Source organism: Nuphar pumila, chromosome 10 (genome assembly GCF_984573655.1).
Source record: "Nuphar pumila chromosome 10, dmNupPumi1.hap1.1, whole genome shotgun sequence".
In the NCBI taxonomy this organism is placed as follows: domain Eukaryota; kingdom Viridiplantae; phylum Streptophyta; class Magnoliopsida; order Nymphaeales; family Nymphaeaceae; genus Nuphar; species Nuphar pumila.
This window is the reverse complement of record NC_143258.1, coordinates 55,338,871-55,915,586: the sequence shown is the minus strand read 5'-3', so window position 1 is coordinate 55,915,586 and position 576,716 is coordinate 55,338,871. Positions and strand designations below refer to the sequence as shown.

Below are 576,716 nucleotides of genomic sequence, written 5' to 3'. Positions count from 1 at the left end.
AATAGGCGACGTGCACCTTCTTTTTTTTATCAAGATTCTCTGTGACAAAAGGATACCCTTCATACAGGCCATTATCCAAGCCGGTTTCGAGCCACTCATCTCTTTCGATCAATTTGATAAATGATTTTGCAGGAGATGTAGAAATGAGGTTCCTCAGAGGCTTGGCAAAGTTATTTAAAATGATTTGTAAGGCGTGCTCCTCTGGGATGGGAACCTTCATTCTGTTACAGGTGCTCCTCCACCTGTGGATGAATTCGCTAGCCTTCTCATTCTCGTTTTGCTTCAGATTGTATAAATGGTTAAGAGTTGGAGAGGCTTCAACATTGAACATAAAGCGCTCAATGAACAAGTTAACAACTTTATCAAACTCTCGTAGTTCGATAGGATTAATGTGGTCCTCATACCACCTAGCGGTTGTTCCCTCTAGGCTTCGAGGAAAGCAAATGACTAGTGCCCGGTTGTCTTTCCTGAAACGTCCGCACTCAGCATAGAAAGTGGCCAAATGAGCCTTCGGGTTGCTTGTTTCGTCAAACTTGAGGAACTTCCGAGGGAGATTTTCTTGATTGTCATCTTCATCTAGGCCATTGTAAAAATCTTCACCAGAGTAGGTCTGCTTGCCCTTACTTTTGGCCTGGATATCCTTGATGGCCCGATTCATTTCTTTCATCTGTTCTTGCATCGAATCATTAGCCGAAATGGGCTTGTTTATTGATTCGGGCTCTGCAGCAGTCTTTACAGGCAAAGGATTCTGATGATAAACAAATTATTCTTCCTCTTCTGATTCCTATTCAACTGTTCTGTTTCTTCAGAAGTGGTGTCAGGCTGTACTTTCTTTCTGATGATCCTGACTGGTTTTTTCACAGCTTTCTTCTTTGGTTTGCTTTTCGAAGCAACCTCCTTTTGACTGGCCTCAGCCTGTTCTGACATCATCCTGGTCATCATTATCTTGAATAGGTTGTACATGGTTGGATCTATATCATCGGTTTGGTTCTGATTCTGCCCTCTGACTGATTTAGGAGAGCTCATCATATCGACTTTGCTGTCGCTGAGCTGAGGGGCAGTCTTCTTTTCAACTATGGTCTGAACCATTTTGACAATGCCAAATGATTTCTGCAGAAATAGAGGAATGGTTAGAGCCCAGAGGAATTTTTGAAAATGGGGCCTTTTCAGAAAAGGACAAGAAAAGAGGAATCGACAGACAATTTAGACAAGTTATCCCATCACCAAGGATTGGGTCATCACAAATTTTGCGATAATTGTGTCACCATTTTGTGGCGTCAAAAATGTGCCTTATGACTTAGGTGAGGTCGTCCATCACGATGAGAGATAATCGAAGAAAGAATATAAGAAAGAGGTCTCATCACCGAGGATGAGGTCGTCACGAGAATCGTGACCATATAAAACAAAATAAAATTTGGCCATAAAGAGCTTTTTATCAAAACAAAAAGTTGCATTTTTATTGATGACAAAATTTAAATACAAAGAGAAGGTGGGCAGACAGTTTGCCACCATTCTCGATACTTCGACGATACATTAGGACCAGGAAACATAGACAAAGGAATGAAGGAGTCCCAAGTGTATTTGGTGACGTGGTATGCTTCGGACCACTGATCAGACTGCAGATCGAACTCTGGCATGCGGCCCGTCCGGAAGCGAGTGTTGACACGAACCTGCCACTGCGAAAACTGTCTGAGACACCTCTCTGGCTGATAGTCGACGCAGAAGAAAGGGCCGAGCAATATGTATCGCTTGCTACGAGCATAAGTGTAGCGAGAAACTAATTCTCGTCTGTCAAAATAGTCCAGAGGATCTCTTTCTGGTGCAGACTCTCGATTAAGGCTCGATACTGATTAATTTCGGCTTCTTGCTATTGAACCTGAAGGAACTGGCCTTTGATAGAACATGTCGCAGGAACCACGACTGCAAGGCATACGTGCATCCTTCCACCAAAATGGTTTCTCCGAGGGCGAAACGAGCTAAGCCTCTGTAGAGAAAGGCTAGAGCTGCCATGGATACTGAAAGCTGACGAGTCTACTTGCTTCCCCATCTTCGAAAGAGTTAGGCGACTCTGACATCGATAAAATTCTGACCGTCCTGAAAGAATGCTAACCCTACTGGGCATAGGACCATGGCGTGCTAGATTCTTTCTTTCGCTGCTCGAGACAAGGTATCGACTTCTTCGTAGGCCCCATACTTGCGATAGAGTCCGAACAGGTTGATGAACTGACTCCCGTTGATCTCCATGAGAGGCCAAGATTTGCTCCCTGTTGCTCTGGCTAATGCTTTTCGAATAACTATCCCTTTGACGTTGATCAAGAATTGCTGCTCGACCGGATCATCTGGCTGATCAGCTGGTTCTGGCAATCCCATGATGTCGCTGAATTCGTCCATTAGCAGAGTCATTTCTCCCCATGGAAACCAAAATGTGCAGGTATGTGGATTCCACCGTTCTGCCATAGCTTGAATCAGACTGCTGTTGATGGTTCGCTTGCCCACTGCCGATGCCATTTCCAATCCACAATCATCTAAGTGGTCTGGGAACATATGCGAGAAGGTGGCGAACCAGGAATAATACCACCGAGTGAAGAAGGAATGGGACTGGATAACCCGATGATCCGAGGTTCCATCCCTTATTTGATAGAAGACATGATCCCTGGGAAAGATAGCATCAAGAGATTCGGACGCCATCGAAATGATACTGAGGCAAAAAAGGAGGAAGGGGATCAGATAGAATGCAAGACTTACAGACAGACTTTTTGATGAAGGAAGAGGATAGACAAAAATCCTAGAAATTTTTGAAGGATTTAGAAAAAGACTTTCCAGGGTTTTTAAGAAAATTTTGACACAAAAAAAGAAAAGAATGTAGGTAAAGGAAAAGTATATACCTGGGGTTTTTTAAAATAAAGGGAAATTTTGAGTAATACACCCAGGGTTTTGAAGAAGGTTTGATATATACAGGAGAATACAAGGAAATATTACACAATCATAGTTGCACAAACAAAGATGCGTACATAGCACTCCTAAAAGACTGACTCTAAATGCAATATTTGAAATGGCTTGTAGGACTCTAATCCTAACTCTATGGTTCAGATCATCTGATTTCAATCAAGGTATGCCGATATACTCAAGCCGAAGCTCAAAGTACGTGGCATAGAAATATTTCTCTGGTTCTAAGGTAAAGGTTTCCCAACATCCTTGAGCGCCTACCGATATACCTCGGACTATGAACCTTAGGTACGTGGTAGGGGGGCGCGAACCCAAATAAGTGGCCCAGTTGTGAGGCTCTCTCCCGAACTATGGTTCAGTGAGACAGCCCAGCAACGTGAAGACCGGGACAATATAGGTAGGGATGTTTTCAAAAACATGATCAACATGCAAATAAAACCAGAAAGCTCTAATGCAAGTCCTAAAGAGATAGATTTAAATAAAAAAAAGCATACACTTGTATACATTGTTTGCATTCAATCCCTAGAATTGAGGAGAGTTGTATTTTTAGACCTAAGTCTAATGTGAACATGGAATAATCTCCTCAATATGGTCCTACCAAACCATACTTAGATCCTATATGCAATAATGTCAGCTTTAGGACAGAATCTAGGCTCCTAAGGTTTGCATGGAAATGAAGTTGACATTTATAGAATAAAGACTTAGATAATATCAAAGCAAAGTAAAAAGGCATAGATTCAACCGGACAAAGACGAGTCCCATCTCGGTCGCCAAAACTGTGATCATCGCAAAATTTTTCCTCTCTTGTGGTTTCTCTCTCTCTTCCTTCTCTTTTCCTTTTCTAACCTCTATTTTCCTCCTTTTTGAAGGGAGAAAGATAAAAGAGAGAAAAGAAGAGAGAAGAGAAAAGAAGAGAGAAGAGGAACTCTTTTTGCGGGTTTTCACTTGACCTTGATTTGAAAATATTTAGAAAATTACTCGCCTCCATTTTGAAAATATTTGCAGGAAAATGGAGAGACGGGATTCGCTTATCTGTACGAGGTTCGACCGTTCCTGGCACCTTTACCAGAGGTAATCGAACCAAGCATCGAATCTATGCCTTTTTGCTTTGCCTAAATATCATCTAAGATTTTATCTTAAGTCTAAATGCACAAAGAATCATGCTTATGCAATGCAAGGATGTATGCTCTTTTGAAAATATTTTGAGAACTCCCAAGTGTTCTTGAGATGAACTTGATAATGGAGTGAAGAAATGGTTGAATCTAACTTAAAACTTTGAGATAGATCAGAGAAGTTCTAAATCTTTGAAGTAATTTTAGAGTTGGAAGAATAAATCTTGATTTCTAAGAGAGAATGATTTGAAGATGAGATAAACGGAAAATAATAGAAAATTTCAAAGTCAGAAAATGGACTTTGAACTTAGATTTTAGGAGAAGAGATAAACTTGAAATGGAATTGAATTTAAAATTTGAAATCAGGATGGAGTTGAGAAATCTAAATGGTATAAAAAGATAGAAATGGATTTAGGAAGTTGAAACGAGATCTGAAAATGGAATTGGGTTTTAAATCTGGAAATAAAATGGAAAAGTTGGAATTGGGAATGAAATCAGATTTTGAATCCTAAAATGGGTTCTGGATCCTGAAATGGATTTAGGATATGAAATCTGAAATCCAAGATAGAGTTGGACTCTGGGTCCTAAAGGGAATTTGGATCTGAAGTCTGAGATCCAAAGTGGAACTGGGTTCTGGATCCTAAAATGGATTTGGATTTGAAGTCTGAGATCCAAGGTGAAATTGGATTCTGGATCCTAAAATGGAATTGGATCTGAAGTCTGAGATCCAAAAGTGAAAGTTGAATTCTAGATCCTAAAGGAGATTTTGGATCTGAAATCTGAGATCCGAGATGGAACTGGATTCTAGATCCTAAATGGATTGTGGATCTGAAGCATGAGATCCAAAAAGTGAAGATTTGTACTTGGAAATCTGGATCCAAGTTGATCTAACTTTGGATTTGGGCTTTTGAAAGTCCAAATGGGACTTTCGAATATGGATCTGGGTTTTGGAAAACCCAGATTGAATTTAAAATTTAAGAAAGGTCAAGCTCAGGGTTAATTTCAAACTTTGATTTTTGAACTTGAAAATAAGAGGATAAACTTGGTTTTGAATTTGAAGATGAATAAAAAACTTCAAAGTTAATTTGGACTTTGAAGTTTGAATTTTGAATAGGAAGATGGAGTTTTGAATATAAAGATTGGATTTGAAATTTTAAAGTCAAATTGGACTTTGAAATTGAAATGTAAATCTTTGAAATAAGATAGAAGAATGAATTGAAATAGAGATTGAGGAAAGATATTTGAGATCACTTAGGTTTTTGAAAAAGAATTTTTGAAAATAGGATGCAAATCTATCCTAAATGATGAAGGAATTTAAAAAATTTGAAATTTGATTTTGAAAAGCATATTTCATTCTTTAAATGAACTAAAATAAGATTGAAAATATAATACATCCTTGACTATGGTCATTGAATGTATTATATAATGATCTATATTTAAATTCAGGTGAAGAATAAAACATAATTTTGTGCTTTTATAGAGTTTAAAATGAAATTAACTCTCAATATACCCTGACTATGGCCATTGGTATATATTTTGAGTCAATTTTAAGTTAAACTCTAATAAAAGAAAGAAATATTTGAAAATATGATGATTTTTGAAAGGGACCCAGTGTGGATCCAATGTTATTTTATAAAAGATAAAAATACTAAGTTTTGTTTACATCCTGACTATGGCCATTGATGTAAATCATCAACTTAGGATTAATTACCACTTACGAAATGGTGCACGTGCCATTCGTGTTTCACCATTTGTGAGATTTTGGAATAACAGAGAAAAATGATATGAAACATACATTTTTAGAGGATGTATATGCTCATACATTCTAATCTAATACTAAAAAAGTAAAATTTCTCATTAGTATCTAACTATTACAGATTTTGAAGGGAATTGAAATTACAAATTCCAAAAACTAAGAAGAAGAAGAACATTTCTATCTAATTCCTGTAAAATTCAAGTTAACACAAGATATATATATAGAAAGCAATTCACCTATATCACATTGGACCTAAGATGTAACTAATGAAATACTCAATCATATATTTTATGCTAATGAAAATGCAATGTAAATGACAAACTCTATACTAGAATCATATGTTGAGTAAGTATTAGAATATACATGTAACATCTTAAATGTAATGTAATAATGAACCTAAAGTAGGCTTGTTTGAAAGGTATGAATAATGTCCTAAGTTAGTTAGAATATATATATGCCCTCTAAATGGAAGTGTAATGCTAAAATGATGTGCCTGAGCTAATGGAGGAATTCATACCTAGTGAATGGTGGAGTATGCATAGGTGCATAGTGTAGGTGAAGGTGTGGCATAGGGGTTACATACGCAGAATATGGGGAAATGCACAGTAGAAATGTAGTGGGGTGGAACAATGTGGCTGTAATGAGGCTGTGGCAATGTTGTAGCATGCTACACAGTGACTGGAAGTATTCACAGGAAAATATACACATATAGGATGGATGTAGCGAGGTATGTTGAAGGTATATACAAATGGATATATATATATATATATATATATATATATATATATATATATATATATATATATATATATATATATATATATATATATATATATATATGTGGATTTTGTAGAAAAAAAATCAAAGGAAATGGGTATGCCGCATGCAGTGGGGTGTCTTCAAAGTGCTATGATGCTGCTACATAATGCAATGAATATACACAAATAAAACACTGAAGATCTGCTGAAAATATTAGCATGAAAGTAGTGGTGACACAGTGGAGGTGAGAAAGTGGATAAATAGTGACTGGTAGAAAGTGGTGATATGCTAATAGTGGAGCATAATCAGCAGGGAGTGCTGTGGAGAAAATTACTACATACGATGAATTGTTTTGACGGAATTAAATTGATTTTGCAGCAAATTGACAACACACAGCCGACCGATTTGCTGCAAGCTGAACCCTGCAAAACAATGTCACTGTTATGACTGGTTACCAATGGAAATGGAGTAACAGATGATGACATGATGTGAGATATGATAAGCACTGAAACATAATACTGGAAAATAGAAATAAATAGGGAACAAAAGAACAACACGTTTTCCAGTAAATGTAAAAAGAATCTTAGTTTTAGTTTCTAACAACTCATGCTCATGACTAAATAACGATTGTTTTGTCTCCTCAATAAATAGCAAGATGTTACCCACTGCCTTAAGCATCAATGATAATACAAGCTTTCCATGGTGTGGTAATCTTAACGCAGAACTTAAGATGAAAGGTAGGATCCCTGTCTTCTTGTCCCGATCAAACCTCTTATCGAGATTTTGTGCCATGAGAAGATCTGCTCTAGAAGTTAGAAAAGACTCCAAAAATAACAAGAAATTAGGATACAAAGATATCATCCTCTTTTGTTGTATTGTCATTTTTTACAGAATGCTTGATTGTGTTATAGCATATGCATCATTGTTAACAAAAAAAATGAAGTAGTGAGAAAAACAACACAGGAACTAAATTTGCCAATTGATTTTTGGTAAATGGATTTCTTGAAGTGGTTATATACTATGCAACAAGTTGGCTTCACAACACGCCTTAGGAGGGGTTTCTTTTCTTTACAGCAAATCACAGTCATTGTGACTCATTCAGTAAACCAAGGTAGTTTTACACGGCCACAAAGCATGTATCTCCTTATTGATCAGAAGTCTGATTTTGATCAAAGCATGCATCTGACTTTGAATGGGTTTGACAGTCAATGCAGTAAATTGGATACAGTTTGTGAATGGAAAGTACATAAAGGGTGTGATGTTAGTGATATAGAAGATTATAGTGAAATGAAGTGATGTGCAAAAACAGATGCTATAAATGACATTATGAGAGTGCAATGGACCCTGTGAGGTGCAACACAAAAGATGAAAGTGCAGGCACTGTGCTAGTGAATGTGCGCAGGTGGGTATGTGCTATTTGACGCCAAAGAAATTATTGTAATTGATGAGACGCCACTCAGATTTCAACAAAAAACAATGCTATCGATGATAGCTCACTGATGACGAAGACCTGGTTCGATCTCTGTTTAGCCTGCAGCCACAGGTTAGAGTGGAGGGATGCACAGATTAAGATACAAAGATGTACATAATGCGAATTTGAATGCAACCTCATGTTACGACAATGAAGCCATACATGATACTTCAAGTACAAGGTTTTGATGATGAGCAAGTGGAATCAACTGCATTTCAGCTAAGGCTATGAAGAAATTGAAGAATTCGATGAAGAATCCTTGAAGACTAGTGTGCAAATGTTTAAATCATTAAAAGTCTTAGATTCTTGTAAGAGCCTTACTTAGAGTGCATATTTAGGTTGCATTTCACCTTAAAAGTCTTTAGAAAAACTTTTCTAAAAGAAACTCTTTTCTTAAATTTTCATGTTTATTAGTTGACCAATAGACTTATCAGTCGACTAATCCTTTCGCGCCATATTTTCTAAAAAGTCATTCTTGTCAAATTAGTCGACCGAAGGTTTTATCAGTCGACTGGACAGAATGTCTGTTTTCTGGAAAATTAGCAGCAGTCGACTAATGATTTTTCAGTCGACTGAAAAGAACATGTGTTTTCTGTAAATTTTAGCAGCAGTCGACTAATGCTTTTTATCAGTCGACCGAACAGAATGTTTGTTTTTCAGAAGTTTTTAGCAGCAGTCGACTAAAAGGTTTTTCAGTCTACTGATGATATTATCAGTCGACTAACTTTTCTCCAGTCGACTAAGTTTCAAAAGTTCAGATTTTCAAACAGCTCGATTAACAGATCAGTCGACCGACGATAACTGTCAGTCTACTAATAACTAACTATTAGTCGACTAACTGATGTTTCAGTCGACTAATTTTGCCGTTTTCCTGAAACTTCAAAAAGGCGTGTCTTTTCATTTTTCAAACGTTTTGATCGTTCAAAATGGACAGTTTTGACACCCTTTCATACTCTCAACATATGGAATCTTTTAAATATAAATATGAGTGCATTCTACACTCAAAAAAAAAAATTCAATAGAATTATATTGAATTAATTCTTGCTTTTCACTCCTATCCATTCAAGTATTTGTTTTCTCACTCATGTGATATTTTCACTTCAGTTTTTCACTCAAATCACTTTGAGAGATAGTGAATTTGTGAGTAGAGTGTTTCAACAACCTCAAAAGCCAATTGCATCTCATTTGCATTCAAAAGGAAGGCTCATAGGTTGTATTGTAAGTTGTTATTTCTTTTGTGGAAAAAGAAGGACTCCTTGGTGTAAAGGAGTTGTTTGCTTTCAGTGGGATTGTTACTGAAAGTGGGACCGGTTATGGTCTGTGTGATCTTGTAGTTTACAAGGTTGATAGTAGAAAATCTCAAGCTGGTTTTTGCTTGGGGACTGGATGTAGGTCGGGTTTGACCGAACCAAGATAAAATCTTGTGTTCTTTGTGTGTTTGCTTTGAGATTTGCAAAATCATTCAATATTCCGCAGAAAGTTTTAAAAGCACTATTCACCCCCCCTCTAGTGCTCGTTGCCTCGATCCTAGTGCACTTTCATTTGGTATCAGAGCACAGGTTTGCTATTACTTTGATTTGACCATCATCTAGCATGGAAACTACAACATCTCAGCACAAAGAAGGAAGTTCCTCTGTTCGTCCTCCTCTCTTCGACGGAACAAACTATGGATACTGGAAAGTAAGAATGACAATATTCCTGCAATCCATGGATCTCGATATCTGGAGAGTTGTTTCAGAAAAGTACCAAACTCCATCAATTGATTTCAGCCGATGGACCGATGATGAAAAGAAGACTGCTTCACTGAATGCCAAAGCCATGAATGCATTATATTGTGGCGTTGACAAGGTAGAATTCAATCGCATCTCTCAATGCTCTACAGCAAATGAAATCTGGCATACTCTTCTCGTGACACACAAAGGTACGTCAAAGGTAGAAGAATCTAATGAAGAAGTCGCCAACATGTGTTTTGTAGCACAAGAAGATTCGGTAAGTCAATTTGACTATGATGAGTTATTTGAAGCATTTAATGATTTATATGCTAAATTTAAGAGTCTTAGTTCTAAAAATAAAGAGTTAAAAACTGAAAATTTAACTCTTAACTCTCAAAATAAAGTGTTACTTCAAGAAATAAAAGATCTCAAGAAGGAAAATTCTTGCCAGGCAATTGAGATAAAAGAAATTGGAGTTAGAACCAATCTCTTACAAAAGGAAATATCTAGTCTTAAAGAAAAGTCAAATGATCTTCTTTCTATAGTGACCAAATTCACGAATGGTCAAAAGAATCTAGAAAAACTTCTTGGTTCTCAAAGATGCTCGGTTAATAAAACCGGATTGGGATATAGCTTCTTTGATACTCAAAATAGACCAAACTATGTGGTGAAAAATCAAAGACATTATTCTCAACCTTTTGTTCATAAAACTAAACTTTCTAGTTCTAATAGAAATGCATCTAGAAATGATTATTCTAGAAATGTTTATTCTAAATTCTTTTATAGAAAAAATATTTATTATCAAAGGAAACCAAAATCCAAATGGATATGGGTTCCTAAGACTAACTCTCATGGACCCGAAAATAGAAAGGGGTCAAATGCTCTGTTTTCTGATTTTGTTGTAGGTACACAACATAAGGAGCAAATGGATATTGGACAGCGGCTGTTCCAAACATATGACTGGAAGGCCGGAGTTATTTTCCACCCTCCAAAATAAGGCTGGAGGAACCGTCACCTTTGGTGACAATAACAAGGGAAAAGTGATAGGTATTGGTAATATTGGTAATCCAAAATTTCCCTTGATAGAAAATGTTCTTTTAGTGGATGGTTTAAAGCATAATTTAATATCTATTAGTCAATTATGTGATAAAGGTTTTCATGTTTCTTTTGAAAATGATTTATGCTTAATTTCTGATTTTCAATCTAAAAAGATCATTTTTAAAGGTAAAAGAAGAAACAATGTGTATGAACTATATCTAGATGAATTACCCTCTTTTAATGAAAAATGTCTTATTGTTTCAAATGAAATTCAATGGTTATGACACAAGAGACTTGGACATGTTAACTTTAAAATTATTTCAAAATTATCCAAGAATGATCTTGTAAGAGGCCTACCTAGAATACCATATAAAAATGATCACTTATGTGATGCTTGTCAAAGGGGTAAACAAATCAAGAGTTTTTTTAAAGCTAAAGATATAGTTTCAACAAAACGTCCTCTTGAACTTTTACATTTAGATCTATTTGGACCATCTAGAATTCAAAGTTTGAATGGTAGCAAGTATGCTTTTGTTATAGTAGATGATTATTCTCGGTTTACATGGGTGATTTTTCTAAAAAGCAAAAATGATGCTTTTTCAGAATTTTCTAAACTTTGTAGAAGAATTACAAATGAAAAATCTACATCTATTATTAAAATTCGTAGTGATCATGGTGGTGAATTTGAAAATGAATCTTTTCTAAAGTTTTGTGATTTACATGGTATATCTCACAACTTTGCTTTTCCTAGAGCGGCTTCACAAAATGGAGTTGTTGAAAGAAAGAATAGAACTTTGCAAGAATGTGCTAGAACCATGCTTCAAGATAAAAATTTACCAAAATATTTTTGGGCTGAAGCAATTAATACAGCATGTTATGTCTTAAATCGTGTTCTTATTCGACCAATTTTACATAAAACATATTTTGAATTGTATTATGATCGTATACCAAAGATCTCATATTTCAAAATTTTTGGTAGTAAATGTTTCTTGTTAAATACCAAAGATAATCTTGATAAGTTTGATTCAAAATCAGATGAATCAATATTTTTGGATATTCTTCTAGAAGTAAAGCATATTGTATTTTCAATAAAAGAACATCTTGTATTGAAGAATCTCTACATGTTGCATTTGATGAGAATTGTGAGCAGGTTATTCCTCTAAGCGAAGAAGAAGAAGCAATACTTCAAGTAGAACCCTTGATAGAGAGTACTTCTCAAGAAAATATTCCTCTTCAACCGGTTTGGAAAGAAGTTCCTAATCATCCACATGAACAAGTTATTGGTGAAATAAAGAGTGGTGTCCAAACTAGAAGGCAGTTAGAAAAATATATTGCAAATGTTGCTTTCATATCTAAATTAGAACCCAAGAATATCAATGAGGCATGTGATGATGAATTTTGGCTTTTAGCCATGTCTGAAGAACTTAACCAATTTACTAGGAATGATGTTTGGGATCTAGTTGATAGACCAAAGGATCATCCAGTAATTGGAACAAGATGGGTCTTCCAAAATAAGCTGGATGAAAATGGTGAAGTCATTCGTAACAAAGCAAGGCTAGTGGCACAAGGCTATAATCAAGAAGAAGGCATAGATTTTGATGAAACCTATGCACCAGTGGCTCGATTAGAGTCAATTCGTATGATGCTTGCTTTTGCTAGTTACATGAACTTCAAGTTATATCAAATTGATGTTAAGAGTGCATTTTTAAATGGACACATCAATGAAGAAATTTATGTAGAGCAACCCCCAGGCTTTGAAAATGAGAAATATCCAGAAAAAGTCTACAAATTGAAAAGAGCTTTGTATGGACTCAAACAAGCACCAAGAGCGTGGTATGAAAGTCTACGAAATTTTCTAGAACAATCTGGTTTTTCCATTGGTCGGGTAGACTCCACTTTATTTATTAAACATTTTAATTCAGATATTCTTATTGTGCAAATTTATGTTGATGACATAATATTTGGTTCTACTAATGATTCTCTTTGTAAAGAATTTGCTAAGGCTATGTAGGAAGAGTTTGAAATGAGCTTGATGGGCGAATTAAACTACTTCCTTGGACTTCAAATAAAGCAAACTAAAGAAGGAATCTTCATCAATCAGGCTAAGTATATAAAAGAACTTCTCAAGAGATTTGGGATGGACTCATCGAAATCAAGAAGGAATCCTATGAGTACAACTACTTCTCTTGATAAAGATGAAAATGGTAAAAGTGTAGATACTAAGCTCTACAGAGGTATGATCGGATCTCTATTATACTTAACTGCTAGTCGACCTGATATTATGTTTAGTGTTTGTATGTGTGCAAGATTTCAAGCTAATCCAAAGGAATCTCATTTAACTGCAGTAAAATAAATTCTTCGTTATTTGAAAGATACTTCAGATTTCGGTTTATTTTACCCAAAATCATCTTCCTTTGATTTAGTTTCATATAGTGATGCAGATTTTGCAGGAAGTAAATCTGATCGCAAGAGTACTAGTGGAACTTGTCATTTCTTGGGAAATTCCTTAGTCTCTTGGTTTAGTAAAAAGCAAAATTCAGTATCACTCTCAACAACTGAAGCTGAATATATAGCAGCTAGTTTAGCATGTTCACAAGTACTTTGGATGAAACAAACCTTAAAAGATTTTGGTTTGAATTACTCCACAACAACTATTTATTGTGATAACATTAGTGCTATAAATCTTTCGAAAAATCCTATTCAGCACTCAAGAACTAAGCATATTGAAGTTAGACATCATTTTTTAAGAGATTATGTGTTAAAAGGAGATATTTCGTTAAATTTTATTTTCACTAAAGAACAACATGCCGATATCTTCACTAAACCTCTTAAAAATAAAGATTTTATGAGAATTAGGAGAGAACTAGGTATTTGCTCGTTTTTGGATTTATAAAAATGCTGATTTTTGAACAAAATCTCAAAATCGCACTATATTAGTCGACCGATAAAATTCTAGTCGACTGGTGTTTTATATTTTGGAATGTATCGCACCATATTAGTCGACCGATATATTTCTAGTCGACTGATGATATTTTTAGAATATGTCGCACTTTTTTAGTCGACCGATAAAGTTTTAGTCGACTAAATTTTTTTAAAAAAAAATTAAGTGAAGGGACCCGACACCCCTTGGATTTGTTTTAAAACCCGTTTTTTAAAAAAAAAAAAACAAAAGAGGCATCGTTTCACTTCGTACCTTTTCGTTTTTTAAAAAAAAAAAAACGAAACCCTTAAACCAAAAACCCCTCTTTCTCTTTTGCCTCTCTCTCTCTCTTCCGAAAAACTCTCGGAGTGTCGTTCGACTCCATCATCGCCGGTTTTTTCTTACCGTAACAGGGAGACGCCGGAATCTTGTGGCCGTAATCTTCAAACGCCGGAATCCTCTTGTAGTGACAGGCGCATCTTCAAAAACACGCCAGAACTCTCTTGCCGTGACAGTGCATTGCCGGAATCCCCTTTTTTTTTTTTTTTGGCCGACCTCTCCTCACCGTCAGCCACCGCATCGTCCTTTGTTTTTGAACGCCGGAAAGCTTTTTCCCCTTGCCGGACGTTCTTTGGAAGCCGACATTTTGGTAACCATGCCTCGCACAAAGTTTGCATCTGCAAAAGGTTTAGGTTCTCCTCCTCCTACACCTACTTCAAGACATGGTTTTTCACTAAGATTACTTCGCAATCCTCTTCTCTATGACACTTTTGGATCAATTTCTGCACTACCTATTTTACCAGGCCGAAATATTCTATTTCACTTATTTTCTCGTTACAAAATAAGAGAATTATTCCCTGGTATTTCACATCTTTTTTATGCTTGTGCAGATACCTTTCACTATCCTTTTCTCATTCACTTGTTTTACACAAATTTATAAATGAATCATGAAACTGGAGTTTTGTCTTCTCTTGTTCGTGATGTTGAAATCGAGTTTGATTCGAAATTGCTTGGAGAAATTCTTGAAATTCAACCTTTAGACACTCTTTTCAACACTATTGAATTAAATGATGAAAGAGTTTTTGAACAAATTCTTCTTCCAGAAGCACCTCACTGCCCTCCTTTCAAAAATACTAATCTTCAAACTCGTGCACGCATTGCTGGACGAATCCTTGCCCACAATGTTCTACCCAAAACTGGTTCTTTTGATTATTATTCCACAGATCTATCTACGGCTCTTTATGTTTTATTTGGAAATATTTCTGTCAACTGGGCCAATGTGTATTTTACAAACTTGTGGAAACAAAAACCATTTCTTCCTTATGGTTGTCTTTTAACCCGTATTTTTAGACATTTTAAAGTTCCTTTAACAAATGAAAAGTACATTGAGCAAAAAGAGTTCTTTGATCAAACAATTTTTAAAAGAATGAAAATTAAATATCTGCCTCCCTTAAATGTTGATCAAACTGAACCATCTGATCCTAATGAACCATCTATTTCTGAACCTTCACCTTCAGCGACACCTTCATCTCATGCAAAAAGAAAGAAATTTTCGACAAATCAAGACCATGATGAAGTTATGCAGAGACTGGAAGCTTTGGAGTTGCATCAACACACCTTAGATAGCATTACTTTGAAATTGCAAGGAGATCTTGAGAAAAAGATGATAGCAATTATATTACAGGAGATCTTGCATGAGAAATGCAAAATTAAGAGAAAAAGAAAGCTTTGAATGAATGTATTTCTAAATACATGAATACATGATGAATGGAAATGCAAACCAATCAATATGTGATATATGTGCTTTAAATGTGCTAACTTTTAATGTTTTGCAGCATATTGATAGGGGGAGTAAAATCTCCATCTATGCATCTAAATGCTTCATCTTTGATTAAGTTTGTCATCATAAAAAAGGGGAAGATTGTTACGACAATGAAGCCATACATGATACTTCAAGTACAAGGTTTTGATGATGAGCAAGTGGAATCAACTGCATTTCAGCTAAGGCTATGAAGAAATTGAAGAATTCGGTGAAGAATCCTTGAAGACTAGTGTGCAAATGTTTAAATCATTAAAAGTCTTAGATTCTTGTAAGAGCCTTACTTAGAGTGCATATTTAGGTTGCCTTTCACCTTAAAAGTCTTTAGAAAAACTTTTCTAAAAGAAACTCTTTTGAAAATCTTTTTAGAAAACTCTTTTCTTAAATTTTCATGTTTATTAGTCGACCAATAGACTTATCAGTCGACTAATCCTTTCGCGCCATATTTTCTAAAAAGTCATTCTTGTCAAATTAGTCGACCGAAGGTTTTATCAGTCGACTGAACAGAATGTCTGTTTTCTGGAAAATTAGCAGCAGTCGACTAATGATTTTTCAGTCGACTGAACAGAACATGTGTTTTCTGTAAATTTTAGCAGCAGTCGACTAATGCTTTTTATCAGTCGACCGAACAGAATGTTTGTTTTTCAGAAGTTTTTAGCAGCAGTCGACTAAAAGGTTTTTCAGTCTACTGATGATATTATCAGTCGACTAACTTTTCTCCAGTCGACTAAGTTTCAAAAGTTCAGATTTTCAAATGGCTCGATTAACAGATCAGTCGACCGACGATAAATGTCAGTCTACTAATAACTAACTATTAGTCGACTAACTGATGTTTCAGTCGACTAATTTTGCCGTTTTCCTGAAACTTCAAAAAGGCGTGTCTTTTCATTTTTCAAACGTTTTGATCATTCAAAATGGACAGTTTTGACACCCTTTCATACTCTCAACGTATGGAATCTTTTAACTATAAATATGAGTGCATTTTACACTAAAAAAAAAATTCAATAGAATTATATTGAATTACTTCTTGCTTTTCACTCCTATCCATTCAAGTATTTGTTTTCTCACTCACGTGATATTTTCACTTCAGTTTTTCACTCAAATCACTTTGAGAGATAGTGAATTCGTGAGTAGAGTGTTTCAACAAACTCAAAAGCCAATTGCATCTTATTTGCATTCAAAAGGAAGGCTCATAGGTTGTATTGTAAGTTGTTATTTCTTTTGTGTAAAAAGAAGGACTCCTTGGTGTAAAGGAGTTGTTTGCTTTCAGTGGGATTGTTACTGAAAGTGGGACCGGTTATGGTTTGTGTGATCTTGTAGTTTACAAGGTTGATAGTGGAAAATCTCAAGCTAGTTTTTGCTTGGGGACTGGATGTAGGTCGGGTTTGACCGAACCAGGATAAAATCTTGTGTTCTTTGTGTGTTTGCTTTGAGATTTGCAAAATCATTCAATATTCCACAGAAAGTTTTAAAAGCACTATTCACCCCCCCTCTAGTGCTCGTTGCCTCGATCCTAGTGCACTTTCACCTCAGTCAATGGTATTTTTACAGTAAAACCAAGACAATTTTAATTATTGCTAGCCCTTGTGATTATCATACTTACAAAAAGGGATACCACTGTACTGTGACAAACTGGAGTGGCTGTAATGTAATATGTTTTGGCACTGTAGATCGAGCTTTGGTGACACGTAGAGACTGATTGCGCACAATTTCTGAGCCCTACACTCTTACAAGTATAATTTGTCGTGGTGGAGCTTTGCTTCGATTTAATCGATCGAGTGGTGGTCTTTCCATGGGAAGTTGAGGATGGATCAGCCTTCTTCAGTCGATCAGAAGAGGAAACTAGAAGAAAAAAACAAGGGAAAAAGGAAGGAGAGGAAGGAAAAAGGAGGGGAAGGAGGAAGACGGGAGAAAATGACTCGATCAGAGAGATTCAGGTGGAGAGGCAATGCGATGATGAAAGTTGATGCGAGAGAGTGGATGATGCGGTAAGGCCTCTGTGCTTGGTTTTTTATAGGAAGAGGGGGAAGGTTCGAGAAGAGAAGCGATGGTTGGGCATCGACGAGGGAGATGAGGATCAGATAGAGATTGGTGGATGGAGGGCAAGAGGCATGAGGAAGATGGGCGATAGAGGAGTGTGACAGGGAAGGTTTTAGAGGGTAGCCTGCGAGAGGGAGAGGGAGAAAGAGCGAGACTAAAAGAGAAAATGAGACAGAGAGAGAAAACAAGACAGAGAGAGAAAGAGCGAGACTAAAAGAAAAAAAATGAGACAGAGAGAGAAAATGAGACAGTTGCTATTTTTTTGTGATTTTTTCAAAAGGAGGGTTCTCCAATTTTTCAAAACAAGGTTCTAAAACTAAGAGGTTTTTTTGTACTTTTTTTTTGTTTGTTTTCTTGGTATCTTCTAATTTTTTTGTTATTTTTGAAATAAGACTCTAAAACTTACGAGAAAACAAAGGATTTTGACATATTTTTGTAAGAATTTGAAAATATTTATAAAAGAAGGATTTTTCAAGAATTCAAGGCTATTCTCTGAAAAATTTCTTCAGAAAACAGGTTTTTGATCCAGAATTTGAAGGGATATTCAAGTTTTTGACCTCAAACTGAGAAAAATAGGGCAGTGGATCCAAACGAACACCAGACGGACTGTCTGAGCCTTTCTGAAATTATTTTGGTATTTTTGCAATTTTAATTTAAAAATTTGGACAATGAGGCTCAGATTTGGATTTTGATATTGGATCCGGATCCGAAATCGAGTCATATATAGAAAGTTGATTTGATTCCAGTAATATTGAGAAATAAATTGGAATTTTGCATGAGAATGACTCGATTTACTCAGAAAATGGGGTCAAGGGCAAAAAGGGAAATATTCACAACATTTTGAAAAAATTGGGGTATTTACAATGTCTTGCTTGGAGCATGGTTTTATATGATCTTGAGGCTGAAAATGTTATTCAGTGATCACTGTCGTAGAATGCTGAGGGAATGGATGGTTTAGAATATCTATTTTTTCTTCTTCGGAACTCTCTACTAGAAGATTCTTGTCGATGTAGTCTTGAATAATGTTTTTGAGAACGAAACAGTTCTCAGTGTTGTATCCCACTATCCGATGGAACTTGCAGAATTGATCTTTCAACCTCCCCATAGGCACGGAGCGATCAGCTAGTCTGGGCAGCTTGACTATTTCTTTGGCCAACATGTACTTAAGCACAGTCTCGAGTGATTGATCAAGGGGAGTAAATTTTCTTTCGTAGCTCCACCCTTCATGCTTGGTTTTCTCTCTCGACTTTGGTCCTTGACCTTGCTATGGGGGCTAGTTAAATTGAGAAATGGGCTTTTCTTTATGGTCGACCTTGCTTGTATTATAGAAGTGATCTTTCTTCTGCCCCTTGTAATGATGGCGACTGTTATTGTCGTTAGAATAGGTGAAATGAGCTTTTTTTTTCTGCTCATTCGAGTGGTTATTTTTGAAAAATGTGAAACCTTTATAGACTCCATTCTCCACACTCAGTTCGAGCCATTTGGCTCGTTCTGTCAACTCGATAAAAATTCTAGATGGTGCCGTGGAGATTAATCCTCTTAGAGGCTGCGAGAAATTGTTGAGGATCACGGACAAAGCATGTCTTTTGGATATGGGATCCCTCATTTTGTTGCAAGCTGACCTCCATCGGTGAGTGAAATCCCTTGCCTTTTCATCTTCTCTCTATCTGAGGTTACAGAGATGACTCAATGTCAAGAGCGCCTTTGTGTTGAATAAAAATTCACCACCTTATCAAATTCTTTCAGCTCGATGGGGTTTATGTGTTTCGCATACCATTTTGTAGTGGTTTCTTCTAAGCTGCGCGGGAAGTAGAGGAACTGATCCCTGTTGTCTCTCTTAAACTTAGAGCATTCAGCAAAGAACATGGTGAGGTGCGCTTTGGGGTCGCGAGAACCATCAAACTTTATGAACTTTCTGGGGAGATTCTCTAGATTATGGTCCTCTTCTAAGCCATCATAGAAGTCTTCACTGGTGAAGGCTTTCTTGCCCTTGTCGCGGGCTTGCAGATCTTTCACTACTCTGGCCATTTCCTTTAATTGTGCTTGCAGAGGGTCTTCTACTGCTTGACCTTTTGGTGTGTGAGTTGCTTCCTAAATAATCTCACACTCATCTTCAGTATCCTCTGCTGATTCTTCTTCATCTGAAGTGTTCTCTGGCTGGACATGATTCTTGGAAGACTTGGTTGATTTTTTGGTTGTATAGCCTCTGATCCTTTGGCTGAATGGATTTTTATCTTAGTTGGTGCCAGTCTGCTCACTCATCATCTTTTTTATCATTTTTTGGAACATGGCATACATTTGGGAATCTATGCCATCGTCCTCTTGTTGGCACTGACTTCTGACCGATCTTGGTGAATCTAACTCTCCTTCTAAAACTAAGGAGTAGATAATACACTGAGCTGATGCAGTCTTCTTCCCTGACCTTGTTTGAACCATCAAATGCTATGAACGCTCTTTGTAGGGCAAAGACTCGGTTAGACTCTGAAAATGATTTTGATTTGGAGGAAAATGTTTGTTAAAGACATGACAATTAGAAGAATATCCCATTACTAGGGATTGAGTCATCGTCAAAATCACGGCAATTGCATTGCCATTTTTTGCAAGAACAAACAACTGAAAATTTGCCTTGTTACCTAGGCGAGGTCGTTAAACCATGATAGAAAGATAGAATTTTATTGAAGAAGACATGATTTTATTAATTTTGACAAAGCAGTGGTGGACAAACAATTTGCCACCATTCATAATAGTCAGCAGACACATTAGGACCAGGGAAGAATTTGAGAGTAACAAAGGAATTCCAGCCGTGGCAGGCAGAATGATATAACCCGGACTATTGTGCGTATGTGAGGTCGAACTCTACCATAGCCCCTGATAGTAGTTGAGCCTCTATATACTGTTGTCTCTGTGAAAACTGCCGAACACATCACTCTGGCTGATAGTAAGTGCAAAAAAAAGGTCCCAGCAATTTGAATCGCTTGTCGTAAGCATACGTGTATCTGGGAAGAGATAATTGCCAATCAAAGTAGTCCCACAGGACTTCCTCTTCTTGAATGTTGTTGATCATGGACCGATACTGAGCCACAAATAAGAGTTCTTGGCCATTGTATCTAAAAGAACTTGCTCGGGCTGAAATGTGCTGGAAAAACCATGACTAAAGCGCGTAAATGCATCCTTCGATTAAAATGGACTCTCTGATGATGCATGAAATGCACATCATTTTATTATTATATTCATGCATTTTTATGTGATTTTAAGGTTTAGAACCCATGATTGGATGTATTTTTGCATAATGGAGTCATGGTTCAAATTTCAAAGAAATCGGAGTTAAAGTGAGTGAAATATTGCAATTTTAGTGTTTGGGCACGGATTTCAAGGTAATTAGGATCAAGATCCGACCCAAATAGACCATCTTGGGTCTTGGATCAGTTCTTAAAACATCATAATCCATCTCAAAATGATTCAAAACCCATTTATGAAATGTTTTCAGAAAACCCCTTCCAAAAGAGGCGCAGAGCAATATTTTTTATTTTAAACCTCTTTTGCAATTTTGGAAACTTGAGCCAAAAATATAAAAATGTGTTTTCTGAAACCCTAGGCATCTTTGCCTAAGGATTTGCGCCCCATTTGCTGATTCTTACTCCAGCCATTCTCTTTCCCAGCCATTGCACACCATCACCATTGTGTTTTTGGGTTTTGCTTGAGAATCAAGCATTTCCCCTTGTTATTGTTCTTCTTTTCCATAGATCTTTTTCATTTCTACTTCTCCCTTGTTGTGTGCTGATCATAGGTGCTTTCTTTTGTAAGTGTAGCAGAGGTTGAAGACGCCATTCTTGCGTGGAGTGTCGTCTACTCCAACAAGATCGATCGGCCCTACCTCCATCCGATCCTCTACTCCAACCGATTGTGAATCGGATCGCCTTCGGTGTACTTCAACCGTGTTGCAGCTGCAAGAAAGAGTTCCATTGTGTTGCTCCAGCATCATTGAAGAAGATGGGACGCATCTCCATAAGATGATTTCGCTCTTTCCACCTCCACATTTGTCGGATCGCCCTTGAGGTAGGTCTTTCCCTTCTCTTTCTTGTAGATAAAATCGTGTCTACCCATTGTGTGTCACTCCAATCCCCACCCATCTTTCTTTCATATTTTCTTTGGCAGAAAACCACTGTCATTTTTCAGTAATGTTATATTTTTTAATGTCGTTTCTGGTCATAAGCTAGGCATTGGTCTCTCTTCTACAAATCATTTTAGCTAAAAATTGAAAATCAGCTAGATCTAGTCTAGTCGATTGTGGCGTTTTATAATTTTCTAATTCTGATTTTTCTTAGCAGTAAACTGTTTTAAAAAGGTATTGCACTACAACAAAGCAGTAGATTAGCGACGACCACATTCCGTCGCTAATCCGTTGCTAACATGGTTAGCGACGGATTAGCGACAACGAGGCGACAATATGCTTACGTCGCAAATATTTCGACGCTAACTGGCGACGGAATTATTCCGTCGCCAGGTCCGTCGCTAATTGCGACGGAATAACGAGCGCTATATTCCGTCACCAATCTGCCGGTACTAAACGGCGACCACGGCTTGGCGACGGATTTACTTCCGTTGCTATGCCGTCGCTAGATTAATATGAATAGCGACGGATGGTTCCGTCGCTAATCCGTCGCAAACACGAAAAAAAATTTAAAAAAAATTTATTTGAAAATTAAATACCGAGCAATTTCTATTTTATGTACAATTTATATTTCCTGTAAATAAAAAACAAACCACACAAAAAATTTCATATAACAAGAATCTACAACAATTAATCGTTCCACCTTAAAATTAAGAAGTTTAATTATTTACAATTCAACAATTACAATTAGGAAACATAAAAAAAATAGAACTTCTTCAACACAGTCCTCTAATCATCACCAAGATTTTGTGCGTCTTCTTGTTCATTGTCTTTATCTGTCCCTTCAACTCCACTACGCTGATTATCGCTAGCAGCCTACACAAGAAAAGAACAGTCAGTATTGATAAACAAAATATAATGAAATAAATTACACACTATATGTGATTCTATCATGTGCTCATGTGTGATCTAAGGCAATAAAAAAACTCTATATGTGATTCTATCATGCTCATATGTGCTCTAAGGCAGACAAAAAGTTATATATATATATATATATATATATATATATATATATATATATATATATATATATATATATATATGTGTGATTCTATCATGCTCATATGTGTGCTAAGGCAGTCAAAAAATTGAATATGTGATTATAGCATGTTCATATGTGTTCTAAGGCATCTAGAAAAACTCTATGTGATTCTACCATGCTCAGATGTGCTTTAAGGCAGGCAAAAAACTATATATGTGATTCGATCATGCTCGTATGTGTGCTAAGGCAGTCAAAAAATTGAATATGTGAATATAGTATGCTCATATGTGCTCTAAGGCAGGCAAAGTAAAAAAATTTATATGTGGTTCTATCATAAATGATATATAGCATGTTCATATGTGTTCTAAGGCAGTAAAAAAACTCTATATGTTATTATAGCATGCTCATATGTGTGCTAAGGCAGTCAAAAAACTGAATATGTGATTATAACATGCTCATATGTGTTCTTAGGCAGTCAAAAAACTGAATATGTGATTATAGCATGCTCATATGTGTTCTAATGCAGTAAAAAAAACTTTATATGTGATTCCATCATGCTCATATGTGTTCTTAGGCAGGCAAAAAAACTTTATATGTGATTATAGCATGCTCATATGTGCTCTAATGCAATAAAAAAACTCTATATGTTATTATAGCATGCTCATATGTGCTTTAAGGCAGTCAAAAAACTGAATATGTGATTATAACATGCTCATATGTGTTCTTAGGCAGTCAAAAAACTGAATATGTGATTATAGCATGCTCATATGTATTCTAATGCAGTCAAAAAAACTTTATATGTGATTCTATCATGCTCATATGTGTTCTTAGGCAGACAAAAAAACTTTATATGTGATTATAGCATGCTCATATGTGCTCTAATGCAATAAAAAAACTCTATATGTTATTATAGCATGCTCATATGTGCTCTAAGGTAGTCAAAAAACTGAATATGTGATTATAACATGCTCATATGTGTTCTTAGGCAGGCAAAAAGTTATATATGTGATTCGATTATGCTCATATGTGTTCTAAGGCAGACAAAAAACTGAATAAGTGATTATACCTGAGAGGGACCTGGAATCGAAGATCCCCTATCCTGAACAGCGGCCTTGATCTCATTTCGGAGAAAGGGGGTGACGGTGTATTGGAAGTAGTTATTCAGTGATTCATTAATGATCTGACGTACATCATCACCGGAAAGAATAGTCAGCTGCTTGGAGCTTATGTCGGTGCAAGAAGTCGGTGAGCCGTAACTGGAAAAACCAATAACTGGTGAAGTGTTCATATTACTCCCAAACCCGAACACGCGACCTTTTTTGGGTTCACCTGCTGCAGTCACCCATGTATTACAATGCATTCAAGTCATTCACATCAAGCATTGCAATGCATTCAAATAATTCAAATCATTCACATCAAGTATTGCACTAATTCAAATCATTCGTTGCATAAATTATAATACATTCAGATAATTGAAATCATTCACATCAAGTATTACAATGCATTCGAATCATTCATATCAAGTATTACAATACATTCAAATAAAATTTTTAATCATTCACACCAAGTATTGCAATAAAACTCACATCAAGTACTACAATGCATTTAAATAGAGGTTTGTTGTATAAGATTTTGCTCACTAGCTTGAGAATTCTTCCTCGTCACTAGTTTGACTTTCTTCTTCTTCTTCTTCTTCTTCTTCTTCATTGTTTGCCCATCCACTTGGTACATCATTTGGATCACATTCCTCTATGAATGTTTCATCGGCCAATGGAGATATGACATGCATATCATGCGCAACATCGTGACCATAAGCGAAGTCATAGACATCATCTGATTGATAGTAATCACTGTCTTCAGCTAACTCATCTTCCTGTAACTGATCATATTCGGGGTATAGTTTGGATTTCACCTTGCAAACTGCCCACCATTCATTTCTATCTGACTTTTTTATACTCGGATATGAAGTATAATAAACTTGTTGAGCTTGCGAGGCTAATATGAATGATTCATATGTTCCAAACCTTGATTTATGATTCACCTCCACAATGCCTGAAGCTTTGTCGAGTCTTGTTGCAGTTGGATCAAACCAATGACACTTGAATATCGTAACCCTGTTATTCATGCCTAAGTAAGTCAACTCCATTATTTCCTCTATAACACCGTAGTAATCATGTTCATTTTCACTGTAGCTGCTACCCTTGACACACACGCCACTATTTATCGTTGATTTGTTTATACCGTAGTCTTTTGTATGGAATCGATAACCATTTACGATATACCCGTTGTAGCATTGCACAACTTTGGTCGGACCATTTTCTAAATCACATATTCCTTGATCTTTAATATCACCATGGCGAACCTACGCACAGACATAAACAATGATTGTGATCACGATCAATTAAGTAACTTAGTTTTGTTTATAAGTACAAAATTTATGTTAGCTTCTTTACCAACTGTTTCAACCACTCCATAAACTTAGTTTCACGTTCTTTTTGTACTTCTGCATCAGTGAGATGTGAAACTTCGCTTTGCAACTCCAGATCAAATCGTCTGCAAACCACAAATACTTATATTACCGAGCCATGTATCCACATACAGAACATAAAAGGATTTATAATTGAGTTGCATATACATATACTTACTCGATGTATGGGTCGATCGCTGAGCAATTAAAAAGAATATAGATGTGTGTTGCATCTTGCTCTCGATCTGTCAATAGCCTTGATCGGCAACTACCAAATGCATGCCCAAGTGGTTGAAATATCGACAGCTTGTCAGCTACAGTTACTTGTTCTCCATCATCATTACGGGGCGGGCATGTGTAACGTGTTGGAATATGAGGTTCGAAGTACATAGATGAGAAATTTGAAATCTCTTCTAAAGTGTACGCCTCACAAATAGAGCCTTCTACTCTTGCTTTATTACGAACTTTTTTTTTAGGTCGAACATGCATCTGACAAGAATATACATTTCAAATTTTAAATATCTGTCATTAAAGAGACAAATATAAAAAAACATATACCTTTCAAATGGGTACATCCATCGATATTGCACAGGGCCACCAACCCTTATTTCATATGGCAGATGTATGATCAAATGTTCCATAACATCGAAAAATGCTGGCGGAAATATCTTTTCTAACAGACAAACAGTGGTGATGACAGAGTCCTCGAGATTCTTTAAATCTGATACAATGACCTCCGATGCGCACAATGTTCTGAAAAATCCGCTCAACTCAGACAATACCCCCCATATAGGTTTGTCTAACATATCATGGAATGCTAGGGGTATCAATCGTTGCATAAAGATATGACAATCATGGCTCTTCAACCCATATAATTGTCCATCGTCAATCTTCACAGCCCGAGCAATGTTAGAGACATATCCATCTGGAAATCTCAGTTGTTTCAACCATTGACATACATGTTTTATTTGATCAGGTCCAAGCACGTACTTCGCCTTTGGTTTCAGTACTTTGCCATTATACTCTTTGAGTTCCAATTCTAGTCTTTTACATATTAATTTTAAATCCATACGGGCCTTCGGATTATCCTTCGTTTTTCCTTTAATATTCATTACTGTATTGAGCACATTATCAAACACATTTTTCTCTACATGCATCACATCCAAATTATGTCGTATCAATAGGGTCGGCCAATACGGTAGTTCCCAAAAAATAGATTTTTTCGTCCAATTGTGATCCTTCCCAAATCCACGGAAGGGTGTAGGACTGCGGGCATCTGTTAATACATCTGGAAAGTATCGCAATGTTCTTAGGATCTCTATGTCGGACAATCTTGAGGATGGACCTTCCGTTTCAGTTGTGCCTGCTTTAAATGCATTCTTTTGACGTCGGAACGGATGATCGCTGGGTAGAAATCAACGATGACACTCAAACCAGCAAGGCTTCCTTCCATGCCTCAATCTAAAAGCTTTGGAATCCTCCATGCAGTACGGACAACCCAACCTCCCATGTGTGCTCTAACCAGATAACATACCATATGCAGGGAAGTCACTGATTGTCCATAGAACAACGGCCTTCATATTGAAATTTTGTTTTTTGTGGGCATCATACGTGGTAACACCGTCATCCCACAGTACTTTTAGTTCATCAATCAATGGCCTTAGATATACATCAAGATTTTGGCCAGGTGAGGTCGGACCAGGGATCAACAGAGACAAGAAAAGATTTAGACGTTTCATACACAAGCTTGGTGGAAGGTTGTATGGAGTTACAAATACTGGCCAGCATGAGTATGGAGTTGATCTACCCCCAAATGGATTAAATCCATCTGTACATAGACTGAGTCTAACATTTCGCACTTCCATTGCGAAGTTCTGATGAGTACAATCAAAGTGCTTCCAAGCTTCAGCATCAATAGGATGCGTGATCTTATTTTCATCGTGTTGAACTTTATTTGCATGCCATCTCATGTGTTTAGCTGTTCTTGAAGACATATACAATCGCTGCAATCTAGGAGTGATAGGAAAGTAGCGGAGCGACTTGTATGAGGGGATGATTTTTTCAGCCACCTCCTATTGGATTCTTGGAGCTTCTCTCTCCTCTCCAGCCTTCCTCCATTGCTGCAACTCCAAGGTAAATAATTTCTTCAATTTTTAATATTTTATTTAGTGTTTTTAATGATTTAAACCTAGATCTAGGCTTGGACACCCCTCCTAATGAAGATCCAACCATGGTTTAACCTCAAGAACCATCAAGAATCAACAAGAACGATCCAAGAAGGTGATCTAACCCTGTTTTATGTGATTCACAGGGATTTTAATCCATTAGAATTGATTTTAATATGATTCTTTACATTATTAACCAATAAAATATATGATTTACTCTTTTAATGGGTTAAATCTATGTTTTAAAGGTGATATCAAATTCCAGCCATTGATTCCCTGTTTTTATTTTATTTTCATGGTTTATTCATGTTTGTTTTACGTTCTATAGCATAGAAATAATTTTTATTTACTGTTTTATGGTTTATTTTATTGATTTACATTAGTTAATGCATGGTTTTTCAAGTTTCTTAAATTTCTGTGTGTTTTAGGTTTAGAACAGTAAAGATAATGTTATTTTGGATTGAAGTACTCATTGTTTATTTCTGATTTTTTTATATGTGATGCATGCATGAGTTATTGAGTTATTGTAGAAAAATCAGAGGTTTTGGATCTCGAGAACCCTGTCAAAAAAATCAGACATCAAACCGGGTTTTTAAAGCTTTAAAATCGTGGTTAAAATCAAGAAGGTAACTTGCTGTGATGATATTTCTCTCATCTTATATCCGATTTTAGATATGTAAAGTGATATGGATTTAAATTGAGTAGATCTGTCTGCTGTGAAATTTTCGGATTTTTTGATCACTGTTTAGTATTTTTCCTCTTTCAGAGAATCTGTTTTTAAATTTAAAACTCGTTAGGGTTTACCAAAACCCTAATCAGACTTGTGTTAGTCATAAATCCCAAACCACAGATCCGATTCATGATTTGTAAAAAGTGAGTATTGTTATTTTTCTGTCTACTGTTCACCACTAAAATTTCAGAGATTTTTGTTTAGGATTGCTATTTATGTCTGTATTTTCAATCTGAAGTAGCCGTTTTCATCCCTGTTAAAAGTGATATATTTTAGCTCCGATTGCCGGAAGGGTTTCTCCCTAACCAGAGATGCTTTTTCCAATATGTAAATTGGGAAATCTCGGTTTTTCTTCTTAGTTAGTCTTTGTAAAAGTTCATGGATTTTCATGGAGATTTGACCCCTGGTTCAGGTCTTGGACTGAGACTGGTTGGTGAATTAGGTCAAAAATAGCATATTTTTAGGGTTTAATGCAATTTTCGGATTAATTCAATGTCAAAAAATTATTTTTATAATTCCAATTCAACATTACGGTTATAACAAGTGCAGGTACCAATTTTGAGGATTTTTGAAATCTGATTGATGGCTGCATTAAGCAAATTGCAAAACTGGGTTCCTGAAAGATTCAAAAACACTGCTAAAATCACAGTTTTTGTGATATTATTGGATTTTCGTGCATAAGCATATATTTTTAGGGTTTAATCATGTTCATAATCATATTAGGATGCTTTAGGTTTAATTTGATGCTCATTTGATTTCATTTAGTGCATAAAACCTAAGTTTTTACCAAAATCTATTTCAGAAAACCCTGATTTCAAGGCCATAGCCTTGCTATCGGGGGCAATTTGGTCATTTGACCTCAATTTCGAAATCCTTAACCCTAATTTCCATATTTTTAATCATGTCACATCATATTTAGCTTAGCTTATTCCATTCAAATTTCAAAACTTGCATTTTATCCAAATATCTTTCTAAAAAACCCTAATTTCAAGGCCATAGTCTTGTTATTAGGGGTATTTTGGTCATTTGGACCTCAATTTCGAAATTTCATATCTTATCTTCCTTATTTATTCCATTTTATTTCATACTTTATCATTTTTATTTAAGGGAATCAAGGAAAAGGCTTATATCTAGCAAAATCCAGTAATTTCTAGATATTACTGGATAAATCTAGAAAAGCCAACATATTTTCATTAACCAAGTTTTCTAGTTTTGCAGGTACATTGAAGACTTTATTTTTCATGTATTTAAATTTCAATAGTGATGTAATTTGTAATTAAACTTTGGAATAATAATTTACATTTCCTGCTTAGCTTAAGTTGCATTGCATATAGTTTATTTTTATAATTTTAATGTGTGATGGATGATGATTCATGCATATTTTTACAAATTCACCATGGTCTACACGAATGGCACATGCACTAGCTTCTATGAAGTTTATAAACTTTGTGGAATTTATATTTATGGCCATAGTCAGAATACGAATGATACTCAGATTTATAATCTTCACATTAGCCACATTCAACCTACACTCTTAGGCTAACTTCAAAAATGCACTGCATTTCTCAAAAATACAAAAAGTATTTCTCAATTCCTCAAATCCATATTCATTCATTTCATGCATTTGCCAATTCAAATTCAAATCTCAATTCAAAGAAGTTCATTTCCTCAAAATCTCCCAAGTCTTATAGCAAAATCGATTTTCCCAAAAGCATTGAATTTCAAAGAATATTTCAAGTGTTTCTCAAGTTCATAAACTCAATTTTCCAAAGTTATGCAGTCAATTTCAAAGTTTGAAGTTAGAATTTTTCTAAGTCTTATTCAAAAGAATATGGTTTTGCCAATGATATTTCAAGTATTTCCAAGTTCCAAATTCAAATTTTCTAAGTTAGAATTTCAATTTCCAAGTTTGAATTCAGAGAAACCAAGTCTCTCAGAATCGATTTTCACCAAATGTCAAGGATTCCTCAAAATCGATTTTATTTCTCTCAGAAGTATATTTCAAATCCCAATTCACGATTTTCCAAGATTTACATTTTCTAAATATTTCAATCATTCAAAGCAAACATCATGTTTTCAAAATATGCATTTTCTGAAAATTCATAGCACATGCCTGATTCTATGTGCATTTAGAAATTAGAATATGATTTAGACAAGTTGAATAGAGTAGAGCATAAGATTGATCCTTGGTTCAATTACCCCTGTTAAAGGTGGCAAGAACGGTTGAACCTCGTACCGACAGGCGAGCCCCATTCTACAGAATTTTTCCGCATTTTAAAAATAGAGGCGAGTTATTTTCAAAATCTTTTTCAAAGGTCAGTTTGATTTGCAAAAGTTAAAAATTTTGCGATGATAACAGGTTTGACGACCGAGATGGGACCTGTCTTCGCCTGATCAATTTAATGCTCTACTTAGTTCAAGTTGTCAAAATCGATTTCCATGGAATGTCAGCTTTTAATTTATGCTATCATGTGAACCTAGGAGCCTAGACTTGAACCCAGCTGACTTGGAATGCATATAGACTAGGTATGGTTTGGTAGGACCATATTGAGGAGAATTATTCATGCTCACATAGACTTAGGTCTAATACAACACTTCTCAATTTAGGAATTGTATGAAAACAATGCTTGCTTCTTCAAATATTTCAAAAATCTATCTCTTTAGGACTTAGAGCCTTCTATTTGCTTGCATGTGCTCATGTTTTCAAAAATCACCCCACCTATATTGTCCCGGTCTTCACGTTGCTGGGCTCTCTTCCAGAACCATAGTTCGGGACTGAGCCTCACAACTGGGCCACTTATTTGGGTGAAATCCCCCCTGCCACGTACCAAGGGCCATAGTCCAACGTATATCAGCAGGTGCTCAAGGATGTTGGAAAACTTGAACCTAAAATCGGAGAAATTGATTTTATGCCACGTACATCGAGCCTTGGCTTGAGTATATAGGCATAACTGGATTGGATACAGTTGATCTGAACCTTAGAGTTAGGATTAAGGTCCCACAGCCATTTCAAAATTTGTGCATCTAGAGTCAGCTTTTAGGGAATGCTGTTTGTGCATACTTGTTTATGCAAAATTTGATTGAATGTGTTATTTCCTTTTTATTTTCCATATTTTCCCCAATTTTCTAAAATACTGGACGATTTTCTCAAAATTCCTCAATCTATGTCCATGTACTGTCCATGTTTTAAACCTTGAATGATTTTCCAAATACTTCATTTTCCATTTATTTCTTCACATTTCATCAAACCCTCGACGATTTTTCAAATTTCCCTTAATTTCCTTTAAAACTCCAGGTGATTTCCCATCTTTCCTGTCTTCTGGATCTCGAATTTCCTGCTTTATTTTTATCCTGCCTGCATTTTCCTCAAAATTCCTGTATTTTCCAAGTCTTATTCCAATTTTCATGTCTTCCAGTCTGATGGCATCCAGTCAGCTTGATTCAGTCTTCCCTGAGGGTCACATCTCCTACGAGGTGCGACAAAGTCTTCCCAAACATCGAGTCCTCAGCACCGGATCCTTCTTTTCCCGGTGGTACTATTTATGGTTCAAGAATTTCTCTCGTATGTTTCCGGACCACTTGGACGATTGTGGGTTAGAACTGGAGTCCGTAGTGGGAAAGCAGACAGTCAACGGCAATTTGATCCATGCACTAGCAGAGCGGTGGAATCCGAGCACTTCTACCTTCTGGTTCCCATGGGGCGAGATGACGGTGCTGATATATGAATTTTCAGAGATTATGGGATTGCCCGAGCCAGCCGGTCAGCCTGGAGATCCATTGGAGAAACAGTTTTTGATTAATGTCAAGGGTCTGGACCCAAAAGATGCCTTAGCCCGCATGACGGGACGCAAGTCTTGGCCATTGATAGAGGAGGATGGAAACGAATATGTGGACCTGCTCGAAATCTACAGACAGTATGGGACATTTGTGGAAGTCAGTTCGTTGTCTAGGACAGCTCGAGAGAGAATTCAGCACGCGATGGTTCTGTGCACGGTGGGATTAGTTTTCTTTCCCGATGGACGGAATTACATGGATATCAGAATAGTTCAGCTTCTAAGGAGATGGAGAAGTCGACAGACCAACCGCCTCTCGATAGCCATGGCCGCACTCGCCTTTCTATACCGAGGGTTGACTCGTTTCGCACTCGGAGAGTCGATCCTAGTCGAAGGGTGCACCTACGCCTTGCAGTCTTGGTTCCTCCGGCATGTGCCCGCTCGAGCCAGTTCATTCAGATACAACGAAGAGAAGCTTCTTCCAGTTGCGCGATACCGGTTCCTGATCGACAACCTTCAGGAGGAAGAAGTCGTATGGGACTACTTTGATCGTCAGGAATCACCTCCCAGATATACTTATGCATATGGCAAGCGATTCAGGCTACTTGGTCCCTTTTTCTGCGCATACTATCATCCAGAGCGGTGCGTCAGGCAGTTCTCTCAGAGGCAGAAGCGCGTTGAGATTCGTCCACTATCAGGGGTTCTGCCAGAATTCGATCTCACATCAGATCAGTGGTCCGGAGCATACCATTCTGCCAGGCATGGCTGGGATTCCTTTGTCAGTCTTACTATTTTTCCTGGTCCTCGTGTATCTTCTGATTATCCAGAGTGGTGGAAAATTGTCTGTCCCCCTCCCCTCTGTCAAGTGTATTATTGATAAAATCATGTTTTTCCCCTCAATAAAATTCCTTTATTTTACATTTCACTTTGGTTTGACGACCTCGCCTAGGTAACAAGGCATAGTTCCAGTTGTTTATTTTGCAAAGAATAGCAGCGCAATTGTCGTAACTCCAGCGACGACTCAATCCCTAGTGATGGGATATTATTTCAATTGTCTACCAAAATTCTCAATAAATATTTTCCTCCAACCAAACTTCCTTCAGAAGCCTAACCATCAGTTCTACCTTGCAGAGAGCATCAGCAATATCCAAGAGAACATTTATGATACTCGATGGTTCATACAAGATCCGGAAAGAAAACCTCATCAATCGAAGGTGTGGCATACTCGATCGCTTTAGAAGAAGAGATGGACTCCCCCCGATCAGCTAAAAATCAGGGACAGCAGGTTGAGGATGACATTGATCCTCAAATGTACGTCATGTTCAAGAAAATGATGACCAAGATGCTGGCAGAGCAAGCTGAGGCCAGTACTGAGCAAATTCAGACCAAACAGAAAGATAAGGGTCATACCGTCAAGAATATCAGCAAAAAGCAGAGTCGTCACGAGGAAATGTCTGATGAATCAGAATCAGCTGACGATGCTGACAAGGAATGTGAAAATAAACATGAATTCAAAAGGTCAAATCAGGGCCAGGGGTTCGCTTACAAATCCAAAAATCAGTTTGTTGATGACCCTACTCAGTCACAGCTAAAAGACATGATGAAAATGGTCAAAGATCTGCAGGCCCGCGACAAGGGCAAGAAAGTCTTCACCAGCGAAGACTTCTATGATGGTTTAGATGGGGACGACAATCTGGATAATCTCCCCAGAAAATTTATCAAGTTTGATGGTTCTAGCGACCCTAAGGCTCATCTCGCCATGTTTTTCGCTGAATGTTCATGATTCAAGCGTGACAATCGGGCACTCTTCCTTTGCTTCCCTCGCAGTCTGGAGGGAACGACAGCTAAGTGATACTCGGAGCACATCAACCCCATAGAGCTGAAAGAATTTGGTAAGGTGGTGAATATGTTCATTGAGCGCTTTTTGTTCAATGCTGAGGCGCTCCCGACCCTCAGCCACCTCTGTGGCCTGAAACAGAGAGAAAATGAAAAGGCCCGAGATTTTATCCACCGCTGGAGGTCAGCTTGCAACAAGATGAGAGACCCCATATCAGAAGGGCATGCTTTGTCCTTGACTCTAAGCAATTTCTCGCAGCCTCTAAAAGGCCTCATCTCCACCGCACCATCCAGAACCTTTATAGAGTTAACAGAGCGAGCCGAATGGCTCGAATTGAGTATGGAGAATGGTTTCTACGAAGGTTTCACTTTCACCAAGAACAGCGGCCAGAACGAGTCAAAGAAGAAGACTCACTTCACTAATTCTGTCAGTAATAATAAATGAAATCATCGCAAGGGGCAGAATAGAGATTTCTGTTATGGGGCAGGAGGTTCAAACAAGAATGACCAGAAAGGGAAGTCGATCCCGCAATTCAACAAGCTGCTTCAACTGGAGCAGGGACCAAAACCCTGAGAGAAAGTGAAGCACGAAGGATGGAGCTATGAGAGGAAGTTCACTCCATTAGATCAATCACTCGAGACTGTGCTCGAGTACCTGTTGACCAAGGAGATGGTCAAATTGCCCAGGCTGGTCGATCCTTCCACTCCTATGGGAAAATTCAAAGACCAATTCTGCAAATTTCTTCGAACAGTGGGGCACAACACTGAGAATTGCTTCGTTCTGAAGAACATTGTTCAGGACCTTATTGATAAAAATCTTCTGGTAGAAGGTGCGGAAGATGAAAATATAGATATTCTAAAAGAGCCATTTCCTCGTCATTCTACAGTAGTCATTACCGAACAGTTGTTTCGACCACAGGAGCATATCAGGCCGTGCTCTGAAAATGACATGCAAGCTCAGCATCAAGTCCTGGTATTGCAGCAGGCTCGGTCCAAGGCCCAGAAGATGGACCTTATTTCAGCTTTCGGCAAATTAAAAGTATCTGACAAGCCCGCTGGGATATCTGCCGAGGTAGCCAGAAGTATGCCATGGCTCCCTAAGCATCTCATTAAGTCTACCCCAAAGAAAAGCGGGACATCCACTTTAAAGCCTATTACAACATTATCCAATGTCTTAATTTTGGACTTAACCCAAGCTTCCGCTAAACATCAGCAAGTATTAAATAATTTGTTGCAGAAAATCAAGGTGAAACCAAGCATAACTCCGGAAGACATGGCCCACATAGTCAATCAGGCCATGACTAATGCTCCAGTTACTTTCTCCGATGAGGATCTCCCTAAACCTCATGTATTTCACAACAATGTCTTGCATGTTGTGGTTCGAACCAGAGGGATGACAGTTCCTCATGTGCTGATCGATGGAGGTAGCAGCCTCAATATATGTCCGGAAATGACCGCCAAAGCTTTGGGCATTAAAGAAGAAGAATACATTCCGGATCCGATCACCATTTATGGATTCGACAATCATGGCCAAACAGCGAAAGGAAAAATCTTCCTGGAGATCTTCATTGACTACTCAGTCCATTCAATTCTCTTTCACGTGGTCAATGTGCCGCCCACTTATAATCTACTTCTCGGGAGACCATGGATCCACAAAACAAACGCAGTACTGTCTACTCTGCATCAGTGCATCAAGTGGTCAAAAGGTGGTATGATCACGACAGTCTTAGGTGAAGATCCGGAGCAAAGGCTAGCACAGCCCATGGTTCCCAGGCCCTCTTTCACTACTGATATCCCTAGCATTAGGGGTATTGAAGAGGTCAGCTTCGAAGAGGATTCAGGAATAATGCAGACGGCAGAGCAACCCGAGCATACAGTGGCTGCGACCCGATGGGGAGGTCCACAGTTCTTCAAGATTGGGGGACGAATTGATTACAACACACTTAAGGGTCATCCTCTATTCTCCCAATTTATGAAGGCTAAAAAGGGATTTGATTTACTAGTAAAGCATGGCTACCAGCCTTTCCAAGGCTTAGGCAAAAATGAAGATGGTCGTCTTGAACCAGTGATTCCTCAGCACTGCCCTAAAAGGGCCGGATTGGGCTTTAATGGCCGAAGATCTCAGAAAGGGACTGTTTTCATTAAGGGAGCGCATTAGAAGAATTCCTTTGTCTTTCCTTTTCTATTCTTTTGTCGGGATGATATCCCATTTCATTTTCATCATTGTCATTTTGATTAATTCTATCTTTCAATAAAGTTGTCAGTTTCCTTTGTCTATCTTGGTGCCATTTGTCTCTTTACTCCTCAGTATTAAATCTTCACAAAATTGAAATCATTTTGCTCTTTTATCTTTCCAATTATTTTCAATAAAAGCAATTTATTTCATGATGAGCAATTTCCCTAAATCAATTTATCCTCCAATTTTCAGAATGTCTTCCCGATCTATCAAGAAGCTCGTCTTTAATCCAAAAGCTTGTTCGAAATCAGCAATAATTCATCAGGTCAGAATAAGAACAGAATGTAGTCAAACTGCAAAGCAATCAGAAGAATCCGCAGAGTTCGATTCAGCTCTTCAGGAACTGCCAGAATTTGCATCGGTTCAGAAGCAAGATGAGCCATCATCCTTAGCTCAAGATCCGACTGAGGATATCAATATCGGATCAGAAGACGATCCTAGAATTCTCAAGATTGGCAGTGGTTTGAGCCCAGGAGAGAAAGAAATGCTCACTAATTTCCTCAAGCAGCATGAAGAAGTATTCGCATGGACTTATGAGGATATGCCAGGTTTAGATCCGAAATTGGTGGAACATCGCCTCGTTTTGAAGCCTGAGGCGAAACCAGTCAAGCAGAAGTTGAGAAAAATGGATCCTTGAATCGAGCAACAGGTCAAGGAAGGACTTGAGGATCTGCTTAAAGCAGGATTCATTCGAGCAATTGATTACCCTGATTGGTTGGCGAATATCGTAGCAGTTCCTAAGAAGAATGGGAAAATGCGAATCTGTATCGACTTCCGTGATCTCAATAAAGCCACTCCAAAGGATGACTATCCGCTCCCAAACATTGATCTCCTAGTTGATAGCACAGCCGAGCATGCTATGTTCTCCTTTATGGACGGATACTTCGGATATAATCAAATCAAGTTGGCCGCTCGTGACCAATCTAAAACATCCTTTACCACGCCATGGGGCACTTTCTGTTACACGATTATGCCTTTTGGGCTTAAGAATGCTGGAGCCACTTATCAGCGCGCTATGGCCGTTATTTTCCATGATCAGATGCATAAGACTATGGATGCATATGTCGATGATATTCTGGTGAAATCCAAAGAAGAGGAAGATCACATCGAAGCTCTCAATCAAGTCTTCAAGCGACTCATTCTTTACAAGCTAAGACTCAATCCACAAAAATGTGTCTTTGGAGTCGAATCGGGCAAGTTGCTAGGCTTCTTGGTCAGCAAGAAGGGGATAGAAATGGATCCCGCTAAGGCCAAAGCTATCATTGGCATGCCGCCCCCGACTAATCTCAAAGAATTGCGTAGCCTTCAAGGACGCATGCAATCAATTCGGCGATTCATTTCTAATTTGGCCATGAGATGTGAGCCTTTCAATCATTTGCTCAGAAAAGGAGTGAGGTTCGAATAGGGACCAGAGTGTCAGCAATCGTTCGAACGCATCAAGAAATATCTTCTCAATCCTCCTGTTTTAAAGCCGCCAGAATTAGGGAAACCCCTATTGCTATACATTTCAGTTAATCAAGTTGCTTGCGGCGGATTCTTGGCGCAATACGAATAAGGCAGCTTGATAGAACATGCCATTTACTATGTGAGCAAGACCTTTATTGATTATGAGAAGAAATACTCTCAGATAGAGAAGACATGCCTAGCTCTGGTATGGATGTGTCAGAAATTGCGACATTATCTATTGGCGTCTGAAGTCAAGATTCTATCTAAATTAAATCCTCTCAAGTACGTTCTTGAACAACCATTTCTCAGCGGACGAATCGCCAAATGGCAAGTCCTATTAATGCAATACGACTTGGAATATGTCTCTCAGCAATCTATCAAAGGCCAAGCAATTGCAGACCAATTAGCAGATTTTCCTCTAGCAGAGGATGTTAAAGCTGAGGATGATTTCCCCGATGAGCGGATCTGCAATATTCAACAATCCCCAATTTGGAATTTATTCTTCGACGGTTCCAAGAATATGGCAGGCATAAGAATCGGAATTCTGCTAATTACACCAGAGAAGGAGATGATTCCCTTTTCTCTTAAACTGGATTTTCAGTGCACTCATAATATGGCCGAGTATGAAGCTTTGATACAAGGTCTGAAAATTCTACAGGACTTCAATATCAAAAGAGTGCATGCTTATGGCGATTCTTTGTTAATCGTCAATCAAGTTCTGGCCGAATGGCAAGTGAAAGATAAGAAATTACTTCCTTACCAGAAGATTGTCTCAGCTCTTGCCAACAAATTCGAAGAATTCCAACTTTTTTATATCAAGAGAGATTTCAATCAAGTTGCAGACAGTTTAGCTAATCTGGGATCGATCATGTCTTTCAAGAGTGGAGAATCTTGTCGCTCATTTGAAATTGGCAGACTTGATCAACCCGCTTTCGTCCCAGTAGAGCAGATAAACAAGGCTGAGCAAAAGAAGAAGCCCTGGTATCATGATATCAAGAATTTCATTAAAACTGGCGAATTTCCTCCAGAATTATCAAAGAGAGAGCAGCGAGCAATTCAACGCATGTCTGCTCAATATTTTATTCTTGCCGACGTCCTTTATCGTCGTGGATTCAGTTCTGAGTATTCCAGATGTTTGGACGAAGAAATAGCCAAAGAAGTTGTGCAAAAAGCACATGAAGGCATTTGCGGTGGTCATGTTGGCTATCAGACTCTCGTCAAACAAATCATCCGAGCAGGATATTATTGGAGAACTATGCAACAAGATTGCTATCGTTTTGTGAAGAAGTGCGTTCAATGTCAGATGCATGCGCCATCCATACATGCGCCAGCGACATACTTGCAATCTGTCATCTCGCCATGGCCATTTTCCATGTGGGCTTTCGATGTTGTAGGCCCCATCACTCCTTCAGCCTCCAATGGTCATAAATATTTTCTGGCCGCAACAGAATATTTTACTAAATGGGTAGAAGCAGTCACTCTACGCACAGTAGAAGGTCGACACATGGTTTCTTTCATCCATAAGAATATCCTTTGCCATTTCGGTATACCGCATGATATTGTGTCGGATAATGGCAGTCATTTCAAGAATGAGAGAATGAGGACATTTTGCTCAAAGTTCAAAATTCATCATCATTTTTCCGCTCTTTATTATCCTCAAGGGAATGGTCAGGCAGAGGCCACCAACAAGATTCTGATTCGAATCCTGGAACGAACTTTAGAAACGGGCCGTGACTGGCATGAAAAGATTCATGATGCATTATGGGCATACAGAACCACCATTCCTACTCCAACGAATGATACTCCGTCAGAACTTGTCTACGGAACTGAAGTAGTGCTGCCTCTACATGTTCAGAAACCTGCTCTGAAATTTGCATCACTTCTAGAATTACCTCTTGATCAGTATCAGCAACAGCGACTGGTACAGCTTGATTTGCTCGATGAAAGAAGGCTCAGAGCAGCAGAGCATGCTCAATCCTATCGCCAGAGGATAGCCCGACAATATGCAAAATCTGTCATTGAGAGAAAATTTTGGGTCAATGATCTAGTGCTCAGATCAACAGCTTATCTCAGGCACCGCCCGGGTGGCAATTGGTCGCCAAATTGGGAAGGTCCTTATGTTGTCAAAGAGGCGCTACCTCGCAATTCATATCGGCTCATCAATGCTGATGGAATAGAATTACCAGATCCCATCAATGCTCGACATTTGAAAAAATTCTATACTTGAACAATTTTCTATTCTTTGTAATTCTTCCAAATTTTCTTCAATAATGATCAAAATTCTTTTTCCCAGTTACACTGGGGCATTTTAAAATTTTGTTTTTATCTACAAATATCCTGTATGCAGGCAGGATAAACAAATCTCTCATTTCACGCACTTATGCATTCATGTGCATCAATTTGCATTCATTTGCATACAATCGCATTAATAACGATCTGGTCAGTATTGAGTTTTCAACTATCAATCCCATCACAATTCCTAACGATTCAAGATTGAAAGACAATCACCAGAACTGAACCAAAATCCAGTATCCAAACTGGTACATTTTTAAACCGGTATGCATACCGGTATCTTTTCAAAATCGAGCACTCGTGTTAGTGTTCCACTGAATGGCCATGTCAGTCGACCTCTTGAGTTCAGTCTTCGTGCCGATCACTCATCCAATTCCCAAATTTCTAATTTCCAATTTCCAAATTCCAAATATCAATTTCCAAATTCCAAAATTCCAAATTTCTAATTTCCAATTTCCAATTTCCAATTTCCAATTTCCAAATATCAATTTCCAAATTCCAAAATTCCCAATTTCTAATTTCCAATTTCCAAATATCAATTTCCAAATTCCAAAATTCCCAATTTCTAATTTCCAATTTCCAAATATCAATTTCCAAATTCCAAAATTCCAAATTTCTAATTTCCAATTTCCAAATATCAATTTCCAAATTCCAAAATTCCCAATTTCTAATTTCCAATTTCCGAATATCAAATTCCAAACTTCCAATTTCTAATTTCAAATATCAAAATTCCAATTTCAAAAATTCAAAATTCCAAATTTCGACCTTTTGGTCACCCAATACCCAATTCCAAAAATTTCTCTTGCGAGAGACCCTTTGTATAGGGAGAGTTCGAGGGAGCTCGCTCTTTTCGCATGCTATCCAATTCGTTCACTTAGCCCCTTTTCAGGGAGAGTTTGAAGGGACTCGTGTCTTTGTGAACCGTTTGCAAAACAAAATTCCAAATTTCACACAAGGAACCCTTTTTATAGGGAGAGACTCGACGGAGACTTGCTTTCCTTGTGGCCCCATAATTTCAGACTAGATCATTTCATCATGAAGGACCCTCTTTTCAGGGAGAGTGTGATGAACTTGTTCCTTCATGATCAATTCACTAAACCTCACCAATTCCGGCCCCCTTTCCATAAGAGAAGCCTAATGTTAGGAAGTTTTGACGAAAGCTTAATTTCTCTTAGAAAGTTCATTTTGCAAACACCTCCTCTTCAGGGAAGAGAGGAGTAATTCCCAATTCCAATTTCTGAATCTTCTCCTTTGGGGAAAGGAGAAGAGAATTTTTGTCATGGATGTGTTGCGTTGTGCTTCAAATGCTCGATTTCACAAAAGGATTTCAAGAAAATTTTGCCAATTTGTCATTAAATATTTGTTGATTTCAAAAATCTTTATTGCACAAAATTATTACTTCAGAATACCTCCACTATTACTTCTGAAAGGGCAATGCTTTCACGAAAAAGGATTCAAAGTTCAAAATCTTTTTATTGGCCAACCAAAAGGATGAAGAATAAATCCGCGATATGGCCAGCAAAGAGAATTCAATGTTGTTGCAAAGCCATGAGTGATTGATATTGATCGCAGTCAATGGCACATTTTTAAAGACCATTCTTGAAAAATAAAGAAGTCCAAATATCCTGGGTGATACAGAAAAATCCACTCAATTTTCATATCTCCTCAATCACCTAAGCTGCAATTAAATATCTGCAAAAGGGATCTCTCAATTGTCGTCAAGATGAAGGCGAATTAAGCGAGTCGACCCCCGGGGCCAAAGACGATTTGGATCATCTCCAAGATGACGGAGTTTGTGACGGATCCTTCCAGGGAAAGTTCAGATCACCGTCGAGATGAAGGCGAGTGTGATGAGCCTACCGACAAACCCTAAAAGATATTTAATTTCTGCTATCATCAAGAGATTCCCAACCAATGAGCCAATAATCATCATGATAACCCCTGAGAGAAAAGAAGGATCAGAACATCTCTGAGATGAAGGAGTTTGTGATGTACCCTTCCAAAAAAAAAAAAAGAGAGACAAGTCAGGACATCTCCAAAATGAAGGAGGATGTAATTCCCGAAAAATCCAAGAGAGCTCCAATCTGCTAAAAAAAAGAGTGTAGAAAGATCATCATGAGAAAAGAATCCCAGGATATCAGACTGCCAAATCTATCAAGAATCTTCTTTAATTTTGTGAAATTCTTTTATCAATATTCTTTCACCAATAGCTCTCGCAATATCAAGAATACTTTCTTTTCCGTCCATATCAAGGAAATTGATAGCTTCCTTGAAAGAAAGCCAATCGCAAGCAATTTGAATTTGAATCTTGATTCTACGGAGTTAAGCTCAGTCGGAGATAATACTTCAGGTAGAAAAGAGGGAATACTTTCAAAACAATGTGCATCATTTTCAATTATTTTGAATCAACAACAATTTTCAACATTCTGACAATATTTTCTAGTTATCTTGGCATGAAGCGAAAGCTTGGGGTTCATCTTTGGCGCATCCTGACACCATCCCTTTTTAGGACTTGATAACGGGAGTTTTCAAGATTCCTTCCCTTCTTCGGTATAATCTGAGCGCACGGGCTCTCAGATTCGCACACTTCCCTGTGACCCCACTGTCCCACCATAGACAGTCCAATTTTTGCTTGAGGTTAAGCCACCAATTTCAGCAAAAGGCAATTTCAAAAGTTAATTAGTCTCAGCAATGAGACACCCAAAATCAATCCCTTTTCAAACTTTAGGGACCCCAATTTCCTTCCTTTTGCAAAACCCCTATCGGATTCATTGTGCGGAAATCCAAAGGTTCCATCACGGTCTCTTTTTTTTTAGGGTTCCGTCCATTTTCTGCCTAATCAGGTTAAGGGTACAAACCTGAGCCTCACGTGATGAGGTATTTCATTTCCCAATCAGGTTAAGGGTTAAGCCTGAGCTTTGTTCCATACGAGGTATTTCCCGTCCCATCCAGGTTAAGGGCAAAACCTGAATCTCATTTCTTTTGAAATAAAATTTTCTACTTATTTTCCATTTCATATCTACCATCATCACTTGAACTAATTCTTTCATACCCAGTCAAATTTATCTAACTGGGGCATTTTTATGGTTCAAATTTGGTGTGTTTTCTTTGCCACTAAGCTCGGCTTCTAACCGGCTTAGCAGCAAAGAGGGGCATCTGTAAACACCCCAACTTTTCACCCTCATCTAGTGTTTGTCCATTTCATGTGTCATTGCATATCATTACACGTATTCTGCATATCATTTCATCGCATTGCATAGCATTGCATGTCGTTGCATGTCATTGCATTTCATTTTCGAGATCTAGCACTCCTATTTCAAAACATTCAATCCAGATTTGAATTTTAAAGCTTTTATTTCAAAATCAATTTTAAAACCTGGGTTTTTATTCAATACTCTGTCATTTTCCAATCCCAGGACTTTATATTTCGAAATATTTTCTCAAGGAAACAATCTAGATTCATTTCAAATTCAAATTTTAATCGATTTCAATTCACAGATGAGACCCATTGAGGTGGTGTCGCTTCTGAATTCCTCTATTCATCAAATTTCTTAAATTTTTTGAAAGTTTCAGTCCGATCAGGACTCTATCTCAGAGTCCTAACCCGGTCAGAAGTCTGTTTTGAAATCTGTTTTACTTTCATTTTCAGTCTTTTTCGATTATTGTCAAAATTTAGGTAAATTTACAGAGTCCAATTAGTTCAAAACTCTATTTTAGAGTTCGGTCGAGTTAAGAGTCTAACCCTGACTGTGTTTTCCGACTTATTTCATCATTTCTTGATAAAATCTTTCAAAAATTTTTACATTTGAATTCTAAAATTTAAAATCTCAGAGTCCTAAGAGTTCAGGACTCTAACTCGGAGTTCCAGTTCGCTTGAGACCCTATTTTCAAAGATCTTGAATTTCAAATGTCGATTTTAACCCTTTTTCAAAGCCATTTTCAGTGTTTATTTCAAAATTTCCAAAACTCGATGTGGGCCCACTCAGTTGGCACCATATCCAGAGGAATTCTAATTCAGTTAGAACCCTATGCCATTTCAAAAATTCTAATTTTAAGATTACTTTTGAAAATCCTTTTGAAAACTCCTTCAATTTCAAGTTTTAAAATCATCTTTTTGTAAAAACTCAAGTAGGGCCCACTCGGGGTGGCGCCATATTCGAGTAAGTCAGGGCTAGACTAGGGTTAGTCAGTGTCTTGGTTAGTGTTAGAGGTTTAGAAGAGTCAAAATTCATTTTAAAAACTCATTTTGAAGTTTAGTTTTTAAAACGAGTGTTTTTAAAGGTTTTTAAAAGGTGTTTTAAAATTCAAATGTTAAAAATGCCAAGTGGCATTACATTTGGGGATTTTTTAGGAGAGTTTAGGGGTTAATTAGGTATTAAATAGGATAATTTAGGCTAGGGGTAGGATAGTCTTTACACCCCAAAATCGCCCCCCTTAGAGAGTCCAAAAATTTTAGAAAACTTGATTTTTTAACCTAAACAAATTTTCTTTATAAAGAGGCCCCATGGGGGATGATTTTTCCAGCCACCTCCTATTGGATTCTTGGAGCTTCTCTCTCCTCTCCAGCCTTCCTCCATTGCTGCAGCTCCTAGGTAAATAATTTCTTCAATTTTTAATATTTTATTTAGTGTTTTTAATGATTTAAACCTAGATCTAGGCTTGGACACCCCTCCTAATGAAGATCCAACCATGGTTTAACCTCAAGAACCATCAAGAATCAGCAAGAACGATCCAAGAAGGTAATCTAACCCTGTTTTATGTGATTCACAGGGATTTTAATCCATTAGAATTTATTTTAATATGATTCTTTACATTATTAACCAATAAAATATATGATTTACTCTTTTAATGGGTTAAATCTATGTTTTAAAGGTGATATCAAATTTCAGCCATTGATTCCCTGTTTTTATTTTATTTTCATGGTTTATTCATGTTTGTTTTACGTTCTATAGCATAGAAATAATTTTTATTTACTGTTTTATGGTTTATTTTATTGATTTACATTAGTTAATGCATGGTTTTTCAAGTTTCTTAAATTTCTGTGTGTTTTAGGTTTAGAACAGTAAAAATAATGTTATTTTGGATTGAAGTACTCATTTTTTATTTATGATTTTTTTATATGTGATGCATGCATGATTTATGGAGTTATTGTAGAAAAATCAGAGGTTTTGGATCTCGGGAACCTTGTCAAAAAAATCAGACATCAAACCGGGTTTTTAAAGCTTTAAAATCGTGGTTAAAATCAAGAAGGTAACTTGCTGTGATGATATTTCTCTCATCTAATATCCGATTTTAGATCTGTAAAGTGCTGTGGATTCACATTGAGTAGATCTGTCTGCTGTAAAATTTTCGGATTTTTTGATCACTGTTTAGTATTTTTCCCCTTTCAGAGAATCTGTTTTTAAATTTAAAACTCGTTAGGGTTTACCAAAACCCTAATCAGACTTGTATTAGTCATAAATCCCAAACCACAGATCAGATTCATGATCTGTAAAAAGTGAGTATTGTTATTTTTATGTCTACTGTTCACCACTAAAATTTCAGAGATTTTTGTTTAGGATTGATATTTATTTCTGTATTTTCAATCTGAAGTAGCCGTTTTAATCCCTGTTAAAAGTGATATATTTTAGCTCAGATTGCCGGAATAGTTTCTCCGTAACTAGAGATGCTTTTTCCAATCTGTAAATTGGGAAATCTCTGTTTTTCTTCTTAGTTAGTCTCTGTAAAATTTCATGGATTTTCATGGAGATTTGACCCCTAGTTTAGGTCTTGGACTGAGACTGGTTGGTGAATTAGGTCAAAAATAGCATATTTTTAGGGTTTAATGTAATTTTCGGATTAATTCAATGTCAAAAAATTATTTTTATAATTCCAATTCGACATTAGGGTTATAAAAAGTGCAGCTACCAATTTTGAGGATTTTTGGAATCTGATTGATGGCTGAATTAAGCAAATTGCAAAACCGGGTTCCTGAAAGATCCAAAAACACTGCTAAAATCACAGTTTTTGTGATATTATTGAATTTTCGTGCATAAGCATATATTTTTACGGTTTAATCATGTTCATAATCATATTAGGATGCTTTAGGTTTAATTTGATGCTCATTTGATTTCATTTAGTGCATAAAACCTAAGTTTTTACCAAAATCTATTTCAGAAAACCCTGATTTCAAGGCCATAGTCTTGCTATCGGGGGAAATTTGGTCATTTGACCTCAATTTCGAAATCCTTAACCCTAATTTCCATATTTTTAATCATGTCACATCATATTTAGCTTAGCTTATTCCATTCAAATTTCAAAACTTGCATTTTATCCAAATATCTTTCTAAAAAAACCCTAATTTCAAGGCCATAGTCTTGTTATTAGGGGTATTTTGGTCATTTGGACCCCAATTTCGAAATTTCATATCTTATCTTCCTTATTTATTCCATTTTATTTCATACTTTATCATTTTTATTTAAGGGAATCAAGGAAAAGGCTTATATCTAGCAAAATCCAGTAATTTCTAGATATTACTGGATAAATCTAGAAAAGCCAACATATTTTCACTAACCAAGTTTTCTAGTTTTGCAGGTACATTGAAGACTTTATTTTTCATGTATTTAAATTTCAATAGTTTTGCAGGTACATTGTAATTAAACTTTGGAATAAGAATTTACATTTCCTGCTTAGCTTAGGTTGCATTGCATATAGTTTATTTTTATAATTTTAATGTGTGATGGATGATGATTCATGCATATTTTTACAAATTCACCATGGTCTACACGAATGGCACATGCACTAGCTTCTATGAAGTTTATAAACTTGGTGGAATTTGTATTTATGGCCATAGTCAGAATACGAATGATACTTAGATTTATAATCTTCACATTAGCCACATTCAGCCTACACTCTTAGGCTAACTTCAAAAATGCACTGCATTTCTCAAAAATACAAAAAGTATTTCTCAATTCCTCAAATCCATTTTCATTCATTTCATGCATTTGCCAATTCCAATTCAAATCTCAATTCAAAGAAGTTCATTTCCTCAAAATCTCCCAAGTCTTATAGCAAAATCGATTTTCCCAAAAGCATTGAATTTCAAAGAATATTTCAAGTGTTTCTCAAGTTCATAAACTCAATTTTCCAAAGTTATGCAGTCAATTTCAAAGTTTGAAGTTAGAATTTTTCTAAGTCTTATTCAAAAGAATATGGATTTGCTAATGATATTTCAAGTATTTCCAAGTTCCAAATTCAAATTTTCTAAGTTAGAATTTCAATTTCCAAGTTTGAATTCAGAGAAACCAAGTCTCTCAGAATCGATTTTCACCAAATGTCAAGGATTCCTCAAAATCGATTTTATTTCTCTCAGAAGTATATTTCAAATCCCAATTCACGATTTTCCAAGATTTATATTTTCTAAATATTTCAATCATTCAAAGCAAACATCATGTTTTCAAAATGTGCATTTTCTGAAAATTCATAGCACATGCCTAATTCTATGTGCATTTAGAAATTAGAATATGATTTAGACAAGTTGAATAGAGTAGAGCATAAGATTGATCCTTGGTTCAATTACCCCTGTTAAAGGTGGCAGGAACGGTTGAACCTCGTACCGACAGGCGAGCCCCATTCTACGGAATTTTTCCGCATTTTAAAAACGGAGGCGAGTTATTTTCAAAATCTTTTTCAAAGGTCAGTTTGATTTGCAAAAGTTAAAAATTTTGCGATGATAACAATATGGCACCTTTGCATTTAGACGTATGCCATTTGGGCTCTGCAATGTCTCGACAACTTTTCAGAGGTGCATGTTAGCTATCTTCTCTGACATGGTGGATGATGTCATGGAAGTTTTTATGGACAAGTTTTCGGTGTATGGCTCTTCATTTGAGGATTGCCTCCAGAAACTTACCTGAGTACTGAGTAGGTGTATGGAGACAAACCTGGTGTTGAGTTGGGAGAAGAGTCATTTTATGGTCCAAGAGGGGATTGTGCTTGGACACATTGTCTCCAAAAGAGGGATAGAGGTTGATAGAGCGAAGGTGGAATCTATTTCACGATTGACTCCACCCACCACTGTTAGGCAGGTTCGGTCATTCTTAGGGCATGCCAGATTTTATAGGCGGTTCATCAAAGATTTCAGCAAAATCTCTCTACCGCTATGCTCATTATTGGAAAAGGATCAGCCCTTTGAGTTTGGTGATGATTGTATGAAGGCCTTTGAGATACTCAAAGAGGCCTTCACCACTGCACCCATTTTGAGACCTCTAAATTGGATGCTTCCATTCGAGATTATGTGCGATGCTTCTGACTATGCGATGGGGGCCATTTTAGGACAAAGGATTGACAAGAAGCCCTATGTGATATACTATGCGAGTAGAACTCTGTCCGATGCTCAAATGAACTATACCACGACAGAGAAGGAACTACTCGCAGTAGTATTCACTTTGGATAAGTTTAGGTCCTATCTCCTCGGTTCGAAGGTGGTTGTCTATTCTGATCACGTTGCATTGAAGTACCTTCTTAGAAAGAAAGACACCAAACAGAGGCTCATCCGATGGGTCCTGCTACTACAAGAGTTTGATCTCGAGATTCGAGATAAGAAGGGAAGTGAGAACGTAGTAGCAGACCATCTCTCGAGACTGATCGTGGAGACCACTCGGGATCAGAGACCGATCAGTGATTCTTTCCCCGATGAGCAGATTATGGCAGTTGGAACATCACAGTTACCCTGGTTTGCAGATATTATGAACTATCTGGTTTCGAGATAGATCCCTGAGCATTGGAATAAGAATGAGCGAGAGCGATTCTTATCACAGGTGAGACAGTATTATTGGGATGAGCCAGAGTTGTTCAAATATTGTGTAGACCAGATCATCAGAAGATGCGTCCCAGAGGAGGAGTATGAGTCCATTCTCAATTTTTGTCATTCATTAGCCTGTGGAGGGCATTTTAGTAGTAGGAAGACAGTTGCAAAGGTTTTGCAGTCTGGATTTTTTTGGCCGACACTCAACAGAGATGCGCATGAGTTCTGTAGGAAATGTATTCGTTGTCAGCAGACTGGGAACATGTCCAAGAGGGACATGATGCCCTTGCTCTCAATTCTGATTGTTGAGATTTTTGATGTTTGGGGCATAGATTTTATGGGCCCATTTCCACCATCATTCGGAAATTTGTATATCTTAGTGGTGGTAGATTATGTGTCCAAATGGGTCGAGGTTGTGGCAACCAAGACCAATGATCATAGAGTTGTGCTTAAGTTCATTAAGCATAATATTTTCAGTCGTTTTGGTGTGCCACGTGCGATGATAAGTGATGGTGGCAAGCATTTCATGAAAGTACAGATAACTTCTCTTTTGAGAAAGTATTTTGTCAATCATCGGTTCACCACTCCTTATCATCCGCAAACCAGTGGACAGGTCAAGGTTTCTAATAGGGAAATTAAGCGAATTTTAGAAAAGACAGTTTGTCCGGACCGCAAGGATTGGTCCCAGCGCTTAGTTGATTCACTTTGGGCATATAGGACTGCATTTAAAACTCCCATTAGCATGTTCCCGTATCGTCTTATTTTTGGTAAAGCGTGCCACCTCCCTGTCGAGCTGAAACACAGAGCATATTGGGCAATCAAGAAGTTTAATTTCGACCTCACCCAGGCTGGCAAAGAGCGATCATTGCAGCTCACTGAGTTAGAAGAGCTAAGGAATGATGCATATGAGAATGCCAAGTTATATAAAGCTCGCACTAAGGCCTTTTATGATAAACATATTATCAAAAAAATGTTTGAGCCGGATCAGAAAGTTTGGTTGTTCAATTCTCATTTGCATCTATTCTCAGGTAAATTAAGGTCAAGATGGGATGGACCTTACATTGTGAGAGAAGTATTCCCGCAAGGGGCAGTGACATTATTTGACCCACAGACCGGAGGCACATTCAAGGTGAATGGGCAAAGACTGAAGCCCTACATTTCAGACACCTTATAGGTCGGTGAGTGTGAGCTCTTGGATCTCACAAAGGAATAGGAAGTGAACAGAGGAATGTATCATATGTAGATAGTAGAATTAGTTTTGTTTTTCAGTTTTAGCATTTGCTTTTGTTGAGTCATTTTATTTCATATGAACTTACACTTGTTCTGATTCATGCAGGTTTATCTAATATTTAATGTGTGAGGATTAGTTACTAGGTGCAGGGCAAAGTTTACAGAGCAGACCAGATTAGCAGAAAATTATGCATTCGTATATGCATAGGGTGATGCAAAGTCAAGTCAGTCATCAACTTCAGAAGCCCGACACATATCAGGTTGTATCTATCCTTTATCCCGTATTTAGTTTATTGATCTTTAGTGTGCATTCGCATTGCATGTTCACATATTTTGTATGCCACTAGGGAAAGTGTCATTCAAGCATGGGGGGGTGGTTTAGATGCACACCACTAAAAATTTTTATGTCAGGTAGCTAAAAACTCATAAAATTAGGTCATTAAGAACAAGTTTGTAGCATGTATGATTGTTTTTGGCATAATCTAACAATTCAGAATTTATTTAAGCCCCATGTAAATTTTTTTCTGATCTGATCCAAATAGAGTAGTTATTTATGAAACTGTTCAAAGAAAAGATAGTATTTGAATGTTAGAATGTTTTGAATCACTTTAGTATAAGTATGCACAGTATGTTTTGTGGAAAAGCTAAGCAATTGAAAGATGAGCTTAAAAGAAAAAGAGCTACGTTTAGTTGTTGATGTCTTCGCGATTCCTAATAGTGGATCTCAGATACAATTTGAAGTGTTTGAAGCCTCTTGACAAAAAGGATAATGAAGGAGATCATCTTTTTGTCTAGTCGATATATGTGGCCTATGTAGTTCGAGCAAGTAGAGTCTGAAGGGTGTTTTACACTTGGTGCCCTAAAGCCATCTGGTTTGGGAGCCACTGATTTGAAAGCTTGTTACATGAACTTCATAGAAAGCCTAAGAGATAGAGACATTGCACATGATGAGAAGAAGACTATACATAAACTATTAAAATAGAAGGTCTAGTGACTCGAGCAATTAAGTCTGAGGGATACTCTGTATCTGGTGCCCTAAGGTCGTCTGGCCTGGGAGTCACTGACCTAAAGCTTGCTACACGGGTCACGAAACTGGATATTTGAATAGTGCTCAAGTGAGAGGAATGCTCAAGAGAGAAGAATTGAAAAATGGTGAAAAACTGAAAATCAAAAGAAAAAGAATGAGCTTAATGAGGAAAATTTCTTGCTTAGGAATAATTGTGAAATACTGTGCAGAAAATATACAGGTGAGGATAAATGAATAATAACATGATAATACTTGACTTTCTGAGAAAATTCATAGATAATTATAGTTTTAGAAAAGTGAAAGAAAAAGATTGTTTATTGTGGTGGCATAAAAATTCTAAAATTGTTATGAGAAGTGTACATTACATGAAATATTTGCTTAAACTGATTTCTTAATTGCCTAATATTTCTGAAAAATCATTCTTGCTTGACATTGATGTTTGTGGGTAGCATCTCTGCAAACCCTCACGAGACCTTGCTCATCCACTAGGGTAACCCAGGAGTTTAAAGGGCTTGTTGCATGAGCTAAATGCAACCGTGATTCTTACGAAAGTGAGTTAGAATTTTAATTGTTTAGTGCATATTTTTCTATTTTTTTCAAGTTCATAACTCAGTAGTTGTTTGTTAAGGGACTAACAAACATTCAAGCATTGGGGTATTTGATGATGCATGAAATGCACATCATTTTATTATTATATTCATGCATTTTTATGTGATTATAAGGTTTAGAACCCATGATTGGATGTATTTTTGCATAATGGAGTCATGGTTCGAATTTCAAGAAAATCGAAGTTAAAGTGAGTGAGATATTGCAATTTTAGTGTTTAGGCACGAATTTCAAGGTAATTAGGATCAAGATCCGTCCCAAATAGACCATCTTGGGTCTTGGATCAGTTCTTAAAACATCATAATCCATCTCAAACATGATCCAAAACCCATTTATGAAATGTTTTCAAAAAAACCCTTCCAAGAGGCGCAAAGCAATATTTTTTATTTTAAACCTCTTTTGCAATTTTGGAAACTTGAGCCAAAAATATAAAAACATGTTTTATGAAACCCTAGGCATCTTTGCCTAGGGATTTGTGCCCCATTTGTTGATTCATACTCCAGCCATTCTCTTTCCCAGCCATTGCACACCGTCACCATTGTGTTTTTGGGTTTTGCTTGAGAATCAAGCATTTCCCCTTGTTATTGTTCTTCTTTTCCATAGATCTTTTTCATTTCTACTTCTCCCTTGCTGTGTGCTGATCATAGGTGTTTTCTTTTGCAGGTGTAGCAGAGGTTGAAGACGACATTCTTGTGTGGAGTGTCATCTACTCCAACAAGATCGATTGTCCCTACCTCCATCCGATCCTCTACTCCAACCGATTGTGAATCGGATCGCCTTATGCCTTCGGTGTACTTCAACCGTGTTGCAGCTGCAAGAACGAGTTCCATTGTGTCGCTCCAGCATCATTCAAGAAGATGGGACGCATCTCCATAAGATGATTCCGCTCTTTCCACCTCCACATTCGTCGGATCGCCCTTGAGGTAGGTCTTTCCCTTCTCTTTCTTTTAGATAAAATCGTGTCTACCCTTTGTGTGTCCCTCCAATCCCCACCCATCTTTCTTTTATATTTTCTTTGGCAGCAAACCACTGTCGTTTTTCAGTAATGTTATATTTTTTAATGTCGTTTCTGGTCATAAGCTAGGCATTGGTCTCTCTTCTATAAATCGTTTTAGCTAAAAATTGAAAATCGGCTAGATCTAGTCTAGCCGATTGTGGCATTTTATAATTTTCTGATTCTGATTTTTCTTAGCAGTAAACTGTTTTAAAAAGGTATTGTTTCCAGCAAATCTGAGGTTTAAATTAGTTTGTTTTCATGTTGAATGTATGGTCGAGTTTTGTATGTGTCAATTTGTATTGATCGGCTAGAGTGTATCATGTTCATGTTTAGCGAGTTTTAAATCCCAGTTTAAATTATTTATTTATTTATATTTTTTTTAGTTGTAGTTCAGTCGACTGTGTATTGTTTAAACGGTGTTTTGTGGTAATTATGGTAAAGTTTGATTTCACTTGTGTTTAGAGTCCGTTTCAAAAAGAAAAAGAAAAAGAAAAAAAAAATTGTTTTTTAAGGTTTAGGCAAAACTCGATTTCTGGGTGTTAATGGCTGCCATTTCCTTCATGAAGAAGGTAGCCATGGCTGTATCTTAGGTTTTAGGAAAGTGTGTCTTCCTTCTATTTTGCTGTAGTAATGTTTTGTCTAAGGCAGTAAATTTGAGTTGACTGTGTGTTAGCTAAATTAGTTATTTTGTAATTAGTGTTTTATATACCATTCGTACCCCTTAAATTATTGGTGTAGAGGTTAGTCTAGTTAGGTTAGTGATAGCATAGATTAATTAATTAGGTAATTGCATATTTTAATATGGAGGGCATAGTGGTACTTTTGGGCTAAGGGACGATTTTGGCAAATTTGGAAACTCATCCAAATTCGTGGACCCCAATTGAGGGATTTGTAACCCCCTTCTAGTCCAGCCAATATAGAAATACTTATTCTTTCAAAGTTGGAAACAAATTTGAGTTTCAAATTCTTTTCTAAAATTTGTTTGTAAGGCTTTTGGAAATAGTTTTGAAAAGGGGCTACCTTCTTTTAATGAAAACCTAAAACTGTGTGGGTCCCTCAAGCTGGACGGTTTTACATTTCCAGGCTTTCCAATTGGGTTATTAAGACAATTATGGAGGATGATCTCCTTGCTAGTTTCGTTGCATCTCATTCATAAGTCCTTTTTCTATTTTCTTATCCAGACATAGCTCATATAGAATATCATTAATTTTAGTAGGTGTTAGGTCTTCATTAATGTTAGCTGCATTCCATTTAGGAGTTTAAATTATATAGAATAATTATTTGTTTTCTTTGCTTCATTGTCGGTTTAGTAAGTTGGTCTTTATTTCATAAGTATATTTTAGTCCATATAGGGTGGCGTGAGTCTAGGTCAAAGTTATATTTTAAAACGTCTCCCTAATTAACCCTAGTTCCCTACTAAACCTTGCTAGTCAACCACCTTAGTTAAGTTAACTAATTAACTTTGAGTTGATGTCTTGTTCCTACTAACGTTAATTTAGCTTTGGATTGAACTTTCGTGGTGTTAGTCAATTGTTTAGTTTATATTAAGATGCAGTATTAGGATTAGTTAATTAGCATAGATTTGTTCTTAGTTACATATTTTTTTACATTAGTTCAAGTGTAGCATTTGTTAGATCAAATTGCAAATTCACGTACTTAGTTCATTTACATGTTTGTATAGTTAATTTGATTACTGTCATTTTCTGTAGTTTAACATTAGATTAGCAGTGCTTAGGACTGTTGTTGCCTCTAATTTATTGTCATAGTGTCATTAGCGGGTTCTTGCAAATGAATAGTGAATTGATTTAAAAACCAGATTTTTACCGCAAGTTGCACTCGTTAATTTATGTGAAACTTTTCTGAGTTTTTCCATAATTTTTCTTTTATTCTGTTCATCAGTGTGTTCTTTGTCAGCAGACCAAAAATCAGCTCATTTTGAGTTGATTTGGTTTGATTTTTAAGCGTTTTCCAAAATCAGCTTTTTCGGGTTTTTCAGTTTCGGGACATACGTTTTCCAGAATTTTCACAAATTTGAAACGCTTATATCTGGAGCTTCATGAAGAGTTTTTCAAATCTGTAAAGTCTGACAGATTCTTGAATCTGTCAAGAACAGAACAAAAGAAATTTCATGAAAATCGGACTTTGTTTGCCTCTTCAAAATCTCTGTTTGCAAAAAGCTGTCAGAATCCACTTTTGCACTAGTTGAGGGTAAAACAATCATTTTCTTAGTTTTGTGATTTTCGGTAGTATTAGTGTTTTTCTGCATATTAGTTAGTACATTTGCATCAATTAACTTAGATAGAATTAGAATAATTAGTTAATATGGTTAGAATTGATATTTTAGATAATTTTTTGTTTTAATTAGAATTTAGTTGAGTAAATTCTTGTAGAATTAGGTTTAGCATAATTTCTAGATTTATTTATCATAATTATGTACTGACTTGTTCTTTTCTTTGTGTTAGGTTGATAAGCTTTCTACAATGTTAATCTTGTCAAGTGCAAAAAAGTTATATTTGGTGAAAGGATGAAATTGCTCTTGGCGATCTGAACAAAAAATTAGAATTTTGTTTCTAGTTAATTGTAAATTTTAGTCTGTAATTTCTTTAGAGTTGTATTTTGATATTAATAAATTGAAATTTTTAGAAGTAATTTAGATAGTTCCTGTTCCCTGTGGATGCGACCCGTACTTGCCACATCCGTGGAAAGTCAGTTTTTATTATCTTTGGTTGACTATTTTTCAAATGTTTTTCTGAAAAATATCAATTCAAAATAGCACTGCAAAAAGTGCAACCACTCTCCGAGTGTGAAGCGAGTCAACCCTCGGTACAAGAAGGCAGGTGCCGCCATAGCTATGGAGAGATGGCTGGTCCGTCGGCTTCCCCATCTTCGCAGGAGTTGGACTATTCTGACATCTACATAGTTCTGCCCATCTGGGAAGAAGGCCAGTCCTACGATATATAGAATTCCATTGCGTTCTGAATTCTCTCTCGAGTTGTTCTGGATAGTGAGCTGACTTCGATGAAGGTCCTGTATTGATGATATAGTTCAAACAAATCAACATATTCATTTTCGTCCATCTGAATTAGAGGCCAAGATCAACGGCCTGTCAAGCGAGCTAGAGCGTCTCGAGGGTCCAAGACCTTGACATTGATTAGGAATTGTTGCTCCAACGGATCTCCAGATTGACCAACTGGTTCCGATAATCCCATTATCTCTGAAAGTTCATCCATCAACAGGGTCATCTCCCCCCATGGGAACCATAAGGTACAGGTTTGAGGGTTCCATCGCTCCGCCATTGCATGGATCAGATTACCATTAACTGACAGCTTCCCCATTGCAAATGCCAATTCTAATCTGCACTCGTTCAAATGGTCCGAGAATATACGAGAAAAGCTTTTGAGGCATGAATAGTACCACCGAGGAATGAAGGATCTAGTGTTGAGGGCTCGATGTTCAGGACGACCTTGTTGCACCTCGTATGAGATGTGACCTTCAGGAAAAATAGGATCAAGCTGACTGGATGCCATTAGCATGTGCTATGACACTTTTAGAAAATGCGCATTGTAAAACATGATGTATTCTTTGAAAATGTCTTGGAATATAAAATACATCCGAAAAAAAGATGGAAATCGATTTGTCAGGAAAATCCTGATGAAGGGATTTTTAAAATCTTGAGAAAACTTTTGAAGACTTGAGAAAATCATGAATGAAGATGGAGAATCTAGGAAAGTAGAAGGAAATTTTGAAAGAAGACAAACACTTGGAGGGAGAATGCTTGACGAGAAAACTTCAACATTGAAAATTATTTTGAAAAATGGTTGGAAATTCATAGGAAAACTCTTTTGATAACGAAAATCAATCTCAGAAAATTAAAATTTTCTAAGAATCCTAGCCTTGAGGAGTTGGAAATCAATTTTGACTTTTGAGAATGGTGGAAAACTTCCTTTGATAAATTGAGAATGAATCCTGAAGAAAGGGATATTTTCCAGGAAAATCATGGGAAACTTAGCTTTTCAAAAAGAAGAAAAAAAAAGGAAAACTTCAAAATCTTGGGAAAATCAAACTTTGAAAAGTTCTCAAGATATCTTTGAGAAATCGATTTCCTGAAAATGGGATTTTCTTGAGAAAAACAAGAGAAATGCATATAATCTCATGATACAGACTAACTTAAATGGATGAATGCACTTTTATGAAGATATTCAGGAAATCTTTGAGAGACTAATTGGAAAATGTGCATTTTAGAATTAAATCAAGGTAAATCCTTTACATATTCCGACTATGGCCGTAAATATGTTTGAAATTTAACTTGTTTAACCCCAAAATATTAAAAACAAAGAAAGATGGGAAATATGCTATGACTTTTGAAAGTAGCCTAATAGTGTAGGCTCGGTGTGGCTAATAGGAAGATGCTGAATCTGGGACTCGTCCATATTCTGACTATGGGCATAAATACGGACTTCACCAAGTTCATCAACTCCCTAGGAGTTGGTGCACGTGCCATTCATGTTCATCCATGGTGATTTTCAAAGAAAGTGCATGATTCACATATCAGGATATTACAAAAGTAAACTATATGCTATGCGCCCCAATCTAAGCATAAAAGTAACTCTTATTCCAATATTTATTTTACATTTACATTGCTAAAATAAAAAAAAGAATGAGAAATCCAACTCCTTTTGAATATCTCTGCAAAACTAGTAATCGGGTTTGAAATTGGGGGGTTTTGAAGGGATTTTGATAAACTTTTAGGAATTTCGAAATTCAAAGTGAACCAAATGATGATGAAATGAATGATGAGGTATGATGATATGCTGCTAAACATAATGGAACTATGAAATTGAAAATAACATCAGAATTTTGGCCATAATAAGGAATTTCGCTTATTTTTCGTCTGGGTTAAGGTCCTACGGGAGCCCTGTTTTGATGACACGGTTAAACCAAATATCAAATGATCTTCAAATCATGCAAAATTCGACATGAAACATCCCCTTATTCTTAGAAACGGAATGGAATAAAAAAATGCATGAAATGGTAACATCTAAATGCAGAATTTCAAAAAAAATCCTAAAACATGTGAATTTCGCCTGCAGGTGCGAACCAAATACGATGTTTAATGCAATAACGAAGCAATTCACCATAGAAAGATCTGAGACTTTTTAGGCTGCTGATAGACATAAAAATAAACAAATTTGGCATTTACAGCCCCAGGATTTGATATATAGTGAGTTTGGTAGCAGAGATCCAATTCTGACATGCAAGAATTCAATAGGATTTTCTATAAAAATGGAGTAAAAACAGTAATATGCCACCACAATTTCCGAAATTTAAAGAGGAGACTAGTGACATGCAGATGAACAACTTTCATGTTTATAGATTTGGCATTTGACCAACTGACAGAAGAATTAAAATACAATAAAAGACACATGTATGAGAGAAATGGGTATGAGTTCTGAAACTATAGATTTATTCTAAAATTATGGAAAATGGATCAAATCTGTTCAAAAAATTATGAAACTTTCAACCCAAATAGGGGACATCCCTAACATAAAATTCCTTTTTTACAGCTCTAGATTTTGAGTTATACCCATAGAGCAACAGTCAACTCAAGTTGATCCAGAGTCTTAGGAACTCGTATTAGACTAGGACGCGTGTCTGGTGGTCTTGGATATTTAATAAGCAGCAAAATATTTTAGAAAACTATGATAAAATCATATTAAATAATAGTTTCAATTCTGAGTCTAGGGTATTTTTCAGATCAGGAATCGGATCTCCCATGAGGGATATCTCGACTTTACAAATCGGGATCCAATACCCTTAACATTTTTTGGGTCTTAAAATCCAGTTCAGTATTTCAGACATTTTGCAAAACAAATAATTCCAAATATACCCAAAATTTCGACAGAGTATGAGGGACAACTATCCACATAATATATGATTTTTTGGGGATTTTTAGAATAAAATACGAGCATGAGATAACGAGTGGACTGACTCCTAAAATAGAGAGCTACAGAAATGAAATAGAAGAATATAAAATACATGACATATCAAATTAAATCATGAAGAACTGTTACTAATGAAATGAAATATGCATCTAACCTAAAAAATGCATGCTTATAATGAGATGTTATAGAACACAAATCAAGGAAGTTGATTGACCCTTTATTGTATGCCATTTACGAGAGAGATTCGGTCCATCGTCCGGACGAATCAATTCTTTGAAATGGCGGGATTGGCATGATTACATATCATTTTCAGAATCATAATACGAATGTGAGCTACGATTTAACATTGCATATGGAATTTCAAATGATATTATCAAGCTGATTCACGTAAAGACCTACCTTGTGCTCTTCTAACGATTCTAGAGCTCCGGGATGTGCAACTTGGGAGATGCAATGAGCGACTTCTCTTGGTCTTTGAATTGCTCCTCAAGGACGCAGCTAGAGGTAGTGGAGGAAGGATGAAGGTAGAAGGATGAAGGCTGGAAGGAGGTTGATTTGCAGGGCTTGCGGTTGACAAAGGGACAACTAGATGAACTCCAACAAACCAGTGGATCTCCAAGTGGGGTGTGAGATGAGAGAGAGCAAGAGAGGAGAATGAAATCCAAAAAAAGGAATAGTGGATGATCTCTAGGGGGACGGCTGGGGGGAGTTTTTAAAGAAAAATGGCTACTTCTTAGGAAAAGCAAAAAGCCATTTTGCTTTTCCTAAGTTGTAGGGGAGCATTTGAATTTTAAAATTTTTGCTTTTCTGGAGGAGCTTCAATGTGGCGCCACCTCAAGGTGGGCCCACATTGGTTATTCAATAAAAATAAGATAAAACAAAGCAAAAAGAGGAGGCTTCTGGAAAGGCGCCATCTCAGAGGGGGACGTTTGAACTTTTGAAAATTTTTGTTTTGCTTTTCCTAAAATCATGTCAAAGTGCTACTTTTGAGGACCTCCCAGAGTGGCGCCACCTCAGGGTGGGACGCCCCTCTCTTCCTAGGTGTTTTGAAATTCAAACATTACATTTGCCTTTTCGAAAAGGGAGAGAGAGACACTTGTGGCGCCACCTCAAGGTGGTTCCCACACTGCCACATGGCACATAGGAGTGAGGAGCACCAGATGGCACCACCTCAGGGGTAAGACTCCTAATTTTTGGGATTTTGAATTTCAAACTTTTCTGCAAAAGGGAACATGTGGCACCACCTTAGTGTGGCCCCACATTGCCATGTGGCTAAAGAAGGCTGAGAAGCACCAGATGGTGCCACCTCAGGGGCTATTGCTATATTTTTGGTTTTTTTTAAAGAAATAAATGTTTAATTTTGTGTGGCGCCACCTCATGTGGACCCCACATCATGTTTTATTGAATTAAAAGCAAATTTGAAGTCTTAAAAGTTAAAAAATAAAACCACTTTTTGGATTTTTTATAAAACCTATACTAACTGACAAATAATAAATAAGACTTGGCCTAATTACAAAAAACTTGAAAAGAGATGGCCCTTCATTTTATAAAAATTGATGTTGAAATTGTTGATAAAAGGGTAAGATAAAGATATTTTATAAAATTCAAAGCCTTTTTGCAAAATCTAAGTTCAAAGCTTCATCCCCTTCTTTAGGCAAAATCAAATTTAAATAAAAATTGATGTTGAAATTGCTGATAAAAGGGTAAGATAAAGCGATTTTATAAAATTCAAAACCTTTTTGCAAAATCTAAGTTCAAAGCTTTGTCCCCTTCTTCAGACAGAGCTGGTCCAGCTGACAAAATTTTAAAATCAAATCTAAAAAGTATCTAGATTGTTTTCCTGAGACTCGAATGAGAGAAATTGGCAATTTGAAGACCTAGGGTTTTGAAATCAATTTTGAAAGAGTTAGAAACTCGAATCTGGATTAAAATTTTTTAAAATCAGGAGTTCTGGACCTCGAAATGACATGATGTGCAGTGAAATGATATGAAATGCTTATGTGATGGGAAATGCAATTTTGAACCTGGAATTGGAGATTCCAGTCTTATGGTATGAATAAGACTTTGAAAATTCATGTTTGGAGGTGAATTCTGAGTTAAATATGAAAATTTTGAGAATTGTAGATGAGATTTGGACTTTTGTAAGGTTTAGGCTCAGAATTTGACCATTTTGCCCTCTAAAGATTTCAGAGGACAAGTTGTGGTGACTGCTGAAAGTATTGTGGAGGTGAGTGAAAATTTAGGGTGTTTTGATCAATCATAGATTTTAGGTAAATTTTATATAAAAACATGCATGATTTCATATTAAAATCAATTAAAAAACCCATCTATATGCTAGGATAGAGCATTTTAATAATAAAAAAAAAATAGAGAAAATAAAGAAAAATAGTTTTATTTTTGCAATTTAGTATACATTTTTACATTGTTACTAAAATCGTTTTAGTTTTCTTTATAGAAAAAAAAATTAAATACACATATAAATAGTTATAAAAATATTAGAGTAGTTATATTTTTAAGTCAAATGAGTTTTTCTGCAAATAACTTTTCTTGTAGCTTTTCTTTTAATTTTTGAAAAATAATAACAAATCGGTTTGCTCTTTAAAAACCCACAAAGGGGGGGAAATTTTCCCGTCTCCCCATTTTCGCCTAAGCCATCTCCTTCCCCCTCTATTTTCTCTCTTTCCCCCCTTCTCCATCGCCAGATTCCCCTTTTCCCCTCTTTTCCCTCTCTTTTCCCTCTCTTTTCCCTCTCTTTTCCCTGTCTTCCCCTTCTCCCTCTTTCTCTTCTTCCTCAGTCTGGTGGACATCACTCAGTCCGGCGGCGGCGTGAGTGGTGGAGGCCACCTCTCCTCTAATCCCTCTGATTTCATGGTAAGCATCTCAACTCTTTCTCACCTTCATCTTCTTCTTCTCTCCAATCATTCATGTTCCTATTTTTGTTTCTAAAAAAAAATGAAAAAATGCATCGGATGCTGATTTCCTGTTTCTTCCTGTTTTTTTTTCATCTTCCGATTTTTATTCAATTTTTTATTTACTGTTTCTTTCATACATGTTTTGTTCTTCATTCCTGTTTCTTATTTCATATTCTTGTTTTAATTTTTGTCTCATTCATTCATCGCATGTTTTGGTTTTCTAATTTTTTTAATTTCCTGTGTAATGTCTTGTTTTCAATTGTTGCATTGTTCTCTTCCTTGATTTCTTGCTTTTCTACGTTGTTTATTTTCAGATTTACTATTTTCCATTTGTTAAAGTTAATTTCCATTTTGTTTTGATCATATTTTCCTGTTATGATTCCATTTCCTGTGTTTCAGTTTTGTATCCTCACCAGTTTCGATCTTGTTTTTACATTCAGTAATTTCCTGTTTCATATTATCATGATTTCCTGTGTTAATTTTCTGTTTGATCTCATTGCATTTGTTCTTTTAGTTGTTGTAAGTTCATAAATTTCATTTGCATTGTTATTTTCCAGAATTTCCGTTTTTATTTTACTAAGTTTTTTTCCCTTAGTTTACTAAATTTCTGTTGTTTTCCATAAATTCTTGTTGATTACCTATATTTCTTGTTGACTCTTTGACTTTTATATGCTGATTTGTCTGTTTTTCAATTTTTTTTACTTTCCTGTCTGTTTTTCTATTATAATGTATTCTTGTATGTTCATTCATGTATTTTTCCTGTTTTGAATTTTAATTATAGATCTACTTTTGTTTTCTTTTATTTCTTTAGTATAATCTTTAGTAATCACATGATTGAATTCCTACTTTTTTCTCTTCTCTTGAATTCCTGGTTTATAATTCATTTCATGTTCTTATATTTCAGTTATTTCCTGTTTTCTTTTAATAACTTCATTTCCTGCTTTTCTCAATACCAAATTCTTGTTTGTTTTCTTTAGTTTGTTTAACTATTGAAATTCTTATCTTTTTCATTCATTGATTGCATGTATTCTTCATTCTTTGTTTTTCCTTCATTGATTTCTTGTTTTGTTTTCATAATTAGTTTACTTTTCTGTTAGACATCAATTAATTGAGTTAGTTGTTAGTTAAGCAAGATAATTAGCATTTGTACTTAGTTTGTAATTAGTAATTAGTTAGTTAGATTTAATTAGAAATCAATTTTATTTTGTCATTTAGATTTCCTGCATAAATTCCTTCACATTTTTAGCATTTAACTAGTTTAGTATAGTTTCTATCTCTTGTATTGCTCGTGTTCGTTTGACTTGGTCAGGATCGCACGAAGTGGAGCAAAAGTGATCAAGTGACACAGAAGCTCAAGAGTAGAAGATTTTTGCTTTATTTTCAGAATTATGAATTTAATTCTGGGTTTGTAAATATTGCCTTTTACGCCCTCTACAAAGGGTATTCATTTGTTGTAATAGTTAGTTGCTTGGTTTTCTACCACATTTTATATTTTACATTTTGGCAATAAAGAATAGTTTAGATTTGTGTGCTTGAATACAAAATATTCTTGTTTCCTAAGTTCGACCCGGTCTCATCCACTAGTGAGAATCGACTTTTATTATTTGATGTTTGGTTTTCACATGTTCTTCATTCAAAAATCTTTTCAAAACTACAACAAATTTCAAAATAGACATCAAATTTTTGGCGTTGTTGTCGGGGAATGGTGAAATACTAGTATTCACTTTATTGCCTAGTGTTTGTTTTGCATTTAGGTTTAGAACCACGTGTGTGCATATCGTAGAGACAAGCTTACTTTTCTACACAGCCCACCCACTGGATCCCCTTAGAGGTGACTGTGTACGATTGGTACTGTACACATAGATTTCATACTTTCTTTGCATAATCCTTGTTGTGTGGAACTGCGTGGTATTTTTTTAGTTTTTGTTGTTTTTAGTTTACTCGCCTTGTGGTTTGCGTGGCTTGACCGCTTAGAGCGTTAGTTAGGTAGAAAACCCAAAATTAGGACGTGTGATACACCGGTCTACTTTGAGGTGTATGCAAGGCCGACGCTCGCTTGACCCCAAGTTGGTAGAACCGATTGAGGACCCAGAGTTCCTTATTAGGAGAGCTCAGCGATCTGTAACCATGGCTAAGAATCAACAGATTACTCATCCTCTTAGGGAGTACTTCATGCCCAACACCTATACTCCCGCCTCCTGCATCGCAAGACCTGATGTAGGAGCGAACCATTTTGAGATAAAAGCCAATGTGATCCAGATGCTACCTTCATTTTATGGCCTTAGCAATGAAGACCCATATCGTCATTTCAACAAATTTATGGAGATTTGCTCGATAGTGCGAATCAACAACTTTGGAGACGACGCTATGAGGTTAACCCTGTTTCCCTTCTCTCTAAAGGATAAAGCCAAGCATTGGCTGAAGGCGTTAGATACAGTTCGAATTACCATGTGGGAATATATACAAAAAGATTTTTTAAAAAAATATTTTCCAATTGGTAAGACGAACCAATATCGAAAGACCATCACCCGCTTTTCGCAAATAGAAGGGGAAATGTTCCACGAGACTTGGGAGAGGATGAATGATCTTCTCCGCAAGTGTCCCCACCACCAGGTGCCTCGCTGGCAACTAGTGTAGTATTTTTACGATGGTCTGACTGAGAAGAACCGTCAAATGGTTGATTCATCTTGTTGGGGCACTTTTATGCTCAAAAGTGAGGATGAGGCCAAAAATAACTCATTTTGAGCTTGTTTCAAAAACTGCCAAAAATAACTCATTTCGTCAAGAAATTTTCTAAGAGACCATTCTATCCCTCTAGCTTTCGAAATGAATTTCAAAATAGAATGCGGATCCACTCCAAGATGGCGCCACCATTAATTTTGCATTTCCTTTTTATTAAAAAAAATGTTTCTTTTATTCCCTTTCTGTTTTCTTTTTATTTGTTTATCTTTGTTTTTTATTTTATGTTTTTAGAGAGGTGGGACCCACAAGGAGGTCGACCAGCCCTCTCCCCACTTTCCTTTTCTTTTCTCCTTTTTCTTCCTTTTCCCTTATTTCCCTCCTCTTTTTCCTTCCTTTCTTCTTTTCCTTTTCTTTCTTCTTTCCTCCTTTCTTTCCTTTCTTCTTCTTCCCTTTCTTTCCTTCTTCCCTTCCCTTTCTTCCTTTCCCTCCTTGGTCCAATCCATTCACGTACACCTCTCCTTTCTCTCATTAGCCCATTTTCCCTTTTTTTCTTCCCTTCCTCTTCTTTCCTTTTTCTTTCTTCCCCTCTTGCCTTTCTTTTTTTCCCTCTTACTAAATGCCATAACACACCCACACGATTGAGGATTTTTTTTTGGATTATTCAGTCATTTTCCTCTCATTCCCTCTCTCTCCCCTTTTCACGCTGTAAACACCCCAAATTTTCATTCACCTCTCCAACATTTCCACCAAGCCTCAGCATCCAGCCTCTGAAATCGCTGAAGGGCAAAATGGTCATTTTCTGAGATCAGAACTTGGAAAAGTTCAAATTGCATCTGCAACTCTCAAAATTTCTCTATTTTTAGCTCAGATGTTCAAAATTCTACTCCTGACAGGAGACAGGAATCTCCAAGTCCTGGTTCAAGATTATATTTCATAAGACATGTCATTGCATAGCATCGCATGAGCATTTCATATCACTGCACTGCACAACATGTCATTTCGAGATCCAGAACTCTCGATTTCAAAATTTTCAATCCAGATTTGAATTTCAACTTTTTTTAAAATCAATTTCAAAACCCTGGGTCTTCAAAATTATCAATTCTTCCCATTTTACCCCGAGGAATCTGAATTTCAAAATATTTTATCAAGAAAACAATCTGGATAGTTTTCAATATGGATTTTAGCCACCTTATCTCAGATTTTGCCCTTTTGACAATTTCAAATATCTTCCTTTTACAAAATTGCCCTACAAGGGCCAACTCTTTTCAAAATTTCTGTTTTGCCAATTAGTCCAGATTTTATGAAAATTCCAAAAAGAGGTTTTACTGTCTTGTCCTTATTTCAATAAAGAAGCAATGTGGGACCCACACTAAGGTGGTGTCACATAGGCTTTTCTTTTGAAAAAACCTGAATTTTGAAAAACCCAAAAATATAGGAGCCTTGTCCCTGGACTGGCGCCACTTGTCTTTTTCTCTCTCCTTCCATTGCTCTGCCATGTGTCAGTGTGGGGTTCACCTAGGGGTGGCACCACATGTCATTTTGTCTCTCCTTCCATCCTTCGACACGTGTCAGTCTGGGGCCACCTTAAGATGCCGCCACATGTCATTAGACATCCTCTTCATTCCATGCCACGTGTCAGTGTCCACCATCTTCACCCTGTGCCATGTGTCATTCTCAGGTCACCCTGAGATGCCACGTGTCAGGTGCTGCCTTGTCCAGAAAAAGTAGAGTTGTCTCCTTCTGAGGTGGAGCCATCTGAGGTATTCTCTCCTGCAGCAGACACGTGTCATTCTATGCTCTTCTCAGAAAAAGCAAGTGACACATGTCACTCTCTGCTCTTCTCAGAAAAGCAAGTGACACATGTCACTCCCTGCTTTTCTCAGAAAAAGCAAGTGACACATGTCACCCTCTGCTCTTCTCAGAAAAATCAAGGGACACGTGTCTCTCTCTTCTTTCTTCAGAAAAAGCAAGTGACACATGTCACTTTCTGCCTCCTTCAGAAAAAGCAACAATTCAAAAATTTTCAAACAAGGCCTAGGTGGCGCAAATCCTGAACTTTACTTTTTCCATCTGGTCTGAGATGGCACCACGCGTCCCTTTCCCTCCTTTTCCTCTCTCTTTCCACATGTCATTGTAGGAGCCACCCTGAGGTGGCGCCACATGTCAGTCTCTCCTTTCCTCTAGAAAAAGCAGAAATTTAAATTTCAAACTCTCTCTGAGGTGGCACCTTCTGAGCCCACTGCCCTGTTCTTCTAACACGTGTCAAGAGCCACTCTGATGTGGTGCCACATGGCCCTCTCCCCTCATTCCAGCTTTAAACCTCAAACCCACTTTTGGGGTGGCGCCATTTCATAGGCCCACTTGGCCTCAATTTTCATTTTTTATTTTATTTAAAATAAAAATAGCCCCATGAGGTGGCGCCACATTAGGGCTCCCTGCAAAAAGGCAAATTTTGAATTTCAAACCCCAGGTAGCACCCTCTGAGGTGGCACCATTCGGGAGACTCCTGCAGAGAAAATCAAGCTACATTTTGAAAATTTCTAAAAAAATGCCCTGCTGAGGTGTCTCACTCACAAAATTCTCATTTTTATTTTTATTTTCTCAAAAAATCAAAATGGCATGCCCTGAGATGGCTCCACATGGAAGGTCCAGATTTCCTATGTTTGAATTTTGAAATTCTCCAGAATTGCTACAAATACAAGGTCCCACGCCCAGCTTAAGGAGAGCCCTGTTTGAGAATTGAACTTCATAATTCCATTTTTTTTCTTTCTTGGTGTCCTCTGGATTCACGCCCCTCTGGAGCCCATTATCAAGGTAGCAGCTCATTTTGGGAGTTCCAAAACCGCTGGAGAACACAAGGTAAGCCTCCATTCCTATTGATTTCACCATGATAATGCATTTGGTTTGATTCGATATACGTTTTGAAAATTTACTTCCGATTTGTAAAATCGAGATCTCTTTCATACGTGATCCGATTTTCGATCCAAAAAATGTCCTGAACTAGGGATGATGTCTAGTATTTAATCTGATTTTCTCAGATTTTTCTGAAATTTTCGATGCCTGACAAAAATCCGAGAGTTTGGGACATGTGTCAGAGCCTGATTTGGGTCTCTGAGATTTTGGATCGACTTAAGGCGATGGCTTCTCTTTGGGTATTTCTCCAAATCCGAATCTGTCAAAAGTGAATGTCATGTTTGGGATGTACTCTGTTTGCATCTGAAAGCTTATGATTTTTAGAACAGTTTTGGTATCTATTTTGGATTTTTCTTGTCAGTCTCCTGTTTTGTGATATTCGTCTATTCTGTTGATTTAGGCATGAAAAGTCATATTTTTATCTCTGTTCCTGTTGATCAAATGCCAAAATCATAAAAATAAAAGTTGTTCATGTGTGTGTCATTAGTTCCTCAATTAAATATCAGAAATTTATATGGTCGTTCGCTAGTTGTTTAGCATTTTTATATCAGATTGAGTTGATTTTGCCTCCATCAGAACCAAATTCTTGTTACCAAACTCACCGTAGTTCAAATCCCGGGGCTGTAAAAGACAAAATTGCTTACTTTCATGTCATTTAGCAGTCTGCAAAATATAAGAGGTTCTTATGGTGTAATTTTTACATTATCATATTAAGTATTGCATTTGGTTCGGGTCTGTAGGCGAAATTTGTCCATTTTAGGGTTTTCTTTAAATTTTAGCATTTAAACCATGTCATTTCGTGAGTTTTAGCATTCTAGGCTGTTTATCAGAATAGGTAGATGTTTCATACCGAATTTGGTGTGATTTGGAATTCATTTGAGGCTCGGTTTAGCCATATCATCGAAATAGGGCCCCACGGGACCCTGATCCAAGCAAAAATCAAGCAAAATTCGTTATTTTTAATGAATGATAGCATGTCAAAATTCTGATTTTTCAGTTCTAATGTATTTAGAAGCATGTCATCATGCCCCATATTGCATTTCATCATCATTTGTTTCAATTTGAATTTCAAAATCTCAATGTTACCAAAATTTCCTTCAAAAACCCTCATTTTAAAGGTGTAACTTCAATATTAGGGGTATTTTGGTCATTTTGACCACAATTTCGAATTTCAAACTATTTTCTACAGAATTTCTTGCATTTACATCATTTCAATTATCAAGAAAGCATGATAATAGGGTTTATATCCAATTAAATCCAATAATTTCATAATATTATTGGAAAATCTTGGAAAACCCACATATTTGAGCTAACCCCATTTTAAGTTTGGCAGGGACATTCAAAGGAAGGAGCTGAAGTCTGCAATTTCCCTTTCTTTCATTTATTTAGTGATGTAATAATGTAAATTTTGGAATAAGAGATTTAATTTTCTGCTTAGACTAGGATGCATATCATATAGTTTAAATTCCAGCAATATCCTGTTTGTGATTCATGCATTTTATTTCAAAAGCACTATAGATGTACACAAATGGCACGTGCACCAACTCTTAGGGAGTTGATGAACTCGGTGGAATCCATATTTACGGCCCTAGTCGGAATATGGACGAGACCCAGATCCATCATCTTTCTACCAGTCACATTGTGCGTACACTCTTAGGCTATCTTAAAATGCACATCATATTTCCAATTTTGCAAAGTATTGTGCATTAAATCAATTAAGCTTTGAACATATTCATGGCCACAGTCAGAATATGTGAAGGATTTATTTTGATTTAATACACATTTTCCAACAAATTTCTCAGAAAATCTTTCAAAGTGCATTCATTCATTCATATCATTTGCATCACGAAATCATTGGTTTTCTCATGATTTTCTCAAGAAAACTTCATTCTCAAGAAAATCGATTTCTCAAGAAACTCTGAGGATTTCTCAAAATTGGTCTTCCCAAGTCAAGTTTTTCCACGGTTTTCCATGAAAAAGGTTATTTTCTCAAGATTTTCAAAAGAAGTCTCTCATCTTTCTCAAAGATCAAAATCGATTTCCAAGTGTTTCAAGGATAAGATTCTCAGGATTTCAATTTCCCGAGTTTCAATTTTCCTTCCCCCAAAGAATTTTCCAATGAATCTCAACCATTTTCCAAAGAAAGCTTTCAAAACTTGAAGCTTTTCCTGACAAGCATTTTTCCTTCAAATGTTCACCCTTTTCTCAAGAATTACTTTTATTTTCCCAGGATTTTCAACCATTCATGATTTTTCCAAATCTTTATAAACTTTCCTGAGATTTCAAATCTTCTTCGTCTGAGTTTTCTCAGAGATTGATTTCCACCTTTTTCCTGAGAAATGCTTTTCAACTCCCAATGTTTCCTAAGCATACATCATCTTTTTCCCCAAATCTCATAGCACATGCCTGAATTCTCTGTGCATTTAGGATAGAACACAATTTCGATGATTTGATCTAGTCAAGCGCAATTTTGGTCCTTGGTTCGATTACCCTTGTTAAAGGCGACAGGAACGATCGAACCTCGTACCGACAGGTCGAGCCCCATCCCATGGATTTTCCCATAAATTTTCAAAAACGGAGGTGAGTATTTCAAAACAATTTCCAAAATCCGGTCAAGTTTGAATCGCGAAAGCATTTTCCTCTCTTCTGCAAGGAAGGGAAGACGGGAAAATTTTTGCGACGATAACAGGTTTGGCGACCATGATGGGACCTGTCCTTGTCTGACCTAGATTGTGCTTGACTTAGTTTAATTATCAAAATTATGTTCACAAAATGTCAGCTCTTTTACTTTCAATATCATGTGAGCATAGGAGCCTAGATTCTGACCTAGCTGACATTGACTGCATATAGCTTAGGCATGGTATGGTAGGACCAGATTGAGGAGAAATTTTCATGCTCACATAGACTTAGGTCTAAATACAACTCTCTTCAATTTAGGATCTGAATGCAAACAATGTATGCTTCTTCAAAGTTTTCAAAATCTATCTCTCTAGGATTTATAGCCCTCTATTTCTTGCATGTGATCATTTTTCAAAATCTCCATTACCTATCATTACCCGGTCTTCACATTGCTGGGCTCTCTTCCAGAACCCTAGTTCGGGACAGAGCCTCACAACTGAGCCAATTATTTGGGTTAACACCCCCCTACCATGTACCACGGGCCACAGTCCGAAGTATATCGGTAGGCGCTCAAGGATGTTGGAAAACCTTACATTAGAACCGGAGTTGAGATTATATGCCACGTACCTCGGATTTCAATTCGGGTATATCGGCATAACTGGATTGGACAAAGATGATCTGAACCTAGAGTTAGGATTAAGGTCTTACAATTGTTTTCAAAATGATGCATCTAGAGTCAGCCTTTTAGGGAGTGCTGTATGTGCATAAATGTTTGTGCAGGATGTGATTGTTCGTATATTACCTCTATTTTCTTACATTTTTCCTAAAATATTTTCAAATACCCATATTTCTCATCTTTTCCGTTTATTTTCTCAAACCCTGGATGATTTTCCCAAATATCCAATTTCTTTCAAAACTCCAGGTGATTTTCCATTCTCCCGTTCTACTGGATCTCGAATTTTCAGCTGCATTTTTTATCCTGCCTGCAATTTTCCAAAATCATATGTTTTCTTTTATTGGATTTTCAATCCTTTTGTCTATTTGCAAAATCCTTCATCTTATTTTCCTCGTGCATACCTTGATTATTGCGGTGGAAATTGTTTACCCACTTGCCTTCTCCTTATTCTAAATCCGTTTGCGGATTGTTTTCCAAGAGATATCTCTTTCCTTCAAAATGGTGTTTTTCTCGTGGTTGACGACCTCGCCTAGGTAACAAGGCACATTTTCTGTTGTTTATTTCTCTTACAAAGAATAGCAACACAATTGTCGTGATTTCAACGACGACTCCATCCCTAGTAATGGGATAATCTTCCAATGGTCTACCATATTTTCTTCAATATTTCCTTCCAAAAATCCAAAAAATTTCCTCAAAAATTGATCCAGTCTTTGCCCTGCAGAGTCCTGCAGAGAAAGAGAGAGAATACAAGAAAGCCTTCAGAACATTTGATGGTTCAAACAAGGTCCGGAAGGAAAACATCTTCGCAGCATATCAGCTACTCCTCAGCTTCAGAAGAAGAGATGAATTTGCCAAGGTCAGACAAAGACCAAGAGCAGCCAGAAGATGACAGTATCGACCCTCAGATGTACGCAATGTTTCAGAAAATGATGAAGAGGATGATGAGTGAGCAGGCTGGCACTAGCTCAGACAAAAATCCATTCAGTCAGAGAATTAGAGATCGTGTGGCCAAGAGGTCAACCAAGTCCTCTGAGGAGAATGTTCAAGATACTTCAGACGAAGATGATATCGATGAAGAATATGAGGTGCCTCGGACATTTCAGAAACATGGCCAAAGGAGGAGTCACAAATCAAAAAGTTAGGGCGCAGAAGAGCCCCTGCAGACACAATTCAGAGAAATGGCCAGGGTGGTAAAAGATCTGCAAGCCCGCGACAAGGGCAGGAAAGTCTTCACCAACGAGGACTTCTATGATGGCCTCGAAGGGGATGATGATATCGAAAACCTGCCTCGTAAATTCATCAAGTTCGATGGTTCTGGCGACCCGAAAGCACATCTTGCCATGTTCTTCGCTGAATGCTCTGGGTTCAAGGGAGACAACAGAGCATTGTTCTTATGCTTTCCCCGCAGCCTGGAAGGAGTCACGGCCAAATGGTACGCGGAACATATCAATCCTATGGAACTGAAAGAGTTCGACAAAGTCGTGAATTTGTTTGTCGAACGATTCTTGTTCAATGTTGAAGCGCTCCCAACATTGAGCCATCTCTGCAATCTAAGGCAGAATGAAAATGAAAAGGCAAGGAACTTCATTCGCAGATAGAGAGAGACCTACAACAAAATGAGGGATCCTATATAAAAAAGGCATGCTCTGTCGCTGATCCTCAATAATTTTTCGTAACCTCTGAGAGGATTAATTTCTACCTCCCCATCCAAATCTTTTGTTGAAATCATTGAGCGAGCAGAATGGCTCGAGCTGAGCGTGGAGAATGGAGCCTATGAAGGCTTCATATTTTCCAAGAATAACCCTCAAGGTGAACAAAAGAAGAAGGCTCACTTCACTTTTGTGGCTAAATCTTTCAATAATAGCAAAGGCAACAAGAATGATCATGGCAACAGTTTGGAGAGAATCAAAAAGCAAAAAGGGAAGGACATCAACAATGATAAACCTCTCCAATCCAGCCCTTAGCATCAAAAGAAAGATCAGGAAAAATCAAAGAGCAAGGACTGGAGAACTGATCGAGAATTCACTCCTCTGGATCAGACACTCGAGAGTATCCTCGAGTATATGCTTGCGAAAGACATTGTCCGGTTGCTTAAAGCCACCGATCCTCCAGCAATTATGGGCAGATTCAAAGAACAGTTTTGCAAGTTTCATCGAGCAGTTGGGCACGATACAGAAAACTGCTTTGTCCTTAAGAACATTGTTCAAGACTGCATTGACAAGAAGCTCCTCGTTGAAGATGAAAAGGAGGTATAATCATCCTGACTAAGATTTTCTCACAATCATTAAAGAAGATGACAATGCCAACAATTTCCCATTTCTCATCTTGCTTTTCCAAAAGAATAATGTAATCCCATTCTCTTTCCTTGATTTCAAAGCATCAATAAAATCATCAAATTTTCCAATAGCTTGGCACCATATTATTTGTTTCTCCTTCCTTTTCACAACGTCTCTCTTGTGAGGAATGATCTTAAGAATATCTATCAGTCAAGAAGCTTGTCATCTTATTCATCAATTATCCTTCTTGTATTCAAAATTTTCCTCCCTAGTCACACTGGGGCATTTTTTTTTACCTCAAAACATCCTGTATGCAGGCAGGATAAACCAGTCTCTCATTTTGCATATATATGCACTCATTTGCATTAATTTTGCATTCATTTGCATCAATTTGCATTCAATCATATTCATTTGCACTTCATTTGCATTTCATGTGCATGTGCATTTCATTTGCATTAACTATGCACCCAATTCCATTTCTCATTCAGGATAAGGGATAAATCCTGAAACTATGAATGATTTCCCATCTTAATCATCAATTTCTGACTCTAGTCTACAATCTTTGTTGATTTTTTCTCAAAATTCTTCAGATAGGATCCTCTTTTCAAAAAATCCAGTTCCCACACTGACAATTTGCAAAATTTTGATCCCCTAACCGGATTCTCCTCTGAAGATCTGAATTTCGATTCAGCTTTCTTTCAAAATCCAACTTTCAAGTTGGTCCATATTTTTCTTTTGTTGATCCGAGTTCCGACTCGTGATCTCTCTACTTTATTCAAGCTCTAACTCGAGCTCTTCATTTTTCTCTGTTGATCCGAGATCCGACTCGTGATCTCATTACTTCATTCGAGCTCAGATTTGAGGTCTTTATTTTCTTTTGTTGATCCGGGTTCCGACTCGAGATCTCTTTATTCATTCGATCTCAAATTCGAGCTCTTCATTTTCTTTTGTTGATCCGGGTTCCGACTCATGATCTCTCTACATCATTCGAGCTCTAATTCGAGCTCTCCATTTTCTTTTGTTGATCCGGGTTCCGACTCGTGATCTTTGTATTTTATTCGAGCCCAGATTCGAGCTCTTCATTGTCTTTTGTTGATCCGGGTTCCGACTCATGATCTCTCTACATCATTCGAGCTCTAATTCGAGCTCTTCATTTTCTTTTGTTGATTCGGGTTCCAACTCGAGATCTCTTTATTCATTCAAGCTCAGATTTGAGCTTGTCATCCAGGTTCCGACTTGAGGTCTCTTTATTCATTTGAGCTCAGATTCGAGCTCTTCATTGTCTTTTGTTGATCCGGGTTCCGACTCGTGATTTCTCTATATCATTCGAGCTCTGATTTAAGCTCTTCATTTTCTTTTGTTGATCCGGGTTCTGACTCGTGATCTTTGTAGTTTATTCGAGCTCTGACTCGAACTCTTTATTCTTCTTTGTTGATCCAAATCAACTCAATTCTCAGGGTCAGTCAATTTCTCAAATTTGATCTTGTTCTCATCAATTTTCAATTTAAATCTTTGAATCATTCAATTCTTCAATTTTGACCCTCGGGTCATTCAACTATCCAATTTTGACCTCCGGGTCACCCCATTTACAATTTTCGATTCCAATTACCAATTTTGACTGCCAGGTCATCCAATTTCCATTCCCCTTCAGGTTAAGGGATAAACCTGAATCCTTTTCCATAATTCTTCAATTTCAACCCTCTGGTCATTCAATTCTTCAATTTCGACCTCCGGGTCACCCAATTTTCAATTTTCAATTTTCAAATTACCAAAATTCTCAATTTCGACCGCCAGGTCATCCAATTTCCATTCCCCGTTCAGGATAAGGGAGTAATCCTGAAACCATTCATAGAAGCGATCCAACTCTCTATAATGGTCCCCGTTCTTCATCGAACTGATAGTGTTCCAAGTGAACTGATAGTCGTTCTTCATTGAACTGATAGTGTTCCAAGTGAACTTATAGATGTTCTTCATTGAACTGATAGTGTTCCAGTGAACTGATAGTCATTCTTCATTGAACTGATAGTGTTCTCAGCAAACTGATAGTCGTTCTTTATTGAACTGATAGTGTTCCCAGTGAACTGATAGTGTTCCAGCGAACCGATGGTGGTTCTTAATTGAACTGATATTATTCCCACCGATGGTCATTCTTAATTGAACTAATATTGTTCCAAGTGAACTGATAGTCGTTCTCCCTTGAACTGATAGTCGTCCTTAATCAAACTGATATTGTTCCCAGTGAACTGATAGTCCTCACGGATGTGTTGAGCCGGACCTCAAATGCTCACCTTCACCAAGGATTTCAAGAAAATTTTGTCAATCTATCAATCAATTATTTGTTGATTTCAAAAACTTTATTATACAAATCTTTACCTCAGTCTACCCTCAGCATTACTTCCAAAAGAGTGGAGCTTTTGCGAGAAGAGATTCAAACTTCAAATTCTTTCTATTGGCCAACCAAAAGGATGAAGGATAAATCCTCAATATGGCCAGAAAAGAAGATTCAATGTTATTGAAAAGCCGTAAAATGATTGATATTGATCGCTGTTATGGCACATCTCTAAAGATTATTCTTGTAAAAATGAGGCAGTGGAAATATCCTGAGTGCTAGAAAAGAGTGCATTTACCTAAACCCTGTCTCCTCAAAATCACCTAAGCTGCAATTAAATATCCGCAAAAGGGATCTCTCAATTGTCATCAAGATGAAGGCGAATTAAGCGAGTAGACCCCCGGGGCCAAAGAAGATTTGAAACATCTCCAAGATGACGGAGTTTATGACAGATCCTTCCAGGAAAAGTTCAAAGCACTGTCGAGATGAAGGCAGATGCGATGAACCTACCAACAATCCCTAAAAGATATTTCATTTCAGCTATCCTTCAAAAATCCCCAGCCAATGAGACAATATCATCAACATGACCCCTGAGGCAAAGAAGGATCGAAACATCTCCAAGTTGAAGGAGTTTGTGACGTACCCTTCCCGAAAAAAAAAAGAGAGAAAGAGAGAAAAAAGAAAGAGAGGAAAAAGAAAGAGAGAAAAAGTCAAAACATCTCCAAAATAAAGGAGAATGTAACCGAAACTCAAAAGAGCCCAAAAGAGTGCAGAAAGATTATCATGAGAGAAGCTCCCAGGATATCAAACTGCCACATTTATCAAGAATCTTCTTTAAATTTGTGAAATTCTATTATCAATACTCTTTCATCAACTGCTTTCGTAATATCAAATTCTCTTTCCTGTTCATATCAAGGAAATTGATAACTTTCTTGAAGAAGGTCAATCACAAGTAATTTGGATTCCCAATCTCGATTCTACGAAGTGAATCTCGTTTGGAGGTAGTGCTTCAGGTAGAAAAGAAAGAATGTTTTCGCAACAATATGCATCATTTTCAAATATTTTGGATCAACAACAAAATTCTCAACATTTTGACAATATTTTCTAGCTATCCGGACGTGAAGTGAGAGCGCGGTGTCCGTCTTTGATACATCCAGACACCAATTTTAAATCCCTCTTGAGGACTTGATTTCCGCCCAATCAGGATAAGGGTACAAACCTGAGCCTCATTCAAAGAGGTACTCCATCTTCCGGCCAATCAGGATAAGGGTATAAACCTGAGCCTCATTCAAAGAGGTATTCCATCTTCCGCCCAATCAGGATAAGGGTACAAACCTGAGCCTCCTTTGAAGAGGTATTTCATTTTCCGCCCGATCAGGATAAGGGTACAAACCTGAGCCTCATTCAAAGAGGTATTCCATTTTTCCCCCGATCAGGATAAGGGTACCAACTTGAGCCTCACTCAAAGAGGTATTTCATCTTCCGCCCGATCAGGTTAAGGGTACAAACCTGAGTCTCATTTCTATGAGATATTTCAATCCCCAATCAGGTTAAGGGTCAAACCTGAGCTTCGTTCCATGCGAGGTAATTCTGTCCCATCCAGGTTAAGGGCAAAAACCTGAATTTCACTCTCACAAAGTGAATCTTTCCTTTTCATTCTTCATTTCATATCTACCATCCTCCTCGGGCTAATATCTCTATACCCAGTCAAATCCTTCTAGCTGGGGCATTTTTTTTATATAGCCCAAATTTGGTATGTTTTTCTTTGCCACTAAGCTCGGCCACAAGCCGGCTTAGTAGCAAAGAGGGGCATCTGTAAACACCCCAAATTTTCATTCACCTCTCCAACATTTCCACCAAGCCTCAGCATCCAGCCTCTGAAATCGCTGAAGGGCAAAATGGTCATTTTCTGAGATCAGAACTTGGAAAAGTTCAAATTGCATCTGCAACTCTCAAAATTTCTCTATTTTTAGCTCAGATGTTCAAAATTCTACTCCTGACAGGAGACATCTCCAAGTCCTGGTTCAAGATTATATTTCATAAGACATGTCATTGCATAGCATTACATGAGCATTTCATATCACTGCACTGCACTGCACAACATGTCATTTCGAGATCCAGAACTCTCGATTTCAAAATTTTCAATCCAGATTTGAATTTCAACTCTTTTTAAAATCAATTTCAAAACCCTGGGTCTTCAAAATTATCAATTCTTCCCATTTTACCCCCAGGACTCTGAATTTCAAAATATTTTATCAAGAAAACAATCTGGATAGTTTTTAATATGGATTTCAGTCACCTTATCTCAGATTTTGCCCTTTTGACAATTTCAAATATCTTCCTTTTACAAAATTGCCCTACAAGGGCCAACTCTTTTCAAAATTTCTGTTTTCCCAATTAGTCCAGATTTTATGAAAATTCTAAAAAGAGGTTTTACTGTCTTGTCCTTATTTCAATAAAAAAGCAATGTGGGACCCACACTGAGGTGGTGTCACATAGGCCTTTCTTTTGAAAAAAACTGAATTTTGAAAAACCCAAAAATATAGGAGCCTTGTCCCTAGATTGGCGCCACTTGTCTTTTTCTCTCTCCTTTCATTGCTCTGCCATGTGTCAGTGTGGGGTTCACCTAGGGGTGGCGCCACATGTCATTTTGTCTCTCCTTCCATCCTCTGACACGTGTCAGTGTCGGGCCACCTTAAGATGCCGCCACATGTCATTAGACATCCTCTTCATTCCATGCCACGTGTCAGTGTCGACCATCTTCACCCTGTGCCATGTGTCATTCCCAGGTCACCCTGAGATGCCACGTGTCAGGTGCTGCCTTGTCCAGAAAAAGTAGAGTTTTCTCCTTCTGAGGTGGAGCCATCTGAGGTATTCTTTCCTGCAGCACACACGTGTCATTCTCTGCTCTTCTCAGAAAAAGCAAGTGACACATGTCACTCTCTGCTCTTCTCAGAAAAAGCAAGTGACACATGTCACTCCCTGCTTTTCTCAAGAAAAGCAAGTGACACATGTCACCCTCTGCTCTTCTCAGAAAAAGCAAGGGACACGTGTCTCTCTCTGCTTTCTTCAGAAAAAGCAAGTGACACATGTCACTTTCTGCCTCCTTCAGAAAAAGCAACAATTAAAAAATTTTCAAACAAGGCCTAGGTGGCGCAAATCCTAAACTTTACTTTTTCCATCTGGTCTGAGATGGCACCACGTGTCCCTTTTCCTCCCTCTTGCCACATGTCATTGTAGGAGCCACCCTGAGGTGGCACCACATGTCAGTCTCTCCTTTCCTCTAGAAAAAGCAGAAATTTAAATTTCAAACTCTCTCTGAGGTGGCACCTTCTGAGCTCACTGCCCTGTTCTTCTGACACGTGTCAAGAGCCACTCTGATGTGGCGCCACATGGCACTCTCCCCTCCTTCCAGCTGTAAACCTCAAACCCACTTTTGAGGTGGCGCCATTCCATAGTCCCACTTGGCCTCAATTTTCATTTTTTATTTTATTCAAAATAAAAATAGCCTCATGAGGTGGCGCCACATTAGGGCTCCCTGCAAAAAGGCAAATTTTGAATTTCAAACCCCAGGTAGCACCCTCTGAGGTGGCACCATTCGGGAGACTCCTGCAGAGAAAATCAAGCTACATTTTGAAAATTTCCAAAAAAATCCCCTGCTGAGGTGTTTCACTCACAAAATTCTCATTTTTATTTTTATTTTCTCAAAAAATCAAAATGGCATGCCCTGAGATGGCGCCACATGAAAGGTCCAGATTTCCTATGTTTGAATTTTGAAATTCTCCAGAATTGCTACAAATACAAGGTCCCACGCTCAGCTTAAGGAGAGCCTTGTTTGAGAATTGAACTTCATAATTCCATTTTTTTTTCTTTCTTGGTGTCCTCTGGATTCACGCCCCTCTAGAGCCCATTATCAAGGTAGCAGCTCATTTTTGGAGTTCCAAAACCGCTGGAGAACACAAGGTAAGCCTCCATTCCTATTGATTTCACCATGATAATGCCTTTGTTTTGATTCGTGTTGTCGTTTGAAGAAAGAGCTCATCTGAATGATGGATCGAGCTATTCTCATAAAGCGACATATATTAAAAAGTAAAATTATGCTTTCTTGATGATTTTAACATTCATGCATTAATTAGATTTAGTTCATATTTCATTTCGTTGATTTAGTATATTTTAGGAATTAATTAGATTTTTTTTAGCCTTTGTTTCAATTCTGCTTCATTTCTGTAATTTCCTGTTTTTGTCAGTCAGTTCACTCATCATTTCATGCATTTATTTTTCTTTAAAAATGCCAAAAAAATCACATTATGATTACCTTGGTGTACCTAGCAATCTGCCAAAAATTTGGAATGATTTGAATTTATTTACTGCAGTAAATGTTCAAAATGGTAGGTCGGGTTTTGTTACCCGGGATACGTTTTAAAAATTTACTTCCGATTTGTAAAATCGAGATCTCTTTCATATGAGATCCGATTTTCTATCCAAAAAATGTCCTGAATTAGGGATGATGTCTAGTATTTAATATAATTTTCTAAGATTTATCGGAAATTTTTTGATGCCTAAAAAAAATCCGAGAGTTTGGGACACGTGTCAGAGCCTGATTTGGGTCTCTGAGATTTTGGATTGAATTAAGGCGATGGGTTCTCTTTGAGTATTTCTTCAAATCCGAATCTGTCAAAAGTTACTGTCATGCTCGGATATCCTCTGTTTGCATCTGAAAGTTTATGATTTTTAGAACAGTTTTGGTATCTGTTTCGGATTTTTCTTGTCAGTCTCCTGTTTTGTGATATTCATCTATTCTGTTGATTTAGGCATGAAAAGTCGTATTTTTATCTCTTTTCCTGTTGATCAAATGCCAAAATCATAAAAATGAAAGTTGTTCATGTGTGTGTCGTCAGTTCCTCAGTTAAATATCAGAAATTTATATGGTCGTTTGCTAGTTTGTTAGCATTTTTACATCAGATCAAGTTGATTTTACCTCCGTCAGAACCAAATTCTCGTTACCGAACTCACCGTAGTTCAAATCCTGGGGCTGTAAAAGACAAAATTTCTTATTTTCATGTCCTTTAGCAGTCTGCAAAATAGCATAGGTTATTATGGTGTAATTGTTGCATTATCATATTAAGTATTGCATTTGGTTCGGGTCCGTAGGCGAAATTTGTCCATTTTAGGGTTTTCTTTAAATTTTAGCATTTAAACCATTTCATTTCGTCAATTTTAGCATTCTAGGCTGTTTATCAGACTAGGTATATGTTTGATACCGAATTTGGTGTGATTTGGAATTCATTTGTGGCTCAGTTTTGCCATATCATCGAAACAGGGCCCCGCGGGACCCTGATCCAAGCAAAAAATCAAGCAAAATTAGTTATTTTTAATGAATGATATCATGTCAAAATTCTGATTTTTCAGTCCTAATATGTTTAGCAGCATGTCATCATGCCCCATATTGCATTTCATCATCATTTGTTTCAATTCGAATTTCAAAATCTCAATGTTACCAAAATTTCCTTCAAAAACCCTGATTTTAAAGGTGTAACTTCAATATTAGGGGTATTTTGGTCAATTTGACCACAATTTCGAATTTCAAACTATTTTCTACTGAATTTATTGCATTTACATCATTTTAATTATCAAGAAAACATGATAATAAGGTTTATATCCAATTAAATCCAATAATTTTATAATATTATTGGAAAATCTTGGAAAAACCCACATATTTGAGCTAACCCCATTTCAAGTTTGGCAGGGACATTCAAAGAAAGGAGCTGAAGTCTGTAATTTCTCTTTCTTTCATTTATTTAGTGATGTAATAATGTAAATTTTGGAATAAGAGATTTAATTTTCTGCTTAGACTAGGATGCATATCGTATAGTTTAAATTCCTGCAATATCCTGTTTATGTGATTCATGCATTTTATTTCAAAAGCACTATGGATGTACACGAATGGCACGTGCACCAACTCTTAGGGAGTTGACGAACTCGGTGGAATCCATATTTACGGCCCTAGTCGGAATATGGACGAGACCCAGATCCATCATCTTTCTACCAGTCACATTGAGCCTACACTCTTAGGCTATCTTAAAATGCACATCATATTTCCAATTTTGCAAAGTATTGTGCATTAAATCAATTAAACTTTGAACATATTCATGGCCACAGTCAGAATATGTGAAGGATTTATTTTGATTTAATACACATTTTCCAACAAATTTCTCAGAAAATCTTTCAAAGTGCATTCATTCATTCATATCATTTGCATCACGAACTCATTGGTTTTCTCATGATTTTCTCAAGAAAACTTCATTCTCAAGAAAATCGATTTCTCAAGAAACTCTGAGAATTTCTCAAAATTGGTCTTCCCAAGTCAAGTTTTTCCACGGTTTTCCATGGAAAAGGTTATTTTCTCAAGATTTTAAAAAGAAGTCTCTCATCTTTCTCAAAGATCAAAATCGATTTCCAAGTGTTTCAAGGATAAGATTCTCAGGATTTCAATTTCCCGAGTTTCAATTTTCCTTCCCCCAAAGAATTTTCCAATGAATCTCAACCATTTTCCAAAGAAAGCTTTCAAAACTTGAAGCTTTTCCTGACAAGCATTTTTCCTTCAAATGTTCACCCTTTTCTCAAGAATTACTTTTATTTTCCCAGGATTTTCAACCATTCATGATTTTTCCAAATCTTTATAAACTTTCCTGAGATTTCAAATCTTCTTCGTCTGAGTTTTCTCAGAGATTGATTTCCACCTTTTTCCTGAGAAATGCTTTTCAACTCCCAATGTTTCCTAAGCATACATCATCTTTTTCCCAACTAGCATTTTACCAAATCTCATAGCACATGCCTGAATTCTCTGTGCATTTTGGATAGAACACAATTTCGATGATTTGATCAAGTCAAGCACAATTTTGGTCCTTGGTTCAATTACCCCTGTTAAAGGCGGCAGGAACGGTCGAACCTCATACCGACAGGTCGAGCCCCATCCCATGGAATTTCCCGCAAATTTTCAAAAACGGAGGCGAGTATTTCAAAACAATTTCCAAAATCCGGTCAAGTTTGAATCGCGAAAGCATTTTCCTCTCTCTTCCGCAAGGAAAGGAAGACGGGAAAAATTTTGCGACGATAACACACGCCCAACTCCCTTTTCCCATTTTTTTCACAGCCTTCAACCTTCAGCAGACTCCTGGTAGTAGCTCTTGGTGGTCAGCATCATTCCCTTCAAACAGCAGTTGCATCTCTTGGTGATAGCCAACACCACCACTTTCAGCCGACAACACCTTGCTTCACCATCATCACCTTGGCTCCAACACCACCACCTCCGACCACCGGTGCAAATCCCCTCCAGCTGATTCCTTTTTGCTGCATCCACTACCTCCAAGATGTCCAGACATCATTGGTGCAACTGCAAGCGTCCTCTTCCAGCACCCTCCATGCACGTCAATCCTTGTCTTCAACTACAACCCCCAAGTCATGGCATGCCTTCTACTGTTCCAACTACATCGAAGTGGTGACAACCACCACAACAATCTGTATCCCCTCCTTCCCCAGCAAGGACCTCAAGGTTCAGCCCTTCTGTTGCAACCATTCCAGCCGGTGCAAGCATAAACCCAAGGTAAGACCCTTTTGGCTATGTAAGACACATGATATTTCTGAGAAAATTTGATATGAAATATGTTTTCAGTGTTGGTCATTTCTTGTTTTCTCGCGAGAATTTCTGGTAATTATGTATATATAGCTATACGAGGTCCTAAATTGCATAATTTTGATTTACGAGGTAATTCAGGGCAAACTGTGATAAATCAAACTTTGATATCCCTAGATTAAAATTATAATATATCTAATTAGTTACTCTCCGAATTTGGAACCTAAACGAGGAAAATACCTTGTTATTTTATGTAAATTGGTGAAAAAGGGGTATATCGATAAAATACGAGTCGTAACAAGGACAAAATTTGTCGGATTTGAAAACCTAAATAAATGATTTTAACACTTAGGTTGTATTTTATGCAAAATAAATTTCAAATAAAACATTTGAATTATTAAAAGCCTATCTTCAATTAAGAAAGCAATTAGGGTTTTTAAATAACTAAATAGCAATTTTTACAAAACCTAAGAGAGGCTTTTTAAAAAAAGAAGAAGAAAGAAAGCTTATTTTGGTATAATTGAGAAGTGGTTGTCATGGGCCCCATCTCAGCCCATGCTAATTTAAATAAAAATAAAAAAGAATTTCAAAATAATGCATTTGAGAATGTGTTTTTGAAAAGTTAGAGAAAAACAAAACTTGGAGGGTGGTTTTTGCCATTTTGGAAAGTAGTTGGCATAGGCCAACGTCTTTCTAAGTGGCTGGCCTCCGTTAGGGGTAGCCCATACCACATTTATTGTGGTTCAAAAAAAGAAGAAGAAGAAAATCAATTCAAAAAAAAAAATTTGAGTTTTGAAAAGGAGCCTCTTTGAAAAGTCAAAGAGACAACTCCCCTTGAATCAAGGGGGGTTGTTGAGAGTGGTTGGCCCCTCAAGGCCTAGCCTTGAGGGCCAGCCTTTGACCAAAGAGAGGAGGGTTGGGCGTGGAATGGGAGAGCCTTCAATCTCTCCCTCCATTCCTCCCAGCCGTCCATCTCAATCCCCCCTATGCCCCTCCTTTAAATCAAGAAGAAAAAAGAGGAGAGAGAAACCAGTTTCTTCTCCTCTCTCTTCTCCTTTCTTTTACCGTTTTCCCCCTAGGTCCCTTCTTCTTCCACTTTGTGTGGTGTGTGTGAGTGTGGCTCAGCCCCAGCTAAAGGACTCCATCCCTTCCCAAAGTGAGATTACAATCCTCACATTTAAATTTTTATGGATTAGCATGTAGATTATGGTTTGTGCTTCCTCTCAAAAATTCGGATTCCATTCGTAATAGGAAGGTGATTTTGGTGGTGGACTTAGACCTACCTGTTGAGAAACTATATTTTGATGACACACAATATGATACACTGTCATATTTGATTTAATATGATATGATAATATGTCTTCTTGAAAATGTTATATTATGACTGAATATGCTTTGCCATGTATCTAACGAGTATTTGATGTAAAGATATCTCATCATAAAGGGATGGAGACCTCCTGTTCAAGTACAACCGTGGTGCAATCATACTTCTTGAAGAAAAAGCTTGTTGAGCCATGTGTTCTTAAAGATCGTCTAAAGAGATCGGCTTCCTCAAGATAAAGACTTTTTTCTTCTCTAGAGTCATATGTAACAGAACCTTCAGAAGCATGCATATTGCATATTACATAAAAGTCACTCATTCCCAAAAGCTATATTTCATAAAAGTATATGATAGTTTCAAAAAGCACCTTTTTGAAAACCAATAATTGTACCTTCTTACAACCCTTTATGAAAAAGGTATTTTGACATGATATATTAGCTCATGATTTCAAAAAGTAATAATTGTACCTTCTATCATGTACAAGACAACTTGAAAAGTAATGATTTTAAATAAGTAAAAAAACAGACAAAACATAGAAATCGGCTAGACAAAGAAAAACAAATATAATATGTTTTGAAAAGACTTTAGTTACCTTTTTACAACTCAAGAATGTCGACTTACTTGAAGTCATCATTTTCTTTGTAAAACATTAAATACCTCCTCTAAAAATCTTTTTAGAAATAACTAGTTTAATCTCACTCAAGAATGTCGACTTGCTTAAAGACTTCATCCTCTCTGTACACATTGAAAAGAACATCATAAAGCAATTCTTGATATGACTATTTACAAATAAAGATCTCAAAGCATTTATTGTACTTACACTCATTTAAGTAAAGAAGTGACAATTTCTAAATAAAAAATTCTTAAGTACTGCAAATCATTAATTAGAATAAAGACAAATCTACATGATGACACATCCAACATTCAATGTACTATTGTAAGAAAAAGACTTTTTACATAAACTATAGAATACCTAAAATATTACAACGACTAGTGTACCTCATATACTACTTTTATGGAAAAAAGACTTTTTCAAAAATCCATAAAGATGTTTTTTGAAATGACTTGACATCTCACATCCCAAAAAGACTATCATTTCAAAAAGGCAACGACTAATTTTTTAAGGCTATATAAACACAAACAAATTACTTATTTCACATGGACATGTGAGCTTACAACGAGAAAAATTCTTATTTGATATTTGAAAGAGAGCCTTGCAAAAAAAAAGAAAAGAAAGAGAAAAAGTCAAGAATAGCTCCTTGACAAAGAGTATCTTCTGAGTGAAAAGAACAGAACATTCTGAGAATCCTTCATTCGTGCATTTATATCATTCTGAAGGTTCTATAGGAAGTATTGTAACTTTTTGTTATTCACTGTATTCCTTCTTTGTTGAAAGAAGTAGACCTCTGAGAAAGAGGGTGTTGTCCTTCTTTGTTGAGAGAAGAAGACCTCTGTGAAAGAGGGTGTTGTCCTTCTCTGTTGAGAGAAGAAGACTTCTGTGAAAGAGGGTGTGCCCCTTCTCTGTTGAGAGAAGAAGACCTCTGAGGAAGAGGGTGTTGTACTATTTATCCGGTAACTCGGATGTTATAGTGGAAAGCTCAAGTGGTTTGCTTGGGGACTGGATGTAGGTCTAGGAATTGACCAAACCAGTATAAATTTTGTGTTTTATGTGTTGTGCCTTATTGCATTTTATTTTATTTTATCGATCTTTATCGTATTTCACTATTCACCCCCCCCCCTAGTGGAATTTCAATAAAAAAAAAATTGAGTTTTGAAAAGGAGCCTGTTTGAAAAGTCAAAGAGACAACTCCCCTTGAATCAAGGGGAGTTGTTGAGAGTGGTTGGCCCCTCCAGGCCTAGCCTTGAGGGCCAGCCTTTGACCAAAGAGAGGAGGGTTGGGCGTGGAATGGGAGAGCCTTCAATCTCTCCCTCCATTCCTCCCACCCGTCCATCTCAATCCCCCCTATGCCCCTCCTTTAAATCAAGAAGAAAAAAGAGGCGAGAGAAACCAGTTTCTTCAACTCTCTCTTCTCCTTTCTTTTACCGTTTTCCCCCAAGGTCCCTTCTTCTTCCACTTTGTGTTGTGTGTGTGAGTGTGGCTCAGCCCCAGCTAAAGGACTCCATCCCTTCCCAAAGTGAGATTACAATCCTCACATTTAAATTTTTATGGATTAGCATGTAGATTATGGTTTGTGCTTCCTCTCAAAAATTCAGATTCCATTCGTAATAGGAAGGTGATTTTGGTGGTGGACTTAGACCCACCTGTTGAGAAACTATATTTTGATGACACACAATATGATACACTGTGATATTTGATTTAATATGATATGATAATATGTCTTCTTGAAAAATGTTATATTATGACTGAATATGCTTTGCCATGTATCTGACGAGTATTTGATGCAAAGATATCTCATCATAAAGGGATGGAGACCTCCTGTTCAAGTACAACCGTGGTGCAATCATACTTCTTGAAGAAAAAGCTTGTTGAGCCATGTGTTCTTAAAGATCATCTAAAGAGATAGGCTTCCTCAAGATAAAGACTTTTTTCTTCTTTAGAGTCATATGTAACAGAACCTTCAGAAGCATGCATATTGCATATTACATAAAAGTCACTCATTCCCAAAAGCTATATTTCATAAAAGTATACGATAGTTTCAAAAAGGGGGATTTATTGTAAATGAAGTCTCCCTTCTTCTTTATGCCATCTTCTCTGCCTTTCCCATCAACTGGTCCAGTGTCATATTCCATAACATGATCAACTTTTGTTCCTTTAAGTCTCTTCCCTTCGGATATTTCATCACACTCATTCTTGAATTCTTCCAGATTCCTCTTGCAACCGATGTCGTCTATTACTCAAACCGTATATTTGATGACTCCTCTCTCAATGAAGAAGAGTTCTCTCACCTAAACTCTGACGACAAAGGCCCTCAAGAAGCAGATCAAGCAACAACTTCTGGCCTTGACATCTTCTCAGCTATTGTTAATGTCCAGAACACCCAGGATCTACTTCTCAAGAATCAAACTTCACTACAAATCGGCCAAGATGCATTACTTCGGAAGTTTCACTCCTCCTCCGGATCAAAATGAACTCTTCATTCATGACGTCTGTAATAACTTTAACTATTTATTCTTTTCGGTCTGTAATAACCTTACTCTGATCCCCTCCTTTTTGTCCATGACAAAGGGAGAGAAAACCCTGTCTCCAACATAGAGAAAAATACTCTTTGACATTTTTTAATATTTTTTATGATATTATTATTACTATGCATAATATCTTTTTGACAGGGGAGCATATTTTGTCATCATAAAAAAGGGGGAGAATGTTGAGAAACTATATTTGGATGACACACAATATGATACACTGTCATATTTGATTTAATATGATATGATAATATGTCTTCTTGAAAAATGTTATATTATGACTGAATATGCTTTGCCATGTATCTAACGAGTATTTGATGCAAGGATATCTCATCATAAAGGGATGGAGACCTCCTGTTCAAGTACAACCGTGGTGCAATCATACTTCTTGAAGAAAAAGCTTGTTGAGTCATGCGTTCTTAAAGATCATCTAAAGAGATCGGCTTCCTCAAGATGAAGACTTTTTTCTTCTTTAGAGTCATATGTAACAGAACCTTCAGAAGCATGCATATTGCATATTACATAAAAGTCACTCATTCCCAAAAGCTATATTTCATAAAAGTATACGATAGTTTCAAAAAGCACCTTTTTGAAAACCAATAATTGTACCTTCTTACAACCCTTTATGAAAAAGGTATTTTGACATGATATATTAGATCATGATTTCAAAAAGTAATAATTGTACCTTCTATCATGTACAAGACAACTTGAAAAGTAATGATTTTAAATAAGTAAGAAAAAGACAAAACATAGAAATCGGCTAGACAAAGAAAAACAAATATAATATGTTTTGAAAAGACTTTAGTTACCTTTTTACAACTCAAGAATGTCGACTTACTTGAAGTCAGCATTCTCTTTGTAAAACATTAAATACCTCCTCTAAAAATCTTTTTAGAAATAACTAGTTTAATCCCACTCAAGAATGTCGACTTGCTTAAAAACTTCATCCTCTGTGTACACATTGAAAAGCATATCATAAAGCAATTCTTGATATGACTATTTACAAATAAATATCTCAAAGCATTTATTGTACTTACACTCATTTAAGTAAAGAAGTGACAATTTCTAAATAAAAAATACTTAAGTACTACAAATCATTAATTAGAATAAAGACAAATCTACATGATGACACATCCAACGTTCAATGTACTATTGTAAGAAAAAGACTTTTTACATAAACTATATAATACCTAAAATATTACAACGACTAGTGTACCTCATATACTACTTTTATGGAAAAAAGACTTTTTCGAAAATCCATAAAGATGTTTTTTGAAATGACTTGACATCTCACATCCCAAAAAGACTATCATTTCAAAAAGGCAACGACTATTTTTTTAAGGCTATATAAACATAAACAAATTATTTATTTCACATGGACATGTGAGCTTACAACGAGAAAAATTCTTATTCGATATTTGAAAGAGAGCCTTGAAAAAGAAAAGGAAAAGAAAGAGAAAAAGTCAAGAATAGCTCTTTGACAAAGAGTATCTTCTGAGTGAAAAGAACAAAACATTCTGAGAATCCTTCATTTGAGCATTCATATCATTCTGAAGGTTCTATAGGAAGTATTGTAACTTTTTGTTATTCACTGTATTCCTTCTTTGTTGAAAGTAGTAGACCTCTGAGAAAGAGGGTGTTGTCCTTCTCTGTTGAGAGAAAAAGACCTCTGTGAAAGAGGGTGTTGTCCTTCTCTGTTGAGAGAAGAAGACCTCTGTGAAAGAGGGTGTGCCCCTTCTCTGTTGAGAGAAGAAGACCTCTGAGGAAGAGGGTGTTGTACTATTTATCCGGTAACTCGGATGTTATAGTGGAAAGCTCAAGTGGTTTGCTTGGGGACTGGATGTAGGTCTGGGAATTGACCGAACCAGTATAAATTATGTGTTTTATGTGTTGTGCCTTATTGCATTTTATTTTATTTTATCGATCTTTATCGTATTTCACTATTCACCCCCCTTCTAGTGGAATTTCAATTAAAAAAAATTGAGTTTTGAAAAGGAGCCTCTTTGAAAAGTCAAAGAGACAACTCCCCTTGAATCAAGGGGAGTTGTTGAGAGTGGTTGGCCCCTCAAGGCCTAGCCTTGAGGGCCAGCCTTTGACCAAAGAGAGGAGGGTTGGGCGTGGAATGGGAGAGCCTTCAATCTCTCCCTCCATTCCTCCCATCCGTCCATCTCAATCCCCCCTATGCCCCTCCTTTAAATCAAGAAGAAAAAAGAGGAGAGAGAAACAAATTTCTTCTCCTCTCTCTTCTCCTTTCATTTACAGTTTTCCCCCGAGGTCCCTTCTTCTTCCACTTTGTGTTGTGTGTGTGAGTGTGGCTCAGCCCCAGCTAAAGGACTCCATCCCTTCCCAAAGTGAGATTACAATCCTCACATTTAAATTTTTATGGATTAGCATGTAGATTATGGTTTGTGCTTCCTCTCAAAAATTCGAATTCCATTCGTAATAGGAAGGTGATTTTGGTGGTGGACTTAGACCCACCAAAGTTTCATTTTTCCTTAAACCAGAAGGTCTTCCATACATTGTCTTTTTGGCTTTCCTAGTTTTGATGATTTGTTTTTGGGATGTTCATATTTTTTTTTATGGATTTTTGTTGGATGTTGGCAGCCATGCTAGACCCCCTTGCAGCCAGCCTGGGCCATGGATTTTCTTTATTAGGGTCCCCCTGGTCTTTACTTTTGGCTGCTGCAACCCTTGCAGCCAACATCAGACTGACCAAGGGTCGGTCAGTCCGGGCTCCTCCTTAACGCCCCTCCCCTTGCGCCCTCCTTTGTGTGCCTTAAGCAACCCACCGCAGCAGCCCCAGCTGGGCTGCTGTTGTGGCCTCCTGGTTGTAGCAGGAAGGTCTTGGCCATCTTGGGACCCAGACCTACCTGGGTGACCCACTCATCAAGGGGGGTCACCGTGGGGAGCCTCTTCCCATCTGATTGCCTTGTAGCAACCTGAATTGGGTGCACTGGCACCTGGGTTTATATCTTTGGGCTCACCTACCTTGTGGGGCGCTGGCAATAGCCACAACCTAGGGTCTGGACTCCACCCCGAGGTCAGACCAAGGGTACTAACTCCCAACCACTCACCTTTTTCCTTGACCCAATAGGGTCTGGACCCATTGGGTCCAAAACATGCCGCCAATCCGCGCCTCCCAATCAGGGCGCTAGTCGCTCCCTTGGGAGCACCTGCATTTGTTGGGAAGTGGGCTACGGCTGCAACCTTGGTCCAAACAACTTAATGGTTCAGACCCGATGATTTCACACCACTGTCCGTGACCCAGCAGGGTTTGGACCCTTAGGGTTCAGACCATGCTGGTTGGGCTAGACCCACTTTGTGGGTATGGCACCCCAAACCCCGACTTTGGAAAAACTTAGAATTTTCTGTGATTTTTTTTTGAAAGGTTTTACTAGAAAACAACGGAAAACAAGGTGTAAGAAAAATGGCAAAGCCGTGAGCCTAGACGGACACAGGTGAGTGAAACAAGTAAACAACAGTGTAAACAAAAGTACAACCACCAACGTAAAAAGGGTATACAACCCAACAGTTTAAAGTTTACAAAATGTAATAGTACAAAACTCAAAATTAAGGAATATATCCCAACCAAGTCTCAAAAACCCAAAACCACAAGGAACAGGATCTGCAGCTCAAGTGTGGGTCCCCAAGCCTCCACCGTGTGTCGTCGCATCAGCACTGCACCTGTTCGTCACCTACATTCCCATAAAACGGGGTCAGTCTTCTCGCGAGGTGGTGAAGAAACAACCACCAGTATATATATATTAATTCTGACAAGGAACATAAACAAGAACTAACAAGTGTTTGTGCCTGTGTCAGGTAAGTGCGAAAGTGACAAGTACTAGTCAAGTGAAAAGTAACAAAGCTGAAGTAACTGTAAGGCAAGTAACTGAACTGTACCAAGTGCTGAACAAGCAAGTAACTGAAGTAACAGCTGAACAAGTAAAGCACTGAAGAGAAAACTACTGAAAAGTAAAGTAGCAACTACAGTAAGTCAGCTGTGATTGGTTAGTCTTTAAGTTCTTCTTGTTACTCCTTCGGGTACGCGAAGAAACCTCGCATTCTGTGAGACATGCACCCGACGTCTGTTATTCAATTCTAGTGTGGTAACCGGGGATGCTACAGACCGAGTAAACCTCAAGCGAGCAGCACGCAGCTGGGAGAAAACACTCGCATAGGTAAGGATTGCAATCCATACTACTGCAATAGTGAGGTCCTAAAAAGGTAACCTCGACCTCCCTGACTCTGAGTGACTGGAGGCCAAAGGGCGCTACGGCTCTTGTCAAAACACATGTCGTAGTAACGACAAGTCACTCAGGGTTGTACCATCCACCCTCTCCAAGGTGAACCGTTTTATGAATGGGGCGAAGCAGGTTTATCTTTCTTAGGCTCATTGTTTAATCATACCTCTCAGCGAGGAGTTTGCCTCGTGGTCCCAGTGGGGTACGCAAAACGAGGACTTGATCTGCCCATCCACGTGCTCAGCCTCACGCGGCCAACAGAGCACCCCGCTCGTGAACGCGGTCACAAAACCATATTATTTTTTTTATAATGTAGGGTATAATCACATAAGAGTCCATTCACAACACATAGGCCATTGCCCAAGGACTCCAACTGAGCCCAAAACAAGTCATATTCATTCATACCCTATGGTGTTCAAATTTCAATCTTTTTATTTCTTGAAGTAAGTGCACCTTGTGCACTCATCAATGCCTCAACAATGTACCAATCGAGGTACGCACTACTCAGTACCAGTGTCAGGATGTGCCACGTGCAAAGTGTAAGAGTACCACATGCTTTCTAACTTTTACACAAACATAAGTAACAGACGCATTATATAATTTCATTTCTGAGAGACAAGTAAACGTGCAAGCAAATATACAGTTTCATGCATATGACATTTCATCAATTTTCATTACTCAAGAAGTTGTCTCTAAATCGTTATCATTGGCACTTTGCATAACATGAAATTATTCTCATAGTAAAAATGCACTATTTTTTATACTTCAGTGTCGAGATTGAATTTAACAATATTCCCATATGTATGGGAATTACATTCGCATTTCCAAGGTGGATCGTCGCTTTTGCAGGGAAGATGAAATTGCGACACGAAAGACCCTCATACTTGATTGAACACACTTACGTGTTACGGTGAAATCTGGGATATCCCCATCTTATGGGAATAACATTAGCTTTTCCCATGGAGTGGGGTGCCGCGTCTGCATACCCGAAACGAAGATATTGAACAATACTAGTGATCTTAAATCAACATGGACTCTAAGTGCGTGGAATTGCAATAGTGTTCATCTGCTTACTTTACTGATCCGCCGAACGTAAACCAAGGCGTGAGGATTTTCCTTACGCAGTACGACACACATACGTGTCACAAGGTGATTTCTAAAATTAACCCATCTAATGGGTATTACATTAGCTTTCCACGGTTCGGGGTGCCGCGCTCGTGGACTTGGAACGAACTATTTGACGAGACAAAATTAAAATAACACTAAGGAAACTCATACCTAATTTAGAGTGTAAAATCATCTGAGAAAACACTTGGATGAGACACAAGAGTGTCACATGTCCATTCAGTAGCACCGAAATACTCAATTATGTGCATTGATATATATATATATATATATATATATATATATATATATATATATATATATATATATATATATATATATATATATATATGAACTCTTTTATGTATATGGATACATATATGTAACTATCCGAAACGAGGGCATCCCTAGGCACGTACACGCGCGCCAAACACCCTAACCGAAATGTGGAAGGGTGCAGGCAAGACTACCCACGAGTTTGGACCTACGAAGGTTCAGCTAGAAGTAGGTTTTTGTGTGAGTCCTAAAAGGAAATTACTAACAGCCGTTGATGGGGTTACGGGGCTGCAAAGGTGCCAAAGATGGATTTGCACACCTGCTGCCAATGCGGTTCTACAGAAAAAGGGTAAGTCTGGTCCTCCAGACCAGACTGCTAAATCTACCAAGGAAATCTGGTCCGACTTACAGCTCGGACCGGACCGCCAAGTGGGCTCAGTTAGGACAGGTTCAAACTGCCAAAAGGGGCCAGACGGCTAACCCTGCGGAATGGGTACCAAGGGGCTGGACGAAGGGGGTCTGGTCCATGGGACCAGGCTGCTGACAGCCATACTCAGGTCTGAAGAATTCGGTTCAGACCTGGACCCACAAGGGTCGACCACCACAGCCTGGGTGCCCAGCACCATGCGACTGGCACCCGACTCCAACTAATGAAAGACCAAGGCTGGCACCGTGTGCCAGCCTGGTTGCCAACACACTCAGGTCTGAACCTCGATTCAGACCTGTTACGACAATGAAGCCATTCATGATACTTCAAGTACAAGGTTTTGATGATGAGCAAGTGAAATCAACTGCATTTCAGCTAAGGCTATGAAGAAATTGAAGGATTCAGTGAAGAAACTTTGAAGACTAGTGTGCAAATGTTTAATTCATTAAAAGTCTTAGATTCTTGTAAGAGCCTTACTTAGAGTGCATATTTAGGTTGCATTTCACCTTAAAAGTCTTTAGAAAAACTTTTCTAAAAAGAACCCTCATGAAAATCTTTTTTGAAAACTCTTTTCTTAAATTTTCATGTTTATTAGTCGACCAATAGTCTTACTAGTCGACTAATCCTTTCGCGCCATATTTTCTAAAAAGTCATTTTTGTCAAATTAGTCGACCGAAGGTTTTATCAGTCGACTGGATAGAATGTCTGTTTTCTGGAAAATTAGCAGCAGTCGACTAATGGTTTTATCAGTCGACTGCACAGAACATGTGTTTTCTGAAAATTTTGCAGCAGTCGACTAATGCTTTTTATCAGTCGACCGAACAGAATGTTTGTTTTTCAGAAGATTTTAGCAGTAGTCGACTAAAAGATTTTTCAGTCTACTGATGATATTATCAATCGACTAACTTTTCTCAAGTCGACTAAGTTTCAAAAGCTCATATTTTCAAACAGCTCGATTAACAGATCAGTCGACCGACGATAACTGTCAATCTACTAATAACTAACTATTAGTCGACTAACTGATGTTTCAGTCGACTAATTTTGCCGTTTTCCTGAAACTTCAAAAAGGCGTATCTTTTCATTTTTCAAACGTTTTGATCGTTCGAAATGGACAGTTTTGATACCTTTTCATACCCTCAACGTATTGAAAACTTTAACTATAAATATGAGTGCATTTTACACTCATTAAAAACAAGAATTCAATCGATTTGAATCATTTACTTATTGCTTTTCACTCCTATTCATTCAAGTATTTGTTTTCTCACTCACGTGATATTTTCACTTCAGTTTTTCACTCAAATCACTTTGAGAGATAGTGAATTCGTGAGTAGAGTGTTTCAACAACCTCAAAAGCCAATTGCATCTCATTTGCATTCAAAAGGAAGGCTCATAGGTTGTATTGTAAGTTGTTATTTCTTTTCTGTAAAAAGGACTCCTTGGTGTAAAGGAGTTGTTTGCTTTCAGTAGGGTTGTTACTGAAAGTGGGACCAGTTATGGTCTGTGTGATCTTGTAGTTTACAAGGTTGATAGTGAAAATCTCAAGCGGGTTTTGCTTGGGGACTGGATGTAGGTCGGGTTAGACCGAACCAGGATAAAATCTTGTGTTCTTTGTGTGCTTGCTTTGAGATTTGCAAAATCATTCTATATTTCGCAGAAAATTTTAAAAGCACTATTCACCCCCCCTCTAGTGTTCGTTGCCTCGATCCTAGTGCACTTTCATTTGGTATCAAAGCACAGGTTTGCTATTACTTTGATTTGACCATCATATAGCATGCCAACTACAACATCTCAGCACAAAGAAGGAAACTCCTCTGTTCGTCCTCCTCTCTTCGACGGAATAAACTATGGATACTGGAAAATAAGAATGACAATATTCTTGTAATCCATGAATCTCGATATCTGGAGAGTTGTTTCTGAAAAGTACCAAACTCCATCAACTGATTTCAGCCGATGGACCGATGATGAAAAGAAGACTGCTTCACTGAATGCCAAAGCCATGAATGCATTATATTGTGGCGTTGACAAGGTAGAATTCAATCACATCTCTCAATGCTCTACAGCAAATGAAATTTGGCATACTCTTCTAGTAACTCACTAAGGTACGTCAAAGGTAAAGGAATCTAAAATTGCTTCTTTAGTTCATAAATTTGAATTGTTCAAAATGAAGCAAAATGAATCTATATCGGATATGGTAACTAGAATGACCGATATAACTAACACTTTGAAATCCCTTGGAAAAGAATATTCACAAGTGAATTTAGTCAGAAAGATTCTAAGGTGTTTAACTCCTGAATGGGAGAGAAAAACCACTGCTATTGAAGAAGCAAATGATCTCAATACTCTCACTCTTGAAGACTTAGTTGGTAACCTAATGGCATATGAGGTTCAACTTCAAGACAGACAAGAAGAAGAGCCTAAGAAGAAATCTCTTGCTTTTAAGGCTACTTCTGACTCAGAAAATTCAGAAGAAGATGAAGATGAAGATGAAGATGAAGATGAATATATTGCCCTCATCACAAGGCAATTCAGAAGATTCATCAAAAAGGGAAGATTTCAAAGAAAGGTAAAGAAAGCAGATTCTTCCATTCCCAATGAAGTCAAGTGCTTTAACTGCAAAAAGGCAGGACATATCAAGAAAGATTGTCTTCTTCTCAAAATCAAGCCCAAGGACCAATTCAAGAAGAAAAAGGCATTTCAAGCATGTTGGGATGATAGTGACTCCTCTTCCGATGAAGAATCAAATGAAGAAGTCGCCAACATGTGTTTTGTAGCACAAGAAGATTCGGTAAGTCAATTTGACTATGATGAGTTATTTGAAGCATTTAATAATTTATATGCTAAATTTAAGAGTCTTAGTTCTAAAAATAAAGAGTTAAAAACTGAAAATTTAACACTTGACTCTCAAAATAAAGTATTACTTCAAGAAATAGAAGATCTCAAGAAGGAAAATTCTTGCCAAGCACTTGAGATAAAAGAAATTGGAGTTAGAACCAATCTCTTACAAAAAGAAATATCTAGTCTTAAAGAAAAGTCAAATGATCTTCTTTCTATAGTGACCAAATTCACAAATGGTCAAGAGAATCTAGAAAAACTTCTTGGTTCTCAAAGATGCTCGGTTAATAAAACCGGATTGGGATATAGCTTCTTTGATACTCAAAATAGACCAAACTATGTGATGAAAAATCAAAGACATTATTCTCAACCTTCTGTTCATAGAACTAAACTTTCTAGTTCTAATAGAAATACATCTAGATATGATTATTCTAGACATGTTTATTCTAAATCCTTTTATAGAAATAATATTTATTATCAAAGGAAACCAAAATCCAAATGGATATGGGTTCCTAAGACTAACTCTCATGGACCCGAAAATAGAAAGGGGTCAAATGCTCTGTTTTCTGATTTTGTTGTAGGTACACAACATAAGGAGCAAATGGATATTGGATAGCGGTTGTTCCAAACATATGACTGGAAGGCCGGAGTTATTTTCCACCCTTCAAAATAAGGATGGAGGAACCGTCACCTTTGGTGACAATAACAAGGAAAAAGTGATAGGTATTGGTAATATTGGTAATCCAAAATTTCCCTTGATAGAAAACGTTCTTTTAGTAGATGGTTTAATGCATAATTTAATATCTATCAGTCAATTATGTGATAAAGGTTTTCATGTTTCTTTTAAAAATGATTTATGCTTAATTTCTGATTTTCAATCTAAAAAAGATCATTTTTAAAGGTAAAAGAAGAAACAATGTGTATGAACTATATCTAGATGAATTACCCTCTTTTAATGAAAAATGTCTTATTGTTTCAAATGAAATTCAATGGTTATGGCACAAGAGACTTGGACATGTTAACTTTAAAATTATTTCAAGGTTATCCAAGAATGATCTTGTAAGAGGCCTACCTAGAATACCATATAAAAAGGATCACTTATGTGATGCTTGTCCAAGGGGTAAACAAATCAAGAGTTCTTTTAAAGCAAAAGATATAGTTTCAACAAAACGTCCTCTTGAACTTTTACATTTAGATCTATTTGGACCATCTAGAATTCAAAGTTTGAATGGTAGCAAGTATGCTTTTGTTATAGTAGATGATTATTCTCGGTTTACATGGGTGATTTTTCTAAAAAGCAAAAATGATGCTTTTTCAGAATTTTCTAAACTTTGTAGAAGAATTACAAATGAAAAATCTACATCCATTATTAAAATTCGTAGTGATCATGGTGGTGAATTTGAAAATGAATCTTTTCTAAAGTTTTGTGATTTACATGGTATATCTCACAACTTTGCTTTTCCTAGAGCGGCTCCACAAAATGGAGTTGTTGAAAGAAAGAATAGAACTTTGCAAGAATGTGCTAGAACCATGCTTCAAGATAAAAATTTACCAAAATACTTTTGGGCTGAAGCAATTAATACAGCATGTTATGTTCTAAATCGTGTTCTTATTCGACCAATTTTACATAAAACATGTTTTGACTTGTATTATGATCATATACCAAAGATCTCATATTTCAAAATTTTTGGTAGTAAATGTTTCTTGTTAAATACCAAAGATAATCTTAATAAGTTTGATTCAAAATCAGATGAATCAATATTTCTTGGATATTCTTCTAGAAGTAAAGCATATCGTATTTTCAATAAAAGAACATCTTGTATTGAAGAATCTTTACATATTGCATTTGATGAGAATTGTGAGCAGGTTATACCTCTAAGCGAAGAAGAAGAAGCAATACTTCAAGAACCCTTGATAGAGAATACTTTTCAAGAAAATATTCATCTTCAACCAGTTTGAAAAGAAGTTCTTAATCATCCACATGAACAAGTTATTGGTGAAATAAAGAGTGGTGTCCAAACTAGAAGGCAGTTAGAAAAATATATTGCAAATGTTGCTTTCATATCTAAATTAGAACCAAAGAATATCAATGAGGCTTGTGTTGATGAATTTTGGATTTTGGTCATGTCTGAAGAACTTAACCAATTTACTAGGAATGATGTTTGGGATCTAGTTGATAGACCAAAGGATCATCCGGTAATTGGAACAAGATGGGTCTTCCGAAATAAGCTGGATGAAAATGGTGAAGTCATTCGTAACAAAGCAAGGCTAGTAGCACAAGGCTATAATCAAGAAGAAGGCATAGATTTTGATGAAACATATGCACCAGTGGCTCGATTAGAGTCAATTCGAATGATGCTTGTATTTGCTAGTTACATGAACTTCAAGTTATATCAAATTGATGTTAAGAGTGCATTCTTAAATGGACACATCAATGAAGAAGTTTATGTAGAGCAACCTCCAGGCTTTGAAAATGAGAAATATCCAGAAAAAGTCTACAAATTGAAAAGAGCTTTGTATGGACTCAAACAAGCACCAAGAGCGTGGTATGAAAGACTAAAAATTTTTCTAGAACAATCTGGTTTTTCCATTGGTCGGGTAGACTCCACTTTATTTATTAAAAATCTTAATTCAGATATTCTTATTGTGCAAATTTATGTTGATGACATAATATTTGGTTCTACTAATGATTCTCTTTGTAAAGAATTTGCTAAGGCTATGCAGGAAGAGTTTGAAATGAGCTTGATGGGCGAATTAAACTACTTCCTTGGACTTCAAATAAAGCAAACTGAAGAAGGAATCTTCATCAATCAGGCTAAGTATACAAAAGAAATTCTCAAGAGATTTGGGATGGACTCATCGAAATCAAGAAGGAATCCTATGAGTACAACTACTTCTCTTGATAAAGATGAAAATGGTAAAAGTGTAGATACTAAGCTCTACAGAGGTATGATCGGATCTCTATTATACTTAACTGCTAGTCGACCTGATATTATGTTTAGTGTTTGTATGTGTGCAAGATTTCAAGCTAATCCAAAGGAATCTCATTTAACTGCAGTAAAACAAATTCTTCGTTATTTGAAAGATACTTCAGATTTCAGTTTGTTTTACCCAAAATCATCTTCCTTTGATTTAGTTTCATATAGTGATGCAGATTTTGCAGGAAGTAAATCTGATTGCAAGAGTACTAGTGGAACTTTTCATTTCTTAGGAAATTCCTTAGTCTCTTGGTTTAGTAAAAAGCAAAATTCAGTATCACTCTCAACAACTGAAGCAGAATATATAGCGGCTAGTTTAGCATGTTCACAAGTACTTTGGAGGAAACAGACCTTAAAATATTTTGGTTTGAATTACTCCACAACAACTATTTATTGTGATAACACTAGTGCTATAAATCTTTCGAAAAATCCTATTCAGCACTCAAGAACTAAGCATATTGAAGTTAGACATCATTTTTTAAGAGATCATGTGTTAAAAGGAGATATTTCATTAAATTTTATTTTCACTAAAGAACAACATGCCGATATCTTCACTAAACCTCTTAAAAATGAAGATTTTATGAGAATTAGGAGAGAACTAGATATTTGCTCATTTTTGGATTTATAAAAAAATGCTGATTTTTGAACAAAATCTCAAAATCGCACTATATTAGTCGACCGATAAAATTCTAGTCAACTGGTGTTTTAAAATGTATCGCACCATATTAGTCGACCGATATATTTCTAGTCGACTGATGATATTTTTAAGAATAAGTCGCACTTTTTAGTCGACCGATAAAGTTTTAGTCGACTAAATTTTTTTAAAAATTTTAAATGAAAGGACCCGACACCCCTTGGATTTGTTTTAAAAACTGTTTTTTTTAGGCATCGTTTCACTTCGTACCTTTTCATTTTTTTTCTTAAAAAAAAAATGAAACCCTTAAACCGAAAACCCCTCTTTCTCTTTTGCCTCTCTCTCTTCCGAAAAACCCTCGGAGTGTCGTTCGATTCCATCTTCACCGGGATCTTCTGGCCGTGATCTTGAAATGCCGGAATCCTCCTGCAGTAACTGGCACATCTTCAAAACACGCCGGAACCCTCTTGTGTGATAGTGCATTGCCGGAATCCCCTTGTGGCCGACTTCTCACTCACCGTCAACCATTGTATCCTCCTCTGGTTCTGTTTGACATCGCTGGACAACGTTCTACTTCTGTCGGAAATCATTTGGAAGTCGTCATTGTTTTTGGTAACTCTATTTTTTTTACCATGCCTCGTACGAAGTCTGCATCTGCAAAAGGTTTAGGTTCTCCTCCTCCTACACCTTCTTCAAGACATGTTTTTTCACTAAGATTACTTCGCAATCCTCTTCTCTATGATACTTTTGGATCAATTTCTGCACTACCTATTATACCAGGCCGAAATGTTCTATTTCACTTATTTTCTCGTTACAATATAAGAGAATTATTTCCTGGAATTTTACATCTTTTTGATGCTTGTGCAGATACCCTCCACTATCCGTTTCTTAGTCACTTGTTTTACACGAATTTACAAATTGATCATGAAACTGGAGTTTTGTCCTCTCTTGTTCGTGAGGTTGAAATCGAGTTTGATTCGAAATTACTTGGAGAAATTCTTGAAATTCCACCTTCAGACACTCTTTTCAACACTATTGAATTGAATGATGAAAGAGTTTTTAAACAAATTCTTCTTCTAGGATCACCTCACTGCCCTCCTTTCAAAAATACTAATCTTCAAACTCGTGAATGCATTGCTGGACGAATCCTTGCCCACAATGTTCTACCCAAAACTGGTTCTTTTGATTATTTTTCCACAGATCTATCTACGACTCTTTATGTTTTATTTGGAAATATTTCTGTCAACTGGGCCAATGTGTATTTTACAAATTTGTGGAAACAAAAACCATTTCTTCCTTATGGTTGTCTTTTAACCCGTATTTTTAGACATTTCAAAGTTCCTTTAACAAATGAAAAATACATTGAGCAAAAAGAGTTCTTTGATCGAACAATTTTTAAAAGAATGAAAATTAAATATCTGCCTCCTTTAAATGTTGATCAAACTGAACCATCTGATCTTAATGAACCATCAATTTCTGAACCTTCACCTTCTGCGACACCTTCATCTCATGCAAAAAGAAAGAAATTTTTGACAAATCAAGACCATGATGAAGTTATGCAGAGACTAGAAGCTTTGAAGCTGCATCAACACACTTTTCGTGAAGATGTGACTCAACAACTTGCTTCAATTCAGAAGGATGTAACTGCCATTAAGGATTCGCTAAACTCTCTTTTCTGATCTTTGTTGTCTAAACTTTCATACTTTATGGGTTGTAATATTTTAAACTTGTATCTCTATTTTGCTTATGTTATTTTTGCCCTTACTCTTTTTTATTCTGACAAAGGGGGAGAAAAAGATGATAGCAATTACATTACAGGACATCTTGCATGAGAAATGCAAAATTAAGAGAAAAAGAAAGCTTTGAATGAATGTATTTCTAAATGCATGAAGAAATGATGAATGGAAATGCAAACCAATCAATATGTGATATATGTGCTTTAAATGTGCTAACTTTTAATGTTGTGTAGCATATTGATAGGGGGAGTAAAATCTCCATCTATGCATCTAAATGCTTTATCTTTGATTAAGTTTGTCATCATCAAAAAGGGGGAGATTGTTACGACAATGAAGCCATTCATGATACTTCAAGTACAAGGTTTTGATGATGAGCAAGTGAAATCAACTGCATTTCAGCTAAGGCTATGAAGAAATTGAAGGATTCAGTGAAGAATCTTTGAAGACTAGTGTGCAAATGTTTAATTCATTAAAAGTCTTAGATTCTTGTAAGAGCCTTACTTAGAGTGCATATTTAGGTTGCATTTCACCTTAAAAGTCTTTAGAAAAACTTTTCTAAAAAGAACCCTCATGAAAATCTTTTTTGAAAACTCTTTTCTTAAATTTTCATGTTTATTAGTCCACCAATAGTCTTACCAGTCGACTAATCCTTTCGCGCCATATTTTCTAAAAAGTCATTTTTGTCAAATTAGTCGACCGAAGGTTTTATCAGTCGACTGGACAGAATGTCTGTTTTCTGGAAAATTAGCAGCAGTCGACTAATGGTTTTATCAGTCGACTGAACAGAACATGTGTTTTCTGAAAATTTTGCAGCAGTCGACTAATGCTTTTTATCAGTCGACCGAACAGAATGTTTGTTTTTCAGAAGATTTTAGCAGCAGTCGACTAAAAGATTTTTCAGTCTACTGATGATATTATCAGTCGACTAACTTTTCTCAAGTCGACTAAGTTTCAAAAGTTCAGATTTTCAAACGGCTCGATTAATAGATCAGTCGACCGACGATAACTGTCAGTCTACTAATAACTAACTATTAGTCGACTAACTGATGTTTCAGTCGACTAATTTTGCCGTTTTCCTGAAACTTCAAAAAGGCGTATCTTTTCATTTTTCAAACGTTTTGATCGTTCGAAATGGACAGTTTTGATACCTTTTCATACCCTCAACGTATTGAAAACTTTAACTATAAATATGAGTGCATTTTACACTCATTAAAAACAAGAATTCAATCGATTTGAATCATTTACTTATTGCTTTTCACTCCTATTCATTCAAGTATTTGTTTTCTCACTCACGTGATATTTTCACTTCAGTTTTTCACTCAAATCACTTTGAGAGATAGTGAATTCGTGAGTAGAGTGTTTCAACAACCTCAAAAGCCAATTGCATCTCATTTGCATTCAAAAGGAAGGCTCATAGGTTGTATTGTAAGTTGTTATTTCTTTTCTGTAAAAAGAAGGACTCCTTGGTGTAAAGGAGTTGTTTGCTTTCAGTAGGGTTGTTACTGAAAGTGGGACCAGTTATGGTCTGTGTGATCTTGTAGTTTACAAGGTTGATAGTGAAAATCTCAAGCGGGTTTTGCTTGGGGACTGGATGTAGGTCGGGTTAGACCGAACCAGGATAAAATCTTGTGTTCTTTGTGTGTTTGCTTTGAGATTTGCAAAATCATTCTATATTCCGCAGAAAATTTTAAAAGCACTATTCACCCCCCCTCTAGTGCTCATTGCCTCGATCCTAGTGCACTTTTAAGACCTGCATGTGACATCAAGTTAGCTGAAACAAAAAGGGCCTGGGTGCTCAACACCCAATGGCTCCACCTAGTTCCATTCAAAGAGGAAACCGGGCTGGCACCAAGTGCCAAGCCCGGACTAGGTCAAGGCTCACGCACCAGCCGGTCAAAACGGACTGTAGTGCTGGTCTGAACCCATGGTTCAGACTGGCACTTCAGTCCAAGACAAAATCCTAAAAATAAATGAAACATGAGGCTTAAAAGAAAAAAAAACTGGACGTTTTATGTTGGGTGCGCGGATCACCCGCATGGCGCCCAACTCCAAACATGGTGTAACAAGGTTGGCTGAAGGGTCTGGTCCGTTGGACCAGATCGTGCAGCCTCTAACAACATGAACCATAGCCCTATGGTTTGATTCACGGCTGAAAAAGGGCGTTGGGCACCTGCCATAAGCTGGCCCCATCCCACCAAACTGTCTGAATGCCCTATTGTGCCAACCAAAAACAACCAAAAAAAGAAAAGCAGAACTTCAATGCTGAAGGGCCAAGGGCTTCCACTTATAACGAGGCCTGGTCACACCTTGACCCAGGCTAAAAGAAAATAAATGGTTGCAGCACCAGTCCCAACATGCTGGGACTGGGATGAACCCAACGAGCCAACCCAAAAACTCATTAAGGGTCTCACGGCTGCAGCGCAACTGCCGGCTCAAGCACTGCAAGAGAGTTCCAACAGGTGCTGGGTGCGTGCTGGACGAGCCCAGCTCGGTCCAGTGCACCCCAGCAATGTACCATGACCATGGTCACGACAAGAGCCCAGTAACAAAAGCAAAAAGGCATAGCAATGCTAGAATAACCAGAAAATACATGCATAGGAAAAATGAAAACTGAAATGCAAATGGGAAAAACGAAAAAAATCAATTATAAAGGGGTGCAACATTCTAGCTAATGAAAACCATGGTGAACCACTGAAAAGAAAACAAAATTCTACATCTAATTCACCGTTGGAACATGCATGCATGGATGCATTGCTCCATTGGTTTCATGATGTACCAGACCATGGGTGTGTCGAGTTGAGTCTTCACCTTCAAGCTGGATATGGAGGAAGGTAGGTAGCAGCTCTTCACGTCAAGGGTGAGGCTCCCACGGCTGGAGGAAGAAGAAGGTGAGAGAGGGAGTTTGGGAGAGAGAATAAGAGAGAGAGAGAAGAGAGTGAGGTGTTGGGAAAAATCGCCCCTAATGGGGCTCGACTTTTCCAAAAAGGGGTTTAAATGAGGCTGGGTTTGAGATGGAGGGTTGGGAAACCCCCATTCAAGATGGAGGGCTGGGGTGGCACACGTTTTTCCACCGCCGCTCAGCCCCTCCTCTCATATTGTGAGATTTAAATTACCTTTTTAGTATTTATAGGATTGCCATGGGGCTGCCGCCCCATGCATCCAATAGAATGTGTTCAAACCAAATGATGGCTCTTCCCTCTTGGAAAGAGCTCTTGGGAAGAGCCCTTGGGATCTCGTAAATCCCAAGGCAAGGGATGCATGGTCACACGCATTCCCCAAGGGTAAGGTCGACCTCCTCCTCTTCAAGCCCAAACGTCTCCTAAGCTTCTTATGGCATGACATATTATTTAGTTTAATTTAAAATTTTCTCTTTTTAATGATTTGGGTAGGGACAATCGTGGCCCTCCCTTTATGAGCTTTTTAGATCTCTTACCATAGTGCCACTAACCCAACTGGTTCCATAGCCTTGGTTGTCCCAAGGCTCTCCAGAGTGGACGAATAGGGCCTTGGTCAACCTTGACCAAGGAAAGAATGGATAGTTTATTTTATCGATTTTTATTTTTAATTAAATTCCAATGGTTTTTCCATGATGCTGTAAACACCCCAAATTTTCACCCTCATCCAGTGTTTATATATTTCATGTGTCATTGCATGCATTCGGCATACCATTTTATTGCATTGCATGGCATTGCATGTCATTACATCTCATTTTCGAGATCCAGCACTCCTGTTTTCAAAATATTTAATCCAAATTCGGGTTTTAAAACTTTTCTTTCAAAAACAATTTTAAAACCTGGGTTTTTAATCAACATTCTGTCATTTGCCAACCCCAGGACCTTATATTTTAAAATGTTTTTCTTAGAAAACAATCTGGATTCGTTTTAAACCCAATTTTCAACTGATTTCAATTCTCAAATGAGACCCATTTAGGTGGTGTCGCTTCTGGATTTCTTCATTTATCAAATTTCTCAAAAATTTTAGAGTCCTAGTTGGATCAGGACTCTATCTTTTTATCTTTTCAAAACATTTTCAAAACTCCATTTTGATTTTAAACCAGTTATGGTCATATCCCTTGTCCATTTCCTCCATGTTGGTCAAAATCTTAGATTCCTAGTTGGATCAGGACTCTTTTTCTAGAGTCTCAGTCGGATCAGAACTCTACTTTTTACAACCTTTTCTACCTGTTTTTGGAGAAAACCTTTTCAAAATCTTCCATTTTGGCCAAAATTCTAGAGTCCTAGTTGGATTAGGGCTCTTCTTCAAGAATCCTAGTCAGATTAGGAGTCTTCTTCAGAGTTTCAGTCGGATTAGGACTCTATCTTTTGTCACTATTTTTACCTAATTTTAACCAAATCTTTCAAAATGAGTCAAAAAATCAAAGTTTTAGTCAAAATAGGACTCTGTTCAGAGAGTCCTAGTTGGATCATGACTCTGATCCTGATTTCAATTTTGAGAGAATCTTTCAAAAATATTTTCATCTATCAAAACTATTATACTTTTATCAAAGAATTACAAAATTCTGGGATTTTATCCTAGAGTCCTGATAGAATTAAGACTCTGCCCTAGAGTCCTGGTCAAATCAGGACTCTATCCAAAGTTTGTTTTCTCACTCAATTTTCACTGATTTTCAAAAGCTTTGTTTAAATTTCATCATTTGCTTATCTGAAAACCAAAAATTTTTAGAGTCCTAGTTGAATTAGGACTCTTCTTTAGAGTCTTAATCAGATCAGGACTCTGAACCAAAACTTCAATTTATCGTGTTTTTAACTCTTTTTCAAAATTATCTCATTTGTTTTCTCAGAAAATCCAAAAATATGAGAGTCCTAGTTCAATTAGGACTCTGTTCTCAGAGTCCCAGTTGAATCAGGACTCTGTTTTATTTCAATATTTGTTATTTTTTTCACTGTTTTCACAAGTTCTTTCATCTTTTTTTCAGAAAATACCAAATAAATCTAGAGTTTCAGTTCGATCAGGACTCTGTCCTAGAGTTCTCATCCAGTTAGAAGTCTATTATGAAGTTTGTTTTCACTTCTATTTTCATTCACTTCAATTTTTTTTCGAAAATTAGGTCATTTTGCAGAGTCTCGGTTGATTCAGGACTCTATTTCAGAGTTTCAGTTGAGTTAGAACTCTAACCCTGACTGCATTTTTTAACTTGTTTTTACCAGTTTTGATAAAATCTTTCAAAAACTTCTTCATTTGGCTTTTAAAATCCCAAAATCTCAGAGTCTTAAAGTTTCAGGACTCTAGCCCAGAGTCCTAGTTAGCTTAGGACTTTATTTTCAAACCTTTGAATTCCATTTGTTGATTTTAACCCCTTTTCAAAGCTATTTTTAGTCTTTATTTCAATTTTTTCAAAACTTCGATGTGGGGCCCACTCAGTTGGCGCCATATCCAGAGGAGTTGTGACTCAGTCAAGACTCTATATCATTTCAAAACTTCCAATCTCAAAGTCTACTTTTGAATCTCTTTTGAAAAACCTCTCAATTTCAGGTTTTAAAATCGTTTTTGAAAATTCAAGTGGGGCCCACTCGGGGTGGCGCCACATTTGAAGAAGTCAAGGTTAGACTAGGGTTAGTCATTGTTCTAGTTAGGTTAGGGGTTTAGAGGAGTCAAAATCAATTTTGAAAATCCATTTTATTTAAGTTTTAAACCAATGGTTTTTAAAGGTTTTAAATTCAAGTTTTAAAAAAAACCAAATGTGGGTCCACACTAGGTGGCACCACATTTGGACTTTCTAGGGTTTAATTAGGTGTTAATTAGGGATTAATTAGAGTCCATTTAGGTTAGAATCCTCTTGGAAAATCGTTGCCCATAGTGGATTTATTAGAAAGAGTCATAAAAAAAAGAAAAAACCTCTTAATTAACCCTAATTAAGTGACTTTTTGAAAACCTATAAAAGGGAGACTTCAAGAGGTCAAAAAAGAGTCTCTTTTCTCTCTCAAATTTTTGTGGCTTCTCTCTCCTCTCCAGAACCTCCACCTTCCTCCATTGCAGCTGCATCCCCAAGGTGAGTTATTTAATATTGTTTTATTATTTTTATTAGTTTTTTATGATTTTATATTAGATTTCACCATGAAAACCCTTCTGTTCATGGATTTAACCATGGATTCAACCTCAAGAACCTCAAGTTCAATTCAAGAAGATGATCTAACCCTATTACATGGTGTTTTCCATGATTCTAATCCATTAGAATTGTTTATTGCATTATTTTTTATATTCTTAACCAAGAAAACATGAGATTTATCTGATTAAATGGATTAAATCCATGGTTTTAAGGGTAAAAGCAATTCTAGTCATGGATTCCCTGTGTTTTATTTATTTTTTTAGCATATTGATGTTTATTACATGTGTTTCATCATAAAAAATATTTTTTTTTTGTTGTTTAGATAAATTTTTATGGTTTTCATGGTTAAATCATTTTTTTTACTGTTTCTTAGATTTCTGCATATTTTAATTTTAGAACGGTAGAAAGCATATTAGTTCATATTGAAATACTGGTTGGAAATTACTAATTTTTTTATATGTTTTTCACGGATACGTCAGTGAGCTACTATAAAAAAATCAGATGCTTTGGGATTCAAGAACCCTATTAATAAAATACAAAGTCAAATCAGAATTTCTATTGATTAAAATTGTTGTTTAAATTCAAGCATAACTTGCAGATGTGTTATTTCTTTCATCCAATATCTGATTGGAGATCCGTAAAATGCAGTGACTTAATGTTAATTTAGGCTATTTACTTTAAAATGTTCATAATTTTTTTGCCTATTTTTTTATTTTTCCTATGTCAGAAAGTCGGATCCATATTTTAAAACTCGTTATGATTTATAAAAACCCTAATCCAACTTGTACTGATCATAAATCTCAAACCGTAGATTCGATTCATGATATGTAAAAGATAAAGTTCATTATTTTTCTGTCTACTGTTCACTGCTGAAATTTCAAAAAATTGTAATAAACTATGTTATTTGTTTCTATATTTTCAATCGGAAGTACCTGTTTTAACCAATGTTAGATTCTTTATATTTAAGTCTAGATTGCCGGAAGGGTATCTCCATTATCATAGATGTTTTTTTCAATCTATAAATGGAAGATTCTTTGCTTTTTTGTCTAGTTTATCTCTGTAAAATTTCAGAAATTTTTATGGTGAATTGACCCCTGATTTGGGTCTAACACTGAAACTGTTATGTGACCATGGATAAAAATTGCATATTTTAGGGTTTTAATCCAATTTTCGAATTGGAATAATGTCAAAAATATATTTTTATGATTCAAATATGATTTTAGAGTGATAATAAGCGCAGGTGCCGATTTGTATCAATTTTGGAATCGATTTGATGCTTGAATGGATCAAATTGCAAAACAGGGTACCTGTAGGATCCCGAAACACTGCTAAAATCATGATTTTCATGATATTTCTTGATTTTCGTGTATAAATTAATGCTTTTAGGGTTTGTTAATGTTTAGAATCATATTAGGATGCTTCATGGTTGATTTTATGTTTATTTCAATCCTAAATCCAAAGTTTTTACCAAAATTTATTTCAGAAAACCCTGATTTCAAGTTCATAGTCTTGCTATCATGGGCAATTTGGTCATTTGACCTCAATTTCGAAGTTCTAAACCCTAATTTTCATATTTTTAATCATTTTATGTCATATTTAGTTTAATTTATTTTCATTTGAATTCCAAAACCCCATTTTTACAAAATATCTTTCGGAAAACCCTAGTTTCAAGGCCATAGTCTTGCTATCAGAGGTATTTTGGTCATTTTGACCCCAATTTCGAAATTTTCAAATTTTTATTTCATATTTCTTCAATCTTATTTCATATTTCATTAAGTTAATATCAGGAAATCATGGGAAAAGGCTTATATCTAGCCAAATCCAGCCATTTCTAGATATTCTGGATAAACCTAGAAAAGGCAACATATCTTCACTAATCTATTTTTCTAGTTTTGTAGGAACATTGAAGACTTTATTTTCCTGTATTTAAATTCAATTAGTGTTTTAAATTATAATTAAATTTAGAATAAGAATTTTTGAATTCCTGCATAGATTAGGATTTGCATTGCATATAGTTTTAAACTTTGATATATAAGGTATGCCAATTCATGCACATTCTTTACAAATCCACTGTAGTCTACACGAATGGAACATGCACTAGCTCTTAGGGAGTTGACAAACTCGGTGGAATTCGTATTTATGGCCATAGTCAGAATACGAATGAGACCCAGATTTGTGATCTTTGTATTAACCACATTCAGCCTACACTATTAGGCTAACTTCAAAATGCACTGCATTTCTCAAAAATACAAAAGGATTTTCTCAATTCTTCAAAATCAATACTTTTAAATCCATATTCATTCATTTCATTCATCTGCAAATTCCAATTCCAATTCAGAGAAATCAATTTTCTTAAAATTTTCTAAGTCTTTTTCAGAAATTGATTTTCTCAAAACTTTGAGCTTTCAAATGATATTTCAAGTATTTTTCAAAGTTTAAAATTCAATTTTCTAAGTTATATATTCAATTTCAAAGTTTAAATTTAAAAAAATCAAGTTTTTCCAAAGTTATTTGAAATTCCTCAGAAATCCATTTTTACAAAACACTTGAATTCTTTAGAAATCGATTTTCATTTTCTTCAGAAATATTTTCTCAACAATGCTCACGATTTTCAAAGTATTATCTTTTCCAAGAATTTTCCAAGTATTTCAAATCTCAGAAACATCCTCTTAATCAGGATTCATGATTTTCAAAGGGCTTATTTTCCAAGTATTTTCTCCAAACTTTGAAGCAAACATCATGTTTTCAAATTTGCATTTTTAGAAAATTTATAGTTGTAAACACCCCAAATTTTCACTCACCTTCTTGATATCTCCATTAATTAGCACATTTCAGTTCTCCAAACTCAATGAAGGGCAAAATGGTTATTTTCTGAGATCGAACCTTGCAGAAAGTCTAAAATTTCATTCTTGAGCCTCAAAATTTCTATATTTAGGTTCAGAAACATCTTCAAACTGCAAATTTTCAAAATCTGATTCCTGACAAGAAGCTAGAGTTTCCAATTTTAGATTCAGAATGACATTTCATAGAACATGTCTTTGCATAGCATTGCATAAACACTTCACATCATTTCACTACACAACATGTCATTTTGAGATCCAGAACTCCTGATTTTCAAAATTGTCAATCCAGATTTGAGTTTTAAACTTTTCAAAATTGATTTCAAAACCCCGGGTCTTCAAAATTGCCAATTCTTCCCATTTTAACCCCAGGACTCTGAATTACAAAAGTTTTTCTCAGGAAAGCAATATGGATATTTTCATATTGATTTTAAAATTTTGGAACACAATTTTAAATTTAGAAGATTTTATCTCAAAACTTTTTGCAAAAAGACTTTAAATCTCTTTTACAAAATTTCTGCATTTTCTTTATATACATATTTTTGTCCTGAAAAACCATTTTCTTCATAATTTTTGAAAGAAAAAGACAAAGTTTTATCTCATATTATAAGAATTCCAAAAAGAAGTTATTTCTTCCGCTTTTTATTTTCAAATAAATGGTGTGGGACCCGCCTTGAACTAGCATCACACTCAGACTCTCAGGTATGTTTCTTATTTTCAAGCGGGGTCCACCAAGAGATGGCACCAATTTTGCAAATTTCTATTCGTAATGTTTTCAATGTTATTTATCTTATAAAATAGTTAGTGGGCCCACACACATCTGGCGCCCCACTTGAAGATAAGAGATTTGCCAAACAAAATAAAACTTTATTTTCAAAAAGAATTTTAAAGTTGGCTGAGGTGGCATCTCCCATTTATTTTATTTTATTTTATTTTATTTCCATTCACTATTCATTTTTTGTTTTTAATAAGTAGCCTTAAACGGTGCCACAGCCAAACCTGCCTAAAATGCTCATTTTACCTAAACTTAAGGTAAATGAACCAAAATTTTAAAAATCATAAGATTCATCCCCTTTTTAAAAAAAAAACGACGAATTTTCAAAACCAAATAAATTTTCAGTTTCAAAATCTTCAAAAACGATAACGGACCCACAGAAGGAAAGCTACGATTTTGAAAAGGGTCTCAAAACCTTTAAAAAGGAGGTGAGATGGAAAGAAAGGGGATTGATTTCTGGATTTTTTTTCTTCTTATTGTAGGAGCTTCTCTGCCATAGAGATTCCCCCTTTGGGGATTTTGTCTTCGCCGCCCAGATTGAGGAGCTCCACACGTGAGATCACCTTCATCCAGCGTGAAAAAGTTTCCAATCCTTCAACTTTTGGTTGGTTGGGGCGACATTTCATAGAGTGCAGGGGATCCAGCCGGTTGCTGCCCACCTTCCTTCAGCCTAGCAGCAAAAAATCACCTTTTCTTGCTGGTGCAGGGGATCCACAAGGTACCTCTATGGTTTCGTTTCAGCATAACGGAGGAGTTTGAAATGAGCAGAGGGTAGGATTTCACAATCAGGCTAAACATATGAGAGGGTTTGTCCTAGTCATGGATCAAACCTCTCCTGTCCGCAGCCTATATACATTCAGCCACCATATTTTTATTATTTTTTTTCTCTATCTTTTCTCTTTGTCATGCACTTTACCTACAGCCCATCTACTGCTGCACGTCATCTTGTAAATTTGATAGCCTCGTTATCACAAGCTGTGTGGTGTTCTTACCACACCTTCATAGATACAGAGTATTTAGCAGGAGAGACGTTTCCTCTGAATGTTCCCTGTAATTCAGTTCTTAATGTTGATTATTCAATAAATAATTGTCTATGGTTTTGTTTTGATTAACTAATAGGTTTCAAGATATGGATATTTGATCTTCTTTCATTCTATATACATCTGAAGAGTTGTATTAACATTAATTAGCAATATGTTTGAGGGGTACTTATCAACATCCATAGCTGATATCCTTGATTGGGTAAGTAAATCTTAGTTACAGTAATTCAAACAATGTGAATACAGTAGATGGTATGTGGTTCTAATTTTTTTAGTAACGGTTATTGCAGATTTTGTTGTAACTTAGTTGGTTATGATTAAAGGTGGATTGTTTTGAGAGATTCATCTGTTTGTTATTTCACTAATAACGAGTTACTTTTTATTTTTGGTACATTATATGTAGCATTTGGATAGGATATAGTTATATGCATGCTTCCATCCACTAAGGCCTAATACCATCTCATTTCTTTATTTTGATCATCTGCATTAATTCCATTGCTTGCAGCGTCATATTGGTGTTTATTCGCATCATGGATCATATGGCATATCATTATACACTGCAGTCATCTTAGTCGTTAGCCGCATGCCCTGTTACTGTATATTTGTTCATCACTTGCACATTCTCTTTCATCCTCACTACATTTTCCACAGCACTTTCACATCTCCACTATGCTTTTAACAACACTTACACAACACCCTTGAAGCCAGTCCATGGTGCTTCTGCAGCATATTTCCTGCACATTTTGCATGTTATGCATTTACCTATTCCCTTTTCTGCAGGTGTGCAGTCTTGAGAATGAGCCATATTCATGGTTGGATATGTCAATATCCATTCATGATATCCATCCATGATTTCTAGACCATCTTCGGTATGCTCGTTTACTGATATACAGGGAATCTTCATACCAAATTTTACTAAGAAATATTTTATAATTTAGGAATTATGGCTTTGCAAAATCATGTGCAGAAACTGGGTATACCCTGTATTTTCTGATTTATGCATTCACCCATTACATATGGAAACTTAATTACTATGCATATTTTCTCATTATAAACACACACACACACACATATATATATACATATACATATATACATATATATATATATACATGTATATATATATCTGTATATATATATATATATATATATATATATATATATATATATATATATATATATATATATATATATATATATATATATATATATATATACCTATGTGAATCTCTTCATGTACACTTGCTTTCATATATGAGCATTCATGTAGATTTTTTTTTTTTGTGAATACACCTCCATTACCACATTTCATTTTGCATAAATTTAAGCATTTAGAGATATATGTATATATTTCTCATTTAAGTTTAGGCATGGTACCTAGATATTATCATAGGCATTTCAGTCATGTTTTAGCCATTGTATTGTATATTCCAGTGTTATCCAAGTGTAATTATTTAGGTATTGTTGTTCATGTGAAATTTGCAAATCTCTCTTTTGTATACTGTATTTCTCGTATTAATCCTCAGTTGCAGGGAATATTCGAAAGATGTTGATTCCTTGTCTCCACTTTATTTTTCTTTTCTTTTTTTTTTTTTACTTTATGTCAATAATGTAACAATCAAATGTAAACTTTGGATTAATATTTATTTTTCTGTTTAGATTAAGATGCATTTCATATAGTTTGAATTCCTGCAATATACTGATTGCGTGGTTCATACATTTTATTTCAAAATCACTGTGAATGAACAAGAATGACACGTGCACTAACTCTTAGGGAGTTGATGAACTCGGTGGAATCCATATTTACGGCCCTAGTCGGAATATGGACGAGACCCAGATTTAGCATCTTTCTACTAGTCACACAGAGTCTACACTTTTAGGCTATCTTCAAAATTGCACATCATATTTCCAATTTTGCAAAAAATGTTGTGAATTAAATCAATTAAACTCTGAACATGTTCATGGCCACAGTCAGAATATGTGAAGGATTTACTTTGACTTAATACACAAATTTCCAACAAATTTCTCAGAAAATCTTTTCAAAATGCATTCATTCATTCAAATCATCTGCATCATGGCATCATTTGCTTTTCTCATGATTTTCTCAAGAAAATGTCATTCCATGGAAATCAATTTCTCAAGAAACTTCCAAAATTTTCAAAATTGGAATTTTCCAAATCAAGTTTTTCCATGATTTTCCTTGAAAATGTTATTTTCTTAAGATTCATTTCCAAAAGGAATTTCTCATCTTTCTCAAGAATCAAAATTGATTTTCAAATATTTCAAAGACAATATTCTCAGGATTTCAATTTCCTAAGTTTTGATTTTCCTTCTCCAAAGAGTTTTCCAATGAATTTTAATCATTTTCCAAAGAAAATTTTCAAAGTTAGAGTTTTCCTGACAAATATTTTTCTTTTCAAATGTTCCTCTTTTCTCGAGAATTTTCTCAGGATTTTCTCACATCCCCATAAACTTTCTGGTGATTTCCAAATCTTTTCATCTGAGTTTCCTGAGAGATTGATTTCCATCTTTTTCCTGAGAAATGCTTTTCAACTCCAAATGTTTTCTAAGCATACATCATATTTTTCCAACTTACATTTTACAAAATCTCATAGCACATGCCTGAATTCTTTGTGCATTTAGGATAGAACACAATTTCGATGATTTAACTAAGTCAAGCACATTTTTGGTCCTTGGTTCGATTACCTCTGTTAAAGGCGGCAGGAACGGTCCAACCTCGTACCGACAGGTCGAGCCCATCCCATGGATTTTCCCGCTATTTCAAAATAGAGGCGAGTATTTCAAAACAAATTCCAAAATCCGGTCAAGTTTGACCCGCGAAAGCGTTTTCCTCTCTCTCTCTCGCAGGGAAGGGAAGAGGGAAAAATTTTGTGATGATAACAATAGCACATGCCTGATTCTTTGTGCATTTAGGAAATAAAACATGATTTAGACAAGTTGAGCAAAGCTAAGCACATTCTTGATCCTTGGTTCAATTACCCATGGTAAAGGCGCCAGGAACGGTTGAACCTCGTACCGACAAGCAAGTCCCATTCTTCGGAATTATCCTGCATTTTAAAACGGAGGCGGTTATTTTCAAAATCTTTTTCAAAGGTCAGTTTGACTTGCAAAAGTAAAATTTTGCGATGATAACAGGTTTGGCGACCGTGATGGGACCTGTCTTCGCCTGATCAATTATGTGCTTAACTTAGTTCAAATTGTCAAAATCGTGTTCCATGGAATGTCAGCTTTTATTTCATGATATCATGTGAACCTAGGAGCCTAGACTTGAACCCAGCTGACATGGATTGCATGTACACTAGGCATGGTTTGGTAGGACCATATTGAGGAGAATTATTCATGCTCACATAGACTTAGGTCTAATACAACACTCCTTAATCTAGGAATTGTATGAAAACAATGTTTGCTTCTTCAAATATTTCAAAATTCTATCTCTTCAGGACTTAGAGCCATCTGTTTGCTTGCATGTGCTCATGTTTTCAAAAACCACCCCACCTATCTTTATCCGGTCTTCACGTTGCTGGGCTTTCTTCCAGAACCATAGTTCGGGACAAAGCCTCACAACTGGGCCACCTATTTGGGCTAACACCTCACTGCCACGTACCAAGGGCCATAGTTCAACGTATATCGGTAGACGCTCAAGGATGTTGGAAAAATTGAACCTAGAACCGAAGAAATTGATTTTATGCCACGTACATCGAGCCTCAGCTCGAGTATATAGGCATAGCATGATTGGACACAGATGATCTGAACCTTAGAGTTAGGATTAAGGTCCTACAACTATTTCAAAACTTATGCATCTAGAGTCAGCTTTTAGAGAATGTTGTATGCGCATACTTGTTTGTACATGATGTGATTGAATATTAGTTTTGTTTATTACATTTTCTACAAGTTTTCTAAAATACTGGACAATTTTCAAAAATCCCCAATTTTTTTATCTGTTTCCATATACTATCTAAAATTCCTGTTTTAGTCAAACCCTGGACGATTTTTCAAATTCTCCTTTATTTTCCTCAAAACTCCAAGTGATTTTCCATCCTTCCTTCTGGATTTTGAATTTTCTGCTTCATTTTTATCCTGCCTACATCTTTTTCAAAATCCTTGTGTTTTTCTAAGTCTTATTCCAATTCTCCATGTTTTTCAGTTTGATGGCATCCAATCAACTTGATTCAGTCTTTTCTGAGGGTCATATCTCCTACGAGGTGTGACAAGGTCTTCCTGAACATCGAGTCCTCAGCACCGGATCCTTTCTTCTCCGGTGGTATTATTCATGGCTCAAAAACTTCTCTCGTATGTTTTCGGACCATTTGGACGATTGTGGATTGGAATTGGCATCCACAGTGGGAAAGCAGACAGTTAACGACAATTTGATCCATGCATTGGCAGAGCGGTGAAATCTGAGCACTAGTACCTTTTGGTTCCCATGGGGGGAAATGACTTTGTTGATGGACGAATTCTCAGAAATTATGGGATTGTCTGAGCCAGCTAGTCAGCCTGGAGATCCATTGAAAAAGCAATTTTTTATCAATGTCAAGGGTCAAGATCCCCGAGACGCTTTAGCCCGCATGACAGGATGCAAGTCTTGGCCATTGATCGAGGAGAATGGAAATCTACAGACAGTATAGGGCATTTGTGGAAGTCAGTTCATTATCTCAAACAGCTCGAGAAAGAATCCAGCATGCAATGGTCTTATGCACTGTGGGATTAGCTCTCTTTCCAGATGGACGAAATTACGTGGATATCAGGATAGTTCAACTTCTGCGAAGGTGGGGAAGTCGACAGACCAGCCTTTCTATAGCCATGACCGCACTTGCTTTCCTGTACCGAGGGTTGACCCGTTTCACACTCGGAGAATCAATTCTAGTCGAAGGGTGCACTTATGCATTGCAATCTTGGTTCCTTCGACATGTGCCAGCCCGAGCCAGTTCATTCATATACAATGGTGAAAAGTTTCTTCCAGTTGCGCGATACCGATTCTTGATCGATAACCTTCAAGAGGAAGAAGTCATATGGGACTACTTTGATCGTCAGGAATCACCTCCCAGATATACTTATGCATACGACAAACAGTTTAGGCTACTTGGCCCATTCTTTTGCACATACTACCATCCAGAGCGGTGTGTCAGACAGTTCTCTCAGAGACAGAAGCGCATAAAAATTCGTCTACTATCAGGGATCTTGCCAGAGTTCGATCTCACATCAGATCAGTGGTCCGGAGCATACCATTCTGCCAGACATGGCTGAGATTCTTTTGTTACTCTCACTATTTTTCCTGGTCCTCAAGTGTCCTCTGATTATCAGGAGTGGTGAAAAATTGTTTGTTCCCCTCCCCTTTGTTAAGTGTATTATTAATAAAATCATGTTTTTCCTTTAATACAATTCCTTTAATTTTCATCTTGGTTTGACAACCTCGCCTAGGTAACAAGGCATATTTCCAGTTGTTTATTTTGCAAAGAATAGCAGCGCAATTGTCGTGACTCCAGCGATGACTCAGTCCCTAGTAATGGGATATCCTTCCAATTATCAATCGAAATATCCAGCAAATATTTCCTATTCAAAACTATTTTCAGCAGTTAATCCTCAGTTTTGCCTTGCAGAGAGTATTTGCACCCTTATATGGTTCAGAAAAGGTCTGGCAAAAAAACTACACCAGTTCAGCGTATCAGTTACTCTTCAAGCCTCAGAACAGGAAATGGCCTCTTCAAGATCTATCAGAAACAAAAATCAGCAGAGCCATGATGATGTTGATCCCCAGATGTATGTCATGTTTCAAAAGATGATGAGTAAGATGATGGCAGAGCAAGCAGAGGTCAATTCTGGCAAGATATCTAGTAAGAAGAAGACTAAGGGCAAGATACATCTGATGAATCAAAATTGGTAGGTGACACTGATGAAGAGTATGAAGTCCTGCAAGCATTTCAAAGATCCCCTCATAGACAAGGGACAATCTATAAATTGAAAAATCAAACAATGGATGATCTAGTCCAAATACAGCTGAAGGAAATGGCCAAGATGATTAAAGATTTGCAAGCCCGTGACAAGGGCAAAAAGGTCTTCAGGAGCAAAGACTTCTATGATGGCATCACCCCCGACAGGAATAATCAAGATTAAGAAAAGAAGACAAATTTCACCTTCTTCGCCGATGCCAACCGCAGCAATTGCAAAGATAACAAGGGAGATCATACAAGTCAGAAAGAAAAGTCTTCGAAGCGGAGTGAAAAATTGAGTCAACAGAAAGAGAAGAAAAAGCACGACAACTGGAGTTTTAAATGTGACCTTACTCCTCTAGATCAGTCACATGAAGAAATCCTTGAGTATATGTTGGCCAAGGAGATGATTAAGCTCCCAAGAGTCGATGATCCTCCTATCAATAAGAGAAGATTTAAAGATCAATTTTGCAAGTTTCATCGGGCCATGGGACATGATACCGAGTACTGCATCGTTCTCAGGAATATTATCCAAGACTATATCGATAAAAATATCCTTGTGGAAGGCAAAGAAAAGGATAAAGCAGCCATCTCATCAGCACCCTAAGAGCGACAAGGCCAACACTCTTTTATTCTTGCATTTTGCTTTTGTCATTTTATATGGATGGCATGGTCCCATCTCTTTCATCAATAAAATTATCAATCTTCCTCATAGCTTAGCGTCATCTTTTGTATTTTTCCTTCTTTACAAAATATTTTTTTACAAGGAGTAACCTCTTTCAGAGTGCTTCCTGAATCCATCAAGAAGCACATCGTCAATCTTTCTATTGTTATCTTCAGAGAACATTTCTCAAATATCAAGTATTTATCCTTTCGTCCAATATCTTACTCTCCCATTACACTGGGGCATTATTTTGAAAATTGTCTTCAAAACATCCTGTATGCAGGTAGGATCAAGCAAATCTCTTATTTTGCATGCATACCTATTCATTTGCATACATTTGCATACATCTGCATTCATCTGCATTAATTCAGATCAAATTTATCACCCATTCAGGATAAGGGATAAATCCTGAGGCCCCGACAGTCGTCCAAGTCATCGTGAGGGTGAAGATAAAAAATCTCTCATCACAATCAATTGATAATATTTTAGAAATCAGTGCTGGTAATGTTTTAAAAATCCAGTGCTCGTACTAGTAATCTTTTAAAATCCAGTGCTCGTACTGGTACTCCTTTAAAATCTGGTACTCATACTAGTTGAACTAATTCCAAATTTCATCCTTTCAAATTTCAGAATTGGTCTAGAAGATCTGAGTTCCCATTCAAATCTTCTTCCAAATCCAATTCAGAATTCTTCTAGAAAATCCGAGTTCCGACTCGAATTTTCTTCCAAATCCAATTCATCTAATTTTCTTTTCTTTAAATGTCTTGAATTAGTCTAGAGGATCCGAGTTCCGACTCGAATTTTCTTCCAAATCCAATTCAGAATTGGTCTAGAAAATTCGAGTTCCGATTAGAATTTTCTTCCAAATCCAATTCATCTAGTTTTATTTCCTTCAAATGTCTTGAATTGGTCTAGAAGATCCGAGTTTCGAATCAAATTTTCTTCCAAATTCAATTCAGAATTGGTCTAGAAAATCCAAGTTCTGACTCAAATTTTCTTCTAAATCCAATTCATCTAATTTTCTTTCCTTCAAATGTCTTGAATTGGTCTAGAAGATCCGAGTTCCGACTCGAATTTTCTTCCAAATCCAATTCAGAATTGGTCTAGAAAAGTCGAGTTCCGACTCGAATTTTCTTTCAAATCCAATTCATCTAGTTTTCTTTCCTTCAAATGTCTTGAATTGGTCTAGAAGATTTGAGTTCCAATTCAGAATTGGTCTAGAAAATCTGAGTTTCAACTTAATTTTTTTTTCAAAATCCAGTTCATCTAATTTTCTTTCCTCCAGATTCTAGAATTGGTCTAGAAGATCCGAGTTTCGATTCGAATTTTCTTTCAAATCCAATTCAGAATTGGTCTAGAAAATCCGAGTTATGACTCGAATTTCCTTCCAAATCCAATTCGCTTAGCTTTCCTTTAAAAGTTTGAACTTCTACTCAAACTTTCCTGCAAATTTAGCAATTGGTCTAGAAGATCCGAGTTCCGACCCAAATTCTTTTTCAAAATCCAATTCATCAAGTCTTTCCTTGAAGATTTGAATTCCGATTCAAAGCTTCCGACCGAACCCAGTTTTCCACTGGTCCGGTTAAATCCAATTTTCAAATTGGTCCTTTTATGAAATCCAACCTCGCCTTGGTTGCTTTACCAAATCTTGTATTTGTATGGATAATCTTTCAAAAATCCAGTGCTCGTACTGGTAATCTTTTAAAATCCTATGCTCGTACTGGTAATCTTTCAAAATCCAGTGCTCATACTGGTAATCTTTTAAAATCCAGTATTCGTACTGGTACTTTGTCAAAGTTCAGTCTTCATACTGGTCGCAACATAAATCTCACATTGGGGTTCAGACTCAATGTTAATCTTCAGATCTACGAACCAAACAATCTTTATGAGACCTTTGGGTCACTCCATTCTGTTAATCTGACCTTTGGGTCACCAATTTTGTTAGACCTTTGGTTATCCGTTTTACCAAGCAAACCTTTGGGTTATCAAATTCTATCAATGTCGATCATATTTGTCCGACCTTCGAGTCATATATTGCAATCATAGTCTTTCAAGATTCAACCTTTATGTCGAATTCCTCTGCCAGTTAGTTCAAAATCAATTATCAATCATTTTCTCTTGCGAGGGACCCTGGGAGAGTTCAAGGGAGCTCGTTCTTTTAGCATGTCTTTATTGTTCGTTCGTTGAACCCCTTTTTCTAGGGAGAGTTTGAAGGGACTTGTGCTTCACAAACAATTTGCAAAAAAATCTTTATTGTCATACAAGGAACCCTTTTTCCAGGGAGAGTTTCGACAGAAGCTCGTTCTCCTTGTAACCCTAAAATGTCTTTTGTTAGGCCACCCCCGTCATCGAGGACCCTTTTTTGAGGAAGAGTGTGATGGACTCGCTCCTCTATGATATCCTTCCAACCTTTGTTAGCGGCCCTCTTTCCATAAGAGAAGCCTAGAAATAGGGAGTTTTGACGAAAACTTTGTTTCTCTTCGAAAGTTCGTTTTGTAAACACCTCCTCTTTAGGGAAGAGAGGAGTATCTTTTTATTACCCGTTCAGGTAAGGGTCAAACCTGAGTCTCTCCTTTGGGGAAAGGAGAGGAGAATCTAGCCACAGATGTGTCATTTAAACCTCAAGTGATTTCTTTCACCAAGGATTCCAAGAATATTTTGCCAATTTGTTATGAAAAATAGTTGTTGCTTCAAAAAATCTTTTATTACACAAGAAATTATATGAAGTTACCTTCAGTATTACTTCCAAAAGAGCGAATCTTTTGCGAAAAAAGATTCAAAATCCAAATTCTTTCTATTGACCAACCAAAGGGAGGAAGAACAAATCCTCGATATGGCCAGCAAAGAAAATTCAATGTTGTCACAAAGCCATAAGTGATCGATATTGATCACTGTCAAGGGCACATTTTTAAAGATCATTCTTGTAAAAATAAGGCAGTCGAAATATCCTGGGTGATACAGAAAAATCCATTCAATTTCCATATCTCCTCAATCACCCAAGTTACAATTAAATATCTGCAAAAGGGATCTCTCAATTGTCATCAAGATGAAGACGAATTATGCGAGTTAGACCCCCGGGGCAAAAGAAGATTTGGATCATCTCTGAGATAAAGGAGTTTGTGACAGATCCTTCCAGGGAAAGTTCAGAGCACCATCAAGATGAAGGCGACTGCGATGAGCCTCCCGACAAACCCTAAAAGATATTTAATTTCAGCTACCATCAAGAGACCACCAGCCAATGAGCCAATATCGTCAATATAATCCCTGAGGCAAAGAAGGATCAGAACATCTCCAAGATGAAGGAGTTTATGATGTACCCTTCTAAAAAGAGAGAAAAATCAAAGAGATCTCCGATTCTACCGAAAAAAAAGGAGTATAGGACCATTTTGAGAAAAGAATCCCAGGATATCAAACTGTCGAATCTGCCAAGAATCTTCTTTAATTTTGTGAAATTCTTTTATCAATATCCTTTCACCAATTGCTTTCACAATGAGAATCCTTTCTTTTTTGTTCATATCAAGGAAATTGATAGCCTCCTTAAAAGAAAGTCAATTGCAAGCATTTTGAATTCGAATCTTGATTCTATGAAGTTAAGTCCAGATGGAGGTAATACTCTAGGTAGAAAAGAGAGAATATTTTTCATATAAATATACTTACATTTCAATCATTTTTTAATCAATCACAATTTTTATCGTATTGGCAATCTTTTCGAGTTATTCTGACAAGAAGTGAGAGCTTGACATATATTTGATGTATCCAGGCATTGTTTTTATCCTTTTTAGGATCGGATGATGGGAGTTGTCCAAGATCCTTTCCTTCTTGTTTTGATCTGAGCGCCTGGGCTCTCAGATTTGCACACTTCTCTGTGTTCCCCACTGTTCCACCATAGACAGTTCCCATTCAGGGTAAGGGTTAAACCTGAATTTTATGCAAAAAGGTCATCTGTCTTAAAAGTCATTCAGTTTCAGCGATGAGACGCCCAAGATCAATCCCTTTTCAAGCTTTAGGGAACACCCTTTCTTTCTTTTTGCAAACCCCTCTTGCATTTATTGTGCAGAATTCGAAGGTCGCATCATGGCTTCTTCATTTAAGGATTTCGTTTGTTGTCCCCTTTCAGGTTAAGGGTTAAGCCTGAGCCTCATTTTTCCACGAGGTATTGTTCCCTTTCAGGTTAAGGGTTAAGCCTGAACCTCGTTTTTCCACAAGGTATCGTCCCCTTTCAGGTTAAGAATTAAGCCTGAACCTCATTTTTCCACGAGGTATTGTCCCCTTTCAGGTTAAGGGTTAAGCCTGAACCTTGTTTTTCCACGAGGTATCGTCCCCTTTCAGGTTAAGGGTTAAGCCTGAACCTCGTTTTTCCATGAGGTATCGTCCCCTTTCAGTTTAAGGGTTAAGCCTGAACCTCATTTTTCCATGAGGTATCGTCCCCTTTCAGGTTAAGGGTTAAGTCTGAACCTCATTTTTCCATAGGTTATCGCCCCCTTTTAGGTTAAGGGTTAAGCCTCAACCTCATTTTTTTATGAGGTATCGTCCCCTTTCAGGTTAAGGGTTAAGCCTAACCTCATTTTTCCATGAGGTATTATCCCCTTTCAGGTTAAGGGTTAAGCCTGAGCCTCATTTTTTAATGAGGTATCGCCCCTTTCAGGTTAAGGGTTAAGCCTGAACCTCGTTTTTCCATGAGGTATCGTCTCCATTCAAGTTAAGGGATAAGCCTGAACCTCATTTTACTATGAGATATCATCCCCGATCAGGTCAAGGGGTTAAACCTGAGCCTCATTCTTATGAGGTATTTCATTTCTCGTCCCATCCAGGTTAAGGGCTAAGCCTGAGTCTTTCGATGAGGTGAATCTTCTTCTTTGTTCTCTATTCCCTTTCTATCATCATCATCTGAATTAATTCTTTCACACCCAGCCAAATTTTTCTAACTGGGGCATTTTTATAGTCCAAATTTGGTGTGTTTTTTTTTGCCACTAAGCTCGGCTTACAACCGGCTTAGTAGCAAAGAGGGGCATCTGTAAACACCTCAAATTTTCACCCTCATCCAGTGTTTATATATTTCATGTGTCATTGCATATCATTGCATGCATTCGGCATACCATTTTATTGCATTGCATGTCATTTTCGAGATCCATCACTCCTGTTTTCAAAATATTTAATCCAGATTCGAGTTTTAAAACTTTTCTTTCAAAAACAATTTTAAAACCTGGGTTTTTAATCAGCATTCTGTCATTTCCCAACCCCCAGAACCTTATATTTTGAAATGTTTTTCTCAAGAAACAATTTGGATTCGTTTTAAACCCAATTTTCAACTGATTTCAATTCTCAGATGAGACCCATTTAGGTGGTGTCACTTCTGGATTCCTTCATTTATCAAATTTCTCAAAAATTTTAGAGTCCTAGTTGGATCAGGACTCTATCTTTTTAAAACATTTTCAAAACTCCATTTTGATTTTAAACCAGTTATGGTCATATCCCTTGTCCATTTCCTCCATGTTGGCCAAAATCTTAGAGTCCTAGTTGGATCAGGACTCTTTTTTCAGAGTCCCAGTCGGATCAAAACTCTACTTTTTATTACCTTTTCTACCTGTTTTTGGAGAAAACCTTTCAAAATCTTCCGTTTTGGCCAAAATCCCAGAGTCCTAGTTGGATTAGGGCTCTTCTTCAAAAATCCTAGTCAGATTAGGACTCTTCTTCAGAGTTTCAGTCGGATTAGGACTCTATCTTTTGTCACTATTTTTACCTATTTTTAACCAAATCTTTCAAAATGAGTCAAAAACTCAGAGTTTTAGTCAAAACAGGACTCTGTTCAGAGAGTCCTAGTTGGATCAGGACTCTGATCCTGATTTCAATTTTGAGAGAATCTTTCAAAAATCTTTTCATCTATCAAAACTATTATACTTTTATCAAAGAATTTCAAAATTCTTGGATTTTATCCTAGAGTCCTGATAGAATCAGGACTCTGCCCCAAAGTCCTGGTCAAATCAGGACTCTATCCAAAGTTTATTTTCTCACTCCATTTTCACTGATTTTCAAAAGTTTTGTTAAAATTTCATCATTTTCTTATCAGAAAACCAAAAATTTTTAGAGTCCTAGTCGAATTAGGACTCTTCTTTAGAGTCCTAATCAGATTAGGACTCTGAACCAAAACTTCAATTTTATCGTGTTTTTAACTCTTTTTCAAAATTCTCTCATTTGTTTTCTCAGAAAATCCAAAAATCTGAGAGTCCTAGTTCAATTAGGACTCTGTCCTCAGAGTCCCAGTTGAATCAGGACTCTGTTTTATTTCAATATTTGTTATTTTTTTCACTATTTTCACAAGTTCTTTCATCTGTTTTTCTGAAAATACCAAAAAAATCTAGAGTTTCAGTTCGATCAGGACTCTGTCCTAGAGTCCTAATCCAGTTAGAAGTCTATTTTGAAGTTTGTTTTCACTTCTATTTTCATTCATTTCCATTTTTTTCGAAAATTAGGTCATTTTGCAAAGTCTCGGTTGATTCAGGACTCTATTTCAGAGTTTCGGTTGAGTTAGAACTCTAACCCTGACTGCATTTTTTAACTTGTTTTTACCAGTTTTGATAAAATCTTTCAAAAACTTCTTCATTTGGCTTTTAAAATCCCAAAATCTGAGAGTCTTAAAGTTTCAGAACTCTAGCCCAGAGTCCTAGTTAGCTTAGGACTTTATTTTCAAACCTTTGAATTCCATTTGTTGATTTTAACCCCGTTTCAAAGCTATTTTTAGTCTTTATTTTAATTTTTTCAAAACTTCGATATGGGGCCCACTCAATTGGCGCCATATCCAGAGGAGTTGTGACTCAGTCAAGACTCTATATCATTTCAAAACTTCCAATCTCAAAGTCTACTTTTGAATCTCTTTTGAAAAACCTCTCAATTTCAGGTTTTAAAATTGTTTTTGAAAATTCAAGTGGGGCCCACTTGGAGTGGCGCCACATTTGAAGAAGTCAAGGTTACACTAGGGTTAGTCATTGTTCTAGTTAGGTTAGGGGTTTAGAGGAGTCAAAATCAATTTTGAAAATCTATTTTATTTAAGTTTTAAACCAATGATTTTTAAAGGTTTTAAATTCAAGTTTTAAAAAAAACCAAATGTGGGTCCACACTAGGTGGCACCACATTTGGACTTTCTAGGGTTTAATTAGGTGTTAATTGGGGATTAATTAGAGTCCATTTAGGTTAGAATCCTCTAGGAAAATCGTTGCCCTTAGTGGATTTATAAGAAAGAGTCCCAAATTAAGTGACTTTTTGAAAACCTATAAAAGGGGGACTTCAAGAGGTCAAAAAAGAGGCACTTTTCTCTCTCAAATTTTCGTGGCTTCTCTCTCCTCTTCAGCACCTCCACCTTTCTCCATTGCAGCTGCAGCCCCAAGGTAAGTTATTTAATATTATTTTATTATTTTTTATTAGCTTTTTATGATTTTATATTAGATTTCACCATGAAACCCCTTCTGTTCATTGATTTAACCATGGATTCAACCTCAAGAACCTCAAGTTCAATTCAAGAAGATGATCTAACCCTATTCCATGTTGCTTTTCATGATTCTAATCCTTTAGAATTTTATATTCTTAACCAAGAAAACATGAGATTTATCCGATTAAATGGATTAAATCCATGGTTTCAAGGGTAAAAGCAATTCTAGCCATGCATTTCCTGTGTTTTATTTGGTTTTTTAGCATATTAATGTTTATTACATGTGTTTCATCATAAAAATCAATTTTGATTTGTTGTTTAGATAAATTTTTATGGTTTTCATGGTTAAATCATATTTTTTTTAGTGTTTCTTAGATTTCTGCATATTTTAATTTCAGAATAGTAGAAAGCATGTTAGTTCGTATTGAAATACTGGTTGAAAATTACTGATTTTTTTATATATTGTTCACGGATATGTCAGTGAGCTACTGTAAAAAATTAGATGTTTTGGGATTCGGGAACCCTATTAATAAAATACAAAGTCAAATCGGGATTTCTGTTGATTAAAATGGTTGTTTAAATTCAAGCATAACTTGCAGATGTGTTATTTCTTTCATCCGATATCCGATTCGAGATACGTAAAGTGAAGTGGCTTAATGTTAATTTAGGCTATTTACTGTAAAAGTTTCATAATTTTTTTTGCCTATTTTTGTATTTTTTCTATGTCAGAAAGTCAGATCCATATTTTAAAACTCGTTATGATTTATAAAAACCCTAATCTAACTTGTATTGATCATAAATCTCAAACCGTAGATTTGATTCATGATCTGTAAAAGGAAAAGTTCATTATTTTTCTGTCTACTATTAACTTCTGAAATTTCAATTTTTTTTTATGAACTCTGCTATTTGTTTCTGTATTTTCAACCAGATGTACCTGTTTTAACCAATGTTACATTCTTTATATTTAAGTCTAGATTGCCGGAAGGGTATCTCCCTCATCGGAGATGTTTTTTTCAATCTTTAAAAAAGAGATTCTCTGTTTTTTTTGTCTAGTTTATCTCTGTAAAATTTCAGAAATTTCTATGGTGGATTGACCCCTGATTTGGGTCTAACACTGAAACTGTTATGTGACCATGGATAAAAATAGCTTATTTTGGGGTTTTAATGCAATTTTCGAATTATAATAATGTCAAAAATATATTTTTATGATTCCAATATGATTTTAGAGTGATAACAAGTGCAAGTGCAGATTTGTATCAATTTTAGAATCCATTTGATGCTTGAATGGATCAAATTGCAAAACAGGGTGCCCGTAGGATCCCAAAACACTGCTAAAATCATGATTTTCATGATATTTCTTGATTTTCGTGTATAAATTCATGTTTTTAGGGCTTTTTAATGTTTAGAATCATATTAGGATGCTTCATGGTTGATTTTATGTTTATTTCAATCCTAAATCCAAAGTTTTTACCAAAATTTATTTTAGAAAACCTTGATTTCAAGGCCATAGTCTTGCTATCAGAGGCAATTTGGTCATTTGACCTCAATTTAAAAATTCTAAACCCTAATTTTCATATTTTTAATCATGGCATATCATATTTAGTTTAATTTATTTTAATTTGAATTCCAAAACCCCATTTTTACAAAATATCTTTCAGAAAACCCTAGTTTCAAGGCCATAGTCTTGCCATTAGGGGTATTTTGGTCATTTTGACCCCAATTTCGAAATTTTCAAATTCCATTTTCATATTTCTTTAATCTTTCTTCATATTTTATTAAGTTTATATCAGGAAATAATGGAAAAAGGCTTATATCTAGCCAAATCTAGCAATTTCTAGATATTGCTGGATAAAGCTAGAAAAGTCAACATATCTTCACTAATCCATTTTTCATGTTTTGCAGGAACATTGAAGACTTTATTCTCCTGTATTTAAATTCAATTAGTGATGTAAATTATAATTAAATTTGGAATAAGAATTTCAATTCATGCATAAATTAGGATTTGCATTGCATATAGTTTTAAACTTTAATATATAACTGCTATGTATGCCAATTCATGCACATTCTTTACAAATCCACTGTGGTCTACATCAATGGCACATGCACTAGCTCTTAGAGAGTTGACAAACTCGGTGGAATTCGTATTTATGACCATAGTCAGAATACGAATGAGACCCAGATTTGTGATCTTCGTATTAGCCACATTCAGCCTACACTATTAGGCTAACTTCAAAATGCACTGCATTTCTCAAAAAATACAAAAGGATTTTCTCAATTCCTCAAAATCAATTCTTTCAAATCCATATTCATTTATTTCATTCATCTGCAAATTCCAATTCCAATTCAGAGAAATCAATTTTCTTAAAATTTTCTAAGTCTTACTTAGAAATTGATTTTCTCAAAACTCTGAGCTTTCAAATGATATTTCAAGTATTTTTCAAAGTTTAAAATTTGATTTTCCAAGTTATATATTCAATTTCAAAGTTTAAATTAAAAAAAATCAAGTTTTTCCAAAGTTATTTGAAATTCCTCAAAAATCCATTTTCACAAAACACTTGGATTCTTTAGAAATCGATTTTCATTTTCTTCAGAAATATTTTCTCAACAAGGCTCACGATTTTCAAGTATTATCTTTTTCAAGAATTTTCCAAGTGATTCAAATCTTAGAAACATCCTCTCAATCAAGATTCATGATTTTTTAAGGGCTTATTTTCCAAGTATTTTCTCCAAACTTTGAAGCAAACATTATGTTTTCAAATTTGCATTTTTCAGAAAATTCATAGCACATGCCTGATTCTTTGTGCATTTAGGAAATAGAAAATGATTTAGACAAGTTGAGCAAAGCTAAGCACACTCTTGATCCTTTGTTCGATTGCCCTTGGTAAAGGCGCCAGGAACGGTTGCACCTCGTACCGACAGGCGAGTCCCATTCTTCGGAATTATCCTGCATTTTAAAACGGAGGCGAGTTATTTTCCAAATCTTTTTCAAAGGTCAGTTTGACTTGCAAAAGTAAAATTTTGCGATGATAACAGATGCTTAATAATTTTATTTTATAATATCAATGTAAATGTCATCACACAGCTACTCAAGCAAAGAAATCTTCGTTTCGAGCAAAATTGGTATCGTTTAGGCCCTCGCTAATTTTCTAAGAGATCTCCCGTAATTCACATGCACTGACGAGTTTTTTTTGTCGTTCGGACCTCAAATTCAGGGTGAATCACAATAGACCTATTATAAACTTACCCTAAAAATTTTGGGAGTCAATTCGATCTAGATTTCCCGCAATTGTCCTTTTTACGTAAAATTACGTGATTTGACCCATATCTCAAAGTAGGCTAAATTTCAAAAATTGCCAAAACAATAAAATTTCATCGTTCTCAACACAATTACGTAATATCATTACAAAATAAACCATGGACCTTACATCCTCCCCTTTTTAAAAGGATTTTGTCCACGAAATCACCCTTAGGAGGTTACAAAAAGTTCTGATATTTCTCTCTCATTCTCGCTTCTGGTTCTCATGTGCATTCTTCAATGCCATGGTGCTGCCAACGTACCTTAACTGGTGGAATAGTCTTGGTACGCAAAACCTAATCTCGTCGATCAACTATCTCGAGAGGCCGCTCTGTCAAAGTCAGATCTTCCTGCACTTCCACATCTTCGTAACGAATGATGTGCGATGGGTCAGGAATGTACTTCCATAGCATCGACACATGAAACACATTGTGAATGTGGGCATACTGTGGAGGTAACTCGACACGATATGCCACTTCACCGATCATTGCCAAAATCTCAAACGGTCCAACGTATCTTGGACTCAACTTCCCTTTCTTACCGAAACGAAACACACTCTTCGTCGGTGAAACTCTGACAAAAACCATGTCACCAACTTCAAAAGACAACTCGCGACGTCTCTTATCGGCATAACTCTTCTGTCTATCTTGTGCTGCCTTCAGACGTTCTCGAATCTTCTGCACCTGCTGAGTGTAGTGCTGAAGAACAATCAACGATTCACTTGATCTATCAGTGATATCGTCTCAATAAGACGGTGATCGACAAAGTCTCCCATACAACGCTTCGTACGGGGCCATCCCGATACTAGTGTGGTAACTGTTGTTATAAGCGAACTCAACCAAACACAGGTGTGAATCTTATTTACCCTTTCAGTCAAGCATATAGACTCGCAACATATCTTCTAACGTTTGAATCGTTCGCTCGGATTGTCCATCCGTCTGGGGATGAAAGGTTGTACTGAACTTCAACTTCGTCCCCAAAGCAGACTGCAACTGACCCCACAGTCGCGATGTAAACCAGGGATCACGATCAGAAATGATCGATCTCGGCACACCATGCAGTTGCACAATCTCTCTAACATACACGTCAGCTAGACTCTCGAGAGATTGACTGATCCTGATCGGCAAGAAATGGGCAGACTTGGTGAGTCTGTCCACGACTACCCAAATCACATCATGTTTACGTCTCGTTTGCGGTAAACCTACCACAAAATCCATCGTAACATATTCCCACTTCCATTGAGGAATCTCGATTCTCTGCATGGAACCACCGGGACGCTGGTGTTCCACTTTGACCTGCTGACAAGTCAAACATCTCGCAACGTACGTTGCTATCTCGCGCTTCATGTCATTCCACCAATACTTTCGCTGCAAGTCCTTAAACATCTTCGTTCCGCCTGGATGAATCGTATATCTCGACATATGCGCTTCATCAAGAATCTCTTTCTTCAGCTCAGGGTCGCTTGGAACCCAAAGACGATCTCTCATACGAATGTTGCCATCATCTGACACACTAAAGAAAGAATTTGCTTGCTCTGCCAAGGCTAGAAACTTACCATACTGGTCGTCAAGCTTCTGAGCCTCCACGATTTTTGGCAAAAACTCTAATCGAATGGTCAGACCAGACAATCTGATCGAACCACCTCCGACTGAAAAAGGCTTTCAGGCTACGAAATCCTTAATCAACTTCTGGCTCCACACGAGACTAGCCAGAACACCACTCCATTTTGCGGCTAAGCGCATCTGCCACAACATTCGCCTTACCAGGATGGTAAGACAACGTGAAGTCGTAATCCTTGATGAATTCAAGCCAACGTTGAGAGAACAGATATTTGAGGCTCTTGTGGTCTGAGAAGACCTCGAACGATTCTCCATACAGATAATGTTGCCATGATTTCAGAGCAAACACAACTGCCGCTAGCTCCAAATCGTGTGTCAGGTGATTCCTCTCATAGGTCTTCAACTGTCTAGAAGCATAGGCAATCACCCGGCCGTGCTGCATTAGCATGCAACCCAATCTGGTACCAGAGGCGTCTGTGTACACAACAAAACCACCTCTACCAGAAGGTAAAGCCAACACCGACAAGGTCATCAGCTTTGACTTCAAAATCTGGAAACTGTCTTCACAAGCACTGTTCCACTCGAACTTGATACCTTTACGCAAAAGCTTCGTCAAAGGTAAGGCAATCCTCGAAAAGTCTTGGATGAATCGTCGATAATAAGCTGCCAATCCAAAAAAGTTTTGAATCTCAGACACATTCTGGGGCTGCTTCCAACATAGAACTGCTTCAACCTTAGCTGGATCGACTGATACTCCATCCTTTGATATCACGTGCCCAAGAAACATAACTTGCTCGAGCCAAAATTCACACTTGGAGAACTTGGCGAACAACTTGTAAGACCCATAATTTTTCTGATGATTTCTGAATAAAATTCATGAGGCATTTATCAGTAAAAATAGCATTTTTCTCAGAATACGAAACAAATCAATTCCTGCAAGCCAGTTATACTAAAGAAATTCGTTGCTTTGCGAATATATGCTCAAACACTCTGGAGGTCATAACTTCCTACCTGAACGAAATCAAGAGATTTCCTCGAGCCAACTCTCTTAGTTACGTCAATACAAAGATAATGGCGTACTCAGAATTTTTCGAAAATTTTTTGCCGAAGACCCAAATTTTTTGCGGGACCCACAAAAATATTGGTGGGACCCACAGAAATATTTCTCAAAAAATATTCTAGAATATTCTAGAGCCTTCCAGGACCTTCCAGCACCTTCTAGGGAATATTCCACGGAATATTGCTTTTGGATAAGATCAAACAGTAGATGGATAAGATCAAAACAGATTTCTGAAAAAGCCAAAGGGCATTTTGGTCAAATGGGTTGCTTAGCCCCTAAGCAACCTTTCCTATATAAGAAGGAGAACCCCCTTTGGAAAAATCGACAACCCCTCCTCTTGCCTCCTCTTTCTCTCTCCTAAACCTCCCCTACCTAGCCCACTTGGTCTGAGCCTGCCTGACTTGGCCTGAGCCTGCCTGATCTTGTCTTAGCCTGCTTGACCTCGTCCTAACCCACCTGACCTAGGTCTGAACCTACCTAACCTAGTTGACTTGACTTGAACCTAGTTAGGTTTGAAGTCAAAGTCAAAGTCATTTTTCGTCCGAAGTGCGGATTTGATTCTTTTTGAAGTCAAACCTCTCGGAGGACGAATCGAAGCATTCGAAGCATCCAGGAGTCGTTTCTTCCACGATTTGAAGTAAGTTTGCTTCATTAATCTCTCTCTCTCAAGTGTTTGCTTGTTTGTATATACGTATACCTTCTGAAGTAGTATCTTGCTTTAGTTGTTGGTTGAGTCCTTTTTGGACACTTCGGTGTTCACCCGCTCGCCTTGTAACTATCGTCGGATATATATGTTCAAATACGCAGTATATGCGTTCTTAAAAATGGCATCTCACCCTAGTTCTTGGTTGAGCCCTTCAGAACACTTGGGTGTTCACCCGCTCGCCTCATAACTATCGTTGGATACGGATCTAGGTGTATATCTGTTGATACTGTCGGTGCATCTTATATCGCATAGGCTATGTAATTTACCTTTGCCGTCGCATCGTATGATGCCAAGGCTCCCTGCTTTCTGCAGTTTCCGATTAATGCACTTTCGATTATGCATTTACTTACACCATCGCGTTGAAAGACGCCAAGGCTTCTGCTTTCTGCAAATATATATGTAGAATATTTTGTTCAGTTACACACCCTGAACAATAGTATATGCATTTCCTTTACTTCGCCGCTGTATAAAGCACAGGCTTTTGCTTATACAACATATATGGAGTATAAATGAGCATTCAAATGAAGATCAACTCCAAATCACCAATGTGATTCCCTTACCGCTCCTCGTTCAAGATTCTGCTTGACAAATGAAGCCCCTATTGTAAAGGCTTCGCTTTTTGGCAAAATGCTTTTTACGTAAAGACTAAGTCAATTACGTATGGCCTGGCTATGGCCCAGGGTTCTCGCAACCTTGATGGATGCAAGGTATGCACAATGGTGCACATCCATTTCCTGGGTTAAGCGTAGCGATTTCCCGCCAAAGTGAGGAGATGCCGCTGAAATGAATAAAAGAAACACACGCTTTCTTTGTTAAAGAGAGGAAGTGTTGCTGAAATTTTGAAGAAGATAAGAATAGCTCAGAAAGAACGTAGCAGGATACTCTGTCATATATCAGAGTGCTACGAAATTCATGAAATGCTTTCTATAACGTAGAAAGGATCGTCGCCCTACTGCCGATAGAGCAGAGGAGGTGCTAATGAAATGGTTGGCAGAAGAGCTGTTGGAACCAGTCGAACGACATAATGATGTCCGTTGATGGAACGATGCCAGAACAGCTCGTCTCCTAAATACCTATAAAGGCACCTTGCTCGTAAGGGCCGCTGAGTCAGAGTAGAGGTTGCGCCTTAACCAGGTTTGGACTCGTTGCGTAAAAGTACGCAAAGTAGCCGATCTATTTAGATCGAGTCATATGCATGCTCATTGAGAACAGTTACACAACCAGACTCGTAAGGGCCGAAGAGCCAGAGTGTATTGTTTCCACCCAAAAGATGTGTGATGCTCGTGGTGGCCGCAGTGCCAAGGGCGGTGTTTTGCATGCATATGAATAATACTTAAGGTCGCAAACATCCCGCGATTGAAAATCATGTTAGGGGTACCCCCTCAGTTAATGACTGTGTTGGGGCAGATTGAATTGGGTCGGGTACATACCCCCGTAATGCTGAGGCACGGGCTGCCTAAATGGCATGCAAATATCTGTCCAAGTAATTGTAAGACTGGCAGACCCCTTCAGGAATTATGCTCGCTGTGGAATGACAGTGATGGTACAACCTTGAGTGACATATATTAAACTTTGGACCTGATAGAGTCCACGATGGCTTCAGTCACTCATGGGTTTTGGGGCCGTGGTTATCCTTAAGATCTAAGGATTGAACCCAACTACTGCAAGTAGAGGATGCATCCGAATGCGAGCCTAGTAGTGTTCTCCCAGTTGAAACACACTGCCCTACTATGGATAGGGTCAACAGGCCTCTGGAGTATCTAAAATACATAGAATAATCAACTCTCAGAACGTCGAGTTGATGCCTGGACAATTGCTTCGCCTGCGTACCAAGGGTGGAAGAGGTTAATTATCGAAACAACGCATTATCTCTAGGTTCAGCGATGCTTGAATGTATGAGTGTATGGACGTTGTTGAGTCAGTCATGCATAACCTTTGTGAATGTGTCATGATCGATATACGACTGGACCGACTGGGCAAAGAATCGTGTTGTATCCACACGGCTAAGCGAAGCTCAAGGAGCTATCCATAAATGCGTGGGATACAGATGTGCCAAGTATGAAGACTTGAGCTAGACATCCCTTTAAGACCCGTAAGAGTTCAAGGCTAAGTCATGGAGACTTGAGCGGTTATTCAAATCACAGCCCTGAAGAGGCTAGCGCTAAGTCATGAAGACTTGAGCGGATGTTCAACTCATAGCCCTGAGGAGGCTTTTGCGATATACGCTAAGTCATGGAGGCTTGAGCATCATTATTACGAACTGCGACCTTGAGTGGTCTACACATTTACTTGAGTTGAATGGATACGTGATTGCTTGCTTACCAAACCAGCAGTGGTTCTGACCCCGTTCAATAGGGATTTCAGGTGTTGGACCTGCGTGGCGATATGCGGAGCAAGGCGGCATCGAGTTCTAGTGTTTCTCTAGACAGAGTTGTACTGCTTCCTTTTATTGAACCTATACTGCATTTTCAAGCAGTAATGTTGTAATAACCGTGTGGTTTTCGATAAAATGGAACACTTTAGTGGTCAATGAGTTGCTTGGCCACATACCTGTAATGTGCCCGAGGTTTTCTAAAACTGATGACTCATTATCGTCTGATTTCGCTGCTAAAAGCTTTTCTAAGTTCCGCTGTAAAGAAAAAAAAAGAAATTCATAAAAATTTTAACTTAGCTTTGTTTTGGAAACCTGGGAAGTTACTGAATTGGTATCAGAGCTTGTGTCTGAGAAACCTGGTTCAAGATCTGTCATGTTCACGATGTCGCATTGTAAGTATACATTTTATACTTTTGTTCTGATCTGGGTGCATCTCTGTATAGATGGCAACTCATGACTTGCGCGGTTATTGCTATCGTTGCAAGTTTATGCACGATGAGTGAATATGCCTGTATGAAGTCCAAGACTGCCGGTTTTGTGGTGAGGATGGGGATTCTACCAACGAATGCCAAAGGAAACATACCGCCGATATGGGTCGGTGGGCATCAAAGGGTCTTAAGGATGAGACTTCGCATCACTCTAGTGTTGTGAGCAACCATACCCCAACAACTTCTGATGGATCACCAAGGCTGAGAGACTTTGATTTGAACTTCCTTGCAGAAGTCAATCACTTGCCAAGCTACCAACAAGCATCATATACGCCTAGCTTGCACAGTCGGGAAGAGAGATACAACCTCTATCATCCCGTTATGGTCTCGGATTCCCCAAGCCATGATGCCACTGAGTGGGCAAGTGGACCAGCATCACTGATCTACCCACAAGATTCGCTTGAGAGTGCGGAAGTGTCGCCCAAGCCAAAACTAGTTGTGCCTGCACCAAGGCAATGTGGGAGTAAATGATACTTTGAGTCATTTTGGTCAAGAAAGAAACCCAGTTCTTAGAAGAGACTGATAATGTTTTGGAGTCAATAGACTCATGTATATAGTTTCTCAACGCCTAAGTCTGCTAGTACAACACGACGTTTTGTATAAGGGCGATGCTTGTGTAAATGAATGTATATAAGTAAATAAAGCTTTTACTTCCTCATACACATCGAGAGACTAAAAACAAGTGCTTGTGTGTGAATAGATAAATGGCTCCTACGACGAGGAGAATCATACCGAGCGAGGAGTCTCATACGCAAGGATTCCTGTTGGAGATGCTCAACAACCTAGTTACAGTCATCCGTGAAACGAGGCCAGAACCAGTCACACCTCGCAACGAGAACCTGAGAGGATTAACTTATGAGAAGTTCCTCAAACTTGACCCGCCAGTTTTCATCGGTAAAGTTGATCCAAAACAAGCAGAGAGTTGGATCAAAGAGACTGAATGTGCCTTCCTGGTATTGGGAGTACCAGAAGAGAAAAAGACAAATTTTGGCGCGTACCAATTGAAAGATAATGCACGGAAGTTGTGGGATACCACTAAACTTATCCAGTTCTCACAAGCCGAAGTCATCTCTTGGACTGAATTTCGGAGAACTTTCATGGATAACTACTTTTCGTTGTATTCCAGAAACAAAAAGAAAATGGAGTTTCTGGAGTTGGAGCAGAGCGATATGAGTCTGATAGACTATACCACCAAATTTTAGAACCTAGAGCGCTATTGCTCTTGGTTGTTCGAAACAGACCAAGAAAGGGCAGACAAGTATGTGAATGGTCTACGCGAAGAACTGCGATCTCAAGTGATAACGAGTATGCCCTCAACTTTTTAGGTTGTGGTAGCAGCAACTTCAAAAATTCAAGAGGATTGGGCGCGATCTAAAGTAATCGTAGCAAAGAAGCCCATAGTAATTGGTAGGAATCATAAGAGGACGTTCCCAAGTGGCCAGGGTTTACGACAACCCTTTCAAAATAAGAAGTTCCAAGGTGGGAACAATACTCAACAAGTCGTGAGGCCAAGACAGAACGCGACTCTAAATGGTCAGCAGTCCAGTTTCAGCTGCCCGAAGTGTCGTGTGAACCACCTCGAGAAGCCATGTCCTCGTGACATTGGTAGTTGCCTTTATTGTAGCAAGATGGGCCACTTTATAAGGGATTGCACCAAGAAGGCTGCAGATGAACAGAAGAGTAATGCTGGATCTGCCGGACCCTCTCGACAAGCACCACAACACTCGCAGTTCTAACGACCTCCACCTAGGGTAGAACAAAGGCCTGCTGTAGGTCGTGTATATGTTGTAACGACTGAACAAGTTGAAAATGGTGACCTGATTGAAGGCACCGTACCTGTTAATGGACATGCAACTTACGTCTTGTTTGATTGTGGTGCTACTCATACCTTTATCTCCGATGATTTCACCGAACAACTCCATGACTCGGTGCAACCGGTTGATAAAATAATCGAAGTGTATAACCCATTGGGTTCACGCACAAAATGTATCCAGTGCGTGAAAAACTTGGATATTGAGATAGCAGGGCAACACTTGTCTACTGACGCCATCCTGATCGATATGATACAGTACGATGTCATTTTGGGAATGAATTGGTTGGCTCCGAATAATGCCAAGATTCTGTGCCGCGAGGGTAGAGTGAGTCTATCTCGACCGGGATTACCTAAGATGGAATACCGGTTATCCAAATATGTTCCACAGAAAAGACTCATATCAGCACTCAAAGTACAAAAATACCTTAGGAAGGGTTGTGTGGCCTTCCTGTTAAGTCTCTTCGTAGAAAAATCCAACGATTAGCCCCTTAAGAGTTTGGAAGTGGTGCGGGAGTTTCCCGATGTGTTTCTTGAGGAATTGCCAGGATTTCCACCACTTCGTGAGGTTGAATTTGGAATTCAATCCTTACCTGGAACAACGCCAATATCCAAAGCCCCGTATCGAATGGCGCCTGCTGAACTCAGTGAGCTGAAATGTCAGTTGGAAGAATTGATGGAACAAGGGTTCATCCGTCCGAGTGTATCACTGTGGGGAGCCCCGGTGCTATTTGCAAAGAAGAAGGATGGATCCCTTTGGTTATTCATCGACTATCGGATGCTTAACCAGGCAACCGTTAAAAATAAGTACCCATTGCCTCGGATTGAGGATTTATTCGATCAACTCAGAACAACGCTAGTATTCTCCAAGATTGACCTCAGGTCTGGGTTTCATCAGCTCAGAGTTAAAGAAGAAGATATACCTAAGACTACCTTCAGAACGAGATATGGCCATTATGAGTCTGTGGTAATGCCCTTCGGACTCACTAATGTGCTTGCTGCCTTTATGGATCTAATGAACCAAATATTCAGACCATATTTGGATAGCTTTGTCATTGTCTTCATCGATGACATTTTTGTATATTCAAAGAACAAGGAACAACACGTGGAGCACTATAGGATCGTCTTGATAACCCTTCAAGATAACCAACTCTATGCTAAGTTTTCAAAATGTGAATTCTGGCTAGACAAAGTGATGTTCCTTGGCCATGTAATATCAAAGAATGGGATCGCAGTAGATCCTGCAAAGATGGAAGCTGTGATGGACTGGAAGCAGCCAGAAAATATCACTGAGGTCAGTAGCTTCCTTGGACTTGCCGAATATTATCAGAAGTTCATCCAAGACTTCTCCCGAATCGCCATGCCCATGATGAAACTATTGAAAAAGGGAGTTAAGTTCGAATGGAACGACCAATGTAAGGAGTGCTTTGAGGTTCTCAAGCAGAGGCTTACCACTGCCCCTGTCCTTACCTTACCCTCTGGTCAGGGAGGCTTCGTGGCTTATACTGATGCCTTGGGAACAGGTCTGGGTTGTGTACTGGTGCAGCATGGCAAAGTAATCGCCTATGCATCCCGTCAATTGAGAGTACATGAGAAAAACTATTCAACCCACGAACTTGAACTTGCCGCGGTGGTGTTCGCACTAAAAATCTGGTGACACTACCTGTATGGAGAGAAATTTGAGGTCATGTCGGACCATAAAAGCCTAAAATACCTCTTCTCTCAAAAAGAACTCAATATGCGACAATGACGATGGCTGGAATTCCTCAAGGACTATGAATTCATGCTTTCCTATCACCCTGGAAACGCGAATGTCGTAGCAGATGCCCTTAGTCAAAAGATTGTTGGCACTCTTGCCAGCCTCGCAGGACAATGAAAGTTAATGGAGGATTTCGAAATGGTTGGCAGAAGAGCTGCCGGAACCAGTCGAATGGCATAATGATGTCCGTTGATGGAACGATGCTAGAACGACTCGTCTCCCAAATACCTATAAGGGAACCTTGCTCATAAGGGCCACTGAGCCAGAGTAGAGCTTGCGCCTCAACCAGGTTTGGACTCGTTGCGTAAAAATACGCCGAGTAGTCGATCTATTTAGATCGAGTCATATGCATGCTCATTGAGAACGGTTACACAACCAGAGTCGTAAGGGCTGAAGAGCCAGAGTGTGTTGTTTCCACCCAGAAGATGTGGGATGCTCATGGTCGCCGTAGTGCCAAGAGCGGTGTTCTGCATGTATATGAATAAGACTTAAGGTCGCACACACCCCGCAGTTGAAAATCGTGTTAGGGGTACCCCCTCAGTTAATGAATGTGTTGGGGCAGACTGAATAGGGTCGGGTACATACTCCTGTAGTGCTAAGACATGGGCTGCCTAAATGGTATGCAAATATTTGTCCAAGTAATTGTAAGACTGGCAGACCCCTTCAGGAATTATGCTCGTTGTGGAATGACAGTGATGGTACAGCCTTGAGTGACATGCATTAAACTTTGGAACTGATAGAGTCTACGATGGCCTCAGTCACTTATGAGTTTTAGGGTCATGGTTATCCTTAAGATCTAAGGATTGAACCCAACTACTTCAAGTAGATGATGCATCCAAATATGGGTCTAGTAGGGTTCTCCCAGTTGAAACACACTGCCCTACTATGGATAGGGTCAACAGGCCTCTAGGGTATCTAAAATACATAGAATAATCAACCCCCAGAACGTCGAGTTGATGCCCGGACAATTGTTTCGCCTGCGTACCAAGGGTGGAAGAGGTTAATTGTCGAAACAATGCATTAGCTCTAGGTTCAGCGATGCTTGAATGTATGAGTGTATGGACGTTGTTGAGTCAGTCCCGCATAACCTTTGTGAAGGTGTCATGATCGGTATATGACTGGATAGACTGGGCAAAGAACCGTGTTGTATCCACACGGCTAAGCGAAGCTCGATGAGCTATCCTTAGATGCGTGGGATACAGATGTGCCAAGTATGAAGACTTGAGCTAGACATCCCTTTGAGACCCGGAAGAGGTCAAGGCTAAGTCGTGGAGACTTAAGCGGTTATTTAAATCACAGCCCTGAAGAGGTTTGCGCTAAGTCCTGAAGACTTGAGCGGATGTTCAACTCATAGCCCTGAGGAGGCTTTTGCGATATACGCTAAGTCATGGAGGCTTGAGCGTTGTTATTACGAACTGCGACCTTGAGTGGTCTATGCATTTACTTGAGTTGAATGGATACGTGATTGCTTGCTTACCAAACCATCAGTGGTTCTGACCCCGTTTAATGGGGATTTCAGGTGTTGGACCTGCATGGTGATATGCGGAGCAAGGCGGCATCGAGTTCCAGTGTTTCTCTAAACAAAGTTGTAGTGCTTCCTTTTATTGAACCTATACTGCTTTTTCAAGCAGTAATGTTGTAATAACCGTGTGGTTTTTGATAAAATGGAACACTTCAGTGGTCAATGAGTTGCTTGGCCACATACCTGTAATGTGCCCGGGGTTTTCTAAAACTGACAACTCATTATCGTCTGATTCCGCTGCTAAAAGCTTTTTTAAGTTCCGCTGCAAAAAAAAAAAAATAAATTCATGAAAATTTTAACTTAGCTTTGTTTTGGAAATCCGGGGCGTTACACAACTGATGCTCACAAAGAGTACTCAAAATAGTACGCAAGTGCTCTTGATGCTGCTCAGGACTCTCTGAGTAGACCAAGATGTCATCGATAAACACGATCACGAATGAATCCACAAACGAACGAAAAATCCGGTTCATCAAATCCATGAAAGCAGCTGGGGCATTTGTGAGGCCGAAAGGCATCACCACGAACTCGTATAAATCATACCTCATTCGAAAAGTTGTCTTCGCAATGTCATCTTCTCAGATACGGAGTTGATGATAACCTGATCTGAGGTCAATCTTCGAGAAAATCTTCGCCTTCTGCAGCTGATCAAAAAGATCTTCGATCCTGGGTAATGGATACTTGTTCTTGATCGTCACTTGATTGAGCATCCGACAATCGATGCACAACCTCAATGATCCGTCCTTCTTCTTCACGAACAAGATTGGTGCTCCCCACGGAGAAGCACTGGGTCAGATAAAACCCTGATCTAAGAGTTTTTCCATCTGTCATTTCAATTCCTCAAGCTCTGCCGTAGCCATACGGTAAGGTGCCTTGGAAATAGGAGTAGTACCAGGCAACAATTCGATACAAAATTCGATCTCTCGCTTTGGAAGTAAACCAGGTAATTCCTCCATAAACACATCAGAAAATTCTCGACAATGAGACAATTAGAAACATTTTGCCTAGGTAAAGCATTTCTAGAAACGAAAGTACAAAATGTGTAAAGACATGTGAGACAATGTGTCTCTAACCTTAGTGAGCTCGACTCATGATATGGGTTCATCGCCCACACAAAGCTCTCCAAGGAATTCCAACATTTGCGAAGTCTCATAAGACCATTATAACCATACCAAGTGCTTCTAGTCCCCTTGTACAAACAGGACGCATTGAGAGCCAAAGTGATTCGTACATCCAAATATAACAATTACGAGCATTTAATTGCATTCATTTGTGCACTAGCATGTGTGATAGTGTACATGCTATACGAACTTCTTCATAACACTACGTCACATAACACATGATGATACGCCTAAATACATAATTTGTGACGTGCTATGGTGCCAGTAACGTATGACAAGAGAAGCATCATAATTGTATTATTTTGTTCGACATACGCCATAAGTTTCTTAATTACGCAAAACCTTATATATATATACATACATATATATATTGTTCGGCATACGGCATAAGTTTCTTAATTACGCAAAACCTTATATATATATATATATATATATATATATATATATATATATATATATATATATATACATATATGTATTGAACCATCGCGCACTCTTCGTCCACGTCGTGATGAGTCAAATTCTATGGAATTATCGAGGTAATTGGAACTCATGCCATAAGCTCACATGCAGCCCCAAATGCTGCAGCCTGGAGGCTCGCTAACAAGGCTAAAAACACGACGAATGGGAAAAAAATCGAACTGCTCAGCGGGAGTCTGTCCAAATCAGACCCACTAACTTGCTAGCCACTCGGTGCCATGGGGCACCACACGCACACAGCAGGGCCCGGTTTGGGCGACACTGTTGAACCAAAAAAGGAGGCAGACGACTATGCTATAACTGCGCCAACAAACCCTGTTGCAGGGGCCGATCCACCTGGACCGTGTAGGTTTGGTCCAGGGAAAGACCACGGGAGTGGGCTGCGGCCACCAAGGAAAAAACCCAGGTCTGGATCGACTGGTCCAGACCCATAAATGGGCGTGCTCAGACCTGAGCAAGGTCTGGACCACACGTCCAGACCCGAGTTGGACTCAGCCAACACCAAAGGGAGGGATGCATGCCATCTGCCTGCACCCGGTCGCAACCTACCTGCTGCAACATGGTTCCAACCGGTCCAAGGAGCACCAGCCTTAGCTGGCACGAGGGCGAAGTGCCCTTAACCGAACCCAGTTCGGCTAAGGGCCTCTTACAGGTCTGGACCAGATTCGGTCCAGACCATGTCAGTCCAAAGGAGGCCAGACCCACGGCAACCGGAGTTGGTGGGTTCGGTTATGGGTCACGCCCAACCGAAGAGGGAAAATGGGAAGGCGCCCAAGCTGACCCGATGGTGGTCAGCCTGGTGCCACCCACTGCTGGACACGTTCAGCGGTCTGGACTAGTCCCACCGAACAGGAAAGAGGGGAAAAAAGCTGGTGGTGTGGGACCATCCTGGCCCGGCCTTGGCTAGCCCAGGCCAGCCGCACCTGAACCCAAGAAGGGTGGGTCCAAAGGCCACCTATCCATCCAAAATGCACCATGGTGTAAACACCCCAAATTTTCATCCTCATTCAGTGTCTACAATTCCTGTGTCATTGCATGAATTTGACATACCATTTCATTTCATTGCATAGCATTGCATGTCATTGCATCCCATTTTCGAGATCCAGCACTCCTGTTTTCAAAATATTTAATCCAGATTCCATTTTAAAACTTTTTCTTTCAAAATCAATATCAAAACCTGGGTTTTTATTCAACATTCTATCATTTGCCGACCCCCTAGACCTTATATTTCGAAATGTTTTCTTAGAAAATAATCTGGATTCATTTTAAACTCAATTTTCAATTTATTTCAATTCTCAGATGAGACCCATTTAGGTGGTGTCGCTTATGGATTCCTTTATTTATCAAATTTCTCAAAATTTCGAGAGTTTCAGTCCGATCAGGACTCTGTCTCAGAGTCTTGATCCAGTCAAGAGTCTGTTTTGAAGTCTGTTTCACTTCCATTTTCATTCTTTTCATTTGTTTTCAAAATTTAGGGCGTGTTACAGAGTCCAGTTAGTTCAAGGCTCTATTTTGGAGTTTCGGTCGAGTTAGGAGTCTAACCCTGACTGTATTTTCTGACTTATTTCACCATTTTCTGATAAATTCTTTCAAAAACTCTTTTATTTGGCTTTAAAATCCAAAATCTCAGAGTTCTAAGAGTTCAAGACTCTAATCCGGAGTTCCAGTTCGCTTGAGACTCCATTTTCAGAAATTCTGACTTTCAATTGTTGATTTTAACCCTTTTTCAAAGTCATTTTTAATGTTTATTCCAAAATTTTCAAAACTCGATGTGGGCTCACTTAGTTGGCACCATATTCAGAGGAGTTCTGACCTAGTTAGAACCCTATGCCATTTCAAAACCTTTAATTTCAAGTTTGCTTTTGAAAATCTTTTGAAAACTCTCTCAATTTCAAGTTTTAAATTCGTTTTTTTTTTAAAACTCAAGTAGGGCCCACTCACGGTGGCGCCATATTCGAGCAAGTCAGGGATAGACTAGGCTTAGTCAGTGTCTTGGTTAGTTTTAGAAGTTTAGAAGAGTCAACATCTATTTTGAAAACTCATTTTTTAAAGTTTGGTTTTAAACTAGTGTTTTTAAAGGTTTTTAAAAGTACTTTAAAAACCCAAATGTGGAAAATGCCAAGTGGCGCCACATTTGAGGATTTTTTAGGATTAGCTAGGGGTTAATTAGGTATTATTTAGGATAATTTAGGCTAGGGGTAGTTGTAAACACCCCAAATTCTCACCCTCATCCAGTACTTACATTTCATGTGTCATTGCATATCATTGCATGCATTCGACATACCATTTCATTGCATCGCATAGCATTGCATCTCATTTTCGAGATCCAGCACTCCTATTTCAAAACATTCAATCCAGATTTGAATTTTAAAGCTTTATTTCAAAATCAATTTCAAAACCTGGGTTTTTATTCAATACTCTGTCATTTTCCAACCCCAGGACTTTGTATTTCGAAATATTTTCTCAGAAAACAATCTAGATTCCTTTCAAATTCAAACTTTAATCGATTTCAATTCACAGATGAGACCCATTTAGATGGTGTCACTTCTGAATGCCTCTATTCATCAAATTTCTCAAATTTTTGAAAGTTTCAGTCCAATCAGGACTCTGTCTCAGAGTCCTAATCCAGTCAGAAGTCTGGTTTTTAAGTCAGTTTTACTTCCATTCTTAATCTTTTTCGTTTGTTTTTGAAATCTAGGTCATTTCACAGAGTCCAGTTAGTTCAGGACTCTATTTTAGAGTTCGGTCGAGTTGGGAGTCTAACCCTGACTGTGTTTTCTGACTTATTTCATCATTTCTTGATAAAATCTTTTGAAAATTCTTTCATTTGGCTTTTAAAATCTAAAATCTCAGAGTCCTAAGAGTTCAGGACTCTAACCCGGAGTTCCAGTTCGCTTGAGACCCAATTTTCAAAGATCTTGAATTTCAAATATTGATTTTAACCCCTTTTCAAAGCCATTTTCAGTGTTTATTTCAAAAATGTTCAAAATTCGATGTGGGCCCACTCAGTTGGCATCATATCCAGAGGAATTCTAACTCAGTTAGGACCTTATGCCATTTCAAAAATCCTAATTTTAAGTTTACTTTTGAAAATCTTTTGAAAACTCCTTCAATTTCAAGTTTTAAAATCACTTTTTGAAAAACTCAAGTAGGGCCCACTCGGGGTGGCGCCATATTCGAGTAAGTCAGGGCTAGACTAGGGTTAGTTGATGTCTTGGTTAGTGTTAGAGGTTTAGAAGAGTCAAAACCATTTTGAAAACTCATTTTGAAAATTAGTTTTTAAAACTAGTGTTTTTAAAGGTGTTTTAAAAACCCAAATGTGAAAGATGCCAAGTGGCATCACATTTGGGGGTTTTTTAGGTTTAGTTAGGGGCTAATTAGGGATTAATTAGAGTCCCACCTAGGTTAGAAAACCACAAAAAATCGTTGCCTTTAGTGGATTTATTAGAAAGAGTCCTAAAAAAATGAAAAACCTCTTAATTAACCCTAATTAAGTGACTATTGAAAAACTATAAAAAGGGACCTAAGGGGGGCTCTTTTCTCTCAAATTTTCGTGGCCTCTCTCTCCTCTCCAGCACCTCCACCTTCCTCCATTGCATCTGCAAGCACCAAGGTAATATTTTTAATATTTTTTAGTTTTATTTAATACTTTTTCATGTTTTAAATCAATTTTAGCCATTGGTGTCATCCCCTTCATGGATTCAACCTCAAGAACCATCAAGAATCAGCAAGAACAATCCAAGAAGGTGATCTAACCCTATTTTGGATGATTTACAGGGATTTTAATCCATTAGAATTGATTTTAATATGATTCTTTACATTATTAACCAATAAAATATATGATTTACGCTTTTTAATGGGTTAAATCTATGTTTTAAAGGTGATATCAAATTTCAGCCATTGATTCCCTGTTTTTATTTTATTTTCATGGTTTATTTATGTTTGTTTTATGTTCTATATCATAGAAATAAGTTTTATTTACTGTTTTATGGTTTATTTTATTTATTTACTTTAGTTAATGCATGGTTTTTCAAGTTTCTTAAATTTCTGTGTGTTTTAGGTTTAGAACAGTAAAGATAATATTATTTCGGATTGAAGTACTCATTGTTTATTTCTTATTTTTTTATATGTGGTGCATGCATGAGTTATTGAGTTACTGTAGAAAAATCAGAGGTTTTGGATCTCGGAAACCCTGTCAAAAAAATCAGACATCAAATCGGGTTTTTAAAGCATTAAAATCGTGGTTAAAATCAAGAAGGTCACTTGCTGTGATGATATTTCTCTCATCTTATATCCGATTTTAGATCTGTAAAGTTCTATAGATTCACATTAAATAGATCTGTCTTCTGTGAATTTTTCGAATTTTTTGAACACTGTTTAGTATTTTTCCCCTTTCAGAAAATCTGTTGTTCAATTTAAAGCTCGTTAGGGTTTACCAAAACCCTAATCAGACTTGTATTAGTCATAAATCCCAAATCACAGATCCGATTTTAGATCTGTAAAAAGTGAGTATTATTATTTTTCTGTCTACTGTGCACCACTAAAATTTCAGAGATTTTCGTTTAGAATTGCTATTTATGTTTGTATTTTCAATCTGGAATAGCTGTTTTAATCCCTGTTAAAAGTGATATATTTTAGCTCAGATTGCCGGAAGGGTTTCTTCCTAACCGGAGATGCTTTTTCCGATCTGTAAATTGAGAAATCTCTGTTTTCCTTCCTAGTTAGTCTCTGTAAAATCTCATAAATTTCCATGGATATTTGACCCCTGATTCAGGTCTTGGACTGAGACTGGTTGGTGAATTAGGTCAAAAATAGCATATTTTTAGGGTTTAATGCAATTTTCGGATTAATTCAATGTCAAAAAATTATTGTTATAATTTTAATTCGACATTAGGGTTATAAAAAGTGCAGGTACCAATTTTTTTGGATTTTGGAATCCATTTGATGGCTGAATTAAGCAAATTGCAAAACCGGGTTCCTGAAAGATCCAAAAACACTGCTAAAATCACAGTTTTTGTAATATTATTGGATTTTCGTGCATAAGCATATATTTTTAGGGTTTAATCATGTTCATAATCATGTTAGGATGCTTTAGGTTTAATTTGATGCTCATTTGATTTCATTTAGTGCATAAAACCTAAGTTTTTACCAAAATCTATTTCAGAAAACCCAGATTTCAAGGCCATAGTCTTGCTATCGGGGGCAATTTGGTCATTTGAACTAAATTTCGAAATCCCTAACCCTAATTTCATATTTTTAATCATGTCATAGCATATTTGGTTTAAGTTTATTCCATTCAAATTTCAAAACTTGCATTTTATCAAAATATCTTTCTAAAAACCCTAATTTCAAGGCCATAGTCTTGTTATTAGGGGTATTTTGGTCATTTGAACCCCAATTTCGAAATTTCATATCTTATCTTCCTTATTTATTCCATTTTATTTCATACTTTATCACTTTTGATTTAAGGGAATCATGGCAAAAAGGCTTATATCTAGCAAAATCCAACAATTTCCTGATATTGTTGGATAAATCTAGAAAAGCCAACATATTTTCATTAACCAAGTTTTCTAGTTTTGCAGGTACATTGAAGAGTTTGTTTTTCATGTATTTAAATTTCAATAGTGATGTAATTTGTAATTAAACTTTGGAATAAGAATTTACATTTCCTGCTTAGCTTAGGTTGCATTGCATATAGTTTATTTTTTTTAATAATGTTAATGTGTGATGGATGATGATTCATGCATATTCAAACTCACCATGGTTTACACGAATGACACATGCACTAGCTTCTATGAAGTTTATAAACTTGGTGGAATTTGTATTTATGGCCATAGTCAGAATACGAATGATACTTAGATTTATGATCTTCACATTAGCTACATTCAGCCTACACTCTTAGGCTAACTTCAAAATGCACTGCATTTCTCAAAAATACAAAAAGTATTTCTCAATTCCTCAAATCCATATTCATTCATTTCATGCATTTGTCAACTCCAATTCAAAATCCAAGTCAAGGAAATTGAATTCCTCAAAATCTCCTAAGTCTTATAGCAAAATCGATTTTCCCAAAAGCATTGAATTTCAAAGAATATTTCAAGTGTTTTTCTCAAGTTCATAAACTCAATCTTTCAAAGTTATGCAGTCAATTTCAAAGTTTGAAGTTAGAATTTTTCTAAGTCTTATTCAAAAGAATATGGATTTGCCAATGATATTTCAAATATTTCCCAAGTTCCAAATTCAAATTTTCTAAGTTAGAATTTCAATTTCCAAGTTTGAATTCAGAGAAACCAAGTCTCTCAGAATCGATTTTCACCAAATGTCAAGGATTCCTCAAAATCGATTTTATTTCTCTCAGAAGTATATTTCAAATCCCAATTCATGATTTACATTTTCTAAATATTTCAATCATTCAAAGCAAACATCATGTTTTCAAATGTGCATTTTCTGAAAATTCATAGCACATGCCTGATTTTATGTGCATTTAGAAATTAGAATATGATTTAGACAAGTTGAATAGAGTAGAGCATAAGATTGATCCTTGGTTCAATTACCCCTGTTAAAGGTGGCAGGAACGGCTGAACCTCGTACCGACAGGCGAGTCCCATTCTACGAAATTTTCCCGCATTTTAAAAACGGAGGCGAGTTATTTTCAAAAACCATTTCAAAGGTCAGTTTGATTTGCAAAAGTAAAATTTTGCGATGACAACAGGTTTGGCGACCGTGATGGGACTTGTCTTCGCCTGATCAATCTAATGCTCTACTTAGTTCAAATTGTCAAAATCGATTTCCATGGAATGTCAGCTTTGCTTTATGATATCATGTGAACCTAGGAGCCTAGACTTGAACCCAGCTGACATGGAATGCATATAGACTAGGTATGGTTTGGTAGGACCATATTGAGGAGAATTATTCATGCTCACATAGACTTAGGTCTAATACAACACTCCTCAATTTAGGAATTATATGAAAACAATGTTTGCTTCTTCAAATATTTCAAAATTCTATCTCTTTAGGACTTAGAGCCTTCTGTTTGATTGCATGTGCTCATGTTTTTCAAAAACCACCCCACCTATATTGTCCCGGTCTTCACGTTGCTGGGCTCTCTTCCAGAACCATAGTTCGGGACAGAGCCTCACAACTGGGCCACTTATTTGGGTGAAAACCCCCCTGCCACGTTCCAACGACCATAGTCCAACGTATATCGGCAGGTGCTCAAGGATGTTGGAAAACTTGAACCTAGAACCGGAGAAATTGATTTTATGCCACGTACATCGAGCCTTGGCTTGAGTATATAGGCATAACTGGATTGGATACAGTTGATCTGAACCTTAGAGTTAGGATTAAGGTCCTACAGCCATTTCAAAATTTGTGCATCTAGAGTCAGCTTTTAGGGAATGCTGTTTGTGCATACTTGTTTATGCAGAATGTGATTGAATGTGTTATTTCCTTTTTATTTTCCATGTTTTCCCCAATTTTCTAAAATACTGGACGATTTTCTCAAAATTCCCCAATCTATGTCCATGTACTGTCCATGTTCTAAACTTTGGACGATTTCCAAATACTTCATTTTCCATATTTCATCAAACCCTGGACGATTTTCCAAATTTTCCTTAATTTCCTTCAAAACTCCAGGTGATTTCCCATCTTTCCTGTCTTCTGGATCTCGAATTTCCTACTTTATTTTTATCCTGCCTGCATTTTCCTCAAATTTCCTGTATTTTCCCAAGTCCTATTCCAATTTTCCATGTCTTCCAGTCCGATGGCATCCAGTCAGCTTGATTCAGTCTTCCCTGAGGGTCACATCTCCTACGAGGTGCGACAAAGTCTTCCCGAACATCGAGTCCTCAGCACCGGATCCTTCTTTCCCCGGTGGTATATTCATGGTTCAAGAACTTCTCTCGTATGTTTCCGGACCATCTAGACGAGTGTGGATTGGAACTGGCGTCCGCAGTGGGAAAGCAGACAGTCAACGGCAACTTGATCCATGCACTAGCAGAGCGGTGGAATCCGAGCACTTCTACCTTCTGGTTTCCGTGGGGCGAGATGACAATACTGATGGATGAATTTTCAGAGATTATGGGATTGCCCGAGCCAGCCGGTCAGCCTGGAGATCCATTGGAGAAACATTTTTTGATTAATGTCAAGGGTCTGGACCCTAAAGATGCCTTCGCTCGCATGACGGGACGCAAGTCTTGGCCTTTGATTGAAGAAGATGGGAATGAATATGTGGACCTGCTCGAAATCTACAGACAGCATGGGATATTTTTGGAAGTCAGCTCGTTGTCCAGGACAGCTCGAGAGAGAATTCAGCATGCGATGGTTCTGTGCACGGTAGGATTAGCTTTCTTTCCTGATGGACGGAATTACATGGACATCAGAATAGTTCAGCTTCTAAGGAGATGGGGAAGTCGACAGACCAGCCGCCTCTCGATAGCCATGGCCGCACTCGCCTTTCTATACCGAGGGTTGATCCGTTTCACACTCGGAGAGTCGATCCTAGTCGAAGGGTGCACCTATTCCTTGCAGTCTTGGTTTCTCCGGCATGTGCCAGTCCGAACCAGTTCCTTCAGATACAATGGTGAAAAGCTTCTTCCAGTTGCGCGATACCGGTTCTTGATCGACAACCTTCAGAAGGAAGAAGTTGTATGGGACTACTTTGATCGTCAGAAATCACCTCCCAGATACACTTATGCTTATGGCAAGCGATTCAGACTACTTGGCCCCTTTTTCTGCGCAGAGCGGTGTGTCAGGCAGTTCTCTCAGAGGCAGAAGTGCGTAGAGATTCGTCCACTAGCAGGGGTTCTGCCAGAATTCAACCTCGCATCAGATCAGTGGTCCGAAGCATACCATTCTGCCAGACATGGCTGGGATTCCTTTGTCAATCTTACTATTTTTCCTGGTCCTCGAGTGTCCTCTGATTATCCAGAGTGGTGGAAAATTGTTTGTCCCCCTCCCCACTGTCAAGAGTATTATTGATAAAATCATGTTTTTCCCCTCAATAAAATTCCTTTATTTTACATCTCATCTTGGTTTGACGACCTCGCCTAGGTAACAAGGCATATTTCCAGTTGTTTATTTTGCAAAGAATAGCAGCGCAATTGTCGTAATTCCAGCGACGACTCAATCCCTAGTAATGGGATACTCTTTCAATTGTCTACCAAAATTCTCAACAGATATTTTCCTTCAACCAAATTTCCTTCAAAAGCCTAATCATCAGTTCTACCTTGCAGAGAGCATCAGTAACATTCAGGAGAGCATTTGTGATACTCGATGGGTCAGACAAGGTCCGAAAAGAAAACCTCATCAGTTGAAGGCGTTGCATACTCAGTCACTTCAGAAGAGGAAATGGACTCACCCCGATCAGTCAGAAGTCAAGGTCAGCAAGCAGAGGATGACGTTGATCCTCAGATATATGCTATGTTCAAAGAGATGATGACCAAAATGTTGACAGAACAAGCTGAAGCTAGTACAGAAAAGATCCAGGTCAAGCAGAGGGCAAAAGGTCGGTCAACCAAGAAAGTTTTAAAACTATCCAAGAAATATATCCAACACAAGGATACATCTGATGAGTCAGAATCAGTAGGCGGCACTGATAAAGAGTATGAAGTCTGGCAAGCACTTCAAAGATCCCCTCATAGGCAAGGGACAACCTATAAAGGGAAAAATCAAGCAATGGATGATCCGTTCCAAATACAGCTGAAGGAAATGGCAAAGAAGATTAAAGATTTGCAAGCCCGCGACAAGGGCAAGAAGGTCTTCAGGAGCAAAGATTTCTACAAGAGCATCACTCCCGTCAGGAATAATCAAGATTCAAAAAAGACAAATTCTGTTAAGGCCCACCGCGGGGGGTGCAAGGATAACAAGGGCAATCATACAAGTCAGAAAGAGAAATCTTTAAAGCAGAGTGAAAAATTGAGTCAACAGAAAGAGAAGAAAAAGCATGACGGTTGGGGTTACGATCGCGAATTCACTCCTCTAGATCAGCCCCTCGAAGAGGTCCTTGAATACATGCTGAGCAAAGGAATGGTTAAGCTTCCAAGAATTGCTAATCCTCTGGTCGCCCTAGGGAAATGGAAAGACCGCTTCTGCAAATTCCACCAAACAACGGGGCACGATATTGAACATTGTTTCGTCTTTAAGAATATCATCCAAGATCATATCGACAAGAATCTCTTCATTGAAAATGAGAAAGAGTACTGGTCAGCTGTCTTATCCAAGTCTCAACAAAAATCAAGTATTCGACAAGAGATGCAGCATGATGATCCAAACCAGGACCACAAGATGGCCCCGTTAGATCAAATACTCGAGAGTTTCTTGGAATACATGCACACAAAAGATACAGTCGGGTCTCTGAAGGCTCACTCCACATTTTCTACCAATTCTATCAGAAGTAGCAATGGACAAAACAAAAGAGGAGGTAGAAAAAATCATACTGGAGGCTCAATAAATCCAAACTCAGAGAAGAATGACCTCGCAAGTCGGAAGGATAAGATGGACAGGCGAGATGACAAGTCTTCCTCAAGTGTCCAATTCGAATTAAAATTCCAAGGAAAACCAAAGCATGATGGTTGGGGGTACGATCGCAATTTTACTCCCTTAGAACAGCCACTGGAGCAAGTTCTGGAATACATGATAGCCAAAGGGAAGGTTAGACTCCCCAAGATAGCAAATCCTCCTGTGACCATGGGAAAGTTTAAAGATCAGTTCTGCAAATTTCATCGAGCAATGGGTCACGATACTGAGCATTGTTTTGTCCTTAAAAATATTATCCAAGACGTCATTGACAAGAATATTCTCGTTGGAGATGAAAAGGAGGACCATTCATCCTGATCATGTTTCTCCCCAATCATTCAAAAAATTGATAACACTAGCACTTTCCTAATTTCTCATCTTGCTTTTATTATTTCAAAGGGATGATGTAATCTCGTCTGTCTTTCCTCTATTTGTTACCTTTCCTTCAATACATCAATAAAGTTGTCAGTTTTTCTCGCAAGCTCGGTGCCATTTTTTTTATTCTCCTCGGCAAAATGTTCTCTTATGAGGAATGACCTCTTCAGAGTCTCTTCTGAATCAATCAAAAGCCAATTGTCGTGTCACCTTCAGAGAGCGCTCCTCAAACATCAATCATTTATCCTTTTGTTCAAATTCTTCTTTCCCAGTTACACTGGGGCATTTTCAAAATTTTCATTTTATCTTCAAAACTTTCTGTATGCAGGCAGGATAAACAAATCTCTCATTTCACGCACTTGTGCACGCATGTGCACCCATTTACATTCATGTGCATTTGCATACATTCATTCGCATTCATCTGCATCAATTTGCATTTGCATCGATTACCCATTTAGGATAAGGGATAAATCCTGAGACCCCGACATTTGTCTAGGTCAGCGTGAGGGTAAAAGATTGAAAATCTCACATTACAATCATCAAGCGCTTTCTAAACACCAACCTTTTTCAAGTTCGTCCTGCGGGTCGAGTTTTTATCAAAACCATTTTTACCGGTCAACCTTCGGGTGAAGCGAACTTCTTAAATCCGGTTTTTACTGGTCGAACTTCCTAAATCCAGTTTTCACTGGTCGAACTTCTTAAATCCGGTTTTCACTGGTCGAACTTCCTAAATCCGGTTTTCACTGGTCGAACTTCCTAAATCCGGTTTTTACTGGTCGAACTTCCTAAATTCGGTTTTTACTGGTCGAACTTCCTAAATCCGGTTTTTACTGGTCGAACTTCCTAAATCCGTTTTTTACTGGTCGAACTTCTTGAATCCAGTTTTTACTGGTCGAACTTCCTAAATCCGGTTTTTACTGGTCGGACTTCCTAAATCCAGTTTTCACTGGTCGAACTTCCTAAATCCGGTTTTTACTGGTCGGACTTCCTAAATCCAGTTTTCACTGGTCGAACTTCCTAAATCCGGTTTTTACTGGTCGAACTTCCTGAATCCAGTTTTTACTGGTCGAACTTTCTAAATCCGGTTTTTACTGGTCAAACTTCCTAAATCCGGTTTTTACTGGTCGAACTTCTTGAATCCAGTTTTCGCTGGTCGAACTTCTTAAATCCAATTTTCACTGGTCGAACTTCCTGAATCCAGTTTTCACTGGTCAAACTTCCTGAATCTATTTTTACTGGCCGAACTTTCTAAATTCAGTATTCACTGGTCAGACTTTTTCAAAGCCCAGCATTCGTGCGGGTACTTTTTTTTAAATCCAGTGCTCGTACTGGTAACCTTCCAAAATCCAGCGCTCGTACTGGTAACCTTTTAAAACCCAGTGCCCGTACTTGTAATCTGTTAAAACCCAGTGCTCGTACTGGTAACCTTTTAAAACCCAGTGCTTGTACTGGTAACCTTTTAAAACCCAGTGCTCATATTGGTACTCTTCCAAAATCTGATGCTCGTACTAGTTGAACTAGTCCCAAATGTCATCTTTATACTTATCAACTTTTTTTTTCTTTAAATGTCCAGAATTGGTCTAGAAGAGTCGAGTTTCGATTCGAATCTTCTTTCCAAATCCAATTCAGAATTGGTCTAGAAAATCCAAGTCCCGACTTGAATTTTCTTACAAATCCAATTCGTATAATTTTCTTTCCTCTAGATTCTAGAATTGGTCTAGAAGAGTCGAGTTCCGATTTGAATCTTCTTCCAAATCCAATTTAGAATTGGTCTAGAAAATCCAAGTCCCGACTTGAATTTTCATACAAATCCAATTCGTATAATTTTCTTTCCTCTATATTCTAGAATTGGTCTAGAAGAGTCGAGTTCCGATTCGAATCTTCTTCCAAATCCAATTCAGAATTGGTCTAGAAAATCAAAGTTCCGACTTGAATTTTCTTTCAAATCCAATTCGCTTGGTTTTCCTTTAAAAGTTCGAACTTCTACTTAAACTTTCCTGCAAATTTGGCAATTGGTCTAGAAGATCCGAGTTCCGACCCGAATTCTCTTTCAAAATCCAATTCATCTAGTTTTCGTTGAAGAGTTGAATTCCGATTCGAATCTTCCCTCAAAAACCCAGTTTAGCACCTGGTTCATTCAAAGCTCACAAGTTGGAATCATTCCTTCTTAAGCTATGATCCTTAAGTTGAATTCCTATGGAATTGATAGTTCGTAGGTCGAACCCCTGCGAAACCAATGCCATTCTAAATTGAACCAATGTCGTTCGTAGGCTGAATACCTATCGAACCCATGTCGTTCCTAGTGAACCAATGTCGTTCTAAATTGAACCAATGTCGTTCTTAGGCTAAATCCCTATTGAACCCATGTCATTCCCAATTTCGACCCTTTTGGGTCACCCAATACCAATTTCAATCATCTTCTCTTGCGAGGGACCCTTTTTCCAGGGAGAGTTCGAGGGAGCTCATTCTTTTTCGCATGTCTTTATTGTACGTTTGTTGAACCCCTTTTTCTAGGGAGAGTTTGAAGGGACTCATGATTCACGAACAGTTTGCAAAACAATCTTTATTGTCACACAAGGAACCCTTTTTCCAGGGAGAGTTTTGACGGAAGCTCGTCCTCCTTGTAACCCTAAATGTCTTTTGTTAGGCCACCCTCGTCGTCGAGGACCCTTTTTCCAGGGAGAGTGTGATGGACTCGTTCCTCTATGATATCCTTTCAATCTTTGTTAGCGGCACCCTTTCCATAAGAGAAGCCTAGAAATAGGGAGTTTTGACGAAAACTCTATTTCTCTTCGAAAGTTCGTTTTGCAAACACCTCCTCTTCAGGGAAGAGAGGAGTATCTTTTATTACCCGTTCAGGTAAGGGTTAAGCCTGAGTCTCTTCTTTGGGGAAAGGAGAGAAGAATCTAGCCACGAATGTGTCATTTAGATCTCAAGTGATTTCTTTCACCAAGGATTTCAGGAATATTTTGCCAATTTGTCATGAAAAATGGTTGTTGATCCCAAAATCTTTATCGCATAAAATTGTACCTTAGAATACCTTCAGTATTACTTCCGAAGTGACAAAGCTTTTGCGAAAAAGGATTCAAAATTCAAAATCTTTCTATTGGCCAACCAAAAGGATGAAGAATAAATCCGCGATATGGCCAGCAAAGAAAATTCAATGTTGTTGCAAAGCCATGAATGATTGATATTGATCGCAGTCAATGGCGCATTTTTAAAGACCATTCTTGGAAAATAAGCAGTCAAAATATCCTGGGTGATACAGAAAAATCCACTCAATCTCCATATCTCCTCAGTCACCTAAGCTGCAATTAAATATCTGCAAAAGGGATCTCTCAACTGTCATCAAGATGAAGGCGAATTAGACAAGTCGACCCCCGGGGCTAAAGAAGATTTGGATCATCTCTAAGATGACGGAGTTTGTGATGGATCCTTCCAGGGAAAGTTCAGATCACCGTCGAGATAAAGGCGAGTGTGATGAGCCTACCGACAAACTCTAAAAGATATTTAATTTCTGCTATCATCAAGAGACTTCCAACCAATGAGCCAATAACCGTCAATATAATCCCTGAGAGAGAAGAAGGATCAGAACATCTCCGAGATGAAGGAGTTTGTGACGTACCCTTCCAAAAAAAAAGTAAAGAGAGAAAAAGCTAGGACATCTCCAAAATGAAGGATGATGTAATTCCCAAAAAATCCAAGAGAGCTCCAATTCTGTCAAAAAGAGAGTGCAGAAAGATCATCATGAGAAGAGAATCCCAGGATATCAGACTGCCAAATCTATCAAGAATCTTCTTTAATTTTGTGAAATTCTTTTATCAATATCCTTTCGCTAATAGCTCTCGCAATATCAAGAATACATTCTTTTCCGTCCATATCAATGAAATTGATAGCCTCCTTGAAGGAAAGTCAATTGCAAGTAATTTGAATTCGAATCTTGATTCTACGGAGTTAAGCCCAGTCGGAGGTAATACTTCAGGTAGAAAAGAGGGAATATTTTTCATATATATATGTGCTTATCATTCTTGAATTAACTACAATTTTTATCTTATTGGCAATCTTTTTAAGTTATCCTGACATAAAGTGAGAACTTGATGTTTATTTTGATGTATCCAGGCGTTGTTGTTATCCCTTTTAGGATCGGATGATGGGAGTTGTCCAAGATCCTTCCCTTCTTGTTTTGATCTGAGTGCCTGGGCTCTCAGATTCGCACACTTCCCTGTGCTCCCCACTGTCCCACCATAGACAGTTCCCGTTCAGGTTAAGGGTTAAACCTGAATTTTCTGCAAAAGGTCATCTGTCTTAAAAGCCATTCAGTCTTAGCAATGAGACGTCCAAGATCAATCCCTTTTCAAGCTTTAGGGAACCCCCTTTCTTCCTTTTGCAAACCCCTCTCGGATTTGTTGTGCAGAATTCGAAGGTCCCATCATGGTTTCTTCATTTAAGGATTTCGTATATCGTCCCCTTTCAGGTTAAGGGTTAAGCCTGAGCCTCGTTTTTCCACGAGGTATGGTCCCCTTTAAGGTTAAGGGTTAAGCCTGAGCCTCGTTTTTCCACGAGGTATGGTCCCCTTTAAGGTTAAGGGTTAAGCCTGAGCCTCGTTTTTCCACGAGGTATCGTCCCCTTTCAGGTTAAGGGTTAAGCCTGAGCCTCATTTTTCCACGAGGTATCGTCCCCTTTCAGGTTAAGGGTTAAGCCTGAGCCTCGTTTTTCCATGAGGTATCGTCCCCTTTCAGGTTAAGGGTTAAGCCTGAGCCTCGTTTTTCCACGAGGTATCGTCCCCTTTCAGGTTAAGGGTTAAGCCTGAGCCTCGTTTTTCCATGAGGTATCGTCCCCTTTCAGGTTAAGGGTTAAGCCTGAACTTCGTTCCATACGAGGTATTTTCTGTCCCATCCAGGTTAAGGGCAAAACCTGAATCTCATTTCTTTTCAAAGTAAAATTTTCTCCTTATTCTTCATTTCATATCTATCATCATCACTTGAACTAATTCTTTCATACCCAGTTAGATTCATCTAACTGGGGCATTTTTATAATCCAAATTTGGTGTGTTTTCTTTGCCACTAAGCTCGGCTTTCAACCGGCTTAGCAGCAAAGAGGGGCATCTGTAAACACCCCAAATTTTCACCCTCATCCAGTACTTACATTTCATGTGTCATTGCATATCATTGCATGCATTCGACATACCATTTCATTGCATCGCATAGCATTGCATGACATTGCATCTCATTTTTGAGATCCAGCACTCCTATTTCAAAACATTCAATCCAGATTTGAATTTTAAAGCTTTATTTCAAAATCAATTTCAAAACCTGGGTTTTTATTCAATACTCTGTCATTTTCCAACCCCAGGACTTTGTATTTCGAAATATTTTCTCAGAAAACAATCTGGATTCCTTTCAAATTCAAACTTTAATCGATTTCAATTCACAGATGAGACCCATTTAGATGGTGTCGCTCTTGAATGCCTCTATTCATCAAATTTCTCAAATTTTTGAAAGTTTCAGTCCGATCAGGACTCTGTCTCAGAGTCCTAATCCGGTCAAAAGTCTGGTTTTTAAGTCTGTTTTACTTCCATTCTCAATCTTTTTCGTTTGTTTTTGAAATCTAGGTCATTTCACAGAGTCCAGTTAGTTCAGGACTCTATTTTAGAGTTTGGTCGAGTTGGGAGTCTAACCCTGACTGTGTTTTCTGACTTATTTCATCATTTCTTGATAAAATCTTTTGAAAATTCTTTCATTTGGCTTTTAAAATCTAAAATCTCAGAGTCCTAAGAGTTCAGGACTCTAACCCGGAGTTCCAGTTCGCTTGAGACCCTATTTTCAAAGATCTTGAATTTCAAATACTGATTTTAACCCCTTTTCAAAGCCATTTTCAGTGTTTATTTCAAAAATGTTCAAAATTCGATGTGGGCCCACTCAGTTGGCATCATATCCAGAGGAATTCTAACTCAGTTAGGACCTTATGCCATTTTAAAAATCCTAATTTTAAGTTTACTTTTGAAAATCTTTTGAAAACTCCTTCAATTTCAAGTTTTAAAATCACTTTTTGAAAAACTCAAGTAGGGCCCACTCGGGGTGGCGCCATATTCGAGTAAGTCAGGGCTAGACTAGGGTTAGTTGATGTCTTGGTTAGTGTTAGAGGTTTAGAAGAGTCAAAACCATTTTGAAAACTCATTTTGAAAATTAGTTTTTAAAACTAGTGTTTTTAAAGGTGTTTTAAAAACCCAAATGTGAAAGATGCCAAGTGGCATCACATTTGGGGGTTTTTTAGGTTTAGTTAGGGGCTAATTAGGGATTAATTAGAGTCCCACCTAGGTTAGAAAACCACAAAAAATCGTTGCCTTTAGTGGATTTATTAGAAAGAGTCCTAAAAAAATGAAAAACCTCTTAATTAACCCTAATTAAGTGACTTTTGAAAAACTATAAAAAGGGACCTAAGGGGGGCTCTTTTCTCTCAAATTTTCGTGGCCTCTCTCTCCTCTCCAGCACCTCCACCTTCCTCCATTGCAGCTGCAAGCACCAAGGTAATATTTTTAATATTTTTTAGTTTTATTTAATACTTTTTCATGTTTTAAATCAATTTTAGCCATTGGTGTCATCCCCTTCATGGATTAAACCATGGATTCAATCTCAAGAACCATCAAGAATCAGCAAGAACAATCCAAGAAGGTGATCTAACCCTATTTTGGGTGATTTACAGGGATTTTAATCCATTAGAATTGATTTTAATATGATTCTCTACATTATTAACCAATAAAATATATGATTTACGCTTTTTAATGGGTTAAATCTATGTTTTAAAGGTGATATAAAATTTCAGCCATTGATTCCCTGTTTTTATTTTATTTTCATGGTTTATTTATGTTTTTTTTACGTTCTATATCATAGAAATAAGTTTTATTTACTGTTTTATGGTTTATTTTATTTATTTACTTTAGTTAATGCATGGTTTTTCAAGTTTCTTAAATTTCTGTGTGTTTTAGGTTTAGAACAGTAAAGATAATATTATTTCGGATTGAAGTACTCATTGTTTATTTCTGATTTTTTTATACGTGGTGCATTCATGAGTTATTGAGTTACTGTAGAAAAATCAGAGGTTTTGGATCTCGGAAACCCTGTCAAAAAAATCAGACATCAAATCGGGTTTTTAAAGCTTTAAAATCGTGGTTAAAATCAAGAAGGTAACTTGTTGTGATGATATTTCTCTCATCTTATATCCGATTTTAGATCTGTAAAGTGATATGGATTTACATTGAATAGATCTATATTTTGTGAATTTTTCGAATTTTTTGACCACTGTTTAGTATTTTTCCCTTTTCAGAAAATCTGTTGTTCAATTTAAAGCTCGTTAGGGTTTACCAAAACCCTAATCAGACTTGTATTAGTCATAAATCCCAAATCACAGATCCGATTTTAGATCTATAAAAAATGAGTATTGTTATTTTTCTGTCTACTATTCACCACTAAAATGTCAGAGATTTTAGTTTAGAATTGCTATTTATGTCTGTATTTTCAATCTGGAATAGCTGTTTTAATCCCTGTTAAAAGTGATATATTTTAGCTCAGATTGTCGGAAGGGTTTCTCCCTAACCGAAGATGCTTTTTCCGATCTGTAAATTGAGAAATCTCTGTTTTCCTTCCTAGTTAGTCTCTGTAAAATCTCATAAATTTCCATGGATATTTGACCCCTGATTCAGGTCTTGGACTGAGACTGGTTGGTGAATTAGGTCAAAAATAGCATATTTTTAGGGTTTAATGCAATTTTCGGATTAATTCAATGTCAAAAAATTATTGTTATAATTTTAATTCGACATTAGGGTTATAAAAAGTGCAGGTACCAATTTTTTTGTATTTTGGAATCCATTTGATGGCTGAATTAAGCAAATTGCAAAACCGGGTTCCTGAAAGATCCAAAAACACTGCTAAAATCACAGTTTTTGTAATATTATTGGATTTTCGTGCATAAGCATATATTTTTAGGGTTTAATCATGTTCATAATCATGTTAGGATGCTTTAGGTTTAATTTGATGCTCATTTGATTTCATTTAGTGCATAAAACCTAAGTTTTTACCAAAATCTATTTCAGAAAACCCAGATTTCAAGGCCATAGTCTTGCTATCGGGGGCAATTTGGTCATTTGAACTAAATTTCGAAATCCCTAACCCTAATTTCATATTTTTAATCATGTCATAGCATATTTGGTTTAAGTTTATTCCATTCAAATTTCAAAACTTGCATTTTATCAAAATATCTTTCTAAAAACCCTAATTTCAAGGCCATAGTCTTGTTATTAGGGGTATTTTGGTCATTTGAACCCCAATTTCGAAATTTCATATCTTATCTTCCTTATTTATTCCATTTTATTTCATACTTTATCACTTTTGATTTAAGGGAATCATGGCAAAAAGGCTTATATCTAGCAAAATCCAACAATTTCCTGATATTGTTGGATAAATCTAGAAAAGCCAACATATTTTCATTAACCAAGTTTTCTAGTTTTGCAGGTACATTGAAGAGTTTGTTTTTCATGTATTTAAATTTCAATAGTGATGTAATTTGTAATTAAACTTTGGAATAAGAATTTACATTTCCTGCTTAGCTTAGGTTGCATTGCATATAGTTTATTTTTTTTAATAATGTTAATGTGTGATGGATGATGATTCATGCATATTCAAACTCACCATGGTTTACACGAATGACACATGCACTAGCTTCTATGAAGTTTATAAACTTGGTGGAATTTGTATTTATGGCCATAGTCAGAATACGAATGATACTTAGATTTATGATCTTCACATTAGCTACATTCAGCCTACACTCTTAGGCTAACTTCAAAATGCACTGCATTTCTCAAAAATACAAAAAGTATTTCTCAATTCCTCAAATCCATATTCATTCATTTCATGCATTTGTCAACTCCAATTCAAAATCCAAGTCAAGGAAATTGAATTCCTCAAAATCTCCTAAGTCTTATAGCAAAATCGATTTTCCCAAAAGCATTGAATTTCAAAGAATATTTCAAGTGTTTTTCTCAAGTTCATAAACTCAATCTTTCAAAGTTATGCAGTCAATTTCAAAGTTTGAAGTTAGAATTTTTCTAAGTCTTATTCAAAAGAATATGGATTTGCCAATGATATTTCAAATATTTCCCAAGTTCCAAATTCAAATTTTCTAAGTTAGAATTTCAATTTCCAAGTTTGAATTCAGAGAAACCAAGTCTCTCAGAATCGATTTTCACCAAATGTCAAGGATTCCTCAAAATCGATTTTATTTCTCTCAGAAGTATATTTCAAATCCCAATTCATGATTTACATTTTCTAAATATTTCAATCATTCAAAGCAAACATCATGTTTTCAAATGTGCATTTTCTGAAAATTCATAGCACATGCCTGATTTTATGTGCATTTAGAAATTAGAATATGATTTAGACAAGTTGAATAGAGTAGAGCATAAGATTGATCCTTGGTTCAATTACCTCTGTTAAAGGTGGCAGGAACGGTTGAACCTCGTACCGACAGGCGAGTCCCATTCTACGGAATTTTCCCGCATTTTAAAAACGGAGGCGAGTTATTTTCAAAAACTATTTCAAAGGTCAGTTTGATTTGCAAAAGTAAAATTTTGCGATGACAACAGTAGTATAGTAACTCCACCCAAAAATCGCCCCCCCCCCCCCCCCTTAGAGTCCAAAAATTTCAAAATTTGTTATTTTCTTAAACCTAATTTATATATTATAAAAAGGCCCTATGGGGGACGATTTTAGAAAGCTTCTCTCCTTTGAATCTTAGAGCTTCTCTCTCCTCTCCAGCCTTCCTCCATTGCTGCAACTCCAAGGTAAGAAATTTTATTAGTTTCTTAGTTTTGTTTGGTGATTTTCATTGTTTTAATATTGATTTAGCCTTGGATGCCCCTCTTTATGTGGATTCAACCATGATTCAACCTCAAGAACCATCAAGAACGGTCCAAGAAGATGATCTAACTCTGTTTTGGTGTTTTTACAGGGATTCTAATCCATTAGAATCGATTTTAGCATTGGATTTTACATTATTAACCAATAAAACATGTGATTTACCCTTTTAATGGGTTAAATCCATGTTTTTAAAGGTAAAATCAAATCCCAGCCATTGATTCCCTAAGTTTTATTTATTTCTTTGTTTGTTCATATTTATTATACATTTTTCAGCATAGAAATAATTTTTGTTTTACTGTTTTAGTATTTGTTTTATTGTTTTCATTAGTTAAAGCATGATTTATTAGATTTTATTAGATTTCTGTGTGCTTTTAGTTTAGAACAGAAAAGAGCATGTTGTTTCGGATTGAAATATTTATTGTTAATTCCTGTTTTTTTTATATGCGATACATGCATATGTGATTGAACTACTGTAAAAAAATCAGAGGTTTTGGGATTCGAGAACCCTATCAGAAAAATTAGACATCAAATCAGAAATTTCAAGCTTTAAAATCGTTGTTAAAATCAAAAGGGTAACTTGCTGTTATGATATTTTTCTCATCCTATATCCGATTTGAGATCCGTAAAATGCTATGGATTTATGTTAAGATGTTCTATTTACTGTGAAATTTTGGTAATTTTTAGCTACTGTTTAGTATTTTTCTTCTGACAAAGAGTCAGATTTTAAATTTAAAACTCGTTAGGGTTTACCAAAACCCTAATCTGACTTGTGTTGATCATAGATCCCAAACCACAGATTCGATTCATGATCGGTAAAAAGTGAGTATTGTTATCCTTTTGTCTACTATTCACTGCTAAAATTGCCGAAATTTTTTATTGAGTTTACTATTTATTTCTGTCTTTTCAACCCGAAGTATGTGTTTTAACCCTCGTTAGATTTGTGAGATTTTAGTTCAGATTGCCGGAAGGGTTTCTCCCTAACCAAAGATGCTTTTTCCGATCTGTAAATTGGAAAATCACTGTTTTTTCTTCCTAGTTTATCTCTGTAAAAAATCAGAAGTTTTTATGGAGGATTGACCCCTGATTCAGGTCTAACTCGGAAACCGGTTTGTGACCTAGGTTAAAAATAGCTTATTTTAGGGTTTTAATGCAATTTTCAGATTAAAATAATATCAAAAAAATTATTTTTATGATTTCAATCTGATTTCAGAGACATAAAAAGTGCAGGTACCAATTTTTATGAAATTTGGAATTCGTTTGATGCCTGAATTAATCAAATTACAAAACAGGGCCCCGCAGGATCCCAAAAACACTGCCAAAATCACAATTTTTGTGATATTTCTTGATTTTCGTGCATAAGTGTGTATTTTTAGGGTTGTTTCATGTCTAGAATCATATTAGGGTGTTTCATGTTTGATTTTATGTTGATTTCAATCATAAATCTCAAGTTTTTATCAAAATCTATTTTAGAAAACCCTGATTTCAAGGCCATAGTCTTGCTATCAGGGGTAATTTGGTCATTTGACCTCAATTTCGAAATTTTAAACCCTAATTTTCATATTTTTAATCATGTCATATCTAACTTAGTTCACTTTATCATTATTTGCATTTCAAAACTTGCATTTTTACAAAATATCTTTCTAAAAACCCTAATTTCAAGGCCATAGTCTTGCTATCAGGGGTATTTTGGTCATTTTGACCCCAATTTCGAAATTTAAAATTCCATTTTCATATTTATTCCATCTTATTTCATATTTTTTTAAGTTTATATAAGGGAATCATATGGAAAATGACTAATATCTAGCAAAATCTAGTAATTTCTAGATATTGCTGGATAAATCTAGAAAAGCCAACATATTTTCACTAACCAGTTTTTCTAGTTTTGCAGGAACATTGAATACTTTATTTTCCTTTATTTCTTGTATTTAAATTTGATTAGTGATGTAAATTATAATTAATTTTGGAATAAGAATTTCAATTCCTGCATAGAATAGGATGCATTGCATATAGTTTTAAGCTTTGATATATAATTGCTATGTTTGCCATTCATGCATATATTACCAATTCACTATGGTCTACACGAATGGCATGTGCACTAACTCTTATGGAGTTGACAAACTAGGTGGAATTTGTATTTATGGCCATAGTCAGAATACGAATGAGACCCAGATTTGTAATCTTCATATTAGCCACATTCAGCCTACACTCTTAGGCTAACTTCAAAATGCACTGCATTTCTCAAAAATACAAAAAGATTTTCTCAATTCCTCAAAATCAAGTCTTTCAAATCCATATTCATTCATTTCATTCAATTTGCAAGTTCAAATTCCAAATCAGAAAATCAATTTTCTCAAAATTTTTCTAAGTCTTATTCAAAAATCGATTTTCTCAAAACATTGATTTTCCAATGATATTTCAAGCATTTACTAAGTTCAAAATCCTGATTTCCCAGTTATATATTCAATTTCAAAGTTTGAATTCAAAGAAATCAAAATTTTCCAAAGTTATTTCACCTTTCTCAAAATCGATTTTCATAAAACCTCTAGATTCTTCAGAAATCGTTTTTCATTTTCCTCAGAAATGTTCTTTCTCCACGATTCACGATTTTTCAAGTGACATCTTTTCCAAGAATTCTCCAAATATTTTTCAATATTCAAATCAACATCATGTTTTCAAATATGCATTTTCAGAAATTCATAGCACATGCCTGATTCTTTGTGCATTTAGGAAATGGAACATGATTTAGACAAGTTGAGCAAAGTTAAGCATACAATGGATCCTTGGTTCAATTACCCCTGGTAAAGGCGCCACGAACAGTTGAACCTCGTATCGACAGGCGAGTCCCATTCTTCAGAATTTTCCCGCATTTTAAAACGGAGGCAAGTTATTTTCAAAATCTTTTTCAAAGGTCAGTTTGACTTGCAAAAAAGTAAAATTTTTGCGATGATAACAGGTTTGGCGACCGTGATGGGACCTGTCTTCGCCTGATCAATTGTGTGTTTAACATAGTTTAAATTGTGAAAATCGTGTTCCATGAAATGTCAGCTTTAATTTTATGATATCATGTGAACCTAGGAGCCTAGACTTGAACCCGGCTGACATGAATTGCATATAGACTAAGTATGGTTTGGTAGGACCATATTGAGGAGAATTATTCATGCTCACATAGACTTAGGTCTAATACAACACTCCTCAATCTAGGAATTATATGAAAACAATGTTTGCTTCTTCAAATATTTCAAAATTCTCTCTTTAGGTTTTAGAGCCTTTTGTTTGCATGCATGTGATCATGTTTTCAAAAACCACCCCACCTACTTTTACCCGATCTTCACGTTGCTGGGCTTTCTTCCAAAACCATAGTTCGGGACAAAGCCTCACAACTGGGCCACCTATCTGGGTGAAAACCCCCCTGCCATGTACCAAGGGCCATAGTCCAACGTATATCGGCAGGTGCTCAAGGATGTTGGAAAACTTGAACCTAGAACCAGAGAAATTGATTTTATGCCACATACATCGAGCCTTGGCTTGAGTATATAGGCATAGCATGATTGGACACAAATGATCTGAACCTTAGAGTTATGATTAAGATCCTACAGCTATTTCAAAACTTGTGCATCTAGAGTCAGCTTTTAGGGAATGTTGTATGTGGATACTGGTTTGCGCAGGATGTGTTTAAATGTGTTGTAGTCATTTCTTTTTATTTTCCATATTTTCCCAATTTTCTAAAATACTGGACGATTTTTCAGAAATCCCCAATCCATTTCCATATACTGTCCATGTTTTAAACCCTGGACGATTTTCAGAAAATTCCTCTATTTTTCTTCAAAACTCCAGGTTATTTTTCATTCTTTCGTTCTTCTGGATCTCGAATTTCTGCTTAATTTTTATCCTGCCTGCAATTTTCTTTTAAAATTCTTGTATTTTCCCAAATCTTATCCCAAGTTTTTCCATGTTTTTCAGTCTGATGGCATCCAGTCAACTCGATTCAGTCTTTCCCGAGGGTCACATCTCCTACGAGGTGCGACAAAGTCTTCCTGAACATCGAGTCCTCGGCACCGGATCCTTCATTCCCTAGTGGTATTATTCCTGACTCAAGAACTTCTCTCGTATGTTTTCGGACCATTTGGACGGTTGTGGGTTGGAACTAGCATCCGCAGTGGAAAAGCAGACAATCAACGGCAATTTGATCCATGCACTAGCAGAACGATGGAATCCGAGCACTTCTACTTTCTGGTTCCCATGGGGAGAGATGACATTGCTGATGGACGAATTTTCAGAAATTATGGGATTACCCGAGCCAGCCTGGAGATCCACTGGAGAAACAATTCTTAATCAATGTCAAGGGTCTGGATCCCCGAGACGCTTTAGCCCGCATGACAGGACGAAAGTCCTGGCCCTTGATCGAAGAGGATGGAAATGAATATGTGAGCTTGATCGAGATCTATCGGCAGTATGGGGCATTTCTAGAAGTCAGTTTCTTATCTCGAATAGCTCGAGAGAGAATCCAGCATACGATGGTCTTATGCACTGTGGGACTCGCTCTCTTTCCAGATGGACAGAATTACATGGATGTCAGGATAGTTCAACTTTTGCGAAGGTGGGGAAGTCGACAGACTAGCCGCCTCACCATAGCCATGGCCGCACTCGCCTTTCTATACCAAGGGTTGACCTGTTTCACACTCGGAGAATCCATTCTAGTCGAAGGGTGCACCTATGCATTGCAATCTTGGTTCCTTCGGCATGTGCAAGCCCGAGCCAGTTCATTCAGATATAATGGTGAAAAGCTTCTTCCAGTTGCGCGATACCGATTCTTGATCGATAACCTTCAGGAGGAAGAAGTTGTATGGGACTACTTTGATCGTCAGGAATCACCTCCCAGATATACTTATGCATACGGCAAGCGATTCAGGATACTTGGCCCCTTCTTCTGCGCATACTACCATCCGGAGCGGTGTGTCAGGCAGTTCTCTCAGAGACAGAAGCGCATAGAAATTCGTCCACTATCAGGGGTCCTGCCAGAGTTCGATCTCACATCAGATCAGTGAGAGAGCATTTGTGATACTCAATCATCCATACAAGGTCCGAAAAGAAAACCTCATCAGTTGAAGGTGTTGCATACTCAATTGCTTCAGAAGAAGAAATGGACTCACCCCGATCAGCCAAAAGTCAAGGACAGTAAGTTGAGGATGACATTGATCCTCAAATGTATGTTATGTTCAAGAAAATGATGACCAAGATGCTGGCAGAGCAAGCTGAGGCCAGTACTAAGCAGACTCAGATCAAGCAAAAGGTTAGGGGTCACATAGCCAAAAATGTGAAAATCAGTAAAAAGCAGAATCGCCATGAGGAAGTATCTGATGAATCAGAATCAACAGATTATACTGATAAAGAGTATGAAACTCATCAAGAATTCAAAAGGTCGACTCAGGGGAAGGGGTCAGCTTACAAATCCAGAAATCAGTCCGTTGACGACCCTACTCAGTCACAACTCAAAGACATGATGAAAATGGTTAAAGACCTGCAGGCCCGCGACAAGGGCAAGAAGGTCTTCACCAGCGAAGACTTCTATGATGGTTTGGATGGGGACGACAATCTGGATAATCTCCCCAGAAAGTTTATCAAGTTTGACGGTTCTGGCGACCCCATGGCTCATCTCACTATGTTCTTTGCTGAATGCTCTAGATTCAAGCGAGACAACCGGTCACTTTTCCTTTGTTTCCCTCGCAGTCTGGAGAGAACGACAGCTAAATGGTACTCGGAGCATGTCAACCCGATCGAGCTGAAAGAATTTGACAAGGTGGTGAACATGTTCATCGAGCGATTCCTCTTTAATGCTGAGGCGCTCCCTACTCTCAGTCATCTCTGCGGCCTCAAGCAGAGAGAAAAATGAAAAGGCCAGAGATTTCATCCATCGTTGGAGGTCAGCTTGCAATAAGATGATAGATCCCATATCAGAGGGGCATGCTTTGTCCCTAATTTTGAGTAATTTCTCACAACCTGAAAGGCCTCATCTCCACCGCACCATCCAGAACATTTATTGAGTTAACAGAGCGAGCTGCATGGCTCGAGTTGAGTATGGAGAATGGTTTCTATGAAGGCTTTACCTTCACCAAGAACAGCGGCCAGAATGAGTCGAAGAAGAAGACTCATTTCACTAATTCTGTCAGAAATAATAAATGGAATCATCGCAAGGGGCAGAATGGAGACTTCTGTTATGAGGCAGGAAGTTCAAACAAGAATGATCAGAAAGGAAAATCGATCCCGCAATTCAGTAAGCCACTTTAGTTAGAGCAGAGACCGAAACTCTGAGAGAAAGTAAAACATGAAGGATGGAGTTATGATAGAAAGTTCACTCCATTGGACCAATCGCTCGAGACTGTGATCGAGTTTATGCTGACCAAGGAGATGGTCAAATTGCCTAGGCTGGTCGATCCTTCAGTTCCTATGGGAAAATTTAAAGATCAATTCTGCAAATTTCACAGAACAGTGGGACATAATACTGAGAATTGCTTCGTTCTCAAAAATATTGTTCAAGACCTTATTGACAAAAATCTTCTGGTAGAGGGTGCCGAAGATGAGAATATAGAAATTCTGAAAGAGCCATTTCCCCGTCATTCCATAGCGGTCATCTCCAAACAGTCTTTTCAACCACAAGAGCATATCAGGCCATGCTCTAAAACAGATATGCAAGATCAACATCAGGTCCTTGTGCTGCAGCAGGCTCAGACTAAAGCTCAGAAAATGGACCTTATTTCTGCCTTTGAAAAAATGAAGGTATCTGATAAGCCCGTTGGGGTATCCCTTGAGGTAGCCAGAAGAATGCCATGGATTTCCAAGCATTTCGTTAAGTCGGCCACAGAGAAAAGTGAGACATCGGCACCAAGGCCAATTACAGCATTATCCAATATTTCAATTTCAGACTTAGCCCAACTTCCGCCAAGCATCAGCAGGTGTTGGATAATATGTTGCGGAAAATCAAGGTGAAGCCAAGCACAACCCCTGAAGACATGACCCATATAGTCAATCAGGCCATGACTAATGCTACAGTTACTTTCTCAGACGAGGATCTCCCAAAGCCTCATGTATTTCACAACAATGCTTTGTATGTTGTGATTCGAACCAAAGGGATGACAGTTCCTCATATGCTAATAGATGGAGGCAGCAGCCTCAATATATGCCCGGAAATGACAGCCAAAGCTTTAGGCATCAAAGAAGAGGAATACATCTCGGACCCAATCACCATTTACGGGTTCGATAATCATGGCCAGACAGCGAAAGGAAAAATCTTCTTGGAGATTTTCATTGATTACTCAGTCCATTTAGTTCTCTTTCATGTGGTCAACGGCCCACCTATAATCTGCTCCTCGGGAGACCGTGGATTCACAACACGAACGTTGTGCCATCTACTCTTCACCAGTGTGTCAAATGGTCAAAAGGGGGTATGATCACAACAATCTTGGGCGAAGATCCAAAGCAGAGGCTAGCACAACCCATGGTCCCCATGCCCACTTTCACTACTGATATCCCTAGCATTAGGGGTATTGAAGAGGTCAGCTTTAAAGGAAATTTAGGAATATTACAGATGACAAAGCAACCCGAGCATACAGTGGCTATGACCCGATGGGAAGGCCCACAGTTCTTCAAGATTGGAGGACGAATTGACTACAACACACTCAAGGATCATCCTCTATTCTCCCAATTTATGAAGGCCAAAAAGGGATTTGATCTATTAATGAAGCATGACTATCAGCCTTTTCGAGGCCTAGGCAAATATGGAGATGGTCGTCTTGAACCAGTGATTCCTCAGCACCACCCTAAAAGAGCCAGATTAGGCTTTTGTGGCAGAAGATCTCAGAAGGGCACTATTTTCGTCAAGGGAACACATTAAAAGAATTCATCTGTCTTTTCTTTTATATTCTTTTGCTGGGATAATATCCCATTTCATTTTCATCACTGTCATTCTGATCAATTCTATCTTCCAATAAAGTTGCAAGTTTCCTTTATCTATCTGGATGCCATTTGTCTTTTTACTTCTCATTATCAAATCTTTGCAAAATTGTCTCTTATTTTTCCAATTATCTTCTCAATAAAAGCAATTTGTTTTATGATGGACGATTTTCCTGAATCAATTTACTCTCCAATTTTCAGAATGTCTTCCCAATCTATCAAGAAGCTCATCCTTAATCCAAATGCCGGTTCGAAATCAGCAGTAATTCATCAGGTCAAAATAAGAGCAGAATGCAGTCAGGTTGCAAAGCAGTCAGAAGAATCCGCAGAGTTTGATCCAGTTCTTCAAGAATTACCAGAATTTGCATCAGTTCAGAAACAAGACGAGTCATCATCCTTAGTTCAGGATCCGATTGAGGACATCAATATCGGATCAGAAGATGATCTTAGAATTCTCAAGATTGGCAACGGTTTGAGTCCGGGAGAGAAAGAAAGGCTCACTAATTTTCTCAAGCAGCATGAAGAAGTATTCGCATGGACTTATGAGGATATGCCAGGTTTAGATCCTAAATTGGTGGAACATCGCCTCGTTCTGAAGCCTGATGCGAAACCAGTTAAGCAGAAGTTAAGAAAAATGGATCCTCGAATTGAGCAACAGGTCAAAGAAGGACTTGAGGACTTACTCAAAGCAGGAGTCATTCGAGCAATAGATTATCCGGATTGGTTGGCAAACATCGTAGCAGTTCCCAAGAAGAATGGTAAAGTTTGAATTTGTATCGACTTCCGTGATCTCAATAAAGCCACTCCAAAAGATGATTATCCGCTCTCAAATATTGATCTCCTAGTTGATAGCACGGCTGGACATGCTATGTTTTCCTTTATGGACAGATACTCCAGATATAATCAGATCAAGTTGGTCGCTCGTGACCAATCCAAAACATCTTCCACTACCCCTTGGGGCACTTTTTGTTATACAGTCATGCCATTTGGGCTTAAAAATGCTGGAGCCACCTATCAGCGTGCTAGGGCTATTATTTTTCATGATCAGATGCACAGAAACATGGATGCATATGTCGATGATATTCTGGTAAAATCCAAAGAAGAGGAAGATCACATCGAGGCTTTCAATCAAGTCTTCAAGCGACTCATTCTTTACAAGCTAAGACTCAATCCACAAAAATGTGTTTTTGGAGTCAAATCAGGCAAGTTGTTAGGCTTTCTGGTCAGCAAAAAGGGGATAGAGATGGATCCCGCTAAGGCCAAGGCTATCATTGACATGCCGCCCTCGAGTAATCTCAAAGAATTGCATAGCCTTCAGGGATGCATGCAATCAATTCGGCGATTTATTTCTAATTTGGCCATGAGATGTGAGCCTTTCAATCATTTGCTCAGAAAAGGAGTGAGGTTCGAATGGGGACCAGAATGCCAACAATCATTCGATCGTATCAAGAAATATCTTCTCAATCCTCCTATTCTAAAGATGCCAAAATTGGGGAAACCCCTACTACTATACATTTCAGTTAACCAAGTTGCTTGTGGCGGATTCTTGGCGCAATACGAAGAAGGCAGTCTGATAGAGCATGCCATTTACTATGTGAGCAAAACCTTCATTGATTACGAGAAAAAATACTCTCAGATAGAGAAGACATGTCTAGCTCTGGTTTGGATGTGTCAGAAATTGAGACACTATCTGCTGACATCTGAAGTCAAGATTCTATCTAAATTAAATCCTCTCAAGTATATTCTCGAACAACCATTTCTCAGCGGACGAATTGCTAAATGGCAAGTCTTATTGATGCAATATGATCTAGAGTATGTCTCCCAACAATCTATCAAAGGCCAGGCAATTGCCGATCAATTGGCAGATTTTCCTCTGGCAGAGGACGTTAAAGTTGAGGATGATTTCCTCGATGAGCGAATCTACAGTATTCAACAATCCATAATTTGGAATTTATTCTTCGACGGTTCCAAGAATATGGCAGGCATAGGAATCAGGATTCTGCTAATCACACTAGAGAAAGAGATGATTCCCTTCTCTCTTAAAATTGGATATTTAGTGCACGCATAATATGGCCGAGTATGAAGCTTTGATACAAGGTCTGAAAATTCTACAAGACTTCAATGTCAAAAGAGTGCATGCTTATGACGACTCTTTGCTCATCGTCAATCAAGTCTTAGCTGAATGGCAAGTGAAGGATCAGAAATTACTTTCTTACCAGAAGATTGTCTCAGCTCTCGCCAACAAATTCAAAGAATTCCAACTTTTCCATATCAAGAGAGACTTCAATCAAGTTGCAGACAAATTAGCCAAATCTAGGATCCATCATGACTTTCAAAGGTGGAGAATCTTGTCACTCATTTGAAATTGGCTGACTTGATCAACCCGCTTTCATCCCAGTATAGCAGATAAACCAGGCTGAGCAGAAGAAGAAGCTTTGGTATCATGACATCAAAAATTTCATTAAAACTAGCGAATTTCCTCCAGAATTCTCAAAGAAAGAGCAGTGAGCAATTCAGCGCATGTCTGCTCGATATTTTATTCTCGTCGACGTTCTTTATCATCGTGGATTCAGTTCTGAATATTCCAGATGCTTGGATGAAGAAGAAGCCAAAGAAGTTGTGCAAGAAGCACATGAAGGTATTTGCGGTGGTCATGTAGGCTATCAAACTCTTGTCAAACAAATCATCCGAGCAGGATATTACTGGAAAACTATGCAACAAGATTGCTATCGTTTTGTGAAGAAGTGCATTCAATGTCAAATACATGCACCTTCCATTCATGCGCCAGCGACATACTTGCAATCTGTTCTCTCACCATGGCCTTTTTCCATGTGAGCTTTTGACGTTGTAAGCCCTATTACTCTGTCTGCCTCAAATGGTCACAAATATTTTCTTGCCGCAACAGAGTATTTCACTAAATGTGTAGAAGCAGTCACTCTACGCACAGTAGAAGGTCAACATGTAGTCTCATTCATCCACAAGAATATCCTTTGCCGCTTCGGCATACCGCATGATATTGTGTCAGACAATGGTAGTCATTTCAAGAATGAGAGCATTCTGATCGAAGTTTGAAATTCATCATCATTTCTCCGCTCGTTATTACCCTCAAGGGAATGGTCAAGCAGAGGCCACCAACAAGATTCTGATTCGAATTTTGGAGCGAACTTTAGAAACAGGCCGTGACTGGCATGAGAAGATTCATAATGCATTATGGGCATACAGAACCACCATTCGAACTCCAACTAATGCTACTTCGTCAGAACTTGTCTACGGAACTGAAGTAGTACTGCCTCTACATGTTCAGAAACCTGCTCTGAAATTTGCATCACTTCTAGAATTACCTCTTGATCAATATCAGCAACAGCGGCTAGTACAACTTGATTTGCTCGATGAAAGAAGGCTCAGAGTAGCAGAGCATGCTCAGTCATATCATCAAAGGATAGCCAAGCAATATGCAAAGTCTGTCAGTGAGAGAAAATTTCGAGTCAACGATCTAGTGCTCAGATCAACGGCTTATCTCAAGCACTGCTCAGGTGGCAAGTGGTCACCAAATTGGGAAGGTCCCTATGTCGTCAAAGAGGCACTACCCCACAATTCATATCGGCTCATCAATGCCGATGGAGTAGAATTACCAGATCTCATCAATGCTCGACATTTGAAAAAATTCTATACTTAAATCATGTCCTATTCTTTGTAAATCTCTCAAATTTTCTCCAAATAATGATCAAATTCTCCTTTCCCAGTTATACTGAGGCATTTTGAAATTTCATTTTTATCTACCCTGTATGCAGACAGGATAAACAAATCTCTCATTTTGCACGTATGTGTATTCATTTATAGCATTTTCGCATTTGCATACATCTACATTCATTTATATCGGTATTCATTGGCATGCATCTGCATCCAGTTCATTACCCATTCAGGATAAGGGATAATCCTGAGACCCCGACAATCATTCTCGTTGCAATTTCCAAATACTTTAAGAGCCTAGGTCTCTTTCCGAATTTCAAAGATTCAATTTAAAAATAAAGTACATTTTCAAAACCCAGTGCTCGAACTACTATATTTCCAAAATTCAGTGCTTGAACTGATATATTTTCAAAATCCAATGTCCATGATGACATATTTTCAAAACCTGGTATTCATACTGGTATTCTTTAAAAATTGAGCACTCGTGATTAGTGTCTCACTGGTTGGTCGTGTCAGTCAACCTCTTGGGTTCAGTCTTCGCACTGATCATTCATCAAAATTCAAAATTCCAATTTTCAAATTGTCAATTTCGACCTCCGGGTCAATCAATTTCAATTTCGACCTCTAGGTCAATCAATTTCAATTTCAACCTTCGGGTCAATCAATTTTCAAATTCCAAATTTCCAAATTTCTAATTTCCAAATGTCAATTTCCAAATTCCAAAATTCCAAATTTCTAATTTCCAAATGTCAATTTCCAAATTACAAATTTCCAATTTCCAATTTCCAATTTCCAATTTCCAATTTCCAATTTCCAATTTCCAATTTCCAATTTCCAATTTCCAATTTCCAATTTCCAATTTCCAATTTCCAATTTCCAATTTCCAATTTCCAATTTCCAATTTCCAAATATCAATTTCCAAATTCCAAATTTCCAATTTCCAATTTTCAATTTCCGAATATTAATGTCCAAATTCCAAACTTCCAATTTCCAATTTCAAATATCAAAATTCAAAATTTCAACTTCCAAATTTCGACCTTTTGGTCACCCAATACAAATTCCAATAATTTTCTCTTGCGAGAGACCCTTTGTACAGGTAGAGTTCGAGGGAGCTAGTTCTTTTCGCATGCTATCCTTTGTTCACTTAGCCCCTTTTTAGGGAGAGTTTGAAGGGATTCGTGTCTTTATGAACCATTTGCAAAACAAAATTCCAATTTCATACAAGAAACCCTTAGTTCAGGAAGAGCTTCGACGGAAGATCGCTTTCTTTGTGACCATAATTTCAGACTAGGCCATTTCATCATGAAGGACCCTGTTTTCACGGAGAGTATGATGAACTCATTCCTTCATGACCAATTCACTGACCTTACCAATACCGGCTCCCTTTCTATAAGAGAAACCTAATGTTAGGAAGTTAAGACAAAAGCTTAATTTCTCTTCGAAAGTTCGTTTTGCAAACACCTCCTCTTCAGGGAAGAGAGGAGTAATTTCTAATTCCAATTTCTGAATCGTCTCCTTTGGTGAAAGGAGAAGAGAATTTTTGTCATGGATGTGTTGCGTTGTGTCTCAAATGCTCACTTTCACAAGGGATTTCAAGAAAATTTTGCCAATTTGTCATTGAATATTTGTTGATTTCAAAATCTTAGTTACACAAAAGAATTACTTCGGAACACCTCTAGTATTACTTCCGAAAGGACAAAGCTTTTGCGAAGAAGGATTCAAAATTCAAGATCTTTCAATTGGCCAACCAAAAGGATGAAGAATAAATCCTCGATGTGGTCAGCAAGGGAAATTCAATGTTGTCTCGAAGCCATAAGTGATCGATATTGATCGCACTCAATGGCACATTTTTAAAGATTACTCTTGGAAAATAAAAGCAGTCGAAATATCCTGGGTGACACAGAAAAATCCATACAATCTTCATATCTCCTCAATCACCTAAACTGCAATTAAATATCTGCAAAAGGGATCTCTCAACTGTCGTCGAGATGAAGGCAAATTAGGCGAGTAGACCCTCGGGGCCAAAGAAGATTTGAATCATCCCCAAGATGACTGAGTTTGTGACGGATCCTTCCAGGGAAAGTTCAGAGCACTGTCAAGATGAAGGCGACTGCGATGAGCCTCCCGACAAACCCTAAAAGATATTTAATTTCTGCTATCACCAAGAGATTTCCAACCCATGAGCCAATAACCGTCAACATAATCCCTGAGTGAAAAGAAGGATCTAAACATCTCTGAGATGAAGAAGTTTGTGACGTACCCTTCCAAAAAAAGAGAGAGAAAAGTCAGGACATCTCTAAAATGAAGGATGATGTAATCCCCAAAAACCCAAGAGAGCTCTAATTCTGCCAATAAAAAGAAAAGAAAAAGTGGGCAGAAAGATCATCATGAGAAAAGAATCCCAGGATATCAAACTGCCAAATCTACCAAGAATCTTCTTTAATTTTGTAAAATTCTATTATTAATATTCTTTCACCAATGATTTTCGCAATATCAAGAATACTTTCTTTTCTGTTCATATCAAATTAATTGATAGCTTCCTTGAAAGAAAGCCAATCGCAAGCAATTTGAATTCGAATCCTGATTCTACGAAGTTAAGCTCTGTCAGAGGTAATACTTCAGGTAGAAAAGAGGAGATATTTTCAAAACAATGTGCATCACTTTCAATTATTTTAAACTAACAACAATTGTCAACATTTTGACAATATTTTCTAGCTATCCTGGCGTGAAGCGAGAGCTTGAGGTTCATCTTTGGCGCATTCTGACACCATCCCTTTTAGGACTTGAAAACGGGAGTTTTCAAGATTCCTTCCCTTCTTTGGTATAATCTGAGTGCCTGGGCTCTCAGATTCGCACACTTCCCTGTGTCCCCACTGTCCTGCCATAGACAGTCAAATTTCGGCTTGAGGTTAAGCCACCAATTCCAACAAAAGGCAATTTTAAAAGTTATTTAGTCTCAGCAATGAGACGCCCAAAATCAAACCCCTTTTCAAACTTTAGGGACCCCAATTCCATCCTTTTGCAAAACTCCTATTGAATTTATTGTGCAAAATCCGAATGTTCCATCACGGTCTCTTCTTTCGAAGATTCCGTTCATTTCAGCCCGATCAGGTTAAGGGTATAAACCTGAGCCTCATTTGATGAGGTATTTCATTATATCAGGTCAAGGGGTTAAACCTGAGCCTCATTCTGACGAGGTACTCCATTTCTCGTCCCATCCAGGTTAAGGGCAAAACCTAAATCTCACTTCTTTTTGAAATAAAATTTGCTCCTTATTCTCCATTTCATATCTATCATCATCACTAGGATTAATTCCTTCATACCCAGTCAGATTCATCTAACTGGGGCATTTTTTTATATATATAGTCCAAATTTGGTGTGTTTTCTTTGCCACTAAGCTCGGCCCTATACCGGCTTAGTAGCAAAGAGGGGCATATGTAAACACCCCAAATTTTCATCCTCATGCAGTGTCTACATTTCCTATGTCATTGCATATCATTGCATGAATTCGACATACCATTTCATTTCATTGCATAGCATTGCATGTCATTGCATCCCATTTTCGAGATCCAGCACTCCTGTTTTCAAAATATTTAATCCAGATTCCATTTTAAAACTTTTTCTTTCAAAATCAATATCAAAACCTGGGTTTTTATTCAACATTCTATCATTTGCCAACCCCCGAGACCTTATATTTCGAAATGTTTTCTCAGAAAACAATCTGGATTTATTTTAAACTCAATTTTCAATTGATTTCAATTCTCAGATGAGACCCATTTAGGTGGTGTCGCTTATGGATTCCTTTATTTATCAAATTTCTCAAAATTTTGAGAGTTTCAGTCCGATCAGGACTCTGTCTCAGAGTCCTGATCTAGTCAAGAGTCTGTTTTGAAGTCTGTTTCACTTCCATTTTCATTCTTTTCATTTGTTTTCAAAATTTAGGGCGTGTTACAGAGTCCAGTTAGTTCAGGGCTCTATTTTGGAGTTTCGGTCGAGTTAGGAGTCTAACCCTGACTGTATTTTCTGACTTATTTCACCATTTTCTGATAAATTCTTTCAAAAACTCTTTCATTTGGCTTTAAAATCCAAAATCTCAGAGTCCTAAGAGTTCAGGACTCTAACCCGGAGTTCCAGTTCGCTTGAGACTCCATTTTCAGAAATTCTGACTTTCAATTATTGATTTTAACCCTTTTTCAAAGTCATTTTTAATGTTTATTTCAAAATTTTCAAAACTCAATGTGGGCTCACTTAGTTGGCACCATATCCAGAAGAGTTCTGACCTAGTTAGAACCCTATGCCATTTCAAAACCTTTAATTTCAAGTTTGCTTTTGAAAATCTTTTGAAAACTCTCTCAATTTCAAGTTTTAAAATCGTTTTTTTTGAAAAACTCAAGTAGGGCCCACTCGGGGTGGTGCCATATTCGAGCAAGTTAGGGCTAGACTAAGGTTAGTCAGTGTCTTGGTTAGTTTTAGAAGTTTAGAAGAGTCAAAATCTATTTTGAAAACTCATTTTTTAAAATTTGGTTTTAAACTAGTGTTTTTAAAGGTTTTTAAAAGTACTTTAAAAACCCAAATGTGGAAAATGCCAAGTGGCGCCACATTTGAGGATTTTTTAGGATTAGCTAGGGGTTAATTAGGTATTATTTAGGATAATTTAGGCTAGGGGTAGTATAGTAACTCCACCCAAAAATCCCCCCCCCCCCCCTTTAGAGTCCAAAAATTTCAAAATTTGTTATTTTCTTAAACCTAATTTTTATATTATAAAAAGGCCCTATGGGGGACGATTTTAGAAGGCTTCTCTCCTTTGAATCTTAGAGCTTCTCTCTCCTCTCCAGCCTTCCTCCATTGCTGCAACTCCAAGGTAAGAAATTTTATTAGTTTCTTAGTTTTGTTTGGTGATTTTCATTGTTTTAATATTGATTTAGCCTTGGATGCCCCTCTTTATGTGGATTCAACTATGATTCAACCTCAAGAACCATCAAGAACGGTCCAAGAAGATGATCTAACTCTGTTTTGGTGTTTTTACAGGGATTCTAATCCATTAGAATCGATTTTAGCATTGGATTTTACATTATTAACCAATAAAACATGTGATTTACCCTTTTAATGGGTTAAATCCATGTTTTTAAAGGTAAAATCAAATCCCAGCCATTGATTCCCTAAGTTTTATTTATTTCTTTGTTTGTTCATATTTATTATACATTTTTCAGCATAGAAATAATTTTTGTTTTACTGTTTTAGTATTTGTTTTATTGTTTTCATTAGTTAAAGCATGATTTATTAGATTTTATTAGATTTCTGTGTGCTTTTAGTTTAGAACAGAAAAGAGCATGTTGTTTCGGATTGAAATATTTATTGTTAATTCCTGTTTTTTTTATATGCGATACATGCATATGTGATTGAACTACTGTAAAAAAATCAGAGGTTTTGGGATTCGAGAACCCTATCAGAAAAATCAGACATCAAATCGGAAATTTCAAGCTTTAAAATCGTTGTTAAAATCAAAAGGGTAACTTGCTGTTATGATATTTTTTTCATCCTATATCCGATTGCAGATCTGTAAAGTGCTATGGATTTGTGTTGAGATTATCTATTTACTATGAAATTTTGGTAAGTTTTAGTCTCTGTTTAGTATTTTTCTTCTGACAAAGAGTCAGATTTTAAATTTAAAACTCGTTAGGGTTTACCAAAACCCTAATCTAACTTGTGTTGATCATAGATCCCAAACCACAGATTGGATTCATGATCGGTAAAAAGTGAGTATTGTTATCCTTTTGTCTACTATTCACTGCTAAAATTGCCGAAATTTTTTATTGAGTTTACTATTTATTTCTGTATTTTCAACCCGAAGTATGTGTTTTAACCCTCGTTAGATTTGTGAGATTTTAGTTCAGATTGCCGGAAGGGTTTCTCCCTAACCAAAGATGCTTCTTCTGATCTGTAAATTGGAAAATCACTGTTTTTTCTTCCTAGTTTATCTCTGTAAAAAATCAGAAGTTTTCATGGAGGATTGACCCCTGATTCAGGTCTAACTCGGAAACCGGTTTGTGACCTAGGTTAAAAATAGCTTATTTTAGGGTTTTAATGCAATTTTCAGATTAAAATAATATCAAAAAAATTATTTTTATGATTTCAATCTGATTTCAGAGACATAAAAAGTGCAGGTACCAATTTTTATGAAATTTGGAATTCGTTTGATGCCTGAATTAATCAAATTACAAAACAGGGCCCCGCAGGATCCCAAAAACACTGCCAAAATCACAATTTTTGTGATATTTCTTGATTTTCGTGCATAAGTGTGTATTTTTAGGGTTGTTTCATGTCTAGAATCATATTAGGGTGTTTCATGTTTGATTTTATGTTGATTTCAATCATAAATCTCAAGTTTTTATCAAAATCTATTTTAGAAAACCCTGATTTCAAGGCCATAGTCTTGCTATCAGGGGTAATTTGGTCATTTGACCTCAATTTCGAAATTCTAAACCCTAATTTTCATATTTTTAATCATGTCATATCTAACTTAGTTCACTTTATCATTATTTGCATTTCAAAACTTGCATTTTTACAAAATATCTTTCTAAAAACCCTGATTTCAAGGCCATAGTCTTGCTATCAGGGGTATTTTGGTCATTTTGACCCCAATTTCGAAATTTAAAATTCCATTTTCATATTTATTCCATCTTATTTCATATTTTTTTAAGTTTATATAAGGGAATCATATGGAAAATGACTAATATCTAGCAAAATCTAGTAATTTCTAGATATTGCTGGATAAATCTAGAAAAGCCAACATATTTTCACTAACCAGTTTTTCTAGTTTTGCAGGAACATTGAATACTTTATTTTCCTTTATTTCTTGTATTTAAATTTGATTAGTGATGTAAATTATAATTAATTTTGGAATAAGAATTTCAATTCCTGCATAGAATAGGATGCATTGCATATAGTTTTAAGCTTTGATATATAATTGCTATGTTTGCCATTCATGCATATATTACCAATTCACTATGGTCTACACGAATGGCATGTGCACTAGCTTTTATGGAGTTGACAAACTCGATGGAATTTGTATTTATGGCCATAGTCAGAATACGAATGAGACCCAAATTTGTAATCTTCATATTAACCACATTCAGCCTACACTCTTAGGCTAACTTCAAAATGCACTGCATTTCTCAAAAATACAAAAAGATTTTCTCAATTCCTCAAAATCAAGTCTTTCAAATCCATATTCATTCATTTCATTCAATTTGCAAGTTCAAATTCCAAATCAGAAAATCAATTTTTTCTAAGTTTTATTCAAAAATCGATTTTCTCAAAACATTGATTTTCCAATGATATTTCAAGCATTTACTAAGTTCAAAATCCTGATTTTCCCAGTTATATATTCAATTTCAAGGTTTGAATTCAAAGAAATCAAAATTTTCCCAAGTTATTTCACCTTTCTCAAAATCGATTTTCACAAAACCTCTAGATTCTTCAGAAATCGATTTTCATTTTCCTCAGAAATGCTCTTTCTCCATGATTCACGATTTTTCAAGTGACATCTTTTCCAAGAATTCTCCAAATATTTTTCAATATTAAAATCAAACATTATGTTTTCAAATATGCATTTTTAGAAATTCATAGCACATGCCTGATTCTTTGTGCATTTAGGAAATGGAACATGATTTAGACAAGTTGAGCAAAGTTAAGCATACAATGGATCCTTGGTTCAATTACCCCTGGTAAAGACGCCACGAACAGTTGAACCTCGTACCGACAGGTGAGTCCCATTCTTCGGAATTTTCCCGCATTTTAAAACGGAGGCAAGTTATTTTCAAAATCTTTTTCAAAGGTCAGTTTGACTTGCAAAAAAGTATAAATTTTGTGATGATAACACATGCTAGCCCAGCTTCGTTGCCCTAAAAGGGAAGAACCGTAGGCTACCATGAATCCCCAAAAATCATGGAGAAAGCAAGGAAAACCAAAAAAAATGTGAGAAATAAAAAGATTATTCATGCTCCCGCAAGGACGCTACATACAACCCCACAGTTTGCATCAAAACAACATAAGATGGACAATAACACAGTGTCATACATGCATGTACACATTTGTGAATAACAAAATGATAACTTGGAATTTAGAACACCTAATCCGACCATTTCTCATTCATGGCAAAGCCTACCATAGGAAAATGGTCTTCATGGAGGAATACACGGTTTCCATAAAGGAAGATCATGGTGTGCAAATTCCTCACCAAAACAAAAAGAAAGCATGAGAGCTTGCTCACATGAAAACCACAAATATTGAGATGCAAAATGGTAGCTCACCTCCGACGACTTTCAAAGGAAGAGGGTGTCCACGGATGAGAGAAAGAGAGAAGAGAGAGTGAATGAGGGAAAGAGAGAGAGAGTGTGGAAAGCAAGAGAGGAGACTGGGAAAATCGCCCCTTTTGGGCTTTCTCTCTCTTCCTTCAAGGATTAAATACTTAGGTTAAACAAATGGGTGGCTGGGATTAGCTTAGAGAAGATGGAGGGTTGAGGTGCTCCACGCCCCCCCCATAGCCGCCCACTCCTCCATACGAATCCTCTCATTTGAAATCATTAAAACTCTTTTCAAAAAAGCCATTAAAAAGGGTTTTGAAATGCCATTTAATGTTTGAACAAATTACACTAGACGCCCTAGGGTTGTCGCCCTCTTCTAGCCTCTAGATGTGCGCCATTTAGGCTGCACTAAAAACCTTTCAAAACTGCCATGGGTTGCCACCCACTTGGCCAACCCATGGCTGGGATTCAAATCAAATTTGGGGTTTTTACACCCCTGCCACCACCCAGCTGGTCAACCATTGACCAGCTGGTCCTCATGGCCACAAACGTCCACCTATAGGGGTGCAAAGAGGGTCTGGGTCGTCCCCTGGGTCTGGATCATCTCCAGATCCAAAAACGATAATTAAATATTATAAAAGAAAACGCTCATTTAATGCCTTAAAAATAAAAATTGTCTTCATCACATAATATATTCATTTTCAAACTCTTAATCCTCATATAGTTTTTAAAGCTCCATAGAGAAATTTTCCATCGTTTGTGAGAAATGCTCTAATTATGACTCACGTACTATCGATATGCAATTCCAGTAATTCACATGCACTGATGGTGTTTTTTCGTCGTATAGGACCCAAATTCAGGGACAAACTAAATACATATATTATGCGCTTACCCTTAAATTTTCAGAAGTTAATTCATCCAGAATTGGGCTCTTCTTACTCATATATTATACTTATGTGATTTCGGGTCTCACTCATTATGAACCGAAATTCAAAGCATAATTCAAATTTTACATCTACTTACGTGTGTGATAACTTCGTAACCATAGAAATGCATACACCTCAGAATTACATCATATATTGAATTTCTCAGAAAAAATGCGGGTCTTACATCCTACCCTCCTTAAAAAAGATTTTGTCCACGAAATCACAAAACATCAAACAACGACAAAATGGTCAGATCTCCTCTGACGGTGCCTAATCGGTAACAACTAAGTCTCTAGTAGACTTTCTCAGACAAAACTTGGTAATATGCCCCGGTTGTCCACACTTGAAACACTTGCCATCATAGAGAGGGCAAGCTCCAAAAGAATGATCTTTATCGCATCGTTGACACTTTCGTTGAGCATTCGGTCGCTGGGATTGCCTTTTCTGGCAGTTCTGATGTCCTTCCTGACACTTTCGCTTTCTAGTAGGTAGCGAGGGATCCTTCTTACTGGGATTCTTCTCACTCGCAATCGCAAAAACCTTGGTCTTCTGCTCGGCTTGGTCTTCTTCTAATAGAGTAGCTACCTCAATCACCTCTTCAAGCGACTTTGGCCCGCTAGTGAACACCTTGGTTCTTAGAGTAGGCCTCAAACCACGAGCGAACTTCATTGCTCGTTCCTTTTTCGCAACGTAAACATTTGGACAATATCGCTCCAAACAACGAAACTTAGTAATATAGTCAAACAGGGTCGTCGTCCCCTGTTGCAGGTCTAGGAATTCTTGTATCTTCTTAATTCGTTCATGCTTAGGGAAATACGCCGAGTTAAAAACTTCAACAAATTCATCCCACGTAACATTCTTGTCTTTGAATTTAACCAATGAGATCGTGTCCCACCACTTCTCAGTGTGGTCTTTCAAACGATAGGTACCAAAGTTCACTTTCAGTTCCTCTGGGATATCCAAAACACAAAAAATACGCTCTATCTCACGTATCCACGACTCCGCAGCCTCAGGGTCTATCTTACCCTCAAAAGCAGGATGACCCAATTCCATGAAACGCTTATAGGTAATCATACTTATGTTTTGCCCACCTTGGGCTACGCATTGAAGGTTCACACCCATCTGTTGCATTGCAACCACTTGTTGTTGCACAACCTCCGCATAGTTGCTCACAGTGCCCATAATATTGTTGCATATGGTCTTCCAAGTCATCTATCATGACAAAAAGACATAATAATTAATCAATAGGTCTGACAATCATGCTCACTAAATGATAATTGCAGCCATCATTCAAAAATTATCGGGCGCACTTCACATAATTCAAGCAAAATACACCACAACTTAATCGTGCAACAACACAACATATAAACACGTTCCTCGAACAACCTCAAGTGACACACACAAGTTCGCTATCGCTAGAAAGTCACCATTCTAGATGACCAACGTTAGAGAATCACCACTCTACTACAATAAAACAAAGAGAATCGTTACTCATATGACATCATTAGAGAATTACAACCCTAGCGGCATCGTTAGAGAATCACCACTCTAACGACATTGTTGAAGAGTCACGACTTCAATTAGCATCATTATAGAATCACCACCCTAATGGCATCGTCAGAGAATCACCACTCTAATGGCATCGTCAGAGAATCACCAGTCTGACGGCATTACTAGAGAATCACCACACCAGCAGCATCATTAGAGCATCACCACCCTAATGGCATCATCAGAGAATCACCACCCTAACGGCATCGTTAGAGAATCACCACTCTAACGGCATCGCTGATGAGTCACCACTCCAACAGTGTCACTGGAGAATCACCACTCTAATGACATCACTAGAGAATCACCACCCTAGCGGCATTACTGAAGAATCACCACTTCAGTAGCATCATTAAAGAATCACCACCCTAATGGCATCGTCAGAGAATCACCACTCTAACGACATCGCTGAAGAGTCACCACTCCAACAGTGTCACTAGAGAATCACCACTCCAATGACCTTCATTAGAGAATCACCACTATAATGGCATCGCTAGAGAATCACCACCCTAGCGGCATTACTGAAGAATCACCACTCCAGTAGCATCATTAGGGAATCACCACCCTAATGGCATCGTCAGAGAATCACCACTCTAACGACATAATTGGCACTACCAGGAATCACCACCTGAGCCAACTCACCAGAATCCTCCCGACAGTGGTTGGGAAACAAAAGTTCCTGCAGCGCTCTCTAAAGAGCAACAACACCCTGAAGATTGGTGTTATGCTAACCCCAAATACCACCCTCTCAGGAGTCAAAATGTCATCACCGACAATACAAAAGCAACATGCTAAGGGAAAAACATTGTATGTGTTCTCGTCACTAAGAACAACGGGGATCTACAACATCCACCAAACGAGATACACTAAGGCTCAATTGACACAGACAAGGCTTTAGCCTTCTGTCCCAAAAGATCAGATCTAGAAAGATACCCTTCATTAGAGACAGGGTCACAAACAATTCTAGCAAGTTGGAAAAAAGGGAAAACACTCACTTAGAGCCTTACACGACAATTCTCATCAAAACCACATTATCTTTAACATGATTAGGATAAAAGTTTTGATTGTCGCTATGATTCTTTAATCGTCTAGACCAACACAATGTGGAACAAGAAGGGCGAACTACGCAACTGGTTTCCTAGGTCTCAGTCATGGATTTCAGCTCTCGCAGGAGTTAACTCGAACTCGCTTGGGAAACTATATCCACAACCGTAAACGAACCCCTTGGTTCCAACATTTGATACGTTGAGCTAAATCATATAAGGCTTAAACACAAAATTGTGTCTCGCATCAAACGACACTCGAAAAGCACACAAATTATCTAAACATGCAAAAGGAGCAATTAATCAACAAAAACATAATTCTACTAAGCTAAGCATACTTGCAGTGCGATGGTCGATGCGTGCAGAGACTTGAACTACACTTCTAAAACACTGCTCTGATACCAAAGCTATGACACCCCAGAATTCCTAACTTGGAAAAAATCTTTTAGATTTTAGGGTAATTTTTTTTTTTTGAAATACCTTGTGCAAGGCGGAAAAACCAGAAAGGGAAAACAAGTGGGAAACTCTAGGCGGACCACAGAGAGAAGCAACAAAAACATGAAACATCTTTTATTACTACATTTTACAAAATGATACAATCCTTCCCTTTACAAAAACACTGCCAAGATGTGGCACCCCAAATCCCGACTTTGGGAAACTTGGAATTTTCAGGGAATTTTTTTTTTGAAAGGGTTTAAGTGGAAAATCAGCGGAAAGCAAAGTGCTGGAAAAACAACAAAGCTGCAAGTCTGGGCGGCTACCACAGGTGAGTGCAACAAGTAACCAACGGTGTGTACAAAAAGTGTAGCTACGAAGTAAAAAGGGTAAACACCTCATAAGTTTAAAGAGTTTACAAAATATAAGTACAAGTCCAAAATAGGGAATATATCCCGACAACACCCAAAACCCAAAAACCACCAGGTACAGGAACTGCAGGTCAAGTGTGTGGGTCCTCCGAGCATCCACCGCGTATCATCGCATCCGCACTATACCTGTTCGTCACCTACATCCCCATAAAACGGGGTCAGTCCTCTTGCGAGGTGGTGAAGAAACAACCACAGCATATACATATATCAAAAGGAAAGGCAGTAATAGAACTGACAAGTGTATGTGCCTGTGTCAGGTAAGTGCAAAGTGACAAGTACTAGTCAACAAGTGGTAGTAATAGGAAACAAGTAGCTAAAACAACAAACTGAACTGTAAAGTGTACTGAGCAACCAGTAACTAAAGTAACACTGTAGTGACTGTAACAAGTACTCAAGCAGTAACAAGTGTTGACAACAAGTAGAGTAACTACGTAACAACTGAAGTAAAGTCTACAACACAAGCACGGTAATATCTACTGTAAGTCAGCTGTTTGGTTAGTTCTTAAGTTCTTCTGATTACTCCTTCGGGTACGTGAAGGAAACCTCGCATTCTGTGAGACATGCACCCAACGTCTGTTATTAAATTATAGTGTGGTAACCGAGGAAGCTATAGACTAAGTCAACCTCATGCGAGCAGCACACAGCTAGGAGAAAACACTCGCATAGGCAAGGATTGCAATCCATACTACTGCAGCAGTGAGGTCCTAGAAAGGCAACCTCAACCTCCCTGACTCTGAGTGACTGAAGGCCAAAGGACGCTACAGCTCCTGTCAAAACACGTGTCGTAGTAACAACAAGTCACTCAGAGTTATACCATCCACCCTCTCCCAAGGTGAACCATTTTGTGAATGGGGCAAAGCAGGTTTATCTTTCTTAGGCTCATGTTCATTCATACCTAACAACGAGGAATTTGCCTCATGGTCCCCACAGGGTACGCAAAACGAGGACTTGGCCTGGCTATTCACGTGCTCAGCCTCACGCGGCCAACGGAGCACACTGCTCGTGAAAGCAGTAATAACACCTTATTACTCATTTCTGATTTAAGGGTATATCACACAAGAGTCCATACAACACAAGGGCCGCTGCCCGAGGACTCCAACTGAGCCCACAACAAGTCATTTCAGTATTCATACCCTATGGTGTTCAATTTTCTATCTTTTCATTTCATAAGGTAAGTGCACCTAATGCGCTTACCAATGCCTCAAGCAATGTACCTCTTCAAGGTACGCTCTACTCAGTAACAGTGTCAGGATGTGCCAAGTGCAAAGTGTAAGAGTATTACATGTTTCTAATTTTGTACAAGTATAAACATTAGAGGCATTTACAATAGTTCTCACAGTCAAAGAGTGTTACTTTGCATTCTTCAATGTTAAGATTTGCATTTAACAACATTTCCATATGTATGGGAATTACATTTGCATTGTCAAGGGTTTGGAAATGAATTTAACCAACATCTCGTCTAATGGGAATAACATTGGCTATTCCAAGGGGGATCGCCGCTCTTGCAGTGAAGATGCAATTGTGACACAAAAGATTGTTACACGTGGTTCAACACACTCATGTGTTTATAGCGAAATCTGGGATATTCCGTCTTATAAGAATAACATTAGCTATTTCCACGGTATGGGGTGCCGTGCCTGCGGACCCGAAACGAAGATATTTAAACACGCTTATGATATACAACGACGTAGTCTCTAAGTTCATGAATTATCAATAACGATCAATGCATACCTTTCTGATCTGTCGAATGTAAACCAAAGCATAAGGGTTTTCCTTACGCAACACGACACACACGTGTGTCGAACATGATTTTGAAGTAACCCATCTGATGGGGATTACATTAGCATTACCACGGTTTGGGGTGCCGTGCCCGCGGGCCCGGAACAAACCGTTTGCTGAAACGAATGTAGATCCACAATAAGTAATTCATACCTAATTCAGAGTGCGAAAACATCTAAGGAAAAACACTAGGATGGGACACCGGAGTGTCGCATGTCCATTCGGTCATATCGAAATAATCATTTAAGTGTTTTGACAAGTATGTGTATACTTAGCTATACCCATATGTATGTGTATTTACATACATGTTCCCATTTCATTTGTACTCAATAAGATGCGACCTTACATGTATACATATATATGTACACGTACATATATATATATATATATATATATATATCAAATTCTTTGAAACCTAAGGCATGTACACTTATGCCAAAACCCTAATCAACTAACGAAAGGGTGCGGTGCAAGTCAAAAGTCAGCCCGAACCCACAATGGTTCGGTTCCAAGTAGGTGCAGACTTGTTTGATGGGGTAGAGTGTTAACAGCCATGATATGACATAACGGGGCTGCAAGTGTGCCAATACGAAGATCCGCACACTTGCTGCCAATGACTCTAATTAAAATGATGGTCTGGTCCCACGGACCAGACTATCACGCACACTAGTGGGATCTAGTCCGACACATGGTTCGGACAGACTGTCTCGAGGGTTCGGTTGGGCTGGTTCCAGTCCCTAACAAGAATGAACCGGGTGTTTAAAGACAAGGGGATGCCAAACGGCATGTCAAAAGGGGTCTGGTCCCTAGGACCAGACAATAGCTAGAACATGCCAAGATCTGAACCTTTCGGTTCAGACCTGGGCCCTAAGAAGCTCAGCCGAAAAGAAAAGTTCTGGTGTCCAGCAACCAATGGCCGGCACCCGACTCCAACATAGTGGAGTCGCGGCTAGCTCTATGTGCTAGCTAGGCTGCCTAAGGGGTTCAGGTCTGGACCACGGTTCAGACCTGCACCCGTTGAGTGCAAAACAGGGTGTATTAAGGGTGCACAACACCCAGGTGGTGCGCGCCCAGCTCCAGGTGGTGCACGCCCAGCTCCAGCCAAGTGAAAACGGGCTGGGCTAGGTTGCGCCCAACCCAGGTCAACCGGTTATAGGGCAGGTCTGAACCCCCGGTTCAGACCAGCACCCTAACCCATGCCGACAAACAACACTACTTGTATTATTAATATGCATATATATAATAAAGAAATACGTTTTTATATGTATAATATATTTATATATATTTTTTTTTGAAAGCTGCTACTGCTGGGCGCGCAGGCCACCCGCACAGCGCCCAACTCCATTCTTGGAGCGCAGTGAATGGACAAGGGGTCTCGTCCACTGGACCAGACCGAGCCACCCTTGCCAGCATGAACTAGAGCCCAAGGGATCGGTTCACTGCTGCTAAGAGGGTGTGCTGGGCACGCCTACATTCGGCCCAACCTGCTCCAGTCCTGGTTACAAGGAAAACCCAAAAAAAAAAAGGAGATACAAGAGGTTAACACACATCACTACCGATGGCCTGGCCTTCGCACATCCCAAAGGGAGTGGTCACGTTGTGACCCACGCCCAAGAGCTAGGCTGCAACACCAGTCCCAATGTGCTGGGACTGGGTTGAGCCAAAAACCCAAAAAGAAAGAAAGCACAATGAATGAAATAGAATGGCTAACGTTTTGGGTGTAAGCTGGATGAGCCCAGCTCGGTCCAGCACACCCCTATGATGACAATGCCATGAAATCAATCAAGAAAAAAAAGAAAAATGAATAAACATGGCAACACTATCATAGTAAAACGAGCAACTAACATTCATAGGAGAAAATGAAACACAAGCCAAGATAACAATGTAGGAATCGAAAGGAAATCCATTGCAAAAACATGCAACACAAAAGCTTATGAAAAACTGTGAAGATTCAATATTTAAAACTATTTTTTCTAGCTAATCCGCCATTTGGGCTTGCATGCATTGATGCAAAGCACCATTGGCTTCATGTCAATCCGTAATCAACGAAGAAGGTGAGTCTTCACCTTAGTTGCTTGAAGAAGGAGATGGTAGAGGGATATTGTGCTGCAACTATTCACCCCCAAGAGAGACCCACGGCTGGAGTGAGGGAGCTTGAGAGAAGAGAGGAAGTTTTGGGAGAGAGAAGAGAGAGAGAGTGAAGAAGATAGGAAAAATCGCCCACTAGAGAGGGGCCCATTTTTTTTCTAAGGTTTTTATAGAAGTTTGAAAAAGGTTGGACGGCTGGGATTTAATCCCACCAAGATAGAGGGCTGGGGAGCTCCACGCCCCCCAACCACCAATGCATGTCAAGCTTTTCAAAAAGTTTTGTAGAATTTTCAAAAACGCCATTTTGAAAAGCCTTAAAAGTTTCAACAAATTACAAGGGGCGCCCTTGGCTGCCACCCAACTCCACCTATCGGTTTTGAGGGTTTGAAATTTTTTCAAAACTCTTACAATTTTACCACCCTTTTGGAATAGACGCCCCTCATGATGGAGCCTAAGCTTCATCATGAGGTTTTTAGAAAAGATGCATGGCCAATGAAGGCCTCCTTTTTAAATCCATGCAAGATATTTTCAAAAATGCCATCCAGCTGGTCAGCCCTTGACCAGCTGGTTAACCATGGCCATGGACGTCCACTATAGGGGTCGTCCATGGATTTTGGATCCACTAGGTGCTCCGGATCCAAATCCAAAACTGCGTATTATGTATATCATAAAGAAACACTTATTTAATGCATTAAAATAATAATTTAATTCCAACAAATTATTTTGTTCTATTTATAACTTTAATCAACATAAAATGGACGTTTTCTCTTGATGAAATCATCTTTCGTTTGCTAGAATTAAGCATTCTAAGATTCGGGTCCAATACTAAATCAAAACTCGTAAATCACATGCATTGACGAGTTTTTTTTGTTGTTCGGGTCTCAAATTCAGGGTGAAACATCACAACCCTATTCCAAACTTACCCTAAAAGTTTCAAAGGTTGATTCATTCTAGATTTCCCGAAATCGCTCTTTTTACATAAAATTACGCGATCTTACCCGATTCTCAAAATAAGCAAATCTTCAAAAATTTCCAAAACATAAAAATTCACCGATTTCATCATAATTACGCAATATACATAAAAATTAAATTGTGGATCTTACACAAGATCTTCAACGTTCTAGAAGTGTGGGTTCATGTCCTCCAGCGCACATCGAGCTCCATCACACACCTAGAAGCAAACACCTGTATCCCCATAAAACGGGGTTAGTACTCTTGCGAGCTGGTGAGACAAACCAATCACAATATACCAGTTATGTACATCGGAAGCAAGGCTATCATGCAACACGTAACATTTTCATTCGTTTACCATGATTTCACAGATATAACATAAGCAAGTATGAAGACAGTAAGCAATTGAAAACAGAGCAGTAAGTGATGACAATTAGTAATAATATGCTTTCTAATGCAATCATGCAAATTATACAAGCAAACAATATAAGGTTACATGTATTGTGATAAGACAATTAAGCAGAACTAAGACTAACATAATGGAACAGTCAGAACTATGCAATCCAAGCGCAGGTGTAAGTGAGCATATATGTGCATCGTGCAACAAGTACGAGAACTAGCAATGTGACAATACAAAACAACAAACATCACGATGAGACAGTTAGAAACATTTTGCCCAGGTAAGGCATTTCTAGAAACAAAAGTACGAAATGTGTAAAGACATGTGAGATGGTGTGTCTCTAACCTTAGTGAGCTCGACTCACGAGGTGGGGCCATCGCCCACACAAAGCTCTCCAACGAATTCCAACGTTTGCGAAGTCTCATAAGACCATAATAACCATACCAAGTGTTTCTAGTCCCCTTGTACAAACGGGACACATTGAGAGCCAAAGTGATTCGTATATCCAAATATAACAATTACGAGCATGTGATTGCATTCATTTGTGCGCTAGCTTTCGTGCTAGCATGTGTGATAGTGTACATGCTATACAAACTTCTTCATAACACTACGTCACATAACACATGATAATACGCCTAAATAAATAATTTGTGACGTGCTATGGTGCCAGTAACGTATGACAAGAGAAGCATCATAATTGCATTATTTTGTTCGACATACGCCATAAGTTTCTTAATTACGCAAAACTTTATATTATTTGGAGGCATTGAATAAGGTATCATTTGCAAGCACAAACGTTCTATGCAAAAGTGGACATACGCATAAAAGTGTGAATCTACACTACACATATTGATGGGTTTACCATTTTTTTATGCGTATATAAATATATATATATATATATATATATATATATATATATATATATATATATATATATATATATATATATATATATATATATATATATATATATATATATATATATATATATATATTGGACCATCTTTCACTCTTCGTCCATGTCGTGACGAGTCAAATTCTATGGAATTATCGGGGTAATTGGAACCCGTGTCATAAGCTCACATGCAACCCCAAAGGCTGCAGCCTAGAGGCTCGCTAACAAGGCTAAAAAGTGCGATGAATGGGAAAAAAATCCAACTGTTGAGCGGGAGTCTGTCCAAATCAGACCCACTAACTTGCCAGCCACTCGGTGCCATGGGGCACCACACGCACACAACAGGGCCCGGTTTCGGCAGCACCGCTGAACCAAAAATGAGGCAGCGGACTAGGCTGTAACTGCGCCAACAAACCTTGTTGGTGGGGGCGATCTACCTGGACCGAGTAGGTTTGGTCCAGGGAAAGACCACGGGAGTGGGCTGTGGCCACCAAGGGAAAAACCCAGGTCTAGACCGACTGGTCCAGACCCATAAATGGGCATGCTCAGACCAGAGCAAGGTCTGGACCACACATCCAGATTCGAGTTGGACTCAACCAACACCAAAGGGAGGGGTGCATGCCATCTGCCTGCACCCGGTCGCAACCTACTTGTTGTAACATGGTTGCAGCCGGTCCAAGGAGCACCAGCCTTAGCTGGCACGATGGCGAAGTGCCCTTAACCGAACCCAGTTTGGCTAAGGTCCTCTGACAGGTCTGGACCAGATTCGGTCCAGACCATGTCAGGCCAAAGGAGGCCAGACCCACGACAACCCGAGTTGGTGGGTTCGGCTATGGGTCACGTCCAACCGAAGAGAGAAAACGGGAAGGTGCCCAAGCTGACCCGATGGTGGTCGGCCTGGTGCCACCCACTGCTGGACACCTCCAGCGGTCTGGACTAGTCCCACTGAACATGAAAGAGGGGAAAGAAGTTGGTGGTGTGGGACCATCCTGGTCCGGCCTTGGCTAGCCCAGGCCAGCCGCACCCGAACCCAAGAAGGGTGGGTCCAAAGGCCACCTAGCCATCCAAAACACACCATGGTAGTTATAAACACCCCAAATTTTCACTCACCTCCATGACATCAGCATCAATCATCACATTTCAGTTCTCTGAGATCAATGAAGGAAAAAATGGTCATTTTCTGAGATTGGACCTTGCAGAAAGTCAAAAAAATTCATTCTCAAGTCTCAAAATTTCTCTATTTAGGCTCAGAAATATCTTCAAACTGAAAATTTTCAAAATCCTATTCTTGACAAGAAGCTAAAATTTCCAATTCCTGATTCAGAGTAGTATTTCTTGAAACATGTCTTTGCATATCATTGCATGAGCATTTCATGTCATTTCACTGCACAACATGTCATTTCGAGGTCCAGAACTCTTGATTTCAAAATCCTCAATCCAGATTCGAGTTTTAACCCTTTTCAAAATTGATTTCAAAACCCTGGGTCTTTAAAATTGTCAATTCTTTCCATTTTACCCCTAGGACTCTGAATTACAAAAAGTTTTCTCAAGAAAACAATCTGGATAGTTTTGATATTGATTTTAAAATTTCGTCAGTTGGAAAGAAGGTTAAAGACTTTATTTCAAACTTTTGCAAAAGGAGTCTGAATTTCTTTATAAAATCTCTGCATCTTTTTAAATTTTGCCCTGAAGGACCACTTTTTTTTTGGAACCAAACCAATTTTTTACTTCGTATTTTCTAAACTAGCCTACTATTATAAAGATCCCAAAAAGAATTTATCGTGCTTTTACTTCAAATAAAATGATGTGGGACCCACCCTGAGGTGGCGTCATCCTCAAACTCTCAAAGCATTTCTCTTATTTTCAAGCAGGGCCCACTCTGAGGTGACACCAATTTATAAAACTCTCCTTTCAATTTTCATTTATTTATTATACAAAATAGCCAAGGGTCCCACGCATAGGTAGCGCCCCACTAGAGTTTTCTGCAAAGAAAAACAATTTTTTTTTTACTTCAAAAAGCTCTCAAATCCACCCTGAGGTGGCACCACCTTAAAAAAACAAAACTCGTTTTTACTCATTTTGCTTTTTTATTACTTTTCAGCCCCAAATGGAGCCACCATGAAACCCTACCAAAATTTTCATTTTACCTAAGTTTTTTTTTTAAATTCTTCTTGAGAAAAGGAGTCGTCCCCCTCTCAAAACGGCGAGCTTTTCAAAATATTTCAAAATTTTGTTTTAAAAGGTTATCAAAATCGGTTAAAGAAGAGGAAAAAAAGTTGGATTTGGGGGAAAAGGCAGGAGACCGGCCATTAAAAAGCCACAGGGGCCAACACAAAAGAGGGAGCAATCTGCTTTTTTTTTCTTTCTGGAGGCCATCTTTCAATCCCCCTTAGCGCTTTTTTTTTTCTCAGCTAAGAGGACGGGCGACTCCATCAGCCATTTCCCCCTTTTCGCCTCTTCCCCTCTCGGTTAGCAGGAAGTCGACCCCCGTCTGCCTCTCCTCCCATCTCTCAAAACCCCTTTCTTCTTCCCCAATCTATTTTTGTTTCCTCTCTGCATCACGCCCATTATCCCTCTGTCTCTTCATTGCCATTCAAGAAACGAACTTCCAGCAGTTGGCATTCAGGAGCTTCAATCCTCACAATCAGTCTTCAGCAGAACACTAAAAAAGAAGGAATCTTCTCAATCTCTACTGAATCAAGGTTATCCCACCGTGTGCATCGTTGGTTACATCAAGGTTCTCACTTCAAAACCAGGAGTTTTCCATGAATCATCCGCAAAGAATCATCCCGTTCAAGAAATCAGGTGAAGGCTCATCACATATCTACATCTTTATGACTTGAGTAATATCTTCATACCATTTGCATCACATCTTCATCACCCTCATTGATGAAATTTGTCACCTTGGTTATTTTATGTGTTAAGGATCTGTGATGCTTCACAATAGCATCATCGATCCTTCTAAAAAAGTAGGTTTTTGCTGAATTATTACCATCCAATAACACTTGTTGACTTGATTTGTTTCAAAATCATAAGCTTTATGAAACCGTATTTCCTTTTCAATCAAAGGGTTTTCAAACCCACATGAATTCCATACTCCCTCATATGTCATTGATTTAATCAAAATTAAAATTTTACAGGAAATCTCTTTGTTATTAAGGGTTCAGTTTCTGCAAATGGAATGAATGATTCTTCATGTGATCCTATATCCATCGCCATCTTGCCGTATTACTACCCCTCCTCTGTTTGTTTTTTTACAGGTTTTGTGTTTAGTGGCAATATTACTTAATGCGCCTGTATCTTGTTGATTTCAACATGCCTATATAGTTTTTTTTGGTGTCTGCATGAAATGGCATCAAAACGATGTCCTCAGGGACTGATCGTACATTAAATGGGTGCCTTTAACCAGGGCACTGCACCAAGCCCACCTTATTTTGTTTCCATTTCCCTATCCTTTATCCTAATCCCTTGCTTATCAGTATATGAATCTCAATTTTGCTTCTAGTTTCTATTTACATCTGATTACAGGTATCCATATTGTCGTTCATATGTTATTCTGAGAAATGCGTTTTGGCAACAATAATGGTTTCTTTCTGTACCTCCCCAATCTGCCCATGATGGCCTTTATGTGGCAATATTTGTGTAACATTGCAGGAGTTAAAATGGGATGATGGAGGAGCATCATGTGTTAATGTGATAGTCTATTCCTTCCAAATACTGAGAAGAACTCTCTCATTAATTGATATCTGTTCAGAATTTTTTTTTTAGTTTAATCTTTGAAAGAAGCATCCTCCTTTACTGTGTTGCACAAATTTCTTCTTGTGGGATTAATTCATAATATGAAAACATCTTTGCCAATGTCGTCCAAATTTCAATCTTTACTTATCCTAAGATAAAATGCTTTCTTTTTTTGTTGTTAAGAAATTGCCATGATTACCTGCAAAACACGTCTTAGTAGTTCTGGATGCATTTTTTTTATTTTTTTTCATGAATGTACCTAAGTTTGATTGCTGTAATTAACTGTACCATATGCTTACTGGGCCAATCATATGATCTTAATGTCTGCCATCCTTTGCATTCCATCAGTAACATGTGATACCTCTGCGCAAGGCATTTAGAGATCATTCTTTTCAGCCATTAGCATCGTTTCAGCCACTAGTATAGTTTCAGCTATTAGTATCATTTCAGCCATCAGCTTCATCCCATCTAAAATTGATTAAATCATCTTGTCCATAGCACTCTTTTCTATAAATTAATTAAATAACCATTGAAAATAACATAGTCAAGCTGTTTTACGACTTGAGAATTGTTTTACAGTGTTAGGCAACTGATTCTGGCAGTGTTAGGCAAGGGCCACTTGAGGGCTGTTTTGCAGTGTTAGTGTCTACTGATTCTGACTGCAAATGCTTTATGCTTTGAAGTAACACCGGTTGCATTATTTGGTGGATTAGAAAGCCAATTCTTGGTAAAAAAAAACTGCTACAGCAAAATGAGCTATAATTGTTTTTTTTTCTTTTTTGTTGTTGTTGTTGTGTTTGTTATTACTATTGTTTTTCTTGAGGAGAGGTTATTACTATTGTTATGTAATTGTTATAGCAGAATGAACTATCATTGGTTTTATTGTTGTGGTTGTTATCACTATGGTTGCTAGTGTTGTTCTTGTCATCATCACCAATTTTGTGATGTTAGTGAGATAACTGTTTATGAATCGCTTCAGGTAGATAGATGCTAGATGAGAGTAAGCCATTTCTTGATGAAATAATTGCTATAGCAGAATGGGTTATCATTTGTTTTGTCATTGTGACTGTTATTACTGTTGTTGATGGTGCCATTTTTTGTTCTCATCATCATTTGCTACTGCTCTGCCGTTTTCTTCCTAACCAAATAAGAGATTCAGTTTGTTCTATGTACATGTTGTGTTATAGGTGGCACATGGAGTTGTTATATTACTATGTCACCTACTGTATAATAATGTCCCACATACATCAATCATACACTATCATATGTACTTCACTCATTGCTTGTGTGTTACCCCCATTATTTGTAGATATTGTCCATTTTCACATGTGTATCCATTTCATTGATTCAAACATTATTGTATATTATGGCATTCCATAGCACACCCTCATGCTTCCAGTCATCCGTATTCTGGTATATATCTCATCTGTACAATATAGGTCCAAATTGGATCTTTTTATAGATTTGTAACTATAGGAACATATATGTATGTATATATATATATATATATATATATATATATATATATATATATCCCAGTATATCTCGTATATCCATTCCTTGTACTAACCCACTTTTGTAGGAAAATCTGGAGGATGCTGATTCTTTTTAACTCTGTATTTTTTTTTATTTCATTTATTTTGCTTTATGTCAGAGATGTAACAATCAAATTTGGAATAATATTTACTTTTACTGCTTAGATTATGATGCATATCATATAGTTTGAATTTCTGCAATATCCTGATTATGTGATTCATGCATTTTATTTCAAAATAACTATGGATGTACACAAATGGCACGTGCACCAACTCTTAGGGAGTTGATGAACTCGGTGGAATCCATATTTACGGCCCTAGTCAGAATATGGACGAGACCCAGATTCAACATCTTTCTACTAGTCACATAGAGCCTACACTCTTAGGCTATCTTCAAAATTGCACATCATATTTCCAATTTTGCAAAATATCATGAATTAAATCAATCAAATTCTAAACATGTTCATGGCCATAGTCGGAATATGTGAAGAGTTTACTTTGTCTTAATACACATTTTTCCAACAAAATTCATCAGAAAATCTCTCCGGATGTCTTTCTCAAAGTGCATTCATCCATTCAAATCATCTTTGTCATGGCATCATCTGTTTTCTTATGATTTCCTCAAGAAAATTTCATTTCATGGAAATCGATTCCTCAAGAAACTCTAAAAATTTTCAAAGTTGGATTTCCCAAATCAAGTTTCCCATGATTTTCCCTGGAAAATATTCTTTTTTTTTAGATTCATTTTCAAAAGGAGTTTCTCATCTTTCTCAAGAATCAAAATCAATTTTCAAATATTCCAAGGCTAAGATTCTCAGGATTTCAGTTTCCCGAGTTTTGATTTTCCTTCTTCAAAGAGTTTTCCAATGAATTTTAGTCATTTTCCAAAGGAAGTTTTCAAATTTGACAAATAGTTCCTCTTCAAGTATTTTCTCAAGAATTCTTTCTGTTTTCCCAGGATTTTCATCCTTTCATGATTTTCCCAAATCTTTATAAACTTTCTTGAGATTTCAAATCTTTTTATCAGAGTTTCTTGAGAGACTGATTTCCATCTTTTTCTTGAGAAATATTTTTTCAACTCCAAAGCATTTTCTAAGCATACATCATGTTTTCCAACCTACATCTTATAAAATTTCATAGTACATGCCTGAATTCTCTGTGCATCTAGGATAGAACACAATTTTGATGATTTAACTAAGTCAAGCACACTTTTGGTCCTTGGTTCGATTACCCCTGTTAAAGGCGGCAGGAACGGTCGAACCTCGTACCGACAGGTCGAGCCCCATCCCATGGATTTTCCTGCTATTTTCAAAATGGAGGCGAGTATTTTAAAACAATTTTTCAAACTCTGGTCAAGTTTGACTCGTGAAAGCATTTTCCTCTCTCTCCCGCAGCGAAGGAAAGGAAAAAATGTTGCGACGATAACAGGTTTGGCGACCGTGATGGGACCTGTCCTTGTCCGATCAAAAGTGTGCTTGACTTAGTTCAATCATCAAAACTGTGTTCACAAAATGTCAGCTCTTTACTTTCTGATATCATGCAAACCTAGGAGCCTAGATTCTCACCTAGCTAACATTGACTACATATAGACTAGGCATGGTTTGGTAGGACTATATTTTAGAGATATTTTCATGCTCACATAGACTTAGGTCTAAATACAACTCTCCTCAATTTAGGATCTGAATGCAAACAATGTATGCTTCTTCAAAAGTTTTCAAAAATATATTTCTCTAGGACTTAGAGCCCTCTATTTTTTGCAAGTGATCATTTTTTCAAACCTCCCTTATCTATCTTTTACCGGTCTTCACATTGTTGGGCTCTCTTTCAGAACCCTAGTTCGGGACAGAGCCTCACAACTGGGCCACTTATTTGGATTGACGCCCCCTACCACGTACCGCGAGCCACAGTCCGAAGTATATCGGTAGGCGCTCAAGGATGTTGGAAAACCTTACCTTAGAACCGGAGTTGAAATTATATGCCACGTATTTCGGATTTTGGTTCGGGTATATCAGCATAACTGGATTGGACAAAGATGATCTGAACCTAGAGTTAGGATTAGGGTCCTACAACTGTTTTCAAAATGATGCATCTAAAGTCAGCCTTTTAGGGAGTGTTGTATGTGCATAAATGTTTGTGCAGGATGTGACTGTTTGTATGTTACTTCTATTTCTCTCATATTTTCCCCAAAATATTTTTTCAAATATCCATATTCTCATATTTTCCTTTTATTTTTTCAAACCCTGGATGATTTTTCCAAACATCTAAATCCTTTCAAAACTCCAGGTGGTTTTCCATTCTCTCGTTCTACTAGATCTTGAACTTCCAGCTGCATTTTATATCCTGCCTGCAAATTTTTTAAAATTCCCTATGTTTTCCTAAGTTTGATTCTGAGTCTCTCTCTGTTTTCAGTTTGATGGCATCCAGTCAAATCGATCCTATTTTTCCAGAAGGTCACATCTCCTACGAGGTGCGACAAGGTCGTCCTGAACATCGAGCCCTTAGCACCGAAACTTCCATTCCCTAGTGGTACTATTCATGGCTCAAAAGCTTTTTCTCGCATGTTCTCGGACCATTTGAGCAAGTGTGGATTAGAAGTGGCATAAGCAGTAGGAAAGCAGACCATTAATGGCAACCTGATCCATGCAATGGCAGAGCGATGGAATCCACGTACGTGCACCTTATGGTTCCCGTGGGGAGAGATGATCATTTTAATGGATGAATTTTCAGAAATTATGGGATTACCAGAACCAGCCGGTCAACCAAAAGATCCATTAGAGCATTAGTTCCTGATTAATGTCAAGGGTTTGGACCCCCGAGATTCCTTAGCTCGTATGACAGGCCGCCGATCTTGGCCCCTGATCCAGTCGAATGGAAATGAATATGTCAACCTGCTTGAGTTATACCATAAATATGGGACCTTCGTCGAAGTCAGTTCATTATCAAGGACAACTAGAGAAAGGATTCAGAATGCAATGGTTCTATGCACTGTAGGATTAGCCCTCTTCCTAGATGGACAAAACTACATGGATATCAGAATAATCCAGCTCATGAGAAGATGGGGAAGTCAACAGACCAACCGTCTCTTCATAGCCATGGGAACACTTGCTTTCTTGTATCGGGGTTTGACTCGTTTCTCACTTGGAGAATCCATCTTAGTTGAAGGATGCATCTACGCGCTTCAATCCTGGTTCTTTCAGCATGTTCCAACCCGAGCAAATTCTTTCAAATACAATGGTCAAGAACTTCTTCCAGTGGCGCGGTACCGATCCATAATTGACAACATTCAAGAAGATGACATAGTTTGGGACTACTTTGATCGACAATTATCTCCTCCCAGATATACATATGCTTATGGCAAGCAGTTCAAATTGTTGGGACCATTCTTCTGCACTTACTATCAGCCAGAGTGATGCATTCGGCAGTTTTCCCAAAGCTAGCAGTACATTAAAGCTAGACTACTATCAAGAGCTATGGCAGAATTCAATCTCACTTCCGCACAATGGTCCGGGGCATATCACTCTGCCCGCTACAGCTAGGATTCCTTTGTTTCTGTTAAATTCTTTCCTGGTCCTAAAGTGTCTGTCAACTATCATGAATAGTGGCAAATTGTTTGTCCTCCACCTCTCTGTCAAGATCAATAAAAAGTTCTATTTTTCTCATTTTCAATAAAATTTTCTCTCTTTCTATTGTGGTTTGACGACCTCGCCTAGGTAACAAGGCACATTTTCATTGTTTATTTCTCTTTCAAAGAATAACAACACAATTGTCATGATTCCTGCGACGACTGAATCCCTAGTAATGGGATATCTTTTTCAAATTGTCTACCATATTTCTAGCAAACATTTTTTCCAAAAACCAATTTCTTCAGAATCTAATCAGGTCTTTGCCCTACAGACAACATCCACATTATTTGATGGTTCAGACAAGATCAGGCAGAAAAATAACATCATCTCAGTACTCATCCGCTTCAGAAGTAGAAATGGACTCCCCCAGATCCGTCAGAAGTCAAGATCAGCAGCACGAGGATGATAGCATAGATCCACAGATGTATGCTATGTTCTGGAAGATGATGAATAAGATGATGAGTGAGCAGCCTGGGACCAGTTCAGAGAAGAATCAATTTAGGCATAAGTTCCACGATCGCAAGGATAAGAAATCAATAAAGACTTCCAAGAAGCAGATTCAACCCGAAGAAATCTCAGATGGAACAGAATCAGCGGAAGACACCGATGAAGAGTATGAGGTGCCTCCGATATTTCAGAAACATGGCCAAGAGCAAAGGAGGAACCGCAAATCAAAAAGTCAGGTCATAGAAGAGCCCCTGCAAGTACAGTTCAGGGAAATGGCCAGAGTTATTAAAGATCTGCAAGCCCGCGACAAGGGAAAGAAAGTCTTCACTAGCGAAGACTTCTATGATGGCTTAGAAGGGGATGATGATCTCAAAAACCTTCCCCGAAAATTCATCAAGTTTGATGGTTCTTGCGACCCCAAAGCTCATCTCGCCACATTTTTTGTAGAGTGCTCAAGATTCAAGAGAGACAACAGAGCATTGTTTCTATGTTTCCCCTGCAGCTTGGAAGGAGTTGCAGCCAAATGGTATGCTGAGCATATCAATCCTATCAAGCTCAAGGAGTTCGATAAAGTTGTGAATTTATTTATCGAACGCTTCCTGTTCAACACAGAGGCGCTACCGACATTAAGTCATCTCTGCAATCTAAGGAAAAATGAAAATGAAAAAGCACGGAATTTCATTCATAGATGGAGATTAGCCTGCAATAAAATGAGGGATCCTATATCAGAAAGGCATGCTTTATCACTGATCCTCAACAATTTTTTACAACCTCTAAGAGGATTAATCTCCACTGCACCATCCCGTACTTTCATTGAGTTGACTGAACGAGCCGAATGGCTCAAGCTAAGCGTGGAGAATGGAGTCTATGAAGGCTTCACATTTCCCAAAAATAACCCCCAAGGTTAACAAAAGAAGATAACTCACTTCACCTATTCTACCAACAACAACAACAACAACAATAGCTGAAATCATTATAAAGGGCAGAAGAAAGATTACTGCTATGGCGCAGGAAATTCAAATAATAAAGGAGATCAGAAAATGAAGCCTGCTCCTCAATATAACAAGCCCCTTTATCAAGATCAAGGGCCAAAACTACGTGAAAAGACTAAGCATGAAGGATAGAACTACGACAGAAAATTCACTCCTCTCGATCAATCACTCGAAGATGTGCTCGAGTATATGTTGTCGAAGGAGATGATCAAGTTGCCGAGACTGGCCGATCCCCCTGTGCCTATGGAGAAATGGAAAGACCAATTTTGCAAGTTCCATAGGACAGTGGGACACAACACTAAGAACTGTTTCGTTCTCAAAAATATTGTGCAGAATCTTATTGACAAGAATCTTTTGGTGGAAGGAGAAAAAGAAGAAAAAATGGACGTCCTCAATCAGCTATTTCCTCCGCACACCACCACAGTAATATCTGAACGACCATTCCAGCCTCAAGAGCACATCAAACCATGTTCCGTTCAAGATCTCCAAGTTCAACATCAGGTGTTAGTGCTGCGACAAGCAGCACCAGCCAACAAAAAGATAGACATAATTTCAGCATTTGGCAAGCTAAAAGTGTCTGAAGAACCTACAAAATCGTTCCGCAAGAAATTAAAAGGAATTCCTGAATTCCTTAATCAGTTCATCAAGCCCGTGCCGGAAAAAGAAATTCAAAAGCCTCTGACCACTCTGTCCAATGTCTCAATTTTGGACTTAGCCAAGAGTTCTTGCAAGCATCAACAGGTACTGGATGATTTGCTCAGAAAAATTAAACTTAAACCCAGTACCATGCCTGAAGACATGGCTCAAATTATGAATTCAGCCATGACAAATGCGCCAATCACCTTCTTGAATGAGGACCTTCCAAAGCCTCACTGCTTTCATAATAATACCTTATACATCGTCGTTCGAGTGAGAGGAATGACAGTACCCCATGTGCTGGTTGATGGAGGCAACAACCTCAACATATGTCCCGAAATGACAGCGAAGGCACTAGGCATCAAAGAGGAAGAATATATTCCATATCCTATTACTATATATGGATTCGACAACCAAGGTCAAACGGCCAAAGGCAAGATATTTCTGGAAGTGTTCATCAACTATTCAGTACATTCAGTGCTTTTTCATGTGGTCAATGTGCCACCCACCTACAATCTGCTGCTCGGAAGGACATGGATTCACAATGCAAACGCAGTACCTTCCACCCTTCATTAATGCGTAAAATGGTCCAAAGGTGGAATGATTACAACTGTATTGGGAGAAGACCCAGAAGAAAGGCTCCCGCAGCCCATGATCCCTCGACCGTCATTCATAGCAGATATCCCAAACATTAGGGAAAGAGAAAAAATCAGTCTCGAAGAAAGTCTAGAAATACTCCAAACAACCTCAGAATTATCTCTGCACACTGTAGCCATGACCCGATGGAGAGGTCCCAAATTCTTTAAGATTGGAGGTCGGATCAACTACAACACTATCAAAGATCATCCATTGTTTCCACAGTTCATGAAAGCAAGAAAGGGATTTGATTTACTTCTGAAGCATGGTTATCAACCCTTTAAAGGATTGGGCAAAAATGAAGATGGTCGCACCGAGCCAATGATTCAAAAGCACCATCCCCATATAGCAGGACTAGGGTGCTCCGGCAAAGGCTAACAAAAGAAGACGGTTTTTGTTAAAGGGGCATATTGAGAACCATTTGTTATTTCCTCTTTATTCTTTTTAAAATAAATGTCTCATTCTATAAATGTCTTCGATCAATTCAAAATCAATAAAATTTCAAGTTTCTTTGTCTATCTGGATGTCATCTATTTCCTTTCCCTATCTCCTCATTTTATAATTCCAATGTCACTTATGCATGGTTCTTTTCAAATGATTGTTTGTCTTATGATAGGCGATTTTACCTGAATCAAATCTCTTATCTAAAATTTCAGAATGTCTTCTCGAACAATCAAAAAACTCATTCTCAATCCAAAGGCTTTCCAGAAATCAACAGCGATTTACCGAGTCAAAGCGAGCACCGAAGATGGCAAGGGTGCAAAGCAGTCAGATGATTATGCAGAATTTGATCTGCCTCTTCAGGAATTGCCATAGTTTGCCTCAGCCCAGAAGCAGGATGAACCATCTAATCTAGTGTAAGATCTGACTGAAGATGTCAATATCGGTTCAGAAAACAATCTCAAGATTCTAAAGATCGGTACTAGTCTGAGCCCGGAAGAGAAGGAAAGACTCACAAATTTTCTCAAGCAACATGAAGAGGTGTTTGCATGGACATATGAAGATATGCTAGGTTTAGACTCAAAATTAGTCGAACACTGTCTCGTTTTGAAGCCAGATGCTAAGCCAGTTAAGCAGAAATTGAGAAAAATGGATCCCAGAATAGAACAACAAGTCAAAGAAGGACTTGAAGATTTGCTCAAAGCAGGATTCATTCGAACTATCGACTACCCAGATTGGTTAGCCAATATTGTCATTGTTCCAAAGAAAAGTGGCAAAGTGAGGATTTGCATAGACTTTAGGGACCTCAATATAGCGACTCTGAAAGATGATTATCAACTTCCAAGCATTGATCTTCTAATCGACAGCACGGCAGAACATGCCATGTTCGCTTTTATGGATGAATATTCCAGCTATAATCAGATTAAGTTGGTCGCCCGCGACCAATCGAAAACTTCCTTTACTACCCCTTGGGGCACCTTTTGTTATACAGTCATGCCATTCAGGCTCAAGAATGCAGGAGCGACGTATCAACAAGCAATGGTCGTTATTTTTCATGATCAGATGCGCAAAATCATGGATGCGTATGTTGATGATATCCTCGTGAAATCCAAAGAGGAAGAAGATCACATCAAAGCTCTTGATCAAGTGTTTAAAAGGCTCATTCTTTATAAGTTAAGGCTTAACCCTCAAAAGTGTGTTTTTGGAGTCGAATCAGACAAACTGTTGGGTTTTCTGGTCAGCAAAAAGGGAATTGAAGTTGACCCAACCAAAGCAAAGGCCATCATTGATATGCCACCCCCGACAAATCTCAAAGAACTGCGTAGCCTTCAGGAACACATGCAATCAATTCGGCGATTTATTTCCAACTTGGCAATAAGATGCGAGCCTTTTAATAACTTACTCAGAAAAGGAGTGAAGTTCAAATGGGGACCAGAATGTCAGCAATCATTCGATCGTATCAAGAAGTATAATCTTAATCCTCCCATCCTGAATCCGCCAGAATTGGGAAAACCCCTTTTATTGTACATCTTAGTTAATCAAGTCGCATGCGGCAGATTCTTGGCACAATACAAAGAAGGCAGCTTGATAGAGCACGCCATTTATTATGTGAGTAAGACTTTCATAGACTATGAAAAGAAATACTCTCAAATAGAGAAGACCTGCCTAGCTCTAGTATGGATGTGTCAGAAGCTAAGACACTACTTGTTGCATTTGAAGTCAAAATCTTATCCAAACTCAATCCTCTCAAGTACATTTTAGAGCAAACTTTTCTCAGTGGACGAGTCGCCAAATGGCAAGTCTTGTTGATGCAGTATGACTTAGAATACGTCTCGCAGCACTCAATCAAAGGTCAAGCAATTGCAGATCAATTGAAAGACTTTCCTCTAGCAGAAGAGGTGAAAGCCGAAAATGACTTCCCTGATAAGCAAATACGCAATATCCAGCAATATCCAATCTGGAATTTATTTTTTGATGGTTCCAAAAAATATGGCAGGAATAGGCATTGGGATCTTATTAATCACTCTTGAAAAAGAGATGATTCCATTTTCTCTCAAGCTAGACTTCCCATGTACCCATATCATGGCTGAGTATCTAGCCCTGATTCAAGGTCTAAAGATTCTACTAGACTTCAATGTCAAGAGAGTGCATGCTTACGGTGACTCATTACTCATTGTCAATCAAGTCCGAGCCGAATGGCAAGTGAAAGATCAAAACTATTTCCCTATCATAAAATCGTTTTAGCTCTTGTCAGCAAGTTCGAAGAATTTTAGCTCTTTCACATCAAGAGAGATTTTAATCAAGTGGTTGACAGTCTAGTCAGCTTAGGCTCCATTATGGCATTCAAAAATGGAGAATCTTGTCGCTCCTTTGAAATTGGCAGACTTGACCAACCTGCCTTCCTTCCAACGAAACAAGTAAACTGGGTTGAACAAAAGAAGAAACCTTGGTATTACAATATCAAAACTTTCATAGAAACCAGTGAATTTCCTCCAGAACTCTCAAAGAAAGAGTAGCGAGCGATTCAGCGCATGTCTACTCGATATTTCATTTTGGCTAATGTCCTCTATCGTTGTGGATTCAGTTCAAGAATATTCCAGATGCTTAGACGAAGACGAAGCCAAAGAAGTCGTGCGAGAAGCACACGAAAGCATTTGTGGTGGCCACGTCGGCTACCAAACCCTTGTCAAGCAGATCATCAGAGCAGGTTATTATTGAAAGACTATGCAGCAAGACTGTTACCATTTTATGAAGAAATGTATCCAATGTCAGATACATGCACCTTCTATTCATGCTCCAACAACATATCTACAATCTGTTGTTTCTCCATGGCCATTTTCTATGTGGGCCTTTGATGTCGTAGGTCCCATTACTCCTTCTGCTTCAAATGGCCACAAATACTTTCTTGCCGCAACAGAATATTTCACCAAATGGGTAGAAGCTATCACTCTCCGCACAGTAGAAGGCCGACACGTGGTCTCTTTTATTCACAAGAGCATCCTTTGTCGTTTCGGCATCCCGCATGATATCGTGTCAGATAATGGCAGTCACTTCAAGAATGAAAGGATGAAGACATTTTGCTCAAAGTTCAAAATCTATCATCATTTTTCCGCTCCCTACTATCCTCAAGGGAATGGTCAGGCAGAAGCCACCAACAAGATCTTAATTCGTATCTTAGAGCGAACTGTAGAAACAGGCCGTAATTAGCATGAGAAAATCCACGATGCACTATGGGCCTACCGGACCACCATTCGTACTCCAACAAATGCTACTCCATCAGAGCTGGTCTACGGAACAGAAGTAGTATTACCTCTGCATGTTCAGAAGCCCGCTTTGAAATTTGCATCACTTCTAGAACTACCTCTTGATCAATACCTGCAGCACAATTAATTCAGCTAGACTTGCTCGACGAGAAAAGGCTAAAAGCAGCAGAGCATGCTCAATCTTATCGCCAGAGAGTGGCCAGGCAATACGCGAAGTCTGTCAACGAAAGAAGATTCAAAGTCATTGAGTTCGACTCGTGTTTTCTTTCAAATTTTTTTTCCTTTGAAAAACTGAGTTCCGACTCGGGTTTTCTTTCAAAATTATTTTCCTTTGAAAAACCGAGTTCCGACTCGAGCTTTCTTTCAAATTATTTTCCTTTGAAAAATCGAGTTCCGACTCGGGTTTTCTTTCAAATTATTTTCCTATGAAAAACTGAGTTTCGACTTGGGTTTTCCTTCAAAATTATTTTTCTTTGAAGATCCCAGTTCTGACTCGGGTCTTCTCTCAAATTATCTTTACTTTGTTGATCTGAGTTCCGACTCATGATCTCTTTACTTTATTCGAGCTCTGACCCGAGCTGTTCATTCTCCTTTGTTGATCCAAGTTCCGACTCATGATCTGTTTACTTTATTTGAGCTCTGACTCGAACTTTTTATTCTCCTATATTGATCTGAGTTATTTTGATCCTCAGGGTCAGTCAATTTCTCAAATTTGACATTTTGCCCACCAATTTCCAATTTAAATCTTCGGATCATTCAAGTTCTCAATTTCGACCGTCAGGTCATCCAATTTCCAATTTCGACCTGCGGGTCACTCAATTCCAACTTTGACCTCTAGGTCATTCAATTTCCAATTTCGATCTTCGGGTCAATCAATTCTCAACTTTGACCTCCGGGTTGCCTAATTTTCATACTCTCAATTTCCAATTTCCAATTTTCATTTTTGACCTTCGGGTCACACAATTTTGACCTTTTGGTCAACCAATTCTCAATTTCTGTCGTTAGGTCATCCAATTTCAAACCTTTGGGTTACCAATTCTATCTCAATCATTTTTCGACCTGCGGGTCACCTTTGCCAATCATGGTCGTATTCATTATGCCTATTGGCCTAATATCCAATTTCAATCATTTTCTCTTGCGAAAGACCTTTTTATAGGGAGAGTTCAAGGGAGCTCGTTCTTCTTGCACGCTATCCAATTCATTCACTTAGCCCCTTTTCAGGGAGAGTTTGAAGGGACTCGCGTCTTCATGAACTGTTTGCAAAATAATTTCCAATTTCACACAAGGAACCCTTTTAAAGGGAGAGGCTCGACGGAGACTCGCTTTTCTTGTGGCCCCCCAATTTTCGTACTAGGCCATTTTCATCATGGAGGACCCTCTTTCCAGGGAGAGTGTGATGGACTTGTTCCTTCATGACCCAATTTTTCGACCTCACTACTATCATCCCCCTTTCCATAAGAGAAGCCTAATATTAGGAAGCTTTGACGAAAGCTTAATTTCTCTTCGAAAGATCCTTTTGCAAACACCTCCTCTTCAGGTAAGGGCTAAGCCTGAGTCTCTCTTTTTGGGGAAAAAGAGAGGAGAATTTTCGTCATGGATGTGTTGAGCCAGACCTCAAATGCTCTTTCACCAAGTATTTATTTCAAGAACATTTTGTCAATTTGTCAATCAATTACCTGTTGATTTCAAAATTTTATTGCACAAATTTTTACCTCAGTCTACCTTCAGCATTACTTCCAAAAGAGTGAAGCTTTTCTGAAGAGAGATTCCAAAATCCAAATTCTTTTTATTGGTCAACCAAAAGGATGAAGGATAAATCCTTGATATGGCCAGCAAAGAAAATTCAATGTTATTGCAAAGCCATAAATGATTGATATTGATCGCAGTTGTGGCACATCTCTAAAGATTATTCTTATAAAGATGAGACAGTAGAAATATCCTGAGTGCTAGAAAAAAAGAGCATTTACCCAAAGCCCTATTTCCTCAAAATCACCTAAGTTGTAATTAAATATCCACAAAAGGGATCTCTCAATTGTCATCAAGATGAAGGCGAATTAAGTGAGTAGACCCTCGGGGCCAAAGAAGATTTGAAACATCTCCAAGATGACAGAGTTTGTGACGGATCCTTCCAGGGAAAGTCCAAAGCACTGTCGAGATGAAGGCAGATGCGATGAACCTCCCGACAATCCCTAAAAGACATTTAATTTCCGCTATCATCCAGAGACCTCTAAAGCCAATGAGCCAATATCAGCAACATGACCCCTGGAGCAAAGAAGGATCAAAACATCTCCAAGTTGAAGGATTTTGTGATGTACCCTTTCAAGAAGAGAGAGAGAGAGGAAAAAGAAAGAAAGAAAAGTCAAGACATCTATAAAATGAAGGAGAATGTAACCGAAACCCAAGAGAGCCAAAAGAGTGCAGAAAGATTATCATGAGAGAATCTCCCAGGATATCAAACTGCCAAATCTATCAAGAATTTTCTTTAAATTTATGAAATTTTATTATCAATATTCTTTCATCAATTGCTTTCATAATATCAAATTCTCTTTCTTGTTCATATCAAGGAGATTGATAGCTTCCTTGAAGAAGGTCAATCACAAGTAATTTGGATTCCCAATCTTGATTTTATAAAGTGAATCTCGTTTGGAGGTAATGCTTCAGGTAGAAAAGAAGGAATATCTTTGCAACAATGTGCATCATTTTCAAATACTTTGAATCAACAACAGAATTCTCAACATTTTGACAATATTTTCTAGCTAACCTGACATGAAGTGAGAGTTTGATGTCCATTTTTGGTACATCCTGGCACCAATTTTTAAATCCCTCTTTAGGACATGATTCCTTCCTTTCTTTTTATAATCTGAGAGCTGGGCTCTCAAATTCGCACACTTCCCTGTGTCCCCACTGTCCCACCATAGACAGTCCCATTTCGGTTCGAGGTTGAACCACCAATCATTTTACCACAAAAGGCAATTTCAAAAGCTATTTAGTCTAAGCAATGAGACGCCCAAGATCAACCCATTTTCAAGCTTTAGGGACCCCATTTTCCTTCCTTTTGCAAAACCCGTGTCGGATTTATTGTGCAAAATCCGAAGGTTCCATCAGCGTCTCTTCTTTCGAGGATTCCATCCATTTTTCCGCCCAATCAGGATAAGGGTACAAACCTGAGCCTCATTTGATGAGGTATTTCATTTTCCGCCCAATCAGGATAAGGGTACAAACCTGAGCCTCCTTTGACGAGGTATTTCATTTTCCGCCCGATCAGGTTAAGGATAGAAACCTGAGCCTCACTTGATGAGGTATTTCATTTTCCGCCCAATCAGGTTAAGGGTGCAAACCTGAGCCTCCTTTGATGAGGTATTTCATTTTCTGCCCGATCAGGATAAGGGTATAAACCAGAGCCTCATTCAAAGAGATATTTCATTTTCCTCCCAATCAGGTTAAGAGTATAAACCTGAGTCTCATTTCTATGAGATATTTCATTCCCCAATCAGGTTAAGGGTCAAACCTGAGCTTCGTTCCATACGAGGTATTTTCTGTCCCATTCAGGTTAAGGGCAAAAACCTGAACTTCACCACCACAGAGCAAATCTTCCCTCTTTAGTCTCTATTTCATATCTACCATCTTCATCAGGGCTAATATCTCTATACCCAGTCAGATCCTTCTAATTGGGCATTTTTTTTTAGCCCAAATTTGGTGTGTTTTTCTTTGTCACTAAGCTCAGCCACAAGCCGACTTAGTAGCAAAGAGGGGCATCTGTAAATACCCCAAATTTTTACTCACCTCCCTGACATCTCCATCAATCATCACATTTCAGTTTTCCGAGAACAATGAAGGGCAAAATGGTCATTTTCTGAGATTGGACCTTGTAGAAAGTCCAAAAAAATCATTCTAAAGTCTCAAAAATTTTCTATTTAGGCTCAAAATATCTTCAAACTGCAAATTTTCAAAATCCTATTCTTGACAAAGAAGCTTGAATTTCCAACTCCTGATTCAGAGTAGTATTTCTTGAGACATGTCTTTGCATATCATCGCATGAGCATTTCATATCATTTCACTGCACAGCATGTCATTTTGAGGTGCAGAACTCTCGATTTCAAAATCCTCAATCCAGATTCGAGTTTTAACCCTTTTCAAAATTGATTTCAAAACCCTAGGTCTTCAAAATTGTCAATTCTTTCCATTTTACCCCTAGGACTCTGAATTACAAAAAGTTTTCTCAAGAAAACAATCTGGATAGTTTTGATATTGATTTTAAAATTTCGTCAGTTGGAAAGAAGGGGAAACAATTTTAAAGACTTTATTTCAAACTTTTGCAAAAGGAGTCTGAATTTCTTTATAAAATCTCTGCATCTTTTTAAATTTTGCCCTGAAAAACCACTTTCTTTCTGGAACCAAACTAATTTTGTACTTCGTATTTTCTAAACTAGCCTACTATTATAAAGATCCCAAAAAGAATTTATCGTGCTTTTACTTCAAATAAAATAATGTGGGACCCACCCTGAGGTGGTGTCATACTCAAACTCTCAAAACATTTCTCTTATTTTCAAGCAGGGCCCACCCTGAGGTGACACCAATTTATAAAACCCTCCTTTCAATTTTCATTTATTTATTTTACAAAATAGCCAAGGGTCCCACGCATAGATGGCGCCCCACTAGCGTTTTCTGCAAAGAAAAACATTTTTTTTTTACTTCAAAAAGCTTTCAAATCCACCCTGAGGTGGAACCACCTTAAAAAAACAAAACTCGTTTTTAGTCATTTTGCTTTTTTATTACTTTTCAGCCCCAAATGGAGCCACCATGAAACCCTACCAAAATTTTCATTTTACCTAAGTTTTTTTTTTAAATTCTTCTTGAGAAAAGGAGTCGTCCCCCTCTCAAAACGGCGAGCTTTTCAAAATATTTCAAAAATTTGTTTTAAAAGGTTATCAAAATCGGTTAAAGAAGAGGAAAAAAAGTCGGATTTGGGGGAAAAGGCAGGAGACCGGCCATTAAAAAGCCACAGGGACCAACACAAAAGATGGAGCAATCTGCATTTTTTTTCTTTCTAGAGGCCATCTTTCAATCCCCCTTATCGCTTTTTTTTTTACCGCTAAGAGGACGGGCGACTCCATCAGCCATTTCCCCCTTTTCGCCTCTTCCCCTCTCGGTTAGCAGGAAGCCGACCCCCGACTGCCTCTCCTCCCGTCTCTCAAAACCCCTTTCTTCTTCCCCAATCTATTTTTGTTTCCTCTCTGCATCATGCCCATTATCCCTCTGTCTCTTCATTGCCATTCAAGAAACAAACTTCCAGCCGTTGGCATTCAGGAGCTTCAATCCTCACAATCAGTCTTCAGCAGAACACTCAAAAAGAAGGAATCTTCTTAATCTCTGCTGAATCAAGGTTATCCCACCGTGTGCATCGTTGGTTATATCAAGCTTCTCACTTCAAAACCAGAAGTTTTCCAGGAATCATCCGCAAAGAATCAGCCCGTTCAAGCAATCAAGTGAAGGCTCATCGCATATCTACATCTTTATGACTTGAGTAATATCTTCATACCATCTGCATCACATCTTCATCACCCTCATTGATGAAATTTGTCACCTTAGTTATTTTATGTGTTAAGGATTTGTGATGCTTCGCAATAGCATCATTGATCCCTCTAAATAAATAGGTTTTTGCTGAATTATTACCATCCAATAACACTTGTTGACTTGATTTGTTTCAAAATCATAAGCTTTAGGAAACAGTATTTCCTTTTCAATCAAAGGGTTTTCAAATCCACATGCATTCCATACTCCCTAATATGTCACTGATTTCATCAAAATTAAAATTTTACAGGAAATCTCTTTGTTATTAATGGTTCAGTTTCTGCAAATGGAATGAATGATTCTTCATGTGATCCTATATCCATCGCCATCTTGCCGTATTACTACCCCTCCTCTGTTTGTTTTTTTACAGGTTTTGTGTTTAGTGGCAATATTACTTAATGCTCCTGTATCTTGTTGATTTCAATATGCCTATATAGTTTTTTTTGGTGTCTGCATGAAATGGCGTCAAAACGATGTCCTCAGGGACTGATCGTACATTAAATGGGTGCCTTTAACCAGGGCACTACACCAAGCCCACCTTATTTTGTTTCCATTTCCCTATCCTTTATCCTAATCCCTTGCTTATCAGTATATGAATCTCAATTTTGCTTCTAGTTGCTATTTACATCTGATTACAGGTATCCATGTCGTCGTTCATATGTTATTCTGAGCAATGTGTTTTGGCAACAATAATGGTTTCTTTCTGTACCTCCCCAATCTGCCCATGGTGGCCTTTATGTGGCAATATTTGTGTAACATTGCAGGAGTTAAAATCTGATAATGGAGGAGCATCATGTGTTAATGTGTTAATTGATATCTGTTCAGATTTGTTTTTTTTAGTTTAATCTTTGAAAGAAGTGTCCTCCTTTACTGTGTTGCACATATTTCTTCTTGTGGGAATAATTCATAACATGAAAACATCTCTGCCAATGTCATCCAAATTTCAATCTTTACTTATTCTAAGATAAAATGCTTTCTTTTTTTAAAGAGGGAAACTAAAAGTCTTTTCAAAAACATATTATATTTGTTTTCTCCATGTAGTCGATGTTATGTTTTTGTCTTTTTCCTACATTCCTTTATTCATGTTGTCTTGTATATAGTATAAGGTACAATTATTATATGACAAAATATCTTTTTCATGAAAGGTTATAAGAAGGTACAATTATTAGTTTTCAAAAAGGAGCTTTTTGAAACTATCGTATACTTTTATGATATAGTGATTATGAATGAGTATGTAATATGCAATATGCAAGTTCCTGAAGGTTCTGTTACATATGACTCTAAAGAAGAAAAAAATCTTCATCTTGAGGTAGCCGATTTCTTCATTTGAACTTTAGGAAAGCATGGCTCATCAAGCTTTTTCTTCAAGGAGTATGATTGCACCATAATTGTACTTGAACAGGAAGTCTCCATCCTTATTGGGTGAGATATCCTTGCATCAAATACTCGTTAGATTTATGGCAAAACATATTCAGTCATAATATAACATTATTTCAAGAGAACATATTATCATATCATATAAAATCAAATGAGACAGTGTATCATATTATGTGACATCAAAACCGAGTTTCTCAACATTTTACAGCTATTTTATCTATTTTCAATCAAACCTTTCAAAATGAGTCAGAAACTCAGAGATTTAGTCAAAACAAGACTCTGTTCAGAGAGTCCTAGTTGGATCAGGACTCTGATCCTCATTTCAATTTTGAGAGAATCTTTCAAAAATCTTTCAATATACCAAAACTATTACACTTTTATCAAAGAATTTCAAAATTCTGAGATTTTATCTCAGAGTCCTGATCAAATCATGACTCTACCCCAGAGTCCTGATCGAAGTAGGACTTTATCCAAAATTGATTTTCTCACTTCATTTTCACTGGTTTTCAAAAGCTTTGCATAAAATTCATCATTTGCCTACCAGAAAAAACCAAAATTCTTAGAGTTCTGATCGAATCAGGACTCTTTCTTAGAGTCCTAATCAGATCAGGACTCTGAACCAAAACTTTAATTTCATCTTGTTTCTAACTGTTTTTCAAAATTCTCTCATTTGTTTTATCAAAAAATCCAAAAATCTGAGAGTCCTAGTTTAATTAGGACTATGTTTCCAGAGTCTCAGTTGAATCAGAACTCTGTTTTATTCCAATATTTATTATTGTTTTCACTACTTTCACAAGTTCTTTCGTCTGTTTTTCAGAAAATACCAAAAAAAAAATCTAAAGTTTTAGTCCGATTAGGACTCTGTCCCAGACTCCTAGTCCAGTCAGGAGTTTGTTTTGAAGTTTGTTTTTACTCCATTTTTTTATTTATTTCTATTTGTTTTAAAAAAAATAGGTCATTTTGTAGAGTCCAGTTAATCTAGGACTCTATTTCAGAGTCTTGATTGAGTTAGGAGTCTAACCCTGACTGTATTTTCTGACTTGTTTTACCATTTTCAATGAAATCTTTTCAAAAACTCCTTCATTTGGCTTTTAAAATCCAAAATCTCAGAGTCCTAAAAATCTAGGACTCTAACCCGGAGTTCCAGTTCGCTTGAGACTCTACTTTCAAAACTTTGACTTTCAACTATTGATTTTAACCCCTTTTCAAAGCCGTTTTCAGTGTTTATTCCAAAATTCGATGTGGGCCCACTCAATTGGAACCATATCCATATGAGTTCTGACTCAGTTAGAACCCTATGCTATTTCAAAATTTTCAATTTCAAATTTTCTTTCAAAAATCTTTTGAAAATGCTTTCAATTTCAAGCTTTAAAATCATCTTTTTTGAAAAACTCAAGTAGGGCCCACTCGGGGTGGCGCCATATTCGAGTAAGTCAAGGTTAGACTAGGGTTAGTCATTGTTCTAGTTAGGTTAGGGGTTTAGAGGAGTCTAAAGCAATTTTAAAAATCAATTTTATTTAACTTTTAAACCATTGATTTTTAAAGGTTTTAAATTCAGGTTTTAAAAACCAAATGTGGGTCCATACTAGGTGGTGCCACATTTGGACTTTTTAGGGTTTAATTAGGTATTAATTAAGGTTTAGTTAGAGTTCATTTAGGGTTAGGAAACCACAAAAAATCATCCTCCCTTGGTGGTTTTAGATAGAGTTTGAAAAAGTCAAAGTTAGGTATTAATTAGTCCTAATTACATGGGTTTTGAAAAACTATAAAAAGGGGTCTTTAGAGGGGCAAAAGGAGCTCTTTTTCTCTCAACATTTCGTGGATTCTCTCTCCTCTCCAGCACCTCCACCTTTCTTTATTGCAGCTGCAGCCCCAAGGTGAGTTATTTAATATTATTTTATTATTTTTTATTAGTTTTTTATGTTTTTTCAATAGATTTCACCATGGAAACTCTTGTGTTCATGGATTTAATCATGGATTTCATCCAAGAACCCAAAAATCAATTCAAGAAGATGATCTAACTCTATTACATGTTGTTTTTCATGATTCTAATCCATTAGAATCGTTTATTGCATTATTTTTTATATTATTAACCAATAAAACATGTGATTTACCCTTTTAATGGGTTAAATTCATGCTTTTAAAGGTAACATCAAATTCCAGCCATTGATTCCCTGTATTTTTTTTATTTATTTGTTTATTCGTATTAATTATACATTTTCCAGCATATAAATAATTTTTATTTTACTGTTTAGTGTTTATTTTATTGTTTTTTATTAGTTAATGCATGTTTTCTCAAGTTTCTTAGATTTTAGAAAAGAGCATGCTGTTTCGGATTGAAATATTCACTGTTAATTGCTGATTTTTTTATATGTGATACATGCATATGTAAATGAACTACTGTAAAAAAATCAGAGTTTTTGGAATTCCGGAATCCTATCAGAAAAATTAGACACCAAATCGGGTTTTTAAAGCCTTAAAATCGTTGTTAAAATCAGGAAGGTAACTTGATGTGATGATATGTTTCTTGTCTTATATCCGATTTGAGATATGTAAAATGCCATGGATTCATATTGATTAGATATATCTACTATGAAATTTTGAGATTTTTTTGATATCTGTTTAGTATTTTTCCTCTGACAGAAAGTTTGATTTTAAATTTAAAACTCGTTAGAGTTTAACAAAACCCTAATCAGACTTGTGTTATTTATATATCCCAAACCACAGATCCGATTTGTGATCTGTAAAAAGTGAGTATTGTTATTTTTATGTCTACTATTCACGTATAAAATTTCAGAAATTTTTGGTTAAGTTTGTTATTTATTTCTGTATTTTCAATCTAAAGTAGCTGTTTTAACCCCTGTTAGATTTAAGTTCATATTGACGGAAAGGTTTCTCCCTAACCAAAGATGATTTTTCTGATCTGTAAATTGGAAAATCTCTGTTTTTATTCCTAGTTTATCTCTGTAAAAATTCATAAGTTTTCATGGAGGATTGACCCCTAATTCAGGTCTAACGTTGAAACTGGTTTGTGATCTAGGTTAAAAATAGCTTATTTTAGGGTTTTAATGCAATTTTTGGATTAAAATAATATCAAAAAATTTATTTTTGCAATTTCAATCTGATTTTAGGGTTATAATAAGTGTCTGTGCCAATTTTTATGAAATTTAGAATTCATTTGTTGTCTGAATTAATAAAATTGCAAAACAGGATACCTGAAATATCCAAAAACACTGATAAAATCACAATTTTGGTGATATTTCTTGATTTTTGTGTACAAGTTCATGTTTTTAGGGTTTTTTCATGTTTATAATCATGTTAGGATGTTTCATGTTTGATTTTGTGTTTATTTCCATCATAAATCTCAAATTTTTATCAAAAATCTATTTCTGAAAACCCTGATTTCAAGGTCATAGTCTTGCTATCGGGGGCAATTTGGTCATTTGACCTAAATTTCGAAATTCTAAACCCTAATTTCCATATTTTTAATCATGTCACATCATATTTAGTTTGATTTATCTTCATTTGAATTTCAAAACTTGCATTTTATAAAATATCTTTCTGAAAACCATATTTCAAGGCCATAGTCTTGCTATCAGGGGTATTTTGGTCATTTTGACCCCAATTTCGAAATTTCAAATTCCATTTTCATATTTATTCAATCTTATTTCATATTTTATCAATTTTGATTTAAGAGAATCATGGAAAAGGCTTATATCTAGCAAAATTCAGTAATTTCTAGATATTATTGGATAAATCTAGAAAAGCCAACATATTTTCATTAACCAGTTTTTCTAGTTTTGCAGGGACATTAAAGACTTTAATTTTTTGTATTTAATTTCAATAGTGATGTAAATTAAATTAAATTTGGAATAAGAATTTAAATTTCAGCTTAGACTAGGATTGCATTGCATATAGTTTAATTCTGCAAATATTAAATGTCTAATGAATGTATCATTCATGCACATTTTATGAATTCACTATGGTCTACACGAATGGCACGTGCACTAGCTCTTATGGAGTTGAAAACTTGGTGGAATTTGTATTTATGGCCATAGTCAGAATACGAATGATACCCAGATTTGTAATCTTCGTATTAGCCACATTCAACCTACACTCTTAGGCTAACTTCAAAATGCACTGCATTTCTCAAAAATACAAAAAAGGATTTTCTCAATTTCGCAAAATCAAGTCTTTCAAATCCATATTCATTCAATTCATGCATTTGCAAATTCCAATTTCAATTCAGAAAAATCAATTTTCTCAAAAATTTCCTAAGTCTGATTCAAAAATTGATTTTCTCAAAATATGGATTTGCCAATGATATTTCAAGTATTTCCCAAGTTCCAAATTCGATTTTTCTAAGTTATATTTTCAATTTCAAAGTTCTAATTCAAAGAAATCAAGTTTTCCAAAGCTATTTCACATTTCTCAAAATCCTTATATTTCTTTAGAAATGGATTTTCACTTTCTCAAATACAGTATCTCAATCATGATTCACAATTTTCAAAGAGTTTATTTTCCAAATATTTTTTTCAAATTTCAAATCAAACATCATGTTTTTGAATATGTATTTTCAGAAAATTCATAGCACATGCCTGATTCTTTGTGCATTTAGGAAATAGAACATGATTTAGACAAGTTGAGCAAAGTTAAGCACACAATTGATCCTTGGTTCAATTACCCCTGGTAAAGGAGCCAGGAACGGTTGAACCTCGTACCAACAGACGAGTCCGATTCTTTGGAATTATCCCGCATTTTAAAATGGAGGCGAGTTATTTTCAAAAACTTTTTCAAAGGTCAGTTTGACTCGCAAAAAGTAAAAATTTTGCGATGATAACAGGTTTGGCAACCGAGATGGGACCTATCTTTGCCTGATCAATTGTGTGCTTAACTTAGTTCAAATTGTCAAAATCGTGTTCCATGGAATGCCAACTTTTATTTCATGATATCATGTGAACCTAGGAGCCTAGACTCAAACCCAGCTGACATGGATTGCATGTAGACTAGGTATGGTTTGGTAGGACCATATTGAGGAGAATTATTCATGCTCAGATAGACCTAGGTCTAATACAACACTCCTCAATCTAGGAATTGTATGAAAACAATGTTTGCTTCTTCAAAATTTTTAAAATCTCTATCTCTTTAGGTTTTAGAGCCTTCTGATTTGCTTGCATATGATCATGTTTTCAAAAACCACCCCACCTACTTTTACCCGATCTTCACGTTGCTAGGCTTTCTTCCAGAACCATAGTTCAGGACAAAGCCTCACAACTGGGCCACCTATTTGGGTGAAAACCCCCTGCCACGTACCAAGGGCCATAGTCCAACGTATATCAGCAGGTGCTCAAGGATGTTGTAAAACTTGAACCTAGAACCAGAGAAATTGATTTTATGCCACGTATATCGAGCCTCGGCTCGAGTATATAGGCATAGCATGATTGGACACAGATGATCTGAACCTTACAGCTATTTCAAAACTTGTGCATCTAGAGTCAGCTTTTAGGGAATGTTGTATGTGCATACTTGTTTGTGCAGAATGTGTTATAGTCATTTCCTTTTTATTTTCCATATTTTCCCAATTTTCTAAAATACTGGACGATTTTTCAGAAATCCCCAATCCATTTCCATATACTGTCCATGCTTTAAACCTTAGACGATTTTTCAAATGCTTCATTTTCCATTTTATGAAGTATTCCTTCATATTTCATCAAACCCTGGACGATTTTCCAAATTTCTCTTAATTTCCTTCAAAACTCCAGGTGATTTTTCATCCTTTTTCTCTTCTGGATCTCGAATTTCCTACTTCATTTTATCCTGCCTGCATTTTTTCAAAATTACAATATTTTCCCAAGTCTTATTCCAATTTTTCGTGTTTTCCAGTCTGATGGCATCCAGTCAGTTTGATTCAGTCTTCCCTGAGGGTCACATCTCCTACGAGGTGCGACAAAGTCTTCCCGAGCATCGAGTCCTCAGCACCGGATCCTTCTTTCCCAGTGGTACTATTCATGGTTCAAGAATTTCTCTCGTATGTTTTCGAACCATTTGGACGATTGTGGATTGGAACTGGCGTCCGCAGTGGGAAAGCAGACAGTCAACGACAATTTGATCCATGCACTAGCAGAGCGGTGGAATCCGAGTACTTCTACCTTCTGGTTTCCATGGGGCGAGATGACGTTGCTGATAGATGAATTTTTAGAAATTATGGGATTACCTGAGCCAGCTTGTCAGCCTAGAGATCCATTGGAGAAGCAGTTTCTGATTAATGTCAAGGGTCTAAACCCTAAGGATGCTTTAGCCCGCATGACAGGACATAAGTCTTGGTTATTGATCGAAGAAGATGGAAACGAATATGTGGACCTGCTCGAAATCTACAGACAGTACGGAGCATTTGTGGAAGTCAGCTCGTTGTCCAGGACAGCTCGAGAGAGAATTCAGCATGCGATGGTTTTGTGCACGGTGGGATTAGCTTTCTTTCCCGATGGACGAAATTATATGGATATCAGAATAGTTCAGCTTCTAAGGAGATGGGGAAGTCGACAGACCAGCCGCCTCTCGATAGCCATGGCCGCACTCGCTTTTCTATACTGAGGGTTGACTCATTTCACGCTCAGAGAATCTATTCTAGTTGAAGGGTGCACCTATGCATTGCAATCTTGGTTCCTCCGGCATGTGCCAGCCCGAGCCAGCTCATTCAGATATGATGGTGAAAAGCTTCTTCCAGTTGCTCGATACCGATTCTTGATCGATAACCTTCAGGAGGAAGAAGTCGTATGGGACTACTTTGATCTTCAGGAATCACCACCCAAATACACATACGCTTATGGCAAGTGGTTCAGGCTACTTGGCCCCTTCTTCTGCGTCTACTACCATCCGGAGCGGTCTGTCAGGCAGTTCTCTCAGAGACAGAAGCGTGTAGAGATTCGTCCACTATCAAGGATCTTGCTAGAGTTCGATCTCACATCAGATCAGTGGTTCGTAGCATACCATTCTGCCAGACATGGCTGGGATTCTTTTGTTACTCTCACTATTTTCCCTTATCCTCGAGTGTCCTCTGATTATCAGGAGTGATGGAAAATTGTCTGTCCCCCTCCCCTTTGTCAAGTGTATTTGGCCCCTTCTTCTGCGTCTACTACCATTCAGAGCGGTCTGTCAGGCAGTTCTCTCAGAGACAGAAGCGTGTAGAGATTCGTCCACTATCAAGGATCTTGCCAGAGTTTGATCTCACATCAGATCAGTGGTCCGGAGCATACCATTCTACCAGACATGGCTGGGATTCTTTTGTTACTCTCACTATTTTTCCTGGTCCTCGAGTGTCCTCTGATTATCAGGAGTGATGCAAAATTGTCTGTCCCCCTCCCCTTTGTCAAGTGTATTATTAAAATCAGATTTCCAATAAAATTCCTTTAATCTTGACTTTATCTTGGTTTGACGACCTCGCCTAGGTAACAAGGCATATTTTTAGTTGTTTGTTCTTTTGCAAAGGAATGACAACATAATTGTCGTAATCCCAGTGACGACTCAATCCCTAGTAATGGGATACTCTTTCAATTGTCTTCCAAAATTCTCAACAAATATTTTCCTCCAATCAAATTTCTTTCAAAAGCCTAACCGTTGACTCTGCCTTGCAGAGAGTGTTAGCAATATTCCAGAGAGAGCACCAGTGACATTCAAAAAGAATATTTGTGATATTCGATGGTTCATACAAGGTCCGAAAAAAAACCACATCAGTTGAAGGCATCGCGTACTCAGTCGCGTCAGAAGAGGAAATAGACTCACCCCGTAGTCAGGGTCACAAGCAGAGGATGACGTGGATCCCCAGATGTACGTCATGTAAAAGAAAATGATGACCAAGATGTTGGCAAAGCAAGCTGAAGCCAGTGCTGAACAGACTCAGATCAAATAGAAGGATAGGGGCCACATGGCTAGGAATGTGAAAATCAGTAAAAAGTAGAATCGTTATGAGAAAATGTCTGATGAGTCAGAATCAACAGATGATACTGACAAAGAGCATGAAAACAAGCAAGAATTCAAAAGGTCGACTCAGGGGCAGTGTAAGACCCGCAATTTTTCAGAAAATATCTGAATAAAATTCATGAGGCATTTACCGGTAAAAATAGCATTTCTTCTCAGAATACAAAACGAATCAATTCCTGCGAGCCAATTATACTTAGGATATTCGTCGAATCGCGAATATATGCTCAAACACTCTAGAAGCCATAACTTCCTACCTGAATGAAATCAAAGGATTCCTGCGAGCCAACTTTCTTAGTTACGTCAATACGAAGGGAATGGCGTACTCAAAATTTTTTCGGAAAAAATCGCCGGAAACCCGAAATTCTTGCGGGACCCACGGAAATATTGGTGGGACCCACAAAAATATTCCTCAAAAAATATCTGGTGGGACCCACAAAAATATCCCATGGAATATCCAAGTGGGCCCCACACCAAGGAACCTCTTGGAATTAAAAAGAAGCCAAGGGGTAAAAGGGGCATGGAAAAACCCAAGAGGAGGTGGGCTTGGGCTATAAATAGCCCTCCCCACTCTCTCTCTTCTCATAAAAATCGACCCCCCCTCTCTCTCTTGCCTTCTCTCTCTCTCCTAAACCTCCCCTACCTAGCCTAGCCCACCTGAGCCCACCTGACCTGGTCTGAGCCTGCCTGACTTAGCCTGAGCCTGCCTGACCTGGTCCTAACCCACCTGACCTGGGTCTGAACCCACTTGACCTGGTCCAAACCCATTTGACTTGACTTGAACCTAGTTGGGTTTAAAGTCAAAGTCCTTTTTAGTCCTGATTCCGGTTTGGGTTTCTGAACCCAGACTTAGCCTACTTGAGCTGAGTTCGAACCTGCTGAACCCAGTTGACTTGGATCGAACCCTGTTTGGTTCAAACCACTTAGGTTGAGTAGCTTGACCTGCTCTACCTCTTTCTCAACTAAGTCAGCTTCATCTGACTTAGTCTGACCTCTCGAAGGAAGGCTCGAAGCCAAAGAAGCAACCCAGAGCCGTTTCTTCCACGATTTGAAGTAAGTTCGCTTCGTTGATCCATCTCTCTAAAGTATTTGATTGTTTGTATATAGAATATACTTTCTGAAGTAGTATCTTGCTTTAGTTCTTGATTGAGCCCCTTTTGGACACTTCGGTGTTCACCCGCTCGTCTCGTAACTATCGTCGGATATATCTATGTTCAAATACGCAGTATATGCATTCTTCAAAATGGTATCTCGCTTTAGTTCTTGGTTGAGCCCTTTAGGACACTTCGGTGTTCACCCGCTCGCCTCGTAACTATCGTTGGATGCGGATCTAGGTGTATATCTGCTGATTCTGCCGACGCGTCTTATATCACACAGGCTATGTAATCTACCTTTGCCGTCGCGTCGTATGATGCCAAGGCTCCCTGTTTTCTGCACTTCCGATTACTGCACTTCCGATTATGCATTTACTTACGCCGTCGCATCGAACGATGCCAAGGCTCCTGCTTTCTGCAATGTATTTACTTACGCCGTCGCGTCGAACGATGCCAAGGCTTCTGCTTTGTTATATATGTAGAATATTTCGTTCAGTTACACACCCTGAACAATAGTATATGCATTTCTTTACGCCGCCGCTGTATAAAGCACAGGCTTCTGCTTATACTACATATATAGCGCATAGATGAGCGTTCAAATGGAGATCAACTCCAAATCTCCCATGCGATTCCTTGACCGCTCCTCGTTCAAGATTCTGCTTGACGAATGAAGCCCCTATTGGAAAGGCTTCGCTTTTTGGCAAAATGCTCTTTACGTAAAGACTAAGTTAAATACGTATGGCCTGGCTATGGCCCAGGGTTCCTGCAACCTTGATGGATGCAAAGTACGCACAACGGTGCGCATCCATTTTCCGAATTAAGCGTGGCGATTTCCTACCAAAGAGGGGAGATGCCGCTGAAATGGATAAAAGAAATGCACGCTTTCTCCGTAAAAGAGAGGAAGTGCTGCTGAAATTTCTGAAGAAGCTAAGAATAGCTCAGAAAGAACGTAGCAGGATACTCTGACATATAGCAGAGTGCTACCCAGTTCATGGTTTGCCCTCTACAACGTAGAAGGGTTCGTCGCACCACTGCCGGTAGAGCAGAGGAGGTGCTGACGAAATGGTTGGCAGAAGAGCTGCCTGAACCAATGGAACGGCATAATGATGTCCGTTGATGGAACGATGCCAGATCGGCTCGTATCCTTGTGCTTGCAAGGGCACCTTGCTCGTAAGGGCCGCTGAGCCAGAGTAGAGGTTGCGCCTTGGCTAGGTTTGGACTCGTTGCGTAAAAATACGCCGAGTAGCCGATCTATTTAGATCGAGTCATATGCATGCTCATTGAGAACGGTTACGCAACCAGACTCGTAAGGGCCGAAGAGCCAGAGTGTGTTGTTTCCACCCAAAGAGGTGTGATGCTCGTGGTGGCCGAAGTGCCAAAGAGCGGTGTTCTGCATGCATATGAATAAGACTTAAGGTCGCACATACCCCGCGGTTGAAAATCGTGTTAGGGGTACCCCCTCAGTAATGACTGTGTTGGGGCAGACTGAATGGGGTCGGGTACACACTCCCGTAGTGCTGAAAGCGCGGGCTGCCTAAATGGCATGCAGATTCTGTCTAAGTAATTGTAAGACTGGCAGACCCCTTCAGAAATTATGCTCACTGTGGAATGACAGTGATGGTACAGCCTTGAGTGACATGTATTTTACTTTGGACCTGATAGAGTCCACGATGGCCTCAGTCACTCATGGGTTTTGGGGTCGTGGTTATCCTTAAGATCTAAGGATTGAACCCAACTACTGCAAGTAGAGGATGCATCCGAATATGGGCCTAGTAGGATTCTCCCAGTTGAAACACACTGCCCTACTATGGATAGTGTCAACAGGCCTCTGGGTATCTAAAATACATAGAATAATCAACCCCTAGAACGTCGCGTTGATGCCCGGACAATAGCTCTACCTGCGTACCAAAGGCGGGAGCGGTTAATTATCAAACAATGCATTAGTTCTAGGTACAGCGATGCTTTGAATGTATGAGTGGATGACGTGTTGAGTCAGTCCTGCATAACCTTTGTGAAGGTGTCATGTTCGGTATACTACTGGACCGACTGGGCAAAGACCCGTATTGTATCCGCACGACTAAGCGAAGCTCGAGGAGTTGTCCTTAGATGCGTGGGATACGGATGTGCCAAGTATGAAGACTTGAGCTAGACATCACTTTGAGACCCAGAAGAGGTCATGGCTAAGTCGTGGAGACTTAAGCGGCTATTCAAATCACAGCCCTGAAAAAGGCTTGCTCTAAGTCATGAAGACTTGAGCGGATGTTCAACTCATAGCCCTGAAGAGGCTCCTGCGATATACGCTAAGTCTTGGAGGCTTGAGCGTCGTTATTGCGCATTGCGACCCTGAGTGGTCATTATTGTATTTGAGTTGAATGGATGTATGACTTCATGCTTACCAGACCATCAGTGGTTCTGACCCCGTTTCATGGGGATTTCAGGTGTTGTACCTGCGTGGCGATATGCAGAGCAAGGCGGCATCGAGTTCCAGGGTTTCTCTAGACAGAGTTGTACTGCTTCCTTTTTATTGAACCTACACTGCTTTCCTAAGCAGTAGTGTTGTAATAAACATATGTTTTCGATAAAATGGAACACTTTGGTGGTCAATGAGTTGCTTGGCCACATACCTGCAACGTGCTCGGAGTTTTCTAAAACTGACGACTCATTATCGTCTGATTCCGCTGCTAAAAGCTTTTGTAAGTTCCGCTGCAAAGAAAAAAAAAATTTCATGAAAATTTTAACTTAGCTTTGTTTTGGAAATCCGGGGCGTTACAGAATTGGTATCAGAGCATGAGTCTGAGAAACCTGGTTCAAGATCCGTCATGGTCCCGATATTGCACTGTAAGTATATGTTTTTATACTTTTGTTCTGATCTGGGTGCATCTTTGTATAGATGGCAACTCATGACTCCGGAGGATATTGTTATCGCTGCAAGGTCATGCACGATGAGTGGATATGCCCGTATGAAGTCCAAGACTGCCAATACTGTGGCGAAGATGGGCATTCCGCCAACGAATGCCAAAGGAAATATACCGCCGATATGGGTCGGCGGGCTTCAAAGGGTCTCAGGGATGAGACTTCGCGTGTTAGTGGACCACATCACTCTAGTGTTGGGAGCAACCATACCCCAACATCTTTTGATGAATTACCAAGGCTGAGGGATTTTGATTTGAACTTCCCTGCGGAGGTCTATCACTCGCCAAGCTACCATCCGGCATCACATATGCCGAGCTTAAATGGCAGGAACAAAAGAGGGGATTCTTTCTGTTCGCCAATCATTATTCCAGACTCCCAGAGTCTTGATCTTGCTGACTGGGAAAGTGGACTGGAGTCCCTCATATATCCCCAATATTCGCTTGCTAGTGCGGAAGTGCCGCCCAAGCCAAAGCTAGTAGTGCCTGCACCAAGGCCATGTGGCAATAGATGGACCTTTTGGAGTTCGTCTTCATCAAAGAAATCCAAGTCTTAAAGAGACTAGTGATGTTTTGGAGTCAGTAGACTCATGTATATAGTTTCTCAACGCCTAAAGTCTGCCAGTGCGGCATGACGTTTTGTTTAAGGCGATGCTTGTGTAAATGTGATGTATATTAAGTAAATAAAGCTTTTACTTCCTCATATACATCGAGAAACTAAAAACAAGTGCTTGTGTGTGCATAGATAAATGGCTCATACGACGAGGAGAACCATACCAAGCGAGGAGTCCCATACGCAAGGATTCCTGTTGGAGACACTCAACAACCTGGTTACAGCCATCCGTGAAACGAGGCCAGAACCAGTCGCACCACGAAACGAGCACCTAGGAGGAGTGACTTATGAGAAGTTCCTCAAGCTTGACCCGCCAGTTTTCATTGGCAGAGCCGATCCTGAGCTCGCGGAGAGTTGGATCGAAGAGACGGAACGTGCCTTCTTAGTACTGGGAGTACCAGAGGAAAAGAAGACCAACTTTGGCACGTATCGGTTGAAGGACAATGCACGGAAGTGGTGGGATACCACTAAACTTATCCAGTTCTCACAAGTCGAAGTCATTCCTTGGACTGACTTTCGGAGGACTTTTATGGATAACTACTTTCTGTTGCATTCCAGAAACAAGAAAAAGATGGAGTTTCTGGAGTTGGAACAGAGCGGTATGAGTCTAATGGACTATACCACCAAATTTCAGAATCTAGAGCGCTACTGCTCTCGATTGTTCGAAACAGACCAAGAAAGGGCCGACAAATATGTGAATGGTCTGCGCGAAGGGCTGCGATCTCGAGTGATAACAAGCATGCCTTCGACTTTTCAGGCTGCGGTAGCAGCAGCTTCAAAAATCCAAGAGGACTGGGCACGATCTAAAGTGATCGTAGCAAAGAAGCCCATAGTGAATGGTGGGAATCGTAAAAGGACGTTCCCAAGTGGCCAGGGTTCACGACAACCCTTTCAAAAGAAGAAGTTCCAAGGAGGGAACAACACTCAGCAAGTCGTAAGGCCAAGACAGAACCCAACTCCGAATGGTCAGCAGTCCAACTTCAGCTGCCCAAGGTGTCGTATGAACCACCCTGGAAAGCCATGTCCTCGTGACATTGGTGGGTGCTTGTATTGTGGCAAGATGGGCCACTTTATAAGGGATTGCGCCAAGAAGGCTGCAGATGAAAAGAGGAGTAATGCCGAATCTGCCGGACCCTCTCGACCAGCACCACAACGTTCTCAGTTTCAACGACCTCCACCTAGAGTAGAACAAAGGCCTGCTGCAGGTCGTGTATATGCTGTAACGACTGAACAAGTCGAAAATGGTGACCTGATTGAAGGCACCGTACCTGTTAATGGACATGCAGCTTACGTCTTGTTTGATTGTGGTGCTACTCATACGTTTATCTCCGACGATTTCACCGAACAACTCCACGCTTCGGTGCAACCGATTGATAAAATGATCGAAGTATATAACCCGTTGGGTTCACGCACCAAATGTATCCGGTGTGTGAAAAATTTGGATATTGAGATAGTAGGGCAACACTTGCCTACTGACGCCATCCTGATCAATATGATACAGTACGATGTCATTCTGGAAATGAATTGGTTGGCTCAGAATAATGCCAAGATTTTGTGCCGCGAGGGCAGAGTGATTCTATCTCGACCCGGATTGCCTAAAATGGAATACCGGTTATCCAAACCTGTTCCACAGAAAAGGCTCATATCAGCACTTAAGGTACAAAAATACCTTAGGAAGGGTTGTGTAGCCTTCCTGTTGAGTCTCTCGGTGGAAAAATCCAATGACCAACCCCTTTAGAGTTTGGAAGTGGTACGGGAGTTTCCCAATGTATTTCCTGAGGAATTGCCAGGACTTCCGCCACTTCGTGAGGTTGAATTTGGAATTCAATCCTTACCTGGAACAGCGCCGATATCCAAAGCCCCGTATCGAATGGCGCCAGCTGAACTCAGTGAGTTGAAGTGTCAGTTGGAAGAACTGATGGAACAAGGGTTCATCCGACCGAGTGTGTCACCGTGGGGAGCCCCGGTACTGTTTGTAAAGAAGAAGGATGGATCCCTTCGGTTATGCATCGATTATCGGATGCTTAACCAGGCAACTGTTAAAAATAAGTACCCGTTGCCTCGGATTGAGGACTTATTCGATCAACTCAGAACAGCGAGGGTGTTCTCCAAGATCGACCTCAGGTCTGGGTACCATCAGCTCAGAGTAAAGGAAGAGGATATACCCAAGACAGCCTTCAGAACGAGATACGGCCATTATGAGTTCGTAGTAATGCCCTTCCGACTCACTAATGCGCCTGCTGCCTTTATGGATCTAATGAACCGGATATTCAGACCATATTTGGATAGCTTTGTCATCGTCTTTATTGATGACATTCTCGTATATTCTGAGAACAAGGAACAACACGTGGAGCACTTGAAAATCGTCTTGAAAACCCTTCAGATAACCAACTCTATGCTAAGTTTTCAAAATGTGAATTCTGGCTAGACAAAGTGATGTTCCTTGGTCATGTAATCTCGAAAGATGGAATCGCAGTAGATCCTGCGAAGGTGGAAGCTGTGATGGACTGGAAGCAGCCAGAAAATATCACTGAGGTCCGCAGCTTCCTTGGACTTGCCGGATATTATCGGAAGTTCATACAAGACTTCTCCCGAATCGCCGTACCGATGACGAAATTACTTAAAAAGGGAGTCAAGTTTGAATGGACTGACCAGTGTAAGGAGTGCTTTGAGGTTCTCAAACAGAGGCTTACCACTGCCCCTGTCCTTACCTTACCTTCTGGTCAGGGAGGCTTCGTGGCATATACCGATGCCTCAGGAACATGTCTGGGTTGTGTGTTGATGCAGCATGGCAAAGTAATCGCCTATGCGTCACGATAGTTGAGAGTCCATGAGAAAAATTATCCAACCCACGATCTTGAGCTTGCCGCGGTAGTGTTCGCACTTAAAATTTGGTGACACTACATTTATGGGGAGAAATTTGAGGTCATGTCGGACCATAAAAGCCTAAAATACCTCTTTTCTCAAAAAGAACTTAATATGCGACAACGGCGATGGCTGAAATTCCTCAAAGACTATGAATTCACGCTTTCCTATCACCCTGGAAAGGCGAATGTTGTAGCAGATGCCCTTAGTCGCAAGACTGTTGGCACTCTGGCCAGCCTAACCGGACAATGAAAGTTGATGGAGGATTTCGTCAATTGGAGGCCATTTTTGGCTGATTCTGGCCGAATCCAAATGTCATGTTTGACGATCCACATTGAGTTCCTCGATCGCATCGTAGCCGAACAGTTCAAGGATCCCCAGTACTTGGAATTGAAAGCTCATGCTGGAAAAAATGACACTTTCTTCCATTTGAAAGAAGATGGAGGAATATGGATGGAAGAAAGGATTTGGGTTCCAAATAACCCTGAGCTAAGACAGGAGGTACTCCAGGAGGCTCATAATAGCAAGTACACCATTCACCCTGGAGGTACGAAGATGTTCCGAGATTTGCAGAGGAAGTACTGGTGGAAGGGTATGAAGCGTGATGTGGCTACGTTTGTCTCGAAGTGTTTGATCTGCCAGCAAGTTAAGATCGAACATCAACGACCTGGTGGAAAGATGCAACGGATCGAGATTCCAGAATGGAAATGGGAAGGCATTACGATGGATTTTATCGTTGGATTGCCTCGATCCAAGAGACAACATGACTCAATATGGGTGATCGTGGACAGACTCACCAAGTCTGCTCACTTCCTGCCAATCAACACTCGATACTCAACTGAACGATTGGCGGAGATCTACATTCGGGAAATCGTTAGACTCCATGGAGTGCCGATTTCGATCATATCCGATCGTGACCCGAAGTTCACCTCTCACTTTTGGGAGCAGCTTCAGAGAGCCCTGGGGACGAAACTCAAGTTCAGTACAGCATTCCATCCCCAAACAGATGGGCAATCTGAACGAACCATACAGACTCTTTAAGATATGCTAAGAGCCTGTATGCTGGAATGGAAAGGTGATTGGGATTCCCACCTAGCGTTGGCTGAATTTGCTTATAATAATAGCCACCACGCTAGCATTGGGATGGCGCCGTATGAAGCCTTGTATGGACGACCCTGTAGATCACCAATCCATTGGGGTGAAGTGGGTGAGTGAACCTTGGACTCGCCCATTGTGTTGCAGCATTATACTGAGCAAGTCCACATGATTAGAAAGAAGCTACTGACTGCTCAGAGTCGACAGAAGAGCTACGCCGATCAGCGGCGTAGGGAACTCACTTTCGCGGTTGGAGATAAGGTGTTTATCAAGGTCTCTCCAACCAAGAGTGTGTTTCGTTTTGGAAAGAAGGGGAAGCTCAGCCCGAGATTCGTTGGTCCCTTCGAAGTTTTGAGCCGAATCAGAGAGACTGCCTACCGAGTAGCATTGCCACCACAATACGCGCAAATACATGATGTATTTCAAGTATCAATGCTTAGAAGGTACGTTTATGATCCTTCTCACGTCATTCAACATGAAGACATTGACATCCGAGAAGATATGACGGTAGAAGAAAGGCCAGTGGAGATCATGGACCGACGGGAGCAAGTGCTAAGAACGAAGGTCATCCCACTTGTTAAAGTGAGGTGGCAGCATCATGGAATCGATGATTGCACTTGGGAGCCTGAATCGGATATGCGGGATAAATATCCTGAACTCTTCAGCTTGTACTCTTAGCTGAATTTCGCGAACGAAATTCCTTTAAGGGGGTAATGATGTAAGACCCGCAATTTTTCAGAAAATATCTGAATAAAATTCATGAGGCATTTACCGGTAAAAATAGCATTTCTTCTCAGAATGCAAAACGAATCAATTCCTGCGAGCCAGTTATACTTAGGATATTCGTCGAATCGCGAATATATGCTCAAACACTCTGGAAGCCATAACTTCCTACCTGAATGAAATCAAAGGATTCCTGCAAGCCAACTTTCTTAGTTACGTCAATACGAAGGGAATGGCGTACTCAGAATTTTTTCAGAAAAAATCGCCGGAAACCCGAAATTCTTGCGGGACCCACAGAAATATTCCTCAGAAAATATCTGGTGGGACCCACAAAAATATCCCATGGAATATCCAAGTGGGCCCCACACCAAGGAACCTCTTGGAATTAAAAAGAAGCCAAGGGGTAAAAAGGGCATGGAAAAACCCAAGAGGAGGTGGGCTTGGGCTATAAATAGCCCTCCCCACTCTCTCTCTTCTCATAAAAATCGACCCCCCCTCTCTCTCTTGCCTTCTCTCTCTCTCCTAAACCTCCCCTACCTAGCCTAGCCCACCTGAGCCCACCTGACCTGGTCTGAGCCTGCCTGACTTAGCCTGAGCCTGCCTGACCTGGTCCTAACCCACCTGACCTGGGTCTGAACCCACTTGACCTGGTCCAAACCCAGTTGACTTGACTTGAACCTAGTTGGGTTTAAAGTCAAAGTCAAAGTCCTGATTCCGGTTTGGGTTTCTGAACCCAGACTTAGCCTACTTGAGCTGAGTTCGAACCTGCTGAACCAGTTGACTTGGATCGAACCCTGTTTGGTTCAAACCACTTAGGTTGAGTAGCTTGACCTGCTCTACCTCTTTTTCAACTAAGTCAGCTTCATCTGACTTAGTCTGACCTCTCGAAGGAAGGCTCGAAGCCAAAGAAGCAACCCAGAGCCGTTTCTTCCACGATTTGAAGTAAGTTCGCTTCGTTGATCCATCTCTCTCAAGTATTTGATTGTTTGTATATAGAATATACTTTCTGAAGTAGTATCTTGCTTTAGTTCTTGATTGAGCCCTTTTTGGACACTTCGGTGTTCACCCGCTTGTCTCGTAACTATCGTCGGATATATCTATGTTCAAATACGCAGTATATGCGTTCTTCAAAATGGTATCTCGCTTTAGTTCTTGGTTGAGCCCTTTAGGACACTTCGGTGTTCACCCGCTCGCCTCGTAACTATCGTTGGATGCGGATCTAGGTGTATATCTGCTGATTCTGCCGACGCGTCTTATATCACACAGGCTATGTAATTTACCTTTGCCGTCGCGTCGTATGATGCCAAGGCTCCCTGTTTTCTGCACTTCCGATTATGCATTTACTTACGCCGTCGCATCGAACGATGCCAAGGCTCCTGCTTTCTGCAATGTATTTACTTACGCCGTCGCGTCGAACGATGCCAAGGCTTCTGCTTTGTTATATATGTAGAATATTTCGTTAAGTTACACACCCTGAACAATAGTATATGCATTTCTTTACGCCGCCGCTGTATAAAGCACAGGCTTCTGCTTATACTACATATATAGCGCATAGATGAGCATTCAAATGGAGATCAACTCCAAATCTCCCATGCGATTCCTTGACCGCTCCTCGTTCAAGATTCTGCTTGACGAATGAAGCCCCTATTGGAAAGGCTTCGCTTTTTGGCAAAATGCTCTTTACATAAAGACTAAGTTAAATACGTATGGCCTGGCTATGGCCCAGGGTTCCTGCAACCTTGATGGATGCAAAGCACGCACAACGGTGCACATCCATTTCCCGAATTAAGCGTGGCGATTTCCTACCAAAGAGGGGAGATGCCGCTGAAATGGATAAAAGAAACGCACGCTTTCTCCGTAAAAGAGAGGAAGTGCTGCTGAAATTTCTGAAGAAGCTAAGAATAGCTCAGAAAGAACGTAGCAGGATACTCTGACATATAGCAGAGTGCTACTCAGTTCATGGTTTGCCCTCTACAACGTAGAAGGGTTCGTCGCACCACTGCCGGTAGAGCAGAGGAGGTGCTGACGAAATGGTTGGCAGAAGAGCTGCCTGAACCAATGGAACGGCATAATGATGTCCGTTGATGGAACGATGCCAGATCAGCTCGTATCCTTGTGCTTGCAAGGGCACCTTGCTCGTAAGGGCCGCTAAGCCAGAGTAGAGGTTGCGCCTTGGCTAGGTTTGGACTCGTTGCGTAAAAATACGCCGAGTAGCCGATCTATTTAGATCGAGTCATATGCATGCTCATTGAGAACGATTACGCAACCAGACTCGTAAGGGCCGAAGAGCCAGAGTGTGTTGTTTCCACCCAAAGAGGTGTGATGCTCGTGGTGGCCGAAGTGCCAAAGAGCGGTGTTCTGCATGCATATGAATAAGACTTAAGGTCGCACATACCCCGCGGTTGAAAATCGTGTTAGGGGTACCCCCTCAGTAATGACTATGTTGGGGCAGACTGAATGGGGTCGGGTACACACTCCCGTAGTGCTGAAAGCACGGGCTGCCTAAATGGCATGCAGATTCTATCTAAGTAATTGTAAGACTGACAGACCCCTTCAGAAATTATGCTCACTGTGGAATGAGAGTGATGGTACAGCCTTGAGTGACATGTATTTTACTTTGGACCTGATAGAGTCCACGATGGCCTCAGTCACTCATGGGTTTTGGGGTCGTGGTTATCCTTAAGATCTAAGGATTGAACCCAACTACTACAAGTAGAGGATGCATCCGAATATGGGCCTAGTAGGATTCTCCCAGTTGAAACACACTGCCCTACTATGGATAGGGTCAACAGGCCTCTGGGGTATCTAAAATACATAGAATAATCAACCCCCAGAACGTCGCGTTTATGCCCGGACAATAGCTCTACCTGCGTACCAAAGGCGGGAGCGGTTAATTATCAAACAATGCATTAGTTCTAGGTACAGCGATGCTTTGAATGTATGAGTGGATGACGTGTTGAGTCAGTCCTGCATAACCTTTGTGAAGGTGTCATGTTCGGTATACTACTGGACCGACTGGGCAAAGACTCGTGTTGTATCCGCACGACTAAGCGAAGCTCGAGGAGTTGTCCTTAGATGCGTGGGATACGGATGTGCCAAGTATGAATTCTTGAGGTAGACATCACTTTGAGACCCGGAAGAGGTCATGGCTAAGTCGTGGAGACTTAAGCGGCTATTCAAATCACAGCCCTGAAAAAGGCTTGCTCTAAGTCATGAAGACTTGAGCGGATGTTCAACTCATAGCCCTGAGGAGGCTCCTGCGATATACGCTAAGTCTTGGAGGCTTGAGCGTCGTTATTGTGCATTGCGACCCTGAGTGGTCATTATTGTATTTGAGTTGAATGGATGTATGACTTCATGCTTACCAGACCATCAGTGGTTCTGACCCCGTTTCATGGGGATTTCAGGTGTTGTACCTGCGTGGCGATATGCAGAGCAAGGCGGCATCGAGTTCCAGGGTTTCTCTAGACAGAGTTGTACTGCTTCTTTTTTATTGAACCTACACTGCTTTCCTAAGCAGTAGTGTTGTAATAAACATATGTTTTCGATAAAATGGAACACTTTGGTAGTCAATGAGTTGCTTGGCCACATACCTGCAACGTGCTCGGAGTTTTCTAAAACTGACGACTCATTATCGTCTGATTCCGCTGCTAAAAGCTTTTGTAAGTTCCGCTGCAAAGAAAAAAAAAAGAAATTCATGAAAATTTTAACTTAGCTTTGTTTTGGAAATCCGGGGCGTTACAGAATTGGTATCAGAGCATGAGTCTGAGAAACCTGGTTCAAGATCCGTCATGGTCCCGATATCGCACTGTAAGTATATGTTTTTATACTTTTGTTCTGATCTGGGTGCATCTTTGTATAGCTGCTAACTCATGACTCCCGAGGATATTGCTATCGCTGCAAGGTCATGCACGATGAGTGGATATGCCCGTATGAAGTCCAAGACTGCCAATACTGTGGCGAAGATGGGCATTCCGCCAACGAATGCCAAAGGAAATATACCGCCGATATGGGTCGGCGGGCTTCAAAGGGTCTCAGGGATGAGACTTCGCGTGTCAGTGGACTGCATCACTCTAGTGTTGGGAGCAACCATACCCCAACATCTTTTGATGAATTACCAAGTCTGAGGGATTTTGATTTGAACTTCCCTGCGGAGGTCTATCACTCGCCAAGCTACCATCCGGCATCACATATGCCGAGCTTAAATGGCAGGAACAAAAGAGGGGATTCTTTCTTTTCGCCAATCATTATTCCAGACTCCCAGAGTCTTGATCTTGCTGACTGGGAAAGTGGACTGGAGTCCCTCATATATCCCCAATATTCGCTTGCTAGTGCGGAAGTGCCGCCCAAGCCAAAGCTAGTAGTGCCTGCACCAAGGCCATGTGGCAATAGATGGACCTTTTGGAGTTCGTCTTCATCAAAGAAATCCAAGTCTTAAAGAGACTGGTGATGTTTTGGAGTCAGTAGACTCATGTATATAGTTTCTCAACGCCTAAAGTCTGCCAGTGCGGCATGACGTTTTGTTTAAGGCGATGCTTGTGTAAATGTGATGTATATTAAGTAAATAAAGCTTTTACTTCCTCATATACATCGAGAAACTAAAAACAAGTGCTTGTGTGTGCATAGATAAATGGCTCCTACGACGAGGAGAACCATACCAAGCGAGGAGTCCCATACGCAAGGATTCCTGTTGGAGACACTCAACAACCTGGTTACAGCCATCCGTGAAACGAGGCCAGAACCAGTCGCACCACGAAACGAGCACCTAGGAGGAGTGACTTATGAGAAGTTCCTCAAGCTTGACCCGCCAGTTTTCATTGGCAGAGCCGATCCTGAGCTCGCGGAGAGTTGGATCGAAGAGACGGAACGTGCCTTCTTAGTACTGGGAGTACCAGAGGAAAAGAAGACCAACTTTGGCACATATCGGTTGAAGGACAATGCACGGAAGTGGTGGGATACCACTAAACTTATCCAGTTCTCACAAGTCGAAGTCATTCCTTGGACTGACTTTCGGAGGACTTTTATGGATAACTACTTCCCGTTGCATTCCAGAAACAAGAAAAAGATGGAGTTTCTGGAGTTGGAACAGAGCGGTATGAGTCTAATGGACTATACCACCAAATTTCAGAATCTAGAGCGCTACTGCTCTCGATTGTTCGAAACAGACCAAGAAAGGGCCGACAAATATGTGAATGGTCTGCGCGAAGGGCTGCGATCTCGAGTGATAACATGCATGCCTTCGACTTTTCAGGCTGCGATAGCAGCAACTTCAAAAATCCAAGAGGACTGGGCACGATCTAAAGTGATCGTAGCAAAGAAGCCCATAGTGAATGGTGGGAATCGTAAAAGGACGTTCTCAAGTGGCCAGGGTTCACGACAACCCTTTCAAAAGAAGAAGTTCCAAGGAGGGAACAACACTCAGCAAGTCGTAAGGCCAAGACAGAACCCAACTCTGAATGGTCAGCAGTCCAACTTCAGCTGCCCAAGGTGTCGTATGAACCACCCTGGAAAGCCATGTCCTCGTGACATTGGTGGGTGCTTGTATTGTTGCAAGATGGGCCACTTTATAAGGGATTGCGCCAAGAAGGCTGCAGATGAACAGAGGAGTAATGTCGGATCTGCTGGACCCTCTCGACCAGCACCACAACGTTCTCAGTTTCAACGACCTCCACCTAGAGTAGAACAAAGGCCTGCTGCAGATCGTGTATATGCTGTAACGACTGAACAAGTCGAAAATGGTGACCTGATTGAAGGCACCGTACCTGTTAATGGACATGCAGCTTACGTCTTATTTGATTGTGGTGCTACTCATACGTTTATCTCCGACGATTTCACCGAACAACTCCACGCTTCGGTGCAACCGATTGATAAAATGATCGAAGTATATAACCCGTTGGGTTCACGCACCAAATGTATCCGGTGTGTGAAAAATTTGGATATTGAGATAGCAGGGCAACACTTGCCTACTGACGCCATCCTGATCGATATGATACAGTACGATGTCATTCTGGGAATGAATTGGTTGGCTCAAAATAATGCCAAGATTTTGTGCCGCGAGGGCAAAGTGATTCTATCTCGACCCGGATTGCCTAAAATGGAATACCGGTTATCCAAACCTGTTCCACAGAAAAGGTTCATATCAGCACTTAAGGTACAAAAATACCTTAGGAAGGGTTGTGTAGCCTTCCTGTTGAGTCTCTCGGTGGAAAAATCCAACGACCAACCCCTTGAGAGTTTGGAAGTGGTACGGGAGTTTCCCAATGTATTTCCTGAGGAATTGCCAGGACTTCCGCCACTTCGTGAGGTTGAATTTGGAATTCAATCCTTACCTGGAACAGCGCCGATATCCAAAGCCCCGTATCGAATGGCGCCAGCTGAACTCAGTGAGTTGAAGTGTCAGTTGGAAGAACTGATGGAACAAGGGTTCATCCGACCGAGTGTGTCATCGTGGGGAGTCTCGGTACTGTTTGTAAAGAAGAAGGATGGATCCCTTCGATTATGCATCGATTATCGGATGCTTAACCAGGCAACTGTTAAAAATAAGTACCCGTTGCCTCGGATTGAGGACTTATTCGATCAACTCAGAACAGCGAGGGTGTTCTCCAAGATCGACCTCATGTCTGGGTACCATCAGCTCAGAGTAAAGGAAGAGGATATACCCAAGACAGCCTTCAGAACGAGATACGGCCATTATGAGTTCGTAGTAATGCCCTTCGGACTCACTAATGCGTCTGCTGCCTTTATAGATCTAATGAACCGGATATTCAGACCATATTTGGATAGCTTTGTCATCGTCTTTATTGATGACATTCTCGTATATTCTGAGAACAAGGAACAACACGTGGAGCACTTGAAAATCGTCTTGAAAACCCTTCAAGATAACCAACTCTATGCTAAGTTTTCAAAATGTGAATTCTGGCTAGACAAAGTGATGTTCCTTGGTCATGTAATCTCGAAAGATGGAATCGCAGTAGATCCTGCGAAGGTGGAAGCTGTGATGGACTGGAAGCAGCCAGAAAATATCATTGAGGTCCGCAGCTTCCTTGGACTTGCCGGATATTATCGAAAGTTCATACAAGACTTCTCCCGAATCGCCGTACCGATGACGAAATTACTTAAAAAGGGAGTCAAGTTTGAATGGACTGACCAGTGTAAGGAGTGCTTTGAGGTTCTCAAACAGAGGCTTACCACTGCCCCTGTCCTTACCTTACCTTCTGGTCAGGGAGGCTTCGTGGCATATACCGATGCCTCAGGAACAGGTCTGGGTTGTGTGTTGATGCAGCATGGCAAAGTAATCGCCTATGCGTCACGACAGTTGAGAGTCCATGAGAAAAATTATCCAACCCACGATCTTGAGCTTGCCGCGGTAGTGTTCACACTTAAAATTTGATGACACTACCTTTATGGGGAGAAATTTGAGGTCATGTCGGACCATAAAAGCCTAAAATACCTCTTTTCTCAAAAAGAACTTAATATGCGGCAACGGCGATGGCTGGAATTCCTCAAAGACTATGAATTCACGCTTTCCTATCACCCTGGAAAGGCGAATGTTGTAGCAGATGCCCTTAGTCGCAAGACTGTTGGCACTCTGGCCAGCCTAACCAGACAATGGAAGTTGATGGAGGATTTCGTCAACTGGAGGCCATTTTTGGCTGATTCTGGCCGAATCCAAATGTCATGTTTGACGATCCACATTGAGTTCCTCGATCGCATCGTAGCCGAACAGTTCAAGGATCCCCAGTACTTGGAATTGAAAGCTCGTGCTGAAAAAAATGACACTTTCTTCCATTTGAAAGAAGATGGAGGAATATGGATGGAAGAAAGGATTTGGGTTCCAAATAACCCTGAGCTAAGACAGGAGGTACTCCAGGAGGCTCATAATAGCAAGTACACCATTCACCCTGGAGGTACGAAGATGTTCCGAGATTTGCAGAGGAAGTACTGGTGGAAGGGTATGAAGCGTGATGTGGCTATGTTTGTCTCGAAGTGTTTGATCTGCCAGCAAGTTAAGATCGAACATCAGCGACCTGGTGGAAAGATGCAACGGATCGAGATTCCAGAATGGAAATGGGAAGGCATTACGATGGATTTTATCGTTGGATTGCCTCGATCCAAGAGACAACATGACTCAATATGGGTGATCGTGGACAGACTCACCAAGTCTGCTCACTTCCTGCCAATCAACACTCGATACTCAACTGAACGATTGGCGGAGATCTACATTCGGGAAATCGTTAGACTCCATGGAGTGCCGATTTCGATCATATCCGATCGTGACCCGAAGTTCACCTCTCACTTTTGGGAGCAGCTTCAGAGAGCCCTGGGGACGAAACTCAAGTTCAGTACAGCATTCCATCCCCAAACAGATGGGCAATCTGAACAAACCATACAGACTCTTGAAGATATGCTAAGAGCCTGTATGCTGGAATGGAAAGGTGATTGGGATTCCCACCTAGCGTTGGCTGAATTTGCTTATAATAATAGCCACCACGCTAGCATTGGGATGGCGCCGTATGAAGCCTTGTATGGACGACCCTGTAGATCACCAATCCATTGGGGTGAAGTGGGTGAGCGAACCTTGGACTCGCCCATTGTGTTGCAGCATTATACTGAGCAAGTCCACATGATTAGAAAGAAGCTACTGACTGCTCAGAGTCGACAGAAGAGCTACGCCGATCAGCGGCGTAGGGAACTCACTTTTGCGGTTGGAGATAAGGTGTTTATCAAGGTCTCTCCAACCAAGAGTGTGTTTCGTTTTGGAAAGAAGGGGAAGCTCAGCCCCAGATTCGTTGGTCCCTTCGAAGTTTTGAGCCGAATCAGAGAGACTGCCTACCGAGTAGCATTGCCACCACAATACGCGCAAATACATGATGTATTTCACGTATCAATGCTTAGAAGGTACGTTCATGATCCTTCTCACATCATTCAACATGAAGACATTGACATCCGAGAAGATATGACGGTAGAAGAAAGGCCAGTGGAGATCATGGACCGACGGGAGCAAGTGCTAAGAACGAAGGTCATCCCACTTGTTAAAGTGAGGTGGCAGCATCATGGAATCGATGATTGCACTTGGGAGCCTGAATCGGATATGCGGGATAAATATCCTGAACTCTTCAGCTTGTACTCTTAGCTGAATTTCGCGGACGAAATTCCTTTAAGGGGGTAATGATGTAAGACCCACAATTTTTCAGAAAATATCTGAATAAAATTCATGAGGCATTTACCGGTAAAAATAGCATTTCTTCTCAGAATGCAAAACGAATCAATTCCTGCGAGCCAGTTATACTTAGGATATTCGTCGAATCGCGAATATATGCTCAAACACTCTGGAAGCCATAACTTCCTACCTGAATGAAATCAAAGGATTCCTGCGAGCCAACTTTCTTAGTTACGTCAATACGAAGGGAATGGCGTACTCAGAATTTTTTCGGAAAAAATCGCCGAAAACCCGAAATTCTTGCGGGACCCACGGAAATATTGGTGGGACCCACAAAAATATTCCTCAAAAAATATCTGGTGGGACCCACAAAAATATCCCATGGAATATCCAAGTGGGCCCCACACCAAGGAACCTCTTGGAATTAAAAAGAAGCCAAGGGGTAAAAGGGGAATGAAAAAACCCAAGAGGAGGTGGGCTTGGGCTATAAATAGCCCTCCCCATTCTCTCTCTTCTCATAAAAATCGACCCCCCCTCTCTCTCTTGCCTTCTCTCTCTCTCCTAAACCTCCCCTACCTAGCCTAGCCCACCTGAGCCCACCTGACCTGGTCTGAGCCTGCCTGACTTAGCCTGAGCCTGCCTGACCTGGTCCTAACCCACCTGACCTGGGTCTGAACCCACTTGACTTGGTCCAAACCCATTTGACTTGACTTGAACCTAGTTGGGTTTAAAGTCAAAGTCAAAGTCCTTTTTAGTCATGATTCCGGTTTGGGTTTCTGAACCCAGACTTAGCCTACTTGAGCTGAGTTCGAACCTGCTGAACCCAGTTGACTTGGATCGAACCCTGTTTGGTTCAAACCACTTAGGTTGAGTAGCTTGACCTGCTCTACCTCTTTCTCAACTAAGTCAGTTTCATCTGACTTAGTCTGACCTCTCGAAGGAAGGCTCGAAGCCAAAGAAGCAACCCAGAGCCGTTTCTTCCACGATTTGAAGTAAGTTCGCTTCGTTGATCCATCTCTCTCAAGTATTTGATTGTTTGTATATAGAATATACTTTCTGAAGTAGTATCTTGCTTTAGTTCTTGATTGAGCCCTTTTTGGACACTTCGGTGTTCACCCGCTCATCTCGTAACTATCGTCGGATATATCTATGTTCAAATACGCAGTATATGCGTTCTTCAAAATGGTATCTCGCTTTAGTTCTTGGTTGAGCCCTTTAGGACACTTCGGTGTTCACCCGCTCGCCTCGTAACTATCGTTGGATGCGGATCTAGGTGTATATCTGCTGATTCTGCCGACGCGTCTTATATCACACAGGCTATGTAATTTACCTTTGCCGTCGCGTCGTATGATGCCAAGGCTCCCTGTTTTCTGCACTTCCGATTACTGCACTTCCGATTATGCATTTACTTACGCCGTCGCGTCGAACGATGCCAAGGCTCCTGCTTTCTGCAATGTATTTACTTACGCCGTCGCGTCGAACGATGCCAAGGCTTCTGCTTTGTTATATATGTAGAATATTTCGTTCAGTTACACACCCTGAACAATAGTATATGCATTTCTTTACGCCGCCGCTGTATAAAGCACATGCTTCTGCTTATACTACATATATAGCGCATAGATGAGCTTTCAAATGGAGATCAACTCCAAATCGCCCATGCGATTCCTTGACCGCTCCTCGTTCAAGATTCTGCTTGACGAATGAAGCCCCTATTGGAAAGGCTTCGCTTTTTGGCAAAATGCTCTTTACGTAAAGACTAAGTTAAATACGTATTGCCTGGCTATGGCCCAGGGTTCCTGCAACCTTGATGGATGCAAAGTACGCACAACGGTGCGCATCCATTTCCCGAATTAAGCGTGGCGATTTCCTACCAAAGAGGGGAGATGCCGCTGAAATGGATAAAAGAAACGCACGCTTTCTCCGTAAAAGAGAGGAAGTGCTACTGAAATTTCTGAAGAAGCTAAGAATAGCTCAGAAAGAACGTAGCAGGATACTCTGACATATAGCAGAGTGCTACCCAGTTCATGGTTTGCCCTCTACAACGTAGAAGGGTTCGTCGCACCACTGCCGGTAGAGCAGGGGAGGTGCTGACGAAATGGTTGGCAGAAGAGCTGCCTGAACCAATGGAACGGCATAATGATGTCCGTTGATGGAACGATGCCAGATCGGCTCGTATCCTTGTGCCTGCAAGGGCACCTTGCTCGTAAGGGCCGTTGAGCCAGAGTAGAGGTTGCGCCTTGGCTAGGTTTGGACTCGTTGCGTAAAAATACGCCGAGTAGCCGATCTATTTAGATCGAGTCATATGCATGCTCATTGAGAACGGTTACGCAACCAGACTCGTAAGGGCCGAAGAGCCAGAGTGTGTTGTTTCCACCCAAAGAGGTGTGATGCTCATGGTGGCCGAAGTGCCAAAGAGTGGTGTTCTGCATGCATATGAATAAGACTTAAGGTCGCACATACCCCGCGGTTGAAAATCGTGTTAGGGGTACCCCCTCAGTAATGACTGTGTTGGGGCAGACTGAATGGGGTCGGGTACACACTCCCGTAGTGCTGAAAGCACGGGCTGCCTAAATGGCATGCAGATTCTGTCTAAGTAATTGTAAGACTGGCAGACCCCTTCAGAAATTATAATCACTGTGGAATGAGAGTGATGGTACAACCTTGAGTGACATGTATTTTACTTTGGACCTGATAGAGTCCACGATGGCCTCCGTCACTCATGGGTTTTGGGGTCGTGGTTATCCTTAAGATCTAAGGATTGAACCCAACTACTGCAAGTAGAGGATGCATCCGAATATGGGCCTAGTAGGATTCTCCCAGTTGAAACACACTGCCCTACTATGGATAGGGTCAACAGGCCTCTGGGGTATCTAAAATACATAGAATAATCAACCCCCAGAACGTCGCGTTGATGCCCGGACAATAGCTCTACCTGCGTACCAAAGGCGGGAGCGGTTAATTATCAAACAATGCATTAGTTCTAGGTACAGCGATGCTTTGAATGTATGAGTGGATGACGTGTTGAGTCAGTCCTGCATAACCTTTGTGAAGGTGTCATGTTCGATATACTACTGGACCGACTGGGCAAAGACCCGTGTTGTATCCGCACGACTAAGCGAAGCTCGAGGAGTTGTCCTTAGATGCGTGGTATACGGATGTAACAAGTATGAAGACTTGAGCTAGACATCACTTTGAGACCCGGAAGAGGTCATGGCTAAGTCGTGGAGACTTAAGCGGCTATTCAAATCACAGCCCTGAAAAAGGCTTGCTCTAAGTCATGAAGACTTGAGCGGATGTTCAACTCATAGCCCTGAGGAGGCTCCTGCGATATACGCTAAGTCTTGGAGGCTTGAGCGTCGTTATTGCGCATTGCGACCCTGAGTGGTCATTATTGTATTTGAGTTGAATGGATGTATGACTTCATGCTTACCAGACCATCAGTGGTTTTGACCCCGTTTCATGGGGATTTCAGGTGTTGTACCTGCGTGGCGATATGCAGAGCAAGGCGGCATCGAGTTCCAGGGTTTCTCTAGACAGAGTTGTACTGCTTCCTTTTTATTGAACCTACACTGCTTTCCTAAGCAGTAGTGTTGTAATAAACATATGTTTTCGATAAAATGGAACACTTTGGTGGTCAATGAGTTGCTTGGCCACATACCTGCAACGTGCTCGGAGTTTTCTAAAACTGACGACTCATTATCGTCTGATTCCGCTGCTAAAAGCTTTTGTAAGTTCCGCTGCAAAGAAAAAAAAAAGAAATTCATGAAAATTTTAACTTAGCTTTGTTTTGGAAATCCGGGGCGTTACAGGCAGGGGTCGGCCTACAAATCCAAGAATCAGTCTGTTGACGACCCTACGCAGTCACAACTCAAAGATGTGATGAAGATGGTTAAGGATCTTCAAGCTCGTGACAAGGGCAAAAGAGTCTTTACAAGTGAAGACTTCTATGATGGACTGGATGGGGATGATGATCTTGATAATCTCTCCAAGAAATTTATCAAGTTTTATGGTTCAGGTGATCCAAAAGCACATCTCGCCCTATTCTTCGCAGAATGTTCCAGGTTCAAGAGGAACAATCGTGCCTTAGTTCTCTGCTTTCCTCGCAGTTTGGAAGGTGTCACAGCAAAGTGGTACTCAGAGCACATTAATCCGATAGAACTGAAAGAGTTCGACAAAGTGGTCAATTTATTTATTGAGCGCTTTCTATTCAATGCTGAAGCACTCCCGACTCTCAGTCATCTCTGCAGTCTGAGGCAGAAGGAAAATGAGAAGGCCAGGGATTTCATTCATAGATGGAGATCCGCTTGCAATAAGATGCGTGAGCCAATAGCAGAAGGACACGCACTATCTTTGATCCTGAGCAACTTCTCGCAACCCCTAAGGGGACTGATTTCTAGATCTCCATCGAAGAGCTTCATAGAACTGACAGAACGAGCCGAATGGCTCGAGTTGAGTATGGAGAACGGATCTTATGAAGGTTTTATGTTTACAAAGAATAACAGTCAACAAGAATCAAAGAAGAAAACCCATTTTACCTACTCTGCCAGTAACAACAAGAATCAGAACAAAAGAAATGGGAAAAATCACAGTTATGCTTCAGGAAGGTCAAATCCCAACAAAAGTGATCAGAAAGACAAGTCGATTATTCAATATGATAGGCAGCCACAGTAGACCCTCGAACAGAGATCAAGACCACAGGAAAAGCCGAAGCGGGAAGGATGGAGTTATAACCGCAAGTGTACTCCTCTAGACCAGTCCCTCGAGACAGTATTAGAATATATGCTCAGCAGTGATATGATTAAGCTTCTAAGGGTAGCTGACCCGCCAGCGGTTATGGGAAAAATGAAGGATAGATTCTGCAAGTTCCACCGAACTGTGGGACATGATACCGAGAACTGTTTCGTTCTCAAAAACATCATACAAGATTATATTGACAAAAATCTGTTGGTAGAAGGGGCTGAAGATGAGAAAATGAGAATTCTAAATCAGCCTTTCTTGCAGCACTCAACAACAATGATATTTGATCATCCCTTTCAGCCACAAGATCATATCCAGCCATGCCCTAGCAGTGATATCAAGGTACAACATCAGGTATTAGTGTTGCATAAGGCTCAGTTCAGTTCTCAAAAGATGGACCTCGTTTCAGCATTCAATAAGCTGAAAGTTTCGAGAGAGCCCGCTGCAGTAGCTCCAGAGGTAGCCAAAAGAATGTCGTGGTTACCCAAGAGCTTTGTCAAATCTACTTCGGAAAAAGGGAGAACATCAGAAGAAAAGGTCGATACAGTGCAAAGACCAATCACTGCCCTCTCTAATATCCCTATCCTTGAGTTGGCACGTGCCTCTCCTAAGCATCAGCAAGTCCTGGATGATTTACTGCGAAAAATCAAGGTCAAGCCAGGCACCACACCTGAAGACATGGCTCAGATCGTTAATCAGGCCATGACCAATGCTCCCATAACCTTCTCAGATGAGGATCTGCCAAAACCTCACGCATTTTATAACAATGCTCTGTACATTGTAGTGCAAACCCGGGAAATGACTGTACCCCACGTGCTTGTAGATGGAGGCAGTAGCCTCAACATTTGTCCTGAAATGACTGCCAAGGCTCTGGGTATAAAAGAAGAAGAGTATACACCGGATCTGATCACCATTTATGGGTTCGATAATCATGGATAGACAGCAAAGGGAAAGATCTTCTTGGAAATATTTATCAACTACTCTGTTCATACAGTGCGCCGCCAACGTATAATCTTCTACTGGGAAGAACATGGATTCATAATGCCAACGCCGTACCATCCACTCTGCATCAGTGCATCAAATGGTCTAAAGGTGGCATGATAACTACTGTTTTGGGGGAAGATCCTAAAGAGAGGCTAACTCAGCCTATGATCCCTAGGCCAACTTATACTGCTAGTATCCCCAGCATTAGGGAAAATGAATAGGTTGTTGATGATGCATGAAATGCACATCATGTAAACAAGTTTTTCATGCATTTTGTATCAAGTTTAAGGTTTTAAACCCATGTTTAGATGTGTTTTGATAGTAAGGGGCTATGGTTCGAATTTCAGAAAAATCAGAGTTAAAATGAGAGAGTTATGACTATTTCAGTGTTCGGGCACGGATTTCGAGGTGGATCAGATCCATATCCGACCCAATTAGGTCAATTGGACCTTGGATCAACTCTTAGAAAGCCTAAAACCCAACCCACACGCCTATCCATATCCATTTCAAAAAGTTTTTCTGAAAACCCCCCAGAAAGTGGCGCCTAGCAATATTTTATTTTTTAACACTCTTTTTGAAAAATGTCAAAACTATAAATAGTTTTTTTTAAGAACCCTAGGCGTCTTTGGCTGTGTTTGGACGCCCCCTACAGTGACTCTACAGCAGCAGCTCCTTCCTCTCCATCTTCCCCAACGTTTTGGCCATTGAAGACCGGCCTATGCTTGGTTTCCAAGCATATCTTGATCCCCTTTGTGTTCTTTTCATTTCTTTCTTGTTCCTTGCTGTAGTATTCACCATTTTTCTATATTTTTGCAGGTGTAGCAGAGGTGAAGACCATTAACCTTGGGCAGGAGTGTGCAACACACCACCAAGGTGAGCCGGCCCAACCTCCATCCGGCTTTCTACACCCTCCGATCGAGAATCGACTCACATTCCATCGTCGGTGGATCTCCAACGTGTAGCAGCTGCAAAAGGTGCCGTTTTTGGTGAAGTACAACATTCTCGAACTGTATAGGACGTCCATCTCCAGCCACGGTCCGCTCTTCTTCACCCCCCCGGTCGTCGGATCTTCCAAAAGGTAGGTCTTCTTCTTCCTTCTCTTCTAGATAAAACCGAATTGGGTGTTGGTTTTCTTTTCTTTATTTTCTGAGTGTTTCTTGTTTTCTTTTTGTTTTCAACCTTAGAATAGAGTCCGTGCATAGACCAACACATTAGATCTAGGTTTGTTTTATTGTTTACATGCTTGAATATCGATTTTCATCATTTTTTAAGGAAAACGTGTAAATCGGTTAGAGTTTTTCTAGCCGATTTGAGCTTTTGCTCCCAACGTGTCTCATTGTGGAGTTTTTACGGAAAATCCGATAAAAATATTTCAATTTGAGTCATTTTAATTGTTTGTTTATGTGTTATGACTTTGTGTTCAATTAAAAAAAACAAAATCCAAAAATCGGCTAGACTTATTCCAGCCGATTCTTGATTTTCACCAAAAAAAAAAAATTTTTGTTTTGATATTTTTGTTTTGTCCAGCATGTGTACTGTGTTGTTTTGCTGAAAATCTCATTAGAAAAATTCATTTTAGTTTATTTTATTCGTGGGTTGTGCTTGTGTCTTGTGTTGATTTTATTTTTGAAAAAGAAAAAAATCGGCTAGGATTATTCTAGCCGATCTTTGTGTTTTTGTTAAATGTATGTGTTGATGTGGGTAAAACGGTGTAGTTGCAGTGTGTTTTAGGTGTTAACAGCAGTCTATAGTTGTGTTAGTTCATTTCATTCGTTTAGGATATTTCTAAATAATCATTTTTAGCATTTTGTGTTTTTGGTGTTTTGGGATCTATTGAAAAACAAAAATTACAAAAGTCGATTTTTCATTTCTTGATGTTCTTACTAAATTCCAGCATAGTGCTGTTCATGATTGCATTTGTGGAGTTAGGAGTTCTTTTCATTATATTTTAAATTATTTTTATCAAAATAGTGGTTCCTTAGTAAGTCGTTTTTTCTTTTAGTTTAAGTTTTTATTCTTTTTATTTTTATTTTTTTATTAGTCTTCTTCTTCCCCAGGTGGGGCGGCAGCCATTAGAGCTCTCCTTGAGCTCTTGGTCGATTTTTTTAGAAAGTCTTAATGGTCATTAGTTGAGTTAGGAAGGTGTCTAGGTTCAATGTATTAGGTCTTTCTTTTCTAGCCGTTTTTAGGGGTTAATTAAGTAGGTTTTGAGAATTAGGTTAGAATTAAACTCTTAGGAAATCGTTTTTCCCTTTAATTCCTTTTATTCCCTAGGTAGATTTAATTTTTTTTTAGAAAGTGAAGCCATTTTAGAGTTGGCGATTTTTGAGAAGAGAGGCAATTAATGCATTGAAATGTGGAAAGTTTTTGGAAAAAGTTAAGTTTCAAAAATCGTGTGGGGTATTTAAAGAAGGATTTAATTCTTGATTGCCTATTAATAGGGAGTTACAAATTGAGATTTGAAAAGCCAATTTGAAAATCAATTAAATTTCCAAAGTAGGTGTTTATGAGTTCAAGAAAGAAGTAATTGCACCTAAATTCTTGGTTGGAAAGCTAAAATCGTGTGACTATCTAGGTTGGACGATTTGGCTTCTCAAAAAGGAATTAATTGCAATTAAGGGCTTTCCCTCACCTTAATTTTGGAAATAGTATTGATCCATGTTTCCCAATGGGATTTAAAAGCTCATTAAGGTTGTAACTCCCCATTAATAAGGACGATTTTTGGACTTCTCCATTTCCAAAATTATCTTTGATTTTTTATTGGGTGCCTATCCTTCTAACCGACCCCAGTTGACCAAGACCAACCCTAGCCAAGTCTAGTCAAAGTCAAAACCTAACTTTAGTTCGAGTCAATCGAGCCCACCTAAACCTAAGTCTAGACCACACCTAGGTCGAGTCAACCTTAGTCCACCTATTGAAACCTACCCAAACCGAGTTAACCTAGTTGACTAAGTCCACCCTAGGTCGAGTCCAATACCAAGACCTAACCCAAACCGAGCCTAGGTCGAGTCAACTCTAGTCTAAGTCAAACCTAACCTAGGTTAAACCAAGTTGAGTCAACCTAAACCAAGCTAACCCAACCCTATCCAAGTCAAACCGAGTCCACCTAAGTCAACTGAACCTAGTTGACTAAGGCAACTCAAAACCGAACCCAACTAGTTGAGTCAACCTTAGCTCAAGCCTATCTCTCTCAACCTAGTCAAAACCGAGCCTACCTACTCCCATCCGAGTTCATCCAAACCCAATCCGAACCTACTCAAGCCAAAACCGAACCGAGTCGAGTCAACCGAGTGAACCCTAACCCTAGTCGTTGTTCTTTAGTGAATTAATTTCATTGAGTATTATTTATTTTGATTTTTATACTAATTAGTTTATTTATCTACTTTAGTTGTAGTGTAGAAGTATGTGTGTGTATATCGTATTTGTTTCGTATGTGTGAAATGTGTTTTGTGAGTGTTTGAATTGGTAATTAGATATTCTTTAACTTAGTAGTCGGATTACATTTTATTGTTTAGCATAGTTGCATTTGCATTGTTAGTTAACGTAGTTCTATTCATAAATTGCTTATCGAGTTTTGTTCGTCGTGCATTTAGTGTATTCATAATCATCATATGCATATACACTGTTATACAGTGTCATTTGGATTGCATTAGGTTTGATTTGTCTTTTAGAGTGTTAAAATAGATTCATAAAGTAAATAATGCATTCAAATAAAAACCAGATTTTTGCCCTGTCGCACTCGCATTATTTTCTGTGCAAAAATTCTGTGTTTTCCAAAAACTTTTCTTCTATTCACTTTATTGACTTGTTATTTAACTTCAGACCAAATTTCAGCTCATTCGGAGTTGATTTGGTCTGATTTTTAAGCGTTTTGCGAAAACCGCTTTTTCTGGATTTCAATTTACAGGACTGTTGATATCCTGATTTTTCCCAGATTTGAAACGCTTATATCTGGAGTTCCAGATACTGTTTTTAAATTCTGTAAAAACTGTCAGTTTGTTTAATCTGTCAGTTGCAGAACAGAACAAATTTCGGAAAAATCAGACCTCGTTTGCCCTGTCAAACAGTGGTTTTCCGATAACCTGTTAGAATGCTATTTTACACTAGTTAGGGGCAGTTTCGTAATTTTCTTAGTTTCGGCAATTTAGACTTGTTTTCAGTAGTTTCTGCATTTTAGGAGTTGCATAATCATCATACAGCATTAGTAGAATTAATTTGGTTAATTTTAGAATTAATTTAGTATTTTCTTTAATTTTTGTTTGATAAATAGCATTTCTTTTATTATTTTCGTAAAATTAGAATTAGTTTTAGTTATTGTTTGCATTGTTAGAATAGAAAAATAACTTTGTATTTTTCTGCATTTTTAGGTTGAAAAGCATATTTAGTTTCCAGGGTTATTGTCCAAGTGAGAAGATTCTCTAATTGGCGAAAAGACGGAAATACCCTTGGTGTGGAGCAGAAGACTGAGTGCTTGTTTACTTTTCTTTTAGTGATTATTTGTAATTGTATTAACTTTATAATTGTAGATTGATATTTTTCATTAATAAATTAAATTTTCTAGAAATATTGTGTTTAATTCCTGTTCCCTGAGGATTCGACCCGTACTTACCACTTTGTGGAAAGTCGGTTTTTATATTTTTGGTTGACGATTTTCCAAAGTTTATTGAAAATAATTGTTTTAAAAAGATCATTTCAAAATATCAACCAAATTTTGGCGCCGTTGCCGGGGAATGGCGAATTAATTACTTTTTTTCTTAGAGTTTGATTTATTAATTGGTTTTAGTTAATTAGTTGTTTTATTTTTAGTTAGTAGGATTAGTAAGTGAATATAGGATTAACATAGTTAGTAAATATAAGATTCACGTTCTGTTCTTTCTAGGATTCACTTGAAATTCATTCTGCAAGGAGCGATTAGACAGGTGGGTTTTAGAAAAACTTAGTTTGTGATTTCCTGTATTTATCTTTTCAGTACTTTAGAGTAGTTTAATTTGTTATTTCATTTACTTAGTTAGATCATTCTGACATAATTAGTTTAGTATATTTGTTTAGTAGTTATTTATTTTGTGTTATTTATATTTAGTACCTGTGTTAGTTAATTTTTTTAGATTTAGGTCGTTTTGATTACATCTGGTCTTAGTACCAGTGTATGCAGGGTCGACGAGGTCTAGGAACCCCATTACACCCATTTGTTGACAACCCAGAGAGAATTTTACATTCTCATCGAAGTTCGGCAACAATGGCTGACATGGATCCTCCACCTCCACCCCCAGTTCTTTCACGCCCTCTGCGGGAATACTTCATTCCCACAGACTATGTTCAGGCATCCTGCATTTGGAGACCCGATGTAGGAGCGCCACATTATGAGATTAAGGCCAGCATTATTCAGATGCTTCCATCCTTTTATGGCCTTAGTCATGAGGATCCCTACCGACATTTAGATGAATTCCTCGAAATCTGTTCTACTGTTAAGATACAGAATTTCGATGATGATGCTTTAAGGTTGACTCTATTCCCCTTTTCATTGAAGGACAAAGCCAAGTATTGGCTAAAGTCATTAGATTCTGTAGAAATAGAGTCATGGGATCAATTGCAACAGGAGTTTCTTCGGAAATATTTTCCCATTGGTCGTACGAACCAATATCGTAGAGCCATCACTAGCTTTTCAGAGCTAGATGGTGAGCGCTTTCATGAGACCTGGGAGAGAATGAAGGATCTCCTTAGGAAATGTCCCCATCATTAGGTGCCAAAATGGCAACTGGTGCAGAGCTTTTATGATGGATTGTCTGACAAGAATCGTTAGATGATCGACTCTTCATGTGGAGGGACATTCATGCTGAAGAGCGAGGACGAAGCGTGGAGGCTATTTGATACATTGGCCGAGAATTCACTCCACCATGCTTCGAGTTCTCAATCTGATAGAGCCACACCCAGCATTCAGAAGAAAGCTGGTGTTCTTGAAGTTGGTCCATCTACTGCACTATAGTGCAAGGTAGACATGATTGCTCAGAAGCTGGACCAGCTTCTCTCAGGACCATCCACTACACAGCAGGTGTGTACTCTTTGTGCCAGTCCGGCGCATGAGATCACTGAGTGCCCTTCGGCAGCTCAGTACCCTGAATTTGTTCAAGAACAAGTTCAGGCAGCTCAGGGTTACGTCAGACCGCCGAATAACCCATTTTCATCGACATATAATCCGGGTTGGCGTAACCATCCCAATTTTTCATGGAAGAATCCACAGTCTTCCATACAGATGCTTACTTCCTCTCAGCCAGTTTGGCAGCCATCTTTTACTCAGTCATTTCAAAGACCGAACTATTCTCAGTCTTCTTCTTCTTCTGTCACTCCCCCGATTCAGCAGGAGTCTGCCCCGCAGACATCTTTTGAGGAGAGACTTCTCCAGGCATTCCAAGAGGTGAAAACCTCTAATCAGAACGCCTTCGAGAAGTGTAGCCAGATTTTGATCTCGCATACACAGTCCATTGCGAAGTTAGAGTCGCAAATGGGACAGTTAGCTGAGGCTATTAGTAGGAGACCCGAGGGTACATTGCCGAGTCAGGCTGTCATGAACCCGAAGGGTAAGGACCAGATGACTGGAGGCCTATTTCATACCGAGTCACAGCAGCAGGCTAAATCAGTTATGGCCTTGAGGAGTGGACGTGAGTATCACGTCGAGAGCAGAGAGCGAGAGAGTAGAGAGAGGATAGAGGAGCCAGAGACCATTGTTTCACCTATGTCGGCTCAATCATCATCCCCATCCCCATCATCACCTTCACCATCTTCATCATCTTCATCTTCAGAGAAGAAAAAGAAGGATAGGAGTGAGCCTTCTCACAAAGAGGAGGAGCCAGCAGAGTATATTCCCCCACCACCCTATCCCAAAGCATTAGAGTCTCCTGGTTATAGAGGGAAGCAAGGTGCGAAGATCTAGGACATGCTTGACATCTTCAAGCATGTGCAGATCAATCTACCCTTGCTCGATGCGATTCAGCAGGTGCTGGCATATGCCAAATTCCTGAATGAACTATGTACGCAGAAGCATAAATCTAGAGAGCGAGTTCCTAACAGGGTCCATCTGACTGAGCAGATGAGTTCAGTACTTCAGCATCAGACACCACCAAAGCTCAAGGACCCTAGAGCCCTTATCATTGCATGTACTATAGGGAACATCCGGATAGAACGCGCATTGCTTGATCTTGGAGCAAGCGTGAACATTCTGCCCGGATATTTCTTTGATTCTTTCAGGCTAGGAGAGATGAGATCGACTCCGATTACACTGTAGCTGGCAGATCGTTCCATCAAGGTACCGAGAGGTGTCTTGGAGGACGTGCTAGTTAAAGCGGATGACTTTTATTTTCCAGTCGATTTCATTATTCTTGATATGGAAGGAGTGGATAGCCAGCACCAGACTCCGATTATTTTAGGCAGACCATTCTTGGCAACTGCCAATGCGTGTATCAACTGCAGAACCAGAGCCATGGATCTCTCATTCGGCAATCGAAAGGTCAAGCTGAATATTTTCAATGCCGCGATGGGACCAGCAGGAGACATGGACTGCTTTCATGTAGACATTGCACAGGAGTTAGTGGAGGAGCAGCCCGAGTTGTACATTACTGAGGATTCTTTAGATTTGTACCATATAGAGAAGAATAGCGGTGTAGATAGTGTAGATGTGTTTAGAGTGTCGTCAGAGAGACCACCTTGGGGAGCGGTCAGGGAGCCTCTTCCACCACTTGCGGAGACCCCCGCCAAATCTTCGATTGAGTCACCTCCGAAACTTGAGCTGAAACCCTTACCGGATTCACTCAAGTATGCATACCTCGGAGATGAGGAGACTCTGCCTGTGATCATCTCATCCTTGCTCACTGAAGAGCAAGAACAGAGATTGCTGACTATTCTTCGAGAGCACAAGGTAGCGATTGGCTGGGGAGTTGCTGATCTGAAGGGGATTGATCCTTCATTCTGCATGCATAGAATCCATTGTGATGAGGAAGTCAAGCCATTTAGGGATATGTAGAGAAGGCTAAATCCCAACATGAAGGAAGTGGTGAAGTGGTTGGATGCCAGAATCATTTACCCTATTTCTGATAGCCAGTGGGTCAGTCCGATTCAGGTTGTGCCGAAGAAGTCAGGACTCACTGTGGTTGAGAACGAGAAGGGTGAGAGAATTCCGATGAGGACCACTACAGGATGGCGAGTCTGCATCGATTATAGGAAGCTGAATGTGGCAACTAGGAAAGATCATTTCCCATTGCCATTCATTGATCAGATCTTAGAGAGACTCGCAGGACAGAGCTACTACTGCTTTCTAGAAGGATATTCAGGATACAATCAGGTAGCTGTCCATCCTGACAACCAGGAGAAGACCACGTTTACATGTCCTTATGGCACCTTCGCATTTAGACGTATGCCGTTTGGGCTTTGTAATGCCCCGGCTACTTTTCAGAGGTGCATGCTTGCTATCTTCTCGGACATGATTGATGATGTGATGGAAGTTTTTATGGACGACTTTTCGGTGTATGGCTCTTCTTTTGAAGATTGCCTCTAAAAACTGACTCGAGTATTAAGTAGGTGTGCGGAGACCAATCTCGTCCTGAGTTGGGAAAAGAGCCATTTTATGGTACAGGAGGGGATTGTGCTAGGACACATTGTGTCCAAGCGTGGTATTGAGGTTGACAGAGCGAAGGTGGAATCCATTTCCCGTTTGACTCCACCCACCTCTGTGAGGCAGATTCGATCATTTTTAGGGCATGCGGGATTTTACAGGCGGTTCATAAAAGATTTCAGCAAAATCTCTCGACCGCTTTGCACGTTATTGGAGAAAGACCAGCCCTTTGATTTCGGTGAGGATTGTATGAAGGCCTTTGAGATTCTCAAAGAGGCCTTGATTACTGCACCTATTTTGAGACCTCCAGATTGGACTCGCCCATTTGAGATTATGTGCGATACATCTGATTATGCTATGGGGGCTATTTTAGGACAACGCATTGATAGGAAACCCTATGTGATCTATTATGTGAGTAGAACTCTGTCTGATGCCTAGATGAATTATACTACGACAGAGAAGGAACTACTTGCGGTAGTTTTTGCATTGGATAAATTTAGGTCCTATTTACTCGGTTCGAAGGTTGTTGTCTATTCTAACCATTCTGCATTGAAATATTTGTTGCATAAGAAAGACACCAAACCGAGATTGATTCGTTGGGTCCTACTACTACAGGAGTTTGATCTCTTGATTCGAGATAAGAAGGGAAGTGAGAATGTAGTAGCAGACCATCTTTCCAGACTGATCGTGGAGACCACGCAGGATCAGAAGCCGATCAGTGATTCTTTCCCCGACGAGCAGATCATGTCAGTCAGTACATCGCAGTTACCCTGGTTTGCAGATATTGTGAACTATCTGGTTTCGAGGCAGATACCTGAGCATTAGAACAAGAATGAGCGTGAGAGATTCCTATCTCAGGTGAGGCACTATTATTGGGATGAACCGGAGTTGTTCAAATACTGTGCAAACCAGATCATTAGGAGATGTGTTCCGGAGGAGTACCAGTCCATTCTGAATTTTTCCCATTCGTTAGCCTGTGGAGGGCATTTTAGTAGTAGGAAGACAGCTGCAAAGGTTTTGCAGTCAGGATTTTATTGGCCCACACTCCACAGGGATGCGCATGAGTTCTGTAGGCGATGCCTGCGATGCCAGCAGATTGGGAACATGTCCAAGAGGGACATGATGCCCTTGCTTCCGATTTTGATAGTCGAGATTTTTGATGTTTGGGGCATTGATTTCATGGGACCATTTTCGCCTTCCTTCGGAAATTTATACATTCTAGTGGCGGTTGATTATGTATCCAAGTGGGTTGAGGCTGTGGCAACCAAGACCAATGATCACAGAGTAGTGCTTAAGTTCATTAAGCACAACATTTTCAGTCGTTTTGGGGTGCCACGTGCGATGATTAGTGATGGTAGCAAACATTTTAGGAATGTACAGATAGCTTCTCTTCTGAGAAGATATTCTGTTAATCATAGATTCACCACTTCATATCATCCACAGACTAGTGGACAGGTTGAAGTATCCAATAGGGAGATTAAGCGAATTTTAGAAAAGACAGTTCGCCCGGACCGCAAGGATTGGTCCCAGCGCTTAGATGATGCACTTTGGGCATATAGAACTGCATTTAAGACTCCCATTGGCATGTCCCCGTATCGCTATGTATTCGGGAAAGCATGCCATCTTCCTGTCGAGCTAGAGCATAGAGCGTACTAGGCTATCAAGAAATTGAATTTTGACCTCACCCAGGCTGGCAAAGAGAGAGTACTGCAACTCTCAGAGTTAGAGGAACTCATAAATGATGCATATGAGAATGCCAAATTATACACAGCTCGCACAAAAGCATTTCATGATAAGCATATTGTCAGAAAAGTGTTTGAGCCAGATCAGAAAGTGTGGCTATACAATTCTCGTTTGCATTTATTCCCAGGAAAATTGAGATCGAGATGGACAGGCCCGTATATTGTGAAAGAAGTATTTCCCCATGGAGCAGTAACATTATTAGATCCTATGACCCAAGGTACATTCAAGGTAAATGGGCAAAGATTGAAGCCCTTCATTTCAGATGCCTTGCAGGATGGTGAGTGTGAGATAGTGCATCTCACGAAGGCATGAGGATTCGACCAGAGGGATGTATCATATGTACACTAATTTGTTTTTCATTTCAGGGTTTTTCTTTATCCAGTATTTCATTTCACATGTGCTAACTGGTGTTTTGATGTATGCAGGATTAATTTAACATTTAGTGTATCAGTTACCAGGTGCATGGAAGAGCTTTCAAAGAATTCAAAGAACAGATGAAATTCAACTTCAGAAGCTCAGAGCAAATCAGGTTGTATCTATCCTTTCTCCCATATTTTTGTTAGTGTCTTTTAGTGTGCATTTGCATTACATTTTTATTCATTTTGTATGCCACTAGGGACAGTGCCATTCAAGCATGGGGGGGTGGTTTAGATGCATGCACACAAAAATTTCAAATTTTTTTTTTTGGTAATCTAAGTAGGCATTTGAGAACAAAGTGTAGCATATATGATTGTTTTTGGCATAATCTAACATTTTATAAATTTTTAAGCCCCATAAAAAAAAATTTATTTTCTGAACTGAGTCAAATAGAGTAGTTGTTTATGAGATAATTCAAAGAAAAGATAGTATTTGATTGTTAGAAAATTTTGAATCACTTTTGTATAAGTATGCACAGTATGTTTTGTGAAAGAAATAAGCAATGGAAAGATGTGTTTGAAAAATGAGTTTAAAAGAATAGAGCTACGTTTAGTTGTTGATGTCTTCGTGAATCTTAGTAGTGGAACTCAGACACGAGATGAAGTGTTTGAGTATCTTAACGAAAAGGATAACGAAGGAGATCATCTTCTTGTCTAAGTCGATATCTGTGGCCTTTGTAGTTCGAGTAAGTAGAATCTGAAGGGTGTTTTACACCTGGTGCCCCAAAGCCAGCTGGTTTGGGAGCCACCGGTTCGAAAGCTTGTTACATGGACTGCATAGAAAGCCTAAGAGATAGAGACATTGCACATGACGAGAGGTAGACTATACGTAAACTATTAGAATAGAAGGTCTAGTGACTCGAGCAATTAAGTCTGAGGGATACTTTGTATCTAGTGCCCTAAGGTTGGCCAGCCTGGGAGTCACTGACCCAAAGCTCGCTACACGGGTCACGAAAACTGACTATTCGAAATAGTGCTCATATGAGAAGAATGCGCAAGAGATCAAAAGTTGAAAAAAGAGTGAAAATGAAAGAAAAGAATGTGCTGAATGAAAAAATTTTCATTGCTTAGGCATATATGTGTATTACTATGCAGAAAATATACAAGTGAGAATAAATGAGTAAAACATGAGAATACTTGACTTTCAGAGAAAAATCATGAACTAGCTACAATATGAGAAAAGTGAAGGAAAAGAATTTTTACTGTGGCGGCATGAGATTTTTAAACTTGTTTTGAGAATGTCAATTACATGAAATATTTGTTCCAACTGCATTCTTAAGAGCCTAATATTTTTGAAAAATCATCCTCGCACTTCATTGATGTTTGTGGGTAGCATCTCTGCAAACCCTCACGAGACCTTACTCGTCCACTAGTGTAAGTTAGGGGTTTAAAGGGCTTGTTGAATACGCTAAATGCAACCGTGATTCCTACGAAAGTGAGTTAGTATTATGCATTCATGCTTAGCATTTCTTGTTTTCGTTGCATATCATAATTAGGGTTTGTTAAGGGACTAACAAACATTCAAGCATGGGGGTATTTGATGATTCATGAAATGCACATCATGTAAACAAGTTTTTCATGCATTTTGTATCAAGTTTGAGGTTTTAAACCCATGTTTAGATGTGTTTTGATAGTAAGGGGCTATGGTTCGAATTTCAGAAAAATCGGAGTTAAAATGAATGAGTTATGACTATTTCAGTGTTCGGGCATGAATTTCGAGGTGGATCGGATCCATATCCGACCCAATTAGGTCAATTGGACCTTGGATCAACTCTTAGAAAGCCTAAAACCCAACCCACACGCCTATCCATATCCATTTCAAAAAGTTTTTCTGAAAACCCCCCAGAAAGTGGCGCCTAGCAATATTTTATTTTTAACACTCTTTTTGAAAAATGTCAAAACTATAAATAGTTTTTTTTAAGAACCCTAGGCGTCTTTGGCTGTGTTTGGACGCCCCCTACAGTGACTCTACAGCAGCAGCTCCTTCCTCTCCATCTTCCCCAACGTTTTAGCCATTGAAGACCGGCCTATGCTTGGTTTCCGAGCATATCTCGATCCCCTTTGTGTTCTTTTCATTTCTTTCTTGTTCCTTGCTGTAGTATTCACCATTTTTCTGTATTTTTGCAGGTGTAGCAGAGGTGGATACCATTAACCTTGGGCGGGAGTGCTCAACACACCACCAAGGTGAGTCGGCCCTACCTCCATCCGGCTTTCTACACCGTCCGATCGAGAATCGGCTCACATTCCATCGTCGGTGGATCTCCAACGTGTAGCAGCTGCAAAAGGTGCCGTTTTTGGTGAAGTACAACATTCTCGAACTGTATAGGACGTCCATCTCCAGCCACGGTCCGCTCTTCTTCACCCCCCCGGTCGTCGGATCTTCCAAAAGGTAGGTCTTCTTCTTCCTTCTCTTCTAGATAAAACCGAATTGGGTGTTGGTTTTCTTTTCTTTATTTTCTGAGTGTTTCTTGTTTTCTTTTTGTTTTCAACCTTAGAATAGAGTCCGTGCATAGACCAACACATTAGATCTAGGTTTGTTTTATTGTTTACATGCTTGAATATCGATTTTCATCATTTTTTAAGGAAAACGTGTAAATCGGTTAGAGTTTTTCTAGCCGATTTGAGCTTTTGCTCCCAACGTGTCTCATTGTGGAGTTTTTACGGAAAATCCGATAAAAATATTTCAATTTGAGTCATTTTAATTGTTTGTTTATGTGTTATGACTTTGTGTTCAATTAAAAAAAAACAAAATCCAAAAATCGGCTAGACTTATTCCAGCCGATTATTGATTTTCACCAAAAAAAAAAAAATTTTTGTTTTGATATTTTTGTTTTGTCCAGCATGTGTACTGTGTTGTTTTGCTGAAAATCTCATTAGAAAAATTCATTTTAGTTTATTTTATTCGTGGGTTGTGCTTGTGTCTTGTGTTGATTTTATTTTTGAAAAAGAAAAAAATCGGCTAGGATTATTCTAGCCGATCTTTGTGTTTTTGTTAAATGTATGTGTTGATGTGGGTAAAACGGTGTAGTTGCAGTGTGTTTTAGGTGTTAACAGCAGTCTATAGTTGTGTTAGTTCATTTCATTCGTTTAGGATATTTCTAAATAATCATTTTTAGCATTTTGTGTTTTTGGTGTTTTGGGATCTATTGAAAAACAAAAATTACAAAAGTCGATTTTTCATTTCTTGATGTTCTTACTAAATTCCAGCATAGTGCTGTTCATGATTGCATTTGTGGAGTTAGGAGTTCTTTTCATTATATTTTAAATTATTTTTATCAAAATAGTGGTTCCTTAGTAAGTCGTTTTTTCTTTTAGTTTAAGTTTTTATTCTTTTTATTTTTATTTTTTTATTAGTCTTCTTCTTCCCCAGGTGGGGCGGCAGCCATTAGAGCTCTCCTTGAGCTCTTGGTCGATTTTTTTAGAAAGTCTTAATGGTCATTAGTTGAGTTAGGAAGGTGTCTAGGTTCAATGTATTAGGTATTTCTTTTCTAGCCGTTTTTAGGGGTTAATTAAGTAGGTTTTGAGAATTAGGTTAGAATTAAACTCTTAGGAAATCGTTTTTCCCTTTAATTCCTTTTATTCCCTAGGTAGATTTAATTTTTTTTTAGAAAGTGAAGCCATTTTAGAGTTGGCGATTTTTGAGAAGAGAGGCAATTAATGCATTGAAATGTGGAAAGTTTTTGGAAAAAGTTAAGTTTCAAAAATCGTGTGGGGTATTTAAAGAAGGATTTAATTCTTGATTGCCTATTAATAGGGAGTTACAAATTGAGATTTGAAAAGCCAATTTGAAAATCAATTAAATTTCCAAAGTAGGTGTTTATGAGTTCAAGAAAGAAGTAATTGCACCTAAATTCTTGGTTGGAAAGCTAAAATCGTGTGACTATCTAGGTTGGACGATTTGGCTTCTCAAAAAGGAATTAATTGCAATTAAGGGCTTTCCCTCACCTTAATTTTGGAAATAGCATTGATCCATGTTTCCCAATGGGATTTAAAAGCTCATTAAGGTTGTAACTCCCCATTAATAAGGACGATTTTTGGACTTCTCCATTTCCAAAATTATCTTTGATTTTTTATTGGGTGCCTATCCTTCTAACCGACCCCAGTTGACCAAGACCAACCCTAGCCAAGTCTAGTCAAAGTCAAAACCTAACTTTAGTTCGAGTCAATCGAGCCCACCTAAACCTAAGTCTAGACCACACCTAGGTCAAGTCAACCTTAGTCCACCTATTGAAACCTACCCAAACCTTAGTCCACCTATTGAAACCTACCCAAACCGAGTTAACCTAGTTGACTAAGTCCACCCTAGGTCGAGTCCAATACCAAGACCTAACCCAGACCGAGCCTAGGTCGAGTCAACTCTAGTCTAAGTCAAACCTAACCTAGGTTAAACCAAGTTGAGTCAACCTAAACCAAGCTAACCCAACCCTATCCAAGTCAAACCGAGTCCACCTAAGTCAACCGAACCTAGTTGACTAAGGCAACTCAAAACCGAACCCAACTAGTTGAGTCAACCTTAGCTCAAGCCTATCTCTCTCAACCTAGTCAAAACCGAGCCTACCTACTCCCATCCGAGTTCATCCAAACCCAATCCGAACCTACTCAAGCCAAAACCGAACCGAGTCGAGTCAACCGAGTGAACCCTAACCCTAGTCGTTGTTCTTTAGTGAATTAATTTCATTGAGTATTATTTATTTTGATTTTTATACTAATTAGTTTATTTATCTACTTTAGTCGTAGTGTAGAGGATCTCAAGTGATTTCTTTCACCAAGGATTCCAAGAATATTTTGCCAATTTGTCATGAAAAATAATTGTTGATCTCAAAATCTTTATTGCATAAAATTGTACCTCGAAATACCTTCAGTATTACTTCCGAAAGGACAAAGCTTTCGCGAAAAAGGATTCAAAGTTCAAAATCTTTCTATTGGCCAACCAAGCGGATGAAGAATAAATCCACGATATTGCCAGCAAAGAAAATTCAATGTTGTTGCGAAGCCAGAAGTGATTGATATTGATCACAGTCAATGGCATATTTTTAAAAATCATTCTTGGAAAATAAGCAGTCGAAATATCCTGGGTGATACAGAAAAATTTACTCAACCTTCATATCTCCTTAATCACCTAAGCTGCAATTAACTATCTGCAAAAGGGATCTCTCAATTGTCGTCAAGATGAAGACAAATTATGCGAGTTGACCCCCGGGGCCAAAGAAGATTTGGATCATCTCCAAGATGACGGAGTTTGTGATGAATCCTTCCAGGGAAAGTCCAGATCACCTTCGAGATGAAGGCGAGTGTGATGGACCTACCGACAAACCCTAAAAGATATTTAATTTCTGCTATCATCAAGAGATTCCCAACCAATGAGCCAATAATTGTCAAGATAATCCCTGAGAGAAAAGAAGGATCGAAACATCTCTGAGATGAAGAAGTTTGTGACGTACCCTTCCCAAAAAGAGAGAAAAGTCAGAACATCTCCAAAATGAAGGATGATGTAATTCCCGAAAAATCCAAGAGAGCTCCAATTCTGTCAAAAAGAGAGTGCAGAAAGATCATCATGAGAAAAGAATCTCAGGATATTAGACTGTCGAATCTATCAAGAATCTTCTTTAATTTTGTGAAATTCTTTTATCAATATCCTTTCACCAATAGCTCTCGCAATATCAAGAATATATTCTTTTTCGCCCATATCAAGGAAATTGATAGCTTCCTTGAGAGAAAGTCAATGACAATGATATTTGAATTCGAATCTTGATTCTACGGAGTAAAGCCCAGTCGGAGGTAATACTTCAGGTAGGCAAGAGGGAATATTTTTCATATATATGTTTATCATTTTTTAATTAACTACAATTTTTATCCTATTGGCAATCTTTTCAAGTTATCTTGACATGAAGTGAGAGCTAGATGTCTATTTTGATGTATCCAGGCGTTGTTGTTATCCCTTTTAGGATCGGATGACGGGAGTTGTCCAAGATCCTTCCCTTCTTGTTTTGATCTGAGTGCCTAGGCTCTCAGATTAGCACACTTCCCTGTGTTCCCCACTGTCCCACCATAGACAGTCCCCGTTCAGGGTAAGGGTTCAACCTGAATTTTCTGCAAAAGGTCATCTGTCTTAAAAGCCATACAGTCTCAGCAATGAGACGCCCAAGTTCAATCTCTTTTCAAGTTTTAGGGAAACCCCCTTTCTTCCTTTTGCAAACCCCTCTCGGATTTGTTGTGCAAAATTCGAAGGTCTCATAATGGTTTCTTCATTCGAGGACTCCGTTTATCGTCCCCTTTCAGGTTAAGGGTCAAGCCTCAACCTCGTTTTTCCACGAGGTATCGTCCCCTTTCAGGTTAAGGGTCAAGCCTCAACCTCGTTTTTCCACAAGGTATCGTCCCCTTTCAAGTTAAGGGTCAAGCCTGAACCTCATTTTTCCATGAGGTATCGTCCCCTTTTAGGTTAAGGGTCAAGCCTGAACCTCGTTTTTCCACGAGGTATCGTCCCCTTTCAGGTTAAGGGTCAAGCATGAACCTCGTTTTTCCATGAGGTATCGTCCCCTTTCAGGTTAAGGGTTAAGCCTGAACCTCATTTTTCCACGAGGTATCGTCCCCGATCAGGTCAAGGGGTAAAACCTGAGCCTCATTTTGATGAGGTATTTCATTTGTCGTCCCATCCAGGTTAAGGGCTAAGCCTGAGCCTCATTTCGATGAGGTGAATCTTCTTCTTTATTCTTTATGCTATATCTACCACCATCATTTGAACTAATTCTTTCATACCCAGTCAAAATTATCTAACTGGGGCATTTTTATAGTCTGAATTTGGTGTGTTTTTCTTTGCCACTAAGCTCGGCCTCTAACCGGCTTAACAACAAAGAGGGGCATTTGTAAACACCCCAAATTTTCCTCCTCATTCAGTATTCTTACATTTCATGTGTGATTGCATATCATTGCATGCATCCGGCATATCATCTCATTGCATTGCATAGCATTGCATTGCATCTCATTTTCGAGATCCAGCACTCCTGTTTTCAAAATATTTAATCCAGATTTGAGTTTTAAAACTTTTTCTTTCGAAATCAATTTCAAAACCTGGGTTTTTATTTAACATTCTATCATTTTCCAACCCCGGGACCTTACATTTCGAAATGTTTTCTCAGAAAACAATCTGGATTCATTTTAAACTCAATTTTCAATTGATTTCAATAATCAGATGAGACCCATTTAGGTGGTGTCGCTTCTGGATTCCTTTACTTGTCAAAAATCTCCAAAAATTTCAGAGTCCTAGTTGGATCAGGACTCTTTTTCCAGAGTCCAGTCGGATCAGAACTCTACTTTTCACTACCTTTTTACCTATTTTCGGAGAAAATCTTTTAAAATCTTTTGTTTTGGCCAAAATTTTAGAGTCCTAGTTGGATCAGGACTCTTCTTCAAGAGTCCAGTCGGACCAGGACTCTTCTTCAGAGTTTCAACTCGATTGAGACTCTAATCTTTTACAGCTATTTTATCTATTTTCAATCAAATCTTTCAAAATGAGTCAAAAACTCAGAGTTTTAGTCAAAACAAGACTCTGTTAAGAGAGTCCTAGTTGGATTAGGACTCTGGTCCTGATTTCAATTTTGAGAGAATCTTTCAGAAATCTTTCAATATACCAAAACTATTACACTTTTATCAAAGAATTTCAAAATTCTGAGATTTTATCTCAGAGTCCTGATCAAATCAGGACTCTACCCCAGAGTCCTGATCGAAGTAGGACTCTATCCAAAATTGATTTTCTCACTTCATTTTCACTGGTTTTCAAAAGCTTTGCTTAAAATTCATCATTTGCCTACCAGAAAAAACCAAAATTCTTAGAGTTCTGATCGGATCAGGACTCTTTCTTAGAGTCCTAATCAGATCAGGACTCTGAACCAAAACTTTAATTTCATCCTGTTTTTAACTGTTTTTCAAAATTCTCTCATTTGTTTTATCAGAAAATCCAAAAATCTGAGAGTCCTAGTTTAATTAGGACTCTATTCACAGAGTCTCAGTTGAATCAGAACTCTGTTTTATTCCAATATTTATTATTAATTTCACTGCTTTCACAAGTTCTTTCGTCTATTTTTCAGAAAATACAAAAAAAAAATCTAGAGTTTCAGTCCGATCAGGACTCTGTCCCAGAGTCCTAGTCCAGTCAGGAGTCTGTTTTGAAGTTTGTTTTTACTCTATTTTTTATTTATTTCTATTTGTTTTCAAAAAAATAGGTCATTTTGTAGAGTCCAATTAATCCAGGACTCTATTTCAGAGTCCTAATTGAGTTAGGAGTCTAACCCTGACTGTATTTTCTGACTTGTTTTATAATTTTCGATGAAATATTTTCAAAAACTCCTTCATTTGGCTTTTAAAATCCAAAATCTCAGAGTCCTAAAAATCTAGGACTCTAACCCGGAGTTCCAGTTCGCTTGAGACTCTACTTTCAAAACTTTGAATTTCAACTATTGATTTTAACCCCTTTTCAAAGCCGTTTTCAGTGTTTATTCCAAAATTTTCAAAATTCGATGTGAGCCCACTCAGTTGGCACCATATCCAGAGGAGTTCTGACTCAGTTAGAACCCTATGCTATTTCAAAATTTTTAATTTCAAATTTTCTTTCAAAAATCTTTTGAAAATGCTTTCAATTTCAAGCTTTAAAATCATCTTTTTTGAAAAACTCAAGTAGGGCCCACTCGGGATGGCGCCATATTCGAGTAAGTCAAGGTTAGACTAGGGTTAGTCATTGTCCTAGTTAGGTTAGCGGTTTAGAGGAGTCAAAAGTAATTTTAAAAATCAATTTTATTTAACTTTTAAACCATTGGTTTTTAAAGGTTTTAAATTCAGGTTTTAAAAACCAAATGTGGGTCCATACTAGGTGGTGCCACATTTGGACTTTTTAGGGTTTAATTAAGGTTTAGTTAGAGTTCATTTAGGGTTAGGAAACCACAAAAAAGCATCTTCCCTTTGTGGTTTTAGATAGAGTTTGCAAAAGTCAAAGTTAGGTATTAATTAGTCCTAATTACATGAGTTTTGAAAAACTATAAAAAGGGGTCTTTAGAGGTGCAAAAGGAGCTCTTTTTCTCTCAAATTTTCGTGGCTTCTCTCTCCTCTCCAGCACCTCCACCTTTCTCTATTGCAGCTGCATCCCCAAGGTGAGTTATTTAATATTATTTTATTATTATTTTATTATTATTTTATTATTTTTTTATGATTTTTCAATAGATTTCACCATGGAAACTCTTGTGTTCATGGATTTAACCATGGATTTCATCCAAGAACCCCAAAATCAATTCAAGAAGATGATCTAACTCTATTCCATGCTATTTTTTATGATTCTAATCCATTAGAATCGTTTATTGCATTATTTTTTATATTATTAACCAATAAAACATGTGATTTACCCTTTTAATGGGTTAAATTTATGCTTTTAAAGGTAACATCAAATTCCAGCCATTAATTCCCTGTATTTTATTTATTTATTTGTTTATTCATGTTTATTATACGTTTTCCAGCATATAAATAATTTTTATTTTACTGTTTTAGTGTTTATTTTATTGTTTTTCATTAGTTAATACATGTTTTCTCAAGTTTCTTAGATTTCTGTGTGTTTTTAGTTTAGAACAGAAAAGAGCATGCTGTTTCGGATTAAAATATTCACTTTTAATTGCTGATTTTGTTATATGTGATACATGCATGTGTAATTGAACTACTGTAAAAAAATTAGAGTTTTTGGGATTCGGGAATCTTGTCAGAAAAATCAGACACCAAATCGGGTTTTTAAAGCCTTAAAATCGTTGTTAAAATCAGGAAGGTAACTTGATGTGATGATATTTTTCTTGTCTTATATCTGTTATCATCGCAAAATTTTTCCCCTCCCTTGCGAGAGAGAAACGAATTTCGTGAGTCAAACTCGACCAAAGTTTTGAAAATTGTTTTGAAAATTTACTCACCTCCGTTTTGAAAATTTATGGGAAAATTCCATGGAATGAGATCCGCCTGTCGGTACGAGGTTCAACCGTTCCTGGCGCCTTTATCAGGGGTAATTGAACCAAGGACCAATTATGTGCTTTAACTTGACTCAAATATCTAAATTATGCTCTATTTTTTCTAGAATGCACAAAGAATCAGGCTTGTGCTATGGAATTTTGAAAAATGCAAGTTTGAGAAATTATGATGTTTGCTTTGGAAAATTGAAATGCATTTAGAAAAGGACTGGAAAATGCTTGAAAATGGAATTCTTGGGAAAATCATTGAATTTTATTGAAAATCAGAAATTTGCATTGGAAAGTGATTTCTAAGGAAAATTTGAACTTTAGAAAAACGATTTTGAAATTTGGAATTGCTTTTCTCAGAAAATGGATTTGAGAATTCTGAGAAAATCTAAGAAATTCATTGGAAAATGACTTTTGAAATGGAAAATGAATTCTCAAGAAAACTGGAAAATATGAGAAAATGAATTTCTAAAAACTTGGGATTTTGAAATTTGAGAATTTGAAAACATAGGAAAATCTTGATTTGAACTTGGGAAATGCTTTGAAATGTCATTTGAAAACTTAGGATTTTGAGAAAATCAGATCCTGAGAAAGACTTGGAAATTCTTGAGAAAATTGAATTTTCTGAAATTGAAATTGGAAAATGAGTTTGAAAATAATGCAATTTGAATGATATGAATGCATGAATATGAATTTGAAAAGCAAATTTCATTGAGGAATTGGGAAATCCTTTTGAAACTTTGAGAAATGCAGTGCATTTTTGAAGTTAGCCTAAGAGTGTAGGCTGAATGTGGCTGATATAAAGATCATAAATCTTGGTTTTCTTCGTATTCTGACTATGGCCATAAATACGAATCCCACCGAGTTTATAAACTCCATAAGAGTTTGTGCATGTGCCATTCGTGTAAACCATAGTGAATTTAAAATAATGTGCATGAATCATACATCACATATTGAAATTTGCATAAATTAAACTATATGCAAATGCAACCCTATTCTAAGCAGAAAAGTAACTCTTATTCCAAATTATTACATTTGAGGTTACATTGAATTGAATAAAAAAATAATAATAATAAAAGCTAAGTCTTCTTCTTGAATGTTCCTGCAAAACTAGAAAACAAGGTTAGCACAAAAATGTAGGTTTTTCTGAATTTATCCGAAAATATAGGAAATTATCGGATATTATTCAGATATAAACCCAAAATCATACCCACTTTGATATAAACATGATGAATAATGAATAAATTTCTAAAATAAACTTGAAAATTCGAAATTGGGGTCAAAATGACCAAAATACCCCTGATGACCTTGAAATCAGGGTTTTCTAAAAGGATTTTTGTAAATTTTGGAAATTTGAAAATCAAATGAAATAAATCAAACATAATATGATAAAATATGATGATATGCATGAAATTTTGGAGAATTAGAAATTGAAATTTCGAAATTTAGGTTAAAATGACCAAAATACCCTCGATAACAAGACTATGGCCTTGAAACCAGGGTTTTCTGAAATAAATTTTGCAAAATGGAAAAATATGAAATGCAAATGAGATTAAAATTAACCCTAATATGATTCTACATGCTTATGTACATGATAAAAACCCTAAAATGGCGAAAATATCATAAATATCAAATTTAACCTGATTTTCGCCTGATTTTCGCTTCTGAATTTAAAGATAAACTAACACATGGAGCAAATAAACTTGGAATTAAACCAAATTTGGCATGGACACCTAAAATAACCCTAGAAACATAATGGAGCTCGAAAATATAATTTTTTTGTATTTTTAAATATGGAAATTCAAATAAGAACCCTAAATTTTGTGATTTTTGCCTAAAATGTTGATTCTAAAGGGGATTTAGGATATCCAATTTCCATAAAAATTTCCCACATTTTATGGGGTGACATATGACAGTAAGGCAAGGATTTTTTCCGTTTACATTTTCTGGTTTTGACCTATGGTCGGAGCTGTACCACTCCGGCAAGTCGGATCGGAATCCGGCGACTCTAGTAAATGAAGGAAACATACAGGTTTCAGTAGAAAATGTGGAAAAAATGACAGACAGATGGGGAAAATGGCTGAAATTGTGGCAAAATGTCCCTGACAAACAGAGAAAGATTTGATATTTTGACACCATTGGGATTTGGGTTACGGTTTGGAAAAAGCTACACTGTTATCAGAGACCTAAATCTCTGGAATTTCTGGACATTGGAATCTGTTAGACAGAAAGAGAAAATCCGGGACAAATAATGAAACAGATTCAAAAATTCTCAAATTTTGGGAAATGACAGTAAATTATGTTATAAAAAACTTTCATGTTGAAAGTTTTTGGAGAAGGATTACAGATTGGGTGTACTTGGTGAATTAGGATCTGTCTATACCCTGACGAAAGAAAATCGATATTGTCCCAGGGGTTTGAGAAATCCGATTTTTTACAGAGATCAAAACTGCTTGGAAAAACCTAAAAATTTCCAAATCATTAGTAGATTCAATCATGAATCCACTGTGATTTTTAGGGGAAAATCCGGATGCTCCACAAGGATGAATTCGAAGGTTATTTTCTGCTAAATCAGAGATTGAAATTTTTGGAGAGTTCAAAACTTGATTCTGTTCTTGACTTTTGAAATGAAATTTCTGACCTCAAACCAATCTAGAATTTTTGCAGGATATCAATAACACGCAAGAATGTCTAATACAAAATTTTTAGGATTTATCAACGAAGATTCATACATGAGATAACAACTAGACTCTATACATGAATAAAAAAAAAATGATAAAGCAATAGACATGTATTAATGAAACTAATAAAAGAAAAAAAAAACAATAACTAATTAAGCTAAACGCCTAAGGCATATGATTTTCACTAAAATGATGATTAAAATAACATAAAATAATAATAAATAAAAAAAATAAAAAAAAGGGGATATGAAATTGATTGTTGTTGGCTTTTGACATAAGAGATCTGATTCATCTTCCGAATGGATCATCTTACATGCATAGCGTTGACATGGGTGACTACCGTTTCACATCATTCAATCCTTATAAAGAAACTCGTGAATCCAGTTTTAAACTGTATTCGTGTTAGATCTATGTAAACATCATATGAAATTTTTTCATTGCACCTTGAGACAGAGTTTTTCTTTTTGCTTCTTTTTTTTTATCTCTTACTTTACCTTGAAGGAGACTTGTTGCTGTGGCTGTCACTTTGATCGGAGAGGAGGGCTACCTTGGTGGAGATGATGGACTCTTGAAGCAGGTGGAGATTTGTTGTTGTGGCTGTCACCTTGATCGGAGAGGAGGGCTTGTTGCTGAAGGTTTTGAAGGAGATGGGCTGAAGCAGGCAACTGCTTCCTTTTGCTGGAGATCTTGAAGGATGCAGTGGCTGTACTAGAGGTGTTGGAGGCTGCAGGTGACTGTACTGGTGGAAGGAGATGGCTGGGACTAGTCAGCTACTTGGAAGAAGCTAGTTATGATTGCAACTAAAGAGCAAAAGTAACTGGATCGGCTGGAGCAAAGGGTGGCCTTTGCTGTGATGATGAAATTATGTGAGGAAGAAGCAGCTGCCCCTTGATGTGTTGAAGATGGCTGAAGCTAATGGGAGAAGATAGGGTGATGAGAGAGAGGGAAAAAGAGAGAGAGCTGGAAGAAAGAGAGATAGGCGTTAAGAGTTGGGAGGCAGCCGTCTTTTTCTTTTTTTTACAACTTAGGTTTTAATCACATAAAACCCTAAGTTTCTAATAGTGTGCAATGGCTTTGATTATTGACTCTACGTGAATGGCTTCAGCCATATCACCTTGGAGGAAATATGAAGGGAGTAAGGAAGAAAGGGGAAAGAAGGAAGGGAAGGAAAAGGAAAGAAGAAGGGAAAAAGGAAAAGGAAAAGAAGAAAGAAAGGAGGGGGAAAGAGGAAGAGAGAAGGGGCTGGAAAAGAAGCTTACGTAAGTGGAGAGAGGGGAAAGAAAAAGGAGGAAAAAAGAAGAAAAAGGAAGAAGAAAGAAAGAAAAGAAAGAAAGAAGGAAAGAAAAGAAATAAAAAAAAAAGAAAATAGAAAAAAGAAAGGAAGTGGGCTGGATTGAGGGCTAGGGTGGTTGACCCCCTTGTGGGTCCCTCCTTAGGAAAAATAAAATAAGAAAATAAAATAAAAACAAAATAAAACAAACAAAAAATAAAGAAAAAGATAATTTTTTTTCTTTTCTTATAAATTAAAACAATAAAATGAAAATGGATGGGCCATCTCAAAGCGGGTCCAAATTCCACTTTTGAAATTCATTTTGACGATTAAAGGGGTAAAATAGTCTTTTCAAAAAATTTCCACACGAAACAGGCTATTTTTGGCTGTTTTTGAAATGAGCTCGGATTTTGAAGTTCAATACCTCGTTGCGAAGCAAATCCAATAGAGAATTTGAAAATTTGATTTTGAAAGAAATCCAGATTGTTTTTCTTGAGAAAATATTTCCAAACGAAATAAGCTATTTTTGGCAGTTTTTGAAACGAGCTCAGATTTTGAAGTTCAATACCTCGTTGCGAAGCAAATCCAGTGTAGAATTTGAAAATTTGATTTTGAAAGAAATCCAGATTGTTTTTCTTGAGAAAATATTTCCAAACGAAATGAGCTATTTTTGGCAGTTTTGAAACCAGCTCAGATTTTGAAGTTCAATACCTCGTTGCGAAGCAAATCCAGTGTAGAATTTAAAAAATTGAGTTTGAAATAAATCCAGATTGTTTTTCTCAAGAAAATATTTCCAAATTTAGAATCCCGGGGGTAAAAATCTCAATTTTGGAAACCCGAGGTTTGAAATTGATTTCTGAAAACTTTTAAAACTCAATCTGGATTGAAATTTATAAAACTGGAGTTCTGGACTTCGAAAATGGAATGAAATGTGATGAAATGTTATGAAATGCTGAGAAATGATATGAAATGATGAGAAATGACATGAAATGCTATGCGAAATGCTAACCTTGAATAAAGAATTTTGGATGTCAGACCCCGATTGTCACTTGTATCAGTTCTAAAAGCATTAAAATTGATAAAATTTGCAAAATAGCTCAAGAAATGGTTTTCGGGACTCTACTGGGTCAAAGTGACACTGAAAATTGGGGTTTGAGCTGGATTGAACTGAGATGAGCCAGATTAAGCTGGGTTTTAGAGTTTCAGAACTCCAATGAGCTGACAAGGCACTGACTCAACTGACCTTTCCGACTGAATTTTCAGGAAAAGCTGCCATTTTTAGAGAAATGGTACGGAATGGTCGCTGGAGTGAAGTGAATTACGAACTTGAACTGACTTCAAGCTAAAAAAAAAAGGTCAATAATACTGACGTGAACTAAAATCGAAGCTCGAACACTAGCTCAATTGGCTGAACTCAGCTCAATTTCAGCTGAAAGAGCTGACATGGACTAAAATGGGCTCCTGAACACTTGGAAATGGTTTTGAACTGAAACTGGAGCGCTTGAACTCCTGGTGAGCTCAAGTTAGACTCTGGGGAGTATGACTGACTATAAATGACTGACTTGGAGACAATTGGCTTGGATTTGAGTGAAAAATGAGCTCATTTCTGAAGAAATGATCCCATTTTGGCAGGAATGGTCAAAAATGAAAATGGTTTGTTCATTGTGAGCTGAGATGTGCTTGGAATGACTGATATTCTAAATGTTCTGAATTGACCAGTGAGCTTGGTTGACTCCGACTAACTGGGGTCCGGGATGACCTAGGGGTAAAATGGTAATTTTCCTTATAAAAGTTGGTAAAATGGTGATTTTCTGAAACTGACTCGGGGTTTGACTCCTACACTGACCTAACAGGGTTGGCACTGCACGAGGAGGGTTGTTCGAGAATGAATGTGGAAAATTTGGGGTGTTTACAGATGCCCCTCTTTGCTACTAAGCCGTCTTGAGGATGAGCTTAGTGGCAAAGAAAAACACACCAAATTTTGGCTATAAAAATGCCCCAGTTAGAAGGATCTGACTGGGTATAAAGAAATTAGCCCTGATGAAAATGGTAGATATGAAATGGAGAATGAAGAAGAAAATTTTACTTTAAAAGAAGTGAGATTCAGGTTTTGCCCTTAACCGGGATGGGACAAGAAATACCTCGTGTAGAAACGAAGCTCAGGTTTAACCCTCAACCTGACCGGGAAACGAAATACCTCATCAAAATAAGGCTCAGGTTTAACCCTTAACCTGATTGGGAAACGAAATACCTCATCAAAATGAGGCTCAGGTTTAACCCTTAACCTGACCGGGAAATGAAAATGGTCAGTTGGATGGTGAATAAGACAATTTTCTTGAAGAGGAATAAGGTGACTCTTTCAACAACACGAAAGATGAATTCTTTCGACAACGCGAAAGATAACAAGGCGATCCAAAGGAACAAGGCGATTCTTTCAACAACGCGAAAGATGACAAGGCGATCCAAAAGAGCAAGGCGATTCTTTTGTCAACGCAAAAGATGAATTCTTTCGACAACGCGAAAGATGGAAAAAGGCGATCCAAAGGAACATGGCGATTCTTTCAACAACGCGAAAGACGATAAGGCGATCCAAAGGAGTAAGGCGATTCTTTTGACAACGCAAAAGATGAATTCTTTCAACAACGCGAAAGATGGGAAAGGCGATCCAAAGGAACAAGGCGATTCTTTCAACAACGCGAAAGATGACAAGGCGATCCAAAGGAGCAAGGTGATTCTTTTGACAACGCAAAAGATGAATTCTTTCAACAACGCGAAAGATGAGAAAGGCGATCCAAAGGAACAAGGCGATTCTTTCAACAACGCAAAAGACGACAAAGCGATCCAAAGGAGCAAGGCGATTCTTTTGACAATGCAAAAGATGAATTTTTTCGACAACGCGAAAGATGGTAAAGGCGATCCAAAGGAACAAGACGATTCTTTCAACAACGCGAAAGATGATAAAGGTTACTCTCTCAAGGAGGTAAAAGGTGATATCAGGATGTGTCAAGATGGACATCGAGCTCTTCACTTCATGTCAAGATAGTAAGAAAATATTGCCAAAATGTTAAAAATTGTTTGTTGATTCAAAATGCTTGAAATTGATGTATATTGGTATGAAAATCTTTCCTCTTTTCTACCTGAAGTATTACCTCCGACTGGGCTTAACTCCGTAGAATCAAGATTCGAATTCAAATTGCTTGCAATTGACTTTCTTTCAAGGAAGCTATCAATTTCCTTGATATGAGCAGAAAAGAGAGTATTCTTGATATTGTGAGAGCAATTGGTGAAATAATATTGATAATAGAATTTCACAAAATTAAAGAAGATTCTTTGGCAAATTCGGCAGTTTGATGTCCTGGGATTCTTTTCTCATGATGATCTTTCTGCCCACTTTTTTTTTTTTTATTGGCAGAATTAGAGCTCTCTTGGGCTTTTTGGGGATTTTATTACATCATCCTTCATTTTGGAGATGTTCTGACTTTTCTCTCTCTTTTTTTTGGAAGGGTACATCACAAACTCCTTCATCTTGGAGATGTTCTGATCCTTCTTTTTCTCTCAGGGATTATATCGACAGTTATTGGCTCATTGGTTGGAAATCTCTTGATGATAGCGGAAATTAAATATCCTTTAGGGTTTGTCGGGAGGCTCATCACAGTCGCCTTCATCTTGACGGTGCTCTGAACTTTCCCTGAAAGGATCCGTCACAAACTCCGTCATCTTGGAGATGATTCAAATCTTCTTTGGCCCCGGGGGTCTACTCGCCTAATTCGCCTTCATCTTGACGACAATTGAGAGATCCCTTTTACAGATATTTAATTGCAGCTTAGGTGATTGAGGAGATATAGGGATTTAATAGATTTTTCTGTATCACCCAGGATATTTCGACTGCTTTATTTTCCAAGAATGATCTTTAAAAATGTGCCATTGACTGCGATCAATACCGATCACTTATGGCTTTGCAACAACATTGAATTTCCTTTTGCTGGCCATATCGAGGATTTATTCTTCATCCTTTTGGTTGGCCAATAGAAAGAATTTGAATTTTGAATCCTTTTTCACAAAAGCTTTGACCTTTCGAAAATAATATTGAAGGTATTCTGAGGTAATGTTTTTGTGCAATAAAAATTTTGAAATCAACAAATATTTAATGGCAAATTGGCAAATTGTTCTTGAAATCCTTGGTGAAAGAAATTGCTTGAGGTCTAATTGACACATCCATGACCAAATTGAGTCTTGAAAAGACTCAGTGAAAGATCAACTTGAAAGTTGGGTTTTGTTTTGACTAACCAGCTCGAAAGCAGGATTTATTGACCGACCGGCTCGAAAGCAGGATTTGTTGAACTACCAGCTCGAAAGCAGGATTTGTTGAACTACCAGCTCGAAAGCAGGATTTGTTGACCGACCAGCTCGAAAGCAGGATTTGTTGAACTACCAGCTCGAAAGCAGGATTTGTTGAACTACCAGCTCGAAAGCAGGATTTGTTGACCGACCAGCTCGAAAGCAGGATTTGTTGAACTACCAGCTCGAAAGCAGGATTTGTTGACCGACCAGCTCGAACGTAGGATTTGTTGACCGACCAGCTCGAAAGCAGGATTTGTTGACCGACCAGCTCGAAAGCAGGATTTTTTGACCGACCAACTCGAAAGCAGGATTTGTTGACCGACCAGCTCGAAAGTAGGATTTGTTGACCGACCAGCTCGAAAGCAGGATTTGTTGACCGACCAGCTCGAAAGCAGGATTTGTTGACCGACCAGCTCGAAAGCAGGATTTGTTGACCGACCAGCTCGAAAGTAGGATTTGTTGACCGACCAGCTCGAAAGCAGGATTTGTTGACCGACTAGCTAGAAAGCAGGATTTGTTGACTGACCAGCTCGAAAGCAGGATTTGTTGATTTAAAAATGATTGACATTAATGAAATTGTAACCCGAAGGCTTAGAAAGTGATAGATATTGACAAAGTTATAAACCGAAGGCAGGAGAATGATTGATGTTGGTAAGATCGTAACCCGAAGGCTTGAATTGAGAATCTGATAGAGTGGACGGCCCAGAGGCCTGATTGATCAAATTGGATGTCCCGAAGGTTGAAATAGAGAATTGGGTGACCCGGATGTCAAAATGGGAAATTGGAAATTTTGGAATTGGAAATTGGAAATTGGAAATTGGAAATTGAGAAATTGATTGACCCGAAGGTCAAAATTAGAAATTTGGAAATTGATTGACCTGAAGGTAAAAATTGGAAATTTGGAAATTGGGTGGCCCGAGGGCCGAAATTAGAATTTGGAACTTTGAAATTTGAAATTTGATATTTGAAATTGGATTTGGAAGAAGATTCGAGTCAGAACTCTAATCTTCTAGACCAATTCTAGGACATTTGAATTGGATTTGGAAGAAGATTTGAGTCGGAACTCTAATCTTCTAGACCAATTCAGAAGGAAAAGAAATTCGAGTTGAAACTCGAATCCCAGAGGAAAGAAAATTCGAGTCGGAACTCGAATCCCGCAAGAAGACTAGATCAACATGGATTAGGTTTGAAAACATTAACCAGTAAAACCAGATTTAGAAAGTTTGACCAATAAAAATTGGATTTTGAAAGATGTACCAGAGTGAATACCGGATTTTGGAAATGAACCAGTATAAGTACTGGATTTTGAAAATAGATCAGTACGAATACTATTTTTGGAAGAATTACCAGCATGAACACTGGATTTTGAAGAATTTACCAGCACAGACACTGGATTTAAAAAAATTTTACCAGCACGAACACTGAATTTTGAAAATTTACCAGCATGAACACTGGATTTAGAAGAATTTACCAGCACGAACACTGGATTTAGAAAATTTTTACCAGCACGAACACTGGATTTTGAAAATCTTTCCAGCACGAACACTGGATTTTTGAGAATTTACTAATTGATTTTGATAGAAGATTTTCAGTCTTCACCCTCGCGACGACTTGGACAACTGTCGGGGTCTCAGGATTTATCCCTTAACCTGAAGGGGAAGTTCAGGTTTATCCCTTAACCTGAAGGGGAAACTCAAGTTTATCCCTTAACCTGAAGGGGAAGTTCAGGTTTATCCCTTAACCTGAAGGGGATGTTCAGGTTTATCCCTTAACCTGAAGGGGAAGTTCAGGTTTATCCCTTAACCTGAAGGGGAAACTCGATGCAAATGCAAATTGATGCAGATGAATGCGAATGTATGCAAATGAATGCGAAATGATGCACATGCATGCAAAATGATGCACATGAATGCAAAATGAGAGATTTGTTTGATCCTGCCTGCATACAAGATGTTTTGAAAACAATTTTCAAAATAATGCCCCAGTGTAACTGGGAAAGAAGAATTTGACCATTATTGAAGAAAATATATTGAGGAATTACAAATGATGGAATAGAGGATTTAAGTATAGAAAATTTTCAAATGTTGAGCATTGATGGGGTCTGATAATTTCACTCCGTCGGCATTGATGAGCCGATATAAGTTATGATGTAATGCCTCTTTGACAACATAGGGACCTTCCCAATTCGGCGACCATTTGTCACCCAGACGGTGCTTGAGATAGGCCGTTGATCTGAGCACTAGATCATTGACTCAGAATTTCCTTTTAATAAAAAAATTTTACATATTGCCTGACTATCCTCTGACGATATGATTGAGCGTGCTCTGCTGCTTTGAGTCTTCTTTCATCGAGCAAATCAAGTGTTACCAGTCGTTGTTGCTGATACTGATCAAGAGGTAATTCTAAAAGTGATGCAAATTTTAGAGCAGGTTTCTGAACTTGTAGAGGCAGTACTACTTCAGTTCCGTAGACAAGTTCTGACAAAGTAGCATTAGTTGGAGTTCAAATGATGATTCCGTATGCTCACAATGCATCATGGATCTTCTCATGCCAGTCACAAACTTTTTTTAAAGTTCGCTCCAAGATTCTAATAAGAATCTTACTGGTGGCCTCTGCTTGACCATTCCCTTGAGGATAATAAAGAGCGAAGAAATGATGATGGATTCTGAATTTTGAGTAGAATGTCCTCATTCTCTCATTCTTGAAATAACTGCCATTGTCCAACACAATATCATGTGGTATGCCAAAACGACATAGGATATTCTTGTGGATGAATGAGACCACATGTCGACCTTCTATTGTGCGTAGAGTGACTGCTTCTACCCATTTAGTAAAATATTCTATTGCGGCAAGAAAATATTTGTAGTCGTTTGAAGTAGGGAGTGGTGGGGCCCACAACATCAAAGATCCACATAGAAAATGGCCATGGAGAGATAACAGATTGCAAATATGTTGCTGACGCATGAACGAAAGGTGCATGTATCTGGAATAGAGCACACTTCTTCACAAAATGGTAGCAATCTTGTAGCATAGTCTTCCAATAATATCCCGCGCAGATGATTTGCTTGATAAGAGTTTGGTAGCCGACGTGACCACCGCAAATGCCTTCGTGTACCTCCTGCACAACTTCTTTGGCTTCATCTTCGTCTAGGCATTTGGAATATTCAAAACTGAATCCACGATGATAGAGGACATCGGCGAGAATAAAATATCGAGCAGACATGCACTGAATCGCTCGTTGCTCTTACCAATGATACTCTGAGAGAAGGAGACTGATGTCTTCTCCTTGATGGGAGCCTTTCTGAGACTGTCTTCAGCTTGCTCAGACATCATCCTAACCATCATTTTCTTCAACATCTGATATGTAGCAGGATCAATGTCATCCCTATCATTCAGATTTTGTCTTCTGACAGATCTTGGAGAATCCATTTCTTCTTGTCTGCTTCTAAAATCACTGATGCCCTGATACAGTGGTGTCTTCTTGCTTGATTTGATCTGAACCACTTGGGAATACTGATGCTCTCTACAGAATGGATGATTAAATTTCGATGATGAAGATTCAGGATAGAAATGAATATAGAAAAAATATTTGATGAGAATTTGGTAGACAATTGGAAGAACATCCCATTACTAGGGATTGGGTCGCCGCTGGAGTCATGACAATTATGTTGTCATTCTTTGCAAGAAGAACGCACAACTGCAAATATGCCTTGTCACCTAGGCGAGGTCGTCAAACCATGATAGAATGAAAATTGAAGGATTTTTTTTTTATTGAAGTAAAAATATGATTGCATCAATAGTGGACTTTGGGAAAGAGGGGGCGGACAGACAATTTGCCACCACTCCTTATAACTGGCAGAGACACAAGGACCGAGAAAAAGTGGAAGAGTAACAAAAGAGTCCCAGCCATATCTGGCAGAATGGTATGCTCCAGACCACTGTGCTGATGCAAGGTTGAACTCTGGCATAACCCCTGATAGTAGTTGTATTTCTATGCACTTCTGCCTCTGCAAAAACGGTTGAACATACCGCTCTGGATGATAGTAGGCGCAGAAGAATGGACCAAGCAGCTTGAATCTCTTGTCATATGCATAGGTGTATCTGGGAGACAATAATTCTCGATCAAAATAGTCTCACACCTCTTCTTCTTCCTGCAGATAATCGATCATGAATCGGTAGCGCGCAACTGGAAGAAGTTCCTTGCCGTTGTATCTGAACGAACTAGCTTTGGTCAGCACAGGCTTAAGGAACCAAGACTGGAGAGCATAGGTACATCCCTCGACTAGGATGGACTCTCCAAGTGTGAAGCGGGTTAGTCCTCTGTATAGAAAAGCAAGCACGACCATGGCTATCAAGAGATGGCTGGTCTGTCGACTTCCCCATCTTCTCAAAAACTGCACTATTCTGACATCCACATAATTCTGTCCATCTGGAAAGAAAGCAAGTCCCACAGTACACAAAACCATCGCATGTTGAATTCTCTCTTGAGCTATTCTGGACAGCGAGCTGACTTCTGCGAATTTTCCATACTACCGGTAGATCTCGATTAGGCTCATGTACTCATTCCCATTTTCTTCAATCAGTGGCCAAGACTTACGCCCTGTCATGTGAGCCACGACATCTTTAGGGTCCAGACCCTTGACATTGATCAAAAACTGCTGCTCTAACAGATCTTCAGGCTGACCGGCTGGCTCAAGCAGTCCCATAATCTCTGAAAATTCATCCATCAGTAGTGTCATCTCGCCCCACGGGAACCAGAACGTGCAAGTGTGCGGATTTTACCGCTCTGCCAGTGCATGAATCAGATTGCCGTTGACTATCAACTTTCCCATCGCAGATGCCAATTCCAACCCGCAATCGCTCAAGTGGTCCGAAAACATACGAGAGAAGTTTTTGAACCAAACATAGTACCACCGGGGGAAGAAGGGTCCGGTGCTAAGAGATCGATGCTCAGAAAGACTTTGTCGCACCTCGTAGGAGATGTGACCCTCAGGAAAAACAGAATCGAGCTGACTAGATGCCATTGGACTGAAAGACAAGAAGACTGGAATTAGACTTTGGAAAAAATACAAGAATTTTGAAAATTGCAGGTAGGATAAAATGAAAGTTGGAAATTCGAAGTCCAGAGGAACGAAAGAATGGAAAATCTCTTGGAGTTTTGAAGGAAAAGGTGGATAATTTAGAAAAATCGTCCAGGGTTTTTTTTAGAAAAAGGAGATATTTCACAAAAGATGGAAAATGAGATATTTTGGAAAATTGTTCGGTATTTTGGAAAATTTGGGAAAAATATGAGAAAATAAGACGAAAATGAATATCATACATTCACAAACAATTATGCACATACAGCAATCCCTAAGAAGCTGACTTTAAATGCATTGATTTTGAAAGAGCTTTAGGACCCTAATCCTGACTCTAGGCTCAGATCAACTATGTTCAATCCAGTTATGCTGATATACTCGAGTCGAGGCTCGATGTACGTGGCATATAAATTCATCTCCGGTTCTAGGCTTGTGTTTTCCCAACATCCTTGAGCGCCTGCCGATATACGTTGGACTATGGCCCTTGGTACGTGGCAGGGGGGCGTTAGCTCAAATAAGTGGCCCAGTTGTGAGGCTCTGTCCCGAACTATGGTTCTGGAAAAGAGCCCAGCAACGTGAAGACCGGGTAGACATAGGTGGGGTGGTTTTTGAAATATGATCACATGCAGGCAAACAGAGGGCTCTAAGTCCTAAAGAGATAGAATTTTGAAAACTTTTGAAGAAGCAAACATTGTTTTCATACAAGTCCTAGATTGAGGAGTGTTGTATTTCAGACCTAAGTCTAAGTGAGCATGCATAATTCTCCTCAATATGGTCCTACCAAACCATGCCTAGTCTACATGCAATCCATGTCAGCTGGGTTCAAGTCTAGGCTCCTAGGTTCACATGATATCAGAAGATAAAGCTGACATTCCATAGAACATAATTTTGATAATTGAGCTAAGTTAAAACACATAATTGATCAGGCGAAGACAGGTCCCATCACGGTCGCCAAACCTGTTATCATCGCAAAATTTTTCCCCTCCCTTGCGAGAGAGAAACGAATTTCGCGAGTCAAACTCGACCAAAGTTTTGAAAATTGTTTTGAAAATTTACACGCCTCCGTTTTGAAAATTTGCGGGAAAATTCCATGGAATGGGATCCGCTTGTCGGTACGAGGTTCAACCGTTCCTGGCGCCTTTACCAGGGGTAATTGAACCAAGGACCAATTATGTGCTTTAACTTGACTCAAATATCTAAATTATGCTCTATTTTTTCTAGAATGCACAAAGAATCAGGCTTGTGCTATGGAATTTTGAAAAATGCAAGCTTGAGAAATTATGATGTTTGCTTTGGAAAATTGAAATGCATTTAGAAAAGGACTGGAAAATGCTTGAAAATGGAATTCCTGGGAAAATCATTGAATTTTATTGAAAATCAGAAATTTGCATTGGAAAGTGATTTCTAAGGAAAATTTAAACTTTAGAAAAATGATTTTGAAATTTGGAATTGCTTTTCTCAGAAAATGGATTTGAGAATTCTGAGAAAATCTAAGAAATTCATTGGAAAATGACTTTTGAAATGGAAAATGAATTCTCAAGAAAACTGGAAAATATGAGAAAATGAATTTCTGAAAACTTGGGATTTTGAAATTTGAGAATTTGAAAACATAGGAAAATCTTGATTTGAACTTGGGAAATGCTTTGAAATGTCATTTGAAAACTTAGGATTTTGAGAAAATCAGATCCTGAGAAAGACTTGGAAATTCTTGAGAAAATTGAATTTTCTGAAATTGAAATTGGAAAATGAGTTTGAAAATAATGCAATTTGAATGATATGAATGAATGAATATGAATTTGAAAAGGAAATTTCATTGAGGAATTGGGAAATCCTTTTGAAACTTTGAGAAATGCAGTGCATTTTTGAAGTTAGCCTAAGAGTGTAGGCTGAATGTGGCTAATATAAAGATCATAAATCTTGGTTTTCTTCGTATTCTGACTATGGCCATAAATACGAATCCCACCGAGTTTATAAACTCCATAAGAGCTTGTGCATGTGCCATTCGTGTAAACCATAGTGAATTTAAAATAATGTGCATGAATCATACATCACATATTGAAATTTGCATAAATTAAACTATATGCAAATGCAACCCTATTCTAAGCAGAAAAGTAACTCTTATTCCAAATTATTACATTTGAGGTTACATTGAATTGAATAAAAAAAAAATAATAATAAAAGATAAGTCTTCTTCTTGAATGTTCCTGCAAAACTAGAAAACAAGGTTAGCACAAAAATGTAGGTTTTTCTGAATTTATCCGAAAATATAGGAAATTATCGGATATTATTCAGATATAAACCCAAAATCATACCCACTTTGATATAAACATGATGAATAATGAATAAATTTCGAAAATAAACTTGAAAATTCGAAATTGGGGTCAAAATGACCAAAATACCCCTGATGACCTTGAAATCAGGGTTTTCTGAAAGGATTTTTGTAAATTTTGGAAATTTGAAAATCAAATGAAATAAATCAAACATAATATGATAAAATATGATGATATGCATGAAATTTTGGAGAATTAGAAATTGAAATTTCGAAATTTAGGTCAAAATGACAAATACCCCCGATAACAAGACTATGGCCTTGAAACCAAGGTTTTCTGAAATAAATTTTGCAAAATGGAAAAATATGAAATGCAAATGAGATTAAAATTAACCCTAATATGATTCTACATGCTTATGTACATGATAAAAACCCTAAAATGGCGAAAATATGATAAATATCAAATTTAACCTGATTTTCGCCTGATTTTCGCTTCTGAATTTAAAGATAAACTAACACATGGAGCAAATGAACTTGGAATTAAACCAAATTTGGCATGGACACCTAAAATAACCCTAGAAACATAATGGAGCTCGAAAATCTAAATTTTTTGTATTTTTAAATATGGAAATTCAAATAAGAACCCTAAATTTTGTGATTTTTGCCTAAAATGTTGATTCTAAAGGGGATTTAGGATATCAAATTTCCATAACAATTTCCCAAATTTTATGGAGTGACAGAGGACAGTAAGGCAAGGATTTTTACTTTTTACATTTTCTGGTTTTGACCTATGGTCGGAGCTGTACCACTCCGGCAAGTCGGATCGGAATCCGGCGACTCTAGTAAATGAAGGAAACAGACAGGTTTCGGTAGAAAATGTGGTAAAAATGGCAGAAAGATGGTAAAATGGCTGAAATTGTGGCAAAATTTCCCTGACAAACAGAGGAAGATTTGATATTTTTACACCATTGAGATTCGGGTTACGGTTTGGAAAAGGCTACACTGTTATCAGAGACCTAAATCTCTGGAATTTCTGGACATTGGAATCTGTTAGACAGAAAGAGAAAATCCACGAAAAATAATGAAACAGATCCAAAAATTCGCAAATTTTGAAAAATGACAGGAAATTATGTTAGGTAAAACTTTCATGTTGAACGTTTTTGCAGACGGATTACAGATTGGGTGGACTTGGTGCATTAGGGTCTGTCTATACCCTGACAAAAGAAAATCGATATTTTCCCAGGGGTCTGAGAAATCCGATTTTTTACAGAGATCAAAACTGCTTGGAAAAACTTAATAATTTCCAGATCATTAGTAGATTCAATCATGAATCCACTGTGATTTTTAGGGGAAAATCCGGATGCTCCACAAGGATGAATCCGAAGGTTATTTTCTGCTAAATCAGAGATTGAAATTTTTGGAGAGTTCAAAACTTGATTCGGTTCTTGACTTTTGAAATGAAATTTCTGACCTCAAACCAATCTAGAATTTTTGCAGGATATCAATAACACGCAAGAATGTCTAATACAAATTTTTTAGGATTTATCAACGAAGATTCATACATGAGATAACAACTAGACTCTATACATGAATAAAAAAAAAATGATAAAGCAATAGACATGTATTAATGAAACTAATAAAAGAAAAAAAAAAAACAATAACTAATTAAGCTAAACGCCTAAGGCATATGATTTTCACTAAAATGATGATTAAAATAACATAAAATAATAATAAATAAATAAAAATAAAAAAAGGGGATATGAAATTGATTGTTGTTGGCTTTTGACATAAGAGATCCGATTCATCTTCCGAATGGATCATCTTACACGCATAGCGTTGACATGGGCGACTACCATTTCACATCATTCAATCCTCATAAAGAAACTCGTGAATCCAGTTTTAAACTGTATTCATGTTAGATCTATGTAAACATCATATGAAAATTTTTCATTGCACCTTGAGACAGAGTTTTTCTTTTTGCTTCTTTTTTTTTATCTCTTACTTTACCTTGAAGGAGACTTGTTGCTGTGGCTGTCACTTTGATCGGAGAGGAGGGCTACCTTGGTGGAGATGATGGACTGTTGAAGCAGGTGGAGATTTGTTGTTGTGGCTGTCACCTTGATCGGAGAGGAGGGCTTGTTGCTGAAGGTTTTGAAGGAGATGGGCTGAAGCAGGCAACTGCTTCCTTTTGCTGGAGATCTTGAAGGATGCAGTGGCTCTACTAGAGGTGTTGGAGGCTGCAGGTGACTGTACTGGTGGAAGGAGATGGCTGGGACTAGTCAGCTACTTGGAAGAAGCTAGTTATGACTGCAACCAAAGAGAGGAAGTAACTGGATCGGCTGGAGCAAAGGGTGGCCTTTGCTGTGATGATGAAATTATGTGAGGAAGAAGCAGCTGCCCCTTGATGTGTTGAAGATGGCTGAAGCTAATGGGAGAAGATAGGGTGATGAGAGAGAGGGAAAAAGAGAGAGAGCCGGAAGAAAGAGAGATAGGCGTTAAGAGTTGGGAGACAGCCGTCTTTTTCTTTTTTTTACAACTTAAGTTTTAATCACATAAAACCCTAAGTTTCTAATAGTGTGCAATGGCTTTGATTATTGACTCTACGTGAATGGCTTCAGCCATATCACCTTGGAGGAAATATGAAGGGAGTAAGGAAGAAAGGGGAAAGAAGGAAGGGAAGGAAAAGGAAAGAAGAAGGGAAAAAGGAAAAGGAAAAGAAGAAAGAAAGGAGGGGGAAAGAGGAAGAGAGAAGGGGCTGGAAAAGAAGCTTACGTAAGTGGAGAGAGGGGAAAGAAAAAGGAGGAAAAAGAAAGAAAAAGGAAGAAGTAAGAAAGAAAAGAAAGAAAGAAGGAAAAAAAAGAAATAAAAAAAAAAGAAAATAGAAAAAAGAAAGGAAGTGGGCTGGATTGAGGGCTAGGGTGGTTGACCCCCTTGTGGGTCCCACCTTAGGAAAAATAAAATAAGAAAATAAAATAAAAACAAAATAAAACAAACAAAAAATAAAGAAAAAGATACATTTTTTTCTTTTCTTATAAATTAAAACAATAAAATGCAAATGGATGGGCCATCTCAGAGCGGGTCCAAATTCCACTTTCGAAATTCATTTTGACGATTAAAGGGGAAAAATAGTCTTTTCAAAAAATTTCCACACGAAACGGGCTATTTTTGGCTGTTTTTGAAACGAGCTCGGATTTTGAAGTTCAATACCTCGTTGCGAAGCAAATCCAATATAGAATTTGAAAATTTGATTTTGAAAGAAATCCAGATTGTTTTTCTTGAGAAAATATTTCCAAACGAAACGAGCTATTTTTGGCAGTTTTTGAAACGAGCTCAGATTTTGAAGTTCAATACCTTGTTGCGAAGCAAATCCAGTGTAGAATTTGAAAATTTGATTTTGAAAGAAATCCAGATTGTTTTTCTTGAGAAAATATTTCCAAACGAAACGAGCTATTTTTGGCAGTTTTTGAAACGAGCTCAGATTTTGAAGTTCAATACCTCGTTGTGAAGCAAATCCAGTGTAGAATTTAAAAAATTGAGTTTGAAATAAATCCAGATTGTTTTTCTCAAGAAAATATTTCCAAATTTAGAATCCCGGGGGTAAAAAACTCAATTTTGGAAACCCGAGGTTTGAAATTGATTTCTGAAAACTTTTAAAACTCAATCTGGATTGAAATTTATAAAACTGGACTTCTGGGCTTCGAAAATGGAATGAAATGTGATGAAATGTTATGAAATGCTGAGAAATGATATGAAATGATGAGAAATGACATGAAATGCTATGCGAAATGCTAACCTTGAATAAAGAATTTTGGATGTCAGACCCCGATTGTCACTTGTATCAGTTCTAAAAGCATTAAAATTGATAAAATTTGCAAAATAGCTCAAGAAATGGTTTTCGGGACTCTACTGGGTCAAAGTGAAACCTGAAAATTGGGGTTTGAGCTGGATTGAACTGAGATGAGCCAGATTGAGCTGGGTTTTAGAGTTTCAGAACTCCAATGAGCTGATAAGGCACTGACTCAACTGACCTTTCCGACTGAATTTTCAGGAAAAGCTGCCATTTTTAGAGAAATGGTACGGAATGGTCGCTGGAGTGAAGTGAATTACGAACTTGAACTGACTTCAAGCTAAAAAAAAAGGTCAATAATACTGACGTGAACTAAAATCGAAGCTCGAACACTAGCTCAATTGGCTGAACTCGGCTCAATTTCAGCTGAAAGAGCTGAAATGGACTAAAATGGGCTCATGAACACTTGGAAATGGTTTTGAACTGAAACTGGAGCGCTTGAACTCCTGGTGAGCTCAAGTTAGACTCTGGGGAGTATGACTGACTTAGAGACAATTGGCTTGGATTTGAGTGAGAAATGAGTTCATTTCTGAAGAAATGATCCCATTTTGGCAGGAATGGTCAAAAATGAAAATGGTTTGTTCATTGTGAGCTCAGATGTGCTTGGAATGACTGATATTCTAAATGTTCTGAATTGACCAGTGAGCTTGGTTGACTCCGACTAACTGGGGTCCGGGATGACCTAGGGGTAAAATGGTAATTTTCCTAATAAAAGTTGGTAAAATGGTGATTTTCTGAAACTGACTCGGGGTTTGACTCCTACACTGACCTAACAGGGTTGGCACTGCACGAGGAGGGTTGTTCGAGAATGAATGTGGAAAATTTGGGGTGTTTATAATATCCGATTTGAAATATGTAAAGTGCCATGGATTCATATTGATTAGATCTATCTACTGTAAAATTTTGAGATTTTTTGATATCTGTTTAGTATTTTTCCTCTGACAGAAAGTTTGATTTTAAATTTAAAACTCGTTAGAGTTTACCAAAACCCTAATCAGACTTGTGTTATTTATATATCCCAAACCACAGATTCGATTCATGATCTGTAAAAAGTGAGTATTGTTATTTTTCTGTCTAATATTCACTTCTAAAATTTCAGAAATGTTTGATCAAATTTGATATTTATTTCTGTATTTTTAATCGGAAGTAGCTGTTTTAACCCCTGTTAGATTTGTTAGATTTTAGTTCATATTGCCGGAAGAGTTTCTCCCTAACCGGAGATGATTTTTTCCGATCTGTAAATTGAAAATTCTCTGTTTTTTTTCTAGTTTATCTCTGTAAAAATCCAGAAGTTTTCATGGAGAATTGACCCATGATTCAGGTCTAACTGTGAAACTGGTTTGTGATGTAGGTTAAAAATAGCTTATTTTAGGGTTTTAATGCAATTTTCGGATTAAAATAGTATCAAAAAAATGATTTTTGCAATTCTAATCTGATTTTAGGGTTATATTAAGTGTCTGTGACAATTTTTATGAAATTTAGAATTCATTTGATGTTTGAATTAATAAAATTGCAAAACAGGATACCTGAAAGATCCAAAAACACTGATAAAATCACAATTTTGGTGATATTTCTTGATTTTTGTGTACAAGTTCATGTTTTTAGGGTTTGTTCATATTTATAATCATGTTAGGATGTTTCATGTTTGATTTTGTGTTTATTTCCATCATAAATCTCAAATTTTTATCAAAAATCTATTTCAAAAAACCCTGATTTCAAGGCCATAGTCTTGCTATCGGGGGCAATTTGGTCATTTGACCTCAATTTCGAAATTCTAAACCCTAATTTCCATATTTTTAATCATGTCACATCATATTTAGTTTGATTTATCTTTATTTGAATTTCAAAACTTGCATTTTATAGAATATCTTTCTGAAAACCTTGATTTCAAGGCCATAGTCTTGCTATTAGGGGTATTTTGGTCATTTTGACCCCAATTTCGAAATTTCAAATTCTATTTTCATATTTATTCAATCTTATTTCATATTTTATCAATTTTGATTTAAGGGAATCATGGAAAAGGCTTATACCTAGCAAAATCCAGTAATTTCTAGATATTACTGGATAAACCTAGAAAAGCCAACATATTTTCATTAACCAGTTTTTCTAGTTTTGCAGGGACATTGAAGACTTTAATTTCTTGTATTTAAATTCAATAGTGATGTAAATTAAATTAAATTTGGAATAAAAATTTAAATTTCAGCTTAGACTAGGATTGCATTGCATATAGTTTAATTCTGCAAATATTAAATGTCTAATGAATGTATCATTCATGCACATTTTATGAATTCACTATGGTCTACACGAATGGCACGTGTACTAACTCTTATGGAGTTGACAAACTTGGTGAAATTTGTATTTATGGCCACAGTCAGAATACGAATGATACCCAGATTTGTAATCTTCGTATTAGCCACATTCATCCTACACTCTTAGGCTAACTTCAAAATGCACTGCATTTCTCAAAAATACAAAAAGGATTTCCTTAGTTCCTCAAAATCAAGTCTTTCAAATCCATATTCATTCAATTCATGCATTTGCAAATTCCAATTTCAATTCAGAAAAATCAATTTTCTCAAAAATTTCCTAAGTCTTATTCAAAAATTGATTTTCTCAAAATATGGATTTGCCAATGATATTTCAAGTATTTTCCAAGTTCCAAGTTCGATTTTTCTAAGTTATATTTTCAATTTCAAAGTTCTAATTCAAAGAAATCAAGTTTTCCAAAGCTATTTCACATTTCTCAAAATCGATTTTCACAAAATCTTTATATTTCTTTAGAAATCGATTTTCAATTTCTCAAATACAGTATCTCAATCATGATTCACGATTTTCAAAAAGTTTATTTTCCAAATATTTTTTTCAAATTTCAAATCAAACATCATGTTTTCAAATATGTATTTTCAGAAAATTCATAGCGCATGTCTGATTCTTTGTGCATTTAGGAAATAGAACATGATTTAGACAAGTTGAGCAAAGTTAAGCACACAATTGATCCTTGGTTCAATTACCCCTGGTAAAGGCGCCAGGAACGGTTGAACCTCGTACCGACAGGCGAGTCCCATTCTTCGGAATTATCCCGCTTTTTAAAACAGAGGCGAGTTATTTTCAAAAACTTTTTCAAAGGTCAGTTTGACTCGCAAAAAGTAAAAATTTTGCGATGATAACAGCAGTCGGGCTGGACCCCCTTGCAGCCAACCTAGGCCATGAATTTTCTTCGTTAGGGCCCCCCTGATCTTTGCTTTTGGCTGCTGCAACCCTTGCTGCCAGCTTCGGACTGACCAAGGGTCGGTCAGTCCAGGCTCCTCCTTAACTCCCCTCCCCTTGCGCCCTCCTTTGTGTGCCTTAAGCAACCCACTGCAGCAGCCACAGCTAGGTTGTTGTTGTGGTCTGCAGGGAGGTCTGGGCCATCTTGGGACCCAGACCTACCTGGGTGACCCACTCATCAATTAGGGTCACCGTGGGGAGCCTCCTCCCATCCGGTTGCCTTGTAGCAACATGAACCGGGTGCATTGGCGCCCAGGTTTATATCTTTGGGCGCACCCACCTTGTGGGGTGCTGGCAATAGCCCGTGACCTAGTGTCTGGACTCCACCCCGGGGTCAGACCAGAGGTACTGACCCCCAGCCACTCCCCTTTTTCCTTGACCCAGCAGGGTCTGGACCCATTGGGTCTAGACCATGCTGCCAATCTGCGCCACCCAATCAGGGAGCTAGTCGCTCCCTTGGGAGCACCCGCATTTGTTCGGAAGTAGGCTACGGTTGCAGCCCTACTCTGAACCACTTAATGGTTCAGACCAGGTGCTTTCACACCCCTGTCCGTGACCCAGTAGGGTCTGGACCCTCAGGGTCCACACAGAGGGTCCAGACCACATTGGTTGGGCTACACACACTTTGTGAGGGTGCTAGCCACAATCCATGGGTATGCCCTTTCAGCCCACCCAATAGTTGGGTGTGGGCTGAAGGCTGCAACCTTGGTCCGAACCCTATGGTTCTGACCAGGGGCACTCTGTGTTGTACCCAACTGGGACTGGTCTGACTCAGACCAGACCAGTTGGTTCGCCTTGGCCCAACCCCATTGGCTATTTGACCCAGTCGAGCCCCCACAATGGGAGCTCATCTATGCTAGTCGGGTGCTAGTGCACCTGAGTGAGTTGGGTTTTGGCCCAATGGTCAGTGCTGCAGCGTGGCAGCACTGGGTCTGCACTCAAGGTGCAAACCAAAGTGGATTCCAACCTGTGGCCCAGTCGTCCAGCAGGCCCCATATGGGCCTCGCTCCTTTCCCTGGGCGCCACTCTGGCACTGGGTGCTAAGGCACCCAACAACCCTGTTGCCCCCTTTTCAACCTTGGGATTGGGGTAGTGGACCATGGTCTGAGCCATTATCGAGCTCAAACCTGCATCCATTTGACCATGAGTGGTCTGGTCCAAAGGACCAGACCTTACGGCCTTGCCCTTGGGTCGGTTGGGACACCACCAACCGGTTCCCCGTGAGGCCTCATGTAAGACCCGCAATTTTTCAGACAATTTCTGAATAAAATTCATTAGGCATTTACTGATAAAAATAGCATTTATACTCAAAATGCAGATCAAACCAATTCCTGCGAGCCAGTAATACTTAGGATATTCATCGTTTCGCGAATATGTGCTCAAACACTCTGGAAGTCATAACTTCCTACCTGGACGAAATCAAGAGATTTCTACAAGCCAACGGAATTAGTTACGTCAATACGAAGGGAATGGTGTACTCAGAATTTTTCAAAAAAAAAGCCGAAAACCCAAAATTTTTGCGAGACCCACGAAAATGTTGGTGGGACCCATAAAATTATTCTTCAGAAAATATCTTGTGGGACCCACAAAATTATTCTTCAGAAAATATCTGGTCGGACCCACAAAATATCCCATGAAAATATCTAGTGGGACCTACAGGATATTCCATGGAATATTCCATCTGGATAAGATCAAGGAGTCATCTGGATAAGATCAACTTGGATTTCTGAAAAAGGCAAGGGCATTAAAGTAAATGGGCTTTCTTAGAGGCTAAGCAAGCTTGCCTATAAAAGGAGCTGACTCCCTTTTGAAAAAATCGCCAACCCTCCTCTTGCCTCCTCTTTCTCTCTCCTAAACCTCCCTTAGTGAGTCCACTTGGTCTGAGCCTGCCTGACTTGGTCTGAGCCTGCCTGATCTGGTCTTAGCCTGCCTGACCTGGTCCTAGCTCACCTAACCTGGTCCAGACCCAGTTGACTTGACTTGAACCTAGTTGGGTTTGAAGTCAAAGTCAAAGTCCTTTTTGGTCTAGATTTTGGTTTAGTTTTATGAACCCAGACTTAGCCTGCTTGGGCTAAGACCGAACCTACTGAACCCAGTTGACTTGGACCGAATCTAGTTTGGTTCAAACCACTTAGGTTGAGCAACTTGACCTGCTTTACCTCTTTCTCAACTAGGTCGACCTCATCTGACCTATTCTGACCTCATGACGGAAGGATCAAACCTCGTTCGAAGCGTTGGAGCATTCAAGAGTCGTTTCTTCCGTAATTTGAAGTAAGTTCGCTTCGTGGATCTATCTCCCTCAAGTATTTGTTTGTTTGTATATAGCATATACTTTATAAAGTAGTATCTAATCCTAGTTCTTGATTAAGCCTTCTAGGACACTTCGGTGTTCACGCGCTCGCCTCGTAACTATCATTAGATATATATATTGAAATATGTAGTATATGCGTTCTTAAAAATGGTATCTCGCCTTAGTTTCTGGTTGAGCCCTCTAGGACACTTCAGTGTTCACTCGCTCGCCTTATAACTATCGTTAGATACGGATCTTGGTGTATATCGTCTAGAAATGGGCCGTCGCGTCTTATATCGCCAAGGCTGTGTAATTTACCATTCGCCAAGGCTCCTTGCTTTCTGTAATTTCCGATTAATGCAGTTTCAATTATGCATTTACTTGCGCCATCGCATTGAATGCCGCCAAGGCTCCTACTTTTTGCAAATATATATAGAATATTTCATTCGGTTAAACACCCTGAACAATAGTATATGCATTTCCTTTACGCCGCCACCATATAAAGCACAGGCTTCTGCTTATATTATATATATGACATGTAAATGAGCGTTCAAATGGAGATTAACTCCAAATCGCCAATACGATTCTCTTACCACTCCTCATTTAAGATTCTGCTAATGAATGAAGCCCCTATTGGCAAGGCTTCGCTTTTTGGCAAAACTGTTTTTTACGTAAAGACTAAGTCATTTACGTGTGACCTGGCTATGGCCCAGGATTTCTAACAACCTTGATGGATGCAAGGTACGTACAATGATACACATTCATTTCTCGAGTTAAGCGTAGCGATTTTCCGCCAAAGAGAGGAGATGCCACTGAAATGGATAAAAGAAACGCATGCTTTCTCCGTTAAAGAGAGAAAGTGCTGCAGAAATTTTTGAAGAAGCTAAAAGTAGCTCAGAAAAATGTAGCAGGATACTCTGTCATATAGCGGAGTGCTACCCAGTTCATGAAATGCTTTCTATAACGTAGATAGGATCGTCGCACCACTGCCGATAGAGCAGAGGAGGTGCTGACGAAATGGTTGGCAGAAGAGCTGCCAGAACCAGTTGAATGGCATGATGATGTTCATTGTTGGAATGATGCCAGAATGACTTGTTTCTCAAATACCTGTAAGGGCACCGTACTCGTAAGGGCCGCTGAGCCAGAGTAGAGGTTGCGCCTTGACAAGGTTTGGACTCGTTGCGTAAAAATATGCCGAGCAGCCGATCTATTAAGATCGAGTCATATGCATGCTCATTAAGAACGGTCACACAACCAGACTCGTAAGGGCCGCAGAGCCAAAGTGTGTTGTTTCCACCCGGAAGAGGTGAAATGCTCGTGATGGCCGCAGTGTCGAGAGCAGAGTTAAGCATGCATATGAATAAGACTTAAGGTCGCATATACTCCGCGGTTAATGATCATGTTAGGGGTATCCCCTTCGGTTGATGACCTTGCTTGGGGCATACTGAATGGGGTCGGATATATACTCCCATAGTGCTGAGGCACGGGCTGCCTAAATGGCATGCAATATCTATCCAAGTAATCGTAAGACTGGTAGACCCCTTCAAAAATTATGTTCACTGTAGAATGATAGTGATGGTACAACCTTGAGTGACATGTATTAAACTTTGGACCTGATAAAGTCCATGATGGCCTCAGTCACTCATGGGTTTTGGGGTCGTGGTTATTCTTAAGATCTAAGGATTGAACCCAACTACTGCAAGTAGAGGATGCATCCGAATATGGGCCTAGTAGGGTTCTCCCAGTTGAAACACACTGTCATACTATGGATAAGGTCAACAGGCCTTTGGGGTATCTAAAATACATAGAATAATCAACCCCCAGAACGTCTAGTTGATGCTCGGACAATTGCTTCGCCTGCGTACCAAGGGTGGAAGAGGTTAAATATCGAAACAATGCATTAGCTCTAGGTTTAGCGATGCTTGAATGTATGAGTGGATGGACGTTGTTGAGTCTTTGTGAAGGTGTCATGATCAGTATAGGACTGGACCGACTAAGCAAAGACCCATGTTGTATCCGCATGACTAAGCGAAGCTCAAGGAGCTGTCTTTAGATGCGTTGGATACGGATGTGCCAAGTATGAAGACTTGAGCTAGACATCCCTTTGAGACCCAGAAAAGGTCAAGGCTAAGTCGTAGAGACTTAAGCAGCTATTCAAATCACAGCCCTGAAAAAGCTTGCGCTAAGTCATGAAGACTTGAGTGGATGTTCAACTCATAGCCTTAAGGAGGCTCTTGCGATATACGCTAAGTTCATTGTTCCGTTTTGCCCTAGTATTATTCCAATGGCGTCCAGTTCACTTGATGCTATCTTTCCCAAGGATTATGTCTCCTATCAAATAAGGGAAGGATTCCTAAATTGTCGGGCTATCTAGACTTGTCCTTTCTTCCCTCGTTGGTACTATTCTTGGTTTGCCACCTTCTCGCGTATGTTCCCAGACCACTTGAATGACTGTGGATTGCAGATGGCATTGACAGTAGGCAAGCAAATCATCAATGGAAGTTTGATTCAGGCTATGGCAGAACGGTGGAATCCATGTACCTGCATTTTTTGGTTTCCATGGGGAGAGATGACTCCACTAATGGACAAATTCAATGATATCATGGGATTGTCAGAACCGGCTAGTTGGTAAGCCAGATGATCCTGTCGAGCAACAGTTACTGATCAACATCAAAGGGGTAGATGTTCGAGAAGCTTTAACTAGAGCAATAGGGAGTAGATTTTGGCCTTTCACTGAGTTTAATGGAAATCAGTTTATTGACCTATTTGGGCTCTATCGCAAGTACGGGGCATACCAGGAAGTTGACACCTTATCTCGAGCAGCAAAAGACAGAATTCAGAATGCCATGGTCCTATGCACAGTGGGACTAACTTTCTTTCAAGATGGTCAAAACTTTGTCGATATCAGAGTTATCCAACTCCTGCGAAGATGGGGCAATAAGCAGACCGGTCATCTTTCAGTTTCCTTGGTCGCCTTAGCTTTTCTCTACCGAGGCTTGGCTCGTTTCGTACTTGGAGAGACCATCTTAGTAGAAGGATGCATTTATGCCCTACAATCATAGTTCCTGCAATATGTGCCATCAAAAGCCAGTTCATTTAGGTTCAACAGTAAGAAGCCGAAGTCCGCCATTCAGTATCGAGCCTTGATAGAGAGTCTGCATCTGGAGAAGATCATTTGGGACTACTTCTGTAACACCCTGAATTCCCAAAATAAAGTTAAGTTAAATTTTCTATGAATTTCTTTTTTTTTCTTTGCAGTGGAACTTAGAAAAGCTTTTAGTAGCAGAATCAGACGATAATGAGTCGTCAGTTTTAGAAAACTCCAGGCACATTACAGGTATGTTGCCAAGCAACTCATTGACTACCAAAGTGTTCTGTTTTATCGAAAACCACATGTTTATTACATCATTGCTTGAGAAAGCAGTATAGGTTCAATAAAAGGAAGCAGTACACCTTTGTCTAGAGAACCCCTGAAACTCGATGTCGCCTTGCTCTGCATATTGCAACGTAGGTCCAACACCTAAAATCCTTATTAAACGGGGTCAGAACACTTATGGTCTGGTAAACAAGCAATCATATATCCATTCAACTCAAATAAATGTGTTGACCACTCAGGGTCGTAGTTCGCAATAACGACACTCAAGTCTCCATGACTTGGCGTATATCGCAAGAGCCTCCTCAGGGCTATGAGTTGAACATCTGCTTAAGTCTTCATGACTTAGCGCAAGCCTCTTTTAGGCTGTGATTTGGATCTCTCGCTTAAGTCTGCACGACTTAGCGCAAGCCTCTTCTAGCTGAATGTCAAGCTCAAGTCTTTATACTTGGCACATCCGTATCCCACGCATCTAAGGACAGCTCCTCGAGCTTCGCTTACTCGTGCAAATACAACATGGGTCTTTGCCCAGTCGGTCCAGTCGTATACCGATCATGACACTTTCATAAAGGTTATGCAGGACTTGACTCAACAATGTCCATCCACTCATACATTCAAGCATCGTTGAACCTAGATCTAATGTATTGTTTTAATATTTAACCTCTTCCACCCTTGGTATGTGGGCAAAGCATTGTTCGGGCATCAACTCGATGTTCTGGGGGTTGATTATTCCATGTGTTTCAGATACCCCAGAGGCCTATTCACCCTATCCATAGTAGGGTAGTGTATTTCAACCAGGAGAACCTTACTAGGCCCATATTGAGATGCATCCTCTACTTGCAGTAGTTGGGTTCAATCCTTAGATCTTAAGAATAACTACGACCTCAAAACCCATGAGTGACTGAGGCCATCGTAGACTCTATCAGGTCCAAAGTCAATACGTGTCACTCAAGGTTGTAATATCACTGTCATTCTACAGTGAGCATAATTCCTAAAGGGGTCTGTCAGTCTTACGATTACTTGGTCAGATATTGCATGCCATTTTAGGCAGTCTGTGCCTCAGCACTATGAAGATATGTACCCGACCCCATTTAGTATGCCCCAATCACGGTCATCAACTGAGGGGTATACCCCTAACACGATCATCAACCATGGGGTATATGCGACCTTAAGTTTTATTCATATGCATGCTTAACTCTGCTCTCGACACTACGACCATCACGAGCATCTCACCTCTTTTGGGTGGAAACAACACACTCTGGCTCTGCGGCCCTTACGTGTCTGGTTGTATAACAATTCTCGATGGGCATCCATATGACTCGATCTCAATAGATCGGCCGCTCGGTGTATTTTTACGTAGCGAGCTCATAACCTAGTCAAGGCTCAACCACTACTCTGGCGCAATGGCCCTTATAGGCATCAGAGAGACGAGTCATTCTGGCATCATTCCATTAATGGCATCATTGTGCCTTTTAACCAGTTCCGACAGCTCTTCTGCCAACCATTTCACCAGCACCTCCTCTGCTCTAACGGCATGAGTGCAACGATTCTTTCTATGTTGTAGAAAGTGTTCAACGAACTGGGTAGTACCTCATCTGTATGACGGAGTAACCTGCTATGTTCTTTCTAAGCTATTTCTAGATTTTTTATAAATTTCAGCAACACTTCCTCTCTTTGATGGAAAAAGCTTGTGTTTCTTTTAACCAATTCAGTGGCATCTTCCCTCTTTGGCGGGAAAATCGCTATGCTTAACTCAGAGATGTATGCACACCATTGTGCCTACCCCACATTCGTCAAGGTTGATTGGAACCTTGGGCCATAGCCAGGCTGTACGCAATTGACTTAATCTTTATGAAAAAGTGGTTTTACGCAAAAGCGAAGCCTTTCCAATAGGGGCTTCATTCGTCAAGCAAAATCTTGATCGAGAAGTGGTAAGAGAATCACATTGGCGATTTGGAGTTGATGTGATGCCCCCAAAATTCCCGACTTGTTAAAATCCTTTGAAATCCTTTGGATTTTAGGGTAAACCTTTTTTTTTTAAAACAAGTGCGCAAGTGTAGAAGTACCAAAACAAGGAGACAAGCGGCGAACTCCGGGGCGGGTCGCAGGAGTGAAACAACAGTAAACTGAAACAACCTTTATTAATTCATTTACAAATTGTACAACCATTCTCATTGCCAAAAACTCTGCCAAGATTTCAAGGTTTACAGAAGTGTGGGTTCAGAGTCCGTTGCCACACATCGAGCTCCATCGCACGTCTAAGAAAACACCTGTATCCCCAAAAAACAAGGTCAGAACTCTTTCGAGCTGGTGAGACAAACCAAACATAATATACCAATGTGTGGAAAATGAAGCAGAGCACAGTATAGCATGCTTATTTGCAGTAATTGAACAGTTACATAATAAGCAAGTGTACAAAGCTACTTGTTGATCTATAAGAGAATGTATCTAGCACGATTCAATGCAATTAGGCAAAGCATGAGCAATTAACTACGAGTATTTATTTCACAATTTATAGTAATTAGCATAGTATGCATCAAGAAACATAATCTAACACTGTTTGTAACATTTGTAACATGGTATGCATCACAGAACATAAATCACTAATGTAATAATACAAAAGACTATGATATGCAAACAGGTGTGTCATCGTGAACTGTGCATGGATACAAACGGACAAGTATGTGCATTGTGCCATAAGTGCGAGAACTAGCCAAGTGACATTACCAAGCATTGCACATTATGATAAGACAGTTAGAAACATTTCGCCATGGTAAAGCGTGACTCACAGCTGTGCCAAAGTTCATAAACCATGTATTACAACTGTAAGCGAGCTCATCTCGTGAAGTGGGGCCATCACCCACACCCAAACTCGTCAAGGAGTTCCACAAGTCTCAAAAGACTGTAATTCCCATCTGGGTGCCTCAAATTCCCTTCGTACTTAGGGAAACCATGCATTTTTCCATAGTGATTCATGAAATCAAACATAACGAGCACAACCATGCGACTACATTCATTAGTGCTAAAGTGTGTGTGGCCGTTTTCCTACCGATCAAACACCATCACAAACCACGCCACAAACACATGTTAATACTTTTAAATAAATATATATTTTGTGTCGTGCCTTATAAGATGAAGGAAGTGCCATACTCATGTATTTCTTTTGTCCTATGCCATAGGTTCCTCAATTATGCCAAGAACTTATCTTATAAAAAGGCATTTAAGGAGGTATTATTGCAAGCATTTGCGTTCTTATTGCGACAACGGACACATGTGCAAAGGGCTAAACACATCAATGAATTCACCATTTTTTTGTGCATTCATGACCGAATATACATATAAAATTGCTTTGGTCGATGAGCACAATTCATTGCGACACAACGAGTCAAAATCCATAACGTTATTGGGGTATTAGACCCCGTGTTGCATAAGCACTTGCAACCGCATAGGTTGCAGCCCGAAGGCTGACTAACAATGCTTTAAGGCGCGACAGAATAAACATATATATGTATGTATATATATATATATATATATATATATATATATATATATATATATATATATATATATATATATATATATATATATATATATATATATATATATATATATATATATATATATATATATATATATATATATATATATATATATATATATATATACCAGCTGCCAACACCAACAAGGGGATGGCAGCGAGCCCGGCAGCTGCATTCGGCGGATGGGCTAAAGTCTGTCCAAAACAGACACACGCCAAGGTCTAACACATCAGTGTCGTGGGGCACCATGCACACACAGCGGTGTCCCTTAGGTGGGCAGCACTGTGGGAAAGGCAAAAATGAAGATAGCATGCCATGCTGTCACACAATGCAGGGACCGAACCAAAGAAGGACAACAACTATGTTGTCCCGGGTGTGCTCAAACTTGAGCATGGCCTGGACCGTGAGTCCAGAACCAGATGGCTTCAGCCAACATCGCAAGGAAAGGGGTGCAGGCCTAGCTGCGTGCACCCAACTGCAGCCTAACTGCTGCATGGCTGCAGCAGGGTCTGAACATAACCGAAAGCAAACTATGCAGGCTTAATGCTCCAAACTGAAAAATAAATGTGAAGGGCATGTCGCCCAACCGAACTGATTTCGGTCAAGGCCTTTGACAAGTCTGGACCGAGTCCAGTCCAGACCATGTGAAGCCCACCGGGACCCCGGAAAGGAGTGCGCAAAAGTAGAAATGGAAAGAGAGGGAGATGCCCCAGCCTAACGGGTGTGAGACAACCTTTGACAGGTCTGGACCACATTTGGTCCAGACCATGTCAGAGCAACTGGGTGGCCGAAACCCACAAACCCAACATGGGTTCGGCTGTTGGTCGTTCTAGACCAAGGAGAAGAGGGAAAACGCCCAGACCAAGGTTCGGTCAGGGGCGTTAAATACTGCTGGACCTGTCCAGCAGTCTGGACCAGTCCAGCTGAACCAAAAAGGAAGGCACATGGCGTCAATAGCCGAGCGAAAACAAGAAACCATTGAAAAAAAAGGAGGAAGCCGATGATGCATTCCACCAGAGCTCGACCGGACTAACTCAGGCGAGCAGCACACCAAATCCAAGAAGGTCGACCCAGCTGGTTCAGAGGTGCTGGGCATAGGACTGGGTTCACGACTTCCTTGCCAAAACGCACAACTCTTTGAAAAAACTTAGCTAATACGAATCCAGCTATGCAAGGAAGAAAAATTGGAAAAATATTTGATGAAGCACAAAGGAGTAAACCGGTCTTTGGTAGTGCATCATTTACATTGCTCAAACGAGGATTAAGGCTTACCAATGTCTATCTTACATGAAGAAAACGCCTAAAACATGCTTAACTAAAAGCTCATTTACAATGCATGCATCCCATTTTGTAAAACACATAAATAAGAAATCAAAACTAAAAATGCTCAATCAATAACCACATTCATGGTCTTGTGAAGGAGTATCTCACATTTGAGGCTTTACAATGGAAAAAATGGTGGAGTAAAGAAGCTAGAGCTAGAGCTACTACGTAGATGGTACCCACTCACTCACTCTCTCACGGTTTGGAGAAGGGAAGGAAGGGGAGAGAGAGGCTCCACCCAAAAATCGTCCAAGGGAGGACCTCTTTCTCTCTCTTCAAGACTTTAAATAGGTAGGGTTAAAATAATGGACGGATGAGATTTAATGGGGAAAGATGGAGGGATGGGGTGCTCCACGCCCTCCCATAGCAAGCCCACGCCCAATGCATGTCATGCATTTGAAACTTTTAAAAAGCTTTTCAAAAATGCCATTGAAAAGGGTTTTCAAAGTGCCTTTAAGATTTGTAAAAATTACATGGGCTGCCAAAGGCTAGCCGTCCAACCCCTCCAACCGGTTTTCACCATTTGAAAACTTTCAAAATTGTTTCAAAAATACCATGGGGTGCCAGCCCCATGCCTCCCTTTGGAAAATGCGTCCCCTAATGATGAGCTCTAGGCTTCATCATGAGGTTTTTGAAAAGAACAATGGCCAATAGTGGCCTTCTTTTCCAAAACCATGCAAAATCTTTCAAATATGCTACCCAACTGGTCCACCCTTGACCAGCTAGTCAACCATGTCTAAAATTGTCCTCTAGAGGGGCGCTCAAATGAGTTGGGCCTCCTCTAGCCGATCCGGATCCAAATCCAAAATCGCCTATGCACTATGTTTCAAAACAATGCTTATTTAATGCTTTAAAATATAAAATTAATTCTAATAAATCATTTAGTTCTTTTCAAAGCCTCAATTAACATAGAATGCTTGATGCTTCTTTAGAAATATCTCATTCGTTTACAAGAATTAAGCGTATTATGACTTGTGTCCAATCGTTGAGGAAAACTTATAATTCACATGCACTGACAATGTTTTTATGTCTTATGGGTCCCAAATTTGGGGACAATCTAGATAAATATATTATAAATTAACCCTTAAAATTTCAAAGGTTAATTCGTCCATAATTAAGCTATTCTTACTTACATAGTATATTTACACGATTCTCAGGTCGCGCGTATAAAGCAGAAATACAAAACACAGTCAATTTATAGCTAATTACGCGATATAACCTAGTATACATACGAAACCATACATATCAACACTAAGTAAGTAGTAAATTCCTCAGAAAATTCGCGGGTCTTACAGTTGATCTCCATTTGAATGCTCCTTTAATTTAAGCAGAAGCCTGTGCTTTATATGGCAGCGGCGTAAAGGAAATGCATATACTTATTGTTCGAGGTGTGTAACCGAACAAAATATTCTATATATATATTTGCAGAAAGCAGGAGCCTTGGCATCATTCAACGCGACAAAGTAAGTTAAATGTATAATTGGAAGTGCATAATCAGAAATTACAGAAAACAGGGAGCCTTGGCATCATACGACACGATGGAAAATGGTAAATTACACTAGCCTTGGTGATATAAGGTGCGACGACCATTTTTAGATGATATACACCAAGTTTGATATCCAACGATAGTTATAAGGTGAGCGAGTGAACATCGAAGTGTCCTAAAGGGCTAAACCAAAAACTAGGGCAAGATACCATTTTTAAGAATGCATATACTGCGTATTCAACATATATATCTGACGATAGTTATGAGGCGAGTGGTTGAATATTGAAGTGTCTCAAAGGGCTCAACCAAGAACTCGGGTGAGATACTAACAACCAAATACTTGAGAGAGATGGATCATTGAAGCGAACTTACTTCAAATCGTGCAAGAAACAACTCTGAGGTACTTCGTCTGCTTCGAAGGCTTCGATCCTCCTTTCGAACGGTCAAACTAGGTCAGATAAGGTCGACCTAGTTGAGAAAGAAGTGGAGCAGGTCAAGCTGCTCAACCCAAGTGGTTTGAAACAAACTGAGTTTGGTCCAAGTCAACTGGTTTCAGCAAGTTTGGACTTAGCCCAAGTAGGCTAGGTCTGTGTTCAAAAAATCAAACCAAAATCTGGGACAAAAAAGGACTTTGACTTTGACTTCAAACCAAACTAGGTTCAAGTCAAGTCAACTGGGTTTAGACTAGGTCAGGTGAGCTAGGACCAGGTCAGGCAGGCAAACTTAGACCAGATCAGGTAGGCTCAGACCTACTAGGGGAGCTTCTAGAGAGAGAGAGGGCTAGAGAGAGAGGGGTGGATGATTTTTAGAGAGAGAGAGGGCTCCTCTACTTATAAAAAATGAAACTTGAGCCCCACATTTCATTTTTACCCTTTTTGCCCTTAGCTAATTTGAAAATTTCAAGTTGATCTTATCTAAATGGGATGTTCTATAGAATATTCTAGGAATATTCTAGATATTTTTTAGGAATAGTTTTGTGGGTCCCATCAAGATTCCTTCGGGTTTCATAAAAATCTTGAGTTTTTGGTGATTTTTTTCCAAAAAATTCTGAGTACGTTATTCTCTTCGTATCGACGTGACTAAGAAAGTTGGCTCATGGAAATCTCTTGATTTTGTTCAGATAAAAAGTTATAACTTTGAGAGTGTTTGAGCATATATTCATGAAGCGACGAATATCCTAAGTATATCTAGTTCGTTGGAATTGATTCGATTCACATATTGATTGAATATGTTGTTTCCAGATGAAAATGTCTCATGAATTTTATTCAGAAATTGTCTGAAAAATTGTGGGTCTTATAATGATGCATTAAATATGCATAAGCATAACATATTTTTACTGCATAAATGCATAATTTTTAGGTTTATAACCCACACTTAGCTGCATTATGATGTCATGGAGCTACAGTTCGAATTTTGTTCGATTCGGACTTAAAACAAGAAAGTTATTGCATTTACAGTGAAGCGGGTCAAACCTCGGTGCGAAATTGGACATTTTGGCTCCAAACGCCCATTCTGGGCCTTGGATCTGGGCTAAAATGCCCCATTTCAACCCAGCTCCAACCCCATTCAAGAATTTTAAAAGAATTGCTAAAAAAACCCTCACAAAAGGCGCCTAGAAAATATTTTCTTTTTAATCCTCTTTTTGGAATTTCCAAAAAGAGGGCTATTCGTTAAATAGAAAGAGACGCCCAGCAAGGGGCGTCTTTGTCTTGGTTTTTGTGCCCTAGGAGCCCGATTCTATCTCCTTCACCTTCTTCTCCAGCCGCCCCTTGCAGCCACCGTTTTCTTCATCCTCCATGGGCGTGTAGAGAAATCGCAGCCTCCTTGGCTAGCCTCCCTCCTTCCCTTCATTCTCTTTCTTTTTCAGAACCTTTCATGCTTTCCCCTTGCTGGAACTAACACTTCATGCTCCATTTTGCAGGAACTTGCAGCTATGGAAGGACTCCAGCCATGGCATGGGTGTTGTCTGCCCTGCCATAGCTGGTCGGCCCTACCCCCATCTGACCTTTTGCCTTCGTCATTGGATTCACGCCCCATTCGGAGTTCCACCTGGTATAAGCTCCAGCTTCCTGCAGTAAAGCACGGTTAGACAACATCACCGAGGGTATTTCGGCACATCTGCAGGGCAAATTCCGCTCCCTCTTACCTCATCATTCGTCGGACGGCCTCAAGAGGTTCGTCTTCTTTCTTTTCCCCAATTCTTCTAGCTAAAACCCCATCGCATGTTGTATTGTTTTTGTTGTCTGCATTTTCTATTTTTCTGTCTTTTGTTCAGCCATAGCATACGTATTTTATGCATAAACCAGCACATAGAGGGCGTCTAGGTGTCCACTTTGTAGTTAGTTTGATTTGTATTGCAGCTGTGATTTTTAGTTTATGCGTGTGGTTTATTTTTTTGTTGTGCCTGTGTTTATCCTCTGTTTTCCAGCCATAGAATCAGCACCCTAGTGCTTCAGCCTTCATTGTAAGTGTATTTAGGATTTTGGTTGAAGTTGAATTGCATTTTGTAGCATGTAAAATCCCTTATTGTTGTTAACGCCCAAACCAGTTGGACTGATTCCAACCGGTTGGAGCCATTAGCTTTATAATCTAGTAATGAAAATAGCAGAAATTAATTGTGTTGTATTAGGTGTTTAATCAGTTTTAGTGTTGTTTAATTAGCATGTATTGTGTGTGTTAGAGAAATTGTAAAAATCCCCAAAATCGGGTGGATTTACCCAACCGATCTAGGCATCCTAGTATGAGTAATTCTAATTGTAATTTTTTGTTTTAATAGTATGCAGGTTGTTGGTAATTGTTAATTAGTGGTTAAGTAGGGTGCAGTAGTTTAGATTTAATTATGTATTAGTTGAACCTTGATTTAGTAGTGTTTAGGTAGATTTTCACAATAGTTAATTTTTGGGGTTAGATAGATTGTATTGTTTATTCTTTCTTTGTAATTAGCAGTAGGTTAGTTGATGTTAGCAAGTTAACTTAGATTATTAATTCATAGTTGTAGAATAGTTTAACTTAGCTTAACATAATGTTTTAATTTAGCACTAGTGATATTCCTCGTAACTAATGTAGATAGTTAATATAGATTTTGTTGTTTTAGTGTAATTCAATTTACTTTATGTTAGTAAGTTAGTATTAGAACTGTATATGACTGTAATTACAGGATTATAAGCAATAGTGCAAGCCGCGCATTCATTGAAATGAATAGTGCATTCAAGGAAACACCTAATTTTTGCACCAACTTGCAATTCTCATTTTATTCGCAGTTTTCTGAGTTTTCTCAAAGTTACTATTCTATGCTATTCATTAGTGTGTTAAATGCATGCAAACAAAAAATCAACTCATTCAGAGTTGATTTGATTTGCCTTTTAAGTGTTCTGCAAAATTAGGTTTTACGCGATTTTAGATTTCGGGTCAAACGATTCTATAAGTTTTATCGAACTTGAAACGCTTATATCCGGAGTTCCCGGATGAGCTTTTCAGTTCCGTAAAGTCTGTCAGACTCTTGAGTCTGTCAGAAAGAGAACATAAGTGAAATACTTAGAATCGAACTTAGTTTGCCCCTTCATACATCGTGTTTGCGAAAACCTATTTGAATTTAATTTTGCACTATTCAGTGACAAAACAATCATTTACCTAGTTGTTTGATTTTACGTAGTTTTTAGTATTTTCTAACATATAGTTAGTGAACTAACAGTAGTTAGACTAGTTAAAGTATATTTACTTCGTTAGTTTAGTTAGAAATTTTAGTTTTAAGTTTTGTTTATTTTTCATCGTAGTTTAATTCAGTAATTAGTTCAGAAATAGTTGTAGATATAACTTAGAATTAATTCTTGATTCCATACTGACTCTTTATTTTCGTGTTTTAGGTTGATAAGTTAGAAACAGATCTATAGGTATATTTACAATGCGAAGTGCAGATGCACGTGTGACGAAAAGACAGAATTACCCTGGCGATCTGGCGAAGACTTAGAAACCTGTTTTAGTTCATTTTCATTTTTTTAGATTGTTATTTAATTATAATTGTAATATTAACATAGTTGTAAATAATTGTGATATTAATAAATTGATGTTTTAGATTTAATTCAGAATATATCTCGTTCCCTATGGATTCGACCCGTACTTCCCACATCTGTGGAAAATCAATTTTTATTATCTTTGGTTGATGATTTTCCAAATGCTTTTAATGAAAATAATGTTTTAAAAATAACCACTGCAAAAGTGCAACCAAATTTTGGCACCGTTGTCGGGGAACGACGATTATATTTTGTTATTTCTGAAATTTCAGTTTATTAATATGTGTTTAGTTAGTTGCTTTTATTTGTTTTAGTCGGTAGGATTTAACATAGTTAGCATATATAAGATTCGTATGTTGTTTCCTATGATTCGCTGAATTTCAAGATTCAAGGAGCGATTAGGTAGGTGAGTTTAGAGAATATAGCTTGTGATTCTCTATATTTGCTAAATTTACTGATTTAGATTTAGATTTAGGTTTGCTATTTTTGTCATATAGAGTAATTCTGACATAGTTTAGTTGTTTTAGGTGTTAATTAATTGTTAGTTAGGGTGTATCATATGTATACTAGAAATAAAATAGTTATTTGTTTATGTGTTCTGTTCTAACTTTTGTTTTGGATTTCATTGTTGTCATGCATGAACACCGTTCCATCTGATGCCTCAATGCATGAGTCCAAGTTGCCATACATAGAGCACGCCTTCAGAAGCAGACCATTGACCAAATCAACAAAAAACTATGCATTCGTATATGCATAGTTGTGGTGCGAAATCAAGTCAATCATAGCTTTAGAGGCTCGATCATATCAGGTTGTATCTATCCTTTTTCCCGTATCTGTATTACTGTTTTAGTGTACATCTACATTACAATTTTATATCTCTGCATGCCACTAGGGACAATGTCATTCAAGCATGGGGGGATGGTTCAGTAGATACACACTGTTTTGTTCTATTTATCAGGTTCTGGTAACTAAAACTCTTAAATTAGGTGTTTCAAAAAAAACAATTTAGCATATATGAATGTTGTTAACATAATCAGACATGTTAGAAACTTTTAGAAGCCTCATGAGTAAATTTTTTCTGAACAACGCTGAAAAGAATGAGTATTTATGTGAAGTTAAAAAAAAATACTGTATCTGAATGCGAAAAGCTAATTTTGAATAACAAAGTATAAGTAAGAACAGTTTGAAATAAACTACTAAGTAAATAAAAATTATTAGGAAAAGCTCGAGCTTAAAAGAAAAGAATTTGCGTTAGGTTGTTTGGATGATTTCACAATCCCGAGTAAGATGAGTGCAGAAGCTAGTTAAAGCGTTTGCATTCTACCCGAAAAGGAGAAGGAAAGCTTTATGAGCCTCGGAAGCTGAGGCCAGATACAAGTTGAATTGTCTAAATCTCGTGTCAAAAAGGTAAATGAAGGAAGTCACTTTTGTGTCTTTAACATACAGATAGTGGTATAAGAAGGCATTAACATTGCACAGGGCACAAAAGCAGACCACACGCAGGCCAATGAAAAGAAAAGAAAAGATGAAAAAGTGGAAAAATTGAAAATTCAATGAAAAAGTAAATGAGAGCTTAAATGAAAAGAAAAAATCATTACTTAGAAGTAGAATGAAAGACTGTGCAGAAAAAGACACAAGTGATGAAAAATGAATAATAGCATGATAATACATGATTTTCGGAGAAACAATCATAGATAAATGCGATTTTTAGAATCGTGAAAGGAATTTTTTTATCGTGGAGACATAAAATCTCTAATTATGTTCTGAGAAGTGAAAAAGTACATGAAATGTCTGCTAAATTTGATTTCTGGAATTGCCTAGCATTTTAGAAGAAAAAATTAAATTTCTGCATGATTTTTGATGTTTTTGGGTAGCATCTCTGTAAACCCTCACGAGACCTTGCTGGTCCACTGGGGTAACCCAGGGGCTTAAAGGGCTCTTTGCATGTGATAAATGCAACCGTCATTCCTACGAAAGTGAGTTAGTTGTTTAATAAGAATTTGCATTTTTATTCGGGTAGTTCATATCTTCATCGCGAGGGTAGGGTATATTGCTAGGGACTAGCAATTATTCTAGCATGGGGGTATTTGATGATACATTAAGTACGCGTAAGCATAACATATTTTCACTGCATAAATGCATCATTTTTAGGTTTAAAACCCACACTTAGGTGCATATTGATGTCATGGAGCTACAGTTCGAATTTCGTTTGATTTGGACTTAAAACGAGAAAGTTATTGCATTACAGTGAAGCGGGTCAAACCTCAAGGCGAAATTGGATATTTTGGATCCAAACGTCCATTCTGGGCCTTGGATCTGGACTAAAATGCCCCATTTCAACCCAGCACCAACCCCATTCAAGAATTTTAAAAGAATTGCTAAAAAACCCCTCACAAAAGGCGCCTAGAAAATATTTTCTTTTTAATCCTCTTTTTGGAATTTCCAAAAAGAGGGCTATTCGTTAAATAGAAAGAGATGCCCAGCAAGGGGCGTCTTTGACTTCGTTTTTGTGCCCTAGGGGCCCGATTCTAACTCCTTCACCTTCTTCTCCAGCCGCCCCTTACAGCCACCGTTTTCTTCATCCTCCATGGGAGTGTAGAGAAATCGCAGCCTCCTTGGCTAGCCTCCCTCCTTTCCTTCATTCTCTTTCTTTTTCAGAACCTTTCATGCTTTCCCCTTGCTGGAACTAACACTTCATGCTCCATTTTTCAGGAACTCGCAGCTATGGAAGGACTCCAGCCATGGCATGGGTGTTGTCTGCCCTGCCATGGCTGGTCGGCCCTACCCCCATCTGACCTTCTTCCTTCGTCATTGGATTCACGCCCCATTCGGAGTTCCACCTGCTGTAAGCTCCAGCTTCTTGCAGTAAAGCACGGTTAGACAGTATCACCGAGGGTATTTTGGCACATCTGCAGGGCAAAGTTCGCTCCCTCCTACCTCCCCATTCGTCGGACGGCCTCAAGAGGTTCGTCTTCTTTCTTTTCCCCAATTCTTCTAGCTAGAACCCCATCGCATGTTGTATTGTTTTTGTTGTTTGCATTTTCTGTTTTTCTGCCTTTTGTTCGGCCATAGCATACGTATTTTGTGCATAAACCAGCACATAGAGGGCGTCTAGGTGTCCACTTTGTAGTTAGTTTGATTTGTATTGCAGCTGTGATATTTAGTTTATGCGTGTGGTTTATTTTTTGGTTATGCCTGTGTTTATCCTCTGTTTTCCAGCCATAGAATCAGCACCCTAGTGCTTCAGCCTTCATTGTAAGTGTATTTAGGATTTTGGTTGAAATTGAATTGCATTTTGTAGCTTGTAAAATCCCTTATTGTTGTTAACGCCCAAACCGGTTGGACTGATTCTAACCGGTTGGAGCCATTAGCTTTATAATCTAGTAATGAAAATAGCAGAAATTAATTGTGTTGTACTAGGTGTTTAATCAGTTTTAGTGTTGTTTAATTAGCATGTATTGTGTGTGTTAGAGAAATTGTAAAAATCCCCAAAATCGGGTGGATTTACCCAACGGCATCCAAGTATGAGTAATTCTAATTGTAATTTTCTGTTTTAATAGTATGCAGGTTGTTGGTAATTGTTAATTAGTGGTTAAGTAGGGTGCAGTAGTTTAGATTTAATTATGTATTAGTTGAACCTTGATTTAGTAGTGTTTAGGTAGATTTTCGCAATAGTTAAATTTTGGGGTTAGATAGATTGTACTGTTTATTCTTTCTTTGTAATTAGCAGTAGGTTAGTTGATGTTAGCAAGTTAACATAGATTATTAATTCATAGTTGTAGAATAGTTTAACTTAGCTTAACATAATGTTTTAATTTAGCACTAGTGATATTCCTCGTAACTAATGTAGATAGTTAATGTAGATTTTGTTTTTTTAGTGTAATTCGATTTACTTTCTATTAGTATGTTAGTATTAGAACTGTATATGACTGTAATTACAGGATTATAAGCAATAGTGCAAGCCTCGCATTCATTGAAATGAATAGTGCATTCAGGAAAACACCTAATTTTTACACCAACTTGCAATTCTCATTTTATACGCAGTTTTCTGAGTTTTCTCAAAGTTAATGTTCTATGTTATTCATTAGTGTGTTAAATGCATGCTAACAAAAAATCAACTCATTCAGAGTTGATTTGATTTGCCTTTTAAGTGTTTTGCAAAATTAGGTTTTATGCGATTTTAGATTTCGGGTCAAACGATTCTATAAGTTTTATCGAACTTGAAACGCTTATATCCGGAGTTCCCGGATGAGTTTTTCAGTTCCGTAAAGTCCGTCAGACTCTTGAGTCTGTCAGAAAGAGAACATAAGGGAAATACTTAGAATCGAAATTAGTTTGCCCCTTCATACATCGTGTTTGCGAAAACCTATTTGAATTTAATTTTGCACTATTCAGTGACAAAACAATCATTTACCTAGTTGTTTGATTTTACGTAGTTTTTAGTATTTTCTAACATATAGTTAGTTAACTAACTGTAGTTAGACTAGTTAAAGTATATTTACTTCATTAGTTTAGTTAGAAATTTTAGTTTTAAGTTTTGTTTATTTTTCATCGTAGTTTAATTCAGTAATTAGTTCAGAAATAGTTGTAGATATAACTTAGAATTAATTCTTGATTCCATACTGACTCTTTATTTTCGTGTTTTAGGTTGATAAGTTAGAAACAGATCTATAGGTATATTTACAATGCGAAGTGCAGATGCACGTGTGACGAAAAGACAGAATTACCCTGGCGATCTGGCGAAGACTTAGAAACCTGTTTTAGTTCATTTACATTTTTTTAGATTGTTATTTAATTATAATTGTAATATTAACATAGTTGTAAATAATTGTGATATTAATAAATTGATGTTTTAGATTTAATTCAGAATATATCTCGTTCCCTATGGATTCGACCCGTACTCGCCATATCTGTGGAAAATCAATTTTTATTATCTTTGGTTGATGATTTTCCAAATGCTTTTAATGAAAATAATGTTTTAAAAATAACCACTGCAAAAGTGCAACCAAATTTTAGCACCGTTGTCGGGGAACGACGATTATATTCTGTTATTTCTGAAATTTTAGTTTATTAATATGTGTTTAGTTAGTTGCTTTTATTTGTTTTAGTCGGTAGGATTTAACATAGTTAGCATATATAAGATTCGTATGTTGTTTCCTTTGATTCACTGAATTTCAGGATTCAAGGAGCGATTAGGTAGGTGAGTTTAGAGAATATAGCTTGTGATTCTCTATATTTGCTAAATTTATTGATTTAGATTTAGATTTAGGTTTGCTATTTTCGTCATATAGAGTAATTCTGACATAGTTTAGTTGTTTTAGGTGTTAATTAACTGTTAGTTAGGGTGTATCATATGTACACTAGAAATAAAATAGTTATTTGTTTATGTGTTCTGTTTTGACTTTTGTTTTGGATTTCATTGTTGTCATGCATGAACACCGTTACATCTGATGCCTCAATGCATGAGTCCAAGTTGCCATACATAGAGCATGCCTTCAGAAGCAGACCATTGACCAGATCAACAGAAAACTATGCATTCGTATATGCATAGTTGTGGTGCGAAATCAAGTCAATCATCAGCTTTAGAGGCTCGATCATATCAGGTTGTATCTATCCTTTTTCCCGTATTTGTATTACTGTTTTAGTGTATATCTACATTACAATTTTATATCTCTACATGCCACTAGGGACAATGTCATTCAAGCATGGGGGGATGGTTCAATAGATACACACTTTTTTATTCTATTTATCAGGTTCCGGTAACTAAAACTCTTAAATTAGGCGTTTCAAAAAAAAAAACTTTGGAAACATCATGTTTTCAAATCTCAGAAGCAAACATCATGTTTTAAAATCTTTATTTTTCAGAAAATTCATAGCACATGCTTGATTCTTTGTGCATTTAGGAATAGAACAACAATTTAGACAAGTTGAGCAAACTTAAGCCCACTTTTGATCCTTAGTTCAATTTGTAAACACCCCAAATTTTCACTCACCTCCCCGACATCTCCACCAAACATCATCATTCAACCTTTGAAATCGCTGGAGGGCAAAATGGTCATTTTCTGAGCCCGAACCTTGCAAAAGTCTAAATTTCATCTGCAACTCTCAAAATTTCTTTATTTTTATCTCAGATGTTCAAAATTTTACTCCTGACAGGAGACAGGAATCTCCAAGTCTTGGTTCAAGATTCTATTGCATAAGACATGACATTGCATATCATTGCATGAGCATTTCATATCACTGCACTGCACAACATGTCATTTCGAGGTCCAGAACTCTTGATTTCAAAATTTTCAATCCAGATTCGAGTTTCAACTCTTTTCAAAATTGTTTTTAAAACCCTGGGTCTTCAAAATTATCAATTCTTCCCATTTTACCCCCAGGATTCTGAATTTCAAAATATTTCCTCAGGAAAATGATATGGATAGTTTTCAATATGGATTTCAACCACTTCAACTCAGATTTTGCCTTTTTGTTAGCTATTTCAAATATCTTCCTTTTACAAAATTGCCCTACAGGGGCCAACTCTTTCCAAAAATTCCTGTTTTACCAATTAGTCCAGATTTTATGAAAATTCCAAAAAGAAGTTGTTTTATCCTTATTTCAATAAAGAAGCAATGTGGGACCCACACTGACGTGGTGTCACACAAGCTTTTCTTTTGAAAATTTGAATTTTGAAAACCCAAAAATATAGGAGCCTTGTCCCCTGGATTGGTGCCACTTGTCTTTTCTCTCTCCTCCCATTTCCATGCCAAGTGTCAGTGTGGGGCTACCTTAAGAAGCCGCCACATGTCATCCCATTTATCTGCCATGTGTTAGTATCCTATCATGCGCCATGTGTCATTTCAAAGAACACCAGGAGATGCCAAGTGTCATAGGTTGTCCTGTCTAGAAAAAGTGGAGGCTTGTCTCCTCTGAGGTGGCGCCACTTAAAGTGTGTCTCCTGCAGAGGACATGTGTCAACCTCTCCCTCCTTCAGAAAAAGTAGCCTGACACATGTCTCTCCCTACCTTTCTCAGAAAAGTAGGAGACACGTGTCACTCCTAGCTTCCTCTAGAAAAGTAGGCTTGTCTCCTCTGAGGTGGCGCCATTTGGAGAGTGTCTCCTGCAGAGGACACATGTCATTCTTTGCTCTTCTCAGAAAAAGTAGATGCCATGTGTCATTTCCTGCTCTCTTCAGAAAAAGCTAGAATTCAAATATTCAAATCTCTTCATAGGTGGCACAAATCCTGAACTTCACCTTTTCCATTTTGTCTGAGATGGCGCCACATGGCTTGGGCCTCCTTTTCTTCCCTCTGCCATGTGTCATTCTCTGCTTCTTTCAGAAAAAGCAGGTGACACATGTCTCCTTCTACCTCCTTCAGAAAAAGTAGAGGACACATGTCACTCTTGGCTTCCATCAGAAAAGCAACCATTCAAAAATTTTAAGACAAGAGCTAGGTGGCGAAAATCCTGGAGTTCTACCTTTTTCTACTTTGAATATGAGGGTGCCACATGTCCCTCCTTTTCCTCCCTCTTGCCACATGGCATCACAGGAGCCACTCTGAGGAACTACCACATGTCTATCCTTCATTCCTCCAGAGCCAACCTCCATTTGAAATTCAAGTTCACCTTCTGAGGTGGCGCCATTTGAGAAGACCTCACCAGACAGCTGACACTTGTCTGCCACATGTCCAGACCTCCTTGCATCAGAAAAAGTAGAAAACCCCCCCTCTGAGGTGGCGCATTTTGCTTCCTCCATTCATGTTCTCCTGCCACATGGCATCGTAGGAGCCACTCTGAGGAAATGCCACATGTCAGCCTCTCCTTTCCTGCAGAAAAGTAGAATTTGAATTCCTCTGAGGTGGCACAGCCTGCTTCCTCCACTCCTGTCCTTCTGACACATGTCAAGAGCCTCCAGAGGTGGCGCCACATGGCATGCTCCTATTGTTTCCAGCTTTACACCTCAAATCACCTTTTGAGGTGGCGCCAATCCAGAGTCCCACTTGGCTTCAAATTTTATTTTTATTTTATTTTTAATAAAAGTAGCACACCATGAGGTGGCGCCACCTGAGGGCTCCCTGCAAAAGCCAAATTCGAATTTCAAACCCCCAGATAGCACCCCCTGAGATGGCGCCACATGGAGGGCTCAGATTGAGTCTGTTTGAAATTTAAATTTTTTCAGAAAATCTATAAAAACAAGGCTCCACGCCCAGCATGGGGAGACCATCTTTTGAGAACTCCTGTTGGACTTGGAAATTCGACCTAGCCTTCTTGAGAATCCGTTTTTTGCATTTTGGAATTCACACCCCCTTTGGCTCAGTGAAGAAGGCACGGTGGGTCGATTTTGGTGAATCACCCGAAGCTCGGATCGAAGGACGAACGAAGCCCGTGATAGCCGCCCCTTTCAAGAGCTTCAACGCTGCCTAACGAAGCAAGGTGCACCTCTTTTCCTCTTGATTTGATTTCATAATTCGATTCGAGAGTCGTTTTAAGAAAGAGCTCATCCGAGAGATGGATTGAGCTATTCTCATGAAACGACATATATAAAAATACATGATTATGCTTTCTTGATGATTTTTAGCATTCATGCATTTAGCTAGATTTAATTTGCATTTTATTTCATTAATTTAGCACGTTTCATGAATTAATTAGGATTAATTTAGCATCTATTTCAATTCTGCTCATTTTCAGTAGTTCTTTGTTTTTGTCAGTCAGTCCACACGTCATTTCATGCATTTATTTTTTATTAAAAATCCCAAAAAAATCATGGAATGCGCCCTTAGGTGTCCCTAGAATTGTGCCAAAAATTTGGAAGCATTTGAATTTGTTTACTGCGGTAAACATTCAAAATGACAAGTCGGGTTTTGTTACCCGGGATGCGTTTTAAAAAGTATTTTCCGACTTGTAAAATCAAGATCTACCTCATGGGAGATCCGATTTTCGATCCAAAAGATGTTATGAACTCAGGAGAATGTCTAGTTTTTAACCTGATGTTCTCAGATTTTTCTAATTTTTTTTCATGTATGACAAAAATCCGAGAGTTCGGGACACGTGTCAGAGCCTGATTTGGGCCTCTGAGACTTTGGATCGACTTAGGTCAATGGGTGCTCTTTGTGTGTTGCTCCAAATCAAAAACTGTAAAAAGTGAAAGTTATGTCAGAGGTATCCTCTGTTTGCATCTGAAAGACTGTGATTTTTAGAACAGTTTTGATACCTGCTTTGGATTTTTCTTGTCAGTCCTCTGTTTTGTCACATTTGTCTATTCTGTCAATTTAGGATTAAAAAGTTATATTTTTATCTGTGTTTATTTTGATCCAATGCCGAAGTCATAAACATAAAAGTTGTCCATATAGGTGTCGTGAGTATTTCTGTTAAATATTAGAAATTTGCATGGCTGTTTTTTATTTATTTAGCATTTTATGTTAGATCAGGTCGATTTTTACCTCTGTCAGAACCAAATCCATGTTACCGAACTCACCATGACTCAAATCCCGAGGCTGTAAAAACCAAAAATGTTCCATTTTGGGTCCTTTAGCAGTCTGAAAAATATCAGAAGTTTTTATGTTGTAAATCTTGCATTATCATATTATGCATTGCATTTGGTTCGGATCCATAGGCAAAATCCACCATTTTTAGGATTTCCTTTAAATTTTAGCATTTAAATCATATCATTTCGTGAATTTTTAGCATGCTAGGCTATTTATCAGAGTAGGTAGATGCTTCATACCGAATTTGGTGCAATTTGAAATCCACTTGAGGTTCGGATTAGCCATAATACCAAAATAGGGTCCCGCAGGACCCGGATCCAAGCGAAAACAAGCGAAATTCATTATTTTGGATAAATTGCAAAATGTTAAATTCTGATTTTATAGTCCTAATGTGTTAAGCAGCATGTCATAATGTCTCATACTGCATTTCATCATCATTTGTTTCAATTTGAATTTCGAAATCTCAATTTTACCAAGTTTTCCTTCAAAAAACCCTAATTTTAAAGGTATAACTTTATAATTAGGAGTATTTTGGTCATTTTGACCACCATTTCGAATTTCAAACTATTTTCCACCAAATTTCCTGCATTTACATCATTTCAAATATCAAGGAAGCATGAGATTAGGGTTTATATCCAATTAAATCCAATAATTTCAGAATATTATTGGAAAATCTTGGAAAAACCCACATATTTGAGCTAACCCCATTTCAAGGCTTGGCAGGGACATTCAAAAGAAGGAGCTGAAGTCTGCAAATTGCTTTTATTTCATTTATTTAGTGATGTAATAATGTAAATTTTGGAATAAGAGATTTAATTTCCTGCTTAGACTAGGATGCATATCATATAGTTTAAATTTATGCCATATCCTGCTTATATGATTCATGCATTTTTATTTCAAAAGCACTATGGATGTACACGAATGGCATGTGCACCAACTCTTAGGGAGTTGATGAACTCGGTGGAGTCTATATTTACGGCCCTAGTCGGAATATGGACGAGACCCAGATCCATCATCTTTCTACTAGTCACATTGAGCCTACACTCCTAGGCTATCTTAAAATACACATCATATTTCCAATGTTTTCAAATCATTGTGCATTAAATCAATTAAACCCTGAACATATTCATGGCCACAGTCAGGATATGTGAAGGATTTATTTTGATTTAATACACATTTTCCAACAAATTTCTTAGAAAATCTTTCAAAGTGCATTCATTCACTCATATCATTTGCATCATGAAATCATTAATTTTCCCATGATTTTCTTAAGAAAACTTCATTCTCAAGAAATCGATTTCTCAAGAAACTCTGAGAATTTTTCAAAATCAGTTTTCCCAAGTCAAGTTTTTCCACAGTTTTCCATGGAAAAGGTTATTTTCTCAAGATTTTCAAAAGAAGTCTCTCATCTTTCTCAAAATCAAAATCGATTTCCAAGTGTTTCAAAGCTAAGATTCCCAGGATTTCAATTTTCCAAGTTTCAATTTTCCTTCTCCACAAGGGTTTTCCCATGTATTTCAATCATTTTCCCAAGAAGACTTTCAAAACTTGAAGCTTTTTCCTAAGAGGTGTTTCCCTTTTCAAATGTTCACCTTTTTCTCAAGAATCACTTCCATTTTCCCAGGATTTTCAACCATTCGTGATTTTCCCACATCTTCATGAACTTTCCCGTGATTTCAAAAACCCCTTTTCACATGAGTTATCTTGAGAAATTGACTTTCATCTTTTTCCTGAGAAATTCTTTTCAACTCCAAATATTTTCCAAGCATACAACATGTTTTCCCAAGCTGCATTTTCCAAAATCTCATAACACATGCCTGAATTCTTTGTGCATATAGGGTAGAACACGATTTTGATGATTTAACTAAGTCAAGCACAATTTTGGTCCTTGGTTCGATTACCCCTGTTAAAGGCGGCAGGAACGGTCGAACCTCGTACCGACAGGTCGAGCCCCATCCCATGGATTTTCCCGCAATTTTCAAAATGGAGGCGAGTATTTCAAAACATTTTCCAAAATCCGGTCAAGTTTGAAGCACGAAAGCGCTTCCCTCTCTCTCTTCCGCAAGGAAGGGAAGACGGGAAAAATTTTGCGACGATAACAGGTTTGGCGACCGTGATGGGACCTGTCCTTGTCTGACCTAAATTATGCTTGACTTAGTTTAATCATCAAAATTATGTTCACAAAATGTCAGCTCTTTTACTTTCAATATCATGTGAGCCTAGGAGCCTAGATTCTGACCTAGCTAACATTGACTGCATATAGACTAGGCATGGTTTGGTAGGACCAGATTGAGGAGAAATTTTCATGTTCACATAGACTTAGGTCTAAATACAACTCTCCTTAATTTAGGATCTGAATGCAAACAATGTATGCTTTCTTCAAAAGATTTTCAAAAGTCTATCTCTCTAGGACTTAGAGCCATCTATTTCTTGCATGTGATCATTTTTTTTAAAATCCCAATTACCTATCATTACACGGTCTTCACGTTGCTGAGCTCTCTTCCAGAACCCTAGTTCGGGACAGAGCCTCACAACTGGGCCAATTATTTGGGTTAACACCCCCCTACCACGTACCGCGGGCCACAGTCCGAAGTATATTGGTAGGCGCTCAAGGATGTTGGAAAACCTTACCTTAGAACCGGAGTTGAAATTCTATGCCACGTACCTCGGATTTCGGTTCGAGTATATCGGCATAACTGGATTGGACAAAGATGATCTGAACCTAGAGTTAGGATTAAGGTCCTACAGCTATTTTCAAATTGATGCATCTAGAGTCAGCCTGTTAGGGAGTGCTGAATGTGCATAAATGTTTGTGTAGGATGTGATTATATGTATGATTTTCTCAATTCTTTATATTTTCCAATGTTTTTTTTTTAACTCATTAGGTCTTTTTCTCAAATCCTGGATAATTTTCTCAAATATCCAATTTCTTTCAAAACTCCAGGCGATTTTTCATTCTACCATTCTATTGGATCCCGAATTTCCAGATGCATTTTTATCCTGCCTGCAAAATTTTTCAAAATTTCTCACATTTTCCTAAGTCTCATTCTGAGTCTTTCTCTGTTTTCAGTTCGATGGCATCCAGTCAAGTCGATCCTATCTTTCCTGAAGGTCACATCTCTTACGAGGTGCGACAAGGTCGTCCTGAACATCGAGCCCTTAGCACCGGAACTTTCATTCCCCGGTGGTACTATTTCTGGCTAAAAAGTTTTTCCCGAATGTTCCCGGACCATTTGAGCGAGTGCGGATTAGAACTGGCATCAGCAGTCGGAAAGCAAACCATCAATGGCAACCTGATCCAAGCAATGGCGGAGCGATGGAATCCTCGAACGTGCACCTTCTGGTTCTCATGGGGAGAAATGACCGTCTTAATGGATGAATTTTCAGAAATCATGGGGTTACCAGAACCAGCCGGTCAACCAGGAGACCCATTAGAGCATCAATTCCTTATCAATGTCAAGGGTTTGGACCCCCGAGACTCCTTAGCTCGTATGACAGGCCGTCGATCTTGGCCTCTGATCCAGTTGGAAGGAAATGAATATGTTGACCTACTTGAGTTGTACCGCCAGTACGGGACCTTCGTCGAAGTCAGCTCGCTATCAAGAACAGCCAAAGAAAGGATTCAGAATGCAATGGTTCTGTGCACTGTAGGATTATCCCTCTTTCCAGACGGACAAAACTACATGGACATCAGAATAATCCAGCTTATGAGAAGATGGGGAAGTTGACAAACCAATCGCCTCTCCATAGCCATGGCAGTGCTCGCTTTCCTATATCGTGGTCTGACTCGATTCTCACTTGGAGAATCCATTTTAGTTGAAGGTTGCATCTACGCACTTCAGTCCTGGTTTTTCCAACATGTTCCAGCCCGAGCAAGCTCTTTCAGATACAATGGTCAAGAACTCCTTCGAGTAGCGCACTACCGAACCATGATCAACAACATTCAAGAAGATGACATTGTTTGGGACTATTTTGATCGGCAAATATCTCCTCCCAGATATACCTACGCTTATGGCAAGCAGTTCAAGTTGCTGGGACCTTTCTTCTGCACTTACTACCAACCAGAGAGATGTGTTTGGCAGTTCTCCCAGAGGCAGCAGTATGTCGAAGCCCGACTGGTTGATATTTTGAAATGATCTTTTTAAAACAATTATTTTCAATAAACTTTGGAAAATCATCAACCAAAAATATAAAAACCGACTTTCCACAAAGTGGTAAGTACGGGTCGAATACTCAGAGAACAGGAATTAAACACAATATTTCTAGAAAATTTAATTTATTAATGACAAATATCAATCTACAATTATAAAGTTAATACAATTACAAATAATCACTAAAAGAAAAGTAAACAAGCACTCAGTCTTCTGCTCCACACTAAGGGTATTTCCGTCTTTTCGCCAATTAGAGAATCTTCTCACTTGGACAATAACCCTGGAAACTAAATATGCTTTTCAACCTAAAAATGCAGAAAAATACAAAGTTAGTTTTCTATACTAACAATGCAAACAATAACTAAAACTAATTCTAATTTTACGAAAATAATAAAACAAATGCTATTTATCAAGCAAAAATTAAATAAAATACTAAATTAATTCTAAAATTAACCAAATTAATTCTACTAATGCTGTATGATGATTATGCAACTCCTAAAATGCAGAAATTACTGAAAACAAGTCTAAATTGCCGAAACTAAGAAAACTACGAAACTGCCCCTAACTAGTATAAAATAGCATTCTGACAGGTTATCGGAAAACCACTGTTTGATAGGGCAAACAAGGTTTGATTTTCCCGAAATTTGTCCTGTTCTGCAACTGACAGATTAAACAAACTGACAGTTTTTACAGAATTGAAAAACAGTATCTGGAACTCCAGATATAAGCGTTTCAAATCTGGGAAAAATCTGGATATCGACAATCCTGTAATTTGAAATCCAGAAAAAGCGGTTTTCGCAAAACGCTTAAAAATCAGACCAAATCAACTCCGAATGAGCTGAAATTTGGTCTGTAGTTAAATAACACGTCAATAAAGTGAATAGAATAAAATTTTTTGGAAAACACAGAATTTTTGCACAGAAAATACTGCTGGTGCGACAGGGCAAAAAATCTGGTTTTAATTGAGTGCACTATTCACTTTATGAACCTATTTAAACACTATCAAATGCAAATTACACCTAATGCAATCTAAATGACACTTTATAACAGTGTATATGCAGATGACTATTACGAATACGCTAAATGCACGACGAACAAAGCACGATACGCAAATTATGACTATAACTACGTTAACTAACAATGTAAATGCAACTATGCTAAACAATAAAATGCAATCTAACTACTAAGTTAACTAATATCTAACGATCATTCAAACCATCACAAAACACATTTCACACATACTAAACAAATACGATATACGTACACACACTTCTACACTAAAACAAAATTAGATAAATAAACTAATTAGTATAGAAATCAAAAGAAATAATACTAAATGAACTTACTTCACTAAAGAACAAAGGCTAGGGTTAGGGTTCACTCGGTTAACTCAACTAGGCTCGGTTTTGACTTGAGTAGATTAGGATTGGGTTTGGATGAACTCGGATTGGATTAGGTAGGCTCGGTTTTGACTAGGTTGAGAGAGATAGGCTCGAGCTAAGGTTGACTCGACTCGGACTACTGTGGACTCGGTTTAGGTTTAGCTAAGGTGGGTTCGGTTGACTTAGGTGGACTCGGCTAGGTCTAGCTAAGGTTGGGTTGGGTTGACTTAGGTGGACTCGAGCTTGGATTGGTCTTGACTTACCTTAGGGTAAGCTTGGTTAGGGTTTGACTCGAGTTAGGACTAGGGCTAGGTCTAGGTCTTGCACTCGGTTTAGGGTGGACTTAGTCAACTAGGTTCGGGTTGACTTAGACTCAACTAAGTTGGACCCAACTTATGGTTTGACTAGACTCGAATGGGCTAAGGTAAGCTCGGTTGACTCACTAGGTTTGGACTAAGGTTTGACCCGAGTTAGGCTTGACTAAGGTTGGGTCTTGGATTTAGGCTTATTAAGACTAGGGTGAACTCGGTTTAGGGTTGACCTAGTCAACTAGGGTTGGTTGGGTTTAGGTAGGCTTGAACTAAGTTTGAATCAACTAGGTTTGACTTAGATAGGTTAGGTAGACTAGGTTGACCTAACTTAGGTTAGGGTTGACTCCACTAAGCTTGACTAAGGTTGGGCTTTGGTCTTAGACTCGACCTAGGTGTGGTTTAGGCTTTGACTTAGGCTAGGCAAGGTTTTGACTAGACTCAAAGGGGGTGTAGACTAGGGGTTGACTCGACCTAGGCTCGGTTTGACTAGGTTAGGTCTAGACTAAAGTAGTAACCTCCTAATTAAGCTACAATTAATCCAAAGTTCACGATTTTAATGGAGAAGGTTGGAAAAGGAATGTAATAATTACCAAATTCCAAATTTTGAAATGCTTTGGATTCTCAAAAATCGCCCCATTTAAAGAGGGGGTTACAATCCTTAATTGCCTTTAAAGCTCCTTTTGGAAAAGTGAAAAGGCCAATCTAGAAATCCATGATTTTTGCTTTTCAAGATGGAATTAAAGTGCTTTTAATGCTCTATGGAAATCGTGGAGTCTAGATTGGAATGTTTGGTTAATGCCAAAAACACTTTCCAAAGTTAAGGAGTAACCCCTTCTTTAATACCCATTCAAAATTCAAATTTTCCTTAAATGATTCACACCACTTTTGAACAACTTCCTTCTTCCAAAATCGCCAACTTCAATAGGGACTACTTTCTAAACTAATAGCATTAACTCTATCTAGAAAATAAAAGAACTTAAATAGCAAAATAATTTCCTAGGATTAAATACTAACCTAATCCCCAAAACATAACTTAAATAACCCCTAAAAACGGCTAAGACACTAAACCCTAATACATTGAACCTAGACAACCTAATTCAATTAATGACAATTAAGACTTGCTAAAAAAATTCGACCAAGAGCTCAAGGGGAGCTCTAATGGCTGCCGCCCCACCTTGGGGAAGAAGAAGATCCACACAAAAAATAAAAAAATAAAATATAAATTAACAAAAAGCAATAAAACTAAATAACCAATATTTTGATAAAACTAAATTAGAAAATAATAAAAAGGACTCCTAATTACACAAAGGCTAACAAGAACAGCACTATGCTGGAATTAAAAACATGAGAGAAAACAAAAACTTGTTTTTTGTAATTTTCTACTATAGACTCAAAACACAAAAATGAAAAATGATTAAAACGATTAATTAAATCAATCCTAAAACAATGAAATGACTAACACCAATTTATACTACTGTTAACATACTAAACACACAGTAAACAACACGACTTACCACTCTAAACACCCTTTTAACAAAAATGCAAAGATCTGCTAGAATATCTCTAGCCGATTTTTTTGATTTTTCAAAAAAATAAAATCAAAACAAGACACAAGCACAACCCACGAACAAAATGAATTAAACTGAACTTTTATAAATGGATTATCAGCAAAACAACTCACTACACATGCTGGACATAAAAAAAAAATCAGAACAGAGAAAAAAAATATTTTTGTAAAAATCAAGAATCGGCTAGAATAAGTCTAGCCGATTTTTGGATTTTTCTTTTTAAATGAACACACAATCATAACTCATAACCAAACGTTTAAAATGAATCAAAAGGGAAATTTTTTATTGGATTTTCTGTAAAAACTTCACAATGATACACGTTGAAAACAAAAACTCAAATCGGCTAGAAAAACTCTAGCCGATTTACACGTTTTTCTTAAAAAATGATGAAAATCGATATTCAAGCATGTAAACAATAAAACAAACCTAGATCTAACGTGCTGGTCTATGCACGGACTCTATTCTAAGGTTTAAAACAAAAAGAAAACAAGAAACACTCAGAAAATAAAGAAAAGAAAACCAACACCCAATTCGGTTTTATCTAGAAGAGAAGGAAGAAGAAGACCTACCTTTTGGAAGATCCGACGACCGGGGGGATGAAGAAGAGCAGACCGTGGCTGGAGATGGATGTCCTATACAGTTCGAGAATGCTGTACTTCACCAAAAACGACAGCTTTTTGCAGTTGCTACACGTTGGAGATCCACCGACGATGGAATGTGAGCCGATTCTCGATCGAAGGGTGTAGAAAGCCGGATGGAGGTAGGGCCGGATCACCTTGGTGGTGTGTTGCGCACTCCCGCCCAAGGTTAATGGTCTCCACCTCTGCTACACCTGCAAAAATACAGAAAAGTGGTGAAAAGACAGCAAGGAACAAGAAAGAAATGAAAAGAAACCAAAGAAAGCTTGAAAATATGCTTGAAAATCAAGCATAGATCGGTCTTCAATGGCCAACACGTGGGGGAGATGGAGAGGAAGGAGTTGTTGGAGTAGATTCACTGCAAGGGGCGTCCAAACACAGCCTAAGACGCCTAGGGCTTCTCTAAAAAGTATATTTATACTTTTTGGAATTTGCAAAAACACTGTTATAAAAAATATATTTTCTAGGCGCCTCTTTCTGGGGGGGGTTCAGAAAAACTTTTTGAAATGGATATGGATAGGCGTGTGGGTTGGGTTTTGGGCTTTCTAAGAGTTGATCCAAGGTCCAATTGACCTAATTGGGTCGGATATGGATCCGATCCACCTCGAAATCAGTGCCCAAACACTGAAATAGCCATAACTCTCTCATTTTAACTCCGATTTTTCTGAAATTCAAACCATAGCCCCTTACTATCAAAACACATCTAATCATGGGTTTAAAACCTTAAACTTGATACAAAATGCATGAAAAACTTGTTTACATGATGTGCATTTCATGCATCATCAAATACCCCCATGCTTGAATGTTTGTTAGTCCCTTAATAAACCCTAATTATGATATGCAACAAAGACAAGAAATGCTAAGCATGAATGCATAATACTAACTCACTTTCATAGGAATCACGGTTGCATTTAGCGTATGCAACAAGCCCTTTAAACCCCTAGCTTACACTAGTGGACGAGTAAGGTCTCGTGAGGGTTTGCAGAGATGCTACCCACAAACATCAATGAAGTGCGAGGATGATTTTTCAAAAATATTAGGCTCTTAAGAATGCAGTTGTAATAAATATTTCATGTAATTGACATTCTCAAAACAAGTTTAAAAATCTCATGCCACCACAGTAAAAATTCTTTTTCTTCACTTTTCGAATATTGTAGCTAGTTCATGATTTTTCTCTGAAAGTCAAGTATTCTCATGTTTTACTCATTTATTCTCACTTGTATATTTTCTGCACAGTAATACACATATATGTCTAAGCAATGAAAATTTTCTCATTCAGCACATTTTTTTTTTCTTTCATTTTCACTCTTTTTTTTTTCAACTTTTAATCTCTTGCGCATTCTTCTCATGTGAGCACTATTTCGAATAGTCAGTTTTCGTGACCCGTGTAGTGAGCTTTGGGTCAGTGACTCCCAAGTCGGCCGACCTTAGGGCACTAGATACAAAGTATCCCTCGGACTTAATTGCTCGAGTCACTAGACTTTCTATTCTAATAGTTTACGTATAGTCTTCCTCTCGTCATGTGCAATGTCTCTATCTCTTAGGCTTTCTATGCAGTCCATGTAACAAGCTTTCGAACCGGTGGCTCCCAAACCAGCTGGCTTTGGGGCATCAGGTGTAAAACACCCTTCAGATTCTACTTACTCGAACTACAAAGGCCACAAATATCGACTTAGACAAGAAGATGATCTCCTTTGTTATCCTTTTCGTTAAGATACTCAAACACTTCATCTCGTGTCTGAGTTCCACTACTAGGATTCACGAAGACATCAACAACTAAACGTAGCTCTATTCTTTTAAACTCATTTTTCAAACACATCTTTCCATTGCTTATTTCTTTCACAAAACATACTGTGCATACTTATACAAAAGTGATTCAAAATTTTCTAACAATCAAATACTATCTTTTCTTTGAATTATCTCATAAACAACTACTCTATTTGACTCAGTTCAGAAAATAAAATTTTTTTTATAGGGCTTAAAAATTTATAAACTGTTAGATTATGCCAAAAACAATCATATATGCTACACTTTGTTCTCAAATGCCTACTTTGATTACCAGTCATAAAAAATTTTGACATTTTTGTGTGTATGCATCTAAACCACCCCCCATGCTTGAATGACACTGTCCCTAGTGGCATACAAAATGATTAAAAATGTAATGCAAATGCACACTAAAAGACACTAACAAAAATATGGGAGAAAGGATAGATACAACCTGATTTGCTCTGAGCTTCTGAAGTTGATTTTCATCTGATCCTTGAATTCTTTGAAAGCTCTTCTCTGTACCGGGTAATTGATACACTAAATGTTAAGTTCATCCTGCATACATCAAAACACAAATTAGCACATGGGAAATGAAATACTAAATAAATAAAAACTCTGAAATGAAAAATAAATAATGTACATATGATACATCCCTCTGGTCGAATCCTCATGCCTTCGTAAGATGCACTATCTCACACTCACCATCCTGCAAGGCATCTGAAATGAATGGCTTCAGTCTTTGCCCATTTACCTTGAATGTACCTTAGGTCATAGGATCAAATAATGCCACTGCTCCATGGGGAAATACTTCTTTCACGATGTAAGGACCTGTCCATCTCGATCTTAACTTCCCTGGGAATAAATGTAAACGAGAATTGTATAGACACACTTTCTGATCTGGTTCAAACACTTTTCTGACAATATGCTTATCATGAAATGCTTTTGTGCGAGCTTTGTATAATTTGGCATTCTCATATGCATCATTCCTGAGTTCCTCTAATTCTGAGAGCTGCAGTGCTCTCTCTTTGCCAGCCTGGGTGAGGTCAAAATTCAATTTCTTGATAGCCCAATACGCTCTATGCTCTAGCTCGACAGGAAGATGGCATGCTTTCCCGAATACAAGGCGATACGGGGACATGCCAATGGAAGTCTTAAATGCAGTTCTATATGCCCAAAGTGCATCATCTAAGCGCTGGGACCAATCCTTGCGGTCTGGACGAACAGTCTTTTCTAAAATTCGCTTAATCTCCCTATTGGACACTTCAACCTGTCCACTAGTCTGCGGATGATATGGAGTGGTGAATCTATGATTGACAGAATATCTTCTTAATAGAGAAGCTATCTGTATATTCCTAAAATGCTTGCCACCATCGCTAATCATCGCACGTGGCACCCCAAAACGACTGAAAATGTTGTGCTTAATGAACTTAAGCACTACTTTGTGATCGTTGGTCTTGGTTGCCACAGCCTCGACCCACTTGGACACATAATCAACCGCCACCAGAATGTATAAATTTCCGAAGGAAGGCAGAAATGGTCCCATAAAATCAATGCCCCAAACATCAAAATTCTCGACTATCAAAATCGGAAGCAAGGGATCATGTCCCTCTTGGACATGTTCCCAATCTGCTGACATCGCAGGCATCGCCTACAGAACTCATGAGCATCCCTGTGGAGTGTGGGCCAATAAAATCCTGACTGCAAAACTTTTGCAGCGGTCTTCCTACTACTAAAATGCCCTCCATAGGCTAATGAATGGGAAAACTTCAAAATGGACTAGTACTCCTCCTCCGGAACACATCTCCTAATGATCTGGTCAGCACAGTATTTAAACAACTCTGGTTCATCCCAATAATAGTGCCTTACCTGAGATAGGAATCTCTCACGCTCATTCTTGTTTCAATGCTCAGGTATCTGCCTCAAAACCAGATAGTTCACAATATCTGCAAACCAGGGTAATTGCGATGTACTGACTGACATGATCTGCTCGTCGGGGAAAGAATCACTGATCGGCCTCTGATCCTGCGTGGTCTCCACGATCAGTCTGGAAAGATGGTCTGCTACTACATTCTCGCTTCCCTTCTTATCTCGAATCTCGAGATCAAACTCCTGTAGTAGTAGGACCCAACGAATCAATCTCGGTTTGGTGTCTTTCTTATTCAACAAATATTTCAATGCAGAATGGTCAGAATAGACAACCACCTTCGAACCGAGTAAATAGGACCTGAATTTATCCAATGCAAAAACTACCGCAAGTAGCTCCTTCTCTGTCGTAGTATAATTCATCTGAGCATCAGACAGAGTTCTACTCGCATAGTAGATCACATAGGGCTTCCTATCAATGCGTTGTCCTAAAATGGCCTCCATAGCATAATCAGATGCATCGCACATAATCTCAAATGGGAGAGTCCAATATGGAGGTCTCAAAATAGGTGCAGTAATCAAGGCCTCTTTGAGAATCTCAAAGGCCTTCATACAATCCTCACCGAAAACAAAGGGTTGGTCTTTCTCCAATAACGTGCAAAGCGGTCGAGAGATTTTGCTGAAATCTTTTATGAACCGCCTGTAAAAACCCGCATGCCCTAAAAATGACCGAATTGCCTCACAGAGGTGGGTGGAGTCAAACGGGAAATGAATTCCACCTTCGCTCTGTCAACCTCAATACCACGCTTGGACACAATATGTCCTAGCACAATCCCCTCCTGGACCATAAAATGGCTGTTTTCCCAACTCAGGACGAGATTGGTCTCCGCACACCTACTCAGTACTCGAGCAAGTTTTTGGAGGCAATCTTCAAAAGAAGAGCCATACACTGAAAAGTCATCCATAAAAACTTCCATCACATCATCAATCATGTCCGAGAAGATAGCAAGCATGCACCTCTGAAAAGTAGCCGGGGCATTACAGAGCCCAAACGGCATACGTCTAAATGCGAAGGTGCCATAAGGACATGTAAACGTGGTCTTCTCTTGGTCGTCAGGATGGACAACTACCTGATTGTATCCTGAATATCCGTCTAGAAAGCAGTAGTAGCTCTGCCCTGCGAGTCTCTCTAAGATCTGATTAATGAATGGCAATGGGAAATGATCTTTCCTAGTTGCCACATTCAGTTTCCTATAATCGATGCAGATTCGCCATCCTGTAGTGGTCCTCATCGTAATTCTCTCACCCTTCTCATTCTCAACCACAGTGAGTCCTGAATTCTTCGGCACAACCTGAATCGGACTGACCCACTGGCTATCAGAAATAGGGTAAATGATTCTGGCATCCAACCACTTCACCACCTCTTTCTTCACCACTTCCTTCATGTTGGGATTTAGCCTTCTCTGCATATCCCTAAATGGCTTGACTTCCTCATCACAATGGATCCTATGCATGCAGAATGAAGGATCAATCCCCTTCAGATCAGCAACTCCCCAGCCAATCGCTGCCTTGTGCTCTCGAAGAATAGTCAGCAATCTCTGTTCCTGCTCCTCAGTGAGCAAAGACGAGATGATCACAGGCAAAGTCTCCTCATCTCCGAGATATGCATACTTGAGTGAATCCGGTAAGGGTTTCAGCTCAAGTTTCGGAGGTGACTCGATCGAAGACTTGGCGGGGGTCTCAGCAAGCGGTGGAAGAGGCTCCCTGACCGCTCCCCAAGGTAGTCTCTCTGACGACACTCTAGACACATCTACACTATCTACACCGCTATTCTTCTCTATATGGTACAAATCTAAAGAATCCTCAGTAATGTATAACTCCGGCTGCTCCTCCACTAACTCATGTGCAATATCCACATGAAAGCAGTCCATGTCTCTTGCTGGTCCCATCGTGGCATTGAAAATATTCAGCTTGACCTTTCGATTGCCGAATGAGAGATCCATGGCTCCGGTTCTACAGTTGATACACGCATTGGCAGTTGCCAAGAATGGTCTACCTAAAATAATCGGAGTCTGGTGCTGGCTATCCACTCCTTCCATATCAAGAATAATGAAATCGACTGGAAAATAAAAGTCATCCACCTTAACTAGCACGTCCTCCAAGACACCTCTCGGTACCTTGACGGAACGATCTGCCAGTTGCAGTGTAATCGGAGTCGATCTCATCTCTCCTAGCCTGAAAGAATCAAAGAAATATCCGGGCAGAATGTTCACGCTTGCTCCAAGATCGAGCAATGCGCTTTCTATCCGGATGTTCCCTATAGTACATGCAATGATAGGGGCTCCAGGGTCCTTGAGCTTTGGTGGTGTCTGATGCTGAAGTACTGAACTCACCTGCTCAGTCAGATGGACCCTGTTAGGAACTCGCTCTCTAGATTTACGCTTCTGCGTACATAGTTCCTTCAGGAATTTGGCATATGCCGGCACCTGCTGAATCGCATCGAGCAAGGGTAGATTGATCTGCACATGCTTGAAGATGTCAAGCATGTCCTGGATCTTCGCACTTTGCTTCCCTCTATAACCAGGAGACTCTAATGCTTTGGGATAGGGTGGTGGGGGAATATACTCTGCTGGCTCCTCCTCTTTGTGAGAAGGCTCACTCCTATCCTTCTTTTTCTTCTCTGAGGATGAAGATGATGAAGATGGTGAAGGTGATGATGGGGATGATGATTGAGCCGACGTAGGTGAAACAATGGTCTCTGGCTCCTCTATCCTCTCTACTCTCTCGCTCTCTGCTCTCGACGTGATACTCACGTCCACTCGTCAGGACCATAACCGATTTGGCCTGCTGCTGTGTCTCAGTATGAAATAGGCCTCCAGTCATCTCGTCCTTGCCCTTCGGGTTCATGACAGCCTGACTCGGCAATGTACCCTCGGGTCTCCTACTAATAGCCTCAGCTAACTGTCCCATTTGCGATTCTAACTTCGCAATGGACTGCGTATGCGAACTCAAAATCTGGCTACACTTCTCAAAGGCGTTCTGATTAGAGGTTTTCACCTCTTGGAATGCCTGGAGAAGTCTCTCCTCAAAAGATGTCTGCGGGGCAGACTCCTGCTGAATCGGGGGAGTGACAGAAGAAGAAGAAGATTGAGAATAGTTCGATCTTTGAAATGACTGAGTAAAAGATGGCTGCCGAACTGGCTGAGAGGAAGTAGGCATCTGCATGGAAGACTGTGGATTCTTCCATGAAAAATTGGGATGGTTACGCCAACCCGGATTATATGTCGATGAAAATGGGTTATTTGGCGGTCTGACGTAACCCTGAGCTGCCTGAACTTGTTCTTGAACAAATTCAGGGTACTGAGCTGCCGAAGGGCACTCAGTGATCTCGTGTGCCGGACTGGCATAAAGAGTACACACCTGCTGTGTAGTGGATGGTCCTGAGAGAAGCTGGTCCAGCTTCTGAGCAATCATGTCTACCTTGCACTGTAGTGCAGTAGATGGACCAACTTCAAGAACACCAGCTTTCTTCTGAATGCTGGCTGTGGCTCTATCAGAATGAGAGCTCGAAGCATGGTGGAGTGAATTCTCAGCCAATGTATCAAATAGCCTCCATGCTTCGTCCTCGCTCTTCAGCATGAATGTCCCTCCACATGAAGAGTCGATCATCTGACGATTCTTGTCAGACAATCCATCGTAGAAGCTCTGCACCAGTTGCCATTTCGGCACCTGATGATGGGGACATTTCCTGAGGAGATCCTTCATTCTCTCCCAGGTCTCATGAAAGCGCTCACCATCTAGCTCTGAAAAGCTAGTGATGGCTCTACGATATTGGTTCGTACGACCAATGGGAAAATATTTCCGAAGAAACTCCTGTTGCAATTGATCCCATGACTCTATTTCTAAAGAATCTAAGGACTTTAGCCAATACTTGGCTTTGTCCTTCAATGAAAAGGGGAATAGAGTCAACCTTAAAGCATCATCATCGAAATTCTGTATCTTAACAGTAGAACAGATTTTGAGGAATTCATCTAAATGTCGGTAGGGATCCTCATGACTAAGGCCATAAAAGGATGGAAGCATCTGAATAATGCTGGCCTTAATCTCATAATGTGGCGCTCCTACATCGGGTCTCTGAATGCAGGATGCCTGAACATAGTCTGTGGGAATGAAGTATTCCCGCAGAGGGCATGAAAGAACTGGGGGTGGAGGTAGAGGATCCATGTCAGCCATTGTTGCCGAACTTCGATGAGAATGTAAAATTCTCTCTGGGTTGTCAACAAATGGGTGTAATGGGGTTCCTAGACCTCGTCGACCCTGCATACACTGGTACTAAGACCAGATGTAAGCAAAACGACCTAAATCTAAAAAAAATTAACTAACACAGGTACTAAATATAAATAACACAAAATAAATAACTACTAAACAAATATACTAAACTAATTATGTCAGAATGATCTAACTAAGTAAATGAAATAACAAATTAAACTACTCTAAAGTACTGAAAAGATAAATACAGGAAATCACAAACTAAGTTTTTCTAAAACCCACCTGTCTAATCGCTCCTTGCAGAATGAATTTCAAGTGAATCCTAGAAAGAACAGAACATGAATCCTATATTTACTAACTATGTTAATCCTATATTCACTTACTAATCCTACTAACTAAAAAAAGAAAACAACTAATTAACTAACTAAAACAAATTAATAAATCAAACTCTAAGAAATAAAGTAATTAATTCGCCGTTCCCCGGCAACGACGCCAAAATTTGGTTGATATTTTGAAATGATCTTTTTAAAACAATTATTTTCAATAAACTTTGGAAAATCGTCAACCAAAAATATAAAAACTGACTTTCCACAAAGTGGTAAGTACGGGTCGAATCCTCAGGGAACAGGAATTAAACACAATATTTCTAGAAAATTTAATTTATTAATGACAAATATCAATCTACAATTATAAAGTTAATACAATTACAAATAATCACTAAAAGAAAAGTAAACAAGCACTCAGTCTTCTGCTCCACACCAAGGGTATTTCCATCTTTTCGCCAATTAGAGAATCTTCTCACTTGGACAATAACCCTGGAAACTAAATATGCTTTTCAACCTAAAAATGCAGAAAAATACAAAGTTAGTTTTCTATTCTAACAATGCAAACAATAACTAAAACTAATTCTAATTTTACGAAAATAATAAAACAAATGCTATTTATCAAGCAAAAATTAAATAAAATACTAAATTAATTCTGAAATTAACCAAATTAATTCTACTAATGCTGTATGATGATTATGCAACTCCTAAAATGCAGAAATTACTGAAAACAAGTCTAAATTGCCAAAACTAAGAAAATTACGAAACTGCCCCTAACTAGTATAAAATAGCATTCTGACAAGTTATCGGAAAACCACTGTTTGACAGGGTAAACGAGGTCCTATTTTCCCGAAATTTGTTTTGTTCTGAAACTGACAGATTAAACAAACTGACAGTTTTTACAGAATTAAAAAACAGTATCTGGAACTCCATATATAAGCGTTTCAAATCTGGGAAAAATCTGGATATCGACAGTCCTGTAATTTGAAATCCAGAAAAAGCGGTTTTCGCAAAACGCTTAAAAATCAGATCAAATCAACTCCGAATGAGCTGAAATTTGGTCTGCAGTTAAATAACACGTCAATAAAGTGAATAGAGTAAAATTTTTTGGAAAACACAGAATTTTTGCACAGAAAATACTGCTGGTGCAACAGGGCAAAAAATCTGGTTTTAATTGAGTGCACTATTCACTTTATGAACCTATTTAAACACTATCAAATGCAAATTACACCTAATGCAATCTAAATGACACTGTATAACAGTGTATATGTAGATGACTATTACGAATACGCTAAATGCACGACGAACAAAGCACGATACGCAAATTATGACTATAACTACGTTAACTAACAATGTAAATGCAACTATGCTAAACAATAAAATGCAATCTAACTACTAAGTTAACTAATATCTAACGATCATTCAAACCATCACAAAACACATTTCACACATACTAAACAAATACGATATACGTACACACACTTCTACACTAAAACAAAATTATATAAATAAACTAATTAGTATAGAAATCAAAAGAAATAATACTAAATGAACTTACTTCACTAAAGAACAAAGGCTAGGGTTAGGGTTCACTCGGTTAACTCAACTAGGCTCGGTTTTGACTTGAGTAGGTTAGGATTGGGTTTGGATGAACTCGGATTGGATTAGGTAGGCTCGGTTTTGACTAGGTTGAGAGAGATAGGCTCGAGCTAAGGTTGACTCGACTCAGACTACTGTGGACTCGGTTTAGGTTTAGCTAAGGTGGGTTCGGTTGACTTAGGTGGACTCGGCTAGGTCTAGCTAAGGTTGGGTTGGGTTAACTTAGGTGGACTCGAGCTTGGATTGGTTTTGACTTACCTTAGGGTAAGCTTAGTTAGGGTTTGACTCGAGTTAGGACTAGGGCTAGGTCTAGGTCTTGGACTCGGTTTAGGGTGGACTTAGTCAACTAGGTTCGGGTTGACTTAGACTCAACTAAGTTGGACCCAACTTATGGTTTGACTAGACTCGAATGGGCTAAGGTAAGCTCGGTTGACTCACTATGTTTAGACTAAGGTTTGACCCGAGTTAGGCTTGACTAAGGTTGGGTCTTGGATTTAGGCTTATTAAGACTAGGGTGAACTCGGTTTAGGGTTGACCTAGTCAACTAGGGTTGGTTGGGTTTAGGTAGGCTTGAACTAAGTTTGAATCAACTAGGTTTGACTTAGATAGGTTAGGTAGACTAGGTTGACCTAACTTAGGTTAGGGTTGACTCCACTAAGCTTGACTAAGGTTGGGTTTTGGTCTTAGACTCGTCCTAGGTGTGGTTTAGGCTTTGACTTAGGCTAGGTTAGGTTTTGACTAGACTCAAAGGGGGTGTAGACTAGGGGTTGACTCGACCTAGGCTCGGTTTGACTAGGTTAGGTCTAGACTAAAGTAGTAACCTCCTAATTAAGCTACAATTAATCCAAAGTTCATGATTTTAATGGAGAAGGTTGGAAAAGGAATGTAATAATTACCAAATTCCAAATTTTGAAATGCTTTGGATTCTCAAAAATCGCCCCATTTAAAGAGGGGGTTACAATCCTTAATTGCCTTTAAAGCTCCTTTTGGAAAAGTGAAAAGGCCAATCTAGAAATCCATGATTTTTGCTTTTCAAGATGGAATTAAAGTGCTTTTAATGCTCTATGGAAATCGTGGAGTCTAGATTGGAATGTTTGGTTAATGCCAAAAACACTTTCCAAAGTTAAGGAGTAACCCCTTCTTTAATACCCATTCAAAATTCAAATTTTCCTTAAATGATTCACACGACTTTTGAAGAGCTTCCTTCTTCCAAAATCGCCAACTTCAATAGGGACTACTTTCTAAACTAATAGCATTAACTCTATCTAGGAAATAAAAGAACTTAAATAGCAAAATGATTTCCCAGGATTAAATACTAACCTAATCCCCAAAACTTAACTTAAATAACCCCTAAAAACGGCTAAGACACTAAACCCTAATACATTGAACCTAGACAACCTAATTCAATTAATGACAATTAAGACTTGCTAAAAAAATTCGACCAAGAGCTCAAGGGGAGCTCTAATGGCTGCCGCCCCACCTTGGGGAAGAAGAAGATCCACACGAAAAATAAAAAAATAAAATATAAATTAACAAAAAGCAATAAAACTAAATAACCAATATTTTGATAAAACTAAATTAGAAAATAATAAAAAGGACTCCTAATTACACAAAGGCTAACAAGAACAGCACTATGCTGGAATTAAAAACATGAGAGAAAACAAAAACTTGATTTTTGTAATTTTCTACTATAGACTCAAAACACAAAAACGAAAAATGATTAAAACGATTAATTAAATCAATCCTAAAACAATGAAATGACTAACAATAATTTATACTACTGTTAACATACTAAACACACAGTAAACAACACGACTTACCACTCTAAACACCCTTTTAACAAAAATGCAAAGATCGGCTAGAATATCTCTAGCCGATTTTTTTGATTTTTCAAAAAAATAAATTCAAAACAAGACACAAGCACAACCCACGAACAAAATGAATTAAACTGAACTTTTATAAATGGATTATCAGCAAAACAACTCACTACACATGCTGGACATAAAAAAAAAAATCAGAACAGAGAAAAAAAATATTTTTGTAAAAATCAAGAATCGGCTAGAATAAGTCTAGCCGATTTTTGGATTTTTCTTTTTAAATGAACACACAATCATAACTCATAACCAAACGTTTAAAATGAATCAAAAGGGAAAATTTTTATTGGATTTTCTGTAAAAACTTCACAATGATACACGTTGAAAACAAAAACTCAAATCGGCTAGAAAAACTCTAGCCGATTTACACGTTTTTCTTAAAAAATGATGAAAATCGATATTCAAGCATGTAAACAATAAAACAAACCTAGATCTAACGTGCTGGTCTATGCACGGACTCTATTCTAAGGTTGAAAACAAAAAGAAAATAAGAAACACTCAGAAAATAAAGAAAAGAAAACCAACACCCAATTCGGTTTTATCTAGAAGAGAAGGAAGAAGAAGACCTACCTTTTGGAAGATCCGACGACCGGGGGGATGAAGAAGAGCGGACCGTGGCTGGAGATGGATGTCCTATACAGTTCGAGAATGCTGTACTTCACCAAAAACGGCACCTTTTTGCAGTTGCTACACGTTGGAGAGCCACCGACGATGGAATGTGAGCCGATTCTCGATCGAAGGGTGTAGAAAGCCGGATGGAGGTAGGGCCGGATCACCTTGGTGGTGTGTTGCGCACTCCTGCCCAAGGTTAATGGTCTCCACCTCTGCTACACCTGCAAAAATACAGAAAAGTGGTGAAAAGACAGCAAGGAACAAGAAAGAAATGAAAAGAAACCAAAGAAAGCTTGAAAATATGCTTGAAAATCAAGCATAGATCGGTCTTCAATGGCCAACACGTGGGGGAGATGGAGAGGAAGGAGTTGCTGGAGTAGATTCACTACAAGGGGCGTCCAAACACATCCAAAGACGCCTAGGGCTTCTCTAAAAAGTATATTTATACTTTTTGGAATTTGCAAAAACACTGTTATAAAAAATATATTTTCTAGGCGCCTCTTTCTGGGGGGTTTTCAGAAAAACTTTTTGAAATGGATATGGATAGGCGTGTGGGTTGGGTTTTGGGCTTTCTAAGAGTTGATCCAAGGTCCAATTGACCTAATTGGGTCGGATATGGATCCGATCCACCTCGAAATCCATGCCCAAACACTGAAATAGCTATAACTCTCTCATTTTAACTCCGATTTTTCTGAAATTCAAACCATAGCCCCTTACTATCAAAACACATTTAATCATGGGTTTAAAACCTTAAACTTGATACAAAATGCATGAAAAACTTGTTTACATGATGGGCATTTCATGCATCATCACCGACTATTATCAGGAGCTATGGCAGAGTTCGACCTCACTTCCGCACAATGGTCCGGGGCATATCATTCTGCCCGCTACAGCTGGGATTCCTTTGTCTCTCTTAAAATCTTTTCAGGTCCTAGAGTGTCTGCCGACTATCATGAATGGTGGCAAATTGTTTGTCCCCCACCTCTTTGTCAAGATCAATAAAGTCATGTTTCCTCATTTCTATAAAATTGTCTCTCTTTCCATTGTGGTTTGACGACCTCGCCTAGGTAACAAGGCATATTTTCGTTGTTTATTTCTTTTGCAGAAGGAATGACAACACAATTGTCGTGATTCCCACGACGACTCAGTCCCTAGTAATGGGATATCTTTTATTAAATTGTCTACCATATTTTCAGCAAATATTTCTTCCAAAAAATCAATTCCTACAAAATCTAATCAGGTCTTTGCCCTGCAGAGAGCATCCACAGCATTTGATGGTGCAAACAAGATCAGGCAAAAGGACAACAACACCGCAGTACTCGTCAGCCTCGGAAGAAGAAATGGGTTCCCCCCGATCCGAGAAGAGTCAAGAGCAGCAACAAGAAGATGATGGCATAGACCCTCAAATGTATGCCATGTTTCGCAAGATGATGAACAAAATGATGAATGAGCAGCCCGAGACCAGCTCAGAAAGGAACCCATTCAGAGAAAAGTTCCATGGTCACAGGGGTAAGAAGGCTTCCATGAAGCAAATCCAGCCAGAAGAGATTTTAGATGAATCAGACTCAACTGAAAATACTGATGAAGAATATGAGGTGCCTCCGGCATTTCAGAAACGTGGCCAAAATAAAAGCCGCAGATCAAAGAGCAGAGAGGCAGAAGAGCCTTTGTAAGCGCAGTTCAAGGAAATGGCCCGAGTTGTCAAGGATCTTCAAGCCCGCGACAAGGACAAGAAAGTCTTCACCAGTGAGGAATTCTATGACGGCTTAGAAGGGGATGATGATCTGGAGAATCTCCCCCGTAAATTCATCAAGTTCGATGGTTCTGGTGACCCAAAAGCTCATCTCGCCACATTCTTCGCAGAATGCTCTCGGTTCAAAAGGGACAACAAAGCACTATTTCTATGCTTCCTCCGCAGCTTGGAAGGAGTTGCAGCCAAGTGGTATGCTGAGCATATCAACCCAATCGAGCTTAAGCAGTTCGACAAAGTTGTAAATCTATTCATTGAACGCTTCTTGTTCAACACAGAAGCGCTGCCTACATTGAGTCATCTCTGCAACCTCAGGCAGAATGAAAATGAAAAGGCGCGGGACTTTATCCACAGATGGAGATCGGCCTGCAACAAAATGAGAGATCCTATCTCGGAAAGGCACGCCCTGTCCTTAATCCTCAACAACTTTTTGCAGCTGTTAAGAGGATTGATCTCCACAACACCATTCAGGACCTTCATTGAGCTCACTGAACGAGCCGAATGACTCGAACTAAGTGTGGAAAATGAAGTCTATGAAGGCTTCACCTTTTCCAAGAACAACTCCCATGGTGAGTAGAAGAAGAAAGCTCACTTCACTTATTCTGCCAACAACAACAACAAAGGCCGAAATCAGCACAAAGGGAAGAAGAAAGATTACTACTACAACTCAGGCAGTTCGAACCACAAAGATCAGAAAGCAAAGCCTGCCCCTCAATACAGCAAGCCTCCTCAGCAGGATCAAGGGCCGAAACTGCGTGAGAAGACTAGACATGAAGGATGGAGTTACGATAGAAAATTTACTCCTCTTGACCAATCACTCGAGGATGTGCTCGAGTACATGTTATCAAAGGAAATGGTTAAGTTGCCCAGATTGGCCGATCCCCTTGTGCCCATGGGGAAATGGAAAGATCAGTTCTGCAAGTTCCACATGACAGTGGGACACAACACTGAGAACTGCTTTGTTCTCAAAAACATCGTGCAAGATCTCATTGAAAAGAATCTATTGGTAGAAGGAGAAGAAGAAGAGAAAATGGACATTCTCAATCACCCCTTCCCTTCGCACACCACAGCTGTAGTATCGGCACAACCATTTCTGCCGCATGAGCATATCAAGCCGTGTTCTGCACAAGATCTACAAGTTCAACATCAGGTGTCAGTGCTACGACAAGCAGCTCCTGGTTCTAAGAAGATGGACTTAATCTCAGCATTCGACAAAATGAAAGTTTTGGAAGCATCTATGAAGTCAGCCCCCAAGTCAAAGGGAACTCCTGACTTCTTCAAGCAAATTATCAAACCCAGGCTGGAGAATTCAAGTCTGAAGCCTCTGACCGCTCTATCCAATGTCTCCATCCTTGACTTGGCCAAGAATTCTAGCAAGCACCAGCAAGTACTGGATGATTTACTCAGGAAAATCAAGGTTAAGCCCAGTACCACTCCTGAAGACATGGCACAGATTGTGAACTCTGCCATGACAAATGCGCCTATCACCTTCTCGGATGAGGACCTCCCAAAGCCTCATTCCTTTCATAATAATGCTTTGTACATTGTCATTCGAGTCAAGGGAATGACAGTACCCCATGTGCTAGTAGATGGAGGCAGCAGCCTCAATATATGTCCCGAGATGACCGCAAAAGCATTAGGGATCAAGGATGAAGAATATATTCCAGATCCCATCACAATCTATGGATTCGACAACCATGGTCAAATGGCAAAAGGGAAGATATTTCTGGAGGTATTCATCAACTATTCGGTGCACTCCGTCCTTTTCCATGTGGTTAACGTGCCACCCACCTACAACTTGTTGCTCGGAAGGACGTGGATTCACAATGCAAATGCAGTGCCTTCCACCCTCCATCAATGCGTGAAATGGTCAAAAGGTGGAATGATTACCACTATACTGGGAGAAGACCCAGAAGAAAGGCTCCCGCAGCCCATGATTCCTCGGCCATCATTCAACGCGGATATTCCCAGCATCAGGGAAAGTGAAGAGATCAATCTTGGAGAGAATCGAGAAATACTTCAGGCATCCTCAGAACTATCTCCGCACACGGTAGCCATGACCCGATGGAGAGGTCCTCAATTCTTCAAGGTTGGAGGCCGAATCGACTACAACACCATTAAGGATCACCCATTGTTTCCACAATTCATGAAGTCAAGAAAGGGATTTGAGTTACTCCTGAAGCATGGTTATCAACCCTTCAAGGGACTCGGCAAGAACGAGGACGGCCGCATCGAGCCAGTGATCCAAAAACATCGTCCCCACAGAGCAGGACTAGGGTTCTCCGGAGGAAGCTCGTCAAAGAAGACTGTTTTTGTCAAAGGGGCACAATAAAGACCATTTGTTATTTCTTTCCATTCTTTCCAAAATAAATGTCTCATTTTATCAAATGTCATTGACCAATTCAATCAATAAAATTTCAAGTTTCTTTGTCTATCCGGATGCCATCTACTCCCTTTCTGTCTATCTCTTCCTTTTATAATTCAATGCCATTTTATGCATGGTTCTCTTTAAATGATTGCTTGTCTTACTATAGGCCGATTTATCTGAACCAGATTTCTTCTCCAAAATTTTAGAATGACTTCTCGGACAATCAAGAAGCTCGTTCTCAATCCCAAGGCTTTTCAGAAATCGGCAGCAATTCACAGAATCAAAGCAAGCACCAGAAATGATAAGATTGCAAAGCAGTCAGATGATTGTGCAGAATACAATCAGTCTCTTCAGGAATTACCAGAGTTCGCCGCTGTTCAGAAGCAAGATGAACCATCTCCTCTAGTACAAGATCCAACCGAAGATGTTAATATCGGTTCAGAGGAAGATCCCAAAATTCTCCAGATCGGAACCAGTCTGAGTCCAGAAGAAAAGAAAAGGCTTACAAATTTTCTCAAGCGGCATGAAGAAGTGTTCGCATGGACATATGAAGACATGCCGGGCTTAGACCCCAAATTGGTCGAACATCGTCTTGTCTTGAAACCAGATGCTAAGCCAGTTAAGCAAAAGCTGAGAAAAATGGATCCCAGAATAGAACAACAAGTCAAAGAAGGACTTGAAGATTTGCTCAAAGCAGGATTTATCCGAGCTATTGACTACCCGGATTGGTTGGCCAATATCGTTTTTGTCCCAAAGAAAAGTGGCAAAGTAAGGATCTGCATAGACTTCCGAGACCTCAACAAGGCAACTCCGAAGGATGACTATCCACTTCCAAGCATCGATCTTCTAGTCGATAGCACGGCAGGACACGCTATGTTCTCTTTCATGGATGGATATTCCGGCTACAATCAGATTAAGTTGGCCGCCCGTGACCAATCAAAAACTTCCTTCACTACGCCTTGGGGCACTTTCTGCTATACAGTTATGCCTTTTGGGCTCAAGAATGCTGGAGCAACATATCAACGAGCAATGGCCGTTATCTTTCACGATCAGATGCGCAAAATCATGGATGCGTATGTTGACGATATCCTCGTGAAATCTAAAGAGGGAGAAGATCACCTCAAAGCGCTTGATCAAGTCTTTAAGCGACTCATCCTTTATAAGTTAAGGCTTAACCCGCAAAAGTGTGTCTTTGGAGTCGAATCAGGCAAACTGTTGGGTTTTCTGGTCAGCAAAAAGGGAATTGAAGTCAACCCAGCCAAAGCAAAGGCTATCATTGATATGCCACCCCCGAAGAATCTCAAAGAACTGCGTAGCCTTCAAGGACGTATGCAGTCAATCCGGTGATTTATTTCCAACTTGGCGATGAGATGTGAGCCCTTCAACCACTTACTCAGAAAAAGAGTGAAGTTCGAATGGGGGCCAGAATGCCAGCAATCGTTCGATCGAATCAAGAAGTATCTTCTTAATCCTCCCATCCTGAAGCCGCCAGAATTGGGAAAACCTCTTTTGCTATACATCTCAGTCAATCAAGTCGCATGCGGCGGATTCTTGGCGCAATACAAAGAAGGCAGCTTGATAGAGCACGCCATTTATTATGTGAGTAAGACTTTCATAGATTATGAAAAGAAATACTCTCACATAGAGAAGACCTGCCTAGCTCTGGTATGGATGTGTCAGAAGCTAAGACACTACCTGTTGGCATCAGAGGTCAAAATCCTGTCTAAACTCAATCCCCTCAAATACATCTTGGAGCAACCTTTCCTAAGCGGACGGGTCGCCAAATGGCAAGTCTTACTGATGCAGTACGACTTAGAATATGTTTCGCAACAATCAATTAAAGGACAAGCAATTGAAGATCAATTGGCAGACTTTCCTTTGGCAGAAGAAACGAAATCCGAAGATGACTCTCTAATGTGCAAATTTGCAATATCCAGCAATTTCCAGTCTGGAATTTATTTTTCGATGGTTCTAAGAACATGGCCGGAATAGGCATCGGAATCCTATTAATCACTCCCGAGAAAGAGATGATTCCATTTTCTCTCAAGTTAGATTTTCAATGTACCCACAATATGGCTGAATATGAAGCCCTGATTCAAGGTCTAAAGATTCTACTAGACTTCAATGTTAAGAGAGTGCATGCCTACGGCGACTCATTACTTGTTGTCAATCAAGTTCTAGCCGAATAGCAAGTCAAAGATCAGAAGCTATTTCCCTATCAGAAAATTGTTTCAGCTCTTGTCAACAAGTTCGAAGAATTTCAGTTATTCCATATCAAGAGAGATTTCAATCAAGTGGCCGATAGCCTAGCCAGTTTAGGCTCCATTATGGCATTCAAGAATGGAAAATCTTGTCGCTCTTTTGAAATTGGCATACTTGACCAACCTGCTTTCCTTCCAGCAGAGCAAGTAAACCAGGCTGAGCAAAAGAAGAAGCCTTGGTATTACAATATCAAAACTTTCATAGAAACTGGCGAATTTCCTCTAGAACTCTCAAAGAAAGAGCAGCGAGCAATCCAACGTATGTCTACTCAATACTTCATTTTGGCCAATGTCCTCTATCGTCGAGGATTCAGTTCAGAGTATTCCAGATGTTTAGACGAAGCCAAAGAAGTCGTGTGAGAAGCACACGAAGGCATTTGTGGTGGCCACGTCGGCTACCAAACCCTTGTCAAACAGATCGTCAGAGCAGGTTACTACTGGAAGACTATGCAACAAGACTGTTATCATTATGTGAAGAAGTGTGTGCAATGTCAGATACACGCACCTTCCATCCATGCTCCGGCAACATATTTACAATCTGTTGTTTCGCCGTGGCCGTTCTCCATGTGGGTCTTCGATGTCGTAGGTCCCATCACTCCTTCAGCTTCAAATGGCCACAAATACTTCCTGGCCGCAACAGAATACTTCACCAAGTGAGTAGAAGCTATCACTCTTCGCACAGTAGAGGGCCGACATGTGGTCTCTTTCATTCACAAGAACATCCTATGCTGTTTCGGCATCCCACATGACATTGTGTCAGACAATGGAAGTCATTTCAAGAATGAAAAGATGAAGACATTCTGCTCAAAATTCAAGATCTATCACCATTTTTTCGCTCCATATTATCCTCAAGGGAATGGTCAGGCAGAGGCCACCAATAAGATTTTAATTCGTATCTTGGAGCGAACTGTGGAAACAGGGCGTGACTGGCATGAGAAGATCCACGATGCACTATGGGCATACCGGACCACCATTCACACTCCAACGAATGCTACTCCATCAGAATTGGTCTATGGAACAAAAGTAGTATTGCCGCTACATGTTCAGAAGCCCGCTTTGAAATTTGCTTCACTTTTGCAATTACCTCTTGATCAATACCAGCAGCAGCGACTAGTGCAGCTAGACTTACTCGACGAGAGGAGGCTAAAAGCAGCAGAGCATGCTCAATCCTATCGCCAGAGAGTAGCCAGGCAATATGCGAAGTCTATCATCGAAAGAAGATTCAAAGTCAATGATTTAGTACTTCGATCCACAACTTATCTCAAACATCGTCCCGGTGGCAAATGGTCGCCAAATTGGGAAGGTCCCTATGTTGTCAAAGAAGCATTGCCCCGCAACTCATATCGGCTCATCAATGCCGATGGGGTAGAATTGCCAGATCCCATTAATGCTCGACACTTGAAAAAGTTTTATACTTGAAACATTTATTCTCCTCTTGTAATCCTTCCTATTTTCCTTCAAATAATGATCAAACTTTCTTTCCCAGTTACACTGGGGCATTTTTAAAATTTCATACTGTATGCAGGCAGGATAAACAAATGTCTCATTTCACGCACTTGTGCATTCATATGCATCAATTCATATTCATTTGCATTCAACTGCATTAACAACAATCCGGTCAGTATTGGGATTTCAACAAACAGTCCCATCACAATTCCTAATAATTCAAAATTGAAAGGTCATCACCAATACTGAACCAAAATCCAACGCTCGAACTGGTATTATTTCAAAATCCAGTACTCAAACTGGTACATTTTCAAAATCCTAATTTTTCGACAAACCGAGTTTCGACTCGGGTTTTATTCAAATCGTTTTCTTCTGTTGATTCGGGTTCCGACTCGAGATCTCATCATTCGAACTCTAACTTGAGCTCTTCATTTTTTATTTTTTGATCCGGGTTCCGACTCGAGATCTCTTTACTCATTCGATCTCATATTCGAGCTCTTTTCATTTGTTGATCCAGGTTCCGACTCGAGATCTCTTTGTCTTATCCAAGTTCTAATTCAAGCACTTCATTTTCTTTTGTTGATCCGAGTTCCGACCCATGATCTCATTATCTTATTTGAGCTCTGATTTGAGCTCTTCATTTTCTTTTGTTGGTCCGGGTTCTGACTCGTGATCTCATTACCTTACTCGAGCCCTGACTGGAGCTCTTCATTTTCTTCTGTTGATCCGGGTTCCGACTTGAGATCTCTTTATTCATTCGAGCTCAGATGCGAGCTCTTCATTTCTTTTGTTGATCCGGGTTCCGACTCGAGATCTCTCTATTCATTCGAGCGCAGATGCGATCTCTTCATTTTCTTCTGTTGATCCGGGTTCTGACTTGTGATCTCTATATTTTATTCGAGCTCTAACTCGAACTCATCATTCTCCTTTGTTGATCCAAGTCATTTTGAACCTCAGGGTCTGTCAATTGCTCAAATTTGATATTTTGCCCTCCAAATTCCAATTTAAATCTTCAAATCAGGCAATTCTCCAATTTCGACCTTCGGGTCACCCAATTTCCAATTCTCAATTTCAATTACCAATTTCCAATTTTCGATCAATTGCCAAATTTTCGACCTTTGGGTCAATCAATTTCCAATTTTTGACCCTCGGGTCAATCAATCTCCAAATTTTTGACCTTCGGGTCACTCAATTTCCAAATTTCGACCTTCGGGTCACTCAATTCACAATTTCGACCTTTTGGTCAACCAATCCTCAAATTCGACCATCAGGTCATCCAATTTCGACCTTCGAGTCATTCAATTTCCAGCAACCAATTTTCCAATTTTCAATTTCGACCTTTGGGTCAATCAATATCAATATCCAATTTCAATTATTTTCTCTTGCGAGAGACCTTTTTAGGGAGAGTTCGAGGGAGCTCGTTCTTTTCGCATGCTATCCAATTTGTTCACTTAGCCCCTTTTTAGGGAGAGTTTGAAGGGACTCGCGTCTTTGTGAACTGTTTGCAAAACAATTTCCAATTTCACACGAGGAACCCTTTTTAAGGGAGAGGCTCTACGGAGACTCGCTTTTCTTGTGACTCCCCAATTTCATACTAGGCCATCTTCATCATGAAGGACCCTCTTTGCAGGGAGAGTGTGATGGACTCGTTCCTTTCATGACCCAATTTTCAGACCTCACTATTATCAGCCCCCTTTCCATAAGAGAAGCCTAATATTAGGGAGCTTTGACGAAAGCTTAACTTCTCTTCGAAACTCAGTTTTGCAAACACCTCCTCTTCAGGGAAGAGAGGAGTATTTCCCATTTCCCATTCAGGTAAGGGCTAAGCCTGAGTCTCTCTTTTTGGGGAAAAAGAGAAGAGAATTTTCGTCATGGATGTGTTGGGCCGGATTTCAATTACTCTCTTTCACCCAGGATTTCAAGAAAATTTTGTCAATTTGTCAATCAAATTATTTGTTGATTTCAGAATCTTTATTGCACTAATCTCTATCTCAATTTACCTTCAGCATCGCTTCCAAAAGAGTGAAGCTTTTGCAAAAAGAGATTCAAAACTCAAATTCTTTCTATTAGCCAACCAAAAGGATGAAGGATAAATCCTCAATATGGCCAGAAAAGAAGATTCAATGTTAGTGAAAAGCCATGGATGATTGATATTGATCACAGTCAATGGCACATCTTTAAAGATTATTCTTGTAAAATGAGGCAGTGGAAATATCCTGAGCGCTAGAAAAAGAGAGCATTCATCAAAACCCTATCTCCTCATAATCACCTAAGCTGCAATTAAATATCTGCAAAAGGGATCTCTCACCTGTCGTCAAGATGAAGGCGAATTAGGCGAATAGACCCCCGGGGCCAAAGAAGATTCAAAACATCTCCAAGATGACGGAGTTTGTGACGGATCCTTCCAGGGAAAGTCCAAAGCACTGTCGAGATGAAGGCAGATGCAATGAACCTCTCGACAATCCCTAAAAGATATTTGATTTCAGCTATCATCCAAAAATCCCCAAACCCATCGCCCAAGAAGGATCGAAACATCTCCAAGATGAAGAAACTTGTGACGTACCCTCCCAAAAGAGAGCAAGAGAGGAAAAAGAAAGAGAGAAAAAGTCAGAACATCTCCAAAATGAAGGAGAATGTAGCCAAAACACTAGAGGGTCAAAAGAGTGCAGAAAGATTATCATGAGAGAAGCTCCCAGGATATCAAACTGCCAAATCTATCAAGAATCCTCTTTAAATTTGTGAAATTCTATTATCAATACTCTTTCATCAACGGCTTTCATAATATCAAATTCTCTTTCCTGTTCATATCAAGGAAATTGATAGCTTCCTTGAAGAAGGTCAATTGCGAGCAATTTGGATTTCAAGTCTCGATTTTACGAAGTGAACCTTATTTGGAGGTAATACTTTGGGTAGAAGAGAAAGAATATCTTTGCAACAATATGCAACATTTTCAAAAATTTTGAATCAACAGCAAAATTTCTAACATTTTGACAATATTTTCTACTTATCTTGACGTGCACCAACTCTTAGGGAGTTGATGAACTCGGTGGAGTCCATATTTACGGCTCTAGTCGGAATATGGACGAGACCCAGATCCATCATCTTTCTACTAGTCACATTGAGCCTACACTCCTAGGCTATCTTAAAATATACATCATATTTCCAATGTTTTCAAATCATTGTGCATTAAATCAATTAAACTCTGAACATATTCATGGCCACAGTCAGGATATGTGAAGGATTTATTTTGATTTAATACACATTTTCCAACAAATTTCTTAGAAAATCTTTCAAAGTGCATTCATTCACTCATATCATTTGCATCATGAAATCATTAATTTTCCTGTGATTTTCTTAAGAAAACTTCATTCTCAAGAAATCGATTTCTCAAGAAACTCTGAGAATTTTTCAAAATCAGTTTTTCCAAGTCAAGTTTTTCCACAGTTTTCCATGGAAAAGGTTATTTTCTCAAGATTTTCAAAAGAAGTCTCTCATCTTTCTCAAAATCAAAATCGATTTCCAAGTGTTTCAAAGCTAAGATTCCCAGGATTTCAATTTCCCAAGTTTCAATTTTCCTTCTCCACAAGGGTTTTCCCATGTATTTCAATCATTTTCCCAAGAAGACTTTCAAAACTTGAAGCTTTTTCCTGAGAGGTGTTTCCCTTTTCAAATGTTCACCTTTTTCTCAAGAATCACTTCCATTTTCCCCAGATTTTCAACCATTCGTGATTTTCCCACATCTTCATGAACTTTCCCGTGATTTCAAAAACCCCTTTTCACATGAGTTATCTTGAGAAATTGACTTTCATCTTTTTCCTGAGAAATTCTTTTCAACTCCAAATATTTTCCAAGCATACATCATGTTTTCCCAAGCTGCATTTTCCAAAATCTCATAGCACATGCCTGAATTCTTTGTGCATATAGGGTAGAACACGATTTTGATGATTTAACTAAGTCAAGCACAATTTTGGTCCTTGGTTTGATTACCTCTGTTAAAGGCGGCAGGAACAGTCGAACCTCGTACCGACAGGTCGAGCCCCATCCCATGGATTTTCCCGCAATTTTCAAAATGGAGGCGAGTATTTCAAAACATTTTCCAAAATCCGGTCAAGTTTGAAGCGCGAAAGCGCTTCCCTCTCTCTCTTCCGCAAGGAAGGGAAGACGGGAAAAATTTTGCGACAATAACACAATTACCCCTGGTAAAGGCGCCAGGAACGGTTGAATCTCATACCGACAGGCGAGTCTCATTCTTCGGAATTATCCCGCATTTTAAAAATGGAGGCGAGTTATTTTCAAAAACTTTTTCAAAGGTCAGTTTGACTTGCAAAAGTAAAATTTTGCGATGATAACAAATTTGGCGACCGTGATGGGACCTGTCTTCACCTGATCAATTGTGTGCTTGACTTAGTTCAAATTGTCAAAATCGTGTTCTATGGAATGTCAGCTTTTACTTTCTGATATCATGTGAACCTAGGTGCCTAGACTTGAACCCAGCTGACATGGATTGCATGTAGACTAGGCATGGCTTGGTAGGACTGATTGAGGAGATATTATTCATGTTCACATAGACTTATGTCTAATACAACCCTCCTCAATCTAGGTTTGATTGAAAAGAATGTTTGCTTCTTCAAATAGTTCAAAAACTCTACTTCTTTAGGTTTTAGAGCCCTCTATTTGCTTGCATGTGCTCATGTTTTCAAAAACCACCACACCTACTTTTACCTGGTCTTCACGTTGCTGGGCTTTCTTCCAGAACCATAGTTTGGGACAACGCCCCACAACTGGGCCACATATTTGGGTTAAAGCCCTCCTGCCACGTACTAAGGGCCATAGCCCAACGTATATCGGCAGGCGCTCAAGGATGTTGGAAAACTTGAACCTAGAACCAGAGATTGATTTTATGTCACGCACATCAGACCTTGGCTCGAGTATATAGGCATAGCATGATTGGACACAGATGATTTGAACCTTAGAGTTAGGATTAAGGTCCTACCGCTATTTCAAAACTTGTGCATCTAGAATCAACTTTTAGAGATTGTTGTATGTATATACTTGTTTATACAAGATGTGATTGAATGTTAGTTTCTTTTATTACATTTTCCACAAGTTTTCTAAAATACTGGATGATTTTCAAAAATCCCCAATTTTTTCATCTGTCTCCATATACTGTCTAAAAATTCCGGTTTTATTCAAACTTTGAACGATTTTCCAAATTCTCTTTTATTTTTCTCAAAACTCCAGGTAATTTTTCATCCTTCCTTTCTTTCGGATCCCGAATTTTCTGCTTCATTTTTATCCTGCCTACATTTTTTTCAAAATTCTTGTATTTTCTTAAGTCTTATTCCAATTTTCCATATTTTTCAGTCTGATGGCATTCAATCAACTTGATTCGGTCTTCCCTGAGGGTCACATCTCCTACAAGGTGCGACAAGGTCTTCCAGAACATCGAAATCTCAGCACCAGATCCTTTATTCCCCGGTGGTATTATTCATGATTCAAGAACTTCTCTCGTATGTTTCCGGACCATCTGAGCGATTGTGGGTTAGAACTGGCATCCGCAGTAGAAAATCAGACAGTCAACGACAATTTAATCCATGTAGTGGCAGAGCGGTGGAATCTGCGTACGTGTATCTTCTGGTTCCCATGGGGAGAAATGACTATTGATAGATGGATTTTCAAAAATTATGGGATTTCCAGAGCCAGTCGGTCGTCCAAGAGATCCTTTAGAGCAGCAATTCTTGATTAATGTCAACGGTCTGGATCCCCAAGATGCTTTAGCCCGCATGACAAGACATAAGTCTTGGCCCTTGATTGATGAGAATGGAAATGAATATGTGAACCTGCTCGAAATCTATAGACAGTATAGGACATTTGTGGAAGTCAGTTTCTTATCTCGAACAGCTCAAGAGAGAATCCAACATGCGATGGTCTTATGTACAGTAGGATTAGCTTTCTTTCCAGACGGACAAAACTATATAGATATCAGGACAGTTCAGCTCTTGCAAAGATGGGAAAGTCGACATGCCGCCTCTCCATAGCCATGGCTGCACTCGCTTTTCTTATACCGAGGGTTGACTCATTTTACACTCGGAGAATTGTGATCATCGCAAAATTTTTCCTCTCGTTCCTCTTTTCCCTTCTCTTCGCCTTTCTAGCCTTTATTCCTTTTTTTAAAGGGGAATAAAAAGATAGAAAAGGAAGAGAGAATGAGAAAAGAAAGAAGAGAGAGGAACTCTTTTGCAAGTCTCACTTGACCTTAATTTTGAAAATATTTATAAAAACTACTCGCCTCCGTTTTGAAATATTTTTGGGAAAATTGGGAGACGGGATTCGCTCGTCGGTACGAGGTTCGACCGTTCCTGGCACCTTTACCAGGGGTAATCGAACGAAAGATCGAATTTATGCCTTTTTGCGTTGCTAAAATATTATCTAAGAATTTATTATAAGTCTAAGGATGCACAGAGAATCATGCTTGTGCAATGTAAATGTGGAAATGTATGCTTTTGAGAAAACACTTTTTGGAAACCTGAGATTTTCCAAATGATTTCTGAAGATGTGATAAGGGAATGAATAAATGATTTTGAATAGTTGAATTTGACTTTAGAGCTTGAGATAGGTCAGGAAAGATTTTTGAAGTTCTAAGTCTTTGAAATAATTAGAGTTTGGGATAATAAATCCTGACTTTGAAAAGAATGATTTGAAGCTAAGATAAAAAGAAATGAAGCTTCAAAGTTAGAAATGGACTTTGAATTTAAATTTTAAACTTGGATTTAGGAGAGGAGAGGAAATTTGAAATGGACTTGAATTCCAAATTCGAAGTTTGAAATCAGGATGGAATTTGGATTTGAGAGATCCAAATGGAATTTGAAAATAGAATTGGATTTAAGAAGTCCAGGTGTGATCAGAAAATGGATTTTTGGTTTTAAATCTGAAATTGAGAATAGAATTGGATTTGAAATCTGGAATTCTAGATGAAATTTGATTTTGAAGTCTGAATCCTACATGGAATTGGACCCGAAGTCTGGAATCCAAAAATGAAGTTGAATTCTGAATCCTAAATGGAATTGGATCCAAAGTCTGGAATCCAAAAAATGAAGTTGAATTTGAAATCTAGGATCTTAAATGGAATTGGATCTGAAGTCTGGGATCCAAAATGAAGTTGAATTCTAGGATCCTAGATGGAGTTGAATTCTGGAAATCTGGATCCAAAGTAAGATTGGGTTCTAATTTTAGAATTGGATTTTGAAAGTCCAAATGGAACTTTTGAAGATGGATCTGGGTTTTGAAAACCCAGATTGAATTTAACACTTAGAAAAAATCGATTTTTGAGATTCAGAATTAATCTCAAAACTTTGATTTTGAATATTTGAGAGTCAAGGCTCAAAATAAAGGATGAACTTGAGTTATAGAAGATGAGTCAAAAATTTCAAAGTTTAAATTGAACTTTGAAAATTGAACTTCGAGATGTTTGATTTAAATTCTTGAAATTGAATCCTGAAAATGAATTTGGAATTTCAAAGTTGATTTGAACTTTGAAATTTGATTAGAATTAGAAATTGAATTTTGAATATACAAATGAATTTCAAAGTCAAATTGGATTTTGAATTTGAAGTTTGAATTTGGAATCAAAAGATGAATCAAAATTTTCAAAGTTAAATTTAACTTTTTAGTTGAGTTTTGAGATGTTGAATTGAATTTGAAATTGAATCCTGAAAATGAATTTGGAATTTTAAAGTTAAACTGAACTTTAAAATTTGATTGGAGTTTTGAATATAAGATGAATTTGAAATTTTCAAAGTCAAATTTGGTCTTTGAATTCAGTTTTTGAACTTTTGAGATGAGATAGAATTGATGAATTGAAATAGAAATTGAAGAAAGACATTCAAGATCACTTGGATTTTGGAAAAGAATTTTAAAAATATGATGCAATTCTATCCTAAATGATGAATGAATTTAAAGAATTTTGAAATTGGATTTGAAAAACATATTTCATTCTTTAAGTGAATTAAAATAAGATTGAAGATATAATACATCCTTGACTATGGTCATTGAATGTATTGTATAATAATCATATTAGAATTCAGGTGAAGAATAATATATATTTTGGTGCTTTTATAGAGTTTAAAATGAAATTAACTCTCAATATATCCTGACTATGGCCATTGATATATATTTTGAGTTAATTTTAAGTTAAACTCTGATAAAAGAGGAAAATATTTAAATATATGGTGATTTTTGAAGAGGAGATCCAGTGTTATTCCATAAAAGACAAAAATCCTAAGTTTTGTTCACATCCTGACTATGGCCATTGATGCAAATCATCAACTTAGGATTTAATCACCTCTTATTAGAATGGTGTGTGTGGCATTTGTGTTCCATCATGTGAAATTTTGAAATGGAAAAGAAAATTGATATGAAACAAGTATTATTTACATGCTCATACATTCTAACCTAAGACAGGAGGTGTAAAATTTCTCATGATCATCTAACTATTACATCATTGAATTAAATAAAGAATTTCTAAGCTAAGAAGAGAATTGCATTTTCCATGTATTTCTTGCAAAAAGTAGAGTTAGCACAAGCCAGAGAATATATAATGGAAACATTGTATTGTATTTAAGATGCAGGATGATGGAATGTTATGTCTATGCTCTAAATTAATGAAATTTTAACATATCATGGATGAGAAAACACATATATTGAAATGAATTGAATGAAGAAATGAATGTCCAAAGATGCATGTATAATATGTTGAAGATGGATGTTTGGGCTACATGTATAAGGCTCTAGACATTACCTTTTCAGTTTTTTTTTAGGTAATTACACGATGAAACTATGACTATGTTGACTTAGTCTTATTGGCAGGGGGAGCAGAATTTTGCTCAATTTCATACATGGATTATCAACATTATTTCAGCTGCCTTGTAACCCTCACATTTGCTAAGTCCTTCACAGCAGAATATTAGCTTGTTGTATTAGAAATCATATTGAAAAGGGGATGTTGCAATGCCCTGCATTGTTGTAAGTGTAGGAAGAAGAGACCACAACAGTGCCTTAGCGCTGTTGTAGATATGTTAGAAGCTACAGTCGTGCCCAACACTACTGTAGTGCTAAGGGACGCATCACAACAGTGTATTAGTAGTGCTGCAAATCTTATGAAAAGCTACAGCAGTGCTAGGTGAAGGTGCATCAGTGGGGTGGGCGTGAGATAATGAAGAGAGCATTAATGATGATGTAGCTGTGATGATGATGGCAGCAAGTCGATAAATGAATCGGTTGCCTAAGAATGATCATACAACAGATCAAAGCCTTTTGGCAATCTCTGAATTAGAAGTGTACTGCAAATCATAAAAACAATCACACAACAGATCAAAGCTTCATGGTAAATCGAGACATTATCAACACAATAAATCTTAATGTAATTTCGGTCATCCCTTTTAGATGGTTGCTACTGTAAAATGTGAACCCAATATCTCTAATCCATCATTAAAAAAAAATGCAAGATGATGTAGAACGAGTGGAAATAATGCATTCCCCTGCTCAACCTGTGGAAACTTGAATATGCATCCACGATAAAACTGATGATTAGCCTTTGTAAGATACATGGGAATGAAAGGGAAAACACTTAGTATAAGCCATTTTAAAAGAAAGAAACTATCTATTTTTAATTTCATCATCAGGGGTACCTCTACTGATGAAATAAATACAGATTCAGCCAAAAGTTCCTCCCCTGTACAACCTCTCTGCCTCAAAGTTTTGGTTCCATATGACGCTTAGCTTAACACAAGTTTTGGATGGAGGGGGTTCTAATTCTTTATCTGTATGAAACGCAGGCCTCACTATGACTCATCACAAGAATTGTGTAAAGAGCTCTTGTAATGCCATCCTTGCTAGAAACTAGCAGCAGAGGGGATTGATTTGTCGTGTTTTCCATCAATGACAAGTCCAAGAGAGCCAATCTAAATGGAGGAGGATGGTATCCCATTCAAGCTGTATCAACTATCTAGATTAGTTGATATATATATATTTTTTATGTCAGATTTCTTGTGAGTCTGGCTCGCAAATCATAGCAATTCCCATAACGCAACTGAAGGCATCATCTTGCCAACGAGGAGAGATACCACAGTTCCAGACATGGTCGTAGTTCACGTGCATGAGCATCGATTTTCAACAGACTGACATCCCCAAACAATTGCTGTAACTGTATCCTTAAAGATCGAACTACAAAGCAAAGCCAATGTTTGTCCATGTCCTTCTTGTTACCCAACACTGTGTTCCTTTCTTCAACAGGACATAATTTGCATATGGTAACAGAGAAATTTCTTTTGAAGCATAAGGATGTGCTTTTCAAAATACTTCCTTCCAATGATTTATTAGCAGATTCAAGAAATGGTTGGCCCCAACCAATTAATGACAAGATTAGCATGGCTAACAACTTTGGAGTTGGATGACCTCAACCCAAACCAATGGGCATCCTTGTAGGTTTCCTGAATGGATGCTCAACTGTAGGTGCTTCCAAAAAAAAAAAGGAACAACTGGGTAGAGATTTTTTTTTGTTTTTAGCTTTGGTCAATGAACAATACCTGTCTTTTACTGCAAATTGATATCAATTATATATTGAAATTCGAATAGAGTAATCAAGTTTTATGTAACCTTTTGGTAGATACAAACAAAGAGTCTCAGAGAATATGAATGCCGAAATTATGGAGATTCAAACAAATCAAATACACATAAATGACTCAATGAAGATGCAGAATGAACACATACACAGGATGAACAGAGGTTAGGGATGAATGCTTATAAAAAAAAAAAAAAAACCAACGCATGGTGAAACATATGCATAATCAAATTGATTCTGAGTGTTCTTGTGACAATCAATCAAATAGATGAGAAAATAAGCAGAACGAAATGAAATGATCGAATCCCATGGGAAAACTCTAATAAACAAGGTAAATCAACAAAATATGTTGATGAAACAAATCAGTGTTGACAAAACCAAAAGGGAAAGGCTGGATCATGTCAAAAGCGCTGGATTGGATGTAATGCTATCAACCAAACGCAAGAGAACATATACAAATGAAATGTAAAAAAGAAAATCACCAGATCTAATACATAAACAGATATTTAAAAAAATCAGAAATAACTTGTAAGGAACATATAAAAATAGGAAACCAATAACCTCAACAGAAACTTAAGATCAAAATATATCGAAAACAGGAAAAACGACAAATGAAGAAGAGGGGAAAATCGAAGGAAAAGAAAATCAAATATAAGAATACGCAAATTCCATCAATGTCGCAAGGCGTAGGTTGACATTGCTAGAGGCAAATCGACACTACAGATATTGCTTCTGGGTGAACAGTAAAAAGAAAAGCATGGAAGAAACAGAAATATAACAGATATCAAAGCATGACAGAGGTGTAGCTGAAAAAAATTTCTTACAGAAGAGAGAGAAGGGGCAATGAACAGGAAATTTAAGGAAAATTACAGTCAACAGAGAGAGAAAGGAATACTTACAGGATTGCTAACGCTTTGGAGGATCGTTCCTTTGTTTTTGCAGAGTTTTTGATAGAGGATTGAGAGGGCTCACTTCTGTAGAGAGGGGAAGCACCAGAGGGAGGAAGCAAAAGACGGATGGAAAAGAGGAGATCATGAAGAATGCAATGAGGAGGTGGAGAATGGATGGTTGTTAAAAAAATGGATGCCCTCCCTCTTATCAATGATTGTTTATATAGGAAAAGATGAATCATCAAGAAGGGGAGGGGCTGTTAGAGATCGGTGGCTGAGAGAAGTGAGGGTGATCGAAGGGTTGCCAACCCTTCGATCTCCTTCAACAGTTTTTCGAGAGGAGGCTGTTGGGTATCTTCTCCAGGGGTCCTGTTTGTTTTTGAAAATTTCCAAAACGATAGTTGAAAAAAATAGATTTTTAGTAAAACAGGTTTAATCTACTTGTATTTATATATATATATATTTTGTATATTTTCTGATTATTTTCGGATTTTTTTGTTTTTTTCTTTGGCCTTTTTCATATATATATATATATATATATATATATATATTTGTATTTTTGAAATAAAACCTTGAAAACTATTAAGCCTATATTTTTTTTTTGTATTTTTAAGAAATATTTTCAAGAGAGGGATTTTCTGAAAATTTGGGTTTGATTTCTTAAGAAAATGAGTTTGGATCTAGGTTTTTAGAAAATATTCGAGTTTTTAAACCTCAAATCGAGAAATACAAAGTTGTGGATCCAACAGGATACCGGATGGACTGTCTGAGCCTTTCAAAAGTTATTTTGGTAATTTTGAGAAATTGGTTTAAAAATTGGATAACGAAGCTTAGATTTGGATTCAGATATTAGATCCGGATCCGAAATTGAGTCAGATATATAAAATGAGTTTAATTTCAGTAAAATCTGAGAAATAAACTGGAATTTAGATTTAAAACTGACTCAATTACTCGAAAGAAATGGGGTCAGGGACAAAAGGGGATATTTATAATTGTTTTGAAAAATTTGGGGTGTTCACAGATGCCCCTCTTTGCTACTGAGCCGGTTAAAAGCCGAGCTCAGTGGCAAAGAAAACACTCCAAATTTTGAAAATTCCCCAGTCAACAGATCTAAACTGGGTGTGGAAGAATTTGTCTTTTCAAGGCATGGTTTCTCAGGCTTAACACCTTACCCTGAATGGCTTTTTGGGGGAACGAAATCCTTGAAAATGATATGACTGAATAACAAAAATGAGGAAATCGTAATGGGACTTTGGGTGAAGATCCTGAAATGATGAAAGATAAGAATTTTGATGAAGCCTTATGAGTGAGACAAGATCAGCCTTTTGGAATGACTCAGGTTTAGCCCTTAACCTGGATGGGACGAATATACATCAAGATAAATTTGAATGAGGAAAGGAATACATGAGGACCTTGATGGGACATTTTTGAAAAATGCCTCATGAGATGAAGCTCAAGTAGAATCATATCCTGGATGGATATACAAAGCATGGATTCCTCGATGGGAAGAACCATGATGGGACTGGAAGAACATACCTCATCAAAATGAGGAATTTCGTCAGAATGAGAGTCAGGTTTAACCCAAACCTGAAAAAGAAAAATATTTCGTGGCACAAGGTTCAGGCTTAACCCTTAACCTGAAGGGGACGACCAAATGGAATCCTCGAACGAAGAAACCCTGATGGGACCTTTCGGAGTTTGGATGAATAAATCCGAAAGGGGTTTTGCGAAAGGAGGAAGATGGGGTTCTCTAAAGCCTGAAAAAGAGATGATCTAGGGTGTCTCATTGCTGAGACTGAATCAGCTTTTGAAATTGATGACTTCTCGCAGAAAATTCAGGTTTGACCCTTAACCTGAGTGGGTACGACCATACGAATTTCTCGAATGAAGAAACCGTGATGGGGCAGGACGAGATACCTGTCCTGAAGGAGGCAGCTCTTTTGGAAGATATAAACAATGCTAGGTTGCATCAAAATGGATATTGAATATTTATTTCATTCTTGGAATAGCTAGAAAATTTTGCCAATAAGATAAAATTGTTGTTTGATTTAATCGCTTGAAAATGTGTACGTATGTGCAAAAGACATTCCCTCTTTTACCTAGAGCATTTCCTCCAACAAGGTTAACTCCTCGGTCTTAAGAGTCAAATTCAGAATTTTAGCGTTGATGATTTTCTTCAAGGAAGCTATCCATTTCCTTGAAATGAGAAGAGAAGAAATATTTTTAATTTCATAAAAGCAAGTAGTGAAAAGATATTGATAAAAGAATTTTGCATGAGAAAAGATGACTTCTAGAAATTTTGGCAGTTTGATATCTGGGTGTTTTCTCATGATAATCCTTTTGCACTCTTTTTGAGTCATTGAACTTTCTCGGGTTTTAACATCATTCTTCATTTGGAGATGTCCTGACTTTTCTCTCTTTTTCAGGGAAGGGTACGTCACAAACTCCTTCATCTTGGAGATGTTCCGACCCTTCTTTTATCTCAGGAATTCTATTGATGATATTGGCTCAAAAGGTCTTTAGATGATAGCAGAAATCAAATATCTTTTAGGGTTTGTCGGTAGGTTCATCACACTCACCTTTATCTCGACGGTGATCTAAACTTTTCCTGGAAAGATCCGTCACAAACTCCTTCATCTCGGAGATGATCCAAATCTTCTTTGGCCCTGGGGGTCTAACTCGCATATTCGTCTTCATCTTGATGACAGTTGAGAGATCCCTTTTAGAGATATTTGATTGAAACTTTAAATGAATGAAAAGATATGGATTGAGTGGATTCTTTTTATAGCTCAAGATACTTCCACCGCTTGATTGCCAGATAGGTGTCTTTAAACATGGGCCATAGCCATGATCAATATCAATTCGCTTCTAGCTTTTCAACTTCATTGAATATTTCTTTCACTAATCATATCGAGGAGATTTCTTTCATCCTTTTGGTTGATCAACAGGGAAAAGATTTGAATTTTATCCCTTTTTCGCAAAAGGTTTCACCTTTTGGAAAGAATACTAGAGGTAATCTGAGGTAATTCTTTTGTGTAGTAAGAATATTGGAATCAACAAATGTTTTTAGCAAATTGGCACAATATTCCAGAATCCTTTTGTGAAATAATCACTCAATATAGATTTTGATGAGAACTTTAGCTGAAATTTAGAGGAATGATATAAAGATCAAACTTTGGAAAACTCGATTGATGAGAGATATTTAGATTTTGGAAATCCCGACCAGTTATGAGAAACTGGATTTGAAAATCCTGACCAGATTATGAGAAACTTGATTTGATAATCCCGACCAGTTATGAAAAACTGGATTTGAAAATCTCGACCAGTTATGGAAAACTAGATTTTGAAATCCCGACCAGTAAAAAAATACTGGATTTGATAATCCAGACCAGTGAAAAAAATACTGGATTTGAAATCCCTACTAGTTATGAGAAACTGGATTTTTGAAATACCGACCAGTTATGAGAAACTATATTTTGAAATCCTGACCAGTTATGAGAAACTAGATTTTGAAATCCCGACCAGTTATGAGAAACTAGATTTTGAAATCCTGACCAGTTATGAGAAACTGGATTTTGAAATCCCGACCAGTTATGAGAAACTAGATTTTGAAATCCCGACCAGTTATGAGAAACTGGATTTTGAAATCCCGACCAGTTATGAGAAACTGGATTTTGAAATCCCGAACAATTATGAGAAACTGGATTTTGAAATCCCGAACAATTTTGAGAAACTGGATTTTGAAATCCCGACCAGTTATGAGAAACTGGATTATGAAATCCTGACCTGTTATGAGAAACTGGATTTTGAAATCCCAACCAGTTATGAGAAACTGGATTTGAAAATCACGACCAGTTTATGAGAAACTGGATTTGATAATCCCGACCAGTTATGAGAAACTGGATTTTGAAATCCTGACCAGTTATGAGAAACTGGATTTTGAAATCCCGACCAGTTATAAGAAACTGGATTTTGAAATCCCGACCAGTTATGAGAAACTAGATTTTGAAATCCCGACCAGTTGTGAAGAACTTGATTTTGAAATCCCGACAAGTTATGAGAAACTAAATTTGATTAAAAAAGGTTTTATCTGAAGGTTTGAGAATGATTGAAATTGAGCGATTACAACCCGAGGGTTGAGAAAATGATGAAATTTTGAGAATGTTACAACCCAAAGGTTAAGAACTGGTGGATTTGAGAGGTTAAAAATCTGAAGGTTTGGAAACGATAGAATTGAGAAAATTGGAACCCGAAGGTTTGGAAATGATAGAATTGAGAAATCGCACCCTGAAGGTTTGATTTGTGGAACATATTGATTTGGGAGCTCGACTATCATGAGCTGGAGCCTTTGAAACACATGACCAATGAGAGTCGGGTCTTTTTGCAATACATGACCAGTGAGAGCTGGGTCTTTTGGGATGCATGACCAACGAAAGCTGGATCTTTTCAGAATATATGACCAGCAAAAGCTGAATCTTTTTGGAATACAAGACCAACGAGTGCTGGATCTTTTGAAGTAAGTCAATTTTTGGAAGTTCAAGTCAGAACTTGATTTGTAGAATGAAAACTTTGATCAGAAGGTTGAATTTAGAAAGTTACCAGTGCGAGGACTGGATTTGAAAATAAACTTGGTACATAGTTGAAAATTTCGAGAAGTAACCGGTGCGAGGATCAGATTTTTCAAATGAGCTGAATATATGATTGAAAAGTTTGAGAAATAACCAGTGCGAGGACCGGGTTTTAAAGATGAGGTCGATTTTCAAAAAGAATTTTAGGAAGCAAAGATTCTTGGTGAAAATTCTGAATTCAATGGACCATCATAGTTTAACTGTATGTGGCCTGCTTTCAGGATTTATGCCCTTATCCTGAACGGGGAAAACAATAAAAGAATACCTCATTGAAAGGAGGCATCAGGTTTATCCCTTAACCTGAAAGGGTATTAGAAAAGATTGATAAAATTTAATAATAGATTTGACAAAAATTGCTAAATCTTGACAAAATTGTCAATAGTTTGATGAAAATTTGATTAAATTTGAAAAATGAACAAAATGAATGAAATTAATAAATATCACTAGATCGATTGAAAATTGGTAGGATTTGAGAAAAAGAGTTTTTGTCTAATCCTGCCTGCATATGATGAAGGGAAGACAGATACATCTAAAATAAAATGCCCCAGTATTATGGAGAAGAATGTGAGAATTGATAGAAGATCATTGTTTTATTGAAACGACTCTTTAAATAGTACAAAAGGATGGAATGAATATTTTAAGTATAAAACTTCTTCAGATGCAGAGCATTGACAGGATCTGACATTTTCACATCATCTGCGTTGATCAGACGATATGAATTACGAGGCAGTGCTTCCTTAACCACATAAGGGTCTTCCCAATCAGGTGACCACTTGCCCCGTGGTTGATGCTTGAGATGAGCTGTCATCTGAGCACCAAATCGTTAACTCGGAATTTTCTCTCGATGACGGACTTGGCATAGTGTCGAGCTACCCTCTGATGATAAGCTTGAGCATGCTCTGCTGCCTTGAGCCTCTTTTCATCCAATAGATCCAGCTGCACTAATCTCTGCTGCTGATATTGATCAAGTGACAATTCTATAAGGAGGCAAATTTGAGAGCGGACTTTTGGACATGGAGAGGTAACACTACTTCAATTTCGTAAACAAGTTCTGAAGGAGTGGCATTGGTCGGAGTCCGAATGGTGGTTCGGTATGCCCAAAGTGCATCATGAATTTTCTCATGCCAATCTCGACCTGTTCTCACAATCCTTTCCAAAATGCGGATCAGAATTTTATTGGTAGCCTCTGCTTGGCCATTCTCTTGAGGATAGTAGGGAGCTGAGAAATGATGGCAAATTTTGAATTTAGAGCAAAAGGTTTTCATCCTCTCATTTTTGAAATGGCTTCCATTGTCTGAAACAATGTCATGTGGTATGCCAAAGCGGCAAAGAATGTTCTTGTGAATGAAAGAAACCATATGGCGGCCTTCTATATTGCGCAGAGTGACAGCTTCAACTCACTTAGTGAAATACTCTGTAGCGGCGAGAAAATACTTGTGGCCGTTGGAAGCGGAAGGAGTAATTGGGCCTACAACGTCGAAAGCCCACATAGAAAATGGTCAAGGAGAAACAACTCATTGTAGATATGTGGCCAGCGCATGAATGGAAGGTGCGTGTATTTGGCACTTGACACACTTCCTCACAAATTGATGGCAATCCTGTTGCATGGTTTTCCAGTAGTACACTGCTCGGACGATCTGTTTGACGAGAGTTTGATAGCCAACATGGCCACCACAAATCTCTTCATGTGCCTCTTGGATAATTTCCATAGCTTCTTTTTTGTCTAAGAATCTCGCATACTCAGAATTAAACCCACGGCGGTAGAGAACATTGGCAAGGATGAAATAACGGGTAGACATGCACTGAATTGCACGCTACTCCCTTTTTGGCATTTCTGGTAGAAATTCACCTGTTTCAATGAAATTTTTGATATCTTGGTACCAAGGCTTCTCTTTCTGATTGACCTGGTTTACTTGCATGGTTGAAATGAAAGCAGGTTGCTCAAGTCTGCCACCTTCGAAAGAACGACATGATTCACTGCCCTTGAAGGATAAAATGGAGCCTAGGCCGACTAAGCCATCGGCTATTTGATTGTGTTCTCTTCTGATATGATTGAGCTGAAATTCTTCGAAGCTGTTCACAAGAGCTAGGACGATCTTCTGATACAGGATCAATTTTGAATCTTTCACCTGCCATTCAGTGTTAACTTGACTGACAACAAGTAATGAATCACCAAAGGCGTGCACTCTCTTGACATTGAAATTTTGCAAAATTTTGAGGCCTTGTATTAGAGCTTCGTACTCGGCCATGTTATGAGTGCATTGGAAACCAAGCTTGAGAGAATAAGGGATCATTTTTTTTCTGGCGTAATTAATAAACTCCAATCCCTATGCCAGACATATTTTTAGAGTCATCGAAGAATAGGTTCCAAACTGGTGGTTGTTGGACATTGCAGATGTGCTCATCAGGAAAATCATCCTCTGCTTTAATTTTTTCTGTCAGAGGAAAATCTGCCAACTGATCTGGGATCGCTTGGCCTTTAATTGACTTTTGAGAAACATACTCTAAGTCATATTGCATTAGGAGGACTTGTCATTTTGCAATCCGTCCAGTGAGAAATGGTTGCTCAAGAATGTATCTAAGATGATTAAGCTTTGATAGAAATTTGATTTCAGATGTCAACAAGTAACGTCTTAATTTTTGGCATATCCAAACCATAGCTAGACAAGTTTTCTCCATCTGAGAATACTTCTTTTCACAGTCAATGAAAGTTTTGCTCACATAGTAGATGGCATGCTCTATCAAACTGCCTTCTTCATACTATGCGAGGAATCTACCACAGGCATTCTGATTGACGGAAATATATAATAAGAGAGGCTTCCCCAATTTTGGCGGCTTCAAAATTGGTGGATTAAGGAGATACTGCTTGATGCGCTCAAACAAGAGTTGGCATTCCGATCCCCATTCAAATTTTACTCATTTTCTTAGAAAATGATTGAAAGGTTCATATCTCATAGCCAAATTGGAAATGAAACTGCGAATAGACTGAATACGCACTTGAGGGCTTCACAGTTCCCTGAGATTAGTTGAAGGTGACATGCCAATAATTGCTTTTGCTTTAGCCGGATCCATCTCTATTCCTTTTTTGCTGATTATGAATCTGAGTAATTTGCCAGACTCTACTCCAAAAACACATTTCTGAGGATTAAGTCTCAATTTGTAAAGAATGAGCCTTTGAAAGACTTGACTAAGAGCATCGAGGTTGTAACACCCCGAATTTCCAAAACAAAGCTAAGTTAAAATTTTCATGAATTTCTTTTTTTTTTCTTTGCAGCGGAACTTAGAAAAGCTTTTAGCAGCGGAATCAGACGATAATGAGTCGTCGGTTTTAGAAAACTTCGAGCACGTTGCAGGTATGTGGCTAAGCAACTCATTGACCACCAAAGTGTTCCATTTTATCGAAAACCACATGTTTATTACAACACTACTGCTTAGAAAAGCAGTGTAGGTTCAATAAAAAGGAAGCAGTACAACTTTGTCTAGAGAAACCCTAGAACTCGATGCCGCCTTGCTCCGCATATCGCCACGCAGGTACAACACCTGAAATCCCCATTAAACGGGTCAGAACCACTGATGGTCTGGTAAGCATGAAATCATGTAACCATTTAACTCAAGCAATGTGTTTGACCACTTAGGGTCGCAGTTCGTAATAGCGACGCTCAAGCCTCCAAGACTTAGCGTATATTGCAAGAGCCTCCTCAGGGCTATGAGTTGAATATTCGCTCAAGTCTTCATGACTTCGCATATGCCTCTTCAGGACTATAAGTTAGAATAACCGCTTAAGTCTTTACGACTTAGCTTTGACCTCTTCAGGGTCACAAATGGATGTCTAGCTCAAGCCTTTAGGCTTGACACATCCGTATCCCACGCATCTAAGGACAGCTCCTCGAGCTTTGCTTAGTCGTGCGGATACAACACGGGTCTTTGCCCAGTCGGTCCAGCAGTATACCGAACATGACACCTTCACAAAGGTTATGCAGGACTGACTCAACACGTCATCCACTTATACATTCAAAACATCGTTGTACCTAAGCTAATGCATTGTTTCGATAATTAACCTCTTCCACCCTTGGTACGCGGGCAAAGCATTGTCCGGGCATCAACGCGACGTTCTGGGGGTTGATTATTCTATGTATTTTAGATACCCCAGAGGCCTGTTGACCCTATCCATAGTAGAGCAGTGTGTTTCAACTGGGAGAACCCTACTAGGCCCATATTCAGATGCATCCTCTACTTGCAGTAGTTGGGTTCAATCCTTAGATCTTAAGGATAACCACGACCCCAAAACCCATGAGTGACTGAGGCCATCGTGGACTCTATCAGGTCCAAAGAAAAATACGTGTCACTCAAGGCTGTACCATCACTGTCATTCCACAGTGAGCATAATTCCTGAAGGGGTCTGCCAATCTTACAATTACTTAGACAGAATCTGCATGCCATTTAGGCAGCCCGTGCCTCAGCACTATGGGAGTATGTACCTGACCCCATTCAGTCTGCCCCAACACAGTCATTACTGAGGGGGTACTTCTAACACGATTTTCAACCGCGGGGCATGTGCGACCTTAAGTCTTATTCATATGCATGCAGAACACCGCTCTTGGCACTTCGACCACCGTGAGCATCACATCTCTTTGGGTGGAAACAACACACTCTGGCTCTTCGGCCCTTATGAGTCTGGTTGCGTAACCGTTTTCAATGAGCATGCATATGACTCGATCTAAATAGATCGGCTACTCAGCGTATTTTTACGCAACGAGTCCAAACCTAGTCAAGGCGCAACCTCTACTCCGACTCAGCGGCCCTAACGAGCAAGGTGCCCTCGTAGGCACAAGGATACTAGCCGTTCTAGCATCGTTCCATCAACGGACATCATTATGCCGTTCAACTAGTTTCGGCAGCTCTTCTGCCAACCATTTCGTCAGCACCTCCCCTGCTCTACCGGCAGTGGTGCGACGAACCCTTCTACGTTCGTAGAAGGCAATCTATGAACCGGGTAGCACTCTGCTATATGTCAGAGTATCCTGCTACGTTCTTTCTAAGCTATCATTACCTTCTTCAGAAATTTCAGCAGCACTTCCTCTCTTTTATGGAGAAAGCGTGCGTTTCTTTTATCCATTTCAGCGGCATTTCCCCTCTTTGGCGGGAAATCGCTACACTTAATTCAGGAAATGGATGTGCACCGTTGTGCGTACTTTGCATCCATCAAGGTTGCAGGAACCCTAGGTCATAGCCAGGCCATACGTAATTAACATAGTCTTTACGTAAAGAGCATTTTGCCAAAAACCGAAGCCTTTCCAATAGGGGCTCATTCGTCAAGCAGAATCTTGGACGATGAGCGGTCAGGGAATCGCATGGGCGATTTGGAGTTTGATCTCCATTTGAATGCTCATTTACGCGCCATATATGTAGTATAAGCAGAAGCTTGTGCTTTATACAGCGGCGGCGTAAAGGAAATGCATATACTATTGTTTAGGGTGTGTAACTGAACAAAATATTCTACATATATAACAAAACAGGAGCCTTGGCATCGTTCGACGCGACGGCGTAAGTAAATACATTACAGAAAGCAGGAGCCTTGGCATCGTTCAACGCGACGGCGTAAGTAAATGCATAATCGGAAATGCATTAATCGGAAAGTGTAGAAAACAGGGAGCCTTGGCATCATACGACGCGACGGCAAAGGTAAATTACATAGCCTGTGCGATATAAGACGCGTCGGCAGAATCAAAAGATATACACCTAGATCTGTATCCAACGATAGTTACGAGGCGAGCGAGTGAACACCGAAGTGTCCTAGAGGGCTCAACCAAGAACTAGGGCGAGATACTATTTTTGAAGAACGCATATACTGCGCATTCGAACATATATATCTGACAATAGTTACGAGGCGAGCGCGTGAACATCGAAGTGTCCTAGAGGGCTCAACCAAGAACTAAAGCAAGATACTACTTCAGAAAGTATATGCTATATATAAACAATCAAATACTTGAGAGAGATGGTTTAATGAAGCGAACTTACTTCAATTTGCGGAAGAAACGACTCCCGAATGATCCAACGCTTTGAACAAGCTTTGATCCTTCTGTCAAGAGGTCAGATGAAGTCGACCTAGTTGAGAAAGAGGTAAAGCAGGTCAAGCTGCTTAACCTAAGTGGTTTGAACCAAACTAGGTTCGGTCCAAGTCAACTAAGTTCAGCAGGTTCGAACTCAACCCAAGTAGGCTAAGTCTGGGTTCAGAAATCCAAACCAAAAGCTGAACCAAGAAGGACTTTGACTTTGACTTCAAACCCAACTAGGTTCAAGTCAAGTCAACTGGGTTTGAGCTAGGTCAGGTTGGTTCAGACCTAGGTCAGGTGGGTTAGGACCAGGTCAGGCAGGCTCAGGCTAAGTCAGGCAGGCTCAGACCAGGTCAGGTGGGCTCAGGTGGGCTAGGCTAGGTAGGGGAGGTTTGGGAAAAGGAGGAGAGAGAGAGGGGTTGGCGATTTTTAAAGAGAGGGGGGCTCCTTTATTTATAGATTCTGAAACTTGGGCCCCAAGTTTCAGAATCCCCTTTTTACCCTTGGCTATTCTAGAAATTCCAAGAGGTTCCTTGGAGTGGGGCCCACATGGATATTTCCATGGGATATTTTTGTGGGCCCCACCAGATATTTTCTGAGAAATATTTCTGTGGGTCCCACCAACATTTCTGTGGGTCCCGCAAAAATTTTGGGTTTTCGACGATTTTTTCCGAAAATATCTGAGTACGTCATTCTCTTCGTATTGACGTAACTAAGAAAGTTCGCTCGAGGAAATCCTTTGATTTCGTTTAGGTAAGAAGTTATGGCTTCTAGAGTGTTTGAGCATATATTCGTGAATCGACGAATATCCTAAGTATAACTGGTTCGTACAAATCGATCTGATTCGTATTTCGAGTTCAAATGCAATTTTTACTCGGAAATGCCTCGTTAATTTTTTTCAGAAAGATACTGAAAAATTGCGGGTCTTACATCATTACCCCCTTAAAGGAATTTCGTCCGCAAAATTCAGTTAAGTGTACTAAGTGCGTAACTCGGGATATTTCACCCATATGTTAGATTCATAATGTTGTTAACTTAGTTCAACATCGTATTTATTCCAATCATAACCTCATATCATGATTCATGATCAACGAGGTATGCTTCTCATATCTGAGTTCAAATTACGCTACAACCACGACAGTTCTGTTGAATCAATGTTCTTCCAACCGGCTATCAACATAGCTATATCGTGTAACTATTTCATACACACAGATCATTCTTCTAGAGATTAACTATATTGGAATAAGTCTCCTGTCAGACTACCTGGTATTGGAAACGTACCTCCTCACAGGTTCGCCTTCGTCAGACTTACCTGATATTGGATCAGTACACCCTCACAGAATCATACTAGCCAATCTAGTGGTTTTGGAACATATACACTCGCACGGAGCTGTATACCCTCACAGGCTCGCTCTGGCTAGACGATCTGATCTTGAATATGTAAAACCTCACAGGACTCTCTTCTTGGGAACAATTCCTCGATGGTTTATTTTATTAAGCGACTTTTAACGTTCTAATTACGCAAACTTAATTTCTCAATCATGGGGTCTATAGCCATCAACTTTTGGGCATAAGCACTTAAGATTTTAATTTGACAAATCCAAAATTACTTTAGAGAGCAAGGATACATATCGATCCAGATGACCGTACACAAGGTCATAAGCCACTTGTCTCAAGCATTCATTGGATCTTGTCTTTCGATAGCTTTTTACCCATTACAACTCTATCTATCAAGGTATTTAGATTCCTTGATACGATCATTATCCGTGAGTTGTTCGGCTGTCACCGCATAAACACGACCTGCCACAGGTTTCTGCTCTATCCTGGGTAGTGGCAGTCGTTGTTGTTGTATTTGTTTAGAGGGTCCTCTAGATCCCATATTTCTCTGTTGAAGATCTGAGGCCTTCTTGCGACATTCTCTCACACGATGCCCTGGTTTGCCGCAATACAGGCAACCTCCCGTATCGCGAGGACAAACCCCTTCGAGATGATCTGAGCTACACCTCGGGTATCGAAAATTAGGTTGTTGGTAGGGCTGATTAGCATCTACCATCTGTAATGGCCGCTCGGCCGGTGAAGTAAAGTTGTTCTCCTGAAAATCTCATTTATAAAAAACTGGTCGTGATTCCTGACCACCGGGGAACGTCCTCTTGTTGTTCCCATTACTTGCTATCGGTCGCTTTACTACGACCCCTTTGCATCGCTCCCAGTCTGCGCTAATCTTTAAAGCTGCTGCCACGGCGGCTTGAAATGTTTGGGGCATGCTAGTTATAACTCGAGATCGTAGCCCTTCACGAAATTCGTTGATATATTTATCGGCCCTAACCGAGAGCAGTACCGTTTCAGGTTCTGAAACTTGGTAGTATAGTCGATAAGACTCATACCACCCTGCTCTAGTTCCAGAAACTCCATCTTTTTCTTATTTCTGGAGTGCAACAGGAAGTAGTTATCCAAGAAAGTTCTCCGAAAATCATTCCAAGGGATGACTTCAAGCTGAGAGAACTTAATGATCTTAGTGGTATCCCACCACTTTCGTGCATTATCTTTCAGCCTATATGTGCCGAAGTTAGTCTTTTTCTCTTCCGGTACTCCCAGTACCAGAAAAGTGCGCTCTGTCTTCTCGATCCAGCTTTCTGCAAGCTCTGGATTGGCACTGCCAACGAAAACAGGTGGGTCGAGTTTGAGGAACTTTTCATATGTTATTCCTCCAAGGTTCTCATTACGAGGTGGGGCTGGTGCTTGTCTTGATTCACGAATGGCAGACACAAGCCTGTTGAGTGTCTCTAGCAGGAAGCCCTGTGTATGGGACTCCTCGCTCAGCATGGTTCTCCTTGTCCTAGGATCCATTTATCTATTCACGCAAATATACCCAAATCAGAAAAAGTGTAAGATTTATACTTACAGTGTGATACGATGAACAAGACGGATCTCGAACCAGGTTTCTCAGACACGTGCTCTGATACCAATTCTGTAACGCCCCAGATTTCCAAAACAAAGCTAAGTTAAAATTTTCATGAATTTCTTTTTTTTTTTCTTTGCAGCGGAACTTAGAAAAGCTTTTAGCAGCAGAATCAGACGATAATAAGTCGTCGGTTTTAGAAAACTCCGAGCATGTTGCAGGTATGTGGCCAAGCAACTCATTGACCACCAAAGTGTTCCATTTTATCGAAAACCACAGGTTTATTACAACACTACTGCTTAGAAAAGCAGTGTAGGTTCAATAAAAAGGAAGCAATACAACTTTGTCTAGAGAAACCCTGGAACTCGATTCCGCCTTGCTCCGCATATCGCCACGCAGGTACAACACCTGAAATCCCCATTAAACGGGGTCAGAAGCACTGATGGTCTGGTAAGCATGCAATCATGTAACCATTTAACTCAAGCAATGCGTTTGACCACTTAGGGTCGTAGTTCGTAATAGCGACGCTCAAGCCTCCAAGACTTAGCGTATATCGCAAGAGCCTCCTCAGGGCTATGAGTTGAATATTCGCTCAAGTATTCATGACTTCGCATAAGCCTCTTCAAGACTATGAGTTAGAATAACCGCTTAAGTCTTTACGACTTAGCTTTGACCTCTTCAGGGTTACAAATGGATGTCTAGCTCAAGCCTTTAGGCTTGACACATCCGTATCCCACGCATCTAAGGACAACTCCTCGAGCTTCGCTTAGTCGTGCGGATACAACACGGGTCTTTGCCCAGTCGGTCCAGCAGTATACCGAACATGACACCTTCACAAAGGTTATGCAGGACTGACTCAACACGTCATCCACTTATACATTCAAAACATCGTTGTACCTAAGCTAATGCATTGTTTCGATAATTAACCTCTTCCACCCTTGGTACGCGGGCGAAGCATTGTCCGGGCATCAACGCGACGTTCTGGGGGTTGATTATTCTATGTATTTTAGATACCCCAGAGGCCTGTTGACCCTATCCATAGTAGAGCAGTGTGTTTCAACTGGGAGAACCCTACTAGGCCCATATTCAGATGCATCCTCTACTTGCAGTAGTTGGGTTCAATCCTTAGATCTTAAGGATAACCACGACCCCAAAACTCATGAGTGACTGAGGCCATCGTGGACTCTATCAGGTCCAAAGAAAAATACGTGTCACTCAAGGCTGTACCATCACTGTCATTCCATAGTGAGCATAATTCCTGAAGGGGTCTGCCAGTCTTATAATTACTTGGACAGAATCTGCATGCCATTTAGGCAGCCCGTGCCTCAGCACTACGGGAGTATGTACCCGACCCCATTCAGTCCGCCCCAACACAGTCATTACTGAGGGGGTACCCCTAACACAATTTTCAACCGCGGGGCATGTGCGACCTTAAGTCTTATTCATATGCATGCAGAACACCGCTCTTGGCACTTCGACCACCGTGAGCATCACATCTCTTTGGGTGGAAACAACACACTCTGGCTCTTCGGCCCTTATGAGTCTGGTTGCGTAACCGTTTTCAATGAGCATGCATATGACTCGATCTAAATAGATCGGCTACTCGGCGTATTTTTACGCAACGAGACCAAACCTAGTCAAGGCACAACCTCTACTCCGGCTCAGCGGCCCTTACGAGCAAGGTGCCCTCGTAGGCGCAAGGATACGAGCCGTTCTGACATCGTTCCATCAACAGACATCATTATGTCGTTCAACTGGTACCGGCAGCTCTTCTGCCAACCATTTTGTCAGCACCTCCCCTGCTCTACCGGCAGTGGTGCGACGAACCCTTCTACGTTCCTAGAAGGCAATCTATGAACCGGGTAGCACTCTGCTATATGTCAAAGTATCCTGCTACGTTCTTTCTGAGCTATAATTAGCTTCTTCAGAAATTTGAGCAGCACTTCCTCTCTTTTACGTAGAAAGCGTGTGTTTCTTTTATCTATTTCAGCGGTATTTCCCCGCTTTGGTGAGAAATCGCTACGCTTAATTCGGGAAATGGATGTGCACCGTTGTGCGTACTTTGCATCTATCAAGGTTACAGGAATCCTGCGTCACAGCTAGGTCATACGTAATTGACTTAGTCTTTACGTAAAGAGCATTTTGCCAAAAACCGAAGCCTTTCCAATAGGGGCTTCATTCGTCAAGCAGAATCTTGGACGATGAGTGGTCAGGGAATCGCATGGGCGATTTGAAGTTTGATCTCCATTTCAATGCTCATTTACGTGCCATATATGTAGTATAAGCAAAGGTTTGTGCTTTATACAGCGGCGGTGTAAAGGAAATGCATATACTATTGTTCAGGGTGTGTAACTGAACGAAATATTCTACATATATAACAAAACAGGAGCCTTGGCATCGTTCGACGCAACGACGTAAGTAAATACATTGCAGAAAGCATGAACCTTGGCATCGTTCGACGCGACGGCGTAAGTAAATGCATAATCGGAAATGCATTAATCGAAAAGTGTAGAAAACAGGGAGCCTTGGCATCATACGACGCGACGACAAAGGTAAATTACATAGCCTGTGCGATATAAGACGCGTTGGCAGAATCAACAGATATACACCTAGATCTGTATCCAACGATAGTTACGAGGCGAGCGAGTGAACACCGAAGTGTCCTAGAGGGCTCAACCAAGAACTAGGGCGAGATACTATTTTTGAAGAACGCATATACTGCGTATTTGAACATATATATCTGACAATAGTTACGAGGCGAGCGCGTGAACACCGAAGTGTCCTAGAGGGCTCAACCAAGAACTAAAGCAAGATACTACTTCAGAAAGTATATGCTATATACAAACAATCAAATACTTGAGAGAGATGGTTTAATGAAGCGAACTTACTTCAATTTGCGGAAGAAACGACTTCCGAATGATCCAACGCTTTGAACAAGCTTCGATCCTTTCGTCAAGAGGTCAGACTAGGTCAGATGAAGTCGACCTAGTTAAGAAAGAGGTAAAGAAGGTCAAGCTGCTTAACCTAAGTGGTTTGAACCAAACTAGGTTCGGTCCAAGTCAACTAAGTTCAGCAGGTTCGAACTCAACCCAAGTAGGCTAAGTCTGGGTTCAGAAATCCAAACCAAAAGCTGGACCAAAAAGGACTTTGACTTCAAACCCAACTAGGTTCAAGTCAAGTCAACTGGGTTTGAGCTAGGTCAGGATGGTTCAGACCTAGGTCAGGTGGGTTAGGACCAAGTCAGGCAGGCTCAGGCTAAGTCAGGCAGGCTCAGACCAGGTCAGGTGGGCTCAGGTGGGCTAGGCTAGGTAGGGGAGGTTTGGGAAAAGGAGGAGAGAGAGAGGGGTTGGCGATTTTTAAAGAGAGGGGGGCTCCTTTATTTATAGATTCTGAAACTTGGGCCCCAAGTTTCAGAATCCCCTTTTTACCCTTGGCTATTCTAGAAATTCCAAGAGGTTCCTTGGAGTGGGGCCCACATGGATATTTCCATGGGATATTTTTGTGGGCCCCACCAGATATTTTCTGAGAAATATTTTTGTGGGTCCCACCAACATTTCTGTGGGTCCCGCAAAAATTTTGGGTTTTCGACAATTTTTTCCGAAAATATCTGAGTACGCCATTCTCTTCGTATTGACGTAACTAAGAAAGTTGGCTCGAGAAAATCCTTTGATTTCGTTTAGGTAAGAAGTTATGGCTTCTAGAGTGTTTGAGCATATATTCGTGAATCGACGAATATCCTAAGTATAACTGGTTCGTACAAATCGATCTGATTCGTATTTCGGGTTCAGATGCTATTTTTACTCGAAAATGCCTCATGAATTTTTTTCAGAAAGATACTGAAAAATTGCGGGTCTTACAGAGGTGATCTTCCTCTTCTTTAGATTTGACCAGAATGTCATCCACATATGCATCCATATTTTTGTGCATCTAATCATGGAAAATAATGGCCATTGCCCTCTGGTAAGTTGCCCCGGCATTTTTGAGCCCAAATGGCAAGACTGTATAGCAGAAGGTTCTCCATGGTGTAGTAAAAGAAGTCTTTGACTGATCATGAATGACCAACTTGATCTGATTGTATCCTGAATATCCATCCATAAAAGAAAACATGGCATGGCCCGCTGTGCTATCGATCAAAAGATCAATATTGGGAAGTGGATAATCATCCTTTGGGGTAGCCTTATTGAGATCCCTGAAATCAATGCAAATCTGAACTTTTCCGTTCTTTTTAGGAACTGCCACGATATTTGCCAACCAATCGGGGTAATCTATGGTTCGGATAAAGCCTGCTTTTAACAAATCTTCAAGTCCTTCCTTAACTTGCTGCTCAACTCGAGGGTCTAACTTCCTCAGTTTCTGCTTGATTGGTCTGGAATTTGGTTTCAATTTGAGTCTATGCTCAACCAGCTTGGGATCTAACCCTGGCATATCTTCATAAGTCCAGGCAAATACCTCTTGATGCTTCTTGAGGAATTGGATGAGTCTTGCTTTTTTATCTGCATTTAAACTCGAACCGATTTTGAGGATTCTCAGATCATCTTCCGAACTAACATTGATATCCTCGAACTAACATACATGATCACTTTGGTGAAGACAAAGCGTTCGAATCATCGAACCCAAGCATTCGGATACGCAAGCCAATAAACACACAGGGTTTTCCTAGGTTTACACTGAATCACCTTATACACAAGCGTTAACAAGCTTTACAATTGACGAACCATGCATAGCGGAGAGTGCTAACTCCAATGCATTTAGCATATCATTGCACGCGTGACAAATACATATTTAATTATTTATTTTCGCTATCGTGGTGGCGACAAAAACAGATGTTTATAAAAAGGTAAAGTGGCAACTATGTCATGCAATTGCGAAGTACGGCTAGTCAACTAGCTAACTCATGCAAAAGACTGTGAAACTACAAGGATGAGGCCCGAACGCTTCCGCTGCGCCAAAACTGCAGCCGCATCAACCTAATCTGGTTGCAACTAAGGCTAAGCTTTGCCCAAAACCCGTAGCACCTCCCAACTAGAATGCAGCCAAAGTGCTGCAGCCGCACAACTCGGGAACGAAGTCTCCAAAACATCATAAAGGTGCTGCTGCCACGCGAGTCCACGTGGCCCGCTAGTCTGGACAATAGTACAGACCTAGGCAGCTGGTCCATTGGGACCCGTATCGTAGGTACTAATGCAGTCCCATAGGCTGCAGTCCGGAACTCTCAATTGAAGTGTGAGAACGAGACGAGAAGGAGGAAAAATCCAACAGGTGTGTTGGAAAAGTCCCCAAAAGACCGACAACCTTACCAACTACATTGGTGAGAAAAGGCACTAAGCACACACAGGCATGCTCGGTTTGGGCTGTGCTGCCGGACTACGGCAGCACCCACGACGAGGTGACAGCAAACCATAAGGGTCCAACTGAAGAAAAAGACGGAGATAGGCAGCAAGTTGTATTGTCCCGCAACCCGCATACTGTTGATGGTCACGGCAACAAGAAGAGGTATGCATCACAGAACGTAAAATTATTGATGTAACATCGTGAACTGTGTATAAATACACGTGGACATGTATGTGCATCATGTCATAAGTGCGAGAACTAGCCAAGTGACTATACAAACATTGCACATTATGATGAGACAGTTAGAAGCATTTGTCACGATAAGGCGTGACTCAGAAGCTCTGCCAGGGTTCATAACCTTGTTTCTCAACCATAAGCGAGCTCATCTCGCAAAGTGGGGCCATTGCTCGCAACAGGACTCGCCAAGGAGTTCTAATGGTCGCATAAGTCTCAAAAGACAACGATTATCCATAAGTGCCTCGAACTCCCTTCATACTAAGGGAAGACATGCACTAACCTTGTCAAACTGAATCATTCATTCGATTAAAACGAATATGATGATTTCATTAATTTGATGATATATGCCATGGGTTCATAAATAAGTAAAACCTTATTTTGAAGGTATTCAAGAAGGCATCAATTGCAACAATTTGCATTCTAAGCAAAACAAACACATGTACAGGGATATGCAATTACATTACCCATATTGATGGGTTTATCAATGTATTACGTAATTTGTTATGATATCTTGCAAACATTAACTTGTGATGATTGCGTATATAAACACGTAGTTTGGGCCGTGCCATATATGGCAAGAGGAGTGCTATCAGCTTCTTACTATCATAAAAACCTTAATTTACGAAAGGCATTAAACAGAGTGTCATAATGCCAAATATGTATGACAAGGGGATTGCCAACGCTATATTTATTTCAATCGACATGAGCCAATGGTTCCTTAACTACGCAAAAACCCTTTTTTATTTAGAAGCCTTTGATAGGGTGCCCTTAGCACGAAAATCGCGTTCTATTGCAAAGCGAACACAAGGACACAAGTGGGAGTCCATCGGACCACGACGATGAATTCAACATTACTTTATGCATTCATAACCGAATATGCATAAGTTGCTCTGGTCGGCGCGCACCATTCGTTGCAACACAACGAGTCAAAACCGTAAAGTTAGTGGGGTATTGGACCCCATGCTACACACACCCATGCAGCCCCATGGGCTGCAGTCTGGAGCTGCCAAGCAGCCCACTACATGCGGCAAAACGAAGGGGAAACAAGCGGCGGGCTGGAGTTGTCCAACACAGACCGACCACGCGCATCTAACACCCGATACCCTATGGCAATGTGCGCACACAGCAAATCCGAAGAAATGGTGGCCCTGCTGAACCACTTGAGGCAGCAACTAAAACGATGTGACAACAACCAGCATGCTGTTGGGGCCGACACAAAGGAAAAGAGGGACAGCAAGCCATGCTGTCCCGCAAACTGTGAAAAGCCCAAATCCCGGGACCGAGTGGGTCCGGTCCAAGGAGGGGACAAGGCAGGGGTCTGTAGAGAAAGGACGACCCTGGGTTTGGACTGTTTAGTCCAGACACATGCTAGGCTAATGCAAACTTTAGGAGATAGGTCTGGACCGTGCTTCCAGACCCTGCGTGGTTCAGCCACCAACAGTCGGTCCAGGTTTGGACCGATTGGTCCAGACCATGGAGGGTGTGCTCACTGTTACGACAATGAAGCCATACATGATACTTCAAGTACAAGGTTTTGATGATGAGCAAGTGGAATCAACTGCATTTCAGCTAAGGCTATGAAGAAATTGAACAAATTGAAGAATTCGATGAAGAATCTTTGAAGACTAGTGTGCAAATGTTTAATTCATTAAAAGTCTTAGATTCTTGTAAGAGCCTTACTTAGAGTGCATATTTAGGTTGCATTTCACCTTAAAAGTCTTTAGAAAAACTTTTCTAAAAAGAACCCTCATGAAAATCTTTTTAGAAAACTCTTTTCTTAAATTTTCATGTTTATTAGTCGACCAATAGACTTACCAGTCGACTAATCCTTTCGCGCCATATTTTCTAAAAAATCATTTTTGTCAAATTAGTCGACCGAAGGTTTTACCAGTCGACTGGACAGAATGTCTGTTTTCTGGAAAATTAGCAGCAGTCGACTAATGGTTTTATCAGTCGACTGAACAGAACATGTGTTTTCTGAAAATTTAGCAGCAGTCGACTAATGTTTTTTTATCAGTCGACAGAACAAAATGTTTATTTTTCAGAAGATTTTAGCAGCAGTCGACTAAAAGGTTTTTCAGTCTACTGATGATATTATCAGTCGACTAACTTTTCTCAAGTCGACTAAGTTTCAAAAGTTCAGATTTTCAAACGGCTCGATTAATAGATCAGTCGACCGACGATAACTGTCAGTCTACTAATAACTAACTATTAGTCGACTAATTTTGCCGTTTTCCTGAAACTTCAAAAAGGCGTATCTTTTCATTTTTCAAACGTTTTGATCGTTTGAAATGGACAGTTTTGACACCCTTTCATACTCTCAATGTATGGAATCTTTAAACTATAAATATGAGTGCATTTTACACTCAAAAACAACAATAGAAACAAGAATTCAATCGATTTGAATCATTTACTTATTGCTTTTCACTCTTATTCATTCAAGTATTTGTTTTCTCACTCACGTGATATTTTCACTTCAGTTTTTCACTCAAATCACTTTGAGAGACAGTGAATTCGTGAGTAGAGTATTTTCAACAACCTCAAAAGTCAATTGCATCTCATTTACATTCAAAAGGAAGGCTCATAGGTTGTATTGTAAGTTGTTATTTCTTTTCTGTAAAAAAAAGGACTCCTTGGTGTAAAGGAGTTGTTTGCTTTCAGTAGGGTTGTTACTGAAAGTGGGACCAGTTATGGTCTGTGTGATCTTGTAGTTTACAAGGTTGATAGTGAAAATCTCAAGCGGGTTTTGCTTGGGGATTGGATGTAGGTTGGGTTAGACCGAACCAGGATAAAATCTTGTGTTCTTTGTGTGTTTGCTTTGAGATTTGCAAAATCATTCTATATTCCACAGACAATTTTTAAAAGCACTATCCCTCTAGTGCTCGTTGCCTTGATCCTAGTGCACTTTCATTTGGTATCACAGCACAGGTTTGCTATTACTTTGATTTGACCATCATCTAGCATGGCAACTACAACATCTCAACACAAAGAAAGATGCTCCTCTGTTCGTCCTCCTCTCTTCGACGGAACAAACTATGGATACTGGAAAGTAAGAATGACAATATTCTTGCAATCCATGGATCTCGATATCTGGAGAGTTGTTTCAGAAAAGTACCAAACTCTATCAACTGATTTCAGCCGATGGACCGATGATGAAAAGAAGACTGCTTCACTGAATGCCAAAGCCATGAATGCATTATATTGTGGCGTTGACAAGGTAGAATTCAATCGCATCTCTCAATGCTCTACAGCAAATGAAATTTGGCATACTCTTCTAGTAACTCACGAAGGTACGTCAAAGGTAAAGGAATCTAAAATTGCTTCTTTAGTTCATAAATTTGAATTGTTCAAAATGAAGCAAAATGAATCTATATCGGACATGGTAACTACAATGACTGATATAACTAACACTTTGAAATCCCTTGGAAAAGAATATTCACAAGTGGATTTAGTCAGAAAGATTCTAAGGTGTTTAACTCCTGAATGGGAGAGAAAAATCATTGCTATTGAATAAGCAAATGATCTCAATACTCTCACTCTTGAAGACTTAGTTGGTAACCTAATGGCATATGAGGTCCAACTTCAAGACAGACAAGAAGAAGAGCCTAAGAAGAAATCTCTTGCTTTTAAGGCTACTTTTGACTCAGAAAATTCAGAAGAAGATGAAGATGAAGATGAAGATAAAGATATTGCCCTCATCACAAGGCAATTCAGAAGATTCATCAAAAAGGGAAGATTTCAAAGAAAGTCAAAGAAAGCAGATTCTTCCATTCCCAATAAAGTAAAGTGCTTTAACTGCAAAAAGGCAGGACATATCAAGAAAGATTGTCCTCTTCTCAAATTCAAGCCTAAGGACCAATTCAAGAAGAAAAAGGCATTTCAAGCATGTTGGGATGATAGTGACTCCTCTACCGATGAAGAATCAAATGAAGAAGTCACAAACATGTGTTTTGTAGCACAAGAAGATTTGGTAAGTCAATTTGACTATGATGAGTTATTTGAAGCATTTAATGATTTATATGCTAAATTTAAGAGTCTTAGTTCTAAAAATAAAGAGTTAAAAACTGAAAATTTAACTCTTGACTCTCAAAATAAAGTGTTACTTCGAGAAATAGAAGATCTCAAGAAGGAAAATTCTTGCCAAGCACTTGAGATAAAAGAAATTGGAGTTAGAACCAATCTCTTACAAAAAGAAATATCTAGTCTTAAAGAAAAGTCAAATGATCTTCTTTCTATAGTGATCAAATTCACAAATGGTTAAGAGAATCTAGAAAAACTTCTTGGTTATCAAAGATGCTCGGTTAATAAAACCGGATTAGGATATAGCTTCTTTGATACTCAAAATAGACCAAACTATGTGGTGAAAAATCAAAGACATTATTCTCAACCTTTTGTTCATAAAACTAAACTTTCTAGTTCAAATAGAAATGCATCTAGATATGATTATTCTAGACATGTTTATTCTAAATCCTTTTATAGAAAGAATATTTATTATCAAAGGAAACCAAAATCCAAATGGATATGAGTTCCTAAGACTAACTCTCATGGACCCGAAAATAGAAAGGGGTCAAATGCTCTGTTTTCTGATTTTGTTGTAGGTACACAACATAAGGAGCGAATGGATATTGGACAGCGGCTGTTCCAAACATATGACTAGAAGGCCGGAGTTATTTTCCACCCTCCAAAATAAGGATGGATGAACCTTCACCTTTGGTGACAATAACAAGGGAAAAGTGATAGGTATTGGTAATATTGGTAATCCAAAATTTCCCTTGATAGAAAATGTTCTTTTAGTAGATGGTTTAATGCATAATTTAATATCTATCAGTCAATTATGTGATAAAGGTTTTCATGTTTCTTTTGAAAATGATTTATGCTTAATTTCTGATTTTCAATCTAAAAGGATCATTTTTAAAGGTAAAAGAAGGAACAATGTGTATGAACTATATCTAGATGAATTACCCTCTTTTAATGAAAAATGTCTTATTGTTTCAAATGAAATTCAATGGTTATGGCACAAGAGACTTGGACATGTTAACTTTAAAATTATTTCAAAGTTATCCAAGAATGATCTTGTAAGAGGCCTACCTAGAATACCATATAAAAAGGATCACTTATGTGATGCTTGTCAAAGGGGTAAACAAATCAAGAGTTCTTTTAAAGCAAAAGATATAGTTTCAACAAAACGTCCTCTTGAACTTTTACATTTAGATCTATTTGGACCATCTAGAATTCAAAGTTTGAATGGTAGCAAGTATGCTTTTGTTATAGTAGATGATTATTCTCGGTTTACATGGTTGATTTTTCTAAAAAGCAAAAATGATGCTTTTTCAGAATTTTCTAAACTTTGTAGAAGAATTATAAATGAAAAATCTACATCTATTATTAAAATTCGTAGTGATCATGGTGGTGAATTTGAAAATGAATCTTTTCTAAAGTTTTGTGATTTACATGGTATATCTCACAACTTTGCTTTTCCTAGAGCGGTTCCACAAAATGGAGTTGTTGAAAGAAAGAATAGAACTTTGCAAGAATGTGCTAGAACCATGCTTCAAGATAAAAATTTACCAAAATACTTTTGGGCTGAAGCAATTAATACAGCATGTTATATCTTAAATTGTGTTCTTATTCGACCAATTTTACATAAAACATGTTTTGAATTGTATTATGATCGTATACCAAAGATCTCATATTTCAAAATTTTTTGTAGTAAATGTTTCTTGTTAAATACCAAAGATAATCTTGATAAGTTTGATTCAAAATCAGATGAATCAATATTTCTTGGATATTCTTCTAGAAGTAAAGCATATCATTTTTTCAATAAAAGAACATCTTGTATTGAAGAATCTTTACATGTTGCATTTGATGAGAATTGTGAGCAGGTTATACCTCTAAGCGAAGGAGAAGAAGTAATACTTCAAGAAGAACCCTTGATAGAGAGTACTTCTCAAGAAAATATTCCTCTTCAACCGGTTTGGAAAGAAGTTCCTAATCATCCACATGAACAAGTTATTGGTGAAATAAAGAGTGGTGTCCAAACTAGAAGGCAGTTAGAAAAATATATTGCAAATGTTGCTTTCATATCTAAATTAGAACCAAAGAATATCAATGAGGCTTGTGTTGATGAATTTACTAGGAATGATGTTTGGGATCTAGTTGATAGACCAAAGGATCATCCGGTAATTGGAACAAGATGGGTCTTCCGAAATAAGCTGGATGAAAATGGTGAAGTCATTCGTAACAAAGCAAGGCTAGTGGCACAAGGTTATAATCAAGAAGAAGGCATAGATTTTGATGAAACCTATGCACCAGTGGCTCGATTAGAGTCAATTCGAATGATGCTTGCTTTTGCTAGTTACATGAACTTCAAGTTATATCAAATTGATGTTAAGAGTGCATTCTTAAATGGACACATCAATGAAGAAGTTTATGTAGAGCAACCTCCAGGCTTTGAAAATGAGAAATATCCAGAAAAAGTCTACAAATTGAAAAGAGCTTTGTATGGACTCAAACAAGCACCAAGAGCGTGGTATGAAAGACTACAAAATTTTCTAGAACAATCTGGTTTTTCCATTGGTCGGGTAGACTCCACTTTATTTATTAAAAATCTTAATTCAGATATTCTTATTGTGCAAATTTATGTTGATGACATAATATTTGGTTCTACTAATGATTCTCTCTGTAAAGAATTTGCTAAAGCTATGCAGGAAGAGTTTGAAATGAGCTTGATGGGCGAATTAAACTACTTCCTTGGACTTCAAATAAAGCAAACTGAAGAAGGAATCTTCATCAATCAGGCTAAGTATACAAAAGAACTTCTCAAGAGATTTGGGATGGACTCATCGAAATCAAGAAGGAATCCTATGAGTACAACTACTTCTCTTGATAAAGATGAAAATGGTAAAAGTGTAGATACTAAGCTCTACAGAGGTATGATCGGATCTCTATTATACTTAACTGCTAGTTGACCTGATATTATGTTTAGTGTTTGTATGTGTGCAAGATTTCAAGCTAATCCAAAGGAATCTCATTTAACTGCAGTAAAACAAATTCTTCGTTATTTGAAAGATACTTCAGATTTCGGTTTGTTTTACCCAAAATCATCTTCCTTTGATTTGGTTTCATATAGTGATGCAGATTTTGCAGGAAGTAAATCTGATCGCAAGAGTACTAGTGGAACTTGTCATTTCTTAGGAAATTCCTTAGTCTCTTGGTTTAGTAAAAAGCAAAATTCAGTATCACTCTCAACAACTGAAGCAGAATATATAGCGGCTAGTTTAGCATGTTCACAAGTACTATGGATGAAACAAACCTTAAAAGATTTCGGTTTGAATTACTCCACAACAACTATTTATTGTGATAACACTAGTGCTATAAATCTTTCGAAAAATCCTATTTAGCACTCAAGAACTAAGCATATTGAAGTTAGACATCATTTTTTAAGAGATCATGTGTTAAAAGGAGATATTTCGTTAAATTTTATTTCCACTAAAGAACAACATGCCGATATCTTCACTAAACCTCTTAAAAATGAAGATTTAATGAGAATTAGGAGAGAACTAGGTATTTGCTCATTTTTTTATTTATAAAAATGCTGATTTTTGAACAAAATCTCAAAATCGCACTATATTAGTCGACCGATAAAATTCTATTCGACTGGTGTTTTAAATTTTGGAATGTATCGCACCATATTAGTCGACCGATATATTTCTAGTCGACTGATGATATTTTTAGAATGAGTCGCACATTCTTAGTCGACCGATAAAGATTTAGTCGACTAAAATTTTTTAAAATTTTTAAATGAAGGGACCCGATACCCCTTGGATTTTTAAAACACCCATTCTTTTTAAAATAAGCATCATTTCACTTCGTTTTCGTACCTTTTCATTTTTCTTAAAAACGAAACCCTTAAAAACCGAAAACCCTCTTTCTCTTTTGCCTCTCTTTCTTCCGAAAAACCCTCGCAGTGCCGTTCGATCCCATTTTCGCTGGGATTTTCTTACCGTAACAAGGAGACGCCGGAGTCTTCTGGTCGTGATCTTGAAACGCCGGAATCCTCCTGCAGTAACTGGCGCATCTTCAAAACACGCTGGAACCCTCTTGTGTGACAGTGCATTGCCGGAATCCCCTTGTGGCCGACTTCTCACTCGTCGTCAGCCATTGTATCCTCCTCTGGTTCTGTTTCACATCGCCGGACAACGTTCTACTTCTGCCGGAAATCATTTGGAAGCCGTCATTGTTTTTAGTAACTCTATTTTAACCATGCCTCGTACGAAGTCTGTATCTGCAAAAGGTTTGGGTTCTCCTCCTCCTACACCTACTTCAAGACATGGTTTTTCACTAAGATTGCTTCGCAATCCTCTTCTCTATGATACTTTTGGATCAATTTCTGCACTACCTATTTTACCAGGCTGAAATGTTCTATTTCACTTATTTTCTCGTTACAATATAAGAGAATTATTTTCTGGAATTTCACATCTTTTTGATGCTTGTGCAGATACCCTTCACTATCTGTTTCTTATTTACTTGTTTTACATGAATTTACAAATGAATAATGAAACTGGAGTTTTGTTCTCTCTTGTTCGTGATGTTGAAATCGAGTTTGATTCGAAATTACTTGGAGATATTCTTGAAATTCCACCTTCAGACACTCTTTTTCAACACTATTGAATTGAATGATGAAAGAGTTTTTGAACAAATTCTTCTTCCAGGAGCACCTCACTGCCCTTTTTTAAAAAATACTAATCTTCAAACTCGTGCACGCATTGCTGGACGAATCCTTGCCCACAATGTTCTACCCAAAACTGGTTCTTTTGATTATTATTCCACAGATCTATCTACGACTCTTTATGTTTTATTTGGAAATATTTCTGTCAACTGTGCCAATGTGTATTTTACAAATTTGTGGAAACAAAAACCATTTCTTCCTTATGGTTGTCTTTTAACCTGTATTTTTAGACATTTCAAAGTTCCTTTAACAAATTAAAAATACATTGAGCAAAAAGAATTCTTTGATCAAACAATTTTTAAAAGAATGAAAATTAAATATCTGCTTCCTTTAAATGTTGATCAAACTGAACCATCTGATCCTAATGAACCATCAATTTCTGAACCTTCACCTTCTGCGACACCTTCATCTCATGCAAAAAGAAATAAATTTTCGACAAGTCAAGACCATGATGAAGTTATGCAGAGACTGGAAGCTTTAGAGCTACATCAACATACTTTTTGTGAAGATGTGACTTAACAACTATCTTCGATTCAGAAAGAGATTACTTTAATCAAGGATTTGCTTAACTCACTTTTCTAATCTTTGTTGTCTGAACTTTCATACTCTATGGGTTGTAATATTTTAAACTTGTATCTCTATTTTGCTTATGCTATTTTTGCCCTTACTCTTTTTTATTCTGACAAAGGGGGAGAAAAAGATGATAGCAATTACATTGCAGGAGATCTTGCATGAGAAATGCAAAAATAAAAGAAAAAGAAAGCTTTGAATGAATGTATTTCTAAATGCATGAAGAAATGATGAATGGAAATGCAAACCAATCAATATGTGATTTAAATGTGCTAACTTTTAATGTTTTGCAGCATATTGATAGGGGGAGTAAAATCTTCATCTATGCATCTAAATGCTTCATCTTTGATTAAGTTTGTCATCATAAAAAAGGGGGAGATTGTTACGACAATGAAGCCATACATGATACTTCAAGTACAAGGTTTTGATGATGAGCAAGTGGAATCAACTGCATTTCAGCTAAGGCTATGAAGAAATTGAACAAATTGAAGAATTCGATGAAGAATCTTTGAAGACTAGTGTGCAAATGTTTAATTCATTAAAAGTCTTAGATTCTTGTAAGAGCCTTACTTAGAGTGCATATTTAGGTTGCATTTCACCTTAAAAGTCTTTAGAAAAAAATTTCTAAAAAAACCCTCATGAAAATCTTTTTAGAAAACTCTTTTCTTAAATTTTCATGTTTATTAGTCGACCAATAGACTTACCAGTCCACTAATCCTTTCGCGCCATATTTTCTAAAAAGTCATTTTTGTCAAATTAGTCGACCAAAGGTTTTATCAGTCGACTGGACAGAATGTCTGTTTTCTGGAAAATTAGCAGCAGTCGACTAATGGTTTTATCAGTCGACTGAACAGAACATGTGTTTTCTGAAAATTTAGCAGCAGTCGACTAATGCTTTTTATCAGTCGACCGAACAGAATGTTTGTTTTTCAGAAGATTTTAGCAGCATTCGACTAAAAGGTTTTTCAGTCTACTGATGATATTATCAGTCAACTAACTTTTCTCAAGTCGACTAAGTTTTAAAAGTTCAGATTTTCAAACGGCTCGATTAACAGATCAGTCGACCAACGATAACTGTCAGTCTACTAATAACTAACTATTAGTCGACTAACTGATGTTTCAGTCGATTAATTTTGTCGTTTTCCTGAAACTTCAAAAAGGCGTGTCTTTTCATTTTTCAAACGTTTTGATTATTCGAAATGGACAGTTTTGACACCCTTTCATACTCTCAACGTATGGAATCTTTGAACTATAAATATGAGTGCATTTTACACTCAAAAACAACAATAGAAACAAGAATTCAATCGATTTGAATCATTTACTTATTGCTTTTCACTCTTATTCATTCAAGTATTTGTTTTCTCACTCACGTGATATTTTCACTTCAGTTTTTCACTCAAATCACTTTAAGAGACAGTGAATTCGTGAGTAGAGTATTTTCAACAACCTCAAAAGCCAATTGCATCTCATTTGCATTCAAAAGGAAGGCTCATAGGTTGTATTGTAAGTTGTTATTTCTTTTCTGTAAAAAGAAGGACTCCTTGGTGTAAAGGAGTTGTTTGATTTCAGTAGGGTTGTTACTGAAAGTGGGACCAGTTATGGTCTGTGTGATCTTGTAGTTTACAAGGTTGATAGTGAAAATCTCAAGCGGGTTTTGCTTGGGGATTGGATGTAGGTCGGGTTAGACCGAACCAGGATAAAATCTTGTGTTCTTTGTGTGTTTGCTTTGAGATTTGCAAAATCATTCTATATTCCGCAGACAATTTTTAAAAGCACTATTCACCCCCCCTCTAGTGTTCGTTGCCTCGATCCTAATGCACTTTCACTCACGTTCAGCACGGTCTGGACCGTGAGTCCAGACCCAGCTGGCATTCAGCCAGCGCCAAAGGAGGTGGGGTGCAAGCCTACTGCCTACACCCAGCTGCAGCTTAACAGCTGCAAGGCTTCGGCAAGGGATGAAACGAAACCCAAAAGCAAAAGGCTTAACGCCCCACCTACCGAACTCGGTTCAGCTTACGGCTTCCACCAGCCACAGGAAGAAGAAAAGGACGCCCAGGCTGACCCATTCGTGGTCGGCCTGTGGGTCACTCATACACAAAAAATGCGTCAAGAAATTTCTGGATGCCCAACAAAAAATGAGTGGCTGAAGAGGAGAAAAGGGGCTCAGCTCGACCAACCCAGGCCAGCATAGCCCGAACCCGAGAACGGCGGCACGACTGCTGGACGAAGGGTCAGTCCAAGGACTCCTTGCCAAAAAGAAAAATAGTGAAAGCCTTGGTAGCACGGTTCGCTGCCATAATAGGGCAGAACCGTGGCTGCCATGATTCAACCCAATAAATTGGCCGTGCAATGGAAAATAAAGACAAACCAAACCAAAAATGATTTCTTGGTACCTATACTTCATTGCATGTCGAAAATACATTTAAGCATGCTAAATCGAAAACACCATCTCATTGCATGCAAACACACCCCTTAAACCCATGATTTCTAAATAAACAAGTGATAGTAGTTCATGGAAGTATGAGAACACCCATACCCTTGCTCAATCGATCCCATAATGATGTATGAAAGGGAAGCTCATAAGAATGCATAAACGTGTAAAAACTTGCTCAAAATGAAACCCTATTCAAAATGCATGCAACTAGCTCAAAAAATCGAAAATGGGAATAAACCCAACTACTCAAGCCACTATTTTGATTAATGCAATGCATGCAACGAAAAACGATAGCCATGAGTAAAACCCAAAATGATTTCAATGCTGAAACCCAAAACATTTTCAATGACAAAGAACCCAACGATTTCAAATGGCAACTCACTACCACATTCCGCAACAAACAAAAGAAAATGCAATGTAAGCATGCTCAAACGAAATCCACCTTCATGGGGTTTGTGTAGGAGTGTCTCACCTCCAAGGCTTTGGAATGGAGGAAGGGATACCACAGCTAGAGCTGCAACTAAACTCACTCACACTCACCACTCTCTTCTCTCACTCACGGTTTTGGAGAAGGGAAGGAAGGGGAAGAGAGAGAGACTCCTCAAAAAAATAGTCCAAATGAATGCCTCTTTCTCTCTCTTCAAGACTTAAATAGGTAGGTTTAATAAAATGGATGGCTAAGATCTAAAGAGGAGTGATCGACGGCTGGGGTGCCCCACGCCCCCCAATAGCCAGCCCACATCCAATGCATGTTGATCTTATGAAACTTTTAAAAAGCTTTTCAAGAATGCCATTGAAAAGTACCTTTAAAACTTGAAGAAATTACATAGGGGTGCCCTTGGCTGCCACCCTACTCACCCAATCGAGTTTTGTTATTTGAATTCTTTCAAAAACCTTGCAAAAATGCCATGGGGCGCCAGCCCCATGCTTCTTTATTGGAAAAACGCCTCCTCATAATGAGCTCTAGGCTCCATCATGAAGGTCTTTGAAAAGACAAAGGGTCAATCATGGCCTTCTTTTCAAAAACCATGCAAAAACTTTCAAAATCGCCACCCAACTTGTCAAACCTTGACCAGCTGGTCAACCATGACTAAAAACGTTCTCTAGGGAGGACGCCCAATGGATTTGGGTCCTCTCCTAGTTGATCCAGTCCAAATCCAAAATCGTCTATAAATATGCTTTCAAAACAATGCTTAATTAATGCATTAAAATATTAAATAAATTTTAATAAATCATTTAGTGCTCTGTATAACCTTAATTAATATGAAATTCTTGATGTCTTTCAATAAAATTGCCTTTCATTTGCGAAAAACAAGCATATTACAATTTGGGTCCAATCGTAGAGCAAAACTCGTAATTCACATGCACTGACAAGGTTTTTATGTCGTATAGGTCCCAATTTTGGGGACAAACTACAAAAATACATTATAAATTGACTCTTAAAATTCCAAAGATTAATTCATCCAGAATTAAGCACTTCTTAGTTACACAGTATATTTATGCGATTTTCGGGTCGCGCGTACAAAGCCAAAACACAAAGCATCTTCAATCATAGTCAATTACGCGAATAAACCTCATAACCACATGAAATATAAGCATATCAACTTAAAGCAGACAGTAATTCCTCATAAAATTCGTGGGTCTTACAACCACACTGTAAATTGAATAACAGACGGGTGCATGTCTCACAAAATGCGAGGTTTCCTTCGCGTACCCGAAGGAGTAATCAGAAGAACTTAAAGACTAACCAAACAGCTGACTTACAGTAGTTGTTACTTTGCTTGTCCTATAGTCTTTACTTCAGTTACCTTACTTGTTTCAGTCGCTACTTTGTTACTCTACTTGTTGTCAGAACTTGTTACTGCTTGAGTACATGTTACAGTTACTTTAGTTGTTAATTTAGTTACTTGCTGCTCAGTACTCGTTACAGTTCAGTTTGCTGCTTTAGCTACTTGTTCCCTGTTACTCCAGCTTGTTGACTAGTACTTGTCACTTTGCACTTACCTGACACAAGCACATACACTTGTCAGTTCTGTTATTGTTTTCCTTTTTATATGATATATGTTTATGCCTGTGGTTGTTTCTTCACCACCTCGCAAGAGGTCTGACCCCGTTTTATGGGGATGTAGGTGACGAACAGGTATAGTGTGGATGCGATGATACGTGGTGGAGGCTCGGAGGACCCACACACTTACCTTGTAGCTTTTGTACCTGGTGGTTTTTGGGTTGTGGGTGTCATTGGGATGTATTCCCTATTTTGGACTTTTTGTACTCTTATTTTTGTAGTATTTAAACTGTTGGGCTGTATGCCCTTTTTACACTGGTGGTTGTACTTTATTTTAAACTGTTGTCTACTTTGTTGCACTTACTTGTGGTGGCCGCCCAGACTCGCGGCTTTGTTGTTTTTCCAGCACCTTGCTTTCCGTTGTTTCTATTTAAACCTTTCAAAAAAAAAAATTCACAGAAATTTCCTAGTTTTTCCAAAGTCGGGGTTTGGGGCGCCACAGAAGAAATCAAGGCGAAAGACGATTTTCCCGATGATCGCATCCGTAGCATCCAAGAATCTCCAGTCTGGACCTTGTTCTTTGATGGAGCCAGGAATATATCTAGTATAGGGATTGGGATCTTATTAATCACTCCCGACAAGGAGATGATCACTTATTCTCTCCAACTCAACTTTCAATGTACTCACAACATGGCCGAATATGAAGCTCTAATACAATGCCTCAAAATTTTGCAAGATTTCAACATCAAAAGAGTACATGCCTTTGGTGATTCTTTGCTTGTTGTCAGTCAAGTTAATGTTGAGTGAAAAGTCAAAGATTCAAAATTTATTCCCTATCAGAAGATTGCCTTAGCTCTCATAGGCAACTTTGAAGAATTTCAGCTCAATCATGTCAAGAGGGAATACAATCATATAGCCGATGGCCTAGCCTGCCTGGGCTCTATTTTGTCTTTTAAAGACAATGAATTTTGTCGTTCCTTTGAGATCGGCAACTGAGCAAGTAAACCAAGTCACTCAAAATGAGAAGCCTTGGTATCAAGACATCAAAAACTTTATTAAGACTGGTGAATTTCCATCGGAAATGCCAAGAAGAGAGCAACGTGTTATCCAACGCATGTCAGCTCGCTATTTCATCCTTGCAAATACTCTTTACCATCGTGGGTTCAGTTCTGAGTACGCCAGATGCTTAGAAAAGGATGAAGCCATGGAAGTTGTCCGAGAGGCACATGAGGGAATTTGTGGTGGCCTGTGATCATTGAAAATTTTTCCTTTTGTTCCTCTTTTACTTCTCTTTGCCTTTCTAGCCTCTATTTCCCTTTTTGAAGGGGACATAAAGGACAGAAAAGAAGAGAGAAAAGAAAATGAAGAAGAGAGAGGAACCCTTTTGCAAGGTCTCATTTGACCAAAAAAATGTTTTAAAAAATCACTCGCCTCCGTTTTGAAAAATTTGTGGGAAAATGGAGAGACGGGATTCGCTCGTCGGTACGAGGTTCAACCATTCCTGGCGCCTTTACCAGAGGTAATCGAACCAAGGATCGAATTCATGCCTTTGCTTCGCCTAAATTTATCTAAGTAATTATTCTAAGTCCTAAATGCACACTGAATCAGGCTTGAGCTATGATTTTGAACTTGAGAAGAATGCATATTTTTAGAAATGCTTCAGAAAATTTAAGATTTTCCAAGTGATTTTGGGAATGAATTTTGGAAACATCTTTTAGGGAACGGCCCAAAAGTTCAGAAATTGATTTAAAAATTATTGAAGAATACTGTAAATTGCAATAGTGATTTTCTGAAAGATATTGTAAATCGCACAATGATTTTCTGAAAAACGCGATAAATCGCAACACCGTAAATCACATGATGATTTGCTAAAAGTCATTATCAATCGCACAACAATTTATGGAAAGGTACAGTAAATCGCAATAGCGATTTACTAAAAGATGTCACGAGTCAGATGACGATTTTAAAATTCAAGAATTTGAAATGAATTTAAAAGCATTGAAATCGAAGATCTGGAAATCAAATTCTGAAATTGAATTCAAAATTTAAAGTTGAATTTGAAAATCAGAAGTTAGAATTGAATTTAGAAGTCAAAAGATTGAACTTTAAACTTAAAATTGAAGAATTTGAAGAAGTGAAGTTTGAAAAATGTAATTGAATAGAGAGAATTAATTTTGAAAATAAGGAATTGAAATTACATGAAATTGGGAATGAAATTAGAAAAAGGATAACTTTGAAATGAAGACTATTTTTGAAAAAAAATTATTTCAAAACTCACTTAGAAAAAAATAACTTGAATAATTTGAAAGATAATGATGCAATTTTATCTTAAATGATGAATGCATTAAAATAAATTTGAAATTAGGTTTTGAAAAGCATATTTCATTCTTTAAGTGAATTAAAATAAGATTGAAGATATAATACATTTCTAACTATGGCCATAAAATGTATTATATAATAATCATATTTAAATTCATTTGAAGAATAAGATACATTTTGGTGCCTTTATAGAGTTTAAAATAAAATTAATTCTCAATATATCCTGATTATGGCCATTGATAAATGTTTTGAGTTAATTTTAAATTAAACACTGATAAAGGAGGAAAATATTTAGAAAAACATGATGATTTTTTAAAAGAGATCCAGTGTGGACCCAATGTTATTCCATAAAAGATGAAAACCCTAAGTTTTGTTCACATTTTGATTATGGCCATAAATGCAAATCGTCAACTTAGGATTTAATCACCTTTTATTAGAATGGTGCTTGTGCCATTCGTGTTTCACCATAGTGTTATTGAAAATGAAAATAAAAATGCAACATATTGATTATGAAAAATTAAACTACATGCTCATTCATTCTAAACTAAGCATAAAGTAAACTTTTCTTTAATTGATTTATTACAACCTTTGAATTGATACAACGATTAAAAAAAAATAACAAAAATTGAAAATCCTGCAAAATGAGCAAACTTGTTAGAAATAAGTGTAGGCTTTTATGGATTTTCCCTCAATTATTGAAAAATTGAAGAATACATTCAAAATTAGCCTTTTATGCCTTAGAGATAAAGAAAATTAAACAAAATAAACACATATGATGCATGATTTCATAAAAACATTTGAAAATGGTGCTTTGGAGTTTTGAATTTTTGAAATTGGGGCTTTAAAACATAGAAATACATTTTAAAGCTTCAGTTCAAAGTGAGTTTAACCTTGAAATTGAGATTTTTATGAAAATCTATTGAAAATGATTGAAATAAAGACAAATAAACTCCAAAGCTTGTTTGAAATGAAGTCAAGGCATTCCAACTTGATAAAATTCATTTTTAATTTATGAAATACAGGAGTTATGTTTGGAAATTTGGATTTAAAAGTGATAAAATGCCCATTTTAACTTCCTTTTAACAAAGCGATGTTTTTTCATAAAGTCAGTTTTGAAAGATGCAATGAATGAATGATCAATGATCTTAGAAATTTCTAAAATGACATGAAGATGCTTAATAATCTAATGAATGTTGTAGAATTGACAATGCTGAGCAATCATCTGAGTAAAGCCCGAATTTGGATTCTCTTATCCAGATAAGACAAGATTTTGCAAAATCAGGATTTTGCAGGTGAACCTGTCAGAGCATTCTGAGTGGATGGAAGTCTTAAACGATTTATTTTTAACTCAAAATGAACCCATGGATTCACAACACAGCAAGAAAGAATTCCTTTTTTACAAAATATCAAAATCGTTCTTCAAACTAGAGTTATGATCAAAACATTAGAGCATTAATTTCAGAAACAAGAAATTGGATTTTAACAGACAGGTTTCAGTAAACTGGATGTTACACAAACTAAACGGACTCAATTTCTTCTAAATTTGAGGCAAAAATTTATCAATTCAATCAAGAAACCAACCCAATTTACAGAATTGAAAAATCAATTTTGGTTTGAAAATGGCGACTTCGAGAAGTCACCGTTTCCAAACAGGAAATAGACCTGTTATAGAATTTAAAATTATGTAACCAGTCTCGGTTTTTAACAAGTTTGAGATATCAAATGAGCATAGAAAGTTATGAAATTTTCTATATATAAACTAGACACATATAGAAATAAAACCCTTTTTACTAATTTGGAAAATGATCTCCCGTTGGGGAGATATGACTCTTACAAAATGAACTAAAATCTGTGTCGCTCAAATAAGGTAGACTGATAGGGGTCTGGTTTTAGATCCAAATAGGGTATCAAATGACTATAGAAATCACAAAATATTTACAGGGATAAACTAGACTCCATAACAAAGACTCCACTTTTTACGGATTTGAAATTCGATCTCTAGTTAGGGAGATATGACCCAGACAAGTTGGTCCTAATTCGAGTAGCGATTTACAGCGATTTGTATCACAAATCGCTATAGTGTTTTGCAAAAAACACTACAAATCACTATAGTGAAGTCCAACAACACTATAAATCGCTGTGGGTCTCATTGGAGACCCAGAAACACTACAAATTGTAGTTAAAAGATTGGACAATAATATAAATCATTGTAGGGGTCGTTGGAGACCCGAAAACACTACAAATCGTAGTTAAAAGACTAGACAACACTATAAATCCTTGTATGGGTCGTTGGAGACCCGAAAATACTACAAATTATAGTAGAGACTCATTAGAGACCCAAAAAATCATAACAATGATTTGCTAAAGAATATTGCCAATCAAATAGCGATTTGTTGAAGGAGTGCTACAACAGTCATGATATGGGGGCCAAAATCAGAACATGTGCAAAATCTGGATACAGGGTTCTGGTATTTAATGAAAATAAAAAAATAATTGACCATGAAATTTTTTGAGAATTTACAGTGATGAACTAGACATTTAAACGAAAAGAACCCATTTTACAGAATTGAAAAATGATCTCCCATTAGTGAAATAAAAGTCTGACAAAATGGATCAAACTTTGAGGCACTAAAATGACACAGGGTGACAGGGTTGTGGTTTTCGACCCAAAATAGGTATGAAAACACTATAAAAATTTTTGAAATTTGGCATGAATAAACTAGACTCAATTTAAAAAACACCCCTTTTTACGAATTGAAAAGATCATCTTTGGTTAGGGAGAAATCCTCCCTGCAAATTAGTCTTGATTCTCCTAAAATCTTGACAGTGCAAAATAACAGGTTCTGAATCTTGATTTTTAAAGTGGGTCAAACAAACTCAAAATGATCTGATTTTTGGTGGAGAGCATGAAGACATATACATGAAGTTGCAGTAAAAAATTCAAATTGAAATGAGCTCTGATTACATACAAATTGATAGATCTACAATGCATCAAAGTTCAAAGTACAATCTAGAAAACAACTGAACATGATGAAAGCAAACTGCACATGCGTAGATGTTTAAACATGAAATCAAATGCCTTAAAACATGAATGAATGCATGAATGATGAAAAATTAAGACAAAAAAAATGTATTAAAAAAAAACCAAAATGGCTGAGGCACAAATCTAACTTGTTGCAGCCTATTTGAAAGAAGGATTTGATCTAAAAAATCAAATCACTTCAATTCTTTTGGCTCAATCAAAATATGTCAAACTGAGGTTAAAATGCACCAAATAGGAAGATGAAAACTCAGATTCTAATCTATTAATTATGCTATGCCAAGAAATTTTAAGGGAATAGAAGAGGAATACTCACCTTGGCTGAAGGGGTCTGAGAGAGAAGGCTGAAAACTTCTCCAAATTTCGTAAACTCCAAATGAAGAGGAGAGATGAGAGAGAGAGAGAGCTAACCACCAATCGCTGAATGTCCTCCTCATTTCCTCCTTTCTCTTCTTATCCTTCTTTCTCCTTCTTTTCTGCTCTTTTTCTTCCTTCTTTTCCTCCTATTTTTATTCCTCTGTTTCCTCCTCCTTTTCTTCCTCTGTTTCCTCCTCCTTTTCTTCCCATTTTTCTGGAGGGTCTTAAGGCTGAGGTAGCATCGGGCGACCTTTCTTAAAAAAAAAACATTTTTATGATTTTGAAGGGCTTAAAATCTAAGTTAAACAAAATATAAAGGAGAATTTTAAAAATAAAGAATTTAAAAGAAGATTTTTTCAAAATGATGGTTGTTTTCAAAAGATTTTTCTGAAAAGGGCTCTTTAAGCTAAAAGAGGCTTATAAAAAGGAGGTTCCTAAAACCGATTTGTTTTTTTCTTTTTCTGTATTTTTTTTGTGTTTTTGAAATAAAACTCTAAAAACTGAAGGGAAATAAAGGGGTTTACAACTATTTTTTTTTTTTTGTATTTTTGAGAAATATTTACGAAAGAGAGGTTTTCTAAGAATTCAAGTTCGATTTCTTCAGAAAACGGATTTGGATCCTGATTTTGAGGAAATATTCGAGTTTTGAACCTCGAATCGAGAAACGCAGAGTAAGTGGATCCAAATGGATACCAAATGGACTGTCTGAGCCTTTCAGAAATTATTTTGGTATTTTTGTAAAAATGGTTTTGAAAATTGGATAACGAGGCTCAGATTGGAATTCTAGCACTGTATCCGAATCTGAAATTGAGTCAGATATATAACATGAATTTGGATTCCAGTGAATCTGAGAAATAACTGGAATTTGGATTAAAAATGACTCAATTTATTCAAAAAGATAAGGTCAGAGACCAAGAGGGAAATTGATCATGCATATATTTCAAAGAGAATTAACATTAAAATATGCATGATTTATGAAAAAAATATTTTAAAAACCCAAGTTTACGCTAGTTTTCGTTAAATGAGCTAAAATGATTTCAAAACAGAAAATGTATGAAAAATAGCTTTATTTGTATATTTTAGTACATATTTTGATGTTTGATATTAACATAGTAGTTTTAGTTTTAGTTTTCAATAAAAATAATAATAATAATAATAAAATAAAAATTAAAGTTAAAAATAGAGTTAGATATATTTTGAAATGAGGTTAGTGTAAATATTTTTTTAAATAATCTTTATATTAGAGTAGTTTAGTTAGTTTGAGGTTTTTAGTAAATAAAAAAAAACTCTTTTAAATAGTTTGTTTTTTTTTTTAAACAAACCATTACACGGTTTGTGATTTTTGAAAACTAAAAAACTGAAAAAAATATAATAACAAACCGCTTTAACCGGTTTGGGTTTTTTTAAAACCAAGAAAAATATTGAAAACAAATCGGTCAACCGGTTTGAATTCTTTTAAAAACCCAAAATCAGAAAAAATAAGGCGTCTTCTTCTGTGCATCTCTCCCTCTTTCCTAACCCTTCCCCTTCACCTCTTCTAACCCTTCCTTCCCCTTCTCTCTATTTCTCTCTTCTCTTTTCCGGTGGAGGTGCTTCTTCAACGGTGACGGTGTACAGGAGGAGTCCACCTCTCCTCTAACCCCTCTGTTTCATGGTAAGTCCCTTTTCTCCTCTTCTCTTGTCTATCTAATCGTGTTTTAGATTAGTGAATCTCTTTTAAGAAAAGAAAATGTAACTCAGCTATTGATTTCTGCATCTTCGGTTTCCTGTCCTTGTTTCTTTAATCCTGTAATTTCGTTTTGAGTTCACTATAAGCATTTTTGCTTTGATTGTCCATGTTGATTCAAATTCCAGTCTAAATGTAGATCATTAGTTAATAAAATTGTAATTGAGATCATCTGATATAATTTGTTTTCGTTGAATTGAGTCTGAAGCAGCAGGAAAGTTGAATCTAAGCATTGTGAATTCACCAACAAAGTTTATTCACAGGAATTTTGTGCTCTACTGTGAGCCGATCTAGTGTATATCGGTCCATCATAAAAAAATATCGATCGGCTGTTTATCTGAACATCAGAGTTCGATCTGCTGTGGTTCCTCTTTAACGATCCAACAGAAATCCGATCTGATGTGGTTTGGCCCATCCAATGCCTAGCAAAGTGTGATTGGCTGAAGTTCATTTGATCATTGGATGCATAAGGTGTTTGTTGTGTTGTGTCAATTGCGTTGATTATCTTCTCAGATCCGCTCATTACAGCATCTATAAACATTATCACATACTTCAACGGTGAAGCATCTACTGTGTTGGATCAGATTGAGTAGCATCTGCATCGATTACACTTTAGGCATTTAATGATTCTCTACACCAACACTGTGTTTGAGCACATTACCTATGCAAGGAAGCATGGCATTGGATCTGATTTTTGTTCAGTAGAGTAGCTGCTTTTACAGCAGTTACTGTTAATAATTCCATTAGTAGATTCTCTGTTTTTACAGATTCTCAGTGACTTGTTTTTACAGCAGCTGATTTTTGTCCATCATATTTGCATCACGTTCTTCTGCTTAGCATAGCAACTGGAACATGAATATCATTTGCATATGCTTCTGTGAATAGCATCATCTTTAATGCTCTGCTACCTATTCAAATCCAATCTTCAACGTTGATATTGCGTCATCTTAATCTGCTATGTAGCTGTGGTAACATTGAATCAGCAAATTCATGTTTATGCTGCAATGTCATATAGGCATGCATATGCCTTTCGCTCCACTCCACGTCAGTTGATCCGAAACAATCTCAAATAGCATATAACAAGTCTAGTATTTTACCTTCATCATTTTGTAACTCCCTTAGCATTTTATTCGTAATTTGTAATGTCTATTTTCTGCATTTTAGTATTTTCCATCTGCATTTTACTTATCACAATTCCTGTTTTGTTTTAGCATTGAATTAGCATAAACTGTGTTTAGTATAGTTTTTCCTTCTATCTCTTGTACTACTCGTGTTCTTGTGATTTGTGCAGGATCGCACAGGAGTGGAGCTGAAGCACATACGTGACACGGAAGCGCACGAGTAGAAGATTTTTGCTTTTATTTTTAGAATTAGGAATTTAATTAGGTTTGTAAATATTGCACTTTACGCCCTCTGCGAAGGGTATTCATTTGTTGTAATAGATAGTTGTTTTTACTTTACTCGAACATTTTACATTTTAATAATACAGCAATAAAGATTAGTTTAGATTTGTGTGTTTGAATACAAAATATTTTTGTTCCCTGAGTTCGACCCGGTCTCATCCACTAGTGAGAACCGGTTTTTATTATTTGATGTCTGGTTTTCACATGTTTTACATATAAAAATCTTTTCAAAATTACAACGATTATAAAGAAGACATCAAATTTTTGGCGTCGTTGTCGAGGAACGGCGTAATATTAGTATTCACTCTATTGCCTAGTGTTTGTTGCATTTAGGTTTAGAACCACGTATGTGCATATCGTAGAGACGAGCTTACGTTTCTACACAGCCTACCTACTAGGATCCCCTTGGAGGTGACTGTGTACGATTGGTAACGTACACATAGATTTCATATTTCTTTTGCATCATCTTTGTTATGTGTAACTGCGTGGTGTTTGTTTAGTTTTTGTTGTTTTTAGTTTACTCGCTTTGTGGTTTGAGTGGTTTGGCCGCTTAGTGCGTTAGTTAGGTAGAAAACCCAAAGTTAGGACGTGTGCTACACCGGTCTACTCCAAGGTGTACGCAATGGCTGACGATCATCATTTGATCCATCCTTTGAGGGAGTACTTCATGCCAAATACGTATACTCCCGCCTCCTGCATCACGAGACCTGATGTAGGAGCAAGCCATTTTGAGATTAAGGCCAGTGTGATTTAAATATTACCTTCATTTTATGGCCTTAGCAATGAGGACCCATATCGTCATCTCGACAAATTCCTTGAGATTTGCTCGACTGTGCGAATCAATAATTTTGTAGACGACGCTAAGCAGTTGACTTTGTTTCCGTTCTCTCTCAAAGATAAAGCCAAGCACTGGCTAAAATCTCTTGAGACGGTTCATATTACTACTTGGGAAGGAATGCAGCAAATTCCTCAAAAAGTACTTCCCAATTGGTAAAACGAATCAGTTTCGTAAAGCTATAACCAGTTTTTCTCAAATTGAGGGAGAACAGTTTCCCGAGTCTTGGGAGAGATTGAAAGATCTTCTCCGCAAGTGTCCCCATCACCAGGTGCCTCGTTGGCAGTTGGTGCAGTATTTTTATGACGGGCTTACTGAGAAGCATCGTCAAATGGTTGATTCGTCTTGTGGGGGCATTTTTATGCTCAAGAGTGAGGACGAGGCGTGGTCTCTATTCGAGACTTTGAGTGAAAACACGATGCATCATACCTTGTCTTCATGGCTCGATAGGACTACATCTCTGCGCAGTGGTCCTAGGAAAATAGGGATTTCTGAAGTAGGGTCCGAGTTAGATTTGCGTACCAAGGTCGACCAGTTGAGTAGGAAGTTAGATCAATTCCTAGCCAATTCTTCGAGAAGTCCCATAGAAAGAGTGTGCTAGCCCTGCACATTGTGTTTCAGATTGTCCGGCAGCGCCATTATATCTTGAATTCGTTCAGGAGCAGGTGAATGTTGCCTAAGGTTTCGCTAAACCCATGCCTGATTTATTTGCACCATCATATAACCCAGGTTGGCGAAACCAGTCTATTTCCCTATCCCATCAGCCCTCCCAGACACAGTATAGGCCCAGTAACCCTTCACAAGGTTACTAGCATCCCATTTTTCCACAGGTTCATCCCCCAGCACAACCTGCTTATACTCAACCCCATTCTCATGAGCCTTCACCTAGTCAATCTTTCCAAGATAGGATATTACCTGTTCTGAGCTCCCATACGCAGTCAATAGCCAAGCTAGAGATTCAAATGGGACAGTTGATTAGGACCTTCAGTAGGCAAAGCCAGGGGAACCTTCATAGTCAGTCTGTTGTCACATTCAAGGGAGAGGAGTCCATGTCATTTGACTTGCAACCCACAGATTCACACCCTGTGCAAGTCAAATCTGATACATCCCTTCAAAGCGGGAAGGCGTATCATCCCATTCAAGAATCGACTTATTAGCCCCATATCACTTCTACTGACAAGTCGATTTTCATGATACCTCAGCAGAAGGGGCAAGGCCCTCAGTTGTTACAGTCATCATATATTCATAAAGCCCCATTTGCTCAGCCTTTAGGATCGCCTATTCTTTTCAGTAAGCAAGAGGTACAGATGCAGAAGGTGCTTGACCAAGTCAAGCTAGATCCTATTCACCACTTGTCTGAAGTTGCATTCATTGATAGTCGGTCGGTCCTAGACTCTCATTTCCTAACCAGTCTCTTAGATGAGACTAATCTCCGTTCTTCATGTCGAGAGAGCCATGATACTACATTTAGAGGTAGAAGGGATGGAAACACAGTGCGTAGTGTCACAGATGACACTCTTTTCTACATAGAGCCCGGTTGAGCCTGACTTTATGTCCATTGATCTCATGGACGATGAAGGATTTTTCCAGAGATCCGTCTGGCTGGGGACATGAAACTTAGCGCTTTATGGGAGGCAACCCATATCATGTATATTATTAGATTTGATTAGAATTTATAGATTTTATTTTGTTTTTTTTTCTTTTTCATTTTATTCATGAGTTTTTCATGTTCTTTTTGTTTCATTCATGGTTTTCATGTCATGTCATGTATACATTGCATTCATTACATTTATAGAACGTGTATTTTTAATTCATGTCAGGTCATTCTACTCTTTTCCCTCATTTATTTCCTCTCATGTGCATTCATGCAGTTTCATATAAGCATGGGGGAGTGCCACTGGGACAGTGTCATTCAAGCATGGGGGAGGGTGTAGTTTGCACACCTTGAATATTTCTGTTCACGTTCTTGCACATGTTTACACATCTCTCATGAAAAGTAGATTTTTAAAGAAAGAGTTTGAACTTATATGAATGTTATTTCAAATCTGATATTTTTAGAGGATTTTTAAGCCCCACGAAAAAAATTTCTGACATGGATCTAAAAATTATGGTTGTTTATGCGGATTTCGAAGAAATGATAATAGATACATGTTAGAGTTTATTTTGAATCATAAATATGAATATGCATAGTTTTATTTTTGAAAAACTAAGCAAATGAACAAAAGCGTAAAAATGAGCTCAAAAAGTGAAAAAGAGCATGTGTTAGGTTGTTTGGATAATTCCACAATCCTTAGTAGATGGAACTTAGATGTAAGTTGAAACTTTTAATTCCATTTTGAAAAGGAGAGTGGAAAACTTTGTGATCCTAAGTAGCTGAGAACAGATACAAGTTGAAATGTTTGACTCTCACGTTGCAAGGGTGAATGAAGGAAGTCACTTTTATATCTTAGTTGATATCTTTTGGTATACATTGAAAAAGTATAGAAGATATTGACATTGCACAAGGCATAAAAGCAGACCACACGCAAGCTATAAGAGAGGAATGAATACACAAAAAGAAAAAGCGTGAAAAATGAAAAATGAAGAAAAGAGCTTAAAAAGAAAGAAAAGTTCAGTGCTTAGAAGTGTGATTGAGAAAACCTGTGTAGAAAACATATGAGTGAGGATAAGTAAATAATAATATGTTTTTATTGGATTTTCTAAGAATAAAACATAAATAATTGTGATATTTAGAAAAGTGAAAAAATTCTTTTTCTATGGTGGTATATAAAAGACTCTAATTATATTATGATTTTGAAATAACAGGAAATATTTGTGAAAATAAAGTCTTTGATTATCTACTACTTATGAGGATGTGTAATATTTTGCATACATGACAGAGATGTTTGTGGGTAGCATCACTGCAAACCCTCACGAGACCTTACTCGTCCACTGGGGTAACCCAGGGGTTGAAAGGGCTTGTTGCATGAGCTAAATGCAACCGTGATTTCTACGAAAGTGAGTTAGGTGATAGTTTTCATTTCATGCATTTGTCTAGTTTGCTCGAGGACTAGCAAAACATAAGCATGGGGGTATTTGATCATGCATATATTTCAAGGAGAATTAACATTAAAATATGCATGATTTTATGAAAAAAATATTTTAAAAACCCAAGTTTATGCTAGTTTTCGTTAAATGAGCTAAAATGATTTCAAAACAGAAAATGTATAAAAAATAGCTTTATTTGTATATTTTAGTACATATTTTGATGTTTGATATTAACATAGTAGTTTTAGTTTTAGTTTTCAATAAAAAAAATAATAATAAGAAAAATAAAATAAAAATTAGAGTTAAAAATCGAGTTAGATATATTTTGAAATGAGGTTAGTGTAAATAATTTTTTAAATAATCTTTAGATTAGAGTAGTTTAGTTAGTTTGAGGTTTTTAGTAAATAAAAAAAAACTCTTTTAAATAGTTTGTTTTTTTTTTTAAACAAACCATTACACGGTTTGTGATTTTTGAAAACTAAAAAACTGAAAAAAATATAATAACAAACCGCTTTAACCGGTTTGGGTTTTTTTAAAACCAAGAAAAATATTGAAAACAAATCGGTCAACCGGTTTGAATTCTTTTAAAAACCCAAAATCAGAAAAAATAAGGCGTCTTCTTCTGTGCATCTCTCCCTCTTTCCTAACCCTTCCCCTTCACCTCTTCTAACCCTTCCTTCCCCTTCTCCCTATTTCTCTCTTCTCTTTTCCGGTGGAGGTGCTTCTTCAACGGCGACGGTGTACGGGAGGAGTCCACCTCTCCTCTAACCCCTCCGTTTCACGGTAAGTCCCTTTTCTCCTCTTCTTTTGTCTGTCTAATCGTGTTTTAGATTAGTGAATCTCTTTTAAGAAAAGAAAATGTAACTCAGCTATTGATTTCTGCATCTTTGGTTTCCTGTCCTTGTTTCTTTAATCCTGTAATTTCGTTTTGAGTTCACTGTAAGCATTTTTGCTTTGATTGTCCACGTTGATTCAAATTCCAGTCTGAATGTAGATCATTAGTTAATAAAATTGTAATTGAGATCATCTGATATAATTTGTTTTCGTTGAATTGAGTCTGAAGCAGTAGGAAAGTTGAATCTAAGCATTGTGAATTCACCAGCAAAGTTTATTCACAGGAATTTTGTGCTCTACTGTGAGCCGATCTAGTGTATATCGGTCCATCATAAAAAAATATCGATCGGCTGTTTATCTTAACATCAGAGTTCGATCTGCTATGGTTCCTCTTTAACGATCCAACAGAAATCCGATTTGATGTGGTTTGGCCCATCCAATGCCTAGCAAAGTGTGATCGGCTGAAGTTCATTTGATCATTGGATGCATAAGGTGTTTGTTGTGTTGTGTCAATTGCGTTGATTATCTTCTCAGATCCGCTCATTACAGCATCTATAAACATTATCACATACTTCAACGGTGAAGCATCTACTGTGTTGGATCAGATTGAGTAGCATCTGCATCGATTACACTTTAGGCATTTAATGATTCTCCGCACCAACACTATGTATCTAAGCACATTACCTATGCAAGGAAGCATGGCATTGGATCTGATTTTTGTTGAGTAGAGTAGCTGCTTTTACAACAGTTACTGTTAATAATTCCATTAGTTGATTCTCTGTTTTTACAGATTCTCAGTGACTTGTTTTTACAGTAGCTGATTTTTGTCCATCATATTTGCATCACGTTCATCTGCTTAGCATAGCAACTGGAACATGAATATCATTTGCATATGCTTCTGTGAATAGCATCATCTTTAATGCTCTGCTACCTGTTCAAATCCAATCTTCAACGTTGATATTGCTTCATCTTAATCTGCTATGTAGCTGCGGTAACATTGAATCAACAAATTCATGTTTATGCTGCAATGTCATATAGGCATGCATATGCCTTTCGCTCCACTCCACGTCAGTTGATCCGAAACAATCTCAAATAGCATATAACAAGTCTAGTATTTTACCTTCATCATTTTGTAACTCCCTTAGCATTCTATTCGTAATTTGTAGTGTCTATTTTCTGCATTTTAGTATTGTCCATCTGCATTTTACTTATCACAATTCCTGTTTTGTTTTAGCATTGAATTAGCATAAACTGTGTTTAGTATAGTTTTTCCTTCTATCTCTTGTACTGCTCGTGTTCTTGTGATTTGTGCAGGATCGCACAGGAGTGGAGCTGAAGCACATACGTGACACGGAAGCGCACGAGTAGAAGATTTTTGCTTTTATTTTTAGAATTAGGAATTTAATTGGGTTTGTAAATATTGCACTTTACGCCCTCTGCGAAGGGTATTCATTTATTGTAATAGATAGTTGTTTTTACTTTGCTCGAACATTTTACATTTTAATAATATGGCAATAAAGATTAGTTTAGATTTGTGTGTTTGAATACAAAATATTCCCGTTCTCTGAGTTCGACCTGGTCTCATCCACTAGTGAGAACCGGTTTTTATTTTTTGATGTCTGGTTTTCACATGTTTTACATATAAAAATCTTTTCAAAATTACAACGATTATAAAGAAGACATCAGAAATTTTACAAAATTTTGAAAAATTTGGGGTGTTCACAGATGCCCCTCTTTGCTACTAAGGCGATTGAAAGCCGAGCTTAGTGGCAAAGAAAACACTCCAAATTTTAAAAAATGTCCCAGTCAACAGATCTAAACTGGGTGTGGAAGAATTTATTTGGAAAGACATGATTTCTCAGGCTTAACACCTTATCCTGAATGGTTCTGGGGGGACAAAATCCTCGAAAATGATATGACTGAATAATAGAAATGAAGAAATCATGATGGGACTTTGAGCGAAGGTCCCGAAATGGTGAAAAATAAGGATTTTTATCATGTCTCGTGGGTGAGACAAGATCAACTTTTGAAATGATTCAGGTTTAGCCCTTAACCTGGATGGGACGAAGATATCTCAAGATAACTTGGATGAGGAAAGGAATATGAGTAGACCTTGATGGGACATTTTTGAGAAAAATGCCTTGTGAGATGAAATTCAAGTATGATCCTTTCCTGGGTGGATATGAAAGATATGAATTTCTTTGATGAGGAAGACCTTGATGGGACTGAGAGAACACACCTCGTTGAAACGAGGAATCTCGTCAAAACGAGGCTCAGGTTTTACCCAAACCTAAAAAGGAAGATACCTCATGGAAACATAAGACAAACGGGTTTATCCCTTAACTCGAGTGGGATGACCATACAAAATCCTTGAAATGAAGAGACCATGATGGGACCTCCGAAATTGGATAAACAAATCCGAAAGGTTTTGCGAAAGGAGAAAAAAAATGGGGTTAGGAGGATTGCCTCGGCAAACGAGGCTCAAGTTTAACCCAAACCTGAACAGAAGATACCTCATGGAGCGAGGTTCAGGCTTAACCCTTAACTTGAAAAGGGCGACTATACAGAATCCTCAAACAAAGAAACTGTAATGGGACAGAAAGAAACACATCGTCAGAACGAGATTCAGGTTTAACCCTTGACGTGAGTGGGGGACCGTACGGGATCCTCAAATGAAGAAATCGTGGTGGGACTAGAAAGGATATCTAGTCGAAACGAGACTCAGGTTTAACCCTAACTTGAATGGAAAGTACCTCGTGGAGCGATGTTCAGGCTTAACCCTTAACTTGAAAGGGGCGACCATACAAAATCCTCGGGTGAAGAAACCATGATGGGACCTTCGGAATTTGGATGAAAAAATCCGGAAGGGGTTTGCGAGAAGAGAAAAATGGGGTTCCCTAAAGCTTGGAAAATGGATGATCTAGGGCGTCTCATTGCTGAGACTAAATCAGCTTTTAAAAACAGACGACCTCTCGCAGAAAACTTGGGTGATACCTCGAGGAGCGAGGTAACATGTTTAATCCTTAGCCTGACAGAATCCTTGAAGAGCGAGGAAACTGTGATGGGACCTTCGGAATTTGGATGAACAAATCCAAAAGGGGTTTGCGATAAGAGAAAAATGGGGTTCCCTAAAGCTTGGAAAAGGGATGATCTGAGGCGTCTTATTGCTGAGACTAAATCAACTTTTAGAAACAGATGACTTCTCGCAGAAAGCTTGGGTGATAGCTCGAGGAGCAAGGTAACAGGTTTAATCCTTAGCCAGAATGGATACAAAATCCTTGAAGAGCGAGAAAACTGTGATAGGACCTTCAGAATTTGGACGAACAAATCCGGAAGGGGTTTGCGAGAAGAGAAAAATGGGGTTCCCTAAAGCTTGGAAAAGGGATGATCTTGGGCGCCTCATTGATGAGACTAAATCAACTTTTTAAAAACGGACGACCTCTCGCAAAAGGTTTGGGAGATACCTCGAGAAGCGAGGTAACAGGTTTGATCCTTAGCCTGAATGAATACAAAATCCTTGAAGAGCGAGAAAACTATGATGGGACCTTCGGAATTTGGACGAACAAATCCGGAAGGGGTTTGCGAGAAGAGAAAAATGGGGTTCCCTAAAGCTTGGAAAATGGATGATCTTGGGCGCCTCATTGCTGAGACTAAATCAGCTTTTTAAAAACAGACGACCTCTCGCAGAAGGTTTGGGAGATACCTCGAGGACCGAGGTAACAGGTTTAATCCTTAGCCTGAATGGATACAGAATCCTTGAAGAGCGAGAAAACTATGATGGGACCTCTAGACTTCGCACAACAAGTCCAAGAGGGGTTTGTAAAAGGATGAAAAATGGGGGTCCTTAAAGCTTGAAAAGGGGTTGATAAGGGGGGTGCCTCATTGCTGAGACTGAAATAGCTTTTGACAATAACAAACCTTTTGAAGAAAGTTCAGGTTTAACCCTTATCCTGAGCGGGAACTGTCTATGGCGGGACAGTGGGGAACACATGGAAGTGTGCAGATCCGAGAGACTCAGATCAAACAGAAGGGAAGAACTTTTCAATCCCAATGAGGGATGATGTCAAGATACGTCAAAATGAATGTCAAGTTCTTGCTTCATGTTGAGATAACAATAAAATATTGCCAATAAGATGCCGAAAAAAAATTGTAGTTGATTCAGAATGATTGAATTGTGCTTATGTGTGAAAATATCACCTCTTTCTACCTAGAGTATTAACTCCAATGGGGCTAACTCTGTAGAATCAAGAATCAAACTCAAATTTGTTGTTGTTGAGTTTCTTCAATGGAGATATCAATTTCCTTGATATGAAAAGAGAGGAAATATTCTTAGCTTCATAAAAGCAATTGAGTGGAAAGATATTGATTGAAGAATTTCACGTAGATAAAAATGACTCCCGGCAGTTTCGGATAGTTTGATATCCTAGGACTTTTCCCATGATGATTGTTTTGCACTCTTTTGAACCATGGAGCTTTCTTGGGCTTTTGGAAGGAGCTTATTACATCATCCTTCATTTTGGAGATGTCCTTACTTTTCTCTCTTTTTTCGGGGAAGGGTACGTCACAAACTCCTTCATCTTGAAGATGCGTCAATCCTTCTTTTTCTCAGGAATTATACTGATGACGTTGGCTTTATTGGTCAAAAATCTCGAGATGATAGCAAAAATTAAATATCTTTTAGGGTTTGTCGGGAGGTTCATCGCAGTCGCCTTCATTTTGACGGTGATCTGAACATTCCTTGGAAGGATCCGTCACAAACTCCTTCATCTGGAAGATGATCCAAATCTTCTTTGGCCCCGGGGGTCTAGCTTGCATATTCGTCTTTATCTTGATGACAATTTAGAGATCCCTTTTACGGATATTTGATTGCAGCTTAGATATGGATTGGGTAGATTCTTTTATCGCCCAGAATATTTCCACTATCTTATTGCTAAAAGGAATGATCTTTAAGAATGTGCCATAGCTATGAACAATATCAGTTCACTTGTGGCTTTTCAACATCATTGAATTTTCCTTTGCCGATCATATCTAAGATTTTCTTCATCCTCTTGGTTGACCAACAGAAAGAGCTTGAATTATGTTCTTATTTCGCAAAAGTCTCGCTCTTTTGAAAATAATACTAAAGGTAGTTTGAGGTAATTCTTTGTGTAATAAAAGCTTTGAGATCAACAATGGTTTTTTATAGCAAATTGGCAAAGTATTCTTGAAATCTTTGATGAAAGTAATTGCTTGACACTCAATTGACACATCCATGACAAAATTCTCCTCTCTTTTTTCTCAAAAAGAGAGACTAAGGCTTAGCCCTTACCTGAATGGGAAGTTGGAAATACTCCTCTCTTCCCTAAAGAGAAGGTGTTTGCAAAACAAAACTTTCGAAGAGAAAATAAGTTTTAGTCAAAACTTCCTATCTCTAGGCTTCTCTTATGGAAAGGCGACCGAAAACAAAGCTGAAAAAGTATCACCGAGGAACGAGTCCATCACACTCTCCTGAGAAGAAGGTCCCATGTGAAGGGGTTGGCCAAAGATGAGAAAAATCGGGGGCCACAAAAGGAAACGGGCTTCCGTCGAAGCTCTCCCCAGAAAAGGGGTCCTTTGTGTAAAGTTGGTTGTTGTTTTGCAAACTGTTCGCGAAGAAAATGAGTCCCTTCAAACTCTTCCTAGAAAAGGGTTCTTACGAACGAAAGATGGTTGCATGCGAAAGGAACGAGCTCCCTCGAACTCTCCCAAAAGAAGGTCCTTCGCAAGAGAAAAAGATTGAATTCTTGATAAAATGATGACCCGAAGGTCGCGATTTAGATTTAGAGCTTGAATGTTGATGAACGGTTAGTACAAACATTGAACCTGGAGAGCTAACTGATCAGTCAGCCAAACACTAGCACGAGCGCTAGTTGTACCAGTAAGAGCACTGGATTTTGAAAATGTACCAGTACGAGCACTGAGTTTTGAAAAAAATACTAGTGCGAGCCCTGGATTTTGAAAAATGCCCCAGTACGAGCGCTGAGTTTCGAAAATGCACACCAGTACGAGCACTGGGTTTTCAAAAATGCACACCAGTACGGGCACTGGGTTTCGAAAATGCACACCAGTACAAGTAGTGGGTTTTCGAAAGTGCACACCAGTACGAACACTGGGTTTCAAAAATGCCCCAGTACGAGCACCGGGTTCTTGAAAATGTGCACCAGTATGAGCACTAGATTTTAAAAAACACACCAGTATGAGCACTGGGTTTTGAAAATGCACCAGTACGGGCACTAGATTTTGAAGAAGAGACTGACACTCCTAAGATATTTAGAAATTTGAAGCGAGAATGATTGTCGGTGTTTCAGGATTATCCCTTATTCTGAAGCGGGAAACGAAGAAAACTTTGGTCCAATACGAGCATTGGATCAAAAGGGAAAATCTGAGTCGGAACTCGGAATCGCAAAATGGAAGATAAAGGGGAAAATCCGAGTCGGAACCCGGTTTTTCAAAAGTAAGAGGATAAATGAGAAAATCGAACTTTGAGAACTCGAATTTTCAATGGAACGATCGGTTCCAACACGAGGGTTGAATCCGATAGGAAGTCCGAGTCGGAACTCGTAACTTCAAACGAAAAGATAAAAAGGGAAAAGATGAGTCGGAACCCAGTTTTTTTAAAATAAAGACAAAATGGAAAATCGAGTTTTTGAAAACTCGAATTTTTAAAGGAACGATCGGTTCCAACACAAGCGTTGAATCCGATAGGAAGTTCGAGTCGGAACTCGTAACTTCAAGCGAAAAGATAAAAAAGAAAACTCGATTCGGAACCCGACTTTTCAAAATAAAAGACAAAAGGGAAAATCGAGTTTTTGAAAACTCGAATTTTCAAAGGAATGATCGGTTCCAACACGAGCGTTGAATCCGATAGGAAGTCTGAGTCACAACTCGCAACTTCAAACAAAAAGATAAAAGGAAAAACCCGAGTCGGAACTTGGTTTTTCAAAATAAAAGACAAAAGGGAAAATCGAGTTTTTGGAAACTCGAATTTTCAAAGGAACGATCGGTTTCAACACGAGCGTTGAATTCGATAGGAAGTTTGAGTCGGAACTCGGAGCTTCAAATGAAAAGATAAAAGGAAAAACCTGAGTCGGAACCCGATTTTTCAAAATAAAAGACAAAAGGGAAAATCGAGTTTTTGAAAACTCGAAATTTCAAAGGAACGATCAGTTTCAACACGAGCGTTGAATCCGATAGGAAGTTCGAGTCGGAACTCGGAGTTTCAAACGCCATATAAAAGGGAAAAACCCGAGTCGGAACCCGGATCTATAAAATAATAAAAAAGGAAAACCCGAGTTTTGAAAACTCGAATCTTCAAAGGAATGATCGGTTCCAACACGAGTGTTGAATCCGATAAAAAGTCCGAGTCGAAACTCAGAACTTCAAACGCCATATATAAAAAGGAAAAACCCGAGTCGGAACCCGCATCTTTAAAATAATGAAAAAAAAGGAAAACCCGAGTTTGAAAACTCGAATCTTCAAAGGAACGATCGGTTCCAACACGAGTGTTAAATCCGATAGGAAGTCCGAGTCGGAACTCGTAACTTCAAACGAAAAGATAACAAGGGAAAACCCGAGTGGGAACCCGGTTTGTTTAAAATAAAGACAAAAGGGAAAACCCGAGTTTTTGAAAACTCGAATTTTTAAAGGAACGATTGGTTCCAACACGAGTGTTGAATTTGATAGAAAGTCTGAGTCGTAACTCGTAACTTCAAACGAAAAGATAAAAGGGAAAACCCGAGTCGGAACCCAGTTTTTTAAAATAAAAGACAAAAGGGAAAATCAAGTTTTTGAAAACTTGAATTTTCAAAGGAACGGTCGGTTTTAACACGAGCGTTGAATCTGATAGGAAGTCTGAGTCGGAACTCGGAACTTCAAACGCCATATAAAAGGGAAAACCCCGAGTCGGAACCCGGATATTTAAAATAATGAAAAAAAGGAAAACCCGAGTTTGAAAACTCGAATCTTCAAAGGAACGATCGGTTCCAACATGAGTGTCGAATCCGATAGGAAGTCCGAGTCGAAACTCAAAACTTCAAACGAAATAAAAAGGGGAAAACCTGAGTCGGAACGCGAATCTTCAAAATAATAATAAAAATGAAATGAAAACAAAAACCTGAGTCAGAACTCAGATGGGAAGGACATGATTCCAACCCGGGAGTCGGATTCTAGAAGGATTGACAAAAAGCCTGAATAGATTCTGACGATGAAGAAGATGAGAGATTCATTTGAGATCCTTGACCCAAGATAGCCTAAGACTCGAATCCATTTATGACGGCTTCAGGATTTTCCCTTATCCTGAAGGAGTATAGAATAAAATTTGATGTGAATTTAGGAATTTATGAGAAATAATTCAGGTTTATCCCTTAACTTGAAAGGGGGAAAAAATAAAATTTATAAAAATAGAGAAGAATTTAAAGAAATTTATTGAAAATTTAATTTGGAAAGGAATTCTCACGGGTAGCATCAGTGCTCCTATGAGGGGTATCAGGATTATCCCTTGTCCTGAATGAGAACACCTCAAAGAACAAGGGTCAGGTTTTTCCCTTAACCTGAGTGGGTAAAAGAATACCTCGAAGGTCGAGGTCCAGGTTTATCCCTTGACCTGAAAGGGGAAAATAAAGAATACCTCATGGGAAGGAGGCATCAGGTTTATCCCTTAACCTGAAAGGGTAAAAAATGAAAGAATAAAATTTTGGGGGAAATTAATAAAGAGAAATTGATAGAATTTTACAAAAATACAGAGAGATTGATAAAAATTATTTTGCAAAAAAAATTCTCATAGGTAGCAATATCGCTCCTATGAGGGGTCTCAGGATTATCCCTTATCCTAAATGGGAACACCTCGGAGAACGAGGGTCAGGTTTTTTCCTTAACATGAGCGGGTAAAAGAATACCTCATTTGAAAAGAGGCATCAGCTTTATCCCTTAACTTGAAAAGGTTATAAGAACAGGTTGATAAAAAAAAAATGATGAAAATTTGATAAAACTTGACAAAAATTGATAAAAATAGATAATAAATTGACCAAAAATTTGATTAAATTGGAAAATGAAATGAATGAAATTAATAAAGATAACAAGATTAACTGAAAATTTGATAAGATTTTTAGAAAAAGAGTTTGCCTGATCCTGCCTGCACGTGGGATCTTTAAAGTGAAAAGGAAAATATTCATTTGAAAGACAAGTGAGAAACCATTTCGAGAAGAAAATCCATCGCAAGAAGAAGGATTAGTAGCAGAACTGATCTTTGAAAGGGAATCAAACGCGAGAGATCATCATGAGGGTCAATTTTTTTGAAGGCAACAGTTTGAAACCTAATTTTGAAAAAGAAGATTGACTGCCAGGGTTGATTTTTTGAAGATAATGGTTTGAAACTGATAATAAGATCACTACAAGGGTTGATTTTTGAATATAATGGTTTGACATCATTTTTTTAGAAAAGAAAATCAACCCGAGGGTTATTTTTTTGGAAAAGGTTGGACCAAAAAATATTTGAATTTTTCAGTTATTATAACAAAGATTTTGCAGAAACTTTCAAAATTTCATGATTTTTTTTTTAAAAACCCTCATAGGTAATATCATTTCTCTCATGAATGATGTCAGGATTGTCCCTCATTTTAAAGAGAATAGGAATTTAATGCCCCAGTATGGCAAAAGAAAGAAGCATTGGACATCAAAGTTTATGAAAAAAATTGACATTTCATTGATAAGAAGAAACTGATAACAATACTGAATATTTACATACTTTGACCAAAAGGACATAAAAGGCGGGGTTGACCTGCCCCTACAAGGTGACTGAAAAAAAGGGAGGAAAACAGGAAAAATTTTGACATCCTCAATTCTCCGAGTGGTCCGAAAGAGTCTAGGTTGGAACTACAGGTTGCTCCTCTCCTTTCTCTGGTACCAAAATTTCTTTGTCGATGAAATCCTGTATGATGTTTTTTAGGACGAAGCAATGCTCTGTATCGTGCCCTCTTACTCAATGAAATTTGCAGAAACACTCTTTCTATTTTCCTGTGGTGACCGAAGGATCTACTCTTCTTAGAAGTTTGATCATATCTTTCGTGAGCAGGTATCCAAGAACCTCCTCGACTAGCTGACCTAGAGGGGAAAACTCGCGATCATAACTCCAACCATCATGCTTTGTCTTCTTTGCCTTGCCTGATTTTTGTGGAGAGCCGACCCTTTTCTGAGAGCTGGACTGAGCATGCTTGGTTAGGGGGATTGGGCACTTTTCTTCTTTGTCTTCAACAAGAAGATTCTTATCAATGCAATCTTGAACAATGTTCTTGAACACAAAGCAATGATCAGTGTCATGCCCTGTTGTCTGATGGAACCTGCGAAATTGGTTTTTGTATTTTCCCATAATAGTGGAAGGACTCGTGGATTTTGGGAGCCTGACTAATCTCTTGGTCAACATGTATTCGAGAACTTTGTCCAGTGGCTCATCTAAGGGGGTGAAATCTCGGTTACTGCTCCAATCTTTGTGTTTTGGCTCTCTCTGATTCTTCTCCTTCTGCGAAGGTGTGGATTGAAGCGGTTCATCTTGGTTTCTGCTAAACTTTCCCTTTTGGCCTCTAGATTGCTCCAAATTGCTGCTTTGATTGCCCAGGTTGCCTTTGTTGCTGCCCCCGCTGGTTTTAGAACTTCCCGTACTGCTATCGTTGTGCTTGCTCATTGGGAAGGTGGCAGGTGCCTCTTCCTTGGTGGGAGCTTTTCCGAAACTGGCTTCAGCCTGCTCGGATAATATCTCAACCATCATCTTTTTGAACAACCGATATATAGCAGGATCAATCTCATTCTTGTTGTCCTGAACTCCTTCTCTGGCAAACCTCTGAGAGTCCATTTCTCACTTTCTGCTTTGTGACTGAGGTGCTAGAGTGGTGCGGTCTTTGATCTTGTCTGAACCACCTTATGATGTCAAATGCTCTCTGTAGGATAGAATGGGACCTTTTTAAAAAGATTTCGAAGGAAATTTTGATAAGAGAAGAAATCCAATTGACAAAAGATACCCCACCACTAGGGATTGAGTCCGCATGAAAAGGCACGACAATCGTATCATTTTCCCGTGAGAAGAAATAAACAATTTTAGAATATGATCCAAAAGATATCTCTTGATGAAAGAGATTTTTATTATAAAAAAGGTGAGGAATAGATTTAGAATATACATAGAAGAAAATTTTAGAAAAATAGATGGTAAATTTTTAAAAATTAGAAAAATTGCAGGCAGGATCAAAAAAGAATTAAAGAAATTAGAAAATGAGAAGAAAAATACACCTGGGTTTCTGAAAATAAGGGGAAATTTTGAATAATATACCTAGGGTTTTAGAAAATATAAGGTAATATATAAGAAGTAAATAAACATCACAGAATCACAGCTATACAAACAAGGATGCACAAACAGGACTCCCTAAAGGCTGACTTTAAATGCAATATTTTGAAATGGCTTGTAGGACCTTAATTCTAACTCTATGGTTCAGATCATCTAATTTCAATCAAGGTACGCCGATATACTCAAGCCGAAGCTTGAAGTACGTGGCATAGAAATATCTCTCCAGTTCTAAGGTAATGGTTTCCCAACATCCTTGAACACCTACTGATATACCTCAGACTATAGCCCTTAGGTACGTGGTAGGGGGGCGCTAACCCAAATAAGTGGTCCAGTTATGAGGCTCTCTCCCGAACTATGGTTCAATGAGACAGCCCAGCAACGTGAAGATCGGGACAATATAGGTAGGGATGTTTTCGAAAACACGTTTAACATGCAAGAAATCAGATGGCTCTAATGCAAGTCCTAAAAGAGATAGAATTTAAATGAAGGGAAGCATACACTTGCATACATTGTTTGCATTCAATCCCTAGAATTGAGGAGAGTTGTATTTCAGACGTAAGTCTAAGTGAGCATGGAATAATCTCCTCAATATGGTCCTACCAAACCATACTTAAACCCTATATGCATTATGCCAGCTGGGACAGAGTCTAGGCTCCTAAGGTTTGCATGGAAATGAAGCTGACATTTGAAGAATAAATACTTAGAAAATATCAAAGCAAAGCAAAAGGCACAAATTCAACCGAACGAAGATGGGTGCCATCACGGTCGCCAACTTCTGTGATCATGCAAAATTTTTCCTCTTATTCCTCTTTTACTTCTCTTTGCCTTTCTAGCCTCTATTTCCCTTTTTAAAGGGAAAATAAAGGACAGAAAAGAAGAGAGAAAATAAAAGGAAGAAGAGAGAGGAACCCTTTTGCAAGGTCTCATTTGACAAAGGAAATGTTTTAAAAAATCACTTGCCTCCGTTTTGAAAATTTTGCGGGAAAATGGAGAGACGGGATTCGCTCGTCGGTACGAGGTTCAACCATTCCTGGCGCCTTTACCATGGGTAATCCAACCAAGGATCGAAGTCATGCCTTTGCTTCGCCTAAATTTATCTAAGTAATTATTCTAAGTCCTAAATGCACACTGAATCAGGCTTGTGCTATGATTTTGAACTTGAGAAGAATGCATATCTTTAGAAATGCTTCAGAAAATTTAAGATTTTCCAAGTGATTTTGGGAATGAATTTTGGAAACATCTTTTAGGGAACGACCCGAAAGTTCAGAAATTGATTTAAAAATTATTGAAGAATATTGTAAATCGCAATAGTGATTTTCTGAAAGATATTGTAAATCGCACAATGATTTTTTGAAAAACGCGATAAATCTCAACACCGTAAATCACATGACGGTTTGCTAAAAATCATTATAAATCGCACAACGATTTATGGAAAGGTACAGTAAATCGCAATAGCGATTTACTGAAAGATGTCGCGAGTCAGATGACGATTTTGAAATTCAAGAATTTGAAATGAATTTAAAAGCATTGAAATCGATAATCTGGAAATTGAATTCAAAATTTAAAATTGAATTTGAAAATCAGAAGTTAGAATTGAATTTAGAAGTCAAAAGATTGAACTTTAAACTTAAAATTGAAGTATTGAAGAAGTGAAGTTTGAAAAATGTAATTGAATAGAGAGAATTAATTTTGAAAATAAGGAATTGAAATTGCATGAAATTGGGAATGAAATTAGAAAAAGGATAACTTTGAAATGAAGGCTATTTTTGAAAAAAAAATTATTTCAAAACTCACTTAGAAAAAAATAACTTGAATAATTTGAAAGATAATGATGCAATTCTATCTTAAATGATGAATGCATTAAAAGAAATTTGAAATTAGGTTTTGAAAAACATATTTCATTCTTTAAGTGAATTGAAATAAGATTGAAGATATAATATGTTTCTAACTATGACCATAAAATGTATTATATAATAATCATATTTAAATTCATTTGAAGAGTAAGATACATTTTGGTGCCTTTATAGAGTTTAAAATAAAATTAACTCTCAATATATCCTGACTATGACCATTGATATATGTTTTGAGTTAATTTTAAATTAAACACTGATAAAGGAGGAAAATATTTAGAAAAACATGATGGTTTTTTAAAAGAGATCCAGTGTGGACCCAATGTTATTCCATAAAAGATGAAAACCCTAAGTTTTGTTCACATTTTGACTATGGCCATAAATGCAAATCGTCAACTTAGGATTTAATCACCTTTTATTAGAATGGTGCTTGTGTCATTCGTGTTTCACCATAGTGTTATTGAAAATGAAAATAAAAATGCAATATATTGATTATGAAAAATGAAAAATTAAACTACATGCTCATTCTATCTAAACTAAGCATAAAGTAAACTTCTCATTAATTGATTTATTACAACCTTTGAATTGATACAACGATTAAAAAAAAATAACAAAAATTGAAAATCCTGCAAAATGAGCAAACTTGTTAGAAATAAGTGTAGGCTTTTATGGATTTTCCCTCAATTATTGAAAAATTGAAGAATACATCCAAAATTAGACTTTTATGCCTCAAAGATAAAGAAAATTAAACAAAATAAACGCATATGATGCATGATTTCATGAAAACAATTGAAAATGGTGCTTTGGAGTTTTGAATTTTTGAAATTGGGGCTTTAAAACATATAAATACATTTTAAAGCTTGAGTTCAAAGTGAGTTTAACCTTGAAATTGAGATTTTTATGAAAATCTATTGAAAATGATTGAAATAAAGACAAATAAACTCCAAAGCTCGTTTGAAATGAAGTCAAGGCATTCCAACTTGATAAAATTCATTTTTAATTTATGAAATATAGGAGTTATGTTTGGAAATTTGGATTTAAAAGTGATAAAATGCCCATTTTAACTTCCTTTTAACAAAGCAATGTTTTTTTATAAAGTCAGTTTTGAAAGATGCAATGAATGAATGATCAATGATCTTAGAAATTTCTAAGATGACATGCAGATGCTTAACAATCTAATGAATGTTGTAAAATCGACAATGTTGAGCCATCATTTGAGTAAAGACCGAATTTGGATTCTCTTATCCAGATAAGACAGGATTTTGCAGAATCAGGATTTTGAAGGTGAACCTGTCAGAGCCTTCTGAGTAGATGGAAGTCTTAAACGATTTAATTTTGACTCAAAATGAACCCATGGATTCACAACACAGCAAGGAAGCATTCTTTTTTTACAAAATATCAAAATCATTTCTGAAACTAGAGTTATGATCAAAGCATTAGAGCATTAATTTCAGAAACAAGAAATTGGATTTTAACAGACAGGTTTCAGTAAACTGGATGTTACACAATCTAAACGAACTTTATTTCTCCCAAATTTGAGGAAAAAGTTGCTTAATTCAATAAAAAAACCAACCCAATTTACAGATGTGAAAAAGCAATTTTGGTTTGAAAATGGCGACTTTGAGAAGTCACCATTTCCAAACAGGAAATAGACCTTTTATAGAATTTGAAATTTTATAACCAGTCTCGGTTTTTAACAGGTTTGAGATAACAAATGAGCATATAAAGTTATGAAATTTTTTAGATATAAACTAGACACATAGATAAAGAAAACCCTTTTTACGGATTTGGAAAATGATCTTCCGTTGGAGAGATATGACTCTTACAAAATGAACTAAAATTTGTGTCGCTCAAATAAGGTAGACTGATAAGGGTCTGGTTTTAGATCCAAATGGGGTATCAAATGACCATATAAATCGCTGAACACTTACAGTAATAAACTAGACTCTATAAAAAATACACCACTTTTTATGAATTTGAAATTCGATCTCTGGTTAGGGAGATATGACCCTGACAAGTTGGTCCTAATTCGGGTAGCGATTTACAGCGATTTATATCACAAATCACTATAGTGTTTTGCGAAAAACACTACAAATTGCTATATGGTGAAGTCCAACAACACTATAAATCGCTGTGGGTCTTGTTGGAGACCAGGAAATACTATAAATTGTAGTTAAAAGACCGGACAACACTATAAATCCTTGTAGGGGTCGTTGGAGACCCGAAAACACTACAAATCGTAGTTAAAAGACTAGACAACATTATAAATCGTTGTATGGGTCGTTGGAGACCCAAAAATACTACAAATTGTAGTAGGGAATCATTAGAGACCCAAAAAATCATAACAACGATTTGCTGAAGAATATTGCCAATCCAATAGGATTTTTTTGAAGGAGTGCTACAACAGTCATGATATGGGGGTCAAAATCAGAACATATGCAAAATCTGGATACAGGGTTATGGTATTTAATTAAAATAAAATAGCAATTGACCAAGACAAAATATGAAAATTTATAGGAATGAACTACATATAAACGAAGAGAACCCGTTTTACAGAATTAAAAAATGATCTCCCATTAGTGAAATAAAATTCTGAAAAAATAAATCAAAATTTGAGCCGTTAAAATGACACAGGGTGACAGGATTGTGGTTTTTGACCCAAAACAGGTATGAAAACACCATAAAAATTGCTGAAATTTGGCATAAACAAACTATATTCAATTTAAAAAACACCCCTTTTTACGGATTGGAAAGATCATCTTTGGTTAGGGAGAAATCCCCCCCGCAAGTTAGTCCTGATTCTGCTAAAATCTTGACGGTTCAAAATAACAGGTTTTGATTCTCGTTTTTTAAAGTGAGTCAACAAACTAAAAATGATCTGATTTTTGGTGGAGAGCATAAAGACATATACATGAAGTTGTAGTAAAAAATTTAGATCGAAATGAGCTCTGATTACATACAAATTGATAGATCTACAATGCATCAAAATTCAAAGTACAATCTAGAAAGCAACTGAACATGATGAAAGCAAACTGCACTTGCGTAGATGTTTAAACATAAAATCTAATGCCTTAAAACATGAATGAATGCATAAATGTTGAAAAATTAAGACAAAAAAAATGCATTAAAAGAAAACCAAAATGGTTGAGGCACAAATCTAACTTGTTGTAGCCCATTTGAAAGAAGGATTTGATCTAAAAGGATCAAATCACTTCAATTCTTTTGGCTCAATCAAAATATGTCAAACAGAGGTTAAAATGCACCAAATAGGAATATGAAAACTCAGATTCTAATATATTAATCATGCTATGACAAGAAATTTAAAGGGAATAGAAGAGGAATACTCACCTTGGCTGAAGGGGTCTGAGAGAGAAGGCTGAAAACTTCTCCAAATTTCGTAAACTCCAAATGAATAGGAGAGATGAGTGAGAGAGAGCTGACCACCAATCGCTGAATGTCCTCCTCATTTCCTCCTTTCTCTTCTTATCCTTTTTTTTCCTTCTTTTCCTGCATCTTTTCTGCTCATTTTCTTCCTTCTTTTCCTCCTGTTTTTCTTCCTTTATTTCCTCCTCCTTTTCTTCCTTTTTTTTCTTCCTCTGTTTCCTCCTCCTTTTCTTCCCATTTTTCTGGAGGGTCTTAAGGCTGAGGCAGCATCGGGCGACCTTTCTTAAAAAAAAAACTTTTTTATGATTTTAAAGGATTTGAAATCTAAGTTAAACAAAATATAAAGGAGAATTTTAAAAATAACGAATTTAAAAGGAGATTTTTGCAAAATGATGGTTGTTTTCAAAAGATTTTTCTAAAAAGGGCTCTTTAAGCTAAAAGAGGCTTTCAAAAAGGAGGTTCCTAAAACCGATTTGTTTTTTTCTTTTTTTGTATTTTTTGTGTTTTTGAAATAAAACTCTAAAAATTGAAGGAAAATAAAAGGGGTTTACAATAATTTTTTTTTTGTATTTTTTAGAAATATTTACGAAAGAGAGGTTTTCTGAGAATTCAAGTTCGATTTCTTCAGAAAACCGATTTGGATCATGATTTTGAGGAAATATTCGAGTTTTCAACCTCGAATCAAGAAACACAAGGTAAGTGGATCCAAATGGATACCGAATGGACTGTTTGAGCCTTTCAGAATTTATTTTGGTATTTTTGTAAAATTGATTTTGAAAATTGGATAACGAGGCTCAGATTGGAATTCCAGCACTGTATCCAGATTTGAAATTGAGTCAGATATATAACATAAATTTGGATTCCAGTGAATCTGAGAAATAACTAAAATTTGGATTAAAAATGACTCAATTTATTCAAAAAGATGAGGTCAGAGACCAAGAGGGAAATTTTACAAAATTTTGAAAATTTTGGGGTGTTCACATGGCCACATCGGCTACCAAACACTCGTCAAGCAGATTTTTCGAGCAGGATATTATTGGAAAACCATGCAGCAAGATTGCCATTGATTTGTAAGGAAGTGCATCAAATGTCAAATGCATGCACCTTCCATTCACGCACCAGCCGCATATTTACAATATGTGGTTTCTCCTTGGCCCTTTTCGATGTGGGCTTTTGACGTGGTAGGCCCAATCACTCCTTCTGCATCCAATGGTTACAGATACTTCCTCGCAGCTACAGAATACTTCACCAAATGGGTCAAAGTCGTGACTCTGTGAATGGTAGAAGGCCGACATGTGGTTCCTTTTATTCATAAGAATCTTCTTTGCCATTTCGGCGTCCCGCACGATATTGTGTCAGACAATGGCAGTCATTTCAAGATTGAGAGGATGAAGACCTTCTGCTCGAGGTTCAGGATTCATCATCACTTCTCAGCTCCTTATTATCCTCAAGGAAATGGCCAAGCAGAAGCCACCAACAAGATTTTGATCAGCATTCTGGAAAGAACTGTGGAGACAGGCTGTGATTGGCACAAGAAGATGCACGATGCGCTTTGGGCATACCGAACCACCATTCAGACCCCAACCAATGCTACTCCTTTGGAGCTTGTTTATGGAACTGAAGTAGTGCTACCTCTTCACATTCAAAAGCCCGCACTCAAGTTTGCATCACTCATTGAACTCCCGCTTGATCAGTATCAACAACAAAGGTTGGTACAACTTGATCTGTTGGACGAGAAGAGACTCAAGGCAGCAGAGCACGCTCAAGCCTATCATCAGAGGATAGCTCGGCACTACGCCAAGTCAGTTATTGAGAGAAGATTTTGAGTTAATGATCTTGTGCTTAGATCGACAGCTCATCTCAAGCATCGACCACGGGGCAAGTGGTCACTCAATTGGGAAGGCCCTTATGTGGTTAAGGAAGTGTTGCCCCGCAATTCCTATCGTCTGATCAATGCAGATGGGGTGGAACTGTCAGATCCTATCAATGCTTTGCATTTGAAGAGATTTTTTACTTGAATTGTTCATCCTAGCCTTTTGTACTCTTCAAAGAGCCTTTTTCAATAAAGTAATGATCTTTTATTAAATTCTCATATTCTTCTCCATGATACTGGGGCATTTTATTTTGATCTATACTTGTCTTCTTTCATCATATGCAGGTATGATCAGACGAACTCTTTTTCTAAAAAGTCTTATCAATTTTTCAGTTAATCTTGATTTTCTCATTAATTACATTCATTTTATTTTTTAATTTAGTCAATTTTTCATCAAATTATTGTCAATTCTATCAATTTTTTTGTCAAGTTTCATCAAGTTTTTATCAATCTTACTAAATTTTATCAAATCTTTATAACCCTTTCAGGTTAAGGGATAAACTTGATGCCTCTTTTTCAATGAGGTACTCCGTTGTTCTTTTCCCCTTTGAGGTTAAAGGATAAAACCTGAACCTCGTCCCACAAGGTCCTTTATCTTCTTTCAGGACAAGGGATAGTTCTTAAATCTTTTGTCATCATTTTTTCTTAAAATTCTGCCAATTTCTACCAATCCTTTTTAAATTCTTATTGTCAATTTCATTGATTCTTCCCTTTCATCAATTCCTTTTATTCTTTATCAAATCTCTATCAATCTTTTTCGATTTTGTCAAATTCTCTTCAGGATAAGGGATAATCCTAGAAGCCATCATAAATAAAATTCAAATCTTAGGCTACCTTGGGTCGAGGATCTTGAATAAGTTTCTCATCCTCATCGTCGGAATCTATTCATGCTTTTTGTCAATCCTTCCAGAATCCGATTCTTGGGTAGGAATTATTTTCTTCTCATTTGAGTTCCGACTCAGGTTTCTGTTTTTCATTTTTAATTTTATTTTTAAAATCCGAGTTCTGACTCGGGTTTTCCCTTTTTATATATATTGTTTGAAGTTCCGAGTTCCGACTCGGACTTCCTATCGAATTCAACACTCGTGTTGGAACCAATCGTTCCTTTGAAAATTCGAGTTTCCAAACTCGGGTTTTCCATTTTATCGTTATTTTGAAGATCCGGGTTCCGACTCGGGTTTTCCCTTTTTATATATCGTTTGAAGTTTCGAGTTCCGACTCGGGCTTCCTATCAGATTCAATGCTTGTGTTGGAACCGATCGTGCCCTTGAAGATTCGGTTTTTTCAAAAATTGGGTTTTTCCATTTTCATTACTATTTTGAAGATCTGGGTTCTGACTCGGGTTTCCCCCTTTTATGTCATTTGAAGTTTCGAGTTCCGACTCGGACTTCCTATCAGATTCAACGCTCTTGTTGAAACCGATCGTGCCCTTGAAGATTCGAGTTTTTCAAAACTTGGGTTTTTCCATTTTTATTACTATTTTGAAAATCCGGGTTTCGACTCGAGTTTCCCCTTCTCTTTTCATTTGAAGTTACGAGTTTCGACTCAGACTTCCTATCGGATTCAATGCTCGTGTTGGAACTGATCGTTCCTTTGAAAATTCGTGTTTTCAAAAACTCGATTTTCCCATTTGTCTTTTATTTTGAAAAACCGGGTTCCGACTCAGGTTTTCCCTTTTATCTTTTCGTTTGATGTTACGAGTTCCTACTCGGACTTCCTATCAGATTCAACGCTCATGTTAGAACCGATCGTTCCTTTGAAAATTCAAGTTTCCTAACTCGACTTTTCCATTTTATCATTATTTTGAAAATCTGGGTTCCGACTCGGGTTTTCCCGTTTTATATCGTTTGAAGTTTTGAGTTTCGACTCGAACTTCCTATTAGATTCAACGCTCGTGTTGGAACCGATCGCTCCTTTGAAGATTCGAGTTTTTCAAAACTCGGATTTTTCTATTATATCATTATTTTGAAAATCCGGGTTCCGACTAGGGTTTTTCCCTTTTTATATCGTTTGAAGTTTCGAGTTCCAACTCAAACTTCCTATCGCATTCAACGCTCGTGTTGGAACCGATCGTTCATTTGAAAATTCGAGTTTTCCAACTCGGGTTTTCCATTTTATCATTGTTTTGAAAATCTGGGTTCCGACTCGGGTTTTCCCTTTTTATATCGTTTGAAGTTTCGAGTTCTGACTCAGACTTCCTATCAGATTCAACGCTCGTGTTGGAACCGATCGTTCATTTGAAAATTCGAGTTTCCTAACTCGGGTTTTCCATTTTATCATTATTTTGAAAATCTGGGTTCCGACTCGGGTTTCCCCTTTTTATATCATTTGAAGTTTCGAGTTCCGACTCGAACTTCCTATCAGATTCAACGCTCATGTTGGAACTGATCGTTTCCTTTGAAGATTCGAGTTTTTCAAAACTCGGGTTTTTCATTTTTATCATTATTTTGAAGATCCGGGTTTCAACTCGGGTTTTTATGTCATTTGAAGTTTCGAGTTCCGACTCGAACTTCCTATCGTATTCAACGCTCGTGTTGGAACCGATCGTTCCTTTAAAGATTTGAGTTTTTCAAAACTTGGGTTTTCCATTTTTGTCATTATTTTAAAGATTCGGGTTTCGACTCGGGTCTTCCCCTTTTGTATATATTTCTTATTTCCGGAGTTACGAGTTCCGACTCGGACTTCCTATCGGATTCAACACTCGTGTCGGAACTGATCGTTCCTATGAAAATTCGAGTTCTCAAAACTCTATTTTCTCATTCATTCATTTACTTTTGAAAAACACGGGTTTCGACTCGGGTTTTCTCCCCCTTCAGGATAAGCGATAATCCTGAAACACCGACAATCATTCTCGCTTAATTCTCAAGTATCTTAGAATGTCGGTCTCTTTTTTTCAACTCTTTGAAAAACCCAGTACTCGTACTGGTGTACATTTTTGAAATCCAGTGCTCGTACTGGTGTGTTTTTCAAAATCCAGTGCTCGTACTGGTATGCATTTTCAAAATCTAGTACTCTTACTGGTGTGTTTTTTAAAATCCAGTGCTCGTACTGGTGTGCTTTTTCAAAATTCAATGCTCGCACTGGTGAGTTTTTCAAAACCGAGTGCTCGTGCTGGCGCATCTTCAAAACCCAGTGCTCATACTAGTGTGTTTTTCAAAATCCAGTGCTCGTACTAGTGTGTTTTTCAAAACCCAGTGCTCGTACTGGTACATGTTCAAATCCAGTGCTCGTGATGGTACATCTAGCGCTCGTGCTAGTGTTTGGCTGATTGATCAAGTTAGCCCTCTAGGTTCAGTCTTTGTACTAACCAATCATCAACAATTCAAGCTCTAAAATTCTTAATTTCAACCCTCGGGTTACCATTTTGTCAAAATTCAATCATTTTTCTCTCGCGAAGGACCCTCTTCAGGGAGAGTTCGAGGGAGCTCGTTCCTTTTGTATGCAACCATTTTTCATTTGCAATAACCCTCTTCTAGGGAGAGTTTGAAGGGACTCATTTTCTTCGCGAACAGTTTGCAAAACAACAATCAACTTTACACAAAAGAACCCTTTTTCCAGGGAGAGCTTCGACGGAAGCTCGTTTCTTTTTATGGCCCCCATTTTTTTCATCTTTGGCCAACCCCTTCACAGAGGACCCTCTTCTAGGGAGAGTGTGATGGGCTCGTTCCTCTGTGATACTTTCTCAACTTCATTTTTTGACCGCCTTTCCATAAGAGAAGCCTAGAGATAGGGAGTTTTGACAAAAACTTAATTTCTCTTCAAAAGTTCCCTTTTGCAAACACCTCCTCTTTGTGAAAGAGAGGAGTATTTCCAACTTCCCATTCAGGTAAGGGCTAAGTGTGAGTCTCTCTTCTTGGGGAAAAAGAGAGGAGAATTTTTTCATGGACATGTTGATTCGATATCGAGCGATTTCTTTCATCAAGGATTTCTATAATACTTTGCCAATTTACTATAAAAAACCATTGTTAATCTCAAAGCTTTCATCTCATAAAGAATTACCTCGAACTACCTTCGGTATTATTTTCAAAAGGACAAGACTTTTGCAGAAAAAGAGTAGAATTCAAGCTTTTTCTGTTGGTCAACCAAGAGGATAAAGAAAAATCTTCGATATGACTGGCAAAGGAAAAACTCAATGATGTGGAAAAGTCATAAGCGAATCGATATTGATCATAGCTATGGCACATTCTTAAAGATCATTCTTTTGGCAGTAAGACAGTGGAAATATCTTGGGCAGTAAAAAGGACCTACCCAATCCATATCTCTTCAATCATTTGAGCTGCAATCAAATATCCACAAAAGGAATCTCTCGATTGTCGTCAAGATGAAGACGAATAGGCGAGCTTGACCCCCGGGGCCAAAGAAGAGTTGGATCATCTCCGAGATGAAAGAGTTTGTGATGGATCCTTTCAGGGAATGTTTTGAGCACTGTCAAGATGAAGGCGACTGCGATGAACCACCCAACAAACCCTAAAATATATTTGATTTCTGCTATCATCCAAAGATTTTAACCAATGAACCAATATCATCAAGCATAATTCCTTAGAAAGAAAGGAGGATCGAAGCATCTCCAAGATGAAGGAGTCTGTGATGTACCCTTCTCAAAAAAAGAGACAAAAGTCAGGACATCTCCAAAATGAAGGATGATGTAAAAGAACCCAAGAAAGCTTCATGATCTAAAAGAGTGCAAAAAGATCATCATGGGAGAAGCCCTAGGATATCAAACTGCCCGAAACTCTCAGGAATCATCTTTATCTATGTGAAATTATTTTATCAATATCTTTTCACTCAAATGCTTTTATGAAGCTAAGAATATTTCCTCTCTTTTCATATAAAGGAAATTGATATCTTCCTTGAAGAAGCTCAACAGCAAAAAATTTGAGTTTGATTCTTGATTCTACAGAGTTAGTCCAATTGGAGTTAATACTCTAGGTAGAAAGAGGTGATATTTTCACATATATGCACAATTCAATCATTCTGAATCGACTACAATTTTTGGCATCTTATTGGCAATATTTTCTCGTTATCCCAACATGAAGTAAGAACTTGATGTTCGTTTTGACGTATCCTGACGTCATCCCTCATTAGGACTGAAAAGTCATTCCCTTCTGTTTGATCTGAGTCTTTCGGATCTGCACACTTCCTTGTGTTCCCCACTGTCCCGCCATAGACAGTTCCCGCTCAGGATAAGGGTTAAGCCTGAACTTTCTGCAAAAGGTCTGTTATTGTCAAAAACTATTTCAGTCTCAACAATAAGGCACCCAAGATCAACCCCTTTTCAAGCTTTAGGGACCCCCATTTTCATCCTTTTGCAAACCCCTCTTGGACTTGTTGTGCAAAGTCTAGAGGTCCCATCACAGTTTCCTCGCTCTTTGAGGATTCTGTATCCATTTAGGCTAAGTATTAAACTTGTTACCTCGCTCCTCAAGGTATCACCCAAACCTTTTGCGAGAGGTCGTCTGTTTTAGAAAGCTGATTTAGTCTCAGCAATGAGATTCCCCAGGTCATCCATTTTCCAAGCTTTAGGGAATCTCTTGTTTTTCTCTTCTCGCAAACCCCTTTCGGATTTGTTCGTCCAAACTTCGAAGGTCCCATCATGGTTTCTTCATCCGAGGATTTCATATGGTCGTCCCTTTCAGGATAAGGGTAAAGCCTGAACCTCGCTCCGCGAGGTATCTTCCGTTCAGGTTAGGGTTAAACCTGAATCTCATTTCGACTAGATATCCTTTCTGGTCCCATCACGGTTTCTTCATCCGAGGATTCTGTACGGTTCCCCCTCACTCAGGTCAAGGGTTAAACCTGAATCTCGTTTTGGCAATGTGTTTCTTTTTGTCCCATCACGGCTTCCTCGTTCGAGGATTCTCTATGGTCATCCCTTACAAGATAAGGGTAAAGCCTGAACCTCGCTCCACGAGGTACCTTCCGTTCAGGTTTGGGTTAAACCTGAGCCTCGTTTCGACGAGGTAATCCTCCCATTCCCATCATGGTTCCTCCCCACAAAGGAATCCATGCTTTGTATATCCATCCTGGAAAGGACCATACTTGAGTTTCATCTCACGAGGCATCTTTCTCAAAAATGTCCCATCGAGGTTCACTTTTATTTCTTTTCTCAGTCAAATCATCTTGATACATCTTCGTCCCATCCAGGTTAAGGGCTAAACCTGACTCATTCCCAAAAAGTTGATCTTGTCTCACCCATAAGACTGGATCAAAATTCTAATTTTCCACCATTTCGAGACCTTTACCCAAAATCCCATCACGATTTCCTCATTTCTATTATCCAGTCATATCATTTTTGAGGATTTCGCCCCCCAGAACCATTCAGGATAAGGTTTTAAGCCTGAAAAGCCACGTTTTCAAAATAATTCTTCCACACCCAACTCAGATCTACTGACTGGGGCATTTTTCAAAATTTGGAGTATTTCTTTGCCACTAAGCTCGGCTTTCAACCGGCTTAGTAGCAAAGAGGGGCATCTGTGAACACCCCAAAATTTTCAAAATGATTGTAAACATTCCCTTTTTGCTCCTAACCCTCATTTTCTGACAAAATTGAGTCATTTTAAAAACAAAACCCCAGTTTATTCTCGAATTTTTTTTATTCAAATCAATCTTCTAATATCTGACTTAATTTTGGTCCAGATCTAGTTCAAAATCTAAATCTGAGCCCCGTTGTCCAATTTTCAAACTAAAATTACCAAAAATAATTTTTGAATGGCTCGGATAGTCCACCCGACATTCGTTTGGATTCATTTCTCTATATTTCTCGACTCGAGGTTCAAAAACCCGAAAATTTTCTCAAATTCTGAGTCCAAACCCATTCTCTGAAGATTTTTTTAGAAAAATAGCCTGCAAACCTCTTTTAAATATTTCCCCAAAATACCAAAAATAGTTTTAAAATCTCCTGTTGTCCCTAGTTTAAAAGAAAACGGAAAAGGAAGACCCCAAAAGAAAGAAGTCCTCTTGGAAGTATTTTTTTTACCAAAACCTTTTTCAGAAAAAATTGTTGAAGAAGATCACCATTTCGAAAATATTGTCAAATACCAAGACCTCTGGTGAAAATGCCCAACGGCCCTCTTTCCGCAGAGTTCTCACGCAGGATCGAAGGGTGGAAAAACCTCTCGATCGATTGCTGCCATCCCAGCCCTTGATGTTCAACCGTCACCCCTTTCTCGATTCTTCCTCAGACTCTATATAAGCAGGGCAACAACAAAGGGATGGATCATCAGTGGTTCTTATATCGTCCCTCATCTCTCCTTTATCACCAAGCTCGATCTCTCCCTCCTCTCCCTCTAGTGCTCCCCTGGAAGTTATTGAAGGTCGACTGCTTCCTTCTAGACTCCTACAGCTCTTTGGTAAGCGCCCTTTCATTCTCCATTTCCTTCAAGTCTCCTATTTAAGTCTTTTTTTATCCCCTTCTACGCACCATGGATGAGGTTTGAAGCGCTCATAGCTACTTCAACCCACCTCTGTGCAAGAGCAATGGAGTATCCATTCCAACATGGCTTTCGATCAAATATCTGTCTATGTTTGATTTTCTATTTTCCTTTTTTTTAGTTGATTTCCTGTTTATGCTTTTAGTTGTTTCATGGTTAGTCTGATGCCCAACTCATGGTGAATTCCTATTTTATTTTTTAATTTTAGATTTGTGTTCTTGTTAGTCTGTCGATCTTGATAGTCATATGGAATTTACATTCTTGATTCACATTGGATCCCTTATTTTAAATTGGTGGCATCGTGTGAGTGTGTCTGGGAATTCATTGACGGCACTCCCCTTTATTTCCCATTTTTGTTACATTTTAATTATTATGTTAATAGTGTTCCATGATATTTCAATCATTTTGCCATATTTAGTTCATTAAGCATCCGTCTGATATTACATCTATTTTGCTGATTATAGTTATGGTCTGAATTCTGCATCGTTTCATTGGTTTTCTATATTTTCATATTTTCGATCTTTCAATGTTCATCCACCCATGATGAATCATTGTGTAAGTATGTTCAATCGTTGTTCATTATCGCATGCCATTTGTTTTCTTCCGTTTATTGATAAACCTGGTCATGCTATTTTATGTTATGATTATCTACCCTTGTCATATATCATCCATTATTTGTCTTACTGGTTAAATCTGCTTAATTCCTTTTTTTTCTCATTATCATAATCAATTACAACATTTCCACTTCCTTTGTTTGCCAACATGGTGTTGTGTCTCCTTTTGATCCCCTGTCTAGTGTTGTCATAATGCCCTGGGTACATAACCCTTGTCTTGATTGGGAAGATTTCGTGGAGATGATGGGTTGCTTTCCTAACGTCTGGTTCCCTTCTGATTAGGGTGCCCACATCCTAAATACGTTAAGCCGGTTACTGACCCTTCAGAAGGAAATTCCCTCTTCCACTTCATTCCATCAAGCCCCGTGTCATGCCTAAATACATCGCGAAATTGGATTGATCCTAGCGTTGTATTAAGTATAAGCGCCCTCACTATGTGTGTGCTTCTTGAATTCACCTCGTTAGACCATTCCTACTGCCCTTGTAGCCTCCAGCTACAACTATCCACCATAGTCAGAAGTTAGTTGATGAGAGTCCATCTTCCACCCCATTTGTTGTAAGCATTTGCATTGCATTGTGATGTCCCTCATCTTCCAGCCCACATAGCCACCTCTCCAACGGTTGCATCCGTGCGCCTCTTTTCCAGTTGGCACTCTCCATTACCTGCAATCCACGCCCAATAACTTGTCATCACCAGGTCCATGTCACCCTTGATAAATCTGCTAAAAATTTTAAGATTATACATCAGCTGATGATTTTGCTTTGCTTACAAAGAACAGTTAATTGTAGCCTAAAAAACAAGTGTTAATATCAAATTTTCAGAAACTTTTTAAATCATATAGTTGTATAATGAGCAATTATTTAAAATTAGATGGGATCAGACCCTTATAAAACTCATATTGATGGTGGTTCAGTGGGAATTTCACCTGTTCCTCCCAGAAGATTCGTCCTTCGTCTCTCTCTTTGTTGAACCAAAGTAATTTAATCATTAATGTGTATAAGATTGACTCATTGTTGGGTGGAGACAAGTTCTCCTATTCAAAAGATTGGGTGTTTTTAGGAATAGGGCAATCTCTGAAAATTAGATTCCAGATTTTAAGGATACCTGTTGCAACCATGATGAATATGTAAAGAAGAGGCTATAAAGTTCACTGTGGATATTTTGAAATCAATGTGGTCCCCCATGGGTTACGATCAGAAAGCTAATGTTAGCATTCAGCAATGCGAATCTAGTATGGTTTACTCTTGAAACCAGATTGCAGAAGAGGTGTTATGCCCTAGGGATCAATGTAAGTATACTCAATTTTGATAACTTTCCTATATTTTCATCAGTAGCAATTACATATTGTGCAACTTTAGGGTCTATGATCCTTGTGTTCCAGCTCACTATCCATCACCATCGTTAACTGCATCTTTATTTACTGCGTTGATCATCGCTGTCATTTGTCTCAATCACATTTATGTATATATATACCCCCACCTCTATTTGTTTGTTTTTTATTTTAGCATGCCCAGCAATCACACTTTTTTTTTTAGAACACAGAAGGCAATACAAATACACATTTATCATGTTTTCAGTAGTTTCATATTATTACTGTTGTGTTTCCTTTGTTATTTACATCTTGCTTAAGTCAAATCTGATGGTATTCTTCTGATATGAAACGTGTTCTGGGATAATCATCCACATTTATGAAGATAAGGTATAAATCCCATCATGATTCCTGTTTCTGTAGGAATACCCTCATACCCTAACCTCATGTCATGGTTTGTGCATCCTTAATCTGGTATCCATGTAACGTTCTGCTATAGATTTGGATCAGTACAATAGAACTTAATGACAAAAAGCAAACTCATGCCCCTTCTATATTACTTTTGAAATTGTTCAGAGAATTATATAAAAAGAAAAGGGGAATCTGAATGTTTAGCTGAAGATGAAGCTTTATGGATCTGTCAGTTTGATGGAGGAGTAGGCTGCCTGTCTGGAAGTTCACGTTGGAGAGACTGAGGCTCTAAAAGATACTAGTGGTGATGTTAGTAGTCTTGTACTGTAGGTTCTTATCAATAACATGAAACTAGACACCACCTGCATGACACTTTCTTTTGTACATACCTGTGCACAACATTTTTGCCATATCCAGTTTGTTATTCACATTCAACATCTCCCATCTTTACATAGCATGCTGCTACACCTACAACATGCATTTGCAAAACCACCATTGGATTCGCTGCTACACTTTCCAGCTTCTACTTGCGCTCACAACAGTGTAAGGTACAACAATGATTTCTCTAAGCCCACAACAATGCAAAGCGCTAATGTATCCTTCTTGCATTTTGCAGCAGTATAAAATATTGTTGTGATCTTCCTACATTCATAGCAGTGCAAAACAAAATTACGGTTCATCTGAACCTACATCAGTAGGAAACACTATTGTATTTTTCTTTTTTCTTTTTTTTGTCACTTGCAGTGGTGCAAAGCACTGTTGTGACCTCATGCATCTATGAGATTTTGACATAAATATTCATAAATCATTCATTTCAAGCATCCCCAGCATATTGCTCTCTCATTACATCAAATGCACAACTACCCCATTTTCATTCCCTGTATGTCCTACCCACTTGTCTGAGCTACTATATGTCCATTAGTATAGGGATCAACCCATACATGCCTTCAGTAGCAGTCTATGCTTTACCACTAGCTTAGCTTATCATATAGGCATCACCAGCTTCACTTTTTTTTCTTTTTCCCTAACTTAGGAGATTACTCGTGTGTATTAGATGTGTATATTCTCATTTAGCTACTAGGCATCTACATATGCATGTTGGGTTGTCAATGTAACATCTCCTTCTGCTTGTGCTAAACTTGAGATTTTTGCAGGAATTAGGTAGAAGTGCTTTTCCTTTCTTAGTTTAGGAGTTTGATCTCAATTCAATCCAAAAATTGTAATAGTTAGATGTTAATGAGAATTTTAAAATTCAAGCATTAGATTAGAATGTATGAGCATGCACATATCTTGGAAATCACTTGTTTCATCTCATTTTGCTCCTTAATTCAAAATTTCACGAATGAAAACACGAATGGCACGTGCACAATTCCAATAGGAGGCGATTAAATCCTAAGTTGATGATTTACATCAATGGCCATAGTCAGGATGTGAACAAAACTTAGGATTTTCATCTTTTATGGAATAACATTGGATCCACACTGGATCCTTTTCAAAAATCATCATACTTTCAAATATTTTTCTTTTATCAGAGTTTAAACTTAAAATTAACTCAAAATTATATCAATGGCCATAGTCAGGATATATTGAGAGTTAATTTCATTTTAAATTCTATAAAATCACCAAAAGATATTTTATTCTCCACTTAAATTTAAATATGATTATTATATAATACATTCAATGACCATAGTCAGGGATGTATTATATCCTCAATCTTATTTTAATTCACTTAAAGAATAAAATATGGTTTTAAAATCCAATTTCAAATTCTTTAAATTCATTCATCATTTATGATAGAATTGCATCATATCTTCAAAATTCTTTTTCAAAATCCAAGTGATCTCGAATATCTTTCTTCAAATTTTATTTCAATTCACCAATTCTATCTCATTTCAAGACCCAAAATTTGATTTCAAAGTCCAATTTGACTTTGAAATTTCAAATTCATTTTGTCTTCAAAACTTCAAATTTCCAATTCAAATCAAATTTCAAAGTTCAAATCAACTTTGAAGTTCCAAATTCATTTTCAAGATTCAAATTCAAATTCAAATCAATATCTAAAAATCAATTTCAAAGTCCAATTCAACCTTGAAATTTCTGATTCATCTTCTGATTCCAAATTCAAAATTTGACTTTAAAATTTATTTGTATATTCAAAATTCAAATTCTAATTCTAGTCAACACCAAAATTCAAATCAACATCTCAAAATCCAATTTCAAAGTTCAATTTAAAATTTCTGATTCGTCTTCTGATTTCAAAATCAAAATCAAGTTCACCCTTCATTCTTCAGATTGAGTCTTGATTCTCAAATTCAAAATCAAAATCAAAATCTTGGGATTGATTCTGAATTTCAAAATTCGATTTTTCCTAAGCTTTAAATTCAAATTGGGTTTTCAAAACTCAGATCCATCTTCAAAAATCCCATTTGGACTTTCAAAATTCAATTCCAGATTTAGAACCAAATCTCAGACCTTGGATCCAAACTTTATTTAGGATTCCAGATTCCCGATCCGATTCCATCCTGGATCTTAGACTTCGGATCCAATTCCATTTAGGATACAAAATTCAAACTTTATCTTGGATCTTAGACTTCGGATCCAATTCCATTTAGGATCCCAAATTCAACTTTATCTTGGATCTTAGACTTTGGATCCAATTCCATTTAGGATATAGAGTTCGACTTTATCTTGGATCTTAGACTTCGGATCCAATTCCATTTAGGACTCCAGAATTCAGCTTCACCTTGGATCTTAGACTTCAGATCCAGTTTCATTTAGAATTCCAAAATCAGGATCCAACCTCATCTCAGATCTCAGATACAGTTCCATCTTGGATACTAGACTTCAGATCAAAATTTCATTTTAGATTTTCAAATCTAATTTCACTTCCAAATCTCAAAGCCAATTTCAAATTTATTTCTCAAGTCTAAATTCCAATTCAAATTCCTATTTAGATATTGAATTCAAAGTCGATTCTTGAAAATCGATCCCAATTCAAAGTCCATTATGATTTTGAAAAACCATTCTTATTTCAAAATTCCAATTCTAAATTTTTTTTCTCTTCATCCACACACTTATCTCTCCAAATCTCGATCATCCTAAAGACTTTCAAGTCTCTTCTTCCAGATCTATTTCAAATCTTGAGTTGAATTCAAAATCTAAAATCAAAATTCAATCCTTTGAATCATTTCTTCACTCCATTATCAAATTCATCTCAGAAATACTTGGAAATTTCCAAATCATTTTCTCAAAAAGAGCATATATCTTTGCATTCACACAAGCATGATTCCTTGTGCATCTAGACTAAGAATAAATTCTTAGATAATGTTTTAGCAAAGAAAAAAGGCATAAATTCGATCCTTGGTTCGATTACCCCTTATAAAGGCACCAGGAACGGTCGAACCTCGTACCGATGAGCGAGCCCCGTCTCTCCATTTTTCTCGCAGATTTTCAAAACGGAGGCGAGTAATTTTAAAACATTTTTTTTTCAAAATTTTGGTCAGATGAGACCTTGCAAAAAAATTCCTCTCGCTTCTCTCCTTTTCTCATTCTCTCTTCTTTTCTATCTTTTTATTCCCCTTTAAAAAGGGAATAGAGGCTAGAAAAGCGAAGAGAAGGAAAAAGAGGAATGAGAGGAAAAATTTTGCATGATCACACTGACATAAAAGCATATAGGATTTAAGCATGGTTTGGTAGGACCATATTGAGGAGAATTTCTTCATGCTCACTTAGACTTAGGTCTGAAATACAACTCACCTCAATTCTAAGGATTGAATGCAAAACAATGTATGTAAGTGTATACTTCTCTTCATTTTAAATTCTATCTCTTTAGGATTTGCATTAGAGCTTTCTGGTTTTATTGCATGTTGAGCATGTTTTCGAAAACAACCCTACCTATATTGTCCCGGTCTTCACGTTGCTGGGCTGTCTCACTGAACCATAGTTCGGGAGAGAGACTTACAATTGGACCACTTATTTGGGTTCGCGCCCCCCTACCACGTACCTAAGGCTCATAGTCTGAGGTATATCGGTAGGCGCTCAAGGATGTTGGGAAGCCATTACCTTAGAACCAGCGAAATATTTTTATGCCACATACTTCGAGCTTCGGCTTGAGTATATCGGCATACTATGATTGGAATCAGATGATCTGAACCATAGAGTTAGGATTAAGGTCCTACAAGCCATTTCAAATATTGCATTTAGAGTCAGCCTTTAGGGAGTGCTGTGTGCGCATCCTTGTTTGTGCATGTAAACACCCCAAATTTTCCTCCTTATTCAGTATTCATCCATTTCATGTGTCATTGCTTATCATTGCATGAATTCAGCATATCATTTCATTGCATTGCATAGCATTGCATGTCATTACATCTCATTTTCGAGATCCAACACTCATGTTTTCAAAATATTTAATCCAGATTTGAGTTTTAAAACTTCTCTTTCAAAATTATTTTTAAAACCTGGGATTTTATTCAACATTCTGTCATTTTCCAACCCCGGGACCTTATATTTCGAAATGTTTTCTCAGAAAACAATCTGGATTCATTTTAAACTCAATTTTCAACTGATTTCAATTCTCAGATGAGACCCATTTAGGTGGTGTCGCTTCTGGATTCCTTTACTTGTCAAAAATCTCCAAAAATTTTAGTCCTAGTTTGATCAGGACTCTTTTTCCAGAGTCCTAGTCGGATCAAAACTCTAATTTTTACTACCTTTTTACCTGTTTTCGAAAAAAAAAACCTTTCAAAATCTTCTGTTTTGGCCAAAATCTTAGAGTCCTAGTTGGATCAGGACTCTTCTTCAAGAGTCGAGTCGGATCAGGACTCTTCTTCAAGAGTCGAGTCGGATCAGGACTCTTCTTCAGAGTTTTAATCGGATTAGAACTCTAATCATTTACAGCTATTTTATCTATTTTCAATCAAATCTTTCAAAATGAGTCAGAAACTCAGAGTTTCAGTCAAAGCAGGACTCTGTTCAGAGAATCCTAGTTGGATCAGGACTCTGATCCTGATTTCAATTTTGAGAGAATCTTTCAGAAATTTTTTAATCTACCAAAACTATTACACTTTTATCAAAGAATTTCAAAATTCTGAGGTTTTGTCTCATAGTCCTGATCAAATCAGGACTCTACCCCAGAGTCCTGATCAAAGTAGGACTCTATCCAAATTTGATTTTCTCACTTCATTTTCACTGGTTTTCAAAAGCTTTGCTTAAAATTAATCATTTGCCTACCAGAAAAAACCAAAATTCTTAGAGTTCTGATCGAATCAGGACTCTTTCTCAGAGTCCTAATCAGATCAGAACTCTGAACCAAAACTTCAATTTTATCCTATTTTTAACTGTTTTTCAAAATTCTCTCATTTGTTTTCTCAGAAAATCCAAAAATTTGAGAGTCCTAGTTCAATCAGGACTCTGTCTTCAAAGTCTCAGTTGAATCAGAACTCTGTTCTATTTCAATACTTGTTATTGTTTCACTGCTTTCACAAGTTCTTTAGTCTGTTTTTCAGAAAATACCAAAAAAAATCTAGAGTTTCAGTCTGATCAGGACTCTGTCCTAGAGTCCTAATCCAGTCAGGAGTTTATTCTAAAGTCTATTTTTACTTCTATTTTCATTTGTTTTTCAAAAATTAGGTCATTTTGTAGAGTCCAGTTAATTCAGGACTCTATTTCAGAGTTCTGATTGAGTTAGGAATCTAACCCTGACTGTATTTTCTGACTTGTTTTACCATTTTCGATGAAATCCTTTCAAAAACTCCTTCATTTGGCTTTTAAAAACCAAAATCACAGACTTCTAAAAATCTAGGACTCTAACCCGGAGTTCCAGTTCGCTTGAGACTCTACTTTCAAAACTTTGAATTTCAACTATTGATTTTAACCCCTTTTCAAAGCCATTTTCAATATTTATTTCAAATTTTCAAAACTCTGATGTGGGGTCCACTCAGTTGGAGCCATATCCAGAGGAGTTCTGACCCAGTTGAAACTCTATGCCATTTCAAAAACTTTTAATTCCAAGTCTACGTTTGAATCTCTTTTGAAAAACCTCTCATTTTTAAGTTTTAAAATCGTTTTTGAAAATTCAAGTGGGGCCCACTCGGGGTGGCGCCACATTTGAAGAAGTCAAGGTTAGACTAGGGTTAGTCAATGTCCTAGTTAGGTTAGGGGTTTAGAGGAGTCAAAATCAATTTTAAAAATCCATTTTATTTAAATTTTAAACCATTGGTTTTTAAAGGTTTTAAATTCAAGTTTTAAAAACCAAATGTGGGTCCATACTAGGTGGTGCCACATTTGGACTTTCTAGAGTTTAATTAGGTGTTAATTAGGGATTAATTAGAGTCCATTTAGGTTAGAATTCTCTAAAAAAATTATCCTCCCCATGTGGTTTATAAAAAACAATTAAAAAGAGTCCAAAAAAATCAAAACTCTTCCTAAACAAATCCAAAATAAAAATAAAAATAAAAATCTATAAATAGGGGACCTAAAGGGGGTCAAAGGGAGCTCTTTTTCTCTCAAATTTTCGTGGCTTCTCTCTCCTCTTCAGAACCTCCACCTTCCTCCATTGCAGCTGCAGCCCCAAGGTGAGTTATTTAATATTATTTTATTATTTTGTATTAGTTTTTTATGATTTTTCAATAGATTTCACCATGGAAACTCTTGTGTTCATGGATTTAACCATGGATTTCATCCACGAACCCCAAAATCAATTCAATAAGATGATCTAACTCTATTCCATGCTGTTTTTCATGATTCTAATCCATTAGAATCATTTATCGCATTATTTTTTATATTATTAACCGATAAAACATGTGATTTACCCTTTTAATAAGTTAAATCCATGCTTTTAAAGATAACATCAAATTTCAACCATTGATTCCCTGTATTTTATTTATTTATTTATTTATTTATCCATGTTTATTACACGTTTTCTAGAATAGAAATAATTTTTATTTTACTGTTTTAGTGTTTATTTTATTGTTTTTCATTAGTTAATGCATGTTTTCTCAAGTTTCTTAGATTTCTGTGTGTTTTTAGTTTAGAACAGAAAAGATCATGCTGTTTCGGATTGAAATATTCATTGTTAATTACTGATTTTTTTATATGTGATACATGCGTATGTAAATAAATCACTTTAAAAAGTAAGAGATTTTGGAATTCGGGAACCCTGTCAGAAAAATCAGACAACAAATCGGGTTTTTAAAGCTTTAAAATCATTGTTAAAATCAGGAAGGTAACTTGCTGTGATGATATTTTTCTCATCCTATATTCTATTTGAGATATGTAAAGTGCCATGGATTTATATTGATTAGATCTATCTACTGTGAAATTTTGAGATTTTTTGATATCTGTTTAGTATTTTTCCTCTGACATAAAATGTGATTTTAAATTTAAAACTTGTTAGGGTTTACCAAAACCCTAATCAGACTTGTGTTGTTCATAAATCCCAAACCACAGATCCGATTCATGATATGTAAAAAGTGAGTATTATTATTTTTCTGTCTGCAGTTTACTGTTAAAATTTCAGAAATTTTGAATTAAGTTTTCTATTTATGTCTGTATTTTCAATCTGAAGTAGTTGTTTTAACCCTTGTTAGGTTTGTTAGATTCTAGTTCAGATTGTTGGAAAGGTTTCTCCCTAACCAGAGATGGTTTTTTCAATATGTAAATTGGGAAATCTCTGTTTTTCTTCCTAGTTTATCTCTTTAAAAATTCAGAAGTTTTCATGGAGAATTGACCCCTGATTCGGGTATAACTTTGAAACTGATTGGTGACCTAGGTTAAAAATAGCTTATTTTAGGTTGTTAATGCAATTTTCGGATTAAAATAATGTCAAAAAATTAATTTTGCAATTCCAATCTGATTTTAGGGTTATAATAAGTGTCTGTTCCAATTTTTATGAAATTTGGAATCCATTTGATGTCTGAATTAATAAAATTGCAAAACAGGATACCTTAAAGATCCAAAAACACTGATAAAATCACAATTTTTGTGATATTTCTTGATTTTCGTGCATAAGTGTGTGATTTTAGGGTTTGTTCATGTTTAGAATCATATTAGGATGTTTCATGTTTTATTTTGTGTTATTTCAATCATAAATCTCAAATTTTTATCAAAATCTATTTCAGAAAACCCTGATTTCAAGGCCATAGTCTTGCTATCAGGGGCAATTTGGTCATTTGACCTAAATTTGGAAATTCCAAAACCCTAATTTTCATACTTTTAATCATTTCACATCATACTTAGTTTAATTTATTCTTATTTGGATTTTAAAACTTGCATTTTACAAAATATCTTTCTAAAAACCCTGATTTCAAGGCCATAGTCTTGCTATCAGGGGTATTTTGGTCATTTTGACCCCAATTTCGAAATTTCAAATTTAATTTTCATATTTATTCAATATTATTTCATATTTCATCATTTTGATTTAAGAAAATCATGGCAAAAAGGCTTATGTCTAGCAAAATCCTGTAATTTCCAGATATTGCTGGATAAATCTAGAAAAGCCAACATATATTCACTAACCAAGCTTTCTAGTTTTGCAGGTACATTGAAGATTTTATTTTTCATGTATTTAAATTCAATAGTGATGTAAATTAAATTAAATTTGGAATAAGAATTTAAATTTCAGCTTAGACTAGGATTGCATTGCATATAGTTTAATTCTGCAAATATTAAATGTCTGATGAATGCATTATTCATGCATATTTCAAATTCACTATGGTCTACACGAATGGCATGTGCACTAGCTCTTATGGAGTTGAAAAACTTGGTGGAATTTGTATTTATGGCCATAGTCAGAATACGAATGATACCTAGATTTGTAATCTTCGTATTAGCCACATTCAGCCTACACTCTTAGGCTAACTTCAAAATGTAATCAAGTATTTCAAATCCATATTCATTCAATTCATGCATTTGCAAATTTCAATTTTAATTCAGAAAAATCAGTTTTCTCAAAAATTTCCTAAGTCTTATTCAAGAATCGATTTTCTCAAAATATTGATTTGCCAATGATATTTCAAGTATTTCCCAAGTTCCAAATTCGATTTTTCTAAGTTATATTTTCAATTTCAAAGTTTGAATTTCCAAAGTTATTTCACATTTCTCAAAATCGATTTTCACAAAACCTCTAGATTCTTCAGAAATTCATTTTCACTTTTTCAGATACAATATCTCAACCATGATTCACGATTTTCCAAGTGTTATATTTTCCAAGAATCTCCAAATATTTTCCAATCTTTGAAGCAAACATCATGTTTTCAAATATGCATTTTCAGAAATTCATAGCACATGCCTGATTCTTTGTGCATTTAGGAAATAGAACATGATTTAGACAAGTTGAGCAAAGCTAAGCACATAATTGATCATTGGTTCAATTACCCTTGGTAAAGGTGCCAGGAACGGTTGAACCTCGTACCGACAGGCAAGTCCCATTCTTTGGAATTATCCTGCATTTTAAAACGGAGGCGAGTTATTTTCAAAAACTTTTTCAAAGGTCAGTTTGACTCACAAAAGTTAAAAATTTTGCGATGATAACAGTGCAGCTTTGATTATGCGATGTTTCCGTGTATTCTTCTATATATCAAACATCTTTTTCAAAACCCTGGGTATATTATTCAAAATTTTGCATTATTTTCAGAAACCCCAGGCATATATTTTTCCTTTACCTACATTCCTTTTCTCTTTTATATCAAATTTTCTCAAAAAAAAAACCTGGAAATTCTTTTTCTAAATTTTCTTGATCTTTCAAAATTTTCAGGAGTTATATCTATCCTCTTTTTCTTCAAAAGTCTATCTGTAAGTCTTGCATTTTATCTAATTCTCCTCATTTTTCCTAGTATCATTCCAATGGCGTCTGATTCCCTCGATGTTGTCTTTCCCAGAGATCATGTCTTCTATCAGATAAAGGATGGATCCCCAAATCATCGGGTTATCCAGACTCATTCCTTCTTCTTCCGGTGGTATTATTCTTGGTTCTCCACCTTCTCGCATATGTTCCCAGATCACTTGGATGATTGTGGATTGGAGATGGCATTGACAGTGGGCAAGCGAACCATCAATGACAGTCTGATTCAAGCCATGGCAGAACGGTGGAATCCACGTACCTGCACATTTTGGTTTCCATGGGGAGAAATGACTCTACTGATGGACAAATTCAATGACATTATGGGATTGCTACAGCCAGCTGGTTAGCCAGATGATCCGATCGAGCAACAGTTCATGATCAACGTCAAGGGGATAGATATTCGAGAAGCATTAGCCAGGGCAACAGGGAGCAGATCTTGGCCTCTCACTGAGATCAACGGAAGTCAGTTCATCGATCTGTTCGGGCTCTATGGCAAGTATGGAGCCTACGAAGAAGTTGACACCTTGTTCTGAGCAGCGAAAGAAAGAATCCAGCATGCCATGGTCCTATGCACAGTGGGATTAACATTCTTCCAAGACGGTCAGAATTTCATCGATGTCAGAGTCACCCAACTCTTTCGAAGATGGGGAAGCAAGCAAACCCGTCAACTTTCAGTGTCCATGGTAGCTCTAGCCTTTCTCTACCGAGGCTTAGCTTGTTTCGCCCTTGGAGAGACCATTTTGGTAGAAGGATGCACTTATGCCCTGCAGTCTTGGTTCCTGCGACCTGTGCCATCAAAATCCAGTTCCTTCAGGTTCAACAACAAGAAGCCGAATTCTGCCATTCAGTATTGAGCTTCGATCGAGAGTTTGCATCAGGAAGAGATCCTTTGGGATTACTTTGACAGAAAAGAATTAGTTCCTCGCTACACTTATGCTCGTAGCAAGCATTACAAATTGCTTGGCTCTTTCTTCTGTGTCGACTATCAGCCAGAGAGGTGTCTCAAACAGTTCTCGCAGCGGCAGATTCGTGTCAACACTCGCTTCCCGGCAGGCCACATGTCAGAATTCGATTTGCAGTCAGATCAGTGGTCTGGGGCATACCATGTAACAAAATACACTTGGGACTCCTTCATTCATTTGTCTGTATTTCCTGGACCCAATGTATCTTCTGAATATTGAGAATGGTGGCAAACTGTCTGCCCACCTTCTCTTCGTCTTTGAATTTGTCATCAATAAAGATCAACTTTTGTTCTGTTAAAAAGCTTTTTGGGCCAAATTTTATTCTTTTATCTTGTTTTATAGCATAAATGGTCACGATTCTCGTGATGACCTCACCCCTAGTGATGAGACATTTTCTTCTATTCTTCTTCAAATATCTTTTATCATGATGGATGACCTCGCCTAGGTAACAAGGTGCATTTTCCGTTATCACAAAAATGGTAACGCAATTATCACAAGTTTTGTGGTGACCCAATCCCTGGTGATGGGATAACCTGTTTAATTGTCTATCAATTCCTCCGATATTGTCTTTTCTTAAAAGGTTGTTGTGAACACCCAAAATTTTTCAAAATCTTTTAAATATTCCCTTCTTGCCCCTAAATTCATCTTTTGAGCAAATGAGTCATTTTAAAATCTAAATTCCAGTTCTTTTCTCACGCTTTACTGAAATTAAATTCATTTTATATATTTAAATTAATTTTAGATCCGGATCCATTGTCCAGATCCAAAATTGAGTCTCATTATCCAATTTTTAAGAAAATACCAAAAATAGTTTTCAAGTAGCTCGGACAGTCCGTCCGACATCTGTCTGGATCCATCACATTGTATTTCTCGATTCGATTGTCAAAACTCGAACATTTCCTCAAAACCTGGGTCCAAACCCCTTTTTCTGAAGAAATTTTCCCCAAGATGGCCCGAAATTCTCGAGAAAACATTTTTTTTTAATATTTCTTAGAAAAATACAAAAATTTAGTGTTTAAACTTTAAATCTTAGTTTTTCTATTACAAAAATACAAAAAAATGGAAAATGCAAAATAAGAAAACAAACAAAGAATTAGTTTTTGAAAAACCTCTTTTGAAAACCATCATTTTGCAAAATAATCTTTTTTTTTTTTTTTTGGAAACACCTTTTTAAAATTTGAGTTTTATAAAAGCACCTTTTAGGCAAAATATATTAAGAAACCCCCTCTTTGTAAAATTTTGAAATAACAGGGGCCTTTTTCAAAAATAATTTCTAGGGTTTCCTTTTCGTAAAGAACTCCACGGGAGGAGCGCCTTCTCCCTGACTCTCGCCATTTTCCCCCCTTTGCCGACTTCCCTTCTTCCACTTTTCCAACAACCTCCAGCCGAACCCTCGTCGCACACCCCCATGTGCGAGCCCCTCCATCTGCAACAACCGTCATCCCCATCTTCGGCCCTTCATCGCCAAACCCTCCTCTTCGGCCACCCATCTCCAACCGATCTCTTCTCAGACCTTCCTCTCCTATTTAACAAAGCCCTGGACTCCTTCATTTTGACCGTTATCACCCCTCCACCTTCTTCTCCTTCATGCATCGACCGCTTCTTCACCTCCCCATTTCTCCTTCACGGATCCGCCTTCACCCTCCCATCGCCTTCTTCCTTCCCCTTCATTCCTTCCTCTTATCTCTTCTCCCAGCTTTCTCTTTCCCCAATCCCTCATCCGACTGAAGGAAGCCGACTGTTCTAAAATGTCTGCAGCCACAGGTAAGTAATTCTTTCTTTGATTCCCTTCAAAAACTCTTTTCCTCTTCATAGCACTGCTTTATCTTGTCTGTTTTGTTTTCCTTTGGTTTTTGTTTTCCTTTTACATTCTCTTCTTTTTATCCTAAGGCAAGATGGTGGGATCGAACTGCCTGTAGCAGGATCGGCCCACCTGCTGCAATAGTAAAAGGAATTCTTTGATTCCAATATTTAGTTATTTATTTACCTTTTTTTTCCTCTTTCTTTTCTTTCTTTTTCCTTCTATTTTTCTGCCATTTTTGAATCTCTGTTTCTTATTCTGGTTATATGTTGATTTCCATTATCATAGCAGTTGTGATTTTCCTTTCTTAATGATTTCTTGTTAAGGTAGATTATCTATGGTATATCGAGCACATTTGCCACCTCCTCTGTAATCAAATGACAATCCAGAATCCCCTCGTGTTATCTGTTTCATTCTCATAGCATCAGCATCATCATATTACGACTCCTAAATCGTGCTATGGTCTTCCTTCATTTGGGTTATATTTTGCATCTCATAAATAATTGCCTTTATTTAACCTTATGATATGCTTCATTATATCTCATATTCCTATGTATGTCTATATATATATATATATATATATATATTTTAGCCACTTCCTTACCTAGCATCAGTTCTACAACAAACTTTTGCAGAAGATATAATGTTCTTTTACCTTCCTACAGAATGTCTATTTGTTCCTGCAAAATCATTGTTATTGTATTTTCACAGATGTCGATTAAGTTGGTAGTGAAATGTCCCCTTTCTGCGTGAAAACTGATGTATGCTTGAGTATGTAAATTGGATAGGAGAATGTTGTTAGTGTTTCTGCACAGGTGCGTATGATAAAATGACAGGTAGCCAATGTAATTCCTGTGTAGCCTCACGGCTACCTCCAGCATCTCAATACCTATTTCCATGAACATTCGTAAGTTGCAAATCAGCACCCGGTTTCAACATTATTGCTTCTAACTAGTTTGCATGAACTAGTGTCCTGCATGTCAACTTATACATTAAGCATATTTAGAGATATTCTGCCCTGATCCATCCACTTGGGTGCATTCAGCTTTGTTATGGTGCCATTTGAAAGATTTAATAATTTAACTTTGTTAATCATAGGATGTTGTCTATAGATACAATCGACCTATGAATATCAGGGGTCGCCTCTGTGATTTTGAATGACCCATTTCTAGGATTATTTTTTTCACTTTTCCCAGCAATTCCTTTGATTTCATGGTTCAAATTTGTATTTCCCCTGTAGTATTGTTGTATAATGACATCTCTTCAATTGATTTACGTTTTTATATCCTTGCCCTTCCTTTATATATTGTTGTTATATCTAAATCTGGCATCCCAGTTATATTCTGTATTTGTCAATATTACATCAAGATTAACCTGTGTAATTTGAATTTTGTATGTTGTGCTGGGTTGAGCTTTGATATTTGATGATATTGCTCAAAAGGGGCTCTGTCAATCTATGTTTCCCCAAGAAGTGTATCTTATTTGTCACTCCTGTGAATAGGGATTCATCATCAGCATTAGAGGCCTTAATGTTATCAATACCAACGGTAATAGATGCAGGCAGCATTTCTTGCACAAATTTTTTTTTTTTTGACAAAGCAGCAATAGAAAATGCCGAGTGTGGATGGATGCCTATGGTGCTTGTAGGGTTGGTGTTTCTTGGTCTCAATGACTTTGGCATGCTGTTGTAAGGTAAGAAAACCTTTTTGACATTATGCTTAAAACTTTTTCTGTAATAGTGTGTTTGTTTTTTGTATACCATGCTTTTGTAGCCATAACTGATAATTGTTGTTGTCTTCAGATCAAACCTAAGGGAATGTATGCGAGTAACTGGGAAAACACCACTTTCCCAGGTTTAAAAAAAAAAAGGGGGTTTTATCTGAAGGCATCAATCAAGAGAAACCAACAATGAAACCACCTAAAAAAACAAAGTAGTGGAATCAACTGTAAAAGAAACTGAATCCGCTAAGAGTAGTAAAAAAAAAAAACTTCCAGTGAAAGGAGCTGATGTGGGTGTGAAATCCAAAATGACCAATGTCACTGAGTCAAAAAGAACTTCTGCCATGAAAGTGAAGTTTTCCACTTCAGACCATGAGGATAAAGTGGCCAACTCATTGACAATTAAGCCCTTAGAGCAGTCCAAGTTGAAAGAGATGAAGCCATCAAGCAAAACTAGCAGGGAGTCTACTGTGAAGAAAGCAAGTGCTTCACAAACTCTAGTGGACAGCGAAGTAGAAAAGAGAGTAACAACTTTACCAGAAAGATACAAATCTTCTTTGATATTAAAAGATATTATGAGAAAGCAAAAGGTGCACATTAAAAAGAGAGAGAGATTAATTATTTGGCTTGGTATAGATTATTAATCAATCTCCCAGAATAACCAGTCAACATGTTCAGGAAACAGAGTCATTTACTAGATAAGATCATGCATGATTGAACAAGGCTTATAGTGGCTTCATGGGTTTCTTGAATTTTATTAATCACACTCTTTGATAAACTGTATATACATGTCTTCACTTTAGGCTGGTTACCCCTCTTTTCTTGAAGGAAGACGTCTACAGGTATGCGTTCTTTTTATATTATCTGGGGCATCGGATTCTCTTATCACATCAGTTCCTGTTTTGTTATAGCAACTCATGCTTCATTATATATGTATTTATTAGTTTAATTCTCAGTTCACTACAGTAACTCACATTTTACTACAGCAATCCTCATTTCATTACATGTACATTTGATTGATTCACTATATTACACATAGCACTACTTCACCACTCATCCTGCTGGGTCTATGTATATAACATCTTCATTTTATGTGTTAACCAACTGTTACCCACCACCATTCATATCAACAGTAGTTGCTGTAATTTCCTACAGCCACCTTCACAGCGCCACTGCGGCGATTCATTACGTTTTCATGACCATGTCAAGTGCCACAATAGTATGATGTTCATAACAAATCCCCACCGTAACCCCTTTTCTCCTGTTTTTATGATAGTTCACTCTTGAACTATCATAATCATCACATTTTACAAGCGGTTCATAGGAACCATTGTAAATTCTTTTCCTCTTTTTATGATAGTTCACTCTTGAACTATCATAATCATCATATTTTTATCATTCTTTTACAAGTGGTTCATAGGAACCATTGTAAATTCTTTTCCTCTTTTTATGATAGTTCACTCTTGAACTATTCTTTTACAAGTGGTTCATAGGAACCATTGTAAATTCTTTTCCTCTTTTTATGATAGTTCACTCTTGAACTATCATAATCATCATATTTTTATCATTCTTTTATAAGTGGTTCATAGGAACCATTGTAAATTCTTTTCCTCTTTTTATGGTAGTTCACTCTTGAACTATCATAATCATCATATTTTTATCATTATTTTACAAGTGGTTCATAGGAACCATTGTAAATTCTTTTCCTCTTTTTATGATAGTTCACTCTTGAAGTATCATAATCATCATATTTTTATCATTATTTTACAAGTGGTTCATAGGAACCATTGTAAATTCTTTTCCTCTTTTTATGATAGTTCACTCTTGAACTATCATAGTCATCATATTTTTATCATTCTTTTACAAGTGGTTCATAGGGACCATTGTAAATTCTTTTCCTCTTTTTATGATAGTTCACTCTTGAACTATCCTAATCATCATATTTTTATCATTCTTTTACAAGTGGTTCATAGGAACCATTGTAAATTCTTTTCCTCTTTTTATGATAGTTCACTCTTGAACTATCATAATCACCATATTTTTATCATTCTTTTACAAGTGGTTCGCAAGAACCACTGTAAATTCTTCTCTTCTTTTTATGATAGTTCACTCTTGAACTATCATAATCATTATATTTTTACCATTTTTTTACAAGTGGATCGTAGATAATTCCTTCTCTTTTGTACATACAAATATAACCACCATAATATTTTTTGATGTTCTCAAATCCAATTGTTATAAATAAATAAGATGATGAAAACTTTACATTTCCAGCTCTTAGAATGAATGAGCGTTTGTAAACATCATGAATTGCTCACTTTCATGCATTTTTTGCCTTTATTTCTCAAAATCTTACATTGGTGAAACACGAATGGCACGTGCACCATTTCGTAAGAGGTAAATTAATCCTAAGTTGATGATCCACATCAATGGCCATAGTCAGGGTGGGAACAAAACTTAGTATTTTTATCTTTTACAAAATAACACTGGATCCACACTGGATCCATTTTTAAAATTCATCATATTTCCTTAAATATTTTCTCCTTTTATTAGAATTTAACTTAAAATTGACTCAAAATATATACCAATGACCATAGTCACGGTATATTGAGAGTTAATTTCATTTTAAATTCAATAAAAGCACCAAATGTATTTTATTCTTCTCTTGAATTTAATATAGACTATTATATAATACATTCAATGACCATAGTCAAGGATGTATTATATCTTGAATCTTATTTTAATTCAGTTTAAGAATAAGATAGCTTTTTCAAAATCTAAACTCAAATTCTTTAAATTCATTCATCATTTAGGATAGAACCACATCATATTCTCCAAAATTCCTTTTTTCAAAACTCCAAGTAATGTAAATATCTTACTCAATCTATCTTCAATCCTTCTCAAATCCAATTCATCCTTTCATTTTTCGAAATTCTATTTTTAATCTCAAAGTTCAATTCAATTTTGTGGTCTCAAATTCATTTTTATATATTCAAATTCAAATCAGATTCCAAAGTTCAATTTGACTTCGAATTTTCAAATTCATTTTCAAAAGCTCCAATCAAACTCAAAGTTCAATTTAACTTTGAGATTCTTGATTCATTTTCATAAATTTCAAATTCAAACTTCAAATCCAAGGTCTTAATTGACTTTGGGATTCATCTGTATATTCAAAATTCAATTTCTAAAATTCCTTTTCCCAAATTCAAATCAGACTTAGAAATCCTTGATTCATCTTCTGAATTTAACTCCAAATCCACTTTAAGATCCAAAATTCAACACTCATATTGGATCTCAGACTTTAGATCCAATTCTATTTTAGGATCCAAGACCCAATTTCACATTTGGATCTCAGATTTCAGATCCAATTTCCCTTTAGGATCCAGAGTCCAACTCCACTTTTGGATCTCAGACTTCAAATCCAAATCCACTTTAGGATCTAGAATCCAATTCTACCCTGGATCTCGGACTTTAGATCCAAATCCATCCTAGGATCTAGAACCCACTTTTATATCGGATCTCAGATCCCAGATTATAAACCCATCTTTAGATCCAATTCCATTCTCAATTCTAGATTTCAAAATCCAATTCCATTTTTTCAGATCTCATCTAAACTTCCTAAATCCATTTATATTTTTTAAGTACCATTTGACCTTCTTAGGTCCATTCTAAATCTCAAACTTCAAAGTTTAAATTCAATTTCATCCCAAGTATTCCTTTCTTTTTCTAAATTCAAGTCCAAAATTCAAAGTCCATTTTTTTTACTTTGAAACTTCATTTCCTCTCATTTTAAAACTTCAAATCATTCCTTCTCATTTATTCTTTTCAACTCTGATTTATTTCAAAAACCTAGAACTTCATTGATCTATCTCAAGTTCTAAGTTAGATTCAATCATTTTCTTCACTCCCTTATCAAATTCATCTCAGAAGCACTTGGATATTCCCAAATCATCTTTCAAAAAGAGCATACATCCTTGCATTGCACAAGCATGATTCTCTGTGCATTTAGATCTTTAGGATAAATTCTTAGATTATATTTAGGCAAAGCAAAAGGCATAGATTCGATCCTTGGTTCGATTACCCCTGGTAAAGGCGCCAGGAACGGTCGAACCTCGTACCGACGAGCGAATCCCGTCTCTCCATTTTTCCCGCAATATTTTCAAAACGGAGGCGAGTTAAATTTCTAAATTCTTTTCAAATCAAGGTCAAGTGAAAACCCGCAAAAGAGTTCCTCTTCTCTCTCTCTTTCTTTCCTTTTCTCTTCTCTCTTTCTTTTCTTTCTTTTATTTTTCTCCCTTCAAAAAATGAGGAAAATAGAGGTTAGAAAAGGAAAAGAGAAGGAAGAGAGAGAAACCACAAGAGAAAGGAAAAATTTTGCGATGATCGCAGTTTTGGCGACCGAGATGGGACTCGTCTTCGTTCGGTTGAATCTATGCCTTTGCTTTGATTTTTATATAATCTAAGTCTTTATTCTAACATATGTCAGCTTCATTTTCCATGCAAAACCTTAGGAAGCCTAGATTTTATCCTAAGCTGACATCGTTGCATATATGATCTAAGTATGGTTTGGTAGGACCATATTGAGGAGATTATCCATGTTCACATTAGACTTAGGTCTTAAATACAACTCTCCTCAATTTTAGGGATTGAATGTAAACAGTGTATGCAAGTGTATGCTTCTTCTTATTTAAATCTATCTCTTTAGGACTTGCATTAGAGCCTTCTGATTTTATTGCATATTGATCGTATTTTGAAAACATCCCTACCTATATTGTCCCGGTCTTCACGTTGCTGGGCTGTCTCACTGAACCATAGTTTGGGAGAGAGCCTCACAACTGGACCACTTATTTGGGTTCGCGCCCCCCTACCACGTACCTAAGGGCCATAGTCCGAGGTATATCGGTAGGTGCTCAAGGATGTTGGGAAGCCTTTTACCTTAGAACCGAAGAGATATCTTATATGCCACGTACTTCGAGCTTCGGCTTGGGTATATCGGCGTACCTTGATTGAAAACAAATGATATAAATCTTAGAGTTAGGATTAAGGTCCTATTTGCCATTTCAAATATTGCATATAGTCAGCTTTAGGGAGTGCTGTTTGTGTATCCTTGCTTATATATCTATGATTGTGTTATATTTTATATCTTCCTTATATCTTCCAAAACCCTGGGTATATATTATTCAAAATTTTCTCTTTTTAAAACCCAGGTGTATCTTCCATTTTTTCTTCTGATTTCTTCAAATTCTTTGATCCTGCCTACAATTCTTCAAAATTTTCTTTAGATATCCCCTTTCAAATTCTTTTGTAAAATAAATTTTTGTCAGGATATGTCCCTTTCAAAATTAAGTATTTGTTCATTCTTTTAAAAAAAAAAAACACAATGTGGTTGTCACAAATTTTTGGTGACAACCCAATCCCTCGTAATGGGATATTTTCATCATCAGACTTTGATTTCTTCCTTTATCATAATTTTCCTCAAAAGATTTCCTAAATATCCCATTCTTACCTTCAGAGAGGACATTGACATTTCATCATGGTTCGGGCAAGGACTGGAGAGGAAACAGTGCCCCAGCAAAGCGACAGTGAAGGAGAAGAAATGAACTCCATCAGGTCATCCAAGCAGGGCCAAGAAGCGAAAAGCAATGTTGATTCAGCTACATACAAGTTATTTCGGAAAGTGATGGCCAAAATGATGTCTGAACAGGCTGAGGACAACCCTGAGAAAATATCTTCTAAAAGCAAAGCCAAGGGAAAAGTCAACAAGAAGCAAGTTCAGTATGACAACACTTCAGAGTCAGCAGAGGAGGACTCAGAGGAAGAGCAACCGACATATTTTCACAATCCCTTGTATCGACCCAAGAAAGTCAATGAGGGGCACCAGTCAGCAAGCAAAGCCAAAGGTCAGATCCCAGCATAAGATCCGATGCAGGAGAAAATGAGAGAAATGACTCGTGCGATCAAAGACTTACAAGCCCAGGACAAAGGAAAAAAGAGCTACACCGGTGCAGATTTTTATGACGGCCTAGAAGGAGATGACAACTGGGAAGATCTTCCTCGTAAATTCATAAAATTTGATGGGACCGGCAACCCCAAGGCTCATCTGGCTACGTTTTTCGCCGAGTGCAACCGATTCAAGAAGAACAATAGGGCTTTATTCCTATGCTTTCCACGCAGTCTGGAGGGAGTTGCAGCAAGATGGTATGCCGACCACATCAACCCGATTGAACTGCGAGAATTTGACAAAGTCATCAACTTGTTTATTGAAAGGTTTCTCTTCAATACTGAGGCTCCGCCTACCCTCAACCATCTTTTCAACCTAAAGCAGAATGACAATGAGAGGGCAAAAGATTTCATTCATAGATGGAGATCTACTTGCAATAGGATAAAGGATCCAATATCAGAGGGGCATGCACTCTCAATAATTTTGAACAATTTCTCTCAACCTCTGAAGGGTCTGATCTCTACTTCCTCGTCTAAATCCTTCATCAAGTTAATAGAGCGAGTCGAATGGCTCGAAATGGGATTAGAGAATGGAACATATCATGGCCTCACCTTGGCAGGAGGCAGTCAATATGTGAAAAAGAAAACCAACTTTACATTTTCTACCAGTTCCTCCAACAACAATGGCAAAAACAAAAGAGGTGGCAGAAAGAACCACACTGGCGGGTCAGGCAGAGATGATTGTTTCAGTCAAAAGAGTGAGATCAGCAGGCAGAATGGCAGCCCTCCCTTGAGCATCCAGTTAGAGTCTAAGCCCCAAGGGAAGCCGAAGCATGACGGTTGGGGATATGACCGCGAGTTTACCCCCTTAGAGCAAACACTTGAGGAAGTTCTTGAGTATATGACAACAAAAGAGATGGTTAAACTCCCCAAGGTGGCAGATCCTCCTGTCACCATGGGAAGATTCAAAGATCAGTTCTGCAAATTCCATCGGGCGATGGGGCATGACATCGAGCACTGCTTTGTTTTCAAAAACATCGTCCAAGACTGTATTGATAAACATCTGCTGGTGGAAGATCGAAAAGAAGAGTAGCTACCCGTCCTAGCTTAGCTTCCTGAACCATGTCAATGTTTCTTTTTCTGCTTTCTCTCTTTTTTTAGTCACCTAATAGGGACAACTCAGTCCTAGTCTTTTGTGGCCTTTGGTCAACAAACTTGTAAATATTTCAGTCATTGTTATCAATGTTTTCCTATCAATGAAAATGTCAAAATTTTCTCCATACCTGTTGATATCAAATACCTCTATCCTTTGCCACGATGGGGCATTTATTTTAGAAAAATTTGTATTTCTCCTATTCTTTTTAAATTAAGAGAAATGATATTACCTAGGAGGGATTTTCAAAATCATAAAAATCTTGAGAACTTCTGCAGAAACTCCTTCATGATCACCGAAAATTCAATATTTTGATCAAATCTTTTTCAAAGTAAACTATTACATTGATTTTTCTTAAAATGGGTTTTTCAAAACCATTATCTTCAAAATTAACCCTCATGATGATTCCTTTAAAAAAAAAAAAGGATCGGATCTCACACTGATCGTTCTTCTTACAAATGAATTTTCTTCCAAAAATGATTTCTCAATTATCTTTTAAATAAACCTTTTTCCTTTCAAAGATCCCATATGCAGGCAGGATCAGAAAAACTCCTTTTTCTCTTAAATCTTATAAATTTTCAGTTAAATTTGATATTTATATCAGTTTCATTCATTTTATTCATGTCTTAAAAAGTTTATATCAATTTTATCAAGTTTTATCAATTTCTTCTCAATTCTATTAAATATTATCAATTCCTTACCCCTTTCAGGTTAAGGGATAAACCTGACCCTCGTTGTCCGAGGTGTTCCCGCTCAGGTTAAGGGATAAACCAGACCCTCGTTGTCCGAGGTGTTCCCATTCAGGATAAGGGAAAATCCTGAAACCCCTCGTAGGAGCAATAATGCTACCTACGAGAATTCTTTTGTAAATACAAGTTTTGTCAACCTTTATTGATTTTCTAAATTTATATCAATTTCTCTTCACCTTCTTAAATTCTATTTCTTTTTCCCATTCAGGATAAGGGATAATCCTGAGACCCCTCGTAGGAGCAATAACGCTACCTATGAGGAATCTTTTGTAAATACAAGTTTCGTAAACCTTCATTTGATTTTCTAAATTTATATCAATTTTTCTTCATTTAAATTCCTTAAATTCTTTTTCCCATTCAGGATAAGGGATAATCCTGAAACCCCTCGTAGGAGCCACAACGCTACCTATGAGGATTCTTGTGTAAATACAAGTTTTTGTTAATTTTCTAGATTTATATCAATTTTCCTTCATTAAATCTCTTTAAAATTCTATTTTTTTTTCCACTCAGGATAAAGGATAATCCTGAGACCTCTCGTAGGGGCAATGATGTTACCTATGAGAATTCTTTTTGCAAATACAAGTCTCATCAAATTGATTTTCTAAATTTCTTTTCTTAAATTCTATTATTTTCCCTTTCAGGTTAAGGGATAAACCTGAACCTCGACATTCGAGGCATTCTTTCTCAGGACAAGGGATAATCCTGAGAACACTCATAAGAGCAATAATGCTACTCGTGGGAATTCTTTTTACAAAATAAAATTTTCATAAATTTTCTCAAATTTTCTTCATTTTTGTTAATCTTTCATTAAATTCTATCTCCTTCTATCTTCTTAAATTTTATTCCTTCTTTCCCCCGCTCGGGATAAGGGTTTAATCCTGGAAATTGGACCTCATACAGCCAAAAGTGTTGGTCCATCTAAATCCTAAATCATAAATCTTGTCATATCTCTTTTAAATTCAAGTCTCAAGTATATCCTCAAAAATCTCTTTCCCTTTCAGATTAAGGGATAAACCTGAATTGTCTATTATATCCTAAAAATATCTATCAATTCATCAAATGTCTTTCGTTATCAAGCCTTCGGGTTACAATATATAACCTTTTCAAGCCTTCGGGTTACAATGTATATCCTTTTCAAGCCTTCGGGTTACAATTTCATCAACGTATATCTTTTTCAAGCCTTCGGGTTACAATTTCATCAACGTATATCCTTTTCAAGCCTTCGGGTTATAATTTCATCAACGTATATCCTTTTCAAGCCTTCGGGTTACAATTTCATCAACATATATCCTTTTCAAGCCTTCGGGTTGCAAATTCATCAAAGTATATCAAAATTCAAGCCTTCAGGTAACAATCTCATCAAATATCCATCATTCTCAAACCTTCGGGTCACAACTCTGTCAATGCCAATCATTTTACCAAAAAATCCTACTTTCGAGCTGGTCGGTCAAACAAATCCTGCTTTCGAGCTGGTCGGTCAAACAAATCCTGCTTTTGAGCTGGTCGGTCAATCAAAATCCTACTTTCGAGCTGGTCGGTCAAACAAATCCTGCTTTCGAGCTGGTCGGGCAATCAAATCCTGCTTTCGAGCTGGTCGGGCAATCAAATCCTGCTTTCGAGCTGGTCGGTCAATCAAAATCCTGCTTTCGAGCTGGTCGGGCAATCAAATCCTGCTTTCGAGCTGGTCGATCAATCAAAATCCTGCTTTCGAGCTGGTCGGTCAAACAAATCCTGCTTTCGAGCTGGTCGGGCAATCAAATCCTGCTTTCGAGCTGGTCGGGCAATCAAATCCTGCTTTCGAGCTGGTCAGATAATCAAATCCTGCTTTTGAGCTGGTACTTCCAAACAAATCCTGCTTTCGAGCTGGTCGGGCAATCAAATCCTGCTTTCGAGCTGGTCGGTCAAACAAATCCTGCTTTCGAGCTGGTCGGGCAATCAAATCCTGCTTTCGAGCTGGTCGGTCAATCAAAATCCTCCTTTCGAGCTGGTCGGTCAAACAAATCCTGCTTTCGAGCTGGTTGGGCAATCAAATCCTGCTTTCGAGCTGGTCGGTCAATCAAAATCCTGCTTTCGAGCTGGTCGGTCAAACAAATCCTGCTTTCGAGCTGGTCGGGCAAACAAATCCTGCTTTTGAGCTGGTCGGACAATCAAATCCTGCTTTCGAGCTGGTCGGGCAATCAAAATCCTGCTTTCGAGCTGGTCGGGCAATCAAAATCCTGCTTTCGAGCTGGTACTTCCAAAAATCCTGCTTTCGAGCTGGTCGGTCAAAACAAAAAAATCTAAATATTCCTTCCCAAGTTTCAACTCAAGGTTTCATCAAAATCTATATTGAGTGATTATTTCACAAAGGATGCTTGAAAACCTTGCCAATTTGCTAAAACTATTTGTTGATTCTAATATTCTTATTGCACAAAAGAATCACCTCTGATTACTTCTAGTATTTCTTTCCAAAAGGGTGAAACCTTTTGCGAAAAAGAGGTAAAATTCAAATCTTTTCCCTGTTGATCAGCCAAAAGGATGAGAGAAATATCCTCGGTATGATTGGCGAAAGAAATATTCAATGACGTTGAAAAGCCAGAAGCAAATTGATATTGATCATGGCTATGACGCATGTTTAAAAATGATTTTCTGACAATTAGGCAGTGGAAATATCCTGAGCCATAAAAGAATCCACTTAATCCATATCCTCTCATTTTTAAAGCTACAATCAAATATCTGCAAAAGGGATCTCTCAATTGTCGTCAAGATGAAGACGAATTATGCGAGCTAGACCCCCGGGGCCAAAGAAGATTTGGATCATCTTCGAGATGAAGGAGTTTGTGAAGGATCCTTCCAGGAAAAGTTCAGATCACCGTCGAGATGAAGGCGAGTGTGATGGACCTACCGACAAACCCTAAATGATATTTGATTTCAGCTATCATCTAAAGACCTTTGAGCCTATATCATCAATACAATCCCTGAGATTAAAGAAGGATCGAAACATCTCCAAGATGAAGGAGTTTGTGACGTACCCTTCCCTGAAAAAGAGAGAAAAGTCAACACATCTCCAAAATAAAGGATGATGTAAAAAGCCCGAAAAAGTTCGATGACTCAAAAAGAGTGCAAGAAAGATCATCATGGGAAAACACCCAGATATTAAACTGCCGAAATTGCCAGAAGTCATCTTTTCTTATGCGAAATTCTTTTATCAATATCCTTTTACTACTCGCTTTTATGAAATTGAGAATATTTCTTCTCCTCTCATATCAGGGAAATGGATAGCTTCCTTGAAGAAAATCATCAGCGCGAAAAACTTTGAATTTGACTCTTAAAACCAAGAAGTTAACCTCGTTGGAGGAAATACTCTAGGTAAAAGAGGGAATATCTTTGCACACATGTGCACATTTTCAAGCGTTGAAGACAACTATAAATTTATCTTATTGGCAAAATTTTCTAGATATTCTAAGAATGAAGTAAATATTCAATATCCATTTTGTTGCAACCTAGCGTTGTTTATATCTTCCAGAAGAGTTACCCCATTTATTTGAAGTATCTCTCCTGTCCCATCACGGTTTTGAGAAATTCCGTATGGTTGTTCCCACTCAGGTTAAGGGTCAAAACCTGTACTTCCTGCGAGAGGTCACTAAATTCAAAAGCTGATTTAGTCTCAGCAATGAGACGTCCAAGTTCATCCCTTTTTCGAAGCTTTAGGGAACCCCATTTCCTTCCACCTTTCGCAAACCCCTTTCGGATTTGTTCGTCCAAACTCCGAAGGTCCCATCATGGTTTCTTCACTCGAGGATTCCGTATGGTCGTCCCCTTCATGTTAAGGGTTAAGCCTGAACCTCGTACATCAATGTACCTTCCTTTTCCAGGTTTGAGTTGAACCTGAGTCTCGTTTCAACGAGGTGTTTTCCTTCCAGTCCCATCATGGTCTCTTCATTCGAGGATTTCGTGTGGTCATCCCTTTCAGGTTAAGGGTTAAGCCTGAATCTCGCCAATCAAGGTATCTTCCTTTTTCAGGTTTGGGTTAAACCTGAGTCTCGTTTCGACGAAGTGTTTTCCTCCAATCCCATCATGGTTCTTCCCATCGAGGAATCCATGCTTTATATATCCATCCAGGACAGGATCCTACTTAAGCTGCATCTCGCAAGGCATTTTCGCAAAAATGTCCCATCAAGGTCCTCATATATTCCTTTCCCCACTCAGGTTATTTTCATATATCTTCGTCCCATCCAGGTTAAGGGCTAAACCTGAGTCATTCCAAAAGCCGCTCTTGTCTCACCCATGAAATTTGATCTAAATTCTTATCTTTCATCATTTGGGATCATCACCCAAAGTCCCATCACGATTTCCTCATCTCTATCATTCAGTCATATCATTGTCGAGGATTTCGTCCCCCCCAAGCCATTCAGGGCAAGGCTTTAAGCCTGAAAAGCCATAATTCTTCCACACCGAGTTCAGATCTGCTGACTGGGGCATTTTTCAAAATTTGGAGTGTTTTCTTTGCCACTAAGCTCGACTTTCAACCGGCTTAGTAGCAAAGAGGGGTATCTGTGAACACCCCAAATTTTTCAAAATCTTTTAAATATTCCCTTCTTGCCCCTAAATTCATCTTTTGAGCAAATGAGTCATTTTAAAATCTAAATTCCAGTTCTTTTCTCAAGCTTTACTGAAATTAAATTCATTTTATATATTTAAATTAATTTTAGATCCGGATCCATTGTCCAGATCCAAAATTGAGTCTCATTATCCAATTTTTAAGAAAATACCAAAAATAGTTTTCAAGTAGCTCGGACAGTCCGTCCGACATCCGTCTGGATCCATCACATTGTATTTCTCGATTCGAGTGTCAAAACTCAAACATTTCCTCAAAACCTAGGTCCAAACCCCTTTTTCTGAAGAAATTTTCCCCAAGATGGCCTGAAATTCTCGAGAAAACATTTTTTTTTAATATTTCTTAGAAAAATACAAAAATTTAGTGTTTAAACTTTAAATCTTAGTTTTTCTATTATAAAAATACAAAAGAATGGAAAATGCAAAATAAGAAAAGAAACAAAGAATTAGTTTTTGAAAAACCTCTTTTGAAAACCATCATTTTGCAAAATAATCTTTTTTTTTTTGGAAACACCTTTTTAAAATTCGGGTTTTATAAAAGCACCTTTTAGGCAAAATATATTAAGAAACCCCCTCTTTGTAAAATTTTGAAATAACAGGGGCCTTTTTCAAAAATAATTTTTAGGGTTTCCTTTTCGTAAAGAACTCCAGGGGAGGAGCGCCTTCTCCCTGACTATCGCCATTTTCCCCCCTTTGCCGACTTTCCTTCTTCCACTTTTCCAACAACCTCCAGCCGAACCCTCGTCGCACGGCCCCATGTGCGAGCCCCTCCATCTGCAACAACCGTCATCCCCATCTTTGGCCCTTCATCGCAAAACCCTCCTCTTCGGCCACCCATCTCCAACCGATCTCTTCTCAGACCTTCCTCTCCTATTTAACAAAGCCCTGGACTCCTTCATTTTGACCGTTATCACCCCTCCACCTTCTTCTCCTTCATGCATCGACCGCTTCTTCACCTCCCCATTTCTCCTTCATGGATCCGCCTTCACCCTCCCATCGCCTTCTTCCCTCCCCTTCATTCCTTCCTCTTATCTCTTCTCCCAGCTTTCTCTTTCCCCATTCCCTCATCCGACTGAAGGAAGCCGACTGTTCTAAAACGTCTGCAGCCACAGGTAAGTAATTCTTTCTTTGATTCCCTTCAAAAACTCTTTTCCTCTTCATAGCACTGCTTTATCTTGTCTGTTTTGTTTTCCTTTGGCTTTTGTTTTCCTTTTACATTCTCTTCTTTTTATCCTAAGGCAAGATGGTGGGATCGACCTGCCTGTAGCAGGATCAGCCCACCTGCTGCAATAGTAAAAGGAATTCTTTGATTCCAATATTTAGTTATTTATTTACCTTTTTTTTCCTCTTTCTTTTCTTTCTTTTTCCTTCTATTTTTCTGCCATTTTTGAATCTCTGTTTCTTATTCTGGTTATATGTTGATTTCCATTATCATAGCAGTTGTGATTTTCCTTTCTTAATGATTTCTTGTTAAGGTAGATTATCTATGGTATATCGAGCACATTTGCAACCTCCTCTGTAATCAAATGACAATCCAGAATCCCCTCGTGTTATCTGTTTCATTCCCATAGCATCAGCATCATCATATTACGGCTCCTAAATTGTGCTATGCTCTTCCTTCATTTGGGTTATATTTTGCATCTCATAAATAATTGCCTTTATTTAACCTTATGATATGCTTCATTATATCTCATATTCCTATGTATGTCTATATATATATATATATATTTTTTTTAGCCACTTCCTTACCTAGCATTAGTTCTACAACAAACTTTTGTAGAAGATATAATGTTCTTTTACCTTCCTACAGAATGTCTATTTGTTCCTGCAAAATCATTGTTATTGTATTTTCACAGATGTCGATTAAGTTGGTAGTGAAATGTCCCCTTTCTGCGTGAAAATTGATGTATGCTTGAGTATGTAAATTGGATAGGAGAATGTTGTTAGTGTTTCTGCACAGGCGCGTTTGATAAAATGACAGGTAGCCAATGTAATTCCTGTGTAGCCTCACGGCTACCTCCAGCATCTCAATACCTATTTCCATGAACATTCGTAAGTTGCAAATCAGCACCCGGTTTCAACATTATTGCTTCTAACTAGTTTGCATGAACTAGTGTCCTGCATGTCAACTTATACATTAAGCATATTTAGAGATATTCTGCCCTGATCCATCCACCTGGGTGCATTCAGCTTTGTTATGGTGCCATTTGAAAGATTTAATAATTTAACTTTGTTAATCATAGGATGTTGTCTATAGATACAATCGACCTATGAATATCAGGGGTCGCCTCTGTGATTTTGAATGACCCATTTCTAGGATTATTTTTTTTCACTTTTCCCAGCAATTCCTTTGATTTCATGGTTCAAATTTGTATTTCCCCTGTAGTATTGTTGTATAATGACATCTCTTCAATTGATTTATGTTTTTATATCCTTGCCCTTCCTTTATATATTGTTGTTATATCTAAATCTGGCATCCCAGTTATATTCTGTATTTGTCAATATTACATCAAGATTAACCTGTGTAATTTGAATTTTGTATGTTGTGCTGGGTTGAGCTTTGATATTTGATGATATTGCTCAAAAGGGGCTCTGTCAATCTATGTTTCCCCAAGAAGTGTATCTTATTTGTCACTCCTGTGAATACGGATTCATCATCAGCATTAGAGGCCTTAATGTTATCAATACCAACGGTAATAGATGCAGGCAGCATTTCTTGCACAAATTTTTTTTTTTTTTGACAAAGCAGCAATAGAAAATGCCGAGTGTGGATGGATGCCTATGGTGCTTTTAGGGTTGGTGTTTCTTGATCTCAATGACTTTGGCATGCTGTTGTAAGGTAAGAAAACCTTTTTGACATTATGCTTAAAACTTTTTCTGTAATAGTGTGTTTGTTTTCTGTATACCATGCTTTTGTAGCCATAACTGATAGTTGTTGCTGTCTTCAGATCAAACCTAAGGGAATGTATGCGAGTACTTGGGAAAACACCACTTTCCCAGGTTTTAAAAAAAAAAAAGGGGGGTTTATCTGAAGGCATCAATCAAGAGAAACCAACAGTGAAACCACCTAAAAAAAAAAGTAGTGGAATCAACTGTAAAAGAAACTGAATCCGCTAAGAGTAGTAAAAAAAAAAAAAAACTTCCAGTGAAAGGAGTTGATGTGGGTGTGAAATCCAAAATGACCAATGTCACTGAGTCAAAAAGAACTTCTGCCATGAAAGTGAAGTTTTCCACTTCAGACCATGAGGATAAAGTGGCCAACTCATTGACAGTTAAGCCCTTAGAGCAGTCCAAGTTGAAAGAGATGAAGCCATCGAGCAAATCTAGCTGGGAGTCTACTGTGTAGAAAGCAAGTGCTTCACAAACTCTAGTGGACAGCGAAGTAGAAAAGAGAGTAACAACTTTACCAGAAAGATACAAATCTTCTTTGATATTAAAAGATATTATGAGAAAGCAAAAGGTGCACATTAAAAAGAGAGAGAGATTAATTATTTGGCTTGGTATAAATTATTAATCAATCTCCCAGAATAACCAATCAACATGTTCAGGAAACAGAGTCATTTACTAGATCAGATCATGCATGATTGAACAAGGCTTATAGTGGCTTCATGGGTTTCTTGAATTTTATTAATCACACTCTTTGATAAACTGTATATACATGTCTTCACTTAAGGCTGGTTACCCCTCTTTTCTTGAAGGAAGACGTCTACAGGTATGCGTTCTCTTTATATTATCTGGGGCATCGGATTCTCTTATCACATCAGTTCCTGTTTTGTTATAGCAACTCATGCTTCATTATATATGTATTTATTAGTTTAATTCTCAGTTCACTACAGTAACTCACATTTTACTACAGCAATCCTCATTTCATTACATGTACATTTGATTGATTCACTATATTACACATAGCACTACTTCACCACTCATCCTGCTGGGTCTATGTATATAACATCTTCATTTTATGTGTTAACCAACTGTTACGCACAACCATTCATATCAACAGCAGTTGCTGTAATTTCCTACAACCACCTTCATAGCGCCACTGCAGCGATTCATTACGTTTTCATGACCATGTCAAGTGCCACAATAGTATGATGTTCATAACAAATCCCCACCGTAACCCCTTTTCTCCTCTTTTTATGATAGTTCACTCTTGAACTATCATAATCATCACATTTTACAAGCGGTTCATAGGAACCATTGTAAATTCTTTTCCTCTTTTTATGATAGTTCACTCTTGAACTATCATAATCATCATATTTTTATCATTCTTTTACAAGTGGTTCATAGGAACCATTGTAAATTCTTTTCCTCTTTTTATGATAGTTCACTCTTGAACTATCATAATCATCATATTTTTATCATTCTTTTACAAGTGGTTCATAGGAACCATTGTAAATTCTTTTCCTCTTTTTATGATAGTTCACTCTTGAACAATCATAATCATCATATTTTTATGATTATTTTACAAGTGGTTCATAGGAACCATTGTAAATTCTTTTCCTCTTTTTATGATAGTTCACTCTTGAAGTATCATAATCATCATATTTTTATCATTATTTTACAAGTGGTTCATAGGAATCATTGTAAATTCTTTTCCTCTTTTTATGATAGTTCACTCTTGAACTATCATAATCATCATATTTTTATCATTCTTTTACAAGTGGTTCATAGGGACCATTGTAAATTCTTTTCCTCTTTTTATGATAGTTCACTCTTGAACTATCCTAATCATCATATTTTTATCATTCTTTTACAAGTGGTTCATAGGAACCATTGTAAATTCTTTTCCTCTTTTTATGATAGTTCACTCTTGAACTATCATAATCACCATATTTTTATCATTCTTTTACAAGTGGTTCGCAGAAACCACTGTAAATTCTTCTCTTCTTTTTATGATAGTTCACTCTTGAACTATCATAATCACCATATTTTTATCATTCTTTTACAAGTGGTTCGCAGGAACCACTGTAAATTCTTCTCTTCTTTTTATGATAGTTCACTCTTGAACTATCATAATCATTATATTTTTACCATTTTTTTACAAGTGGATCGTAGATAATTCCTTCTCTTTTGTACATACAGATATAACCACCATAATATTTTTTGATGTTCTCAAATCCAATTGTTATAAATAAATAAGATGATGAAAACTTTACATTTCTAGCTCTTAGATAGAATGAATGAGCGTTTGTAAACATCATGAATTGCTCACTTTCATGCATTTTTTGCCTTTATTTCTCAAAATCTCACATTGGTGAAACACGAATGGCACGTGCACCATTTCGTAAGAGGTAAATTAATCCTAAGTTGATGATCCACATCAATGGCCATAGTCAGGGTGTGGACAAAACTTAGTATTTTTATCTTTTACAAAATAACACTGGATCCACACTGGATCCATTTTTAAAATTCATCATATTTCCTTAAATATTTTCTCCTTTTATTAGAATTTAACTTAAAATTGACTTAAAATATATACCAATGGCCATAGTCACGGTATATTGAGAGTTAATTTCATTTTAAATTCTATAAAAGCACCAAATGTATTTTATTCTTCTCTTGAATTTAATATAGATTATTATATAATACATTCAATGACCATAGTCAAGGATGTATTATATCTTCAATCTTATTTTAATTCAGTTTAAGAATAAGATAGCTTTTTCAAAATCTAAACTCAAATTCTTTAAATTCATTCATCATTTAGGATAGAACCACATCATATTCTCCAAAATTCCTTTTTTCAAAACTCCAAGTAATGTAAATATCTTCCTCAATCTATCTTCAATCCTTCTCAAATCCAATTCATCCTTTCATTTTTCGAAATTCTATTTTTAATCTCAAAGTTCAATTCAATTTTGAGGTCTCAAATTCATTTTTATATATTCAAATTCAAATCAGATTCCAAAGTTCAATTTGACTTCGAAATTTCAAATTCATTTTCAAAAGCTCCAATCAAACTCAAAGTTCAATTTAACTTTGAGATTCTTGATTCATTTTCATAAATTTCAAATTCAAACTTCAAATCCAAGGTCTAAATTGACTTTGGGATTCATCTGTATATTCAAAATTCAATTTCTAAAATTCCTTTTCCCAAATTCAAATCAGACTTAGAAATCCTTGATTCATCTTCTAAATTTAACTCCAAATCCACTTTAAGATCCAAAATTCAACACTCATATTGGATCTCAGACTTTAGATCCAATTCTATTTTAGGATCCAAGACCCAATTTCACATTTGGATCTCAGATTTCAGATCCAATTTCCCTTTAGGATCCAGAGTCCAACTCCACTTTTGGATCTCAGACTTCAAATCCAAATCCACTTTAGGATCTAGAATCCAATTCTACCCTGGATCTCGGACTTTAGATCCAAATCCATCCTAGGATCCAGAACCCACTTTTATATCGGATCTCAGATCTCAGATTATAAACCCATCTTTAGATCCAATTCCATTCTCAATTCTAGATTTCAAAATCCAATTCCATTTTTTCAGATCTCATCTAAACTTCCTAAATCCATTTATATTTTTAAGTACCATTTGACCTTCTTAGGTCCATTCTAAATCTCAAACTTCAAAGTTTAAATTCAATTTCATCCCAAGTATTTCTTTCTTTTTCTAAATTCAAGTCCAAAATTCAAAGTCCATTTTTTTTACTTTGAAACTTCATTTCCTCTCATTTTAAAACTTCAAATCATTCCTTCTCATTTATTCTTCCAACTCTGATTTATTTCAAAAACCTAGAACTTCTCTGATCTATCTCAAGTTCTAAGTTAGATTCAATCATTTTCTTCACTCCCTTATCAAATTCATCTCAGAAGCACTTGGATATTCCCAAATCATCTTTCAAAAAGAGCATACATCCTTGCATTGCACAAGCATGATTCTCTGTGCATTTAGATCTTTAGGATAAATTCTTAGATTATATTTAGGCAAAGCAAAAGGCATAGATTCGATCCTTGGTTCGATTACCCCTGGTAAAGGTGCCAGGAACGGTCGAACCTCGTACCGACGAGCGAATCCCGTCTCTCCATTTTTCCCGCAATATTTTCAAAACGGAGGTGAGTTAAATTTCTAAATTCTTTTCAAATCAAGGTCAAGTGAAAACCCGCAAAAGAGTTCCTCTTCTCTCTCTCTTTCTTTCCTTTTCTCTTCTCTCTTTCTTTTCTTTCTTTTATTTTTCTCCCTTCAAAAAGGAGGAAAATAGAGGTTAGAAAAGGAAAAGAGAAGGAAGAGAGAGAAACCACAAGAGAAAGGAAAAATTTTGCGATGATCACAGTTGTGTTTTCAAAAAATTCCTCTACGCTCTAACCATTCTCTTATTCTGCAGAATTTCGAAATCATTGGCATTGTCAGAATGGTTCAGACAAGAGTTGGAAAGGAAACAGCCCCTCAGCACAGCGACAACGAGATTGAAGCTATGGACTCTCCCAAATCGGTTCGAGGGCAAGGTCAGAACAAAGGCGATGATATCGACCCCGCCATGTACAATCTGTTTCAGAAAATGATGACTAGAATGATGTCAGAGCAAGCTGAGGCCAGACTGAAGAAAGCTGTTCCTAAGAGCAAATTGAAAAAGAAGGTCGTGAAAAAGCAAGTCTGGATTGTCAGAAAGAAGGCTCAGCCTGACACTACTTCTGAGGAATCAGAGTCAGTAGAGGAAGAGTCAGAAGAGGAAGAATAGTTTGTCTACAGTTAGAATCCTCCGCAGCAGTTCGTAAAATCACTGTAGAACCCAAATTGGTAAACAAACCCATTCCAGTTGAGGATCCAATGCACGAGCAAATGAGAGAAATGACTCGGGCAATTTAGGACATTCAGTTCAAGAGCAAAGGCAAGCAGGCCTATTTTGGCGAAGATTTCTATAACAGCCTAGACGGGGATGACAATATGGAGAATCTCCCCCGTAAATTCCTCAAATTTGATGGAACAGGCAACCTAAAGGCTCATTTGGCCACATTCTATGCAGAGTGCGGCCGTTTCAGGAAAGACAACAGAGCATTGTTCATTTGCTTTCCTCGCAGCTTAGAGGGAACAACGACAAGGTGGTATGCAGACCATATCAACCCTATCGAACTACGAGAGTTCGATAAAGTCGTGAATCTTTTTATTGAGTGCTTCATGTTCAACATCAAGGCCTCACCAACCCTCAACCATTTGTACAATTTGAAACAAAATGAGAATGAAAGGGCTGGCGAATTCATCCACAGGTGGAGGAGCACCTGTAAAAAAATGAAGGTTCCCATCCCAGAGGAACATGCGCTGCAAATCATCCTAAACAACTTTGCTCAGCCTCTGAGGAATCTAGTCTCTACGTCTCTAGCAAAGTCATTTATTAAACTGATTGAGAGGGCCAAATGGCTCGAAACAGGATTAGACAATGGTCTATATGAAGGTTACCCTTTCATTCGAGGGAACCCTGAACAAAAGAAGAAAGCACACGTTGCTTACTCCACATATTTTTCAGGCAACAACAGCAGTTCTAGCAGCAAAAAGAACAAGAAAAATCGCAACAAGAATTCAGGACACTTCGGGGCTGAAAGAACGAATTCTGCAGCCCAAAAAGGGAAATTTGTTAAGCCACAACCCGTCCAGCCAGTACAGCAACCTGAAGCAAAATAGCAAGAGAAGCCAAAGCATGAAGGATGGAGTTATGATCGGGAATTCACTACTTTGGAGCAATCCCGGGAAGACATCCTGGAATACATGCTATCAAAAGGGATGATCAAACTCCTCAAAGTGGCAGATCCTCTAGTTACTATGGATAAGTGGACTGATAAATTCTGCAAGTTTCACCGGACTGTTGGACATGACACCGAACACTGCTTCATCCTAAAAAACATCATCCAGGATTGTATCGATAAAAATTTATTAATCGAGGATGAGGATGAGCAACAACCCAAGATTTTGTCAAAACCTTTCCCAAAATAATCAGCTTCAGTAATTTCAGAGAAGACAATCTTTCTCTAGAATAGTATTCAGTCGTGTTCCAGCCAGGACATCCAGGATCAGCATTACATCATAGTCCTACGTCAAGCATAGTCTTTCGCCAAGAAGGTGGATATTACTTCATTTGTCAGCAACAAGAAGTCGGTAAAAGAGCCAACGAAGGTGACAACAGAAGTGTCAAGACAATCCCCAGGATTCTAAAGCGCTTCATCAAAGCAGCTTCAAAGAAAAGTGAGATGTCAGGATCGGTTCAGAAACCGATTACGGCATTGTCGAACATCTTTATCCTGGACTTAACCCATGCTTCCTCGGAGCATCATCAAGTGCTAGATGATCTGATGCGCAAGATCAAGGTCAAACCTAGCACAACTCCACAGGATATGGCTTAGATCGTCAACCAGGCTATGACGAATGCACCAATAACATTTTCGGATGAGGATTTGCCAAAGCCTCACTCATTTCACAATAATGCTTTATATATAGTGGTGCAGACCAGGGGCATGACAATCCCTCATGTGCTTGTTGACGGAGGCAGCAGCCTGTCCAGAAATGACAGCCAGGGCCTGAAAGAAGAAGAATATACCCCAGATCCGATCACAATCTACAGTTTTGATAACCACGCCCAGACAGCCAGGGGGAAGATGTTTCTCGAAATTTTCATCAACTATTCAGTACACACTGTGTTATTCCATGTGGTAAATGTACCACCCACATACAACCTTCTGTTAGGACGCACCTGGATTCATAATGCCAATGCCGTTCCTTCAACCGCATCAGTGCATCAAGTGGTTGAAAGGAGGAATGATCACCACAGTTTTGGGAGAAGATCTGGAAGAAAGACTCCCGCAACCGATGATTCCTCGTCCCACTTTCACTGTCGACATCCCAAGCATTCGGGAGGTCGATGAGATTAATTTGAGTGAAAGTTTGGATATGCTGAAGCTGAAAGAAATCCAGCCAACAGAGAATATCACCGCAGTGGTATAGTGGCAGGAACCTTATTTTTTCAAACTAGGTGGGTGCCTCAGTTGCACTTCTTTCAAGGATCACCTTCTTTTCCCTCAGTTCTCAAAAACCAAGAAGGGATTTGATTTACTGATGAAGCATGGCTATCAGCCTTTCAGGGGCCTTGGTAAAAACGAGGACGGCATGGTAGAGCCAATCGTCCCCGCTCAGCATATTGATGGTACAGGCTTGGGTTTTACTGGTCAATCATCCAGCAGAAAGACCACCTTCATCAAAGGAGCAGAATGAAGACAATGCCTTTGCTTTCTGTTTTTCTTTTCCTGTTCTCCTTATGTCATCTTGTAAGGGCAAGTCCACCCCAGTTTTCCTTTCTTCATCAACAATCATCTGTAAATATCAAAGTTATTCAATCAATGAAAATTTTGTTTCCTCTTCTCATCTTGGCGTACACGATTCTTTGCTTATATATTTTTCTATATAATCATTCTTTTCTGTACACAAGACTATTTTTGAATATCTTACCCTTTTCTCAAAAACCTTTTTTGCGCTTTTCAGGATCGCCAGAATCATGGCTCCTAAATTGCTCAAAAGGCTCATTATCAATTCCATTTTTTCTCAAAATAAATCCAAACCGGCTAGAATCTGCAAGGCAAAGGCAGAGGCAGAGGTCAGCAAGGTAACAGGGCAGATCGAAGAATCAACAGAGTTCGATTCGACGATTCAAGAATTGCCAGAATTTGCCAGTATTCAGAAGCAGGGCGAACCATCACCGTTGATTCAAGATCTGACAAAAGATGTCAATATTGGTTCAGAAGATGATCCGAAGATCCTCAAAATTGGTTCCAGCCTAAGTTCAGATGAGAAGGAAAGGCTCATCCACTTTCTCAAACAGCATCAAGAAGTCTTCGCTTGGACTTATGAGGATATGCCAGGCTTAGATCCCAAGCTTGTCGAGCATCGTTTTGTGTTAAAGATGGACTGCAAGCCGATCAAGCAAAAGCTAAGGAAAATGGATCCCGAGTGACACCCCAAGTTAAAGAAGGACTTGAGGATTTATTAAAGGCAGGATTCATTCGGACCATTGATTATCTAGTCTAGTTGGCAAACATTGTAGCAGTTCCCAAGAAGAATGGCAAAGTCCGAATCTGCATTGATTTCAGGGATCTCAACAAGGCCACCCCAAAAGATGATTATCCACTTCCCAACATCGATTTTTTGATCGATAGCACAGTGGGCCATGTCATGTTTTCCTTTATGGATGAATACTCAGGCTACAATCAGATCAAACTGGCCGCTCGTGACCAGTCCAAAACTTCTTTTACCATGCCTTGGGGTACTTTTTGCTATACAGTCATGTCATTTGGACTCAAGAATGCTGAGGCAACCTATCAGAGGGCAATGATAGTTAATTTCCATGACCAGATGCACAAGAACATGGATGCCTATGTAGATGACATCCTGGTCAAGTCTAAAGAAGGAGAGGATCATCTTGATGCTCTCGACCAAGTCTTTGAAAGACTTATTCTGTACAAATTGAGACACAATCCATAGAAGTGTGTCTTCGGAGTAGAGTCAGGCAAACTGCTAGGCTATATGATTAGCAAGAAGGGCATATAGGTGGATCCTGCCAAGGCAAAGGCAATCATTGATATTGTAACGCCCCAAATATTTAACTTGAAAATTTTGGAATAAATTTTTTTTTCTAAACAACAGAAAACTTTATTGAATCCTTCGTCAAATTATTTGGGCGGGTTACAAGTAATAGCACAGACTCAAGGCATTTAAGTAAAATAAATTCTTGCATTGAAATACTACAAGTTATTATTTACAACTTAATGATTTATTACATGTCATATTCCTCAGGACATCTGAAGAAGATATGGTCACATAGCACTGTCTACAGCGACGACGGCAATTGCTCGCCATACAGTTTTCCTGAAAATATTAATCCAGAAGGAGTCAGACTACCACGTCTGAGTAAGAAGCATAATATCCATACGAATGTGCACAGTGTCATGTGTACAAGTATATGTGTAACATGTTTAGATAAAATTAATAACCATTTAACAATTGATAAATGTACAGGTCACTAAAGTCAAGTATCTCATGATATATTTCATTAATAACAAAGCACGATCTATCATATGCATAAACCATATTCATATAAGTAATAACAACTTTGGAACTAATGTATGTACACCAGACTTAACTAAAGCATTTCATGTAAAGTGTGCATAAAGCACAAATATCACTATTCAACACATTGTTCATAAGTTATCACACTTTTCATGTAAAGGAAAAACCGATTTGAATCATGCTCTACAGGAGTCACAACTTACTCCATCAATTTCAACATCGAGCAGTATGCAACTACTTAAAGATCTTTCTTAATGCACTAACTTTATGTTTTATCTTGTTAATTACCCTGTGGGTACGCACAGGCATTCGACATCGTAGCGGACTGAGACCACACGGGGGTTTATTATTTTATAACCCGTATGACTAGCCGTACGGATATCCAAAGGGGACGGTTCACAACCGAGAGAGTACTCCCCAATGGCTAGAACTAGAATTAGGATGCACCCTGTACTTCTGCAGAAGACTTGGATCTACCGCCTAGGACGAATTGGTAGTCCTGACCCCCTAACTCCGAGGACTGGGGACCGGGTGAGAAGCCTAACTCTCACCAAAACAAAAATTGTCCCACGGAGCTTGTACCATCTACCCTCTCCAAGGTAGACCATGGGTCCAGTAACATACACCGTCTTTCAGGTGTACCCAGAGCCCTGGGAAACCAGTAACATATACCGTTTTCAGGTATACCCAGTATCCCGGGAAACCAGTAACATATACCATCTTTTAGGTATACCCAGAATCTCACACTTATTTGATGTGTGCAAATTTTCCATTTTATTTATTTTTTTTATGTGCAAGTCATTGCACCACAGAGGATTTCCAAAATCCTAACCCACACTCGGGGTGATATCCGTGTATGCACATTACCCATCGAATGCCCCATAGGCACCAACCATGTTTTTCCCAGAATTTTTTTTTCTCAACTATGAGCCGAGTACTTATGCTTAAGCATTTTAAAGTTTTATTTCTGAGCTCGGGTGTATGTTTCATACCCCACTGACCATGCACTCATAAGGCATGTCACAAGTACAACTTTTCATAGGTGCTTGTATGGCACTATGATGATCATGCAAGACCGTAAGCTCTATTTTGAGCTTTCACATGATCATGACATGACGGATGCTCTTTATTAGTCAAATATTTGAGAACAATCATATGTCAATCAATACAGGACATGTCATAACATTTACATGAAATCATGATTCAATTATATGCAATTCACTTAGCATCATATGTGCCCATTTGGCACCACAAAGGTTTGTCCTGCTCAGTTTCAATTTGTTTTATCGTGCCTTCGTAGTATTTCTCAATTTTGCAATTATAACAACATATGTGTTTACCAACAAGCCACATACAAAACCATAGGCAATATGACTACATCATTATTATCTCGTTCAATCCTCAATACATACATTCTCAATCCGTACAACCATGTCCCAGTGTATGTGTCCACGGTGATAGCAACAACCATTTGAATTTCCATATTAATTTAGGTAGTCAAATAAATTGAGGATCTGTATAAAATTGAGGTTTTACGAATTCGAGCATTCACCATTTAAAAGGTTGCATCAAACCTTGTTCTTTCTCTAAAAAGGATTTAATACCTATACTCCTGCGACTGCGGTCGGGTTAGCAACGAACCATTGACATGTAACAATTCTGTTGTAGCTACAACTAGGCACAGGAAGGTCTCTAACCCCCCCCAAATATTAATATATATTGAAAGGCACGTTGGTATCGCATTAAATCCCATTGAGACAACACATGGTGTTGCTCTGGTCTATAGCGCCCCATCCAACATAATACTTTGCACTGGCTATGAGCCAAAAAAAAAAAAAAACATTGCAGTGCACAACCCGTGTAGGGTCGACAAACCCTCAGGTCATTCTGGTCGGGCTGGCCCGTCATGGCTGGTCTTGTCCAGCACGTGCTACTATGTTGTGGGGCTTGTAGCCTACTACCCACGTAGTCCCAACCCAATATATATATATATATATATATATATATATATATATGTATATATATATATATGGATGATTACATACACAAATCATTAGGCATAGAGTATGTTAAACTAACAGTGTTAAAGTTCATATACCTGAGAAAAATCACAAACTAAAGTATATCACAATATATAAAATACCAATCATCTTTTTTTTTTATATACACTATTTTAGACCCTGTTAGGGCAATACTTTATGCACAACATGGCTTGTATCTTCTTACCTTAATATGAAATACTACTACCGCATGGTTGTAGATACCTGTTGGTCAAAACAGCAGATTCGTGGTTCACCTGAATATCAGGTACCACGGCTGGGATCTGTAGGCCCGGTCGATCAAGAAAAATTTTGTGACAGCAGGCTGGAGTTGGAACAGACCCCAGTCCTCTGTGCTCCCATGCTGACAGCAATAATGACAGCTACAGGGTACCACGTCCCCCCCTGCCATGCATGTCATTGTTGAATTCAGGTCAGCCGATATTAGGATGAACCTGACCAACCAAAATGGGCAGGTCTGATCGTCCAATCACAACCAGGTAAATGACTGGGTTTGATCACCCATCTCGCAGCTGGATCAATGACTGGAGCTGAGTCACTCCTAGTCATATATACATGATCAATCAAATACTCTTCGCGTGAGCCTAAACAAATTTTCTCTATGCAGGCCTATATACTCAATTTCATAAGAGCATACCAACACAACCACGATTACCATTTTTTTTTTGAGTCATGCAAAGGGAAGTGTACAGATCTAGACTGGATAGTGGTGCATTTTTTTTTTCTAACAACATGAAATTACAGAAATCTAATGATCATCCGCATAGAAATAACAAATCTAAAATTGCAAATTTCATATATTACATATTCATGGACCATGCTTATATCAAACACTTAGAGAGCACATAGGTTTATGCTTCCGTCTTAAGACACACCAATGTATTTCAATGATTGTAAGCATATCCAAGATGGAAATTAACATATGTATTATATGACTACTAGATCAAACGTCCAGCATATACAGATCTGATTTTAAAAAATTGTATGCCCATGCAATAAGCAATCTGAGCCTACTTAGATCTAAAGAAATATATCATCTCTTTTTCTTTTTTGTTTTGTTTTGAAAAACTCTATACCTCACTTTACCTATGTATTAGAGGTTAAAAGTGATTTATATGTCCAGATTATGGTAGATACATCCGGTTAATCTAACACATATAGGTGCCCCATGGCACTACGCACACGCATAGAGATAGTGTACCCCTACCTCGTGAGAGCATGAACCCGACGGTAAGATCTTCTCCCTGGTGGACGTCCAATCCTTCCGCACTAATACCTCACTGGAAGCAATGGTGGAAGGGTTACAAAAAAATGAGAGTCACACGGCTGGTAGAGAGGGGAGGTGAGAGAGAAAGAGAAAGAGAGAGAGAGAGAGAGATGAAAACGATGGAGCCCAAAAATGAGTTCACATTTTTTTTTTCCTTTTCTCAAGGCCCACCTTCCCTAATTAATCTCCTTCATTTAAGCATGATTTTTAATTTCTAAAAATTTTAGAAACTGTCCACCATTCACGTTTTTGTAACTGCCTCCTCCATATTCAAAATTCAAGAGGCCCCTTCACCTTCCATTAGCCATTATTGAGTTTCCCATTTGGGAATTCGTCCAGCCCCTCTTACCTTGAAAATGTGTTTTCCTATTAAAGTCACCTTAATGAGGAGTTACTAAAAAAAATCGTTGGTTATAAAATATTTCCGCAAAAAGTGTCCCTGACACATCGAGGGATTTGAACTGGGGTTCTCCTCCCTACGGGGTAACGAGCCCTACCAGTGTACTATACTCAATTTCGTTGCATATCTTTGCAACGAAATTTTACTTAACCTCTATTAACGATTTCGACATGTTTGGCCAAAATGACGTTTTTTTGGCAAAACCATTTGGCGCACAGGGGATTCGAACCAGGGTTGCCCTATAACTGGGCAAGACCTCTTGCCATTACACCACATCACCTTTTGTTGCATGATAGGTCTTTATTAATTTATATATATACGAATTTGGTTCTTGACGAATCTCAAATACGAGTTAGATTATATTTTAGATCTTCTGACCTTTCTGACTACGTTTCCATATCTTGATTGAGATTCGTCCCTATTTGGATTCATTAAGATCCAATTGGATTTTTTTTTTAATTGGGTTTCAGATCCATCCAGGATCTGAATCCGTTCATCGTACCCGAACCCAGATACTGGATCCATTTGATCCAGTTTGGATTCAAGATCCATTTGGATCGACTCTATATCATTTTATCGTATTTATTTTAAAGAATTTTATCTTTTATTTAGTTTGATAATTATCGAAAATTTGCGGGTTTTACATCCTTTCCCCCTAAAAAGAATTTCGTCCGCGAAATTCGTTACAAGGATTAAACAATTGGATTGGGATATCTTACTACGTGTGTTATACTTGATCATGCATATAATTCAGGGTATTTTAACATTTAAATATGCATGATTTTATGAAATAATGTTTCAAAAACCCAATTTTATGTTAGTTTTTGAGCAAATGTGCTAAAATGATTTAAAAATAGAAAATGCATGAAAAATAGTTTTATTTTTACATTTTTATACATATTTTAGTTTTTGTTATATTCATAGTAGTTTAGTTTTAGTTTGCAATTAAAAATGAAATAAAATTAATAATATAGAAAAATATTTTTTTCATTTTAAGTGTTTGTTTTTTTTTAAAAAGAGAAAAAAAATTTAATAGTTTTTTTAGTTCTTCATAAATAAGTTTTGTTTTTAAATCTTTGAAAATTTTATATAGTTTTTGATTTTTGAAAATTGCAAAAATAAACACAAACCGGTTCACCCGGTTTGCTTTTAAAAAAAAAAAAAAACAAACCGGCTTGAACCAGTTTGCATTTGTTTCAAACCGGTTCCAGCCGGTTCGTTACTTTTAAAAACCCCAAAAACAGGGAGCGGAAGGGCGCCTCCTCCATTCACGCCCAAACCTTCCCTTTCCCCCTCTGTTTTTTCTCTCTTCCCAATTCTCCATTGCCGGATTCCCCTTTACCCCTTCTTCTTCCTCTATTTCTTCTTCCTCCCTATCTTCTTCTTCAATCCGGCGGTGGAGATATTCAGTCCGGCGGCGGTGGTGGAGGTCGCCAACAGCTTCTTCCCTCAGGTTCACGGTGCGGTGAGTGCTGAGTTCTCCTTTTCTTCTTCTACTTCCTCTTCTTCTTCTTCTTCTTCTTCTTCTTCTTCTTCCTCCGATTCTTCTTCATCCTCTGCATTTTTTTTTTTTTTCTTCTTCTCCAGCTTCTTCATTTTCATTTTCTTCTCCTTTTCTTGCCTAATTTTCTTCTCCATTTCTTTATTTCTTTCTATTGAAAAAAAAAATAGATCGCATTCTTTGATGCTTACGAATTTCCTGTTTCACGTGTTCTTCATCTCCTGTGTTTCGTTTATTTCGGTTTCCAGTTTTTAAACTGATTTCCCTATTTGATTTTTAAGCATCGAATTTTGCTATTTCTTGTTCTGCTGTTGTGATTTTCCTGTTTTGCCATTTCTTATAATTTCTGTTAGCATTTGATTTTCTACTATTTCTTTGTTGTTCTGTTTGATTTGTTTGTTACAGCATTATGATTGAATTAGCATTTCTTGTTTCTCAATTTCGTGCATCTCATGTTTTCATTCTCCACATGTGTTGTTTTTTTTATGATTTTCGATTTTTCCTTAAGTCATTTCCTGTTTTGTTTTTCTTTCTGATTAGCTAAATTTTTAGTTCTGTTTTTTTTAGTAAATCATTTCTTGTTGTTTCTAATTGTTCTGTTTTTCACATTATGCATTTCCTGTAATTTTTTTACATTCTGATTTTTTTTACTTTCTGAATTTCATTTTCTGATTTTTTTTTTGTTGTTTTTCCTCATTCACTTCATTTCCTGTTTTTACATTCTGTTTTTTTTAACTCTGTTTTACATTACAGTTAGTCTTAGTTAATTAGTAACTAGTTAATTAGATTTAATTAGAATTCATTTTCGTATGAAATTGTCATTTAGAATTCTTGCCTAAGTTCTTTTGTATTTTTAGCATTTAGTCAATTTAGTATAGTTTCCCTTCTCTCTGGTACTGCTCGTGTTCATTTGAATTGTGCAGGATAGCACAGGACTGGAGCGTAATTGATTACGTGACACGAAGTGCAAGAATATAAGAATAAAGCTTCGTTTTACTTTTTATTTTTAGAATTAGGAATTTTAATTGGGTTTGTAAATATTGCACTTTACGCCCTCTGCGAAGGGTATTCATTTGTTGTAATAGTTAGTTGTTTTTACCTTTTCTGAACATTTTTACATTTCAATAATTCGGCAATAAAGAATAGTTTAGATTTGTGTACTTGAATACGAAATATTCCCGTTCCCTGAGTTCGACCCGGTCTCATCCACTAGTGAGAACCGGTTTTTATTATTTGATGTCTGGTTTTCACATGTTTTACATTTAAAAATCTTTTCAAAATTACAACGATTATAAAGAAGACATCAAATTTTTGGCGCCGTTGCCGGGGAACAGCGTAATATTAGTATTCACTTTATTGCCTAGTGTTTGTGTGTATTTAGGTTTAGAACCACGTATGTGCATATCTTAGAGACGAGCTTACTTTTCTGCACAGCCCACCTATTAGGATTTCCTTAGAGGTGACTGTGTACGATTGGTACCGTACACATAGATTTTATATTTCTATGCATAATCTCTTTTATGTGTAACTGCGTGGTGTTTGTTGTTTTTAGTTAACTCGCTTTGTGGTTTGCGTGGTTTGGCTGCTTAGTGCGTTAGTTAGGTAGAAAACCCAAAGTTAGGACGTGTGCTACACCGGTCTACTCTAAGGTGTACGCAATGGCTGACGATCATCATTTGATCCGTCCTTTGAGGGAGTACTTCATGCCAAATACGTATACTCCCGCCTCCTTTATCACGAGACCTGATGTAGGAGCGAGCCATTTTGAGATTAAGGCCAGTGTGATTCAAATGTTACCTTCGTTTTATGGCCTTAGCAATGAAGACCCATATCGTCATCTCGACGAATTCCTTGAGATTTGCTCGACTGTGCGAATCAATAATTTTGGAGACGACGCTATGAGGTTAACTTTGTTTTCGTTCTCTCTCAAAGATAAAGCCAAGCACTGGTTAAAATCTCTTGAGACGGTTCATATTACTACTTGGGAAGGAATGCAAAAAGAATTTTTAAAAAAATATTTCCCAATTAGTAAAACGAATCAGTTTCGTAAAGCTATAACTAGTTTTTCTCAAATTGAGGGAGAACAATTTCACGAGTCTTGGGAGAGATTGAAAGATCTTCTCCGCAAGTGTCCCCATCACCAGGTGCCTCGTTGGCAGTTGGTGCAGTATTTTTATGACGGGCTTACTGAAAAGCATCGTCAAATGGTTGATTCGTCTTGTGGGGGCACTTTTATGCTCAAGAGTGAAGATGAGGCGTGGTCTCTATTTGAGACCTTGAGTGAAAACACGATGCATCATAATTTGTCTTCACGGTTTGATAGGACTACATCTCTGCCTAGTGGTCCTAGGAAAGTTGGGATTTCTGAAGTTGGATCCGAGTTAGAATTGCGTACCAAGGTTGACCAATTGACTAGGAAGTTAGATCAATTCCTAGCCAATTCTTCGAGAAATCCAATAGAAAGAGTGTGCGAGATATGTGCTAGCCCTGCACACTGTGTTGCGGATTGTTCGGCAGCGCCATTATATCCTGAATTCGTTCAGGAACAAGTGAATGTTGCCCAAGGTTTAGCTAAACCCATGCCCGATTCATTTACATCTTCATATAACACAGGTTGGCGAAACCAGTTCAGTTCCCCATTCCATCAGCCCTCCCAGACACAGTATAGACCCAGTAACCCTTCACAAGGTTACTCGCATCCTATATTTCCACAGGTTCATTCCCAGTATTGTTTACCTTCTCCTCAGGAGCCCATTCCAAGTTCATCATTTCAAGAGAAGATGTTAGAAGCTTTTTCTGATATCAAGGCAACTCTTTGTTCCCATACGCAGTCAATAGCCAAGCTAGAAACTCAAATGGGACAGTTAGCTCAAACATTGAGTAGACAAAGTCAGGGGAACCTTCATAGTCAGTCTGTTGTCACATCCAAGGGAGAGGATTCCATGTTATTTGATTTGCAACCCACTACTTCACATCATGAGCAAGTCAAATCTGTTACATCCCTTCAGTATGGGAAGGTGTATCACCCCATTCAGGAATCGACTCATGAACCCCATATCATTTCTACTGACGAGTCGATCTTCATGATACCTCAGCAGAAGGGGCCTTACTCACAGCATACATTTTCATCATATAAAGCCCCATTTCCTCAGCCTTTAGGATCACCAATCGTTTTGAGTAAGCAAGAGGTGCAGATGCAGAAGGTGCTTGACCAAGTCAAGCCAGATCATATTCACCACTTGTCTGAAGTTGCATTCATTGATACTCGGTCGGTCTTAGACTCTCGATTCTTGACCAGTCTCTCAGATGAGACTAATCTCCGTTCTTCACGTCGAGAGAGTTATGATCATACAGTTGGAGGTAGAAGGGATGGAAACACAGTGCGTAGTGTCACAGATGACACTCTTTTCTATATAGAGCCCGGTTGAGTCTGACTTCATGTCCATTGATCTCATGGACGATGAAGATTTTTCTAGGGATCCGTCTGGCTGGGGACGTGAAACTTAGCGCTTTATGGGAGGCAACCCTATTCTGTACAGTTTTACATTTGTTGTTAGGCTTTGTAGATTTCATTTGGTTTTATTTTTCGTTTTCTATCTTTTCTATGAGTTTCATGTTTTGTCATGTATACATTACATTCATTACATTCATAGAACGTGCATTTTTAATTCATGTCAGGTCATTCTACTCTTTTCCCTCATTTATTTCCCTCATGTACATTTACTTAGTTTTATTCAAGCATGGGGGAGTGCCACTGGGACAGTGTCATTCAAGCATGGGGGAGGGTGTAGAATGCACACCTTGATATTTCTGTTTACGTTCTTGCACATGTTTACACATTTCTCATGAAAAGTAGATTTTTAAAGAAAGAGTTTGAACTTATATGAATGTTATTTCAAATCTAATGTTTTTAGAGGATTTTTTTAAGCCCCACGATTTTTTTTTTCTGACATAGATCTAAAAATTATGGTTGTTTATGCGGATTTCAAAGAAATGATGATAGATACATGTTAAAGTTTATTTTGAATCATAAATATGAATATGCACAGTTCTATTTTTGAAAAACTAAGCAAATGAACAAAAGTGTAAAAAATGAGCTCAAAAGAAAAAAATATAGCATGTGTTAGGTTGTTTGGATAATTCCACAATCCTGAGTAGATGGAAATTAGATGTAAGTTGAAACTTTTAATTCCATTTCGGAAAAGGAGAGTGGAAAACTTTGTGATCCTACGTAACTGAGAACAGATACAAGTTGAAATATTTGACTCTCAAGTTATAAAGGTGAATGAAGGAAGTCACTTTTATGTCTTAGTTGATATCTTTTGATATATATTGAAAAAGTATAGAAGATATTGACATTGCACAAGGCATAAAAGCAGACCACACGCAAGCTATATGAGAAAAATAAGTGCGCAAAAAGAAAAAAGCGTGAAAAGAAAAAAAAAGAGGAAAGAGCTTAAAAAGAAAGAAAAGTTCAATGCTTAGAAGTATGATTGAGAAAACCTGTGTAGAAAACATATGAGTGAGGATAAGTAAATAATAATATGTTTTTATTGGATTTTCTAAGAATAAAACATAAATAACTGTGATATTTAGAAAAGTGAAAGAAATTCTTTTTCTGTGGTGGTACATAAAAATTCTAATTATATTTTGATTTTGAAATAACAGGAAATATTTGTGAAAATAAAGTCTTTAATTACCTACTGCTTATGAGGATGTGTAATATTATGCACACATGACAGAGATGTTTGTGGGTAGCATCACTGCAAACCCTCACGAGACCTTACTCGTCCACTAGGGTAACCCAGGGGTTGAAAGGGCTTGTTGCATGAGCTAAATGCAACCGTGATTCCTACGAAAGTGAGTTAGGTGATAGTTTGATTTCTTGCATTTTTCTAGTTTGCTCGAGGACTAGCAAAACATAAGCATGGGGGTATTTGATCATGCATATAATTCAGGGTTTATTAACATTTAAATATGCATGATTTTATGAAATAATGTTTCAAAAACCCAATTTTATGTTAGTTTTTGAGTAAATGTGCTAAAATGATTTAAAAATAGAAAATGCATGAAAAATAGTTTTATTTTTACATTTTTATACATATTTTAGTTTTTGTTATATTCATAGTAGTTTAGTTTTAGTTTGCAATTAAAAATGAAATAAAAATAATAATATAGAAAAATATTTTTTTCATTTTAAGTGTTTGTTTTTTTTTAAAAAGAGAAAAAAAAATTAATAGTTTTTTTAGTTCTTCATAAATAAGTTTTGTTTTTAAATCTTTGAAAATTTTATATAGTTTTTGATTTTTGAAAATTGCAAAAATAAACACAAACTGGTTCACCCGGTTTGCTTTTAAAAATAAATAAATAAACAAACCGGCTTGAACCGGTTTGCATTTGTTTCAAACCGGTTCCAGCCGGTTCGTTACTTTTAAAAACCCCAAAAACAGGGAGCGGAAGGGCGCCTCCTCCATTCACGCCCAAACCTTCCCTTTCCCCCTCTGTTTTTTCTCTCTTCCCAATTCTCCATTGCCAGATTCCCCTTTACCCCTTCTTCTTCCTCTATTTCTTCTTCCTCCTTATCTTCTTCTTCAATCCGGCGGTGGAGATATTCAGTCCGGCGACGGTGGCGGTGGTGGAGGTCGCCAGCAGCTTCTTCCCTCAGGTTCATGGTGCGGTGAGTGCTGAGTTCTCCTTTTCTTCTTCTACTTCCTCTTCTTCTTCTTCTTCTTCTTCTTCTTCCTCCGATTCTTCTTCATCCTCTGCATATTTTTTTTTTCTTCTTTCTTCTTCTCCAGCTTCTTCATTTTCATTTTCTTCTCCTTTTCTTGCCTAATTTTCTTCTCCATTTCTTCATTTCTTTCTATTGAAAAAAAAAATAGATCGCATTCTTTGATGCTTACGAATTTCCTGTTTCACGTGTTCTTCATCTCCTGTGTTTCGTTTATTTCGGTTTCCAGTTTTTAAACTGATTTCCCTATTTGATTTCTAAGCATCGAATTTTGCTATTTCTTGTTCTGCTGTTGTGATTTTCCTGTTTTGCCATTTCTTATAATTTCTGTTAGCATTTGATTTTCTGCTATTTCTTTGTTGTTCTGTTTGATTTGTTTGTTACAGCATTCTGATTGAATTAGCATTTCTTGTTTCTCAATTTCGTGCATCTCATGTTTTCATTCTCCACATGTGTTGTTTTTTTTTATGATTTTCGATTTTTCCTTAAGTCTTTTCCTGTTTTGTTTTTCTTTCTGATTAGCTAAATTTTTAGTTCTGTTTTTTTTAGTAAATCATTTCTTGTTGTTTCTAATTGTTCTGTTTTTCACATTATGCATTCCCTGTAATTTTTTTACATTCTGATTTTTTTTACTTTCTGAATTTCATTTTCTGATTTTTTTTTTGTTGTTTTTCCTCATTCACTTCATTTCCTGTTTTTATATTCTGTTTTTTTTAACTCTGTTTTACATTACAGTTAGTCTTAGTTAATTAGTAACTAGTTAATTAGATTTAATTAGAATTCATTTTCGTATGAAATTGTCATTTAGAATTCTTGCCTAAGTTCTTTTGTATTTTTAGCATTTAGTCAATTTAGTATAGTTTCCCTTCTCTCTGGTACTGCTCGTGTTCATTTGAATTGTGCAGGATAGCACAGGACTGGAGCGTAATTGATTACGTGACACGAAGTGCAAGAATATAAGAATAAAGCTTCGTTTTACTTTTTATTTTTAGAATTAGGAATTTTAATTGGGTTTGTAAATATTGCACTTTACGCCCTCTGCGAAGGGTATTCATTTGTTGTAATAGTTAGTTGTTTTTACCTTTTTGAACATTTTTACATTTCAATAATTCGGCAATAAAGAATAGTTTAGATTTGTATACTTGAATACGAAATATTCCCGTTCCCTGAGTTCGACCCGGTCTCATCCACTAGTGAGAACCGGTTTTTATTATTTGATGTCTGGTTTTCACATGTTTTACATTTAAAAATCTTTTCAAAATTACAACGATTATAAAGAAGACATCAATACTTAATGAAAATTTTCAAAATCCATTGAAATTTAAACCTTGTGTCTTATTTAGAGTCTTATTCAAGGTATCCACAATCCCTACCTAGATCATTATAGTCTTTATTTAATAGAAAGTGATATATGACCTAAAGATATCACCTGACTCAGATATGATTCAGTGTTCAACGCGTATCTAATGTCGATTCATCAGATCGTATATTCCTGATAGTATTCGTTACGATCTTGTATAGAATTCTAGATTAGACAAGTCCAAGTATTAAACTTAAAATCATTCCATTGAATATTTAAACTAGATATTCATCTTGGCTCTCGACAACATGCATAATAAAATCTTTAAGTCTTGTCTATTCTCTAAAGACTCTTCGTCCTTCATTCTGACTTAACATTTGTGGTTGTTGATGCAATTACTATCAAGGTTGACCTTCCATGTTTATTCGTTCTCCGAAGCTTGTTTAGTGATTCAAGAATATCGTCACACCTAGCTTCCCAAGCCATCTATTAGAACAACAAACTAACTTACGTCTCTCGCTTATCTTGATCACAACATATATCAAATGATGTTCCTAGCCATATATCTAGGTTCTCGATTTTCACACAATAAATCAATTTCTTCAGAAAAAAAATAATTCATATGCTATATACTTACAGAGCTCTTGCAGGGTCGCTGGAAGGCCATGAACCATATATTCTTGTTCTGCTCTGATACCATAGTTGTAATGCCCCAAATATTTAACTTGAAAATTTTGGAATAAAATTTTTTTTTTCTAAACAACAACGAAAAACTTTATTGAATCCTTCGTCAAATTATTTGGGCGGGTTACAAGTAATAGCACAGACTCAAGGCATTTAAGTAAAATAAATTCTTGCATTGAAATACTACAAGTTATTGTTTACAACTTAATGATTTATTACATGTCATATTCCTCAGGACATCTGAAGAAGATATGGTCATATAGCACTGTCTACATCGACGACCGCAATTGCTCGCCATACAGTTTTCCTGAAAATATTAATCCAGAAGGAGTCAGACTACCACGTTTGAGTAAGAAGCATAATATCCATATGAATGTGCACAGTGTCATGTGTACAAGTATATGTGCAACATGTTTAGATAAAATTAATAACAATTTAACAATTGATAAATGTACAGGTCACTAAAGTCAAGTATCTCATGATATATTCCATTAATAACAAAACACGATCTATCATATGCATAAACCATATTCATATAAGTAATAACAACTTTGGAACTAATGTATGTACACCAAACTTAACTAAAGCATTTCATGTAAAGTGTGCATAAAGCACAAATATCACTATTCAACACATTGTTCATAAGTTATCACACTTTTCATGTAAAGGAAAAACCGATTTGAATCATGCTCTACAGGAGTCACAACTTACTCCAACAATTTCAACATCGAGCAGTATGCAACTACTTAAAGATCTTTCTTAATGCACTAACTTTATGTTTTATCTTGTTAATTACCCTGTGGGTACGCATAGGCATTCGACATCGTAGCGGACCGAGACCACACGGGGGTTTATTATTTTATAACCCGTATGACTAGCCGTACGGATATCCAAAGGGGACGGTTCACAACCGAGAGAGTACTCCCCAATGGCTAGAATTAGAATTAGGATGCACCCTGTACTTCTGCAGAAGACTTGGATCTACCGCCTAGGACGAATTGGTAGTCCTGACCCCCTAACTCCGAGGACTGGGGACCGGGTGAGATGCCTCACTCTCACCAAAACAAAAATTGTCCCACGGAGCTTGTACCATCTACCCTATCCAAGGTAGACCATGGGTCCAGTAACATACACCGTCTTTCAGGTGTACCCAGAGCGCTGGGAAACCAGTAACATATACCGTCTTTCAGGTATACCCAGTATCCCGGGAAACCAGTAACATATACCGTCTTTCAGGTATACCCAGAATCCCACACTTATTTGATGTGTGCAAATTTTCCATTTTATTTATTTTTTTTATATGCAAGTCATTGCACCACAGAGGATTTCCAAAATCCTAACCCACACTCGGGGTGATATCCGTGTATGCACATTACCCATCGAATGCCCCATAGGCACCAACCATGTTTTTCCCAGAATTTTTTTTTCTCAACTATGAGCCGAGTACTTATGCTTAAGCATTTTAAAGTTTTATTTCTGAGCTCGGGTGTATGTTTCATACCCCACTGACCATGCACTCATAAGGCATGTCACAAGTACAACTTTTCATAGGTGCTTGTATGGCACTATGATGATCATGCAAGACCGTAAGCTCTATTTTGAGCTTTCACATGATCATGACATGACGGATGCTCTTTATTAGTCAAATATTTGAGAACAATCATATGTCAATCAATACAGGACATGTCATAACATTTACATGAAATCATGATTCAATTTTATGCAATTCACTTAGCATCATATGTGCCCATTTGGCACCACAAAGGTTTGTCCTGCTCAGTTTCAATTTGTTTTATCGTGCCTTCGTAGTATTTCTCAATTTTGCAATTATAACAACATATGTGTTTACCAACAAGCCACATACAAAACCATAGGCAATATGACTACATCATTATTATCTCGTTCATTCCTCAATACATACATTCTCAATCCGTACAACCATGTCCCAGTGTATGTGTCCACGGTGATAGCAACAACCATTTGAATTTCCATATTAATTTAGGTAGTCAAATAAATTGAGGATCTGTGGTTTTACGAATTCGAGCATTTACCATTTAAAAGGTTGCATCAAACCTTGGTCTTTCTCTAAAAAGGATTTAATACCTATACTTCTGCGACTGCGGTCGGGTTAGCAACGAACCATTGACATGTAACAATTTTGTTGTAGCTACAACTAGGCACAGGAAGGTCTCTAACCCCCCCCAAATATTAATATATATTGAAAGGCACGTTAGTATCGCATTAAATCCCATTGAGACAACACATGGTGTTGCTCTGGTCTGTAGCGCCCCATCCAACATAATACTTTGCACTGGCTATGAGCCAAAAAAAAAAAAAACATTGCAGTGCACAACCCGTGTAGGGTCGACAAACCCTCAGGTCATTCTGGTTGGGCTGGCCAGTCATGGCTGGTCTTGTCCAGCACGTGCTACTATGTTGTGGGGCTTGTAGCCTACTACCCACGTAGTCCCAACCCAATATATATATATATATATATATATATATATATATATATATATGGATGATTACATACACAAATCATTAGGCATAGAGTATGTTAAACTAACAGTGTTAAAGTTCATATACCTGAGAAAAATCACAAACTAAAGTATATCACAATATATAAAATACCAATCATCTTTTTTTTTTATATACACTATTTTAGACCCTGTTAGGGCAATACTTTATGCACAACAAGGCTTGTATCTTCTTACCTTAATATGAAATACTACTACCGCATGGTTGTAGATACCTGTTGGTCAAAACAGCAGATTCGTGGTTCACCTGAATATCAGGTACCACGGCTGGGATCTGTAGGCCCGGTCGATCAAGAAAAAATTTGTGACAGCAGGCTGGAGTTGGAACAGACCCCAGTCCTCTGTGCTCCCATGCTGACAGCAATAATGACAGCTACAGGGTACCACGTCCCCCCCTTCCATGCATGTCATTGTTGAATTCAGGTCAGCCGATATTAGGCTGAACCTGACCAACCAAAATGGGCAGGTTTGATCGTCCAATCACAACCAGGTAAATGACTGGGTTTGATCACCCATCTCGCAGCTGGATCAATGACTGGAGCTGAGTCACTCCTAGTCATATATACATGATCGATCAAATACTCTTCGCGTGAGCCTAAACAAATTTTCTCTATGCAGGCCTATATACTCAATTTCATAAGAGCATACCAACACAACCACGGTTACCATTTTTTTTTTTTGAGTCATGCAAAGGGAAGTGTATAGATCTAGACTGGATAGTGGTGCATTTTTTTTTTCTAACTACATGAAATTACAGAAATCTAATGATCATCCCCATAGAAATAACAAATCTAAAATTGCAAATTTCATATATTACATATTCATGGACCATGCTTATATCAAACACTTAGAGAGCACATAGGTTTATGCTTCCGTCTCACACCAATGTATTTCAATGATTGTAAGCATATCCAAGATGGAAATTAACATATGTATTATATGACTACTAGATCAAACGTCCAGCATATACAGATCTGATTTTAAAAAATTGTATGCCCATGCAATAAGCAATCTGAGCCTACTTAGATCTAAAGAAATATATCATCTCTTTTTCTTTTTTGATTTGTTTTGAAAAACTCTATACCTCACTTTACCTATGTATTACAGGTTAAAAGTGATTTATATGTCCAGATTATGGTAGATACATCCGGTTAATCTAACACATATAGGTGCCCCATGGCACTACGCACACGCATAGAGATAGTGTACCCCTACCTCGTGAGAGCATGAACCCGACGGTAAGATCTTCTCCCTGGTGGACGTCCAATCCTTCCGCACTAATACCTCACCGGAAGCAATGGTGGAAGGGTTACAAAAAAATGAGAGTCACACGGCTGGTAGAGAGGGGAGGTGAGAGAGAGAGAGAGAGAGAGAGAGAGAGAGAGAGAGAGAGAGAGATGAAAACGATGGAGCCCAAAAATGAGTTCACGTTTTTTTTTTCCTTTTCTCAAGGCCCACCTTCCCTAATTAATCTCCTTCATTTAAGCATGATTTTTAATTTCTAAAAATTTTAGAAACTGTCCACCATTCACGTTTTTGTAACTGCCTCCTCCATATTCAAAATTCAAGAGGCCCCTTCACCTTCCATTAGCCATTATTGAGTTTCCCATTTGGGAATTCGTCCAGCCCGTCTTACCTTGAAAATGTGTTTTCCTATTAAAGTCACCTTAATGAGGAGTTACTAAAAAAAATCATTGGTTATAAAATATTTCCGCAAAAAGTGTCCCCGACACACCGAGGGATTTGAACTGGGGTTCTCCTCCCTACGGGGTAACGAGCCCTACCAGTGTACTATACTCAATTTTGTTGCATATCTTTGCAACGAAATTTTACTTAACCTCTATTAACGATTTTGACATGTTTGGCCAAAATGACGTTTTTTTGGCAAAACCATTTGGCGCACAGGGGATTCGAACCAGGGTTGCCCCATAACTGGGCAAGACCTCTTGCCATTACACCATATCACCTTTTGTTGCATGATAGGTCTTTATTAATTTATATATATACGAATTTGGTTCTTGACGAATCTCAAATACGAGTTAGATTATATTTTAGATCTTCTGACCTTTCTGACTACGTTTCCATATCTTGATTGAGATTCGTCCCTATTTGGATTCATTAAGATCCAATTGGATTTTTTTTTAATTGGGTTTCAGATCCATCCAGGATCCGAATCCGTTCATCGTACCCGAACCTAGATACTGAATCCATTTGATCCAGTTTGGATTCAAGATCCATTTGGATCGACTCTATATCATTTTATCGTATTTATTTTAAAGAATTTTATCCTTTATTTAGTTTGATAATTATCAAAAATTTGCGGGTTTTACATATATGCCACCTCCCACCAATCTAAAAGAACTGCGGAGCCTTTAAGGTCGCATTCAGTCAATTCGGTGCTTCATCTCCAATCTGGCCATGAGATGCGAGCCCTTCAATTACTTGTTAAGAAAAGAAGTGAAATTTGAGTGGGGACCAGAATGCCAACTCTCATTTGGGCGCATCAAGCAGTATCTCCTCAATCCACCGGTTCTGAAACCACCAGAACTTGGAATGCCACTTCTCTTATACATTTCTGTCAACCAGCATGCCTCTGGCGAATTTCTTGCGCAGTATAAGGAAGGCAGTCGGATAGAGCATGCCATCTGCTATATAAGCAAGACTTTCATCAACTATGAGAAAAGATACTCTCAGATGGAAAAAACATGTCTAGCCTTAGTGTGGATGTGTCAGAAGCTGAGACATTATTTGCTGGCCTCAGAAATCAAAATTCTGTCAAGAGTCAATCCTCTCAAGCACATCCTTGAGCAGCCTTTTCTTACTGGACGAATTGCAAAATGGCAAGTCCTACTAATGCAATATGACTTAGAGTATGTATCTCAGAATTCAGTCAAGGGGCCAGTCCATCGCAGATTTTCCGTTGACAAAAGAGATCAAGGCAGAAGATGATTTTCTCGATTATCACATCTGCAATATTCAGGAGTCTCCAGTTTGGATCCTTTTCTTTGATGGAGCTAAAAACATGTCTGGTATAGGGATTGGGATCTTGTTGATCACTCCCAAAAAGGAGATGATCCCTTATTATCTCAAACTCAACTTTCAATGTACTCACAAGATGGTCGAGTATGAAGCTCTAATACAAGGCCTCAAAATTTTGCAAGACTTCAATGTCAAGAGAGTACATGCTTTTGGTGATTTTTTGCTCGTTGTTAGCCAAGTTAATGCTGAGTGGCAAGTTAAGGATTCAAAATTCATTCTCTATCAGAAGATCGCATTGGCTCTCATAGGCAACTTTGAGGAATTTCAGCTCAACCATATCAAGAGGGAATACAATCATATAGTCGATGGCCTAGCCTGTCTGGGTTCCATTTTGTCGTTCAAAGACAGTGAATCTTGTCGTTCCTTCGAGATTGGCAGACTTGATCAACCTGCCTTCATTCCAGGTGAGAAAATAAACCAAGCCACTCAGAAAGAGAAGCCTTGGTATCAAGACATCAAAGACTTTATCAAAACTGGTGAATTTCCATCAGAAATGCCAAGAAAGGAGCAATATGTGATCCAATGCATATCGGTCCATTATTTTATCCTCGCTGATACTCTCTATTGTCGTGGATTCAGTTCTGAGTACGCCAGATGCTTAGATAAGGATGAAGCCATGAAAGTTGTCCGAGAGGCACACGAGGGAATTTGTGGTGGTCACGTCGGCTACCAAACACTCGTCAAGCAAATCATCCGGGCGGGATATTATTGGAAAACCATGCAGCAGGATTGCCATCGATTTGTAAGAAAGTGCGTCAAATGTCAAAAGCATGCACCTTCCATTCATGCGCCAGCCGCATATTTGCAATCTGTGATTTCTCCTTGGCCTTTTTCGATGTGGGCATTCGACGTAGTGGGTCCAATTACTCCTTCTACATCTAATGGCCACAAATATTTCCTCGCAGCTACAGAATACTTCACCAAATGGGTCGAAGTTGTAACTCTGTGAACAGTGGAGGGCCGACATGTGGTTTCATTCATTCACAAGAACCTTCTCTGTCATTTCGGTGTGCCACATGATATTGTGTCAGATAACGGCAGTCATTTCAAGAATAAGAGGATGAAGACCTTTTGCTCGAAGTTCAAGATTCATCACCACTTCTTAGCTCCTTATTATCTTCAAGGGAACGGCCAGGCAGAGGCCACCAACAAAATTTTGATCCGCATTCTAGAAAGAACGGTGGAGACAAGACGTGATTGGCATGAGAAGATGCATGATGCACTTTGGGCGTACCAAACCACCATTCGAACCCCAACCAATGCTACTCCATCAGAGCTTGTTTATGGGACTGAGGTGGTATTACCTCTCCATGTTCAGAAGCCCGCGTTCAAATTTGCATCGCTCATAGAACTCCCGCTTGATCAGTATCAACAATAGAGGTTGGTACAACTCGATCTTTTAGACGAAAAAAGACTCAAGGCAGCAGAGCACGCTCAAGCTTATCGGCAGAGAATAGCTAGGAACTATGCCTCCTCTCTGCTTTGAAGAGGAGATGTTTGCAAAACGAACTTTCGAAGAGAAATTAAGCTTTCGTCAAAGCTCCCTAATATTAGGCTTCTCTTATGCAAAGGGGGCCAATAATAGTGAGGTCAGAAAATTGGGTCATGAAAGGAACGAGTCCATCACACTCTCCCTGAAAAGAGGGTCTTTCATGATAAAAATGGCCTAGTATGAAATTGGGGGGTCACAAGAAAAGCGAGTCTCCGTCGAGCCTCTCCCTATGAAAGGGTTCCTTGTGTGAAATTGGAAATTGTTTTGCAAACGGTTCACGAAGACGCGAGTCCCTTCAAACTCTCTCTGAAAAGGGGCTAAGTGAACAAATTGGATAGCATGCGAAAAGAACAAGCTCCCTCGAACTCTCCCTAAAAAGGATCTCTCGCAAGAGAAATGATTGAAATTGATTAACCTAGAGGTCAAAATTGGAAATTGGAAAATTGATTGTTTGGAAATTGAATGACCTGGAGGTCAAAATTGGATAATTGAATGACCTGACGGTCGAAATTGAAATTGGTTGACCCAAAGGTTGAAAATTGGAAATTGAGTGACCCGAAGGTCAAAATTGGAAATTGAACTTGGAAATTGGAATTGGGTGACCTAGAGGTCAAAAATTGGAAGTTGAATGATCTGGAGGTCAAAATTGAGAATTTGGTAATTGGAATTGAGAATTGGAATTTGGTATTTGGGAATTGGGTGACCTGGGGGCGAGATTGGAGAATTGAATGATCCGAAGATTTGAATTGAAAATTGGTGGGCAAAATATCAAATTTGAGCAATTGACAGACCCTGAGGATCAAAATGACTTGGATTAACAAAGAAGAATGATGGCTCAAGTCGGAGCTCGAATAGAGTATAGAGATCACGAGTCGGAACTAGGATCAACAAAAGAAAATGAAGTGCTCGAATTAGAGCTTGAATAAATAAAGAGATCTCGAGTCGGAACCCGGATCAACAAAATAAAATAAAGATCTCGAGTTAGGGCTCGAATAAATAAAGAGATCTTGAGTCAGAACTCGGATCAACAAAAGAAAAATGGGAAGCGCGAGTCAGGGCTCGAGTAAATAAAGAGATCTCGAGTCGGAACCCGGATAAAAAAAGGATGATGAAGTGCTCGAATCTGAGCTTGAATAAGATAGAGAGATCTCGAGTCAGAACTCGGATTAACAAAGGAAAATGATTTAAGGGAGAACTCGAGTCGGAACTCGGTTCTTCAAAAGAAAAAGAAGAGCTCGAATCAAAGCTCGAATAAGGTAAAGAGATCACGAGTTAGAACTCAGATCAACAAAGGAAAATGATTTAAGGGAGAACCTGAGTCGGAACTCGGTTCTTCAAAAGAAAAAGAAGAGCTCGAATCAGAGCTCGAATAAGGTAAAGAGATCACGAGTTGGAACTCGGATCAACAAAGGAAAATGATTTAAGGGAAAACCCGAGTCAGAACTCGGTTTTTCAAAAGAAAAATAATTTTGAGAGAAACACTTGGGTCGGAACCTGGTTTTTCAAAGGAAGATAATTTGAATAAAAACCTGAGTCGGGACTCAACTTAAAAGTTGGATTTTGAAAATGTACCAGTTTGAGCGCTAGGTTTTGGTTCAGTACTGGTGATTGTCATTAGGAATTGTGATGGGATTGTTTATTGAAATCTCAATACTGACCAAATTGTTATTAATGCAGTTGAATGCAAATGAATGCAAATTGATGCACATGACTCAGAAGTGCATGAAATGAGAGATTTGCTTATCCTGCCTGCATACAAAACAAAATTTTTAAAAATGCCCAGTGTAAGTAGGAAAGAAAGTTTGATCGTTATTTAAAGAAAATAGGAAGATTACAAGAGGAGAATAAATGTTTCAAGTATAAAACTTTTTCAAGTGTCGAGCATTAATGGGATCCGACAATTCTACCCCATCGGCATTGATGAGCCGATATGAGTTGCGGGGTAATGCTTCTTTGACGACATATGGACCTTCCCAATTTGGCGACCATTTCCGGCCAGGATAATGCTTGAGATAAGTTGTGGATCGAAGTACTAAATCATTGACTTTGAATCTTCTTTCGATGACAGACTTTGCGTACTACCTGGCTACTCTCTGTCGATAGGATTGAGCATGTTCTGCTGCTTTTAGCCTTCTCTCGTTGAGCAAGTCTGGTTGTACCAGTCGTTGCTGTTAGTATTGATCAAGGGGTAGTTCTAGAAGTGATGCAAATTTTAAAGCGGGCTTCTGGACATGTAGCGACAATACTACTTTTGTTCCATAGACCAATTCTGATGGAGTAGCATTCGTTGGAGTGCGGATGGTGGTCGGTAGGCCCATAGTGCATCATGGATCTTCTCATGACAGTCACGACCTGTCTCTACAGTTCGCTCCAAGATACGAATTAGAATCTTGTTGGTAGCTTCTGCCTGACCATTCCCTTGAGGATAGTAGGGAGCGGAAAAATTATGATAGATCTTGAACTTTGAGCAGAATGTCTTCATTCTTTCATTTTTGAAATGACTTCCATTATCTGACACGATGTCATGTGGGATGCCAAAACGGCAAAGGAGGCTCTTGTGGATGAAAGAGATCACGTGTCGGCCTTCCACTGTGCAAAGAGTGATAACTTCTACCCACTTGGTGAAATATTCTGTTGCGGCAAGGAAGTATTTGTGGCCATTTGAAGCAGAGGGAGTGATGGGACCTACGACATCAAAGGCCCACATAGAGAATGGCCATAGAGAGACAACAAATTGTTAATATGTTGCTGGAGCATGGATGGAAGGTGCATGTATCTGGCATTGCACACACTTCTTCACAAAATGATAACAGTGTTTCTGTATATTTTTTCAATAATAGCCTGCTCTGATGATCTGCTTGACAAGGGTTTGGTAGCCGACGTGGCCACCATAAATGCCTTCGTGTGCTTCCCGCACGACTTCTTTGGCTTCGTCTTCATCTAAACATCTAGAATATTCTGAACTGAATCCACGACGATAGAGGACATTGGCCAGAATGAAATATCGGGTAGACATACGCTGGATTGCTCGCTACTCTTTCTTTGAGAGTTTTGAAGGAAATTCATCGGTTTCTATGAAAGTTTTGATATTGTAATACCAAGGCTTCTTCTTTTGCTCAGCTTGGTTTACATGCTCTGTTGGAAGGAAAGCAGGTTGGTCAAGTCTGCCAATTTCGAAAGAGCGACAAGATTCTCCATTCTTAAATGCCATAATATAGCCTAGGCTAGCTAGACTATCAACCACTTGATTGAATTCCCTCTTGATATGGAAGAGCTGAAATTCCTTAAACTCGCTGACAAGAGCTGAAACAATTTTCTGATAAGGAAATAACTTTTGATCTTTCACTTGCCATTCAGCTCGGACTTGATTGACAACGAGCAATGAGTCGCCGTAGGCATGCACTCTCTTAACATTGAAGTCTAGTAGAATCTTTAGACCTTGAATCAGGGCTTCATACTTGCCCATGTTGTGGGTACATTGAAAATCGAGCTTAAGAGAGAAGGGAATCATCTCCTTCTCTGGAGTGATTAATAAGATTCCAATGCCTATTCCAGCCATATTCTTGGAACCATCAAAAAATAAATTCCAGATTGGAGATTGTTGGATATTGCATATTTACTCATCAGGGAAGTCATCTTCGACTTTCACTTCTTCTGCCAGAGGAAAATCCGCCAATTGATCTGCAATTGCTTGGCCTTTTATTGATTGTTGCGAGACATACTCTAAGTCATACTACATCAGTAAGACTTGCCATTTGGCGACCCGTCCGCTGAGGAAAGGTTGCTCCAAGATGTATTTGAGAGGATTGAGTTTGGACAAGATTTTGACTTCAGATGCCAGTAGGTAGTGTCTTAGCTTCTGACACATCCATACCAGAGCTAGGCAAGTCTTCTCTATGTAAGAGTATTTCTTTTCATAATCTATGAAAGTCTTACTCACATAATAGATGGCGTGCTCTATCAAGCTGCCTTCTTTGTACTGCGCTAGGAATCCGCCGCATGCGACTTGATTGACTGAGATGTATAACAAAAGAGGTTTTCCCAATTCTGGCGGCTTCAGGATTGGAGGATTGAGAAGATATTTCTTGATCCGATTGAATGATTGCTGACACTCTGGTCCCCATTCGAACTTCACTCCTTTTCTGAGTAAGTGGTTAAAGGGCTCACATCTCATTACCAGGTTGGAAATAAATCGCCGAATTGATTGCATATGTCCCTGAAGGCTACGCAATCCTTTGTGATTCTTTGGGGGTGGCATATCAATGATAGCCTTTGCTTTGGCTGGGTCAACTTTAATTTCCTTTTTGCTGACCAGAAAACCCAATAGTTTGCCTGATTCGACCCCAAAGACACTTTTGCGGGTTAAGCCTTAATTTGTAAAGAATGAGTCGCTTAAATACTTGGTTAAGAGCTTCGAGGTGATCTTCTTCCTCTTTAGATTTCACGAGAATATCGTCAACATACGCATCCATGATTTTGCGCATCTGATCGTGAAAGATAACAACCATTGCTCATTGATACGTTGCTCCTGCATTCTTGAGCCCCAAAGGCATAACTGTGTAGCAGAAAGTGCCCCAAGGCGTAGTGAAGGAAGTTTTTGATTGATCGCGGGCGGCCAACTTAATCTGATTGTAGCCGGAATATCCATCCATAAAGGAGAACATGGCATGTCCTGCCGTGCTGTCGACTAGAAGATCAATGCTTGGAAGCGGATAATCATCTTTCAGAGTCGCCTTATTGAGGTCTCTAAAGTCTATGCAAATCCTTACTTTGCCACTTTTCTTTGGAACAACGACAATATTGGCTAACCAATTTGGGTAGTCATTAGTTTGAATGAATTATGATTTGAGCAAATCTTCAAGTCCTTCCTTAACTTGTTGTTCTATTCTGGGATCCATTTTTCTTAGCTTTTGCTTGACTGGCTTAGCATCTCGCTTTAAAACGAGGCAGTGTTCGACCAATTTTGGGTCTAAACCTGGCATATCTTCATATGTCCATGCGAACACTTCTTCATGTTGTTTGAGAAAATTGGTGAGCCTTTCTTTCTCTTCCGGACTCAGATTGGTTCCGATCTTGAGAATTTTGGGATTATGCTCTGAACCTATATTGACATCTTCGGTCGGATCTTGTACTAGAGCAGATGGTTCATCCTGCTTCTGAACTGCGGTGAACTCTGGTAATTCCTGGAGAGACTGATCATATTCTGCATAATCATCTGACTGCTTTGCAATCTTGCAATCTTCAGTGCTTGCTTTGACCTTGTGAATTGCTGCTGAATTCTGAAAAGCCTTGGGATTGAGAATGAGCTTCTTGATTGTCCGAGAAGACATTCTGAAATTTTGGATAAGAAATTGGATTCAGATAAAATCGCCCGTCATAAGTCAAGCAATCTTTTGAAGAGAATTATGCATAAATTGACATTAAAATCATAAAATGAGGAGATAGACAGAAAGGAGACAGATGGCATCCAGATAGACAAAGAATCTTAAAATTTTATTAATTTTGAGTTGATTAGATACATTGATAAAATGAGACGTTTATTTGGGAAAAAATAGAAAGAAAATAACAAATGGTCTTCAATGTGCCTCTTTGACAAAAACAGTTTTCTTTGGTGAGCTTCCGCCAGAGAACCCTAGTCCTGCTCTGTGGGGACGATGCTTTTGGATTACTGGCTCGATGCGACCATCTTCATTTTTATCGAGTCCTTTGAAAGGTTGATAACCGTGCTTCAGGAGTAAATCAAATCCCTTTGTTGCTTTCATGAATTGTGGGAACAATGGGTGATCTTTAATGGCACTGTAGTTGATCTGACTTCCAACCTTGAAGAATTGAGGACCCTTCCATCAGGTCATGGCTACAGTGTGCAGAGATAGTTCTGAGGATGCCTAGAGTATTTCTTGATTTTCTCCGAGATTGATTTCTTCACTCTCCCTGATGCTGGGAATATCCACAATGAATGACGGTCGGGGGATCATGGGCTGCGGGAGCCTTTCTTCTGGGTCTTCTCCCAGTATTATTGTAATCATTCCACCTTTTGACCATTTCACGCATTGATGAAGGGTGGAAGGCACTGCATTTGCATTGTGGATCCATATTTTTCTGAGCAACAAGTTGTAGGTGGGTGGTACATTGACCACATGAAAAAGCACTGAATGCACTAAATAGTTGATGAATACTTCCAAAAATATCTTGCCCTTAGCTGTTTGACCATGATTGTCAAACCCATAGATAGTGATAGGGTCTGGAATGTATTCTTCATCCTTGATCTCTAATGCTTTTGTTGTCATCTCGGGACATATATTGAGGTTGTTGCCTCCATCTACTAACACATATGGTACCGTCATTCCTCTCACTCGAACAACAATGTAGATAGCATTATTATGAAAGGAATGAGGTTTTGGAAGGTCCTCATCCGAGAAAATGATCGGCGCATTGGTCATGGCGAAGTTCACTATTTGTGCCATGTCTTCAGGAGTGGTACTGGGTTTAACTTTAATCTTTCTGAGCAGATCATCCAATACTTGTTGGTGCTTGCGGGAATTCTTGGCTAAGTCCAAAATCGAAACATTGGACAGAGCACTTAGAGGTTTCTGAGTGGAAGTTTCTCCCTTTTTTGTAAGGGATTTAAGAAAATGCTTTGGGAACCCTGGAATTTTACTGGCTATTGTAGGAAATATCTTGGCTGGCTCCACTGATACTTTCAGCTTATCGAAAGCTGAAATTATGTCCACCTTCTTGGTGGCTGGTGCTGCTTGTCGCAGTACTGAAAGCTGGTGCTGAACTCGGAGATCTTGTGTAGAACATGGCTAGATGTGTTCGTGAGGTGGGAATGGCTGTGCAGACACTACTGTCGTGGTGTGTGAAGGAAAGGGCTGCTTTAGAATATCCATTTCTTCTTCTTCTTCTCCTTTCACTAAAAGATTTTTATCAATAAGATCTTGCATAATGTTTTTGAGAATGAAGCAGTTCTCAGTGTTGTGTCCCACTGTCCTGTGGAACTTGCAAAACTGATCTTTCCATTTCCCCATGGGCACAGAGGGATCGGCCAATCTAGGCAACTTGACCATCTCTTTTGATAGCATATACGCGAGCACATCTTCGAGTGATTGGTCTAAAGGTGTGAACTTTCGGTCATAGCTCCATCCTTCATGTTTGGTCTTCTAGCGCAGTTTCGGCCCTTGATCCTGCTGAGGAGGCTTGCTGTATTGAGAAGCAGGCTTTCCTTTCTGATCCCCTTTATTGTTTACATTTCCTGCACCGTAGCAATAATCTTTCTTCTGCCCTTTATACTGATTTCGGCTATTGTTGTTGTTGTTGGCAGAATAGGTGAAGTGAGCTTTCTTCTTTTGCTCACCTTGAGGGTTGTTTTTGGAAAAAGTGAAGCCTTCGTAGACTCCATTCTCCACACTCAGCTCAAGTCATCCGGCTCTCTCGGTCAGCTCAATAAAGGTATGGGATGGTGCAGTAGAAATTAATCCTCTTAATGGTTGTGAGAAATTGTTGAGGATCAATGATAAGGTATGCCTTTCTGAAATAGGATCTCTCATTTTGTTACAGACTGACCTTCATCTGTGAATGAAATCCCGTGCCTTCTCATTCTCGTTCTACCTCAAATTGCAGAGATGACTTAGTGTAGGAAGTGCCTCTGTGTTGAACAAGAAGCGTTCAATAAACAGGTTTACCACTTTGTCGAACTCCTTGAGCTCGATAGGGTTGATATGCTTAGCATACCACTTAGCTGCAACTCCTTCCAAGCTGCGGGCGAAACATAGAAATAGTGCGCTGTTGTCCCTCTTGAATTTCGAGCACTCAGCAAAAAAAGTGGTGAAATGAGCTTTTGGGTCGCAAGAACCGTCGAACTTGATGAATTTATGAGGAAGATTCTCCAGATCTTCATCACCTTCTAAGCCATCATAAAAGTCTTCGCTGGTGAAGACTTTCATGCCCTTGTCGCGGGCTTGGAGATCCTTAACAACTTGGGCCATTTCCCTGAACTGCGCTTGCAGAGGCACTTCTGTGACCTGACTCTTTGATTTGCGTCTTTTTCTGTGTTCTTTGCCTCGTTTCTGAAATGCCGGAGGCACTTTATATTCTTCATTTGTGTCTTCGATTGAGTCTGTCCCGTCTGAGATCTCTTTCGGCTGAACTTGCTTCTTGGAAGCCTTCTTATCCCTGTGACTATGGAACTTCTCTCTGAATGGATTTCTTTCTAAGATGGTCCCGCGTTGTTCATTCATCATCTTATTCCTCATTTTTCGGAACATGGCATACATTTGCGGGTCTATGCCATCATCCTCTTGTTCCTGCTCTTGACTCCTCTCGGATCGGGGGGAGCCCATCTCTTCTTCTGAGGCCGACGAGTATTGAGATGCCATTGTTCTTTTGCCTGATCTTGTCCGAACCATCAAATGTTATGGATGCTCTCTACAGGGCAAAGACCTGATTAGATTCTGAAGGAATTGACTTTTGGAAGAAATATTTGGTGAAAATATGGTAGACAATTTGAAAAAGTTATCCCATTACTAGGGATTGAGTCGTCGCAGGAATCACGACAATTGTGTTATCATTCTTTTTGCAAGAGAAATAAACAACGAAAATATGCCTTGTTACCTAGGCGAGGTCGTCAAACCACAATAGAAAGAGAGAGAATTTTATTGGAATGAGAAAATTGAACTTTTATTGATCTTGACAAAGAGGTGGAGGACAAACAATTTGCCACCATTCATGATAGTCGGCAGACACTCTAGGACCAGGAAAGATTTTAAGAGAAACAAAGGAATCCCAGCCGTAGCGGGCGGAATGATATGCCCCGGACCATTATGCGGAAGTGAGATCAAATTCTGCCATAGCTCCTGATAGTAGTCTGACTTCAATATACTGCTGCTTCTGGGAGAACTGCCGAACACACCTCTCCGGTTGGTAGTAAGTACAAAAGAATGGTCCCAACAATTTGAACCGCTTGCCATAAGCGTATGTATATATGGGAGGGGACAATTGTCGATCAAAATAGTCCCAGACTACGTCATCTTCTTGAATGTTGTCGATCATGGACCGGTATTGTGCCACTGGAAGAAGTTCTTGACCATTGTATCTAAAAGAGCTTGCTCGGGCTGCAACATGCTGGAAGAACCAGGATTGAAATGCGTAGATGCAACCTTCAACGAGAATGGACTCTCCAAGTGAGAAGCGAGTCAGACCCCAATACAGGAAAGGAAGAGCTGCCATGGCTATGGAAAGACGACTGGTTTGTCGACTCCCCCATCTTCGCATAAGCTGGATTATTCTGATATCCATGTAGTTTTGTCCGTTTGGGAAGAGAGATAATCCTACAATGCATAGAACCATTGTATTCTGAATTCTTTCTTTAGTAGTCTTTGATAGCGAACTAACTTCAACGAAGGTCCCGTACTAGCGGTACAACTCGAGCAGGTTGACATATTCATTTCCGTCCAACTGGATCAGGGGCCAGAATCGGTGGCCTGTCATAGGAGCTAAGGAGTCTCGGGGGTCCAAACCATTGACATTGATAAGGAATTGATGTTCTAACGGATCTCCTGGTTGACCGGCGGGTTCTGATAATCCCATAATTTCTGAAAATTCATCCATTAAAACGGTCATTTCTCCCCATGGGAACCAGAAAGTACATGTCCGTGGATTCCATTGCTCTGCCATTGCATGGATCAGGTTGCCATTGATGGTCTGCTTTCCGACTGCATATTTATGTTGGAATATACACGAAAATTATATCTACCTAGAAGCCTATAATGACATCCTTATAAATACATGTATGAAAGAAAGTGCACAAGAACACTTGGATATTCTCGTAATTGAGAATAGGCCTAATGAGCCGATTTACCTATGTGAGGTATATATGCCCTGTATAACTAAATGTTGGAGTATGGATAACTAGGGTCATACAAATGGGTTATAGAGGGTACTAACGTATAACCATGTTGGGTGGTTTTTAATGGAATGTTTAAATGCTAACAATATTACTCTACAGTAGCAAATGTAACCATTAGTACTTAATATGCAGGAAATATTTCAGAGTGTGGGCAAAACATGTACAAGATACACATAAACATCTACAAAAGATACACTCGGCATGACTAATGAACCATTTAAGATCAGAAATCAACTACAAGATGCATGTTGTACAACAAACATGAAGGTGAGAGACATCACAAGTGTTGGGATATGGTGTGCTCAATGCTAAGTACAGAACCCATGAAGAAACACCTGCTGTGTCAAAGGAAAACTTCAAGAAAAGACAGTCACATATTACTGACTGGGATAAGCAAACTGTCATCTTAATTGGATGACCGATCAGCTCTCACCAATTAACCCTGTTCACAAGTTAAAAGCTCAAATCTGGACATTACAACAAAGCAAAGTGATGGTCATCTTCACATGTAGTCGATCTATCATACAGCAGGGCCGCTTCAAAGAAATTAAAATCGGCTTGGATGCAACAACTATAGCCGGACATCAGTCATAAGACCGATACCCCAGTGTTAATTTCTGAGTTAGGTGACCAAAATATCATGCTTTGTAATGTATTTCAGGCCATGTAACAAATTTGTTGGCCAGTTTCTCAAGACAACTTGGTTCTTGCAAAAGGGGTATGCTTGCACCTGGACTTCACACAACATCTTCAGATACTTTTACAACAGGTTTGTGTAATCTTACAGCAATTCAAAAATCTCTTGTTAACAGAGGACTGACACATGATGGGTTCCTAATGGGAAGCATCAGTAGCCAAGATGCTGGAATAATTAGATACATAGATTGTACCAACACTGATAGCACACGCCTGCTGGGTTGTCTGTCATCATGGGATGGAACAAAAAATATAGATACTAAAACTCATACACAGATATTCAATACCACCCAAAACTACATTCTGGCAGCCCATCCATTATAGAAGTGGGAGTGCATGTAGGAGGCTGTCACTACATTAGGTAATTCTTATAAAAGAAAAAAAAATGATACGCACCAATGTAGCATGATAATAACACAATAACGTTACAGGAGGCAGTAAAAAAAAAGGAACAACTGTTGTTAAGAAAGTATACCAATGGGGTGCACAATATGCTAAAAGTAATATGAGAGGATATAAAACATGATAAGGCAATGGTGAAAAATCAATAGAAAATGAAATATAGTAGGAACAAGATTTAAAACTATTAAGAACAAAGTTAACAGACGGTGGCAAAGAAGGAAATTGTATGGGATGTTATGCCGAGGTTATAGGCCTTTTTTTACTTTACAAAGAGTCCTTCGGGACCTCGTTTAACCCATGATATACTGTGTGGGGGAAAGGAAAAAAAAAGTCATATGGAGATGTTGGGAACCGTAAGATGTAATGAAGTCAAGCAATGTCATTACGAAATAGGAAGGCATATTGGAAAATAGAAAAGATAAAGGGGAAGGCGCCAAAAACAAAGAAAAGGCTTTAGATAAAAGAATCTGATTACAGAAAATCAGACTTTGTTACAACAGAACAAGCTTTGTGACGAAAATTAGATTTGTTTTATGGCCAAAACCCTTTTTATTTTGATGAAAATGATTCTCTTAAACGAAAATAGAATCAGTGGTATGCAAGGTAAGAAAATATGGACATGAACCTGAAAAAGCACAATTTTTCAGATGAAACATTATTCTTCAACGTTATGATGCTGAAACAGGGGTGCTGGAATTTCTAATGGAAAACAGTCATCAAACACAGTTACTCACACGAATCGACAACACCATTGCGAGGTGTAATCGATTCCTAACCTACGGAAATGAACCTAGACACAGCGATGCACCTGGTGTGAACATGATACGTGCTTTATCTATATATGAAAGGGGCGGTACCTTGGTTCAGCAGGGCCGAGTAGATCTCTTCTTTTGAAGGCTCTGCAGAAGCTCGATCATGATGCCAGAAGGAAGGGCTCGAGCCGTGGGTCTCCCCTTTTGCTGGAAGGAAAGAGGCAAAGTAATGAAAGGGGATCCCAACGAAAAAAAAGGAAAAGATGCTGGCTGATGGGAGGGCTTGAAATGGGCTTTGCCTTTTGCTAAGAAAGGGGGAAAAGAGCCGATGAGGGACAAATTCTGAGAGAAGAATCAAAGAGGAGTCGATGGGCCTTTTGTTGGACCCCCTCTCCTCTCTTTAATAGTCGGCCCTTCAAATCCTCCTTTTTTCTCCTTTTTAGCCGACCTTGATAACTCTTAAAACAGACTTTTAAAAATTTTTGAAATCTTTTGAAAAAGAGAACTCGCTGTTTTGAGAGGGGGACGAATGGTTCATTTTAAAGAAAATTTTGAGTTCACTTTACCTAAAACTTAGGTAAAGTGAAAAACTCGGGTAGAGTTTCACGATGGCGCCCTTTGGGGGGGGGGCTGAAAAGTAATAACTAAAAAAAAAAATAAAAAAAACGAATTTTTGTTTTTTTTTCTTTTTCTTTTTTTTTCTCTTTTTTTTTTCTCTTTTTTTTTTAAGGTGGTGCCACCTCAACTGAATTTGAAAACTTTTTGAAATATATATAAAAAAAATTTGTTTTTCTTGGTAACAAGTCTTAGTGGGGTGCCACCTATGTGGGCCCACTAACTATTTTATTAAAAATTAAATCAAATGAAAGAGTTTTATAAATCGGTGCCACTTCCGGATGGACACTGTTTTGAAAATAAGAGAAATATTTGAAAATTTGAGTGTGACACCACCTCGAGGCGGGTCCTACGTCACTTATTTAAAATAAAAGCCAAGTGAACTTTTTTGGAATTTTCATAATAGTAGGCTAGTTTTGGAAAACATGAAACAAAATTTGGTTTGATTTCAAAACTTAGAAGAAACTGGTCCTTTGGGGCAAAATTTTGAAAGATGTAGGGAAATTCAAAGCCTTTTTTTGTAATAGTTGGAAATAAGGTCTTATGGATTTTGAAATTGTGTCCCCCTCTTTTCAACTGAAGAAATCTTGAAAATCAATGTCCAAAACTATCCAGATCATTTTTTTGAGAAAAACTTTTGTAATTCGAGGCCCTGAAGGTAAAATAGGAAGAATTGATAATTTTGAAGACCCAGAGTTTTGAAATCAAATTTTGAAAAGTTTAAAACTCGAATCTAGATTGACATTTTTGAAAATTAGGAGTTCTGGATCTCAAATTGACATGTTGTGCAGTGAAATGATATGAAATGCTCATGCGATGCTATGCAAAGACATGTTTCCTGAAATGCCCCTCTGAATTAGGGCTTGAAAGTTCTAGCTTCTTGTCAAGAGTAGGATTTTGAAATTTTGCAGTTTGAAGCTATTTCTGAGTCCAAATAGAGAAATTTTGAGACTCGAGAATGGAATTTAGAAATTTCTACAAGGTTCAATCTTAGAAATGACCATTTTGCCCTTCATTGGTTCTGGAGAACCAAAATGTGATGATTAATGGATATATCAGGAAGGTGAGTGAAAATTTGGGGTGTTTACAGATCGCAGTCTTTTTGAGACTTGGGCGACATTTGGAACTCCTTGGCGAGTTGTCTGTGGGCGATGGCCCCACTTTGCGAGATGAGCTCGCTTATGGTGGTAATACATGGTTTACAAACCTTGGCACAACTTGTGAGTCACGCTTTACCATGATAAATGCTTCTAACTGTCTCATCATAACGTGTAATGTTTTGTATTGTTGCTTAGTTAGTTCTTGCGTTTATGTCACATTGCACATACTTTTCCACTTGTATTTGTGCACAGTTCACGATGACACATCAGTTTGCATGTCACAGCTTTTGTGTTGTTACATTAGTAATTTTATCTTCCTTGATGCATACTTTACAGATTGATATGAATTGTGAAATGAATAGTTGTAGTTATTTGCGTATGCTTTACCTAATTTCATTGATTCATGCTAGCACATTCTCTAGTAGATCCATGTGTAGCGTTGTACCTTTGCTTATGATGTAATTGTTCTATTACTGCTTTTAAGCATGCTAAGTGTTGTATGTATAACTCTGTTTCGATTTCTACACATGGTATATCGTGTTTGGTTTGTCTCACTAGCTCGAAAGAGTACTAACCCTGTTTTATGGGGATACAGGTGTCTTACTTAGGCGTGCGATGGAGCTCGATGTGCTGCAGCGGACTCCGAACCCACACTTCTAAACCTCACTTGTTGGATCCTAGCAGTTGTCGTTTTGTATAAGGGAAAGATTTGTACATCTTGTTTAAATTGTAAAACATGTATTTAATAAAAAGTTGTTTCCTTACTATTGTTTCACTCCTGTGGTGGCCGCCCAGACTCGCAGCTTTGTTGTTTTACGTACACTATGTTTTTCGCTGTCCTCTAGTGAAACCTTTTCAAAGAAAAAAAAATTCACAGAAAATCCTATGTTTTCCAAAGTCGTGGTTTGGGGTGCCACAAAAATGGTATCAGAGAAGTGTTTTTTTTAAGTGATAAAGAAATGTGGTTCAAGTCTCTGCACGCATCAGCCATCGCACTGTAAGTATTTCTAATTTAGTTTCTGTTGTTTGACTGCTTGTTCTGCTTGATTTGATGGATTGTGTGTTTTCGGGTGTCTTCCGATGTGAGACACAATTTCGTGTTTAATCCTCGTATATCGGGCTTAAGATATTGATTGTCGGAACCTAGAGGGTTCGTTCGCGCTTGTGGATCTAGTTTCCCAAGCTGATCCGAGTCGACTCCTATGAAAGTTGGAGTTTTGACTGAGATTCAGAGGACTACTTGCGTAGTTCACCCTTCTCGTTCCACATCACGCGGTGGAGATGATTGATATATCGTAGCGATTATCGAGCTTCTAGCCTTATTGTGTTGTAGACAAGATGGCTTTGACGAGAATCATCGTGTGAGACTCTGAGTGGATGTTTTCCCTCTTTTCCAACTTCATTGGAATTATTCGTAACCCTGTCTTTGACGAAGGGTATCTTGCTTGATGCGATCCCTTTCTGGACAGAAGGCGGAAGCCATGTCTGTGTCGGTGAGCCTTTGCGTATCCCGTTGACGGATACTGCTGTTTTCCTCAATCGTTCTTGGCGATGAGAACGTATCTATTGTTACGCGCTTAGCATGTCATAGTCGTGTTACCAATGAGGTCATTTGACTCCTGAGAGGGTCATGTTCTGGGGATGGTTAACACTTATCATCTGGGTGTTGTTGCTCGTGAGAGAGCATTGCGGGAATTTTTGTTTCCCCTACCACTGTCTGGAGGATGGTGGTGTGTCGGCTCAGGAGGTGATTTCTGGTAGTGCCAATTGTGTCGTTGGATGAAGTAGCTCTTCAGCGATGCCGTTAGCGTGATGATTCTTTAACGATGCCATTAGGATGGCGAGTTCTTAATGAGGTTGCTGGGATGGCGATTCTCCAGCAAGGCCGTCAACGTGGAGATTCTCTAACGATGTCGTTAGCATGACGATTCACTAATGATGCCATTAGGATGGCGAGTTCCTAATGAGGTTGTTGGGATGACGATTCTCCCGCAAGGCCGTCAGCATGGTGATTTTTTTATGATGCTGTTAGCGTGACGATTCTCTAACGATGTCATTAGGATGACGAGTTCCTAATGAGGTTGCTAGGATGGCGATTCTCCAGCAAGGCCGTCAGCGTGGCGATTCTCTGACGATGTCGTTAGCGTGACGATTCTCTAACGATGCCATTAGGATGGCGAGCTCCTAATGAGGTTGCTGGGATGGCGATTCTCCAACAAGGTAGTCAGCATGATGATTTTCTCACAATGCCGTTAGCGTGGCGATTCGCTAACAATGCCATCAGAGTGGAGGTTGTTTGATGATGCCGTTAGAGTGGCAATTATCTAACGATGCCGCTAGGGTGGCGATTCCCTACCGATGATATGAGTAATGATGACTCTTGTGTTTGGTTGTGTTAGAGTGGTGGTCCTCTAATGTTTGTCGTCTAGAATAGCGATTTTCTAGCGGTAGCGGCCTTGTTTGGTGTCACTTGCGTCGTTCGTGGAACACATTTGTTGTCGTGTTATGTTGCACGATTGAATTGTGATGTGTTTTTTGTCTGAATTATGTATGCTTATGATCTTTGCATGATTGTTGCGATATCGTTTCACGAGTATGGTTGTCAGACCTATCAATTGATTTTAAGTCTTTTTGTCATGATAGATGACTTGGAAGACCAGGTGCAACGATGTTATGGGCGTTGTGAACAACCTTGCGGAGGTTGTGCAACAACAGATGGTTGTGATACAGCAGTTAGGTGCGAACCTTCAGCACGTAGCCCAAGTTGTGCAGAACAGTAGCGCGGTTACGTATAAGCAATTCATGGAGTTAGATCCTCCTGCTTTTATGGGTAAGACAGACCCAGAAGCCACTGAATCGTGGTTACATGAGATAGAATGTATTTTTCGTGTTTTGGATGTCCTAGAGGAGAAGAAAGTGAGTTTTGGTACTTATCGTTTGAAAGACCATGCTGAGAAGTGGTGGGACACTGTCTCTTCAGTCAGATTCAAGGACGCGATGGTTACGTGGGATGACTTTGTTGAAGTTTTTAACTCTGCTTATTTTCTGAAGCACGAGCGCAATAAGAAGATGCAAGAATTTCTAAAGCTGCAACAAGGAACGATGACCTTGTCAGATTATATTATGAAATTTCGTTGTTTGGAACGGTATTGTCTGAATGTTTACGTTGCGGAGCATGATCAAGCGATGAAGTTTGCTCAAGGTTTGAGGCCAACTTTGAGAACTAAAGTGTTCACTAGCGGGCCTAAGTCGCTCGAAGAAGCTATCGAGGTAGCTACTCTATTGGATGGAGACCAAACCGAGCATCAGGCTCAAGTTTTTGCGATCGTGAGCAAGAAGAAACCTAGTAGGGTGGAGTCCTCGCCACCTACTAGAGGGCGGAAGCATCAGAAAGTGCAGCAGAAGCGCCAGCGAAAGTGACCCCAGCGACCGGGAGTCCAGTGGAAATGTTGGCAATGTGACGAAGATCACGGTCTTGGAACTTGTCCTCGTTTCGATGACAAGTGTTTCAAGTGTGGACAACCCGGGCATGTTGCCAAGTTTTTGCCCGAAAAAAGTCTATGAGAGACTTAGTTGTTGCCGAGTAGGCGCTGTCAGACGAGATCTGACCCTTTTGTTGTTGCTTGTTATTTTGTGATTTCGCGGACGAAATCCTTTTTAAGGAGGGTAGAATGTAACACTGTTATCGTCGCAAAATTTTTCCCTTCCCTGCGGGAGAGAGGGGAAACGATTCCGCGAGTCAAACTTGACCTGAGTTTTGAAAATTGTTTTGAAATACTCGCCTCCGTTTTTTAAAATAGCGGAAAAATCCGTAGGATGGGGCTCGACCTGTCGGTACGAGGTTCAACCGTTCCTGCCGTCTTTAACAGGGGTAATCGAACCAAGAACCAAAAATGTGCTTGACTTAGTTAAATTATCAAAATCATGTTCTATCCTAAATGCACAGAGAATTCAGGCATGTGCTATGAGATTTTGTAAAATGCAAGTTGGAAAAACCTAATGTATGCTTAGAAAACATTTGGGAGTTGGAAAAGTCTTTTTCAGTCAAAAGATGGAAATCAATCTCTCAGGAAACTCAGATGAAAGGATTTGGAAATCACCAGAAAGTTTATGAGGATGTGAGAAAATCCTGAGAAAATGGAGAGAATTCTTGAGAAAAGACTTGAAGAGGAACTATTCATCAAGGAAAATTCGAACTTTGAAAACTTTCTGACTAAAATTCATTGAAAAACTCTTTGGATAAGGAAAATCAAAACTCGGGAAACTGAAATCCTGAGAATATTGACCTTGAAATATTTAAAAATCGATTTTGATTCTTGAGAAAGATGAGAAATTCCTTTTGAAAATGAATCTTAAGAAAATAACATTTCCAGGGAAAATCACGGGAAAACTTGACTTGAGAAATCCAACTTTGAAAATTTTTAGAGTTTCTTGAGGAATCGATTTCCATGGAGTGAAATTTTCTCGAGAAAATCATGAGAAGAGCAGATGATGCCATGATGCAGATGATCTGAATGTATGAATGCACTTTGGAAAAGATATCCGGAAAGATTTTCTGAGAAATTTGTTGGAAAATGTGTATTAAGCCAAAGTAAATTCTTCACATATTCTGACTGTGGCAATGAATATGTTCAGAGTTTAATTGATTTAGTTCACAATATTTTGCAAAATTGGAAATATGATGTGCAATTTGGAAGATAGCTTAAGAGTGTAGGCTCTGTGTGACTAGTAGAAAGATGCTGAATCTGGGTCTCGTCCATATTCCGACTAGGGCCGTAAATATGGACTCTACTGAGTTCATCAACTCTCTAAGAGTTGGTGCACGTGCCATTCGTGTTCATCCACAGTGATTTTGAAATAAAATGCATGAACCACGTAGTCAGGATATTGCAAGAATTCAAACTATATGAAATGCATCTTAATCTAAGCAGAAAAATAAATATTATTCCAAAGTTTACATTTGATTGTTACATTGCTGGCATAAATCCTAAAAAAAAATGTATGGAACCAAGGAATCAACATCTTTCAGATATTTCCTGCAAATGAGAATTGATATCATAAATACACTATACAGAGAAAAGAAGGTCATCCAATAATGACAACATGCCAGTGATTATGCTTGAATGGTAGTATCAAGAATATGAATGGACTATATATGAGAACATCTAAGAGCTATATTTAAGCTAAATGAGGAATATACACCCCTATATACCTAAAAACTTATACAAAACAAAATGTACATGAGGGTATATGTATATATATATGTATATACATGTATATCTATATGTATATATATATATAGATATTACATATATATATATATATCCTCATGATTGAAAACGTGTATAATAATCACACTTGTACATGTAAAGGATAATAAACAAGTATATATACATAACCAGAAATACATAGGGATGTACAAGGGAAACCTTAATGCAAGATGACAATCTCGATTTGGCAAAAGAAATGGTGAGATTTCATTGTACTGTGTATCACGCCTCTTTTCTGCAAATGGCTGTATACACGCATTTTACAGTGGAAAATCTCACGATTAAAGCAAGGACAGAATGTCCTTTTGACATAGCATATGCCATTGTGTTGTTGAATGGGAAATTTACGCTTGGCTATAGTGAAAATCATAAATAAAAAGGGACTCTTTATTCCCCTATAACCAGCTTGATTTCAGTCACTCATATAGATTGAGATAAACTGCTTGCTTGGGATGACTAGATGCAGAAGTCTGGTATAATAGGATGGGCAGCATTCAAGTAACGTACAGATGGTGGGAGTAAGGATTTACAGGTTGCAGGATTAACATAGGTGACTAAAATATGAAATCATAATGGGTCAACAAACAGAGTGTAAAAAAAAAACGAAATGGGATTATGTACAGAAATTAATCTGATGATACACCTATATTGGAGGGCCTGTCAAGATACTTAGTAACAAATCCTACTTCCTAAAATTCATGCAACATAAGCTTATAAAACCATCCTTACCTTAAGCTAGATCCAATTACAAACAACTGGAACATACTAAATTTGTAAGCAAACTTTTAATAAGGAGTTTTGTAAAACACAATATATGGCTGATGCAATAATCAGAAGATGTATCAAAGAAATAACTACTTAATTGTAGTTAGAACACAGTGATAAACACCTAGTGTATAGATATAACTATGGGTATATTACAGTCAAAATGTACAGGGGATAGAAAGGCTATAACTAGAGATGACAATGCAAATATGGAGAGTGCTGGAGGTATATAATGATGAAAACATAAGCTACTGTGGAGTGCTTAAGTGACTGATGAACACCACTTGAATGGACTGTTGACCACCTATTCTTTCCTGCAAACTAATTGCCTTTATCTTCTGTGGCCTATCTATACAATAAACAAACAATAGGATGTCATATTTACATGACTTATATAACATAGCAGATGTAGAAAGCAAGCCATACGACAGGAAATGTGTGCAAGGGAAGGCATAAAATGCCAATGCAGGTGAGTCTAAAGCAAATGTAAAAGTAACAACAGGCTAAATTACAGAAAATCTGCAATAGCAATTTCTGGAATAGTTAAAACCATATGTTGTTTCACATTATTTGAGTTAGAGCAACTCAAATTTACATGATAAATCAAGGCTATTAGCTATGGATGCTGAAAGCAATGTGAATAAAACTATTGACTTACGCCTAGAATGAATGCAGATCATATATCTGCATCTTGAAACTTATTAGATATTCAAAACAAAGACCATAGGCAATCATGTATAGAGTAATCAACATTAAGAACCAAGTTACAGGAAACATGTAGAGGCAAATACTTCTCATGCTGAATACTCTAGATCGGTGAATGTGGGCATATACGCACAGCGTGTGATAATGAGGTTATCAAACTTATAAGATGAAATCAATAGATAGGTTGTAAGCAAAAATACATATAAAAAAAAAAATGAATAACGATGGTAGCTGCATGTATATAGGCTGCGGACAGGAGAGGTTCGATCCATGACCAGGACGAACCATCTCATATGTTTAGCCTGATTGTGAAATCCTACCATCTGTCCATTTTAAACTCCTCCATTATGCTGAAACGAAACCATAGAAATACCTTCATTTTACGTTGATTCCAGCTAATAGATTATTGTAAACACCCCAAATTTTCCTCATCCATTCTCAAACAACCCTTCTCGTGCATTGCCAACCCTGTTAGGTCAGTGTAGGAGTCAAACCCTGAGTCAGTTTCAGAAAATCACCATTTTACCAACTTTTATTTGGAAAATTACCATTTTACCCCTAGGTCATCCCGGACCCCAGTCAGTCGGAGTCAACCAAGCTCGTTGGTCAATTCAGAACAGTAAGAATATCAGTCATTTCAAGCTCATTTGAGCTCACAGTGAGAATGCCATTTTCATTTCTCACCATTCCTGCCAAAATGGGATCATTTCTTCAAAAATGAACTCATTTCTCACTCAAATCCAAGCCAATTGTCTTCGAGTCAGTCATTCATAGTCAGTCATATTTCTCAGAGTCTAACTTGATCTCACCAGGAGTTCGAGTGCTCCAGTTTCAGTTCAAAACCATTTTCAAGTGTCTAGGAGCCCATTTTAGTCCATTTTAGCTCTTTCAGCTGAAATTGAGCTGAGTTTAGTCAATTAAGCTAGTGTTCGAGCTTCAATTTTAGTTCATGTCAGTATTATTGACCTTTGTTCTAGCTCAAACTCAGCTCAAATTCGTAATTCACTTCACTCTATTGACCATTCTGTACCATTTCTCTAAAAATAGCAGCTTTTCTTGAAAATTCAGTCGGAAGGGTCAGTTAGGTCAGTGTCTGCTCAGTTCATTTGAGTTCTTAAACTCTAAAACCCAGCTCATTTCAGTTCAATTCAACTCAAACCCAGATTTCTAGTGTCACTCTAGCTCGGTAGGGCCTGAAAACCATTTTGCAAATTTTATTAATTTTAATGCTTTTTAAACTGATACAGCTGCCAATCGGGGTCTAGCATCCAAAATTCTTCATTCAGGGTTAGCATTTCGCATAGCATTTCATGTCATTTCTCATCATTTCTCAGCATTTCATAACATTTCATCACATTTCATTTCATTTCATTTTTGAAGTCCACAACTCCACTTTTATAAATTTCAATCCAGATCAAGTTTCAAAAGCTTTCAGAAATCAATTTCAAACCCCAGGTTTTTCAAAATTGACATTTTTACCCACAGGATTCTAAATTTAGAACTATTTTCTCAAGAAAAACAATCTGGATTTCTTTCAAAATTAAAATTTTAAATTCTACACTAGATTTGCTTCGCAATGAAGTATTGAACTTCAAAATCTAAGCTTGTTTCAAAAACTGCCAAAAATAGCTCATTTCGTCTGGAAAATTTTCTGAAAAGACTATTTTACCCCTTTAATCGTCAAAATGAATTTCAAAAGTGGAATTTGGACCCGCTCTAAGATGGCCAATCCATTTGCATTTTCTTGTTTTAATTTATAAGAAAAGAAAAAAATTTATATTTTTCTTTATTTTTTGTTTGTTTTATTTTATTTTTTTAATTATTTTATTCTTCCTAAGCTGGGACCCACAAGGCGGTCGACCACCCAAGCCCACTTCCTTTCTTCTTTTTCCTCTATTTTCTTTTATTTTATTTTATTTCTTTTCTTTCCTTCTTTCTTTCTTTTCTTTCTTTCTTCTTCCTTTTTCTTTCTTTCTTTCCTCTCCCTCCAACTCACGTATGGTAATCCAGCCCCCCTTCCCTCTTCCTCTTTCCCCCTCCTTTCTTTCTTTCTTTCCTTTTCCTTCTTCCCCTCTTCTTTCCTTTTCCTTCCCTTCCTTCTTTCCTTCTTCCCTTCCTTTCCCTCTTGCCCAGTCATTCACGTAAACTCCTTTGGTTTTCTTTTCATTAAGCCCATCAAGACCTAAGTATTGAAGGCAATAAAATCCTAAGTTTCCATTGGGTTAGAAAAAAAAAAGCCATACGGCTGCCAAGGACTCCCATCTCTCTCTCTCTCTCTCTTCTCCCTAAGTCTCTCCTTCTCCCTCAGCTGCTGTGTACCTTCTCCTTGGCTCCAGCCATAGTCGGCTCCTCCTCCTTCACGCCCAGTTGGTTCAGTCACCTTCAGCCTTTGCCTTAGCACCACCAAGTTGCTCACTGCAAGCCACAGCTTCAGCCGACTCCACCACTTTCTCCCACACACCCAGCGAGTCTGCAACACGCCCAGCAAGTCTGCAACGCCTCCAGCTACCACTACTTCACCTTCTTTTCTCCAAGCAAGCCCTTGGTGATCAGCCTTTTTTCAGCTGCAGCCGTCAAACACAACAACTCCATCTTCCCCAAGGTTTCTCCAACATCCATTGCTGCAGCCCATCCTCAACTTGTTCCAAGGTAAGAAAAAAAAATTCTTTTGTCGTATGGAATAAGTAAGAATTTGCATGTATTGTTCAAATGGATTCAAAGAGAGTCCATTTCGAAATTGGATTCATAATCTTCAAACCTTGATTTCGAATGATGTGAGATTATGTTCATTCATAACCACGCCTCGAAAGCAAGGTGATCCATCCGATAGATGGATCGGATCCCTTGCTTCAATGGCCAACATCAAATGGATCATATCCTCCTCGATTTGTGTTTTAGTTTTATAATTCATGCCATCTTATGCTCTTAGATTAATTCGTTTTCTTGTTTATTTCATTTTCTATAAGAATCGTGCTTTACTTAGTTTAGAATATGTAAAATGTTTGTTTTAGGCAAAGTCCAGCCGTGATTTTATGTTTATTTTTTTATCATTAAATCTTGAAATTTTTTATTTCAGATGAGTTTATTTGTTTGTGATATTCTGCCAAAAACCCAGGTTCGTTTGGGTTTCGGAACCCTCTCAAACCAATCAAATCCCAAACTGAGATTTCCCATTTCCAGAAATTCCAGTTCATGCTTTAGCAGACAAAAACCTCCGGCACCACCCTTGTCGGAGATCCCGATTGTCCTCCAAAAATCACAGTGGATTCATAATTGAAGCTACTGATCGTCTGGAAATTTTGAGGTTTTTCCAAGTAGTTTTGATCTCTGTTAAAAATCAGATTTCTCAGACCCCTGGGAAAATCTCGATTTTCCTTCATCAGGGTATAGACAGACCCTAATGCACATAGTCCACCCAATCCGTAGCTCGTCTGCAAAAACTTTCAACACAAAAGTTATTCCTAACATGTCTTCCTCTCATTTCCCAAAATTTGGGGATTTTTAGAACTATCTCAGTATTTTTCCCAAAAATTTATTTTCTGTCTGACAGATTCCAATATCCAGAAAAACCAAAGATTCGGGTCTCTGATAACAGTGTGCGTATTTCCAAACCGTAACCCGAATCCTAGTTTTGTCAAAAGATCAAAGTTTTACCTATCTGTAAGGGACATTTTCCCATAGTTTCAGCCTTTTTACCATCTGCCTGCTATGTTTCCTACATTTTCTATCGAAACCTGTCTATTTCCCCCAAATCCTAGAGTCGCCGGATTTCGATCCGACTTGTCGGAGCTGTACAGCTCCAACCATAGGTCAAAAATAGAAAGTGTAAAAGGAAAAAATCATTGCCTTACTGGCCTATATCATCCCATAAAATTTGGAAAATGTTTATGGAAGTTTGATATCCAAAATCTCCTTTAGAATCAACATTTTAGGCAAAAATCACAAAATTTAGGGTTTTTATTTAAATTTCTATATTTAAAAATACAAAAAAATAGATTTTCGAGCTCCATTCTGTTTCTAGGGTTATTTTAGGTGTCCATGTTAAATTTGGTTTAATTCCAAGTTCATTTTCAAAAGCGAAAATCAAGCAAAAATCAGGTTAAATTTGATATTTTATGATATTTTTGCCATTTTAGGGTTTTTATCATGTACATGAGCATGTAGAATCATATTAGGGTTAATTTCAATACCATTTGCATTTCACATTTTCCATTTTTATAAAATTTATTTTAGAAAACCCTGGTTTCAAGGCCATAGTCTTGTTACTAGGGGTATTTTGGTCATTTGACCTAAATTTCGAAATTTCTAATTCTCCAAAATTTCATGCATATCATCATATTTTATCATATTATGTTTGATTTATTTTATTTTATTTTCAAAATTCCAAAATTTATAAAATTTCTTTCAAAAAACCCTGATTTCAAGGTCATCAAGGGCATTTTGGTCATTTTGACACCAATTTCGAATTATCAAGTTTATTTTCAAAATTTATTCATTATTTCTCATGTTTATATCAAAGGGGATATGATTCTGGGTTTATATCTGAATAATATCTGATAATGTCTAATATTTTCGGATAAATTAAAAAAACCCTACATTTTTGTGCTAAACTTGTTTTCTAGTTTTGCAGGAATATTCAAGAAGAAGGCCTAGTTATTTTATCTCTTTATTTTATTCAATTCAATGTAAAAAGCAATGTAATAATTTGGAATAAGAATTTACATTTCCTGCATAGAATAGGACTGCATTGCATATAGTTTAATTTGAGCAAAATTTCAATATCTGAATATGTCATTCATGCATATTTACTTCAAATTCACTATGGTTGACACGAATGGCATGTGCACAAGCTCTTATAGAGTTTATAAACTCGGTGGGATTTGTATTTATGGCCATAGTCAGAATACGAAGAAAACCAAGATTTATGATCTTCATATTAGCCACATTCAGCCTACACTCTTAGGCTAACTTCAAAAATGCATTGCATTTCTCCAAGTTTCAAAAGGATTTCCCAATTCCTCAATTGAAAATCCCTTTCGAATTCATATTCATTCATTCATATTATTCAAATTTCAAATTCACTTTCCAATTTCAATTTCAGAAAATTCAGTTTTCTCAAGAATTTCCAAGTCTTTCTCAGGATCTGATTTTCTCAAAATCTTGAGTTTTTAAAAGAGATTTCAAAGCATTTCCTAAGTTCAAACCAAGATTTTCCAATGTTTTAAAATTCTCAAATTTCAAAGTTTCAAGATTTCAAAAAAATTGCTTTTCTCAGATTTCCCATTTTCTTGAGAACCTAGTTTCTTGAGAATCCATTTTTTATTTCAAAAGTCATTTTTCAATGACTTTCTTAGATTTTCTCAGAATTCTCAAATCCATTTTCTCAGAAAAGCAATTCCAAATTTCAAAATCGATTTTCTAAAGTTCAAATTTTCCTGAGAAATCACTTTCCAACACAAATTTTTGATTTCCAATGAAATTCAATGATTTTCCAAGGAATTCCAATTTCATTGATCCTTGGTTCAATTACCCCTGGTAAAGGAGTCAGAAACGGTTGAACCTCGTATCGACAGGCGGATCCCATTCCACGGAATTTTCCTGCAAATTTTCAAAATGGAGGCGAGTTAATTTTCAAAACAATTTCAAAACATTGGTCGAGTTTGACTCGCGAAATTCGTTTTTTCTCTTGCAAGAGAGGGGAAAATTTTTTGCGATGATAACAGGTTTGGCGACCGTGATGAGACCTGTCTTCGCCTGATCAATTACATGCTTTAACTTAGCTCAATTATCAAAATTATGTTCTATGGAATGTCAGCTTAATTCCTGATATCATGTGAACCTAGGAGCTTCGACTTGAACCTAGCTGACATAGATTGCATGTAGACTAGGCATGGTTTGGTAGGACCAATTGAGGAGGATTATTCATGCTCACTTAGACTTAGGTCTGAAATACAACACTCCTCAATCTAAGATTTGTATGAAAACAATGTTTACTTCTTCAAAATATTTCAAAATTCTATCTCTTTAGGACTTGGAGCCATCTGTTTGCCTGCATGTGCTCATATTTCAAAAACCACCCCACCTATGTCTACCCGATCTTCACGTTGCTGTGCTCTCTTCCAGAATCATAGTTCGGGACAGAGCCTCACAACTGGGCCATTTATTTGGGCTAACGCTCCTCTGCCACGTACCAAGGGCCATAGTCCAACGTATATCGGCAGGTGCTCAAGGATGTTGGGAAAACACAAACCTAGACCCGGAGATGAATTTTTATGCCACGTACATTGAGCCTCGGCTCGAGTATATCGGCATAGCATGATTGAACACAGTTGATCTGAGCCTAGAGTCAGGATTAGGGTCCTAAAGCTCTTTCAAAATCAATGCATTTAGAGTCAGCTTCTTAGGGATTGCTGTATGTGCATAATTGTTTGTGATTGAATGTATGATATTCATTTTCGTCTTATTTTCTCATATTTCTACCAATTTTTCGAAAATGCCAGACAATTTTCCAAAATACCTCATTTTCCATCTTTTGTGAAATATCTCATTTTTCTCAAAAACCCTGGACGATTTTTCCAAATTATCCACCTTTTTCTTAAAACTCCAGGTGATTTTACATTCTTTCGTTCCTCTGGACTTCGAATTTCTAGCTTTTTATTTTATCTTGTTTGCAATTTTCAAAATTCTTGTATTTTTCCAAAGTCTAATTCTGATCTTCCTATCTTTCAGTCCAATGGCATTCAGTCAGCTCGATTCTGTTTTCCTTGAGGTTCACATCTCCTACGAGGTGCGACAAAGTCTTACCGAGCATTGAGCTCTCAGCACTAGACCCTTCTTCCCCCGGTGGTACTATGTTTGGTTCAAAAATTTCTCTCGTATGTTTCCGGATCACTTGAGCGATTGTTGGTTGGAACTGGCATCTGCAGTGAGAAAGTTGATAGTCAACGACAATCTGATCCATGCACTGGCAAAGCGGTGGAATCCGCGCACTTGCACATTCTGGTTCCTGTGGGGCGAGATGACACTACTGATAGATGAATCTTCAGAGATTATGGGACTGTCTGAGCCAGCCGGTCAGCCTGAAGATCCGTTAGAGCAGCAGTTTCTAATCAATGTCAAGGGTCTGGACCCTAAAAATGTCATGGCTCGCATGACAGGGCGTAAGTCTTGGTCACTGATTGAAGAAAACATGAATGAGTACGCGAGCCTGATCGAGGTCTACCGACAGTATGGAGAATTTGCAGAAGTTAGCTCATTGTCCAGAACAGCTCGAGAGAGAATTCGGCATGCGATGGTTCTGTGTACTGTGGGACTTGCTTTCTTTCCAGATGAACAAAATTATGTAGATGTCAGAATAGTTCAGCTTCTGAGAAGATGGGAAAGTCGACAGACCAGTCGTCTTTCAATAGCCATGGTCGCGCTTGCTTTTCTATATAGAGGACTAACCCCCTTCACAATGGGAGCGTCCATCTTAGTCGAGGGATGCACCTATGCTCTTCAGTCTTGGTTCCTTCAGCATGTACCGACTAGAGCGAGTTTGTTCAGATATAACGGCAAGGAGCTCCTTCCAGTTGCGCGGTACCAATTCCTGATCAATTATCTGCAAGAAGAAGTGGTGTGGGACTATTTTGATCGAGAATTATCGCCTCCCAGATACACCTATGCATATGGCAAGAGATTCAAGCTGCTCGGTCCATTCTTCTGCGCCTACTATCATCCAGAGCGGTGTGTTCGACAGTTTTCTCAGAGACAGAAGCACATAGAGATGCGGCTGCTATCAGGAGTCATGCCAGAGTTCGACCTTGCATCAACGCAGTGGTCTGGAACATACCATTCTGCCATATATGGCTAAGATTCTTTCATCATTCTCACCCTCTTTTCCCGATCCTTGTGTCTCTGCTAGTTATAAAGAGAGGTGGCAAATTGACTGTCTGCCCCCTCTTTCCCAAGTTTATTATTGATGCAATCATGTTTCCCTTTCAATAAATATAAATCTTGCAAATTCTTCAATTCTTGGTTTGACGACCTCGCCTAGGTAACAAGGCATAATTTTTAGTTGTTTATTTTCTTTGCAAAGGAATGACAACGCAATTGTCGTAATCCTAGCGACGACTCAATCCCTAGTAATGGGATATTCTTTCAATTGTCTACCAAAATTCTCAGCAAATATTCTCTTCCAAACAAAATCTCTTTCAAAAGCCTAACCATCAATTTTGCTCTGCAGAGAGCATTCGTGACATTCAATGGTTCAGACAAGGTCAGGAAAGAAAACTGCACCAGTCGAAGGCATGGCGCATTCAGAAGATGAAATGGATTCCCCCGCGTTCAGGCCGAAATCAAGGCAGCAGGTTGAAGATGACATGGATCCTCAGATATATTCCATGTTCAAAAAGATGATGAGCAAGATGCTGGCAGAGCAAGCTGAAGCCAGTACAAAGAAGACCCAAGTCAAGCAGAAGGCAAAGGACCGGGTAGTCAAAAAAGTTTCAAAGTTGTCTAAGAAGCCTATTCAGGATGCTGATATAACAGATGAAGAGGAATCAGTAGAAGACATTGATGAAGAATATGAAGCTCAGCAAACATTTCAAAGATCCCCTCATAGACAAGGGATAGCCTATAAATTGAAGAGTCAAGCAATGGATGATCCAGTCCAAGTGTAGTTAAAGAAAATGACTGAGGAGATTAAAAATTTGCAAGACCGTAACAAGGGCAAGAAGGTCTTCACGAGCAAAGACCTCTACGAAGGCATCACCTCTGTCAGGAATGATCAAGATTCAAAAAAGAAGATGATTGTCGCCTTCTTCGTCAATGCCAACCACGATGATTGCAAAGATAACAAAGGCAATCATACAAATCAGAAAGAAAAATCTTCAAAGCAGAGTGAAAAATTGAGTCAACAGAAAGAGAAGATAAAACATGACGGTTGGGGTTACGATCGCGAATTTACCCCTCTAGATCAGCCCCTCGAAAAGATCCTTGAAAACATGTTGGTCAAGGAAATGGTTAAACTCCCAAAGATTGCTAATCCTCTTGTCGCAAAAGGCAAATGGAAAGATCGATTCTGCAAATTCCACCAAACAATGGGGCATGATACTGAACATTGTTTCGTCTTCAAGAACATCGCCCAAGACTATATCGATAAGAACTTCTTCGTTGAGGATGAGAAAGAATGCCAACCAGCTGTCTCGGCCAAGTCTCAGTAGAACTCAAGCGCTCGACAAAAGGTACAACATGACAATCGAAACCAGGACCGCAAGATGGCCCCATTGGATCAAATGCTTGAGAGTTTCTTGGAATACATGCTCACAAAAGATATGGTCAGACCTCCAAAGGCATGCTTCACTCTTTCTGCCAACAATAACAAGGATAACCAGAAAAATCATGATGACCATTCAGAAGGATCTGAGGATCAAAAAGAAAAGGTCTCCAACAATGATAAGCCTCTTCAATCTAGTCCTCAGCATAAAAAGAAAGATCAGGAAAAACCAAAACATAAAGACTGGAGCACTGATCGAAAGTTCACCCCTCTGGATCAGAAGCTCGAGACTGTTTTAGAAAATTTGCTCGCAAAAAGGCATGGTTCATTTACCAAAAGTCGTCGATCCTCCAACAATCATGAGCAGATTCAAAGAACAATTTTGCAAGTTTCACCGTGCAATAGGACACGATACAGAAAATTGTTTTGTCCTCAAGAATATCGTTCAAGATCATGTTGATAAGAATATTCTGGGGGAAAGCAAAATGGCGGATCAGCCGACCGTCATAGCCAAACCCCTTCAATCCCGCTCCCAGCAGAAAGCAAGCAGTCAAAAGAAGCCAAACCATGAAGGTTGGAGATGTGATCGCCAATTCACCCCAATTGATCAGACACTCGAGAGCATGCTCGAGTATATGTTAGCCAAAAATATGGTCAGACTTCCAAAGGCTGCCAATCCTGTTGTCGCTTTGGGGAAATGGAAGAATAAATTCTGCAAATATCATCGAACATTGGGGCATGACATAGAACATTGCTTTGACTTCAAGAACATCCTGCAAGATTGCATCGACAAAGGATTGCTTGTAAGGGCTGAGTCAGAAGATCAATCAACTATCTTACCTGAACATAAAAAAGAATGATGATACTAATGCTCTCATTCTTTCCATCTTACTCTTGTCATTTTGAAAAGAAGATGTAGCCCCAATTCTTCTATAAACTTTTTTTTCCAGTACATCAATAAAACATCAATTTGACTTATTTCTCTTGCAAGATATCTCTCACAAGAAATGACCTCTTCAAAGTCCCTCCAGAATCAATCAAAAGTCAGAAAGCATTCTTCAAATATCAATTACTTATCCTTTCATCCAACTTCTCACTCCCCAGTTATACTGGAGCATTATTTAGAAAATTGTCTTCAAAACATTCTGTATGCAGGCAGGATCAAATAAATCTCTCATTTTGCATGCATGTGCATCCATTTACATCATTTTGCATTCATTTGCATTTGCATGCATTCATTCGCATTCATTTGCATCCATATGTATCGAATTCACTTCCCCTTCAAGTTAAGGGATAAACCTGAACTACCCATTCAGGGTAAGGGATAAATCCTGAGACCCCAACAGTTGTCTAAGTCATCGTGAGGATAAAGACTCAAAATCTCTCATCAGAATTAGTTGGGGAAAATTTTCTAAATCCAGTGTTCGTGCTGGTGAATTTTCAAAAAAATCCAGTGTTCGTGCTGGTAAAATTTTCTAAATCCAATGTTTGTGCTGGTAAATTTTCAAAATTCAGTGCTCGTGCTGGTAATTCTTCCAAAAACAATATTCGTACTGATCCATTTTCAAAATCCAGTACTTATACTGGTTTATTTCCAAAATCTGGTATTCACACTGATACATCTTTCAAAATCCAATTGTTATTGGTCGGACTTTCAAAATCCAATTTTTATTGGTCAAACTTTCTAAATCCGGTTTTACTGGTTAATGTTTTCAAACCTAATCCATGATAGTCTAGTCTTCTTGCGGGATTCGAGTTCTGACTCGATATTTCTTTCCTCTGGGATTTGAGTTTTAACTCGAATTTCTTTCCCTTCTGAATTGGTCTAGAAGATTAGAGTTCTGACTCGAATTTTCTTCCAAATCCAATTCAAATGTCCTAGAATTGGTCTAGAAAATTAGAGTTTTGACTCAAATTTTCTTCCAAATCCAATTCAAATGCCTGGAATCAGTCTAGAAAATTAGAGTTCTGACTCGAATTTTCTTCCAAATCCAATTCGCTTGGCTTTTCTTTAAAGATTTGAACTCCTATTTAAACTTTTCTACAATTTAGTAATTGGTTTAGAAGATCCAAGTTTTGACTTGAATTTTCTTTCAAAACCCAATTCATTTAGTTTTTCCTTAAAGATTTGAATTTTGATTTGAATCTTCCCTCAAAACCCAGTTTAGCACCTGGTCCATTGAAAGCTCACAAGTTGAATCCTTCTTTCTTAAACTATGGTCCTTAGGTTAAATCTCTATGGAATTGATAGTTCGTAGGTTGAACCCATGCTGAACCGATGTGATCCCTAGGTTAAATTCCTATGGAATTGATAGTTCTTAGGCTGAATCCCTATTGAACCCACGTTCCTAGTGAACCAATGTCGTTCTCAATAGAACCAATGTCATTCTTAGGCTGAATTCCTATTGAACCCATATTGTTTCCAGTAAACCAATTCTCAATTTCGACTTCCAGGTCATCCAATTTCCAATTTTTCAATTTCCAATCTCAATTTTGACCTTTCGGTCAATCAAATTCCAATTTCGGCCCTCGGGCCATCCAATTACAAGTTTCGGCCCTCAAGCCATCCAATCACCAATGTCGGCTCTCAAGCCATCCAATTACCAATTTGGCCCTTGGGCCACCCAATTTCCAATTTCGACCTTCGGGTCAATCAATTTCCAAATTCCCAATTTCGACCTTCGGGTCAATCAATTTCCAAAATTTTCAATTTCGACTTTCGGGTCAATCAATTTCCAAATATCAATTTCCAAATTCCAAATTTCCAATTTCAAATATCAAATTTCAAATTTTAAAATTTCAAAATTTCAAATTCCAATTTTGAGCCTTTTGGTCACCCAATACCAATTTCAGTCATTTCCTCTTGCGAGAGACCCTTTTTACAGGAAGAGTTCAAGGGAGATCGTTCTTTTCACATGCTATCCTTTGTTCACCTAACCCCTTTTCAGGGACAGTTTGAAGGGACTCATGTCTATGTGAATCGTTTGCAAAACAAATTTCTATCTTCATACAAGGAACCCTTAGTTCAGGGAGAGCTTCGACAGAAGTTCACTTTCCTTGTGACCATAATTTCATACTAGGCCATTTTATCGTGAAGGACCCTCTTTTCAAGGAGAGTGTGATGGACTCGTTCCTTCATGACCAATTCACCGACCTCACCATTACCGGCCCCCTTTCCATAAAAGAAGCCTAATGTTAGGAAGTTTTGACGAAAGTTTAATTTCTCTTTGAAAGTTCGTTTTGCAAACACCTCCTCTTCAGGGAAGAGAGGAGTAATTCCTATTTTCAATTTCTGAATGTTCTCCTTTGGGGAAAGGAGAAGAAAATTTTTGTCATGGATGCATTGTGTTATGCTTCAGATGATCGCTCTCACCAAGGATTTCAAGAAAATTTTGCCAATTTGTCATTAAATATTTGTTGATTTCAAAAATCTTTATTACACAAAACATTACCTCAGAATACCTTCAGTATTACTTCCGAAAGGACAAAGCTTTCGCGAAAAAGGATTCAAAATTCAAAATCTTTCTATTGGCCAACCAAAAGGATGAAGAATAAATCCTGGATATCGCAAGCAAAAGAAATTCAATGTTGTTGCAAAACCATAAGTGATCGGTATTGATCGCAGTTAATGGCTCATTTTTAAAGATCATTGTTGGGAAATAAAGCAATCGAAATATCCTGAATGATACAGAAAAATCTATTCAATCTCCATATCTCCTCAATTACCTAAGCTACAATTTAATATCTGCAAAAGGGATCTCTCAATTGTCGTCAAGATGAAGACGAATTATGTGAGTTGACCCCCGGGGCCAAAGAAAATTTGGATCATCTCCGAGATAAAGGAGTTTGTGACGGATCCTTCCAAGGAAAGTTCAAAGCACCGTCAAGATGAACGCGACTGCGATGAGCCTCCCGACAAACCCTAAAGAATATTTAATTTCTGCTATCATCAAGAGATTTTCAGCCAAAGAGCCAATAACCATTAATATAATCCCTGAGAGAAAAGAAGGATCGGAGCATCTCTGAGATGAAGGAGTTTGTGACGTACCCTTCCAAAAAAAAAAAAGAAGAGAGAAAAGTCAGGACATCTCCATAATGAAGGATGATGTAATAAATTTTCCAAAAACCCAAGAAAGCTCTAATTCTGCCAATAAAAAAAAAAGTGGGCAGAAAGATCATCATGAGAAAAGAATCTCAGGATATCAGACTGCCGAATCTACCAAGAATCCTCTTTAAATTTTGTGAAATTCTATTATCAATATTCTTTCACCAATTGCTTTCACAATATCAAGAATACTCTATTTTCTTCTCATATCAAGGAAATTGATAGCTTCCTTGAAAGAAAGTCAATCGCAAGCAATCTGAATTCGAATCTTGATTCTACGGAGTTAAGCCCAGTCGGAGGTAATACTTCAGGTAGAAAAGATGGAATATTTTCAAAACAATGTGCATCACTTTCAATTATTTTGAATCAACAATAATTTTCAACATTTTGACAATATTTTCTAGCCATCCTGACATGAAGCGCGAGCTTGAGGTTCATCTTTGGCGCATCCTGACATCAGTTGTTATCCCTTTTAAGGACTTGATAACGGGAGTTTTCAAGATTCCTTTCCTTCTATTGGTATAATCTGAGCGCCTGGGCTCTTAGATTCGCACACTTTCCTGTGTCCTCACTGTCCCACCATAGACAGTCCAATTTCGGCTTGAGGTTAAGCCACAAATCATTTTCTCGCAAAAGGTCATCAATTTCAAAAGTTATTTAGTCTCAGCAATGAGGCACACAAAATCAAACCCCTTTTCAAGCTTTAGGGACCCCAATTTCATCCTTTTGCAAAACCCCTATCAGATTCATTGTGCGGAGATCCGAAGGTTCCATCATGGTTTCTTCCTTCGAGGATTCCATTCATTTTCCGCCCAATCAGGATAAGGGTACAAACCTGAGCCTCCTTTGATGAGGTATTTCATTTTCTGCCCAATCAGGATAAGGGTACAAACCTGAGCCTCCTTTGATGAGGTATTTCATTTTCTGCCCAATCAGGATAAGGGTACAAACCTGAGCCTCCTTTGATGAGGTATTTCATTTTCCGCCCAATCAGGATAAGGGTACAAACCTGAGCCTCCTTTGATGAGGTATTTCATTTTCCGCCCAATCAGGATAAGGGTACAAACCTGAGCCTCCTTTGATGAGGTATTTAACTTTCCGCCCAATCAGGATAAGGGTACAATCCTGAGCCTCCTTTGATGAGGTATTTCATTTTCCGCCCAATCAAGATAAGGGTACAAACCTGAGCCTCCTTTGATGAGGTATTTCATTTTTCCGCCCAATCAGGTTAAGGGTTAAACCTGAGTCTCATTTTGATGAGGTATTTCATTTCCCGATCAGGTTAAGGGTTAAACCTAAGCCTCATTTTGATGAGGTATTTCATTTCCCGGTCAGGTTAAGGGGCAAACCTGAGCTTCGTTTCTACACGAGGTATTTCCTGTCTCATCCAAGTTAAGGGCAAAAACCTGAATCTCACTTCTTTTTTAAGTAAAATTTTCTTCATTCTCTATTCCATATCTACCATTTTCATCAAGGCTAATTTCTTCATATCCAGTCAGATCCTTCTAACTGGGGCATTTTTATAGCCCAAATTTGGTGTGTTTTTCTTTGCCACTAAGCTTGTCTTCAAGCCAACTTAGTAGCAAAGAGGGGCATCTGTAAACACCCCAAATTTTCCTCATCCATTCTCAAACAACCCTTCTCATGTATTGCCAACCATGTTAGGTCAGTGTAGGAGTCAAACCCTGAGTCAGTTTCAAAAAATCACCATTTTACCAACTTTTATTAGGAAAATTACCATTTTACCCCTAAGTCATCCCGGACCCCAGTCAGTCGGAGTCAACCAAGCTCGTTGCTCAATTCAGAACAGTAAGAATATCAGTCATTTCAAGCTCATTTGAGCTCACAGTGAGAAGGCCATTTTCATTTCTCACCATTCCTGCCAAAATGGGATCATTTCTTCAGAAATGAGCTCATTTCTCACTCAAATCCAAGCCAATTGTCTTCGAGTCAGTCATTCATAGTCAGTCATATTTCTCAGAGTCTAACTTGAGCTCACCAGGAGTTCGAGTGCTCCAGTTTCAGTTCAAAACCATTTCCAAGTGTCTAGGAGCCCATTTTAGTCCATTTCAGCTCTTTCAACTGAAATTGAGATGAGTTTAGTTAATTGAGCTAGTGTTTGAGCTTCAATTTTAGTTCATGTCAGTATTACTGACCTTTGTTTGAGCTCAAACTGAGCTCAAATTCGTAATTCACTTCACTCTATTGACCATTCTGTACCATTTCTCTAAAAATAACAGCTTTTCTTGAAAATTCAGTCTGAAGGGTCAGTTGAGTCAGTGTCTGGTCAGTTCATTTGAGTTCTGAAACTCTAAAACCCATCTCAATCCATCTCATTTCAGTTCAATTCAGCTCAAACCCTGATTTCCAGTTTCACGCTAGCTCGGTAGGGCCTGAAAACCATTTCTTCAACCATTTTGCAAATTTTATCAATTTTAATGCTTTTTAAACTGATACAACTGCCAATCGGGGTCTAACATCCAAAATTCTTCATTCAGGGTTAGCATTTTGCATAGCATTTCATGTCATTTCTCATCATTTCTCAGCATTTTATAACATTTCATCACATTTCATTTCATTTTCGAAGTCCAGAACTCCAGTTTTATAAATTTCAATCCAGATCAAGTTTCAAAAGCTTTTAGAAATCAATTTCAAACCCCGGGTTTTTCAAAATTGACATTTTTACCCCCAGAATTCTAAATTTGGAAACATTTTCTCGATAAAAACAATCAAAATTTGTTTCAAAATTAAAATTTTAAATTCTACACTGGATTTTCTTCGCAACGAGGTATTGAACTTCAAAATCCGAGCTCGTTTCAAAAACTGCCAAAAATAGCTCGTTTCGTCTGGAAAATTTTTTGAAAAGACTATTTTACCCCTTTAATCGTCAAAATGAATTTCAAAAGTGAAATTTGGACCCGCTCTAAGATTGCCCACCCATTTGCATTTTCTTGTTTTAATTTATAAGAAAAGAAAAAAAATTTATCTTTTTCTTTATTTTTTGTTTGTTTTATTTTATTTTTTTTAATGATTTTATTCTTCCTAAGGTGGGACCCACAAGGGGGTCGACCACCCTAGCCCACTTCCTTTCTTCTTTTTCCTCTATTTTCTTTTTTTTTTATTTTATTTTTTTTCTTTCCTTCTTTCTTTCTTCTTCCTTTTTCTTTCTTTCTTTCTTTCCTCCTTTCTTTCCTCTCCATCCAACTCATGTATGGTAATCCAGCCCCCCTTCTCTCTTCCTCTTTCCCCCTCCTTTCTCTCTTTCTTTCCTTTTCCTTCTTCCCCTCTTCTTTCCTTTTCCTTCCCTTCCTTCTTCACTTCCTTTCCCTCTTGCCCAGCCATTCACGTAAACTCCTTTGGTTTTCTTTTCATTAAGCCCATCAAGACCTAAGTATTTGTTATCGTTGCAAAATTTTTTCCGTCTTCCCTTCCCTGCGGAAGAGAGAGGAAAATGCTTTCGCGATTTAAACTTGACTGGATTTTGGAAATTGTTTTGAAATACTCGCATCCGTTTTAAAAATTGCGAGAAAATCCATGGGATTGGGCTCGACCTGTCGGTAGGAGGTTCGACCGTTCCTGCCGCCTTTAACAGAGGTAATTGAACCAAGGACCAAAATTGTGCTTGACTTAGTGAAATTATCGAAATTGTGTTCTATCCTAAATGCACAGAGAATTCAGGCATGTGCTATGAGATTTTGTAAAATGCTAGTTGGAAAAAAGATGATGTATGCTTAGAAAACCTTGGGAGTTGAAAAGCATTTCTCAAGAAAAAGGTGGAAATCAATCTCTCAAGAAACTCAAATGAAAAGATTTGAAATCTGAAGAAAATTTATGAAGATTTGGGGAAATCATGAATGGTTGAAAATCCTGGAAAAATAGAAGTGATTCTTGAGAAAAAGGTGAACACTGGAAGAGAAAATGCTGATCAGGAGAATTCTAGCTTTGAAAAGTTTCTCAGAAAAATGAGCAAAATTCATTGGAAACCCTGGGAATCTTAACCTTGAAACACTTGAAAATCGATTTTGATTTTTGAAAAAGATGAGAAATTCCCTTTGATAAGAATCTTAAGAAAATTACATTTTCCAGGGAAAATCATGGGAAAACTTGACTTGGAAAATCTGACTTTGAAGATTTTTAGAAGTTTCTTGAGAAATTGATTTCCATGGAATAAAATTTTCTTGAGAAAATCACGAGAAGAGCAGATGATATTATGATGCAAATGATTTGAATGAATGAATGCACTTTGAGAAGATTTTCTGAGAGATTTTGTTGAAAAAATGTATATTAAGCCAAAGTAAATCCTTCACATATTCTGGCTGTGGCCATGAATATGTTCAGAGTTTATTTGAGTTAATTCACAATATTTTGAAAATTTGGAAATATGATGTGCATTTTAAGATAACCTAAGAGTGTAGGCTCAATGTGACTGGTAGAGAGATGATGGATCTGGGTCTCGTCCATATTCCGACTAGGGCCGTAAATATGGACTCCACAGAGTTCATCAACTCTCTAAGAGTTGGTGCACGTGTCATTCGTGTATATTCATGGTGATTTTTGAAATAAAATGCATGATTCATAAGATCAGGATATTATAAAATCAAACTACATGATATGCATCCTAACCTAAGCAGTAAAAGTAAATATTATTCCAAGTTTGATGATTACATCTCTGACATAAAAAAAAAAAATAATAATAAAACAAAGTACATAAGTGTAAAAGAATCAGTATCCTCCCAATTTTTCTGCAAATGAGACTTAGCACCAGGAATATAGTATACATGGAAGGGACGGTCTCATATTGATGGTCTTGTGTCAGTGATTATACTTGAGTTGTGGTGGAAACATAGGAATTAATAAAAGGGTAATGTCTAGAATATGAACAAAATGCTTATGAGAATATCTGAATGCCGTGCTTAAGTGAAATGAGGAATATATACATATATGCCTAAATGATTGAAGTGGCAATGAATGGAGTATACATATGAAAGTATGTCTATTTGAGTGTATAATAATGTATCTACCTAAATGAAAGAAAAAAAATACATATATATATATATATATATATATATATATATATATATATATATATATATATATATATATATATATATATTTAAATGTTTATATAGAACACCATACAAGAAAATACATATGTAAATGTAACCGATGGTGATGGACATATGGCAATGAAATGTATGCACAGTAGACACAAATTTATTGGACCTACCGTGAGTGTGGAGGTTGACAAATGATATATAATATGACACAAATGTAAAAGAGGTGACGACCCTAGAGGATGAAGGCATGTAGTAGTGTTATTTGCCATACATGTATTTTGGTGTCCATGACACGCCAAGGGTGAGGCACCTGAGTATGATAGGATACAACCGTGTAGCACACAGGAAGAGCTGTTAACTTATTAACACTAAAACAAGCTAAAAGAAAAAAAAAACTGTGCTGGAAAGGAACGGATGGCTATAAGTAAAATGTACAGGGAATGGCTATTGTGACTGAGGGTTAACACAAGACCACACATCCTTATTTGCAGAATCAGTCATAGTACTAATGGGGATATATAGAATATTACACATGTAACTATGGTTATTTAACATCAAAATTGAATCTAACGGCTTGGTGTCATTATGTATAGTAAGAACAGGTAAGAGGGTAACTCATTTACAGCCACCTAATTGATGAATTGTATGCAAAACAGCTTACAAACTACCTTACTGATAACAGACAAAGAAATGAGATGGAGTTGGACCATTAAATGCAGAGGATCTAACAAAGAAGTGTACTTCCATCAATACCGAAGCCATGCTAAAACAGATGGTAGACAAATGATGAAATGTGTGACTGCAGTAGAACACATAGGTGACAAAAAAAAATTCACTCCAAGCGGCCATCGACTACAGGTCATTCCCTGCAAACTAAGCTTTATACATCTTTCTCTGATAAAAAAAAAACATACAGGCAATGTGGCAGCCATTATTGAGTCAAACCAAAGTATAACTTGAGTATCATCAAGTTCCTTTATCACCCCTGTGATCTCAAAAAAAAAAAAACTTATCCTTTGGATGAAGCAAATTAGATAGCAATAAAACCAGACCCATCTGATGGGTTCGTTATCAACATAGAAAAAAACAACTTCAGTGACGAGAAAAACGCAGATGCAAGTAAGCAAAAGAAGTTGAATGATACAAAATAAAAAAGAACGAATGGTCAATTGAATGGTTTGCTGCAGGAATGATTTAAAAATCTCCAAGATGAGCAGTAGAGTGCAAACTGTAACATACAGATCACAAAAATAAATATGCAGAAAATGTGGGAATGGCACAGGTTAGAGGACATCAAAAAAAAAATCTGTAGTAAAATACACAAAGTGATAATCGTAGGTCCACAATCTTCGAATTAGAAAGGCACTAAAACAAAACTTGATGCAGGAAACTAACTACAAGTGAAATGAACTTAACTAACCATAACAACACACATGATTAGCAAGACAAATCAGAGGTAATAAAAAAAAATAAGATAAATAAGAAATGTGCAGAAATCAGAGGCATATGGTAAGTTACATGAAACAATACATGGTTTCTTGAAACCAGAGAAATCTGGAAAGTCATAGAGTATCACAGCATACAAATGATAATAGTAACTACATCAATGAATAATGAAATATTATGACGAATTAAGATCAACATTTATGTCAAATTCAGATGTTGCACTCAGGTCAAGAGTGCCATTTTCTGTATGATAAATCCATAAGGATATCGCTTGGGGCCATGAGATGCTGATGCTTCCTTTTCAAAACTGTATGGGTAAAAAAAAAAAAGGAAAAGTGATAGGGTTGTAAAACGACTAGAGTGAATGTGAGATCGTTCAGGATCCCATCCACTGGGTTTTGCATAGGCTGAAATAATAATAACTGTATATCCACTGTAAATTGACCCTAAATGGTATGGATGAAATTAATGATACGTATAGACCCTTGTCAGATGCGTATGTGCTTATGGAGGTCCATAATCTGCAGAAAAAGTGGACTTAGTATCATGCAAAAATTGATGGGTTGTCGTCAATGACACAGAAAATTCTGTTCACTGCGTTTTGCAGAAAGTGGGAACAACCTCAATGACGCAAAAATGCCCACCGTGAAATAACCTGAACATGAAACTGAAAACTATGAAGCCTTACTTCTCAATGCCATGATGCCAAAACAGAGCTTATGAAATCTTTAGGGGAAGCAGCAATTGGGTCAGAAACATGGTTACCCACATGAATCGACCACACCATTGCGAGGTGTAGCCAATTCTTAACATGCAAAAATGAACCCAGACGCAGCCCACATCATTACATGTGATGGACCTGCGATGCACCTGGTGTGAACATGATACGTGTTTTATCTACAGGTGAAAGGGAAGGTCTTTACCTCAATTTGGCAGAGGCTGAAGAAGCTGACTGCTGGTGGGCTGAAGGAAAGGCAATCGACTGGGTTGAAGAAGATGGTGGAGGGAGTAAGAGAGCTGGAATCTGCAGATGGCATCGACCTCCTGCTAGCCGAGAGGGAAAGTGATGAAAAAGGGGAGTCAAGAGATCTGGAATCGCCTATCGCCCTCCCTCGGATGCTCCAAATCATCCCCTTTTAAAGATCATCAGCAGGTTTTCCAAAAAAATCGGTCCTTTTTGAAATCTTCTAAACTGGATTTTGAAAACATTTGAAATCTTCCAACAGATTTTTGAAAGGTCGTCAATCTTTGAAGGAAAAGGGGGCGGCTGGCTCATTTTAAAGAAAAATTTTGAGTTCACTTTACCTAAAACTTAGGTAAAGTGAAAAACTCGGGTAGGGTTTCACGATGGCTCCTTTTTTTTGGGGGCTGAAAAGTAAAAAAAAACAAAAAAAAAATAAGAAAATGCTAAAAACGATTTTTTTCCTTTTTCTTTTTCTTTTTTTTCTTTTTTCTTTTTTTTAAGGTGGTGCCACCTCACTAGATTTAAAAACTTTTTGGAGTATATAAAAGAGTTTGCTTTTCTTGGCAAGGAGTCTTAGTGGGGCGCCACCTACGTGGGCCCACTAATTATTTCATTAAAATTGAGTTAAATAAATTAAAAAAAAAATTATAAATCGGTGCCACTTCTGAATGGGCACTGTTTTGAAAATAAGAGAAATTTTTGAGAATTTGAGTGTGACACCACCTTGAGGTGTGTCCCACGTCACTTATTTGAAATAAAAGTCAGATGAGATATTTTGGAATTTTCACAATAGTAGGCTAGTTTAGAAAACACGAAGTGAATTTTGGTTTGATTTCAAAACTTGGAAGAAAATGGTTCTTCAAGGCAAAATTTAGAAAGATGCGGAGAAATTCGAAGCCCTTTTTGTAAAAGTTTGAAATAATGTCTTATGAATTTGAAATTGTGTCCCCCTCTTTTGAACTGACGAAATCTTGAAAATCAATGTCCAAAACTATCCAGATCATTTTCTTGAGAAAACTTTTGTAATTCGGAGCCTTGGGGGTAAAATGGGAAGAATTTGGCAATTTTAAAAACCCAGGAGTTTGAAATCAATTTTAAAATATTTAAAACTCGAATCTGGATCGATACTTTTGAAAATCAAGAGTTCTGGATCTCAAAATGACATGCTATGCATTGAAATGATATGAAATGCTCATCCGATGATATGCAAAGACATGTTTCCTGAAATGCCCCTCTGAGCCAGGACTTAGAAATTCTAGCTTTTTGTCTCGAATAGGATTTTGAAAATTTGCATTTTGAAGATGTTTCTGAGTCTAAATAGAGAAGTTTTGAGACTCGAGAATGGAATTTAGGACTTTCTACCAGGTTCAATCTCAGAAAATGACCATTTTTCCCTTCATTGATTTCGGAGAACCAGAATGTAATGATTGATGGAGATGTCAAGAAGGTGAGTGAAAACTTATGGTGTTTATAGATGCCCCTCTTTGCTACTAAGTCGGCTTGTGACCGAGCTTAGTGGCAAAGAAAAATACTCCAAATTTGGGCTATATAGAAAAAATGCCCCAGTTAGAAGGATCTGACTGGGTATGAGGAAATTAGCCCGGTGAAGATGATAAATATGAAATAGAGAGTGAAGAGAAATAGATTTGCTTTGTGAGAGTGAGGTTCAGGATTTCGCCCTTAACTTGGATGGGACAGAAAACACCTCGTATGGAACGAGGCTCAGGTTTGACCCTTAACCTGATTGGGGAATGAAATATCTCATTGAAATGAGATTCCGGTTTGTACCCTTAACCTGATTGGGGAATGAAATATCTCATTGAAATGAGATTCAGGTTTGTACCCTTAACCTGATTGGGCGAATGAAATATCTCATTGAAATGAGATTCAGGTTTGTACCGTTAACCTGATTGGGCGAAAAATGGGAATACCTCTTTGAATGAGGCTCAGGTTTGTACCCTTATCCTGATTGGGCGAAAACTGAAATACCTCATCAAGGAGGCTCAAGTTTGTACCCTTATCCTGATCAGGTAGAAAATGGAATTGTATGATGGAACCTTCGGATTTTGCACAATAAATCCGACAAGGGTTTTGCAAAAGGAAGAAAAATGGGGTCCCTAAAGCTTGAAAAAGGGGTTGATCTTGGGCATCTCATTGTTGAGACTAAATAGCTTTTGAAATTGCCTTTTGCGAGAAAATGATTGGTGGTTTGACCTCGAACCGAAATGGGTCTGTCTATGGTGGGACAGTGGGGACACATGGAAGTGTGCGAATCAGAGAGCTCACGCTCTCAAAGAAGGGAAGGAATCAAGTCCTTAATAGGGATTTAAAATTGGTGTCAGGATGTATCAAAGACGGACATCAAGCTCTCACTTCACGTCAGGATAGCTAGAAAATATCATCAAAATGTTGAAAATTCTGTTGTTGATTCAAAGTGTTTGAAATTGATGCACCTTGTTGTAAAATTATCCCTTCTTTTCTACCTGAAGCATTGTCTCCAAACGAGATTAACTTCATAGAATCGAGATTTGGAATCCAAATTGCTTGCGGTTGACCTTCTTCAAGAAAGCTATCAATTTCCTTGATATGAACAAGAAAGAGAATTTTGATATTATGAAAGCAATTGATGAAAGAATATTGATAATAGAATTTCACAGATTTAAAGAAGATTCTTGATAGATTTGGCAGTTTGATATCCTGGGAGCTTCTCTTATGATAATCTTTCTGCACTCTTTGGGCTTCGGGAGGGTCTATTACATCATCCTTTATTTTGGATAGATGTCCTGACCTTTTTCTCTCTTACTTTTCCCTCTCTTTCTTGCTCTCTCTTTTTTTTTTTTGGAAGGGATACATCACAAACTCCTTCAACTTGGAGATGTGTTGATCCTTCTTTGATCTAGGGTTATCTTGATGATATTGGTTCATTGTCTTGAGATCTTTGGATGATAGCTGAAATTAAATATCTTTTAGGGATTGTCGAGAGGTTCATCGCATCTGCCTTCATCTCGACAGTGCTTTGGACTTTCCTTGGAAGGATCCGTCACAAACTCCGTCATCTTGGAGATGTTTCAAATCTTCTTTGGCCCCGGGGGTCTACTTGCTTAATTTGCCTTCATCTTGACGACAAGTGAGAGATCCCTTTTTAGGATATTTAATTGTAGCTTAGGTGATTCTGAGCAGACAGGGCTTGGATGAATTCTCTCTTTTTCTAGCGCTCAGGATACTTCCACTGCCTCATTTTTGCAAGAATAGTCTTTAAAGAAGTGTCATTGACTGCGATCAATACCAATCATTTATTGCTTTGCGATAACATTGAATCTTCTTTTCTGGCCATATTGAGGATTTATCCTTCATCCTTTTGGGTTGGCCTATAGAAAGAATTTGAATTTTGAATCTCTTTTCGCAAAAGCTTCACTCTTTTGGAAGTAATGCTGAAGGTAAACTAAGGTAAAAATTCATGTAATAAAGATTCTGAAATCAAGAAAAAATTTTAATTGACAAAGTTTTCTTGAAATCCTGGGTGAAAGAGAGCGTTAAAGGTCTGGCCCAATACATCCGTGACGAAAATTCTCCTCTCTTTTTCCCCAAAAAGAGAGACTCAGGCTTAGCCCTTACCTAAATGGGAAATGGGAAATACTTCTCTCTTCCCTAAAGAGGAGGTGTTTGCAAAATGAACTTTCGAAGAGAAATTAAGCTTTCGTCAAAGCTCCCTAATATTAGGCTTCTCTTATGGAAAGGGGCCGATAATAGTGAGGTCAGAAAATTGGGTCATGAAAGGATTGAGTCCATCACACTCTCCCTGGAAAGAAGGTCTTTCATGACGAAAATGACCTAGTATGAAATTGGGGGGTCACAAGAAAAGCGAGTCTCCGTCGAGCCTCTCCCTATGAAAGGGTTTCTTGTGTGAAATTGGAGATTGTTTTGCAAACGGTTCACAAAGACGCGAGTCCCTTCAAACTCTCCCTGAAAAGGGGCTAAGTGAACGAATTAGATAGCATGCGAAAAGAACGAGCTCCCTTGAACTCTCCCTAAAAAGGGTCTCTCGCAAGAGAAAATGATTGAAATTGGATATTGAGATTGATTGACCCAAAGGTCGAAATTGTAAATTGGAAAATTGATTGTTTGGAAATTAGATGACCCGGGGGTCGAAATTGGATGACCTAACGGTCGAAGTTGGGAATTGGTTGACCAAGAGGTCAAAATTGTGTGGCCCGAAGGTCGAAAATGAGAATTGAGTGACCCGAAGGTCAAAATTGGGTGACCTAGTGGTCAAAATTGGAAATTGATGACCCGAAGGTCGAAATTGGCAATTTGAGTGACCCGAAGGTCGAATGTTTGAAATTGGACGACCTGGAGGTCAAAATTGGAAATTAAATGACCTGACGGTCGAAATTGAGAATTTGGTAATTGAAATTTGAAATTGGAAATTGTGTGACCTAGGGGTCAAGATTGTAGAATTGAATGATCCGAAGATTTGAATTGAAAATTGGTGGGCAAAATATCAAATTTGAGCAATTGACAGACCCTGAGGATCGAAATGACTTGGATTAACAAAGGAGAATGATGAGTTTGAGCTAGAGCTCAAATAAAATACAGAGATCACGAGTCGAAACCTGGGTCAACAAAGGAAAATAAAGGGCTCGAGTCAGGGCTCAAATAAATAAAGAGATCTCGAGTCGAAACCCAGACAAACAAAAGAAAATTAAGAGCTCGAATCTGAGCTCGAATCTGAGCTCGAATAAGGTAGCGAGATCTCGAGTCGGAACCCAGATCAACAAAGGAAAATGAAGAGCTCGAATCATGAGTCGGAACTTGGATCAACAAAAGGAAATGAAGAGCTCGAATAAGGTAAAGAGATCACGAGTTGGAACTCAGATCAACAAAGGAAAATGATTTAAGGGAAAACCTGAGTCAGAACTCGGTTCTTCAAAAGGAAAAGTAATTTAAAGGAAAACCTGAGTCGGAACTCAGATCTTCAAAAGAAAAAAAATGATTTGAAGGGAAACCCGAGTCAGAACTCGGTTTTTCAAAAGAAAAGTAGATCAACTTGGAAATTGGAAATGCTAGTTCAAGCACTGGATTTTGAAATAATACCAGTTCGAGCACTGGATTTTGAAATAATACCAGTTCGAGCACTGGATTTTGGTTCAGTGTTGGTGATTGTCTTTCAATTTTGAATCATTAAGAATTGTGATGGGACTGTTTGTTGAAATCCCAATATTGACTTATTTGTTATTAATGCAGTTGAATGCAAATGGATGCACATGAATGCACAAGTGCATGAAATGAGGAATATTGTTTATCCTGCTTGCATACATAACAAAATTTTTAAAAATGCCCCAGTGTAACTGGGGAAAGAAAGTTTGATCATTATTTGAAGAAAACGGGAGGATTACAAGAGGAGAATAAATGTTTCAAGTATAGAACTTTTTCAAGTGTCGAGCATTATTGGGATCCGACAATTCTACCCCATCGGCGTTGATGAGCCGATATGAGTTGCGGGGTAATGCTTCTTTGACGACATATGGACCTTCCCAATTTGGCGACCATTTCCCGCCGGGATGATGCTTGAGATAAGTTGTAGATCGAAGCACAAAATCATTGACTTTGAATCTTCTTTCGATGACAAACTTCGCGTACTGTCTGGCTATTCTTTGGCGATAGGATTAAGCATGTTCTGCTGCTTTTAGCCTTCTCTCATCGAGTAAGTCTAGCTGTACCAGTCGTTGCTGCTGGTATTGATCAAGAGGTAATTGTAGGAGTGATGCAAATTTCAAAATGGGCTTCTGAACATGTAGTGGCAATACTACTTTTGTTCCATAGACCAATTCTGATAGAGTAGCATTCGTTGGTGTGCGAATGGTGGTCTGGTAGGCCCATAATGCATCGTGGATCTTCTCATGTCAGTCACGTCCTGTTTCTACAGTTCGCTCCAAAATATGAATTAAAATTTTGTTGGTAGCTTCTGCCTGACCATTCTCTTGAGGATAATATGGAGCAGAGAAATGATGATAGATCTTGAACTTTGAGCAGAATGACTTCATCTTTTTATTCTTGAAATGACTGCCATTATCTGACACGATGTCATGCGGGATGCCGAAATGGCAAAGGATGCTCTTGTGAATAAAAGAGACCACGTGTCGGCCTTCCACTATGCGAAGAGTGATAGCTTCTACCCACTTTGTGAAATATTCTGTTGCGGCAAGGAAGTATTTGTGGCCATTTGAAGCAGAGGGAGTGATGGGACCTACGACATCGAAGGCCCACATATAGAATGGCCATGGAGAGACAACAAATTATAAATAAGTTGTCGGAGCATAAATAGAAGGTGCGTGTATCTGTCATTGAATACACTTCTTCACATACTATTAATAGTCATGCTGCATAGTCTTCCAATAATAACCTGCTCTGATGATCTGCTTGACCAGGGTTTGGTAGCCGACATGACCACCACAAATGCCTTTGTGTGCTTCTCGATGACTTCTTTGGCTCCGTCTTCGTCTAAACATCTGGAATACTCTGAACTGAATCCACGACGATAAAGGACATTGGCCAGAATGAAATATCGAGTAGACATACGCTGGATTGCTCGCTTCTCATTCTTTGAGAGTTCTGGAGGGAATTCACCGGTTTCTATAAAAGTTTTGATATTGTAATACCAAGGTTTCTTCTTTTGCTCAGCTTGGTGTACTTGTTCTGCTGGAAGGAATGAAGGTTGGTCAAGTCTGCCAATTTCAAAAGAGCGACAAGATTCTCCATTTTTGAATGCCATAATGGAGCCTAAACTGGCTAGACTATCGGCCACTTGATTAAAGTCTCTCTTGATATGAAAGAGTTGAAATTCTTCAAACATGCTGACAAGAGCTGAAACGATTTTCTGATAAGGAAATAGCTTCTGATCTTTGACCTGCCATTCAGCTCGGACTTGATTGACAACGAGTAATGAGTCACCGTAAGCATGCACTCTCTTGACATTGAAGTCTAGTAGAATCTTTAGACCTTGAATCAGGGCATCATACTCAGCCATATTGTGGGTACATTGGAAATCTAATTTGAGAGAAAATGGAATCATCTCCTTCTCTGGAGTGATTAACAAGATTCCGATGCCTATTCCGGCCATATTTTTGGAACCGTCGAAAAATAAATTCCAGACTGGGTATTGCATATTTGCTCGTCTGGAAAATCATCTTCGGCTTTCACCTCTTCTGCCAGAGGAAAATCTGTCAATTGATCTGCGATTGCTTGACCTTTTATTTATTGTTGCGAGACATATTCTAGGTCATACTACATCAGTAAGACATGTCATTTGGCGACTCATCCACTGAGGAAGGGTTGCTCCAAGATGTATTTGAGAGGATTGAGTTTGGACAAGATTTTGACTTCAGATGCCAGTAGATAGTGTCTTAGCTTCTGACACATCCATACCAGAGCTAGGCAGGTCTTCTCTATGTGAGAGTATTTCTTTTCATAATCTATGAAAGTCTTACTGACATAATAGATGGCGTGCTCTATCAAGCTGCCTTCTTTGTATTACGCCAAGAATCCGCCGCATGTGCTTTATTGACTCAATTCTGGCAGTTTTAAGATAGGAGGATTGAGGAGAAACTTCTTGATCCGATCGAATGATTGCTGACACTCTGGTCCCCATTCGAACTTCACTCCTTTTCTGAGTAAGTGGTTAAAAGGCTCACATTTAATTGCCAAGTTGGAAATAAATCGCCGGATTGATTGCATGTGTCCCTGAAGGCTACGCAGTTCTTTGAGATTTTTTGGGGGCGGCATATCAATGATAGCCTTTGCTTTGGCTGGCTCAACTTCAATTCCCTTTTTGCTGACCAAAAAACTTAATAGTTTGCCTGATTTGACTCCAAAGACACACTTTTGCGGGTTAAGCCTTAACTTATAAAGAATGAGTCACTTAAACACTTGGTCAAGCGCTTCGAGGTGATCTTCTTATTCTTTAGACTTCATGAGGATATCATCAATATATGCATCCATGATTTTGCGCATCTGATCGTGAAAGATAACGGCCATTGCTCGTTGATACGTTGCTCCCGCATTCTTGAGCCCAAAAGGCATAACTGTATAAAAAAAAGTGCCCCAAGGCGTAGTGAAAGAAGTCTTTGATTGGTCGCGGGCTGCCAACTTAATCTGATTGTAGCCGGAATATCCATCCATAAACGAGAACATGGCATGTCCTGCCATGCTGTCGATTAGAAGATCAATGCTTGGAAGTGGATAATCATCTTTCGAAGTTACCTTATTGAGGTCTCTGAAGTCTATGCAAATCCTTACTTTGCCGTTTTTTTTTAAAACAACGACAATGTTGGCTAACCAATCTGGGTAATCAATAGTCTGGATGAATCCGGCCTTGAGCAAATCTTCAAGTCCTTCTTTGACTTGTTGTTCTATTCTAGGATCCATTTTTTTCAATTTCTGCTTAACTGACTTAGCGTCTGGCATCAAAACGAGGCGGTGTTCGACCAATTTGGGGTCTAAACCTGACATATCTTCATATATCCATGCAAACACTTCTTCATATTGCTTGAGAAAATTTGTAAGCCTTTCCTTCTCTTCCGAACTCAGACTGGTTCCGATTTGGAGAATTTTGGGATCTTCCCCTGAACCGATATTGACATCTTCAGTTGGATCTCGTACTAGAGCAGATGGTTCATCCAGTTTCTGAACTGAGGCAAACTCTGGTAATTCCTGAAGAGACTGATCAAATTCTGCATAGTCATTTGACTGCTTTGCAACTTTGTCATCTTCAGTGCTTGCTTTGACTCGATGAATTGCTGCCAACTTCTGGGAAGCCTTTGGATTGAGAACGAGCTTCTTGATTGTCCGAGAAGTCATTCTGAAAATTTGGATGAGAAACTTGATTCAGATAAAATCGCCCATCCTAAGTCAAGCAATTATTTGAAGAGAACCATGCATAAAATGACATTAGAAAATGAGGAGATAGAGAAGAGAAATAAATGGCATCTAGATAGACAAAGAAACTTGGAATTTTATTGATTTTGAATGGATCAAAGACATTTATAAAATGAGACATTTATTGAAAAGAATAGAAAGAAAATAATGAATGGTCTTCAATGTGCCCATTTGACAAAAATAGTCTTCTTTGGTGAGCTTCCACTGGAGAACCCCAGTTTTGCCTTGTGGGGATGATGCTTTTGGATTACTGTCTCGATGCGGCCATCTTCATTCTTGCCCAAGCCCTTGAAGGGTTGATAACCATGTTTCAGAAGTAAATCAAATCCCTTTCTTGCCTTCATGAATTGCGGGAACAACGGGTGATCTTTAATGGCACTGTAGTTGATCCGACCTCCAACCTTGAAGAATTGAGGACCTCTCCATTGGTTCATGGCCACAGTGTGTAGAGATAGTTCTGAGGATGCCTGGAGTATTTCTCGATTTTCTCTGAGATTGATTTCTTCGCTCTCCCTGATGCTGGGAATATCCGTAGTGAATGATGATCGAGGGATCATGGGCTGCGAGAGTCTTTCTTCTGGGTCTTCTCCCAGTATCGTTATAATCATTCCACCTTTTGACCATTTTACACATTAATGAAGGGTGGAAGGCACCGCATTTGAATTATGGATCCATATTCTTCCGAGCAGCAGGTTGTAGGTAGGTGGTACATTGACCACATGAAAAAGCACCGAGTGCACCAAATAGTTGATGGACACTTCCAGAAATATCTTGCTCTTAGTTGTTTGACCATGGTTGTCAAATCCATAGATAGTGATAGGATCCAGAATGTATTCTTCTTCCTTGATCCCTAGCGCCTTTGCTGTCATTTCAGGACAAATACTGAGGCTAATGCCTCCATCGACCAGCACATGGGGTACTGTCATTCCTCTCACTCGAACAATGATGTACAAAGCATTATTATGAAAGGAATGAGGTTTCGGAAGGTCCTCATCTGAGAAGGTGATCGGCGCATTGGTCATGGCTGAATTTACTATTTGTGCCATGTCTTCGGGTGTGTTACTCGGCTTAACTTTGATTTTTCTGAGCAAATCATCCAGTACTTGTTGATGCTTGCAGGAACTCTTGGCTAAGTCCAAAATTGAAACATTGGACAGAGCAGTCATTGGCTTTTGACTTGAAGTTTCTTCCTTTTTTGGGATGGATTTAAGAAAATGTTTTAGGAACCCTGGAATTTTAGTGGCTGTTGTAGGAAATACTTCGACTGGTTCTGCTAATACTTTTAGCTTATCGAAAGTTGAAATTATGTCCACCTTCTTGGTGGCTGGTGCTGCTTGTCGCAGTACTGAAACCTGGTGTTGAACTCGAAGATCTTGTGCAGAACATGGCTTGATGTGTTCATGAGGTAGGAATGGTTGTTCAGACACTACTGTCGTGGTGTGTGAAGGAAAGGGCTGTTTTAGAATATCCATTTTCTCTTCTTCTTCTCCTTCCACTAAAAGGTTTTTATCAATAAGATCTTCCACAATGTTTTTGAGAACAAAGCAGTTCTCAGTGTTGTGTCCCACTGTCCTGTGGAACTTACAAAACTGATCTTTTCATTTCCCCATGGGCACAGGGGGATCAGTCAATCTAGGCAACTTAACCATCTCTTTTGACAGCATATACTCGAGCACATCTTCTAGTGATTGGTCTAAAGGTGTGAACTTTCAGTCATAGCTCCATCCTTCATGTTTGGTCTTCTCACGCAGTTTCGGTCCTTGATCCTGCTGAGGAGGCTTGCTGTATTGAGGAGCAGGCTTTCCTTTCTGATCTTTGTTGTTTAAACTGCCTGTGCCGTAGCAGTAATCTTTCTTCTGCCCCTTATACTGATTTCAACTATTGTTGTTGTTGTTGGCGGAATAGGTGAAGTGAGCTTTCTTCTTCTGCTCACCTTGAGGGTTGTGTTTGGGAAATGTGAAGCCTTCGTAGACTCCATTCTCCACACTTAGCTCAAGCCATTCGGCTCTCTCTATTAGCTCAATAAAAGTATGAGATGGTGCAGTAGAGATTAATCCTCTTAATGGTTGTGAGAAATTGTTGAGGATCAATGATAGGGCATGCCTTTCTGAAATAGGATCTCTCATTTTGTTACAGGCTGACCTCCATCTGTGAATAAAGTCCCGTGCCTTTTCGTTCTTGTTCTGCCTTAGATTGCAGAGATGACTCAATGTCGGGAGCGCCTCCGTGTTAAACATGAAGTGTTCAATAAACAGGTTTACCACTTTGTCGAACTCCTTGAGCTCGATGGGGTTGATATGCTCAGCATACCGCTTAGCTACAACTCCTTCCAAGCTGCGGGGGAAACATAGAAATAGTGCTTGGTTGTCCCTCTTGAACCTCGAGCATTCAGCAAAGAAGGTGGCGAGATGAGCTTTTGGGTCGCCAGAACCGTCGAACTTGATGAATTTTCGAGGAAGGTTCTCCAGATCATCATCCCCTTCTAAGCCGTCATAGAAGTCCTCGCTGGTGAAGACTTTCCTGCCCTTATCGCGGGCTTGCAGATCTTTAACTACTCGGGCCATTTCCCTGAATTGTGTTTGCAGGGGCGCTTTTGCTACCTGACTCTTTGATTTGTGGCTTTTTCTTTGTTCTTGGCCCCATTTTTGAAATGCCAAAGGCACTTCATACTCTTCATCGGTATCTTCAATTGAGTCTGTTTCGTCTGAGATCTCTTCCGGCTAAACTTGCTTTCTGGAAGCCTTCTTATCCCTGTGCCCGTGGAATTTTTCTCTGAATGGATTCATTTATGAGCTGGTCCCGGGCTACTCATTCATCATTTTTCGGAACATGGCATACATTTGTGGGTCTATGCCATCATCTTCTTGTTGCTTCTCTTGACTCCTCTCGGATCGCGGGGAGCCCATCTCTTCTTCTGAGGCCGACGAGTACTGAGATGCCATTGTTCTTTTCCCTGATCTTGTCTGAACCATCAAATGTTATGGATGCTCTCTGCAAGGCAAAGACCTGATTAGATTCTGATGAAATTGGTTTTTGGAAGAAATATTTGCTGAAAATATGGTAGACAATTTGAAAAAGATATCCCATTACTAGGGATTGAGTCATTGCAAGAATCACGACAATTGTGTTATTCTTTTTGCAAGAGAAATAAACAACGAAAATATGCCTTGTTACCTAGGCGAGGTCGTCAAACCACAATAGAAAGATAGAGAGTTTTATTGAAATGAGAAAAATATGATTTTATTGATCTTGACAAAGAGGTGGAGGAAAAACAATTTCCCACCATTCATGATAGTCGGCAGATACTCTAGGACCAGGAAAGATTTTAAGAGAGACAAAGGAATCCTAGCTGTAGCCGGCGGAATGATATGCCCCGGACCATTATGCGGAAGTGAGATCAAATTCTGCCGTGGCTCCTGATAGTAATCTGGCTTCAATGTACTGTTGCCTCTGGGAGAACTGCCGAACACACCGCTCCGGTTGGTAGTAAGTGCAAAAGAATGGTCCCAACAATTTGAACGGCTTGCCATAAGCATATGTATATCTGGGGGGGGATAGTTGTCGATCAAAATAGTCCCAGACTACATCATCTTCTTGGATGTTGTCGATCATGGATCGGTACTGCACCACTGGAAGGAGTTCTTGACCATTGTATCTGAAAGAGTTTGCTCGGGCTGGAACGTGTTGGAAGAACCAGGATTGAAGTGCGTAGATGCAACCTTCAACTAGGATGGATTCTCTGAGTGAGAAACGAGACAGACCCCAATGCAGGAAAGCAAGAGCTGCCATGGCTATGGAGAGACGGTTGGTTTGTCGACTTTCCCATCTTCTCATAAGTTGGATTATTCTGATGTCCATGTAGTTTTGTCCATCTGGGAAGAGGGATAATCCTACAGTGCACAAAACCATTGCATTCTGAATCCTTTCTTTAGCTGTCCTTGATAGCGAATTGACTTCAACGAAGGTCCCATACTGGCGGTACAACTTGAGCAGGTTGACATATTCATTTCCGTCCAACTGGATCAAGGGCCAAGATCGGCGGCCTATCATACAAGCTAATGAGTCTCGGGGGTCCAAACCCTTGACATTGATCAGGAATTGATGCTCTAATGTATCTCCTGGTTGACCGGCTGGTTCTGGTAATCCCATAATCTCTGAAAATTCATCCATGAAAACGGTCATCTCTCCCCATGGGAACCATAAGGTGCATGTCCGTGGATTCCATCGCTCTGCCATTGCATGGATCAGGTTGCCATTCACTGTCTGCTTTCCAACTGTTGATGCCAATTCTAATCCGCACTCGCTTAAATGGTCCGGGAACATTCGAGAAAAGCTTTTGAGCCAGGAATAATACCACCGGGGAATAAAAGTTACAGTGCTAAGGGCTCGATGTTCAGGACGACCTTGTCGCACCTCGTAGGAGATGTGACCTTCAGGAAAGTTAGGATCGACTTGACTGGATGCCATCGAACTGAAAACAGAGAAAACCTCAGAATGAGACTTAGGAAAATTATGGAAATTTTGGAAAATTTTACAGGCAGGATATAAAATACAGCTGGAAATTCGAGATCCAGTAGAAAGGTAGAATGGAAAATCACCTGGAGTTTTGAAAGAAATGGGATATTTTGAAAAGTCATCCAAGGTTTGAGAGAATAAAGGAAAAGGTGAAAAATATGGATACTTGAAAATATTTTGGAAAAATGTAAGAAAATAGAGGTAATATACGAACAATCACATCCTGCACAAACATTTATGCACATACAACACTCCCTAAAAGGCTGACTCTAAATGCATCAATTTGAAAATAGCTGTAGGACCCTAACCCTAACTCTAGGTTCAGATCATCTTTATCCAATCCAATTATGTCGATATACCCGAATCGAAATTTGAGGTACGTGGCATATAATTTCTACTCCGGTTCTAAGGTAAGGTTTTCCAACATCCTTGAGCGCCTACCGATATACTTCGGACTATGGCCCGCGGTACGTGGTAGGGGGGCGTTAACCCAAATAATTGGCCCAGTTGTGAGGCTCTGTCCCGAACTAGGGTTCTGGAAGAGAGCTTGACAACGTGAAGACCGGGTAAGAGTAGGTGAGGGAGGTTTTAAAAAATGATCGCATGCAAGAAATAGAGGGCTCTAAATCCTAGAGAGATAGATTTTTGAAAACTTTGAAGAAGCATACATTGTTTGCATTCAGATCCTAAATTGAGGAGAGATGTGTTTAGACCTAAGTCTATGCGAGCATGAGAATATCTCCTCAATCTGGTCCTACCAAACCATGCCTAAGCTATATGCAGTCAATGTCAGCTAGGTCAGAATCTAGGCTCCTAGGTTCGCAAGATAGCAAAAGTAAAGAGTTGACATTTTGTGAACATAATTTCGATAATTGAACTAAGTCAAGTACAATTTTGGTCAGACAAGGACAAGTCCCATCACGGTCGCCAAACCTGTTATCGTAGCAAAATTTTTCCCGTCTTCCCTTCCCTGCGGAAGAGAGAGAAAAATGCTTTCACGATTCAAACTTGACAGGATTTTGGAAATTGTTTTGAAATACTCTCCTCCGTTTTGAAAATTGCGGGAAAATCCTTGGGATGGGGCTCGACCTTTCGATATGAGGTTCGACCGTTCCTGCAGCCTTTAACAGGGGTAATCAAACCAAGGACCAAAATTGTGCTTGACTTAGTGAAATTATCGAAATTGTGTTCTATCAATGCACAGAGAATTCAGGCATGTGCTATGAGATTTTGTAAAATGCTAGTTGGGAAAAAGATGATGTATGCTTAGAAAACCTTGGGAGTTGAAAAGCACTTCTCAGGAAAAAGGTGGAAGTCAATCTCTCAAGAAACTCAGATGAAAAGATTTGAAATCTCAAGAAAATTTATGAAGATTTGGGAAAATCATGAATGGTTGAAAATCCTGGGAAAATAGAAGTGATTCTTGAGAAAAAGGTGAACACTGGAAGAGAAAATGCTGATCAGGAGAATTCTAGCTTTGAAAAGTTTCTCAGGAAAATGAGTAAAATTCATTGGAAAACAATTTAGAGAAGGAGAATTGTGGTTGATATTTTGAGATGCTCTTTTTTAAAACACTTATTTGCAATAAAACTTTGGAAAATCGTCAACCAAAAATTTTAAAAACCGACTTTCCACCAAGTGGTAAGTACGGGTCGAATCCACAGGGAACAGAAATTAAACACAATATTTCTATAAAATTCAATTTATTAATGACAAATGTCAACCTACAATTACAAAGTAATACAACTACAATTAAACACTAAAAGAAAAGTAAACAAGCAATCAGTCTTCTGCTCCACGCCAAGCGTATTTCCGTCTTTTCGCCACTTAGAGAATCTTCTCACTTGGACAATACCCCTGGACACTAAATATGTTTTTCAACCTAAAAATGCAGAAAAATACAAAGTTAGTTTTCTATTCTAATAATGAAAACAATAACTAAAACTATTTCTAATTTTACGAAAATTGTAAAACAAATACTATTTATCAAGCAAAACTTAAATAAAATACTAAATTAATGCTAACATTAACCAATTTAACTCTACTAATGCTGTATGATGATGATGCAACTCCTAAAATGCAAAAACTACTGAAAACAAATCTAAAATGCCGAAACTAAGAAAAATACGAAACTGCCCCTAACTAGTGTAAAATAGCATTCTGACAGGTTATCGGAAAACCACTGTTTGACAAAGCAAACGAGGTCCGATTTTCCGGAAATTTCTTCTGTTCTGCAACTGACAGATTGAACAAAACAACAGTTTTTACAGAATTGAAAAACAGTATCTGGAACTCCAGATATAAGTGTTTCAAATCTGGGAAAAATCAGGATATCGCCAGTCCTGTAATTTAAAATCCAGAAAAAGCGGTTTTCGCAAAACGCTTAAAAATCAGACCAAATCAACTCCGAATGAGCTGAAATTTGGTCTGCAGTTAAATAACACGTCAATAAAGTGAATAGAAGAAAAAAATTTGGAAAACACAGAATTTTTGCACAGAAAATAATTATGTTGCAACAGGGCAAAAATCTGGTTTTTATTTGAGTGCACTATTCACTTTATGAACCTATGTAAACACTATCAAATGCAATCTACACCTAATGCAATCTAAATGACATTGTATAACAGTGTATATGCAGATGATAATTATGAATACACTAAATGCACGACGAACAAAACACGACAAGCAATTTATGACTAGAACTACGTTAACTAACAATGGAAATGCAACTATGCTAAATAATAAAATACAATCTAACTACTAAGTTAACTAATATCTAACTATCATTCAAACCACAACAAAACACATTTCACACATACTAAACAAATATGCTATACGTATACACACTTCTACACTAAAACTAAATTAGATAAATAAACTAATTAGTATAGAAATCAAAAGAAATAATACTAAATGAACTTACTTCACTAAAGAACGAAGGTTAAGGTTAGGGTTCACTCGGTTGACTTGACTATGATCGGTTTTGGCTTGAGTAGGTTCGGATTGGGTTTGGATGCATTCGGATGGGATTAGGTAGGCTCGATTTTGACTAGGTTGAAAGAGATAGGCTCGAGCTAAGGTTGACTCACTAATTGGGTTCGGTTTTGAGTTGCCTTAGTCAACTAGGTTCGGTTGACTTAGGTGGACTCGGTTTGACCTTAGCTAAGGTTGGGTTGGGTTTGGCTAAGGTTGACTCGACCTCGGGTTGGTCTTGACTTTGACTTAGACTAGGTTCGGGTTTGACTTAGTCTTGACTAGGGCTAGGTCTAGGTCTTGGACTTAGGCTTATTAAGACTAGGTTGAACTCGGTTTAAGTTTGACTTAGTCAACTAGGTTCGAATAGGATAAGGTAAACTCGGTTGACTCAAACTAAGGTTGACTTGACTAGGCTCAAGTGGGTTGAACTAGGTTCGACTCGATCTAGGGGTTGACTCCACTAAGCTTGACTAAAGTCGACCTAGGTGTGGTTTAGGTTTTGACTTAGGCTAGATTAGGTTTTGACTAGACTCAAAGGGGGTGTAGACTAGAGTTTGACTCGACCTAGGCTCGGTTTGACTAGGTTAGGTCTAGACTAAAGTAGTAACCTATTAATTCCTACAATTAATTCAAGGTTAACGATTTTAATGGAGAGGGTTGGAAAAGGAATATAATAATTACCAAATTCCAAACTTTGAAATGCTTTGGATTCTCAAAAATCGCCCCATTTAAAGAGGGGGTTACACTCCTTAATTGCTTTTAAAGCTCCTTTTGGAAAATGGAAAGGTCTAATATAGAAATCCATGATTTTTGCTTTTCACGATGGAATTGAATGCCTTTAATTCTTTATGAAAATCGTGGAGCCTAAATTAGAATTTTTATGTAAATTCAAAACACTTTCCAAAATGGAAGAGTAACTCCTTCTTTAATGCATATGCTAAATTCAAATCTCCATTAAATGCCTCACACGATTTTTGATAGGGAATAAAAGGAACTAAATGGAAAAACGATTTCCTAGGAGTTAATGCTAACCTAATTCCCAAAACTTAACTTAAATAACCCCTAAAAACGGCTAAGACACTAAGCCCTAATACATTGAACCTAGACAACCTAATTACACCTACCTAACTCCATTAAAACTTACTAAAAAATTCGACCAAGAGCTCAAGGAGAGCTCTAATGGCTGCCGCCCCACCTTGGGGAAGAAGAAGAACCACCCGAAAATAAAAAAAATAAAATTTGTAAACTAGCAAAAAAAAACAATAAACGAAATAACCACTATTTTGATAAAACTAACTTAGAAAATAATTCCAATGATTCCTAATTACACAAAAGCTAACAAGAACATAACTATGCTGGAATTAAAAACATGAGAGAAAACAAAAACTTGATTTTTGTAATTTTCTACTATAGACTCAAAACACAAAAACGAAAAATGATTAATACAATTAATTAAACCAATCCTAAAACAATGAAATGACTAACACCAATTTATACTACTGTTAACATACAAAAACACAGCAAACTCCACGGTGTATCCACATCAACACAAACATTTAACCAAGATACAAAGATCGGCTAGAATATCTCTAGCCGATTTTTTTCTTTTTAAAAAAAAAATAAAATCAAAACGAAACACAAGCACAACCCACGACTTAGAATAAACTAAAATGAAATTTCCTAATGAGATTTTCAGCAACACAATACAAGACACATGCTGGACAAAACAAAAATATCAAAACAGAAAAATATTTTTGTAAAAATCAAGAATCGGCTAGAATAAGTCTAGCCGATTTTTGAATTTTTATTTTCAATTAAAATCAAATGCAACCCACACACAAAACCGACTAAGATGAATCAAAATGAACACTTTCTTTATTGGATTTTCTGTAAAACAACACCAAGAACACTTATGACAAACTTGAAGAATCGGCTAGATGAAGATCTAGCCGATTTTTATAAAAAGGATGAAAAAGCAATAAAAACTCGATTCCAACAAATCAACCAAACACATAAACCTAATCTAACGTGCTGGTCTATGCACGAATGCTACTCTAAGGGTGAAACAAAAAGAAAACTAAGACACATACAGAAAATAACAAAATAAAAATCCTCACACACAAATCGGTTTTATCTAGAAGAGAAGAAAGAAGAAGACCTACCTTTTGGAAGATCCGACGACCGGGGGGATGAAGAAGAGCGGACCGTGGCTGTAGATGGACGTCCTATACAGTTCAAGGATGCTGTACTTCACAAAAAACGGTACCTTTTGCAGCTGCTACACGTTGGAGATCCACCGACGATGGAAAGTGAGCCGATTCGCGATCAGAGGGTGTAGAAAGCCGGATGGAGGTAGGGCCGGCTCACTTTGGTGGTGTGTTGCGCACTCCCGCCCAAGGTTAATGGTCTCCACCTCTGCTACACCTGCAAAAGTACAGAAAAATGGTGAAAAGACAGCAAGGAACAAGAAAGAAATGAAAAGAAACAAAAGAAAGCTCGAAAATATGCTTGAAAATCAAGCATAGGTCGATCTTCAATGGCCAACACGTGGGGGAGATGGAGAGGAAGGAGCTGCTGCTGTAGAGTCACTGTAGGGGGCGTCCAAACCAGCCAAAGACGCCTAGGGTTTCTCTAAAAAGTATATTTATACTTTTTGGAATTTGCAAAAACAATGTTATAAAAAAAATATTTTCTAGGCGCCTCTTTTTGGGGGGTTTTCAGAAAAACTTTTTGAAATGGATCTGGATAGGCGTGTGGGTTGGGTTTTGGACTTTTAAAGAGTTGATCCAAGGTCCAATTAACCTAATTGGGTCGGATATGGATCCGATCCACCTCGAAATCTGTGCCCAAACACTGAAATAGCCATTACTCTCTCATTTTAACTCCGATTTTTCTGAAATTCGAACCATAGCCCCTTACTATCAAAACACATCTAAACATGGGTTTAAAACCTTAAACTTGATACAAAATGCATGAAAAACTTGTTTACATGATGTGCATTTCATGCATTATCAAATACCCCCATGCTTGAATGTTTGTTAGTCCCTTAACAAACCCTAATCATGATATGCACTGAAGACAAGAAATGCTAAGCATGAATGCATAATACTAACTCACTTTCGTAGGAATCACGGTTGCATTTAGCGTATGCAACAATCCCTTTAAACCCCTAGCTTACACTAGTGGACGAGTAAGGTCTCGTGAGGGTTTGCAGAGATGCTACCCACAAACATCAATGAAATACGAGGATGATTTTTCAAAAATATGAGGCTCTTAAGAATGCAGTTGGAACAAATATTTCATGTAATTGACATTCTCAAAACAAGTTTAAAATCTCATGCCGCCACAGTAAAAATTCTTTTTCTTCACTTTTCTAATATTGTAGCTAGTTCATGATTTTTCTCTGAAAGTCAAGTATTCTCATGTTTTACTCATTTATTCTCACTTGTATATTTTCTGCACAGTAATACATATTTATGCCTAAGCAATGAAAAAATTCTCATTCAGCACATTCTTTTCTTTCATTTTCACTCTTTTTTTTTTCAACTTTTGATCTCTTGCGCATTCTTCTCATATGAGCACTATTTCGAATAGTCAGTTTTCGTGACCCGTGTAGCGAGCTTTGGGTCAGTGACTCCCAAGTCGGCCGACCTTAGGGCACTAGATACAGAGTATCCCTCGGACTTAATTGCTCGAGTCACTAGACTTTCTATTCTAATAGTTTACGTATAGTCTTCCTCTTGTCATGTGCAATGTTTCTATCTCTTAGGCTTTCTATGCAATCCATGTAACAAGCTTTCGAACCGGTGGCTCCCAAACCAGTTGGCTTTGAGGCACCAGGTGTAAAACACCCTTCAGATTCTACTTACTCTAACTACAAAGGCCACAGATATCGACTTAGACAAGAAGATGATCTCCTTCGTTATCCTTTTCGTTAAGATACTCAAACACTTCATCTCGTGTCTGAGTTCTACTACTAGGATTCACGAAGACATCAACAACTAAACGTAGCTCTATTCTTTTAAACTCATTTTTCAAACACATCTTTCCATTGTTTATTTCTTTCAGAAAACATACTGTGCATACTTATACTAAAGTGATTCAAAATTTTCTAACAATCGAGTACTATCTTTTCTTTGAATTTTCTCATGAATAACTACTCTATTTGACTCAGTTCAGAAAATAAAATTTTTATGGGGCTTAAAAATTTATAAACTGTTAGATTATGCCAAAAACAATCATATATGCTACACTTTGTTCTCAAATGCCTACTTTGATTACCAGTCATAAAAAATTTTTTGTGTGCATGCATCTAAACCACCCCCCCATGCTTGAATGACACTGTCCCTAGTGGCATACAAAATGAATAAACATATAATGCAAATGCACACTAAAAAACACTAACAAACATATGGGAGAAAGAATAGATACAACCTGATTTGCTTTGAGCTTCTGAAGTTGATTTTCATCTGATCCTTGAATTCTTTGGAAGCTCTTCCATGCACCTGGTAACTGATACACTAAATGTTAAGTTCATCCTGCATACATCAAAACACAAATTAGCACATGTGAAATGAAATACTAAATAAATAAAAACTCTGAAATGAAAAAGAAATAATGTACATATGATACATCCCTCTGGTCGAATCCTCATGCCTTCGTGAGATGCACTATCTCACACTCACCATCCTGCAAGGCATCTGAAATGAATGGCTTCAGTCTTTGCCCATTTACCTTGAATGTACCTTGGGTCATAGGATCGAATAGTGTCACTGCTCCATGGGGAAATACTTCTTTCACTATGTAAGGACCTGTCCATCTCGATCTTAACTTCCCTGGGAATAAATGTAAACGAGAATTGTATAGCCACACTTTCTGATCTGGCTCAAACACTTTTCTGACAATATGCTTATCATGAAATGCTTTTGTGCGAGCTTTATATAATTTGGCATTCTCATATGCATCATTCCTGAGTTCCTCTAATTCTGAGAGCTGCAGTGCTCTCTCTTTGCCAGCCTGGGTGAGGTCAAAATTCAATTTCTTGATAGCCCAGTACGCTCTATGCTCTAGCTCGACAGGAAGATGACATGCTTTCCCGAATACAAGGCGATACGGGGACATGCCAATGGGAGTCTTAAATGCAGTTCTATATGCCCAAAGTGCATCATCTAAGCACTGGGACCAATCCTTGCGGTCCGTACGAACTGTCTTTTCTAAAATTCGCTTAATCTCCCTATTGGACACTTCAACCTGTCCACTAGTCTGCGGATGATATGGAGTGGTAAATCTATGATTGACAGAATATCTTCTCAACAGAGAAGCTATCTGTATATTCCTAAAATGCTTGCCACCATCGCTAATCATCGCACGTGGCACACCAAAACGACTGAAAATGTTGTGCTTAATGAACTTAAGCACTACTCTGTGATCATTGGTCTTGGTTGCCACAGCCTCGACCCACTTGGACACATAATCAACCGCCACCAGAATGTATAAATTTTCGAATGAAGGCGGAAATGGTCCCATGAAATCAATGCCCCAAACATCAAAAATCTCGACTATCAAAATCGGAAGCAAGGGCATCATGTCCCTCTTGGACATGTTTCCAATCTGCTGACATCGCAGGCATCGCCTACAGAACTCATACGCATCCCTGTGGAGTGTGGGCCAATAAAATCCTGACTGCAAAACCTTTGCAGCCGTCTTCCTACTACTAAAATGCCCTCCACAGGCTAATGAATGGGAAAAATTCAGAATGGACTGGTACTCCTCCTTCGGAACACATCTCCTAATGATCTGGTCTGCACAGTATTTGAACAACTCCGGTTCATCCCAATAATAGTGCCTCACCTGAGATAGGAATCTCTCACGCTCATTCTTGTTCCAATGCTCAGGTATCTGCCTCGAAACCAGATAGTTCACAATATCTGCAAACCAGGGTAACTGCGATGTACTGACTGACATGATCTGCTCGTCGGGGAAAGAATCACTGATCGGTCTCTGATCCTGCGTGGTCTCCACGATCAGTCTGGAAAGATGGTCTGCTACTACATTTTCGCTTCCCTTCTTATCTCGAATCTCGAGATCAAACTCCTGTAGTAGTAGGACCCAACGAATCAATCTCGGTTTGGTGTCTTTCTTATTCAACAAATATTTCAATGCAGAATGGTCAGAATAGACAACCACCTTCGAACCGAGTAAATAGGACCTAAATTTATCCAATGCGAAAACTACCGCAAGTAGTTCCTTCTCTGTCGTAGTATAATTCATCTGGGCATCAGACAGAGTTCTACTCGCATAGTAGATCACATAGGGTTTCCTATCGATGCGTTGTCCTAAAATAGCCCCCATAGCATAATCAGATGCATCGCACATAATCTCAAATGGGAGAGTCCAATCTGGAGGTCTCAAAATAGGTGCAGTAATCAAGGCCTCTTTGAGAATCTCAAAGGCCTTCATACAATCCTCACCGAAAATAAAGGGCTGGTCTTTCTCCAATAACGTGCAAAGCGGTCGAGAGATTTTGCTGAAATCTTTTATGAACCGCCTATAAAATCCCGCATGCCCTAAAAATGATCGAATCTGCCTCACAGAGGTGGGTGGAGTCAAACGGGAAATGGATTCCACCTTCGCTCTGTCAACCTCAATACCACGCTTGGACACAATGTGTCCTAGCACAATCCCCTCCTGGACCATAAAATGGCTCTTTTCCCAACTCAGGACGAGATTGGTCTCCGCACACCTACTCAGTACTCGAGCAAGTTTTTAGAGGCAATCTTCAAAAGAAGAGCCATACACTGAAAAGTCGTCCATAAAAACTTCCATCACATCATCAATCATGTCTGAGAAGATAGCAAGCATGCACCTCTGAAAAGTAGCCGGGGCATTACAGAGCCCAAAAGGTATACGTCTAAACGCGAAGGTGCCATAAGGACATGTAAACGTGGTCTTCTCCTGGTCATCAGGATGGACAGCTACCTGATTGTATCCTGAATATCCATCTAGAAAGCAGTAGTAGCTCTGTCCTGCGAGTCTCTCTAAGATCTGATCAATGAATGGCAATGGGAAATGATCTTTCCTAGTTGCCACATTCAGCTTCCTATAATCGATGCAGACTCGCCATCCTGTAGTGGTCCTCATCGGAATTCTCTCACTCTTCTCATTCTCAACCACAGTGAGTCCTGACTTCTTCGGCACAACTTGAATCGGACTGACCCACTGGCTATCAGAAATAGGGTAAATGATTCCGGCATCCAACCACTTCACCACCTCTTTCTTCACCACTTCCTTCATGTTGGGGTTTAGCCTTATCTGCATATCCCTAAATGGCTTGACTTCCTCATTACAATGGATCCTATGCATGCAGAATGAAGGATCAATCCCCTTCAGATCAGCAACTCCCCAGCCAATCGCTGCTTTGTGCTCTCGAAGAATAGTCAGCAATCTTTGTTCCTGCTCCTCAGTGAGCAAGGATGAGATGATCACAGGCAGAGTCTCATCATCTCCGAGGTATGCATACTTGAGTGAATCCGGTAAGGGTTTCAACTCAAGTTTCGGAGGCGACTCGATCGACGATTTGGCGGGGGTCTCCGCAAGTGGTGGAAGAGGCTCCCTGACAGCTCCCCAAGGTGGTCTCTCTGACGACACTCTAGACACGTCTACACTATCTACACAGCTATTCTTCTCTATATGGTACAAATCTAAAGAATCCTCAGTAATGTACAACTCGGGCTGCTCCTCCACTAACTCCTGTGCAATGTCTACATGAAAGCAGTCCATGTCTCCTGCTGGTCCCATTGCGGCATTGAAAATATTCAGCTTTACCTTCCTATTGCTGAATGAGAGATCCATGGCTCCGGTCCTACAGTTGATACACGCATTGGCAGTCGCCAAGAATAGTCTACCTAAAATAATCGGAGTCTGGTGCTGGCTATCCACTCCTTCCATATCAAGAATAATGAAATCGACTGGAAAATAAAAGTCATCCACCTTAACTAGCACGTCCTCCAAGACACCTCTCGGTACCTTGACGGAACGATCTGCCAGCTGCAGTGTAATCGGAGTCGATCTCATCTCACCTAGCCCGAAAGAATCAAAGAAATATCCGGGCAGAATGTTCACGCTTGCTCCAAGATCGAGCAATGCGCGTTCTATCCGGATGTTCCCTATAGTACAAGCAATGATAGGGGCTCCAACGTCCTTGAGCTTTGGTGGTGTCTGATGCTGAAGTACTGAACTCACCTGCTCAGTCAGATGGACCCTGTTAGGAACTCACTCTCTAGATTTACGCTTCTGCGTACATAGTTCCTTCAGGAATTTGGCATATGCCGGCACCTGCTGAATAGCATCGAGCAAAGGTAGGTTGATCTGCACATGCTTGAAGATGTCAAGCATGTCCTGGATCTTCGCACCTTGCTTCCCTCTATAACCAGGAGACTCTAATGCTTTGGGATAGGGTGGTGGGGGAATATACTCTGCTGGCTCCTCCTCTTTGTGAGAAGGCTCACTCCTATCCTTCTTCTTCTTCTCTGAGGATGAAGCTGATGAAGATGGTGAAGGTGATGATGATGATGAGGATGATGATTGAGCCGACGTAGGTGAAACAATGGTCTTTGGCTCCTCTATCCTCTCTCTACTCTCTCGCTCTCTGCTCTCGACGTGATACTCACGTCCGCTCCTCAAGGCCATAACTGATTTAGCCTGCTGCTGTGTCTCAGTATGAAATAGGCCTCCAGTCATCTGGTCCTTACCCTTCGGGTTCATAACAGCCTGACTCGGCAATGTACCCTCGGGTCTCCTACTAATAGCCTCAGCTAACTGTCCCATTTGCGACTCTAACTTCGCAATGGACTGCGTATGCGAGCTCAAAATCTGGCTACACTTCTCGAAGGCATTCTGATTAGAGGTTTTCACCTCTTGGAATGCCTGGAGAAGTCTCTCCTCAAAAGATGTCTGCGGGGCAGACTCCTGCTGAATCGGGGGAGTAACAGAAGAAGAAGAAGACTGAGCATAGTTCGGTCTTTGAAATGACTGAGTAAAAGATGGCTGCCGAACTGGCTGAGAGGATGTAGGCATCTGCATGGAAATTGTGGATTCTTCCATGAAAAATTGGGATGGTTACGCCAACCCGGATTGTATGTCGATGAAAATGGGTTATTCGGCGGTCTGACATAACCCTGAGCTGCCTGAACTTGTTCTTGAACAAATTCAGGGTACTGAGTTGCCGAAAGGCACTCAGTGATCTCGTGTGCCGGACTGGCACAAAGAGTACACACCTGCTGTGTGGTGGATGGTCCTGAGAGAAGCTGGTCCAGCTTCTGAGCAATCATGTCTACCTTGCACTGTAGAGCAGTAGATGGACCAACTTCAAGAACACCAACTTTCTTCTGAATGCTGGGTGTGGCTCTATCAGAATGAGAGCTCGAAGCATGGTGGAGAGAATTCTCGGCCAATGTATCAAATAACCTTCATGCTTCATCCTCGCTCTTCAGCATGAATGTCCCTCCACATGAAGAGTCGATCATCTGACGATTCTTGTCAGACAATCCGTCGTAGAAGCTCTGCACCAGTTGCCATTTCGGCACCTGATGATGGGGATATTTCCTGAGGAGATCCTTCATTCTCTCCCAGGTCTCATGAAAGCGCTCACCATCTAGCTCTGAAAAGCTAGTGATGGCTCTACGATATTGGTTCGTACGACCAATGGGAAAATATTTCCGAAGAAACTCCTGTTGCAATTGATCCCATGACTCTATTTCTACAGAATCTAAGGACTTCAGCCAATACTTGGCTTTGTCCTTCAATGAAAAGGGGAATAGAGTCAACCTTAAAGCATCATCATCGAAATTCTGTATCTTAACAGTAGAACAGATTTCGAGGAATTCATCTAAATGTCGGTAGGGATCCTCATGACTAAGGCCATAAAAGGATGGAAGCATCTGAATAATGTTAGCCTTAATCTCATAATGTGGCGCTCCTACATCGGGTCTCCGAATGCAGGATGCCTGAACATAGTCTGTGGGAATGAAATATTCCCGCAGAGGGCGTGAAAGAACTGGGGGTGGAGGTGGAGGATTCATGTCAGCCATTGTTGCCGAACTTCGATGAGAATGTAAAATTCTCTCTGGGTTGTCAACAAATGGGTGTAATGGGGTTCCTAGACCTCGTCGACCCTGCATACACTGATGCTAAGACCAGATGTAAGCAAACGACCTAACTCTAAATCTAAACTACACATGTACTAAAATGTAAATAATACAAAATAAACAACTACTAAACAAATATGCTAAACTAATTATGTCAGAATGATCTAACTAAGTAAATGAAATAATAAATTAAACTACTCTAAAGTACTGAAAAGATAAATACAGGAAATCACAAACTAAGTTTTTCTAAAACCCACCTGTCTAATCGCTCCTTGCAGAATGAATTTCAAGTGAATCCTAGAAAGACAGAATGTGAATCCTATATTTACTAACTATGTTAATCCTATGTTCACTTACTAATCCTACTAACTAAAAATAAAACAATTAATTAACTAAAACCAATTAATAAATTAAACTCTAAGAAATAAAGTAATTAATTCGCCGTTCCCCGGCAACGGCGCCAAAATTTGGTTGATATTTTGAGATGCTCTTTTTTAAAACACTTATTTGCAATAAAACTTTGGAAAATCGTCAACCAAAAATTTTAAAAACCGACTTTCCACCAAGTGGTAAGTACGGGTCGAATCCATAGGGAACAGGAATTAAACACAATATTTCTATAAAATTCAATTTATTAATGACAAATGTCAACCTACAATTACAAAGTAATACAACTACAATTAAACACTAAAAGAAAAGTAAACAAGCAATCAGTCTTCTGCTCCACGCCAAGGGTATTTCCGTCTTTTTGCCACTTAGAGAATCTTCTCACTTGGACAATACCCCTGGACACTAAATATGTTTTTTAACCTAAAAATGCAGAAAAATACAAAGTTAGTTTTCTATTCTAATAATGAAAACAATAACTAAAACTATTTCTAATTTTACGAAAATTGTAAAACAAATACTATTTATCAAGCAAAAATGAAATAAAATACTAAATTAATGCTAACATTAACCAATTTAACTCTACTAATGCTGTATGATGATGATGCAACTCCAAAAATGCAGAAACTACTGAAAACAAATCTAAAATGCCGAAACTAAGAAAATTACGAAACTGCCCCTAACTAGTGTAAAATAGCATTCTGACAGGTTATCAGAAAACCACTGTTTGACAAAGCAAACGAGGTCCGATTTTCCCGAAATTTGTTCTGTTCTGCAACTGACAGATTGAACAAAACAACAGTTTTTACAGAATTGAAAAACAGTATCTGGAACTCCAGATATAAGTGTTTCAAATCTGGGAAAAATCAGGATATCGCCAGTCCTGTAATTTAAAATCCAGAAAAAGCGGTTTTCGCAAAACGCTTAAAAATCAGACCAAATCAACTCCGAATGAGCTGAAATTTGGTCTGCAGTTAAATAACACGTCAATAAAGTGAATAGAAGAAAAAAATTTGGAAAACACAGAATTTTTGCACAGAAAATAATTATGTTGCAACAGGGCAAAAATCTGGTTTTTATTTGAGTGCACTATTCACTTTATGAACCTATGTAAACACTATCAAATGCAATCTACACCTAATGCAATCTAAATGACACTGTATAACAGTGTATATGCAGATGATAATTATGAATACACTAAATGCACGACGAACAAAACACGACAAGCAATTTATGACTAGAACTACGTTAACTAACAATGGAAATGCAACTATGCTAAATAATAAAATACAATCTAACTACTAAGTTAACTAATATCTAACTATCATTCAAACCACAACAAAACACATTTCACACATACTAAACAAATATGCTATACGTATACACACTTCTACACTAAAACTAAATTAGATAAATAAACTAATTAGTATAGAAATCAAAAGAAATAATACTAAATGAACTTACTTCACTAAAGAACGAAGGTTAAGGTTAGGGTTCACTCGGTTGACTTGACTATGATCGGTTTTGGCTTGAGTAGGTTCGGATTGGGTTTGGATGCATTCGGATGGGATTAGGTAGGCTCGATTTTGACTAGGTTGAAAGAGATAGGCTCGAGCTAAGGTTGACTCACTAATTGGGTTCGGTTTTGAGTTGCCTTAGTCAACTAGGTTCGGTTGACTTAGGTGGACTCGGTTTGACCTTAGCTAAGGTTGGGTTGGGTTTGGCTAAGGTTGACTCGACCACGGGTTGGTCTTGACTTTGACTTAGACTAGGTTAGGGTTTGACTTAGTCTTGACTAGGGCTAGGTCTAGGTCTTGGACTTAGGCTTATTAAGACTAGGTTGAACTCGGTTTAAGTTTGACTTAGTCAACTAGGTTCGAATAGGATAAGGTAAACTCGGTTGACTCAAACTAAGGTTGACTTGACTAGGCTCAAGTGGGTTGAACTAGGTTCGACTCGATCTAGGGGTTGACTCCACTAAGCTTGACTAAAGTCGACCTAGGTGTGGTTTAGGTTTTGACTTAGGCTAGATTAGGTTTTGACTAGACTCAAAGGGGGTGTAGACTAGAGTTTGACTCGACCTAGGCTCGGTTTGACTAGGTTAGGTCTAGACTAAAGTAGTAACCTATTAATTCCTACAATTAATTCAAGGTTAACGATTTTAATGGAGAGGGTTGGAAAAGGAATATAATAATTACCAAATTCCAAACTTTGAAATGCTTTGGATTCTCAAAATATCCGATATGATTCTGGGTTTATATCCGAATAATATCCGATAATTTCCAATATTTTCGGATAAATTTAGAAAAACCTACATTTTTGTGCTAACCTTGTTTTCTAGTTTTGCAGGAATATTCAAGAAGAAAACCTAGTTATTTTATCTCTTTATTTTATTCAATTTAATGTCAAAATCAATGTAATAATTTGGAATAAGAATTTACATTTCCTGCATAGAATAGGACTACATTGCATATAGTTTAATTTCAGCAAAATTTCAATATCTAAATGTATCATTCATGCATATTTACCTCAAATTCACTATGGTTGACACGAATGGCACATGCACAAGCTCTTATGGACTTTATAAACTCGGTGGGATTCATATTTATGGCCATAGTCAGAATACGAAGAAAACCAAGATTTATGATCTTCATATTAGCCACATTCAGCCTACACTCTTAGGCTAACTTCAAAAATGTACTGCATTTCTCCAAGTTTCAAAAGGATTTCCTAATTCCTCAATTGAAATTCCCTTTCAAATTCATATTCATTCATTCATATTATTCAAATTTCAAATTCACTTTCCAATTTCAATTTCAAAAAATTCATTTTTCTCAAGAATTTCCAAGTCTTTCTCAGGATCTGATTTTCTCAAAATCCTGAGTTTTCAAAGTAGATTTCAAAGCATTTCCTAAGTTCAAACCAAGATTTTCCAATGTTTTAAAATTCTCAAATTTCAAAGTTTCAAGATTTCAAAAAAATCGCTTTTCTCAGATTTCCCATTTTCTTGAGAACCCAGTTTCCTGAGAATCTATTTTTCATTTCAAAAGTCATTTTCCAATGAATTTCTTAGATTTTCTCAGAATTCTCAAATCCATTTTCTCAGAAAAGCAATTCCAAATTTCAAAATCGATTTTCTAAAGTTCAAATTTTTCCAAGAAATCACTTTCCAACACAAATTTCTGATTTCCAATGAAATTCAATGATTTTCCCAAGAATTCCAATTTCAAGCACTTTTCCAATCATTTTCCAAATGCATTTCAATTTTCCAAAGCAAACATCACGTTTCCCAAACTTGCATTAGTTTCAAAATTTCATAGCACAAGCTTGATTCTTTATGCATTCTAGGAAAAATAGAGCATAATTTAGATATTTGAGTCAAGTTGAAGCACATAATTGATCCTTGGTTCAATTACCCCTCGTAAAGGACCCAGGAACGGTTGAACCTCGTACCGACAGGCGGATCCTATTCCACGGAATTTTCCCGCAAATTTTCAAAACGGAGGCGAGTTAATTTTCAAAATAATTTCAAAACATTGGTCGAGTTTGACTCGCGAAATTCATTTTTTCTCTCGCAAGAGAGGGGAAAAAATTTTGCGATGATAACAATTACTATAATGCTTGATTAATAAAACTAAAAAAAAAAAACATAACGCAACCTTATGTTACCTTGTGGATCCCCTGCACCAAACGAATCAATAACCAACAAGTAATGATCGATCTCCATCTATTGGACTTATAGACCACCTACACCCGATGAAGCTGTAACCAACGATGAAGGGGTCGATCTCCTTCTATTGGGCTGAAGGAAATCGGAAGGAGCCTGCTGGATCCCCTGCACCCTATGAAATGTCACACAACCAACCAAGAGTTGAAGGGCTTGAAGCTCTTCACGATGGATGAAGGAAACGACATCCAAAAGGGGAAAAGCTCCACGCTGAGAGGAGGGTACTTGTGATAAGAATAAAAGAAGAAAAAAAATCAATCGGTCAGTATCTCTTTTCCATCCAAAAATCCCCTTTTAAAAGCTTTTGAGCCCCTTTTCAAAAAAAAATTGCAGCTTTCCTTCTGCGGTTCCGTTATCATTTTCTTAACAATTTTGAAAAATCGTGAAACCGATGCCTCATTAATTTTGAAAATTTGTTGTTTTTAAAAGGGAACGGTTTTATCACTTTCAAAAAAATTTGGTTCATTTACCTAACGTTTAGGTAAAATGAAATGTTTTAGGAAAGCTGGGCCGTGGCGCCATCTAAGGTTGCTTCTAAAAAAAAATGAATAGTGAAATAAATGGGAGGCTTTTAGGGAAATGCCACCTCAGCCATCTTTAAAATCCTTTTGAAAATAAAGTTTTATTTTGTTTGGCAAATCTCTTATTTTCAAGTGGGGCGCCACCCATGTGTGAGCCCACTGACTATTTTTTAAGATAAATAATATTAGAAAGAGGAATTTGCAAATTGGTACCATCTCCAGGTGGACCCCGCTTGAAAATAAGAAACCTACCTGAGAATCTGAGTGTGATGCTAGTTCAAGGCGGGTCCCACACCATTTATTCGAAAATAAAAAGCAAAAGAAATAACTTCTTTTTGGAATTTTTATAATACGCAATAAAACTTTGTCTTTTTTTTCAAGAATTTGGAAGAAAATGGTTTTTCAGGGCAAAAATATGTATAAAGAAAATGCAGAAACTTTGTAAAGAGATTTAAAATCTATTTGCAAAAAGTTTTGAGATAAAATCTTCTAAATTTAAAATCGTGTCCCAAAAATTTGAAATCAATATCAAAATATCCAGATTGTTTTCTTGAGAAAGCTTTTGTAATTCAGAGTCCCAGGGGTAAAATGGGAAGAATTGGCAATTTTAAAAACCCAGGGTTTTGAAAAGAGTTAAAACTCAAACCTGGATTGATGATTTGAAATCGAGAGTTCTGGACCTCAAAATGACATGTTATGCAGTGAAATGATATGAAATGTTCATGCAATGCTATGCAAAGACATGTTTCGAGAAATACTACTTTGAATCAGGAATTGGAAATTCTAGCTTCTTGTCAAGAATAGGATTTTAAAAATTTGCAGTTTGAAGATGTTCCTTAGCCTAAATAGAAAGATTTTGAGAATTGAGAATGAATTTTTGGACTTTTTGCGAGGTCCAATCTCAGAAATTGACCGTTTTTCCCTTCAGTGATCTTGGAGAACCGAAAGGTGATGATTGGTGGAGATGTCAGGAAGGTGAGTGAAAATTTGGGGTGTTTACAAATGCCCCTCTTTGCTACTAAGCCGCTTGTGGCCGAGCTTAGTGGTAAAGAAAAACACACTAAAATTGGGCTATGTATAAAATGCCCCAGTCGGAAGGATCTGACTGGGTATAAGGAAATTAGCCTCGGGAAGATGGTAGATATGGAATGGAGAATGAAGAGGAATGGACTTGCTCTGTGGCGGTAAAGTTCAGGTTTTTGCCCTTAATCTGGATGGGACAGAAAGTACCTTGTATGGAATGAAGCTCAGGTTCGACCCTTAATCTGATTGGGGAATGAAATATCTCATAGAAATGAGACTCATGCTTATACCCTTATCCTAATCAGGTGGGAAATGGAATACCGGATGTCTATTTTGAATCATTGTAATTTCGAAAAGATTTTTATATGTAAAACATGTGAAAACCAGACATCAAATAATAAAAACCGGTTCTCACTAGTGGATGAGACCGGGTCGAACTTAGGGAACGGGAATATTTCGTATTCAAGCACACAAATCTAAACTATTCTTTATTGTAGTGTTATTAAATGTAAAATGTATGAGAAAAGTAAAAACAACTAACTATTACAACAAATGAATACCGTTCGCAGAGGGCGTAAAAAGCAATATTTACAAACCCAATTAAATGCCTAAATTCTAAAATAAAAGAAAAAAAATCTTCTATCTTCGTACTTCGTGTCATGTGTGTGCTTGAGCTCCAATCCTGTGCAATCCTGCACAAGTCAAAAGAAACACGAGCAGTACACGAGAGAAAAAAAAAACTATACTAAGTAAACTATACTAACTAAATGTTAATACTGAAATGACAATTCATTAAGAAATTTTAAGACTAATTGTAATATCAAAAACTAACTAACAACATTTTCTTAACTAAGTAATACTAACTGCTAATTAACTAAGTAATCTAATTACAAAACCACTAACAACTAACTTAATCACTATTATTTAATCAAAACACTTAGTAAAAATCAGTGAGACACTTAGTAAAACACACATAAATCTAAGTGAATCTTAATAACCACAACACTCTCCGAAAATCCAACTAACAATCAAAGATCAACATACTTCCAACAGTGAGGTTTAACAGAGAAATGCAGTGAATTTCGGAAAAACATTTCAATGAAAATCATTGATCAATTTTACTAAAACTTAACACATTATTGCCGGATATCAAACAGTAAATCATGTTCGGATAATGAAATTTTAGTAAACAGTACAAAATGAACAGTGAAGTTCAACAAAGACACACGGTCACCGAAAATGGTGAAGTTCGCTTAAAAGAAAAACAATAACACTTACAGCCAGATTGCTCTAATGATTATCTCAGATGAGTTGCCCAAATCAATGATCAGAAAAGTAGGAAATCAATAAATCACTGTGGAATTAAATCCTAACTCAGATTTGTATTTAACTCAGATCTTGATTTTGCATTTCAACAACAGGATTTATACACAACTGTGTAACAACAAAATCAATGGCTTTTGTGGTGACCTGCCAGAAATTGCAGGGATTCCAAGGGATTCGACCTCAAATTTCAACTTTCACGAATCTCAGATTTCACTACAGTGCTTCACAACATTATCTATTAGTTTTCGCTGTATTACGATAGTAATGACAAAGCATTCCTTGTTTGAACTCCATCCTTCAGATCAATCACCGAAGTATCACCGGATTCAGAGATTAAAATTCACCGTACTCTGATTGAGCTTCAAAATCTGTTCACCTGGCTCAGAAACAGTAAAATCAAGGCTGAGATCGCTGGATTTCAGTAGATGTTTCACTGTTGTCAGATACACATCGTCATTCCTCTGCCAGATGCCAATCGTGATAGGATTTCACGATCTGGAACAAGGAATTCCGGTAGGCTCTCTACGGCAGTCCATAGCTCACATCGTCATCCCTCTATCAGATGCCAATCGTGACAGGATTTCACGATCTGGAACAGGGAATTCCAGCAGGCTCTCTACAACAGGTCCATAGCTCCGATCGGTACCAGAAATCTCTTTCAAGAAGCTTTGAAAAAGAATGTTTGCTGGAAAAAAAAAACAGAAATCGATCCAGATGATCGATTGAATTTTTGTAGAAATTTGTTAATTGATCCAGATCCAGACGATCTAGATGATCGGGTGACAAATTCAGATCACTGTAAACTGAAGCTTCAAATCATATTAGCAACAACTTTTAATCAGATTAAAACAAAATTCAAATCATATTATTAGTTTAAAAATTCAGATCAAAGTATCGACATATCAAACTATTAAATCTCTGATTTTTTTTACTGTTTTTTTTTATATATATATATTTTTAATGCAGAAACGATTCACTAGAAATGCATATGAACTACAAACTAAAATCCATACTAAAAATTTCTGAAACAAAAACAGTAAATCAGAACAATTTTTTTAACATGAGTTATGAATTTTTAATAGAAAATTAAATGAAATTCATAAAATAAAGAGAGAGGAAGAAAATAGAAGAAGAAGAACTCACTGTAACTAGAGGGATTAGAAGAGAGGTTGGAATTCTCTCTCTTGCTTCAATCGTTGTTGGAATTCTCCATCAGAATAAGGATGAGAAAAAGAGGGGAAAATAGGGAGAAGGAGAAGAATAGGCAAGAAGAGGTGGAGAGGAAGGGGAAGAAGAGAGGGATTAGGCAAGAAACAGAAGACAAGCTTCTCTTCCCCCCTAGGTATCATATTTAAAGATTTGAACTTTTGTCCATAAGTCCATCTTCTTTTTAAAATTGTATTTCAAAACCTCTCTTCAGAAAGTTATTTACAAAACAACTCAAAATGCCTATGTTTTAGAAAATACAAAACTAAGTCTATTTTAACTCTAATTTTTTTATTATTTTCAAAAACTAAACTACTACAATTATGTCAAAAACTAAAATATGTATTAAAATGTAAAATAAAGCTTTTTAATGCATTTTCTAATTTTATATTATTTTAGCTCATTTACTCAAAACTAGCATAAAATAGGGTTTTAAAATCATTTTCTCATGAAATCATGCATATTTTTATATGAAATATCCCTAAAATATATGCATGATCAAATACTCTCATGCTTATGTTTTGCTAGTCCTCGAGCAAACTAGACAAATGCACGAAATCAAAAATATCAACTAACTCACTTTCGTAGGAATCACAGTTGCATTTAGCTCATGCAACAAGCCCTTTCAACCCCTGGGTTTCCGCAGTGGACGAGTAAGGTCTCGTGAGGGTTTGCAGTGATGCTACCCACAAACATCTCTGTCATGTATGCAAAATATTACACATCTTCACAAGTAGTAAGTAATTAAAGACTTTGTTTTCACAAATATTTCGTGTTAAAAAAAAATCAAAACATAATTAAAGTTTTTATATACCACCACAGAAAAAGAATTTCTTTCACTTTTCTAAATATCACAATTATTTATGTTTTATTCTTAGAAAATCCAGTAAAAATAAGTTATTATTTATTTATTCTCACTCATATGTTTTCTGCACAGGTTTTCTTAATCATACTTCTAAGCATTGAACTTTTTTTCTTTTTAAGCTCTTTTCTTTTTTTTCTTCTTTTTTTTCTTTTCACACTTTTTCTTTTGGGGCATTCATTCTTCTCTTATAGCTTGCGTGTGGTTTGCTTTTATGCCCTGTGCAATGTCAAAATCTTCTATACTTTTTTCAATGCATACCAAAAGATATCAACTAAGACATAAAAGTGACTTCCTTCATTCACCTTTGCAACGTGAGAGTCAAACACTTCAACTTGTATCTGTTCTCAGCTACTTAGGATCATGAAGTTTTCCACTATCCTTTTCGAAATGAAACTCAAAAGTCTCAACTTACATCTAAGTCCCATCTACTAAGGATTGTGAAATTATCCAAACAACCTAACGCATGCTCTCTTTTTTTTTCACTTTTAAGCTCATTTTTATGCTTTTGTTTATTTGCTTAGTTTTTCAAAAATAGAACTGTGCATATTCATATTTGCGATTCAAAATAAATTCTAACATGTATCTATCATCATTTCTTCGAAATCCGCATAAACAACCATAAGTTTTAGATCCATGTCAGAAAAAAATTTCATGGGGCTTAAAAAGCCTCTAAAAACATCAGATTTGAAATAACATTCATATAAGTTCAAACTCTTTCTTTAAAAACCTACTTTTCATGAAAGATGTGTAAGCATGTGCAAGAATGTGAACAAAAATATCAAGGTGTGCAAACTACACCCTCCCCCATGCTTGAATGACACTGTCCCAGTGGCACTCCCCCATGCTTATATGAAACTAAGTGAATGCACATGAAAGAAAATAAATGAGGGAAAAGAGTAGAAACAACTTGGCTTGAATTAAAAATGCACCTTCTATGAATGTAATGTATACATGACATGACATGAAAAATTCATGAGTAAAACGAAAAAGGAAGAACAAAATAAAATTCTACAAATTTTAAGCAAATCTAATAATATACAAGATATGGGCTGCCTCCCATATAGCGCTAAGTTTCACGTCCCCAGCCAGACGGATCCCTGAAAAAACCTTCATTGTTTATGAGATCAATGGACATGAAGTCAGGCTCAATGAGGCTCTATGAAGAAAAGAGTGTCATCTGTGACACTACGCACTGTGTTTCCATCCCGTCTACCTCTAAATGTGATATCATGACTCTCTCGACATGAAGAACGCAGATTAGTCTCATCTGAGAGACTAGTCAAGAAATGAGAATCTAGGACCGATCGACTATCAATGAATGCAACTTCAGACAATTGGTGAATATGATCTGGCTCGACTTGGTCAAGCACCTTCTGCATCTGTACCTCTTGCTTACTAAAAGGAATTGGTGATCCTAAAGGCTGAGAAAATAGGGCTTTATGTGAAGACTATAACAACTGAGGGTCTTGCCCCTTCTGCTGAGGTATAATGGAAATTGACTCGTCAATGGGTATGATATAGGGCTCATGAATCGATTCCCGAGTGGGGTGACACGCCTTCCCTTACTGAAGGGATGTAACAAATTTGACTTGCTTATGATGTGAATCGGTGCGTTGCAAGTCAAATGACATGGGCTCCTCTCCCTTGGATGTGACAACAGACTCACTATGAAGGTTCCCCTAGCTTTTTCTACGCGATGTCTGAGCTAACTGTCCCATTTGAGTCTCTAGCTTGGCTATCGACTGCGTATGGGAGCAAAGAGTGGCCTTGATATCAGAAAAGGCCTCTAACATCTTCTCCTGAAATGATAAACTTGGAATGGGCTTTTGAGGAGAAGGTAGACTAGACTGAGAATGAACCTGTGGAAAAATGGGAAGCGAGTAACCTTGTGAAGGGTTACTGTGTCTATACTGTGTCTGGGAGGGCTGATGAGATGAGGGTATGGACTAGTTTCGCCAACCTGGGTTATATGATGGTGTAAATGAATCAGGCATGGGTCTAGTGAAACCTTGGACAACATTCACCTGCTCCTGAATGAATTCAGGATATAGCGGCACTGCCGAACAATCCGAAACACAATGTGTAGGGCTAACATATAGCTCACACACTCTTCCTATTGGACTTCTCGAAGAATTGGCTAGGAATTGATCTAATTTCCTAGACAACAGGTCAACCTTGGTACACAATTCTAACTGAGACCCTACTTTGGAAATCCCAACTTTCCTAGGACCACTAGACAGAGATGTAGTCCTATCGAGCCGTGAAGACAAGGTATGATGCATCATGTTTTCACTCAAGGTATCAAATAGAGACCATGCCTCGTCCTCACTCTTGAGCATAAAAGTGCCCCCACAAGACGAATCAACCATTTGACGGTGCTTCTCAGTAAGCCCGTCATAGAAATACTGCACCAGTTGCCAACGAGGCACCTGGTGATGGGGACACTTGCAGAGAAGATCTTTCAATCTCTCCCAAGACTCGTGAAACTGTTCTCCCTCAATTTGAGAAAAACTGGTTATAGCTTTACGAAACTGATTCATTTTACCAATTGGGAAGTACTTTTTGAGAATTTCGTGCTGCATTCCTTCCCAAGTGGTAATATGAACCGTATCAAGAGATTTTTGCCAGTGTTTGGCTTTATCCTTGAGAGAGAACGGAAACAAAGTTAACCTCATAGCATCATCTCCAAAGTTATTGATTCGCACTGTCGAGCAAATCTCAAGGAATTCGTCGAGATGACGATATGGGTCTTCATTGCTAAGGCCATAAAACGAAGGTAGCATTTGAATCACACTGGCCTTTATCTCAGAATGGCTCGCTCCTACATCAGGTCTCGTGATGCAGGAGGCGGGAGTATATGTATTTGGCATGAAGTACTCCATCAAAGGACGGATCAATTGATGATCGTCAGCCATTGCGTACACCTTGGAGTAGACTGGTGTAGCACACGTCCTAACTTTGGGTTTTCTACCTAACTAACGCACTAAGCGGCCAAATCACGCAAACCACAAAGCGAGTATACTAAAAACAACAAAAACTAAACAAACACCATGCAGTTGCACACAACAAAGATTTTGCAAATAAAATATGAAATCTGTGTACGGTACCAATCGTACACAGTCACCTCTAAGGGGATCCTAGTGGGTGGGCTGTGTAGAAAAGTAAGTTTGTCTCTACGATATGCACACACGTGGTTCTAAACCTAAATGCAAACAAACACTAGGCAATAAAGTGAATACTAATATTACGCCATTCCCCGACAACGGCACCAAAAAATTTGATGTCTATTTTGAATCGTTGTAATTTCGAAAAGATTTTTATATGTAAAACATGTGAAAACCAGACATCAAATAATAAAAACCGGTTCTCACTAGTGGATGAGACCGGGTCGAACTCAAGGAACGGGAATATTTCGTATTCAAGCACACAAATCTAAACTATTCTTTATTGCCGTATTATTAAATGTAAAATATATGAGAAAAGTAAAAACAACTAACTATTACAATAAATGAATACCCTTCGCGGAGGGCATAAAAAGCAATATTTACAAACCCAATTAAATGCCTAAATTCTAAAATAAAAGAAAAAAAAATCTTCTATCTTCGTACTTCGTGTCACGTGTGTGCTTGAGCTCCACTCTTGTGCAATCCTGCACAAGTCAAAAGAAACACGAGCAGTACACGAGAGAAAAACAAAACTATACTAAGTAAACTATACTAACTAAATGTTAATACTGAAATGACAATTCATTAAGAAATTTTAAGACTAATTGTAATATCAAAAACTAACTAAGAACATTTTCTTAACTAAGTAATACTAACTGCTAATTAACTAAGTAATCTAATTACAAAACCACTAACAACTAACTTAATCACTATTATTTAATCAAAACACTTAGTAAAAATCAGTGAGACACTTAGTAAAACACACATAAATCTAAGTGAATCTTAATAACCACAACACTCTCCGAAAATCCAACTAACAATCAAAGATCAACATACTTCCAACAGTGAGGTTTAACAGAGAAATGTAGTGAATTTCAGAAAAACATTTCAGTGAAAATCATTGATCAATTTTACTAAAAGTTAACACATTATTGTCGGAGATCAAACAGTAAATCATGTTCGGACGATGAAATTTCAGTAAACAGTACAAAATGAACAGTGAAGTTCAACAAAGACACACGGTCACCAAAAATGGTGAAGTTCGCCTAAAAAAAAACAGTAACACTTACAGCCAGATTGCTCTGATGATTATCTCAGATGAGTTGCCCAAATCAATGATCAGAAAAGTAGGAAATCAATAAATCATTGTGGAATTAAATCCTAACTTAGATTTGTACTTAACTCAGATCTTGATTTTGTATTTCAACAACAAGATATATACACAACCGTGTAACAACAAGATCAATGGCTTTTGTGGTGACCTGCAGGAAATTGCAGGGATTCGACCTCAAATTTCAGCTTTCACGAATCTCAGATTTCACTACAGTGCTTCACAACATTATCTATTAGTTTTCATTGTATTACGATAGTAATGACAGAGCATTCCTTGTTTGAACTCCATTCTTCAGATCAATCACCGGAGTATCACCGGATTCAGAGATTAAAATTTACCGTACTCTGCCTGAGCATCAAAATCTGTTCACCTGGCTCAGAAACAGTAGAATCATGGCTGAGATCGCTGGATTTCAGTAGATGTTTCACTGTTATCAGATACACATCGTCATTCCTCTATCAGATGCCAATCGTGATAGGATTTCACGATCTAGAACAGGGAATTCCGGCAGGCTCTCTACGGCAGGTCCATAGCTCACATCGTCATCCCTCTGTCAGATGCCAATCGTGACAGGATTTCACGATCTGGAACAGAGAATTCCAGCAGGTCCATAGCTTCGATCGGTACCAGAAATCTCTTTCAAGAAGCTTTGAAAAAGAATGTTCTCCGAAAAAAAAACAGAAATCGATCGAGATGATCGATTGAATTTTTGTAGAAATTTGTTAATTGATCCAGATCCAGACGATCTAGATGCTCAGGTGACAAATTCAGATCACTGTAAAGTGAAGCTTCAAATCATATTATCGACAACTTTGAATCAGATTGAAACAAAATTCAAATCATATTATCAGTTTAAAAATTCAGATCAAAGTATCAACATATCAAACTATTAAATCTCTGATTTTTTTTACTGTTTTTTTATATTTTTTTTATTTTAATGCAGAAACGATTCACTAGAAATGCATATGAACTACAAACTAAAATCCATTCTAAAAATTTCTGAAACAAAAACAGTAAATCAGAACAATTTTTTTAACATGAGTTATGAATTTTAAATAGAAAATTAAATGAAATTCAGAAAAAAAGAGAGCGGAAGAAAATAGAAGAAGAACTCACTGTAACTAGAGGGATTAGAAAAGAGGTTGGAATCCTCTCTCTTGCTTCAACCGTTGTTGGAATTCTCCATCGGAATGAGGATGAGAAAAAGAGGGGAAAATAGGGAGAAGGAGAAGAATTGGCAAGAAGAGGTGGAGAGGAAGGGGAAGAAGAGAGGGCTTAGGCAAGAAACAGAAGACAAGCTTCTCTTCCCCCCTAGGTATCATATTTAAAGATTTGAACTTTTGTCCATAAGTCCATCTTCTTTTTAAAATTGTATTTCAAAACCTCTCTTCAAAAACTTATTTACAAAAGAACTCAAAATGCCTATGTTTTAGAAAATACAAAACTAAGTCTATTTTAACTCTAATTTTGTCAAATAAAGCTAAACTACTACAATTATGTAAAAAACTAAATATGTATTAAAATGTAAAATAAAGCTATTTTTCATGCATTTTCTAATTTTATATTATTTTAGCTCATTTACTCAAAACTAGCATAAAAAAGGGTTTTTAAATCATTTTCTCATGAAATCATGCATATTTTTATATAAAATATCCCTAAAATATATGCATGATCAATACCTCATCAAATGAGGCTCAGGTTTATACCCTTATCCTGATCGGGCGGAAGATGGAATACCTCATCAAATGAGGCTCAGGTTTGTACCCTTAACCTGATTGGGCGGAAAATGAAATACCTCTTTGAATGAGGCTCGGGTTTATACCCTTAACCTGATCGGGCGGAAAATGAAATACCTCTTTGAATGAGGCTTAGGTTTGTACCCTTAGACTGATCGGGCAGAAAATGAAATACCTTATCAAAGGAGGCTCAGGTTTGTACCCTTATCCTGATCGGGCAGAAAATGAATGGAATCCTCGTAAGAAGAAACCATGATGGAACCTTCGGATTTTGCACAATAAATTCGACAGGGGTTTTGCAAAAGGAAGAAAAAATGGGGTCCCTAAAGCTTGAAAAGGGATTGATCTTGGGCGTCTCATTGCTGAGACTAAATAGCTTTTGAAATTGCCTTTTGCGGGAAAATGATTGGTGGTTTCTGCCTGGAACCCATATGGGACTGTCTATGTTGGGACAGTGGGGACACGGGGAGGTGTGCGAATCTAAGAGCTCACGCTCTGAAATTATAAAAGAAGGGAAGGAATCAAGTCCTTAAGAGGGATTGAAAATGGTGTCAGGATGTATAAAAAACAGACATTCAGCTCTCACTTCACGTCAGGATTGCTAGAAAATATTGTCAAAATGTTGAGAATTCTGTTGCTGATTCAAAATATTTGAAATTAATGCACATTGTTGCAAAGATATTCCTCCTTTTCTACCTGAAGCATTACCTTGAAATGAGATTCACTTCGTAGAATCAAGATTCGTAATTCAAATCACTTGCGATTGACCTTCTTCAAGGAAGCTATCAATTTCCTTGATATGAACAGGAAAGATAATTTGATATTATGAAAGCAATTGATGAAAGAGTATTGATAATAGAATTTCACAAATTTAAAGAAGATTCTTAATAGATTTGGCAATTTGATATTTTGGGAGCTTCTCTCATGATAATCTTTCTGCAGTCTTTTGGCTCTCTTAGGTTTTGGTTACATTCTTCTTCATTTTGGAGATGTCTTGACTTTTCCTTCTTTCTTTTTCCTCTCTCTTTTTTTTTGGAAGGGTACATCACAAACTCCTTCAACTTGGAGATGTTATGATCCTTCTTTGACGATATTGGCTCATGGGTTAGAGATCTCTAAATGATAGCTGAAATTAAATATCTTTTAGGGATTGTCGGGAGGTTCATCGCATTTGCCTTCATCTCGACAATGCTTTGGACATTCTCTGGAAGGATCCATCACAAACTTCGTCATCTTGGAGATGTTTCAAATCTTCTTTGGCTCCGGGGGTCTACTCGCTTAATTCGCCTTCATCTTGACGACAATTGAGAGATCCCTTTTGAGGATATTTAATTGCAGCTTAAGTGATTTTGAGGAGACATGGCTTAGGTGAATTCTCTCTTTTTTTAGCGCTCATGATATTTTCACTGCCTCATTTTACAAGAATATTCTTTAGAGATGTGCCATAACTGCGATCAACATCAATCATTTATGGCTTTGCAATAACATTGAATCTTCTTTGTTGGCCATGTCAAGGACTTTATCCTTCATCCTTTTGGTTGGCCAATAGAAAGAATTTGAATTTTGAATCTCTTTTTGCAGAAGCTTCACTCTTTTTTTGGGAGCAATGCTGAAGGTAAACTGAGGTAAAGATTTATGCAATAAAGATTCTGAAATCAACAAATAATTTGATTGACAAATTGACAAAATTTTCTTGAAATCCTTGGTGAAAGAGAGCATTTGAGGTCCGACTCAATACATCTCTGACGAAAATTCTCCTCTCTTTTTCCCCAAAAAGAGAGACTCAGGCTTAGCCCTTTCCTGAATGGAAAATAGGAATTACTCCTCTCTTCCCTGAAGAGGAGGTGTTTGCAAAATGAACTTTCGTAGAGAAATTAAGCTTTCATCAAAGCTCCCTAATATTAGGCTTCTCTTATGAAAATGGGGTTGATAGTAGTGAGGTCAGAAAAATTGGGTCATGAAAGGAACGAGTCTATCACACTCTCCTTAAAAAAAGGGTCCTCGATGACGAAAAATGGCCTAGTAGGAAAATTGGGGGGGCCACAAGAAAAGCGAGTCTCCGTCGAACCTCTCCCTATAAAAGGGTTTCTTGCGTGAAATTGGAAATTGTTTTGCAAACGATTCACAAAGACACGAGTCCCTTCAAACTCTCCTTGAAAAGGGGCTAAGTGAATGAAATGGATAGCATGAGAAAAGAATGAGCTCCCTCAAACTCTCCCTATGAAAAGGGTCTCTCGCAAGAGAAAATGATTGAAATTGGATATTGGGATTGACCCAAAGGTCGAAATTGGAAATTGAGAAATTCATTGTTGGAAATTGGGTGACCCGGAGGTCGAAATTGGATGACCTGACGGTCAAAATTGAGAATTGGTTGACCAAAAGGTCAAAATTGTGTGACCCGGAGGTCAAAATTGAGAATTGAAAATTGAGAGTATGAAAATTGGGCGACCAGGAGGTCGAAATTAAGAATTGAGTGACCCGCAGGTCGAAATTGGAAATTGAATTTGAAAAATTGGAAATTGGGTGACCCAGAGGTCAAAATTGGAGAATTGAAGGACCCAAGGGTCGAAATTGGAAATTTGAATGATCCGAAGATTTAAACTGGAAATTGGTGGGCAAAATGTCATATTTGAGAAATTGACTGACCTTGAGGATCGAAATGACTTGGATCACCATAGGGGCATAAATGACTCAGATCAGAGCTTGAATAAGGTAAAGAGATCACGAGTCGGAATCCGGATCAACAAAGGAGAATGAAAAGCTCGAATCAGAGCTCGAATAAAGTAAAGAGATCTCGAGTCGAAACTCGGATCAACAAAGGAAAATGAAGAGCTAGAATCAGAGCTCGAATAAAGTAAAGAGATCATGAGTCGGAACTCAGATCAACAAAGGAAAGATAATTTGAGAAAATACCCGAGTCGGAACTTGGTTTTTCAAAAGAAAAATTATTTAAAGGAAAACCCAAGTCAGAACTTGGTTTTTCAAAGAAAAATATAATTTGAAGGAAAACCCGAGTTGGAACTCGGTTTTTCAATGAAAAATATAATTTGAAGGAAAACCCGAGTCGGGACTTGGTTTTTCAAAGAAAAAATCTTTTGAAGGAAAACCCGAGTCGGAACTCGGTTTTTCAAAGGAAGAATAATTTTGAGAGAAACCCGAGTCGGAACTCGGTTTTTCAAAGGAAAATATAGACCAACTTAAAATTTGGATTTTGAAATGTACCATTTCGAGCACTGATTTGTTGAAATAATACCAGTTCTAGCACTGGATTTTGAAATAATACCAGTTTGAGCACTGGATTTTGGTTCAGTACTAATGATTGCTTTTCAATTTTGAATAACAATTAGGAATTGTGATGGGACTTGTTTATTGAAATCCCAATACAGACCAAATTGATGTTAATGCAAATGAATGCAAATTGATGCACATGAATGCACAAGGGTGTAAAATGAGGAATTTGTTTATCCTGCCTGCATACACTGGGGCACTTTTAAAATGCCCTAGTGTAACTGGGAAAAGAAAGTTTGATCCTTATTGAAGAGAATAGGAAGATTACAAAGGAAGAATATATGCTTCAAGTATAGAACTTTTTCAAGTGTCGTGCATTAATGGGATCTGGTAATTCTACCCCATCGACATTGATGAGTCGATATGAGTTGCGAGGTAATGCTTCTTTGATGACATAGGGACCTTCCCAGTTTGGCAACCATTTACCACCAGGATGATGTTTGAGGTAAGCTGTACATCGAAGTACTAGATCATTGACTTTGAATCTCCTTTTCATGACAGATTTCACGTATTGCCTAGCTATTCTCTGGCGATAGGATTGAGCATGCTCTGCTGCCTTTAGCCTTCTCTCGTCGAGCAATTCTAGTTGTACCAGTCGCTACTGTTGGTATTGATCAAGAGGTAATTGTAGGAGTGATGCAAATTTCAAAGCGGGCTTCTAAACATGTAGCGGCAATACTACTTTTGTTTCATAGACCAGTTCTGATGGAGTAGCATTTGTTGGAGTGCGAATGGTGATCCAATAGGCCCATAGTGCATCATGGATCTTCTCATGCCACTGTTTCTACAGTTCGCTCCAAGATGCGAATTAAAATCTTGTTGGTAGCTTCTGCCTGACCATTCCCTTGAGGATAGTAGGGAGCCGAGAAATGATGATATATTTTAAACTTTGAGCAGAATGTCTTCATTCTTTTATTTTTGAAATGACTGTCATTATCTGACACGATGTCATGTGGGATGCCAAAATGGCAAAGGATGCTCTTGTGAATAAAGGAGACCATGTGTCGTCCTTCTATTATGTGAAGAGTGATAGCTTCTACCC

The 576,716-nt window shown here is 38.1% G+C and overlaps 2 non-coding genes across 2 annotated transcripts; one reads left to right on the top strand and one right to left on the bottom strand.

Moving 5' to 3' along the window:
* Positions 1 to 253,208: 253,208 nt before the first annotated feature.
* Positions 253,209 to 253,311, bottom strand: LOC149826819 (small nucleolar RNA R71). The gene has a single exon (XR_016435850.1). It is a non-coding gene; the product is annotated as a small nucleolar RNA R71 (small nucleolar RNA).
* A 78,647-nt stretch (positions 253,312 to 331,958) lies between these two features.
* On the top strand, positions 331,959 to 332,061 carry LOC149826818 (small nucleolar RNA R71). Its single transcript, XR_016435843.1, has one exon. It is a non-coding gene; the product is annotated as a small nucleolar RNA R71 (small nucleolar RNA).
* The last annotated feature ends 244,655 nt before the right edge of the window (positions 332,062 to 576,716 follow it).